Here is a 576,716-nt window from a genome sequence, read left to right as displayed (position 1 = left end):
ATGTCACAGGCTCGATGGCACAGGTGTGAAAAAAGTGACTAGAGGATAAGGGAGATTTTGAATTTCTGCAGACACTTGTGGACACTGGACACTTTTGGATTGTGTGAGGCCCACTTAATATCTGAGCGCTATGTCACAGGCTCGATGGCACAGGTGTGAAAAAAGTGACTAGAGGATAAGGGAGATTTTGAATTTCTGCACACACTTGTGGACACTGGACACTTTTGGATTGTGTGAGGCCCACTTAATATCTGAGCGCTATGTCACAGGCTCGATGGCACAGGTGTGAAAAAAGTGACTAGAGGATAAGGGAGATTTTGAATTTCTGCACACACTTGTGGACACTGGACACTTTTGGATTGTGTGAGGCCCACTGAATATTAGAGCGCTATGTCACAGGCTCGATGGCACAGGTGTGAAAAAAGTGACTAGAGGATAAGGGAGATTTTGAATTTCTGCACACACTTGTGGACACTCGACACTTTTGGATTGTGTGAGGCCCACTGAATATCTGAGCGCTATGTCACAGGCTCGATGGCACAGGTGTGAAAAAAGTGACTAGAGGATAAGGGAGATTTTGAATTTCTGCAGACACTTGTGGACACTGGACACTTTTGGATTGTGTGAGGCCCACTTAATATCTGAGCGCTATGTCACAGGCTCGATGGCACAGGTGTGAAAAAAGTGACTAGAGGATAAGGGAGATTTTGAATTTCTGCACACACTTGTGGACACTGGACACTTTTGGATTGTGTGAGGCCCACTGAATATTAGAGCGCTATGTCACAGGCTCGATGGCACAGGTGTGAAAAAAGTGACTAGAGGATAAGGGAGATTTTGAATTTCTGCAGACACTTGTGGACACTGGACACTTTTGGATTGTGTGAGGCCCACTTAATATCTGAGCGCTATGTCACAGGCTCGATGGCACAGGTGTGAAAAAAGTGACTAGAGGATAAGGGAGATTTTGAATTTCTGCACACACTTGTGGACACTGGACACTTTTGGATTGTGTGAGTCCCACTGAATATCTGAGCGCTATGTCACAGGCTCGATGGCACAGGTGTGAAAAAAGTGACTAGAGGATAAGGGAGATTTTGAATTTCTGCACACACTAGTGGACAATGGACACTTTTGGATTGTGTGAGGCCCACTGAACATCACAGCGCTATGTCACAGGCAGAAATTGGCTAGTGTATCACAAACTACAAGGTGTATGTAGAATTGGGCAGAATAGGAATCTCCCTAGAGTGTAGGTCTGTAAGAACGGAACAAGTCCTCCACTTATTCTTCCACAGTGACACACAGATAGCTTCACTGTGGCCGTGATAACAGCCGTTACACGGTACTGAGAGGAGCGTGCACGTACACGGCTGTCCGGTGTACGTTAAATTGTCAAGCTCCGTGTTTTTTAAGTATACGGACTGACACACGCTGTCTCTCTATAGTTTTGAATGCGATCACACAGCAAATATATTTAACTGTTTGAAAGCTAGACAAAACTAGTAGGTGCAGGTCTGTAAGAACGGAACATGTCCTCGACTTATTCTCAAAGAGTGACACACAGATAGCTTCACTGTGGCCGTGATAACAGCCGTTACACGGTACTGAGAGGAGCGTGCACGTACACGGCTGTCCGGTGTACGTTAAATTGTCAAGCTCCGTGTTTTTTAAGTATACGGACTGACACACGCTGTCTCTCTATAGCTTTGAATGCGATCAAACTGCAAATATATTTAACTGTTTGAAAGCTAGACAAAACTAGTAGGTGCAGGTCTGTAAAAACGGAACATGTCCTCGACTTATTCTCACAGAGTGACACACAGATAGCTTCACTGTGGCTGTGATAACAGCCGTTACACGGTACTGTGTGAGGAGCGTACACCGCTGTATGGTGTGAAAAAATGCACGCTCAATACCTCAGCAGGACAAAAAAAAAAAATTGGGATTGCTTTTAAAAAAGCAGTTTGCAGAGCAGTGGGTAAACAGCAATGCAGCTGTCAGGAAGCCTTAGAAGGCAGCCTAACAACCAACACCACTGATACACCACAATATAGCCTCCCCTTGCACTGCACACACAGTGACTGGTGTGTTGTACAGGCAAAATCGCTAGCAGCAGAAGCAGTTTTTTTTCTTCTTCCCTGCCTAATGCTCTCCCTACAGAATCAGCAGCAACCTCTCCCTATGCTAAGGTCGGCAGAAGTAAGATGGCGGTCGGCGTGCACGCCCTTTTATACCCCCTGTGACGCCCACCAAAGCAAGCCAATCACTTGCATGCCTTTCTGAAAGATGGTGGTGACCCGTGCCTATGTCATCACGTTGCCCACAGTGTCCGTGGATCCTGATTGGCTGAAAAAGAGCGCAAAACAAACTTTTGAAACGCGACGACTTTGGCGCGTAAGTCGCCGACCTCGTGGCCGACCTCATCCTAGGGTCGGGTTTCGTTTCATGAAACCCGACTTTGCCAAAAGTCGGCGACTTTTGAAATTTTTCGACCCGTTTCGCTCAACTCTACGCAGCACCTTATACGGTGATAGTGGTTAACATGATACTTGCTGCCAGAAAAAATAGTAGTCTATACTCACTGAACGATCTATTACAGATTGAGTGTCTACCTGTCCAGATGTCGGACAAATCATGGTTCTGTTGATTATTCAGTCAGCAGCTGTCTCTCAACTCTGCCAGACTCTTCTGGTGGCGGCTTATCTCAATGAAAACAAAAAAGGATCAGTCTCACTTAAGCCCCCGTTACATATAGCGATATCGCTAGCAATATCGCTGTAACGTCACTGGTTTTGTGACGTTATAGCTATATTGCTAGCGATATCGCTACATGTGATACTTACCTCCGACCGTCTCCCCCGCTGGTTATCGCTGATCGCGCGAGAAGGTCCTGGACCATTCCTCGTCGGGCACTGCCTGCTGGGCTTCCTGTGGCGCCGACGAGCGACGCGTGGACGCGGGCGGGAGGATGTCAGGATCGCCTCGTCTGACAGGTAAGTAGTGACCCCCGACCGCTGCTATGTCGCTGGTGAGATCTACCTGTGTGGCAGCTCACTAGCAACCACTTAGTGATGCACCAGCGATCCATATCGTTGTCGGGATCGCTGGTGCATCGCTAAGTGTAACGGTACCCTTACCTTATCTCCCCCAACATGATCTTCCAGGGGAATAGTTGAGAGGTACCTGTACACTTTAGACTGTCATCCGAGCCAGCAATATCGGCTGATTTGGTCTAATGTGTATGGGGGCCTTGAGATTTTCTCACATGTTCTGTTGTCATCTGTTTGTAATAGATCAAGTATTTAAAGAAACAAAATGATTAGTTATAAGACCAACAAACAGATGCACACTTTTTCTGTTTTGCTTTTATTTTTGTTTCATCTGCAATGGATCCATTTTTACTAGAGGTGTCTCTGATCACCTGTAGTATTAGGCTAAGTGCACACGTACCGGAACTCTCGCGGAAATTACCGCGAGAATTCCGGAATTCCAGTCCGCGGGAAAATCGCATTTTAAATTCCCGCGATTTTCCCGTGGAAAAACTAGCATTTTGCAAGCGTATTTAGCTTGCAAAATGCTAGCGTTTTCCAAGCAATCTGAAGCATCGCTTGGAGAACTGATTGACAGGTTGGTCACACTCGTCAAACACAGTGTTTGACGAGTGTGACCAACTTTTTACTACTGAGGCTGCCTATGCGGCATCAGTAGTAAAAGATAGAATGTAAAAAAAAAAATAAAAAATGGTGTTATTCTTACCCTCCGACGTCCCGCGCATCCGTTCCCAGTAATCCTTTGCGAAAATGCCCGCGATGACGTCAGTTCTCGCGGGATCGCGACGTCTCGCGGTAATTCGCGATGACGTCGCGCGAATGACGGCGAGACTTCACGATCCCGCGAGATCGAACGCCATCGCGGGCATTTTCGCAAAGGCTTACTGGGACCGGAGCGTGAAGAGAAGCAGGAATGCTGCGCGGGACGTCGGAGGGTGAGAATAACAATATTTTTTATTTTTAATTCTATTTGTTACAGGGATATGGTACCCAGAGCCCGGAGGACAGTCTCCTCTCCTCCGGACCGTGGGTACCATCCGCAAATGTTCTGCTTACTTTCCGCATGTTGTGCACAGCCACATGCGGAAAGTAAGCGGAACAATGCATTCCTATGGGTGCGGGATCGCCGCGATTCCGCAAAATAATGAGCATGCTGCGTTTTTTACCGCGAAGCGATTCCGCCGCGGTAAAAGCCGCAGCATTAGCACAGCATTGCGGAATCCCATAGGAATGCATGGGATGCTTATTTTTCGCGTTTTCGCGGCAAAATCATGCGGTTAAAACCGCCGCGGAAACGCGAAAAAAACGCCACGTGTGAACTCAGCCTTATGGGCATGCAAAGTGCTTAACCCCTTTACCCCCGAAGGTGGATTACATGTTAATGACCGGACAAATTTTTACAATTCTGACCACTGTCACTTTATGAAGTAAAGCCCCCTTCTCACATAGCGAGATCGCTAGTGAGAGTGCTGAAGCGTCACAGATTTTGTGACACAACAGCGACCTCACCAGCGATCTCGCTACATGCGACACGCATCAGCGACCGGCCCCCCGCCAGAAATCGCTGATCGCGCAGGAATGTCCTGGGACATTTTTTGATCATTGGTCTCCCGCTAGCCAGCATGCATCGCTGCGTGTGGCAGCAAGAGACCAGCGATCAGCGAGCTCCCAGCGCTGTAAGCAGACGCTGGGAGCTGGTATCCAGGGTAAACAGCGGGTAACTAACCGCCACGCACGCTTAGTTACCCGCTGTTTACCCTGGATACCAGAGTGCTCGCTGGTCCTGGTCGCTGATGAGTCTGCCTGTTTGGCAGCTTACTAGCGACCAGGTAACGACACACCAGCGATCCTGACCAGGTCGTATCATTGTCGGGATCGCTGGTGCGTCGCTAAGTGAGACGGGACCCTAAGAACACTGGAACGCTTCAACGAATCCCGGTGCTTCTCAGATTGTTTTGTGTGACATATTGTACTTCATGATAGTGGTAAAATTTCTTCAGTATGACTTGCGTTTATTTGTGAAAAAAACAAACGGAAATTTGGCAAAAATTTGGAAAATTTCACAATTTTCCAACTTTGAATTTTCATGCCCTTATATCACAAAGATATGTCACACAAAATAGTTAATAAATAACATTTCTCACATGTCTAATTTACATCAGTACAATTTTGTAACCAACATTTTTTTGGGTTAAAAGTTGACCAGCGATTTTTCATTTTTCCAGCAAAATTTACAGAACCATTTTTTTAGGAACCACATCACATTTGAAGTCACTTTAACCCCTTCACTACCAAGGGTAGTTTGCACGTTAACTCCCGGGCCAATTTTTACAATTCTGACCACTGTCCCTTTATGAGGTAATAACTCTGAAACGCTTCCATGGATCCCAGTGATTCTGAAAATGCTTTCTCGTGACATATTGTACTTCATGTTAGTGGTAAATTTCATTCAAATAACTTGCGTTTATTTGTGAAAAAAATGGAAATTTGGCGAAAATTTTTAAAATTTTGCAATTTTCCAACTTTGAATTTTTATGCCCTTAAATCACAGAGATACGGCACACAAAAAAATTAGTAAATAACATTTCCCACATGTTTACTTTACATCAGCACAATATTGGAACCAAAATTTTTTTTTGTTAGGAAGTTATAAGGGTTAAAATTTGACCAGCGATTTCTCATTTTTGCAGCACCATTTTATTTTTACGGACCACATCACATTTGAAGCCACTTTGAGGGGTCTATATGATAGAAAATACCCAAAAGTGACACCATTCTAAAAACTGCACCCCTTAAGGTGCTCAAAACCACATTCAAGAAGTTTATTAACCCTTCAGGTGCGTCACAGGAATTTTTTTAATATTTAAAAAAAAAATTAACATTTAACTTTTTTTCACAAAAAAAATAATCCAGGTGAAGTTTTTTTTATTTTACCAAGGGTAATAGGAGAAATTGGACTGGAAAAGTTATTGTGCAATTTGTCCTGAGTACATTGATACCTGATATGTTGGGGGGGACCACTGTTTCGGCGCATGGCAGAGCTCAGAAGGGAAGGAGCGCCGTTTGACTTTTTCAATGCAAAATTGGCTGGAATTCAGATCGGTTGCCATGTCACCTTTGGAGAGCCCCTGATGTACCTAAACAGTGGAAACCCCCCACAAGTGACCCCATTTTGGAAACTAGACCCCCCAAGGAACTTATCTAGATATGTGGTGAGAACTTTGAACCCCCAAGGGCTTCACAGAAGTTTATAATGTACAGCGGTACAATTAAAAAATCATATTTTTTCCACAAAAATGATCTTTTCACCCCCAATTTTTATTTTCCCAGGGGTAACAGGACCCTAAAAGTTATTGTGCAATTTGTCCTGAGTACGCTGATACCCAACATTTGGGGGTAAACCACTATTTGGGCGCATAGCAGAGCTCGGAAGGGAAGCAGCGCCATTTGACGTTTTTGGCTGGAATTGAGATCGGACACCATGTCGCGTTTGGAGAGCCCCTGATGTACCAAAACAGTGGAAACCCCCCACCAGTGACACCATTTTGGAAACTAGACCCCCCAAGTAACTTATCTAGATGTGTGGTGAGAGCTTTGAACCCCCAAGGGCTTCACAGAAGTTTATAACGCCCGGGTGTGAAAATAGAAAAATCTTATTTTTTCCACAAGCATGATCTTTTAGTCACCAATTTTTTTATTTTCCCAAGGGTACCAGGAGAAATTGGACCCCAAAAGTAGTTGTACAATTTGTCCTGAGTACACTGATACCCCATATGTGGGAGAAAACTACTGTATGGGCACATGTCAGGGCTCGGAAGGGAAGTAGTGACGTTTTGGAATGCAGACTTTGATGGAATGCTCTGTGGGTGTCATGTTGCCTTTGGAGAGCCCCTGATGTACCTAAACAGTGGAAACCCCCCACAAATGACCGCATTTTGGAAAATAGACCCCCTAAGGAACTTATCTAGTTGTGTGGTGAGCACTTTGAACCCCCAAGGGCTTCACAGAAGTTTATAACGCCCGGGCATGAAAATAAAAAAATCGTAATTTTTCCACAAACATGATCTTTTAGTCACCAATTTTTTTATTTTCCCAAGGGTACCAGGAGAAATTGGACCCCAAAAGTTGTTGTCCAATTTGTCCTGAGTACGCTGATACCCCATATGTGGGAGAAAACTACTGTATGGGCACACGTCGGGGCTCGGAAGGGAAGTAGTGACGTTTTGCAATGCAGACTTTGATGGAATGGTCTGCGGGTGTCATGTTGCTTTTGGAGAGACCCTGATGTACCTAAACAGTGGAAACCCCCCACAAGTGACCCCATTTTGGAAACTAAACCCACTAAGGAACTTATCTAGATGTGTGGTGAGCACTTTGAACCCCCCAGTGCTTCACAGAAGTTTATAACGACCGGGTTTGAAAATAAAAAAATCGTATTTTTTCAACAAACATGATCTTTTAGTCCCTATTTTTTTATTTTCCCAAGGGTACCAGGAGAAATTGGACCCCAAAAGTTGTTGTCCAATTTGTCTTGAGTATGCTGATAACCCATATGTGGGAGAAAACTACTGTATGGGCACACGTCAGGGATCGGAAGGGAAGTAGTGACATTTTGGAATGCAGACTTTGATGGAATGGTCTGCGGGTGTCGTACGTTTGGAGAGCCCCTGATGTACCTAAACTATTGAAACTCCCCACAAGTGACCCCATTTTGGAAACTAGACCCCCCACGGAACTTATCTAGATGTGTGGTGAGCACTTTGAACCCCCAAGTGCTTCACAGAAGTTTATAATGCCCGGGCGTGAAAATAAAAAAATCATTTTTTTCCACAAAAATGATATTTTTGTCCCCAAGTTTTTATTTTCCTAAGAGTAACAGGAGAAATTGGACCCCAAAAGTTGTTTTGCAATTTGTCCTGAGTAGGCTGATAACCTATATGTGGGGGTAAAGCAGAGTTTGGGCGCATGGCAGAGCTTGGAAGGGAAGGAGCACCATTTGACAACGCAGAATTGGCTGGAATTGAGATCAGACGCCATGTTGCATTTGGAGAGCACCTGATGTGCCCAAACAGTGGAAACCCCCCAATTATAACTCCAACCCTAACCCCAACACACCCCTAACCCTAATCTCAGCCCTAACCCTAACCCTAGCCCTAACCCTAGCCCTAGCCCTAACCCTAATGGGAAAATGGAAATAAACACATTTTTTAAATTTTATTATTTTTCCCTAACTAAGGGGGTGATAATGGGGGGTTTGATTTACTATTTATGGCAGTTTTTATGTTTGGCAGCTGTCACACGCTAAAAGACTAGAGTTGAGCGACTTTTGGTTTTTTAGGGTCGCGTTTCGTTTCGTGAAACCCGACTTTTCCAAAAGTCGGGTCGAGCAAGATCGTCCGATTATAGGGAAAAGTCGGGGTCGTCCCGAAACACGAAACCCAATGTAAGTCAATGGGGAATAAAAGTCGGCAGTGAGAGGAGGACAGGAAACACACCTACAGTGCCCATTTGAATGCCAAAATCATCAATTCTTCTTTCTTAAGCTTGTCAACCTTAATTAACTTCATAATACAAGTTACGCACTGAAAAATGGGGGTTATTTGGCTACAAACTGTGGGGGGGAGGGCTGGCTCCAGGTTTTCATGTGCCCTGGGCGAAAGAGCGCCCCTTTAACACATACCACAACTCATCATGCTCCGATACGGCAGAGAAATAGCGGTATAGTACAATATGGTCCAACCCCCTGCTCAAAGCAGGATTCGCTAAATCATCCCAGTCAGATGTCTGTCCAGCCTCTGTTTGAAGACTTCCATTGAAGGAGAACTCACCACTTCTCGTGGCAGCCTGTTCCACTCATTGATCACTCTAACTGTCAAAAAGTTTTTTCTAATATCTAATCTGTGTCTCCTCCCATTCAGTTTCATCCCATTGCTTCTAGTCTTTCCTTGTGCAAATGAGAATAAAGTTGATCCTTCTACAATGTGACAGCCCTTTAGATATTTGTAGACAGCTATTAAGTCTCCTCTCAGTCTTCTCTTTTGCAAACTAAACATTCCCAAATCCTGCAACCTTTCCTCATAAGACAGGGTTTGCAGACCGGTCACCATTCTGGTCGCTCTTTTCTGAACTTGCTCCAGTTTGTTGATGTCTTTTTTAAAATGTGGTGCCCAAAACTGGACACAATATTCCAGATGAGGTCTGACCAAAGAGGAGTAGAGGGAAATAATGACTTCACGTGATCTAGACTGTATGCTTCTGTTAATACATCCTAGAATTGCATTTGCCTTTTTTGCTGCTGCATCACACTGTTGACTCATATTCAGTCTGTGATCTATTAGTATACCCAAGTCTTTTTCACATGTGCTGTCACTTAGCCCTATTCCTCCCATTCTATATATGCTTTTTCCATTTTTATTGCCCAGATGTAGTACTTTGCATTTCTCCCTGTTAAAAACCATTCTGTTAGTTGCTGCCCACTTCTCCAGTTTATTTAAATCTTTTTGAATCCTCTCTCTCTCTTCTCTAGTATTAGCTATCCCTCCTAGCTTTGTGTCATCAGCAAATTTAATCAGTTTACCCTCAATTCCTTCATCTAAATCATTGATAAAGATGTTGAACAATACAGGGCCCAGGACAGAGCCCTGTGGTACCCCACTTGAGACATTCTTCCAACTGGATGTGCAGCCATTTACGACCACTCTTTGGGTCCGATCACTAAGCCAGTTATGAATCCACCTAACAGTTGCCTTGTCCATTCCATACTTAATCATTTTTTCAATAAGGATTGCAAATGCTGGGGCCCTGCCCAAGCAAGGGGGGCCCACTCGTGGGCGTCGGTACTGGCACTGGGCCCCTCATAGTACAGCGGTGTGTCTGACGGCGGGTGTGCACCACCACCGTCAGAGACACTTGATTGCACTATGAGGGACCCTGTGCTAGTGCCCGCGCCCAAGAGTCGGCCTACCCACCTGTCCAGGGCAACGGCACTCGCACGGTGTCGTGCGGTAGGTGGTGACCCCGGCCATGGGGGGGGGAGGCAGCACAGTTAGGGAGTTTTAGAAAGTGGCATATGTTGATGTTGGACATTCAGCTGATGCAAAAGGCGAAATAGGTGAAGTACCAGGAAGAGGTGGACCAAAGCAAGCCATTTTTCTGTCACCCTATGTGTCATCAGGGGAAGGTGGGACAAAATCCTTGGAAACCCATGCGTGGTTCATTTTAATGAAGGTTAGATCATCCACATTTTGGGTTGACAGATGGGTCCTTTTTTCTGTCAGGATTGATCCAGCTGCACTGAAGACTCTTTCCGATAGCACACTTGCAGCTGGGCAAGCGAGCTCCTGTAAGGCATATTGTGCCAATTCAGGCCAGGTGTCCAGTTTAGCGGCCCAATAGTCAAAGGGGAATGACCTGTGTGGGAGAACATCGATATGGGAGGAAAAGTAGTTTGTTACCATAGTTGACAACTGCTGTCTCCTGTCACTTTCCATCGATGCAGTATTACCAGTTGTGTGAGCGGTATTTGAAAAATCAGTCCACAACATTGTCATGAAACCCCTGTCTCCAACGCCACTTCTGCTGTGTGCACCACGAACACCTCTGCCAAGCTGCCCCCGGCCCGTACGGCTCGTGTGAGAACCATCACCGCTGCTGTGTGCTGGGAATGCCTCAAGCAACCGATTTACCAGAGTTGCTTGTTTATTAGCCAATATTAGGTCAAGGTTCTCCTGTGGCATGATGTTTTGTAATTTGCCTTTATAGCGTGGATCCAGGATGCTGGCCAACCAGTAGTCGTCATCGTTCATCATTTTGGCAATGCGGGGGTCCCTTTTTAGGATCTGCAAGGCATAATCTGACATGTGGGCCAATGTTCCCGGTGTCAATGATGCACTGCGAGTGCTGGGTGGAGGAGCACTTTCTGGCAAATCCACATCCCTCCAGTCACGCACAAACCCTGTACCAGACCTTGCCACGCCAACATTTTCACTTGCCCCACGAGATGCATCCTCCTCCCCTAAGTAATCATCCCCATCATCCTCCTCCTCCTCCTCTTCTTCCTCCACCTCGTCCAGGAGAGGTCCCTGAGCAGACAATGGCTGAATGTCATCAAGGATTCCCTCCTCCTCTTCCTCCTCATCAACATTGGCTGCAGACGCCTGCTCCTTAAGGTGCGTCAAAGTTTGCATGAGCAGACGCATAAGTGGGATGCTCATGCTTAGGATGGCGTCGTCTGCGCTTACCAGCCGTGTGCATTCCTCAAAACACTGAAGGACTTTACAAAGGTCTTTCAGCTTCGACCACTGCACACCTGTCAACTACATGTCTGCTCTCAAAGTGCCTGGCCGTGTATCCTCCCACAAATGCATTATGGCCTGCCTCTGCTCGCACAGCCGCTCCACCATGTGCAGGGTGGAGTTCCACCTTGTTGCAATGTCGATAATGAGGCGGTGGTTGGGAAGGTGGAGCAATCGCTGCAGCTTCTGCATACGAACGGAGTGTACAGGCGACCGGCGGATGTGCGCGCACAGTCTTCGCACCTTCTGGAGCAGGGCTGTTAACTCCGGATAATTTTTGAGGAAGCACTGCACCACCAGGTTCAAGGTGTGAGCCAAGCAAGGTATGTGGCTGAGTTTTGAAAGGGCTATGGCTGCCACAAAATTACGACCGTTATCACTAACTACCTTGCCTGCCTCAAGATGTACACTGCCCAGCCATGACTCAGTTTGTCGCTTCAAGTACTCGCCCAAACACATCATCTGCAACACAGCCTGCTGACGCTTTCCACTAGCTGCTCGATAGGGGGACACATCGTGTGCAACAGTGGCAGCTGCAGATGGAGTGCTCGTACGACTGCGCTCTGTGGACGAGCTTTCGCTTCTGGAGGAGGTGGAGGAGGAGGAGGGTCGAACGCCTACAGCCAACTGTTTCCTATACCGTGGGCTAGGCAGCACTGTCCCACCACCGCTGTCCCCTGTGGACCCTGCATCCACCACATTAACCCAGTGCGCAGTGATGGACACGTAACGGCCCTGGCCATGCCGACTGGACCATGCATCAGTTGTGAGGTGCACCTTTCCGCTCACTGACTGCTTGAGTGCATGGACAATGCGGTCTTTCACATGATGGTGGAGGGCTGGGATGGCTTTGCGAGAGAAGAAGTGGCGACTGGGTAGGTCATAGCGTGGTACTGCATAGGCCATGAGTTCGCGGAAAGCTGTGCTTTCCACCAACCGAAAGGGCATCATCTCAAACGAGATTAGTTTGGCAATGTGGGCGTTCAAACCCAGTGTACGCGGATGAGAGACTGAGTACTTTCTTGACCTACTCATAGTGTCTGGGAGGGTGAGCTGGACTTGAGAGCTGCATATGGTGGAAGTAGTGGTGGACAGGGCGGACTGAGAGAGGGTTGATGATGGTGATGGAGTTGGTGTTCTTTCTGATGGCCTAGAATCAGTCTTTCGTTGATATAACAGTGGGATTCCCTGACTGCTGTGGCCTTGCAACGACACCTCAACATTTGCTGCTGTGCTAACCGGTGGGCTTACAGTGGGGGAAACAATGTAGCGTTGATGACTACCTTCGTTGTGATCAGTTGCACATGTGGCACTTGAGGTTTGGTGTTGTGTCCACGCTTGCAAGTGCATGCTGGTTAAATGTCTAAGCATGCAACTGGTATTCAAATTTTTCAGATTTTTCCCTCGGCTAAAGGTCTTTGCGCACTTCTTACAGATAACCTTGGCCTGATCATGAGGATTTTGTTCAAAAAAGTGCCACACTGCACTCTTCCTACTTTGGCAGACATTTTGCGGCCTAGCACGCTGTGATCTTTTGACCCTCTGGACAAGCTGTCCAGCAACTCTTTTGATGTTTGGAACCTGTCTTTGGAGTGCTCCGGGCCTGCCAGATAACAGCTGTTGCGATGTTGATGTCTGCTGTGGATGCTCCTCATCTGAGCTATTGGAAGCAGCACCCTCTTCCCCCAATGGATGCCAATCTGGGTCAACAACTGGGTCATCCATCACCTCCTCTTCTATGTCATGTGCACCTTCCTCTGTGTCACCGTGTATGGTGGTATAGTGTGCGGGAAGGGGCACCTGAGTCTCATCAGGGTCAGAATCTGGCTCTGTACACTGCGAGGACAATGTAGTGCTCTGAGTGAATGTACCAGCAGAATCATCCATCAGCGGCTGTGCATCAGTGCACTCCATGTCAGATTCATCTTGGCCTGGGTAATTCACCATTTCACTTGATAATCCAGGCATGGTATGTGAAAACAGCTCCATGGAGTAATCAGTAGTATGGCCTGCGTCATCCTTCAATCTTGGTTGGGGTGAAGGACACAAGGAAAGGTGTGGTTCATGAACATGAGCCTCCAATGACGACTCAGTGCTTTTACTTTTTACAACTGAAGAAGAGGAGGCGATAGAGCTGGAGGCTGAGTCAGCAATGTAAGACAAAACTTTTTCCTGATGCTTTGGCTTTAAAAGCGGTTTGCCAACTCCTAGAAAACTAAGCGTTCGAGGCCTTATGTAGCCAGACGATGACGCAGGCTCAACACCTCCTGCATTCGGTCCTATTTTGCTCTTGCCACTACCATCAGATCCACCACCAACACCATCATTACCAGCTGCCAACCCCCGCCCAATTCCACAGCCTCTTCCACCAGCCTTCCTCATTTTTGGTAGAAATGTAGACAAAATCCAACAAACTATATAGTATGTAAAACAAGGTGTCTATAGGACAGGGGAGATTTTGAATTTCTGCACACACTTTTGGACACTGGACACTTTTGGATTGTGTGAGGCCCACTGATATCTGAGCGCTATGTGACAGGCTCGATGGCACAGCTGTGACCTAAGTGACTAGAGAATAAGTGAGATTTTGAATCTCTGCACACACTTTTGGACACTGGACACTTTTGGATTGTGTGAGGCCCAATGAATATCTGAGCGCTATGTGACAAGCTCGATGGCACAGCTGTGACCTAAGTGACTAGAGAATAAGTGAGATTTTGAATCTCTGCACACACTTTTGGACACTGGACACTTTTGGATTGTGTGAGGCCCAATGAATATCTGAGCGCTATGTGACAAGCTCGATGGTACAGCTGTGACCTAAGTGACTAGAGGATAAGTGAGAGTTTGAATCTCTGCACACACTTTTGGACACTGGACACTTTTGGATTGTGTGAGGCCCAATGAATATCTGAGCGCTATGTGACAAGCTTGATGGCACAGCTGTGACCTAAGTGACTAGAGGATAAGTGAGAGTTTGAATCTCTGCACACACTTTTGGACACTGGACACTTTTGGATTGTGTGAGGCCCAATGAATATCTGAGCGCTATGTGACAAGCTCGATGGCACAGCTGTGACCTAAGTGACTAGAGAATAAGTGAGATTTTGAATCTCTGCACACACTTTTGGACACTGGACACTTTTGGATTGTGTGAGGCCCAATGAATATCTGAGCGCTATGTGACAGGCTCGATGGCACAGCTGTGACCTAAGTGACTAGAGAATAAGTGAGATTTTGAATCTCTGCACACACTTTTGGACACTGGACACTTTTGGATTGTGTGAGGCCCAATGAATATCTGAGCGCTATGTGACAAGCTCGATGGCACAGCTGTGACCTAAGTGACTAGAGGATAAGTGAGAGTTTGAATCTCTGCACACACTTTTGGACACTGGACACTTTTGGATTGTGTGAGGCCCAATGAATATCTGAGCGCTATGTGACAAGCTCGATGGCACAGCTGTGACCTAAGTGACTAGAGGGTAAGGGAGATTGGATTGCTTTTAAAAAAGCAGTTTGCGGAGCAGTGGGTAAACAGCAATGCCAGCCTGTCAGGAAGCCTTAAAAGGCAGCCCAACAACCAACACCACTGATACACCACTATATAGCCTCCCCTTGCACTGCACATAGTGACTGGTGTGTTGTGCAGGCCAAATTGCTATCAGCAGCAGAAGCAGTTTTTTTTTCTTCTCAGCAGGACAAAAAAAAAAAATTGCGATTGCTTTTAAAAAAGCAGTTTGAGGCCCAATGAATATCTGAGCGCTATGTGACAGGCTCGATGGCACAGCTGAGACCAAAGTGACTAGAGGATAAGGGAGATTGGATTGCTTTTAAAAAAGCAGTTTGCGGAGCAGTGGGTAAACAGCAATGCCAGCCTGTCAGGAAGCCTTAGAAGGCAGCCCAACAACCAACACCACTGATACACCACTATATAGCCTCCCCTTGCACTGCACACACAGTGACTGGTGTGTTGTGCAGGCCAAATCGCTAGCAGCAGAAGCAGTTTTTTGGTCTTCTTCCCTGCCTAACGCTCTCCCTACAGAATCAGCAGCAACCTCTCCCTATACTGAGATCGGCAGAAGTAAGATGGCGGTCGGCGTGCACGCCCTTTTATACCCCCTGTGACGCCCACCAAAGCAAGCCAATCACTTGCATGCCCTTCTGAAAGATGGTGGTGACCCGTGCCTATGTCATCACGTTGCCCACCGTGTCCGTGGATCCTGATTGGCTGAAAAAGAGCGCAAAACAAACTTTTGAAACGCGACTTTGGCGCGTAAGTCGCCGACCTCGTGGCCGACCTCATCCTAGGGTCGGGTTTCGTTTCATGAAACCCGACTTTGCCAAAAGCCGGCGACTTTTGAATTTTTTCGACCCGTTTCGCTCAACTCTATAAAAGACGCTTTTTATTGTAAAAATAGTTTTTGCATCACCACATATTGAGAGCTATAATTTTTCCATATTTTGACCCACCGAGTCATGTGAGGTCTTATTTTTTGCGGGACGAGTTGGCGCTTTTATTGGTATCACTTTTGGGCACGTGACATCTTTTGATCGCTTTTTATTCCGATTTTTGGGACGCAGAATGAACAAAAACCAGTGTTTCATGAATTTCTTTTTGGGGGTGCGTTTACACCGTTCTGCCTGCGGTAAAATTGATAAAGCAGTTTTATTCCTCGGGTCAGTACGGTTACAGCGATACCTCATGTAGGTCGTTTTTGTATGTTTTGGCGCTTTTATGCAATGAAAACAATTTTATATAAAAAATAATTATTTTTGCATCACTTTATTCTGCGAGCTATAACTTTTATTTTTTCACTGATGATGCTGTATGGCAGCTCGTTTTTTGCGGGACAAGATGACGTTTTCAGTGGTACCATGGATATTTATATGCGTATTCTTGATCGCGCGTTATTTCACTTTTTGTTCGGCGGTATGATAATAAATCATTATTTTTTGCTTCATTTTTTATTTTTATTTTTTTAAGGGGTTCACTAAAGGGGGACAGTTTTATAGGGCGGGTCGTTACGGACGCGGCGATACCAAATATGTGTACTTTTATTGTTTTCTGTTTTTTTTTTATTTCCAAAAAATGAATTTATTAGGGAATTTTTTTTATTTTATTTATTTAGCGATTTTTTAAAAATTATTTTTACACTTTTTTTTTTTACTTTATTACATTGTCCCAGGTGGGACATCACTGTCCTGTGACAGATCCCTGATCTGTCACATCACAGATCACTGTGACAGATCAGGGATCTGTCACAGGCAGTGCAGCAGGCTTCCACGTGCCTGCGCTTTGCAGGCACTGAGGAAGCCGGCTCCCTGCAGGCCCCCGAAGGTCCCCGTCGCCATCTTGGATTCAGGGGCCTGCAGGGAAGGAGCCCCCGCAGCAGCGCTGCACATTGCGCTGCCGTGGGGGACTCAGGGAAGCACGGAGGGAGCCCCCTCCCTGCCGATGCTTCCCTTTAACCCCCTGTACACCGTGATCATGTTTGATTGTGGTGTGCAAGGGGTTAACATGTCGGGGGCGGTCCGTGACCGCCCCTGACACATTGTGCCGGGTGTCAGCTGTGATAATCAATTCTAATTCTGTCCATGGGAATTAGGTCCAGGATCACATGGACGGAATATTACGTCCATTGTAGGTCTAAGGGGTCTATATGATAGAAGAAGATAACCAAAAGTAACACCATTCTAAAAACTGCACCCCTCAAGGTGTTCAAAACCACATTCAACAGGTTTATGTCATGATCCCAGTGCAGGTTTTTGAGCTGCACGTCAGGGGTTAATGCCTGGTGCTCAGTGCAGGTTTTGACCTGCACACGTCGGGTTAATGATTGTGGCCTCTTTTTGGTTCTGGGAGTGCTTCTTAAACCCCTGGGAAGCTCCAATCCCTGTCAGTTATACTTTTGCCTTTGGCCGAGTGTGGTGACCTCTGTGTGTCTGTGCCTGTTCGCTGTTAGAGCTTGTTTATATGGTTCTAACCCGGTTCTGTGCCCTGTTGTGAGTTTGCCTGTTGATTCTGTACTGCGCTACCCTCTGTGTATGACTCGTTGCCTGTTATCTGACTACTCTCTGCTCGCCCCTCTTGTACCTTGAAGCTCTCTCTGTGTATGACTCATTGGCTATGTCCTGACTATTCTCCCTGTCTATGCCCCTTGGTAACTTTGTTTCGCAGTTACCCTGCTAGGAGTTCTCTTGCAGCTCCTAGCTCTCTGGAGTTTAGGCCATGCCCCCAGCAGTCACGTGCTTCAGGTCCTGCTGTTCTGAGGTACGCACCTATTCGGCTGCTGCCCGCTCCACAGGTATCTTTGAACACAGTTCGCTTTACTCAGGACATGAACACTCGCTCAGTGAGCAAGCTCAGTGCAGTGTTCCTGACAGTTTATTAACCCTTTAGGTGCTTCACAGGAATTTTTTGGAAAAAAATTAACATTTAATTTTTTTTCACAAACAATTGACTTCAGATCCAATTTTTTTTATTTTGACAAAATTAACAGGAAAAAATGGACCCCAAAATTTTTTGTGTAATTTCTCCTGAGCATCATGATACCCCATATGAGGGAGAAAACCACTGTTTAGCCACACGGCAGAGCTCAGAAGGGAAAGAGCTCCATTAGACTTTTTGAATGCAAAAAATTTTTGCACCTTTTGCCTCCTATAGACACTGCATTTTACTGCCCATTGCTGTCTTCAGAATTAGGGTACCGTTACACATAGCGATGCACCAGCGATCCCGACAACGATATGTGAGCTGGCACACAGGCAGATCTCACCAGCGACATCGCAGGGGTCGGGGGTCGCTACTTACCTGTCAGACGCGGCGATCCTGACGTCCTCCCGCCCGCGTCCATGCGTCGCTCGTCGTCACAGCAGGAAGCGCCGCAGGAAGCTGACGACAAGAAATGGTCCAGGACCTTCTCACGCGACCAGCGATAACCAGCGGGGGAGCCGGTCGGAGGTAAGTATCACATGTAGCGATATCGCTAGCAATATCGCTGCTACGTCACAAAATCGGTGACTTTACAGCGATATTGCTAGCGATATCGCAGTGTGTAACGGGGGCTTTAGCTGCTGGGGTTGGCCATGTTATCTTTATTTTATCAGATGGGTTGAGGACATTATTTTGAGGCACTTAGTATAATATAGGTATGACAGGTTCTCCTCCTGCTCGTTAGTGCAGCTTTCCTCATAGACGGCACAAATCTCCAGTCCATGCAATAGCTGATGTAGGGGCTTACATTAACAGCTTGGGGCCCCTGTGCAAGAAATGTGTCTGGGCCCCCCTCCTTTTATGGTGACAAAGCTACAGAGATATATTTAAACAGTTGTGATCAAAAGTTTACAAACCCCAGCAGAATTTTTGCTTTCTTGGCCTTTTTTCAGGGAATATGAATGATAACACCAAAACTTTATCTCTACTCATGGTTAGTGGTTGGGTGAAGCCATTTATTGTCAAACTACTGTGTTTTCTCTTTTTAAATCATAATGACAACCATAAATATCGATATGACCCTGATCAAAAGTTCACATACCCCATTTCTTAATACCGTGTATTGCCCCTCTAACATCAATAACAGCTTGAAGTCTTTTGTGGTAGTTGTGGATGAGGTTCTTTATTTTCTCAGATGGTAAAGCTGCCCACTCTTTCTTGGCAAAAAGCTGGCTTCAGATCTACCCGGTGTGGCTCAATGATATTGAGGTCAGGAGACCGAGATGACCACTCCAGAACCTTCACTTTGTTCTGCTGTAGCCAATGACAGGCTGATTGGCCTTGTGTTTTGGATCATTGTCACGTTGGAACGTCCAAGTATGTCCCATGCACATCTTCCGGGCTAATGATTGCAAATTTGCCTCCAGTATTTGCTGATAACAAGCTGCATTCATCTTTCCTGCAACTTTGACCAAGTTTCCTGTGCCTTTGTAGCTCACACATCCCCAAAACATCAGTGATCCACCTCCGTGCTTTACAGGAGGACTGATGTTCCTTTCATCATAGGCTTGTTGACCTCTCTCCAAATGTACCATTCATGGTTGAAGCCAAAAAGTTAAATTTTGGCCTCATCACTCCAAATTACCTTGTTACAGAAGTTTTGAGGCTAGTCTCTTTGCTGCTTTGCGTATTGTAGGTGAGATACTTTGTAGCATTTGCGCAGTAATGGCTTTCTTTTGGCGACTCAACCATGCAGGCCATTTTTATTCAATCGCCTCCTTATTGTGCATCTAGAAACAGCCACATCGCTAGTTTTCAGAGAGTCTAGTATTTCGGCTGATGTTATTTGTGGGTTTTTCTTTGCATGCTGAACAATTTTCCTGGCAGTTGGAGGCGAAATTTTTGTTGGTCTACCTGACCGTAGTTTTGTTTTTGCAGGGCCCCTGATTTTCCATTTGCTAATCACAGTTTGATCGCTGCTGACAGGCATTATCAATTCTTTAGATATCTTTTGGTATGCCTTTCCTGTTTTATACAGTTCAACTACCTTTTCCCATAGATCCGTTGACAATTCTTTTGCTTTCCCCATGACTCACAATCCAGAAATGTCAGTGGATGGATGAAAGATGCAAGAGTCTGTTTGGATCCCAGAAACTCACTCAACTTTTAGGCACACACACTGATTACAAGCAAACAGGTCACAGGTGAGGATGTTACCTTTAGTAGCCAGTCAAACCAATTTGTGCCAACTTCTTTGCATGTTATCAGGCCAAAATCACCAGAGTATGTGAACTTTAGTTCAGAGTCATTTGGATGTTTTGGGTTGTCATTATGATTCAAAAAGAGTAAACACAGTAGTTTGACAATAAATGGCTTCACCCAACCACTAACCATGACTGGAGAAAAAGTTTTGGTGTTATTATTCATATTCTCTGAAAAAAAGGCCAAGAAAGCAAAAATTCTGCCAGGGTATGCAAACTTTTGAGCACAACTGTGTGTGTGTGTGTGTGTATATATATATATATATATATATATACACTGAACTTTGTTCAGATCAAAGTATTCAATGAGAACATTTCATTCATTTAGATCTAGGATGTGTTATTTGAGTGTTCCCTTTATTTTTTGATCAGTGTATGTATATATATATATATATACATACACTGATCAAAAAATAAAGGGAACACTCAAATAACACATCCTAGATCTAAATGAATGAAATATTCTCATTGAATACTTTGATCTGAACAAAGTTGAATGTGCTGTCAACATAATCGCACAAAAATCATCAATGGAAATCAAATTTTTGAACCAATGGATGCTTGGATTTGGAGAGACCCCGAAAATGAAAGTGGAAACAAGTCAAAATGAAAATCAAAACAAGACAAAATTAAAGTGGAAACAAGTCAAAATGATGCTCAGTATTGCGTGTGGCCTCCACGTGCCTGTATAACCTCCCTACAATGCCTGGGCATGCTCCTGATGAGGTTGCGGATGTTCTCCTGATGGAACTCCTCCCAGACCTGGACTAAAGCATCCGTCAACTCGTGGACAATCTGTGGTGCAACGTGACGTTGGTGGATGGAACGAGACATGCTGTCCCAGATGTGCTCAATCGGATTCAGGTCTGGGGAATGGGCAGGCCAGTCCATAGCTTCAATGCCTTCATCTTGTAGGAACTGCTGACACACTCCAGCCACATGAGGTCTGGCATTGTCCTGCACTAGGAGGAACCCAGGGACAACCGCACCAACATATGGTTTCACAAGGGGTCTGAGAATCTCATCTGGGTACCTAATGGCCGTCAGTCTACCTCTGGCGAGCACATGGAGGGCTGTGTGGCACTCCAAAGATATGCCACCCCACACCATTACTGACCCACTGCCAAACCAGTCATGCTGAAGGATGTTTTAGGCTGCAGATCTCTCTCCACAGCGTCTCCAGACTCTGTCACGTCTGTCACATGTACTGAGTGTGAACCTGCTGCCTGCAACATCCTTCAGCATGACCGGTTTGGCAGTGGGTCAGTAATGGTGTGGGGTGGCATTTCTTTGGCATATTGTTTCTTGTGCGATATATAATGCAATGACGGCTGATGTACCACGGGAAAGCTTCTTTTATAATGGTGGAGCTAATAGACTGGCCACCGGCTGCTCCATCAGCAGTCATTTTATATCTAAGAGAGGGGTCTATGTAATAAAAGAGGGCGCTGTGAATAACAAGAAAACACTATGTAAGAGACATTGCTGTACATTACAGCAGACGAAGCTGTATAATAAGGGACGGCACCATACATAACTAGACAGGATGGTACGTAATAAGGGACAGTGTTATACATAATAAAAGAGGAAACTAGGTAACTAAGGTCAACGCTATGCATAATAAGTGAGTACACTATATACAAAGGGACTGATCTATAAATAATAAGGCTACATTCCTGTATCCGTGTGCAGTGTCGGTGTGCTGTGCGCTTTTACAGACACATTGAGCATGCCCTATGCTGATCCTCAAAATCGGATCAGACCAAAACATTCTCAGATCCGTGATTTTCATGAATGTGTGAATGGACGTATAAAACTCTGAGTCCATGTGTAGTCCAATAAAAAAAATCTGGAAGCACACAGACACTTCACACAAATATGAGAATGTAGAATAAGGGATATTACAGATAACATTATTACTCCAAGTCACACAGAACAGATACAGAATAATATCTACATCCAGGCACTTACCGCTGACGTCTCATCTGATTAGAGCTGCTTTCTCCTGTTTCTCCTTGTCCTTCTCCCCCTCTTCCTGTTCATAAGTCCATTATAAGTCCCCCTTACTTCCATCCCAATCCCCCACATCCATCATTGTCCTCTCTACCACCCTCATTATTGCCCACCATTGCTCACCACCGCACGCACACTCACAAAGTTAGAGCATCACTCACCTCTTTGCACACTCCCTGACAACCGCAGCGCACACAGTGTTACAGTCTGTATGGAAGTTCTTGTCTAGTGCTTCAGGGGTTAATGCTGTTGGCCTCTCTCTGGCTGTGGGAGGGCCTTAAATAGCCTCTTTTGGGCTCTGTCCGTTGTCAGTGATACTTTTGACTTTGGATGAGTTCCTGATCCCCGTGTATCTGAGGATACTGTCTGCCTATGTGTGATTGCTTGTATATGACCCGGTCCGTTCCTGTTTCTGAGTTTGCTACCCGATTCTGTACTTTCTTAGTCTCTCGTTTTGACCTCTCCTTGTCACTGACCTTCCGATTTGTGTTTCCCATCTGATACCATGCTGCTATCTCCAGCTTTTTGACCCTGGATTGTTATTGACCACGTCTCTGTCTGTTTCAGTCTGTACTGTGTTGTCTCTTGGTTGACCCGTGTCTGTCTGGCATCCCCCTGGGCTTCTCTAGCCCAAGCTCTGGGGCTTGTCTCCGCCCCCTGACACTCCCTCTGTGGTCACGTGCTTCAGGTCCTCTTTACCTGTACCAGCTTCTCCCCTGCTGCCATACCGTTCTTCTAGAATCTCTGGACACCATCCGCTCACCTCAGGATACGTGCACTGACTCAGTAAGCAAGGGCAGTGCGATGTCCTTTACACACAGATTCACACACAGCATCACTCACCCCTACACACAGACACTCACACATTCACACATGCACACATTCACACAGAGCACCACTCACCTCTCGACACGTTTCCTGGAACCGCAGCATCACCGTCGCTGGCAGCTTCCTCTCTGGCACAACCACGCGCTGAATGATGACGTCATCCAGCCGCGCAACTGTGACAGGAAGTGTGGGCAGGAAGCAGGATGGATCCTTGAAGCTCCACTCCACTCACATTTTCTGCTATAGGCAGTGGAGCTGCAGGATCACTGTCTGCCCACCCCACAAGAGGTCAGTCTGGCCAGGGGCCCCCGGAGCCCTGGGGCCACAGAAACAGTCCAGATTACCCTCATTATTAGCCTCCCTCCAGGGGCCCCCCTCCATCTCCGGGCCCCGTGCAGACGCACCAGCTGCATATGCGGTATGTCTGCCACTAAGCTGATGTTTCTGTGCAGTTCTGTGCACATGTTCCTCTATCAGCAGCCACATTATGGACAGAAGTCTTGAAGAAATCTGCACTAAGGCTGGTTTCAGATTTGCGTTGGGCAGAGCTGCGGAGGGCTGCGTACTTCCTCCGTGAAGCTCCGCCCATTGCCGCACCTCCTCCATTCAGCTCCGCCTACGCCTGCATGCGGCCTGCGTACCTATCTTTAACCCCTTAACCCCCAAGGGTGGTTTGCACATTAATAACTGGGCCAATTTTTACAATTCTGACCACTGTCCCTTTATGAGGTAATAACTCTGGAACGCTTCCATGGATCCCAGTGATTCTGACATTGTTTTCTCGTGACATATTGTACTTCATGTTAGTGGTAAAATTTTATTCATATAACTTGCGTTTATTTGTGAAAAAAATGGAAATTTGGTGAAAATTTTAAAAAATTTCGCAATTTTCCAACTTTAAAGTTTGAGGGTTAAAAGTTGACCAGCGATTTCTCATTTTTACAACACCATTTTATTTAAAGGGACCACATCACATTTGAAGTCACTTTGAGGGGTCAATATGATAGAAAATACCCCAAAGTGACATCACTCTAAAAACTGTACCCCTCAAGGAGCTCAAAACCACATTCAAGAAGCTTATTAACCCTTCAGGTACTTCACGGGAATTTTTTGAATGTTTAAAAAAAAATGAACATTTAAGTTTTTTTTCACAAAAAAATACTTCAAGTCCTATTTTTTTTTATTTTACCAAGGGTAACAGGAGAAATTGGACTGCAAAAGTTATTGTGCAATTTGTCCTGAGTACGCTGATGCCTGATATGTGCGGGGACCACTGTTTCGGCGCATGGCAGAGCTCAGAAGGGAAGGAGCGCCGTTTGACTTTTTCAATGTAAAATTGGCTGGAATTCAGATCGGACGCCATGTCACGTTTGGAGAGCCCCTGATGTGTCTAAACAGTGGAAACCCACCACAAGTGACCCCATTTTGGAAACTAGACCCCCCAAGGAACTTATCTAGATATGTGGTGAGAACTTTGAACCCCCAAGGGCTTCACAGAAGTTTATAACGTAAAGCCGTACAATTAAAAAATCATATTTTTTCCACAAAAATGATCTTTTCACCCCCAATTTTTATTTTCCCAAGGGTAACAGGACCGCAAAACTTATTGTGCAATTTGTCCTGAGTACACTGACACTCCACATGTGGGGGTAAACGACTATTTGGGCGCATGGCAGAGCTTGGAAGGGAAGCAGCGCCAATTGACTTTTTTGGCTGGAATGGAGATCGGACGCCATGTCACGTTTGGAAAGACCCTGATGTGCCAAAACAGTGGAAACCCCCCACAAATAGACCCCCCAAGGAACTTATCTAGATGTGTGGTGAGCACAGAAGTTTATAACGCCCAGGCGTGAAAATAAAAAAATCATATTTTTTCCACAAACATGATCTTTTAGCCCCCAATTTTTTTATTTTACCAAGGGTAACAGGAGAAATTGGACCCAAAAAGTTATTGTCCAATTTGTCCTGAATACGCTGCTATCCCTTATGTGGGAGAAAACTACTGTATGGGCACACGTCAGGGTTCAGAAGGGAAGCAGTGATGTTTTGGAATGCAGACTTTGATGGAATGGTCTGCGGGTGTCATGTTGCCTTTGGAGAGGCCCTGATGTGCCTAAACTGTGGAAACCCCCACATGTGACCCCATTTTGGAAGCTAGACCCCCCAAGGAACTTATCTAGATGTGTGGTGAGCACTTTGAACCCCCAAGTGCTTCACAGAAGTTTATAACGTAGAGCCATAAAAATAAAAAAATCATATTTTTTTCCACAAAAATGATATTTTTGCCCCCAATTTTTTATTTTCCCAAGGGTAACAGGAGAAATTGGACCCCAAAATTTGTTGTGCAATTTGTCCTGAGTAGGCTGATACCCCATATGTTGGGGTAAACCACTGTTTGGGGCATGGCAGAGCTTGGAAGGGAAGGAGCACCGTTTGACTTTTTGAACGCAGAATTGGCTGGAATTGAGATCAGACGCCATGTTGTGTTTGGAGAGCCCCTGATGTGCCCAAAGAGTGGAAACCCCCCAATTCTAACTTCAACCCTAACCCCAACACACCCCTAACCCTAATCTCAGCCCTAACCCTAGCCCTAAACCTAAGGATGTGTGCACACGTTGCTGATTCTGCTGTGGATCCGCAGCAGTTTCTGTTGCGTTGTACAGTATCTTTATATTCAATGGCAAATGAAAAACGCAGTGCACATGCTGCAGATTTTTCCACGTGGATTTTCTGCGGTTTTAAATCCACAGCATGTCACTTCTTTGTCCGGAATCCGCAGCGGTTTAACACCTGCTCCATTACCATGTGTCAAAACGCAGGGAAAACCGCACTAAATCCGCAGGTCATTTGACCTGCGCATTTAGTCAAGTCTGCGCGGAAAAATCCGCAGCAGAATCCGCATCGTGTGCACACAGCCTTGCCCTAACCCTAGCCCTAAGCCTAATGGGAAAATGGAAATAAAATGTAAAAAATGTATTATTTTTCCCTAACTAAGGGGGTGATAAAGGGGGGGTTTTTATGTTTGGCAGCTGTCACATGCTAAAAAACACTTTTTATTGTAAAAAAAGATTTTGCATCGCCATATTTTGAGAGCTATAATTTTTCCATATTTTGACCCACCGATTCATGTGAGGTCTTATTTTTTGCGGGACGAGTTGACGTTTTTATTGGTACCATTTTCAGGCAATTGACATTTTTTGATCGCTGTTTATTCCGATTTTTGGGACGCAGAATGAACAAAAAACAGCATTTCATTAATTTCTTTTGGGGGATGCGCTTACACCGTTCCGCGTGTGGTAAAATTGATAAAGCGGTTTTATTCGTCGGGTCAGTATGATTACAGCGATACCTCATTTATGTCTTTTTTTATGTTTTGGCGCTTTTATGCAATGAAAACAATTTTATATTAAAAAAATAATTATTTTTGCATCACTTTATTCTGCGAGCTATAACTATTTTATTTTTTCGCTGATGGCGCTGTGTGGTGGCTCATGTTTTGCAGGACAAGATGACGTTTTTAGCGGTACCATGTTTATTTATATTTGTCTTTTTGATTGTGCGTTATTGCACTTTATGCTCTGCGGTATGATGATAAAGCATTGTTTTATGCTTTGTTTTTTTTGAAGGGGTTAACTAAAGGGGTTAACTAGTGGGACAGTTTTATAGGGCGGGTCATTACAGACGCGGCGATACTAAATATGTGCATTTTTAGCGTTTTTTATTTATTTACAAATAAAAGAATTTATTGGGGAATTTTTTTTTTTTTATTTATTTGGGGATTTTTGATAAATTATTTTTACACTTGTTTTTTTTTTTACTTTATTATATTGTCCCAGGTGGGGACATCACTATAAGGTGTCAGATCGCTGATCTGACACTTCACATAGCGCTGTGTCAGATCAGCAGGCACTGCTGCAGGCTTCCTCGTGCTCGTCCTTCCTCGTTTCCCTGTGGAAACCGCCTCTCTGCAGGCCCCTGAAGGCCCCGGCTGCCTTATTGGATCCGGGGGCCTGCAGAGAGGAGACCCTCGGAGCGACTCAGCACATCGCGCTGCTCCGGGGGTCGCAGGGTAGCACGGAGGGAGCCCCCACCCTGTGCTCTTCTCTCCTATGCTCCCGGTACACTGCGATCATGTTTTATCGCAGTGTGCCAGGGATTAATGTGCCAGGGGCAGTCCGTGACCGCCCCTGACACATAGTGCCGGGTGTCAGCTGTGATAATCAGCTGACACCCGGCCGCAATCATCGGCGCCCCCCCGGGTGGTGCCGCTGATCGCTATGACGTACTATCCCGTCCTTGGGAATTAAGTCCCAGGGCACATGGACGGGATAGTACATCCAATGGCAGAAATGGGTTAACACTGGGTACGCAGGCCATGCGGATGTATGTGGATGCGTCTGCATGCGTCGTTTTGACGTTGCATTTTGTTGCAGTCGCCGCAGTGTCAAAATGATGCATGTGGACGCATCCGCATACATCTGCATGGGCTGCATACCCAATGTTAAAGATAGGGTACGCAGGCCTCATGCAGACATAGGCGGAGCTGAATTAAGAGGTGCGGCAGTGAGTGGGGCTTAACGGAGGACGGAAAAAGGAAGTAGGCAGCCATCTGCAGCCCTGCCAAATGATAGTGTGAAACTAGCTTAACAATAGCAGGAGGAGAACCTGTCACACCTATATTATACTAAGTGCCACAAAATCACATCTTCAGCACATCTGATAAAAAAAAGATAACATGGCCAGCCCTTACCTTAAGGCCCCGTTACACATAACGATGTCCCAGGGATCCCACCAACGATCCGACATGATGGGATCGCTGGGACATCGTTAGGCTGATTGCTGGTGAGCTGTCACTCAAGGCCCCGTCACACTAAGCAACTTACCAGTGACCCCGACACCAATATCAAGGTGTCAGGATCGCTAGTAAGTCGCTATGTGATCGCTGGTGAGGCCAGTGGCTAGGCCACTCCAGGACCTTGAAATGCTTCTTACGAAGCCACTCCTTCGTTGCCCTGGCGATGTGCTTTGGATCATTGTCATGTTGAAAGACCCAGCCACGTTTCATCTTCAATGCCCTTGCTGATGGAAGGAGGTTTGCACTCAAAATCTCACGATACATGGCCCCATTCATTCTTTCATGTACCCGGATCAGTCGTCCTGGCCCCTTTGCAGAGAAACAGCCCCAAAGCATGATGTTTCCACCACCATGCTTTACAGTAGGTATGGTGTTTGATGGATGCAACTCAGTATTCTTTTTCCTCCAAACACGACAAGTTGTGTTTCTACCAAACAGTTCCAGTTTGGTTTCATCAGACCATAGGACATTCTCCCAAAACTCCTCTGGATCATCCAAATGCTCTCTAGCAAACTTCAGACCGGCCCGGACATGTACAGGCTTAAGCAGTGGGACACGTCTGGCACTGCAGGATATGAGTCCACTTATTTTCCACCATAATATGCAAATAAAATGAAAAAAAAACAGACAATGTGATTTTCTGGATTTTTTTTTCTCAGTTTGTCTCCCATAGTTGAGGTCTACCTATGATGTAAATTACAGACGTCTCTCATCTTTTTAAGTGGTGGAACTTGCACTATTGCTGACTGACTAAATACTTTTTTTCCCCACTGTAATTGGTGGGTTCAGCAAATATACATGAAGAAAATAATTTTTTAACAAAACAGAAGCTTCACAAAAGGTAAAAAAATACAAAGTTCTAGAACTCGTGAACAAATGATGGACAGATTTTTTTTTTACATTACGTAGACAGTGTTTTCACCATTTGTTCAGGAATGATTGCATTTTCAGATTACTTTATTCCGAATAATCACAATGGTTTTCTATGTGGTTAACAAGTGATAGTATCAGCCTTAATTGAGTTTGCTATGTACACAGTTAATAAGGGAAAGAGACTGGTAAATCTCATGGTAGATAAAACCACATACTGGTAAACACAAACAAGCTTTGAAGCCTGTGAATGGCCCATGTGTGTTGCTGTGTTAAACATTCCTGTTTCCCCTCTATTTTACAATTTAGACTATTATCTTGGTTTTCCCGTAAATATTCACATAGACTTGTGATGGCAGCCAGTGGGATATTTGTACTGTAAGGACAATGAGCTGTGGTGTGTATGGAGAGGAGTTGTTAAAGAGGTGGATTTAGTTCCCAAGGACATGGGGCAGAGGAAAGCTAAAGAACTTCCATCAATGTCTTTATAGTTTCATGGCATATTGTTAGTGCACAAGGCTCCTCAAGGTAACATATGGCGTTCTCTCCCTGACAAGCCTTCGATTATGGCCCTTAGGAAGAAAATGACCTCTGACGATAATTAAATGTTGTATTTAGGGTAGCTACACCAAAATGAATTATATATGCCTTTGTCTAACTCTACAGGACACAAAGTAGAAAAGCAGATGCCATATGCTGATTATTGTCATGAGAAATCTGGAAGCATTTCCATTTTCAACAGCATGGTAACATCTACATAAAGAGTTAAAGAACCATTTTCAAGTTTTCAAATATCCCCTATACATGGGATAGGAGATAACTTTCCGATCGCTGGGGGTCCGACCGCTGGGGACACCACCATCCCGAGAACTGTGGTTCTGAAAAATGTGTGAATGGAGCGATGATTGATCATGAACACTGTCCCACCATTCATTTTTATGGGAGTGCTGAAGTCCAGCCAAGTGCAGATCTCAGCTATCTAAAGTGGTCTCACATCACATGGCTGGGGGATAGTTCCTGTCTTGAAAATACCCCTTTCACTAATTTCCTAACAATATTGCTTCACTGTGTTTTATATTGAGTAATATTGCTTTTATTTTATTCCCGCTGTCCCCCGAGTAATGTGTTTTGTTTTTCTGAGATCTGCTATATGGTTCAAGAGATACAGACTTTTTTATTTAATGCTCATTCTTATGGTTTCTACCAGGAGGACATTGCTCACATATTAATAATGCAGAGCAGCATTAAGCCACCCCCTTGAGAATCCTATGAGGAACGCCCAATTGACAAAATCCCAAAACATTAGCAAAAAATAAAATTGTCCATATTTCTGGAACTGTAAGGCGGATTTAAAAGAAAAAACCTGAATAGTCAAGGAGGAAACGTGAATAAAATATGAGCAAAAATTGGCCAATTTTTAACCTGGTTACAAGTTTTCTTATGCAGGTTTGAATAGGGTTGGCCTCCTTTACGTTGCTTTATGTATTATTCAGAAATGTGTCCGTGATTATATCCATTCACTTAAAAAAAAAGGACTAAAAATCAGTAAAAACATCACTAAAAAAGAGAAAAAGCTGCCATACTTGAAATATCATGATTAAATCTGACCCAACTATCATGAATTAGGTACATTTTGTATCGACGATGATGATTGAAATCATTGATAATAATTCCATTTGAAATTTGCACGTTAATTGTAAATAACACTGAAGGATATTGATGTATATGGTGGTTTACATAAAAATGTGAGTTATCCAGGTTTACAATATTAATGACCCCCTAGGACATGTTATCAATATCAGATTGGTGGAGGTTTGACACCCTACACCCCTACCGATCAGCAACTCAGACATAGGCCGGGGTCACACTTGTGAGAAACTCACATGAGTCTTGCGTCTCAATACCCGGCACTCGGACCGGAGCGCTCAACTGTATAAAAAGCAGCCGCACACTCCGGCCCGAGTGCCGGCAGCAGTGCCGGGTATTGAGACGTGAGACTCGTGCGAGTTTCTCGCAAGTGTGACCCTGGTCAGAAAGAGTGAATGGAGCAGAACAGTACAGCTCCGCTCACTATGTAGTGGCCATAGCCATCAACTGCAGATCAGCACCTATTCAATGCAATAGAAATTGGCCATAAAGGTCAAAAATGTTGATTGTTTGGAAGAAAAGAAGTTCTTTTATATTTTATGCAACACCGGTGAGCGCTTCCTCTTTTGAACTATTTATGCTGAATGGTGCTTTTTGACTCTGTCATCAATATTAGCTATAGCATTAATCTGCACGTTAACAGTGTTCTGATATTGTACGGAATTGGCACTGAGAGCCCTGGAGAACACGAGTGTTACCTCTTCAAGTCATAGGGATGGCACTCAGTCACTGCTTTGTGTATAGACAGTGGTGATGTAAACCATACTCCAACACTTACTGACAGCCAACCCTAATGATGAGCCTACTGTAAGTCAGTGCCGGTAGCTTGGTTACAGCTGCTACTCTCTATACACTGATCGGTGACTGAAACCGTTCCGGCACCACCACTATAACTAGAAGTCGAATACCAACGGGATGGAATAAAGTTAATTTCCTCTCGGCAGTGGGGCTCTCAATGCTGCACAGTGTCAGAATGCTATTAAGTTGTAGAATAATCCCATACCTGCAGGTTGAGTTACTTTACATGACAGGTTCCCTTTAACCCCCTTAACAAATTATAAAGTACATTTTCATCACAGGTTGATAAGGAGCACATGAAGCCAGATTCATACCAGGCAGATGCTGGCTGGGTTACATAGCTGGTATCTGACGGTAACTATAGCAACCAGAATTTTCTGAAATTACTGTAGGATAATCGCTTAAAATTCCTAGGTCACTAAGCGGTTTAGGAAGATTACACCACCAAATATCTGAATATATTTGTAATTATTTCTTTTTTTTGTCACCAATACAAATAGTGTCAGCATTCGCAGTCCCGGGGCTGTGATAAGGTGGAATGACACGTGATGCCCAACCCCCAATCTGCACTGGCATCACTGTCCTGGCCTTTGAACAAACTGAACATGAAGCAGAAATCCAAGCTGCAGTTGATGTCAGACTTCCTCTAAATGTTCATTTCGACAGGAGGCGGAGACAGTGATGCCAGGGCTGATTGGGTACCACGCACCATGTGTCATTCCACCGTATCACAGCACCTGGACCGCGAGTGCATACATCATTGGAATGGAGCCAGCATGGGAGGTGAGTATAGGTTTATTTTATCGGTGCCGAACATTTAGTTTAAGAAGGGGTTGTCCTAGTAGTGGTGGACAACCCCTTGAAGTAAACCCTCTTACCATATTGTGCCATAAATGACAGATGTTTATTTATTTCATAGGCTTTATATAGTAAGAAGAAAAAGTAAATTGTTTTGTTATGAACTGCATATTTCAGTACAGCTTGGTGGGCATCTAATTAATACACCACATTCATAGGCTGAAACCACTGAATAATACCCAGGGGGTCTGCTGCGTGTTAAGGTTCCCACTCTGTCCTGCTGAGTCTGACCAAGCCAACTTCTTAGCACATCAAAAGACATCCCTGTCCTGCCTGAAATTAGGACCACAAGTCTTAAATGAGCAGGAATCCTGTTAATAGGGACAGCTAAACCTACAAGCAGGATTAGAGCCTAATGGAGAGATAATGCATAGCTATTAACACTATGAGAACAGATTATTCATCCCTTAAGGGCTTTGGGGTTAGAAACAAAAAGTGGAATTACTAAATACCTTTTTTGTGCACAGTTGTTTTTTGTCATTGCCTGTAGTCAGTGTTCATAAAACGCAAGATCCATTTACACTACAAGATTTTCGTTCCTACGAATGCTCATTTCATGATAATCTTTCAGTCTAAACAGGCTGACGATCACCTGACGATTGTTCGTCAGGTGAAAAGATCTTTTGTCCTGCACAAAATATCATATTAATATAATAATAATTTTATTTGAATAGCGCCAACAAATTGCGCGGCGCTTTACAGTTTAAGTGGGTACCGTGACCGTCAGCTGGCCCGTTTTGCAGAGCGCTTGTTGGGTTTTTGGTATCAGTCCCTGGGTATTATTGACATGACATGTGGGACTATTTGGAGGCTATATGGTTAGCCAGGTCCTATTCTACTGCCATGGGACTCTCCATTGGAGATTCATTAGGTTAACCCTTATGGATACGGGGGGATTATTATTTGGGGAGAGGCATCGTGGTCATTACCGTTTGACAGTTTGGCGCCACATATTCCCGGCTATTTTGGTGTTCATTTAAATACATTGTCTATGTTTGTAAATGCCGTTTTACCTTTGTATGTAGCAATAAAGATTTTGTATTTTTATTGAAAACTCCTGTGGTTCTCTGGTTTTCCAAAAGGTAAAAATTGTTTGCCCTGTATGGTCCAGCCATCAATATAATAAATAAGAATATTCATATAATGCTGTATGAACCGGTCTTCAGCCAGTATGTGCATAAGTATAGTATCAAAGTGCTATTGAGAGCATAAAAAGTAAGAAAATAGATGATAGGAGGGACCAGAAATGTCAGGAAGGGAGAAAAGGGAATACTTAAAATAATGAGGTGATAGGCCTGTGTAAAGAGATGTGTTTTAGATCCCACTTAAAACTGCAGGTACTGGGAATTAACCAGATTGTCTGGGGTAGTGCATTCCTTTTCCAATAATTTGTATTAACTTTTGGAAAAACTTAGGAAAGGGAGTGAGGTGGGGAGAGCAAGGTAAGGGGAGGAAGAGGAGTGGGAGTGGGGGGAGAGGAGGATGAAGGGATTGGAGAGGACTTATAGGAAACAAAGTTATCCATGTTACAATGGTAGCAAAAAAAGAACAAGTGTATGGTTACAATAATTACAATGAAACACCAGGGTAAACAGGTACATTTCACAAGATGAATTTCAAGGAAAAATTTCCATCCAACGTGTCCATTTTTTTGCATATTTGTTGTAGCAATTATTGATCATAGCGAACTTATGCTCATATGATTTGTGAAAGGACGTTTTGTCTATTATGTCTTGTATTGCAGGAGGGTCTGAGTTCTTCCAATTATAAGCGATGGATTTTTTTTGTCACTAAAAGAATATGAATGACAATAGGTCATCTTGTTCCATACCTATCGAGAGGAGTGCCAAATGAGGAGATAATTTCAATTCTTTGTTCAGTAGGTTATTGATAAGAACTGAAATTTTTGTCTATAGGGGGTTTGATTTTTGGGCATTTCCAAAAGATATGCAGAATGCTGCCATACTGGCCGCAATTTCTCCAACAATCAGATGAGTGATTTAACTACTGAGTTGTAGAAAGAAAAAATTGCCAACTTAAATTCCTGTCCGAGACCAGTGATTTCAGATTGTATTAAGGGGGAAGGGCAGATTGGTTTGAATGGTTTCTTTGGATTTTATAAGAGATTAAAGCTCCTTAATTTTTGCTTTACTTAGCTTTTTTTTCTCTTGAAGAAATCTGTATCAGGATTCCCCTCAGGACAGCTTTATGTGCATTCCAGCACATGAATGGATAGTTAGATCAGATTTATTTTCCCTAAAGTAATTTACAATAGAAGAATGTATTGATTCTTTATGAGTTGGATTAAGTATGAGAGATGAATTGCATTTCCCCAAAATCTGTTTTTTTGTAGCAGGGCCAACGATTATTTCGCAAGTGACTGGAGCATGATCGGAAATCGTTTTTGGTTCAATGGAAACTGATTTGAATTTGGGAAACGAGAAAACGACAGTAAGCACGAGGTCAATTTGGGAGGCAGACTGGTGGACGTCTGAGAAATGGGTATACTCTCTTGAGGTAGTGTTCAAACATCTGAACACATCAAAAAGTTCACTCTTAAACAGCCAGTTATTAAAGGTGACATTTATATCGATTTACTACTGAGGAGTCTAGGTGGCCATCAGGGGCGATATTAAAGTCCCCCATTATGATTAGTTCACCACTCTTGATGTGAGTAATTTTCCTGTTTCATTTTTCCATGAACTTTATATGGCCTTTATCGGGTGCTTAGACATTTACTATGATGTATGGCTGGTTATTTATATTGCAAATAAGTATATGAAAGATTCCCTTGGTGTCTTTATATTCGTCCAAAAACTCAAAGGGAAAGGTGTTTTTAATCATGGTTAAGACCCCTACTTTTTTCTTTGAGCTTGTGGACTCGAAGGTATGAAGGAAGTTTTGTCAGTAAAATTGGGATGATTGTCACTTTTGAACTTAGTTTCTTGTAAACAAATTACATCTGAATGTGAATTAGTGATTTCTCTCCGAATGGTGAATCTCCTTTTTGGGCTGTTTAGACCCCTGACGTTATACATCATGAACTTAATATTCATAGTGGCAAATTAATGTCAAAGCTTAAGTTATAATGGACCGGATTGGTTTTGAAATGTACTAATTATTAAAAAAAAAAGGGAAGTCAGATGACTATGTGTCACGCCGGCGCCGCCTGGCAGGTCGGTACCAGCGCCGCCTGTCAGATCGGGGCCGGCGCCACCTGTCTCGCCGGGTCCCATTCTGCCTGCTTCTGCTCCCTGGGTCTCCCCCCGACTCCCCGCTCACCATTCTCGACGCCGCACTGTGCTCCCAGTATCCCGTCCTGCAGCCCGGGGAATCCAGCGTGGGGTCTTCTCCTCTTCCTGCTTCCGTCCTGCTCCAGCCCCTGGAATGCACCTTAGGCTGCGGGCGCACGCTCCTCCCTCCTCTTAACCCCTTCTGCACCTTCCCTAAGGAGTGATCTCCAATCAAGTGCCAGCACGAGGTATATCAGGCGGCTCCTCCTTCATGGAGGCGCCTGATTATCATGTGCCTTCCGTACGGTACTCTGGCCCCGTCTGGTCGCTCCTGACTCTGGTCGCTCCTGACCCTCTGCCTTGTCTGTCTCATCCGCACCTGAGCCGCCCCTCTATCAGCTGTCATGGTATTCGACTCCTTCGGGCCTGCTCCTAACGGTCCCTGTATAGGGGTCGGCACCACCTGGCCAGCTCGCCCCAGGGATCCCGGTACCGCGACCCAGAGGGTCTACTCTTGCACCCCTTTACAGCATCATCAGGCCATGGACCCTGCTGGTGCCTCGGCAGCTACCCAAAAATAATTCTTTTTGCGGGAGAACCAAACCCGGATTATGGCTTTTATGAAGTCCATGGACACTTGGTTATCCGCCATTCAAACCTCCGATCCAGGGAGCCCCCTGCTGGCGGGACTCCAGCAGGAGCTCGCGCAGCAGCGTGATACACAGTCCCATATTCTAAATTACATGGCGTCTGTTGATAACCGTTTGCAGTCCCTGCAGTCGTCCACAGAGGCCTCCACCCCGCCCCACGACCCTGCACCTCAGCCACCACCACGTTTGGGGAAGCCTCCTAGGTATAGCGGGGATCCCAAATTGTGCCGGGGGTTTCTTAACCAGTGCCGCCTACATTTCGAGCTGTTGCCCCAGCAATACCCGTCTGATAGGGCTAAGGTGGCATTTATCGTGTCCCATCTCGAGGGGGAGGACTTGGCATGAGTGAACCCCCTGTGGGAGTGGGATGATCCGGTGGTATCCCGCCTACACGACTTCCTAGATACTTTTCGCCGGGTCTTTGACGAGCCCGGGTGTCTGGCCTCCAGTCCCTTTTCAATCTCCGACAGGGAACTCTTACCGTGGGACAGTACGCTATTCGCTTTCAGACCCTGGCCTCAGAGCTGGCGTGGAATAATGAGGCATTGGTAGGGGCTTTTTGGAGGGGGCTTCCGGGGAAAATCAAGGACGAGCTTGCTGGTCGGGACACCCCCACCTCTTAAGAAGACCTTATATCCCTGGCTACTCGTATTGACTTGCGGTTTCAGGAATGCTCCCGCGAGACAGTCAGGGAGACAGGCCCGTCTAGGTTCAACCCAGCCCCCAGTCCTCGTTCGTTCAAGCCTGCCAGTAGTTCTGCCCCGGAGCCCATGCAGGTGGATCGCGTTAAGCTATCGGAGCTGCGACGCAGGGAAAGGCTAGAGAAAGGATTATGCTTCTATTGTGGTGGAACCAACCACTTCCTGCGTTTCTGTCCTGAGAGGCCGGGAAACTCCTCCACCTAGGCCAGGTAAGAGAGGCCTCCCTAGGTGACTCTGTTCCCTCTCTACCCCTTACTATCTCAGCTTTAATTCTCCTCGGTCGGGAGCGTAGATCTGTGGAGGTGTATGTGGACTTGGGTGCGGCGGGCAACTTCATTCGGATGGAAGAGGTGGACAAGTTTCGGATTCCTGTCTTCACCCTTGAAGAGCCGCGTGTGATCACCTCGGTGGATGGTAAGCTGTTACCTGTCCCCGTCACCACAGTCACTCTCGAGCTGGAAATGCAAATCGGAGCTCTCCACCGGGAGAGAATTGCTTTTTGTGTTTTGCCTAATTTGTCTCACACCCTGCTCTTTGGCCTGCCCTGGCTCAGGTCGCATGAGCCAGTCCTTGCTTGGCGCTCCGGGGAAGTCCTTCGCTGGGGTCACTCTTGCCAAGAATGTTGTTTGCTGCTTGTTACCCGTACGAGTCTGCATCAAGTGCCCGCGGACCTTCCAGGGCTTCCTGTGGCCTACCATTCATTTGCGGATGTCTTCAACAAGAAGGAAGCTGAGACCCTTCCACCGCATCGGGCCTACGATTGCCCAATCAAGCTAGTTCCTGGAGCTACTCTTCCCAGGGGAAGAATATGCCCGTTGTCCCCTGCAGAAACCTCAGCCATGATGGAGTACATCCAGGAGAACTTGGCCAGGGGCTTTATCCGGAAGTCGTCTTCTCCAGCAGGGGCCGGGTTTTTCTTTGTTCGTAAGAAGGATGGATCCCTTCGACCTTGCATTGACTACCGAGGCTTAAATAACATCACGGTCAAGAATAGGTATCCTCTACCACTTATCCCGGAGCTGTTTGATCGCCTGCTTGGTGCCCGGATCTTTACCAAACTGGATCTACGGGGAGCCTACAATTTGGTCCGAATACATGCCGGAGATGAGTGGAAGACCGCCTTCAACACGTGGAATGGCCATTATGAATATTTGGTCATGCCCTTTGGTCAGTAATGCCCCAGCGGTCTTCCAAGAATTTATTAACGACGTCTTCCGTGATCTTCTGTACTCGTGCCTCATGGTGTATTTAGATGATATCCTCATCTTTTCACCAGACCTGTCCTATCTCAGGAGGTGTGTTCGCCTGGTCTTGCAACGCCTGCGGGAGAATCAACTTTATGCCAAGTTAGAAAAACGCCTGTTTGACCAGACCTACCTACCCTTCTTGGGGTATATCATCACGGACTCGGGGTTGCAAATGGACCCAGAAAAATTGTCCGCGGTGCTCAAATGGCCACAACCTGTCGGAGTGAAAGCCATTCAACGGTTCTTGGGCTTCGCAAATTACTATAGGCAATTCATTCCGCACTTCTCTGCCTTAACCAAGCCTATTGTTGCCCTTACCCGGAAGGGAGCAAGACCGAATATCTGGTCCTCAGAGGCTGAAGACGCATTCCTTGCCCTGAATCGGGCCTTTGCCACGGCTCCGGTTTTGCATCGGCCAGAGGTCGGCAAGCCCTTTGTCTTGGAGGTAGACGCATCTTCTACTGGGGCTGGAGCGATCCTTTCCCAAAAGACATCCACCGGGTGCTTGGCTCCGTGCGGGTTCTTCTCCAAGTCATTTTCACCCGCAGAATGTAACTATACGATTGGGGATCGGGAGTTGCTGGTCATAAAGATGGCACTGGAGGAGTGGCGTTATCTCCTGGAAGGGACAGTCCATCCCTTCACCATCTTCACTGACCACAAAAACCTGGCCTACCTCCAGTCGGCTCAAAGACTCAACTCCAGACAAGCCAGGTGGTCACTGTTTTTCTCTCGCTTCGACTTCGAGCTCCACTTCTGACCCTGTGACAAGAATACCAAAGCAGATGCTCTTTCCCGGTCCTTGCAGTCACTCGAAGTGGAGGAGGCTTCGTCGCATGTTATCGATCCTGCCTGGTTTATCACGGTAGCTCCTGTGAATCTTCGTTCCGTGCCGCCTGGCAAGATCCTCGTCCAGCAGGACAAAAGGGCAGAAGTACTATGCTGGGGCCACTCCTCCAAGATCGCCGGACATGTTGGCATCAAGAAGACCCTTGCGCTGGTTTCCTGTTATTACTGGTGGACTTCTCTACGCCAGGATGTGTTAGACTTAGTAAATTTCAAAAACTGACCGTCACATCCAAGCATAAACATTGTGTGAACAGGTGGCTTCCAGGTACACATAACTTGGCCATTTTATGTGCTAAACTTTCTCAGTTTTTCATATTTCTAATGCAGTAATGCAATTCATTTTTCATATTTGCATGTTATGGCACTACAGTGTGCTTCCTTTTTTGCTTGCATGTATATGAGTTGGTGACTCTAGGTTAAGCACCTGTTCACACAATGTTTATGCTTGGATGTGACGGTCAGTTTTTGAAATTTGTATTCATTTACTTTCTGACTGAGCACTCTACCTGTTAGCCGCAGGCGTTTTTAATCAAAGCAGGGCCACTTCCCCTCCACAGAGATATAGACTTCAGTCTAAACAGAGGATTTTTCATAGGTTCCCATTTAGATGGAGACTTCAGTCTTAGTGAGGATTGGCATAGGCAGGGACCTGGAAATCGAGAAATGCCTTAACGTTGGCTTCCAGGTACACATAACTTGGCCATTTTATGCGCTAAACTTTCTCAACTTTTCATATTTCTAATGTAATGCAATTCGTTTTTCATATTTGCATGTTATGGTGCTACAGTGTGCTTCCTTTTTTGCTTGTGTGTTAGACTTCGTGGCCTCCTGCTCAATTTGCGCCAGGAACAAGGTACCTAGAAGCTTGTCCTCCAGCCGCCTTCAGCTGTTGCCTGTTCCCGAAGCCCCCTGGCAACACATCGCCATGGATTTTGTTACCGACTTACCCCGCTCTTCTGGATGCACGACTGTTCTAGTAGTAGTCGATCAGTTTTCCAAAATGGCACATTTTGTCCCGTTACCCGGCTTGCCCATGGCCTCCGAATTGGCCAGAATCTTCATTCATCAGATTTTCAGATTACACGGGCTTCCTCAGTGAATCGTGTCTGAGTACGGGGTACAGTTTACCTCCCGCTTCTGGAGAGCACTCTGTAAACTCTTGGGCATATCTCTGGATTTCTCTTCCACTTATCATCCACAGACCAACGGGCAAGTCGAATGGGTCAACCACATCTTGACCTCCTACCTGAGGAACTTCTCTAATGCCCATCATGACAATTGGGTCGATCTCCTTCCATGGGCAGAGTTCGCCCATAATAATCATTCCAATGAATCCACCACCAAGTCTCCGTTTTTTGTGGTATCCGGTCAGAACCCAGGTGTGCCTCTTCCAGTATCTTCATACTCTGGCGTACCCACCGCCGATGCCCTCTCCCAAGTATTCCCAGGTCTGGAGTAGGACCAAAGAGGCTCTTATACAAGCCGCGGCCCGGATGAAAAAAATGCCAAGAGGCGGAGGGATCTCCCACCATACCATCCAGGAGACAAAGTCTGGCTGTCGACAAAGCACATCCGCTTGAAAATCCCTTCGCATAAATTGGGTCCTCGGTACATCGGTCCCTTCGAGATTCTTGGACGCATCAACAATACGGCCTATAGATTGAGGCTGCCTGCTTCACTCCGGGTCCATAACGTCTTCCATGTCTCGCTCCTGAAACCGGTCGTCCTCAATCAGTTCTGTCCTGCGCCTCCTGTTGTTCCTCAGCCAGTAGGGGCCGATGACGTCTTTGAGGTGAGATATTTTGGCCATGAAAAAGGTTAGTGGAAAGACCTTTTTTCTCATCGATTGGAAAGGGTTCGGTCCTGAGGAGAGGTCTTGGGAAACGCTAGAGAATGTGGATGCTCCACGCATCATGGACCGATTCTTGGCCAATCTCAGAAGGAGGAGACGTAAAGGGGGGTACTGTCACGCCGGCGCTGCCTGGCAGGTCGGTACCAGCGCCACTTGTCAGGTCGGGTCCTGCTCTGCCTGCTCCTGCTCTCTGGGTCTCCCCTCGACTCCCCGCTCACCATTCCCGGCGCCGCTCTGTGCTCCCAGCATCCCGTCCTGCAGCCCGGGGAATCCAGCGTGGGGTCTCCTCTTCTTCCTGCTTCCGTCCTGCTCCAGCCCCTGGAATGCACCTTAGGCCACGGGCGCGCACTCCTCCCTCCTCTTAACCCCTTCTGCACCTTCCCGAAGGAATGATCTCCAATCAAGTGCCAGCACGAGGTATATCAGGCGGCTCCTCCTTCATGGTGGCGCCTGATTATCATGTGCCTTCCGTACGGTACTCTGGCCCCATCTGGTCGCTCCTTACTCCGGTCCCTCCTGACTCCGGTCGCTCCTGACCCTCTGCCTTGTCTGTCTCTTCCGCACCTGAGCCGCCCCTCTTGGTACCAGCTGTCGCGGTATTCGACTCCTTCGGGCCTGTTCCTAATGGTCCCTGTATAGGGGTCGGCACCACCTGGCCAGCTCGCCCCAGGGATCCCGGTACCGCGACCCAGAGGGTCCACTCTTGCACCCCTTTACACTATGAGTTGGGGAGTGTGTAAATTACTATGTAGTTAATTGGTACAACACAATGAAATTAACAATAGACAATGAACAATGAATTGAACAATTCAACAAATTTCGTAACCAGTCCTCTTGAAGGAATCCTCGATTGCGAATTCTCTTTCTCTTGTGGAGAAAGTTTGTGTTAGAGTCCTTACAGTGATATCCTCTGATGTGGAGGTAAAGTCAAATAACAATCAAACAGATACAACGGCGCAAGAATATCTTACGGAACAAAAGAATATGGTTAGCATGTCATATGAATAAGAGACAAATGTTAAAAACAACTCTTTTATACCCAGATGATGAGTTCAGGACAAATTTTCAAATATTCAAATACTTAAATATGGGGAGTCCTGATAGAGTTTGGGGCAATCAAGTTACATAGTAGCATAGTTATTAAGGTTGAAGGAAGACTAAGTCCATCTAGTTCAACCCATATCCTATCCTAACTTGCCCTAACATGTTGATCCAGAGGAAGGCAAAAAAACCCGTGGCAAACAGTAAGCTTCACATTGGGGAAAAAAATTCTCCTTCCCGACTCCACATATGGCAATCAGACTAGCTCCCTGGATCAACGCAATATCAAGGAGACTAGTGTATTCAGTATAACCTGTAATATTATACTTTTCAAGAAAAGCACCCAGACACTTCTTAAATTTTAGTAGGGAATCACTCATTACAACATCATATGGCAGAGAGTTCCATAGTCTCACTGCTCTTACAGTAAAGAAAACGCATCTGTGAGTATGCTTAAACCCTCTTTCCTCCAGACGTAGAAGATGCCCCCTTGTCCCTGTCACAGATCTAAGAGTAAAAAGATCATTAGAAGGGTTTTTGTACTGTCCCCGCATATATTTATACATTGTAATAAGATCACCCCTAAGCCTTCGATTTTCCAAACTAAATAACCCCAAGTGTAATAACCTGTCTTGGTATTGTAGACCCCCCAGTTCCCTAATAACCTTGGTCGCTCTTCTCTGCACCCGCTCCAGTTCAGCTGGAGGAAGTGATACAGTTAGCCCCGGAGGAGAGGTCGATTTTGTGTGGGGGTAGTTTTTAATGAGGAGATAAAATTAGATCCTTCCTCAGGTGTATATAGAGGAATGTTTTTTACCCTATAAAAGACCAGGAGTTTTAAGGGAAAACCCCATCTTTATGGGATTTCCCTGTCCCTGAGGGAGGCTGTGACTACTTTAAAGGATTTCCTGCCGTCAATGGTTTCTTTAGATAGATCCACGTATATTTTTAAATGGCTGTAAGGTTCCGGGAATTTCTTTTCCTCCTTGATGAAGTTTTGAATCATTTCTTTAACATGATAGAAATGGATGTGGAGAATGGTATCCCTTGGGGAGTCCATGGGGATATTTGCTGGTTTGTGTAAACGGTGTATTCTGTCAATAATTAGGTCAGAATTTGTAAGGGATGGAATTACTTTTTTGACCGGTTACAATCTGGCTTCCGACCGCATCACTCAACTGAAACTGACTTAACTAAAGTCACTAACGACCTACTAACCGCCAAGAGCAAGCGACACTACTCTGTCCTCCTTCTAATGGACCTGTCTTCTGCCTTCGACACTGTGGACCATTCCCTCATGCTTCAGATTCTCTCATCACTGGTCATCACAGACTTGGCCCTATCCTGGATCTCATCATACCTAACAGACCGAACATTTAGTGTCTCCCTCTCACACACCACCTCCTTACCTCGACCCCTGCCTGTTCCTCAAGGCTCAGTCCTAGGACCCCTACTCTTCATCTACACCTTCGGCCTGGGACAGCTCATAAAATCCCACAGCTTGCAGTATCACCTCTATGCCGATGACACGCAGATCTACCTATTTGGACATGACCTCACCTCCTTACTGACCAAAATCCCACAATGTCTGTCTGCTATCTCAGTCTTCTTTTCTGCTCACTTTCTCAAACTGAACATGGACAAAACAGAATTCATCATCATTCCCCCATTTCACTCTAACCCTCCACGCAACCTATCCATAAATGTCAATGGATGCTCGCTTTCCCCAGTCCCGCACGCTCGGTGCCTTGGGGTGATACTCGACTCAGCCCTCTCTTTCAAACCACATATCCAAGCCCTTGCCTTCTCCTGCTGCCTCAAAAATATTTCCCGGATCTGCGCATTCCTCAACCATGAAACCACAAAAACACTAGTGCACGCCCTTATCTCCTGCCTCGACTACTGCAACCTCCTACTCTCTGGTCTCCCCTCCAGCATTCTGGCACCACTCCAGTCCATCCTACACTCTGCTGCCCAACTAATCCACCTGTCTCCCAGCTATTCCCCAGCCTCCCCCCTATGCCAGGCCCTTCACTGGCTTCCTATTGCCCAGAGACTCCAGTTCAAAACCCTAATCATGGCATACAAAGCCATCCACAACCTCTCTCCTCCATACATCTGTGACATGGTCTCCCGGGAACCTACCCGCATGCAATCTTCAATCCTCTCAAGATCTCCTTCTCTACTCCCCCCTCATCTCTTCTTCCCACAACCGCATACAAGACTTCTCCCGTGCTTCTCGAATACTCTGGAACTCTCTGCCGCAACATATCAGACTCTGACCAACAATGGAAACCTTCAAGAAGAACCTGAAGACCCACCTGTTTCGACAAGCCTACAGCCTGCAATGATCCTCGGTCTACTGAACCACCGCACAACCAGCTCTACCCTCTCCTAGTGTATCCTCACCCATCCCTGTAGACTGTGAGCCTTCGCGGGCAGGGTCCTCTCTCCTTCTGTGCTTGTGTGTCCCTTGTCTTGCACATGTTTATTATACTTGTCTTTATTTCCCCTTTTCGCATGTAAAGCGCCATGGAATAAATGGCGCTATATAAATGTATAATAATAAAAATAATAATAATAAATAGAGTTTTAACGTAGTCTGATAACTTCTTGGGAGTGATGGATTCTGAGATACCACGTATTTTGATATTTCTTATATTGTGGTCCTCGATGTCAGCCAGTTTAGTTTTCAATCTACGTATTTCTTAATTTTTTTTTGATAAATTTCCGGTTTTCCTTTCCACCTCCATAATTCTTTCCTCATGGTTCTCTAGCTTTTTGTTACAAAGATCAAAGGTATCCTGAAATAATTTGGCTTGTTTTTCGAAATTAAGCATCATGCTGTCGCTTATTTTGTTGGCCAGGGTAGTGCATTCCAGAGAAGTCTTGGAGATGGAAGTGGGAGGTTCAGATTATAGAGAATGTTAGTAGGTCAATAGAGGTTCAGATAGCAAGGTAAGGTTGTAGACAGAGATGAGGGAATAGAGGTAGAGCTGTGCAAAAATATGGAAAGCTTTATTGGTGATAGTGATAAGTTTATATTGTACTCTGTAGCGTATGGTTAACCAGTGCAATGATCGGCACAGGGTGGAGGCATCAGTGACCCTTGCTGCTGCATGCAGGACAGATTGGAGAGGGGAGGGCTAACTAAGTGGGAGACCAATTAGTAGAAAGTTACAGTAATGCAGATGAGAATGAATAATAATGTGGCGCCCCTGAGGCTCAGTCGCCACAGAGGTGCTGCACCTTCTCCTAAGGTGTGGTGCCCCACCAACTAGGTAAGTTGGGAACTCCTTTCCACACTCCAACACCTGCATCCCACACACAGGATAGTTCAGTAGGTCCACCTAGCAGCTTCAGGCTGGGGGTAGCAGAGCACCCTTCATGGAACCCTGCCTCGTAACATGAGATGTGGTGGGAGGTGGGTGGAGTTAGTATAAAAGAGGGGGAAAGTGAAGAAGTGTAGGTCAGTCTGACGGGAGGTCAGGCGAGAGAAGTTCAGTTCTGAAGTTCAGTTTTGAGTTCAGTTTGAGTTCAGTTTAGATAGAGAGTGCTGCAGCTGCCTCAGTGATCTGAGCCAGATGGCACGGGAAAGAGAAGAGAAGGAGAAAGACATAGACCTGCAACCTAAGCTTCCATAAGAGAGAGAAGGAACAGCGCGGAACAAAGGAGTAAGAGAACAGAGAGGAGCTGTGGGTTGGAAGAGGAACCCTGCCTATAGGTTCTCAGCGCAAGGCCGGGGCCCGGTCCCCAAGGTTGTATGGACACTTATGGTTCTGCAGCAGACACCGGTGGAGTAGTTGGCTGTAAATGCACTACTCCCATCCAAGACTTGGGACACAACAGCAACCGATTTGCGAGCCAGGATTCTGAGAGGAGTCCCCAATAGAGGCTACAGCTGTCTGTCATACAAGTTGTTAGGAACATCTGACAGGAGGAACATCAGAGTAACCACGGTACTGGAGTTCTTCAAACTAAAGTCGCAATAGAGGAGTCATTCAGGAAAGGCACATGTTGGCAGAGTGTTGGAGAGGAGAACCCTGACTTGCCCGGGAGGTTGATTGAGTCTCTACCCCGGAGGACACGGCATGGAGGCGGGCACCAGTGGGTACCACGAACTGTGAGTAAAGCTTTGAAACTGCAAGCCCTGGTGTCCTCCATTCATTCGCCGCTAACACCTTTAGCACCGCTACATCTGGGTACCAGCATCTTTACCATTCTGCGCCTCTCCTCATCCATTGCACCTACACTGCCCTGAGACTACAGCTCCACCTGTGGGGAGCTACACCATCTTTGCTGCACCACACCATCAGTCTCAGTGGATCTGCATGCAGCGTTGGCTCAACATCTTACTTGCCAAACACCACGGGTGGCGTCACAAACTATCCATATAAACTATACTATTAACATCACCGCCATTGATATTGGGCGCCCAGGGCCACGGACCGGGTCACTGCTGCTGTGACACCTTCCCCCTGACACCGGCCCGGTACCGAGTACCCCACTTCCCTGGGTGTGAGGGGCGACCCAATAACAGTATGAGTTTTTGCAAAGGTAAGAAAAAGAAGGTAAATTCTTGTAATATTTTTGAAGCTCAAGTGACAAGAGTGAGCAATGTTAGGATATAGGGAGTAAAGGAAAGATCTGAGTCAAATACAGTATAACCCCCAGACAGAAAGTGTGCAGCTTGGGAGTTATGGTGGAGCCACTCACAGAAATGACAGTGAGGTTTTTACAGGGAGGAAACACAAGGAGTTTTGGAAAGATTCAGTTTTAGATAAAGGGAAGGACATGATATTAGAGACAGCAGACGGACAATCATTGGTATTTTGTAGTAATGCGGGGTTGATTTCAGGATTTTAATATTTGGGTTTCATTAGCATAGAGATAATACTGAAAAAAAAATAGGAGGGGACCTAGGTCTGAACCCTAAAGAACCCCGACTGTAAGGAAAAATTAGGGAAAGAAGAGGAAGCAAAGCCAGATGAAAAATTAGGCTGGCCTCACATTAGCGTTTTTGCTATCGGTCGCATGCGCCATGCGCCCCTATGTTTAACATGAGGGGCGCTTGGTCTAGCGCTTACACATGTTCATCAGCATTTTCGTGCGCATGCACTTTTTCCAGGTGTGCGCCCAGATGCGCTAGACGCTACATGTTGCATTTTTTGTTCCGCCCAACCTCGTCAAAAAAAGCATGCAATCGTGTGCGCACGGAATGCGCCAAAAAACACATTACAGTCATGCGCACTCCAGCGCTTTTGAGCACATGCGATTTATGAGTAAACAATGTCTAGACACTGGTTTAAACCACCTCCTACAGAAAGCAACATTGTTTGGGGGTTGTGTAGATAAAAGAAGGTGTTTACACTGGCATAACAATACTCTACAGACAGCCTGCAAGAGATCAGAGCCCTTTCAGCATTTTGAGCAAAGCTGCAACTTCAAGAATGTGAGTATTCTAAAACCTAATGTCTGCCTGTCCTTTTAAATGTATTATGTACTAATGCCTTTTATTTTTTTTAATTGTAGCATGTCTTCTGGGAATGAATATCGGCCGCCCCGTGGTGAACTGGCTCAAGCAGAATGTGATGTGAGTATCTTCTTGCTCTACAATTTGGATAAGTATCTGCTTCAACATGTACACATGTTGAAAATTAATTTTTGTTCTTTTTCAGACATCATCGGCATGTTTTCAGAGTCCAAAGTGCAGGAGCAGCCAAGCCAAGTGCCGGCGGTGAGACGGGCTGTAAGTATAGACTGACTGTGAATGTGGTGCCCCATTGGCTATGGAATGAGGTGGCCGCAGTGCTGATGGATGGATGGGAAAACGCCTGTCAAAAGGTCTGCAAGGATTTTCGTAAGTATTTCAATGCTCTGTGATGCCGCAGTGACTCTTGGCCGTGATCACACAGGTGTGTGTTATGCTAGATATATTCTAGCATGATACACAATTGTGTTATCATGGCCAACAGTGAGTGCATTGTCTATTGTATTGCTGTGTGATGCCGCATTGACTCTTGGCCATGTTCACACAGGTGTGTGTCATGCTAGATATATTCTAGCATGATACACAATTGTGTTATCATGGCCAACAGTGAGTGTATTGTCTATTGTATTGCTGTTTGATGCCGCATTGACTCTTGGCCATGTTCACACAGGTGTGTGCCATGCTAGATATATTCTAGCATGATACACAATTGTGTTATCATGGCCAACAGTGAGTGTATTGTCTATTGTATTGCTGTGTGATGCCACATTGACTGTTGGCCATGTTCATACAGGTGTGTGTCATGATAGAGATTTTGCCATCAGTGCATTGTCTAATTTTTTTTCTTTGTTTTTCCCACAGTGAACAAAGTCAGAACCCGTTAGCGTTCGACGAAGGACCGCTTCAACAGGGATGTTCATGATGAGGGCCAGGTTCGCAGTGGTTCAGCAGCAAGGATCAGAACAAAATGCCGTTATCATCGGGAGTTGGCGTTCCCAAGACCGGTCCTTGCCACCAAAGGGTAAGTATTTTGGTGTATTGTATTGTTATTTAATCAGCGCTTTTCTATTCCACAGCAATTGGCGCTTGTAAATGCATGATACTAATGTTTTTCTTTGCTTTTCACAGCACCTGGAGCAGCACCCTGTAACCTGTCCCTGGAGCCGTCCTTCATCAAGCTGCCTCGTCCCAGCCATCCGACAGCCAGGAAGCATCTTGCAGGTCAGCAACACAGACAGCTGGAGACCAGGAAGCTGGTCTTTCAGGTCTTCCCCTGTCCCAGGTCTCTGCCACTGGTTTTGCGGGCACTTCCCGTCAGCGGCAGAGGGCCTCGGACAGGAATGTCATGCCTGAGTTCTTTCACTTGAGCTCGGCATTTCAGAATCGCCTCAAGGCGCTGGCAGACAGAGTGGAAAGCAGTTTTGCCCTCATGGAACGCGGTTTTAGCCACATGGACCACCGCTTCCACTCTGTCAACAGTCCCCTTGACCATCTGGAAGCCGACCTCAACAGGCCAGAGCACCATTTTTTAGCAAAATTGAACGGGCCATGGCAGAAAACCTTAGTCCAGATCTCCAGCTGACTGTTTTGCAGGCCTGCAACAATGCTTTCTTGCAGGCTATGCAGCAGAGTCAGTACGGGCAACAGTCAGTGGTGGCATTCCCACCTGTGCCACCACTGACTCTCTTCACGTCACTACCGGCTTCTGCTGCATACCACTGCATGGCCACCTGCATTCCAAGCCAAGCCAGACACCACTACACCACCCCAAGTCTGAGTGCTGCTGGATACTCCACCACCACCACCATGGCAAGCTCTGCTCCTGTCTGGACCACCACCGCCACCACCACGTCTGCTTGGAGCACCGCCACCACTCCTCCAGCTTGGCACACCGGCGCAGAAAACACTCCTCCTGATTGGAGCACCTCTGCCAAAACAGCTCCTCCTGCTTGGAGCATCACCACCACTTCACTTGCTAGGAGCACTGCCACCGTTCATCCACCTAGGAGGACCGCCACCGCTCCTCCTGATAGGAGCACCTCCACCGCTCCCCCTGATTGGAGTACCTCCACCGCTCCTCATGATAGGAGATCCGCCACCGCTCATTCTTCTAGGAGAACCGCCACCGCTCCTCCTGATAGGAGCACCGCCACGATTCCTCCTGCTATGAGCACCATCACTGCCACTGATACTCCTGCTTTGAGCACCACCATCACCACCACACCACCACTCCTGCCTGGACCAGCACTGCCACCGCCACCACCGAGCATCAGCAGCAGAGGGGTGACATGCATTCTCTATTTGCAGAAACCAGGCCCAGGTCCACCAGCTCCAGGAGTTAACCCACCCCAAGGAGGTTCACAAGTAGCAGGCGCTCCAGGCAGGACCCACAAGGCAACAGGAGACAAAAAAAAAGAGAAGGACTCTTACACTCCCTCCCCCATCACCTTCCAGTGTGTCTCAACCTGCCTCCAGTTTCATCCCTGAGCTCCCTTCCCCCACTACTTTCGTCACCCCTTCCCCTAGAACACCTTCCCCCATTTAAGCCATTCCTCATCTCTCCACACCCCAAAATTGCCTCCATCTTCCCCAAAAAGTCGATCCAAATAATTTTTTTTTAAATAAATGTGAATTTATGGTTTACCATAATAATGTTTTATTAATGTGTCTTTCGCTGGCTACACACACTGCACCATACACACACTGCGCCGTACAATATGTGTTTTTGCCACCACATAGCTCCATTACCTGACACATGTTTCTTGTGTTATTCATGTAGATATGTGTAGTTAAAAACACCACTATATGACTTGTATTTTCACAACCACTATCTTCAGTCTGCTAATATTGCACAGACTGAATAGAGGATGGTGTTGAGTGCAAGGCATATCTATTGTTATCTTGCCATGTATCATAAAGAGTGAATTGATGATGGTGTGTTATGACCATCATCATTTCACTCTTTGTGACACGAGGTCAGGGGATTCTAGATATACCTTGTAATTAACCACATCATCTATTCAGTCTGTGGCGAATAGACTGAAGAAATGATGGAGAAAATACACGTCATATGTATAATACCCTGGCCTTGTATCATAACTATTTATCACACCAGGGCACCTTAGCTTTAGAAGAAGCATAGCTGCGAAACGTGCATCAGGGGTGCCACGGCCACCAAGGTACAGTATTTGTTTAGCAGCAGCTACTTTCCTCTCTTTATCTGGCTAATTACATACGCCGCTTCATGTAGCATGCTTGCTCACATTGCACTAAGCACTTATGCAGCTGATATATATTATAGCCTTCATAGATAAGGATTTAGCTGGCTTTTTACTATATGGGTGTTTTATTTAGGGTCCTTATTGCTTACCTGGAATATGAATTAATTTAAGAAAATTTATATTGGAAGCCTTATTGTATAGGCTCCATTTACCCTATTGCAAAATTGTTCTTACATCACATTGTTTATTGATTAAATTATAGGATCTAGATATATATGTAATTTTGGATACCCTGTGTACCTGTACTATGGCCTTTCTTTTGCATTTGTTGCCCCCATTTATATCAGATAATTTCTGTGATGTTTTTAAAACATTTTGACATAATAAAATTTCACTGATTTTATGGCATAAAGCTTCCTATCTTTTTTTAGGATTCATTTGTATTTGGAAGTGCCTATTTTCTAGGCGATATTATTTTATGATATTCATCTGAGATAAAGTAGGCCGCAAATTGGTCCCTCATTTGGCCATCTTCAACGGATTACCGGAGAGGGTGCTGAGTGAATTCAGGCAATGGGTTTGCAGCTGGTTCTTCGAGTTCAAAGTTAGGGTGCTCATAGCCATCATAAAATTATGAAGAACCACACACACCTTCACCATCTCATCCACTGTTTCCAGCTTTAGATTAATGGCTGTGCCAAGAATGCGCCATCTTGAGACAAGAATGCCAAAAGCACACTCTACAGTTCTTCGAGCCCTGGTCAGTCTGTAATTAAAGATTTTTTTGGTGTGGTCCAAGTCATGACTGGAGTAGGGTTTCAGTAGGTTTTGGCACATTTGGAATGCCTCATCCCCAACCATTACAAATCGCTGTGGCGGACCTTCGGTGTGGGGAAGAGGCGGTGGCTTGGGGAAATTAAAATGGTTACCATACAACCTACGGCCCATGTCAGAGTTCTTAAAAGCCTGTGAGTCATTCCCCCCGGCTAAATGCCCCAATGTCCACCGCAACAAACAGACAGTCTGCATCCGCAATGGCCATGAGTACTGTAGAAAAGTACTTTTTATAGTTATAGTACTGAGAGCCTGTTCTTTGGGGTTTTATTATCCGGATATGTTTCCCATCCACCGCTCCCAAACAGTTGGGGAAATTGCAGACTGTCCAGAATCTTTCAGCGATTTGCATCCACTTTTCTGCGGTGGGCAGGGGCATAAATTCTGGACAGAGAAAGTCCCACAAAGCCAGGTAGGTGTCCGCAACTATTCCAGACAAGGTGGATATTCCAAGCCAGTACTGGAAATGGAGTGAAGATAGGGCCTCTCCAGTAGCCAGGAATCTGCCAAACAGAGAAAGAATAAAAATTAATATTTATGCCTAGAGTTTTGTAAAACACTGAAATGTAAAAATATTAGTACATGGCAGACCAATAATTCTGCAGGCTTTGGAATAGTACATGGCGGACCAAAAACAATTATATAGGCATTGGTTTTTAAATATTACATATCGTAATGTGACCAGGAGCCGTTCCTCAGCAGGAATCGCACGACGGAGCTGTGTGTCCTGTCTCCGGATGGCTCCGTGAACCCGAGCAAGCAAATCCCTGAAGCTTTCTTGGGACATCCGGGTATAGTCAGTAAATTTTGCTGGGTTTCCCTGGAGCTCGCTGTAGAGGGTGTGACATGCTCCACAGCTCTCCCGGAGTTCAATAATCAGATGTATCCACAAACGCCCCCGCTGTCTCTCTCTCTCCCTTTGTTGCTGGCAAGCAAATGCAAAAGGCTGAGCCAGTGCGATGTCCAAATCCAAGTTAAAGTTTAAAGTCTTCCAACCCAGATCCATGTTCGCAAAGGAAAAAGTAACCAAATGTGAAGAATTCAGCTGTAACAGGGTCTATATAAAGCATTCCTATGACACACGCCCACTGGTGTCCCATTGGTGGAGTCTGTTTCAAGCATTTTTCAAGGATTTTTCTCCTGTGAAATGGGACACCTACAGAACGCATGCGCATAAAAAACGCAAACGCATACAAAAACGCATGAAAACGCATACAAACGCTGCTTTTTTTATCATGTGCACGCTGATGCGACAAAAAAAAAATCGCTGCATTTACATGCGCTCGCAAGCGCTTTTTTTAATGTGTTTCAAGTGCGCACGAAACGCTGTGCAAAAAGGCGCTAATGTGAAACTAGCCTTAGTTTGTTGAATTGTCAGACAGAATATCCATGCTACTAGGGGATTGGGAGATAATTTACTTTTGGACATGGTAACTTTTTCTTTGAAATAAGTGTCTAGATTATGAACACTGAGGTTGGTGAAAGGGGCCTGCACTTTAGGGGAGTGAAAAGTGTCAAATAGTTAAAGGATATTCCAGATGCAGCAAAATGGAAAATTGCTTAAACTTTTTGAAAATTGAAAAATTGTTTAAAGGGAACCTGCAGATATGGGATTAATTTGCAGGTTAATAGTGTTTTGAACCCACCCAACACCCGCACTGAGAGCCCCGTGGCCGGGAGGAAATTAACATTATTCCTTCTGGTAGCCTTTGGCGTTCAGTCATAGAGGTTAGCCGACACGGCTTCAGTCACCGCTCTCTGCATAGTGAGCGGCAGCTGTAACCGCACACCCAGCACTGACTGACAGCAGCTCAGGATTAGAGTTGGCTGTCAATCAGTGCCAGAGGAACGGTTACAGCCATAGCTCTGCACAGAGCAGTGGCTGAATCTGCGCCGGTCAACTCCTATGACTGTTTTTTACATGATAGGGTCCTTTTAAACTTTCCCCTTTTACTCTTTTAACCAATTCATGACCGGAGTTATTTTCAGTTTTGCGTTTTCGTTTTTTTGCTACCTGTCTTCTCAGAGCCATAACTTTTTTTTTTCCATCTATATGGCCGTGTGAGGGCTTGTTTTTTTGTGGGACGAGTTGTACTTTTGAACGACACTATTGGTTTTACCATGTCATGTACTAGAAAACGGGAAAAAAATTCCAAGTGTGGTGAAATTGCAAAAAAAGTGCAATCCTACACTTGTTTTTTGTTTGTATTTTTTACTAGGTTCACTAAATGCTAAAACTGACCTGCCATTATGATTCTCCAGGTTATTACAAGTTCATAGACACCAAACATGTCTAGGTTCTTTTTTATCTAAGTGGTAAAAAAAAAACAACTTTTGTTAAAAAAATAATACTGCGCCATTTTCCAATACCCGTAGCATTTCCATTTTTCATGTTCTCGGGTTGGATGAGGGCTTATTTTTTGCGTGCCGAGCTGGCATTTAAATTGATACCATTTTGGTGCAGATACGTTCTTTTGATCTCCCGTTATTGCATTTTAATGCAATGTCGCGGAGACCAAAAAAAAAGGAATTCTGGCGTTTTGACTTTTTTTCTTGCTACGCCGTATAGTGATCAGGTTAATCCTTTTTTATTGATAGATCGGGTGATTCTGAACTCGGCGATACCAAATATGTCTATGTTTGATTTTTTTTTAATTGTTTTATTTTGAATGGGGAAAAAGGGGGGAAATTTGAACTTTTATTTTTTTTTAATTTTTAAAAATTTTTTTTACTTTTGCCATGCTTCAATAGTCTCCATGGGAGACTAGAAGCTACCACAACCCAATCAGCTCTGCTAAATGCAGGCGATGATCAGATCGCCTCTATGTAGTAGAATTACTCACTTGCTATGAGTGTCGACCACTGGGTGGCGCTCACAGCAAGCCGGCAGTAACAACCATAGAGGTCTCCAGGAGACCTCTTGTTGTCATGCCAACAAACCAGTGACCCGCGATCACGTGACGGGGTTCATCGGGGGGTGGATTTCCGGGCCGCATAGCCGGAAGCGCGAGTTAAATGCCGCTGTCAGTGTTTGACAGCGGCATTTAATGGGTTAATAACAGCGGGTGGATCGCGATTCCTCCCGCGGTTGTTCCAGGCACATGTCAGCTGTTCAAAACAGCTGACATGTCCCAGGAAAGATGTGGGCTCACCCCTAGAGCCCACATTAAAAGGAGGGAGTCCGATGTCAGCGTCCTATTACGCCTGATGTCGGAAAGGGGTTAAATGACATATCCCTTAAAAAAATTATTTTTAGTAGGCGATGATAATTAAAATGAATATACTGTATTAAAGGGGTTGTCTCATCTTGTTAACTGGGTGAAATGAAAAAGCAATTGCATAAACAAGCAGCTTTACAATCTACCTCTTAATAAAGATCCGTATTAAATCCTTATTAAAGAGGCATTTTTAATTCTATAGTTTACTGTTCGCTGCCTAGGTTACCAGCCACTTCTGCAGTCCATCAGCAAATGACAGTCTCCTAGAAAAGGAAGGTATACTTGCAAGCTCTTTACTTTAGAACTTGTAATTGCTGCTCTGAAGCTGGTTGGATCACTGGATCTGGCCAACTTCAATACTCCTGAGCTGCTCCCAAGATACAGAGGCAAAGCTCTCTCTGCTTGCACAATTTGGACCAGTGAAGAAACCATGCCAATGATTCAAACTGGCAATCATCAGGAGAACACCGCTCCCTGGCAAGCAGTAAGCGAGGAGACTGGGGAGCAGTGCATTCCTGAAGAAAGATGAGAAAACCCCTTTAAACCCTTCACAACCTTGGGATTTTCCGTTTTTGCATTTCTGTTTTTTGCTCCCCTTCTTCCCAGAGCCATAACTTTTTTATTTTTACATCAATATGGCCATGTGAGGGCTTGTTTTTTGCGGGACGAGTTGTACTTTTGAATGACACCATTGTGACACCATTGTTTTACCATGTACAGTGAAACTGCAAAAAAAGTGCAATTCTACAATTGTTTTTTTTACCATATTCACTAAATGCTCAAACTGACCTGCCATTATGATTCTCCAGGTCATTACAAGTTCGCAGATACCAAAAATAGGTTTTTTAAAATTTAAGTAGTAAAAAAAAAAATCCAAACCTTGTAAAGAAAAAATGGTGCCATTTTCCAAGACCCGTAGTGTCTCCATTTTTTTATGGTTCTGGGGCTGGGTGAAGGCTTATATTTTGCGTGGTGAGCTGGGGTAAACACAATGTTTTGATCACTTCTTATTGTATTTTATTGCAATGTTGTGGCGACGAAAAAATTTTTTTCTTGTTGCGCCGTTTACTGATCGGATTAATTATGTTTATATTCTGATATATCTGGCATTTCTGAGAACAGCAATAGTAAATATATGTATTTTTGATATTTTTTTAATTGTTGTATTTTGAATGGGACAAAAAGGGGGTGATTTGAACTTATGTTTTTTATTTTTTAAAATATTTTTAAAAAACATTTTTTTTCTACTTTTTACTTGCTTCCTTAATAGACTAGAAGCTGCGGTCGTTTGGGATACAGAATTGATTATGTGCTATGAGCTCCAGCTACAGGACGGCGCTCATTGCAGATCAGCAATGACAACTAGGGGTCTCCTGCAGACCCTGATTTGTCATGCCCACGCAATGATGTGACAGGTGTGCTGATGGGCGGGAATAGTGATGCGCTTCCGGGGCGGCCAAGTTAAGTGACGCTGTTGTAGATTGACAGCAGCATTTAACATGTTAACAGCTTCGGGTGGATCGCAGCTGTTAGGGTCACATGTCAGCTGATGAAATCAGCTGTCATGTACCGGAAAACATGCGGACTCAGCACCATAGCCAGCGTGGAATGCAGGAACACGACCTATGACGTATATATACATAATAGGTTGTGAAGGGGTTAAATTACAGAAAATCTGCAGCAAATCTGTTTCCTGTAAACATACCCTTAATGCACTGGTGGACTGAGACAGAAGAGGGCCCCTGTGCAAGAACAGTATATGGGTCCTTTACAGTTAGTTCATCAAAATGCAAAATTCTACCTCCTTTGGAGTTGGTATGAGGTTCCTTTACTACTTATGTCCGCCCCTACCATTAATCTGCTTTATATGGCTCCAAAGATCGTTTATCACCCTATATCGGCAGCACGGTGGCTCAGTGGTTAGCCTTGCAGCGCTGGGGTCCTGGGTTCAAATCCCACCAAGGACATCTACAAGGAGTTTGTATAGTCTCCCTGTGTTTGTGTGGGTTTCCTCCCACATTCCAGAGACATACTGATCAGGAATTTAGATGGTGAGCCCCATTGTGGACAGTGCCAATAATGTCTGTAAAGTGCTGTGGAATTAATCGTGCTATATAAATGAGTAAAATAGATACTAGATAAAGTAAAAAAAACTTCTATACTCTGGAAACTGGTAAGGCTTGATGTGAGTGCAGTGCATGCTTTGTAGAGGTTCATACAACAGCCCTCAGGAGAAAATCAGTGTTTTCCATTTAATAAATGGCAATTTTTTAGGTTTAGTTTCCCATGAACTAATGCGTTACAACATCATTAGTGATAGATTTCTTGTCAGGAAAGGAAGGGAAAAGACTATTGAAATAACCAAATGACATGGAGTCAGGGAGACAGCAGTGGACTTCAGAAAAATTGGTAGGAAGTCAAACAGACTGCATCTCACATCATGCATGTCCCCATTATGATAGTTATTTTCTTCCCTACGGCATAAGAGATGTTCATTTTCAAGTATGATACAAATGTCTTTGACACAGCCAAACACTGCTTTTCTTTTCAATATACAGAATGCAAAAAAATTTTCATTGTGTCGTCATGTAAAAATTAAACTTCTATTCAGAAGTCAGCATAATACAGATAGTTTAAAGGTCCCGTTACATTTAGCGATGCACCAGCGATCCCGACCACGATATGACCCGGTCAGGATCGCTGGTGCATCGCTAAATGGTCGCTAGTGAGCTACCAAACAGGCAGATCTCACCAGCGACGCAGCGATGCTCGGCGGTCGTTACTCACCTGTCAGACGCGGCGATGATGACGTCTTCCGCCCACGTCCATGGCTCGCTCGTCGGCGCCAGCAGGAAGCATACGACGAGAAATGGACCAGGCTGATCTCGCGCGATCAGCAATATCCAGCGGGGAGCCGGGTCGGAGGTGAGTGTCACATGTAGCGATATCGCTGCTGTGTCACAAAATCGGTGACGCTTTAACGATATCGCTATGTGTAAAAGGCCCTTAAAGCAGTACTTATGCTTGGTTGGGCCATAGACAGTAGCGTTCAGATAGAACACAGCGTACCATGTTCAATAGAGTGGGAGAAGATAAGATTACCAGACACCTTAGGAGAAAACAATAGGACTCCACATGAAATGTTTCTCAGATATATGGGGCCAGTTCATTAAAGAAGAAGGATCCAAGAGGTAACATTTCCCCTTGTGGAGGTGCAAGAAGATGAGTCAAGAAGGAGTCAGCGGTGTGCAGTGCTCTTTAAGGATGGAACTATCGGGGCTGTCACTACTGTTGGCGGGGAGTTTTCCTTCTGAGAGGGAGAGACCTTTCTGTCAGACAGCAGGGGGCGCAGGGTACAAAAGGAGACCTGAGCGCGGGAACAGAGCAGACTTGGTGGGAAGACAAAAGGAGACTGTTGACTCCCTCTCCGCTGCTTCTTCTGACAACTCCACTTTTCCCAGACTTCCGTGTGCTGACCTTGAGACTTCTCGTGATGCTATTAAGTTACTGTCTGTACACGCTGTTGGATTCCCCTGTTTTACCCGAGATACCGGAACAACTGTTTAGAGACTTGTTATGATGAGTCACCGAAGGAGGAAAAAAACAAAATACTAGCTAAGGCCAGAAAAAACCAGAGAGGTTGGCAGCTATCGGATTGCAGACCCCTGAACCTATCCACAACAACTAGCAGTAGCCGTGGGGGGTTCCTACGGTGCCCTAGACCCCTTGATTACAGTCGGAGAACTACATAGCCCAAAGACAGAAAGGGGAAAAACTAAACTGCCCCAGAGCAGACCCCAAAGCAATAGGCAGCCCCCAACATATAATGACGGTGAAGCAAGATGAAAACACTAACACAGATAGAAAGATAGGTTGAGCAAATGATGGGGCCCAAGCTAACTAAATAGGACAGGATAGGAAAGCTGCTGTCTGCCATCCGCAAAAACACAATCCAAAATGTGCCAACCGACTGATAGGAAAAACAGGCCCTGAAGTCGCTAGGCTTCAAAAGACTATATCAGCACTCAGGTATATTCTGAAGACAGAGCAAAAGATCAACAGATCAGAGACAAAAATGGAATTCAGCTCACCCCCGGCCGGGGATGGCAAAACTCCCAAAAAACAAGGCAAAACAAAAACAAAACTGAAGTGTACAAACCAGAGCAGAAAAACTTAGCTTTGAGATGCAGGAATCAGACTGGTCTCCAAGAATCCAGCAGGATCACCAGCAAGGCGGAAGGGCGTCGGCTGCCTTATATGCAATCCTCAATTCCAGCCACCCAGTCATCATCTAGCTGCCCAGGTGTTTGGTAATCAGCCTCATTACCTTCCTTCACCAGAGGAGGGAGTTCATCAGACCTCAATGGTGAAGGGAAAAATGAACTCACAACAGTACCTCCCCCTTGAGGAGGGGTCACCGAACCCTCATCCATGCCACCAGGGCGATCCGGGTGAGCCCGATGAAAGGCACGCACCAATCTTTCGGCGTGAATATCAGAGGCAGAGACCCAGGAATTATCCTCCTGACCATAACCCTTCCACTTAACCAAATTCTGGAGTCTCCATCTAGCCAGATGGGAATCCAGTATCTTCTCTACGTCATATTCCATGCTACCTTCAATCAATACAGGGTCAGGAGGTGCCACCACAGGAACTACTGGTTCAACAAACCTCTTCAACAAGGACTTATGAAACACATTATGAATTTTAAATGTGACAGGAAGAGCCAACCGAAAAGAGACCGGATTAATAATCTCCAAAATCTTGTAAGGTCCAATAAATCTAGGCTTAAACTTAGGAGAAGCCACCATCATAGTGATATTTTTTGATGACAACCAAACCATATCACCCACCTTAAACTGGGGACCAACGGTCCTACGCCGGTTGGAAAACCGCTGGGCCTTTTCCTGGGAGAGAGACAACTTATCCACTACTTGGTCCCAGATCTGGTGCATTCTCTCCACCACAGTGTCAACACCTGGGCAGGCAGAAGGCTCCACCTGCCCTGAAGAAAATCGAGGGTGAAACCCAAAGTTACAAAAAAAAGGTGACATCAAAGTGGCAGAACTAGCTCTATTATTTAAAGCAAATTCGGCCAAGGGCAAAAATGAAACCCAATCATCCTGATCGGCAGAAATAAAACATCTCAAATACGACTCCAAAGTCTGGTTTGTTCTCTCCGTCTGCCCATTGGTCTGAGGGTGAAACGCAGAGGAGAAGGACAACTGAATTCCCAGCTTGGAACAGAAAGTCCTCCAAAATCTAGACACAAACTGAACTCCTCTGTCAGATACAATGTTCTCAGGAATCCCGTGCAAGCGAACCACCTGTTGCAAAAACAAGGGCACCAACTCAGAAGAAGATGGCAACTTAGGGAGTGGTACAAGATGGACCATCTTAGAGAATCTATCACAAATCACCCAAATAACAGTCATTCTCTGAGAGACAGGCATATCAGAGATAAAATCCTTTGAAATATGGGTCCATGGCCTCCTGGGGACCGGCAAAGGCATCAACAAGCCACTAGAGTGAGAACAAGGTTTAGACCGGGAGCAAGTCCCACAGGACTGCACAAAATTCCTGACATCATGAGACAAGGCGGGCCACCAAAAAGACCGACTCACCAGATCTCTAGTACCAAAAATACCTGGATGACCAGCCAATGCAGAGCAATGAACTTCAGACATCACTCTCTTCCTCCACTGGTCAGGAACATACAACTTTCCACTGGGACAACGCTCAGGTTTGTCCTCCTGAAACTCTTCCAGAGCATGTCTCAAATCGGGCGAGATGGCAGAAAGAACTACCCCCTCGCCTAAGATGGTAGCAGGCTTAGTCACAACAGGGGAATCAGCAAGGAAACTCCTAGAGAGGGCGTCTGCCTTGACATTCTTAGTGCCCAGAAGAAAAGAGACCACAAAATCAAAACGTGTGAAAAACAATTCCCACCTAGCCTGTCTAGGATTCAAGCGCTTGGCCGACTCCAGGTAAATCAAATTCTTGTGGTCAGTAAGGACCACGACTTGGTGTTTGGCTCCCTCCAACATATGTCTCCACTCCTCAAATGCCCATTTCATGGCCAACAGTTCCCGATTCCCCACATCATAGTTACGTTCGGATGGGGAGAACTTTCGGGAAAAGAAAGCACAAGGATTCATTTTAGATGTCACAGGATCTTTTTGGGACAACACCACTCCTGCCCAATCTCAGAAGCGTCCACCTCCACCTGAAACGGGAGTGAGACATCAGGTTGCCGCAAAACCGGAGCAGAAGTGAATCTTCGCTTTAGCTCCTTAAAGGAAGAAACAGCCTCCGGAGACCAATTCAGCACATCAGCACCCTTCCTAGTCAAATCAGTCAATGGCTTGGCAATACCAGAAAAATTAGCTATAAATTTCTGATAAAAATTAGCAAAACCCAAAAACTTCTGGAGGGCCTTCAAAGAAGTGGGCTGAACCCAATCATAAATGGCCTGTACCTTGGCCGGGTCCATTTCAATAGTTGACGGAGACAAAATAAATCCCACAAATGAAATCCTCTGTACCCCAAAAAGGCATTTCGGTCCCTTGACATACAGGGAATTCTCCCTCAAAATCCGGAACACAGTCCAAACATGTTCCACATGAGAGTCCCAATTCTTGGAGAAGATCAAAATATCATCCAGATAGATAATCAAAAATTTATCCACAAAGTCTCGGAATATATCATTTATGAAGCACTGGAAGACAGAAGGGGCATTAGTGAGCTCAAAAGGCATCACCAGGTACTCAAAATGTTCCTCCGGAGTATTAAACGCCGTCTTCCATTCATCCCCATGCTTAATGCGAATAAGATTATACGCCCCCCTGAGGTCAAGCTTGGTAAACCAGCAAGCACCTTTAACTCTGGAGAATAGATCAGAAATCAGGGGTAACGGATACTGATATTTAACAGTAATTTTGTTGAGGGCATGATAGTCAATACAAGGCCTTAATGAACCATCCTTTTTAGCCACGAAAAAAACCCAGCACCTAAGGGTGAAGAGGATGGTCTAATATGACCCTTCTCCAACGACTCCTTAATATAGGATCGCATAGCCTCGTGCTCGGGTACAGATAAATTGAAAAGCCGACCCTTGGGGAATTTACACCCCGGGTTCAGCTCAATTGCACAGTCATAACTCCTATGAGGAGGCAAAGACACAGACTCATTCTCACTAAATACATCATAAAAGTCAGCCAAAGAGTCAGGAACATCATGCGACTGGGGTGAGGTGGAGAAAACAGGAGCATCACTAAGGGCACACCGACAACCCCAACTCACCACAGACAAAGATTTCCAATCAAGAACTGGATTATGGATTTGCAACCAGGGAAACCCCAGAACAATGGTATCATGCAAATTATGCAACACCAAAAATCTGCAATTTTCTTGATGGTCTGGGGCGACCCGCATTACCACCTGGGTCCAAAACTGAGGTTTATTCTTCGCCAAAGGAGTAGCATCAATCCCCCTCAAAGGGATAGGCGTCCGCAGAGGTGTCATAGGAAATCCACAACGTTTAGCAAAATCCAAGTCCATCAGGTTCAGAGCTGCTCCGGAATCCACAAAAGCCTTGGCGGAAAATGTGGACAGGGAGCAGATCAGAGTAATTGCCAGAAGAAACTTAGGTTGAACACCACCCACAGAAAACGTGTGTGCACAACGTTTCTCTCGTTTAGGGCAGACAGAAATAATATGCGAGGCATCTCCACAAAAAAAACACAGCTAATTACGCCTTCTGAACTCCTGACGTTGTGCCCTAGACAAAACTCTATCACATTGCATAGGTTCAGACATTTGTTCAACAGGTGGCAACATCTCTCGTGTAGTTTTGCGTTCACGTAAACGCCGATCCATCTGAATGGCTAATGACATAGAATCGTCAAGACCAGAGGGAACAGGAAATCCCACCATAGTATCTTTTACAGTTTCTGACAAACCCTTCCGAAAGAGGGCTGCCAAGATACCATCATTCCAGGTAGTAAGGAACGCCCACTTTCGGAATTTTTGACAGTACAACTCTGCCGAATCCCGACCCTGGCTTAATGCCAACAGGGTATTTTCAGCCTGATCAATAGCATTAGGTTCATCATACAACAACCCCAAGACTTGAAAAAATGCGTTCACATTATTCAGAATAGGATCATCAGGTTTCAAAGAAAACGCCCAATCCTGGGGATCGCCGCGCAGCAAAGAGATGACAATTTTAACCTGCTGCGCGGAGTTCCCCGACGAGTTAGGCTTCAAGGCAAAAAATAATTTACAATTATTCTTGAAATTCAAGAATTTAGACTGATCCCCAAAAAACACATCAGGAGTAGGAATCTTTGGTTCAGCAGCATGTGAATGAGCAAGATAGGCGGAAATTCCCCACACTTCAGCAGCGAGCTGCTCCACATGATCAGACAATTGCTTCATCTCCATTGAGAGAAAAATTCCCCCTACGGCCTCAGAGATATAGAGGAAAAAATATGCACAAAATAAAAAATTCTGACACACTTTTTTTTTTTTACAATTCTCTCCTGCTATTGAGTACCCTAGGATCTGCGGTATGGCTAGTGATTCTGTTATGATGAGTCACCGAAGGAGGAAAAAAACAAAATACTAGCCAAGTCCAGAAAAAACCAGAGAGGTTGGCAGCTATCGGATTGCAGACCCCTGAACCTATCCACAACAACTAGCAGTAGCCGTGGGGGGTTCCTACGGTGCCCTAGACCCCTCGATCACAGCCGGAGAACTACATAGCCCAAAGGCAGAAAGGGGAAAAACTAAACTGCCCCAGAGCAGACCCCAAAGCAATAGGCAGCCCCCAACATATAATGACGGTGAAGCAAGATGAAAACACTAACACAGATAGAAAGATAGGTTGAGCAAATGATGGGGCCCAAGCTAACTAAATAGGACAAGATAGGAAAGCTGCTGTCTGCCATCCGCAAAAACCCTATCCAAAATGTGCCAACCGACTGATAGGAAAAACAGGCCCTGAAGTCGCTAGGCTTCAAAAGACTATATCAGCACTCAGGTATATTCTGATGACAGAGCAAAAGATCAACAGATCAGAGACAAAAATGGAATTCAGCTCACCCCCAGCTTCAAAACTGAAGTGTACAAAGCAGAGCAGAAAAACTTAGCTTTGAGATGCAGGAATCAGACTGGTCTCCAAGAATCCAGCAGGATCACCAGCAAGGCAGAAGGGCATCGGCTGCCTTATATCCAGTCCTCAATTCCAGCCACCCAGTCATCATCTAGCTGCCCAGGTGTTTGGTAATCAGCCTCACTACCTTCCTTCACCAGAGGAGGGAGTTCATCAGACCTCAATGGTGAAGGGAAAAATGAACTCACAACAGAGACTACTCCAAGAGACCGCGGGCTGTTGCGGCTTGTACACGTGCTCGTGATCCGACGCCATTTCCAAGGCATTCGCACAAAGAACTGTTTCCACGTTCCAGCGTACCCAAGACAAGCAGGACTGAATCCATCAGCACTGTTGGGCAGCAGTGTTACTCGTTTCTCCGTAGCCGAGCCAGAGACTTTGTACATCATTGGAGACACCTCCGGGAGATATAACAGCCTTCCCCTTGCCAGAACTGCAACCGATAAGTGTCCCGTTTATTTTATATGTCCTTTTGCCATTTACTTGCCCTCCCTGTGTGGAGTATTACTTGTTATTGATTGCTCAGTAAATGCTTGTTAACCTCTTCTCTGTCTCCGGTTACTCACTGCATCCAACTAACTGTTTGTTCCCTGAGGCTAGTTTCACACTAGCGTATCTTCACGCAGCACATGGTGCCGCTAAGCCCCGCCCCCTACCCGCCCCCTCCGGTCATCTCCCTACTATCGCACAGCGCTGCATGCGATCTGCGCACCCTATGCTTAGCATAGGGTGCGCAGACCGTGCGCTAGTAGGATTTTCGTGTGCGCTGCGCACTTTTGAAGGTGCACCGAGCACACCAAAATGCAACATGGTGCGTTCTGCGTACCTTCAAAAGTGCGCAGCACACACAAAAATCCTACTAGCGCACGACCAGTGCACGGTCTGCGCACCCTATGCTAAAGATAGGGTGTGCAGATCGCATGCAGCGCTGTGCGATAGCAGGGAGGAGGTGACCGGAGGGGGCATGGCAGGGGCGGGGCTTAGCAGCGCGTGCGCTGCGTGAAGATACGCTAGTGTGAAACGCCTTACATAGTGACATGTCAAGCCTGGTATTCCAAGGTGAGGAGAGTTTTGAAGCCTTGCAATGCTACTCTGGGAAATTAAAGAGGATTAAAGAAGCACTCCTCCCATCAAAATTTCCATCCTCTTAATATATTGCAATCATCATATTGCACTGTGTACTTACAATTGCCCATTTTGCCTTTCTACGCAGTTAATTCTTCTCTTTTCCATTAAGTCTATGACATCACGTAATTAAAAACTGACTAGCTGAATCCTTCTAAGCTCTATGTAGAAAAAAGAGGAAGGAACGTGAGACTTCCTGTTTCTACATAGAGCAGAGAAAAAACAAGAATTTACTGGGTAGAAGGGCAAAATGGGCAATTGTAAGTACACAGTGCTATATAATGTGATTACTGCAAAAGTCTGCAAAAGATAAAAAGTTTGATGGGAGTGCTATTTTAAGACAGTCTTAATGAAGGGACGTGGTGGGATAAGATGTTCTGAATATATTTAGAGGTGCATGCCACTTCATGAATTTGGCACTTCCTCTCGGTGCCATGCACCTCACCAGGAATGCTACTCCAATCTGAGATTGGGTAACATTTGTGGCATAAATTAGGGTACTGTTAGACTTAGCGACGCACCAGCGAACCCGACAACGATACAACCTGGTAAGGATCGCTGGTGCGTCGTTAAATGGTCGTTAGTAAGCTGCCAAACAATCAGATTTTACCCAACGACGCAGCAACGATCCGGCGATCCGTATAACGACCTCGGCTGTCGGGACCTTGTCACACAGCAGCGATTCTGACGACTCCCGCCTGTATCCCTGAGTCGCTAATGAGGTCGCTCGTCGGTGTCAAACACAGCGATGCACGCTGGCCAGTGGGACTCCAACGATCAAAAAATGGCCCAGGACATTCGAGCACGATCAGAGACATCGCAGCAGGGGCCAGTCGCTGCTAAGTGTCACACGTAACGAGATTGATGGCGAGGTCGCTGTTGTGTCACAAAATCGGTGACTCTTCAGCGATCTCGCTTAGTGTGAAGTACCCTTTACACCACTAAAGTAAAGATAAACACTTTGATGAATCAAATTATATGTCTTTTCCCTGTTACATACTAGATGCAGTGGGAGAACGACCCATTAACTGGTGATAAAGTCATGGGTTCCTAAGTTTCACTGATGCGTATTGGAGCAAGGCTTGCCTGTTGGCTTTGGCTACTATAGCATAAACTATTTAAAAAGTTAATGCTGGTTATAATAAAAAGCTAGAAAGGTCTAAGACAGTGGCATAACTTGATGCTCATGGGCTCTAATGCAAAAGTTTCAACGGGGCCCCAAATTATTGAAAATCTTCAATACTAATGGTCTTTTCATATAGGCCAAATGGACCTTTTGGGCCCCCTAGGCTTCATGGCATGGTTGCGTTTGCAGCCCCTGCACCTATTGGTGTCAGAACACACAGGACATTGTACCTTACTGCTTGTGGGGCTCTTGGTTTGAGTGCTCATGTTGTCCCCTGTCCACAATCAGGGGGCCAACAATAGGCGTTTGGTCAATATCAAGGCAGTAGGAGGCAGAAAAAAAAACAGTAATTCTATTTTTTTTAAATTATTTTCTGTGTTCACAGTGTGGCAAAAATTACATGTTAATTTAATTTTACAGGTCATTGTGATTACAGCAATAATGAATTTATAGCTATATTTATACATTTTTTGAATATTTTATTTCATTTAAAACAAATTTTCTGTTTGTGTCGCCATATTTTAAGAACTCTAATTTTTCTAGCAATGAAGCTGTAGGAAGGTGAGTAAGGAGTAAGAGTATTTTTGGTGGCAAGCAGTAATTTTTTATATTACTAGCTTGACATCTATAAAGACTTTTGAGGACTTTTAACTCCAATTTTTGGAGCAAAAACAGCAATTCTAGTATTTTTATATTTTATTTCCTTCAACGTGCAAGATAAATAAATAAATAATGTGATGTTTTAAAAGTTTTAACGTTTACAAATATGGAAATACCAAATATGTAAATTTCTTTTTTGCAAGATGGGAAACGAGGGGGAGAATATACATTTTTTGGAAGATATTTTCCAGTTTTTTAAGCTGTCTTTTATATTTTCTATAGTTCCCCTTAGAGGACATGAAGATCCTTTCACTTGATCACTAGTACAAAACTCAATTGACCTGTGCGTAAGCTTCTGACAGGGCTTCAAAAGGAGTACAAACATAGCCCCCCTCTTCCCGCCTATCCTGACAGTGCATTACTAGTAGTGGGCTGGTTGATTGTGGACAGATGTGGAGGCATCTCAGGTTAAACTGCCTATTGTGGCAGTAGCAGAAAAGTATCAATTTATTGCAGATGTCCCCCACCATAATGGAGTATGCTTGGCCCCTCATTCTTCTCAATGCACACGCAGCTGACATCTCTGATCAGTGTGCTCCCTCTAGTGGCACCTGCAGAAAAAACTATGAAGCAGGAAAAGCAATTCAGTGACAGATCCACCTCTCGCCATATGCCACATAGGAGTGGTGTGGTTTGGCGTTATGGCTGATATGCTCAGGGGTGTAGCTACAATAGGTGCAGGGGTTGCAATCGCACCCAGACTCCAGAGCCTAAGAGGCCCAAAAAACTTCCTTTGGGCTATATAAAAAGACCGATACCATTAAAGATTTGCAATAATTGGGGGCCACGTTGGATCTTTTGCATTGGGACCCCTGAGCTTCACACCACTGGGTATGCTACTGTATAAATTTGTTTTACTTCAGAGAAATTTCCTAACTCAGCTCAGTGTTCTGCATCTGATCTTGTAAAACTTTACATTTCATTAAATTCTATATTTTATTGATTTCTGTACCGGATTATCAGACTCTCTGATGTAATGGAAGTTGGATTATGCTATGAATAATTGCCTCCATCTCCGTTGTGTTGTGGTTGTATGTCTGAGAAGGAGTAAAGAATGAAATACAGCCACGGTAATAACTTCAGCCTTATGAAAAGCAGGATGTGGACTGGGCGGTCAGCAGAAATGGATCCCTGCCATTCTCATTGTCTATTTCCTCACTCATGGTTGTTCTGTTATTTAGGCTATGGTACCAGGATGGGTATTTGGTGTGCTTTGGATGTCGATGATTTTCTACAGCATTTCTGCACTCATTAGTTGCATGCATTGTTTCATTGCATTTTTAGTGAGTTATTGTACACAGCTGACTTTCAGTATAAATCCGACTTCTGTCACCTCTAAAAATTCTCAGATGACTTTCCCTACTTTGTTGACGCTTCTATATGGCACGTGCCTGGACCAGACCGTCCTAGACTGCTTCCCAGCTTTTTCCTGGCCTAACCTCACCATGGTGACAATTTCTTCTGCCTGTTTCGCCCCAGACTTGAAATCATCCGCCACCTGGTTTGGTTGCTTCTGGAAAAGCATCTGACCCATCTGTACTGCTCCCTGCAAAGCTACAGCATCCTTCTGTACCTCACTCCATCCGACTCCCACCCTAAGCGTCTGCCCAGGCTACGAGTCGCCACAACTTCTCCTGCTTTGGTCCACTAAACTGATGTCCAATGGACGTGGATAAATTAGACTGTCACTGCTTAACGTTGCGTGGCTGCCGATCAGTCCTGGCCCTATAGCCCAAGTGAACAATTCGGGCACCCTGGCCCCGTCTGAACTAACTTCCTTCTCATCTAACCTTAACTCCCAGCAGCCCCTCCTACAGTTAACCCTATCCTACAAAGAGCGCTATATACTAGAGTGCTCCCCTCTAGTGTCCAAAGGGAGCACTACGCTTTCCCTATTCTGTAAATGGGAAACCTTGAAATACAGTAAACCTTATCACAACTATGTCCAAATAAAAGCAACAATAACAATAAAGCATAAAGACAAACAATGGTAATACCCAGAAAGGAGTAGCAGTACCATTCCATATGTGTGGTAATGCATGTGAACATGTAGCAGTACCATTTAGTAATGAGTAATAAATACAACGTTGAACATTACTTAATCCCTTTACAAAGTCACTGACCCAACCTGGGAAGGTGACATGCAGAGCGAGAACAGCAGCGCAGAGGGGGAGGTATCCGCAGCACCACAACAGACAGGAAGAGGCGATGGGTGTGGCCAGAGAAACAAGGCAGGCATCGGTTCCCCAGAGCACCAACATGGGTGAAGTTGCAGTCCAGTTAACCCAAAAAAGGCCATTTGCAACATCTGCCATGCCAGCATCAGCAGGGGCAGCACAACTACCACCACCAGCATGCTCAGGCACATGACAGCAAATCACCTGACTAGTTGAGCTGAATGGCAGCATCCTGTGGGTGACACCACTGCCTCTTCTCTTATTGTATGTGCATGCCAATCCCCTGTCCATGACGCAGGCGAAGATGCTTCCCACACTACTCCTGTTGTTGCACACTCTCAACCACAGTCAGCAACCATCTCCTCGTCCCAGCACAGCGTTCAGATGTACCTACCCCATTCCTTGGAACGCAAACGTAAATACGCAGCCAAACACCCACAGGCCACAATACTAAACGGCCACATTTCCAGACTGTTTGCCCTGGAAATTTTGCTGCTAGGGCCTGTGGAGACGGAAGCTTTCAGAAACCTCATGTGTTGTGAATTCGATTTCTGGCCTACCTCTGGTTACTGGTGAAGGTAGTGGAGCTGGTTATATTGACAGAGGGGTTGCGAGTTCTCTTTCCGGGCTCCCTCTGGTGGTTACTGGAGGTAATGGAACTGATCTAATTAACAGAGGCCTGCCACCTGATAATGAGGAGGATGACTGGAGAGCTGGAGTTTCTGACTGGATTTAAGACAGCCGACTCCCTCTATCCCTGCTGGTGATTTTTTCCTGCCTCCTGAGGTCTTAGTTTCCAGCTCAGTCCCTGCATGCTCAGCTAAGTGTTCTTTTGCTATTGTTCACATTTGATCTGCTTTTGTCTATTTCAGTTTTGTGTGCTCAGCCAGCTCCGGCTGGGGCTGTGCTGAATTTCCATCCTAATGTTACTGCTTGTGCCAGTTTGTTTTTGTCCCTGTGAGAATCATGTGGGAAAAGTGGATGAGGGCAGGTATATCTCACCCAGATTCCTTTCCTATGTGGCCTAGTCTGGTCAGTATCGCACCTGCTTGCTAATGAATAATGGGAGGTGGATATAAAAGGATGCCAGGTAGTTGTGTGAGTGTCTCAGCCTGGGAACACAGAGAGCCTGTCTGTGTGAGAGACACACGTGAGTGAAAGCAGTGCCCACTGCAACTGTGGTTTGGCTGGACGGGAGAAGCCCGCCAGTTGGTAGTTAGGTTGTCCATTGTTTAGTTAGTGCTGGACAGGCAAGGATTTGTTTTATGTTTTATTTGCTTTTGCATTGCTTTCACCGTTAATAAACCTGACCCAGGGTCAGTTACACCCGTATCCCAGCTCTGCGCCTGAGTTTCATGCTGAACGCACGTGACCTTTGACCCCAGCAAAGGCGATCCCGGAGTGTTTTATCACATTGTGGTGGAGAACGCGGGCATCACGTTGCAAGCATGAGCATGGAGGACGTGGTGAAAGCGCTGGTACAGTCCACCGCCGTCCAGCAAGAAGCTAATCGGGTGATGATGGCCCAGCTGAAGGAGTTGGTGGACATGACAGCTACCGATCGTTCGCTTCTCCAGCAGGTGGCGCAGCGCCTGGCAAGCTTACCTGAGGTTAACCTGGAAGCAGAGTCGAGAGTGATTCACGTGAGTCGGTACTGGCAGAAGATGACGACCGAAGATGACGTCGAGGCATACCTGACCACGTTTGAACGGACAACGGTGCGAGAAAAATGGCCGAAGGCACGATGGGCCGGCCTGATTGCCCCGTTTCTTTCCGGTGAGGCCCAAAAGGCGTATTATGACTTGGAACCTGAAGCTGCGCAGGACTTCGACAAATTGAAAGCCGAGATCTTGGCCCGGCTGGGAGTGACGACCGCTGTCCGTGCACAGAGAGTGCATCAATGGACTTATCAGCCGGATAAACCACCGCGGTCACAGATGTTCGACCTGATCCACGTGACGAAGAAGTGGCTACAACCCGAGGTGTTGACAGCGCCAGAGATAATCCAGAGAGTCGTCATGGACAAGTACCTGAGAGCTCTACCGCCAGCCCTGAGGAAGTGGGTAAGCCATGGAAATCCTACGACGGCAGATCAACTGGTGGATCTGGTTGAACGTTACTCCGTGGCGGAAGGACTCCGAGACAACGTTACCTCACCTCGTTCTTCATCATCTCCACGTGGAACCGGTAAGACTGTTCCAGGGAGTAGGGGAGATGGAAAAATCCCTAAGACAGTGGGGGAGGAAAATGGGACTGCCCGCACTGCGAGGCCGAGAGTAACGAACTATGGTCTAAGCAAGGGGCCCATTAGGTGTTTCCGCTGCCAAGAGATGGGACATATTGCTGCGAACTGTCCGGTCACTACTGAACCCATGCAGTGCGACGTCACAGACTCTAAAAACCGCATGTCTATGGTTGCACGGGTAGTGAGTGTGAATGCCGGTCAAAAGGATGTGGAGAAACACTTATGTGATTTAACTGTTGATGGCAAAAATGTGGTGGCATTGTTAGACTCGGGAAGTGTGGTGACTCTGGTGAAGGCCAGTCTGGTGTCAGCCCCGACTGGACCATCAGACAAATTTTCTGTAACGTGTGTGCATGGAGACACCTGTTCGTACCTCACCACGGTCATATGCATTACTACTTCCTATGGGTCTGTGCAACATAAAGTGGGACTCGTCCCGGCGTTATTGCATGATGTTATCCTGTGCGGGGATTTTCCCCACTTCTGGCAATTGTGGGAGAATCAGTTGATGCCCTCGGGTAATAGTGTACATGATTCTTCTCCCAGGGCACGTGGGGGTCTCGAACCCCTGGAAGATGTCTCCCCGGAAGACTCGGGGGAAGAGTCTGCGGGAAATGACCTGCAGTTCCCGTTTTCAGTCATGGCGGGTGATACGGAGGAGACCGGGGAAGAGGAGGAGGCCGACAGCCGTCCACCTCCCCGTTTGCCGGATTTAGAAGTTCAGAAAGATGACTTCCAAAGCGAGCAAATAAAGGATCCTACCCTTTCTCAGGCTAGGACAAATGTAAAAGTGATAAATGGGGTACCCGTAGAACCTGGCTATAGGCTGGCATATCCTTACATGGTTCTGGAGAATGATTTACTCTATCAGATAGAGAAAAAGGGGGAAGATACGGTGCAACTATTAGTCGTGCCAAAACCCTACCGGCGGCAGGTGCTGGACCTGGCCCACGGACATGTAATGGGAGGTCACCTGGGAGTCCAGAAAACCACCGAAAGGATATTACACTGTTTTGTTTGGCCAGGCATGCATCACGATATTCGTGTATATTGCGAGTCTTGTCCTGACTGCCAAGCCTCTGCACCTAAGCCCCGGTTCTGTAGCCCTTTGGTACCCCTACCTATTATTGAAGTCCCGTTTGAGAGGATTGGGATGGATTTAGTTGGGCCCCTTCCACGGTCTGCACGTGGACACCAACATATCCTGGTCATCTTGGATTATGCCACTCGTTACCCGGAGGCCATCCCTTTGCGTAACACGGCCACCAAGACGATTGCCAAGGAACTGGTGCATGTGTTTAGTCGGGTCGGTATACCAAAACAGATTCTCACCGACCAGGGGACCCCCTTTATGTCCAGGGTAATGAAGGAGCTCTGCCGATTGTTACAAATCGAACCGTTACGCACATCCGTGTATCACCCTCAAACAGACGGGTTGGTCGAACGGTTCAATAAAACTCTGAAGCAGATGCTGAGAAAGGTGATAGACAAGGATGGGAAGAACTGGGACTATTTACTTCCGTATTTGCTTTTTGCCATCAGGGAAGTACCCCAGTCTTCCACGGGATTCTCGCCTTTCGAGTTATTGTACGCCCGACGTCCTCGCGGACTGTTAGACGTTGCAAAAGAAACCTGGGAGGGTCAGGTCACACCGTTTAAAACAGTGATAGATCACGTCACACAAATGCAGGACCGTATTGCGGCTGTTATGCCTATCGTCAAAGAACACATGATACAGGCTCAAGGAGCCCAAAAACGAATCTATGATAGGGGCGCCAAGATCCGTACGTTTGCACCCGGAGATAGGGTGTTGATCCTGGTCCCCACGGTGGACAGTAAGTTCCTGGCAAAGTGGCAGGGCCCCTTTGAGTTTAAGGAAAGAGTTGGTGAAGTAAACTACAAAGTATACCAGGCAGGTAAACGGAAACCTGAACAGATTTATCATGTAAATCTGATAAAACCCTGGAAAGATCGGTCTGCCTTGTCAGCGGAGCTGGCCCGTCCCGTCTGCTCGCATACCGTACCGGAGGTACGGGTTGCAGAGACTCTCTCGGAGCGGCAAAAGACTGAGGTCAGGCAGTTTCTACTTCACAACCAAAAGTTTTTCTCAGAAAAACCCGGGCAGACTACGCTAATGAAACATGACATTGTAACGGAACCTGGTGTCACAGTTCACGTAAAGCCCTACCGAATCCCGGAAGCACGCCGTGAAGCCGTTTCCCGAGAAGTGAAGGCAATGTTAGAGTTAGGTGTCATTGAGGAATCGCACAGTGCTTGGTCCAGCCCGATTGTGCTAATTCCTAAACCGGACGGCACCATCCGGTTCTGCAATGACTTCAGGAAACTGAATGCGGTCTCAAAATTTGATGCCTACCCTATGCCCCGGGTCGATGAGTTAATAGATCGGTTAGGAAAAGCCCGGTATATTACGACCCTAGACCTAACAAAGGGGTATTGGCAGATCCCTCTGGCGGAGGCTGCCAGAGAAAAGACGGCATTTGCTACCCCAGAGGGTCTATTTCAGTATGTGTATATGCCGTTTGGACTGCACGGAGCACCGGCGACCTTCCAGAGACTGATGGATCGAGTCCTGAGGCCACATAGGCAGTACGCTTCGGCCTATTTGGACGACATTGTCATTTACAGCTTGGACTGGGAGACTCATCTCCAGAAAGTACAAGCTGTGGTTGACGACCTGTGGGAGGCAGGTCTAACCGCGAACCCCAAGAAATGTCACATCGGGCTAGAAGAAGCCCGGTATTTGGGGTATGTAATTGGGAGGGGTGTTGTTAAACCCCAGGTTGATAAGATTCAGGCGGTTCAGGACTGGCCACAACCTGTCAACAAGAAGCAGGTGCAAGCCTTCCTGGGGATCGCCGGCTATTATCGCCGGTTCATACCCAATTTTGCAGCCATCGCTACCCCCCTGACGGATCTTACAAAAGGGAAAGACTCCGTCATGATTAAATGGAGTTTAGCGGCTGAAGAAGCCTTCCATAGCCTAAAGCGGGCACTTTGCTCTCAGCCCGTACTGGTGACTCCGGACTTCCGTAGCGAGTTTGTGGTACAAACGGATGCCTCTGATACCGGTATCGGGGCCATACTCTCACAAGTGAGGGACGGAGTGGAACACCCAGTCCTCTATCTCAGCAGGAAGCTGAATAAACACGAGCAAAGGTATGCAATCGTAGAAAAAGAGTGCCTCGCCATTAAGTGGGCTCTAGAGGCCCTCAAATATTACCTGGTGGGCCGAAAGTTCAGGCTGATCACTGACCATGCCCCTCTCAAGTGGATGCACTTGAACAAGGAACGGAATAGCCGGGTGACCCGGTGGTTCCTTGCCCTGCAGGCCTACACTTTTACGGTGGAGCACCGCCCAGGGGTACAGATGGGAAATGCAGATGCCCTGTCCCGAGTGCACTGTTTGGCGGGTGTCATTGCTCGACCGGAGTGGTCTGAGCAGAGGGGGGGATATGTGAGAATCATGTGGGAATAGTGGATGAGGGCAGATATATCTCACCCAGATTCCTTTCCTATGTGGCCTAGTCTGGTCAGTATCGCACCTGCTTGCTAATGAATAATGGGAGGTGGATATAAAAGGATGCCAGGTAGTTGTGTGAGTGTCTCAGCCTGGGAACACAGAGAGCCTGTCTGTGTGAGAGACACACGTGAGTGAAAGCAGTGCCCACAGCAACTGTGGTTTGGCTGGACGGGAGAAGCCCGCCAGTTGGTAGTTAGGTTGTCCATTGTTTAGTTAGTGCCAGACAGGCAAGGATTTGTTTTATGTTTTATTTCCTTTTGCATTGCTTTCACCGTTAATAAACCTGAACGCACGTGACCTTTGACCCCAGCAAAGGCGATCCCGGAGTGTTTTATCACATCCCTTATTAGATTGTCCTCTTTTTGCTCTGATTTCAGAATATACCAGAGTGCAGATATAGTGGGCGAAGTCTAGTGACTTCAGTATTTTTCTATCAGGCGTATTGGGTATTTTTTGCAGGGTTTTTTGCGTGATTGCAGACAGAGTCTTTCCTTTCCTGTCCTGTCTAGTTAGTGTGGGCCCCATCATTTGCTCAGTCTATTTTCCTATCTGTGTTTGTGCTTTCATCTTGTCTCACTGACAATATATGCTTGGGGGCTATCTATTCCTTTGGGGTCTGCTCTGGGGCAGTTTAGATTTCCCCTTTCTAGCTTTAGGCTTATTTAATTCTCCGGCTCTGTCGAGGCATCTAGGATCATCGTAGGTACGCTCCACGGCTACTGCTAGTTGTGTGGATAGGATCAGGGATCTGCAATCCGCTTATTTACCAACCTCTCTGGTTTTCTGTGGCTTAGCTTGGTCTTGCTTTCCTCCTCGGTGACCCAATCATAACACTCATGGCGGTGGCCGTACGTCGTTACTCGGTCCTCAACCGACACTATATCTTCCCATATGCCTTACACAAGCACGTGTCCCATAACAACAGCCGTGCCCTGACCAACTATGTTACTGGGAAGGTCTATTTACCCACGGACACGTGGACAAGTACTTGTGGCCAGGGAAGCTACATTTCCCTGATGGCACACTAAGTGAACATTGCTGAAGCCAGGCCCTAGTCAGACCCTGGGACTGAGGATTGTGGACCTTGGTTGCATCAGGGTCTCCCCCACCTTGTACAGCAGTTCCTGCATCTCCTCCTCCTCCTCACCCTCCATCTCCAAAATGTTAACATCAGTTGCAAGGTGGATGCACTGCAGCACTACCTCGGCCAAGCGGCAACAGGCTCTGCTGAAGCTAGTCTGCTTAGTTAAAAAACCACATACCGCCACAGAGTGGTTGAAAGGTCTAACAGACCAAACTAATCTGTGGCTGTCACCCCTGAACCTACCACCAGGCATGGTCGGGTGTGACAATGTCCGTAACCTGGTTTTCTGCTGGAGGCTTACCAACCTCGCACACCTGGCCCACATGCTCAACTTAGTGGTTCAGCGGTTTCACAAAACCTAGCCAGATCTGTCTGAGCTATTCAAGTACGCCACGTGTTTGACCATTTCCACAAATCAGATACATCTTACGATGCCCTGGCAGTGCTGCAGCAACATTTACAACTTCTAGCTCATCAAACGGTGTGCGATTTCACCATGCGTTGGAACTAAACGTTACATATGTTGGCCACGCTTTGTGAGCAGAGGATTGCAGTAGTTGAATACCAACTACAACATGCCTGTTTGTCTTGAAGTCAGCCTCTGCACATAAGAGCTGCAAGTGGGCATAGATGTCTGACATCTGTGAGGGTCTCCAAAACCTTGAGAACTCGACCAAAACGGTGAGCGATGATGACTCCATAATCAGCGTAATCATCTCACTTCTCTGTCTACTGAAATCTTCGCTGCTCACATATAAAAAAGGAGGCTTTGCTGGTGGATTGGGTGATAATGAGGAGAAACAGGAGCTTGTTGCCTGAAGACAAGAAGGAGGAGAAGATGGACAGTTGTCTTTTTGGTGGGGACAGAGAAGTCTTGGCTGTTGACAGTCTGGAACACATTGGCTGAGTTCATGTTCTGCTGCATTTCCTGAGACCCTTGCATTGTACGCATTTTGGCCACTACAAGGAGAACTTTCCATCTCTCCTTCCCTTGGTGGAGATCTAACAAAATGTTGTAGTACCAGAAGGCCCTAGTTGAAGAAGGTCACAGTTCTCTCTACTCCTTGGTTACAGTTCCTTGGACAACCAAGAAGTAGAGAGAATGGAGACACACAATAGATGCTGTAGGGGCAGTGGAACACTATCCAAGGTCTTGGGCCATTTTCTCAGACCCTCCCATCAACCAGGTACTGATTTGCGGGGTACTCTGTCAAGGAGGGAAAAGTTTTGGAAGATGCTGAAGGAGTACCTTGCTGACTGTACCAGCATCTTCCGTGAGGCTTACCAACCTCGCACACCTGGCCCACATGCTCAACTTAGTGGTTCAGCGGTTTCACAAAACCTAGCCAGATCTGTCTGAGCTATTCAAGTACGCCATGTGTTTGACCATTTCCACAAATCAGATACATCTTACGACGCCCTGGCAGTGCTGCAGCAACATTTACAACTTCTAGCTCATCAAACGGTGTGCGATTTCACCATGCGTTGGAACTAAACGTTACATATGTAACAGATTCCTCTGTGCCTTACAATTATTTGGATATCCAAACTAGACACATGGCATGATCTGTCTCTCTAAGCCTTGGAGGTCATGACCTGCCCTGCCACTAGCATTTTGTCAGGGTGGGTTATTAGTGCCGCTAAGGATATTATAACTTATAGGTGGATCTACCAGTCAAATGAAAATACTGACAGACTGACTCTAATCAAAATGAACAAGGGCTGGATTGACAGCAGCGGAACATAAACTCAAATCCAGTGTTTGTTTTTTTCTGGTAAATTCCCTTGCACCCCTCCATATCAGACTGAGTAGATGCAAAACGCTCCACTATATTCCCCAGCAGGGTGATGAAATCAGTCCTTAATACTGCTCTTATCTGCAATTCGTGTAGGGTGAGCTGCTGCAGTAGGGAAAGCATATTACATGCATCTAGTCAGGTATTAATGCCTTATAAATAATGATCCTTGCTGCTGCAACCTAAAAAAAATATCAAAGTAACATAAAGGGTACATGCCCATGATCAGGAATTGCTGCGGTTTTGACGCTGCTTATTTATGCAGCGTCAAAACTGCAGCTTTCTGATGTTATATCTCAATTTCTGCCACAAATTTGTGCAGACATAAAGGCAAATAGGCAAAAAATAGATGAATCAATAAAACCAATCATTTATTAATAAATTTCATAAAATTCTTTTTTACAAGGAAATTTCCTTGTTAAAAAAAAAAAAAAAAAAAGAATTTTATGAAATTTATTAATAAATGATAGGTTTTATTGATTCATCTATTTTTTGCCTATTTGCCTTTGTTATGTTTGCACAAATTTGTGGCAGAAATTGAGATATAATATGCTGAATTGAGGTGGCTATTAGTTTTGGACTATTTTGTTATGTATAAGCTTTCTGATGTTACAGCATTGTGAATGTGATTTTTAGAAATCCCATGTTCACTATGCGTGCATGTGTGCCGGCGGATCACCGGCAGAAACTGACATGCATCTAGTCAGGTATTATTGTCTTATAAGTTATAATCCTTGCTGCTGCATCCTAAAAAAAATATCAAGGTAACACCTATTCTGTTCCCTATTAATACCACTGTTAGCTACGTTTAGTGTGGGGATAGGTGCTAGATATCATCTGCTTGAAATGAGTTTTCGTTCTGGTCACATACATCTCTTCCACAGCCCATAAGTTGATTGCTTTTTTCCATACACTCAATGACAGATTAATGTTTTGTAGGGTGATGTGTACTCTAATTTCTCTGTAGCATCTGTATGTAAGAGGTAGTGGTGGGAGACTTTATGCTACAGGAGCTGGAATTACCACTTCTGAACTCTCCAGTGCTTTGTCTCCATCCATTTGTGGGTGCTTCTTGAAGTATGTTTTGAGTCATTGTCCTGCTGGAAGACCCTTGATCTAGGACGCAAACCCAGCTTTCTGACACCAGGCACTATATTGCGACCCCAAATCTTTTGTGAATATTCACATTTCATGATGCCTTGCACACAGTCAATGCACTTAGGGCCACAGGCAGCAAAACAACCACAAAATATCTTTGAACCTCCACCGTATTTGACTAACTATTGTGTTCTTTTCTTTGTAGGCTTCATTCCATTTGCAGTAAACAGTAGAATGATGTGCTTTGCCAAAAAGCTCTATCTTGGTGTCATCTGTCCACTGTCTAAAAATAGTGAGGGCTGCCTGTTGGCCCTGAAAATAAAACTTTGTGACTTTCAGAGTCCCCCCTTTATAAATTAAACAAGGTATGCCTCACACTCCACATGGCCATATAAGGTAGTAAAATGTTAAAATTACATTTCCTGGTGAATGTTTTTTTCATCATTTAAAGCAATGCAAATGTGCAAAAATACTGCATGTGCACATAGCCCAAGGTGTGGTGGAGAATTTTTTTTTTCCTCTTATTTACTTTGCCTTACAAGCAAGTCATTATCCTGGAAAGAATGTTTGTTAACATTTTTTCCAGTAAAATCCATTTTTTCTTTGGTTTTGTATGTTTTATTGTCAGTCGGTAAAAGTGGCGTAATATTCTGACAACATTGTTCCCAGCAGCGTCCTGAGATTCAGAGATGCTTCCAGTGATCTTCCCCGTGCTGTTGCCATGCCAATTCAGCACTGTTTCCATTTACTTCAGCAATTTTTAGACCCCTCCAGACCTCAGGGGGGACGCCAGAAAAATGCTTGAGTTTTCCATTGACTTCCATTATACTTGTTACTCGGGTCGAGCACCCGAGCATTACAATTTGCTTGGCTCGAGTAACAAGCACCAGTGCATTTTAGTGCTCACTTATCACTAGCTATATATTTGTGTTATCTGAAAAATGTTAATGCGCACATGCTCTGTGTCAGTAACAGAAGTGTTACAGTATGAGCAGGTTCAGCTGCTCTCTGGTATACAGACACTACTGGTGGTATTATTTGTTACGAGACACCAAGCCCTCCCTGTACATTAATGTAAAAAGGCTAAAATGTTACAGAATTGAGGTGAAAAAGAGGGAATGGATATATAAAGAATGTGTCCCCTAATGTTATGCAATGGCTAGGGTAAAGTTATAGAGATTGTGAATAGCATCATGGTGTCCTGAATAGTGTCTGGGGTCGCCTAAGAATTAATTGCAGGGCTAGGTCATCAGTATGTCCGGGGTCACTTACCAAGGTGATGGGGCAAATTCAGCGGGTCTATGGGGAACAAAAACAAAGTTAGTTAAGCAAGCCAAACCATTTCTCTGTTGAGGAGCTTAGGGGCCAAAGTCTGCAGAGTGTGTATCCAGTATGCTTCTCTGCTTTTAAGTAATTGTATATAATTGCAACCGTGTTGGGGTCTGGAGACTTGCTCAAAAATTTGGAAATGTAGCTGGGACACGGAGTTTATGGCACTAGTGAAGTAGTCCGGTAAAGACAGCCAGGTTTTAGCGCAGCGAATAGTGGACTTATGGCTGGCTATATGATCTCCGACATGTTGGGTGGTCTCACTCTCACCGACATATTGGAATCCACAGGGGCAAATAATGATGTAGACAACAAAATTGGAGTCGCACAGGTAGAAGTCTTTTATGGGATATGATTTACCAGTCCTCGGGTGTGTGACAGTTTCGGATTTGGTGACATTGGAGCATGCTGCATAGCTCAGGCAGGGGGATGTGCCTTTTCTGCAGGAACCCAGGAACCAATGAGTGGGTAGTTTAATGGAACTCCCTACTCGGCGTTAACCAGTATGTCACGGATATTACATGGACTCTTTGAGCATGTCAGGGCCAATGTCTTGAATGCCTCAACGTTTGGATAGGCCCGTGATAATAAAGGTCAGTGTTTTTGATAATGGTATGAATTTTGGGCATTAGTGGATGGTAGACGTGTAGAAAAGATAGTCTCTCTCCATGTACAGTGGGGTGGCGGGGAAGATGTGACAAGAGTGCCCTGTTTGCCACCGAAATACACAGGATTACAGCACGGCACCATATGCTTTCCTCAATCCAAACCATCAGGCTGGTGACCAGATCATATTTTTGTCCTGTTTTTCTTATCTTGTTTGTATTTTGTTTTATTTTCTCTATGTACAGTGTATAAAATTTGGGTTATCAATGATTCGTTATACTCTGCTACATTATTGTTCATGATTATATGCATATATTTACTTATTGTTGTTGTCTTTTTACAGCGACTTAGTGAAAAATACCTTGGCGGGGTCGAAACATCTAACTTTATCGCTCAGTTCATAGCAATATTCTGTCTTTATCTCCTTCCACGAATGAATAAAAACTTTGCAACACTGAAATAAAGCGTGTACAGTGAATCTCTCTTGCCTGAGTTTTATGGTAGGCGGAAGTAGTAGGTAATTTTTGCCCTGCGCGAGCATTTGTAAATATACTTACCACCAATAGGTGACACTAGAGTTCTAATCCTCTTCCTTTCTGAAGTGGATATTTGCACAGTTCTCCATGTAACAAATGTGTTGAGTACTACCGTAGATTGAGAGGCACTTTAAAGCTGTTCTTCTGAAAATATGCTCATAATTCCCTGATAATAAAATAGAATGGGGTTTCTAAACTAGAACTGACCTCAGCAGCTAAGACAAATTTATAGATAATGAATTTTGCAAAAGCAGCAAATTCACTTTGTCAATATACACCTTAGAAGAGCAACAATAGGCAGCTCATGCAGGGATCTCCAATCCATCTTCCCATATCCTTTCAAGAAAAAAAAAAAAAAATCACATCTATCTTTCATAGGATTTTCAAAGCACTACTAAAACTTTCATCAAAAGCACTCACATAAAAGAAGCATAAACTTCAGTTCACTTGTCTAGCCCGGTGACACACAGGATAAATGACAAATGTTGTTAAGATTTCTAAGGAGATGTTATCAATATACACTACTCAAAAAATTAAGGGAGCACTTGCGCTCCACAGGATAACCATAAGTCAATTAATCTTCTGGGATATAAATCTGTCCACATACATAGGCCTCATTCAGACGTCCAGGAGTCACATATGTAGTCTGTGTATTCACAGAAAGAACAAGTGTCCATTATAATCTATTGGGCTGTTCACATGTCCGTGGCTTTTTGTGGACAGAGTGGTGTGTAAAAATTCACGGATCAAAATTCCTCATACAAGTTTATTAGTCCGTGAAAATCACTGATGTCTCATGGATGGCATCAGTATGCAATCTGGGTGCTGTCCATGAATAACAATGTATTGGGTAGGAGATGCTTTGCAGTTTGTTTGCTTTATCACTGGAAAATCCCTGCTGAAACACTGATAGAAACCTGACACACTGATCAAACCCTGATGAAACTTGGATCCAAAACACTGATGAACAACAGTTCTTGTTGTTACGTACTAGAAAAAACACAGAGATCTGAATAAGGCCTTATGAAGAGTAAATTATAGCGAATCAATGTCATTTGCTTTGGTACAAATGAAAACGAGAAGAGATGCACCAGAGAAGCAACAGCAAGACAGACCCCAACACAGAATGGTTTTGCAAGTGCTGGCTACAGACTTTTACTCTCCCCTTATCCTTCCTGACTGACTCATCTCAAGCTTTGTGTTTTGCTAGTGTCCTTGTTACTAATGGTGCATCATGCAGAATCTGCAACCCATTTAGGTTGCAGTGGTAAACCAACTCCTCCAGTGGGGCTGTATTTCGTGTTCATGCTGCCATAGGCACTCTAAGTGGTGATGCCCCCTACAAGTAAGTCAGACTAAAAGTGCCTATACCCAAACTCGCCGAGATCACTGGGTTCGGCTGACAGTCTAATGGTGCCAGCAGGTGAGTGTATGAGACATCACCTATTTCATCCAGAAAACTCGGATGATTTTTTGTTTTAATGTTCATCAGATGATCATCCATGTGTCGGTTTTTGACGTCCGTGTACGTGATCACAGTTTCCTATAATAGAAATATATCTAAAAATTGGACGCCACATAGATGTTTCGTGCAGGATCATATTTTTTTTCTCGCAGCCATAGACTTAAATAGTCGAGTCCTATCTGAGTGTTTGCTGCAATTTTCTTCTCATGGACAGTCAGACTGAGAAAAAAATCGTTATCTGACCAGTACTATTACATAACGTTTATCAGTGTGCTATCTGATAAAAAGTCGGACAGCACACGGACGATTTAGGCTACTTTCACACTAGCGTCGGCCGACGTACGTCGCTATGCGTCGTTTTGGCGAAAAAACGCATCCTGCAAAGTTGCCTGCAGGATGCGCTTTTTCTACATAGACTTGCATTAGCGTCGCATTGCGACGTATGGCCACACGTGCGACGGATGCGTCGTGTTTTGGCAGCCGTGACGCACACAAAAACGTTACATGTAACTTTTTTTGTACGTCGTGTCCGCCATTTTCGACCGCGCTTACACGGCCAAAACTCTGCCCCCTCCTGCCTGAACATTACAATGGGGCAGCGGATGCGTTGAAAAACTGCATCCGCTGCCCCTGTTGTGCAAAAGTTTCACAGCGTGCGACGGTATGTCGGCACGACGCAGTGCGACGTCCGTCGGCCGACGCTAGTGTGAAAGTAGCCAAATCTGTGTGTGTTAAGGGCTGGCGGAACGCACCAAATAATAAAGGTGGTATAAGGTGTGTTCGCAGCCCGGGGTCCACCGTGCAGAGATGGAAACCTGTTGCTCAGTAATGGTGGAGACTATACTGCAAATAATGAACACACGCGGGTTAGCGTCACCCGGTGTGTACAGGAGCAAGTTCTGTTAATTCACAGAACCGCGGTGCCGCACCATATAGATGCCGAAACCTGTTAAACTCACAGAGCTCGGCCGGATGAGCGCTAGTATACAGACACAGGAATCCACCCCAAGGACATGGGGTTAGAGTCCCTCTAGTCCACTAGCGCTCGGCGCCGCTGCAGTGGAGCCAGCAAGAGACCAACAGAGAAATAACACACCAGTGTGCACTGCACCGCTCTGGCGGACGCCACTAACCACCCACAGTGGGGAGGAAAGCGTTAGAGTTGGGCACGGCGCCGCACTGGCGGCTACTGCTAGCTGGCGCGATATGACAGTGCCCTGAGCAGAGAGGCACAATCGGACGCTAGCAAGTGCAGAAGACTGGAATGCACTGTGGCATATAGCCTAGCCACTGACAGGCGCTGACTCTAACTACTAGACCCTAACAACAGACACAACCAAGGGTAGGGGTTTCATAATGAGTCATTCGCAGTATCAAGCATCCCTCATTATACACACCATAAGCCACAAGAGTCTATACTAGCGCATGGCCGAGCGGCCAAGCGATTCTTTTATAGCGGCATCCTTCTGGGACCTTCCCAGCGGACCAATCCGAGCAGGAACGGGACCTGCGCATGTGTCCTCCGACCTCCAATGAGAGGTCGTCCCACGGGCATGCTCAGTAGGGGAAAAGCAGGGCTTAGTCCCAGGAGCATCTGCTTGCTGCTGACTCATGCATGAAACAATAGCAGAGCCAGAAGGAGCAACCAGATGCCTAGAATTAAACTGGGCAAGGCGTTGGGACTGACGTCTCTGCTAAGCAGCCTACTCTCTGGCTGGAGAGGAATGGGAGACCGCAGAAGGCAAGGCTCGAGTTCCCTCCTATGCAGAAGCAGGAACCCGGTGCCTAACATTATCCCCCCTCATAGAGTTGGAAAGGACCTCCTGCTCAAAGCAGGATTTGAGAAATCATCCCAGACAGATATCTGTCCAGCCTCTGTTTGAAGACTTCTATTGAAGGAGAACTCACCACCTCTCGTGGCAGCCTGTTCACGCTGTCAAAAAGTTTTTTCTAAGATGTGTCTCCTCCCATTCAGTTTCATTCCATTGCTTCTAGTCTTTCCTTGTGCAAATAAGAATAAAGATGATCCTTCTGCAATGTGACAGCCCTTGAGATATTTGTAGACAGTTATTAAGTCTCCTCTCAGTCTTCTCTTTTGCAAGTTAAACATTCCCAAATCCTGCAACCTTTCCTCATAAGACAGGGTTTGCAGACCAGTCACCATTCTGGTCACTCTTTTCTGAACTTGCTCCAGTTTGTTGATGTCTTTTTTAAAATGTGGCGCCCAAAACTGGACACAGTATTCCAGATGAGGTCTGACCAAAGAGCAGTAGAGGGCAATAATGACTTCACGTGATCTACACTGTATGCTTCTGTTAATACATCCTAGAATTGAATTTGCCTTTTTGGCTGCTGCATCACACTGTTGGCTCATGTTCAGTCTGTGATCTATTAGTATACCCAAGTCTTTTTCACATGTGCTGTTAATTAGCCCTATTCCTCCCATTCTGTATATGCTTTTTTCATTTTTATTGCCCAGATGTAGTACTTTGCATTTTTCCCTGTTAAAAACTATTCTGTTAGTTGCTGCCCACTGCTCCAGTTTATTTATATCTTTTTGAATCTTCTCTCTCTCTTCTCTAGTATTAGCTATCCCTCCTAGCTTTGTGTCATCAGCAAATTTAATCAGTTTACCCTCAATTCCTTCATCTAAATCGTTGATAAAGATGTTGAACAATACAGGGCCCAAAACAGAGCCCTGTGGTACCCCACTTGAGACGTTCTTCCAACTGGATGTGCAGCCATTTATGACCACTCTTTGGGTCTGATCACTATGCCAGTTATGAATCCACATAACAGTTGTCTTGTCCATTTCCTACTTAGTCATTTTTTCAATAAGGATTTTGTGAGATACTTTGTCAAATGCTTTGCTGAAGTCAAGATATACTATATCTACAGCATTTCCCTGATCCACCCAATCAGTGATTCTGTCATAGAAGGAAATTAAGTTAGTCTGACATGACTTATTAGTTACAAACCCATGCTGACTCTGTTTAATCACTTCATTCTTATCCAGGTACTGACATACATGTTGTTTAATAATTTGTTCAAAGATCTTTCCTGGTATATAAGTCAGACTCACCGGCCTATAGATGCCTGTGGGTCCACCTTCTTCCCCTTTTTGAAGATAGGAACAACAATTGCTCTTCTCCAGTCTTCTGGGACTTTTCCTGTTCTCCACAAATTTTCAAAGATTATGGAGAGCGGTTCAAAAATTTCTTCTGCTATCTCCTTCAGTACTCTGGGGTGTAATTCATCTGGACCTGGAGACTTGAATTCATTTAGGTTAGCTAAGTGTGTCCTCACTATATTTCTGTTTATAGAGATCCTGGATTCTTCTATTCCCTTAATAGGACAGTGAAGAATAGTTGATGTTACATTTCCTTTCTGAGAGAAAACAGATGCAAAATAGGAATTTAAAAGTTCGGCCTTCTCAACATCCTGTCTTACCATTTCATCATTTTCATCCTGTAAAAATCCTATAGCATCTTTGACTTTTACTTTTGACATATCCCCAAAATCTTTTATTATTGCTTTTGACGTCTCTTGCAAGCCTCAATTCATTGTCAGCTTTAGATAATCTGATTCGTGCCCTGCAGGTTCTGCAGACAGCATTATATTCTTCTTTAGATATGCCTCCCTCTTTTCATTTTATAAACATTTCTTTATTCCTTTTTAGCATGTGCTTAAGTTCTGTGTTCATCCATCCTGGTTTCCTTAAACGCTTCCTATTCTTCCCTCTTTTCGGAATTGTTAACAATTGTGCTTTGAGAATTTCATTTTTCAAGATCTCCCATCCTTCCTGGACAGCTTTGTCCTTAAGGATATCCAGCCATTGGATCCCTCCAATTCTCTTTCTGAATCCCTTAAAATCTGCCTTTCTGAAATCTAACCTTGACGTCTGAGTCTTCACAGGTCTTCCACCTCTAGTTATCCAAAATTCTAAAATAGCATGGTAGCTACCTCCTAGGGTCCCAGACACTTTTTACCTCCTCAACCATCTCCTCCCTGTTTATAAGGATTAGATCCAAGGTAGCAGTTCCCCTTGTTTTCTCCCCTACCTTTGGAAGATAAAGTTGTCAGCAAGAGAGGATAAGAATTTCCTTGACCTGTTAGTTTTGCCTGAGAGATTCCCAACAAATGTCAGGATAGTTGAAATCTCCCATGACAACTATGTCATATTCTTTGAAGAACTCGGCCATTTGATGCATAAAGAGTTCATCCATATCTTCAGCTTGCACAGGCGGCCTGTAGTAAATGCCTACAATGGTGTCCTTTCCATTGTTCTGTCCTTGTATTCTTACCCAAACAGTTTCCACAGTACTCCCAGGCTCTGAAGCTTCAATCTCTGTGCAGGTATACGTGTTTCTAACATACAATGCTACGCTCATAGGCCGCAATGAGTAGTGGAGCGCGGATGTTCTCCACTGGCTCCCAGGTCCGATCCTCTTGGCCATGACCCCTCCAATCCACCAGATAATACTTTTTTCCACGTACCACCTTGAAGCCCACAAAGGCGTTAACCTCAAACTCATCTGAGGACAAGCTTGATGTCCCAGCAGATAACTTGGAGAACCGGGACATGTGAACGGGCTTAAGGAGGGAAACGTGGAAGGTATCAGTGATACCCAGGCGTGGGGGAAGGGCCATCTGGTAGACTACTGGGTTGACCTGTTCAAGGACCTTGAAAGGACCAATGTAGTGAGGTGCGAACTTAGCGGACTCGACCCGCAGCCTGATGTTACGGGCGGAGAGCCACACTAAGTTGCCAGAGGAGAAGGTCGGAGTGGGGTGCCGATGTACGTCGGCGGAAACCCTCTTTCTCTCCTTGCATGCCTGGATGGCATTGTGAGTGCAGTCCCAAATGTCACGTGCCTCCACCGCCCAGTCTGCCACCCTAGAATTGGTGGAAGACACGGGCATGGGAAAAGGGACGTGAGGATGCTGGCCGTAATTGAGGAACGGGGTCTAATCGGTGGAATCGGCCACAGCGTTATTCAACGCAAACTCCTCCCATGGTAGCAGGGATGCTCAGTCATCCTGCCTTGCCGAGACAAAGTGTCGTAGTTATGTGACCAGGTTCTGGTTGGCCCTCTCTACCAACCCGTTCGTCTCGGGATGATAGGCCGAGGAGAGATTCAGCTCAATGCTGAGGAGACTACAGAGTTCTCTCCAGAACTGAGACGCAAATTGGGGGCCCCAGTCACCGACTACCTTGTCTGGCATGCCATGTAAGCGAAAGATATGCTTAATAAATAGCGCTGCCAGGCCCCGTGCAGAAGGTAACCTCAAGAGAGGCACCAGATGCACCATTTTGGAGAAATGGTCGATGACAACCCAGATATCCGTGCTGCCCCTGGACTTGCGTAGACCCACCACAAAGTCCATGCCAACCATCTCCCAGGGCCTGTCCGCCACCGGCAGTGGTTAAAGTAGCCCAGCGGGTCATTGCCGGGAAGACCTGTTCTGGGCGCAGGAGACGCACGCCCGAATGTAGTCTCCGACGTCCTGGGCCATGTGCGGCCACCAGTACGTTCTCCCCAGGAGCTCAGTTGTCCATTTCGTCCCAAGGTGTCCACCTACCCTGTATGCGTGGGCCCAAGAGAGGACCTCAGGCTCTCGGATGGGACGATCAGCCGAGGCTCTGTCCCCTCCTCCGATGACACTGCGGAACGAGAGAGAGCATCGGCCTGGACGTTCCTCTCACCGGACAGAAAATGAAGGGTGAAGTGGAACCGGGAGAAGAAAAGCAACCATCTGGCCAGGCGAGAATTTAGCCACTGGGCCGTCTGCAGATACACCAGGTTTTTGTGGTCGGTATATACCTGGTAGGGGAACTGAGCCCCATCCAGAAAATGTCTCCACTCCGAGAAGGCAACTCCCTGTCCCCGATGGAATAGTTTTTCTCCGCCGGCGAAAGGTCTTGTAGAAAAAGAAGCAGGGTTGCTTCCGACCTTGAGCATCCTTCTGGAAGAGGACCGCTCCAGTACCGACGGAAGAGGCATCCACCTCCAAGAAAAAGGGTTTATCCACATCGGGACGATGTAAAATGGGAGCGCTGGCAAAATGAGTTTTGATGGAGGAGAAGGCCCTGGAGACCTGTTCTGGCCACACCTTAAGAGATGATATAGCCCAGGAAAGGCAAGGACTCCTGCTCAAACAGGCACTTCACCAACTTGGCGTAGAGTTAGCTCGTAAGCGGACGAAGACTTTACCAACCTCTCTCCGTTGGGAGTCCATATCTGGAGAGAAGATGAGGATGTCATCCAGATAGACAACCACCGAGGTGGAGAGCATATCCCGAAAGATTTCACTGACAGAGTCCTGGAAGACGGCTGGCGCATTACACAGACCAAAGGGCATGACCAGATACTCAATGGCGATCTCTGGTGTTAAATGCCATCTTCCATTTGTCCCCCTCAGGGATGCGTATCAGGTTATAGGCCCCCCGCAGATCTAATTTGGTGAAAACTCTCTCTCCCCATAATCTATCGAACAGTTCCGATATCAGGGGCAGAGGATACTTGTTCTTAACAATGATGGCATTAAGACCCCTGTAATCGATGCAGGGACGCAGTTCTCCATTCTTGTTGTGGACGAAGAAGAATCCCGCCCCCGATGGTGACACTGACTTCCTAATGAATCCTCTTGCCAGATTCTCCCTGATGTATTGAGACATGGCTTCTGTCTCCGGGAGAGACAACTGGTAGACTCGACCCCGGGGAGGCTCAGCACCCGGCAAGAGGTCAATAGGACAGTCATAGGGGCAATGCGGTGGAAGGGTTTCCGCCGCCTTTTTGGAGAACATGTCTGCATACTGACGATAGTGTTTGGGGAGCGAGGAAATATCTACGGGGACCTCGGTGGAGACAACCTAAATGCACTCCCTCATACATCTACCCTCACATGATTTACTCTACCCAAGAATCTTCCCCGAGGACTACTCTATATGGGGAGAGTGATACCGCAACCAGGGGACCCCTAGAAGGACTTGGTCGATACTCTCGGTGTCTCCATCTCATCAGGAGACAATATCCCTCCTCGTCATGCCCGAGGGTAACAATGGGGTGGTCTGGTGGGTAATCTGTGAGGACAGAGTTGCGCCGTTCACCACTCTAATGTTGAATGGTCTAGATATCATAACCAGGGGTATTGCGTGCCGTTGGGTGAAGACAGGCGACATAAAATTGCCCTCTGCTCTGAAATCCACGCAAACCTCAACCACCAGAATGGAAAAACCAAACTCAAGTGTCCCCTTAAAGGACAGCTTAGAGCAGGGTTCCCCAACTCAAGTCCTCAAGGCACACCAACAGATCATGTTTTCAGGATTTCCTTCGTATTGCACAGGTGAAGCAATTATCACCTGAGCAATATGAAGGAAATCCTGAAAACATGACCTGTTGGTGGGCCTTGAGGACTGGAGTTGGGGAACCCTGGCTTAGAGGAAAATGCCGCTGATTCTAGTGAGCCGCCTCCTACGGCCACTAGGTGCAAGCATTTTCCCAGCCGCTGTGGGCACCGTTTGGCAAGGTGACCCGACTGCCGGCAAACATGACAGATCACAGGAGCTCGAGCGGACCAGGACCTGAATCCCTCACAGGAAGGCCCCAGACGCCTGATCGGGAGATTCCAGAGGTTTAGCAAAACTGGGTGCCAACGTAAGCCTCTGCCTACACTGGGACCGCTTCAACCTTCGCTCGGCAAAGGGAAGAGCTATACGGGTGGAGACGGTGATAAGCTCCTCCAGTGTGGCAGGAATCTCCCTGGTGGCCAGGGCGTCCTTCACATGGTCAGCCAAACCTCTCTAGAATGCCAGAATGGCCACTCCAACTCAGAGGCCAGCGTCCGGAACTGGATGGCAAAGTGGCTGACCATGGACAAGCCCTGTGACAATGCCAGCAGCCGGAGCGCGGTATCATGGGTGACTCGCGGTCCCAGGAAGACCTGCTTCAGAGTGCCCAAGAACTGTGAGGCACTCTGCACCACATGATCACTACGCTCCTACAGCGGTGTTGTCCACTCCAAAGCCCTGCCTGACAAGAGGGAAACAATAAATCCCACCTTAGCCCGCTCGGAGGGGAATCGTGCAGCCAGCAGCTCCAGCTGTATATAGTGCACTGGCTCACAAAACCCCTACAAGAAGCACTATTGCCCAGGAACTTCTCGGGCAGCGGGAGGTGGGATACAGTAGGGGCAGGGATGGCTGTGGACTGCCGTGGCTGCCTGAACAGCGACCGCAGTGAGATCCACAGCTGAGGTTGCACGCTCAAGAGCCGCCAACCTGCCCTCCAGCTGCAGGATGTACCCATGGAGTCGCTGCTTGTCCGCCATAAATAGCCAGACCCTGGCGCTAGTATAATGTTAAGGGCTGGTGGAACGCACCAAATAATAAAGGTGGTATAAGGTGCGTTTGCAGCCCGGGGTCCACCGTGCAGAGATGGAAACCTGCTGCTCAGTAATGGCGGAGACTATACGGCAAATAATAAATGAACACACGCGGGTTAGCATCACCCGGTGTGTACAGGAGCGAGTTCTGTTAATTCACAGAACCGCGGTGCCACACCATGTAGATGCTGAAGCCTGTTAAACTCACAGGGCTCAGCCAGATGAGTGCTAGTATACAGACACAGGAATCCGCCCCAAGGACATGGGGTTAGAGTCCCTCTAGTCCACTAGCGCTCGGCGCTGCTGCAGCGGAGCCAGCAAGAGACCAACAGAGAAATAACACACCAGTGTGCAATGTACCTCTCTGGCAGACGCCACTAACCACCCACAGTGGGGAGGAAAGCGCTAGAGTTGCGCACGGCGCCACACTGGCGGCTACTGCTACCTGGTGCGGTACGACAGTGCCCTAAGCAGAGGCACAATCGGACGCTAGCAAGCGCAGAGGACTGGAATGCACTGTGGCATATAGCCTAGCCACTGACAGGCGCTGACTCGAACCACTAGACCCTAACAACAGACACAACCAAGGGTAGGGGTTTCATAATGAGTCATTCGCAGTATCAAGCATCCGTCATCATACACACCAGAAGCCACAAGTCTATACTAGCGCATGGCCGAGCGGCCATGCAACTCTTTTATAGCGGCATCCTTCTGGGACCTTCCCAGTGGACCAATCCGAGCAGGAACGGTACCTGCGCATGTGACCTCCGACCTCCAATGAGAGGTCGTCCCACGGGCATGCTCAGTAGGGGAAAAGTAGGACTTAGTCCCAGGAGCATCTTTTTGCTGCTGACTCATGCATGAAACAATAGCAGAGCCAGAAGGAGCAACCAGATGCCTAGCATTAACCTGGGCAAGGCGTTGGGACCGACGTCTCTGCTAAGCAGCCTTCTCTCCGGCTGGAGAGGAATGGGAGACCGCAGAAGGCAAGGCTCGAGTTCCCTCCTGTGTGGAGGCAGGAACCCAATGCATAACAATGTGTTCAAGGGAATCTGACACCCTTTTGGATGTACCTAACCTATTAATATGGGAGTACAGGTTCTAGAATGCTTAAAATTGTCATATCTGAGGTCTTATTTTGCAGAAATCATCTCTTAATCCTTTAATGAGTTAGTTTTTCCAGGCTCTGGGCCGTGCGGTGCGTGGAAGAAAACTCTGCCTCCGGTCTTCATTAGCGTACCTGATGCATCCCATCAAAGGGACTGCAAATGATGAAATGAGGGGGGGGGGAAGGTGGACTGCAAATGATGAAGTGAGGGGGGAATGGAGTACTACAAATGATGAATTGAGGGTTAGGGACGGGGGGGGGGACAGCAATTCAATTGAAGGTGGGGGTGGGCAGGGTAAATAAGATAAGATAATCCTTTAATCGTCCCACCATGGGGAAATTCAGAGCATTACAGCAGCAAGGCAGGAACAAGTACAGATACAGATGCATAAAGGCATTACATTGACAGTAGGTAGGTACATATACGAAAAAAAAAAAAAAATGTAACCGGACCGTCACAACTTTGGATCTATCAGTTCTCTGTTTGGGTTGTTCTCCGTTTTGGACAGTGCTGGTTATACAGCCTAACTGCAGCAGGAAGGAAGGACTTTTGATAGCGCTCCCTCTCACATTTAGGATGAAGTAGCCGGTCACTGACAGTACTGCACCTGGGGGAGAGCAAATAATGATAAATTTTAAGGGTGGGAGGGGTAAATGATGTATTGAATGTGGGGGGAGAGCAGTTGATAATGAATAGACGGTGTTGGTGAGAGAGAGAGAGAAGACATGACAATGAATTGGGGAAGAAGGGGCATGTAAATATAATGAATCAAGGGGGTGAATCAAGGGGGTGGGAGGTACAGAGTGGGGGTTTTGAGGATGCAGTGTAGGGTTATGAATTGGGGAAAGAGTACAGGTGCAAATTAATTTTTTTTTTACATATTACTTGGGGAAAGTGGCTATGTATAGTTAGTAGGGGCACAGCGGTGGATAATTTATATTTGGAATAGTGGGCTGCATAATAGCTTATTATATATTAATTGTGGGTGCACGTCTGTATTCAGTTGTGTAGTGTAGAAGAAAGGGAAAAAGTGGATAATGTGCTCTGGAGCAGTGTAACTATGTGTTATTTTATACAGAGACGAGTCATGGCTGGAAGAAGTGATGGCTGTCTGCGCTGCATGAAAAGGAAAAGCAAAGACGAAGGACTTCAGCTAGAGATGTCACTGTATTACCACTGTATTCCTGTGTATAATGCCAGTGATGATTAGAGATAATCGAATATTTCAATGTTCGGTTCAGATAACGTTCGCCGAATTTGCAATATTCGCTGATTAATTTGTCAAATATTCGCCGAACTTTACTGAACGCCATCTTATAATGGCCCCAAATGCTGCCAAAACACATCAAATGAGGGACAGACACCTTGAATGTGACCTCAATTCACCCACAGTTCAGATTTTAGCATGGCACTAAAATCGCTGCTGGGAACAATGTTGTCAGAATATTACGCCACTTTTACCGACTGACAATAAAACATACAAAAAACAAAGAAAAAATGGATTTTACTGGAAAAAAAAAATGTTAGCAAACATTCTTTCCAGGATAATGACTTGCTTGTAAAGCAAAATAAAGAAGGGGAAAAAATGCCAGGCATGAGGTATCGGGGTCTGGGACAGCATTTACAGCTTTCAATGGAAAGTCACAGTAAGATGAGGTGGGTGAGGGATCGGTGCAGAAACCCTTTGCTGGGAGCCCTGATACCACATGCAACAACTCTACCTGCTTTCATGCTGAGCCACACTCAGGTGGCACAAATATCAGTTTTGTAGACTACCATGTAAAAACATGCCGCGGAGACACCATCACATGTTTCTCAACGCAAGCAATGACTAGCCAGGTCTTTCCCCTGAAAGGAACAACCACGGGAAGGGCAGTCTCCAATGAAGGAAACCACCTGTGCCAAAACATGGTATCCATCTACAGACAGCTGTTTCGGGGTATTGCCCCTCATCAGTGTGGAGTAGGAAACTGGCCAGTAGGAGCAATGCCTTCATTGGAGACTGCCCTTCCCGTGGTTGTTCCTTCCCGGGGAAAGACCTGGCTAGTCATTGCTTTTGAGAAACATGTAATGGTGTCTCCGCAGTGTTGAATGTTGATCTCCATGAGTTCATTCATCCTCATTTTTCACAGTCTTCAACTAGGCATTGCTCCTACTGGTCAGTTTCCTACTTCATTGGAGACTGCCCTTCCCGTGGTTGTTCCTTCCTGGGGAAAGACCTGGCTAGTCATTGCTTGCATTGAGAAACATGTGATTGTGTCTCCGTGGCTTGTGTTTTGCATGTTTTTACATATTTCCCATAAGGATGGGGGCATTGCTCTAGAATCACTGCGTTGAGAAACATGTGATGGTGTCTCCGCAGTGTTGGATGTTGATCTCCATGAGTTCATTCATCCTCTTTTTTTGTAGACTACCACAGTCAGAAAAATTTAAAGATAGTAATACGGGTAGTTGATTCCAAGGAAGTAAAGGCCTGACTGTGTCGGAGGCCTACTGCTACAGGCAACACGCATTAAGGAGACCGAACCAGGAGTGTTCACATTTCCAAAAATTATTGGCAGACACCACCAAAGTGGCATCAATATCATCACAGTAGAAAAAGTATAATAGGGACCATCAGTTCTTCCACTACACCCAGTCCAACAGATGGACACCCAACAAGGAGTGTTTTCATTCAAAGAAATGAGGGCCTCACATCACAGAAGTGGCATCAATTTCACAAGAGTAGAAACAGTAGAATAGGGACCAATAGGTCTTACACTAAACCCAATCCAGCAGAAGGACATCCAACCAGGAGTGTTCACATTTTAAAAAATGAGGGCCTGACACTACCGAAGTGGAATAACTGTCACAAGAATAGAAATAGTATAATAGGGACCGACCCGTCTTCCACTACAGCTAACCCAGCAGATGTAGACAATGACTGTTTACATTTCCACAAATTTGTGTTAACATCAGCAGCCGCCACAGCAGGCACACTAAAGATATCACAGAGTGCAGTTACGTGACATTAATGCATCACACTAAAAAATGCAATATCAACTAATCTGTACAGTCTGCGGTTGAGGTGCAAAAGTCCTTGGAGATCCAGGACTTGTTCATCTTAATGAGGCGGTCTAATCTATCAGGGGACAGCCGGCTGCGCTTATCCGTCAGCCGGCAGCGCTGAAGACACGTTCTGAGAGAACGCTGGCTGCCGGGCAGATAAAACTACCAAGGCGTGTGAGACGAGCTCGGGCCACTCAATTTTGGAAAACCAAAATGTGAAAGGGTCCAAAGCCTCCCTGATGGTATTGATATTTAGTTCTAGATACTCCTGCACCATCCTCTCCATTTATTCACCACGAGTAAGACTTGGACTCTGTTGTGCTGGTGCACGAGTTGGTTTAAAAAAAAGTGTCAAAGGACTCGCAGAAATTGCTTCTTCCACTTCTGCTGCTGCTAATGTTTTGGTGTTCACGAATTGACGTGTCGGAGGTTGGAAGTCTACAGCTGCGATGCGAAATGTGTGCTTCACTGCTGTCTTGGGGAAAAGCTCTCCTAAGGTTGTGTAAAAGCGTGTTTCGATACTCCAGCAGTCGCAGGTCTCTTTCTAGGGTGGGAATCATCTGACAAAATTTGGTTTTATAACGTGGATCTAACAAAGAGGCAACCCAGTTGTCAGCATTATTCCTACTCCTAACTATATGGGGATCATGTTGCAGATAGTACAGCAAGAAGACACTCATATGTCGGGCTCTACCATGAGGTCCAAGCCCATGCTGTGTTGGTGGCTGGGTCACAATGAGGCTCGTTTCGTCTGTCACCTCCCACCAACATTTGTTTCTCGGATCTTGCACCTTCGATAACAGTTTGTCTGTTATCACCAGCCTCCCATTGATTGCAGTAATCCACTCTCCCTTGGCACCCGCCTGTGTGACGACAGACTTGAATTTAGAGACAATGTTATCGCTTCCGCATCCTTCTCTGCTTCTTCCTCTTCTTTAGGGACCACCATCTCCTCCCGCAGGCTATTCAAAGTCTGCTCCAGCATATAGATGACCAGAATAGTGATGCTGATGACGGTGTCGTAAAATGAGGCATAAAATGTGTGAACAGCTCTTCAGACTCACCCATCTGTGGTTCCGTATAGTCAGTTGAACGGTTGGATAGCTGGGACGCGGGGGGAAGCAAGGGGAATTTCCACTCGAGTACATGCTCTTTTTGGGCATCATCGACAAGGCGTACTGCTGTGCGTCTGCCAAAGAAAGGTAATGGTGTAGCCTGTCCATTAACATAAGATGTCAGTTGTCTTTGCATAGGACTTGACATTGCTTCACTAGTGCTTTCACAAACATTACCACCTACCCCAAGTACACCTTAAACACCAAGCCTAATTCCCCTTCCACCACGGCCTCGCTTTTTCCCAGTCATGTTGCTCAGATAGTTTGGTAGGAGTGCAGTATTAGCAACCAAAAATTAGATTTTAAACTCTGCACCACCTCTGCAAACAGCTAGATTTCAGCAACAGTAAATTCAAAGTTGAAATATGACGTACTGTATTGTGTTACTCATAGAAAAAAGAATTGAGTGTGGATGAGGCCTGTATGACAAAGAAGTTACGGTACAAACAATTTTAAAGTCAGGTCCCCTACTGTATGACACTAGGAGCAGAATAATTTTTTATAACACACTAGATGCTGCAAACTATTTTTAAAGTCAGGTCTCTTACTGTATGTCGTTACTGACAGAATACTTTTTTGTGGACTATGGATCAGGCTTCTACAGCTTAATTTCAACCCGACCAAATGACAAAGGGTGATACGGCAGGTTGTCTAACTTTTTGCAACTGAAAATTTTTTTTTTTTTTTTTTTTTTTGTGCCTTAGGTCTGCAGACAGGTTCATATCTCCACCACAAAATGACAACGTGGGATACAGCGGGCTGTTTCACATTTAGTAACAGAAAAAATTATAACATTTTTTTAATGTGCCTTAGGTCTGCAGACAGTTTTATATCACCACAGCACTAAATGACAAGGTGGGATACAGCAGACTATTTAATATTATTTCACTAGCTACATGTGAATTAAAATGCTATACTCATGCACGAAACACAATAGAAGCAGTGCATAACACATGCCCTGCTGACTTTGATTGTCGACTTCAGTATGGCCAAAAAAGTAAAAAAATTAATGGAAGGTAAATTTAGCAGCCACACTGGACAGTAGCTCACTACAGTATCTGACTGATATACAACCACCTAGCAAACTGGCTAAAATCTTGCTGTTAACAGTGCCAGCGTCAGGAGCAGCCTCTCTGCGCTCTTGATTGGCCACACTCGCTGCAGCAAAACAAACCTACTTCTCATATCTCATATCCTCCGTCTCGCAACCCTAAACAATTATTCAACACCTTCAATTCTCTCCTCCGTCCCCCAGCACCTCCTCCCTCCCCACTCATCTCAGCTGAAGACTTTGCCTCATTTTTCAAGCAGAAGATTGATAACATCAGAGATAGTTTTGGTCGACAACCCCCAAAGCCCTTCCTCCTAACTGCCCAACCCTCCTCCTCCAAAACCAACTTCTCCACCATTACAAAAGATTGACTCTCCACTCTACTCTCAAAATCACATCTCACCACCTGTGCACTTGACCCGATCCCATCCCACTTCATCCCAACCCTAACCCAGCTCTTCAACCTATCACTAACAACTGGTGTTTTCCCCTCAAGCTTTAAACATGCCTCAATCAAACCTATCCTCAAAAAGCCCACTCTTGACCCATCCTCTGTATCTAGCTATCGCCCTATATCACTTCTCCCCTATGCCTCAAAACTACTGGAACAACACATCCATCTTGAACTGTCCTCCCACCTCTCTTCTTGCTCCCTCTTTGACCACTTACAATCTGGCTTCCGGCCGCACCACTCCATTGAAACTGCCCTAAGGTCACCAATGACCTATTAATCGTCAAGGCCAGGCGACACTACTCTGTCCTCCTTCTCCTGGACCTGTCCTCTGCCTTTGACACAGTGGACCATTCCCTATTACTACAGACCCTCTCATCTCTTGGCATCACAGACTTGGCCCTATCTTGGATCGCGTCATACCTACCAGACCGGACATTCAGCGTCTCCAACTCGCACACCACCTCCTCACCTCGCCCCCTATCCGTCGGAGTCCCGCAAGGTTCAGTCCTAGGTTCCCTGCTCTGCTCCATTTACACCCTCGGCCTCGGACAGCTCATAGAATCTCACGGCTTTCAGTATCACCTCTATGCTGATGACACACAGATCTACATCTCTGGACCAGATATCACCTCCCTACTAACCAGAATCCCTCAATGTCTGTCTGCTATTTCATCCTTCTTCTTCGCTAGATTTCTAAAACTTAATATGGACAAAACAGAATTCATCATCTTTCCCCTATCTCACGTGACCCCCCCCAACGGACCCATCCATTAAAGAAACTGGCTGCCCACTCTCTCCAGTCCCACAAGCTTGCTGCCTCGGGGTTATCCTTGACACTGATCTCTCTTTCAAACCACATATCCAAGCCCTTTCCACTTCCTACCGACTTCAACTCAAAAATATTTCACGGATCCGTACATTCCTCAACCAAGAATCTGCAAAAAAACCCTAGTCCATGCCCTCATCTCCCGGCTTGACTACTGCAACCTCCTGCTCTGTGGCCTCCACTCTAACACTCTCGCAACCCTCCAATCTATTCTAAACTCTGCTGCCCGACTAATCCACCAGTCCCCCCGCTATTCCCCGGCCTCTCCCCTCTGTCAATCCCTGCACTGGCTTCCCATTACCCAAAGACTCCAGTTCAAAACCCTATCCATGACATACAAAGCCATACACAACCTGAGTCCTCCATACATCTGTGAACTCGTCTCCTGGTACTTACCTGCATGCAACCTCTGATCCTCACAAGATCTCCTTCTCTACTCCCCTCTTCCCACAATCGCATACAAGATTTCTCCCGCGCATCCCCCCTACTCTGGAACTCTCTACCACAAAATATCAGACTCATCAAACCGCTGCATGACCAGCTCTACCCTCGTCTACTGTATCCTCACCCATCCCTTGTAAATTGTGAGCCCTCGCAGGCAGGGTTCTCTCTCAACCTGTACCAGTCGTGACTTGTATTGTTTAAGATTACTGTACTTGTATTTATTATATATACCCCCCTCACATGTAAATCGCCATGGAATAAATGGAGCTATAATAATAATAATGTGCACACATAAAGTTAGGGAAAAAAAATGATTGCTGTGCTTACTAGAACGCCGTGCCCCTGAGCTCTTCAACCCCCTCCCCCCATGAAACACGTGCCAAACGTTCATGTTGCACCACCATTATTGTTGCTAAAGTGATGAAAATATTTTTGCTCGGGTTTCCGATCACAAATCCTAATGTGCCATATTCGTGCCGAATTTATGTTTGGCGATCAATTTTTTATAATAGCACTTGGTATTGTGTTTTGTTATTAATGATCATGGTGTGGCAGTATTTGTTCCTTGTATGTGTCATGATCCAGACCGGGTTTTGAGTCCTGTCTGCCCCTTTTCCCGGTCTGGTCATGTCAGTGGTTAACTTTGCCTCGCTTTGGTTTCAGGTCGGCCATTTCTCCCCGCTGCATCCTGCAGGCGATGTCAATTATATTGTCTGACCTATAGCGTGTGTATCTGATTCTGGTAGTACCCAGATTTGTCCTGCTGCGCTTACTGACTACGTCTGTGTCTGTTCCTTCCTACGTCTGTGTCTGTTCCAAAATGGCCTCCCCTTCCTCTCTGCCCGTCCCATCTTAGTGTTTCCCTTTGTTTTTGGATTTCCCAGTGTTTGACTCAGACATGTCTCTGGCTTCTGGCACTTCTGCTCTGAACTGGTATTGACCCTCTGGCGCTCCGCTGACTGTGCTTGTTTTTTCCCTTTGTACTGCTTGACGGTCTAGGTTTTGACTTTGCTTGTTTGAGTACTCTGCTGCCACCTGGTGGTAGCCTCACTGCAGCGCTGCTCTTGCAGTCGTGCTGTCCTCCTTCCATTCTATTGTCATCTAGTGGAGCTTGCAGCTATCTGCATTGCTGCAGTGTGACAGTATGTGGTAATATTTGGTCACTATGTGGTGGTAATATTTGGTCTGGTCTTGGTGTGGTGGTAATTGTCCCTTGTTTATGTTCTGTCCCCACATGAGGCAAATGGAGGTGTAGTTGAGTGGGGCTGGGAGAGATTCCTACCTTCTGTTTCCTCGATGCAGAGCAGACAGGACCATTGTTGCTGTTTTGCTGTTCATGCGTCCGGAGAGATGACACACCAGATATTGTGAAGTCCAGACTTGTTTATTGGAAATCTGGACATACAACGTATGATATGTAATGCAGTACTTCTCCAGAAATGCAGGTGTAACGACCGAGGTGGTACAACAATGTGTGTGCAGCAAGGTGGTAGCACGATGATTCAGCAAATTGTGCAAATTAGGAGTGGTCAAAAAACTGATGCCTTCCACAGCCTGGTAAGCGTGTCTCTCCCGGGTGAAAAAGAAACTAGTAATGGCCACCAGCAGGAAGAGAAGGAGTCACTGACCTGGAAGTGGGAGGCATATACTAGAATTAAAAAAGGACAGCAGGTGGCAGCAGACCAAATGCAAAACTGAATACAAAGAAAGGTAACATAACACAATTATATAAGCATACAATCATAACCTTAGATGGAACAGCACAGTTTATGGTATTTTAAAAAATGTATCTGACTCATTCTCTTAAAGAAAAATAAAAATATACCTAAAAAAGTGTATTGGATATTAAAATAAATATTTACTAGGTTAGAATAGAATAGGGCCCAAATAAGTCTATTTTGTTTTGGTGGCTTAAAAATCTTTTGACCAAAGCAAAAGCTGTTGGCTATGTATCTGATCTGGTGTTTGATGGCAACTGTTAATATCTGATTGGTGAGGACGTGGATCTGAATTGAGTTTTTCCAAGAGTGGGCGGTGGGACTGTGGAAGGTTTGACGGGTGGAGGTGGAACTGGGGTGGAGCCTGGGTGGAGTTTCAAGGGGGCCCAAAAATGTTGCCAGTATGGGGCCCTGAAATTCATAATGGCAGCCCTGATTGTAGTGAATGGATCCCTCAGGGGATTTATCTGAACTACATATTTTGTAGATTTAGATGAAAACCACAATGTAAATGCTCAGGATAGAGCACAGGATAAATGTGAACTGATCCAAAATGTTTTCTACCTCAAAATGTCACCAATAAAAGCCTGAAGGGTTAATAAACTACTTGAATGTGGTTTTAGCACTTTGAGAGGTGCAGTTTTTAGAATAGTGTTATTTTTGGATATTTTCTGTCTCCACCTGTTTTACAGGTGTTCTTCCTTTCCTTTTCTTCAACTCCTACATCTTAAATGTTTTATATATAAGGTATACTATATGTGTATGGTAACCCCTTTCCCTTGCCTATCCTGTACATACAAATCTTTTTCATTTTCCTTCTATCCCTTTAATTTTTTTCTTCCCCTTTTTACCATTTTCTGTAATAAACCATATTTTTCTTTCCTCCTTCTCATCCTTAACCCTATATCTTTCATCCCTTTAAATTTCACTTTTTTGCTTTTATTTTGTTCCTGTTTGCGTCTATTTTACTGTGTATTCATAATATGTCTCCGTCCTTTTTCTTTACCCCATTTTTGTAAAAAATCCTCATTAAAAAGTACTTTAACAAAAAAGGCACCCGCGAGCGCTGCTGAACAGTGAGGTTTTGGTGCTTTTTTTTCGTTTCTTATCTTCTATGTGGAGCTTAAAAAAAGTATGTAAAAAACTACAGTTAATTTTTCAAGTGCAGAATCAAAGCTTTTCTGAACTATAAAAAAACACATTAAAAAACACACCAAAAATGCATTAAATAAGGGGGAGAAGATTGTTACTGTGTAGTTTGGTGTCGCTCTTGCAGAAAACAAAAAACAGTATTTCTGCAACGTGTGAACGCAGCCTTACAGATACAAAAAAGTCGGATGTCGTATAGCGACGCTACATAACGATGAGAAAGTTCTGGTGGCTCCAACTGTGAATGAATGAACAAAAAATAATCCACAGGTCCCAACTGGAGATGAGCAGGACGCACAGATGACGTCACACTGACTGGACTAATGAAAAGCTGAGCCAGGGAAGGTTAGAGATTCGTGGCCTCCCGTCCAGCTGTCAGGTAGCACTGTTCTGGACGCTGGACCAGAGACCCACGAACCATCCTCTCATCTCTTGTCTCGGATACCGCAGACAGTCCTGGATTTGGGCCTACGCCCTGCAGTCACAGGTGTCTGCCGAATTTCCCTCAGTACCATCGTCCCTCTGACAACTCCTCCTGTCAAGGTAAAAAAAAATGGTGATTGGGCTGTGGCCAAAATTTATGATCTGTCCCTCTTTCTGTTATTCTAAAGTTGGGACGTATGATATACCTTAAGTAAGCATAATATATAATACTGTCGTCTGAGCAGAGCTGAGGAATAAAACTAACAATTCTTACACATATATGGTGCAAATAGGAAGAGAGGGCCTTTGACCACCCTATTATGCCGCGGGGTGTGTCACTGGGTTTAGCTCAGAGTCAAGAGCTGAACCCACTCCACACAACATGGCTGCCATCTACCTTCAATACCAGGGGACTGTGTCTGCGTCTGGTGCCTATGGTGTCCCAATTTGGCGGTCTGCTGACCCAAACCCCTCCTACAGACTTTTATATCAAGTTAGGACAAACACTTTAAAAAATGTAAAAAATATACTGTATATGTTTATATACGTAAATTATTTTTTTTACCAATGAGATCTACACTTTGTCACACAGAGAACAAGCCATCACACTGCTGTGTTAACCATGTTCTGTATTTGGTCAGTATTTTACCTCAGTATTTGTAGGCCCAAACCCGGAGTGGGTGATAAATACAGAAGCAGTGACGGGTTTCTATTATACTTCTTCCTCTGATTGTTCCACTCCTGGTTTTGGCTTACAGATACTGAGGTAAAATACTAAATGGTGTGAACATGGCCTAACTGAAACTTGTGACCCGCGTGGCTCTCAGAATATAGAGACACGAAAGGTGATTTTTATTCAGTGTATTGTCATAAAACTAAAATAAAGCCGTATACATTTAGTATCGCGAGAATCGGAGAGAGATTTACAGGTAACGATGTTTGGTCATGAATGCAGAAATAGGCTGGGTATAGAGTTACTAAACATCCTCAATGTGTAAAAAAGGTGAAGTGAACCTTGATGGCTTTTGCGCACTACACCGGTGTATATGTATAGCATTTCACTATGCGCATGCAGATACAGAGTGAAGGCGACCCTAGCAGGCAGCCAGATACCTCTATGTCGTACAGCAACTGCTTCTCAGAGATCTTTCCGGCAGAACAGAAAGGCATGCCGGGAAATGGAGTCTGTCACCTAGCGTACGTCATACGAATCACATCCTCCCACCCCAGCATGCAGCGCGGCTGCATCATGGCGGCTCAGTGAGAGCGAAGTAACAACGTAGGAAGTGAGCAAAAGGCCTGAACAGAGAGGCAGGAGGCTGAAACCTCGGGGTGCCGAGGGAAGCTGCGGTACCGGATGGTAATACTTCCCAAACTCTGAAAATAGGTAAGAGTATAAGCAGTGTGTACAGGGCCACCGTCCATAGCTTACCTGTGTGCTCATGGTGGTAGCAGCAATACACTACTTGTTTGGCCGTGGGACCAGAGCTCTGCAAGTCTTTTTGTTCAGCTCTAGTCACAGAATTGTGACACCTGCTGATCAATGGTGATTGCACATCACACCTACCAATTTTCTTAAAGAAATGGGTCTATCCCTATTATATGTTTTATCTATGCATTAAAAATGATTGGGTCGGAGTGGTGGAAAGTTGCTCCACTCCCTGAATAATTTTAAGTACTGGACAACAGGTACATGAAGTGGAGCGCCTTACTGAGATTTCCATCCTAATTCCTTTATTGCATTTATTAAATTTAGATGGCCGGGGAGCTGACTGACAAGCGGGACCGCGATGGGTCACCATCAAAGGAACGCAAGCGCTCTAGGTCCCGGTCTGGTGAGAGAGACCGTGATAGGAAATCTTCTCCATCAAAGGACAGAAAGAGACATCGTTCTAGGGAAAGAAGGCGATCTCGCAGCCGCTCTCGTTCTCGATCTAAGTCTAACGAAAGGTAGGTCCTGACGAGATCACTACATGTTTGAAGTTCTGCATAATGTATATTTTATTGAAATAACTAGCTACTATCAATTTACTATGTTTTTATGTATTGCTAGACCTTAATAGTTTTCCATAATGCATTGTTTCATCACATCAGAGATTACTTTGACTATGTCTAGATGATCTTTGTTTCTGCTAATTTGTTCCGAAGGGATAGAAGACAAAAAGATAGAAAGAAAGATGGAGGACGAGAGAAGGACATCCACCGTCGTGACAAAGACAAAAAAAGATCAAGGTAAAATTGTTTTGGTGACTTATAAATGAGTATGCGTTCTAGCTCAGTACCTGATGTGAAAACCTCATTTGTGAGGCCACTTACATTCCTAATACTGATCATTTATTTGTAGAAGTCCATCACCAGGCCGCACTAAAGATCAAAAGGTGAAAAAAGAAATCAAAAAGGAAAATGAGGAAGATGCACCAGAAAAAAAGGCTAAGGTAAATGCTAAAGCCCTCAGAAGTAGAGCTCACCAAAATTTCCTTTATGTTTGTGGTAACCTTTAGGCTGTGCACACTTGCGGAAATTCCGCAACTCCCTGCCGCAGGAAATACGCATGCGGGATTCCTGCGAAAAACTAGCGTTTTGCAAGCGTAATTAGCTTGCAGAATGCTAGCGTTTTCCAAGCAATCTGTAGCATCGCTTGGAAAACTGACAGGTTGGTCACACTTGACAAACATAGTGTTTGACAAGTGTGACCAACTTTTTGCTATTGATGCTGCCTATGCAGCATCAATAGTAAAAAGATATAATGTTAAAAATAATTAAAAAAAATAAAAAATTGTGATATTCTCACCTTCCGGCGTCCCCCTGCAGCCTTCCCGAGCCTCGCGATGCTCCCGGCAACTCCCGTTCCTTCGATGCCTTGCGACAATGACCCCAGATGACATAGCATCACGCGAGACCGCTACGTCATCACAGGTCATTGTCGCAAGGCATCACTAGGAACAGGACTTGCTGGGAGCATCGCTGAGGCCTGGGAAGGCTGCGGGGGACGGCGGAAGGTGTGAATATCACGATTTTTAATTTTAATTCTTTTTTGTTTTAACAGGGATATGGTACTCGGTGCCTGGAGGAGAGTCTCCTCTCCTCCAGACCCTGGGTACCATCTGCACATGATCCGATACTTTGCGCATGGTGGGCATAGCCACATGTGTAAAGTAAGCGGATCGATGCATTCCTATGTGTGCGGAATCTCCGCGATTCTGCACAAAGAATGAGCCTGCTGCGTATTTTTCCACGATGCGATCCCGCCACGGAAAAATACGCCGCATTAACAATGCCATTGAATTCAATGGGTTGCATTTTGTATGCGTTTTCGCGGTGAAAAAACGCTTACAATCCGCAACGTGTGCACATAAAATTAGGCTTTATTTGAATTCAATTATAACCCATTTTTGTGTATTTTATGGGAAAAATACTGCTGTTCTGCAAAACTTGATATTTACACGATGTATAAATACTATTTCAATGTTCCACTTCTATTTGGGGTGATCAGTACTGTACACTAACAATGAGGAATACTTGTGTGTCTCAGGTGCAGCCGCTTTCTTTGGAAGAGTTGTTGGCGAAGAAGAAAAAGGAAGAAGAGGCAGAATCTAAGGTACGTAACTTTCTCAGAACTGGTGAGTTCTGGGCAGTTTTGTAGTCTGTTGTAAACTTTAGGCTTTTGATGTGTATTTTGTGAAAGAGGATTGCTGGAGCTTAAAATTGCTTCACTGCAAAAATATTTTTCTTTGATATTATTTTCAGAATCAGCTAAAGGAACACCCAGGAACTAAAAACACTAAAGGGAGCATCTATGTAATGCACAGACCCCTAAACTAGACATAACACAGTAGTGGTGATTTATTAATCTGACTTAATTTACATAAGAAAAAAAATTTGTCTTACATTTAGTGATGAGCGAACGTGCTCGGATAATGTGTTATCCAAGTGTGCTCGGGTGTTATCCATGTATCTTGGGCATGCACGGGTAATATATTAGAGTCCCTGCGGCTACATGTTTTGTGGCTGTAGACCGCCTCAACACATGTCGGGATGGCCTGTTTGTTAGGCAAGTCGTCACTTCCCAAGACCCATAGTGTCTCCATTTTTCGTGATCTGGGGCTGGGTGTGGGCTTAATTTTTGCATACTGAGATGATTTTTTTTATTGATACCTTTTTGGTGTAGATATGATGTTTTAATCACCTGTTATTGCATTTTAATGCAGTGTTACCGTTTACCGATCAGATTAATTTTTATATATTGATAGATCAGGCGATTCTGAATGAGGCAATACCAAATGTTTTTTTTTTAATGGGGAATGATTTGAACTTTTATTTTTTTTTTTTATTTTTAAACATTTTTTTTCTTCCTTTTACACTTGCTTCAATAGTCTCCATAGGAGACTAGATGCTGTGATCATCTGGACAGCGCTCATAGCGATCTGGCAATGACAACCACAGTCATTCCCTGCAAACCCAGGGCTTTCATGGTGACCTTTGTTCTTGTGATGCGCTTCCGGCGCAGTTGTGTTAAATGCCGCTGTCAAGAGAGTCACAGCGGCATTTAACATGTTAACTGCCATGGGTAAATCGCCCGTGGCTGTTGGGGGCACATGTCAACTGTTCAAATCATCTGACGTGCTGGAAAAGTTGCGAGCTCATTGCCGGAGTCCGCAGCAAACGGGGAGCTCATCTTGGATGTACCTATACAGGGTGGGCCATGTATATGGATACACCTAAATAAAATGGGAATGGTTGGTGATATCAGCATCCTGTTTGTGGCACATTAGTATATGGGAGGGAGAGAACCTTTCAAGATGGGTGGTGACCATGGCGGCCATTTTGGATCCAACTTTATTTTTTGAAGTGGGAAGACGGTCATGTGAAACATCAAACTTATTGAGAATTTCACAAGAAATCAATGGTGTGCTTGGTTTTAACGTAACTTTATTCTTTCATGAGTGAGTTACAAGTTTCTCTTTGTTTACAGCCATTGACATGTCGCAGAGGTTAAAATAATTTGGATCAGAAATAGCCGACTTCAAAATGGCCAACATGGTCACCACCCATCTTGAAAAGTTTTCTCCCTCCCATATATTAATGTGCCACAAACAGGAAGTTATCACCAACCATTCCCATTTTATTTATGTATATACATGGCCTACCCTGTAGATTCAAGGTGGTGGTAAAGGGGTTAAATATTTTGTATAACAAGCGAAGTACATTTTAATCAATAGATCTTGAGATAAGTTCCACAATTGAATGTGCAGAGATAATGTTATAAATGTAGCCCCTTCTATGTCCGTACAGGAACATGGCTTGAACATACTACAGCTCCTGGCCAGGGGAGGAAGCAAAAGTCACTTATAAGTGAGAATACAGACAAAAGAGATCATAGCTGCTACTTTCTGAGGCAGCACATTTCCCTGCCTGTTTTATCACAGGATTTTGATTCTGCAACATTTCCACCTCTCTGAGGTCATCATAAATCAAGTCGGTGACATATGAATTTGGTCGATGCTGGAGCTACTATGTCACTGACTTGATTTATGATGAGCTCAGAGAATTGGAAACTCGTCAGAAACACTTGATCCTGTGATAAAATGGGCAGGGAAATTTGTTACCTGAGAAAGTAGCACCTGCGAGCCTCTGCTGTGTCATCTTTATACTCTCATCATAAGTGAATTAAGCTTCCCAGCTCTTGGCCAGGAGCTGTGGTAATCATGAACTGGAGCAGCTCTACATAGTCGGGCGCAGAAATAAGATGGTACACAGCAGGGGCACACTTATAAAGTTATCTAAAGCCACCGTTACACACAGCAATATCGCTGTAACATCACCGATTTTGTGACGCAGCAGCGATATTGCTAGCGATATCGCTGTGTGTGATACTTACCTCCAACCGGCTCCCCCGCTGGTTATCGCTGATCGCGTGAGAACGTCCTGGACCATTTCTCGTCAGGTGCTTCCTGTGGCGCCGACGAGCGACGCGTGGACACGAGCGGGATGACGTCAGGATCGCCGCGTCTGACAGGTAAGTAGCGACCCCCGACCCCTGCTATGTCGCTGGTGAGATCTGCCTGTGTGTCAGCTCACTAGCAACCACTTAGCGATGCACCAGCGATCCATATCGTTGTCGGGATCGCTGGTGCATCGCTAAGTGTAACGGTACCCTTAGAACAGAAACATTTTTCTCGTTCGCCTTATTGGGGGACACAGAGACCATGGGTGTATGCTGCTGCCACTAGGAGTCTGACACTATGCAAAAAAAGGTTAGCTCCTCCTCCGCAGTGTACACCCCACCGACCGGCAGGGATTTCCTCAGTTTAGCTTAGTGTCAGTAGGAGGTGGACACGGATCTTTCATTAGACCCATATCTACCTCGTCGTGCGTCGTTCCTTTACAGGTTCTACGGAGGGATACAGAGTGAACAGTCACATCTGTACTCCCACATGGAGTCTGCGAGTACGGCGTGTATTGCCACCCCGTATCCTTGCAGTTCTCCGCGACAGGACCAGCAGCCCAGACGGACGCCGACACCAAGACGTGCCAGCGACTCCAGGGGTCCTTGTCGCCAGTCTCCCACCCACTCGCCTACCAGAGCCTGTCGGTTGGAGGAGACACAGGAGCTCTTCAATCCAGGTAATGGATCGGGGATGGGTGAGTATGGCCTTTTTTATTTTACCTGGCTGCCCATTCCCGACGGACAGGGGGTCCTCTTCATTGGCACAGTGATGCGGGCGCTGCGGTTCTCCGCAGCCACCCTACGGGCACATCATCCTTATATTGCTGCCCTCCGCTCTTCCCCTTCCCTCCCCCCTTTCTGGGGACAGAGAGCACAGGGCCTCTCCCTCCCCTTCTTCCATGCTGGGAAGTGGCTTCCAGCGGCGGCGTCCTTGTCCCGACCTCCGCGCTGACCCCCTGCTGACAGGCGGCCGCCGCAACTAATTTAGGCCCCGGCTTCTGTTCGGGCCTACCGCAGCGTCGCGGCCACGCCCCCCGCCCCTTTCTTCTAAGCGGGCTTTTCTCCCGCTCTCCCCAGGCCCTCCACCCGCCTTTCCTTCTCCTGCTCAGCCTGTTATGGCCAGAGGGCAGCGATTGGGTAACCCTGCGGCGAGCTCCGCCCTTCCCCTTCTGGACGCTCGCTTCTCTACAGGCAGGCACCATCTTCACAGCCTGTCAGCCGGACGCACATCTCCGGATATCCAGCAGCCTGTGCTTTGGGGACACCGGTCCGTGAGTAGCTCTGCACTGCAGACTGACCCTTCTCCGCCTTATGTCCCCCAACCTTCCGGCACTACCTCAGGTTTTCATTATGTCTAACTCAAAATCTGATCGTACCCGCTCTATGGCCCTCCCCTGCACCCTAGTCAAGTTCTTTGCATGTTCTTCGTGCAATCGCAAACTTCCCTCAGGTCAGTCCTCTCCCCTCTGTCTGGATTGTAGCAATCCAATTCAGTCGGACGCCGCCCAGGAGCCATCTACGGCTCCAGGTGAGAGTGAACCCCCCATGCCTGGCTGGGCCTCCTCTCTATCTCAATCAGTGGCAGACCTCACCAAGGTGTCTCAATCCCTAGTTGCCGTTCTGGATAAGTTGCCCCTGGACACTTCGGCAGAGCCCAGCAGGTCCCAAGAGATTCCATCTGAGTCAGCCAGCGTTAGTCGCAAACGACCCAGGCGAGATCCCCAGCCGGAATCCTCTCCTAGCCCCATCTCACCGCATAGCCCGTCTCAGCAACCTCCCTCTCGGGCCTCCTCTCCCGAGTCAGGTGAAGCGTTTTCGGACAGGTCATCTGAGGGGATTTTAGAGCTGGATTCAGACCAGGATGCGAACATGAAGGTCACAGTGCAGAACCTCATTGCAGCGATCCATCATACCTTCGATATTGCTGAATCCCCTGTGAAATCCTCAGATCAGGAGGTTTTATTCAGACGGGCAGCAACTCCCTCCAGGGCATTTCCTTTCCATTCCGAGTTTGGAAAGATTTTTACCAGGGAAAGAGAAGATCCGACCAGACGCTTTCAAAGAGGGAAGCGTCTCGGCGTACTCTATCCGTTTGCTAAGGAGCTCACGGACAACTGGTCTGCTTCTCCCTCGGTGGATCCGCCCGTGTCCAGGCTTTCCAATAACACGGTTCTCCCGCTTTCAGGCGTGGCGTCCCTAAAAGATTCTAATGACAGGATTATAGAATCCCTGGCAAAGTCTGCTTTCGAAGCGGCTTCAGCGGCGGTATGTCCAATCTTTGCTTCATCCTGGGCAGCAAAAGCCATAGCGATGTGGGCAGACGACCTCCGTCAGGGCATCCTAGATAAGGCGCAACCGGAGCGTTTGGCCGATCTCGCCAATCAGATCTCCCATGCGGGGGACTATCTTCTTTCCGCTTCCTTGGATGCAGCATCCTGCGCAGTTCAGGCGTCAAGCAACGTAGTTGCAATTCGACGTACTATTTGGCTAAAGGCCTGGCAAGCGGACTTGTCTTCTAAAAAGTCCCTCACTAACCTGCCTTTTCAAGGGGTGCGCCTTTTTGGGTCCCAATTGGACCAGATTATTAAGGACGCCACCGGAGGCACGAGTTCACTCCTCCCTCAGTCCAAGCCTCGCAGACCTCCACTAAGGCGTCAGTTTCGACCCTTTCGGACTTTCCGCCGTTTCAATACGGCGGACAACTCCTCCAATCAACAGAGACCGCAGGCACGCCAGGATAGGAAGAAAGTTTCTTTCAGACCCACTCCTTCCTGGCGATCCCACTCTTCCCAGGGCAGACCGTCCAGATCTAGATCTGGACGGTCTACATCAGCATGACTATCGTCGGGCACCCGAGGGGCCCTTCCAATTGGGAGGTCGACTTCTTTTCTTCAGAGAAGTTTGGCTGGCCTCCGTAGAGGACGCTTGGGTCAGGGAGGTCGTATCCTCAGGATACAAGATAGAGTTCGTCTCTCTTCCACGGGATCGTTTCTTCGAATCCCGGCCTCCAAAAGATCCAGCCTTGATCCCAGGGTTCTCTACAGCTATCGCCTCTCTTCTCAGTTCTGGAGTGATTGTGCCCGTTCCCGAATCGGAGCGCTTCACAGGGTTTTATTCGAACCTGTTTGTAGTGCCGAAAAAAGACGGCGCAGTTCATCCCATCTTGGATCTCAAGCTGCTCAACAAGAGAGTCCGCCTTCGCCACTTCCGAATGGAGTCGCTTCGCTCGGTCATCGCTTCCATGGAGGAGCAGGAATTCATGTGCTCAATAGACATCCAAGATGCCTATTTACATGTTCCAATCTTCTCCGGACATCAGAAGTTTCTGCGTTTTGCGATTCGGCAGCACCATTACCAATTCGTCGCACTGCCCTTCGGTCTCGCCACCGCTCCCAGAGTCTTCACGAAGATCATGGCTGCGTTGATGGCTTTGTTGAGAGTCAGAGGTCTCGCTCTTTTTCCGTACCTCGACGATATTCTGATCAAAGCTCCCTCATTTCAACAGGCTCACCAAAGTTTGTTAATCGTCCTGGACACTCTTTCCAATTTCGGGTGGATCGTCAACAGGAGAAAGTCCTGTCTAGTTCCTACCCAACATTTGGTCTTTCTAGGCCTACTGTTCGACACTCGTCGGTCAAGGGTCTTTCTCCCTCAAGAGAAGATCCTTTCCCTGCAGCAGTAGGTACGATCGCTGCAGAGCACACTATCCCCGTCCCTCCGTACAGCCATGAGGGTCCTGGGAAAGATGGTGGCGGCGATAGAGGCGGTTCCCTTTGCCCAATTTCACGCCAGACCTCTCCAGCAGGCCATTCTGTCGAGATGGAACAGGTCGCCTCTGTACCTGGATCGCCCTGTCCATCTTTCATGCCGGATCAAGCGGTCTCTCAACTGGTGGTTGACGTCACCTCTCATCCTATCGGGTCGATCCTTCCTTCCCATTCACTTGCAGATAGTAACCACAGATGCCAGTCTCCTCGGCTGGGGTGCAGTGTTCCGCAACCACACTGTTCAGGGTCGATGGTCGGATCGGGACTCAGCACTACCGATCAACGTTCTAGAGATTCGAGCGATCCATCTGGCTCTCGTTCACTGGGAGAGGCTTCTCAAGGGACTGCCTGTTCGGGTTCAGACAGACAATGCCACAGCGGTGGCATATGTCAACCGCCAAGGGGGAACACGGAGTGTCTCAGCCCTGGCGGAGGTGTCCAAAATTCTTCTTTGGGCGGAGATTTCCGTTCTGACAATTTCCGCTGTCCACATCCCTGGCGTAGACAACTGGGCCGCCGATTTTCTCAGCCGCGAGGGTCTCGCGGCGGGAGAGTGGTCCCTACATCCGCAGGTGTTTCATCGGCTCTGCCTTCGGTGGGGAACCCCGAATGTAGATCTCATGGCGTCTCGCCTCAACAGGAAAGTCCCACAATTCGTGTCCAGGTCTCGGGACCCTCTGGCAGTGGGCGCCGACGCCCTGGCCGTTCCTTGGTCCCAGTTCGATCTTCCCTACCTGTTCCCTCCTCTGCCTCTTCTTCCCAAGCTGTTGAGGAAGATCAAGGCAGAAGGAATTCCAGTCATTCTCATCGCCCCGAATTGGCCCAGAAGGTCTTGGTTCGCGGACATTGTCAATCTTCTCGCGGACGCTCCCTGGAAGCTTCCGGACAGAGCAGATCTGCTGTCCCAAGGTCCGATTTGCCATCCCAATTCTCGGCCGCTCATTTTAACGGCGTGGCTGTTGAGACCGAGGTTTTGAAACGAGCTGGATTTTCCGACCAAGTAATTCAGACCATGATCCGAGCCAGAAAGCCATCATCTTCCAAGATCTACTACCGTACTTGGAAGGCCTATTTCACTTGGTGTGAGACCAATGACATCGCGCCCATGTACTTTTCGCTCCCTTCAGTCCTAGCCTTTCTCCAGGCAGGATTGGAAGCGGGGCTTGCCCTCAGTTCCTTGAAGGGGCAAGTTTCAGCGCTGTCCATTTTCTTTCAGAGAACGTTGGCTTCCCGTCCTCAAGTCAAGACCTTTCTTCAGGGCGTGGCTCACACGGTTCCGCCGTACAGGGCGCCCGTGGATCCATGGGATCTTAATCTGGTTCTTGAGGTTCTGCAAGGTTCTCCCTTTGAACCTCTCAGGGAAGTTTCCCTTTCTCTTCTTTCTTGGAAGGTGGCCTTTCTGGTGGCCATCACCTCCGTCCGGCGCGTGTCGGAATTGGCAGTTTTTTCTTGCCGCTCTCCCTTTCTGGTGCTTCACCAGGATAAGGTAGTTCTGCGGCCTCCGCCCTCCTTCCTTCCGAAGGTGGTGTCCTCGTTTCACCTCAATGAGGATATCGAGCTACCGTCCTTCTGTCCGAGTCCAACTCATCCCCGAGAGCGGTCGTTGAACAAGCTGGACCTGGTTAGGACAATAAGAGTCTATCTGTCTAGGACGGCTTCCTTGCGAAAGACAGAGTCTGTTTTCATTATTCCAGATGGGGCGCGGAAAGGTCTCCCGGCGTCAAAGGCCACTATTGCTCTCTGGATCAGATCGGCAATTTTGGAAGCCTACCGAGTTAAGCGTCGCAGAGCCCCTCTGGGGATCAGGGCCCACTCTACTCGGGCGGTGGGTGCCTCCTGGGCGGTACGCCACAGAGCTTCCGCGCTGCAGCTTTGCAAACCTGCAACATGGTCATCGGTTCACACGTTTGTGAAATTCTACAGAGTTCACACCTACGCTTCGGCGGATGCCAGCCTAGGTAGAAGGATTCTGCAGGCCGCGGTGGTGAGTCCGCTGGCCTGATGGAAGTTTGTTTCCCACCCCAGGGACTGCTTTTGGACGTCCCATGGTCTCTGTGTCCCCCAATAAGGCGAACGAGAAAACAGGATTTTTGGGTTGCTTACCGTAAAATCTGTTTCTCGGAGCCTTCATTGGGGGACACAGCACCCTCCCATGTTCTACAGCTCCTGTTCTTACTTTGGTTGAATGGTTACAGTTGAGTTGTTTGTTCTGTTTTCAATCTATTCTGTTACTTCTCCTACTGCTTTCTCACTAACTGAGGAAATCCTGCCGGTCGGTGGGGTGTACACTGCGGAGGAGGAGCTAACCTTTTTTTGCATAGTGTCAGCCTCCTAGTGGCAGCAGCATACACCCATGGTCTCTGTGTCCCCCAATGAAGGCTCCGAGAAACAGATTTTACGGTAAGCAACCCAAAAATCCTGTTTTTTTTAACACGTCTAAGTGTGAAAATTATTGATATACCAAGAGCTATTAAATGTAGTTTGTTCGTGGGAAAAACTCTCTTGGATTGCCCTATCTAATATATTTTGGGAAATGTACAAAGTGCCTTTTTCTGCAGGTTTTTGGGGTTTAAAAAAAAAATGAAAAAACAACTCAGAAAATTCTTTAAAGAACTGTCCTATTGTTTTCAATGGAAAAATAACTTGCTGATCATATTTGGCGCCATTGTGTCTTTTAAAAGTTTCAGGCATTTTCAGCTAGGAAGATGCTAAATGCTTAAAAGACAAGTCAATGGAAAGACGTTTTTATAGCACGTTCCTTGCAAAACAAACTAGAGCTTTCTTCATTGATTAATGGAGTTCTAAAACATCTGGAAAATGCTTTGGAAACAAACAAAACACAAAAAATGCTACAGTTTTACAAAACACCAGAGAAAAGGAAGATTTCATGTTTTTGTCTGATGGGAAAAGGACCCAGGATAAACATATCCTTTCTGTTTTATTAAATCAGCCCCATCGTATCAGTTTGTTTCTGGAGTGTTCCTACCTTTAACTTTGGCATTAGAATGAATTGATTTTAGGCTTTATTAATTACCGTAATGTATGTATGATCTCGCTTTTTTTTAGCCAAAATTTCTTTCCAAATCCGAGCGGGAGGCTGAAGCTCTGAAACGGAGGCAAATGGAGGTTGAAGAACGACAGAAGTTGATGGAAGAAGAACGGAAAAAAAGAAAGCAATTTCAAGATATTGGAAGAAGGATGATGGGTAATGCGATTTGCTTTGATCTAAACTATATATAAAATGCAATTATTTTATTCTGTTTTTTTTTTTATTTGATCAGCCATAATCAATTAACTCCAAGTTATATTACTGATATGTGATTAGTAGCTTTTTATGTCTTTCTGGTGGATCTCTATCAATAAGCTGGGCATACTCATTCATTAGCTGTTATTGCTGCTTCTGCCATTTCATCCGTTTGCTCGGCCCAGGAGGTTACCTTTTCAATCTAGTATTTCCATTTTCTATATCACAGCTTGTTACTGTCTTCAGTGACTATAGATTACTATGGGCTTAATGTGGTATTTTTTGCCAGGTAACCTCAACTTTATAGGTTTCCAGCTTTATGCTGCCCTGACCTTTGCCTGCAGATAGAGTATATTGAGGATATGATGCTTGCAAAACTTTGTGGTTGGATCAAAATATGCATAAACTATATTAAGAAAGTTGTAACACTAACCATTTCGTTCCATTTCATATTTAGTTGTGTAAGGGCATGGGCATACATTGGTTTTTTAAGTGCATAAAAGCACAAAAATCTGCTGGAAATAGTCAGTGTTGACAGGAAAAATGCCTTAAAAAATGTGTTTTTTTTATTTTTTTTTTATACTTGTGCCTTTGATGTTTTTAATGGATAAACGCTGAAATAATGGACTTGCTGCAGATTTGAAAAAGCGTATTGATGGTTCAAATCCATAAGGAACAAGTAACCAGCATGTGCATGAGAACTCAGAAATCACATTTACTTCTGTAAAGTACAGTGTTTTTTCTTCCATTGAAAAATGCACTGCAAAAATGTAGTGTGTGAACAAACCCCTCCTAAGTCTGCAGTTGTGTCCATTCATTCTCAATTTGTCTTGCTGTTTGTGTTGCCAATTTGTAGAGGATCCTCAAGAAAGGGAGAGAAGAGAGCGAAGGGAGAGAATGGAGCGAGAAAATAATGGCAATGAAGATGATGAGGGAAGGCTAAAAGTCAGAGAGGAAAAGGATAAGACCAAAGAACTCCAGGCAATAAAGGTACAATGAGTTACATATGTATTTGCTGTTCTTGTTATACATACGTACTATATTTTATCATGGATCGTTGCTAAACTTGTGTCACTGGTTTCAAATGGATGCACAGAGCTTTGTGTGTGTTTGGATTGTTATTCACCAATAACATATTGAAGATTCAACCACGCCACATTACTAGCAGTATTTCTAGTGTAGAATATTCAGAGGTGCACATTGATGCGAAACTTACTGCAATATGTGATATGAATGAGTCTTAATTTGCTTGGTAAAATAATGGATAAAAAATTGATAGGATAAAGGAAGTACTAGATTAGTTCTAATGCGTTTATTAATTTACATTCATTCAAAAAAGTGATCAGTTTGTTGCTTGATTAATTTTCCTTTTTATTTAGGAACGTTACCTTGGAGGTATAAAGAAGAGGAGACGTACGCGGCATTTGAATGACAGGAAGTTTGTGTTTGAATGGGATGCATCAGAGGACACTTCAATAGACTACAACCCCCTGTAAGTGAGGCTACTAGTGCACATCATTATTGGGAATTTCTTACTATCGTGATTAGTGGTACGTCCTAATAATGCTAGCAGTATTCTACATTGAGATGAGATATATTCATCAGAATAATGACCGCAGACTTCTTTCATTAAAAACTATAAAACTAATAAAAACATTGTATAAAAAACAACTTCTGCTTGTAATCTTTCTTCCAGGTATAAAGAGCGACATCATGTTCAGCTTCTGGGCCGTGGCTTTATCGCAGGTATAGACCTTAAACAACAGAAGCGTGAACAGTCCCGCTTTTATGGGGACCTTATGGAAAAGAGGAGGACCTTGGAGGAGAAGGAGCAAGAGGAGTAAGTAGAATAGGAAGACTAGTTCTGATTTCCACAGTGCAGACTCGGAGCATTAAAGCTGGTTGGTACCTCAACTATTGTGTCAGACCAGTTGTATGCCTTCATGTGTTCTAAAAGGATTTTTGTAGATCAGCAACGCTATAATTCACTTGTCACGGGCAGATCATACATTAATGCTCACATATGTTGTACACACACTCCTGATGTCATAGCCCCAACATATGCAGTATGCAAAACTGACATCTCACACATTGGACATTACCAGGGTGCGGCTGCGGAAGCTCAGGAAGAAGGAAGCCAAGCAGCGCTGGGATGATAGACACTGGTCTCAGAAGAAGCTTGATGAAATGACAGACAGAGATTGGCGTATCTTCCGAGAGGATTACAGCATCACCACCAAGGGTGGCAAAATTCCCAACCCAATCCGCTCCTGGATCGATTCCTCTTTACCACCACACATTCTGGAAGTTATTGACAAGTGTGGATACAAGGTGTGTGATTTATGTATAGGAATGTGTGTTTATTCTAGATGGATATAAAGGTTTACAGTTTATTGAGCTAGATAATTGACAGTGATAAAAAATTGTGCCTGATTTGTTACTGCTGGGCAGTCAAGATGCACATTAGGTTGTTGGGTACTTGACTGGCATTTATCTAGTGCACAAGGATAGCTATTGGGTAATCTGCTAGTATAATACTGTGGAAACTAGGAACATTGAGAAAGCAGTGTTATATTTATTTTTTACTCTTCAGTGCACATAGGTAAGTGTGGAAATTGCTATCATTTTATGTACTATGGATGAGGAGAAAGACATGATATATAAATCCTGGAACTATGGACAGCATGGAGCCCTGGTCTGAAAACCTGGGGTACGAAATAGTCATTTAGAGTTTTGTGTGACATAACAGTTTATGACAAGCTCTAAGAGGGTCAGAAGAGCACACCAAATAGGACAATACCCTCTGGTAAGGGATAGGTATTATCAATGGTAGCACTCACCTAAAGGTGTGTGCAGCACAACACCTATGAAGGCGTGGAAAGGCGCTGCTGCTGCCCCGTGGCTGGAAGAAAATGGTTCTTCCAGAGGTAAATGGCAAAAATGAATGCTGACACGTTTTAGGCGGGTATTTAATAAAAACCGTTTTGGATTCCCAAGGCTCTTCATTCTCACAGTGCTTCCCACCTAAACGTGCCAGCTTCCATTTTTTCCAACACAACAGTTTGTCACTAATGTGGGCCTCTCCTTTGGAAAGGGTTTGTCCTATGTCCCTCGCTTTAGCATGAACAGCTGAGCCAGGTGCTGATGACTTCATGTCTACAGATGGATGCCAGGACTCGTACGAGATCATCAGGTGTCATTCACCTGTTCTGTTCACAAAAGTTGACATATGCATATCCCTGCACATATCTGTAGTAATCAGGTTAACCGGGCAATTGAACCCCTTCATGAGGTCAGTCATTTCTAATAATTTCATAGTAAGATTTTGTATTAGGAGAAGAGACATCCAGTCATGTCATTAACCGCTCGTTTTGAACATTTTACCCTCTTTGTTTAAAAAAAAAAATAAAAAAATCCTAATTATGATTTTCTACATTTTGTAGGAGCCTACACCAATTCAGAGACAAGCCATTCCTATTGGCCTACAGAATCGTGACATCATTGGTGTGGCTGAGACTGGCAGTGGTAAAACTGCTGCCTTCCTCATTCCCCTGCTGGTCTGGATCACAACTCTGCCCAAGATCGACAGGTCAGACATATCATTATCTTCCCATCATGTGATGTTAATCTTGCTAGTTTGAAATATAATTGGATGAAACAAATTACAGGTTATATCCCAAATTGTGCAATTCTGCCTAAATAAAAAATGCTCCACATTTTGTAGGATTGAAGAGTCTGATCAGGGACCATATGCAATTATTCTGGCACCAACCAGAGAATTGGCTCAGCAAATTGAGGAGGAAACAATCAAGTTTGGAAAGCCCCTGGGCATTCGAACTGTAGCCGTCATTGGTGGTATTTCTCGTGAGGACCAGGGATTCCGGTTGAGAATGGGCTGCGAGGTGAGTCTTGCTTGTTTTTTTACTCCTTTTGGAAAAGTTTGGTCTAGTTTTAAAAGTAAAACCGCTGTGATATGCAGTCTCATGGGGACTGAATACTGCTATTCTGAAAAGGACATTGGGGCATTCTACAGGGAAGGCGCTGGGATTTTTTGTCTTCTATTAATAATTGATTATACAACTCGCTCTCCCCTGGGCTCTCATGTGGTGTTGTGACACGTGACATTGGTGCCCAAACAGTGCTGGCGTCACTGTCTCCACCTTGGGACGTTTTGATCGGCGCCGTCACGGGAGGCGAGTATGAGCTTTATTATTTTATCGTGACCAATCGAGAGGTATGAGAAGAAGTTGTCCAAGTAGTGTAGAACGTCGTCTTTAATTTTTCCTTCAACTACTGGAGGCTGCCATTTGCATTTGAGGGTGTATAAGTGTCTGGGCTTAAGAGACTGCTCAGTGCGTGCAATGACGGGAGCTGCCTAGGGGAAGAGGTGCCAGGGAGCGGTGGTCCCGGGTGAGTATCGGTGGTGGGGAAGAGTGATCACCGCTCACTCCAGACCTGTTCAGAGCACAGCAGGGAGATCATCCATCTTCTGTGCTCTGAACACACAGAATAGGGGAGGGGGGGTGACATCACACATGTGAGCAGGCCACGCCCACATTTACTGCAGTCGTAATGTGAGCTGGTTGTACACTAGGTTTTCATGGCGAATTTCAGCAGCTGCTCCCCCTAGTGTTCAAAAGTGGAAATACCAAATTTTTAAATTATTTTTCGTTTTTTTCTTAATTAAAAACAAATTATATATATTTTTTTAAAGTTAAAATATAATACTTGACTTTTTTTTACAATTGTTGAAAATGTTTTTTTTTTTTTTTTTTTAAACCCCTTCACTACCAAGGGTGGTTTGCACGTTAACTCCCGGGCCAATTTTTACAATTCTGACCACTGTCCCTTTCTGAGGTAATAACTCTGGAACGCTTCCATGGATCCCAGTGATTCTGAAATTGTTTTCTCGTGACATATTGTACTTCATGTTAGTTGTAAAATTTCATTCATATAACTTGCGTTTATTTGTGAAAAAAATGGAAATTTGGCAAAAATTTTGAAAATTTCGCAATTTTCCAACTTTGAATTTTTATGCTCTTAAATCAGAGATATGGCACTCAAACTTAATAGATAACATTTCCCACATGTTTACTTTACATCCGCACAGTGTGGGAACCAAAATTTCTTTTTGTTAGGAAGTTATAAGGGTTAAAAGTTGACCAGCGATTACTCATTTTTACAACACCATTTTATTTTTAGGGACCACATCACATTTGAAACCATTTTGAGGGGTCTATATGATTGAAAATACCCAAAAGTGACACCATTCTAAAAACTGCACCCCTCAAGGTGCTCAAAACCACATTCAAGAAGTTTATTAACCCTTCAGGTGCTTCACAGGAATTTTTTGAATGTTTAAAAAAAAATGAACATTTAACTTTTTTCACAAAAAAAAATTACTTCAGGGTCAATTTTTTTTTTTATTTTACCAAGGGTAACAGGAGAAATTGGACTGCAAAAGTTATTGTGCAATTTGTCCTGAGTACGCTGATACCTGATATGTGGGGAGAACCACTGTTTGGGCGCATGGCATAGCTCGGAAGGGAAGGAGCGCCGTTTGACTTTTTCACTGCAAAATTGGCTGGAATTCAGATTGGACGCCATGCCACGTTTGGAGAGCCCCTGATGTGCCTAAACAGTGGAAACCCCCCACAAGTGACCCCATTTTGGAAACTAGACCCCCCAAGGAACTTATCTAGATATGTGGTGGGCACTTTGAACCCCCAAGGGCTTCACAGAAGTTTATAACGTACAGCCGTACAATTAAAAAAAATCATATTTTTTCCACAAAATTGATCTTTTCACCCCCAATTTTTATTTTCCCAAGAGTAACAGGCCCCCAAAAGTTATTGTGCAATTTGCCCTGAGTACGCTGATACCCCATATATGGGGGTAAACCACTATTTGGGCACATGGCAGAGCTCGGAAGGGAAGCAGCGCCATTTAACTTTTTTGGCTGGAATTGAGAGAGGACGCCATGTCACGTTTGGAAAGCCCCTGATGTGCCAAAACAGTGGAAATCCCCCAATTCTAACTCCAAACCTAACCCTAGCCTAATGGGAAAATGGAAATAAATAAAAAAAAATTTATTTTACTATTTTTCCCTAACTAAGGGGGTGATAACGGGGGGTTTGATTTACTATTTATGGCGGTTTTTATGTTTGGCAGCTGTCACATGCTAAAAGACGCTTTTTATTGTAAAAATAGTTTTTGCATCACCACATATTGAGAGCTATAATTTTTCCATATTTTGACCCACTGAGTCATGTGAGGTCTTATTTTTTGCGGGACGAGTTGACGTTTTTATTGGTACCATTTTGGGCACGTGACAACTTTTGATCGCTTTTTATTCCGATTTTTGGGACGCAGAATGAACAAAAACCAGTGTTTCATGAATTTCTTTTGGGGGGTGCGTTTACACCGTTCCGCGTGCAGTAAAATTGATAAAGCGGTTTTATTCTTCGGGTCAGTACGACTACAGCGATACCTCATTTATGTCATTTTTTTTATGTTGTGGCGGTTTTATGCAATGAAAACAATTTATATAAAAAATAATTATTTTTGCATCGCTTTATTCTGTGAGCTATAACTTTTTTTATTTTTTTTTTGCTGATGATGCTGTGTTGAGGCTCGTTTTTTGCAGGACAAGATGACGTTTTCAGCGGTACCATGGATATTTATATGCGTCTTTTTGATCATGCGTTATTGCACTTTTTGTTCGGCGGTATGATAATAAAGCATTATTTTTTGCTTCGTTTTTTATTTTTATTTTTTAAGGGGTTCACTAAAGGGGTTAACTAATGGGACAGTTTTATAGGGTGGGTCATTACGGACGCGGCAATACCAAATATGTGTACTTTTATTGTTTTTTTTGTTTATTTTCAAAAAATGAATTTATTAGGGAATATTTTTTTTTTTTACTTTATTGTAATGTCCCATGGGGGACATCACTGTCCTGTGACAGATCGCTGATCTGTCACGTCACAGATTGCTGTGACAGATCAGCGATCTGTCACAGGCACTGCTGCAGGCTTCCTCATGCCTGCGCTCTGCGGACAGTGAGGAAGCCAGCTCCCTGCAGGCCCCCGAAGGTCCCCGTCGCCATATTGGATCCGGGGACCTGCAGGGAAGGCGACCCCCGCAGCGGCGCTGCACATCGCACTGCTGTGGGGGTCGCAGGGAAACACGGAGGGAGCCCCCTCCCTGCCGATGCTTCCTTTAATCCCCGGTACACCGCGATCATGTTTGATCGCGGTGTGCCAGGGGTTAACGTGTCGGGGGCGGTCCGTGACCGCCCCTGACACATTATCACAGCTGACACCCAGCACAATCAGCTGACACCCGGCCGCGATCAGCTGCGCTCCCCCCGTGAGCGCCGCTGATCGCATTAGACGTACTATTCCATCCTTGGGACTTAGGTCCCAGGTCACATGGACGGAATAGTACGTCCAATGTAGGAAAGGGGTTAGTGGCACCTTTCTTTTAAGGCTTTCACTTGTGAGACTAGTGTGCATTCTTTTTTTGTGCAGTCTCTGTTCTCTACTGCAAAGTCTTCCTACACGCACATGGTATTGAACTTTTCGGTATAAAGAGATTTTTATTTTCTTCCCTATAGATTGTGATTGCCACCCCTGGACGTCTGATTGATGTGCTGGAAAACCGCTACTTAGTCCTGAGTCGATGCACATACGTGGTACTGGATGAAGCTGACCGTATGATTGACATGGGTTTTGAACCGGACGTCCAGAAGATTTTAGAGCACATGCCAGTCACCAATCAGAAGCCTGATACAGATGAGGCAGAGGACCCAGAGAAAATGATTGCCAACTTTGAGTCTGGAAAGCACAAGTATAGACAAGTGAGTTTGGATCTTAGAATTTTCAGCCTTTTTGTTATCCTGTGCTTTGTGTAACCTTTGGATAATCTCACGTTGGTTTTTTTTTTAGACTGTCATGTTTACAGCAACCATGCCTCCAGCCGTGGAGAGGCTGGCCAGGAGCTATCTTCGTCGTCCAGCAGTGGTGTACATTGGTTCTGCTGGTAAACCTCATGAAAGAGTTGAACAGAAGGTGTTCCTCATGTCTGAAGGAGAGAAGAGGTGCGTCCCTCCTCCCCCCACATACCTTGACTCCCATTATATTCCATGTCTAATGTAAAATGCATGAAGATTGTGAATCTGGGAACTAAAAGTAATTTAAGTATACTTTTTCTATAAATTTCTGTTGATCTTTGCTTGCCTCCTATCACACAGGAAGAAATTGCTCAACATCCTGGAGAAAGGTTTTGATCCACCAATCATCATCTTTGTCAACCAGAAGAAAGGTTGTGATGTACTGGCCAAGTCACTTGAGAAGATGGGGGTAAGTGTTTGGCTGTGTTTTTCCATAGGCTATATTACTAATGCCAGCTCAACTGACTTTGTCGTAGACATGTGGCCAAATGTATGATTTTTCACTATATGTCAACAGTTCAACATCAAGTGTATTAGCCTCTTACATGTGTTTTGTTTTTCACAGTACAATGCTTGTACGTTGCATGGTGGTAAAGGACAGGAACAGAGAGAGTTTGCTCTGTCTAATCTTAAAGCTGGAGCTAAGGATATATTGGTAGCTACTGATGTGGCTGGTCGAGGTATCGATATTCAGGATGTCTCCATGGTTGTTAACTATGACATGGCTAAAAATATTGAAGGTAAGATCATTTCTATTATGCTGCAAAAATGAATATACTTTTGTAACTTAACAGGAATCTGTCAGCAGGTTTTTGGTATGTAATCTGAAGACAGCAGGCGATAGGGGTACTTCACACTAAGCGAGATCGCTGATGCGTCACCGATTTTGTGCCGCAACTGTGATCTCGCTGTGTGTGGCACGCATCAGAGACCGCCCCCCCCAGCCGGGTATTGCTGATCGTGCAGGAATGTCCTGGGCCATTTTTTTGATCGTTGGTCTCCCGCTGGCCAGCGCGCATCGTTGCGTGTGGCAGCGGGAGCCAACGATCAGCGAGCTCCCAGCGCTGTAAGCAGACGCTGGGAGCTGGTATACAGGGTAAATAGCGGGTGACTTAAGCGCGCGTGTCGCTTAGTTACCCGCTGTGTACCCTGGATACCAGTGTGCTTGCGCTGGGAGCTGGTATCCAAGGTAAACAGCGGGTAACTAAGCGGGTAACTATTTACCCTGGTTACCAGCGTCCTAGCTGGTCCTGATCACTGGTGAGTTTGCCTGTGACTTTATCACTAAGGCCTCTTTCACACATCTTTTTTTTGCCATCAGTCACAATCCGTCCAAGTGTGACAAAAACGGATCCTGTGAAGATTGCAAAAAACTGATGCACCGGATCGTTTTTTTTGACAGATCCGTCGAAGCTAGAGCTTTAGGAATTTAAAGGAACAGGGTTCGAGAGAGAGAGTTTTTTTATGTGCCAGAATTCCGGGCATGCTCAGTTTGAAAAGACTGAATCCGTCACTGGATTCCTTTTTTTGACGGACAGTGACGGATCCTGCGCCCATAGGCTTCCATTATAGCCAACAACGGATGGAGCTGGATCTGTCGCTGTCTGACTTTTTGACGTACACAAAAAACTTTATTTTGTCCGTTGTCTCCGGCCGACGGACAAAGATTTTCCGACGGATGAAACGTGTGGCCATCCGTCAAGATCCGTCGCTAATACAAGTCTATGAGAAAAAAATTACAGATTGTGACTGATGGCAAAAAACTGATGTGTGATAGAGGCCTAAAAGATTAACACTGCTCAACTACATTAGTCCGGCAACGCCCCCTCCTGTGATGAGCACCTCACTGTCTATAGACATTGTATATATAGAGCCTGGGGTTAGCTTTCTCAGCTCTGCTTAATTTTAAATCTAAAAGTTCTGATTATGTCAGAATGGCTGCACCCAGAAATCTAAGTGACACATCGTTGGATTCAGCTACTCTTTGCCTACATTTTCTTGCTCTCAGATGAGGTAGCAAAACCTGCTGACAGATTTCCTTTAAGGGGATTTTACATTTTTCATAAGAGATTACCTATCTACATGTTGGGTGAGAGCTACGAGAATTGTGGTCTGAGCACGAAGATCCCTACCGATATCTAGTACTAGGGACTTGTGTTCCCCGTTTGAATGGCAGTCATTCACGTGTGGTTGATCAATCTCTATGGTGCCTCTGGAAGCAAGTCTTTCTTTCTGTTTCTAGAGACTGACGCGTATCCCCACAGGTGAAACTCGACCAATCTAATGCTAGAGTTACGTAATTGCTCCTAGTAACTATAATACCCTTTTAAATTAAGGAGCATTAAGTAAAAAATTATGTATTTCTGGTGTCTGTGCATGTCACGTACACATCACAAATTTATCTTCATACGAGAACTATCAGTATGTAATAGACTGCTATTTTATAGAAGATTACTAAAAAATTATCTCTGCATCTTCAGATTATATCCATCGTATTGGTAGAACTGGAAGAGCCGGTAAGAGCGGTGTTGCCATCACGTTCCTCACCAAAGAAGACTCATCTGTATTCTACGATCTTAAGCAGGCCATCCTTGAGAGTCCTGTTTCTTCTTGTCCTCCTGAGTTTGCCAACCATCCTGATGCCCAGCATAAGCCTGGTACTATCCTTACAAAGAAGAGAAGGGAAGAGACAATCTTTGCTTGAATTGTGTCTGGATGCATCAAGAGCTGGCCTTCAGCGATTAACTGCTGCTTCCAGATTTTATATAAAGCGTGTCGGACATTAGATACTTAGGGAAATTGTCACCAGTGACTGTTTTACTTGTTAGGAGATGACCAGTGCTTTTCTGGTTATAATACAATAAATGTGATGATCCCTCTGCATTGGCCAATGTAAGTACATGAAACAAGGAATGAAACCTCCACATAGGTCTATTTTCTTCTTTCTCATACACTGATGGGGATGGAGTTGTCAGTACTGTCAGTGCTCTCCAGTTGTCATCTTTATGGGCATCATCCATAATTTTTGTATAACGAATACCTATCATGATTTGTGAAAAATGAAGATGAATTGACATATATAGAATTGATTCACTATGCACAAAAATCTGTCTCAAAATCTGGAATTGGGGCTTTTAGAGGAACAAACAGTTTGAATGTTTTTTTTTTGTTTTTTTTTAGAAAATTGCTCCAAAACCAATGATCAATTTACATTTTTTAATCCCAATATTCACTTGTTTCTGAAGATTTTTTTTAAACAATGGTCCCCTTTTTTATTTGTTTTAATATTTGCTGTTATCTTTTAGTTTTCATGCCACGTAATGACTGTGCCCTCATCTGTATGATATCCGGCTTATTCCAGGTCTGCCCACCCACAGTATTGTAGACTGCTGTAAGTGGCTTATTACATGATGCAGACACGTGCCACACAATGCATTGTGCATGCAGCATATATTGATACATATATCCATTACATTTGTGACACTTTTGTATAGTGATTGGATTTTTTACAGCACATTCTCTTGCATTTTATTTATTATCAAGAGTACACTTAAAAGCTGATCATTCCCATTAAGGGAAAAGTCAGACGGCCGTATAATTCGCTTAACAATCACAACGCAATTCTCGGACTGGCTATAGGCTCTCCTGACGTGGGCGTGACAGCATTGCCTATTGTCTTTTATACTGATAACAAGTTCAAACAGGTGCCATTACTACAGGTAATGAGTGGAGGACAGAACAGCCTCTTAAAGGGAAGGTATCGTGTTTGTAGATTATTAATAAATCAATGTAATGTGGCATAACATGCTGTTATAACCAAGTTTTGATTGCATTTAAAACATATTTTATAGGAGTTTTAAAGAAGGCACTGGGGACTGACATCTTGCTTTCACAGTAGCAGCACGACACTTTCAGTGTCATAATAGAGCACCCCATGGTCACAAGAGATAACAGATGGACATCGGCTCTATCTATTATAATGGAGATGTCACTGCTGTGAACTGGGCACTGTCTCTCTCCCATCAGTCTCCATATCTCTCTCAGCCAGACTACATGTATCTCTCACCCCCCTCCACAATACGGCCATTCACTACAGCTCCTGCCCTTTCCAACAGGGCAGAGCAGTGCGCTTGCGCCACAGCCATTACAGGACGGGAGAAGAGGACGTCATCGCATGAAGAAGGGAGGCTTTGGACCGGAATGCTGTAGATAAGCCCCCCGATGTCTATGCCGGCAGCTGCAAGCCAACAAAGAGGTGACAGATTCCCTTTAAACCCGCCATCTCCGCCACATGTACCGCGCGGTCATTATTGGTCTGGATAGATCAACTGGAACAACAGATCAAAGGGAAGGTGGCGAGAGATAAAATCTTACAGGCAGTTCCACTGGTCAGAGGGGCTGCATCATTCTTAGCCGATGCGTCGGCTGACTTCCTACGTCTAGCAGCTAGATGGGCTGGCCTGGTAAATGCAGTTTGACGAGCCTTTTGGCTAAAGCGGTGGAAAGGGGGTCCACAGTCTAAGTCGAAACTTTGTGCAATCACGTGCCAGGATGAGTTCCTGTTCGGAAAAGTACTTGATGATTTACTCACAAAGGCAGGAGAGAGAAGGAAGGGATTCCCTAATCAGTCTCTTCCTACAGGAGGGCGTTTAGGGTGGCAGTCAACCTGGCCGGTCAAGTACGTCACTTCCAATTTATGGCGATGCCATTCGGCCTTTCGATGGCTCCTCGAGTATTCATGAAAATAATGCTAGAGGTGATGGCTTATCTCCGTCAACAGGATACACTGATTGTACCCTACCTAGATGATTTTCTGGTGATAGGACAATCGGCCTCCCAATGTAAAGAACGCCTGTCTAACACGATTTCATCTTTACAGGCCTTAGGATGGAATGTCAATTTCAAAAAATGCAGGCTGGTTCCAGAAACCCTCCAGTCCTTCCTTGGATTACACCTGGACTCCGTCAGAGGTGTCTCCTCCAAGAATGCAAGAAACTGACTATAATTTCAAAAGTCAGTTCAGCAAGAGAAAGGCCTCACATGTCTCTGTCTCTGAGGAAGGCTATGTCCCTTCTGGGGTCCCTCACCTCTTGCATTCCAGCAGTTCAGTGGGCTCAATACCATACCAGAACCTTACAACAGTAGGTTCTAAATATACAGCACTATGGTCGAGGCCGTCTAGATAGAAGGATCACCCTCTTCGAGGAGGTGTAAAGGTCCCGTTACATTTAGCGATGCACCAGCGATCCCGACAACGATACCACCCGGTCAAGATCGTTGGTGCATCGCTAAATGGTCGCCAGTGAGCTGGCAAACAGGCAGATCTCATTAGCGATGCAGCAGCGGTCGGCACTTACCTGTCACACGCAGCGAGGGTGATGTCTTCCGCCCGCGTCCATGGAGTCGCTCGTCGGCGCCAGCAGGAAGCCGACGACGAGAAATGGACCATCCTGTTCTCGCACGATCAGCGATATCCAGCGGGGAGCCGGGTCGGAGGCAAGTGTCACATGTAGCGAGATCGCTACCGATATCGCTGTTGCGTCACAAAATTGGTGACGCTTTAGCGATATCGCTATGTGTGAAGGGGGCTTTAGATTCCTTCTCTTGGTGGTTAGATAAATATAATCTATCCAGGGGAGTGCCATGGATGATAAAGCCCACCAAGATAATCACCACTGATGCTAGCCCAGATGGGTGGAGTGCCCATTTCGGGGATAATCTAGCTCAAGGCCTCTGGGACACTGTCGAGATAGAATACTCCTCCAACTGGAAAGAGTTAAAAGCCGTTGATCATGCTTTAAATTCTTTTCTTCCCCAACTCCGAGGATCTCGCGTAAGAATCCTTTCAGACAATACGACAGTGGTCGCATATTTAAATCATCAAGACGGAACGCGATCAGAAAGTCTGATGTCTACGACAAGAAATACCTTCAACCTAGCAGAGGTCAACTTGTTATCTCCGACAGCTCTACACATTAAAGGTGAACAAAATACAAAAACCAACTTCCTCAGTCGCCACGCTCTTCGCCAGGGATAATGGACTCTCAACGCTCAGATATTCAAAAAGATAGTACAATTATGGGGACTCCCGCAAATAGATTTATTCGCTACCAGGGAAAACAGGTGCAGAGGTTCGTCTCCCTAAACACAAGAGATCGGCCAGACATGGTAGACTCTCTCCAGTTTCCCTGGCAATTGGACCTAGTGTACACTTTTCCACCAATGGTATTGATTCCGCTAGTCATCAGGAAAATAAGGGAGGAAAAAGCCAGGGTATTCTCATAGCTCCCTTCTGGCCGAGAAGACCTTGGTTCTCTTGTCTCCGAGCCATGCCAGTATGTGACCCCTGGATACTGCCAGCAAATCAGGACCTGCTCTCTCAAGGACCATTCTACCACCCTCAAGTGAAAGGCCTCCACTTGACGGCGTGGCATTTGAGAGGCAGATACTAGAGTCAAGGGGCTTCTCCAGTAACCTTATTGACACATTGCTGCAGAGAAGGAAAGAAGCCACAACTACAATATATGGCAGAGTGGAGGAAATTTCTAGACTACTATACGGAACCCTTCTCTCAGTTCCAACAACAGCCATCCTAGAGTTCTTGCAGAAAGAACAAGAGCTGGGTCTATCAGTCAATACGTTAAGGGTCCAGGTGTCTGCTTTAGGAGCCATTTATGGAGCTAACAGCAGAAAACAGATGGGTGTCACGATTTATTAAGGCATGTGAAAGAAGTAACCCAGTCCACATTCCACGTCTACCACCTTGGGATCTGAATCTGGTCCTTGATGCCTTAACTAATTCCCCTTTCGAGCCATTAGACTCTATCCCTCTAAAGAACATCTCTTATAAAGTAGCCCTATTACTGGCCTTAACATCTGCCAGAAGTGTTAGTGGTATCCAGGCCCTTTCTGTAGACCCTCCCTTCCTATTAATGTTCCAGGATAGGATAATACTCAAGCCAGATTCATCATATCTCCCAAAGGTGGCATATACTTATCATAGATCACAAAAGAATTTCCTCCCTTCCTTTTATGACAATCCGTCAGGTCCAGAGGAAGAGTGGTTTCACACATAAGATGTGAAGAGAGAAGTCTTGAGTTACATAGAAAGAACCCAGCCCTGGAGGCAGAATAGGGCTCTTTTTGTCTCCTTTCAGGGTCACAGGAAGGGTCACGGGGTCAAAAAGGCAACCTTGTCCCGGAGGATCAGAGATGCCATTTGTCTGGTCTACTCAGCAAGAGGCGAGAGTCTTCCAGAAGGAGTGAAGGCGCATTCTGCTTGGGCTATGGCATCCTCCTGGGCGGAGAAAGCAGACATCCCTATCGACCTTATATGTAAGGCCGCAACCTGTTCGACACCCTAGACCTTCTACAATCATTATAGACTTGATCTGTCTTCTTCATCTGACTTGGCTTTTGGTAGAGCTGTCCTCAACACGGTCATCTCACCCAGGTGACTGTTCTCTGCAAATCTCTCATGTGGGTGCTGTCGTGGCGAAGGGTAAAAAGCCGGATTACTTACCAGTAATGCTTTTTTAATGAGTCCACGACAGCACCCACTCACTACCCTCCCTTAGTCAGATGTATCACAGAGCAATACTTCTCTCACTGATGATCTTGTACATAGTAAATGATATACTGTGTAACAAACTGTAAATAAATATTGGGACTAATACCTGGCAGTTCCTCTCGTACTCTGAAACACAACTGAGGGGGACTGCCCTTTTTATCTCTCTGTAGGTTTCCTGTTCCTATGGGTGGATCTCTCATGTGGGTGCTGTCGTGGCTCATTAAAAGAGCATTACTGGTAAGCAATCCGGCTTATCTTCACATTTGTGGGTCCAGGAAGGGCTTGCGTCCGAACCCCCCGCAAAATGGGATTCGGTCGTAAGCACCAACAAGGCCATAGACTAATAGTGCTGGCAGAGTGAACGTGCGCTTTGCCATGCATAATTTTTAGGAGTGTACACCTACTGGAGGCGGACACTCGGACGTAGTAGACTGCATCTGGGTGTCGCCTCCAATAGGTGTATACTGCCGGCATCGTTACAGATTATGACTCCGTCAACGCATAGGTCAGATTCCCGTTTTGTGGATTCGGACACAAACTCTGATGGGGCGACTGAACTGGTGCCAGAACTAACGCAATTTGGAAGCACCCTAACAATATTATGATACAACAGTGAAGTGACTAGTCATGTTTAGTTCATCATGTTCCAGTACTTATAAGCTTTTATGGGCGCACACCTATTTTAGTCACTGGCGCGTTTCAAAAAATGACTGCAGTCTTATCTGTACATTGAGCTAGGCAATGTATGTTATATGTGGTGTTTAAATGTATGTATAACATCTTTATAATAGATGTAAAAATTTAGTTCACGAAGGCACCAAGCTTTTTGGTGTGTGGTGGGTTCACATGTGACCCGTGCTGGAGATGGAGAGTGTTGTGTTGCACAAGCTTCCTCCTAACATTGTTCTGGAGTATAAATGGCAGGCACGGTACTAATTCAGGAACGTGCCTCTGACTGTGGAGCCCTTCGGAACTAAAGCTAGAGGGAATATAGTTCAGTGCCCAATCCCCCCCCTCCCACTACTCCCCCAGGTGATACATTAAGTGGGACGCCCAACTGACCAATGGGGTTAAAGGGGAAGTGGCGTCCAGCCACACCTACAATGGTTAAATCCAGGTGCCAAGGGTCAGTTCCTTTGCCTTTATTTTATTAATTGTGCTTGTTTTTTTCGGTTTAGTAACAAATATTTTAACCCAATAGTATACTTGTTTTTTTACCATGAGAAAGGCGTCAAAATCTGTTGGTGTGAATTAAAAACCTTGCCTATACTGTCCAGATCTCTTCCTTTCCATGAGTGCAGCCCGCATATCTTGATATTCTTTGCCAAACCATGTAGTATAGACCGAGGAGGAGGGTTTTAAAGATCATTTACAGCTAAAATTACACCTATAGATAATCAGTATATACAAGACATTGAGTGGTCTCCAGCCACACCTATGTCCGGCCACACCAACAGTCATGGATGTTCTACCAGTCCTAATGGTCAGACGTTAGACTGATGATAATCAGTTAGGGTGCAGACAGCTAGAGGGTGAACTGTTTGGCTAGTTAGGTCTCACTGACTTAATCATGACAGATAGCAAATTGAGTTTGCTAGTAGAGAGAAAGTTGGAGAGTGAAGACTGCTCTGAAGTAGAAAGTTTATGGACTTTACTGTAATGACTACCTGTGGGCAACCCCAGCCAAGTAAACTAACACGATGGCTTGAATACAGACCCTGTGTTAATATGCCCTACAGTCACCTAGGAGTAATTGACCATCCGTGATGAGAAAATTTGGCCGGAGTCTGAGTTGTGGCTTGGATGATGTCATGCTGTGGCCTAATTCATAAGACTTCCAATGGCTTGAGACAGATCGGAGCTTTGGTTTGGACACTGACTGTTGATATGGCTGCAGACAGTGAGTTGTAGCCAGAACTGTGATCTTCCTAGTCTGACACCACAAGGAGAAACTGCTGTGAAAGAGTATCTGTCCTGGATAAGGCTAAGTTCACACTTGCGTTTGGGTAGAGTGCGTAGGGCTGCGTACTTCCTCCATTAAGCTCTGCGTACTTACGCACTTCTTCCCTCAAGCTCCGCCTACTTCTGCATGCGTCCTACATACCTATCGTTAACATTGGGTACTCAAGGACACGCTTGTATGTGGATGTGTCCGCATGCGTCGTTTTGACGTGCCCGCTGATTGCACAGAAATGCAACATGTTGCATTCGGTGGGCACAACAAAACGACGCATTTGCATACAACACATGTCCCTGTGTACCCAATGTTAAAGATAGGTAGGCAGGATGCATGCGTAAGTAGGCGGAGTTTAAGGGAGGAAGTACGCAGCCCTACGCACTCTACCGAAATGCAAGTGTGAACCCGGCCTAAGAGTACTATACAATGCACTTTTGAACTGCGTGATCTGTCTCCTGCTCCTCCCAGTTCACATGGAGAATCGGGAACTTTCACATGTGTGTAAGATTTACGGCACATTATAAAGCTACAGCATTACCCTATCTTAACCCATTCACCAACTTGTGAGTTTCCTTTTTTTTTTTGCTTTCGTTTTTTGCTCCCCTTCTTCTCAGAGCCATAACTTTTTTATTTTTCCATCAATATGGCCATGTCAGGGCTTGTTTTTTGCAGGACGATTTGTATTTTTGAATGACTCCATTGATTTTACAATGTAGTGTACTGTCACGGGAATAAAAAAAAATCCAAGTGTGGTGAAATTGCAAAAAAACCACAGTTCCATAATTGCCTTTTGGGTTTTTTATTTACAATGTTCACTGTATGGTAAAACTGACTTGCCATTATGATTCTCCAGGTCATTATGAGTACATAGATACCAAACATGTTTAGGTTCTTTTTTATTTAAGTGGTGAAAAAAAAATCCAAAGCATGTTTATGAAAAATAAAATTGGGCCGTTTTCTGAGACCTATAGCGCCTCCACTTTTCGTGATCTGGGGCTGGGTGAGGGCTTATTTGCGTGCCAAGCAGATGTTTTTATTGATAGTATTTTGGTGTATCATGTATTGATCGCCCGTTGTTGGATTTTATTGCAATGTTGCAGCGATCAAAAAAACTTAATTAATTGTGGATTTTTGATTTTTTTTCTTGTTACACCGTTTACCGATCAGATTATTTTATATTTTGATAGATCTAACATATCTGAAAGCAGGGATACCAAATGTGTATTTTATTTTGAATGGGGTAAAAGGGTGTGATGTGAACTTAATCTTTTTTTTTACATGCTTCAGTATTACCCTTATTAGACTTGAAGCTGCAATCTTTTAGTCACCTGTGCTATATGTAGCAGGTCTTCATAAATGCTGATCTCCTGTGAATATCGGCCAAGGGCCAGCGTTTATAGGAGATTCTGAATTACAGGCACAGGGGTCTTCTACAGATCCCCAGCTATAATGACAACCCATCAGTGCCCCGTGATCACATGGCAGGAGCATTGATGTGCGTTTATGACACGCATCCGGTTTGCACAAGTTAAATGCTGCGGTCAAAGATTGACACTGGTATTTAACATGTTAGAGGTATATGACAGCTGATCAAATCAGCTGTCAAGTCCAGCGCTGGAGCCCGCATCAAAGTCCAAGGTTGTAAAGGTGTCAAAGAGGACCTTGCACCAATTTTGGCATTTAAAACTGGCGGCATCATGGAATAGTGGCTGCAGAGCTGAATCGAAGGATATAATGCAGCCCCCTCCATCATTGTTCTCCTCCTCCCCCACCACCATTGTCTTTTCCACCACCCCATCATTGTCCATTCCACCACCATCATTGCTTCCTCCTCCACCATCTCCATCATCCTTTCCACCACCTCCATCACTGCTCTCCATCACCCACATCATTGCCAATGTGCAATACACACACACACAGCACCACTCTCTCTCTCTCTCACACACGCAGGCAGACACACACACAGCACCCACTCACCTCTCATGTTCGCCACAGCACATCCCAGCAGCCTCCTCTCTGAAACAGCCACGCTGAATGATTATATCATCCAGCCGCGCTGTGTCAGACAGGAAGTGGCGGGCAGGAAGGAGATCCCTGCAGCTCCGCTCCCAAGCTGCAGGGATTGCTATCAGGGTTCGCCGCCCTTTAGGAGCCCACCTGCGGGGCCCCGATTGAGCCGCACTGGCTTTACATGCGGGCAGTGTTAGTCTCAGTCTGCGGCTAATGCTGCCCGCTGTTAAAGTGATATGATATTCACTCCTCTCCACGCCCATGGGGGCTTGGGCAAGCATGCATATTCTTTCTCTTTAGCAGCAAGAACAATGGAAGGTCCCCTCTTGACTCAGGGGCCCCATAGCAGCTGGGTGTGCCGCTATTAGCGACCCGCCACTGGCTGGGGGCCCCTGGAGCAGTGGGGGCCCTAGGCAGCTGCTGTCCAATATGCTAGCAGGTGTCAGTGCCTGGGCCCACCAGAGAATCCCCCGGTTCTCTGGTGGGCCAGTGCGATCCTGTGTGTGTCATTACAAACACCTCTTGGAGCTCTCCTCTCACAATTCTGTCAACTGTGGTCTGTGTCACTTCCCCCCACACTGACTGCCTTGCTAGAAGAGCTGCGACAGGTGTTTTTAATGCTGCTTTCCTAATTGATCTCACTGCTGGTTCCTATTATTACAAGTGGGGTAAGGGAGTAGAAAAAAAGCTGTGTGTCATTACAAACACCTCTGCAGCTCTCCTCTCACTGCAGGGTGGGGAGAGTAGAGTAGAGCTGAGACAGCTGTTTGTAATGATACAGCAGCCCTGCTTTCCTCCCCCTGCACAGTAATCGCCAGAAGTGAGGAGAGTAGGCCTGTGAGTCATTACAGGCCTTTCCATGTCACACAAAGAAAGACGATTTTAAGTTTCTCTGGGGTGATGTTACCCTCCTGCCCCCTACAAAGGAAAAAGTATATGCCCCCCAGTCAAGATTCCCTGCTAATGCTCCCTTGGCATTATTGAAAATTAGCAATGGAGATGAAAAGTCTGATTTAGCTCTGCAGCCATTATTTTATCATGTCAGTGTAATATGCTCAAACTGGTGAAAGGTCCACTTTAAGCTGTTTTGCAGTATTTTTGTCCATAGACATCACTGTTAAAATGTGACAGCTGTGATTGCAGCTTCCTAAATGGCAGCTGTAGTATCAATCATCTCTAGAACTGTATAGTCAGGTTTTTGGCATTTTTTGCTCTGTGGTAGTGCGGATCTGAACCCTTCAGTGTGTGAACATGGACTAAAACAGTTGCCATATCAATCACCAAACCCTATTCTGGGAACAATGGGGATAAGATAACTTTGCGCTAATTTTGTCTGAAACTTCCAAATTCCATCACAAGAAGTAAAATCACAACTGCTGATGGCTTTTCAGTTCTCAGAAATGCTGCAGCCTTCATGGAAACACCAATGAATTTGTCTCATTTACACCGCCGAAGTCCATGGATGAAAAGAATGTCACAAACCAAAGGTTGAAGCTGGAGTTTAAAGAAAGAAAAACTCCCCAAAACCTAACACTGTATGAGAGGAGCGCTCTGGCCAAATGTGACCCCGAGGTATGCTTTGTGCAGGGCCGGAGGGGGCAATGCATGACGCAGGGGGTTTCTGGTATTCTTGGTGACACACTGTACACTTTTTGCCCATTTACACATTCACTTTTATCTGACTTTCTGGGTTAAAAAACAAACCTCATTATGTCATTATATTAAATCTTGCCTAAGTAAGGCTAGAGCTAGTGGCAGGGGTGACTGGTGAATCATAGACACAATGTTAAATGTAATGTTAATAAGCCAATCTAACATAAGGGCGCCGAGCGCTCTGCATTGCATTAGCCCGTGCCAGTTCTTGGAGGCTTTGTGCCCATGCACATTTAACTGGGAAACTAATCAAGCTCATTTTCAGTCTGGAATGAGACCAGATGTCTACTGCTCCAATCTGACCACTTTGTTCCATCATCGTGTGCCAAGGAGCTTATCATATAATGCCCACTTGCCAGAAACTAAGCTTTATTTTTATGAAGTAAGAAAGATCAATATTCCTAAATGCAGCAATGACATGTTGTATACGGACATTGGGTCAAAGCTATGTATGGCATTTACCACCCAATTCTCCATACTGCTGCATTGTTGTCTTTGTCTCAAGTGATCGGTTAGTAAATTATCCTCTATATTAGTCTATTCTGAGTAGCAGAAGGTAGGACCTGCTACTAAGCTATAATGTGTAATAATAAGCTGTGTTAGTATCACTTATCTATCTTCATAAAATGCTATTTAGCAAGTGGTATGCCTAATGCGCAATGTAGCCGCTAGATGGCGCTCACAGCAACTGAAATAATTGTCAACCTCCAGGTGAAGCAAATGCTTATACCGCAGTCACTTTACTTTCCCTGCTCGCTTACTCAAAGGCCCCTTAATCCAGATCACCCCATTTAAAGGAAATATGTCACCCCTTTTTTGAGATATCATATAATGATATCATTCAATTGTGTGTCACATAAGGATTCTCTTAGTACTTTTGCTTCCCCCTGACCCCGCACTTTTCATTCATAAATACCTTTTTTATATCGGTTCAGATGTATGTAAACTACCCCTGTCCGGTCCGATGGGCGGGGCTTATTCACCTGCCCCCCCCCTCCCTGTCTTGCTCTATGCATTTCTTCTTGTGTAGAGCAAGACAGGGAGGGGGGCAGCAGGTGAATAAGCCCCGCCCATCGGACCGGACTGCGGCAGTTTACATACATCTGAACCGATAGAAAAAAGGTATTTATGCATGAAAGGTGCGGGGTCAGGGGGAAGCAAAAGTACTAAGAGAATCCTTATGTGAGACACAATTGAATGATATCATTATAAGATATCTCAAAAAAGGGGTGACAGATTCCCTTTAATATGGGCATACAGGTGATAGAAATGTTACACTAGTCCTACCTTTATGCCTCATATTAATCGTCTTGTTGTTAAGAAATCTTATATTCTTTCTTTGTTAATTCTTTCTTCCAGGCTCTGGGGTGTACGGTGCCTGGAGGAAATCCCTGCCTCCTGTCTTCATTGTAATACCCCCCTCCCATGCACGTCAGTTGTGGTGCTGGGATCCCATGTCTACACACTGCACTACCTCCACAATACGCACCTTTTCCTCCCTTCTATGGGTACTGCATTGAGTGATATTCTGGGCAGGCAAGTCATTGTGACCTCCGGCGTGCGCGACGATAAGGTGCTCTCTCCACTTACTCTCCGCATGTGTACATAGCAATGACCATGGAGGGAGGAAGTGGGGAGAGCACCTTATTGTTGCGCACACAGGAGGTCACTGGAGCGGAAGTCGTCTGTGCAAAAGATCCGTGTTGCCCATAGAAGGGAGGAAGAGGTATGTTTTTCTGAGGGAGTGCATGGCACAGGCGCGGGATTCCAGGGCTATAACTGACGTGCAAGGGAAAGGGGTAGTATAAGGCTGTGTGCACACGCTGCGGATTCCGCTGCGTTTCCGCAGCGGTTTTGGCCGCTGCGGACACGCAGCAGTTTTAGCTGCGGTGTACAGTACCATTCATTTGAATGGGAAAAAAAAAACGCTGTGCCGACGCTGCGCAAAAAACCGCGCGGATTTGCTGCGGTTTTGAATCCGCAGAAAGAATTGCATGTCAATTCTTTCTGCAGAAACCGCTGCGGGTTCCTATCTCCACCATTGTGGAGATAGTGAATCCGCAGGACCAAACCGCAGGCAAAACCGCAGATAATCCGCAGGTCTTTGGACCTGCGGATTATCTGCGGTTTTTGCAAAATCCGTGCGGATTAATCCGCAGCGGATTCCGCAGCGTGTGCACGTACCCTTACAATGAAGGCAGGATTTCCTCCAGGCACGACACGTCCCGGAGCCTGGAAGAAAGAGTCAGATCGTGGTATTTCTTCCCCCATGAATATTCTACCATGTAAAATTACAGGGCGGGGGTCACAGAATGCGGTCTTCCTTTATTAACATCAGTGCGTCTCTAGCTTCATGGCATGGGTGTCCATAGCTGGGCCGCTGTATGCAAGCCTTACATCACCAAGCACAATATGTGTCAGCGCCACTGCTGAATGTCAAGCTGGCGAATGTCAGGATAACGTTACATGCATTGACAGCATTGGGTACATGTAAGGATATAGCTATGGGGCAGTCTTTCAGGGGTTGACATAGGCTTCTTAGTTTCAGTGATAGAAATCTTAAAGCTCCAGTATCTTCCAACTTTGTGAGAACAGTTTGAGGAAGGCTTTTTTTCTGTTTCAGCATGACTGGGCCAAGCGCACAAAGCAGCTCCATAAAGGCACTGTTGGGTGAATCTGGACTAGAATAGCGGCACAGGGACCCGACCTCAGCCTCGTCAAACTAAATGCTGTACTAGAATGGAGACTGCAAATAAATGCTCTTCTGGATGAATGGGCGAAAATTCTGACAGATTCCTCCAAAATCTTATAGAAAGTCTTCCCAGAAGAGTGGTAGCTGTTGTAGCTGCAAACGAGGCAGGAACTTTTAATACCTTTAGATTTACAAGGGGGATGCCTCAGAAGCCCTGGCAGGTGCAACGTGTAGGTGTTCCAATACCTTTGTGCATATAGTGCATATGGCACCTGCACAGGATCGGTTACCATCATCTTGTTCATGGTCTCCGAGTAACTTTTTTTTTTCTACACAGACGCAATTTTAAAACAGTATAAAACTTAAAATAAAAGCATCAAATACATAAAGATGATGAATTACAAACACGCTAGTTTGTCTATCCAGGATGTGCTATCTGACGCTGGAGAGTCACTATGAAAGAGGATTACAGTAACTACAAGAAATGACTGATGGAAAGGATAGATCATGACTTGTGGATCAGTGGGGGTCTCAGACTCACGTAATTATCAGTACTACTGTTATACTGCACTGACCTCTTTCCCTTACGCCCACCCCTGCACAAGAGCAGAGGAAATTAAGTTTAAAGTGATTAGAGCATAACTATCGATTGTATTTTGTAGATCCATAGGGCACATGAAAATAAGAAACTTTGTAATATATCTTATCAGAGAATTCTTCTTTCATTGATAAGAATCTACCTAGATAGGAGGGGCTCTGTCTTTAGCTCCTCCTTTCTCTCGTCTACATAGAATCTCAGCAGCAGCCGCCATCTCCTACCTCAGTAATGAGTCATCACGGAATATAACATTTATCCCCGAATTGAGAATTTTGGGAATGATTAATGAATTTTGGCAGATAAGCAGATTTTTCTGATAAGATATATTACCAAGTTGCTTAATTCCACGTGTACTATTGATTCATGATAGAAAAATTAAACTGATAGTCACTCTGGATTAAAAATAATCAACAGGGCCCCGTCTCTCCGTGGGTTTAGTGTTGCAGCTCCAGTGAAGTGAACAGGATGTAACTTCAATTCTGCACAACCTGTGGACAAGTCTGATGCTATATTGAAAGAGAAAAAAAAACATTTTTTTTTTTTTTAATCCTGAATTGATTAGGAATGGTTGCTTTCCCCAAGAAAGTGTCACATCTGTCCATGGAAGTGAATGAGCAACCTGCAGAAGAAAGGTGAGGCACAGTTTTGGGGGGGGGGACAATGGCCATGTTGTTCTAATCCTGAACAACCCATTTAAAAGGTCAAATTCATACAAAATTCATCCTTGTTGTGGTTTTGGTAACGGTAAACATCGGGACCTGGGAATTTCAGTCATAGTATTTATATAAAAACCTGCACCTGTATTACGGCCATGTGTAAGTTTTGTTTGTCCCATTTTAGAAACAGAACAATAGAATTCATGCCCAAAACAGATTGCTGTGGGAAGTGAAAGGGCACTGTGTGAGGGCAGCTTCACACGTCAGTGGCTCCGGTACGTGTAGTGACAGTTTTCTCACGTACCGGAGACACTGACACACGTAGACACATTCTCAGGAATGTGTCTATGCAGATGTCAGCGTGTTTTCACGCACCGTGTGTCCGTGTGCAAAACACGCTGACGTCGGTTTTTGTGCAACAGCACGGATCACACGGACCCATACAAGTCAATGGGTCCATGTAAACATGTACCACACACGGATGCTGTCCGTGTGCGATCCGTGTGCGTTTTTAAAAGTCAAAGGGTTAACATTGAAAATAATTTTTCAAAAACACGGACAGCATACGGATGGTACACACGGACATACGGATAGCACACGGATGACCTCCGTATGCACACGGACACGGATAGCCCCGGTACCGGAATTATCTGGACGTGTGAAACTGCCCTGAGAGGGGTTAGCAGAGGCAAACTTAGTATTTTTAGGTTTGGTCATAATCTTTTACATTCCGTCAAGAACAGAAGTTATGCTGCAAACCACGAATCCCGTAAGGGTATGTGCACATGGTGTGGATTCTGCTGCGTTGTACAGTACCATTGTTTCCTATGGAAATAAAAAAACGCTGTGCACATGCTGCGGATTTTTCCGTGGTTTACAATCCGCAGCATGTCAATTCTTTAGTGCAGAAACGCTGCAGTTTCACATCTCATCCATTATGAGGTGTAAAACCGCAGAGCTAAACCGCAGATAAATATCTGCGGTTTTTACTACAAAATCCGCAGAGCCAAAAAACTCCGTGTGCACATAGCCTAATATTTTTTCCATCTTTTAAAAAAAATATTGTTAATAATATTATATTACTTTTGCTTTCCTTTTATGGTTACAAAACCACAAAGACCTTTTTACAATGAACTGCAGAAAAAATGTTTTCAGAAAACAAAATAAGAGCAGAAGAGAGGAGCAGAGACAGAGAGCAGGAGAGGGAGAAAGCAGAAGAGAGGAGCAGAGACAGAGAGCAGGAGAGGGAGAAAGCAGAAGAGAGGAGCAGAGACAGAGAGCAGGAGAGGGAAAGTGAAAAAGAGAGAGCAGGATAGAACGAGTGAAATTACAGGAGAGAGATCAGAAGAAAGGGAGAGAGCATGAGAGGGAGCGTGAATTAGGGAGAAAGCAGCAGAGACAGAGAGAGCAGAAGAGAGGGAAAGAGCAGGGGAGAGTTCAGACAAGAGCAGGAGAGGGCAAGCATAAGAGTGGGAGAGAGGAAGAAACCAGGGGAGAGCAGGAGAGAGGAAGAGTGCAAAAGAGGGAGAGAAAAAGTGCTGGAGACAAAGAACAGGAGAGAGGGAGAGACATCAACATAGACAGATATCCATTATTTACAGAAAAAGTTGAAGTTCTCTGCAGCAAACGCTTACGTATCTGACGTGCAAGCTCTGGTATATAAGTGCAACATTTATTTCCATCTTGTAATGTGCAAACTTATCAAAACATTCAAACATGCCATACAAAGAATAGCGTTCTACAATGGTAGAAGGAATGACTGAAAAGACAATGGCAGAGGTGGAGAAAATACATCTAAAGTGAACCAGCCACCTCCACATTCAGCCATTTTGCGGGATGAGCCGCTCATCCGTCCTTGATTTCAGTAGGGATTGTTTTCTCAGCTCCGTATTTAATCTATTATTCTAGGAATTTTCAATCCAGAATGCTATAAGACAGCAGCAGGAAATAAACTACAGTTTATATACAGAATGTTGGCATTAAAGAGCCTTTGGATAATTCTGGGCCCCAAGTAACTAAATGTAATCAGTGGGGGAACCTGACAAGTGATTAATTTCCTCACACTGCCCCCACAGATGAAATAAAGTATGATATTAGTTTCTATCTAAATGATTTGGCAGTTTAGGTAATGTATGTAACCATTCTCCATCCTGATTAAGGGGTTGTCCAGAATTAGAAAAACATGGTTGCTGTCTTCCAAAAACAGTACCACACCCGTTTACAGGTTTATGTGGTATTCTAGCTCTATTGGACTAACACTGACAACCCCATTAATAGATGGGATTCCTAAACAAGTTACCTATATTAAAGGCCTGGAAACCGGGCCCAAACTGGTAGCTATGGAAACAGTGCATGGCGACCCCATATAAAAGCCTGTAGCTGCCTCCTAGTGCTCCCATAGCAAGCAGTCTGACGAATGGCTTAGCCGTTATGCCATGCAGTTCCCTCATCTCATCCTGTATTATTAATACATTTTGGTAGGGAACAACGAGAATTGCATCCAAGAGGAAGAGTGAATACAGAGAGGAGAAACCAGCCCTTCAACCTTGGGTAGAAGAAAACAAAATGGCGGCCTCTTCTCTAGATAGGGGTTGGGTTCACTTTAATTACATGTCTCTTCCAATGCTTTTCAAGAGTAAATGAGTGCCATTTGTTCTATGCTACCGTGCGCAGTGCTCTGCCAGTGGTACATGGACAGAAAGGAACATTACTGTACAAATTAAACATGCTTTGACAATGGAAAAATACAATTTTTGCACAATTCCTGCACCTTAATAGCACTCCGAGTCCTGATTGATCCAGCATGGTGAGCAGATGCTCTAGTAATAGATATGATATACAGAATAGTCTGTATAGCGGCAGTAGGTTGATTTTCCTTGTGGAGTTAACCCTGCACTAAACCACTTGGTTCCAAAACCTGTTTTTTTTTAATATACCCTTATATATCTAGTATTCGGTGATGCGCGTCATGAGGGCTGTTCATAGTCATAGCGAAAATATTAAGCCATAATGTAATCAAGAGCAGGAGCTGCCAAGGGGATGGAAGGAAGAGAATGACAAAGGTGAAGTGAACCATCTGCTTGACGTCAGTGAATTGTGAGATGGAAGCAGAGATGGATATCGGCTGAGAGGCCCTAAAGCTACAAGAGTTTCTACAGAATATGGAACGGATGCATGAAAGGACAGGAAATCAGCGGAGCTACATACATCACGTAGAAAATCTCCCACTAGTGCATGTCTAATACCCACAGAATCAGGAAGACTGTCCTGTCCATCGGATTACGGGCATGGACATTAGCTTGTTCTCATGATACTATTCTCATTATTTCTTGAAAGAATACATTCAGCTGAAAAGGAATTTAGTTATTTTGGGTGTATATTTGGATGTCGAATCTGAAAACTGACAAAGGTGTGACATGTAGAATATTAGTATAGGTTTATGGAATGAATATATGAAATTATGGTGTGAAGATTTGATTTTTTATCTTTGTGAATACACCTCATTATTTATTTTAATCCGGTATTAAAACCAATTACAAAATTGGAAATTCAACTATCTTTTTGACAGACATCAATCACAGCTGTATTAAATAATGTCTAGTGTAAATGTGATCAAATGTTAATCGACCAATACATGCTGGATGATTTCAGCAGAGACCTATGACACAGGATTTAATTTGGGATCAGTTAGTAAATTAGTGAAATGATAAAACTGCTCAATTTGTGGATTGATTCTGGGTGAAAACATCTATAAATTATCTGAAATGAACATAAAAGTTTAAAGAGTTAATCCCATCGTGGACATTTATAGTACATAATAGGCCAGAAATATCTAGTAGAAGAGGTGCAATGTGTGAAATCCACTCCTTTCATGGGAATGAGGTTCAGCTTGTCTAACTTCTTTTGGGAACTCCTGTAGAAGTTAATGGATAGAGATACGCATGTGCAGTTTCCTCTCCTCTGACAGCAGGTACAAGACAGGGGTTGGGGAACCCAGTTCGAGATAAGTGAAAGTCCCAGATCCACAACTATCTTGGAGATATGTCATAAATGTGCAAGATGGAAATAATCCTTCAAAATCGTTGTTGCTAGTTGTTTATTCTCTCATACTCACGCCATCATCGCCGCTGCTCCACGATCCCCGACATCTTCTTCCGCCGGCGCCATCCTGGATCCAGACGTTGTCCACGCCGGCGACATGTTCTTGCGGCTACGCCATCTTGAGTATCATGAAATCCCGCGATACTCAAGATGGCGTCGCCGGAAGAACATGTCGCCGGCGTTTACGACGTCGGGATCCAAAATGGCGTCGGCGAAATCTCGCGAGTTTTCGCCGACGCCATTTTGGATACCGACGTTGTCCTCGCCGGCGACATGTTCTTGCAGCGACGCCATCTTGAGTATCGCGGGATTTCGCCGATCCAAAATAGCGTCGCCGCAGGAACATGTCACCGGCGTGGATGCCGTCGGGATCCAAAATGGCGTCGGCAGAATCTCGCGAGATTCCACGTCCTCCACGTCTGGATCCAGGATGGCGCCGGCGGAAGATGTCGGGGATCGTGGATCAGCGGCGATGACGGCGTGAGTATGAGAGACGGAGTGAGAGAAAGGGTCGTATGTGGAGTGAAAGAGTGAGTGGAGATGGTGAAAGGTGAGAGGAGTGTGTGTGTTGAGGGTTAACATGGAAAGAGGTGTGCGGTGACGTCACCGGTTACAACCGGACGGAAGTTGTTACAACCGGAAGCTGCTTAGGGCATTTATTATTATAGATGAGCGAACGTGCTAGGATAACGCGTAATCTGAGCATGCTTGGGTGCTAACCGAGTGATTTCGGTGTGCTTCAATATTATGTTCTAGTCCCTGCGGCTGCATGTCTCACGGCTGTTAGGCAATCCCTGCATGTGTTGTGGCTGTCGAACAGCCATGAGACATGCTGCTGTGGGGACTTAAACATATTATTCGAGCACGCCAAAGGCACTTGGTCATCACCCGAGCATGCTCAGATAACACCTTATCCGAGCACATTCACTCATTACTATTCTTTATGGCCGAATTAAAGCTCCTTCAACCACAAACTCTTGATATGAACGCCTCTGCTGGGTGTCTTTCTTAATTTACTGTGAATTGTTCTAGTTACAAAGTACCAATCTTAATGAGGATCAATAAACAGACACAACTGTATCACTAGCCAACAGCTGTACTAGCCCTAGATTTTTAGAAAAGAAAAGAGAACAGATTTCCTATTCTTTACTTGAGTTAAATTGCTACTTAAAGTTGACAGTGTCTGGTTATCTTATGATTGAAGTGGTTTGTTCATGTATGACATGTCTCTGCTATAAATATGCACAAATTATATTAGTATAAATTTAATTTCATAAGGTTATCACCAGATTTTCTAGTAGGGAACCTCAGCTTTATGTTACTGTCCATTCCTGGAATGAAGCCATAGATACCTAACCATAGCCAAACACTACTTCTACATACCCTGCCTTCGGTTACTATATATTTTGTCAGCGTGTCAGAAGAGGCCCAGCCAGGAGGTTTCAGTGCTCACAGTTCAGGATACATCTAACATATAATGAGCATCTCATGAATGGGAGTATAAAAAGGACATGTTGTATGAGCACATGTCTTTTGGAGAAAAAGTAAAGACCTAAATATCTTTACTACCCTATTCTACTGTGCCTTATAAAATATCAGGACTTTCATTACTAGAACTATTTTGGGGGCTTGATTCATCAAGGTGTCTACGTAAAACACCTTGAAATCAAGCAAAAGTTGTGCAAAATTGTAGCAACTTTTGGCATTTTTACACCAGTCTCAGCCAGCTTTGACAACATCCTCCGGGAAATTCATCAAATGTTATGCCATTTTAGTGGAATAACTGGCCAGAAATGTACTCCAATCACTAACCGGAGTAATATATCTAAAGGAGACACAAGACCGTTTTAAATTTTGTCTAATTCTGTCAAATGTGTTTAGTTCTTTAAGTGGTGTGCACTTCTTAAAAATTTAGGCGCTTATCATCCTATGCTCCCTTCATTAAAGTGTTTTGGCCGCTATAAGATGCACTTCTGCGCAGGCGTACTTCTCTGTCCTGTTGAGGGCAGAGCAAAGTACTGCATTGCGCAGGCGCTGGGCCTCTCTGACCTTTCCCGGCGCCTGCGCACTGCAGGACTTTGCTCTGCCCTCAACAGGGCAGAGAAGTACGCCTGCGCAGGAGCACAATGCCGGGAGCGATGAAGCAAGCATGAGGGCGTCATCGCAAGAACATGGGAGGCGCCAGACCCGGACCTGTGTAGTGATACAGACAAGGCGTGCACTCTGTGGATATGAGGTAGGTGCAAGCTGAACCTGGAACTTAGTCCAGACGGTCATCCAGTGAAGAAAAAACAGCTGCACTCTGGGAAATTTTGATTTTTCAATGCAAAAAATTTTATTGAAGACACCACAGGGGAATAGTGCGTTGAGGTAACGTTTCGACCCTATGTCGGGTCTGTTTAAACCTCACTAAAGTGCCATATGTAGATTTCGGTCTGGCAGGGACCAGGCAGAGGTCCTGAGATGAGCTGGAAACGTGGGGCACCAAGCGCTGTATTTGGTGTAGTGACCCGACATAGGGTCGAATTGTTACCTCAACGCACTATTCCCCTGTGGTGTTTTCAAGACCAGGACCTGTGACACTCATCGGACCAGACCGTCCCCCCAGAGTGAGTATAATAAGTTATTTTTCTTATCTTGCAGGTCGGACCGGGGGCTTATCTACAGCATTATAGAATGCTGTAGATAAACCCTGAAAGGCAGTGGCCACATCTTATAGCGGCTAAAACAGGTGACAGGTTCCCTTTAAGGCTTGCGTGCACAAATGCCCTTTGTCTTTTCCACTAAACATATGAACAGGTGTAAACTATTCTTAATAATGGAATTCAATAGTAACTTTATAAAGAAGTAAAGGAGTCTATCCTGTATGGCTTTTCTGGAATAGGGTCCCTGGGAATGTATTTTACAGTATTGTCACCTACACTTATTATGAGGGTGCTATTTCCCCATATTATACCAGCAGATGCAGCTCTTTTTCTAAGCACACAGTGCATCGATTTGATATCTGTTCATAACTACTTTCCTCAATTATCAGAATTCAGGTATGGACAGACGCTACATTTCTTATTATTTTTGTACTATAAGGGGGCCAGATACTCTTAGCTCATACTCAGAGTGGTGACCAAACACGCGCCGGCCCGGTGACTAAAACAGGAACACTGCTGGGGGGAACAAAGATAATTTTCTCCCCACAGCATTCGGCTATGTGCAGGCGCCAAACAGGTGAATAATGATATTAATAAGCAGATTAACCACATATCTGCAGGTTAATAGCATTTTTTGGGCATGACGAGAAGCTGTTGAAGGCCAATCGGGTCAACATAAATTACCTAGCTGTATTACTCAACCCTAGACCATCATATATTTCATAATAAATTGATTTAGCAATATTTTGGGCAATGGTCCGACTTACTAGGGGTGTGGCGGAAACCTTAGAAGAATGGGATGGAAATGCGTGGTCAGCAACAGCGGCATCTCCTTTGTATGTTATACAAGACTGATATGATCAAAGTGCTGTCCATGATGCTACAGAAATGTAACAGGCCATTTTCAATATTTTCTTACAACAATTAGCTTGATTTTAGGTGATTAAATATGGCTTGTGCGGGAATCATATCAAGCCTATAACCTGTTTCATCAGCTTCCTAATATTTATGATACCTGCAGATTTTGCTTCCGCTCAGCTCATTATATGTGCACTGCACTATGACAGTAGGAACCGGAGAACATCACATCGCCTGACTATGGTCATTGGCTCTAATGGTAGGTTGATAAAAAATTTTTTGAGAAACTATCTGATGTATGACTTGTTAATTGCATGTCTGGCACGAGTATCCAACATTGAGTATCTATGTCATTTTGTAATCTAAATGGGGCTTATAAATTAATGATATCATTTATATTTATAAGGGTTAGAGCTCCATTTCTCTTATCCAAAGTGCAAAAATTCATACATGGAGAGCTCTGCCCACTATAAAGATATATAATTAATCAGTACAAATCATTACCCCTAACCATGACATGATGACTAAAGACAGACTACCATACCTACAGTTGTGGCAAAAAGTATTAACACCCCTGCAATTCTGTCAGATAATACTCAGTTTCTTCCTGAAAATGATTGCAAACACAAATTCTTTGGTATTATTATCTTCGTTTAATTTGTCTTAAATGAAAAAACACAAAAAGAATTGTCCTAAAGTCAAATTGGATATAATTCCACACCAAACATAAAAAGGTGGACAAATGTATTGGCACTGTTCGAAAAATCATGTGATGCTTCTCTAATTTGTGTAATTAACAGCACCTGTAACTTACCTGTGGCACCTAACAGGTGTTGGCAATATCTAAATCACACTTGCAGCCAGTTGACATGGATTAAAGTTGACTCAACCTGTGTCCTTGTGTGTACCACATTGAGCATGGAGAAAAGAAAGAAGACCAAAGAACTGTCTGAGGACTTGAGAAACCAAATTGTGAGGAAGCATGAGCAATCTCAAGGCTACAAGTCCATCTCCAAAGACCTGAATGTTCCTGTGTCTACCGTGTGCAGTGTCATCAAGAAGTTTAAAGCCCATGGCACTGTGGCTAACCTCCCTAGATGCGGACGGAAAAGAAAAATTGACAAGAGATTTCAACGCAAGATTGTGCGGATGTTGGATAAAGAACCTCGACTAACATCCAAACAAGTTCAAGCTGCCCTGCAGTCCGAGGGTACAACAGTGTCAACCCGTACTATCCGTCGGCGTCTGAATGAAAAGGGACTGTATGGTAGGAGACCCAGGAAGACCCCACTTCTTATCCCGAGACATAAAAAAGCCAGGCTGGAGTTTGCCAAAACTTACCTGAAAAAGCCTAAAACGTTTTGGAAGAATGTTCTCTGGTCAGATGAGACAAAAGTAGAGCTTTTTGGGCAAAGGCATCAACATAGAGTTTACAGGAGAAAAAAAAAGGCATTCAAAGAAAAGAACACGGTCCCTACAGTCAAACATGGCGGAGGTTCCGTGATGTTTTGGGGTTGCTTTGCTGCCTCTGACACTGGACTGCTTGACCATGTGCATGGCATTATGAAGTCTGAAGACTACCAACAAATTTTGCAGCATAATGTAGGGCCCAGTGTGAGAAAGCTGGGTCTCCCTCAGAGGTCATGGGTCTTCCAGCAGGACAATGACCCAAAACAAACTTCAAAAAGCACTAGAAAATGGTTTGAGAGAAAGCACTGGAGACTTCTAAGGTGGCCAGCAATGAGTCCAGACCTGAATCCCATAGAACACCTGTGGAGAGATCTAAAAATGGCAGTTTGGAGAAGGCACCCTTCAAATATCAGAAACCTGGAGCAGTTTGCCAAAGAAGAATGGTCTAAAATTCCAGCAGAGCATTGTAAGAAACTCATTGATGGTTACTGGAAGCGGTTGGTCGCAGTTATTTTGGCTAAAGGTTGTGCAACCAAGTATTAGGCTGAGGGTGCCAATACTTTTGTCTGGCCCATTTTTGGAGTTTTGTGTGAAATGATCAATGTTTTGCTTTTTGCTTCATTCTCTTTTGTGTTTTTTCATTTAAGACAAATTAAATGAAGATAATAATACCAAAGAATGTGATTGCAATCATTTTCAGGAAGAAACTGAGTATTATCTGACAGAATTGCAGAGGTGTCAATACTTTTGGCCACAACTGTATAAAGCATAATTCTGCTGTTATGTTGAATATGATTTTATAGATGCCCAAAAGTGGAATGAGGGTGGTTGCACTTACATTTACTGAATGTCCCTATTTTCCTGCTTAGAATTTGGGAATACAGAGATTACCTAGACTATAAGAAAATGGGACACAAGTACTCTCACAACTTTAGGCCTCATATTCACACGTCAGTCTTTCACATACAAGAGCTATCCTTTTTTTTTTCTATGGATGGCAATCGTACATAGCTTAGTCTATGGGGCTATTCACATGTCCGACTTTTTTTTCGGACCAATTGGTGGGTCACGGGGTTCAATATCACGGAGACAGGAGAAGGTGGTGAAACTTTTAATGTCTAGCTTCTACCTGAAAAAAAACTGTGAGACTAGAGTATTAAAAAATAACCTTAAAGGGAATCTGTCCCCCCTTTTTTGAGATATCATATAATGATATCATTCAATTGTGTGTCACATAAGGATTCTCTTAGTACTTTTGCTTCCCCCTGACCCCGCACCTTTCATGCATAAATACCTTTTTTATATCGGTTCAGATGTATGTAAACTGCCGCAGTCCGGTCCGATGGGCGGGGCTTATTCACCTGCTCCCCCCCTCCCTGTCTTGCTCTACACAAGAAGAAATGCGTAGAGCAAGACAGGGAGGGGGAGAGCAGTTAAATAAGCCCCACCCATCGGATCGGACTGCGGCAGTTTACATACATCTGAACCGATATAAAAAAGGTATTTATGCATGAAAGGTGCGGGGTCAGGGGGAAGCAAAAGTACTAAGAGAATCCTTATGTGACACACATTTCAATGATATCATTATATGATATTTCAAAAAGGGGTGACAGATTCCCTTTAAAAGGAAAATTTTACCAATAAAGGTTAAGTTCCCACAATACGTTTTTGACTATTCGTTTTTTTGCTGCGCAAAACCGCAGCATCTTACAGTTTTCACAAAGTGGATGGGATTTATAGAAATCTCATGTCTTCCATACCTTATCTTTGTGCCATGTTATCTAGCGATACTATCTAAAAGTTAGCTCTAAAACTTTCTTTAAGGCTGTGTGCACACGCTGCGGATTAGGTGCGGATTCATCCGCGCGGATTTTGTAAAATCCGCAGGTGAAACCGCAGGTCAAAAGACCTGCGGTTTTACCTGCGGATTGCTCTGCGGTTTTGCCCTGCGGTTTATCATCTCCTCAATAGAGGAGATGGCAAACCGCAGCAGAATCCGCAGAAAGAATTGACATGTCAATTCTTTCTGCGGATTGAAAACCACAGATAATCCACGCGAAAAATTCCGCACCGTCTGCACTGCGGTTTTTGATTCCCATAGGGAATCATGGTACTGTACACCGCAGCGGCCAAAACCGCTGCGGAACCGCAGCAAAATCCGCAGCGTGTGCACACAGCCTAAGTCTCTGGATTCTGCCTTCCATGAGATCCCTCATACCCATGAGTGCTCAGCTCAGTGGAGTGTACATGTGTGGGGTGGGGAAGAGAAGAGCGATGTGGCCAGACTCCTCTGCCAATGACTTATCTCTCCTGGAAATAAAAGGATTGAGTGTTGATTTTCCAACTGCGGATCCTTCTCTCTCAGAGATCGTTTGTTGAAGGAGAGTCAGCATGGCCTCATACACATCAGATGGCTGACCTATATTGTTGACATCACTGAGTTTGGCAGACTTTTGTCTAATGTGTTGGGAAGCCTTCACTATTCATAGGGGACAGTGGGATGAAAAAAGGAAAACAGCATTAAGGTAGCAATAAATATGATCCAAAAGTGTATCCAAAAACTAATAGACCAAATGATTGCAAATGCCTCCAGTTGATTACATGGTAGGAAGTCAGTAGTTACTGTAATAGTAGATCAGATTTGTATATGAGGTGCAAAATCCACATAATTATTTTAGGAGGTTCCCAAGAACTGCAAACCAGTAGGTAAACAGGAATCACATGTACTGGCATGTCAAATCAGCCTTTTTACATCACAGTAATGATACATGCCTATGTAGTCTAAATTCTGCGTGGGTGGAAAAAGTAAAGATAAAGCTATAAGACCCAATATATGGTATATTGTAAGCTGTTCACTCCACTAAGTGATTTAAGCCAACAAGTTGACCCTCATCTGGCTATGATTGGCAGGCGGAACCGTCATTACTCTCTGGCATTCCATCCCATTTCAGTACTGGACAGCTCCTTGAAACATGAGGTAATGGCATGACATTGCACACCAAACTTAATGAATGGGACCACTGGAGTAAGATCAGCCTAATTCATTAAGGGCTAAAAGAATTAGGCTCCTACTACTACAGGGGTGTAGCTGGCTGGGATGGGTATAAAAACGTCATACCACTAAATTTTTCCACAACTGTGTAAAACGGAGGCACAAACATTTTGCAACATTTGAAGGTATTTTACACCAGAATTCTGGTGAAAACTTCTTAATGAATCGGTCCCCAAATGTCCACCGCACCAAGTGCACTTTAATGTTTGCATCCTATTGACCTGTCCTGGTACCCTGTTATTAAGGCCTCCCCTTGCCACCACATTTATCTGAATGCCTAATATCCTGTATATTAATCTAATCAGTCTGTACATACAGCAGTAACACTGTGCCTTTGGGAGCTTCCCTACTGAACTCCTGTATGTAGTGTCTTAGATGTAAATGTCGATATCTACGGGCCTACAGATTAGTGAAATGTCGGTATTCGCTTCCTTCCTAAATAAATACTAAGAGTGCAGGCTGAAATTGTTAGTACGGCCAAGCTAGACTTCTATTTTTATGAATCTCCAGCCATGAAGTCATCTGGAATACAATTTTTCCCTTTAAGATCTGACTCCTTCTAAGGCAAGCTGTGGGTTTTATAAATGGAGTCATCTCTCCTTTGAAAATATTAAACTTGCGTTCTTTTTTTTAAAGTACTATCTGATTACGAAACTTAATAACCTGCTTTTATAGATATAAAATGTTTGCTGAAGCATATCTGTTGTAAACAAGATCTGAGGGTGACAATTATACCTGAAGGGCAGTATTTTATGGCAACACAACACAATACCTGACCGAGACTTGTAACGGGAGCAAGTACTTTGCCCCATGATTTTTCCGATTGGCCTGTGAGGAGAGGTGAGGATCCCATCTGTTCACAGACTATTTCTGAAAACCAACTGTCCATACAGATTTTGCATTACCTGTTCTGTAAACCTTTTGGATTTATGAACTCTGTAGGTCAGGGTAGTTAAGCAGTTGATCTGTGAGCTGGATGCAGCCCTTGAGGGCTTTTTTCTAGCCCACACCATCCGTGATGGACTCCACAGACCATAGCTTGATCTTTTGGTATTTTTGGCTCACACTTCTGTAATATGCCCTCTACATGTAAACATTTGGATGCCACTGATTCAGGTGCTACTGTGTTTAGAAAATTCTTTAAAAGTAATGCAATAAGGCCAGCAGGATAAGATCTGAAATATTAATCGATTTAGTGGCTATTAAGATTGATTCTCAGATTCCAGCATATTACTGCCTCTGCCTGTAAACTCCAAGGACGTGTTTTGTATCTTGGCTCTGCTTTTTGCAGTATTACATTGCAGCCAGGTCCTGCAAATGTGCAGCTACATTTTTATAGCCCTTCTGCCATTACATTTTGCAGGCAGAAGATACCAAGCAAATGACAGATCAGAAACAGGGTGCTTTTCGCCATAGTGCATTCTTGACTCGTCGCTACCCTGGAATTTACACTTAGTGGCTGTGCCTCATGGCATGCACTGCCATGCAGGAATAGTGTGTGGATGTGTAGTAAACAGGTGTGTGCAGAGAGACCCTGCTCAGTAACTGTCCTTGGGCCAGGGACGGTTGCGCTGCCAGTTCCTGTCGTTGTGGTTCTGCTCAGAGTCTCGATCCAGAAGACGATCCTGGGAGTCATGGCCATTAGTGTTGTGCAGTCCACTGTTGTGATGTCTGTGAGGCTGATACAGGTCCTGGTAGGCATCGGAGTATTCATCCTCCATGTGGCGGGAGCTCCTCTGGGAAGAGGCTGTCCAGGTTTTGCGGGACGTTTCACTGGCTTCGTCTGACTGCATTAAACTGTCTCGCTCTAATGGGGAGTGCTCGTTGGCTCGATCCGAAATAATTTGCTGGTTCTGTTGAGTAGGTTATAGACATATGAAATGCAATTCAATCATTCAACATGCAATAAATCCTAAAGGGCAGGGGACTATTAAGATTTCTAGAGATTTATATGATTTTTGGAATCTGAGCATGACTGATCATATACACATTGACACACACATGTATGATCGTTACTGTACCTGTAGGCCAGGAATGGCAGTAGGAGGAGTCATGAGATTTTGGCCAGTGTGTGGGTGCAGTGGGTGATGTGTGGCTCTCCAGTACACTTCCATGTATTCTGCAAGGTGCTCGCAAGCATCTTCTAGCTGATTCTCGTCCAATATCACATCAAACAATTCCTAAAACAAGAAAACAATAGTAATTTAATATACAATGGTATCAGCTGATGATAAATACAAATGAATAGTGATGTACAAATTACACAAAATTGTCACGATTCCGCATATCGGTGTGTTTGGAAGCAGTGAGTGACAGTTCAGCTGTTCTATCCTGAGTGACAATTCAGCCCTCCAATTAGAGCCAGGGTGTGCTGGGACTTCCTCCATGTGTCTCCTATTCAAGCGATTATCTGGATATTTAGCTTGCTCTTTGCCTCCAATTAGTGCCAGATGTAGCTTAGATCACGTGGTTTGAGCTTGCTCTGTATTCTGGGTTCATATATTTGATCTTTGTTGCCCGACCTTGCCTTTGACCATCCATTTGCTTTGTCCCTTTGTCTTGATTGACTACCTTTCTGTAATTCTGACTTCGGACTGTGACCTGACCATCTCTTTGCCTTACCCCTTTGGTATCTGGTAGCCCTCTTGGTATCTGGCCCTGGACCTCTTGACTACCCAGCCTCACGGCTTGCCTTTGAATAGTGACACAAAAATGTTATTAAAATAAAGTAATTGTTTGGCTCAGACAACCCTCCAACACAGAGCACTCAAACTGATAGAGGAGGCACAAAAAAGTGTATATAATGTATTTCATGGTATCAACCATATGTAACCAGCAAATGAATAAGGCTGTGTGCACACGTCTGGAATTCCTGCGGATTTTATGCGTTTTTGCCGTGTTTTTTCTCGGTGAAAATGCTGCAAAAATGCATAAAATAAGCAAACCATTGTATTCAATGGCTATGCCCACCAGGCGCAAAGTAAGCGGAAAATGTGCGAATGGTACCCAGGGTCTGGAGGAGAGGAGATTCTCCTTCGGGCTCTGGGTACCATATCACTGTAAAAAACAGAATTAAAATAAAAAATCGTGTTCTTCTCACCTTCCGGCGTCCCGCGCAGCGTCCCCAGGCCTCGGCAATGCTACCGGCATCTTCCGGACCCAGTGATGCCTTGCGACAATGACCTTTGATGAAGTCGCAGGCTCCTGAGGCCGCTACGTCATCAAAGGTCATTGTCGCAAGGCATCGCTGGGAACGGGACTTGCCAGGAGCATCGCATAGGCAGCCTCAATAGTAAAAAATTGGTCACACTCGTCAAACACTATGTTTGACGAGTGTGACCAACCTGTCAATCAGTTTTCCAAGCGATGCTACAGATAATTTGGAAAACGCTAGCATTCTGCAAGCTAATTACGCTTGCCAAAACGCTAGTTAAAATGCAGGAAATACGTGGGAATTACACATGCGGAATTCTAGCGTATTTCCCGCAGCAAGGAGTTGCGGAATTCCAGCGGAAATTTCTGCGGCAATTCTGCAACGTGTGCACATAGCCTTATACTGTATGCTCATGTGAAACAGAATATTTTTGCTGGACAATATGAAAAATATAGATAATTGGATAGGAGATCCACCCATCCCTTTGCCACCTGTCTGATGAAGGATTCTGTTCTTCACCAGGAGCATGCGCTATATGTCAAGAATCAATTATCTCCTCCTCATTCCCAGAATAAGATTTAAAGGGGTTGTCCAATCTTCTGAAGTGAATGACCAGTTCTTAGGTTAGGTCAGGTGTGTGAAACTAATTTTCACAGAGGGCCACGTCCACATCTTTTCAAAGGAGTTATGATGTGATATTTCAGTTTTTCTTTTTTAATAAATTAGCAAAAATTTTTACATTTGGTTTTTTTTTCAGTCAAAATGGGGTGCAGAGTGTACATTAATGAGAAAAAAAAAAGAACTTTTTTGAATTTACCAAATGGCTGCAATGAAACAAAGAGTGAAAAATTTAAAGGGGTCTGACTACTTTCCGTACAAACTTTATCGCCTTGCGGTCATAATATGTAATGAGTTCATCAGAACATTAATGTTAATACACTCACTGTGATCCCTATGAATTTTTTCTTGTACTTCACATATGTGATATATATTTCTAAATCATGTGACGAGTATTGGATACTTTTCATATCGTGATCATACACATGGTAATCGTCTAACGTCCACATTTGGCCCAAGGCACCCTATTGTGTACTGTATTTTATCTAAAGTATGTTATACTAACACAAATTGTTTTTCATCTCTGTTCGCTTCTTGACTTTGGATTATCATCTGGTGTCAGTGGATCTAATATGTTTATTGAAGTGTGACCTTGCTAGTTCAAGGAAACAGGGACTGATATGTTTGTTAATCCTTTAACACCATGTAACAAAGACTCGTCTGTTAGTGCTTTGAGTTTTGCTTCCAAATAATCAGAAGATACATTTATATACAAAATAGATAAAAGAGATAGGTCAGGATCCCTTGACAATACAACAAAACCAGATATGTAGGCCAAGAAGAAAATCGTGAAAACTACTGAGCGCAAAGCCATTAAAACATTTTGAAAAAAAGTAACATAAAATAGTGACGATGCATCAAGAACTAGGACTCGCAGCCTGCAGCATTTGTGGCTTTATCTTCCAGAATGCATTCATTTTAGACAAAAATAAAGCATATATTTTCTGTTTAACACAACGTGCAGCAAAACAGACTATAACAATAAGACATGCATTATTCTTCACCCTTCAATAATAAGGGGGTTGCTCAGCACAATAAATATATGTTCCTTTAGGTTTAAAATATTATATATTGCAACTCACTAGTATAATTCACTCTCAGAGCTTAATTAGAGACATAGAAGGGGCTAGCTTGGCAATTGAAATGAGCCAGTGTGTCAGTACATTTCCTACACACTGTCATAATAAGTATATGGCAGAGACATATACACTATAAGGGCTCGCTCACACTGGCGTATGTTCTTTCATGTGAGAGAATTATGCTAATCACACTCTTAGTTTCATCTTAGTGCAATCCAATTATCTCGCATGACAGAATAGCAGCACAGGTGCGGAGAAGATGGAGAGCTTAATTTCTCCATCTTCTCCATAGTGCCTGTGAGCGCACATCAAACTGTACCCAGATGACATCCGAGGGCAGTATGATGTTTCACACGCACCCATAGACTTGTATGCGTGTGCGCGATCCGAATATCAGAGCTACTCGTAGCATGCTGCGATTGTTTTGTTTCCGATAAAACATCGGATAGCACTCAACCGTATCATACCGTAGTGTGAGCGAGCCCTTAGTGTCTAAACATTTCTAAAGCCCCCGTCACACACAGCGATCTCGATCAAGTTTTGTGACGCAACAGCGATCTCGATCAAGTTTTGTGACGCAACAGCGATCTCACCAGCGAGATCGCTGTGTGTGACACCTATCAGCGACCGGCCGCCCTGCTGGGTATCGCTGATCATGGTCGAAAGCCCTAGACTTTTTTTTGATTGTTGGTCTCCCGCTGGCCAACACGCATCACCGCTGTGCGGCGCTTAGAAACCCGCTGTTTACCTTGGTTACCAGCTCCCTGCACCAGCACGCTGGTCTCTAAGGTACACAGCGACGCGCGCGCTCGTCGTCGCTGGTGCTGATCGCTGGTGAAGCTGCCTGTTTGGCAGCTCACCAGCGATCATGTAGCGACACACCAGCGATCCTGACAAGTTCATATAGTTGTCGGGATCGCTGGTGAGTTGCTATGTGTGACGGGGCCCTAAGAATTATTAGGTTTCTACAGAATATTCCCCCTGGGGTTTTGGTGCCCGCCTGATACCAGTACACCACCCCATCAATATTTCCATTACATTTGTTCTAGGCTGGAGATATAAGCACTATCTTGGCAGGTCTCCGGCTCTCTTACCGGAGGGCATTGTATCAGTTTGTCAGCCGCTAGCATCTGGACATTGAGGTGTTTAACTTGAGATTTTCCCCTGGATTTTATCAGTCGCTGCAGCACCTAGAAAACAGGCAGAAGTTACTGAAGACAGAATGCTTTGTCTGACACGCTAGTAAATGCATCGGTTTTGTGCCATTCTTATGTACAAAAGACAAACCGAATCTGTATATCCTTTTCTCCACTCTGGAAGACGCTTCACTAACATGAAAGCTATAAACCTATTATTAATTTGGCTGCTGACCCTAAAGAAGAGCTCTCACTATTGCATGTTATTAGACACATTATTTCCAGCTCAGGATTGATTACCTAAGGAGCAAAATGTAATTGTGAATAGAAGACCTTTCACTATCTCCAGAAATTCAAACACAGCTATGTAGCATGTCAAACAATTGTCTTTATCGCGATTTGTGTAGTCACAATGCCAAACTGTGTGTGCAAGACATATCAGTAAATTAAAGGGGTTTTGTATATCAGCAGGATCCCCGATATGGACCCCCACAATCCCGCGGTAGAGTAGATAGAGAATCGGACAACACACTATATCACTCCAAAGCTGAAGACATTGGTTTACTACTTTGGTATGGCTCATTTTTGTCATGTTAGAACATATTTGTATCTTTATAATATGGATACATGGAGACTCTAGTGACTTTCTAAAAACTCTTAATATTACAATATAATAGAAAAGGGATACATATATACAGTATCTATCTGTAATGAATCTGTCTATCAAACCATCTCATATCTACCTGCCTCATATTTATCTATCTTATAGACGACCAATATTTGCGGTCCAAGTGCGATCCGACAAAACATCGACTCACACTTGGACCAATGTTATTCTATGGGGCTGTGCACATGTTGGATTTTTTATCAGTGGGGAAAAAACTGCAGCATGCATGATTTTTTTTTTTTCTGGAAATCAGATTGCACTCAGCCATGCAAGTTGGTGGGCCATCAAAAAATTGGGCCACACTTGTATGACAACCGAGTGCAGTGATTAAGGACCACAAAGGTCAGAAACGCGTTGCGTTTTCTTTTTATGGTTTCCCTCCAAGACTCATGGAGTACTGCTGTGTGAATTCTTCCTGATTTTAACTTTATTGGAATAAAAGCCTTTTTTATAGATGAAGCGAGTGATGATCCCTTCCTGGATTTTATGATCATACTATAATCACACTCAGATTTTCTCGGATGAGAGAAAATACTCCTGTGTGACAATAGCCTTAAATCTACCTACTGTATATTGTAGCTACTTTACATGGCAGAATTTGCAGAATGTGTTCCCTCGATATATTCATTACCAAAAACAGGCTTAGGTCCCATCATAGCAAATAGGAACCTTTGCCAAAATAGAGATTTTCCAGCTATTGCCTTGAAAGATGGGCACTTGATTCTTCAAACAGATGAAGGCAGCAGAGAGTGCCCCCATCAATGTCCGCCATAATGCCTTTATAAAATTCAGCTCTCTGTAAAAATGGTACCCTTCATGTTTCTGCATCACTCTGTCCTCAATTAACATAAAATCATTGAGATGAAATCCGATATTACTCTAGGTAGAACCAGAAGAAGCTGAGAGAAGCCCTGTTTGTCTGCTTCTTAGTTTTGGTGCTGTAGATGTAGACCACTCAATTGCTCTCTAAGAGCTGGCAGAGATCAGTTTACAGGAGTGCTCCTGCCCAAATCAATGTCATGGGGAGCCACTGCAGCCTATCCAGATGAATTCTGTTGTAGCCAGACTATGAGACCTAGAATGAGACGAACACTTGAGCGTCGCAAAGGAAGATGGTGACACCAGGACTCACCTTAGGTGATGAAACTTTGACATACACAATGATGGGTGCCAGGGAAGTTTTGCTCAGTTGAGCAGGATGGTTGATTGTGTCCGCATCCAGGATAACTAGTTGGAGTGTCTTGGCCAACTCAAATATCCTCTCGATTTCACTTTGTACTTCAGCTGTATACCAGAATATTGAACATACATAGAAATTACCACATAACTGAAGACTTATTGATTACAGACATTCATGTATACAGTATATCTACCTAAGAGACCACGTGTGAGCTTGCTTGAAGTAGCTAATTGAATGCTTTTGCCTGGATTGCTTATGTACCTCATTGATTCTCCTAAACAAGCGTCTACCAATGCAGGAGGAATGCGTTTAGATGAGAATATGAATCTAAATAATTGTATTCTGTGATTTCGGGGTACTTTTGATTTTAAATTTAAATTGGTCATTTTTTTCAACTTAAACTGTTGATTCTTATTGGTGCTTTACAGACAAATAGTCATAATATTTCAAAATTACAGAAGTACAAACTTTTGATTAAGAAAATGTAAAAAGTAAAACATTAAGAGGAACGGGAAAGGAGGAAAGTTGGGGGGGAGAGGCCGAGAGGAAGTCAAAGGCGAAGGCATTGCACCAAAACGCGCGTCGGAGCTGGCGTCACTCCAGCAGGAGAGGCCTATAATGGGAATGTGCACATCAATACACTTGTAAATACATTTTTCTTGTATTTTCCCTTGTTAATGTATCACTACCCTTGTATATTATCTTATGTATTAGTACATGCTTTACTATGTGTCCTCTCCTGTTCCACCTGACGCCTTTTAGTACTGCTGTATTGATGTTTGACCTACATTGCTTTTAAGTAATAAAGTTTTCTTTGTTATATTCATCTTGTTGTTGGTTCATTACCAATTTGTTTTTCCTATTTTTTTGTCCAAAGTTTTACTTATCCGTTTTTTTTTGTTTTTTTTTACTCCTTCTTGCGTAATTGGACCATTAAGTGGACCCTTTAAAGGCAGATCTAATAAACACTGATTTTACGAGGTGTCTTTTTCTGTGATTTTTTTGTCATTGTGGATTACCCAGTCAAATATTTTTAGTTTGGTGTGATTTGTGTTAAAAATAGTCATGTTAAACACGTTAGCTCTAATACAAAGGGTGTTTGGAATGCAACTTCAGGCAGACCCAAAGGTGTGTGTGCTGGGCTATCTGGGAGAGTCAACCGACTTTGAGTCTCCGCTGGCCATTGGTTTATTGTGAACATTATACCAAGCTCGCAAACTAATAGCATTACATTGGTTGGATGTCCAACCTCCGTCGATCAATGTAATGAGAAACAGGAGAAATGATAACATCTGGATGGAAAAGGGGGTTTATAGAAAAAGAAAAGCATTAACAAAATTTTAAAATATATGGGGACCATGGTTAAATATGCCGTGCCTACCATCTCGAGCTCTGGTGAGAGATAGGATAAGCAGCTAGTGGTTCCAGGATAGAGGGCTACAATATTCCTGGGTATTGCATATAGGGGTATTCAGTGGACATAGTAAATAGAAGGGGCTATTGTGTGTTAGTCAAGCGAGGGTATATTGGATGTAATACACTATGAATATAGTTTGGTCTGGTGTGTTATTGGAGGGAGGGGTGTTGTTTGTCTTCATTTATAAATATAATTAATAAAATTGAGGTAGAGCTGGATATATGGAAAGTTGTTGATACAATTAAATGCGTAACAGTATTGTAAAAACGTAACCTGTAATTAGGAACAAGTTATTCAATGGTATATTTGTAACAATGTTATGTGTGCTTTCTCATCATTAAATAGGATCTGATTATTTCTTTTTTAATCAGGTCACTTCTTTTAATAGAAGATAAAAAAAGGCAAAAGTTAAAAGAATTTAATTTTTTTAAAATTTTTTGTGTATATGTTCATTATTTTTAACATTTATGGAGCGCTTTTTTCCAGCGGGTTACTCCTGAAAAAGACACAGTGTGCACATACATAGTTGGGTCCCAGAACCCAATCTACTGGATTTTAGCTTTACTTTTTGTTTCTAAGCCAGAAGCGTAGACTCTGGTTGCAATGTCGTGCTCTGCTCCTTCCCAATATCCTGGCATCTAGTAATAATTACTTCCAGGAGGTCATTTGGGAAACAGACTTAGTTCCTGCCTAATAAGTATTTAGAGCAAATTTCACACAGCATTAATACATCTCAGATTCTCGCTACTGTACTGGAGTGATTGGTAAAACATGGTTGAGTAAACCTATATCTTTTTTTGGTCAACCCTAAATCTATCTGGTTGTGAAATATTTTCTAAAGTAAGAAAATGCTGTTCTCACCGATGCTGGAGCGGGTGCTTGATCGTTCAATGATGGCTCTCCTGCCTGGATTATTGAGTACAGAACGCTTGGCTAGAGACAAGTCGGCTGTGACTCTAGTAATGGAGATTCTGAAAATATGCAACAAATACAGTATGCAGATCCTTCAGATGTCTACTCTTCACTTTATGTAAAGTGATAAGCATATGAAAGATACAAATACTATAACCCCCCCCAAAAAAAAAAAAATTGTGGTATTCTTGCCATACTTCAACTAGCTAATGATTTATTACCTCCCCTAAGGGAGTTTTCCAACAAACTAACACAGGATAGGTGTACCGAGTCCCTGTGTATATTGAGACTGCTGAGCGTAGTGATATAATACCAAAATCTATATATTCCCGCTGGACCATTGCATATATACAGTAGAGCCTTTTTAGCCTTAGTTTGGAAAGATAAGTAGCCCTCATCAGCACCCATTTCAGAAAGAAATAATCAGTCAGTCCACAAACATACCAACAAAAAGCCAATTAGATGCCCACTAGATATGATGCCAAACTCACCCCCATATCATTTTGATCTCACCTGCCATCAAATCTGTGCTTCATAAAGTCAAAGAGAGCTTTCTGCATCATATCAGTCACCTACAAGAACAGCAGAGAAAAAAGGGACAAAGAAGGACACAAGATCATTTCAGAAGATACCGCATTCTGCAGAACGTACTCACTATATTTATGGAGACTGCATTGAAGTTTTTGGGGCTGTGACAAGGCTGAATTTAAATTTGAAAAACATTTGGAAAGAAGTCAGATTATAATAGTATTAATTCTTGCTCCACTGGCTCGAAGCTTGATTATTTTTTTCATCTTCCTTCGTCCTTACAGTTAACTATTTCATTGCAATTCTCCCAAAGTTGGTTTTTACATACACATTGCTGGGCTGCCGAAACATTTTACAGCAGATGAAACTTCTCATCTTTAGGGTTCGCTCACTTCCATATGTTAAAAATTGCTCCGATGTTCATCCTGAAAAGTTGGAAGAATGGAAAGCCCCCACATCAATTAGAGCGGGGGCTGCATGGGCTCGTGGCACTTAGGGTAAATGTATGATATGTAGGGATATTGTTAGGAATATGCTGTCTGTAACCATTTTGTTTTACTGTAGGTTGCCTCAAATGTCTCATTAGGCATCCTCATGATTGATCTGGTAAAGGTTTAATAGTCCCTGTTGTCATGTAACAGAAGCAGGCGATCGCCCTGATTAGCTGGCCTGGCTATCAGCTGTTAATTTGGATTGGTTGGAAAAAGTGCGGGGAAGGTGCTCTATATACATCCCTCCCTGAGGAATTCTCCTCAGTTGTCTGTGAGGAGACGCAGCAGCTGTCACCCGCCCACCCGGCCCCTTTGTTATTCTTTATTACAGGATGGGTCGTTGTCATTGAGAGGCTTTTCTTGAGGGGAAAGTTAGTCATTTTAAATTTGATCCTTAAGTTTATTGGTCTTTTAAAGTGGACTTGAAAATCTTTGATTTTATTTATTAAATAATTTATTATATAAATTGGATTAATTATATAAGTAATCCTCTTAAAAGCCTCTCGGCCATTTCATGCCAACCTTGGTCTTGCGTATTTTTATCACCTGTTTAGTAAGTAAGGGGATTAATAGGGCCTACAATCCCATGGAATCCGTACGGTTTACCTTTTGTGATGCAAGTGTGCGTTTTATTTCTCGCCTAGCATCTGTATGACATGCGTATGCAATGCATTTTTCACATCACCTTTTATGTACTACTAGATGGAGGCCGGTAAAGTCACGATGGGGGCAGCGTTGAGAATCTCTCCCCCCCATGTGCTCACCCACCTATTCACTCTCTCTTTCCCCATGTGCTGACTTCTCCTGTCTGTGCTCTCTTCTTTGATCTCTCTACCCCATGTGCTATCCGCCTTGTCATATTTCTGCTGTAACTTGGATAGCTGTCCTTTTCTTTGATGGTATATTCTTGGCATTTTTTAGATTTTGGCGTTGAAATTTGCTTTTTAAAGGGGTTTTCCCATGAACGAAAATTACAGCAGAAGATCACAGAGGATTCATTTTCTGAAGTAAAATATTTCACTGACTGTTTTTAACCGCTTTCTGCCATCTGACGTACTATCCCGTCCATGGGACCCTATGCCCATGGACGGGATAGTACGTCTAGTGTGATCAGCGGCGCTCACAGGGGGAGTGCCACTGATCGTGGTCGGGTGTCAGCTGATTATCACAGCTGACACGTGGCACTGTGTGTCAGGGGTGGTCACGGACCGCCCCCGACACGTTAACCCCTGGCACACTGCGATCAAACACGGGGGGTTTCCACTGTTTAGGCACATCGGGGGCTTTCCAAATGCGACATGGCGTCCAATCTCAATTCCAGCCCCATAAAAGTCAAATGGCGCTGTTTCCCTTCCGAGTTCTGCCATGCGCCCAAATAGTGGTTTACCCCCACATATGGGGTATCAGCATACTCAGGACAAATTGCACAAAAACTTTTGGGGTCCTGTTACCCTTGGAAAAATAAAAATTGAGGGTGAAAAGATGATTTTTGTGGAAAAAATATGATTTTTTAATTGTACGGCTGTACGCTATAAACTTCTGTGAAGCCCTTGTGGGTTCAAAGTTCTCACCACATATCTAGATAAGTTCCTTGGGAGTCTAGTTTCCAAAATGGGGTCACTTGTTTAGGCACATCAGGGGCTCTCCAAACGTGACATGGCGTCCGATCTGAATTCCAGCCAATTTTGCATTGAAAAAGTAAAACGGCGCTCCTTCCCTTCTGAGCTCTGCCATGCGCCGAAACAGTGGTCCCCCCCCACTTATCCGTTATCAGCGTACTCTGGAGAATTTGCACAATAACTTTTGCAATCCAATTTCTCCTGTTACCCTTGATAAAATAAAAAAATTGGACCTGAAGTAATTTTTTTGTGAAAAAAAAGTTAAATGTTCATTTTTTTTAAACATTCAAAACATTCCTGTGAAGCACCGGAAGGGTTAATAAACTTCTTGAATGTGGTTTTGAGCACCTTGAGGGGTGCAGTTTTTAGAATGGTGTCACTTTTGGGTATTTTCTATCATATACAGTAGACTGCTCAAAGTGACTTCAAATATGATGTGGTCCGTAAAAATAAAATGGTGTTGCAAAAATGAGAAATCGCTGGTCAAATTTTAACCCTTATAACTTCCTAACAAAAAAAATTTTGGTTCCAAAATTGTGCTGATGTAAAGTAAACATATGTGAAATGTTACTTATTAAAGTTTTTTGTGTGCCATATCTCTGTGATTTAAGGGCATAAAAATTCAAAGTTGGAAAATTGCGAAATTTTCAACATTTTCGCGAAATTTCCATTTTTTTCACAAATAAAGACAAGTTATTTCAATTAAATTTTACCACTACCATGAAGTACAATGTCATAATGTCAGAATCAATGGGATCCATGGAAGCGTTTCAGAGTTATTACCTCATAATGGGACAGTGGTCAGAATTGTAAAAATTGGCCCGGTCATGAACGTGCAAACCACCCTTGGGGGTAAAGGGGTTAAACAATATTTTACCTCACAAAATGAATCCTCTGTGATCCCCTGCTGTAATGTCAGTATTGTCTTTTGCTTCCTCCCCTGCCCAGTAGATGTGGTATGCTCCATACACGGTCAGACACAGACAATTTTAAAAATGAACTTTCGTTCGTGGGAAAACCCCTTTAAAGTGACCAGCTTCCTCTGCTTGTAGACACGTTGCGCATCTGCCGATGAGATCATCCGAATGATTCACTGCGCCTGCACGGAACTCGCGCAGGCTCAGTAAATCAGACCGCCGCCATCCTTGTGCAGACAGATAGCGGCGGTCACATTAAAACTGCGCATGCGCTCCTCCTGTACAAAGATGGCAGCAGCGGTCAGTGAATCATTCAGCTGATCCTGACGGCGGCGTTCGTGACGGTGTTCCGCTGGTGGTACCGTGCAAGAGGCTGCGTACGGTGTATACAGTGTGTGTGTGGTGCGTAAGGTATATACAGTGTGTGTTTGTGTGTGGTGTGTATGGCGTATACAGTGTGTGTGTGGTGCGACGGTGTTCAGCTGGTGGTACCGCGCAAGAGGCTGGTACCACCAGCAGTTTCCATATTGAGACACCAATCACTTGGGTGTCATAATATGGCGGTCGGTGAACTTCCTCCGCTTGGAATTCTGGGATCTGGACGGAACAGGAAGTGAAGACATTACAAGGTAATTATATATTAGATAATGCTCTATGTAACTTAAAGCTAGTTGGCAAAAATAATAAAGCAATCATATATAAAGATATAGATACATGATTGAAAAATATTTATAGAAAGATAGAGTGGATAGATAGAATAAATAGGATAGATATCCTGCAGATACATAATTTCACAACCCCCCTACATATTATAAACTTTCACTCTTTAGTGTCTTTCATGCGGAGATTACTCTACATTTTTTTAGGATTGTTTAACTAAATAAATAGTTCATAAAATCTATTTTATAACACCAGCAAAGGTAAATCTATGAGTTGATCTTATCAGGCTGGGAAGGTTCCTGGTTATTGAGTCCTTCCCTGCCTAAAAATACCAGCCCGCAGCCACCCTTTGCTTCTGCTCTTCTCGACTCGATTGCCCTAGTGTGGTGACAATCGGGGTAATGGGGTTTAGGGCTGATGTCAGCTGTGATTATCAAAAATCACCGCTGTTATCAAGCCCTGGTGTTAGTAATGTAGAGGGATCTATCAGACACCCCCATTACTAATCCAGTAATAAAAAAAAATATATATATATATTTTATGTGAATAATTATTCACCGACACTTTCCCTGGTTCACCAATTTATAAAAAAACAAAACAAAATGCATCTAATGTGATGCGCCATGTCTTGGACAGCTGAAGCTGGTATGATTTCTTGCATTGCACTTGTCCGATTTATACGCTATACGATGTGAGAGAACCTTTATATAGGGCCTTTTACCAGTTTGAGCATGTTAACCTGGCCAAATCATGAAACAGTGGCTGCAGAGCTGAGTAAAACAGTTTTTATTTTTACAATTTCTCCTCTCCATTGCGGAGATACTAGGTTGTAGTAAAGTTGGAAGGTTTAGATTATTATTTATGTTAAATGCAAAGGGGCGTTATCAGAGTTTTGTGTCTGGTGGTGTGTACTTCTTTTGCATAAGGTTTACCAATCACAAGTAGGTAGCACCATGTTGGGGGAAAAAAATGTATTTATGGACTACACCTTGGACATGCCTTTATGGACCTTGCTTTGTGCAATCTGGCACAGTCATCCCGGAACAAAAAAAGAGCCTTCCCCTAAACGGTTCCCACTAATTTGGAAGCATACAATTGTCAAAAATATATTATATGCTGAAGCAATAAGATTTCCTTTTACTGAAACTCAGGGGCCGACCCTTGAAAAACAAGTCCATAGCATTATCCCCCCTCCAGCAAATATTATCGATGGCACAATGCAGACAGTCAGGTAAGATTCTCTTGGCATTTGCCAAGCCATATTTTCCATTAGACTACCAGAGAGAAGTGTGAGTAGTCCTTCCAGTGGTGACGTGCTTTATACCACAAGTCCAATTAACCCTTTGCAGCTACCTTTGGAATATGGACTTTGTCTATCTTTACTGACTGGTGATAGATGCAATATAAGTGTACAAATCTTACTGTTTTGGAATATGGATTTTCTTTATCTTTACTGACCGGTGATAGATGCAATATAAGTGTACAAACCTTACAGTTTTGATATGCAAGATTACCTGTTGTATTCTAGTTCATTATGGAGAATATATGTAGCTAAATTTAATTGGTGCCATGTCGTTGTGTTTTTCTGTTCCCTGAAATCATATGCTTTATACCACTCCATTCAATGCTTGGTATTGAGTTGGTGATGTAAAGCTTGCATGCAGCTTCTCAGCCATGGAAACCCATGCCATGAAGCTCCCGATGCACAGTTTATGTCCTGAAGTTATTGCCACAGGAGGTTGGGAGCTCTGCAGTTATTGAGTCTGCAGAGCGATGGTGACCGTTCTGTACCTCAGCTCTCAGTGATCCCTCTTGAACTTTACGTAGTCTGTGGCTGAATTGCTGTGGTTCCAGTTTACAATAATCTCGCTCACAGTTGGTGGTGGAATACTTAGGTGGGGAAGATATTTCACAAACTGACTTGTAATGGTGGCATCCTACTGTAGTAAGGTACCCAATTAAATTTCAGCAAGCTCATTAGATTTCAGTAAATGCTTTAGAAAGAACCATTCTTTCAATAATGTTTTTAAAGGCAGACTGCATGGCTAGTGGCTGGATTTTAATCACCTGAGGCAAATGGAATTGATTGAAAAACCTGAATTCATGGATTAGGATTGGTGTCTCAACACCTTTGTCTATATAGTGCATCTCCATGGACCTATCCTACTTCCATTATGCAGGTCTCCATGGACTCATCCTACTTACTTCCCATTCATATAAACCTCCATGGACCCATCCTTCCCACTTTCCAATTATATACATTTCCATTGACTCATCCTCCTTTCTTTCCATTTATACAAATAGTGATGTGCTCAAACTCATTGTCTGGATTCATGGAATAAAATACCGTAAATTAAAAAACTGAATCTAGTATTGCAACACCACCCATTCAGGTGAATGAGCTGCAAGACTAGACACAAGCCTTTATCTAATAGCAAACCCTTCAAAGTCTCATTACTACAGGAAACAGTCAATAACAACGAGTATATTTAAATAGCAGACATACCTAAGAAATAATCATTTATCGGCACATGGAAACCATTTGGATAACTTACAAGAAGAAATACTGTGAAAAAAGATGCAGGACAAATTATTATATTACATGTATTGAATGCAAGTCTTATATTGGAGTTCCCCAATGTAGTAATTAGGATTTTCCTGGAAGAAGTGTAACAGTTCATATAATCATGTGGTGCGAGAATGGTGGCACGCGGCTTGTTCTGGTCTCACGTTCTAGGAATGAGGTCTGACTCAGCACATGCCTGTAATATCCAATTGTTTATTGAACTTTGAGCAACCACGGAGCTGAGTAAGTGGCACATGAAGCCATGATAGATGACTTTCAATTAGTAAATTAACACAGTGTGAAAGGTGAGCAGTTTTTACATTGCTTTAGAGAGAACTTCATTTCTTACTACATTGTGCCGGCTCCTTCTGCCAATTAGCAGAACTCTACAGTTTCCGCACTGAGCACCCCACTGTGGCGAAAATGCAAACCACCTGGTGGGCATCAGTTAGATGTAAGCTCCAGACTTTAGCGCTAACCAGGAGATTTTTTTTAACCTTTGCAAGACTGAAAAAGATGTTAGGGTGCACTTATTGGGCCGTATAGTTGGGGACACAGGCAATGTATGAGTTCTATGAATGGCTGAGGACTGGAAGAGACTCAATAGTTAGACTCTCAATAATTTTGTTTAAACTTAATCCACAGCTGCAGGACATTATAAAGAAACAAACTGCGCTGCACTCACCCTCCCTGGGGTCCAGTGTCAAGTGTCGCCACTGCTCCGGGTGTCTGGCATCAGCAGGTCTGAGTGGCGCATTCAGTCTACATGGGAACGCCTCACTGAGCACACCGATTGGCTGATGGACTGTCAACACCGAAGCCAATGCCAGACACTACTCAGTGTTCCCAGAGAGGGCGAGACATCACAGTTTGTTTTTTTTTTAATAAACTGTGACTAGGGATTAACTTTTAAAATTTTGTCATATATAAAGCTATTTTTTGATGATGAGAATACAACTATTGAAATTTAAGTAAAATAAAAACTTAAGATTGTTTTTATTGAAATATAGTTTGTTACTAAAGCTTTCATTCCACATAGTAACAATTAAATGCAGAAACAGAGAATATCATACTGTTCCATTCTGCAATAGGCCACAAAAAGGGCATTATTGGGCAGCTGCAGAGTCTTTAAAGCTTAATTACATGCTGGCAACAAATCAGACTGAAAATTATTGACTTTGACTCGATGCAAGCTTAAATTCACTGATAAATAAGGGAGAAATCTGGCTGCCAGTATCCAGGCTGGTCACTGAAGTAGGGAAGGTTGTAAGTTGCTTCCTGCTTTCCATGCCTGGCTACACGCAATGAGCAGTATGTACAGTAAATTACAAGGATCGCAATACAATGAAAAAACAATAAAATGGCATGGCACGGGTTACAGTAAGGCATTTTTATATATTGCCAATCTTCAACTAACAATCCATTTATTGTTTAGCGATCTCATATTATCAATAATTTATTCTCCATTTTTTGGCACAATGAAAGGGGTGGTCTCAAATCTAAACTAATTTTCATCCTAAATTCCTATCTATTTAGCGCCATAATCTAATCTATTTTCTAGTACACTTGAATTAAAAATTCCCTATCCTTCCCTTATAATAATATCTGCCTATTTTATGACACTTTGTTAGAGAACCTTAGGATTCTGGGATACTCAAACAAAGCCTCTGCCCCTTGCCTAAAATGAAGTGTCATTAGTGATGCTCTTTTCAGTGGCTGGGCTAGTCCCTGCGCAATGTGCACAATGACAGTGCGCTCTCACGCCAACTCAGATCAGCAGTAATGAACAGGCAGGAGATCCCTGTCAGTGCGCATATCGGAAAACCCAGCAAGCAGAGACCAGCTCCACCTCTGCACCTGACCGATTGCATAAACTAGCAGCAATAGGTCCTCTGCCAGAAGGAACCATCCTGGCCACCATGGAGGTGGAATCTTTGTACTCTAATATCCCACACCAGGATGGATTAAATGCCTGCAAATTCTTCATGGAAACACAGGGTCTGATGCTGATTCGGTGGTGAAACTTACAAAATTCATTCTTACCCACAATTACTTTGAATTTGACAAGATATATCTACAGGAGACTGGCAGAGCTATGGGAAGTAAAATGGCTCCACAATATGCATCCCACCATCAATTTAACTTATCAATTTCATCCCACCATCAACTTAACAGTCAACTACTCCAGCACTGAAATTAACTTTTTGGACACCATTAAGCTAAAGAATAATGAAATAGAGACACCCCTGTATCAGAAGCCAATCGACCGTCCAACATACATTAAATGGGACAGTTTCCATCAAAAACACATAAAAAACTCTATTGTCTACAGCCAAGTCATCAGATATAATCGTATATGTTCCAACCCCATGGATAGAGATGAACACCTTGGTCGCCTCAGAAAGACCTTTTTGAATCAGGGCTACCAACCAAGAACAATTGAAAACCAAATTACAAAAGCCACCAGAATATCAAGGAATCACCTGCTACATTACAAAGCTAAAGAAGAAAATAATTGGGTGCCTCTAGTAGTCACCTACAATCCAAATCTGAAGGTGCTATGGGGAGCTGCATGGAAATTACAACCTTTGCTACAAAAAGATGCTGGATTACAATCCATTTTTCCCAGACCCCCACTACTGTGTTTTAGGCAGCCCCCAAATCTAAGAAGCATCATTGTCAGAAGCTCCCTGCCCTCTCCAACAGCTGCAGGAACCTTTCCTTGCAACCAGAAAAAATGTAAAACCTGTCCATTTATAATGACCACGGACAAGATAAAGATCCCCAACTCACATCAGGACTATAAGATCCCAGGTACTTTCAGCTGCATCACATCTATTGTGGTGTATTTAATTATTTGTACTAAATGTCCAACTGTGGGTCTGTATGTGGGGGAGACAGGGCAAAAGCTTAGAACAAGGATGAATTCTCACCGCCACACAATAAGAGAAAAAAGAATGGATCTACCTGTGGCAAAACATTTTTGTATGCCTGATCACAGCACCATAAATATGCAATTACTTGTTTTGAAAGGTTATTTCAAATCTCAGAGCGACAGAAGAGTCTGGGAAAATAAACTTATTACAACCTTTGACACACTCAGTGCAGGAATGAATGTGTCACATGGATTTATGTCTTTTTACATCAGTTAAGGAATTTGCTCTTAAGACCTTGTCGGGGCATCATAACTCAGAACCAGACCCCAATCAGAGGACTATAAAACTTTCACTCCTTATCTAGGAACTGTTCCAATGTTTATGGCCACAACAGTTCATCATTCTCCCATAATGATAGTTCTGCTTCACGTCACTTGTCTTATCTATTGCATTATTTCTGTGCTGTGTTGTGCATAAATATGTGATTCTTCAGATGTTGTATTAGTCTAGCCTGATGAAGAGACCTGAGTAGTCTCGAAAACTTGCAATTTGTTACCATCTTTTCAGTTAGCCATTAAAAGGTATCAACCACTGAGGACTTTCAATTCTGAATACTTTTCTAGCTACTGGCTAACACGATACAAAGATATACATCTTTCCTGTATCAAGTTACTTTGGGCATCATGCATGCAAAAGAGCCAAGTGCCCAGAACTTGTACAGTTTGGTGGCACTTGGGGGTTTGGGGTTTTCTTCTCTACAAGTAGGTAAAATGTTGCGATAATCCCAAAATTTCGAAAATTCCAAAAGTTAAAAAAAATAAGGTGCAGAATTGATAATGGTGAATAAACATGGTCAATATCAATATCCTTTATAAACACAGATGCAACATAATAATATAGATATACTAGCTTGGCCCGTGCAAAATTTTCGCAAATTGGTCGTCGGGGGCGCAGGCAATTTCAGAAAAAGCAACTAGTTAAATGTAAATATATTTCATGAGATGATGAACACAGACAGGTATTTATATATGTAGATTGGTAATACAATAATTGGATTGATAAGCAGAGGCCAAAAATTGTTTTCCGGTTGAGGTGCCACCTGCAGGTCATTGTGTCTTTCTGCAGGTTTATGAAAACGAATGTTTAAACTGTATTTAGTGATAAAATCGTGAATGTGTGGTTTGTTTGGCTCTCTCCTTGCTGACGGGAGCAAGTTTGCCTTTCAAATGGTGTATCATTTGTGTGTGTATGTGGGGCAAAGTAATCAGTGAAAAAGCAGTGAATGTTTACAAATGTGTTTGCATATGTGACTCACCATGTGTGTGGGGCTAAGTAATCATGGAAAAAGCAGTGCATGTATACAAATGTGTTTGTATATGAGACTCACCTGCAGTGAAGTGTGCAATCCTCCAATGTGCCTGAAATAGGCTGGGCAAGCACTTGAGCAAGCTGGAAAGACCCCAAGGCAAATGTTTGGATTTGTTTGTGATGTCTGTAAGCAGCTTTGTGGTACTGTGCTTTGGTGTAGTGTGCTGCCACCTGCAGGTAATTTGATCTTTCAAATGGTGTATCATTTGTTTGTGTGGATGGAGTATGAATGGAGCAAGTGTGCAATTCAATAAGCAGTGCATGTTTACAAATGTGTTTGCATATGTGCCTCACCTGCAGTGAAGTGTCAATCCTCCAATTTGGCTAAAATAGGCTGGGCAGGCAGTTCAGCAAGCTGGAAAGCCCCCAAGGCAAATGTTTGGATTTGTTTGTAATGTCTGTAAGCAGTTTTGTGGTAGTGTGCTTTGGGGTACTGTGGTGCCACCTCCAGGTCATTTTTCCTTACTGCACGTTTATGAAAATTAATGTTTAAACCGTATTTGGTGATCAAATCGTTGATGTGTGGTTTGTTTGGCTATTTTCTTGCTGAAGGGGGAAAATTTACCTTTCAAATGGTGTATCATTTGTGTGTATGAACAGAAATACAAAGTAAACACCGAAAAACAGTGTTTAGAAATAATAGAATAGATAATTAAATTCAGACAAGAACATACATATGTTTACCCATAAAAGGGAATTCAATTGATAAAGTACTGAATTCAAACAGTTCTTAACGCGAGTTAGAAAGTCTGGGTGTAAACACCACAATAGCCAGCGCAAAATAATGCCCATAGGGTATAGTCCCTTGTCACAAGGCACTGTTAGGGTTTGTGCAGACAAACATATTTTCAGTCAGTGTTATTCTATGGGGCACTGCACATGTCCAATTTTTCCTCTGAATGAGCATGCCCAAGGAAAAAAAAAAAAAATCACTGCATGCATGATTTGCATCTGTTAGGCCGGTTTCACATTTGCGCTTTATGGCGCTGCGACGGCCTGCGCACGGCCGCTGCTAAGCCCCGCCCCCTACCGGCTCCCTGCCCGCCCCATCCGGTCATCGCCGCCTACTAGCGCACATGGACGCTTGCGATCTGCGCACCCCATCTTTAGCATAGGGTGCGCAGATCGTGCGCTGGCCGTGCGCTAGCAGGATTTTGCCGTGCGCTGCACACTTTTGAAGGTACGCCCGTGTGCGCCGAACGCAGCATGTTGCATTTCGGCGCGCACGGCGCACCTTCAAAGTCCTGCTAGCGCACGGCCAGTGCACAATCTGCGCACCCTATGCTAAAGATAGGGTGCGCAGATCGCAAGCATCCATGTGCGCTAGTAGGCGGCGATGACCGGATGGGGCGGGCAGGTAGCCGGCAGGGGGCGGGGCTTAGCGGCGTCCGTGCGCAGGCCGTCGCAGCGCCATAAAGCGCAAATGTGAAACCGGCCTAAGCTGGATCACAGTCGGCCATGCAAGTCAGTGGGTTTGCAAAAAAATAAAATAAAAATTGGACAACACCTGAGTGTGGTTCGATTTTCACAAACTGACAGAATGGAGAAGATGGAGACATTTTTTTCCATCTTCTCCACATCCGAGAAAATCAGATCACACTATAATCACACTCTGATCAAGCTCTTATCAGGGTGTCATTAGCATAATCGGACCGATTTTCTCAGATAAAAGAAAATACGGTCCTGTGAACCCTCCCTAGCCTTATACTGCACCATCGGCACCTATTGTGTAGATATGGATCTAAGTACAGATACAGAATTTAGACTTTTGCGGTTTGGATCTTTTGCTTCTTACTAGAATTCCCACATGAACAATAGTGAACCATTTAAACCAGTAGCTTTGCTGATACAGTGTATTTCCAGACTCCTATGAAGTTAGCTGATGCTATGAAAAAACTGCAAAGAGAGCAAACTGCTGAGGCGGAATTACAATGTAACATTATTTGTTTTTGGATCAACCATTTTTTTTCTCTGTTCCAATTTTCTAGTTTATTGAATATAACAAATGACTAAATGTTTTCCTCTATGAAGGAATTACATTTTTAGATTCTTCTTTATGCAGTCAATATTACTGTTCTCCTCTAAAATGTATTCTATAAAGAGAATGTAACTTATTAATACTATGATTAATTATTATTATTTCATTATCTCCAAACTAAAGATGCAGACCTGACTCTTGAGTGGGCACACAATTGCTACATAGAAAGCCTAGTACTAATGCATGTCTGGAGTAACAGCCTCTCATTCTTCTTCATTTATTGTTTTTTTTCTACAGAAAGATAATAATAATAATCTTTATTTATATAGCGCCAACATATTCGGCAGCGCTTTACAGTTTAACAGTTTCAAAACACAAGTCATAAGTAACAACGTTAACAATACAATAATTAAAGCAAAATAAGACGAAATAAGACGACCCTGCTTGTGAGAGCTTACAATCTACAATGAGGTGAGGGAGATACAGAGTACAGGTGTGTATTTACAGTGATGTATTTACAATGATGGTCCAGCCATCTTGAGGGAGGGAAAGATGGAGATAGTGAATGGGCTACACACGCACACTTTCACATAAAATTACTTTGATTAGTGAACGTGATAGGCCGCTCTGAACAAATGCGTTTTGAGGGAGCGCCTAAAACTGTGCAAATTGTGGATAGTACTAATTTCTTGGGATAGAGCATTCCAGAGGATTGGCGCAGCGTGGGAGAAGTCTTGGAGTCTGGACTGGGAGGTGCAGATTAGTGCAGAGGTTAGTCGAAAGTCGTTTGCAGAGCGCAGCGGTCGGTTAGGCCGATAGACAGAAATGAGGGAGGAGATGTATGGGGGTGCCGCACTGTGGAGAGCTTTGTGGGTGAGAACAAGTACTTTGAATTGGATCCTATAATGAATGGGCAGCCAGTGTACCGATTGGCGAAGAGCGGACGCGTCCAAGTACCGATTAGCCAGATGGATGACCCTGGCTGCTGCATTAAGTATGGCCTGGAGAGGGGAAAGTCGAGTAACGGGGAGGCCAATTAATAGAGCGCTGCAGTAGTCCAGGCGGTAGTGGATCAATGCGACAGTGAGGGTTTTTGTTATTTCCGTGGTGAGAAAGGGGCGGATTCTGGAGATGTTCTTTAGGTGTAAGCGGCAAGAGATTGTATATGGGATGCGAAGGAGAGATTGGTGTCAAACATAACACCCAGACAGCACGCCTGCTGCTGGGGCATTATTATGGTGCCACCCACGGAGAAATGTCAGATTTAGGGAGGTTAGTAGATGGCGGAAGCAGAAGAAGTTCAGTTTTTGAGAGGTTAAGTTTCAAATAGAGAGCGGACATGATGTTGGAGACTGAGGACAGACAGTCACTGGCGTTCTGTAGTACCGCGGGGGTAAAGTCGGGGAATGACGTGTATCATCATCAGTGTGTCATCAGCATAAAGATGGTACTGAAAGCCAAATCTGCTGATAGTCTGTCCAATTGGGCCCGTGTAGAGAGAGAAGAGAAGGGGGCCAAGGACTGAGCCCTGAAGTACCCCGACAGCAAGAGGAAGAGGAGATGACATGGAGCCAGCAAACAAAACACTGAAGGAGCAGTCAGAAAGATAGGACGAGAACCAGGAAAGAGCGGTGTCCTTAATGCCTAGTGACTGGAGCCTAGAGAGTAGGAGACCGTGGTCAAGTGTCGAAAGCTGCATAAAATTTGAGAAGAATGAGCAGAGAGTGGTCACCGTTACATTTTGCTGTCAGAAGGTCATTGGTAACTTTGATGAGTGCAGTTTCAGTCGAATGTAGGGGACGGAAGCCGGACTGTGAAGAATCTAGGAGTGAGTGAGTGGAGAGGTAACGGGTAAGGTGGGAGTAGACTAGACACTCCCCTTGAGAAAGCGGTGCGGTGTGCACGCGAAACGTGCGTTGGGGTTCCTTACCCGGTCCTGGGGTCTTGTCTATTGCCCTTTACATTACTGGTGAGTTTCTTTTTTCGGTCTTTTATTTTGGCACTGGTTCTTATGAGACGTCTTCAGCGCAGCTAGCTTATTACAGCTTTTACCTGCACATGCATATTGCTACGTGCTTACGCCTCATGTGTGAATTGCCACATACGTCTTAATTATCTACCACTCTGAGTCCTCTCCTTGCATTCATACCTCTTTGTAATGTTATATACTGGTCATTAACCCCTCATTAGGTGTTAAATGCATTTTTGGGCATTGACTTCCTCCCAGTGACGCACCTGGATTATTCTGCTATGGTCTCACTATTTTTATATGTGTAATTATTGTAAGTCCTGATCATTTATCTAATAAAAATGGAATCTTTTTAGACTTTTTTGCCTACTAGCTCTTGTTTCTCCTTATACATATGTCTTGTTTGAGCGGGTATTTTGTTTCCCTTGCTGGGGATTTTTGGCATTTTGCCAATTAGCGTCTTTCTCGCCACCAAGGTGTTTTACATTTACTAGGCGCTCCAAAAGTTTAGAAATGAAGGGGAGATTGGAGACTGGTCTGTAGTTGTCTGTGCAGGATGGGTAGAGAGTGGGTTTCTTTAGTAATGGAGTAACAATAGTGTTTGAAGGAGGATGGGAAAATGCCCAAGGAAAGGGAGAGATTAAAGATTGTAGTTAGGTGAGTTGTGACGACTGGAGAGAGAGACTGGAGATGTGAGGGAATGGGGACGGTAATGAATGTAGTCGGACAAGAAGAAGAGAGGAGTCTGGAGACTTCTTCTGTGATAGGACCAAATGTGGAAAGTGAGCCAGGGGAAATGCAGGGAGGGATGGGAGTCACATCACTTGGTGGTTGGGAGCGGATTTCCTGACGGATATTATCCATTTTCTCTATAAAGTGGGAGGCCAGGTCATCCGCACAAATTTCTGTGATAAGGGCTTGTGCTTTTGGCCTGAGGAGGGAGTGAAAGGTGTCAAAAAGTTTCTTGGGATTGTTGGCTAGTGAGGAGATCAGGGTGGTGAAGTTGGTCTGTTTGGCGAGGTGAACGGCAGAGTTATAGGTTCTTAACATAAATTTGAAGTGGGTGAAGTCTGCTGATGTGCGGGTTTTTCTCCATCAGTGTTCTCCTAGAGAATCGCTGGAGAAGTCGAGTTTGCGATGTGAGCAAGGACTGTTTTACTCAGTGTTTGGAGGTTCTGAGGGTGAGGGGCGCTACTTGGTCAAGGGTGCTTCTAAGAGTGTCGTTGTAGTGATGAACAGCCAGGTTAGGACAGGAAAAAGAGGAGATTGGGGACAGGGAAGATTGTAGGGACTCTCAAAGTGTCTGAAGGTTAATGGCTTGTAGATTTCTAAATGTGTGATAGGTAGGAGTGTGCTGAGGTGGGCGAGGATTTGTGAGCATGAAGGAGAGAATGTTGTGGTCAGAGAGGGGAAGCCGTGAGTTATTTAGGTAGGAGATTTGAAAAGTTCACATATTTGCTCTCATAAATTTTTATGAAAGCGGTTCTGTGGAACCATGCATGATTCCAGTGTCTTATATATAAGGGTAGACACCTCAGGCTAGATCATATCTCAGAGGATATACGCAGAAAAACATTTTTCACATCAACTCCTTAAAGTCAAGATAGAGCCGTAGTACAAATACACTGTAGGAGATATAAAAAACCCCAATGCTGATCAAAATGCTATGTACACTGTCACATACATAGGGTCTGACTTATTAAAGGGAACTTGAGAGCTGACGCATGTTGCCTGATCCATGGACAGCATGTATCACACTATGGCCACGGTCACACGGTCAGTATTTGGTCAGCATTTTACCTCAGTATTTGTAAGCAAAAACCAGGAGGATAAATCCAGAAGTGGTGACGTATTTCTATTATACTTTTCCTCTGATTGTTCCACTCCTGATTTTGGCTTGTAAATACTGATATGAAACACTGACCAAATACTGAACGCGTGAATGTGACCTATGGCTATATAATCTCAGCCAGGTATGATTTTCTCTGAAAAGCTGTGGCTGTTCTGTCCCCACTTAATGGCGATTAAAGGTATGCAGACATGTAAGTGAGAGAAGTTCCTACCTTTGTGTATCCAATAAGCGAGGCAGACATGACCCTTAGCAGCTTCTCAGATAAGCATACACGCGTTGTGATGAAGAACAATGTTGGTTTATTCCGTAGATAACGATTCAAACATTACACTGAGTCTCTTGCATGGAGCTTGTCTCTGGAGTCGCTACTTGCGGGTCAAAAGACTTTGCTTCCTCAGCTCATGAGGGAGAACAGTTCTCTCAGGTAAGATGTCTGCCGATGACTGAGCAAACAGGAAGAGAAGAGGCTGAAGAGAAGCCCCTCCCCATAGGCTGAACAAGGAAAGACCGAGGAACTAAATGGTCTGGCCAGTAGATGGCAGCAGAGACAAGCGAAAAACATAAATACATTTCTTTAACTAGAAACATGCATGGAACAGCACACTCCCCGTCTGGAATTCACTATGGGGATTCCACTATTGTCCATGATAATAATAAACCTAAAAGAAAGGGCATGTTAAATGCAACAATTAAAGTTCAAAAAATCAGAAAAACGGCCAAACTTCGGGTGCAGAACGCTCATCCCGTAGTGGCGCTCTCGATAGGCAGTAAGAGGACGAGTTCATGGATTGGCCTCGCAAAGATCTTCGTCTCACCCTTCCTAAAGACCCTCAGCTCCACCTTCCGCACGTTGCCGTCCTGGCTAGGCAGTGTCCTGGTAACAACTCCCAGAGGCCAGTCAGTCCTTTCAGTGGTCTGGTCTTTCATGAGGACCAGATCTCCTTCCTTGATATTCGGCTTGGGATGTCGCCACTTCCTTCTCCCTTGAAGAATGGTAAGGTATTCCTTCCTCCATCGGTTCCAGAAGTAGTCGGCCAAATATTGGACTCGTTTCCAGTGTCTTTGGTAGGTGTTGGCATGAGTGAAGTCTCCGCTGGGAATTACTGCGTTGTCGATCTTCTGAGTAAGAAGGATGTTGGGAGTCAACATGGTTGGTACCTCTGGATCCATTGACACCGGCACAAGGGGTCTCGAGTTGATGATGGCTGAGACTTCGGCTAAAAGAGTCACTAGAGTCTCGTGCGTGAGTCTCGAGGAGTTGACGTCCTTTAGCATGGAGTTCAGGATGTTGCGTGAGATTCCGATCATCCTCTCCCAGGAGCCTCCCATGTGAGAACTGTGAGGAGAATTGAAGATCCAGGTGCAACCCTTGTCTGCCAGCTGGTCTTGGATTGGCTTGGTGTCGATGTTCAGCTCTCTACATGCACCGACGAAGTTGCTGCCGCGGTCGGACCTCAGCTGCTTTACTGGTCCTCTGATGGCGAGGAATCTTCTCAAGGCGTTAATCAGGCAGGAGGTATCCATGGACTCTAACACCTCGATGTGAACGGCTCGGATGCTCAAGCAGGTGAATAGCACAGCCCACCGCTTACTGTCCGCACGGCTGCTACGAGTTCTGCGTGTGGATACCATCCATGGTCCGAAAACGTCTAGGCCCACATAGGTGAAAGGTGGTTCCATGGAAAGTCTATCTGTAGGTAGGTCGGCCATTTGTTGGCACAGTTGCTTTCCTCTCACTTTGCGACAGTGCACACAATCGTGAAGTATTTGTGCTACACGTCTCTTCATCCCGACAATCCAGAGGCCTGCAGACCGTAGAGTGCCCTCTGTAATTTGCCTGCCTTGGTGTTCAGCCCTTTCATGATGACGGATCAGTAAGACTGTAACGTGGTGTTTGTTGGGAATGATGAGAGGATTTTGCTCTGCGACACCGAAACGAGCCTGGCTTAAACGACCGCCAACCCTCAGTAAGCCGAAGCTGTCCATTACTGGGTTTAAATTGGCGAGGGGGCTTCTTAATGGAATCTGCTGTTTGTTATTTAAGCACTTCCATTCGGTGGCGAATTCGCTCTGTTGGAGGTGGCGTATAATGAGGGACTCACTACGGGAGATGTCCTCAGCAGAAAGAGGTCTGTGGCATACATGCCAGCGATGACAGTCCTTGTCTTTAAAGTCTGCACGATAACATCTGGCGATGTGCACTAACCTGGCAACAGTCCTGACGAGTCTTAACCAGCTGGAGAAACGTTCAAAACGTTGGCAGCCGAGGTTGGATGTTTTCTCAGCACTGGTGGTCAGGGTATGGACCTCAGTTCGGACATCTGGATCGTTGTCTGGATCTAGGATGCTGAAGTCTTCCTGGACACCTTCTTCTGACTGTCTCAGCAGGAACTCTGGACCTGTAAGCCAAGAAGAGTTAACGAAAGAAGATATAGACATGGGTCTGGTTGCAAGATCTGCTGGATTCAGCTCCGATGGTACGTAACGCCATTGTTCCGGTTTGGAGGATCTCCTGATCCTTTCGATGCGGTTACTGACATACACGTAGAATCGTCTCGATGTATTGTAGATGTAACCCAAAACGACCTTGCTGTCGGTGTAGAATTGGACCTCATCTATTTCGATACACAGTTCTTGTAGTATGAAGTCAGCAATTTCCACTGCCAAGACGGCTCCACAGAGTTCGAGTCTGGGGATGGTGTGGTCGGGCTTCGGGGCTAGCTTCGCCTTGCCGAACACCAATCCGACGTAGCTTTGCCCGCTGGCGTCCATCACCTTCAGGTATGCAACCGCCGCTATGGCTTCTGTGGAGGCGTCTGAAAAGACGTGGAGTTCTTTCCTTCCGCTAGAGGCAAGGGAGATTTTGGTGTAGCATCTCGGGATGTGAATATTGTTCAATCCGCACAACGACTGTTTCCAAGTTTCCCATTTTTTCTCTTTGTCGGAGGGGAGCGGGGTATCCCAATCCTTGACAGTTTCAGATAGTTGTCTCAACAAGGATTTGCCTTGTATGGTGATGGGCGCCACGAACCCCAGCGGGTCAAATAAGCTGTTCACTATGGAGAGGACACCACGTTTTGTGAACGGTTTGTCCGAGCAATTCACTTGAAACCCGAAGGAGTCGGCTGCGAGATCCCATCTGATGCCTAGGCTCCTCTGCACGGGTGAGCTGTCTAGCCCCAAGTCAATGTCCTTGAATCCAGGGGCGTGATCACCCGAATCAAAGGCTCTCATTACGGTCGGGCTGTTTGAAGCGATTTTATGAAGCCTGAGCCTTGCCTGGGCCAGCATACCTTGGGTCCTCTTGAGCAAATCAATGGCTGCTTCTTCAGTGGGCAGTGATTTGAGCCCGTCGTCTACATAGAAGTCTCTTTCAACGAAGTCTCTTGCGTCTGTGCCATACTCAGACTCTCCCTCTGATGCGGTCCTTCGGAGACCGTAGGTTGCTACTGCGGGTGAAGGGCTGTTCCCGAAGACATGGACTCTCATTCGGTATTCCACCATCTCTTTGTTGGTGTCGTTGTCCTTGAACCACAGGAATCTGAGGAAGTTCTGGTGGTCCTCCCTGACTAGGAAACAGTGGAACATCTGTTCGATATCGGCAGTGATGGCGACGAGTTCTTTCCTGAACCTCAGCAACACTCCTACTAAGTTGTTCGTCAGGTTGGGACCTGTGAGGAGGACATCGTTGAGTGATACGCCTCCATGTTTGGCGCTGGAGTCAAAGACAACCCTGATTTGGTTCGGTTTCCGTGGGTGGTAGACACCAAATGAAGGCAGATACCAGCACTCTTCGTTCTTCTTCACGGGAGGAGCGGGTTCCGCGTGGTTGTTGCGAAATATTCTGTCCATAAAGGCGACAATGTGCTCCCTCATTTCAGGTTTGTGGTTCATTGAACGTTGAAGAGAGTTGAATCTGTTCTGAGCTTGGTCTCGGTTGTTTGGCAGTCTTACCCTGGTGGATCGGAAGGGTAATGGAGAGACCCAGTGGTCGGTTTTGTCCTTAGAGAACTCACGGTCCATTATGTCGATGAATTCTCTGTCCTCCACTGACAAGGCTACTTTATCGTCGTCCTTGGTGATGTGAAAGACTGATCTTCCCAAGTTGTCGGTACGCAGATAAGAAGCGATGTCAGGCAGCTGTATTGAGTCTGGGGGCTTCTCTTTCACTTCATAGTGATGAGGACATGGCCTTAGGCAGGTTGTGCGTCCGTCTCCATGGACGTAGGTCCTGAAGGAGTCGATTTCTGATCGATCAACGCACACGTTTCCTATGACTACCCATCCGAGGTCCAGTCTCTGGGCGTATGGTGCGTAGTCAGGTCCGTTGCACTGTTGTCGCACCTTGTGTACCCTCAGGTTGTCTCTGCCGAGCAGGAGTAGAATCTCCGCGTTGTTGTCCATAGGTGGGATGACGCTTGCGAGGTGCTTCAGGTGCGGCTGATAAAGTACAGCTTCTGGGGTAGGAATTTCACTCCTATGGCTGGGTATTTGGTCACATTCAACTAGCGTTGGCAGAGGTATTTCAGTCTTCCCGTTGATAGGAGAAGCGATGAATCCCTGGGCTCTTCTGCCGCTAGTCTCTATGCGGCCTGAGCAGGTGTTCAAGGTGTAGGGCTCTGATGGTCCACTAATTCCGAAGGCTTCAAAGAATTTGGCTCCTGCCAGGGACCGGTTGCTTTGGTCGTCTATGATGGCATACACCTTCATTGCCTTTTCTGGATGTCCTTCGGGGTAAACCTTGATGAGGCATATTCGGGCGCAACATTTCTCCATGCGGCCCTCTCCACATACTTCTGAGCATGAGCAGGAGACAGTTGTGGCGGTGTCGGTCTGATTCTGTGGCTCCCCGCCATGACTTGGAGCGGGAGCAGTGGTGACTGCAGCCGGTGTGTCTCTAGCTATTCGGGTTGAGTGCATGGCTGAAACATGCTTTTCGCTGTGGCACTCCCCACACTTGACTGTGGATTTGCAGTCCTTGGCCATGTGCTCAAGTGATGCGCAGCATTTGAAGCAAACCCCGAGCTCTGTGAGGATCTCCTTGCGCTCCTGTAGGGTTTTGGATCTAAACCCTTTGCACTTGGTCAACGAGTGTGGCTTGTTGTGGATGGGACATTCACGATTAAAGGATTTATCTCGTGTTGAGACGATGTTCTGTTCGTCTGTGGGCGTTGCAGGTGACGGTAGCTCGGTCTTCCTAACGCTCACAGCTCTCTTAGTGTCTCTGCGTTTGTATGTGGTGTTTTCATACCTTGGCGCAGGAGTTGGTGCGGCTGTCGAAGCGTTGGACTCTAGGAAGTCGAGGCTGGGGTCATTCCTCATCTGGGCCTGTTCATCGATGAACCTGCAGAAGTGGATGAATGGAGGGAAGGTAACGTCGTTCACTCCTTTGTATCTTGATACTGACATTGCCCACTTTTCCTGCAGGCTGTATGGCAGCTTCACCACGATCGGGTTTACTCCATGGGCTGAATCCAGATAGCACAGCCCAGACAGACGAGGGTCTCTTTTGGCGAGCTCCAGCTCCATTAGCAGGTCACTTAGGTCTTGCAGCTTGTGGACGTCTTTAAGGTTGATCTTTTGGAAATCCTGCAGTCTCTTGAATAGGGCTTTCTCTATTGCCTCTGCGCTGCCAAAGGTGCGTTCCAGCCTTTGCCATGCGGCAGCGAGAACTGCTTCTGCTTGTCCCACGTGGACCGCTCTGAGGCTCCTGACGCGGGTTGAAGAGCTTGGACCTAACCACTTTATCAGGAGGTCAAGTTCCTGTTCTTCAGTTAGGTTGAGATTGGCGATGGCTGCCTTAAAGGTTGCTTTCCAGGCCCTGTAGCTCTCTGCACGATCATCAAACTTCGTAAGACTGGTGTTGATTAGCTCTCTGCTCACCATGAACCTGGCGAACTCGGACATATCCGACTTCTCACCACTCGTTGCCACGACGACTCGTGATGCCCCTGGGGCGTATGGGCCGCCTGGTGTGAATGGATGAGCTGTTCCCGGATAGAATGATGTTGCTGCAGGGTTGAGCTGTGGTTTAGCCCTTGAAGAATCTGACGAATACCGCTTGAGCTGTAAAGGTGGGTCAGGAAACACTTGGTTGCCATCTTGTGGTGACTGTGTTTGAGAAGGTATCTCTGGGAGTACGTTGGAGGTTTTGGTGTCGTCGACTTGGACGGTACTGTAGACCGGGGTTGCTACAGGTAGCTGGTTTAGTACATAGTCTTTCGTGCGATTGACTGGATCGTCTGATTCCAGTGGTGGCAAGTTAGCTGCATCAGGACCTTGGATCAACGCCTGCTCAAGTAGTCTCACTTTAGCTAGTGCGACCTCCTCTTCCATCTGTGACCGAAGAATCTTCAGCTGAGCCTCCGCTTCTGCTTCTGCTCTCTTGGCTTCCACTTCTGCCCTTTTTGCTTCCACTTCTGCCCTTTTTGCTTCCATGTCTGCTTCTGCCCTTTTTGCCTCTGCCTTAGCTTCTCTCTCAGTGAAAGAACGTCTCACTCTGGATTCCTCTGCCTTTATGCGGGCCTCTAGTATCCTGTCGCTCATGGTTGAACTTCTTGAGGACGATGCCCTGGATGACCGAGAGGAACGTTTAGATGAGGTCGATCGGTGTGACCTGGTTTCTTGCAGGTGAGAGATACGGTGTTCAGCCTTGTTTATGGCATGTTGGACCTTGGCGTCTCTCTCCTTGTCCGTCTCTAGCGCCTCACTGAGGTCTGGAAGAGCTTCATCAGAATTAAAATCTTTTAGAAGAGCGATGTACTTTGCTGATAGTCTCTTGTACCTTTCACGGGCGGTGTTCAGCCGCTCCATGACGGATTGCAAGCTTGCGGCGTTGCCTGATGAGGATTCGAGTCTTGACATATAAGAGGTGACGCATTCCCACTGTTCTTCCAGGTGATCACATAGCTCATCTTTCATATTGTGATAGTTTTCAAGCACCTTTATAGTTGGTTTGGCAGAACGTTTTGGTCGGGTGACTTGGTCTGCTTGAGATGTGGGGTCTGCCTCCTGGGCTTCATCGTGGACGGTATCAGGTTGTATTTGCACTGTTTCATCAGTAGGGACCTGTCCGAGGTCTTTTTCGGCCATTTTGAATAAAGGTGTACTGTCTCTTTAAAAAATTCAACTTTTGAATCGGGGTCCGAAAATCGCTGTGCGGCTCTGCGGGAGGTCCCGGATGAGATTCCCAGAGTGGCTTTGGCGAAACTTGGGGGTTCGCGGATCGCTGATGCGCGGTAATGAGGTATGGAGTACTGCAGGCCTTTAGGAGCGATGTGGCCAGAAGGAAACAGCAGGTGCATAGACAGTCCTCATTAACAGTACGAGCAGAGTTATTGCAAGATGTGGCAGGTGGTGGAGCTACTTCTAGGCTTGTCCAGACGTGCACTGCTGCAGGCAGACTGGTGTGCGAGGCTTGTTGCTGGGCAGATTACACATAGGGAGACGGGGCAGATGGAGATCTGTAGCTGGGGTGCTGGGCTATAAGGAGGTTTTCTAGCTGCTTATGAGCTTTAAAAGTAGTCTTCTGACTTGTATGGGCCGACAAGCTAGTCTTTTGACTGTTCTGTCCCCACTTAATGGCGATTAAAGGTATGCAGACATGTAAGTGAGAGAAGTTCCTACCTTTGTGTATCCAATAAGCGAGGCAGACATGACCCTTAGCAGCTTCTCAGATAAGCATACACGCGTTGTGATGAAGAACAATGTTGGTTTATTCCGTAGATAACGATTCAAACATTACACTGAGTCTCTTGCATGGAGCTTGTCTCTGGAGTCGCTACTTGCGGGTCAAAAGACTTTGCTTCCTCAGCTCATGAGGGAGAACAGTTCTCTCAGGTAAGATGTCTGCCGATGACTGAGCAAACAGGAAGAGAAGAGGCTGAAGAGAAGCCCCTCCCCATAGGCTGAACAAGGAAAGACCGAGGAACTAAATGGTCTGGCCAGTAGATGGCAGCAGAGACAAGCGAAAAACATAAATACATTTCTTTAACTAGAAACATGCATGGAACAGCACAGTGGCGTTTCAGAGAAAAACAGTTTAACAGCCACTGGGGACGGAGCTGTATGGGGGACATGTCTCTACCTATAGGTACACACTTAGAGAAACCTGTCAGTCACTGGCAGCAGGCGGAGAGAAGCCAATAGGGACCCGCCTCTCTGACTAATCTCCTGACTGTTCCCATGCAGCTCAGTTCCCGGTCGGCTATTAACATATGTTTTTCACTGCAGTGCCACAACTTTTCAGAGTTAAGGATACAGTTAGGCCCAGAAATATTTGGACAGTGACCGAATCTTTGTAATTTTGAGCTCTGCATGTTACTATTTATTATTTATTATTTCAAATGAAACAACTGAGAAGTTATTGAAGTGCAGACTTTCAGGTTTTAATTAAAGGGGTTGAATAAAAATAACCTGTGAAACTTTTAGGAATTGCAACCATTTTTTCTACAAAACATGCTTTGGTATGTAAGGGTCAGCCAAGGCGGTAGTCGTGGCTGAGGTAAACGACTAGGCACACCCTGGTCTTCCCTCACATAGACATGACAGTTCTCTGTCAGCATACCTGTTGCTCCATTCCTCTCACCTTCAGGGCCTTCCCCAGGTGGCTGTGCATTTTTTCCAACTCTTTTGGCAAAAACAAAGACACAGTCCAATTCCATCTTTAAACAAGAAACTTTATTCTTTTGTATTCTCAGTCCGTTCTCTTCAGTTACAGCATTGACATCAGGTAACACACAATTTGCCTTCTTCACTTTCCCTTGTTTTTCACTGTCACCTTCCAGAACATTTCTGGGTCGTCCCATCCCTGTCAGCATCACAACATCCTCCCTGTCCAGCTTCACCATCTTTGGGAGTTCCCCTGTCTGTTTCACCCCAGATAAAAGGGCATCTGCCGAAGTAGCAAGCTGTCTCATAATGAGAGATCTGTGCTGCCTTACTGCTGCCAACTGTGTCACTACCATCTGCAGTGTAGTGCTCGGTACTGCAATGTTCTGCACTGCTGTCATCTGTGGCCCTCAGACCCTGAACGGCTGGGCTCGTGTCCTTAAACGTTACAGGGCTCCCTGCCCTTTCAGGGCTACTAAGCCCAACTGACTAAAATGCCAGATGCTCCCTGGCTTAACCACAGTTAGCCCCTCCTACATTAACTATTTACATTCTGAGCATAACTATATCCCCATCAGAGAATTATACGGTGGACATTAATCAACATTAAATATACGTAACATAAATAAAAGGCACATTATATCACGGCTTTAGACATCCCTTACAGGTACATGGCTAAAATGTCAAAACTTGTGTCACTGTCCAAATATTTATGCACCTAACTGTATGTGGCTAAAATCGTGCAGCCACAGTCTAATACCTGCTGCCTGTGGTCTGATATAACCTGTCAGGTTGCCTTTAAGACAAGCGTTGAGCATGCAAGTCTTAATGAACAGGCTCACTGGTGCACATAACTTAATGAACTTGGTGTTGCACACAATAGAATATGGGCAATGTTTTCTTGCATAGCACTTGGACCAGTGTTAATCTATGGGGCAGCTTATATCACCGTTTTTTTCCACAGGCATATTCGACGTGCATGTAAAATTGCTGCATGCTGCAATTGTATGCGTATATCATCCGAGACTAGCCAATGCAAGCCTAAGGGTGCGAGGAAAAAAAAATAAAAAAAAAAATCGCACAACACTTGGACCATGCGAGTGTTGTCCGATTTTTACGCACCGGTGTTCTTTGAAAATCTGGCAATTCATATGCCGTGTACAGTAAAATCACACTGACAGGTTAGAATAGAATAGAATAGATAGCATAGATATATACACATAGAATACATAGATAATGTGAGGTAGCGCTGTCATCTAAGTAGGCGATACTCGCTCAGCAGCCACAAAAAAAGCAGATCCGGCACGGGTTTTCATAAAGCATAACACAGTCCATGCGGTTTATTGTGCAGCATAAACCGTGACCAATAACAAAGTTCATATCACCAGCATAGCGTCCATTACAGAGCTTCCCTCTGAGATACATAACGGTCATTCCGTATTTCGCCATTCATCCACTCTCCTGGGACATCCATACAGTGCCCCCTAGCGGACACAGTGGTTACTACACCACAATATAATTCAGCAGCCGAGTGGTGTATAATCATAGCAGGAGCCGACAAGTTAGAAGAGATGGATTACATACAGTAAATACAAATAGAATAGATAGATATACAGATGTCTGTGACAAATACAATCAGTACAGTATGTGTGCAGCTTACTGTACATGTATTTATTTAATAAAAGATTATTTTTCGGAAAAAAATGGCGTGGGCTCCCGCGCAATTTTTGTAATCAGCAGAGGGAAAGCCAACGGCTGAGGGCCGATGTTTATTGCCTGGGAAGGGGGTAATATCCATGGAGCTTCCCAAGCTATTAATATCAACTCACAACTGTATACTTAGGCTTTGCTGGCTATTAAAATGGGGGACCCTAAAAAAAAGATGTAGGATCCCCCTATAATTAATAACCAAAGGCTATGCAGACAGCTGCGGGCTGATATTAATAGCCTAGGAATGGGCCATGGATACTGGCTCCCCCAGGCTAAAAACATCAGCTCTCAGCCACCCCAGAAAAGGCGCATCTCTAAGATGCGCCAATTCTTGCACCTAGCTTTGCTCTTCCCACTTGCCATGTAGAAGCGGCAAATGGGGTGATAGTTTGGGAGTGTTTGATGTCACCTTTGTATTGTCAGGTGACATCTAGCCCTGAGGTTAGAAATGGAGAGGCATCAATAAGACGCTCTCATTACTAACCTCATAGTCACATTGTATGAGAATACAGACACCCAGAAAAAAGTCCTTTAATTGAAAGAATGACACAGACTCCTTTAATAATCTTAATTAAACCATACATACAACCTTGCCCATTCCTCCAATGCCCTCATCACCTGCCAAACAGTTAAAAAAAAATCAATATCCCTCACCTTTCCGCAGAGATGCTGCTAATCCATTTGTCCCACGAAGGGTCTAGCTCTACTACATCTAGATGGCAGGCTGCATGGTTGCATGAAGCGACCATGCAGCCTGTCATCCAGTAGACACTGAGCACTGTGTGTTCAGTGTCTGCCTGTGAACTCCTATTCCCTGTCTGAGGGCACCACGAGCGTGAGAAAGTTCTCCTGCTCGCGGTGCTGTCAGACAGGTCCTGGAAGTTCACAGCCAATGAACTCATTTCACCTATGTGACATCAGTGCGAGTGTGTTTTGACTAATATTTCCTTTGAAAACGATGTGTAAGAATTGCTGTATGTAAAAGCTGTATGTTAAAATCGCATTGCAATCGGATAGCAAACGCATTGCATTCAGATGTAAATCGGATGCTAGGTGTGAAAAATCGGATTGTACTTGCACGACACTCTCGGCAGGGAGACTTGGACCAATTTTTCATACGTTTAGTGTGACTCTGACCTTAATGAAAGAATGAAGATTGCAAACTAAATGATATGAAAAAGGAGTTTTCTGACACCTACTCACTGAACACTTAATTTGTTTAATTGCTGGTGTACACCATCAATTAATGAGAAACTCTTACTGAGGCTGGCTGCAGACAAGTGTATGAGAAATTGTGCAATAGGTTTAGAGGTCTTATTGTGGTGCTTGTATAGCAGACAAAGCCTTCGTACCCACTGGGTTTCAGACAATAAATGTCCTTCATTTATGTAAGATAAAAATTATGACAATTTCATTGATAATCAAATGTAGGTTTCAGTTTATGTTCATTTTAGACATATAAAGTATGTTAAAGGAATCTGACAGCTGATACATGATGCCCAATCCACAGGTAGCTTGTATCAGTCACTGGCTGCATGATTTCAGCCAGCACTCTTTTGCCATTTTATTTTATTTTTTTGCTGTTTCTGAAAAAAAATTAGTCACAACAATAAGAGCATCAAGACAGATAAGGTGATTAAAAGACAGACGTTTCCAAATTTCAGTAATGCATTTAGAGATATTCTAATGATCCAGAAAATGAGTGTTTGATTATCCCCTTCCAGATTTGTGGACTCATTAGTATAAATCGCAATATGAAATCATATTAAGATAAATAAATAGAAAGAAATCATAATAAAAAAAAACGTGAATTTTCATTTTTCTTCTACATTATTTGGCCCCACATATTTCTCCAATGAAATCTTGATAGCCCTTGCCTCTCCTCAGTATGACTGTACCTCATATCCTTTGAGAGATGGTCCAACAAGGACCACTGGGCGCATCGATGGAACAACATCATATGGTGCAACAAGCTCTGTCTGAAAGGCAAACAGATCCATTTAGCAAGTCTTGCTGAAGCCTCGTACAAATTAACAGATGTGTGCTAAGTGCCTCATGGAACGCCTGCCAGCATCTTGCCATAGCAATTAGTGTTCTTTGGTTACAGTACATAATTAATATTTCACTGGAGACAATGTACATCCAAACTCTGCTCTACATATCTATGCAAACGCTGAATCCTTTTTATTTAAAGCGATCCAGTAACTACCTCTTACATCAGTAAAACACTACTACTGGCTTATCCTGTAGTTTTTTTATCTATCAAAATGTGTGCTAATCTGTAACTGTATTATGGAAATATCAAGTTTAATCCCACATGTGCTGCATGCAATTTATTTACTAAAAGTCACATAGGTGGAGCCAAAACGTTGGAATAGACATGGTGCCCAAATAGATGTCATCTCCTGAAGAAGTGGCAAGCAATACACATGTTGGTGTACTGGATAATATGAGCCACATGGAAGATAAATATTGCATTAGCAAATGGGTATTTATTATTATTATTTGGTATTTGTTATACTTACTGAATTATAATTTAATGAGTAATTATAGGGTGTGGTATCCTCAAAGAGAGTGTATGATAGATCCACCAATGTGTCTTTGTTTTAAACTGTTTAACATGGTTATATATTGATTGCCATATGGAGCATTATTCATTATTCTTTTATTGGGTTGCTTTTAAATATTGTCTGTATTACTATATGTACTTATGTAATAAACTTGTTTTTTTGTTTTTTTTTAGAAATAATGAATTCCAGTGCATTGGCATTTCTTTGTTTGTACTACAATGTTTGATTTAAGAGTATCATGGTGTGTACACTCAATATGGAGGAAAGAAAGGTGAGTGTTGTCTCCAGTGATTCAAAATAAAATTACAGATAAACATATTCCTGTTACTTTATATTCCTGTTACTATAATTGCACATATTAAAATATTAAAAAGTTTAAGATACGTGGGTTTGTAGCAAACCATCCTGAATGTGGCCACGAGAGAAATTGACCACAAATTGAAGAAATGGATAATAAAAATGGTAAACGAAGAACTCAGAACATCCTCAAAAGAGATTAAAGGTGAACTCCAGGGTTAAGGTACATCAGTGTTAGAACACACTATCCATCACTGTATTGGGCAAAGTGGACTTCATGGAATACATTTGTAATGTTTTGTTACAAAACAAATTGTAAAAAAGAGAGACTGCAATTTGACAAAATGCATATTGACAAATCACAAAGCTTCTGGGAGAATGTCCTTTGAACAGATGGGAAAAAACTTGTGCTTTACGGCAAGCAACATCAGCTCTATGTTCACGGACAGACAAATGAAGCATAGAAAGAAAAGACTATTGCACCTACTGTGAAACATGGAGGAGGCTTGGTTATGTTTTGTGGATACTTTGCTGCATCTGGCACAGGGAATCTATGCAGGGTACAATGAAATCTCAAAACCATCAAGTCATTCAGGAGCCAAATGTGCTACCCAGTGTCAAAATTTCTGTTCTGAGTCACAGGTAATGGGTCCTCCATCAGGATAATGACCAAAAATGCAGCAAAAAAACATTCAAACATTCAAGAGCAGAGCATTGTACTATTCTGAACTGGCCTTTGATGACTCTGATATACAACTCTGGCAAAATTAAGAGACCACTGTAGAGTTTTATAAAAATCAGCTTCTCTACATGTCTGACAGCCATTCCATTCCAGTGTCAGTTGAATTCCAACCAGAGTACACCTCATTCTACTTTATGTGCTTCTGATTAGGTGATCACCTGAACCAAATCTTATTTAACAAAGGAAAGTATAAAAAACCCTGCTGTGGTATTCACAATCCTCTTGCAATAGGTCAAGCTGGATGGCAAAATAAGAGCTAGTAATATCCCAAAAGTAATAGGAATGAAAAATAACTTTGAACCATGCCAAAGGAGTTGAAAAGAAATGTCTTTAGTGAGAAAATGAAGGACTCAATTCTGGCTTTAATAGCAAAGGGATACAGTGAGTGTCAAAATTTCTAAGACGCCAGTCCATTACAACAAGGTCAAGCAGCAGACATTGGAGACAACAAAGCTACAGACTGACAGAGGGCGAAAACGACTCTCCACTGACCGAGATGATCGTCATCTTATTCGAATGTCACTCAGCAACCGCAAGATAACATAAAGTGACCTACAAAAGGAATGGCAAATGGCAGCTGGGGTGAAGTGCACAGCAAGAACAGTTTGTAACAGGCTTCTAGAGGCAGGGCTCAAGTCATTTAAAGCTAGAAAAACCTTTCAACAATGAGAAGCAAAGGAAAGCCAGGCTGAAGTTTGCAAAAGACCATAAGTTTTGGACTATTAAGGACTGGAGTAAGGTATTCTGCACCCACTGTAAAATTTGGTGGAGGATCGGTGATGATCTGGGATGCTTCAGCAAGGCTGGAATTACGCAGGTTAATCTTTACAAAGGATGTATGAATCAAGCCACATGCAAGGTTATCCTGGAAAAACAGTTGATTCCTTCTTCTCAGGCAATGTTTCCCAACTCTGAGGACTGGTTTTCCAGCAGGACAATGCGCCATGCCACACAGCTAGGTCAATCAATGTGTGGATGAAGGACCACCACATCAAATCCCTGTTATGGCCAGCCCAATCTCCAGACCTGAACCCCATTGAAAACCTCTGGAATGTAATCAAGAGGAAGATGGATAGTCACAAGCCATCAAACAAAGAAGAACTGCTTAAATTTTTTTACCAGGAGCGGCATGAGGTTAACCAAAAGCAGTGTGAAAGACTGGTGCAAAGCATGCCAAGACGCTTGAAAGCTGTGATTAAAAATCATGGTCATTCCACAAAATATTGATTTCTGATCTCTTCCTGAGTTAAAACATTAGTATTGTTGTTTCTAAATGATTATGGACTTGTTTTCTTAGCATTATTTGAGGTCTGCATGCACTGCATTTTTTTTGTTCTTTTGACCATTTCTCATTTTCTGAAAATAAATACAAAATTTAGTGCTTGGAAATTCGGTGACATGTTGTCAGTAGTTTATAGAATAAAAGAGCAATTTACATTTTACTTAAAAATATACCTATAAAGAGAAAAATCAGACAAACTGAAAATTTTGCAGTGGTCTCTTAATTTTTGCCAGAACTGTAAGTTCTATTGAACATCTGCAGGAGCTGAAACCTGCGATATGATGAAGGCACCTTCACACCTGAGACAGCTGGAGCATTTGGCTCACAAGGATTGGGCCAAAATACCTGTGGACAGGTGCAGAAGTCTAATTGAGGCTATGTGCCCACGTAGCGTTTTTCAATCATTTTTTTCCTGAGCAGAAACGCAGGCCCTTGCCAGGGAAAACGCATGCGCTTTTTGACACACGTTTTTGACGCGATTGTCAGGCTGTGTGCCCACTTTGCGCTTTTTAAGCGTTTCCGCAGCGCTTTTAGACAAGCGTTTCTGCTGCGGAAACGCTTAAGAAAAGCATCTAATGTAATAGAATGGAAAACGCACATGTTGTACTAATGGTGCGCTTTTTTCCACTGCGGAAACGCTTAGCGGAAAAAAATGCAGCATGTTCATTAATTGTGCGGAATCGCGTGCGATTCCGCATACATACACTGTAATTGCAAAAACGCATAGGAAAACGCATGTCAAAACGCGTGTCAAAAAGCGCATGCGTTTTCCCTGGCAAGGGCATGCGTTTCTGCTCAGGAAAAAAATGCTTGAAAAACGCTACGTGGGCACATAGCCTGATTGCAAAAACGCATATGAAAACGCATGTCAAAATGCTTGACAATCGCGTCAAAAACGCGTGTCAAAAAGCGCATGCGTTTTCCCTGGCAAAAGCATGCGTTTCTGCTCAGGAAAAAAACGCTTGAAAAACGTTACGTGGGCACATAGCCTCAAGCATTTTGACATGCGTTTTCCTATGCGTTTTTGCAATTAGAGTGTATGTATGCGGAATCGCACGCGATTCCGCACAATTAATGAACATGCTGCGTTTTTTTCAGCTAAGCGTTTCCGCAGCGGAAAAAAACGCACCATTAGCACAACATGTGCGTTTTCCATTCTATTACATTAGATGCTTTTCTTAAGCGTTTCCACAGCAGAAACGCCTGTCTAAAAGCGCTGCGGTAACGCTTAAACGCAACGTGGGCACACAGCCTGAGAGTTAGAGAATCACTTGTTTGCAGTCTGTCTCAAATCGTTGTGCAACAAAATATTAAGTTAAAAGCACCATCGTTTTTGTCCAGGACATTTTCATTAGTTTTATTCATTTTTTTCTGTCGAACAACAATTCAAAAGCAGTGTCAGATTTTCATTAGTTGATATTCAGTAAATTGAAATTGAAAATTACTTTTGTCAGCTTCAAGTTATTTCAGTGACCATTGTGAGGTTTTCTACTTAACCAGAAGGTACCAACAATTTTGTCCACCTTTATATAGGTTTTAGATTACACCTCAAACCATTTATAGCAATACATTACGTCTTGTCTTATTTTATTATGTGAATTAGTGTGCTCTAACAGCAGATTTATTGTACGGACAACCCTAGTGTCCTTTCAAGGTCCTCACGACTGACTGCACAGGTACTCCGCAATACCCCCTTGCATCACTGGAAAACCTGATGTACTGATCAAAATAATGAGTCCCCATTGATTAAGTTGCCGTCATTCTTGACAGTGGAGATAACGATGTTAAATGCCTGGGATTGGAGGTTTGTTTACATCTGTTAGAGCACACCTAAGCTGTCATAAGACCACCAGCATGGGCTCCAGTGCAGCACACCCAGGCAGGACTGGTTTTACAGTGAGGTGAAACTATGGCTGTAAAATAGGACCTCTTAATGACCACTGTAAAGACTTTATTGGTAGTCATTAAGTTATAGGCTGAATAGTCAAATAACAGATACATTCATCCTATAAACTAAGAGGTAGGCACAGGGTCCTCTGTAACTATGCCAAAAGGCCCACCTACACTCCTGACCTGGAATTTGTCTAAAAAGGTTGGTTTCATACTTAGGGTTTTGGTGACTTCTTTCCCTAAAAATAGCATTATGATTTGGGGTATTGTAGCTGAATTTTTAGGGGTTGTTGGATGGATTACTGGATAAGATCAATGCTATATCTAGTGATTCGCTCATTCTATCTTTTGCAACCACCAAGTGTGCAGAAGTGAATTAAGAGCTTGCAGATATCAGCACTTATTATACCTCTATCAATCCAGCTATGATTTTTTTTTGTACATCTACAGATAATAACATAGTTGTCATCTACAGTATAATGAATTGTTCCCTTACATTTAGGGTTTAACTACAGTAGATGCACGAGTTACAATCATACCTGGGCCCTGGAGCCTAGGGGGGGTTCAAAATGTCGACTATTACTATTAAAGACCTGTGCTAGTTGGAGATTCTGCATTGGGGTCCTCACACTTCAAGATACGCCACTGCTTACATTTATCTGTAAATTTCGAACCACATTCTAGCTCATTACTTGCAGGACATTTCCAATACTTTTCCCATCTAAATGAAAAACTATTTGGGCTTAACTGTATCAGGACTTTGTTTTTTCCTACACATGCAACATTTAAAAGGAACCCAATTCCCCAACTACACTGACTAAAGATGACATCAGATGTGAGTGACACGGCTGTCACATTGTCATATCACTGCAAGTCTTCAAAGCCATGCCCCGGGCTGGACGGTCATGCACGCTGTCATATGGCTGCAGGATTTCCACCACTTATGTGCACTTACTGGATTATTTACTGTTTAGCTCGGTGATTCGGCTTTTTGCCAATATTACACAATTATACAATAATATAATGTGCTGTGAAATATGTTGGCGCTACATAACTAAAATGATTAGTATTATAATACATTAAATGGATTAAAATCTTTTAACATTGACATAATTAGGAATTTATAGCTGGTCTGTGTTACTACTGTGGCATTTGATGTGTACGTGCACTAATTGTGTATGCTATTTTAATGTTTTTTTATATATTGTTGTACATGTTTGATAGTGTGTGTATGTCATCCATTAGGCGATCTAACATTTATGTACATTTCATTAGGCTAACGGCATGTTTAGGGCATTCTATTCTGTAATTTATTATTTTCAGATCACAGACAGTCTTGTGCTTTAATCAGGTTAGATATTCTGTTATGTCGTCTGCTCTAATAAAACAACTTTAGCGGTCAATGGATACAATGAAAACTGTAGGATGATGTAAAATAACACGGGTATTGGCTTTCATTTTTTTATATTTCAGCACTGGAGTGGAATCACTAATGTCTGTTTCCTATGTGTAAAAAAAAACTCACTAGTTGCCGACTTGTACTGTTTATTATATCGGACGAGTACTATCCGTGGTTTTCATGTATTCTATGGGGCAGTACACATGTCCAATTTTTTCTCGGATTGAGGGGTCTGAGAAAGAAAAAAAAAAAAAAAATCGGTGACGTTCAATTTTGATCCGAGTGTGGGATCAAAATCGTCAATGCAAATCTATGAGTCTGTGAATAACATCATACCGTACTCGGATGACATTCAAGTGCGGTCAGGTTTCCACGGACTGACAGAATGGAGATGGTGGAGAAGGTTTTTTTTTCTTTCCACCTCAGAGAAAAATTAATGCCAGCCTGATCAAACTCTGAATATCAGAATATCACATCGTTTTTCTAGGATGTTTTTCTAATTTTTTTCTAATGTTTTTCTAGGATCGTTTTTCTAATAATGTTCTGTCAATCTACCCTTACATTGGGAAGTGACGTGTTCTTCGTTCAGAAAACACTTGAGCGATTCAGCATGTCACAGCTCCAGTCATCAAGTACAGCAAAAGACCATGACTGATAAGTATTTTACTATCACATAGGAACAGACATTAGTGATACCACTCCGATGCTAAAATATTAAAAAATACACCTAAGAGGTATTTTAATATTATATGACTATCCATGTAAATGTAACTAGTATTTCCTTCCCAACTACAAGCACAAGACCCCAGCAATACTACACGGCCGATCTGGAGCTGAAGCTAAATGTGAATCTGTTTCTCTATATACCGCACTACATCCATGATGTCTGGACATTCACTTCTCTATGTAGACAGGCTATCTTTATGAAGGAAACTCACCTGTTTTTGCTTCTGTTTGGCTTATTGGGAAGAAAAGCATGGATATTAAGAAAATGTTAGTCACATTATAGACTTACAGAGGTGAATAAAGTCACTTAGAAGCCCTACTAAATATTCACCCTTTACTATTCTTCTGGACTGAAAAACATAGCATCACCAATAATCTCAGATTACTGTTTGAAAGGATTTCCCTTTATTCTTATTGCATAGATTTGATGCCCTAATAAATAGAAGTAAATGGGTGCGCCTCATATAGAAAGTTGTATGTGACTTAAGAATACCTTTCATTTTTACTTGCTGGGCACACTTGGCACTAACCTGTGTGGTAAGTCAAGGAGCTGTGTATGTGGAGTAGGTAGTGTGGTGCATGAAGTCGGCATTAGAAAGCCATTACTGATCTTGAAAGGGTTCAAAGGCGGGCTACTAAAATGATAAATGGAGTTGGTTAAATACAATACCCAGAAAGGTTATCAAAATTAGGTCTATTTACTCTAGAAAAGAGAAGACTTAGTGGAGACCTAATATATATGTACAAGTATATCAGAGGGCAATACAGAGATCTCTCCAATGAACTGTTTGTACCAAGGACTGTGACAAGAACAAGGGGGCATTCTCTTCGTTTGGAGGAAAGACAATTTCTGCACCAGCATAGAAGAGGGTTCTTCACGGTAAGAGCAGTGAGGCTCTGGAATTCTCTTCCTGAGGAAGTGGTGATGGCTAACTCACTGAATGAATTTAAGAAAGGAATGGATGCTTTTCTTGTGAGTAACAGTATAGAAGGTTACGAATAACATAATATTATAGGTAGATGGTTGACCCAGCTTAGGGGAAGGAATTTTTTTTCCCTATGGAGAAAATTGGCTTCTACTCTGTGGGTTTTTTTGCCTTCCCCAGGATCAACAATGCAGAACAACTGCACTAAAAATAGGCTGAACTAGATGGACATAAGGTCTTCCTTCAGCCTTCAAAACTATATTACTATGTTACTATTAGGCGTGTGCTGGCACAGTATGCCTCTATAAAGCACCAAGTTATGTAGATATTCTAGCCTTGAAACAATGTTCCTGGAGGAGAGCATCTCCTTTATACATCCAAAATTGGAATGTGCCATGACTTTTACCGTGGGTACGAAAAGTATTCAGACCCCTTTGAATTTTTCACTACTTGTTTCATTGCAGACAAGTTTTTCACACCTGGATTTGGGGATCCTCTGCCATTCTTCCTTGCAGATCCTCTCCAGTTCCGTCAGGCTGGATGGTGAATGTTGGTGGACAGCCATTTTGATGTCTCTCCAGAGATGCTCAATTGGCTTTAGGTCAGGGCTCTGGCTGGGCCAGTCAAGAATGGTCACCACAGATTTGTTCTGAAGCCACTCCTTTGTTATTTTAGATGTGTGCTTAGGGTCATTGTCTTGTTGGAAGGTGAACCTTCGGCCAAGTCTGAGGTCCAGAGCACTCTGGACGAGGTTTTCATCCAGGATATCTCTGTACTTGGCTGCATTCATGTTTCCTTCAATGGCAATCAGTCGTCCTGTTCCTGCAACGGAAACAACCCCCAATAGCATGATGTTGCAACCACCGTGTTTCACTGTTGGGATTGTATTGGGCAGGTGATGAGCAGTGCTTGGTTTTCTCCACAAATATCGCTTAGAATTATCACCAAAAAGTTCTTTGTCTCATCAGACCAGAGAATCTTATTTCTCATAGTCTGGGAGTCCTTTGTGTGTTTTTCTTTTAGCAAACTCTATGCGGACTTTAATATGTCTTGCACTGAGGAGAGGCTTCCGTCAGGCCACTCTGCCATAAAGGCCCGACTAGTGGAGGGCTGCAGTGATAGTTGACTTTGTGAAACTTTCTCCCATCTCCCTACTGCATCTGTGGAGCTCAGCTACAGTGATCTTGGGGTTCTAATTAACCTCTCTCACCTAGACTCTTCTCCCACGATTGCTCAGTTTGGCTAGACGGCCAGGTCTAGGAAGACTTCTGTTATGAATGGGTCACCGAGGAGGATGGCAGGAACAGGCTAAGCCACCAGAAAACCAGAGAGGTTGGTAACTAAGCGGATTGCAGACCCCTGATCCTATCAACACAACTAGCAGTAGCCGTGGAGCGTTCCTACGATGCCCTAGATGCTTCATCACAGCCAGAGAACTAAAAAAGCCTGAAGTCAGAAAGGTGAAATCTAAACTGCCCCAGAGCAGATCCCCAAAGGAATAGACAGCCCCCAAACATATATGTCACGCCGTTCTGTCTGTATCTGCTTGTTGGCGTGACAATGCATGTGTTTGCTTTAACCCCTTACTCCTTTCCCCCTAATTGAGCTGGGATACTGCTGGCTGTTACCTGAATGGAGCCTGCTCAGTTCTGTCATGATCCAGGTTGGATATGACAGAGAAAATGCACAAGTAACCTTTTTTTTCTGTGAGCTGTTTGCTCAGGGTTGGTTTTGCCCCCGGTGGCCATTAAGGGTTATTACACAGTGGTGTCTTTTTCTTAGTTTCTCCCCCTGGTGGCCATTAGGGTCATTGCACTTTGGTTACTTTAGTTTTGTGCACGTAATTATAAAACAGGTGTGATTGCTCTATAAAGAGTGTCAGGTGTGGTAATCACTGTTGGCGATAGTCCTCAGTTACAAGCAAGCCTGGGTGAAGGATGGAGCTGAAGGAGAGTCCCAGGCAGCTCAGTGAGAGTCCTGGAGTGGCAGCTATGGTGTCTGCGAGGAGGGCTGGCATGGCTTGGTGGAGTTGCAGCTTTGGTGTCAGCAAGGAGTTCTTGAATGGCTTGGTGGAGTGGCAGCTATAGTGTAGAGCTGCACTCATGATGCTGGACTCTTTTGCTGGACTCATATGCTGGACTCTGTTTCTGGACAGCTGTACACAGGTGGTGGACTCTGTTTGCTCCAAGGCTGCACTATGGTGTTGGATCCGGTCGGAGGAAAAGATGCACGCAGGTGGTGGGCTCTGTTGCTGGGAGCGTAAGCAATAGAGCAAAGCTAAGTGGTGTTTCCCTGTTTTGTCTCTTTTCCTTATGTGTGTTTTAGTGCAGTGGTGGGATTAGTTTCTGCACTGGCCATTACACTAGAAAGGGGTAGGTGGAGGGCGAGCTAGGGTTTAAAGGTATCCTGAGCAGCGCCCAGTGCGGAACCGGCCTAGGGAACATTAGGAGTATAGAGACACTGACTCAGGGGAGTGCAGGAGGTCTCCACATCCCCATTCCCTATGGCAGGGCCACCATTGTTATTGTTAGCCAGATTTTCCCTTTTATTGTTTAAATTCGCCTTACTGGAGGCGGGGTTTCCAGACATACGTGAATTTCCGAAATTCGCCTGTTGGAGGCGGCATATCCAGCTGCACATTTTATTATATAAATTCGCCCAACTGGAGGCGGTGTATCCAGGGTCCCGCGTGTCATCTAAATCCGCCCTGCTGGAGGCGCTGTGTCCAGCCACGCGTGACCGTGACAAGTTCCCTACTCTGCTGCATAGCTGCACATGTGGTGTTAGGTCTTTGCTCTGCTGCTTGACCATTCGCATGTGCGGTCACTGGTCGCCGCTGTGGAAGCTGTCCACGGGTTGTGAGGTCATTTGCAGCTGGTGCATGACTTTCCACGTGTGTCTAGGCTTGCAGACAATGCCAGGTGCTCTAAGCTGCAGTTCCTGCACTAATTGTGCTGCAATGGTTTCAGTGTGTGCTTAGGGCGTGCGCAGCCACACCTTCCCTGCTTTTATCAGGGTTAGTGTGTGTGCTTGAAATGCTGTCCCCAGCCAATTGCTGAGGGGCAGCCTGTTATGAATGAGTCACCGTAGGAGGCAAAAACAGAAATACTAGCTAAGTCCAGAAAACCAGAGAAGTTGGCAGCTATCGGATTGCAGACCCCTGAACCTATCAACAACAACTAGCAGTAGCCGTGGAGGGTTCCTACGGTGCCCTAGACCCCTCGATCACAGCCGGAGAACTACATAGCCTAAAGACAGAAAGGGAAATCTAAACTGCCCCAGAGCAGACCCCAAAGCAATAGGCAGCCCCCAACATATAATGACGGTGAAGCAAGATGAAAAAACACTCACACAGATAAAAAGATAGGCTGAGCAAATGATGGGGCCCAAGCTAACTAGATAGGACAGGATAGAAAAGCTGCTGTCTGTAATCCGCCCAAAACCCTATCAAAACAAGAGCCAACAGCTGATAGGGAAAAAGCCCTGAAGACGCTAGGCTTCAAAAAGACTATGTCAGTACTCAGGTATTTTCTGAAGACAGAGCAAAAAGGAATTCAGCTCACCCCAGCAGGGAATGGCAGAAATCAAGGAAAACAATGCAAAACAAAACCAAAACACAAATGCAAAAAGTAGAGCAGAAAACTTAGCTTTTGAGGAGCAGGAATCAGACTGGTCTCCTAGAATCCCTCAGAGAGATCACCAGCAAGGCAGAAGGGCGTCAGCTGCCTTATATCCAGTCAGTAATTCCCGTCACCCAGTCATCATCATCCTGCCCAGGTGCTTGGTAATCAGCCTCACTACCTTCCTTCACCAGAAGAGGGAGTTCATCAGACCTCAATGGTGAAGGGGAAAATGAACTCACAACAGTACATCCCCCTTGAGGAGGGGTCACCGAACCCTCATCCACACCACTAGGGCGATCAGGGTGAGCCCGATGAAAGGCATGCACCAATCTTTTGGCATGAATATCAGAGGCAGAGACCCAGGAATTATCCTCCTGATCATAACCCTTCCACTTAACCAAATACTGGAGTCTCCGTCTAGCCAGACAGGAATCCAGTATCTTCTCTACCTCATATTCCATGTTACCTTCAACCAATACAGGGTCCGGAGGTGCCACCCCAGGAACTACTGGTTCAACAAACCTCTTCAACAAGGACTTATGAAACACATTATGGATTTTAAATGTAACAGGAAGAGCCAAACGAAAAGAGACCGGATTAATAATCTCCAAAATCTTGTCAGGTCCAATAAATCTAGGCTTAAACTTAGGAGAAGCCACCTTCATAGCGATATTTTTTGATGATAACCAAACCATATCACCAACCTTAAACTGGGGACCAATGGTCCTATGTCGGTTGGAAAACCGCTGGGCCTTTTCCTGGGAGAGAGATAACTTATCCACCACTTGGTCCCAGATCTGGTGCATTCTCTCCACCACAGTGTCAACACCTGGGCAGGCAGAAGGCTCCACCTGCCCTGAAGAAAATCGAGGATGAAACCCAAAGTTACAAAAAAAAGGTGACATCAAAGTGGCAGAACTAGCTCTATCATTTAAAGCAAATTCGGCCAAGAGAAAAAAGGAAACCCAATCATCCTGATCAGCGGAAATAAAACATCTCAAATACGACTCCAAGGTCTGGTTTGTTCTCTCCGTCTGCCCATTGGTCTGAGGGTGAAAAGCAGAGGAGAAGGACAACTGAATTCCCAGCTTGGAACAGAAAGTCCTCCAAAATCTAGACACAAACTGAACTCCTCTGTCAGATACAATGTTCTCAGGAATCCCGTGCAAGCGAACCACCTGTTGCAAAAACAGGGGCACCAACTCAGAGGAAGATGGCAACTTAGGGAGTGGTACAAGATGAACCATCTTAGAGAACCTATCACAAATCACCCAAATAACAGTCATTCTCTGAGAGACAGGCATATCAGAGATGAAATCCATTGAAATATGGGTCCATGGTCTCCTGGGAACCGGCAAAGGCATCAACAACCCACTAGAGCAAGAACAAGGTTTAGACCGAGAGCAAGTCCCACAGGACTGCACAAAATTCCTGACATCACGAGACAAGGCGGGCCACCAAAAAGACCGACTCACCAGATCTCTAGTACCAAAAATACCTGGATGACCAGCCAATGCAGAGCAATGAACTTCAGACATCACTCTCTTCTTCCACTGGTCAGGAACATACAACTTCCCACTGGGACAACGCTCAGGTTTGTCCTCCTGGAACTCTTCCAGAGCACGTCTCAAATCGGGTGAGATGGCAGAAAGAACTACCCCTTCGCCTAAGATGGTAGCAGGCTTGGTCACCACAGGAGAATCAGCAAAGAAGCTCCTAGAGAGAGCGTCAGCCTTGACATTCTTAGTGCCAGGAAGAAAAGAGACCACAAAATCAAAACGTGTAAAAAACAAGGCCCACCTAGCCTGTCTAGGGTTCAAGCGTTTGGCCGACTCCAGGTAAATCAAATTCTTGTGGTCAGTGAGGACCACGACTTGATGTTTAGCTCCCTCCAACCAATGTCTCCACTCCTCAAATGCCCATTTCATGGCTAACAGTTCCCGATTCTCCACATCATAGTTACGTTCAGATGGAGAGAACTTTCGGGAAAAGAAAGCACAGGGATTCATTTTAGATGTTACAGGATCCTTTTGGGACAAAACAGCTCCTGCACCAATCTCAGAAGCATCCACCTCTACCTGGAACGGGAGTGAGACATCAGGTTGCCGCAAAACCGGGGCAGAAGTGAATCTTCGCTTCAGCTCCTGAAAGGAAGAAACAGCCTCCGGAGACCAATTCAACACATCAGCACCCTTCTTAGTCAGATCAGTCAATGGCTTGGCAATACTAGAAAATTTTGCTATAAATTTCCGATAAAAATTAGCAAAACCCAAAAACTTCTGGAGGGCCTTCAAAGAAGTGGGCTGAACCCAATCATAGATGGCCTGTACCTTGGCCGGGTCCATTTCAATAGTTGACGGAGACAAAATAAATCCCAAAAAAGAAATCCTCTGTACCCCAAAAAGGCATTTCGATCCCTTGACATACAGGGAATTCTCCCTCAAGATCCGGAACACAGTCCGAACATGTTCCACATGAGAATCCCAATCCTTGGAGAAGATCAAAATATCATCCAGATAGATAATCAAAAATTTATCCACAAAGTCTTGGAAAATATCGTTCATGAAGCACTGGAAGACAGAAGGGGCATTAGTGAGCCCAAAAGGCATCACCAGGTACTCAAAATGTCCCTCCGGAGTATTAAACGCCGTCTTCCATTCATCTCCATGCTTAATGCGGATAAGATTATACGCCCCCCTGAGGTTAAGCTTGGTAAACCAGCAAGCACCTTTAACTCTGGAGAATAGATCCGAAATCAGGGGTAACGGATACTGATATTTAATAGTAATTTTGTTGAGGGCACGATAATCAATACAAGGCCTTAATGAACCATCCTTTTTGGCCACGAAAAAAAACCAGCACCTAAGGGTGAAGAGGATGGTCTAATATGACCCTTCTCCAACGCCTCCTTAATATAGGATCGCATAGCCTTGTGCTCGGGTACAGATAGATTGAAGAGCCGACCCTTGGGAAATTTACACCCCGGGCTCAGTTCAATTGCACAGTCATAACTCCTATGAGGAGGCAAAGACGCAGACTCATTCTCACTAAATACATCATAAAAATCCGCCAAATAGTCAGGAACATCATGCGACTGAGGAGAGGTGGAAAAAAACGGAGCCTCACTAAGGGCACACCGACAACCCCAACTCACCACAGACACAGATTTCCAATCCAAAACTGGATTATGAATTTGCAACCAGGGAAACCTCAGAACAATGGTATCATGCAAATTATGCAACACCAAAAATCTGCAATTTTCTTGATGGTCTGGGGCGACCCGCATTACCACCTGGGTCCAAAACTGAGGTTTATTTTTCGCCAAAGGAGTTGCATCAATCCCCCTCAAAGGGATAGGCGTCCGCAGAGGTGTCATAGGAAATCCACAACGTTTAGCAAAATCCAAGTCCATTAGGTTCAGGGCTGCTCCTGAAACCACAAAAGCCTTGGCGGAAAATGTGGACAGGGAGCAGATCAGAGTAATTGCCAGAAGAAACTTAGGTTGAACACCACCCACAGAAAACGTGTGTGCAAAATGTTTCTCTCATTTAGGACAGACAGAAATAATATGCAAGGCATCTCCACAAAAAAAACACAGCTTATTACGCCTTCTGAACTCCTGACGTTGTTGCTCCCTGGACAAAACTCTATCACATTGCATAGGTTCAGACATTTGTTCAACAGGTGGCAACACCTCTCGTGCAGTCCTGCGTTCACGTAAACGCCGATCAACCTGAATGGCTAATGACATAGAATCGTCAAGACCAGAGGGAACAGGAAATCCCACCATAGTATCTTTTACGGCTTCTGATAAACCCTTTCGAAAGAGATCTGCCAAGGCATTATCATTCCAGGTAGTAAGGACCGCCCACTTTCGGAATTTTTGACAGTACAATTCTGCAGAATCTCGACCCTGGCTCAATGCCAACAGGGTCTTTTCAGCCTGATCAATAGCATTAGGTTCGTCATACAACAACCCCAAGGCTTGAAAAAATGCGTTCACATTAGTCAGAATAGGATCATCTGGTTTCAAAGAAAACGCCCAATCCTGGGGATCGCCACGCAGCAAAGAGATGACAATTTTAACCTGCTGCGCAGAGCTCCCTGACGAGTTAGGCTTCAGGGCAAAAAATAATTTACAATTATTTTTGAAATTCAAAAATTTAGACCGATCCCCAAAAAACACTTCAGGAGTAGGGATCTTTGGTTCAGCAGCATGTGAATGAGCAAAGTAGGCGGAAATTCCCCGCACTTCCGCAGCGAGCTGCTCCACACGATCAGACAATTGCTTTATCTCCATTGAGAGAAAAAAAAATCCCCCCTACGGCCTCAGAGATATAGAGGAAAAATATACACACCGTTTTTTTTTCTTTTTACAATTCTTTCCTGCTATTGAGCACCCTAGGATCTGCGGTATGGCTGGTGATTCTGTTATGAATGAGTCACCGTAGGAGGCAAAAACAGAAATACTAGCTAAGTCCAGAAAACCAGAGAAGTTGGCAGCTATCGGATTGCAGACCCCTGAACCTATCAACAACAACTAGCAGTAGCCGTGGGGGGTTCCTACGGTGCCCTAGACCCCTCGATCACAGCCGGAGAACTACATAGCCTAAAGACAGAAAGGGAAATCTAAACTGCCCCAGAGCAGACCCCAAAGCAATAGGCAGCCCCCAACATATAATGACGGTGAAGCAAGATGAAAAAATACACACAGATAGAAAGATAGGCTGAGCAAATGATGGGGCCCAAGCTAACTAGATAGGACAGGATAGAAAAGCTGCTGTCTGTAATCCGCCCAAAACCCTATCAAAACAAGAGCCAACAGCTGATACGGAAAAAAGCCCTGAAGACGCTAGGCTTCAAAAAGACTATATCAGTACTCAGGTATTTTCTGAAGACAGAGCAAAAAGGAATTCAGCTCACCCCAGCAGGGAATGGCAGAAATCAAGGAAAACAATGCAAAACAAAACCAAAACACAAATGCAAAAAGTAGAGCAGAAAACTTAGCTTTTGAGGAGCAGGAATCAGACTGGTCTCCTAGAATCCCTCAGAGAGATCACCAGCAAGGCAGAAGGGCGTCAGCTGCCTTATATCCAGTCAGTAATTCCCATCACCCAGTCATCATCATCCTGCCCAGGTGCTTGGTAATCAGCCTCACTACCTTCCTTCACCAGAAGAGGGAGTTCATCAGACCTCAATGGTGAAGGGGAAAATGAACTAACAACAGTACCTCCCCCTTGAGGAGGGGTCACCGAACCCTCATCCACACCACTAGGGCGATCAGGGTGAGCCCGATGAAAGGCACGCACCAATCTTTTGGCATGAATATCAGAGGCAGAGACCCAGGAATTATCCTCCTGATCATAACCCTTCCACTTAACCAAATACTGGAGTCTCCATCTAGCCAGACAGGAATCCAGTATCTTCTCTACCTCATATTCCATGTTACCTTCAACCAATACAGGGTCCGGAGGTGCCACCCCAGGAACTACTGGTTCAACAAACCTCTTCAACAAGGACTTATGAAACACATTATGGATTTTAAATATAACAGGAAGAGCCAAACGAAAAGAGACCGGATTAATAATCTCCAAATTCTTGTCAGGTCCAATAAATCTAGGCTTAAACTTAGGAGAAGCCACCTTCATAGCGATATTTTTTGATGATAACCAAACCATATCACCAACCTTAAACTGGGGACCAATGGTCCTATGTCGGTTGGAAAACCGCTGGGCCTTTTCCTGGGAGAGAGATAACTTATCCACCACTTGGTCCCAGATCTGGTGCATTCTCTCCACCACAGTGTCAACACCTGGGCAGGCAGAAGGCTCCACCTGCCCTGAAGAAAATCGAGGATGAAACCCAAAGTTACAAAAAAAAGGTGACATCAAAGTGGCAGAACTAGCTCTATCATTTAAAGCAAATTCGGCCAAGAGAAAAAAGGAAACCCAATCATCCTGATCAGCGGAAATAAAACATCTCAAATACGACTCCAAGGTCTGGTTTGTTCTCTCCGTCTGCCCATTGGTCTGAGGGTGAAAAGCAGAGGAGAAGGACAACTGAATTCCCAGCTTGGAACAGAAAGTCCTCCAAAATCTAGACACAAACTGAACTCCTCTGTCAGATACAATGTTCTCAGGAATCCCGTGCAAGCGAACCACCTATTGCAAAAACAGGGGCACCAACTCAGAGGAAGATGGCAACTTAGGGAGTGGTACAAGATGAACCATCTTAGAGAACCTATCACAAATCACCCAAATAACAGTCATTTTCTGAGAGACAGGCATATCAGAGATGAAATCCATTGAAATATGGGTCCATGGTCTCCTGGGAACCGGCAAAGGCATCAACAACCCACTAGAGCGAGAACAAGGTTTAGACCGAGAGCAAGTCCCACAGGACTGCACAAAATTCCTGACATCACGAGACAAGGCGGGCCACCAAAAAGACCGACTCACCAGATCTCTAGTACCAAAAATACCTGGATGACCAGCCAATGCAGAGCAATGAACTTCAGACATCACTCTCTTCTTCCACTGGTCAGGAACATACAACTTCCCACTGGGACAACGCTCAGGTTTGTCCTCCTGGAACTCTTCCAGAGCACGTCTCAAATCGGGCAAGATGGCAGAAAGAACTACCCCTTCGCCTAAGATGGTAGCAGGCTTGGTCACCACAGGAGAATCAGCAAAGAAGCTCTTAGAGAGAGCGTCAGCCTTGACATTCTTAGTGCCAGGAAGAAAAGAGACCACAAAATCAAAACGTGTAAAAAACAAGGCCCACCTAGCCTGTCTAGGGTTCAAGCGTTTGGCCGACTCCAGGTAAATCAAATTCTTGTGGTCAGTGAGGACCACGACTTGATGTTTAGCTCCCTCCAACCAATGTCTCCACTCCTCAAATGTCCATTTCATGGCTAACAGTTCCCGATTCTCCACATCATAGTTACGTTCAGATGGAGAGAACTTTCGGGAAAAGAAAGCACAGGGATTCATTTTAGATGTTACAGGATCCTTTTGGGACAAAACAGCTCCTGCACCAATCTCAGAAGCATCCACCTCTACCTGGAACGGGAGTGAGACATCAGGTTGCCGCAAAACCGGAGCAGAAGTGAATCTTCGCTTCAGCTCCTGAAAGGAAGAAACAGCCTCCGGAGACCAATTCAACACATCAGCACCCTTCTTAGTCAGATCAGTCAATGGCTTGGCAATACTAGAAAATTTTGCTATAAATTTCCGATAAAAATTAGCAAAACCCAAAAACTTCTGGAGGGCCTTCAAAGAAGTGGGCTGAACCCAATCATAGATGGCCTGTACCTTGGCCGGGTCCATTTCAATAGTTGACGGAGACAAAATAAATCCCAAAAAAGAAATCCTCTGTACCCCAAAAAGGCATTTCGATCCCTTGACATACAGGGAATTCTCCCTCAAGATCCGGAACACAGTCCGAACATGTTCCACATGAGAATCCCAATCCTTGGAGAAGATCAAAATATCATCCAGATAGATAATCAAAAATGTATCCACAAAGTCTCGGAAAATATCGTTCATGAAGCACTGGAAGACAGAAGGGGCATTAGTGAGCCCAAAAGGCATCACCAGGTACTCAAAATGTCCCTCCGGAGTATTAAACGCCGTCTTCCATTCATCTCCATGCTTAATGCGGATAAGATTATACGCCCCCCTGAGGTTAAGCTTGGTAAACCAGCAAGCACCTTTAACTCTGGAGAATAGATCCGAAATCAGGGGTAACGGATACTGATATTTAATAGTAATTTTGTTGAGGGCACGATAATCAATACAAGGCCTTAATGAACCATCCTTTTTGGCCACGAAAAAAAAAACAGCACCTAAGGGTGAAGAGGATGGTCTAATATGACCCTTCTCCAACGCCTCCTTAATATAGGATCGCATAGCCTCGTGCTCGGGTACAGATAGATTGAAGAGCCGACCCTTGGGAAATTTACACCCCGGGCTCAGTTCAATTGCACAGTCATAACTCCTATGAGGAGGCAAAGACGCAGACTCATTCTCACTAAATACATCATAAAAATCCGCCAAATAGTCAGGAACATCATGCGACTGAGGAGAGGTGGAAAAAAACGGAGCCTCACTAAGGGCACACCGACAACCCCAACTCACCACAGACACAGATTTCCAATCCAAAACTGGATTATGAATTTGCAACCAGGGAAACCTCAGAACAATGGTATCATGCAAATTATGCAACACCAAAAATCTGCAATTTTCTTAAAGGTCTGGGGTGACCCGCATTACCACCTGGGTCCAAAACTGAGGTTTATTTTTCGCCAAAGGAGTTGCATCAATCCCCCTCAAAGGGATAGGCGTCCGCAGAGGTGTCATAGGAAATCCACAACGTTTAGCAAAATCCAAGTCCATTAGGTTCAGGGCTGCTCCTGAAACCACAAAAGCCTTGGCGGAAAATGTGGACAGGGAGCAGATCAGAGTAATTGCCAGAAGAAACTTAGGTTGAACACCACCCACAGAAAACGTGTGTGCAAAATGTTTCTCTCGTTTAGGACAGACAGAAATAATATGCAAGGCATCTCCACAAAAAAAAACACAGCTTATTACGCCTTCTGAACTCCTGACGTTGTTGCTCCCTGGACAAAACTCTATCACATTGCATAGGTTCAGACATTTGTTCAACAGGTGGCAACACCTCTCGTGCAGTCCTGCGTTCACGTAAACGCCGATCAACCTGAATGGCTAATGACATAGAATCGTCAAGACCAGAGGGAACAGGAAATCCCACCATAGTATCTTTTACGGCTTCTGATAAACCCTTTCGAAAGAGATCTGCCAAGGCATTATCATTCCAGGTAGTAAGGACCGCCCACTTTCGGAATTTTTGACAGTACAATTCTGCAGAATCTCGACCCTGGCTCAATGCCAACAGGGTCTTTTCAGCCTGATCAATAGCATTAGGTTCGTCATACAACAACCCCAAGGCTTGAAAAAATGCGTTCACATTAGTCAGAATAGGATCATCTGGTTTCAAAGAAAACGCCCAATCCTGGGGATCGCCACGCAGCAAAGAGATGACAATTTTAACCTGCTGCGCGGAGCTCCCTGACGAGTTAGGCTTCAGGGCAAAAAATAATTTACAATTATTTTTGAAATTCAAAAATTTAGACCGATCCCCAAAAAACACCTCAGGAGTAGGGATCTTTGGTTCAGCAGCATGTGAATGAGCAAAGTAGGCGGAAATTCCCCACACTTCCGCAGCGAGCTGCTCCACACGATCAGACAATTGCTTTATCTCCATTGAGAGAAAAAAAAATCCCCCCTACGGCCTCAGAGATATAGAGGAAAAATATACACACCGTTTTTTTTTGTTTTTTTTTCTTTTTACAATTCTTTACTGCTATTGAGCACCCTAGGATCTGCGGTATGGCTGGTGATTCTGTTATGAATGAGTCACCGTAGGAGGCAAAAACAGAAATACTAGCTAAGTCCAGAAAACCAGAGAAGTTGGCAGCTATCGGATTGCAGACCCCTGAACCTATCAACAACAACTAGCAGTAGCCGTGGGGGGTTCCTACGGTGCCCTAGACCCCTCGATCACAGCCGGAGAACTACATAGCCTAAAGACAGAAAGGGAAATCTAAACTGCCCCAGAGCAGACCCCAAAGCAATAGGCAGCCCCCAACATATAATGACGGTGAAGCAAGATGAAAAAACACACACAGATAGAAAGATAGGCTGAGCAAATGATGGGGCCCAAGCTAACTAGATAGGACAGGATAGAAAAGCTGCTGTCTGTAATCCGCCCAAAACCCTATCAAAACAAGAGCCAACAGCTGATACGGAAAAAAGCCCTGAAGACGCTAGGCTTCAAAAAGACTATATCAGTACTCAGGTATTTTCTGAAGACAGAGCAAAAAGGAATTCAGCTCACCCCAGCAGGGAATGGCAGAAATCAAGGAAAACAATGCAAAACAAAACCAAAACACAAATGCAAAAAGTAGAGCAGAAAACTTAGCTTTTGAGGAGCAGGAATCAGACTGGTCTCCTAGAATCCCTCAGAGAGATCACCAACAAGGCAGAAGGGCGTCGGCTGCCTTATATCCAGTCAGTAATTCCCATCACCCAGTCATCATCATCCTGCCCAGGTGCTTGGTAATCAGCCTCACTACCTTCCTTCACCAGAAGAGGGAGTTCATCAGACCTCAATGGTGAAGGGGAAAATGAACTCACAACAGCAGCCCCTTTATAAACTTACCTTGCTCTATGGGCGGAGCGAGAGCTACTCACAAAGCTCCTGGACTTTGCCATGTGTGTCTCGTGTCTGTGGACCTTGTCTGTCTCGGTTATGGTACCAAAGTCCCTGCCTTGATTCCTGCTTGGTCCTGTTCCCTCGCCCTGCCCTGGAGGCGGTATATCCGGGCCTGAATCCATGCTCCTGTACCTGTCCTGTACCTGACCCTGTCTAAATTCGCCCTGGCCTAGAGGCGGTGTATCCAGGCTTGAATCCCTGATCCTGTACCTATGCTGTTCCCTCGCCCTGCCCCGAAGGCGGTATATCCGGGCCTGAATCCTTGATCCTGTACCTGTCCTGTACCTGACATGTCTGAACTGTCTGCTGTGTTGTGTTCCTGGAATCCCTCTGTGTTTGGAGCCCTGCACCCAGTGACTCTGAGACTCTTGTAACCGGTGTTCCTGCTGAGCATCTACTATGCTGTGCTCTGACTACCATGCGGTGCTAGCTCCATGCAGGCCCAGCAATCCTGCGGTGTTAGCACCATCACACCTGAGTTCCTTCCTAGGTCCAATGCCCGAAGCCTGACGACCGCAGTCTGGAACCTGATGACCGCTGCCTGGAGCTGGATGACTGCAGTGGTGCCTGAAGGTCGTGTTGGATGTCCGGAACCAAATGACCACATGCTCAGCTGCCACAGAATCCCGGTCGCTGCCCTTCCCTAGTTCGGGTAGGCCCTGGTCCCCCTCTGTGGTATAGAGGGTCCATATTGCGTCCCCGGGCGACGCCCGCCCCCTCGCCATCGGCGTGGAGGCGCCTGCTGGGCCGTGTCTGCGGCCGCAATCGTGACAATATATTGTCGATGAGACACAAACACAGGCAGAAAACAGACTGAGCAAACGGTGGGATCCAAGCTGTCTAGACAGGACAGGACAGAAAAGACACTGTCTGCAATCACGCACAAAACCCTAAAAAAATCCAACACTTCTAATATACAAAAAACCTGAGGCCACACGACCTCAACCCCACTAGATCAGCACTCTGGTATAGACTGGAAACAAAGCAAAAGATACTAACATAACAGAGGACTGAACAAACTGACACAAGCTGTATCATATAGAGCAGGGCCCAGCGCTACCCCCAGCAGTGAGTACGCTGAACCCTAGCAACAAAGCAGAAAGCAAAAAAAAAGGCACAACCAAATTAGATGTAAAGGATTATCAAAAGAATCACTTAACTGAACCATGCAGATCAGGCAGGGGACAAAATAACTCCAAATGCACAAGGAGGAAAATCACCAGCAACCTTCAAGAGTAGCCAGCTCAATTATATGCTCCCAGCCAGTAATCCCAGGTTCCCAATTATCGTTGTCAGGTGGGGAACTTCCATCAGCCTGGCCAGCTCCACTACTCTCAGTAACAACCAGAGGGAGCAGAGGGAGCTTCGGCTCAGAAATCCGAGCAAGGGAATTCACAACAGACTTCTGGTGGCCCCAAACATCTTCCATTTAAGGATTATGGGGGCCACTGTGCTCTTAGGAACCTGGAGACCTGCAGAAATTCCTTTGTAACTTTGGCCAGATGTGTGCCTTGCCACAACTCAGTCTCTGAGCTCCTTGGCCAGTCCCTTTGACCTCCTGATTCTCATTTGGTCTGACATGCACTGTGAGCTGTGAGGTCTTATATAGACACGTGTGTGCCTTTACAAATCAAGTCCTATCAGTTTAATTAAACACAGCTGGAATCCAATAAAGGAGTAGAACCATCTCAAGGAGGATCACAAGGAAATGGACAGCATGTGACTTAAATATGAGTGTTAAGCAAAGAGTCTGAATACTTATGACTACGTGATATTTCAGTTTTTCTTTTTTAATAAATTTGCAAAAATTTCTACATTTCTGTTTGTTTTCCGTCAAGATGGGGTGCAGAGTATACATTAATGAGAAAAAAATGAACTTTTTTGAATTTACCAAATGGCTGCAAAGAAACAAAGAGTGAAAAATTTAAAGGGGTCTGAATACTTTCTGTACCCACTGTATATTAATCCAAATGAAAAAAAAACATGCATGCTTACATGAAGACATATGGAGCCATAGTATCGGCCAACCGACATCTGTGGGCGCTGCGTTACATCTCTTTATATTTTGGGGTGGTATATAGCTTTCATAGGACCAGGTGTATGAGACCTCAGTTTAGGTTTGCAGAAGTGCAAACAAGTTAGGGAAACAATGAAGCCCAGTGAGTTATGTGGTTTTCTTAATTGCAGAGATATGGGAATGGTATCGCTCATTGTGCTGCATTCCTTCTGTAATTCTCCTTAACCTTTATAGGAGTTACAGGATTAACGAAACCCAGCCCTCTTGGCTGTTTCTGTAATCCTACCCACCTCGGGTTGGTGCAAAGAGGTAGACAACTGAATCTTAGGCATAAATGGTTGAGATGAGAATCACCCTTTAATACATGCCGGTCTGAGCAGGGCAAGGATTATGGACACAACCAAGCTGAGCCACCTTGTTTCTGTAACTCCCATAAAAGCAACTGGAATTTACAGAATCGGTGTCGTACAGCAAACCACTTTGCTTCCATGGCTCAAATGGCTGAGATGGGAATTCCTTTTTAAATAACCTCTCTATGGTGCCGCTGCCCTCAGGACATCCAGCCTTAGGACATAACGTAGTGTGTAGCCACGTCCTAAACGTGAACATCCTGACAATGGACATTGCGCTAGAGTGCTCAGTAAAGGTGCCGCCATCCCTTCTGCTTTATATATGTGAATGTGACGGGTCTGCTCTGTGCTGCCATACCAAACACAGTGCTGGGATGGAGGTGGCGCTGTGCAATACTGTATATACTGCGTTACACAGGGAGAAGAAGATGGAAAAATAAATGGTTCCCTGACATAAGACCAGTGCTGTGTTTTATTAATTTCCTCTTGGGAAATTTCTCCTGCATTTGTAGTTGCAATAGCAGCAGAATTAATGAAGTCACAGAGTCATTGGAAGCAATCACAGTTAATAAAGGACACAGTTCCTGGCCTGTGCACACGTAATAACGGACAGAAATGTCGCTGTGTGAGATAGTATTGTTGGCAAGAAGGGGGAACCTCATCCTGACAATGTATTGTATTGACTAAGTCAGCACAGCAGGGAGAAAAAGAATAAGCGGCAGAAATTGTTCGGCACGCTGTCAAGAGATCATAAATAGCGATGAGTGAACAAGCTCGGATAACGTGTTATATGAGCATGCTCCAGTGCTAATCAATAACCTCGGCATGCTCGAATAATATATTTGTGACTCCGTGGCTGCATGTCTCAAGGCTGTTGGACAGCGGTAACATATGAAGGGACTGCCTAACACGCTGTTGACTATCTACTATTTAAAATGTACATTGTTAAAGGAAAAAAACCTTTAAGGAAAAATGTCCACTTCATTGGACAGAATACGGTTTCATAATAAAAAACGTCATCGTTCTAGGAAAAAAACAATCCTTACCCATTGATGGGGGAGGCGAACGCCGATTGATTGAGACCATGTCTCCCAAACCAGAAGTGGTACCCGATCGCCTAAATACATGAAAGAACATTACTTTGGCAATTAACCATATGTCTTATTGAAATAAATAAGGAATGTAGAATTTACCTTGCTTTCTGCTCCTGTTTCAGTCGAATGGCCTCTAGCCTCTGAGGGCTTGGGATGAAGGCGATGTCTCCCCCCTCTTTCACTAGCCTCCCGATCCACCAGTCATTGTTGTATTTCTGGGAAATAGTTAAAAAAAAGGAATGGTAAACTAGGAAATAGGTTATTTCTGTGACATACACTACATAACCAAAGGTAAGCCCACCTGCCACGACAAGGTGGCCTTACTCAGATGGCTTTCTATACTTAAAGAGGGTCTGATAGAACAAAATGACTGTTCACATGTGATCGGTGCACCCTTGGTGTGACTGAGCAGTTCAGTGCAACTTCCCACCTACTGGTTTCCTATCTATTTCCACCCTACTATTACGCCTATAAAGCAAGGAAGGGGAGGGAGGTAAAGATAGTTGTAAAGCATGTAGGGGTAAAGGTGCAGTGAACTGTATGCCAAGGGTGCCCCCTAAGTGCCTATTGTCATTGAGGTGGGCTTGTATCATTTGATTAAACGTTGTGGTGGCAATAACCTTATATTTATAAGCATTGTGTCTCGTGGGAATAGCACGTAGATGATTGTCTGTAGGAGAGGAGAGTGAAGCCAACGCTGATTGGGATCACGTGAGATAACAATGTCACGTGATCCACGGAGAGCCAGTGCTGACACCGCTGGAGCGGCACCAGTGGAGTGTTTAGGTGTTATTATTTTACAAGGGGGAAACATAAGGATTGAGAAGGGGTTGTCTGAGTAGTGGAAAACCCCTTTAACTTGTCCTCCCCACTTGAATGGGAGTAAACTGGAAAGCTGCAGTACCAGGCACAGCTGCTCATAAGGGAGACCCATGTAAATCGATCATATTAGCCAATATCAGCATAGATCTTACTTAAATGTCCACCAAATAAAACATTTACTGCCTTTCTTTGCTTCCAATTATTTATACATAGGTGTTAAATGAAAGAATACATATGATTAGAATACAATATCCTTTGCATTTCAACCTCACATATTTTCATGTTCACCTCTTTGATATGTAGAAAATCTTTGGCTTCAAAGTTGATAGCAGTTCCCTGCACTGGGCATTCTTCATCCAAGGCTCCACAGTAACTGACATTGGTCCGAACGGCGAAGGCAACGGGCTTGAGCTGCAGAAGGAAATGGCGTTTAGTAAGTTTCTCATAAATGATTGGTAATGATTATATTACGTTATTATGTGATCAGTTATATCTGGACTCTATGGGTAGGTTTAGATTTTGGACACAGAGAAATCCCCCCAAAATAACATCTGCATGTGATTGTGGGAGGTCTAACCCCCTGCACACCATCAATTACCGGAATGGCTGAATAGGACAAAGCTGCAGAAGCAGGTGCAGCAAAACAGGCTTACATGTATCAAGGGTTTGTGACACCAGATATACACTTTTCTAGAATGTTGAAGCACAGTAGCAATTTTCAGGCAAAGTGTATTTTTCCAATAGCAGGTTAATACAGGCATCCAGCAGGGATGTAATTACAGATTGTGCAGTTAACTACAGTTCACATCATTCAATGTAAAAAAGCATCCTGTTGTAATATCTGACGTCGTTAATGCAGGAATGTGGAGAACAAAACATTTAAGCCTGATGGATCACTACATTGCTCACCATAAAACTGTAAATACAACTCAATTAATCTTTTTTCGCACTGAATTGATCATGTTAATTAAAATTAGTCTTTAAAGCAACTGGTCATTGTTACGCAAATGGTGATATACAGTATGTGGGGATAAAAGCGTACAGCAAACCTCCAGTGCACTTTACTGCCTCACTGCAATAAGGAATATGTCCAATCAGGAGCGGCAGTCAGTGGACCAGGACCGATTTGGGGGCTCATCAGTGCAATATTTAACTCCCTAGTTTTCTGTTCCTTGTGGAATACTCAGGACTGATTTCTTCACAACTGCTCTTCTGCATTAATCCCTAGATGCACATTCTGGTTTGACCTCAGACCGTGCAGACTTTGTCTTCTTATTTGGCTCCTGCTATCTATGACTCTGTTTATTGGTTCTGATTCTGCTAGTTTCCTGGCCTTTTTACTGCGGCTGAGGAAGAATGATGGGAACAGAATGATCACTAGAAGATCAGTCTGTCCCCAAACAGTACAGATGTGCTGCTGAGAACAATGATTTTTCTTCTGGCATAAACAATCCAATCACTTGATGAACAGGCAGCATTTTGCTCAATTAGTATAATGCACCCCATTGTTATCCGCATATTATAATGCACCCTATAGTACTCCATATAGTATAATGCACACCCCATAGTCCTCCATATAGTATAATATGCGCCATAGTCCTCCATATAGTATAATACCCTCCCCATAGTCCAATACACTCCCCATAGTCCCTCTATATAGTATAATACACTCCCCATAGTCCTAAATATAGTATAATGCATCCCATAGTCCTCCATATTGTATAATGTACCCGCATAGTACTCAATATAGTATAATGCACACCCCATAGTTCACCATACAGTTTAATGCACTCCCCATAGTCCTCCATATAGTATAATACACTATCCATAGTCTTTCATACAGTATAATGCACAGCCCATAGTCGTCAATATAGTATAATGCGCCATTAGTCCTCCATATTGTATAATACACCCCCATAGTCCTCCATATTGTGCAAATCACTCCCAATAGTATAATGCCACCTATTGTCCTTCATATATTATAATGCATTCTCTATAGTCCTGCATACAGTATAATGCATCACCCATAGTCCTTGATAGAGTATAATGCAGCCCCCTTATAGTACATATAGTAGAATGCACTCCTCATAGTCCTCCATATAGTATAATACACTATCCATAGTCCTTCATACAGTATAATGCACAGCCCATAGTCGTCAACATAGTATAATGCTCCATTAGTCCTCCACATTGTATAATGCACCCCCATAGTCCTCCATATTGTGCAATTCACTCCCAATAGTATAATACTTATTGTCCTTCATATAATATAATGCATTCTCTATAGTCCTGCATACAGTATAATGCATCGCCCATAGTCTTTGATAGAGTATAATGCAGCCCCCATATAGTACATTTAGTATAATGCACTCCCCATAGTCCTCCACAGAGTGCAACATGGCCCCACAGAGTGCACCATGGCCCCATAGAGTACGATGCAGGCTCATACAGTATAAAGCAGCCTCATAAAGTATAATGCAGGCCCATAGAGTATAATGCAGCATCATAGAGTATAATGGAGTATAATGGAGCCCCAATAAAGTACAATGCAGCCCCACAGAGTACAACACAGCCCTATAGAGCACAATGCATCCCCACAGAGTATAATGCCGCCTCAGAGTATAATGCTCCCCCAAAGAGTATAATGCAGTCCCCATAGAGTATAATGCAGCCCCCACAGAGTATAATGCAGCCCCCATAGAGTACATATAGTAATGCATATCCCATATTACTTCAGTATTGTGGTCACCACTATGTACTCACTGATTTAAAAAAAAAAATCAGTCCCCCACTGTGCCAGTCTCTGCAACGTGTCTCCTCAGCAGTGTGGCACGCGATGAAGTGACGTCAGATGCAGAAGGGGAATGATGGGAGAGGGAGCGTTATCTGACGCTCTCTCTTCCATTCTTGCTTTCAACTATATCGGCATGATATAGTTGAATGAACGATATGGGATGGCGAAAATGGCGCTGGCACCGGACCCCCTAACTCACCCATAGCGGCACGTTACTGTCTGGAGCCCCCGGGGGAGTTGGAGGCCTAGTAAAATGCCTAGTTTGCCTGCCCCTAGCGCTGGCCCTGGTGGCAGGCACTAATGGGAGTACAATAATAGTGTATTGCGAAAGTATTTACCTCCTTGGCTTTTTACCTATTTTGTTTAAATATTTTTGCAATCCGAATTGTGTGTGATGCATCAGCAGTAAATAGTCTTTTGCAAGACAAGAAATCCTTTTCACCTATAGGGGTAAGAAATTATTGGAAAGTACCAGTTGTTCCAAATTCACTCCAATATGGAATAACCATAAGTTGGCTGATTTTGGCAAATTAAAGTGGTTTGAGGGTTAGGAGCAGAAGGGGAATACAAACTGTAGAAAATGGTAAACTCAAGAGCTTCACTAAACTTTAACAAGAGTATGAGCTTTCCCGGGTTTTTTTTTTTTTTCCAATACCTTCAATTGTTGAGACGTGTTCTAGAATCAGTTTTGTGATGCAGCACCCGTAATTAAAAAAAGGTATGCCCTTGAATCATTAGCATCAGCAAAATACGACTGGTCTAATCTCTAGAATATATCAGCAACTACTGCAGTCCCCTTTCAGTGGGTATAATTGCACAGTAAAATTAAAATGGGAGGAGGATGTGGGGTAGATCACAGAAGAGCAATGGAAGGAGCTGTTGGAGCATATTCATAGACTATCCCAATGTGAATCTCAGAGACTCTCAGATATACCTCATACATAGGGTATATCGAACGCCGAGCTTCCTTTTTAAGATTGGGGTTCGCCTGAATGCGGAATGCCCTAGATGTGGGCTGGAGGACGCACATTTAATGCACATGTTTTGAGAATGTAGGAGTTTGAGCTCATATTGTACAAATACCTTGGTCCTAATACAAAGGGTTTTTGGGGTACAACTTCGGGCGGCCCATAAGATATGTGTGTTGGGATATTTTGGAGAGTCGACAGATTTTGATTCACCATTAGCTATTGGATTATTATGAATACTATATCAAGCTCGGAAACTTGTTTCATTGCATTGACTGGATGGGCAGCCTCTGTCAATCAACAAATTAATAAATCAAATTAATGATAACATTTGGTTGGAAAAGGGGGTATAAAGGAAAAAAAAATCAATAAAAAAAATCTGAAAATATATGGGGAACCTGACTGAATGTTCCAGGCCTACTGTCTAGTGCATAATTTAGAGGTTATGGCATTTAATGGTTCCATGTTAGGAAGTTACAGTATTCCCGAGTATCTGTCAAAGGGGTTGCTTAGGGTCATAAAGTTCAGGGCTGACTCTTGAATGTCAGTCAATTCAGGATATATTTGGTATACTGAAATCTGTACATGGTTTATTCTGGTTTGCTATTTGGGGGAATGGGGAGAGTTATTGGTTCTAATTTTTTTTTTATAATGAACTATAAAAAAAAGAGACAGAGCGGTTTATATAACTGAACAGTGTTTAAGTTTAATGGATAAAAATACTGTGATGGCTATGATCTACCAATAAACATGTTATTGTTGAATGGATGACTTGTAATATTGTTGTCTTTCTTATCAATAAAAAACAAAAAGACCCGATAAAAAATAGTCTAAGTTGGTGAAGTGAGAAAAATAATTACATTTATGGGATCAAAAAACTAAAAATTGGCATGTGCATATGTATTTACACTTTTTGCGATGAAGCACATAAAAATTTCTGATGCGAGCAAGAGTGTCACATGGTCTGCCAGTATATACTGTACACACATTTTCTGAAAGGCCACAGAGGCTGCAACACCATTATGCAAGAGGCAACTCTAACCAAGCAACACCATGAAGGTAAAGGAGATCTCCAAACAAGCCAAGGACAAAGATGTTTAGAAGTACAAGTCATGGTTTGGTTATAAAAAAAAATCTCAATCTCTGATGTTCCCCCGGAGCACCATCAAATCATTATCATCAAATAGAAAGAACATGGTACCACAACAAGCCTGCCAAGAGAGGGTCGCCCACCAAAACTCTCAGCCTGGGCAAGGAGGATATTAATCCAAGAGGCAGCACAGACACCAAAGGTAACCCTGATGCAGCTGCAGAATTCTGAAGCAGAGACTGGAGTATCTGTGCATATGATGACAATAAGCTGTACCTTTCATAGAGGTAGCCTTTATGGAAGATTGTGCACACAAAATTGTAAGGCTCCTTTTGAGTTTGACAAAAGACATGTGGAACTCCCCAAATGTACTGAGGAAAGTGCCTTGGTCAGATGAGACCAAAATTGAGCTTTTTGCCTACCAATATAAACACTATGTCTGGCGCCAAAACAACACAGCTCATAACCATCCCCACAGTGAAACATGACGGTGGCAGCATTATGCTATGGGGATGTTTTTCAGCAGCAGGGATAGGGAAAATGGTCAAGGAGAAGATGGATGGTGCAAAATACAGGAATATTCTTGAGCAAAACCTGCTTCAGTCTGTAAGTGATTTGAGACTGGGACGGAGGTTCACCTTCCAACAAGACAATGACCCAAAGCATACTGCTAAAGAAAATCTCGAGTGGTTTAAGTGGAATGTGTAAATGTTTTGGAGTGGCTCATTCATAGCCCAGACGTTAATTCAATTGAGAATCTGTGGTCAGATTTGAAGACTTCTGGTCACCAGAGGAAACCATCTAACTTGAAGGAGGTAGAGCAGTTTTGCCTTCAGGAATGGGCACAAATCCCAGTGGCAAGATGTGGAAAGCTCATAGAGATTTATTCAAAACGACTTGCAATTGTAATTGTTGCAAAAAGGAGGCCCTGCAAAGTACTGACTTTGGGGGGGGGGGTGAATAATTATGCACACTTACATTTATTTTGTCCTATTTGTTGTTTGCTTCACACAAAAAAAGAAAACCAGATATATTATTTACATGAACTCATGCAAACCCTCAAAAAACAGTGAAATTCCAGGTTGTGAGGTAGCAAAACACGAAAAATGCCAAGGGGGTGAATACATTCGCAAGCAACTCTACAGATGGTGGTACTTGGGCTGGTGCATTATTAGATCTGTCTTTGATGTGGCACTGTGGCTTGTTCCTGTAGACAGACTGATGTTACTCATGATGGCACTATGGCTACACTAATGGAAGCACTATGGTGGTCACAGTTGTAAGTATATTAAAATAAACTGCTATTAGGACCCTGCAGCTGATAGTCTGGGGGCACTGAGGGGGGGAAACAAAACAATGCTGAAAAGAAGTCAGTAAACTTATCAGTGTTGTCCACCTGAAGGCATGCATGACCCCTGATCCCATGTGTCCTCTTCCAAGTACATATAAAGAAATACAATTTTTGCAATAATTAAAGAATGAAAACAATATGAATTATTTATTGTAATTCAGAAAGTTACATTTTGTGTTAAAGGGTTTTTTCAGGCACTTTCATCTTGATGTCTCATGCTTAGGATAGGCTATCAACATCAGACTGGTGGGGACTCCTTCACCTACACCTCGAGACTAAAGGACTCATAAGCTGCAATACCGGACATAACCACTACAAAATCTACGGAGCTGTGCCTGATAAAAGGGGATTCGGTGCTCACTAACCCCTTCAATCACCTGATCAGAATACAAAACAGAGCTCTATTGTAGCTATTGTTCAAAGCAGGAACCAATCTTTTTTCCCCACCAGATAGAAGACGTACACACGGTAAAACATGGACAGGCAGCACATAGTTTCTGATAATACGTACATATGATAGGCAAAGAAAGTACAGTAATTCCTTTATTTTTGTAAATGCCTGTATGATGTGAATACTGCATTTTACCATTTTGTGCCATTTTCTTATTCATTTGGACACTACATTTATATAATTATACATAGATAAATTACAATCAATATCTAATGGAAGAAGCAGGAAATGCACTGCGATGTAGTTGGTTCATCCACTAAAATAATCCTAAATGAACCTGTCAAGTCCAAAAATACTATTTACCTTCAGGTATAAGGTTAATACTCAAGTAAATAGCATTTAAATCATGTCTGACAGACAACTGGAGCAGCGTCTACAGGGAGAAAATGAAGTTGTATGTTCCCTGAAGCCAGTCATCGGGATGATACAGTGAGAGGTTAAAGTCACCACTGTAATGACTTGCCGGCTCTTTGACACCCTGCTCCAAACACACACACACTGCATGGGGGTCTGTCAACGAAAGTGCAGGGGAGTGATTACAGTGCTCCCACTGTATAGTGAGTGGTGAGTGTGAATCAGAGACCGTTCATAGTTGGGACTAGTCCATAGTGGTAAGGGCTAGTTTTAAGGAAAAGGATGAACAGATTTTTGGCAGCTCTAACTTTTGAACAGATCACGTAAAGTTGACCATGAGAAAAGCATGGAGATTGCAAATCGATCCCTACTACTTTATTTGGTCAGTATTTTTACCTTAGTATTTGTAAGCTAAAACTTGGAGTAAAACAATCAGAGGAAAAGTATATTAGAAACACATCACCACTTCTGTATTTTTCTCCCACTCCTGGTTTTGGCTTATAAATACTGAGGTAAAATACTGACCAAATACTGAACGTGTGAATGTGGCCTTATACACAGCCTCCACCTGCAGAACCTCACTCTTCTCTATACACAGCCTCATACTGCAGCAGCACCTCACTTCTCTCATTTTCCCATCACGCCTCTCATTTTCCCCTTCACACCTGTCATTTTGACCTCACTCCACTATTTTCCCTCACTCCTCTCATTTTCACCTCACAAATCTCATTTTCACCTCACACGTGCACAGCAACTTCCTGTTATGAGCACAGCGGTGTAATCCATGAGGCTCCTCCCTTTCCCTTGACGTCATGCCTCACAGGAGCAACTCCATTCTAGACACGATGGAGCTAGATGTGGATTCTGCCTGCCATGCATTGATACTGTACTCTGAAGGCAGCCCTGATGGTAGCTTGCAGCGGCTGGGAAATCACAGCCGGTGAGTTTTGTAGGGTGGCTTTCAAGGTGAATGTGTCTCCGCCCATGTGCGCTTACAATATGCGCTGTGTGGATGGGGCTTCGCGTGTGGAGTGTGCCTATTTGGAGTGGGCGGGGCTTGATACATACACTCAGTTTTATATATATAGATGTGAAGGAGAGAATGGCTAATGAAATAAATTATTAACCTTACATAAGCTAGTAATATATGTGGTGTGGCAAGATGGCATCTACATCCTGGAAATACGCCCTGGAATCCTTAGAATGTGAGGTGGATACACTGAAGACCATATATGGAATAGACCTAGCACGAACCTAACACAGACTGATACAATGGCTGCTGAGAAGCTGTGCAACGCCTTCTTCCTGCCTGATACATGATCTTTTGTTTATACTAATAAAGTTCAGTTCTGTGCCAGCTCTTGCCGAGAGACTAGCGCACATCTGACCCTGTGTCCGATGTCTTTCTTTTATGCATGCACTTGGCTCATATGTATCAGGTCAGGGGCAGGCAATCAATGAGAGATCACCCCAACATATATACATATTGAAAAAAACTTTCTGCAGGCAGGCGCCGACACCTGTGCTGCAGCATATGTACTGTGTATATAATTATTATGGTTGAAGTTAAAAAAAAAAATCCATTTGAAAATGGTGCCCGCCGCACCTGCACAGTAGCAGCTATTGGTGATCCGCCAGCTGCTACTGCGCAGGCGACACCATCTTGCTAGAGAAAGAAAAAGTTTCCTCCTCCAAGATGGCAGCGCCTGCACAGTAGCAGCTATTGTCGATCAGCCATAGATGCTATTGCACATGCGCCGACACCGCCATCTTGCTAGAGAAGAAAAAATATTTCCTCCTCCAAGATCGGATTAACGATAGCTGTTACTGCGCAGGTGCGGTGGGCGCCATTTTGAAAAGGATTTTTTTTTTTTTTTTAATATCAGGATAACCTCAAACGTATTAAAGGGAATCTGTCACTGGAAGTTGCAGGCCTATGTAAATGGCCTGGGTCCGGTCCGATGGATGGTGTTTCTTCTTCTTTATCCACCCCATCCATGGCCTCCACCCGCGATCTTCTCCGGTATTAGAGTAGTTCTGCTCCATAGCTTGCGCGTGCGCAAAGCAATCTTGCTTCGCACACGCGCAGTATGCTTTGCCCAACTGCGCCGGTACACTATGTCCCGGAACACAGCGAAATACTTCCGGGACATAGTGTACCGGCCAATTCCGGCAAATGCCAGAAGGGCCTGTCTGGTTGTGGGCTGCCTTGTCTGTTATGTTGTTAACAGAATCGGTGTGCTCAAGACACCCACACTGTTAAGCGTTATCACGGAGAAACAAAGTCGCTGACGCCGTCACTTTCCCCACCAGGCCAGGGGTATCATTAGAAATATTGATCTTGTAGTACATCTTGCTTTCCTCTATCCAGGGTAATATCAGTAAGATATCCCATCTGGTGCCTGGGGACAGGGACGGCATGGGCCTGTGTGATTTCAAATGCCAGGGCTGAATTTCAGTCCGTACCTGATCAGGACAGTAGTGCTAAAGCTGGGTTGTGGTGAAGTATGAGAAACATGGGGCACACAGGTCTCTGGAGTATACTACTAAGGAAGGGTACTGTGTAGAAAATGCTTCATGCTGCAAAGAAAGCGTTCAGATGACTTTGTACCCGCTATCTCTTGTATATAACCCTTATCAAGTTTCTGTTTAGTAAAGAGTTCATTTCTGAAAGGTGGTCTCCATCACTGAACTGTAAAACATCTGGTCCTGCAAACCAGAAACATCAATTATATGTGGCCTGCACCGCAAGGGCATAGTGTGGCGCCCCCAGGAGTATGGTCGCCACACTGGCATGGCCTTCCTCCAGGGAGGGTGATGTCAGGCTTGGAAACAATGAAGGGTCTCTCTGACAGTTAATCTCTACATACAACACAGTTCCCACTCCAGGCCAGCAGAGGGAGCTCTGAACCCTAATAGGGGGAGGAGTGCTCTGAGGGCAAGGAAGGGAAATTAGTCAGTTAGTGTGAGGAGGGCAACGAATGTAGACGTGCAGAGAGAAGCTGGAGGTTGAGCTGAGGATAGAGAGCTCCCTCCCAGTGATAGCGCATGATCTGGAGCCTGGTCTCCACGGTTGTATGGATACTGAGGGTCCTGCAACAGAAAGCAGAGGAATAGGAAGCTGTAAATGCTCTATTCCCAACTAAGACTCGGAGGCACAACAGCGAAGGGTGAGCCAAGAGAGATAGAAGGCTACAGCTGTCTGCCATACGAGGTAGATCCAAAAGGGAAAAAGAAGGAGGAACTTCAGTGTAACACTGTACTGCATGTACCTCAAGAAAGCACTAGAGAGGAGACTACACAACCCATCTGACAGAGAGATTCCTAAGTTGCTTCCAGGCTAATCAGCTCCTGTGCCTTCTGTAATCTGGACCCTGGACTGCACTTACAAGTAAAGGTAAAGAAACTACATTCCGCTGTGTCCTTGCCTTCTTCCTGCAACTTCTTCAGCACTGCTACATCTCTGTGCCAGACACTGCACCCTCTTCCCCAATACCTATCTACACTGCCCTGGGACCAACAGCCCTGCCTGTGGAGGGCTACAACATGTTTGCTGCACTACACCATCTGTCCCAGAGGATCTGTCCGCAGCGTCGGCTTAACGCCTTCTTTGCCGAACACCACAGGTGGCGTCACGAATCACTCAAACTTTATTTCACCACTCAAACCCCTTTTTACATGGGCGCCCAGGGCCACGGACTGGGTCACCGCTGCTGTGACATTCCCCTCTGAAGGACCGGCCTGGTACCGAGTATCCCACAGCCCTAGGAGGGCGACCCATTTTGGCGTCACGAACAGGATTACGGAGCCCAGTATCCCGGGGTCCTGTGTGCCAGAGACTGTTTTGTGTACTGTGGACTGTTGGCGCCATTGCTGCCATTATCCCACTGCTTGGTGCGCGCGGGAAACCAGAGAGGCGGGCCGTTGTGGGCGGAGCCTGCCAAAGAGCGCAAGGAAGTGAAGTGCTGCGCAGGAAGAGAGGACAGCGCGCCAGAAGGGGAGGAGCTGAGGCCTACAGCCGGTAAGCCGCTCAACCCCGGGGCCTGGCAACCGTTAACTAGGGGGGAAGGAGAAAGTCCGAAACACGCGCCGATGCAGCGGCGGATGCCCCCGCAGACCCCACAGCGCCGCTGAATCCAGCAGCCAGTGTTTCTTCCAGGGCACCACAAGAAACAGTGCCCACCGCAGCGGTCCCCATAGTGTCGCTGTCTATGCCTTACATACCGGGAGCAGCCTGGCTACCGCAGTATTCAGGGGAGTCACATACCCTGAGTGAATTTAAAGAGAGACTTTGCAGTTATTTTGAGGTGTATCCTCTATCTGAAAGCCAGAAGGTGAACATCCTGATTGGGCAGCTTACAGGTGCAGCGCACAGAGAAGTAAAAGCCTGGCAGGACACTGATAAAGAGACTGTTAAAAAGATTCTGGCCAAGCTAAGAAGCACCTTTGACACTCGCTCTGCAGCTGAAATGAAGATGAGGTTCTTTGGATGTAAACAGACAGCACAGGACAATATAAGGGACTATGCTTTTAACCTGCAGGAGGCGCTGCGAGCCGTCAAGCAGATTGACCCTGACAGTGTGAAAGATGGAGACGGACTGCTAAAGGAGCAATTTATTGAAGGACTCTTATCCAGCACCCACAGAGAACAGCTCCGCATCATAGCCCTACAGAACCCTGATCTGGACTTTGCTAATTTTAAGGACAGGGCTATCCAGGTGCTGCAGGAACCAACTGTTAGCTGTCCAGCACCCCCTAGGTGCCAAGCGATCACCTACCACCAGGAAGCAACATCTTTCCCTTCCATCCCTGTGGAGGCTGATGCACAGACTCTGAATAAAGATTTGACAGAAGAGCTGCGTCTTCAGGTCCAGGAGTTGACCAAAGGGATGGCTGCACTTACTAAAACCGTGCAGTCCCTGCATGTGTCCTCCAAGGAGAAGATCCAGCTTGCTTCCAGTCCAGAGGATGTCCCGTGGATCCGGAAGAGGAGAACCCCGCCACTCCGAGGGAGGAACAACGATTGCTATGACCAGGACGGACATCCCATCTGTTGTCACTGCCGCAAGGCAGGTCACCTTGCAAGATTCTGTTATTTAATCGAGCAACACCTGGGGCAGAGGGCCAACCCCCAGGAGTAGGACCACAAGGCCCAAGGAACTGGCGAGCCAAGTATGTTGGAGGGAGACCGATCCTTCCAGTGGTGATTGACGGCATCCCCATGAACGCTTTGCTGGACACTGGCTCCCAGGTGACCACTATGCCCTATATCCTCTACAAGCGGTATTGGGATGACTCTGAACTTACCCGTGGCCCAAGTGATGAACTGACAGTAGTTGCCAGTAATGGTCAGTCTTTACCGCAAGTGGGATGTAAAGAAATTACTGTTAAAGTGGGTAGAGTAAAGTTAAAATCTCAAGGTCTGATAGTTGTGGTTATTGATGGACGAGAATGCAATCCCATGATGACTCTTGGTACAAATGTAATTGAAAATTGTCTTTCCGAGGTTATTGTCTTGTTGCAACAGGTGGCTGAGACTGCTGGTTCCAGTGAACAATGAGTCCTGCAGAAGGAAAATCAAGGCCCTGATGCAAAGACAGCAGGTAGAACTCTCTGGCGGAGAAATTGTCAGCATCAGAGTGAGTGATGCTTTCCCCATTGCAATACCCCCCAGATGTGAAATGTTGATTTGGTGTCGGGCAGCCATGGGCCTCAGAGGAAAAGATTACCAGGCATTGGTAGAGCCAGTATACTCTGATAGCAGGCCCACTGTCCTGACAGCCAGAGGGGTAGTTGATGTACGTAAAGGGAGAGTACCTGTACGCCTTTTGAATTGTGGGGAGGAGGAGGCAACAATACCTCGGTATGCCACAGTTGCTAAGCTGCTCACTGTCAGTAATAATGCAATGCAGGCAGCAGAGCCCTTGGTCTCATCCGACCAGGTGGAGGACAATGGCTCTGTAAAGCAGCGGGAGGAGTGGTGTCAGCAACTGCAGGTGGGAACTGACTCCACCCCTTCATACCAAAAGAATGGGGTTTACAGAGTGACCCAGGAGTATGAGCGGGTATTCAGCAAACACCCTCTAGATTTTGGGAAGGCAAAAGGGGTTCAACATCATATCCCCACTGGAGATCATCCACCCATAAAAGAAAGGTACCGGCCTATACCCCCAACACAATACCAATGTGCCAAAGGTATGTTGAGAGAGATGAAGGAAGCAGCGGTTATCAGAGACAGTTGTAGCCCCTGGGCAGCTCCAAAGGTTTTTGTAAAGAAAAAGGATGGTACCATGAGAATGTGTGTTGGTTACACGACAATTAACAGCATTACACATAAGGATGCCTACCCATTACCCAGAATTGAGGAATCATTAGCTGCACTTAAAACTGCTAACTATTTTTGCACCTTAGATCTCACTAGTGGGTATTGGCAGGTTCCCGTGGCAGAGGCAGACAAGGAGAAAACAGCATTTACCACCCCAATGGGTCTCTGTGAGTTCAACTATATGCCATTCGGGCTCTGCACCGCCCCGGGAACATTTCAACGGCTGATGGAGTGCTACATGGGACACAAGAACTTCGAGACGGTCCTGTTGCACCTTGATGATGTCATTGTTTTCTCCAAGACTTATGAAGACCATATGAAGCACCTGGCTGAGATGTTTGAAGCCTTGTCCAACTTTGGCCTGAAGGTGAAGCCTTCCAAATGCCACCTCTTGAAGCCCAAGGTTCAGTACCTCGTCATGTAGTGAGCGCAGAAGGTGTGGCACCAGATCCTCACAAAGTCACGGTCATCCGGGACTGGCCGAAGAACAGCAACCTCCATGAGGTACGCCAATTCTTCGGGTTGGTAGGTTACTACCGAAGGTTCATCAAGGGCTTCACTGAAATAGCCACTCCTATGCAAAATCTTCTGGTGGGCAGTCCAAGAAAGCCAAAGAGAAAAGTTCCACATTTGAATGGACTGAGGAGTTGGAGAGGTCCTTCACCCGACTGAAGATGGCTCTCACAGGAGATGAAGTTCTGGCCTACCCAGATTATGACCAACCCTATGTGTTGTATACTGATGCCAGCAATGTGGGACTTGGAGTAGTACTGTCACAGGTACAGAATGGCAAAGAAAGAGTGATCTCCTACGCCAGCAGGAAGCTTCGTCCCACTGAAAGGAACTCTAACAACTACAGTTCCTTCCAGCTGGAGTTCCTCGCCATAGTCTGGGCTGTGACTGAAAGATTCAAGCATTACCTAGCTTCAGCCAAGTTTACCATCTTCACGGACAACAACCTGCTGACTCACTTTGAAACTGCCAAGCTAGGTGCACTGGAGCAGCGATGGATGGCTCGGCTGTCTAACTATGAATTTACCATCAAGTACCGAGCAGGGCACAAGAATGCCAATGCTGATGCGCTGTCCAGGAAGCCTAATCTACCAGATGCAGGAGAAGTCCCTGAGGCACTTGAAGAAATTGAGTTACCTGCCTTCCACCGGCCAAATGCGGCCCAACGTGCCCAAGGAGTGAGAAACAGACGGTCTGGCTTGAAAGAGGCCACCCTATATCCATTGCCTCATCATGACTGGGCAGAAACGCAGGATAGTGACCCTGCAGTCCACCTGGTGAAGGAGCTACTGTCACAAGCTGACTCACGCCCGGATTCAGATGCTCATGAAGAAACCCAGCAGTTGTGGAAGGAAAGAGGCAGGCTGTTCATCTACTGTATGAAGGAAAGCTGTGTCGGAGGAGTATCAATGCTCGCACTCATGAGTTGGTCTGGCAGGTGGTAGTCCCAAAGAGAGAGGCATCAATGGTCCTGAAAGCATACCACAATGGAGCTGGACACTTCGGATGGAAGAAGTTGGAGGCCTTGCTCCGAGAGAGATTCTACTGGGCTGGTATGAGGAAAGCCATTGAAAATTTGTGCCGGGAGTGTGGACAATGCAACCTGCGCAGAAAGGACCGAAACAGCCAGCGAGCTCCTTTGCAGCCAATAATAACCAAACAGCCACTCGAGTTGGTCACCCTGGATTATGTGAAGTTGGTCCCAAGCCGTTCAGGCTACATTTATGCTCTTACCATCGTTGACGACTACTCAAGATTCTTGGTAGTTGTGCCTGTCAAGGATCAAACAGCCAGGACAGCAGCTAGAGCATTCCAACAGCACTTTTGTAGACCACACGGAGGATATCCCGAGCGAGTGCTTACAGATCAAGGTCCAGCCTTTGAGGCGGAAGTTTTCCAGGAATTCTGTAACTTGTACGGTTGTAAGAAGATCAGGACAAAACCGTCCCATCCACAGACCAATGGCATGTGTGAAAAGATGAACCAGGTGGTGATCGACCTACTGAAGACCTTGCCCTTGGAAGAGAGGAATCTGTGGCCAGAAAAGTTGCCAGATCTGGTAGACCTCTACAACCACATTCCTGTGAATTCCACCAACTGCACTCCAGCCTACCTAATGAGAGCGAGGCCTGGTAAGCTGCCTATTGATTTGGATATGGGAGTCCTGACATCTGAAGTGACATCACCAGATGCTGACTGGGATACAGAGAGGCAGCAACAGTACAGAAGAGTACAAGAGTGTGTGGAAAAGAGTCTAGCTCAGGCAAGACAAAAACAAGAGAGGAACTACAATCAGCATGCACCTGCAGTTCCCTTGTCACCAGGAGAACAAGTCATAAAGAGGAAAAGAAGGATGCATAAGTTGGATGACCAATGGGAAGCTGAACCCTACACCATTCTACCCTCAAACTTTGACAATACCAAGGTGTGCCTTATTAGTAAGGATGGAGGAGAAACCTCAGCAGCAATATCCAGGGATCATTTGAAATGATGCCCTAACCAGCTAAAGGAAAGAATGGAAGAACAAAATAACATCCAACCCATAGAAGAAGAAAAGGTCAGCACTATACTTGGAGAATTCCCTGCAAATTGGACTAAAGTAAATGATGCCATAGTGGTGCCAGTATTGACATTTCCCCAACTGGTAGTACAAGAAGAAGAGACTCAAGAAAATCCTGAAAATCAGGCAGCAGATGCCACACCAGCAGTGGAGCCAGAGAACCCTCGCCCTGCCAGTGGTGAATCTGTCATGCCCACAGTGAGTAGAAGTGGTCCTAGGAAATCTAGTATTCCTGTGCTACGCAGAACCACCAGTAGTGTATCCAGTACATCACCCACTACACCAGTAGTTAGCATCAGGCAACCAGTAAGATCCTCAACCACGCCAGTGTTACGTAGATCTACACATACTATTCAAGGTATACCACCCATTAGATTACGCATATGAATAAGTTAAAGCAATGTAAGTGTTAACATGTATATATGTAACTGTTCAAATTTTGTGCCTACAGATATTCTGTAAGAAATTTCGTTTTTGTGTTTTCCCGTTTGTGTTATGGACATTTTGGCCACTGGACTAGGTGTGGTCACTAACTGTGCACATAGTTCACCATTTGCCCAGGAATGGATCTGGACGTTGATGCATGGACTTATCATCACAGGACTATTTTTGGAGCCTCTGGTTTTTATAATTTTTCATTTTTCTAAATCTTGTACATTTATACTTGTTTATTTGTTTATATGTTGTGTATGTTTTTCATCAGCCCAGGAGTGCTGAATTGCACTAGGGGGGAATGTGGCGCCCCCAGGAGTATGGTCGCCACACTGGCATTGCCTTCCTCCAGGGAGGGTGATGTCAGGCTTGGAAACAATGAAGGGTCTCTCTGACAGTTAATCTCTACATACAACACAGTTCCCACTCCAGGCCAGCAGAGGGAGCTCTGAACCCGAATTGAGGGAGGAGTGCTCTCTGAGGGCCATGAAGGGAAATTAGTCAGTTAGTGTGAGGAGGGCAACGAGTGTAGGCGTGCGGAAATAAGCTGGAGGTTGAGCTGAGGATAGAGCTCCTTCCCAGTGATAGCGCATGATCTGGGGCCTGGTCTCCACAGTTGTATGGATACTGAGGGTCCTGCAACAGAAAGCAGAGGAATAAGAAGCCGTAAATGCTCTATTCCCAACTAAGACTCGGAGGCACAACAGCGAAGGGTGAGCCAAGAGAGATAGAAAGCTACAGCTGTCTGCCATACGAGGTAGATCCAAAAGGGAAGAAGGAGGAACTTCAGTGTAACACAGTACTGCATGTACCTCAGATAAGCGCTAGAGAGGAGACTACACAACCCATCTGACAGAGAAATTCCTAAGTTGCTTCCAGGCTAATCAGCTCCTGTGCCTTCTGTAATCTGGACCCTGGACTGCACTTACAAGTAAAGGTAACAAAACTACATTCCGCTGTGTCCTTGCCTTCTTCCTGCAACTTCTTCAGCACTGCTACATCTCTGTGCCAGACACTGCACCCTCTTCCCCAACACCTATCTACACTGCCCTGGGACCAACAGCCCTGCCTGTGGAGGGCTACAACATCTTTGCTGCACTACACCATCTGTCCCAGAGGATCTTTCCGCAGCGTCGGCTTAACACCTTCATTGCCGAACACCACAGGTGGCGTCACGAATCACTCATAAACTTTATTTCACCACTCAAACCCCTTTTTACATGGGTGCCCAGGGCCACGGACCGGGTCACCGCTGCTGTGACATTCCCCTCTGAAGGACCGGCCCGGTACCGAGTATCCCACAGCCCTCGGAGGGCGACCCACATAATGCCCTCACAACACCCAGCAAAGATCTCCACTTTCATATAACGTGCCGGGTCGCCCATGCCACGTTATACCAATATCCAACAAAGTTCTTCAGGATCAGTACAACACAAACATTTTTTTAATGTTTTTTTTTCTACAAGCTAATTTGCTGATTGCTGGGGTTATGACTACTGGAATCTCTAGTGATCCAAAGATTCAGGCTCTGGAGCCCCGTGCAGGGCTCTGCAGCCCCATCTTGAATGGAGCAGAGGTACACATGCTTGGCCTCTGGTCCATTTATGATCAACAGGACTACCAGAAATAGTGACATTTCAATGGTTGGGGGATAACTTATTTTTTGGGTGAATAACCCATTAAGGCAGTTTAAAAATGGAAGCCTGAGGGATGGTAGAGCTATGTGTGATGTAGAGATTTACAATGTATAAAGATTCTGTAAAACTTTCTGCAGAGCTCTTAGAAGATAAAAGCCTTAAATTATCAGTATAATAGTAAGAGAAAAATAATAACACATTATGGAGATTCATCACAAAATGTACACAAACGACTTATGACAAAAATGTAGCTAGATACATACCCTGGCTCTGTCGAGCTGTTGCTGAGCCTGCCTCTCCACCTCGCGGCGGGCAGCCTCCCGATCCTCCTCCAGTGACACGTCGGAGTCTAACGATGGACGACTTGTGTAGGAATCAGCTGAACCCTGCAATGAAAATATATTTTTTAAGGAATTATTCCTTGGGTTGCCATAATTTAATTTTACATTTGGATATTCTGAGATAAAACATTCAATGCAGAATACTTTACAAAATACACATGAAATGCATTGTCGGTCAAAAGCAAGACCCTAAACAGCAAAACTATGTGGCACCACAGGAATACATCTGAACAATACCAATGCCCAAGTTAGAGAAGTGCACAATAATAATAATAATAATAATTTTATTTCTATAGCCCCAACAAATTCCACAGCACTTTACATTATAGAGGAGACTTGTACAGACAATAGACATGATTACAGCATAACAGTAGACACATAGATCAAAACAGATACCAAGAGGAATGCGGGCCCTGCTCGCAAGCTTACAATATATGAGGAAAAAAAGGGAGACACGAAAGGTGGGTGGTAACAATTGCAAAATGCTCCATCAGATGCCATATTTTAGAAATATTTTCTACTAAAAAGGATTGCCTCTGTAACGCGGAGTTGTATGGTCACTATATCACTTCATGAAGTGTTAGGACTTTGTGTACGTCTGTACAGGCTCCATGTGCATGAAGCCTATCCTGACCCTGTGTCACTAAGTAGACCCACCCAAAAGGAGCCAAAAAAGGTAGAACTGCCAAAGTTATCCATCCTCCCAAGTAATAAAGGTACTGTCACACTTAGCAATGTACCAGCGATCCCGACCAGCGATATGACGCGGTCAGGATCGCTGGTACATCGCTAAGTGGTGGCTAGTGAGCTGCCACATAGGCAGATCTCACTAGCGACATCGCTGGGGACGGGGGTCGCTACTTACCTGTCACACCAGGCGATCCTGCGTCCTCCCGCCCGGCTCCACGCGTCGCTCGTCCTCACAGCAGGAAGCGCCGCAGGAAGCGGACGACGAGAAACAGTCCTGAACGTTCTCGCGTGATCAGCGATAACCAGCGGGGGAGCCGGTCGTAGGTAAGTATCAGACACAGAGATATCGCTAGCAATATCGCTATAACGTCACTAGTTATAGCGATATTGCTAGCGATATCTCTTAGTGTGACTGGCCCTTAACACCCAGAAAGCACGTTCTACTTTCATGCATAGCTACAGTGACCATGAAATTTGCCCCACTGTTTAATGGAAGGGAATTTTTTAAATGATGTGTGTATGTGAAAAAATTTAATTCTCTAAAAAAAAATGTTGATCTAGTGTTTTTTTCTTAAACTTACGGTATGTACAGTCATATGTAAAAGTTTGGGCACCCCTATTAATGTTAACCTTTTTTCTTTATAACAATTTTGGTTTTTGCAACAGGTATTTCAGTTTCAAATATCTAATAACTGATGGACTCAGTTATATTTCTGGATTCAAATGAGGTTTATTGTACTAACAGAAAATGTGCAATCTACATTTAAACAAAATTTGACCGGTGCAAAAGTATGGGCACCCTTATCATTTTCTTGATTTGAACACTCCTAACTACTTTTTACTGACTTCCTGAAGCACTAAATTGGTTTTGTAACCTCATTGAGCTTTGAACTTCATAGCCAGGTGTATCAAATCATGAGAAAAGGTATTTAAAGTGGCCACTTGCAAGTAGTTCTCCTATTTGATTCTTCTATGAAGAGTGGCATCATGGGCTCCTCAAAACAACTCTCAAATGATCTGAAAACAAAGATTATTCAACATAGCTTTTCAGGGGAAGGATACAAAAAGTTGTCTCAGAGAGGAACATAGTAAGAAAATGGAAGAACACAGGTACAGTTCTTGTTAAGCCCAGAAGTGGCAGGCCAAGAAAAATATCAGAAAGGCAGAGAAGAAGAATGGTGAGAACAGTCAAGGACAATCCACAGACCACCTCCAAAGACCTGCAGCATCATCTTGCTGCAGATGGTGTCACTGTGCATCGGTCAACAATACAGCGCATGCATAATGCCTTTTTGTATGACCAAACAACTCAATCTTTGTTTCATCAGTTCACAGGACCTTCTTCCAAAATGTAACTGGCTTTTCCAAATGTGCTTTTGCATACCTCAGGCGACTCTGTTTGTGGCGTGCTTGCAGAAACGGCTTCTTTCGCATCACTCTCCCATACAGCTTCTCCTTGTGCAAAGTGCGCTGTATTGTTGACCGATGCACAGTGACACCATCTGCAGCAAGATGATTCTGCAGGTCTTTGAAGGTGGTCTGTGGATTGTCCTTGACTGTTCTCACCATTCTTCTTCTCTGCCTTTCTGATATTTTTCTTGGCCTGCCACTTCTGGGCTTAACAAGAACTGTACCTGTGTTCTTCCATTTCCTTACTATGTTCCTCACAGTGGAAACTGACAGGTTAAATCTCTGAGACAACTTTTTGTATCCTTCCCCTGAAAAGCTATGTTGAATAATCTTTGTTTTCAGATCATTTGAGAGTTGTTTTGAGGAGCCCATGATGCCACTCTTCATAGGAGAATCAAATAGGAGAACTACTTGCAAGTGGCCACCTTAAATACCTTTTCTCATGATTTGATACACCTGGCTATGAAGTTCAAAGCTCAATGAGGTTACAAAACCAATTTAGTGCTTCAGGAAGTCAGTAAAAAGTAGTTAGGAGTGTTCAAATCAAGAAAATGATAAGGGTGCCCATACTTTTGCACCGGTCAAATTTTGCTTAAATGCAGATTGCACATTTTCTGTTAGTACAATAAACCTCATTTGAATCCAGAAATATAACGGAGTCCATCAGTTATTAGATATATGAAACTGAAATACCTGTTGCAAAAACCAAAATTGTTATAAAGAAAAAAGGTTAACATTAATAGGGGTGCCCAAACTTTTACATATGACTGTATTTTTCTTCTACTGCGTGCTGCCCTATGAATTTGCTTCTGTGTAATGTGTAAGTGCATAGCTCTTCCACAAAGCAGATACAGCTTGAGAAAATTGTCCAATTACATTTGGTCCCTTTGAAAAGAGGCAGCTACATATTGAAGAGATGTAATTCCTAATGTCTTACTCCACTTAGGATGTGAAAACCCTCAAATTAAAGCGAGTCTGCACTTTAAGCCCATATTACCCAGAGACTCCAGTTTAAAACCTTACCCATGACATACAAAGCCATCCACAACCTGTGTCCTCCATACAACTGTGAACTCATCTCCCAGTACTTGCCTGCACACAACCTCCGATCCTCACAAGATCTCCTTATCTACTCCCCTCTTATCGCCTCTTCTCAAAATTACATACTAGATTTCAGCTGCATATCACCCCTACTCTGGAACTCTCCACCACAACATATCAGACTCTCACCTACCATGGAAACCTTCAAAAAGAACCTGAAGACCTACCTCTTCTGACAAGCCTACAACTTGCAGCTACCACCGATCCACCAAACCGCTGCACAACCAGATCTCCCCTCACCTATTATATCCTCATCAATCCTTTGTAGATTGTGAGCTTTCACGGGCAGGGTCCTCTCTCATCCTGTACCAGTCATGGCTTGTATTGTTTAAGATTACTGTACTTGTATGTATTATGTCCACCCCTCCTCACATGTAAAGCGCCATGGAATAAATGGCGCTATAATAATAATATTAATATAACCGTATATTGAATATGTTTTCATAAACAACTAAAATACCAAAATATGTGTCACTGTCCAAATATTTTTGGACCCAACTGTATTACAGGGGAAGCACTGTGCAAATCAATGCGATGAACTGGGCTCCACTGCATCTGCTGAGCCCACGCAAATAATCTTTACAGTGCCAGCATCTGGCAACACAGGTCTTGGAGAACGCAGAGTGTATCTAAGTGGGTGGAAAGAAGCTTCCCAGTGAGCAATACTACCATCCACCAACACAAGGGAGATCCTGGCCTTACTTCGCTGTATGCTATGTATATCACAGTGCCGTCACCAATAGTCTAAAAAATGAGCTAAATTTCCAAACCTCGTGAGCCACTGATAAATCTGGAGAATTTCAGACTGTCTAGAATAAATTGTGAACATAAATACTGTAGCATCCTCTCCTTTTCTCTATATTGCTCTCTCGCTCCATATAATATAGGACTGCGCAAAAATTGTTAGTAGGTTATGTAAAAAATGCTACAAAGAATGCTTTCAATTAAAGTACAAACATAATAACCAAACAGAAATCTAAATCAAATCAATATTGGATGTGACCATTTGGATTTTGTTTATTGATAAAAAATAAAACATTAACACTTCCATTTTTTAAAGTGGTTTTACTTTGCAGCATTTTTTCCACTGCTGCCCAAAACTTTTGCACAATACTATTAGTAACATATATAAATAAATTATTTTTTATCATGCATTTTAAATATTTAACTTAAATATTATTTAATATTTAATATATATATATATATATATATATATATATATATATATTATAGATCATATTGAAAAAATATGAAAAAAGTATATTTAACCCCTTAAGCCCCAAGGGTGGTTTGCACGTTCATGACCGGGCCAATTTTTACCATTCTGACCACTGTCCCTTTATGAGGTAATAACTCTGAAACGCTTCCATGGATCCCGGTGATTCTGACACTGTTTTCTCGTGACATATTGTACTTCATGTTAGTGGTAAAATTTCATTCAAATAACTTGCGTTTATTTGTGAAAAAAACGGAAATTTGGCGAAAATTTTGAAAATTTCGCAATTTTCCAACTTTGAATTTTTATGCCCTTAAATCACAGAGATACGGCACACAAAAAACTGGATAAGTAACATTTCCCACATGTTTACTTTACATCAGCACAATTTTGGAACCAAAATTTTTTTTTGTTAGGAAGTTAGAAGGGTTAAAAATTGACCAGCGATTTCTCATTTTTGCAACACCATTTTATTTTTACGGACCACATCACATTTGAAGCCACTTTGTGGGGTCTATGATAGAAAATACCCAAAAGTGACACCAATCTAAAAACTGCACCCCTTAAGGTGCTCAAAACCACATTCAAGAAGTTTATTAACCCTTCAGGTGCGTCACAGGAATTTTTTGAATATTTAAAAAAAAATGAACATTTAACTTTTTTTCACAAAAAAAATACTTCAGGTTCAATTTTTTTTATTTTACCAAGGGTAACAGGAGAAATTGGACTGCAAAAGTTATTGTGCAATTTGTCCTGAGTACACTGACACCTGATATGTGGGGGGGAACCACTGTTTCGGCGCATGGCAGAGCTCAGAAGGGAAGGAGCGCCTTTGACTTTTTCAATACAAAATTGGCTGGAATTCAGATCAGACGCCATGTCACGTTTGGAGAGCCCCTGATGTACCTTAACAGTGGAAACCCCCCACAAGTGACCCCATTTTGGAAAATTGGCTGGAATTCAGATCAGACGCCATGTCACGTTTGGAGAGCCCCTGATGTACCTAAACAGTGGAAACCCCCCACAAGTGACCCCATTTTGGAAACTAGACCCCCCAAGGAACTTATCTAGATGTGTGGTGAGAACTTTGAACCCACAAGGGCTTCACAGAAGTATATAACGTACAGCGGTACAATTAAAAAATCATATTTTTTCCAAAAAAATGATCTTTTCACCCCCAATTTTTATTTTCCCAAGGGTAACAGGACCCTAAAAGTTATTGTGCAATTTGTCCTGAGTACGCTGATACCCCACATGTGGGGGTAAACCACTATTTGGGCGCATGGCAGAGCTCGGAAGGGAAGCAGCGCCATTTGACGTTTTTGGCTGGAATTGAGATCGGACACCATGTCGCGATTAGAAAACCCCTGATGTACCAAAACAGTGGAAACCCCCCACAAATGACACCATTTTGGGAACTAGACCCCCCAAGGAACTTATCTAGATGTGTGGTGAGCTTCACAGAAGTTTGTAACGACCGGGCGTGAAAATAAAAAAATTATACTTTTTCCACAAACATGATCTTTTAGTCCCCATTTTTTTTTATTTTCCCAAGGGTAACAGGAGAAATTGGATCTCAATGTTGTTGACCAATTTGTCCTGAGTACGCTGACACCCCATATGTGGGAGAAAACTACTGTATGGGCACACGTCGGGGCTCGGAAGGGAAGTAGTGACGTTTTGGAATGCAGACTTTGATGGAATGGTCTGCGGGTGTCATGTTGCCTTTGGAGAGCCCCTAAAGTACCTAAACAGTGGAAACTCCACACAAATGACCCCATTTTGGAAACTAGATCCCCTGTCCTGAGTAGGCTGATACTCCATATGTGGGGGTAAAACACTGTTTGGGAGCATGGCAGAGCTTGGAAGGGAAGGGCTATCATTTGACTTTTTCAACTCAGAATTGGCTGGAATTGAGATCAGATGTCATGTTGCATTTGGAGAGCACCTGATGTGCCCAAACAGTGGAAACCCCCAATTCTAACCCCAACACACCCCTAACCCTAATCTCAGCCCTAACCTTAGCCCTAACCCTAGCCCTGGCCCTAACCCTAATGGGAAAATGGAAATAAATACATTTTCTTTTAATTTTATTATTTTTCCCTAACTAAGGGGGTGATAATGGGGGGTTTGATTTACTATTTATGGCGGGTTTTTATGTTTGGCAGCTGTCACACACTAAAAGACGCTTTTTATTGTAAAAATAGTTTTGCATCATCACATATTGAGAGCTATAATTTTTCCGTATTTTGACCCACCGAGTCATGTGAGGTCTTATTTTTTGCGGGACGAGTTGACGTTTTTATTGGTACCATTTTCGGGCACGTGACATTTTTTGATCGCTTTTTATTCCGATTTTTGGGACGCAGAATGAACAAAAACCAGCGTTTCATGAATTTCTTTTGGGGGGGTGCGTTTACACCGTTCCGCAGGCGGTAAAATTGATAACGCCCTTTTATACTTCGGGTCAGTACGGTTACAGCGATACCTCATTTATGTCTTTTTTATGGTTTGTCGGTTTTATGCAATGAAAACTATTTTATATAAAAAATAATTATTTTTGCATCGCTTTATTCTGCGAGCTATAACTTTTTTATTTTTTCGCTGACGATGCTGTATGGCAGCTCGTTTTTTGCGGGACAAGATGACGTTTTTAGCGGTACCATGGAAATTTATATGCGTCTTTTTGATCGCGCGTTATTGCACTTTTTGTTCGGCGGTATGATAATAAATCATTATTTTTTGCTTCGCTTTTTATTTTTATTTTTTAAGGGGTTCGCTAAAGGGGTTAACTAATGGGACAGTTTTATAATACAAATATGTGTACTTTTATTGTTTTGGTTTTTTTATTTCCAAAAAATGAATTTATTGGGGGAATTTTTTTTTTTTTTCTAATTTATTTGGCGATTTTTTTTAATTATTCTAACACTTTTTTTTTTTAAACTTTATTACATTGTCCCAGGTGGGACATCACTGTCCTGTGACCACAGGAAGTGCAGCAGGCTTCCTCTTGCCTGCGCTTTGCAGGCACGGAGGAAGCCGGCTCCCTGCAGGCCCCCGAAGGTCCCCGTCGCCATCTTGGATTCGGGGGCCTGCAGGGAAGGAGCCCCCCGCAGCAGCGCTGCACATTGCGCTGCCGTGGGGGGCTCAGGGAAGCATGTAAGGAGCCCCCTCCCTGCCGATGCTTCCCTTTAACCCCCGGTACACCGCGATCGTGTTTGATCACGGTGTGCAAGGGGTTAACGGCCGCGATCAGCGGCGCTCACCACGTGAGCGCCGCTGATCGCTATGACGTACTATCCCGTCCCTGGGAATTAAGTCCTAGGGCACATGGACGGGATAGTACGTCATATGGTATTAAGGGGTTAATTTTATTATTTTACAATACATTCACTTTAAGGGCTGAGTCAGACGGCCATATAACTCGTGTGAGAATCGCATAGCACTGCATGGACTGGCCCACAACCTCTCCTGACCTGAGCAAGACAGTGTGATGGATTACTATGCAGATGTCAAGCTCAGATCAGGAGAGCCAACAGCCAGGACGAGGTTTACGATGAGATTCTCACACGAGAAATACGGCAGTCTGTCTCTACCCTAAGGGTTCATACCCATATGTGAGAAAAAAAGTTCCGATATCAGGACTGAAAAAACGGACGAGTGTCATGCGAGTACAATGCGAGTGGCATGCGATTTTTTAAACGGAACATGCATATGCAATCCGTCTTTTTTCTCTGGAACTATTATTGTACAATCATTTACAGGACCATTTACAGTGTTCTGTGCCACAGAATGGTAAGGTACCTGTAAAAAAACGGATGGCATATGCATGGTCCGAGTGCTGTGTGATTTTTTTCTCGCATCCATTGACTTGCATTAGCGAGTTTCATCTGAGATACGCAGCAAATTTCATCCGAGATACGCAGACCTATTTCAGCTGAGAAAATAATCGCAGATGAGATGTAACCCAATGAACAACATTGGTCAGAGTGCAATCCAATTTTTTATCGGACTGCGCTCGTCCGTTTTTCTCGCGAATGAGTATGAGCCCTAAGACTGATCATTCAAAAAATGCTAAAAATCCCAATGTAACAGCTACACAACCAGCTCCTAGGACAATGTTTTAACAAAACACAAATTCTTGGTCGGACCTGTTCCCATCATGAACAAAAGTTCCTTAATCTCTGCTGTAGAATAAATGACAGTCCTTTTTTCTGGTACTCTGCAAATTTCAGCATATTTAAAAATAGATGTGACTCTTAAAAACTGTATTTTTATCTTTATTATAACCAAGATGAACAATTCAAAAATGTGCAAGATAAGCAAAGTTCATATTCCACAAGCAATAATGATCCCTCACAATAATTGTGTAACATGACTGGATACAGTCAATCTGAAATACGTGTAATCATTAGGAATCGTTATTAAATTTTATTCTAAAATGATGACAATTCATAATCAAAACAGGAAGATGAAATATTATTCTGAATGCTTATCAGATGCCAATAGATCATGGATATTCACCGTTTGTACTGCTGTATTTTTTTGGTAATAGGACACTATTCTAAGCGGACCGTTATCTGTCCCTTTGTGTACTTAATATGGTTAACCTCTAATTTCAATTGGTCTATTGCCAGGTATACAATACCGACAAAACTATATCAATAATTAATACTTCTTCCTACAGAGCAATTTACTAAATCATATGTAGTATCTGAAAAAATAAACCCATAAGCCTTAAAATAAAAGGACCGTTCTCTATTGGATGTGTGGATGTATTGACTTTATGTGTTTAATTGAGCCACAATTAAGAGAAATGTAGTGGAGGGAAGTAAACCAACTAATAAATGGTGTAAAGAAGAGTAGAAAGGAGATCAATGTACAAAAGTTGCCCGTTCTGACAATTGGTGGAGATCGAGGCTACTTTCACACTTGCGGTTTTTTTGCGCTGCGTTTTTGCGCATAAATGTGCATGCGTTTTTTTCCTATACTTAACATGGGTGCGCATTGTGATGCGTTTGTACGCATTTGTATGCGCATGCATTTCTTTGTAGTGTGCGCCCGGGCGCACAAAATGCATCCTGCTGCATTTGCGCGTCCGACCTGTCTCAAAAACGCATGCGCACGCAATGCACACGAAATTCACCCAAAAACATTAAAGTCTATGGGAGTGCTGACGTACGCACATCAGCGCAAAAAAAGCATGCTTTTTTTTAAAAAGACAAGAAAACGCATAAAAACGCATGATGCGTTTTTTATGCGCGTTTGCACCGCGCGCGCAGTGCAAAAAAATGCAAGTGTGAAAGGTGCTTCATCAGTGGTTAGACAACCACAAATCTAAAGGGGGTTTTACACATAGCGATATCGCTAGCAATATTGCTAAAGCGTCACCGATTTTGTGATGCAGCAGCGATATTGCTAGCGATATCGCTACAGGTGATACTTACCTCCGACCGACTCCCCCGCTGGTTATCAGTGATCGCGCGAGATCGGCCTGGTCCATTTCTCAGCAGCGGCTTCCTGCTGCGCTTCCTGCTGGCGCAGAGGAGCGACACGGGCGGAGGACGTCATCATCGCCGCGTCTAACAGGCAAGTAACGACCGCTGCTGCGTCGCTGCTGAGATCTGCCTGTTTGGCAGCTCACTAACGACCATTTAGCGATGCACCAGCGATCTTGACCGGGTCATATCGTGGTCGGGATCGCTGGTGCATCACTAAATGTAAAGGGGCCCTAAGTTAATAACTATTCTTTGGTAATGTTAAACAAAACTTTACTCCTTGCAATGAGAATGATTGTTAGAGCAACCCTCCATCCCATATTAATTGTGACTATACATTTTCTAAAGAATATTCACTCTACCTAATGTCCTTTCTATTCATATTCACAGTGTGAAAACTTGCAAATACGCGCAAGTTGTGCACATTTTCAATGTGTGCATCATGCTTGTCAAAGGTTGAAGAAGTGAATGTTGTGTACCTTTAGGGGGCATGGTGAATGATAAATGTATTATGGCTTTCACCTTATCACATATTGTGATGTAAATTCTACATTTGCTCCCAGGAGGAGGAGATTTAGGGTGTGTGCAGATGCTGCGGATTTGGTCCTGCGGATCCGCAGCAGTTTCTGTACAGTACCATTATAATCAATGGAAAATGAAATCCGCAGTGCACACAGTGCAGAATTTTCCGCGCAGATTTGCTGCGGTTTCAAATCCGCATCATGTCAATTCTTTGTGCGGATTCCGCTGCAGGTTTGGCACCTCCTCCATGGCAGGTGTCAAACCGCAGGGGAAACCCGCAGGCTAAACCGCAGAAAATCAGCAGATAAACTGCAGGTCTTTTGACCTGCAGTTTTACCTGCTGATTTAGATAAATCTGCGCTGAAAATTCCGCAGCAGAATCCGCAGCGTGTGCACACACCCTTAATGTTCTGACTTTAGCACAGATCTGCACAACAAATGACCCGAGGCTGCCGAAGGATGTTGTGCTGCCCACGGAGCTGTCTGGGATGTGCCTGCTCCTTCTTATATTCACATGTATTCACGGCTTTCAGACGCAAATACATTTGAACACAGTGGCGATGGGACTGGAGCAGCATAGCGCTCGTCAGTCCCAGCCCCATCATATAGCAGCGTGATGAGGTCAGTATGCTGCTGACATCATCAAACTGCTTTCGGCACCAAAGCGCCGCAGAGAAGAGACAGCGATGCCAATGGTAAGCGCTCCACCAGGGAGTCGAAGATGGAATGCCTTATCAGTGAGTCGAAGATGGAATGCCTTATCAGTGTGGACAAGGTGGGGAGGGCTTAATGTTACTGTTAAGGCCCATAATGGGGGTGACAATTTTGAAAGGTGGCAAAATTTTACGAGGTGATGGTAGGAGTAGTACTTTATTAAGATGGGCAATGTGCTATGGATAATTTACGCAGTGTGTGTGTGTCGAGAGGGATATTTTGCAGAGGGGCAGTGCAAGGAGATATTTTGTAGAGGCACAGTGTGGGGATATTTTGTAGAGGTGCAGTGTGAGGAGGGACATTTTGAAGTGGCACATTGTGGCTGGGAAATTTTTGCAGAGGGCCAGTGTGGGGGTAACATAGTAACATAGTTTTGAAGGCTGAAGGAAGACCTTATGTCCATCTAGTTCAGCCTATTTTTAGTGCAGCTGTTCTGCCTTCTGGGGAAGGCAAAAAATCCAGAGTAGAAGCTAATTTTCTCCATAGGGAAAAAAATTCCTTCCCCTAAGCTGGGTCAACCATCTACCTATAATATTATGTTATTCGTAACCTTCTATACTGTTACTCACAAGAAAAGCATCCATTCCTTTCTTAAATTCATTCAGCGAGTTGGCCATCACCACTTCCTCAGGAAGAGGATTCCAGAGCCTCACTGCTCTTACCGTGAAGAACCCTCTTCTATGCTGGTGCAGAAATTGTCTTTCCTCCAAACGAAGAGAACGCCCCCTTGTTCCTGTCACAGTCCTTGGTACAAACAGTTCATTGGAGAGATCTCTGTATTGCCCTCTGATATACTTGTACATATATATTAGGTCTCCCCTAAGTCTTCTCTTTTCTAGAGTAAATAGACCTAATTTTGATAACCTTCCTGGGTATTATAGTGAACCAACTCCATTTATCATTTTAGTAGCCCGACTTTGAACCCTTTCAAGTTCAGTAATGTCTTTCTTGAGCACCGGCGTCCAAAATTGCACACAATACTCCAAGTGTGGTCTGACGAGTGATTTGTACAGAGGGAGAATTATGTTTTCATCTCGTGTCCCCAGACCTCTTCTAGTGCATCCCATGACCCTATTTGCTTTGGTGGCAGCTGCCTGACACTGGACACTCCAATTTAGCTTCTTATTGACTAAGATGCCTAAGTCTTTTTCCATGTCTGATTTCCCCAGCAGTTTCCCATTTAGTAAGTAATTGTAGCATCTGTTTCTCCTTCCCATGTGCATAACCTTACACTTATCTGTGTTAAACCTCATTTGCCATTTTTCAGCCCAATTCTCCAATTTACTCAAATCTGTCTGTAGTTGCAAACTGTCCTCCTTTGTGTTAACTACCTTACATAGTTTTGTATCATCTGCAAATACTGATATTTTACTGTGTAAGCCATCTACTAGATCATTAATAAATATATTAAATAGTAGGGGGCCCAATACAGAACCCTGTGGTACCCCACTAGTAACCCTGGCCCAATCTGAGTATGCCCCATTAATAACCACTCTGTTTTCTATCACTAAGCTAGCTACCTACCCATCTACACACATCGAATCCCACCAAGGACAACATCTGCAAGGAGTTTGTATGTTCTCCCCGTGTTTGCGTGGGTTTCCTCCGGGCACTCCGGTTTCCTCCCACATTCTAAAGACATACTGATAGGGAATTTAGATTGTGAGCCCCATCGGGGACAGTGATGAAAATGTGTGCAAAAACTGTAAAGCGCTGCGGAATATGTTAGCGCTATATAAAAATAAAGATTATTATTATTATTATTATTATTTTCCCCTAGCCCAAGCTTTCTCATCTTACTTACCAATCTTGTTGAGATAAATGACATCCAATGATTCTCCTTGGTCCATTTGAGAGCTTACATCCTCACAGAAGCTGATCAGGTTAGTTTGACAGGAGCGATCCTTCATAAATCCATGTTGATGTGGAGTTAAACATTTATTAACATTGAGATATTCCATAATGGTATCCCTTAGAAACCCTTCAAAAATTTTACCCACAACAGATGTTAAGCTTACCGGCCTATAGTTTCCAGGGTCCCTTTTACACCCCTTTTTGAATATTGGTACCACATTTGCTTGCCGCCAATCAAAAGGAACAGACCCTGTTTCTATAGAGTCTTTAAATATAAGGAATAGAGGCCTGTCTATCACATTACTTAACTCCCTTAATACCCGAGGGTGAATGCCATCAGGGCCTGGTGATTTGTCAATTTTAATCTTACTGAGGCAGTTCTGCACTTCTTCCTGGGTTAGGCAGGTAATACTTAAGGGGAGTTTTCATTATCACTCTGCATTTCCCCTGGCAAATCCTTTTCCTGTGTGAACACTGTTGAGAAAAAAGTATTTAAATCATTTGCTTTTCCCACATCGCTCTCTATGATTTCACCCTCATTGTTCTTTAAAGGGCTGACACCATCAATTTTAATCATTTTACTGTTTATATAATTAAAGAATAGTTTGGGATTTGTTTTACTTTCCTTAGCAATGAGTCTCTAAGTTTCCACTTTTGCTAAATGTATTTGTTTTTTTGGTTTTTTTTTTACACATTTTATTTTTTTTTTCTATAACTTTTTAATGCTTCTTCATTGCCTTCTTGTTTTAGCTTCTTAAATGCCTTGTTCTTGTTATTTATTGCCCTTTTTACATCCTTATTTTGCCACATTGGTGTTCTCCTGTTCCTAGCCCAATTATTTCTGTACGGTATGGCTAGCTCGCAGTGGATGTGTAAAACTGATTTAAATATTTCCCATCAATTTTCTGTGCTCCTATTTTTGAGGACATTGTCCCAATCAATTCGGCGAAGGTCCTCTCTAAGCTGATCAAACTTTGCTTTCCTGAAATTCAGCGTTTTCGTAACCCCCTTCCAGAGCACCTTACTGAAGGACAAGTAAAATTGTATTATATTGTGGTCACTGTTCCCTAGGTGCCCATCCACTCATAATTCTGTTATTCTATCTGGCCTGTTGCTTAAAGTTAAGTCCAGAAGGGCTGTCCCTCTAGTTTGGCCCTGCACAAGTTGTGACAGATAATTATCCTTGGTCACTGACAGAAATTGGTTTCCTTTCTGAGATACACAGGTTTCAGTTTTCCAGTCTATGTCGGGGTAGTTGAAGTCCCCCATAATAATCACCTCATTGTGATTTGCTGCTTTGTCTATTTGTTTCAATAATACATTTTCAGTGGTTTCTGTTATATTTGGTTGTTTATAACAAACCCCATGAGGATTTTATTAATTTTCCCTCCTTGTATCTCCACCCATAGAGACTCCACCTCTTCATTTCCCTCTTGTATATCTTCTCTTAATGTGGGCTTTAAAGTGGACTTTATATATAGACCCCCACCCCCTTTCCGTTTTTTATTATCCCTCCTAAACAAATCATATCCTTGCAAGTTAGCCGCCCAGTCATAGCTGTCGTCTAACCATGTCTCAGTTATTCCTACTATGTCGTATTTTTCCTCATACATTACCAACTCCAGATCTTCAATCTTATTGGTCAGGCTTCTTGTGTTGGTCAGCATGCAGGAAAGAAGTTTTGCTTCCTTTTTTCTTAGCTTCCTTCTGAGTACCCTGTCTTGGGTCCTCTTTACCACATCTAGTATCCTTGAGTAGTTTGTCCTTCTGCTGCATGTTCTTGTATGCTGTTTTTCCTCCCATCCCCTCTTCTTCTAGTTTAAAGCCCTCTTGATGAGTGCGGCAAGTCCTCTGGAATATGTGTGATTCCCAGGTTTTGTGAGGTGTATCCCATCTCTTGCGATAAGTCCATCATAGAGGTAGTTCACGCCATGGTCCAAGAATCCAAATCCTTGCTGCCTGCACCACCGTCGTAGCCAGTTGTTCACCTCTAGTATCCTATTCCATCTTCTGATGCCATGACCATCGACTGGGAGGATTGATGAGAAAACCTGTACATTCCGTTCCTTTATTTTCTTCCCCAGAATTTCAGTCTTCGCAGATAGTTGGTAGGTCATTTCTTGCCGTGTCGTTTGTGCATACATGTATCAGTAGGAAAGGGTAGTCGTCCTTGGATTTGAGGATAGTTGGTATCCTGTTGGCCACATTCTTGATTTTTGCTCCAGGGAGGCAGCATACTTCTCGTGCGGTTGTCTGGTCTGCAGATAGTTGCCTCCGTGCCTCTTAGTAGTGAGTCACCCATAACTACCACTCTTCTCTTCTTTCCAGACGCACTGCTTGTTGCTCGTGAGTGTTTTTGAGTGTCATTTGTTTCTGCTTTTGTTGACAGAGTAACTTCTTTTGTTGATAGTGTGTCTTCTCTTGTAGATACGGTATCATCCTGAGCTGTGCCATTTTCGTTCTCCAGCATGAGGGCTTCATATTGGTTACTAAGCTGTGTGGGTGGTGATGACCACTTGATCCGTTTGCTTCTTTTCGTCACATGGCTCCACTTTTCAGCCTCTGTATGTGCTCTGAAGCTTTTCTCACTTTCCGTATCCTGAATGGTTGCTTCTGCTTCATCCAAGAAGTCCTCATGTTCTTTAATTACCTTCAATGTTGCTATTCTTTCTTCCAGTCCCTGCACCTTTTCCTCTAAGAGGGAAACAAGTTTGCACTTCTGACAGGTAAAGTTGAGTTTTTGGGCCGGAAGATCCGTAAACATGTAGCATGTGTTGCAGGTGACCATGTGGATTTTCTTCTCTTCCATATTGCTATTGCAGTCTATGATGTGTGTGTCTATGGTGTTTTTTTTTTTGCAGGAAGCACAGGCAGTTATTTATTCAAACGCACAGCATAGAAAATTTTATTTATTTATGGGCCAGTGTAATGATACTTACATTTTTTAAGAGCATCATGTCGGGAATTGCTGCTGAAGATGGAGAAGAGGAAGTTTGCAGAGACAAGCTCTGGACATTAAATCTCATCATGGTGTCTATGCTACATGGAGAGAAAGTGATGGGAATGACTTCAATCAGAGAAGATATGAAATATAGGGTACTTGGATGTAATTGTTTATTTGTGATACGGACTACATTTCATCAGTGCTGTGGCTCCTGTGTGGCCCACAGTCTGATGAGGACTGTTAACAACAATTCCTAGTATCTCCTTAACATTGTTAAAAACATAAGGAGATCTGTAGGTTAATGTGATACAAATGAACATGGGGCTGACCTGACATTGCAATTGATTGCTGTACTAAGCTTGGTGATTTATTCTTGTACTAATGGTGGTTCTGCCGCTGCATTCATGTACTGAAGGCAGTTCTGCCGCTGCATTCGTGTACTGACTGTGTTTCTGACTATGCATTCATGCACTGATGGTGGTTCTGCCGCTGCATTCATGTACTAACGGTGGTTCTGGCGCTGCATTCATGCACTGATGGTGGTTCTGCCTCTGTATTCATGTACTGACGGTGGTTCTGACGCTGTATTCATGCACTGACGGTGGTTCTGCCGCTGCATTCATGTACTGACCTTGGTTCTGACAATGCATTCATATATTGACAGTGGTTCTAACACTGCATTCATATACTGACAGTAGTTCTGGTGCTACATTCATGCACTGATGTTGGTTCTGGCACTGCATTCATGTGCTGATGGTGGCTCTGATCTTATACACATGTAGCACTCCAAAATGTGCTTCAAGGCTATGTTAAAATTCCTCAAAACTTAGAGTTTTGAGATCATGAGGATGATTTTGCCAGATAGTGCTCAGTTTCTATGCCAAAAACTCAGTTTAGATTATGGTATGTTCACACAAATTTTTTGTAGCAGAAACTAAGCACAACCTCTCAAAATCTTCCTCAAATACTCAAAACTTGTTTCTGGTGATGTATTCATGCACATATTCCCTTAAATTTTTTGTGGCCCTTGAGATTGGCTTAGTATGACATTGCGGCTCTTGGACCAAAGAATATTGTGCACCTTGGCTTTAAATCAATGTAAAAACGTGCCAATATTTTCAGTTGCATGTGTCTTTTAATATATTTAGCACAATTTCTTCCAATTTACTTCAATAATCTTTTTTCTTAGACTGGCATATAAACCGGCAGTCTTAGGGTCCCATTACACATAGCGATGCTCCAGCGATCCTGACAACAATACGACCTGGTAAGGATCGCTGTTACGTCGCTACATGGTCGCTAGTAAGCTGTCAAGCAGGCAGATCTCTTCAACGACGCAGCAGCGATACGTTGATTCGTATAACGACCTCGGCGGTCGTTGTGACCTTGTCACACAGCAGCTATTCTGACAACTCAGACCTCATAGGCGTGCTTCAGCATTGCCTTTTCCACGCCCCTCTGCTCCGATTGGTGACCACAACTGCGCTATCAGTACGCGATTTGCTTCAGCGTCCCTGTCTGAGTCGCTAGTGCGCTATTTATTCGTGGATCCACAGTCACTGACACGGGGACACACAATTATTATAACGGTACATGTTAAATGTTATGATTGCATATAATTGATAGCTGACCTATAAAAGGAAACGCTACAAAGATCCTAATTTGAGACCATCAATTGGCCAGCGGGACACCAACGATCAAAAAATGGCCTAGGACATTCGAGCACGATTAGCGATATCCAGCGGGGGGGCTGGTCGCCGCTATGTGTCACACGTAGCGAGATCGCTGGCGAGGTCGCTGTTGCGTCACAGAACCTGTGACGTTTCAGCGATCTCGCTACCATCTCGCTATGTGTGAAGTACCCCTTAATAAATTTGCCCCAGTAAGATAAGATGTCTGGAACAAAAGCCTGGTAGTCTCCATTTTAGTAAAGGCAAACAGTTACAACTCAAGAAAAATCTTTGTAGGGGGAATGCAGAAATGCACAAAGGACTTTTTCCTGCAAGTGATCCTCCATGTCTCTCTTGTCTCAAACTAGGCATTCTTTTGCCTTTTTCCCACTGTGTTCCTTTAGCTTCTAACTACCAGGATACAAATAGTCAGTAGTACTACGCAGTATTACAGATGAGAAGGTAAAAATGCATTTGTTATATTTGTAACGCAAGTACAACTTGTTACATTTTAGTTCAATATTCAAGCTCTAAAACAAATTTACAATGCACAGTTCTAACGTCCCTATGCTGTGAGAAATCACCTCCATATACATGTTCCACATCTACACGATCATCCATTGTGTGCTCTTAATTTGCCCACAGATCAGTAGGATGACAAAGCCGTCTATGCTCCCCTCCTCCATCTCAAGCTTTCCTCCTGAGGTAATAGGCTCTCAGAGGATTACAGGTCTATCTCAGCAGTACAGTACAGGCAAACACTCTTGCAACCATTAACTTTGAGTGATACGGTAAATGAGCTGATGTCAAAATCTACTCAAAGCAGTAGGAGTACGTCAGCTTGAGATGGGATTACACCGTCTGATAAGACCTAAGGCTCTGACTTGTTATTGCTACCATGCAAGCTTTACCATGCTTCGCCAGCTACAGCCATTATGTATTAAGCACAGAATTAGTTCTGGATGGTCCTACAAGTGTATTTATTATGCGTAGTTTACCCTGTCACCAGGAGAATGTGGAGATACCACGGCAGAACCCAAGTGTGAACACCAGCATTTTTGTACAGTCAATCACTGGTGAACCGTTCTTCACTTCTGCTCAACAATCACCATCATTTACACCTTTTTAGGTTTTATAAATCATATATTAATTTGCTATGGTTAACATAGAAGTGATGTATTCCATGCCAATTTGTCTCACATTAAGACCTACTAGGGCATATGGATTTCATAGAGGAACTCTTGCATCGAGACTCCCCTCTATCAGACAGATCGCTACCAACAGTGGTGGACTCCAGTCAGCCATGTATTACATGAATGGCCTTTTACTTGAAATGTAAAGCAAACTTTATCTTCCGCCTGAGACATCAACTATTTGTTATGGATAGGAGTAGATGATTTCATATGGAAGCACAGGCTTCCCGATTAAATGAAGAGACAAAAACTTTTCTTAAAAACCACAATACGCAAATGTGTGAGCAATGGGCATTAAAAGATTGTCCGATTTTTGCCAAAAGCTCTCCTTTCACTAGGTCTAATAAGGGCTGAGGTGATCCTGCTTGATTGACAGGTCAAATGAGATGAGCAGCATTGTAGCACTGATGGCCTGATCTGAGCACTCCCTAATGCTGCTAGTGGAGGCAGTTTTGCCTCTGCAGCGTCAGAGCGCAGGAGACACTGGATCTGTCCAAAAAGAGAGACAGTGCGCTCCAGTCAGATTTAGAGCACCGCTTACAAGTTCTACAGAAATGTGCTTACAAGCACTCCACTTGTTCAACTTATTGACTGCAGCGGTGGAAGATAACTTAAGCAACGAGCAGCAAACAGTAATATTAAATATCCATCAGTTCTTGAGAATGGAAGGGATTTTAAATGGCAAGTAAAATTTTAAATTTTAACCATTAACACACAAAAGAATAAACCTTTAACTCAATGCTGGTCATCCATCTAAGACTAACTGTGGTTCAGGGAGCTGAGACCTGAGGATCTGTTAAGATGGGGTGTTCACACTGGTGCTTCTCTAGCTGTTAGGGTACCGTTACACTTAGCGACGCACCAGTGATCCCGACAACAATACGACCTGGTAAGGATCGCTGGTGCATCACTAAATGGTCTCTAGTGAGCTGTCAAACAGACAGATATACTCACCGACGCAGCAGCGATCCAGTGATCCATAAAACGACCTCGGTAGTCGTTGGTATCTTGTCACACAGCGGCTATTCAGACGACTCCCGCCTGCATGCATGTGTTCTGCGTCGCCAACAGGGTCGCTTGTTGGCGTCAAACACTGATGCACGCTGGCCAGCGGGACACCAGCGATGAAAAAATGGCCCAGGCCATTCGAGCACGATCAGCGAGATCGCAGCGGGGGCCCGGTAGCCGCTGCGTGTCACATGTAGCGAGATCGCTGTTGCGTCACAAAATCGGTGACGCTTCAGCAATCTTGCTATGTGAGAAAGAGCCTTTACTGTGACCAGGGTGAATCAGAACAAGATCGTTTCAATTGGCAGCTCCCCAATGATAATCTAATCACCGGCTCCAGGATCCCAATCAATCGATTGTTCCCACATTGTGCTTTGCAGCAGCTGAAGAGCCATGCGTATTTGCAACCCAGTTTCTAGATGGAACTCCATTCTCTGGATTTGTTTAATTTCATTGGCCATACATTTTTGTGTCTTTGAGTGGAGTTAAATGAATATCTCTATGAATTCCATAGTTTCCCGCTTGGAAGTATAACATGTGATGCCCCTGCTGCCTTCTGCAGGTCTCAGAATAATCAAATATTAAACAGAATGTTTCTACACTACTGCAAATCCACATAAAGATATCTATTCGGCAGTAGACACAGAATTTACTCTAAAGGGCCATTTAAACAGGCTGATTTTGGCCCATGAGTACTAATGGGAGCAGAACAATTGTTAATTTAATCGTTCTGGCTCCATACAGCATCATGTAATTGGCAGCACATGTCCTGTTTACTTGGGATGATGTGCAGCAGATACCAATGATTTTTATGCCGGTATAAACAATGCAATAATTATCCATAATTCTGGACTGGCACAGATAGGAGGCACTAAGGAACAGAAAAATTGCTTTGCAAATGAAAAAGTATTTCTGCTTCAAACATGTACTTATAAGGGAGAAACCGGTCAATCAATTGGATTGGGAGAAGCCATCCAGTGACGTTATCAGACTAGTCAGAGGTATCCCTATAGTCTATTACCGTTTTTTTAAACTATGTATGAATATTTAAATATTCTATTGCGTCTTATTGGTCCTGTCATGACTTGGGGCTCATGCAAAACAAGTTTATTTAGGGGAAGGTAGGCATTTCAAATTTGTTTATTTTTTTTATTTCTATTTATTTTTTATTTTACAATGTAATTTCTTTTCATTGCTGATGCTTTGGAAAACAGAGGACACAAACTATGGACCCGATTCATCAAGACAGACGTTGCTCACGCCGATCTTGATGAAGAGATGAGCTGGAGTATGACAATCCTGATTCATGAAGAGGCCTATACAGAAGAGTGGCGTACACCACTGGAAACCTATTCCAGTCCCTGTTGGACTAAGATTTGTAGAGTAGTGAACACTAAAAATGAGCGACCCTTTCAAGGTTTTGTTTGCCGAACATGTTCGCCGAACTGTAAGGCCGGGGTCACACTAACCGACGCAAAATACGGTCAGTATTTTACAGGCGTAATACGGATGAATGACCCCTAAATAGTGCTCCGTATGTCATCCGTAAGCAAGGTGTGGTCGCGTATTTTGCGCATGTAAGCATCCGTATGTAATCCGTATGGCGAGATTTTCTCGCAGGCTTGCAAAATGGACATATAATGGAGCCCTATGACAGGGTTTCTAAACAGAAACCAAAGAATAGATATAGACACATAGAATACATATATATATATATATATATACACTCACTGGCCACTTTATTAGGTACACCTGTCCAACTGTGTGTTAAGACTTAATTTCTAATCAGCCAATCACATGGCGGCAACTCAGTGCATTTAGGCATGTAGACATGGTCAAGACAATCTCCTGCAGTTCAAACCGAGCATCAGTATGGGGAAGAAAGGTGATTTGAGTGCCTTTGAACGTGGCATGATTGTTGGTGCCAGAAGGGCTGGTCTGAGAATTTCAGAAACTGCTGATCTACTGGGATTTTCACGCACAACCATCTCTAGGGTTTACAGAGAATGGTCCGAAAAAGAAAAAAAATCCAGTGAGCGGCAGTTCTGTGGCCGGAAATGCCATGTTGATGCCAGAGGTCAGAGGAGAATGGGCAGACTGGTTCGAGCTGATAGAAAGGCAACAGTGACTCAAATTGCCACCCGTTACAACCAAGGTAGGCAGAAGAGCATCTCTGAACGCACAGTGCGTCGAACTTTGAGGCAGATGGGCTACAGCAGCAGAAGACCACACTGGGTACCACTCCTCTCAGCTAAGAACAGGAAACTGAGGCTACAATTTGCACAAGCTCATCGAAATTGGACAGTAGAAGATTGGAAAAACGTTGCCTGGTCTGATGAGTCTCGATTTCTGCTGCGACATTCGGATGGTAGGGTCAGAATTTGGCGTAAACAACATGAAAGCATGGATCCATCCTGCCTTGTATCAACGGTTCAGGCTGGTGGTGGTGGTGTCATGGTGTGGGGAATTTTTTCTGGGCACTCTTTGGGCCCCTTGGTACCAATTGAGCATCGTTGCAACGCCACAGCCTACCTGAGTATTGTTGCTGACCATGTCCATCCCTTTATGACCACAATGTACCCAACATCTGATGGCTACTTTCAGCAGGATAATGCGCCATGTCATAAAGCTCGAATCATCTCAGATTGGTTTCTTGAACATGACAATGAGTTTACTGTACTCAAATGGCCTCCTCAGTCACCAGATCTCAATCCAATAGAGCATCTTTGGGATGTGGTGGAACGGGAGATTCGCATCAGGGATGTGCAGCCGACAAATCTGCGCCAACTGTGTGATGCCATCATGTCAATATGGTCCAAAATCTCTGAGGAATGCTTCCAGCACCTTGTTGAATCTCTGCCACGAAGAATTGAGGCAGTTCTGAAGGCAAAAGGGGGTCCAACCCCTTACTAGCATGGTGTACCTAATAAAGTGGCCAGTGAGTGTATATATATATGCATTCTATGTGTCTATATCTATTCTTTCCTTTCTTTATTAAAACTGTCAGTGTGATTTTACTGTATAGCGCACTGAATTGCCGGCTTTGCTAAAAGACACCGGGTGCGTATTTCTCGCAAGTCACATGTGTGGTCCGTGTGTAATCCGTATTTTTTGCGCACCCATAGACTTGCATTGGCGTACTACGGTCGTAGTATGCTGACAATCGCAGCATGCTGCGATTGGCACGGAGCGTAGAATACGGACGAGAAATATACGGCTGGTGCGAGGGACCCCATAGAGAATCATTTGTCCGTGTCTAATGCGTGCTTTTAGCGCCTCTCACTTGGCCATATTCCTCGCCAGTGTGACCCCGGCCTAAGACAAAAGTACCCGAAACCCATTAGATTCAAGGGGAGGCCAAACCATACGTATACGCAACACCTTAAGGGGTTACAAAAAGCTTCCCAAATAGATAAAATTATTGGCAGACACCAAGAAAAGTGGCATAAATTGGCCCACAGTAGAAATTTGCTAATGGCAAAGCAAAGGCCATGGGCCATGTAAGAGGTATCAGGGTCTGGGACAGGGTTTACAGCTTTGAATTGAAGTTTCAATGAGGACCGGGTGGTTAAGGGAGCGGTGTAAGCCTTCTTTGCTGGGAGCCCGGATACCTCATACTGTTGCTCCAGTTTCTTTTTCCCAGGCACAATCAGATTGCACAAACATTAGTTTCATAGAGCATTAGTTTCATAGAGCATTATTGGTATAAAAATGTAAGGATAGAAACACAGGTATTTGAGTGAAAGTAAGTGCAGGCCTGCTTGTCTGGGAGCCCTACTTCTACCGGCAACACACATGAAGGCGACCCAACTTGGATTCTCTACATTTCAAAAAAATTATTGTCACACACCACTAAAGTGGCACCAATCTCCACAGAGTAGAAACAGTATAATAGGCCTCTGACACCCCTTCCACTACAGGCAACCTACCAGATGGAGACCCAGCTTAGAGTGTCATCATTTCAAAATATAATTGTCATACACTACTAAAGTGACATCAGTTTCATTGCATGACACTAAAAACGGCACCATCGCCTAGTCTTCCCAGTCTGTGACTGGAGTGCAAAACTCATTGGAGATCCCACACTTGTTCATTTTGATTAAAATTAGGTGGTCTACACTTTAAGGGGACAGCCGGCTGCGCTGATCTGTCAGGACACCACCAGCAGCTCTGAAGACATGTTCTGAGACAAAGCTGGCTGCCGAGCATGACAAAACCTCGAAGGCGTGACAGGCGAGCTCCGGACACTACGATTTTTGAAGACCAAAATGCAAAAGCATCCAAATTCCCCCTGATGGCATTTATATTGAGCTCAAGATACCACTGCACCATCCTCTCCAGTTGTTCACAAATTGTCAGACTTTCACTCTGTTCTGCTGGTCTAAAAAATGTGTGAAATGACTCACAGAAATTGCTTAAGCCACTCACTGCAATACAGTTTTATCACAATCGATTGGGATTAGCAAATAGGGACTCCTGGCTAAACCCTTAAATTAGGCCTAACGATTTTTAAGTGGAAACATGGCCTTCTGATTCCTCATTGCAACACAGTTTTTACTCAAACGATTTTAATTAGCAAATTAGCACAATTTAGGTAGATGCTGGAAGATCCATTTCACACAGGACAGGATCCTATCTAGCAAACTGACAAGTTCACTTTTAGCAGCAACAGCACTAGCAGAAGCAGCTTGTCTGCACTGTGACACTGAGCAAATGGCGACAGCAAAACAAGATGTACGCTTTTAGTATGGACAGAGACATGTGACTTTGGCAGCCAATCACACAAGACCTTGTGTCATGACGTTGTGGATGGTTTCTGCACCTTGTTTGGCTGCTGGAATGCACACATATTAAGGAATTTTTTTTTTAAAAAGTCTGACGCTCCTCTAATCTCGCCACACTCGCATGATTTACCGAACTATGACCGAATTTTGCCAATTTTGAGTAAAAATGCTTGTGAAAGCGAGCATGAATCCGGATGTGCCACCTTTGTGCCAAATTTGACATTGGCAAACATTTTAAGGACAAATTCGCTCCTCTCTAGTGGACACCCTTGTCTCACCGCGGCGCCATCCACTTTGTCTGAGCTGGGTGAATATGGTGTGAGAACGCCAAGCGACCTACTTTAAGCACAGCTTCAAGTTGGTCAAAAGTGATGCAACTTTTCTAAAGCTTTATTGAATTGAGCCCTATGTGCTAACTGCTATCCCTATGTACACATGGCTGCCCACAGCCCATTGAATCTGTGTACCCAGACAAAGCGAAGATGAACATCTTGTCTTTTCCGCATGCAAGCCTCCAAGGTCCCTTACCATGGGAAATACCTTTGATGTCATGGGGGTCCCTTGCAGTAGTGGCATATCTTGAATAGAGCACACAGGCCTGATTATGAGTGTTGTGTCCAGTGAGTGTCACAGTGTATGGTCACGTTGTCAGGGCTGATGGCCCAATACTGCTGATGGCAGTGAGTGCAGGAGCGACAAGTGCCACCAAAGATAAATTATCAACTCTGTTACATGGGGTTTAATGAACTCCTGCATAAATGACAAAGATAGAAATGATTGGACTTGTGCATCAGTATATATGTGTGTTTGTGAGTGCGTGCATATATATATATATATATATATATATATATATACATATATATATGAGGGGCGATCCAAAAGTAATGATAATCGGTTATTTCTATTGCACACAGAAATTAAAATAAAATGTTTTCTTCTCTCTTAGTTACCCACTAGTCCAGGAAAAAAAAAAAATCACTTAAATAGGCCACGATTCCCGGGAACTACATTCATTTGAATATGAACTGCCAAGGAGTGAACATCAAAATGGAAAAAAACGAGCTCAGAGCTATCATCAAATACCTCTGCTTGAAAAAAATGTCTACCAAAGACATACACAGCGACTTGGTGGAAACATTGGGGGACTCTTCTCCTCCATATTCCACAGTTGCACACTGGGCCAAGGAATTTAAGCTGGGAAGAACATCGACGGAAGATGAACATCGTGAAGGACACCCATTCACGTCCCTCAATGAAGAAAATGTGAAAAAAGTTGAAGAAGTTGTGTTGGCAGATCGAAGAGTGACTATTAGGCATGTAGCTGAGGTCACAGGGATCTCATATGGCAGTATTCAAAGAATCCTTGCAAAAGAATTGCATATGAGAAAGGTCTCCGAGCGTTGGGTGCCAAAAATGTTAACCGACGAGCAAAAGAAGAAACGAGTTGACATTTCAATAGCAAATCTCGAAAAGTTCCAAGCAGACAAGGAGAATTTTTTGTCACGTTTTTTGACCATGGATGAGACCTGGATCCACCACTTTGATCCCGAAACTAAACAACAATCGATGACATGCAAATGAGCTGACGAACCGACGCTGAAGAAATTCAAAGTGTCAAGCTCAGCAGGGAAGGTTATGGCGTCCGTTTTTTGGGATGCTGAAGGAATTATTATGGTGGACTATTTGGAGAAGGGAGCCACTATTACGGGCTCCTACTACGCAGAACAAATAAGAAGATTGCGGGAGGCTATCAAGGAGAAAAGGCGCAGCAAACTGCGGGCTGGAGTGCTGTTTCACCAAGATAACGCACCGGCTCACAAAGCTGCAGTTGCCATGGCTACCATTCAAGAAGCGGGCTTTGAACTGGTGGAACACCCCCCCTATTCGCCAGATCTAGCCCCCAGTGACTTCTCTTTCCTCGGCTCAAGGAACAACTCCAGGGTAAGAAATTTGACGACAATAGCGACGTGATAACTGCTGTTGGGGAGTTTTTTTGAGGGTCAAGATCAAGAATTTTTTTCGAAGGGAATTCTAAGTTTAGAAAAGAGATGGACTAAATGTATAGACTTGTTAGGAGACTATGTAGAAAAATATTTTTTTTTTTTTTTACTATATTCATTGTGTTTATTATTGATTATTACTTTTGGATCGCCCCTCGTATATACATATATATATATATATATATATATATATATAATATATATATATATATTACACATACACACACACATTATATATATATATATATATATATATATAACCAAGTCCCATTTAGAAATAAAAAGATGTGTGGAGTGAAATATTGTATTTTACATATGAAGCACATTATGCAAAAACAAATAGAATACGAGTTTTGTATTCTTAAAATAAAATTTGTGACACTCTGTGTTCCACTAAAATCTCCTATCATGGCCTCTGTGTAACACCTCAGGAGGATCTGACACCATCTTACTTGTCAAGTATAAATTATTATTAATCATAAAATAGAAAAAAAATGCCGAGCACCACCAAAAGTACATAACAGCCAGTGCTGTCTGTGAAGCAGGAATACCGCAGGCATAAAACCTTTTCCTTCAGGTGCACACCAAAGCCAAATGGATAATCCAAATAAAAAGAAAAAAAAGTGGCACTCACCGGAATGAAGTCCAAATTCTATTAGTCAAAAGATGTTAAAACATCCTAGGCAGGCGGGGGGCTGAGGAGTGGGGAGACGAATTTGGACTTTATTTTGGTGAGTGCACCTTTTTTTTCTTTTTATTTGAATTATTATTGATTAAGCTGCATTTTACTAGAGATTTTTCTCCAGACTGAGCTTACTGCAGAATTGATTTGCTGACTGAAAGGTTTTTTATGTGGATGTCAGCTTCTCATCAAGTACAAGTTACAAATGAGTAACAATCATCTTTTTCTTCTTTTTATTTGTCTTGAAGTGGGTCAGCGAAACTCCAAACATAAAAGCAAGTGTATGGGTGAAATTGACCTTTGCCACAAACTGTATAAATGAAACATAGAAGCTTGCAGACCCCATATTGTTGGCATTCGTTTTATCCTTCATCGATATTTAGAAATGTCATCTGAATGCCCTCTATTAAAAGTGCCAACAAAGCGTGGCTAGTCCAGCTTCTGTATGCTGGTGGACACACAGCTTTCTTCCCTGCTTGGTTTCAAGAGGAGTGCACACTGTGTATATACCGTTACAGTTGTGCTCAAAAGTTTACATACCCTGGCAGAATTTTTGCTTTCTTGGCCTTTTTTCCGAGAATATGAATAATAACGCCAAAACTTTTTCTCCACTCATGGTTAGTGGTTGGGTGAAGCCATTTATTGTTAAACTCCTGTATTTTCTCTTTTTAAATCATAATGACAACCCAAAACATGCAAATGACCCTAATTAAAAGTTTACATACCCCAAAGTTTACATACCCCATACACCGTGTATTGCTTCCTCTAACATCAATGACAGCCTGAAGTCTTTTGTGGTAGTTGTGGATGAGGTTCATTATTTTCTCAGATCATAAAGCTGCCCAGTCTTCTGTGCATAAAGCCTCCAGTTCCTGTAAATTCCTGGGCTGTCTAGTATGAACTGCACGACTGAGATCTTCCCAGAGTGACTCAATGATATTGAGGTCAGGAGACTGAGATGGCCTCTCCAGATCCTTCACTTTGTTCTGCTGTAGCCAATGACAGGTCAAATTGGCCTTGTGTTTTGGATCGCTGTCATGTTGGAACGTCCACGTACGTGCCATGCGCAACTTCTGGGCTGATGATTGCAAATTTGCCTCCAGTATTTGCAGATAACGTGCTGCATTTATTTTTCCTTCAACTTTGACCAAGTTTCCTGTGCCTTTGTAGCTCACACATCCCCAAAACATCAGCGATCCAACTCCATGCTTTACAGTAGGAATGGTGTTCCTTTCATCATAGGCCTTGTTGACCTCTCTCCAAATGTAACATTTATAATTGTGGCCAAAAAGTTCGATTTTGGTCTCATCACTCCAAATTACCTTGTTCCAGAAGTTTTGAGGCTTGTCTCTGTGCTGTTTTGCGTATTGTAGGAGAGATACTTTGTGGCATTTGCACAGAAATGGCTTTCTTCTGGCAACTCGACCATGCAGCCCTTTTTTCTTCAAGGGCCTCCATATTGAAACAGCCACATTGCAAGTTTTTAGAGAGTCCAGTATTTCAGCTGATGTTATTTGTGGGTTTTTCTTTGCATCCTGAACAATTTTCCTGGCAGTTGTGGACAAAATTTTTGTTGGTGTAACTGACCGTGGTTTTGTTTTTACAGTTTACAGTTCCCCTAACTTTCCATTTCTTAATCACAGTTTAAATGCTGCTGACTGGCATTATCAATTTCTTGGATATTTTTTTTTATCCCTTTCCTGTTTTAAACAGTTCAACTACCTTTTCCCGTAGATCCGTTGACAGGTCTTTTGCTTTCCCCATGACTCACAATCCAGAAACGTCAGTGGCTAGATGAAGGATGCAAGGGTCTGTCTGGATCCCAGAAACTCACTCAGCTTTTAAGCACACACACTGATTACAAGCAAACAGGTCACAGGTGAGGATGTTACCTTTAGTAGCCAGTCAAACCCATTTGTGTCAACTTCTGTGCATGTTATCAGGCCAAAATCACCAGTGTATGTAAACTTTTGATCAGGGTCATTTGGATGTTTTGGGTTGTCATTATGATTTCAAAAGAGAAAACACAGTAGTTTGACAATAAATGGCTTCATCCAACCACTAACCATGAGTAGAGATACAATTTTGGTGTTATCATTCATATTCTCTGAAAAAAGGCCAAGAAAGCAAAAATTCTGCCGGGGTATGTAAACTTTTGAGCACAACTGTATATCAACAGTATATACCTTTATACATTATCAGCTTCTGGAAATGCATGAAATGGAGTGAGGTGAAAAGAATATGTGACTGGTGTAAAGCCAATAATCTTGTACTCAACACTAAAAAAACTGCTGAGATGGTTGTGGATTTTAGGAAAGATCAACATGAGATACTTCCAATCTACATCCATGACGAAGTGGTTCTTAGGGTCACAGAGACCAAATTCCTTGGTGTTATCATCTCTCATGATCTTAAATGGGGGAAAAATGTGGATGCTGTTATAAGAAAAGCACAACAGAGGATGTTCTTCCTGCGTCAGCTGAAAAGATATGGTTTGTCTAAGAATCTGCTGATCTTATTCTTCAATGCTGTCATCAGATCTGTGATCTGTTCCTCTCTGATAGTCTGGTATGGGGGAGCCACTGCGCATGACAAACTCCGCTTACAAAGGACTTTCAGAACAGCAGAGAGAATTATAGGTTCCCCCCTGCCTAAAATCCAGGATATTTATGATAAGAGTATTCGATCCCACGCATTGACAATTTCACCCGATCCCTCTCACCCGGGACACTCCTCATTCCAACTACTCCCTTCAGAGTCCCCAAATGCAGCACCAACCGCCATATGAACAGCTTCTATCCACTCTCTGTTCAACAATTAAATCGTCATGTGTAGACTATATACTGTATCTGTCTTGTTAGATGTTACTTGTTGTATCTGTTGTTATATATTATGTTGCCTCTTTGCCACAAAGAATTCCTTGTATATATGTAATATGTACTTGGCGATAATAAATTTGATTGATTGATTTGATTGATTGATGAAATTGCTAACATTAATTATTAACACAATTGTTGAATTTTTGGTGTTTTAATGATGTGTGAGATAACTAACTTTAACAAGTGCCCAATCAGAATACCCTTGTTTTCCCAGGTGATAAAGAGATGGTATATTAGTAGTGATGAGCGAATGTGCTCAGATACGGTGTTATCCGTGTGTATTCGGTGTGCTCGGATAAGGTGTTATACACGTGTATTCAGCGTGCTCGAATAATATGTTCAAGCCCCCGCGGCTGTATGTCTCATGGCTGTTAGACAAGCTCAACACATGCAGGCATTGCCTAACAAACAGGCTGTGTCCGTCGAAGAGCTGTGAAAAATGCAGCTGCAGGGCCTTGAACATATTATTTGAACACGCCGAAGACACTCGAATAGCACACGAACATGTTCGGATAACACCTTATCGGAGCACGCTAGCTCATCACTACATACATGTACAGTATCATCACTTTCTGTTTGGTCTACCTCCAACTACCAGGATCCTGGGAATGAAAGGTGGCACCCTGAGAAATTAGAACTGATACAGTGTAACACCAAATTTCTAACTCCTAGTGGTACCGCCAGCCAACAGCGGAGCAGGGTACTGCAGCACACTATAGTTCCTAGCAATAAGCCACAGTATTACTAGAGTTCATACATTACCAATACCACTAGAGTGCCCTCATTATTTATATCCCATCAATTTTTGCAACATAAAATTTAGAATATCTAAGTCCAGAGGCAGACACACAGGGACCTAAGATGCAAGAGGGCCCACTACTACCTTGAAATTTTGTGTAACTGGGCATTCGTTTATTTAATGGTTTTTGACTCAATCTCGAGTTATGATGACTTGATGGATGAACGCTCTGTTGGAAGAACGATCTTATGTAAGTTTCGATAGGACCACCAGAGTCTTGACCGCCGGTATCTTAATGGTATCAAGCCATCGGGTTGCTAGTCTTCCTCTTCCTGATGTCCTTCTCCAGTGATTGCACTCTTTGTATGAAGTGTCCAAAGTAGGCAAGTTGCAGCTTGGTTATCCTTGCTTCAGGTGACAGGCTTGATTCGTTCCAAAATTGGTTTGTTTGCTCTTCTTGCCATCCATGGTATCGATAACATCATTCTCCAGAACCACATTTCAAAGATGTTTATTCTTCTGTCTTGTTTCTTTATCGTTCAGTTTTCATGTCCGTATGTAGCCACGGAAAAGACCGAACTATGTATGAGCTGTGTCTTTGTTGCCAGTAAATGTTCCTTGATTTGAAAACCTTGTCCAGTGTTGACTTTCCCATAGCTATTGTAATACTGACTTCCAGTGTCTTTACTGTATATTGAGTGATCATTGATCAGAGTAGGTTGAAGTCCTTTTCAACTTGCAGTTCATCAGCGTCCATCTCAAATGGATCCCGGTTGTATCTGGCAGTAGTCAATATCTTTGTCTCCTTTTGTGGAGTAGCAGGTTTCATGTTCGAGCTTTCCATCTTGACACTCTGTAATGAGTCCTTCATTCCATCTATGTTCTATCATCTGTGTATTTAAGATTGTTGACGTTTCATCTGGAACTGGGCATTATGGTGAGCTACTGGACTGCAAAAGGCCCATACATTGTTCTAGCACAGGGCCCCTCTACTGTCTGTGACCACTGTTATTTAAGTTCTACCCTGATGACAACCCAGGAATTCCCACTTTTGGGAGTGGCTTTGCTGAAACCTGTCCTTTTGTTATCTGGTTTACAGGACTGTCCCAGAAAAATCAGGACTGTTTTGAAGTATGAATGCTAGATGCTGAGGTGCAAGGCAGATGCAGGTCTAGTAAAAAGCAGATTGTAACCCTTGCTAATTTGTAATAAAGACTGGCCTGCAGTCTATCTTGTAAATGTCAACAATTTTATGATAGATCAATATATGCTGGCAAACTCAAGCTATACACAAACTATTGATATATATTTTAAAACCAGTTTTAAGAGAATTTTCTTTTTGCAGCCTTTATTCTTACTACAGAAAACACATGGCTTTGGATATGTGACAATGTGAATTGAAATCAGACATGGTTTGCTGGACTGGCTATAGTGAGACTGAAAGGGTTATTCCCATCTTAAAAAATGGATATTGTCAGATAGGGTTTGTAATCAGTTTCTCAAATAACAAGGCCTATGTAAAGCTTCCCATAATATATACTACAATCCAGAAAAAAGAGGAAGTATAAATAACACTGTAGAAGGACATGCAGTTAGCTAAAAACAGCGTTTATTAAGTCAAATAAAATACATACTCATTGTATGGATCACAAAAGGTATACATAAATACAGTGTGCACAATGGAACCACCAACAAAGGTATCACATGGACAAAAGTGCAGGGAGAATATTACTATCATATGATTTTATTCTGGTGCACTGAATGATTATCTGCAAAACAGTACTGACAATATATAATGTATAGTTACACCAATGCACCCCCCTTGAATATGTAAATATTAAACAAAATCCCCAATAACATCATTTATCATGTAGTATAGGATGATTATAAAAGGAGGAACTGCCAAGTAACATGTGCAAATAGTAAACCACCAGCTAAATCTTCCCAAACTAGCTAGTGCATGGCAGAACTAGAGAAGGCTGACAATGTATAAGAATTATATATCTATCTTTATCCAAAAGTGCTAAGTGCTAAGTGCAAACTGCAATAAGATAAAGATATTATATAGCCTAGTGGCAGTGCAAGAAGCTCACGCGAAACGCGCGTCGGGGAACGGTTGCCACCTACAGGTCAGGTATTCACATTGAGCTGCCATGTATATTTAACTGTTTCAGCTGTGCTTTTGCATTTCTCCACATAGCGATATGTCTTTTCCATGGTAGGAGACTTTCTGACTTTGCGACTTATCTCCTATGCACTGCCACTAGGCTATATAATATCTTTATCTTATTGCAGTTTGCACTTAGCACTTAGCACTTTTGGATGAAGATAGATATATAATTCTTATACATTGTCAGCCTTCTCTAGTTCTGCCATGCACTAGCTAGTTTGGGAAGATTTAGCTGGTGGTTTACTATTTGCACATGTTACTTGGCAGTTCCTCCTTTTATAATCATCCTATACTACATGATAAATGATGTTATTGGGGATTTTGTTTAATATTTACATATTCAAGGGGGGTGCATTGGTGTAACTATACATTATATATTGTCAGTACTGTTTTGCAGATAATCATTCAGTGCACCAGAATAAAATCATATGATAGTAATATTCTCCCTGCACTTTTGTCCATGTGATACCTTTGTTGGTGGTTCCATTGTGCACACTGTATTTATGTATACCTTTTGTGATCCATACAATGAGTATGTATTTTATTTGACTTAATAAACGCTGTTTTTAGCTAACTGCATGTCCTTCTACAGTGTTATTTATACTTCCTCTTTTTTCTGGATTGTAGGGTTTGTAATCAGAAGAAATTTAGCAATTTACTGATTTTTCAAGCGTTCCAGAAATATTAACACTTTTGTTTACAGTTCGTTGCCTTGGAGACCGACCACTGATGCTAGACAGTTGACCATGCGCCGTGGTTAAAAGCTGTATTCTATGGAGCTTGTAAGCACTATTTTGGAGCTGGCAAAAACTGCTGAAGCACACTTTTACCTCCCTAATCCTATCCAGTGCAGTGCTTACAAGCTAGACATCAGCGGTGGTCTGTGAGCTAAACAATAGAAAATGTTAGTATCTCAAGAACGGCTGCAAATTTAATTAAGCAGCAAATTGCAAAAGTACTTGTTTTTACAAGAATTATCAAATAATATCAATCAATGAAGATGGGAAAAACCCTTTAACTATGTCTTGGTTTTATAGTTTGCAATATTAATAGTATAGTTACATATAGATATACCATGTTACATTTAAGACTAACATAACCTATTTCACAGAATTTGCGAGGGGGACCTTAATCTCAAGACTTTCCAATATTATGAAACTTGCTGCCTAATCTAGGATGTTTTCATTTAGAAGATGCAGTAATCTGTCCAGTAGAGAGCAGACTATGACTTTATTGATGGGGGATGCGCCTGATTTCTTCTCTAGGAACTGGTCAGCCTATAAAACTACAGTATACCAAGCCACTATGCTGTAATGAAGCAAGAATTTGGTTTATTAGATTTTATGCCATATTATTAGGTATTGTATGAAAAAATACCCATGTAGTGTCATGCCATATGTATTACAGATAGAAAATTGCAGTGGTGTTTTGCCATTCTAATGTGACATTTTTTACCTGCGGTTTTCTCAAAATTTCAGACTGCAGATTGCCCTGAGCTGAAGAAGACCCAACCTGGGATCGATGAGACCAAACACAGGATCTACTGTAGTAACTGGGGACTGTGTAGTCTTACCTAATGGAAATCACACATGCTGCCCCAGTAACTACAGTTTTACATGTGGCACATCTGTGGACCTGGGACCCCTATAGCTACCACTCATGATATGATTGCTTAAAGTTAATGCACCATTCGGTTAAAGTGGCTGAACCCTCCGAGACTGGTAAGACCAGTCTACCATCAACGCAGCCTCATGCTTTTCGACCATTAACTTCAAGCACTTACATCCCAGCATAAAAAGATGAATCATATTTTCTGTGGATAGATGTCCTTTATTATACAATTATATTATAATTAATATATAACCTAATCTATCCCTGGGTGGCACAGTCAAAAGTTTTACCATAACCAGGTTCCCGGCATCATGTTCCCAAATGCTTTATGCATCCATTAGCCCTCTGTGTCTGTACTGTTACACACTTAACATTATGGCTGGTCCAAAGAATCAGGGCAATTGTTACCGCCCACCTTTGGTGTCTACCTCTTTCCTCATAGACTGTAAGCTTGCGAGCAGGGCCCGCATTCCACTTGGTATTTGTTATAATCTATGTGATTATTGTTATGCTGTAATGTCTATTGTCTGTACAAATACCCTCTGAAATGTAAAGTGCTGCGGAATATGTCAGCGCTATAGAAATAAAATTTATTATTATTATACAAATCTGGACATTGGACTTATTGCTGCACTTTGGGCTTTGCTCCTTTTGGTTTGTTTTCATTTATTGTTGTATGTGTCTAATCATGTTATAAATGGGTACAGTTCATATGGTAATTAAAGGGCCCGGCTTTATTTGATGGGTACTCCTGACTGGCCAGCAAGGTGGTTAGGGTTAATCTTTGCCTGCCTTCTTCTTCCCCGGGGGCGCAAAGGAAAGGGTTAAAAATTAATTTGGATCTTACCAGTATGTTGGGTGAGGTGTCATTGGACGAGAGTGGGGTTACCCTGGTGATGGATCCTCCCCTCGCAAGGGGTATTTATTGGTGGGCTCTGGTGATCCCTAACTCTTTGACTCGGTGTTCGAAAGCGGAGCCAGCGTGAGTAGTGAAGATGGCAGGTTTGGAAGCCGCGATAAGTGAGAGGATTAGCAGGGAAGGGGCGGGCTGGTTGAAGGCTCTGTTACAGAAGCTGGCGGGTTTGCAGGGGCGAGAGACAGGTGCGGTGGGAGCGAAGGTAGCGGGGGGTGAACGGTGGTCTGGGCGAAGTGTGTCTCGCGTGTGCAGGGCGGCCGCGTCTGTGAAGGGAGGGGGGAGTGTGAACGCTGAGGAGGCAGGAGCATTAGCAGCGGCATCGCCCCTCAGACGCGTATTTTCAAAAAAGGGCAGGAAGGAGCACAGGCGGGGAGGTGCTGTGGCTAGGCTCTCGTCCCTGAGGACTCGTAGCGCAGATAAGATTAGAGCTGCGGCGGTACATAGTGTTAAAGAGGGGTTAGCGGTAGCACACGCCACAGTACCGGAGTCGGTAATAGAAGCAGCTGTGATGGGGAGTGCCATTTCCTCAGCAAGTGAGGAGAATGGAAATATTAGGGCAGAGAAGGAGCAGCAGGGTGAGGGACAGCATCATGGAGGAAGACAGATAATAAGGGATGAGGATGAAAAAAGTAGTCAGGCAGTAAGTAACCAGCAATTGGTTACTACGCCTCATATAATGGATACAATGCTATCACAGACTGGAGTTTGGCAACTGCCGCTTAATAGGCAGTTGAATTTGATGCCCCCTATGTCCATTGCGTCACAGGCGTTTAATGTACCGTCTGCATTAGGGTCACCGCCGGTGTTGGCGGGTCCCACCATTACCTCAGACAGTTGGGGTAGGGGTGCCCCCATCCCAAAATCAGTTGGTGTTACCAATAATGGATGTTGCGGTTAACTCAATGGCTGTTGGCAATTTTTGGCCGCAATCACAGCAGCTATGTGGTCCAGCCCCCTCATGTGCAGAGCATGAAATTCATTCAGAATCTTTGAGGCGCAGGAGCATTACAAGTAGGAGACGTAGTATGGCATCGTCTTCCTCATCTGATTCTAGTAGTAGATCGGACAGACGTCATAGTCGTCACGGTCATAGAAGAAGTAGGAGATTCGTGTCCAGAGGCAGTCGCCGTTCAAGGTCTGAGCGATATCAGTCATGATTGTCATCTGGATCTCGTGGCCGAAGTAGAAAATCTTCTCGAAAATCAGCTCATAGGCAACGGGAGCAACAGAGAGTGTGCGGCGAAGAAGCGGTGGAGGTCACGGCGGGAAGTGCAGCAGCTGAGGCATCAAGTGGTGAGTTTAATTATGCGGGAGCTTAGGAGAGTGAGGATAAAAGATTGGTGACTATGGATAATTTGAGGAGCATTTTGGGGGGAGAAAAATTGTTTGTTAATCCAAAATTGTTGGCTACGGTGAAAGGGTCCAATCTTCATTCGCCGGTGAGAGCGGAGGTGCATAGGGATGTGTTCTATTGTGGGATAGCCCCCTTAGGTTCCCATTTAGAAAAAGAGGTCATGGAAAAAATTTGGGTGAATGATTACGTGGACATTTGGTCTCTTGATTTAGTAGATCAAAGCACAATTGATCGGGAGCGGCGTCAGAATGACAGGCCTTTCGAACGTCTTCCGAAGGTTGCAAAAACAATTAATAATTGGCTTCAAGCCTTTTTTTGTTTTAGGCTGTGTAATGGGAAAAAAGCATCCTGAGTGTTGCTCAGAATTGTTTCTTTATTTGGATACCATTTACAATTTGTATAAGACTCATGGGGGGGGCGGCATGGTGGAGATATGATGAGGATTTTCGACGGCGTTTAGCCATTAACCCGCAGTTGGGTTGGGGTGTAAAAGCCACGGATTCCTGGTTGTGTCTCATGATGTCTCAGAGGAGTAATCAGCCCTTTCATTCTTGGGCCTCGGGTCAACAACCCGGCTTGGGGCCAATTCCAGTACGAAGGCCGGGAACCTGCTGGTTGTTCAATGAAGGTCACTGCAGGTTCTATGGACTATACAAATACAAGCACGAGTTGCTCATCATGCGGGGGTACGCACACAGCCACAAAGTGTTTGCGCAATAGCGCAAAAGGAGGCAGTTCTAGATCTACAACGCAGCAAGAAAATAAGGACTCCAGTGAAAATCACCGCGATGGAGCCGTAGTTAAGCAAGTACCCTAAAAAAGTGGAGGCAGCGCAGTTGAGAAGTGATTTCAGAGATGGTTTCTTTATACGGTTCAACCTGTCGAAAAGTTTATCGTTTTCGGATAATTTGAAGTCGGCTAAGGAGCTTCCTTTAGTTTTGCAAAGAAAAATAGAGAAAGAAGTTTCTCTGGGTCGTATGGGACCTTTTGTCCCACCCCTTTTCTAATCTCAGGGTTTCTCCTCTAGGTATTGTCCCTAAGAAAGAACCAGGAGAGTTCAGGTTTATTCATCATTTATCGCACCCAAAAGGGTCGTCTGTTAATGATGGAATTAGTGCTGAGAAGAGTCCTCTGTGGTATATGCTTCTTTTGATCAAGCGGTTTTTCTTGTTCGTAAAGTAAGGAGTGGGGCACTTTTGGCCAAGTCAGACATTGCTTCTGCTTTCCGACTTCTTCCAGTGCATCCGGATTGTCATCACTTATTGGGATGTTATATGGATGGAGCGTATTACTATGATACGTGCCTTCCAATGGGTTGTTCCATTTCTTGCAAGTATTTTGTGTTATTCAGCAGTTTTTGGAATGGGTTGTTAAGTTCGAAACTGGTTCTTAATTGGTTACACATTATTTGGATGATTTTTTGTTTTTAGGCGAAGCAGAATCGGACAGCTGTGGCATTATCTTGCGTAAGTTTGAGGAGCTTATGTCTTATTTTGGAGTCCCGTTGAATGAGGAAAAAACTGTCGGTCCGGTCACTTGTCTTTCTTTCTTAGGCATTGAAATTGACACAGTCGGCATGGTTTTCCGTTTACCACTTGATAAGATATCAAAGCTGTTAGGGTTAATTGACGGTTTTATTTCTGTCAGGAAAGTCACTTTGGTGCAAATGCAATCATTGTTGGGTTTGTTGGCCTTTGCATGTCGGGTCATGCCGACGGGCAGGATTTTTTCTAGGCGTCTGGCTATGGCTACAAGAGGAGTGAAGCGTGCACATCACAGGATTCGTTTGGAAGATTTAAGTGTATGGAGGAGTTTTTTTGTGTATGTATAATGGAATTACCTTTTTTCAGGATGCGGAGAAGTCGTGTCAAGAGTTGTCGCTGTTCTCGGATGCGTCTGGATGGGTTGGATTTGGGGTTATATTTCATAACCAGTGGTGTGCGGAAAGATGGCTAGCCAAATGGGCGGAATATGAATGGACAAAAAATTTGACTCTTTTGAAATTGTTTCCATTGGTGGTGGCCGTGGAGTTATAGAGGGAGCAATTGCGGAATTCCTGCATCTGTTTTTAGACGGATAATCAAAGTGTGGTTCATGTTGTGAATCACCTGTCTTCATCTTCCATTCCTGTTATAAAGTTGATTCGCTTTTTGGTATTGGAGTGCTTGAAGCGGAATATCTGGCTCTGTGCTAAGCATGTTCCAGGCATAAAAAATGATATAGCTGATTCCTTATCATGTTTTGAATTTCAGAAATTTTGAGAGCTTGCTCCAGCCGCCAACTCGTAAGGAATGAGGTGTCCAGATTACATTTGGAGAATTCCGGAAACCCACTAATGCCGTTGGTTCGGGCGTCGGTAACTCCGGCAACATGGAATGCATATGGTAAGGAGTGGAAGGAATGGTTGGGATTTGTGTTAGAATTACCTGTGGATTCTTGTAGGGATGCTAGGTTGGAGGTGACTTTTGCTTATGTTCGTCATTTACATCATAATGGTTCTTCTTCAACACTCGCCAGAAACAGGTTATCAGGACTTGCATTTCAATTCAAATTACGTGGTTGAGAAGATGTCACGAAACATTTTGTTCTGAGACAAGCGTTAAAAGGTTGGGGAAAATTGAGGGATTTGAATAATATTAGACGGCCTATTTCTTTTGCTCTTTTAGTCAAAATTATCGACGGCACGAATACAGTATGTGGCTCAGCTTTCGAAGCACTATTGTTATCAGCGGCTTTTGGAATTGCGTTTTTTGGTGCACTGTGCGTTAGTGAGATAGTTTCACCGTCGGCATGTGGTAACGGGGGTTTGCAGTATAACGATGTTGTTTGGTGTAATGGAGGCCTTCGCATACGTATTTGGAGGTCAAAAACTGATCCTCCGGGCAGTGGGCTATGGTTTTCATTAGTTGCCATACATGGCCCTGTTTGTCCCATTTCGCTGTTAGCACAGTACTTTGAGATCAGACCTAATAGCCCTTCGTTTTGTATTGGTGGGCTCTGGTGATCCCTCCCTCTTTGACTCGGTGTTCGAGAGCGGCCCACCCTCCCTCCCCCTGTTAATATTTTAGTGTTTTGAGTTTGTTTTGGTTTAAAGATGTATAAGTCGCAGTATTGGCGGAAGAAAACAAGGCTGGGTAACATGTGCTGGGAGTCCGGTGACATCCCCACAAAAATGTCTGGATGGTTTAACATGATACGCTACGACCGCAACCCTCCAACGATGGGTGTTAAAAGAGTTTTGTGATGTTGGCATTGATTACTCGATAATAAAGTTGTGTTTTGAAAATATTGGTTTGGTGTTGTTTGCTTTGCGTCGGGGAAAAGAAAGAGGGCAGGTTTCTTAAGGTATGGACAGTCATGAGCACAGTTGATGTGATAAAAGGGCACACTTGATACCATTCATCTGTACATGTGAAGCTCATGGTTCCTGGCACCTTTGCCAACGTGACATGTCAGAGACATAGATCAATGCCGGGAGTGATGCTGTTTTTCCCTATCATTCCTTCTATACTAAAGGCCCTTTTACATTTAGCGATGCACCAGCGATCCAACCAGCGATCCGACCCGGTCAGGATCGCTGGTGCATCGCTAAATGGTCGATAGTGAGCTTCCACACAGGAAGATCTCACAGTGATGCAGCAGCGACGCAGCAGACGATACTTACCTTTCACACACAGCGATCCAGACGTCCTCCCGCCCGCACCCAGCGTCGCTCGTCTCACACAGCAGGAAGCAGACAACGAGAAATGGAGCCGCCCGATCTCGCGCGATGAGCGACAAGCCAGCGGGGGGAGCCGGTCGGAGGTAAGTATCACACATAGCGATATCGCTGGCAATATCGCTATAACGTCACAAAATCAGTGACGTTTTAGCAATATTGCTAGCGATATCGCTATGTGTAAAACCCCCTTAACTAGTGGGGAAAAACAGTTTACTGACACAAAGGTGTCAGATAAATCCTTAGGGAAGCTCCTTTCAGGCAAGATTTATGGTTATCTGTGTTGTAGAAAGGAGAATTAATCAAAGTTCTTCATCTATGCACTTAATTGGTGTAAAAACTAAAGAAACACGCATTTTCCTGCTGGTGTTCTGTAGCTCAGTAATCCACCTCTCAGTGCCCTTTACTTGCTTTTATCTGTCGAGGTACTGATTTATAGAACATTTAAAGGGGAAGAATAATAATAATAATAATAATGTGTAATGAAAAATAATTGTACAATACAAAAAATATATACTGGAAAATATAAAGAAATTACAGTATACTGAAAAATTGTTTAACAATTTAAAAAAATAAATTATACTGATAAATTGCATATCTTATCAACTACTCCACGTTTTAAAGATCTCTGCTTGCAGTTATACTTTAGGAACCTTGTAAATTCTCATGGTTAAAAATCAGTAATGTTCATTTAATAATCCCAAAGTTGCATGGATCGCTTTAACTCAAAGCTGCTATAATGTAATATGTGCACATGTGTGTTCATGCAAACAACGAAACTGGGAAAGAAAAAAAAAGCACAATAGTGTCTTAACTGGAAACAAAAAGGTGGCAAGGAAAGGGATCCACTCACCTTATATAGTTGCTACAGAGCAACACGTAACTGGCATGACATTGATATCATCAACTGCAAAAACATTGGCAACTAGAAGGACCAAACAATGTAAAACGATCGGGATCGAGATGTCACTCCTGCGCTGCTGCTGCTGCTGAATCCACAATGGTTTCCAACGGATAAAATTTAGTCATAAAACAGGTTTACAGGGTCAACGCATTTCGAGGCCGTGCAGGACCTCTTCATCAGGACAGAAACCTGGTGTGACTGTAAGGAGTGGTTGTCCTTTCATACTGTATTCTTTTGAAGAAACCCGCCAAACCGGGCACATGATAGTGTCAAAGTTCAGCAGAGTCACAGGACGAATGTCATTTGTAGAATACGGTTTTTATTCTTTGTTGTGTATGATGGTACAGTGCAGTGACAGACCATGTTTTAGACACCCTTGTAGTATATTGTACCTATGGAATTTAAACATTTGTGGAGTGGTTGGGTAGTCCTCCCCACATATAATTTTTGACAGCTGCAAATAATAACAAACAACGAAATAAGAATTACAAGACATGGGGCTTCTAATGTACACAGTCTCCAGGTTTGTGGAACGGTGAATTGTGATAAAATATCACAAATAGCGTGACAACACAAACAATTTCTATTTGCACACTTGGTGATCTTATTCACTTGATGATTGATTACTGACTGGATGCTGATCCTTTTCTCTGATTTTGCTACGAGCTAGAACATTTTTTAGTGTGGGGGATCTTCTGAAAGTAAGAGGAGGATGTTTTGGTAGTAGTTTTGTTAAAATAGGATCATTCAATATAATGTGGCAGTGATCCTGAATCACTTTTCGTACTTTTTTATGTTGATTATTGTAAGTGGTGATGAAGTTGTATTCAAAATTATTATGTTTTTCTATCTTTGCTTTTTCCAAAAGAGATTCTTGTTCAAGGTTTCTGGAATTATTATGGGCACGTCTGATAAGTTTACTCTGGTATTTTTGTTCAACAAATTTTTTTTAATAATATCAGCTTGCTGTAGAAAATCGGATTCTAAAGTGCAATTCCTCCTAATCCTTCTAAATTGGTTTTGGGGTATGTTGTACAGATAATGTCCACTACTGAAGTAAATGTAACTGTTTGCATCCACTTTTTAAAAAAAAGTTTTTTGTACAGGTGCGGTTGTCTAAAATGAAAACTGATAGACCCAAAAATTCTATAGATATCGAGTCTATCTTTGGGGAGAAAGAAAGACCCAAATTGTTAGAATTGAGCTATTTAACGAAACCCTCCACATCAGACTTCGAATTGTCCCAAATAATAAACAAATCATCTATATATCTTTCATACATTACATTAGCAGGACATCTAGCTAGCTAGCTCACTCAACTTTTCTGTATGATGAGAAAAAAAATGCTTAAAAAGTGGTTCTCCACATGAATGCCTATTCTGAAAAGATACCTGAAGCGACAGGTACACCTAAAAGATTAATAATTTGTGCAGTTTTTCTAATGCTGCTGAATAACGAAAAAATACTAAAACAGAACAAGTGTTTGTAAAGGGAACCTGTCGGAAAAAGAAGGTATTTCAGACGTCACAGAGGTAATCTGCGGGTACATTGGGGAAAAAAAGTATTTAGTCAGCCACCAATTGTGCAAGTTCTCCCACTTAAAAAGATGAGAGAGGCCTGTAATTGACATCATAGGTAGATCACAACTATGAGAGTCAAAATGAGAAAACAAATCCAGAAAATCGCCTTGTCTCATTTGGCAAGATTTTTTTCCAAATTATGGTGGAAAATAAGGATTTCGTCATTAACAAAAGTCCATCTCAATATTTTGTTATATATCCTTTGTTGGCAATGATAAAGGTCAAACGTTTTCTGTAACTCTTCACATGGTTGGCACACACTGTTGGTGGTATGTTGGCCCATTCCTCCATGCAGATCTCCTCTAGAGCAGGGTTCCCCAACTTAAGCCCTCAAGGCCCACCAACAGATCATGTTTTCAGGATTTCCTTAGTATTGCTCAGGTGATCATTGCTTCACCTGTGCAATACAAAGGAAATCCTGAAAATATGATCTGTTGGTGGGCCTTGAGGACTGGAGTTGGGGAACCCTGCTCTAGAGCAGTGATGTTTTGGGCCTGTCACTGGGCAACATGGACTTTCAAATCCCTTTAAAGGTTTTCTATGGGGTTGAGATCTGGAGACTGGCTAGGCCACTCCAGGACCTTCATATGCTTTTTACAAAGCCACTCCTTTGTTGCCGTGGTGGTGTGCTTGGGATCATTATCATGCTGAAAGCCCCATCCACGTTTCATCTTCAATGACCTTGCTGATGGAAGGAGGTTTGCACTCAAAATCTCACGATACATGGCCCCATTCATTCTTTCATGTACACGGATCAGTTTTTAAGCGGGAGAACTTGCACAATTGGTGGCTGACTAAATACTTTTTTCCCCCACTGTGTATACAGTTGTACACACATGCAGCAGTCTACATAAAAGAGCAGATGAAGGGAGAAAACAAGGTTATATTCTCCCTGCAGCCACTTCCTTGCAGTCATCGGGGCGGTGAAGTCAGCATGCTGTAATCACTCGTCCTGTCAAATGACATCTAGTGTAGCTCTGCACACATGATGCAGAGCAGGTTGTCAGTCAAGAAGTGGTGGCAGTGATTACAGCTGTGCAGTAAGGGCTGACTGTTCATTGCCTCCCCATTCCAGCACCACCTGAATGACATCAAGAGGTAGAATACATACATTTAATCTGTAGCACATGCTTAATATACCTACGATTATCCCAATGGATACAGGAAGATGCCTTTTATTTTTGTTGCCAGATTCCCTTTAAATCCAACCCACTGACTTTTGTGGGTTAAAATAGGTACCAATATTGATCAACTGAAGAAGGCAGTGCATTAAAGATATCATGTAGCATAAAAGCATAAATATAAAGGCCAAAAATAGTATTAATAGAGATACTGTATGTTTTATGCTGGTGTGAATGAGCCCTTAACCTGTAATCAGCTGTAATTCCAGCCACAGCCCATAGACTAAGTGGCCCTGTGAAGACCCTTGTTATCTAAGTCAAGCCTTTAATCACCACTAGAAGTGTACCTATCCATTATAGCAGTAAAGCGTAATAGACACTAAAATGTTAATTTGTAAAAGATTCATGGGAATACCTTTTTCCACCCGTGCATTACTCAAGTGTCACCGTAGCAGAAGAAGCTGGATCTGCAGTGTATGAGCGATCCCCCGCTGCTCTCCAAGGGAATGAGCATGGGACTGTCACATGACTAATTATTTGCAGGCGAAAAAAACGATGCGGTGACAATTCCGTGTCACTCCACTGAACAGATTGTTAGAGGCCTGGCATTTATTCTGTCCATATGCAGCATCTCAGTCTAAAGTGATTTGGTAACTGAAAGTTTACATTAATAGGGTGCCCGAGGCAGTCTGTGAGGCTCCGATAATTGGCACCACACAATGCTGACTGTATACTACACCACTTGCGTGGGAAGCAAGAAAGAGGGGAGTCAGAGAATCAGTAATTATGAAATTGTAAGCAGAGATTTAGGCTCTTGCTTGCATTCATGCTGAGATTCCTTCAGTTGCTTATTTCTGCTGCCCGATTTGGATGTTAGAGAGAAATCGCTCCTTGTTGGAATAGATATAAGCCGCAGAAAAAGTTAGAATTCAATTATATCTGTGGTTTTCCCCTTCTAATGGATTGTCATGAATGTATGTGCTGGGAAGCGGTAGGTCGCTGGGTCATCCTTAATTAGCTTAGAGTGTATGAACGGCTCCAGTATATGTCACATGAGGTCGGCAATCATATGCTGAGCGTATGGAGAGAGCCTGTTAATGATATTAAGGGCCATTTAGGAAAGGGAAACAATGCAGATATTTTCTGCACTACTGACAACAGGATCAGGGGAAATTGCCCCTTAGGTCGCTCTTGTTTTTACAGGTTAAACATGATTTTGAGGCCAAAAATAAATTCAGTGCCACAAGATCATGAAATTATTGTAAATGCAAGTAGCCAAAGAAAGAGAACATTTCTTCTGGTATGGTACTAGTAGTTCAATATTGTTACAATTATGGGTCAAGATATTTATGAAGCCGTTTCCATTGTGTGTGCAATATACCTTATTTTGGGATTACGGTACCTACTACATTGATATTTATGATCTTACATCTTGATGGATACTTTTTACTAATACAAATAATGCTTAAATGTTATTCATTGTGTTCTGCGGAATTGCATATTTTCAGTGCACACAATAAATCTATGCGAACAGACAGTACAAGACATGTGGTTATTATTTTGCAGATCTCGCCTACATGAAGTGGAAGTCAGGGAATGCTGCTCATTCTGCTGTGGAATGCATAGGGTGACATCTGCAGCAAAACTACAGTCCGATCGCACTGCATAAGAATAAAAAGGTTTGTCTCAAGTTCTTGTAAAAAACAAATCAGCTTTGTAATTTACTTCCTATTAAAAATCTTTTCTGTTATTAAGAATGGATGGATTTTTATAGTTTACAGATCAATATTGGTAAGGAGCGAACGTTCTCGGATAAGGCGTCATCCAAGCTTGTGTGCTAACAGAGTGACTTCGGCGTGCTCTAATAATATGTTCCAGTCCCCGCTGCTGCATGTCTTGCGGCTGTTAGGCAGCCGCAACACATGCACGGATTGCCTGTCTGTTAGGCCATTCCTGCTTGTGTTGCAGCTCCGATACAACCACGAGGCATGCAGCAGCGGGGACTTGAACATATTTTTCGAGCACGCCGAAGTCACTCTGTTAGCACACAAGCTTGCTCAGATAACGCCTTTTATTTGAGTACATTCATTCATCACTAATCAGTATCACTGTAACCGGCCACCCTGTGGTCTCAGAGGGATATGTTACCTAATGAAGTAGTGCACGCTGCTTCAGGCTGCGTTCACATGTCGCGGTTTTTTCGGCGGTTTTAAACGCACGATTTTGCCGCGAAAACGCGAAAAATAAGCATCCCATGCAATCCTATGTGATTCCGCAATGCTGTGCTAATGCTGCGTTTTTTTCCGCGGCGGAATCGCTTCGCGGTAAAAAAATGCAGCATGCTCATTAATTTAGCGGAATCGCGGCGATTCCGCCCACATAGGAATGCATTGTTCTACTTACTTTCCGCATGTGGCTGTGCCCACCATGCGAAAAGTAAGCAGAACATTTGCGGATGGTACCCACAGTCTGGAGGAGAGGAGACTGTCCTCCGGGCTGTGGGTACCATATCCCTGTAAAAAAATAGAATTTAAAAAAAAAATTCCGGTGTCCCGCGCAGCCTTCCCGCCTCTCTCCACGCTCCCAGCCTCTTCCGGTCCCAGTAATCCTTTGCCAGAATGACCGCGATGATGTTGCGGTCTCGCGGGAGCGCGACGTCTCGCGGTCATTGGCGCAAAGGATTCCTGGGACCAGAAGATGCCGGGAGTGTGGAGAGAGGCGGGAAGGCTGCACGGGAAGCTGGAGGGTGAGAATAACAATATTTTTTTTATTATTTTTTACATCCTATCTTTGCATAGGCAGCATCAGTAGTAAAAAGTTGGTCACACTCGTCAAATACTGTGTTTGACGAGTGTGACCAACCTGTCAATCAGTTCTCCAAGCGATGCTCCAAATCGCTTGGAAAACGCTAGCATTCTGTAAACTAATTACGCTTGCAAATCGCTAGTTTTTCTGTGGGAAAATCGCGGGAATTTAAAATGCGATTTTTCCTGCGGAATGGAATTCCGGAATTCTCGCGGTAACTTCCGCGGGAATTCCGCTACGTGTGAACTTAGCCTTAGAGCGGGCAAGCTCCCCTCTAATGCTGGATCTGGCTAGCTTCATGACCCCTGCACTTTTCCTATGCAGCTGGGAGAGGGTGTAGTGCAGACAAGTGGCACCTCAAAGCCTCTGGTCCAAATTGTCATTGTTCAAGAGGCGCACCACTTCCAACAAATAGGAGGCCAGGAGACAGTGAAGACTAGTACAAAACTTTGAGGCTGTCCATAAATATGTTATCTAACAGCAAACAACAACTGTGCCTATGGTTCCAAATGGACTGTGTTTGACAGATGGAAATGTATCTCTCAGCACAGAACAAAAGTTATATAACTTTACACATTCTCCAAGACTGTAGCACTTGGCTATTAGACAAGAAAAATACCATGCCAGAATGAACAATGTTTATCGGGAACGAGAATAGCCTTTTTGAAAAGATTTGCATGTATCTTGTGCCTAACATCTATATTATAGGTATAATAATTTTAAATATAAAAAACTGATCATTATTAAAATTTTAAAATAAAAGACGGCCTAGGTAGAAATTTGGAGGACCTCCAGCAGGGCAAGTGAGGTATCGTGGGAACTACAGCGCTGACAGATGGATGTGAATTCTTCCATTTGCATCATTTTTTTTTATTGGGCATGAAATGAATTCATCGCTTAAGGGGAGTCTGTCACTACAATTATGCTGACCAATCTGAGAGCATAAAATAATGACAGAGACCCTGATACCATCAGAGTATATGACATACAGGGTCTATTGCAGTTGGGTCATAAAATATCATGTTATCAGTGGATATTCATCAGCGTCTGGCTCCCCATTCCACACCCCTATGCCAAGTATGGGGAGAAAGATGTCAATGTGTCACGTTGGAAGCGTCGACTCATGAAGATCGAGGACTTGGAAATGCACACACGATAGAGTGCTCCAGGGTCGACTCCTCATTTAGCTGATCCGATGATTTTATGATAACTACAAAAATATATCCAATATCTGACCCAGTAATGGAATTACGGTATCTGTCAGTACATTATGATTCAATAACTATGAACATGAGCAGTTTGAGAACCTAAATAATGACACAATGGACCTTATTACCATGAAATATATAGGACAATATCAGAGGGCAGCAGGTGGATGACCTCCAGCTAGTGCACTATTTGTAGAGAAAGCTCACCAGATTAGCAGGGTGTTTCAAGTGGTCCAACATCCACAGAACACAAATTGGTATGTGAGAGCCAATTGTAAAAAACAGCGAAAAAATATGCTCTCCTAGAAGTCTTAACTTGGATTTTGATTTTACCATTAAAACCAACTATGATAGAGGCTGGAAGGGGATGTTTAAAGGAGATTCTGAGATGTAGGTGACTATGGCGATATTTGCAGTTAGAGTTAAAAGTATCTCCAGATCTGAATAGAATTGTAGTCCAGAAGAAATATATTTTTCAGGTTTAGCTGTAGAAGACATCTAGCTAGAATAATGTTGTAGTATTTCAAGTATTTCAGAATAAAACATACAAGGATGCAATGACTCCTGCAGCAGTCCACTCCTTGGGAATCTCCCACAAATTGTTGAATGGCCTTTTCTTAACAATCCTTTCAAGGTTGCTGTTGTCTTGGTTGCTTGTGCACCTTTTTTTACCACACTTTTTCCTTCCACTCAACTTTCCATTAATATGCTTGGATACAGCACTCTGAACAACCAGCTTCTTTAGCAATGACCTTTTGTGGCTTACCCTCCTTGTGGAGTATGTCAATGGCTGCCTTCTGGACATCTGTCAAGTCAGCAGTCTTCCCCGTGATTGTGGAGCCTACTGAAACAGACTAAGGGACCTTTTTAAACTCTTAGGAAGCCTTTGCAGGTGTTTTTTGTTAATTATTCTAATTTACTGAGATAATGACTTTTGGGTTTTCATTGGCTGTAAGCCATAATCATCAACATTAACAGAAATAAACACGTGAAATAGATCACTCTGTTTGCAATGACTCTATATAATATGAATTTCACTTTTTGTATGGAAGAACTGAAATAAATTTACTTTTTGATGATATTCTAATTTTGTGAGAAGCACCTATAAATGGAAAATATGGGGGAAAACAACTCCGCAATAAAAGTTGAGGGATATGACAGGCTCGTAAAAAAAACACATTGAGGCTGATTCATCAAGCAGTTTTTGCTAGAATTCTGGTGTAAAACTAATTGAAATATTGGAAAGTTTTTGAGTTACTCAAAAATTATGAACAAGTTGTTTTGACTTTCAGCGCTTTTAAAAAGTAAGCAAAACTTGGGTAGGCTGGGGCATGGCCAAAATTAATCATAAATTACACCATCAAAATACTTTTTTAGACTGTGAGACCTAACAGGGACAGTGATGATAATGTCTGCATTATGAATAAATACATAAAGCAAATTAAGATATAAATCTACACCAGTCCCGGCTTTACGTACATTTCTGGCAGTTGAAAGGCATGCCAAATTAATTAAGGAGGAGTAAACCACTTAATGAATTTGGTACATCTTACTCCAGTGCTGCTCTCCGCATTAAACACGCCAGTCTTAATAATTCGGGACCACAATCAGAACTAGAATTTTACTTCTACCTGGAATTTTTCTGGCATCTGCCACAAGCAATAAACCAAAGCAAGATGTTCCACAACTTGGTTTTATTGTGTCTATTACCTTCTTCCAGGGTTAAAAAATTCTAGTAGGAAGAAGACTAATGAAAGTTGCATCATGGTGTATAGCAAATTGTCATATATATTACATGTAGAATATTATGCAGTTATCATGTCATTAAGCTCCATCCATGTAGTCCATTAATCCTTATTCAGACTAATATGTGGTATGTGCCAAGGGTGTAATTATGAGCGTCCTGACTGTGGCATGGGAAGCGCATAAACATTGGATGATATTTATTATTCATGAGCTCCCGCTGAATGCTGCTAACATTAGTGCCTACCACATCCTCATCTCTCAGCGAGGACCCAGCCCTCCTCTGCTGCCACGCTCACTCCTTACCTAAGAGGAAAGGGCTGACAGCTAAATGTCTCTTGCTCTTTCATCTCTCTCATCCCATCTCTTATTAGATGAGATAATTGCATTAACCATTTACTTGCCAAACATCAGTCTACTTATCTCCAGGCATTTCCATGAAGCTATTCAAATCTTAAAGCTGGCAAGCAATATGCTTTCTGCCAGTGATTCCTAAATTTTTTAAATACATAATATCCGTAATAATAGTAATAAATAATAATAAATGAACTATTATTGACACACAAATTTTTGTTCAGGCAAATCTAAAAGTAAAAAACAACAGCAATCGCTGTAATTAGAGTTGAGCGACTTTGGTCGGATCGGGTTTTGTGAAACCCGAATGAAACAAAATTTGAGTCGGATGAAACTGGTCCGACTAGGGCAAAAAAAGTCGGAGTTTCGTCCGAAACCCGACCCCAATGCAAGTCAATGGGAAATAAAAGTCGGCATTGAGCAGATGACATTCATCCACTCAATGCCGACTTTTATTCGTCATTGACTTGCTTTGGGGTCGGGTTTTGGACGAAACTCTGACTTTTTTTGCCCTAGTGGGACCAGTTTCATCCGACTGAAATTTTGTTTTTCGGGTTTCACGAAACCCGATCCGACCAAAGTCGCTCAACTCTAGCTGTAATATATTTAGAATGAGTATTTAAGTGTATTTTGCATGCGAGATCTAGCGATATTTATAACAGAGGCCACTGAATGTCTAAAGGCCCCATTACACACAACAATATTGTGAATGATATCGTTGCAACGTCAGAGTTACAGCTCAGAACAAAGGCTAAAGTAAAAGCCCTTAATCTGGCTGATAATTGGCCAAATCGAGCATTTGGAAGATCACTCATTTCCCATCATTGACCTGTGTAAACATTGCAGGTTAGGTAATGAATGAGCAAATGCTTGCCAACTGATCGTATACTTTTGGCCTAAAAAACATCTCTGAAGGCAGCATATTGCTGTGTCCAAAAAGGGTATGTGCTGATGATAATATGCATCTTATATAGGGATCAACCAATTGTATTGATGATTGTTTGTTCTCTTAAATGGAATCTGTCATTTTATAATAGTTTTTTTTTATATTTTAAGCACTGCACGGGTTTTCTGATCCCGATACCCACACCAATCGGACAAAACACCACTCTGAAGTCTTCAGCTTCTATATGAGCTGTGCGCACAGAGTAGTGTTGGCCGCACACCAGTAGGTCTATGGGTATATACAAAGCTCTATAACAGTGAGTATCCAGATACATAGACTTACTAATGGAGCCCATAGACCCATACAAAAGCTGCAGGCTTCAGAGTTGTACCGTATATACTCATGTATAAGTCGATCGAGGCACCTAATTTTGCCAAGAAAAATTGGGAAAACTTATTATCTCGAGTATAAGCTGGGTATGCATTGTCTCTTCATCCCTATCCTGGTATGCATGGCTCCTCATCTCCATTCTTGTATGCACAGCTCCCCATCCCCGTCCTTGTATGCACGGCTCCCCATCCCTGTCCTTACATGCATGGCTCCCCATCCCTATCCTTGTATGCATGGCTCCCCGTCCCTGTATGCATGGCTCCCCATCCCCTATCCTTGTATGCATGTCTGGGGTTCCTAAGGGTCCAGTCGCCACAGAGGTACTGCACCTCAGCTAGAGGTGTGGTACCCCACTCTCGGATAAGGAGGGGACACTACCCAGGACCCACACACACTAGCACCCTACCCAACACCTCTCTAGGCCACAGAGGAACTAGGTAGAGGGTGTGGGTGGAGGAAGTGGATAGAGTAGGAGAGTCGTCATAGTAACAGGAGTGACAGTTGGAGGAGTCAGAAGGAGTCAGGAGGAGAAGGGAATTGGTGGAAGGGACTGAAGGCGTGAGGAGTTCATCCCTAAATTAGAGAAGAGTGAGAAGAGAAAGAAGGGGTCCTAGGGGCACGGTAAGTGAAGAATTCACCCGTGGTGCCCATATCCACGCCGACTGTAGTCGGATGGAGGAACCAGGTCGCAGTTGGGGACCGGCCCCAGACTAGTGGAGAAACTGAGGACTCAGCTAGCAAACCGGAGGCTGGAGCATCTGTAAGTGCGACAGCCAAATCCACACACATTCGTTGAAAAGGCAGCCAGATAGGATCAAGGGGACCAAGAGAATGTTGCCCGACAGGATCCGAGGATGCTGGCTTGGGACACTGTGTGTGAGGTGCAGGGCAGGAGAAGCGGGAGCCAGCGCAGTGAGACGGCCAGGGAAGGAACATCAGAAGGGGGTTCTGGTACAGTGTACCCCAAATTACCTGAGAGCTGGCTGGACCACCGACCCGGAGGATACAGCACCCCGGCTGGGGATTGTAACTGGAAGAACTGTGAGTATACAGTCATGGCCAAAAGTATTGACACCCCTGCAATTCTGTCAGATAATATTCAGTTTCTTCCTGAAAATGATTGCAAACACAAATTCTTTGGTATTATTATCTTCATTTAATTTGTCTTAAATGAAAAAACACAAAAAGAATTGTCCTAAAGCCAAATTGGATATAATTCCACACCAAACATAACAAAGAGGGTGGACAAAAGTATTGGCACTGTTCGAAAAATCATGTGATGCTTCTCTAATTTGTGTCATTAACAGCACCTATAACTTACCTGTGGCACCTAACAGGTGTTGGCAATAACTAAATCACACTTGCAGCCAGTTGACATGGATTAAAGTTGACTCAACCTCTGTCCTGTGTCCTTGTGTGTACCACATTGAGCACGGAGAAAAGAAAGAACACCAAAGAATTGTCTGAGGACTTGAGAAACCAAATTGTGAGGAAGCATGTGCAATCTCAAGTCTACAAGTCCATCTCCAAAGATCTGAATGTTCCTGGGTCTACCGTGCGCAGTGTCATCAAGAAGTTTAAAGCCCATGGCACTGTGGCTAACCTCCCTAGATGTGGCCGGAAAAGAAAAATTGACAAGAGATTTCAACGCAAGATTGTGCGGATGTTGGATAAAGAACCTCCACTAACATCCAAACAAGTTCAAGCTGCCCTGCAGTCCGAGGGTACAACGGTGTCAATCCGTACTATCTGTCGGCATCTGAATGAAAAGGGACTGTATAGTAGGAGACCCAGGAAGACTCCACTTCTTACCCCGAGACATAAAAAAGCCAGGCTGGAGTTTGCCAAAACTTACCTGAAAAAGCCTAAAACATTTTGGAAGAATGTTCTCTGGTCAGATGAGACAAAAGTAGAGCTTTTAGGGCAAAAGCATCAACATAGAGTTTACAGGAGAAAAAAGAGGCATTCAAAGAAAAGTACACGGTCCCTACAGTCAAACATGGCGGAGGTTCCCTGATGTTTTGGAGTTGCTTTGCTGCCTCTGGCACTGGACTGCTTGACTGTGTGCATGGCATTATGAAGTCAGAAGACTACCAACAAATTTTGCAGCATAATTTAGGGCCCAGTGTGAGAAAGCTGGGTCTACCTCAGAGGTCATGGGTCTTCCAGCAGGACAATAACCCAAAACACACTTCAAAAAGCACTAGAAAATGGTTTGAGAGAAAGCACTGGAGACTTCTAAGGTGGCCAGCAATGAGTCCAGACCTGAATCCCATAGAACACCTGTGGCGAGATCTAAAAATGGCAGTTTGGAGAAGGCACCCTTCAAATATCAGGGACCTGGAGTAGTTTGCCAAAGAAGAATGGTCTAAAATTCCAGCAGAGCATTGTAAGAAACTCATTGATGGTTACCGGAAGCGGTTGGTCGCAGTTATTTTGGCTAAAGGTTGTGCAACCAAGTATTAGGCTAAGGGTGCCAATACTTTTGTCCAGCCCATTTTTGGAGTTTTGTGTGAAATGATCAATGTTTTGCTTTTTGCTTCATTGTCTTTTGTGTTTTTTCATTTAAGACAAATTAAATGAAGATAATAATACCAAAGAATTTGTGTTTGCAATCATTTTCAGGAAGAAACTGAATATTATCTGACAGAATTGCAGGGGTGTCAATACTTTTGGCCATGACTGTAAGTGTGAAGACTGCACCTTGTTGTGTCCTCAGATTTATTCACTACATCATCTGCCCTGCACTACAACCATTACCATCACCTTTAACACTATAATTGCCCTGAGGCCTAGCTCTACCCTTGGAGAGCTGTACCAACTCTGCTGCATCACCAACTGCCCCAGTGGATCTGAACTGCAGCGTCGGCCATCTTTTTATTGCCAAACACCACAGGTGGCGTTACAAATTATTCCCCTATAAACTTTCCCCCATATCTATTTCATTGCACGCCCAGGGCCACGGACCGGGTCACAGCTGCCGTGACATCCCCTGAAGAACTGACCAGCCCGGACTGAGTACCCCCGGTTCTAGTGGGTGTCGCACTTGTTTCCTATAAAAAAAAAAAACACATCCTACTTACCTTCCCTGTGTGCCCTTGCTGCATCTCGTTCCGGTACCAGCAGCTCTTCCGGCCGAGCAATCACGTGTCCCCTGTCTTTAAGGTAATGAATATTCACTCCATGCCTGCGGGAGTGGAGAGGTGAATATTAAATCCCTTAATGAGCGGGCACCCGTGATAGTTCAGCCGCTGCTGGAAGCCGGCGGCTGCAGCAGCTGTAACTGTGCATGCTACAGTTGTGCTCAAAAGTTTACATACCCCAGCAGAGTTTTTGCTTTCTTGGCCTTTTTTCAGGGAATATGAATGATAACACCAAAACTTTTTCTTTGCTCATGGTTAGTGGTTGGGTGAAGCCATATATTGTCAAACTACTGTGTTTTCTCTTTTTAAATCATAATGACAACCCAAAATATCCAAATGACCCTGATCAAAAGTTTACATACCCTGGTGATTTTGGCCTGTTAACATGCACAGAATTTGGCACAAATGGGTTTGAATGGCTGCTAAAGGTAACATCCTCACCTGTGGCCTTTTTGCTTGAGATCAGTGTGTGTGCATAAAAGCTGAATGAGTTTCTGGGATCCAGACAGACTCTTGCATCTTTCATCCAGCCACTGACCTTTTTTGGATTGTGAGTCATGAGGAAAACAAAGGAATTGTCAACAGATCTATGGGAAAAGGTATTTGAACTGTATAAAACAGGAAAGGGATACAAAAAGATATCCAAGGAATTGATCATGCCAGTCGACAGCATTCAAACTGTGATTAACAAATGGAAAATCAGGACAAAGATATTATACAAAGAAGCAGCCATAAATCAATACAGTCTGAAAACACTGAAGTCTTCTCAGATTCAAAATGGACTGGGGCAAAATGGAAAATTGTTCTGTGATCAGATGAATATCCAGGCTCAAGAGGAGAGGGACAATCCAGCTTGTTATCAGTGCACAGTTTAAAAACTTGCTCTCTGATGGTATGAGATTGCTTTAGTGCCTATGGCACGGGCAGTAGTGATGAGCCAGCGGGCTCCGATAAAGTGTTATCTGAGAATGTTTGAGTGCTAATAGATCATCTTCGGTGTGCTCTCGGATGTTAGACAGCCGCAACACATGCATGGATTGCCTAACAAACTGGCAATCACTGAATGTGTTGCGGCTGTCGAATAGCAGCGAGACATGCAGCCACGGCAACTCACAAATCTTGAAAGCATCATCAATGCTGAGCATTGCACAGGTTTTAGAACCACATGTGCTCCTATACAATGTCTATTTCAGGGAAGGTCTTTCATATTTCAGCAAGACAAGGCTAAACCACGTACAGCATCTATCAGAACAGCATGGCTCCACGGATGAAGAGTTCAGTTGATGAAAGATCTGGCTGTAGTCAAGATCTTTCACCAAGAGAAACTTTTAGCACATTATGAAAACAAATATCTGGCAAAGACGCAGGACTGTTGAGCAGCTAGAAACCTACATCAGACAAGAATGGGACAACATTCCTCTCCCAAAACTCCAGAATTTGGTCTCCTGACTTCCTAGATTACCAACTGTTGAAAAAAGAAGAGAAGATTCTATACAATGGTAGTGTTGCCATTAATGTCTAACTAAATGAATGATTTTAAATTAAATGGAAAAATATCTAAGTTTCATCTGTTGTGAATAAAATATGGCTGTAAGAGATTTTCAAATCATTGCATTCTTATTACATTTACATTTTACACTCGGTCCTAACTTTTTGGGAATTCGGGTTGTACAGTGGGGATAAAAAGTATTTAGTCAGCCACCAATTGTGCAAGTTCTCCCACTTAAAGAGATGAGAGGCCTGTAATTGACATCAGAGGTAGACCACAACTATGAGAGTCAAAATGAGAAAACAAATCCAGAAAATCACCTTGTCTGATTTGGCAAGATTTATTTTGCAAATTATGGTGGAAAATAAGTATTTGGTCACCTATATACATGCAAGATTTCTGGCTCTCACAGATCTGTAACTTCTTCTTTAAGAGGCTCGTCTATCCTCCACTTATTACCTGTAGTAATGGCACCTGTTTGAACTTGTTATCAGTCACACTTCAAACTCCACTATGGTGAAGACCAAAAAGCTGTCGAAGGACAGCAGAAACAAAATTGTAGCCCTGCACAAGGCTGGGAAGACTGAATATGCAATAGGCAAGCAGCTTGGTGTGATGAAATCAACTGAGGGAGCAATAAGAAAAAAAATGGAAGACACACAAGACCACTGACAATCACCCTCGATCTAGGGCTCCACGCAAGATCTCACCCCGTGGGGTCAAAATGATCACAAGAACGGTGAGCAAAAATCCCAGAACCACACAAGGGGACCTAGTGAATGACCTGTAGAGAGCTGGGACCACCATATCAAAGGCTACCATCAGTAACACACTACGCCGCCAGGGACTCAGATCCTGAAGTACCAGACGTGTCCCCCTGCTTAAGCCAGTACATGTCATATGGTCTGATGAAACCAACTGCTTGGTAGAAACAAAACTTGTCGTGTTTGGAGGACCAAGAATGCTCAGTTGCATTCAAAGAACACCATACCTACTGTGAAGCATGAGGGATGCAACATCATGCTTTGGGGCTGTTTCTCTACAAAGGGACCAGGACGACTGATCCGTGCACATGAAAGAATGAATGGGGCCATGTATCGTGAGATTTTGAGTGCAAACCTCCTTCCATCAGCAAGGGGATTGAAGATGAAATGTGGATGGGTCTTTCAGCATGATAATGAGCTCAAAGCACCCCACCAGAGCAACAAAGGAGTGGCTTCATAAAAAGCATATGAAGGTCCTGGAGGGGCCTAGCCAGTCTCCAGATCTCAACCCCATAGAAAAACTTTGGAGGGATTTGAAAGTCCGTGTTGCCCAGTGACAGGCCCAAAACATCACTGCTCTAGAGGAGATCTGCATGGAGAAATGAGCCAACATACCACCAACAGTGTGTGCCAACCTAGTGAAGACTTACAGAAAACATTTGACCTCTGTCATTGCGCCAAATCAGACAAGGTGATTTTCTGGATTTGTTTTCTCCTTTTGACTCTCATAGTTGTGGTCTACCTATGATGTCAATTACAGGCTTCTCTCATCTTTTTAAGTGGGAGAACTTGCACAATTGGTGGCTGACAAAACATTTTTTTTCCCCACTGTATATCTTTGTTCTGACTTTAGCAAAATACTGTTGCACATATGCACTTCCATTACTATAATATGCTTTTATGCATCTTTTTTAATCATAATTACCGTAACTCAAACAACCCAGGACTTTGTCTATACCCATCTCAATACTGCCAATAAATACATCGACACCCTCTGTGTTTAGCAACTTTCTTCCCCTTCTGTAAGCGGCAGATGCAGATAGCTGTCCAACTGATATTTACTGCCACAACTGTTTACTCCCCTTCCCATATTGATAGTTCTGCTTCACGTTATTTGTCTTATTTACTGCATTATTTCTTTATCCTGTTATGTGTAAATATGTGACTTCTGATTTTGTGTTATTCTAAGTATGATGAAGAGACCTGAGTAGTCTGGAAAGTTGTTACCGTCTTTTCAGTTAGCCATTAAAACGGTATCACCCACTGAGCACTCTCAAATTTTAATATTTTTATATCTACTGGCTAACAAGGTAAAAAAATATATTTGTCCTGTATAAAAACTTACTATCACATAGAATTTGAATTGTTTTGTCCAATTCTGACATATCATACAGACATATAAGAAGTTTTGACAGGTTGGGGCTTGGTTGGCGAGACCCTCACTAATTGCCAGCATTTATGCCTTTTGTCAGAGGCGCAAAACAGAAAGCATATATGATGAACAAGGAAAAGTGAGAAATGCAGATTAGATGATAATCACTTCTGTTTCTCCATTCTAGTAAACAATGGGTATCTTAGGCTACTTTCACACATCAGGTTTTCGGCGTCAGGCGCGATCCGGCGTCGTGCCGGAACGCCGGATCCGGCAAATGTTTCTGAAAACCGGATGTGACGGATCCGGTTTTCTGCCGGATCCGTCTTTTTCTGGACAGACAAAACCGGATCCGTCTCATCCAGTTCATCCGTTTTTCTATCCGTTTTTTCGACGGATTACGCCGGATCCAGTTTTTAAAATTGACCCTTGTGGCCTTCCGAACGGGATTGGCTACTGGAAAACTATATATAGCGTGTTCCTACAGCCCTTCTTTGACAGGTTGTAGAGGAGAAAGTGCAGGTTGGAGAGAAGAGCAAGTTACTGGCGAAGATGGATGTTGTGATTGGAAATATTTTGAAGAATTTGGCGGATTTTACAGCGGAGGCGAATCGTTTGAGGGTGATTGTTCTGGAGAAGGAGAGAGCGAGACAGCAGCGCATCAGGCATCGTAGACAACGTTTGTGGATCCACCCCATCACAGCCAAGAGAATGACGCGTGGGGTCTATTCTACACTATGCATGGACCTTCGACGAAACCCGGATAAATTTTTTGGATATGTTAGGATGAAAATGGAGAATTTTGATTACTTGGTGGAGCGCATTGCACACCTCATAAGAAAAGCGGACACCTATTGCCGCTTCTCTGTTTCACCCGCAGAGCGTCTGATGGTGACTTTAAGGTAAGCCACATTTATTGGATATGATCGCATCAGAGCACACTTTCACTGCAATCTTGTTGGTGGTAATTTGTATCTCCAAGTGTTATAGGTCAGTTTTGGTATGTAATGCTGTGATTTAAAACTAATTTATTGTTTTTTAATTCCCCACAGATTTCTTGCAACTGGAGAATCCCTTTCGTCACTGCATTTCCAGTACAGACTCGGGATTTCCACCATATCTGGAATTGTGAAGTACACATGCCGTGCACTGTGGGACTCCTTAGCTGAAGAGTTTTTACCAGAGCCCACAACAGAGAGGTGGATTGAAATTGCTGACAAGTTTCAACAGATATGTCAGTTTCCAAACTGCTTGGGCGCTGTGGACGGGAAACATATCCGCATTGTAAAGCCAGCTGGATCGGGATCGGAATATTTCAATTACAAGAAATATTTTTCAATTGTCCTCATGGCCATCGCTGACGCGGAATACAAATTTATTGCGGTTGATATTGGGGCCTATGGCCGCTCCAATGACTCTCAAGTTTTCAAACTGTCTGCCATGGGGCGTAAACTGTATGGAAACACCTTCCAGTTCCCACCACCTAGACCGCTGCCGCAAACATCTGGTCCACCTATGCCATTTGTCTGTGTAGGGGATGAAGCCTTCCAGCTGTCAGAACACCTTTTGAAACCGTACTCTAGCAGAGGATTGACAAGACCAAAACGCATTTTTAATTACCGCCTCACAAGAGCAAGAAGAATGGTTGAATGTACCTTTGGTATTCTGACAGCCAAATGGCGGGTCCTATTGACTGCGATCAACCTCAAGACAGAAACTGTGGACGAGGTGATCAAAGCGTGCGTGGTACTCCACAATTTTGTTATCTGCAAGGAACCCATTTCCATTGAGGACACCTCTGAAGAAACCACCTTGCAAGATTACCATGACATTACCACTAGAAGTTCTGTGACGGTTTCAGTAATGAGGGACAATTTTGCACTATACTTTATGTCACCTCAAGGCAGAGTACACTGGCAGGATGACAGTGTGAGAAAGATTTGTGCCCTAACCAAACTTGTGTACCTTCTGGACCAACAGTATATACCTTTGCCAACCAAAGTTGGCTATCTTGTCATGGTCTCTATTTTTAGCTTTAGGCCACAGGTGTGTACCTGGTTGTGTTTTATGCAAAGTATTTCACTTTTTAACAAAAGTTGTGTACATTGTTAGGAAATCACCAACAATAAACACAACTTTTTAGGTGAAATACTTTGCTTCAAACACAACCAGGAACACAACTGTGGCAAAAAGCTAAAATTTACCCACAGTTATATACCTAGTTTTGAATACCATTTCACCTTTTAAATACCCTGTATTTAACCTTTTTCGCCGCAGAAAGAAATGACAGACAACCAGTGTAAAATAATTTAACTTTTATTGAAAAATGTTTTTTTTAGTAAACTTTTTTAAAATTTTAATAAACTTGTTTAATAAAACTTTGAAACTATAAAACTGAAACCATAAAACTGGTCATTTTTATTTAAATACACACATTATAATTCTGTGTAGTGTGTGGTGGAAATACTGCTGTAGGGGCTGCGGGACACTTCGACACTGGGAGTGTGGAGAGAGGACTGGGATCGTGGTGGGGAAGGAACAGTTAGAGGTGAAGGTGTGGAAAAAACTACAGAATGGGTGGACATGTGGGAAGCAGAAGAGGTAGTGGGTGGTGGAGTGGAGGGTTGGGCAGGGACTGTAGGAGCAGATGATGTTGATGGCAAGTTGTATGGGGAAGGAGTTTGGTACGGGGCAGGTTGCTGGAAGTGGGGAGATGTCTGGTACGGGGCAGGTTGCTGGAAGTGGGGAGATGTCTGGTACGGGGCAGGTTGCTGGAAGTGGGGAGATGTCTGGTACTGTGGAGGTTGCTGGTGCTGGGGAGGTTGCTGGTGCTGGGGAGGTTGCTGGTGCTGGGGAGGTTGCTGGTGCTGGGGAGGTTGCTGGTGCTGGGGAGGTGGATGGTGCTGGGGAGGTGGATGGTGCTGGGGAGGTGGATGGTATGTAATAGGAGGGGGAGGATGGAAAGTGGCTGGAGGTGGATGGTATGTAATAGGAGGGGGAGGATGGAAAGTGGCTGGAGGGGGTGTAGATGTAATAGGAGGGGGAGGATGGAAAGTGGCTGGAGGGGGTGCAGGTGGAGGAACTACTGTGGTGGGAGGAGGAGGAGGTTGGGAGGTAACTTGCTGGAGAGCAGCGTGGCATGAATGCATTACATGCATCTGCTGGGCAGGAGAGAGCGTTTCCATGCGCTCCACAACAGACCTGAAAAAGGTGTGGTTTGGCGAAGATCTTGCTTCTGAATGCATGGTTTGCAGAAGTGTCTTCACCTCCAGAATGCTGGAGTTGATCTGCTGATAGCCTGCGGATATTTGCTCTGACAAGACTTTTAGACAGTTCTGGAAAGATGCATTCAGATGCAAGAACTCTGGCGCATAAGTCTTTTCCTGACCCCTCTGCCGCTGCCGCCCAGTACCCGCAGGTGTACTAGAGGTGGCAGGGGCAGAAGGGTGGGGTAAAGGGAAAGCGATCTCCTCACCAGCAGCTTCATGTAATGTAGGCGGCCACGATGCTCCTGTGCTGGTGGATGGGACAGATGGGTCGAATGTGTGTGAAGGCTGGGAAGGTGCAGATGTACCGGGGCGGTCGAAGTGTCCCTCGGTGCCGGTCTCCTCAGGGATCGCCTCAGAAGGGTCCAATCGTGCCGGCTCCCGAGTGCTGCTCACCGTGCTGTGGAATAAAGAGAAAAAAAAACAATTAAAATACTGACATGGTATGGCCCTGGCTGAAAAATTTTTTTACATATAACATTTTTTTTCACATGTGGTGTGTAATATTTACCTTCTGGTGACCATTGTTTCCCGGAGGAACGACAGGGCTTCTGCGTACTTGTACTTGCTCCTGCGTCCTCCAGATCCACTCGGGGCCCGCATCTCTTTATTGAACTCCTTCTTGAAACGATCCCTCACAGACCGCCACCGATTCACAATTCTGTTCCCTGAAACAAGAAAGGAGTGGTTAGTATACAACATCAGTGTTTCCCAAACTCCAGTCCTCATGGTCCCCAGGGGTCATGTTTTCATGATTTCTATAGTAAATAGAAATCCTGAACACATGATCCGTGGGGACCACGAGGACTGGAGTTCGGGAAACACTGGTTTACATCAAGCAACCGGTACTGTATATACTTACGCTCTTTAATCTGGGCCCGAGCTTCGAGGTCCTCCCAGCGGCCCACAAGGAGAGAACAGATTTCCTCCCAGAGTCGTCGGGTAACAATCAGGTCAGCGTGGCGGCGGTCAGCCATATTCCAGAGCGGCTCCCTTTCTCTGACGAGATCGATGAGGCGGTCCACATCAATCCCTCCATCCTCACCGTCAGAGTCGGGAGCACGCTGTGAAGGCTGTTAAAGAAAAAGACAAAAATAACATAATTAGCCTCCACAAAAGAAATGAAATAAAAAGTGCAAAAAAACAAAGCAAAAATATTTATACTTACACGCAGGTGACCGCCGCGTTGCTGTCGCCGACGACCCTGGGAGGCACTGCGAGGACCTCTTGGCCAAGCACCAGATTGGGAAGACTAGAGAAGAAAACAAAAAAAGTTATGTCTTTGGATGTAGGCATTTGTTTGCTGTGTGTGGTCTGCAGAACATTGTTTTCTATGTGTTGTGTGTAGTGTGATGTTGTGTTTCTGCGTTTGATGCAAAAAACTTACGAATTGTGAGCCCACTCCAAGTGTCTGTCCACCCCTTCCTTCTTCTTCTGGGAGCTCCTCTTCATCTTGTGATTCCAGTTTTGAAATAAAAGGCAATGAATAGACATATATTACAGAGAAGATGGATTTTGGAAATAAAAACTTACCGTCAAACGCTGACGATGCGAGGGAGGGCTCCCAGAAGATGTGCTGTCCTCTTGCTGGCCAGACTCCATGGCTGTGGGTGGTGTTACAGCTGCTGCCAGTGAAGCCAGTGCTGCTGCTGCTGCTGCTGCTGCATCTCTTGGGCGGCTGTTGAATAAAGAGAAACAAAGGGCCAATGAATATCTTGATATTCAATAGCCCTAGTTTGGAGGAATGGGGGATTTGATAATTACCGTCTCTCATCTGCTGCTGGCCTCCCCTCCTCAGCATGTTCTATTTGCTGCTCCATTTGGGGTGGTGGTGGTGCGGATGGTGCTGCAGTGGTCTCCTGCCTTCTCCTGCGCCTGGTTGCTGTCTTGGGTGGCATGTTGGGTGTGGCTGTGGGTCCCACTGTCTTGCTTTTATATATGTCTTGTGGGCAGAGCTACTGAGCATGCTCAGACAAAAAAAACGGATCCGGCGCATTGCGGCGCTCATAGGCTTTCGTTGTGTGAAAAAGCCGGACGCGCCGGATCCGGCGTGTCCGGCTTTTTCGACGGAGACAAAAAACGTTACAGTCACCGTTTTTTCCAGACGCCGGATCGCGACACATTGCCGGATCCGGCGAAAACCGGATGAAACGCATGGCCATCCGGCGCGATCCGGCGCAAATGCAAGTCAATGGGGGGGAAAACGGATCCGGCATTGCATTTCGCCGGATCCGGTTTCTGTCAAAAGCGCCGGATCGCGCCTGACGGCGAAAACCTGATGTGTGAAAGAGGCCTTAGGGATACCTGAGAAGTTTATGTAGTTGGGGTTCTGTGGGTTCTATGACATGGAAGAGTGTTTTGAAAAAATAGTGCGATTATCAAATCTTCTATCAGGACTGGGGAGTCGGTAAGCCAAACCACCAACTTCGGCTCTGACTTCAACTCCTCAATTTCCCTGACTCCCGACTCCAACTCCGACCTCACAGCACTGGTCACTACTGAGCCTGTACATAAAGTGCAGCACAGATTCATCTCAGCTAAAAGCCAAAATCCTTAGATCAGGAACAGAGCAGACATTTATAGGACATTTCATAACTTCCCCAAATTCTTATGAAAACATTTACAGCACATCCTGCATTGTACTACTGTACTCAATGTACCTCCGACTCCACCAAAATGGACTCCGACTCCACAGCCGTCTTCTATGCTTCAGTGCTTTGATTCCGTAGAGATCTCCTCCTGCACAATACAGCAGCGACTAAACACGTTTCCTACACTTTTGTAACAATGGCGACCATGATAAAATTTACATCAGAGTGTGGATCATATGGGTACTACTGTCAGCTACAGCTCAGCCACCCAAAAGCATAGGGAACTCCTGAAAATCTGAATGACTGGAGTTTCCCTTAAAGGGTTGGTCCATACTCAATGAATCTTGACTTTTAATGTAAGCAACTTAAGAAATAAATGTAGCTAATATACATCTACATTCAGAATATCTTCTAGACTTTAGGAGTTACACATTTTTATTTTTGTTTCTGTCTATGCCTGAGCTTTCAGTGTTTCCTGCCATAGCAATTACTTTCTCAATAAAAGGGTTTTTACAGATTAGAATACTGATGTTCTCTCATCAATATTAGTTTAGTGGGAGTCTAACTCCTGGTATTCCACTAGTGAGCTGACTGATCGGGGCATCCCAGCAGTATCATTTGGATAACGAGGATCAAACTGACCAGTATGAACCCAATCATAGAATATGAATTAATCTATCTCAAACATGAGATAAGAGTCTGGGGATTTTGGAAACCTTTCGTGAGGCAAGATGATACCGAAGCCACATCCCTGAAAAGTGTCCATTGCATATGTCACCAGTGTATATCAGTTATTCCATATGGCTTGTGCAGGTGAGAGTATATTTAGTCCGTCTGCACTAAGGACCCATTATAACCCGTGTGCTAGTGACAATGGCCACTCTCCCACACTGACCGACTGTTATGCACCAGGATAGCGCGTGCAATGAAAGTCGGCTCCGGCACCCGTCTGCAATGCGGATGAGCGCATGAAGTGGCACATTGTGCCAGTCACGTCCGCAGTTTTCGATAGGGGGCGTCTGAACCCGGCCTAACTGTAAGGGTCCCGTCACACTAAACGATGCATCAGCGATCCTGACAAAGATACTACCTTGTCAGGATCACTGGTGCCTCGCTACATGATCGCTGGTGAGCTGCCAAACAGGCAGATTTCACCAGCGATCAGGACCAGTGAGGACGCTGGTATCCAAAGTAAATATCGGGTAACTAAGCCAGCGTGTCGCTTAGTTACCCGCTGTGTACCTTGGATACCTGCGTGCTCGCGCTGGGAGCTGGTATCCAAGGTGTTACGTGTTACAGAATCACTCAGCACCCAGAATATGTTGTGCAGTTATATGTATGTATAATAGGTTCCATGTGAGATGCATGTCTCTAATGCATCAGTTCACAGACTGAGCCCATGGGCAGAGGGGACACGATATTCTCCTTTTGTCCGCCCTCCCCCACCTTTGTAATTCCCACAGTAAACATCGGCAGGCTCCGGCCACCTGCGGCTTTTGTAATGTATGTCTGGCCTGCCGCTTTTCTATTGGCCGGCCCTCTGTATCTGTGTGATATATTCTGTGTCCTGTGAGTAAAGTGTTGTCAGACTGGAAATACGTGGAGAAGCAGTGATCTTTTACATGCGCCCATGTAACCAAGGAATTCCAGCCAGCGTCATTCATTCAGACTCCAGACAACGCAGAGCGGACCTCCGAAAACACGGGGTGGTACTGAAAGAGGTACCCCAGCTTGGTAGACCCCATTACACAAGGTAAATATCGGGTAACTAAGCGCACGCGTCACTTAGTTACCCGCTGTGTACCTTGGATACCATCTCCCAGCGTCTGCTTACAGCGCTGGGAGCTCGCTGATCGTTGCCCTCCCACTGCCACACGCAGCGATGCGCACTGGCCAGCGGGAGACTAACGATCAAAAAATGGCCCAGGGCATTCCTGCACGATCAGCGATAACCGGCGGGGGGGGACCGGTCGCTGATGTGTGTCACACACAGCGAGATGGCTGGCGAGATCGCTTTTGCATCACAAAATCAGCGATCTCGCTAGTGATCTCGCTGTGTGTGACAGGGCCTTAAGACACTCTAGAAATAATCAATGCATGGTTTATTGCATGAGACACGAATTATGAAGATACATTACATCATTCTCAGCACTTCTTGGAGTTTTCCCTTCTGTGTCTGAAAGGAAAGACTAAATGGGAAGATATCTTAACTAGGGAAAATCAGCTTTCTCATTTCTGTGCCATGAAGAGTTTCCATAGCAATAGCTGACATGATTTCAGTCAATGTGTTTCCCTTCCACCCTTTCTGCCGGTTTCCTGGCTCTGGATGCTAGCAGCCATGATAATGTCAGCCAACCAATTAAACAAAAAACATGCTCCATTACATAAGCTCTCCTGTATCACACTTAGATAATGATTTTATTTAGGAATACAATGTAGCAATCTTCTACGCAACCTCTAGGGCAGATGGGTACACCATTGGCTTAGAATGTTAATAGCGGTGATCATAGTTATATTGCCCATTACGTTGGGTTTAATACATGGTAAATTGGTAAGCTTATATGCAATGATGGGACCGTTTTGACAGCAGTTCTGCTTACATTGCCCATAAGGACTAATGTAGACAACCGTATTTTTGGTCTCAATGCGATCCGACAATCGAATTACACTCAGACCAATATTATTCCATGGGGCCGTGCATATGTCTGAATTTTTCCATTTATCCCTCGGACCGAGTCTGTCTAAGGGAAACATTAAATTGCAGCATTAACGATTTGTATCCGATATTCAGATTTAACTGTCCATCAGTCAATGGGTCTATCAAAAAATTCAGACATCCCTCAGATGACATCCAAGTGCGATCCGATTTTCACAGACTGACAGAATAGAGAAGATGGAGACATTTTTTTCCATCTTCTACTTATCCAAGAAAATCAGATCGCACTGTCAAGATACTCTGATCAAACTCTGAAAAGAGTGTAATTAGCATAATTGGCCCGATTCTCTTGGATGAGACAAAAATTCGGTGGTGTGTCCCCAGCCTAAGACAGACCTATGTGTAAATGTAAGAACACTGGATCATAATGGTGGTCATGTGGAGAAGAGCACTTGGACTCACGTTTAGGGCAGAATACAGAGATTGGTGAGGTAAACTATTAAAAGCTTATCCCCTTCATGACCTAGGACGTATATGTATGTCATAGGTCGTGTCCCTGCACTCCATAAGGGCTCCAGCGATGAGCGCACATGTTTCACATGGCGGGTGATTCCATCAACTGACAGGTGATTCCATCTGCTGACATGTGCTCCTAACAGCCATGGGTGAAAGTCTTAGTTACTCACCGGTTAACAGTATTTTTCGGAGTCCATGACAGCACCACCTGAGAGAGGGGATCCGTCCTTCAGGAACAGGAAACCTACAGATACAAAAGGGCGGCACCTCTCCCACGCATCAGTTGGATTACAGAGCACAAGAGGACCACAATGGTTAATAGCAAAATTTATACACAGTGTTTTTTATACAACTATTCCTTACTAGTGTACATATAAGAGAAAGAAGTGCATATCCAAATTTAAACTACAAAAGGGGGGGGGATATACGGGTGCTGTCATGGACTCCGAAAAATACCGTTAACCGGTGAGTAACTAAGACTTTATTCGGTCGTCCATGACAGCACCACCTGAGAGATTTACAGAGAGTAATAACTATTTTAGGGAGGGACTACAGCCTGCAGTACCCTTATACCAAAAGAGAGGTCTGTGGAAGCACCCAAGTCTAGCCTATAATGATTATAAAAGGTGCTCGGAGAGGACCAAGTAGCCGCCTTACATATCTGGTCAATGGAGACTTCTGATCTCTCGGCCCACGAGGACGCCATGGCTCTGGTGGAATGCGCCCTCAGTTTTGCAGGTGCCAGTCTGCCCTTTGAGGTGTATGCAATTGAAATAGCCTCTCTAATCCACCTAGCTAGTGTATTTTTTGACACTCTACAGCCTTTCCTGGGACCTTGATGGGAGATAAATAGGGCATTCTCCTTTTTCCAGGGGTCAGTAACCGCCAGATATTCTTTAAGGCATTCTCTAACATCTAAGGTGTGTAATTTCTCTTCCTTCTCATTAGCTGGATTAGGGAGGAAGGATGGAAGGACTATTTCCTGTGTTCTATGAAAGCTAGAAACTACCTTCGGTAAGTACGCCGGGTCAGGTCTGAGTATTACCCTATCGTCCTTAAACTGTAAATAAGGAGGACGCCTAGATAATGCCTGGATGTCGCTTACTCTACGAGCTGAGGTTAGAGCTACCAGGAAGGCTACCTTGAGGGACAGGTTTTTTATAGAGGCTGATGAGATGGGTTCGAATGGAGCTTCTGTCATGGCTGTGAGGACTAGGTTCAAGTCCCATGGCATGAATCTATCCTTCACCACTGGCCTGGATCTACCTGCTGCCTTGATGAATCTACTGACCCAGTAATTACCCGCGATGTTGCAGCTAAAGAGGGCCCCCAAGGCTGAAGCTTGTACTTTGAGGGTACTAGTGGAGAGCCCCATTTCTAGACCTTTCTGAAGAAATTCTAAGATTTGATTTATAGGAGCCGAACCCCCAGCGACTACTCTAGAGTTCTTTAGGAATCTCTTCCAAATTCTGACATAGATCTTGGTAGTAGTGATCTTTCTACTTTTAAGTAGAGTGTCAACCAGGTCTGGGGAGAAGCCTTTATCTTTCAGCAGTGTCCGTTCAAACTCCACGCCGTCAGATGTAGGCCAGCCACCTGAGGATGAAAGACTGGGCCCTGGGATAGGAGATCCGGGATCTCCGGCAGGACCCAAGGATCGGACACTGACATGGTCCTGAGGCATGAGAACCAAGCCCTCCTGGGCCAAAACGGAGCGATCACTATAACTTTCGCTCTGTCTCTCCTGATTTTCCTCACCACTAGAGGTAATAGCGATAGGGGAGGGAAGGCATAGGATAGCACGAAATCCCACTTTATCAGCAAGGAGTCTACCGCCAGGGGGTCTTCTCTGGGATTTAGAGAGCAAAATTGCCTTACTTTCCTGTTTTCCTTGGTGGCGAAGAGATCTATCTCTGGCAGTCCCCACTTCTGTACAATCAGGTCGAAGATAGAGTTTTTTAGGGACCATTCTCCTTGCCTTAAGAGATTGCGGCTCAGGAAATCTGCCGTGGTGTTTTCTTTCCCCTTTATATGTAGAGCTGTTAATGATAGGAAATGCTGCTCTGCTAGCTGGAACAGCCGTTCTGCTACATTCATCAGGGATTTGGAACGGGTCCCGCCTTGGTGGTTGATATACGCTACGGTGACCAGATTGTCGGAGAACACTCGCACATGATGGCCCTGTAGATACACAAGCAGTTCTTTAGCCGCCAGCTCTACTGCTGTCAATTCTTTCAAGTTGGATGACATCTCTATCTGATGATGCTCCCATAGGCCCTGGACCAGAATTTCCCCCATATGAGCCCCCCAACCGGAAGGGCTAGCATCCGTGGTGATTATGCGGGATATGTCATATTCCCAGGGAACCCCTCTGGATAAATTATTCTCGTCTAGCCACCATTCTAGGGACTCCCTTGTGTTTCGGGACAAGGTTAGCTGGCCCTCTAAGTAACCCCCAAGCATTTTTTGATGCCTTAAGACCTCGCCCTGTAGAGTTCTTGAATGAAACTGGGCCCACTGGACCGCCGGGATACAGGAGGAAAGTGAACCTAGAAGGGACATGGCTTTCCTGAGGGACATGGTAGGGTTATTGGAAGCGTTCAGGACCTGATAGTGTAGGCGAACCAGCTTCTCCGGGGTCAGACGGCATTCCTGTTTTTCGGAATCTAGGATGAGGCCCAAGAATTGTTGGATTCTCAATCGGCTGTAACCGAAATTTTTTAATGTTAAGCACCCATCCTAACCGTTCTAGGGCAGACCTTGCCCTTTGTAGCTGTTGCAAACAATGGTTAGCCGTTTTCCCTACAATCAAGAAGTCATCTAAGTAGGGAACTACTAAAATGTCTGATTCACGTAGATGGGCCATAACTTCCGCTACTACTTTAGTAAACACACGGGGAGCGACTGCCACCCCAAAGGGGAGGGCCGCATACTGGAAATGTTGAACTGACCCATCTAACTGCACTGCCACTCTGAGAAAACTCTGATGATCTGCATGAATGGGTATATGGTAGTAGGCATCTTTCAAATCTAACACCACCATGAAGCAGTTTTGAAACAGTAATTTTATTGTTGAATTAATTGTTTCCATCTTAAATGGAAATGTGACCAGGAATTCATTGAGGGATTTAAGATTTATTATGGTCCTAAAGGAACTGTCTGGCTTGCGGACCAGGAACAAAGGGGAGTAGAAACCTTTCCCCCTTTCTTCCTCTGGAACTTTAGTTAGGACCTTTTTATGGCAAAGATCCCGAACTTCAGCTTCCAGGGCAGACTGTTCTGATGAGGATGACCTAAGAGGAGTGACTTTAAAACGATCTTGGGGAACCCAGGAGAATTCTAGTCGTAGGCCCGCAGTTACCACCCCCAGTATCCAGTTGCTATTCGAGATTAATGCCCAGGCCGGGTAGAAGGCAGCTAGTCTCCCCAACTACCGGAGCAACTAGTCATTGGGGCGGCTTTTTAGTGTCCCGTGCTGGACCTTCCTGGCGCCCCCCTCCTCCGAACATGAATCCAGTACCTCTCCTTTTGTCTTCCCATCTGCCCTGATCCCTGGACGGCCTCCTACGGAAATATCCTTTCCTGGTAAAGGGGCGTCTAAAAGAGGGGTTCGGCAGACTGGGTAACTTCTTTTTATCGTCCCCGGCCTTCTCTAAAAGTTCATCCAGGACGGGCCCAAACAGGTATTCGCGCTCACAAGGAATGGAACAGAGTCGAGATCTGGCCTGGATGTCTCCTGGCCAGCATTTTAACCAGAGAGCCCTTCGAGCTGCGTTGGATAAACCTGCGGTCCTAGCCGCCATCCTCGCAGAATCTGCTGACGCATCAGCCAGAAAAGCAGCAGCACTTTGGATAACTGGTAAAGCTTTTCGAATGTATGCTCTTGAGGTTCCATCCTTCAATTGGGAATCCAGCTGATCCAGCCAGACCATCAAGGATCTGGCCGCACATGTGGCCGCTACCGCTGGTCTCAAGGCACCCGCTGACATCTCCCATGTTCCTTTCAGAAAAGAATCCGCTTTTTTATCTAGCGGGTCTTTTAAGGAGGCCATGTCATCGAAAGGTATGGAGGACTTTTTGGAGGCTTTGGCCACTGCCGCGTCCAGCTTAGGGGCCTTGTCCCATTTGGTTACCACTGGGTCATCAAACGGGTACCTTCGTTTGAAGGCAGGTGGCAAAGAACCTCTTTTTTCAGGCTTTTTCCATTCTCTATCTATTAGGTTCTAGACTTTATCATTCAACGGGAAGGATCTGCGCTTTCTGGGATCTAGGCCTCCGAACATCACGTCCTGTGCCGAAAGTTCCGGTTTTGTGTCTGCTACCCCCATGGTGGACCTTACTGCTTTAACTAACTTATCCATCTGGTCTAAGGGAAAGCAGAAACGGCTCGAGTCTTCCTCTGAAGATGATGAAGTGGAGGCCGGGGAATCTGAGGAGATATCGATTCCAGGTGCGGCCGAGGACTCTGAACCAGAGAGGTTAACATCTCTTCCCTTAGAGGAGTCTTTTTTAGATAGGGCCTTCATTTCTGTCCTGATTATCTCCCTCAGGCTTGTGGTGAAGTCCGGTGTTTTTTCCGCCACCTGTATGGACGGGGAAGAGTGTAAGGGCCTGTCAATCTACCCCTAGGGTACCCCTATCCAACCCCTACCGTTTGTCGCACGCATGGCTGACACAACTTTTTAGGGTGGCCGTCTGACAAAGGGCAATTACAGAGGGCACATTCCCTGTGCTTCTGCTTCCCAGTAGCTTTCCTTGCCTGCGAAAGAACAAAATAAAACACTGCATCAGGGTACATTCACGGAGATCTCTTACCCATGCAGATGAGGCAGGTACCGGGTCACGGAGGGAGGCAGGAGGGTCCTTTAGCCTGGAGGAACTTCTGTGGCTTTGTTCGCCCGTCCGTTTCTTCTTCTGCTGGCCACTCGCATGTGAATTCATAGAATCATAGAATCATAGAATCATAGAATCGTAGAGTTGGAAGGGACCTCCTGGGCCATCTGGTCCAACCCCCTGCTCAAAGCAGGATTCGCTAAATCATCCCAGTCAGATGTCTGTCCAGCCTCTGTTTGAAGACTTCCATTGAAGGAGAACTCACCACTTCTCGTGGCAGCCTGTTCCACTCATTGATCACTCTAACTGTCAAAAAGTTTTTTCTAATATCTAATCTGTGTCTCTTCCCATTCAGTTTCATCCCATTGCTTCTAGTCTTTCCTTGTGCAAATGAGAATAAAGTTGATCCTTCTACAATGTGACAGCCCTTTAGATATTTGTAGACAGCTATTAAGTCTCCTCTCAGTCTTCTCTTTTGCAAACTAAACATTCCCAAATCCTGCAACCTTTCCTCATAAGACAGGGTTTGCAGACCGGTCACCATTCTGGTCGCTCTTTTCTGAACTTGCTCCAGTTTGTTGATGTCTTTTTTAAAATGTGGTGCCCAAAACTGGACACAATATTCCAGATGAGGTCTGACCAAAGAGGAGTAGAGGGAAATAATGACTTCACGTGATCTAGACTGTATGCTTCTGTTAATACATCCTAGAATTGCATTTGCCTTTTTTGCTGCTGCATCACACTGTTGACTCATATTCAGTCTGTGATCTATTAGTATACCCAAGTCTTTTTCACATGTGCTGTCACTTAGCCCTATTCCTCCCATTCTATATATGCTTTTTTCATTTTTATTGCCCAGATGTAGTACTTTGCATTTCTCCCTGTTAAAAACCATTCTGTTAGTTGCTGCCCACTTCTCCAGTTTATTTAAATCTTTTTGAATCCTCTCTCTCTCTTCTCTAGTATTAGCTATCCCTCCTAGCTTTGTGTCATCAGCAAATTTAATCAGTTTACCCTCAATTCCTTCATCTAAATCGTTGATAAAGATGTTGAACAATACAGGGCCCAGGACAGAGCCCTGTGGTACCCCACTTGAGACATTCTTCCAACTGGATGTGCAGCCATTTACGACCACTCTTTGGGTCCGATCACTAAGCCAGTTATGAATTCACCTAACAGTTGCCTTGTCCATTCCATACTTAGTCATTTTTTCAATAAGGATTGTATGAGAGATTTTGTCAAATGCGTTGCTGAAATCAAGATATACTATATCTACAGCATTTCCTTGATCCACCCAATCAGTGATACCGTCATAGAAGGAAATTAAGTTAGTCTGACATGACTTATTAGTTAGAAACCCATGCTGACTCTGTTTAATCACTTCATTCTTATCCAGGTATTGACATACATGTTGTTTAATAATTTGTTCAAAGATCTTTCCTGGTATAGAAGTCAGACTCACCGGCCTATAGTTGCCTGGGTCCACCTTCTTCCCCTTTTTGAAGATAGGAACAACATTTGCTCTTCTCCAGTCTTCTGGCACTTCTCCTGTTCTCCAAGAATTTTCAAAGATTATGGAGAGGGGTTCAAAAATTTCTTCTGCTATCTCCTTCAGTACTCTGGGGTGTAATTCATCTGGACCTGGAGACTTGAATTCATTTAGGTTAGCTAAGTGTTTCCTCACTATCTTTCTGTTTATAGATATCCTGGATTCTTCTATTCCCTTAATAGGACAGTGAATAACAGTTGATGTTGCATTTCCTTTCTGAGAGACAACAGATGCAAAATAGGAATTTAAAAGTTCAGCCTTCTCAACATCCTGTCTTACCATTTCATCATTTTCATCCTGTAAAAATCCTATAGCATCTTTGACTTTTCTTTTACTTTTGACATATCCCCAAAATCCTTTATTATTGCTTTTGACATCTCTTGCAAGCCTCAGTTCATTTTCAGCTTTAGCTAATCTGATTTGTGCCCTGCAGGTTCTGCAGACAGCATTATATTCTTCTTTAGATATGCCTCCCTCTTTCCATTTTATAAACATTTTTTTCTTCCTTTTTAGCATGTGCTTAAGTTCTGTGTTCATCCATCCTGGTTTCCTTAAATGCTTCCTATTCTTCCCTCTTTTCGGAATTGTTAACAACTGTGCTTTGAGAATTTCATTTTTCAAGATTTCCCATCCTTCCTGGACATTTTTGTCTTTAAGGATATCCAGCCATTGGATCCCTCCAATTCTCTTTCTGAATCCCTTAAAATCTGCCTTTCTGAAATCTAACCTTGACGTCTGAGTCTTCACAGGTCTTCCACCTCTAGTAATCCAAAATTCTAAAATAGCATGGTCGCTACCTCCTAGGGTCCCAGCCACTTTTACCTCCTCAACCATTTCCTCCCTGTTTATAAGGATTAGATCCAAGGTAGCAGTTCCCCTTGTTTTCTCCCTTACCTTTTGGAAGATAAAGTTGTCAGCAAGAGAGGATAAGAATTTCCTTGACCTGTTAGTTTTGCCTGAGAGAGATTCCCAACAAATGTCTGGATAGTTGAAATCTCCCATGACAACTATGTCATATTTTTTGGAGAACTTGGCCATCTGATGCATAAAGAGTTCATCTATATCTTCGGCTTGCACAGGCGGCCTGTAGTAAATGCCTACAATGGTGTCCTTTCCATTGTTCTGTCCTTGTATTCTTACCCAAACAGTTTCCACAGAACTCCCAGTCTCTGAAGCTTCAATCTCTGTGCAGATATACGCGTTTCGAACATACAATGCGACACCCCCTCCTCGTTTATCAAGTCTGTTTCTTGCAAATAAGTTGTATCCTTCTAGTCTTGTATTCCAATCATGTGTATTGTCCCACCAAGTTTCAGTGATTCCAATTACATCATATTTCTGTTCCTGTGTTAGTAGTTCCAATTCTCCTTGTTTGTTGCCCATGCTTTGTGCATTAGTATAGAAACATTTTAGTTTGTGATTGGTTTCTCTTTCTCCAATATTTTTAGTAATTAGATTCTTTCGTCTTTGTTCTTCCTTTCCACTTCTAATAGCAGAGTTCTCAATAGCATTTGTCAGGTGTATGGCTTTTTCTGGTCTTTTGCTTCCCTTCCCATGTTGTTCTAGTTTAAAGCTCTCCTTACAAGTGTAGCAAGGCGACTTCCAAATACATGCTTTCCAGTCTTCGTAAGGTGCACCCCATCTCTAGCAAGTAGTCCATCGTATAAGTAGTTCACTCCGTGATCCAGAAATCCAAATCGTTGCTGACGGCACCATCGACGTAGCCAGTTGTTCACCTGCAGAATCTTATTCCACCTCCTTGTTCCATGGCCATCCACTGGGAGGATGGAAGAGAAGACCACCTGCGCTCCCAGTTCTTTCACTTTCTTGCCTAAGTCTTCAAAGTCTCTGCAGATGATTTCCAGGTCGTTTCTTGCGGTGTCATTTGTCCCCACATGTAGTAGCAGGAATGGGTAGTCATCTGTAGGTCTGAAGAGTCCTGATATCCTGTCAGACACATCTTTAATTTTTGCACCTGGAAGACAGCACATTTCTCTTGTAGTTATATCCGGTCTGCAGATAGCGGCCTCTGTTCCTCTCAGCAGGGAATCCCCCATGACCACCACTCTCCGTTTCTTCTTCACAACATTTTTCTTTCTCCATCCAGGAGGACTCTGAGGGCGTACAAGGTTGCTGTTTGTTGGCAAAGTCTTATCCTGATGTATTTCTTCATCGTTTTCCTGCGTGAGAGCCTGGTACTGGTTCCTGAGCAGTATGGGTGCTGACTGCCTCCTGATCCTCCTGCTTCTCTGGGTCACATGTCTCCATTCCTCTGTTTCTTCAGGTGCACTTCGAATTTCTTCTCTTTCTGTAACATGAAGAGATAATTCTGCTCTGTCCAAGAACTCTTCACCTTCCTTAATGATCTTCAACGTAGCTAACCTCTCTTCGAGATTTTGCAACTTTTCCTCCAACAGGGACACAAGCTTGCATTTGTGGCATGTGAAGTTTGGCTTTTCCACTGGTAAATCTGTGAACATGTAGCAAGAAATGCAGCTCACCAAATGGCTCCTGGCCTCTTCCATCTTGAGATTTCTTAAAAACGATGAAAGATGAGCCAAATTTCCAATTTCCTCTTTTCAGCTGCAACGGCCAAAACCCAGTGATCGTTGAGCTCGCGGAGACTCTTCACTTATCCCAGAAGGCACTGGGAATATGCAAATGATCTCCTCAAGACTCTTCCCCTGGTTTTCCGATTTCCTCTTTTCAGCTGCAACGGCCAAAACCCAGTGATCGTTGAGCTCGCGGAGACTCTTCACTTATCCCAGAAGGCACTGGGAATATGCAAATGATCTCCTCAAGACTCTTCCCCTGGTTTTCCGATTTCCTCTTTTCAGCTGCAACGGCCAAAACCCAGTGATCGTTGAGCTCGCGGAGACTCTTCACTTATCCCAGAAGGCACTGGGAATATGCAAATGATCTCCTCAAGACTCTTCCCCTGGTCCCCAATTCACTGTGGCCTGTTTCTCTGGGCGCTCCTGCGCCTCGTCCTGCTGCTCTGTGGGGGCTTCTGTCGAATCCATTGCTGGGCCTTTAGAAGCACCCCAGCAGCGTCACCTCCTGTGCTTTTAATGCCTCCCACAGTGTCCGGGTCAGCAGGGCTCTGGCGCGGCACCTCCCCCCGGGTCCTCCCCCCCCGCGACTCCCCCCCCACATGCTCCGTCCCCCCCCCCCGGGTACCGCGCGCCCCCCCAGACCGCCGAGCACTGGCGGCGCATCCCGGAAAGCCGGCCGGCACCCGACTTCCGGTTTCGGTGTTCCCGGCCCCGCCCCTTCCGCTGCGTCACTTCCGCCGCGCGATCAAGACCGCGGGAGCGCGCGGAAAGGAGCCGGCACGGCGCCCCCGGCTCCGGAATGCCTGCCGCCCCCACATGCGCCGACCTGCGCCCGCCGCACAGGCGCGACCGCCAGCCCCCGGCGAGAGAGAGAGAGGAGCAAGCGGAGACCGGGTGAATGCAACAGGAGGGGTTCCAGGGGTCATACATACCTTGTGCCGGCCCTATGGAGATGGCTGTCCACCGGACCCTCTGCTCCGCCTGCTCCAACCACTGTCGTGGTGACCTACCCGGCCCCACCGTGGCGCATCCAGGGACCCGAGCTTGACCGAGGTAGGAGACCCCCCCGCTACCTGGGTCGGTCAGCCAGCCTGGGAATCCCTCGACGACTCCATGATGGACCATCTGTAGGAAGTCCCGTCCTATAGGAACAGGAAACCAACTGATGCATGGGAGAGGTGCCGCCCTTTTGTATCTGTAGGTTTCCTGTTCCTGAAGGGCGGACCCCTCTCAGGTGGTGCTGTCATGGACGACCGAATAAATCACAATACACCCGTGGCTGTTAACATGTTAAATTATACTGTCAATCTCTGACAGTGGCATTTAACATGGCCGCGTCAGAAGCGCGTCACTAACCCCGCCCATCGGTGCCCCTGTTACGTGATGCACTGCTATGTATAGCACAGGCGATCAGACAAGTTTCAAGTCTCCTAAGAGGGCTACTAAAATCAGTAAAAAGTGTGAAAAAAAAGTTTTTAAAAATCTAAAAATAAAATGAAAAAATTCAAATTACCCTCCTTTTGCTACCATGAAAATAAAGCAAGAAAAAAAAACAAATACTTATTTGTCATCGATGCGTTCAGAAATGTCCGATCAAAATATAAAAACAATTAATCTGATCGGTAAACGGTGTAACAAGAAAAAAAAATCAAAATGCCAGAATTACGTTTTTTGGGTTGCTACAACATTGCAATAAAATGCAACAGGTGATCCAAACATCGTATCTACCCCATTATTAATAAAAACGTCAGCTTAGCACAAAAAAAAAAGCCCTCACTCGGTCCCAGGTCAGAAAAAATGGAGACGCTACAGGTCTTGTAAAATGGCACCATTTTTTCTTTTTTTTTGCAAACTTTGGATTTTTTTTCATCACTTAAAAAATAACCTAGACATGTTTGGTATCTGCAAACTCATAATGTCCTGAAGAATCCTAGGTCAGTTTTAGCATTTAGTGAACATGGTAAAAAAAAAAAAATAAAAACCAATTGTGGAATTGAACTTTTTTTTTGCAATTTCCCCACACTTTGAACTTGTTTCCCGTTTTCCAGTATATGATAAAACCTCCGAAGAAGCTGTGTGAAACGCGCGGCGGGGCAGAGGGACATCCGGGGATCTCCACTCACCTGCCGCTGGTATGTTCATAGGCATTTTCATATGATTCTTTTTACAGCGTTGCATCGGCACAGGCCAGTATGTACTTGGATATAAGTTGCTGCGCAGTCCTTCATACTTGTATGCCATTTTTCGGCTCATGATTAAATTAAATTGTAGGACATTGTGGCACTTATTAATATTTACTTTGCTGATTCATTTGTCTTGCGAAATTTGTTACCATTGCGGTTAGGCTATATATTTTTTTGTGGATTTCCTATGGCTGGTTTGTCCCTCTTTTCATTAATTCAGCACCTTTTCTTGATATGTGTTTTTAATGTTAATAAAGAAAATTTTTCTGTATATATCATTTTGTGGTGCCCTGTTTTTTCACTACATGGCTATCACAACGGTGATTGATTTATTCTGTGGTATATAGTATCCCCAAGAATTATGGGGTTATCTGTTAGGGACGGCGGGACGCACTAAATATAAAATAACGTAAAGTGCGTTCGCGCCCGGGGTCCACCGTGCAGAGGATGTTAACACTGCTGCTAGCTAATGGCAGAGGTACAATATGGCGGTATTACGCACGCGGGTTGAACGTCACCCAGGTGCGCTGAGCGATCTCTGTTTATTTACAGAGATGCCTTAAGAGAAAAACACAAAAGGCTGAGCCTGTTAGCGTCACAGGTCTCAGAGAAGTGCACGCACGGTATATGGTCACAGGAGCTGGGCCCTAGGCAGAGGGTCTGCGTCCGTCTAGACCTACCGTGCATGCGGCGTCGCAACTGCGGACGCCAAGAGGAGCTGCAGACTGCAGCGTGGCAACACACTGCCACTAGTCAATAATGCCCGGAAGCAGGCGCATTGTCGGATGCTAGCACTGTGGAGGATGCTGTAGTGGCTTGTAGCTTGCCACTGGCTGGCGCTGACTCTATAGCCAAGTCCCTATACACACTCGTAATATCAGAAGGAGGGGATCTTAATGAGCCATTCGCAGGTTCATGCATCCATCACCATTCATACAGTAGCAACTAGAGACTATACTAGCGCATGACCGAGCAGCCATGCGAACCTTTTATAGCCAGGACCTTCCGGAAGCTTCCAATTCCCTGAGATGGACCAATCAGATCTGGAGAAGGACCTGGACATGTGGCTCCCGATCTCCAATGGGAGATCGTCTCGTGAGCATGCTCAGTGGAGCGACAGAAGGACTTGGCCTCTGGAGCGATTTGCTGCTGAGTAGCCTGCATTGCTATTGCTGACCCAAAGGTGGCAGCAATAGCCAGCCCCACAGAGCAGGTCTGGGCAGAGCATCTGGGAAGCCGGGATTGCTGAGCAATCTCCTCTGCGGTTGAAAGACAATGGGAGACTGCAGAATGTGAGGCTCTGGATTCCTGTTGAACCGCTGCAGGAACCCGACGCCTAACAGTTATCATAATTTGGGGCATGTTTGTAAGTTAATGGTATTTGTCTTGTAGCCTTGCGGTAGCAACCATGAACCCAGATTAACCGAATGACTCAATATGGTTTCAGTAACATTGCCAAGATGTGTCTAAAGGGGAAGCTGGTAACATGCATAGAACCCTGGGTGCAGCAGAGGCCTGCGCTATTCTACACACACAGAAACACTTGCTCTAAATTAGACGGTAATCTGGAGCACTGGCATTGTTGTTGCCACATATACAGTTACTTAAGGGGGAGTTTAACAGGATCACAGTATTGATGGCCGATCCTTATCTTTGCCACCAATATCGTATTGGTGGGAGTCTGGCTCTTGGCATCCCAGCAATTAGCTGTTTGAAGATGCCAAGGCCCTCAAGAGTGTGCTTTGCTCCATCTTCCTGTTTTCTATACACTTAACGGCGACCAAGCGCCATCACCACAAAGTTTACAGTAAGCACAACACTAGTTTGAGCACTTTGGCACCTTCAAAAAACTAAAAAACCAGACTCTCGCCAATCTGATATTGATGGCCTATTCTAAGGATTCGCCATCAATAGTGTGATCCTGGAAAAACCTTTAAAGCTGGCCAAACTGACTATACAAATAATGTAAAGTCATTTGAATTGGCTGATAATCTTATGTGTAAGGAGCTTTCGGATTCTGGAACAGTAAAACATATACGTAACAAGTAGGGCAATGGAAGCTGTTGGATCCACAGTAAACAGGCACTTCTGAACTCTCTATTAACCTTCACCCATCTGGCTCCCATCTAATTATGCTGGATGATTAATATAATATTTAGCCGAATGTTGCAGCTGAGCTAGAGGTGTAAATTTTAATGGTGACAGGTATACAGAAGTAGGGAAGATAGAAGAATAAAGCTCTCAGGATACAAAAAACACATTCATTTAGCCAATGGGGATCTGAAGATGAAAATTTAATGAAGGCGGAAAGCTACATAGGAAAAACAATCTATAGGCAAACATAACAAAGAAAGAGCTGAAAACTCAGTCTAGATTCAGATAATTTAAGGAGTATTCCACTGTTTTTTAAAAGTTATACAGAAGAAAGCCATGATTATAAAAACAAAAAAAGAAGCCATACTTAACCCCTCTTTCCAACGCTGCTGATCCGATGTTCTCTGACCAGAAACGATGACATCCCCAACATCAGTCTTCTGACCCTGAAGACTATCAAATGGCCTCGATTTTCAAGTTACTGGTGGTCATGACATACCCAACAGGAAGGTCCATGATGCTGTTGTGGAGAAGTTTAAAGCCGGATTTGGATACAAAATGATTTCACAACCTTTAAACATCCCAAGGAGCACTGTGCAAGCGATCATATTGAAATGGAAGGAGTATCATACCACTGCAAATCTACCAATACCCGGCCATCCCTCTAAACTTTAATCTAAAGCATGGAGAAGACTGATCAGAGATGCAGCCAAGAGGCCCATGATCACTCTGAATGAACTGTAGAGATCTACAGCTGAGATGGGACAATCTGTCAATAGGACAACAATCAGTCGTACACTGCACAAATATGACCTTTATGGATACACTGCACAAATCTGACCTTTATGGAAGAGTGGCAAGAAGAAAGCCATTTCTCAAAGATATCCATAAAAAGTGTCATTTAAAGTTTGCAACAAGCCACCTGGGAGACACACCAAACATGTGGAAGAAGGTGCTCTGGTCAGATGAAACCAAAATCAAACTTTTTGGCAACAATGCCAAATTATATATTTGGTGTAAAGGCAACACAGCTCATCACCCTGAACACATCATCCCCACTGTCAAACATGGTGGTGGCAGCATCATGGTTTGGGCAAGCTTTTCTTCAGCAGGGACAGGGAAGATGGTTAAAATTGATGGGAAGATGGATGGAGCCAAATACAGGATCATTCTTGAAGAAAACCTGTTGGAGTCTGCAAAAGACCTGAGACTGGGACGGAAATTTGTCTTCCAACAAGACAATGATTCCAAACATAAAGGAAAATCTACAATGGAATAGATCACAAATAAACGTATCCAGGTGTTAGAATGGCCAAGTCAAAGTCCAGACCTGAATCCAATCGAGAATTTGTGGAAAGAGCTGAAAACTGCTGTTCACAAACGATCACTGAGCTCAAGCTGTTTGTCAAGGAAGAATGGGCAAGAATTTCACTCTCTCGATGTACAAACTGATAGAGACATACCTCAAGCGACTTGCAGCTGTAATCGCAGCAAAAGGTGGCGCAAAAAAGTATTAAGTTAAAGGGGCAGAATAATATTGCACGCCCCACTTTTCAGTTTTTGTATTTCCACAAAAATTTAAAATAACCAATAAATTTTGTACAACTTCATAATTGTGCCCCACTTGTTGTTGATTCTTCACCAAAAATTAACATTTGGTATCTTTATGTTTGAAGCATGATATGTGGGAAAAGGTTAAAAAGTTCCAGACAAGGCACTGTATCCAGCTATTTGGATATAAAACTTCACTAATTTAGCAGTACACTTTAAAAGGTTACAGGTACGTTAATAGTGGTGAGTATAAGGGGTGGGGGACTTAAGTTTCCTAGGTGACCTACTACCTTTGATCAGCCCAATAAAACCAGTTCATCAAAAAAAAAAAAAAAATGAGGCATAGTGAGAAAGCCAAGTCAAAAATTTGAAAACAAATGGAGGTAAGAGAATTATTGGTATTATTGACTCATTGCAACAAGTAAACAACCTTCCCTATCTCTGCATTAGTCTTGACAGATATGTGGGTTGGCATAGCTATTGAGAAAAACAAGTTGGCCTGTATCCTCATACAAGTCACTGACACAGGGCAAGGAGGAAGACATTTTCCTGTGTGGAACCATATCCAGAAGGTTAGGTGCAGTGATTCAGGACTGGTAATTTATATCTTGAGATTATGGCACATTTTATAATTCAAGTACAGTGGCTTGTGAAAGTATTCACCCATCTTGGATTTTTAGCTATTTTGTTACATTACAAACTGTAGTTAAATATTTTTGTAATCCAATTTGTGAAGTGAAAAAAATATAGGCATAAATAAATTTATGGGAACAAATAACTAAACTAAAACTTGGCATGAAAAGGCACTGGAAACAAATGGGTTACCAGTGCCTTTTGATTTCTTCTCTGTGGGTCTGCAGCAGCCTACATCTTTTAGCGGATGGGTGCACACAACCCGATCAGATGAGCGCTCCAGTGCATATTCCTTTTTAAAAAACTTACCTCCATAAGTCACATGCTTAGTGAAGTGCACCTGTGTGCAATCTAAATGTCACATGGTCTGTCAGTATATACACACTTTTTCTGAAAGCTAGAGCCACCACTAACCAAACAGCACTATGAAGGCCAAGGTGATCTCCAAACAAGTCAGGGACAAAGTTGTTGACAAGTACAAGTCAGGGTTGGGTTATAAAAAATATCCCAATCTCTGATGATCCCCGGAGTACCATCAATTGGAAAAATCATGGTGCCACAACAAACATGTCAAGAAAGGGCCGCCCATCAAAACTCTCAGCCCACACAAGGAGGGCATTAAAGTGAACCTGTCACCAGGCTTGCCCAATAAAAGATACAGGAATCACCTTTCAGGGCTGATATACAGCATTCTACAACGATGTATATCTGCCCCCTAGCCGACCTGCAAGAGAAGAAAAATAACTTATTATACTCACCTGTGGGGTGGTCCGGTCCGATGGGCGTTGCTGGTCTTGGTCCGGTGCCTCCCATCTTCTTACCATCCCCGTCCTCCTGCTTGCTTCGTGTGGATGACACATCCCTTCGTCATCCACTCAGTCTCCTCAGCACAGCGCTCCTGCACAGGCGTACTACTCTGCCCTGTCAAGGGCAGAGCAAAATACTGCAGTGCACATGCACCGGGGCTCGTTGACCTTTCCCGGCACCTTTGCACTGCAGTACTTTGCTCAGCCCTCAACAGGGCAGAGACGTACGCCTGTGGAGTGCTGAGTAGACGCGTCGTCCACACGAAGCAAACAGGAGGACGGCATCACAAGAAGAAGGGAGGCGCCAGATGAAGACTAGCGACGCCCATTAGACCAGACTGCCCCACAGGTGAGTATAATAAAAGTTATTTTTCTTCTCTTGCAGGTCGGGTTGGGGGCAGATATACAGCATTATAGAATGTGGTATACAGCTCCGGCACAAATTAAGAGACCACTTTCAAATGTTCAGTTTGTCTGATTTTTCTCTTTATAGGTATATTTATGAGTAAAATGCAAATTGTTCTTTTAGTCTACAAACTTCTGACAGCATGTCTCCAAATTTCCAAGCAATAAATTTAGTTTTTTTCTGAACAGGAGAAATTGTCAAAATTAAAAAAAAAAAAAAACAGTGCTTTCAGACCTCAAATAATGCAAAGAAAACAAGTTCATAATAATTTATAAACAACAATACTAATGTTTTAACTCCGAATTGTTCAGAAATCAATATTTTGTGGAATAATCATGATTTTTAATCAAAATTTTTGATGCGTCTTGGCATGCTTGCCACCAGTCTTTCACACGGCTTCTGGCGCAAAAATGCATGCAGTTCTTCTTTGTTTGATGGCTTGTGACTATCCATCATCTTCTTGATTACATTCCAGAGGTTTTCAATGGGGTTCAGATTTGGAAAATGGGTTGCCCATGACAGGGTTTTGATGTGGTGGTCTCTTAATTTTTGCCAGAGCTGTATAAGCCCTGAAAGGTGATGGCCATATCTCTTTTCGGCCAAACCTTCCCTTTAAGCAAAGCAGCACAGAAACACTGAAAGAACTGCATAGTTCCAAAGTAGAGATTGGAGTATTTGTCCATATGACCACAATAAGCCCTACACTCCACAGAGATGGCTTTAATGGAAGAGTGGGCAGAAAAAAAAGCCTCTACTTATGCACAAGAATTAGAAATCTCATTTTGAATTTGCCAAAAGACATGTGGGAGACTCCTCTAATGTATGGAGGAAGTTGCTGTGGTCAGATTGAACTTTTTGGCCACCAAGGTAAACGCTATGTCAAGCGCCAAACCAACAGAGTTCATCACCCCAAGAACACTATCCACAAAGTGAAACATGGTGGTAGCAGCATTGTTGTGAACTCATTTTCTGGTCTGCCTCTGGTTTCTGCTGAGGGTGCTGGTTGTGCTGACAGAGGAGTTGTGAGTTCTCTTTCCGGGCTCCCTCTGGTGGTGGCAGGAGGTAATGAAGCTGATCTTATTAACAGAGACTTGCCACCTGATAATGAGGAAGAGGAGTGGACATCTGGAGTCTCAGACTGGATTTAAGACAGCAGACTCCCTATTCCCATGCTGGTGATTTTTTCCTGCCTCCTGAGGTCTTAGTTTCCAGCTCAGTTCCTGCCTTCTCAAGCTAAGTTGTCTTTGCTAATGTTCACATTTGATTTGGTTTGGTCTATTCAGTTTTTTTGTGTGGTCTGCCAGCCCCTGCTGGGGCCGTGCTGAATTTCCACTCTTATGTCACTGTATTTGCCAGTTTGCTTTTTGTCCCTTATTAGATTGGCCTCTTTTTGCTCTGTTCTCAGAATATGCCAGAGTGCTGATATAGTGGGGGAAGTCTACTGACTTCAGGGTTTTTTTTGTTATCAGAAGTGTTGGACATTTTTGCAGGGTTTTTTAGCGTGATTGCAGACACTATCTTTCCTTTCCTGTCCTTTCTAGTTAGTGTGTGCCCCATCGTTTGCTCAGCCTATTTTCCTACCTGTGTTCATATTTTCATCTTGTCTCACCGTCAATACATGTGTGGGGGCTGTCTATTCCTTTGGGGTCTGCTCTGGGGCAGTTTTAGATTTCCCCTTCTCTTGCTTTAGGATTACTTAGTCCTCCGGCTGTGATGAGGCATCTAGAATCATCGTAGGTACGCTCCACAGCTGCTGTTAGTTGTGTGGCTAGGATTAGGGGTCTGCAATCCGTGTAGTTACCAACCTCTCTGGTTTTCTGTGACTTAGCTTGGTCTTGTTTTGGTCTCCTCTGTGAACCATTCATAACAGAATCACCAGCCATACCACAGATTCTAGGGTTCTCAAAAGCAGGAAAAGATTTTTTTTTTAAACAAAGTGTCAGAATTTTTTTTTTATATTTATTTTTTCCCTCCTTTTCTCTGGGGCCGTAGGAGGATTTTTTCTCTAATGGAGATTAAGCAATTGTCTGATCGTGTAGAGCAGCTGGCTGCTGAAGTGGGGGGAATTTCCACCTATCTCGCTCAGTCACATGCTGTTGAACTAAAGATCCCTACTTCTGATGTGTTTTCTGGGGATCGGTCTAAATTTTTGAATTTTAAGAATAATTAAAAATTATTTCTTGCCTCGAAGCCCAACTCATCGGGGAGCTCTGTGCAGCAGGTTAAAATTGTCATCTCCTTGCTGCGCGGCGATCCTCAGGATTGGGCTTTTTCTCTGACACCTGAAAATTCCATTCTGAGTCTGACTAATGAGGACGCATTTTTTCAAGCCTTGGGGTTGTTGTATGATGAACCTAATGCTATTGATCAAGCTGAGAAAACCCTATTGGCATTGAACCAGGGTCAGGATTCTGCAGAGTTATACTGTCAGAAATTCCGAAAGTGGGCGGTCCTTACTACATGGAATGATGGTGCATTGGCAGCTCTCTTTCAGAAGGGTTTACCAGAGACCGTAAAAGATGTTATGGTGGGATTTCCTGTTCCCTCTGGTCTTGATGATTCTATATCATTAGTCATTCAGGTTGATCGGCGTTTACGTTAACGTAAAACTACACGAGAGGCGTTGCCACCTTATGAACAAACGTCTGAACCTATGCAATGTGATAGGGTTTTGTCTAGGGCGCAACGTCAGGAGTTTAGAAGGCGTAATAAGCTGTGTTTTTTCTGTGGAGACGCCTCTCATACTATTTCTGTCTGCCCTAAATGAGAGAAACGATTTACACACACATTTTGCAGTGTACAACCTAAGTTTCTTTTGCCAATTACTCTGATCTGCTCCTTATCCACATTTTCCGCTAAGGCTTTTGTAGATTCAGGAGCAGCTTTGAATCTGATGGATTTGGACTTTGCTAAACATTGTGGTTTTCCTATGATACCTCTGCGGATGCCTATTCCTTTAAGGGGTATTGATGCTACTTCTTTGGCGGAGAATAAACCTCAGTTTTGGAGCCAGGTGATAATGCGAGTTGCCCCAGACCACCAGGAAAATTGTAAATTTTTGGTGCTGCACAATTTGCATGATACTATTGCTCTGGGTTTTCCCTGGTTGCAAACTCATAATCAAATTTTGGATTGGAAATCTTCTTCTCATAGGAGTTATGACTGTGCAATTGAGTTGATGCCTTGGTGTAAATTTCCCAATGGTCGTCTTTTCAACTTATCAGTACCCGAACATGATGCTATGCGATCCTATATTAAGGGAGTCGTTGGAGAAGGGTCATATTAGACCATCCTCTTCACCCTTAGGTGCTGGGGTTTTTTGTGGCCAAGAAAGATGGTTCATTAAGACCTTGTATTGACTATCGTTCCCTTAACAAGATGACGGCTGAATATCAGTACCCGTTACCCCTGATGTCTGATTTATTCTCCAGAGTTAAAAGTGCCTGCTGGTTTACTAAGCTTGACCTCAGGGGGGTGTATAATCTTATTCGCATCAAGCACAGGGATGAATGGAAGACGGCGTTTAATACTCCAGAGGGACATTTTGAGTACCTGGTGATGCCTTTTGGGCTCACTAATGCCCCTTCTGTCTTCCAGTCCTTTATGAATGATATTTTCCGGGACTTTGTGGATAAGTTTTTGATCATCTATCTGGATGATATTTTGATCTTTTCCAGTGATTGGGATTCTCATGAGGAACATGTCCGGACTGTGTTCCAGATTTTGAGGGAGAATTCCCTGTTTGTTATGGGATCAAAATGCCTCTTTGGTGTACAGAGGATTTCATTTGAGATTTATTTTGTCTCCGTCGACTATTGAAATGGACCCAGCCAAGGTACAGGCCATTTATGATTGGGTTCAGCCCACTTCTTTGAAGGCTCTCCAGAAGTATTTTGGATTTGCTAATTTCAATCGTAAATTTATAGGTAATTATTCTGGTATTGTCAAACCACTGACTGATCTGACCAAGAAGGCGCTGATGTGCTGAATTGGTCTCCAGAGGCTGTCTTGGCATTTCAGGAGCTTAAGCGGAGATTCACTTCTTCTCCAGTTTTATGGCAACCTGATGTCTCACTTCCATTTTAGGTGGAGGTAGATGCTTCTGAGATTGGCGCAGGAGCTGTTTTGTCCCAAAAAGATCCTGTGACTTCTAAAATGAATCCCTGTGCCTTCTTTTCTCGAAAGTTCTCCCCATCTGAACATAACTATGACATGGGGAATCGGGAATTGTTGGCCATGAAATGGGCATTTGAAGGGTGGAGACATTGGTTGGAGGGAGCTAGACATCAAGTTGTGGTCCTCACCGACCACAAGAATTTGATTTATCTGGAGTCGGCCAAACGCTTTAATCCTAGACAGGCTAGGTGGGCCTTGTTTTTCACGCGTTTTAATTTTGTGGTCTCTTTTCTTCCGGGCATTAAGAATGTTAAGGCAGACGCCCTTTCTAGGAGTTTCTTTGCTGATTCTCTTATTGTGACCGAGCTTACTACCATCCTAGGTGAGGGGGTAGTTCTTTCTGTCATTTCGCCCGATTTGAGACACGACCTGGAGGAATTTCAGGAGGATAAACCTGAGCGTTGTCCTATGGGAAAATTGTATGTTCCTGACCAGTGGAGGAAGAGAATGTCGTCTGAAGTTCATTGCTCCGCATTGGCTGGTCATCCAGGTATTTTTGGTACCAGAGATTTGGTGAGTTGGTGTTTTTGGTGGCCTGCCTTATCTCGTGATGTCAGAAATTTTGTGCAGTCCTGTGGGACTTGTTCTCGGTCAAGACCCTGTTCTCGTTCTAGTGGGTTGTTGATGCCCCTGCTGGTGCCCAAGAGGCCATGGACCCATATCTCAATGGATTTTATTTCTGATCTTCCTGTCTCTCAGAGAATGACTGTTATCTGGGTGATTTGTGATAGATTTTCTAAGATGATCCATCTTGTACCACTCCCAACGTTGCCATCTTCCTCAGAGTTGGTGCCCTTGTTTTTACAACAGGTGGTTTGGTTGCATGGGATTCCGGAGAACATTGTGTCGGACAGAGGATTGCAGTTTGTTTCCAGATTCTGGAAAGCCTTTTGTTCCAATCTGGGAATTCAGTTATCTTTCTCCTCTGCGTTTCATCCTCAGACCAATGGGCAGACTGAGAACAAACCAGACTTTGGCCGAATTCACGCTAAATAATACAGCTAGTTCTGCCACTTTGATGTCACCCTTTTTCTGTAACTTTGGGTTTCATCCTCGATTTTCTTCAGGGCAGGTGGAATCTTCAGCCTGCCCAGGTGTGGACACTGTGGTAGAGAGAATGCAGCAGATTTGGGACCAAGTGGTGGATAAGTTCTCAGGAAAAGGCCCACCGGTTTTCCAACCGGCATAGGACAATTGGTCCCCGGTTTAAAGTGGTGATATGGTTTGGTTGTCGTCAAAGAATATCTCTATGAAGGTTGCGTCTCCAAAGTTCAAGCCAAGATTTATTGGACCTTATAAGATTTTGGAGATTCTTAATCCTGTTTCTTTTCGATTGGCTCTTCCAGTTACGTTTAAGATCCATAACGTATTTCACAAATCTCTGTTGAAGAGGTTTGTTGAGCCAGTAGTTCCTGTGGCAGGCCTCCTGACCTTGTATTGGTTGAAGGCAATGTGGAATATGAGGTAGAGAAAATATTGGATTCTCATTTGGCTAGACGGAGACTCCAGTATTTGGTCAAATGGAAGAGTTATGGCCAGGAAGATAATTCTTGGGTCTCTGCCTCTGACATTCAAGCCAATAGATTGGTTAGTGCTTTTCACCGGCCCATCCTGATTGGCCTGGTGGCGTGCATGAGAGTTCGATGACCCCTCCTCAAGGGGGGGTAGTGTTGTGAACTCATTTTCTGGTCTGCCTCTGGTTTCTGGTGAGGGAGCTGGTTGTACTGACAGAGGAGTTGTGAATTCTCTTTCCGGGCTCCCTCTGTTGGTGGCAGGAGGTAATGAAGCTGATCTAATTAACAGAGACCTGCCACCTGATAATGAGGAAGAGGAGTGGACATCTGGAGTCTCAGACTGGATTTAAGACAGCAGACTCCCTATTCCCATGCTGGTGATTTTTTCCTGCCTCCTGAGGTCTTAGTTTCCAGCTCAGTTCCTGCCTTCTCAAGCTAAGTTGTCTTTGCTAATGTTCACATTTGATTTGGTTTGGTCTACTCAGTTTTTTGCGTGGTCAGCCAGCCCCGGCTGGGGCCGTGCTGAATTTCCACTCTTATGTCACTGTATTTGCCAGTTTGCTTTTTGACCCTTATTAGATTGGCCTCTTTTTGCTCTGTTTTCAGAATATGCCAGAGTGCTGATATAGTGGGAGAAGTCTAGTGACTTCAGGGTTTTTTTTGCTATCAGAAGTGTTGGACATTTTTGCAGGGTTTTTTGGCATGATTGCAGACAGTATTTTTCCTTTCCTGTCCTTTCTAGTTAGTGTGGGCCCCATCGTTTGCTCAGCCTATTTTCCTACCTGTGTTCGTGTTTTCATCTTGTCTCACCGTCAATACATGTGTGGGGCTGTCTATTCCTTTGGGGTCTGCACTGGGGCAGTTTTAGATTTCCCCTTTTCTTGCTTTAGGCTTTAGTCTGTGATGAGGCATCTAGAATCATCGTAGGTACGCTCCACGGCTGCTGTTAGATGTGTGGCTAGGATCAGGGGCCTGCAATCCGTGTAGTTACCAACCTCTCTGGTTTTCTGTGACTTAGCTTGGTCTTGTTTTCCTCCTCGGTGAACCATTCATAACACAGCATCATGCTCAGCAGCAGGGACAGGGAAAATGGCCCAAACCGAGGTGAAGGTGGATGGAGTGAAATACAGGGATACTCTTGAGCAAAACCTGTTTAAGTCTGTCAATGATTTGAGACTGGGATGGAAGCTGACCATCCAACAAGACACTGACCCAAAGAATACTGCTAAAGCAACACTCGAGTGATATAATAGGAAATTTATAAAGGTTTTGGAGTTGCCTAGTCAAAGCCCAGACCTTAATCCAATTGAGAATATATGATCAGACTTAAAGATTGCTGTTCACCAGAGAAACCCATGTAACTTGAAGGAGCTGGAGCAGTTTTTCCTTGAAGAATGGGCAACAATCCAAGAGGTAAGATGTGGAAAGATCATAGAGACTTATTCAAAGCGACTTGCAGCTGCAAATTCTGCAAAAGAAGGCTCTACAGAGTACTGTCTGTAGCAGACTAAATAGTTATGCATGCTGAACTTTTCAGATAGGCTAGTTTCACACTAGCATATGGCCGAGGTGCGGAGGGCTGCGGACGTCCTCCTGTCTGCTTCACCTACCTCGGCATGCGTACCCTATCTTTAGCATTGGGAACGCAGGCCTTGCCAATGTATGCGGATGCCTCTGCATGCATCGTTTTGACGATGCGGCGACCTGCGCTGAACGCAACGTGTTGCATTTTGGTGTGGTCGCCGCATCATCAAAACAATGCATGCGGAGGCATCTGCATACATCGGCACAGCCTCATGGGGTATGCACGCCGCATGCCGAGGTAGGCGGAGCTGATGGGAGGAGGTGCAGCCATGGGCGGAGCTTCACAGAGGAAGTCCGCAGACCTCCGCACCTCGGCCATACGCTAGTGTGAAACTAGCCTTATTTTTTCCTATTTGTTGTTTGCTTCACAAGAAAAAGGAAAACAATTGTTCGAAGTTGAAGGCATGTTCTTTACATAAACTAATGCAAACCCTCAAAAACAACAGTGAAATTCCAGGTTGTAAGGTAGCAAAACATGAAAAATGTCAAGGGGGAGGGGTTGAATAATCTTGCAAGCTACCGTATATTACTAAGTTTCACCATCTTTCACTTTCAGCACAATAAGTACTTTTTTTGTTAACTGGACAACCCCTTTTTAAAAGCAACCTGAATATGACTGCATTTAATGTACAGTATGTGCACATATGCTAAATTTCTTGCAGAAAAACAAACCATGAATTTCAGTGGGGTGGTTTCTGCATTCATTTTTTGGAAACTCCATTCAAATGCATGTAACAGTTACAGAATCACCCCTCCCCTTACACATGAACATTTCAATTTTGTATAAAGCCTCACCAAGACATGGATGGACTGTTATGGGCTAGCCATGAATTTCCTGACCCAAACCTGACACTTCATAGGAATATATGGAATCTATCAAGTTCTGGTCAGGATATCCTTGGCCAGTCCACGCATCACAGAAATGGACCATGCCGCACGAACATCTGAATGAGGCTTATGGGTCAGTTGTGGAAACAAAAGTTGCTGTTGTGACAATCACACAATTGCACTTTATGGAAGAGAAAGAAAAGAATATTGTTCCCTTCATTCAATTAATAGGACATGTTTGTTGCAGTAAGTTATGTCAAAATTACTGTTAAATGCAACTTCCGTGCAATGTATATTTACGGCTGTATTTGAGGGTTGTTTAACCACAAAGGATCATTAAGATCGATATGAGATCAATGCAGCAAATCAAGTTATTGCAATTTATCCTTATCTGCTGATGTCTTAGCTCAAAACGAAAAAGGTTTAATCAAGAGTGGCATTTTGTGTGCCAGTCCTAACAAATGTTCAGTAAGAAGTGCCAAATTCATGAAGAGGCGTGCACGTCATGATGAATTTGGTTCATATTTCAAATGCAGTGCACCAACACAGAAATGCCGAGGTGGGACATCTGTGATGCAACGTTACCTTAGTGGCGTGTACATTATCATGAATTAGTTTCGCCCACTTTTCTAAAGGCTGGCAGATCTGGCTTGGAGTGGCGTAAAACCGCCAAAACTTGAAAAATGTTTGCAAAACTTCGAGTTGAGCATTAATTTTGAGAAATTTCAAGGTATTTTATGCCATGTTGGGTAAAACATCTTGATGAATCAGGCACAAGTCTTTTACGGTGAAACATAGAAGCTGTAATAGATGGGTTTCAAATATGTATTAGAACGCATTCACACATCTGCGTCAATGTCTGTGTGCTACCCAATTTTTTATTAGACAGCACACAGGGCAAACATCAGAAGAGGACATGCTTTGAATTTCACAGATCTTATTCTCGAATCGGTTGGGAATGGGATACAATAAAAGGAGGAAATGTTGAAAAACAAAGAGAGAGACATGTTTCAAATTGTACAGTTACATTGTATGCAAAAGAATATGTGTCTTTGCATAAGAGATGTTCATAAGTTTTCATAAACGACAGCACGGCTAATTAGCACGCTCTGTCCTCATCCATTAATATAACATAGCAGTCACCAGTTTTGCAAATGCTTGCTTGACACCAACGTACCTTCATTTGTCTCAGGAAGGTGCTCAGAGTAGAATAGATTGTGTATCACTGTAGATATTGTTCTACTAAGAGACCTACAAATCATTAGTTAAGTTGTCTTAAAAGTAGGGTAGCGCAAGACATGCACAAAGGAAATCCAGTTACAGGGATTCTAGAATATAAAATGAGGGCAAGTATGTCATTGCCGCCTACTGTACCAATTACAGGTCTCATTTTGACGGTTTTATTTATAGAGAGTGAAGTATATGACAAAAGGGAGAAACAAGCAATAAAAGTAAGGCGAGAATGAAAATCAGCACAAACTACCAGGAATGTACTCTGCAATGTTCTACAGTCGTGTCCAAAAGTTTTGAGACCGACACAAATTTTTGTTTTTTTACAAAGTTTGCTGCTTTGCTGTTTTTAGATCCTTAGTTAGATGTTTCTATGGTTACTGAAGTTGAAGTATGAACATTTTATAGGTTTTTAAACTTTTGGCAAAAACATCAAGTTTATGCAGAGACTCAATATTTACAGTGTTTCTCCTTACTTTTCAAGACTTCTGTAATTTGCCGCGGAAGCAGGGTATCAGCTTCTGGGCCAAATCCCGACTGGTGACTGCCCATTCTTACATAATCAGTGCTTGGAGTTTATCATAATTTCTGTTTCTTTTACCACCTACTTTTTGAGGCTTGACCACAAGTTTTCTTGGGATTCAGATGTGAAAAGTTTCCTGGCTATTAACCCCAAACTTCATTTTTTTTGTTCAACAAGCCATTCAGTAATCACTTTTGACTTGTGACACGGTGCTCAATAAGGCTGGAAAAAGCACTGTTCATCACCAAATTGCTCCTAGATCATTGGGGGAAGTTGTTCTTGGAGGATGGTTAGATGCCATCAAAACTGTGAGTGAGCCCTATCCCTTGGATGAAAAGCAACCCCACACATGAATGGTCTCAGAATGCTTTACTGTTGGAATGACACATCACTCATCTTTTCTTTTCTAGACAGTCATTCTTCCACATGTCTCAACCAGTCTGAAGGGGGCTTCAACAGAAAAAAAATAATTCGACCCATTCCTCTGCAGTCTCATCCCTTTACAGAATGCAGAATGTCAGTCTGACCTTTGTGTTTTTGTTGGGGTGAAGTGGTTTCTTTGCTGCCCTTCTCAACATCTCCAAAATCCGTTGCTTCCATGAGCATCTCGAGACCATTCGTGTGTTGGGTTGCTTTTCATACAGCGGACTGGGCTGCATTCAAAACGCTGCGCTCTAATCACGCAGTTAAATCCGCATGTGCTCAGTGAACCTGAGGATTTACCGCCTCTTATGAATGGCTATGCGTGAGACAATGCAGACTAGCGTCTCCGCTGCAGATAATTGACATGCTGCGGCTCGTAAACTCGCTAAAGTTATTCAAAATTTTTAACAAATGGGTGTGTGTCCAGACAGACAGAAACATATGAGATTAGAGAAAATACATTGGCATGGTAATAAGAGATACAGTAGAGGGAAAACCCCTATAATTAAAGGATATCCATCAGTAAGTTATACAATGGAAAATTGAGTACTCGCTAGGCACCGATATTCCCATATCCTACCCAAATTAGGATCATCTCACAATAAACAGACAAAAAAACAAAAAACAAAATGCAAAATATCCTGAATAAACTAAGGATGAACCTCAAAAGGACGAGACACACATATCAAGGATGGGAAGGGGGGATACAGGATCCAAACAGGTGACCAAATATTTACTCAATACGTTTCTTAACATAACAAGAAAGAGGCCAATTCCCTTAAAAAGAATCTATAAGAAAATTACCAAGTATTTAGATCAGGTTTTTGTGTTACATGTATTCGTGAAAAAAAAAAAATTGTAATGCTTTTTTTTTTCCTTTCTGTATCACAATCTTTATTTAAAAAAAAAAAAAAAAAATTAGTATTCTTGCAATTTTCACAGTGGTCACTGGGGATTTTTTAGTCTTGATACCATCGGTAAATGGCGTAACGAAAAAATAATCAAAACGCCAGAATTACGGTTGTTTGTGTAATAATAGGCAATCAAAACACCGTATGTACCCCAAAATATTATCTATAAAAACGTCAGCTCAGGGAGAAAAAAAAAAAAAGAGTCATCACCCAGGTCCAGATCTCGAAAAATAATAACGCCACGGATCTCAGAAAATATCGACAAAAGCATTTTTTCTTTACAAATTTCTGAATTTTTTTCACCACTTAAATACGAAAAAAAAACCTATACATGTTTGGTGCCTGCGTACTGGTACCAGCCTGAGGAATCATATTACCAGGTCAGTTTCACCACATAGTATACATGGTAAATAAAAAAGACCCAAAAAACAATTGTGGAATTGCACTGCACTTGGAATTTTATTCCCGTTTTCCAGTAGATCACGTGATAAAATGAATGATGTCCTTCAAAAGTAAAACTCGTCTCGCAAAAAACAAGCCCTCATACAGCAATAGTGACAGAAAAATGAAAAAAGCTATGGCTCTCGGAAGAAGGGGAGGAAAAAATGAAAGGCTTCCAAATGGCGGTGGATACCGCGTTCAGCCATGCACACTTGCAACCTACTTTACTTCTATAAGCACAGCACACCTTAAGGGTAGCTGGAAGCCTGCTATATGCCTACACCATATTTGGAAGCAGGAACTTACAAAAAATTATTTTGCTCGTGGACATACGTTTGTTCATACTATATAGACAGCAGTCGGACTGACGAAGGCCAAGTGTAGGTCAAAACGTCTTTCTGTAGGACTGCACATAAATAAAAACTTCACTTAAAAAGGACAATTCAGTTGAGTGCCAAGTTACTTTATTATTATGAGTTCATAGACACCAAACATGTCTAGTTTTTTATCTAAGTGGTGAAAAGAAATTGTTATAAAAAAGTTTGTTAAAAAAATAAAAATTGCGCCATTTTCCGATACCCGTAGTGTTTCCACTTTTCGTGATCTCGGGTTAGGTGAGGGCTTATTTTTTGCTTGCTGAGCTGACGTTTTTAATGATACCACATTTGTCCAGATACATTCTTTTGATGCAATGTTGCGGCAACCAAAAAAATGTAATTCTGGCGTTTTGATTTTTTTCTCGTTACGCTGTTTAGCGATCGGGTTAATTTTTTTTTTGATAGATCAGGTGATTCTGAACGCGGTGATACCAAATATTTGTATGATTTTTTTATTGTTTATTGTAAATGGGGCAATGGGTGAAAGGGGGGGTGATTTGAACTTTTATATTTTTTTCATTTTTTTTATATTTTTAAAAACTTTTTTTTACTTTTGGCATGCTTCAATAGTCTGTGTGGGAGACTAGAAGCTGCCATAAGCCGATCGACTTTGCTACAAACCGGTGATGAGCAGATCGCCTCTATGTAGCAGAATTGCTCACTTGTAGTTAGCGCCGACCACCGGGTGGTGCTCATAGTAATCAGCCAGTGACAACTATAGAGGTCTGCTGGAGACCTCTGGTTGTCATGCCAACCCATCGGCGACCCGTGGTCATGTGACACGGTTGCCGATGGGCGCGATTTCCTGCGTGCTTGCCAGAAGCGCCAGTTAAATGCCACTGTCAGAGCTTGACAGCAGCATTTAACGTATTTATCTAGTTAACAGTCGCGGGTAGATCACGATTCCACCTGTGGCTGTTAAGGCCCTGTTACATTTAGCGATGCACCAGCGATCTCGACCACGATATGATCCGGTCAGGATCGCTGCCGCATTGCTAAATGGTCGCTAGTGAGCTGCCAAACAGGCAGATCTCACTAGCGATGCAGCAGCGGTCGGCGTTCGTACTCATCTGTCAGACGCGGCGAGGATGACCGTCTTCTGCCTGTGTCCATGGCTCGCTCGTCGGCGCCAGCAGGAAGCCGACGAGAAATGGACCAGGCCGATCTCGCACGATCAGCGATAGCCAGTGGGGGAGCAGGTCCGAGGTGAGTGTCACATGTAGCGATATCGCTAGTGATATCGCTGCTGCGTCACAAAATCGGTGACGCTTTAGCGATATCGCTATGTGTAAAGGGCCCTTTACAGGCACATGTCAGCTGTTCAAAACAGATGACATGTACCGGAAACGATGTGGGCTCAGCGCCGGAGCCCACATCAAAGGATGGGAGTCCAACATCAGCGTACTATTACACCTGATGTCGGAAAGGGGTTAATCTAGATCAGCACAAACTGCAGGGGTTAAAATTAAATATGGTAGAAATACTGGCTCTGTGGGGCCAAAAGTTTACAGGGGTTGGATAGCAAGGGGGGATTGTTTACAGGGGCTAGCAATCGGCATGAGGCATCAAGAGCAAAGGTCCCGCCCTCCTGCCCTTTAATTTAAGGGTTCATGCAAGGTAAAATATAAAAATGTTGAATGATGATGTCATCGGGTCATTTCAGTGAGTGGTGGTGAGGGGTATGGGCGGACATACCGCCGGTTCAAGCACACCGGGGCCCAGAGGCTCTAGGGGCCCCTGCAGGGCGGCTAATGATGAGGGCAATCTGGCTGGTTTCTCCAGGCCCGAGGCTCCGGGGGGTCCTGGCCAGATTGCCCTCATGTGCGGCAAGCAAGCAGGCAAGCAAATATCTCAAGGGCTGTCACATTGTAGAAGGATCATCTTTATTCTCATTTGCACAAGGAAAGACTAGAAGCAATGGGATGAAACTGAATGGGAAGAGACACAGATTAGATATTAGAAAAAACTTTTTGACAGTTAGAGTGATCAATGAGTGGAACAAGCTGCCACGAGAAGTGGTGAGTTCTCCTTCAATGGATGTCTTCAAACAGAGGCTGGACAGACATCTGACTGGGATGATTTAGCGAATCCTGCTTTGAGCAGGGGGTTGGACCAGATGGCCCAGGAGGTCCCTTCCAACTCTACGATTCTATGATTCTATGATTCTAAGCAGAAGAAGGAGCGGAGCTGCAAGGATCCTTCCTGCCCGGCGCCAGCGCTTTCTGTCTCTGAGAGCAGCGCCGCTGAATGACGTCATCATTCAGTGGCCGCTGTGCCAGAGCGAGGAAGCTGAAGCAGCCGGAGACGGAGATGCTGCGGACGGGTGCTGTCTCTGTGTGTGTGTGTGTATATATGTATGTGTGTGTATGGATGTGTGTATGGATGTGTGTGTGTGTATATGTATGTATGTATGGATGTGTGTGTGTGTGTGTGTGTGTGTGTGTGTGTGTATATATATATATGTATGTATGGATGTGTGTGTGTATATATATGTATGTTGACCTATGCGTCCTGGCATCCCCAGTCAGCTATTACTCTCTGGTAGCAGAACGCACAAGAGAGAAGCAAAACCTCTAACATTCTGTAGGGAAAAGGGAGATAAGCCTGACCCCCATAATACCAAGCCAAGAAAGAGGCACAGTCACTGCGGCAGCCCCCCACACAGAATACTGCTCCTGGCGTAGCCCACTAATGTGGGACAGTCCCGCAGAGTCTGGGACCATATAATGCTACCATAGTAACAATGCATGTGGTGCCCAAATAATAGTGTTCCGAGACGTATATATTATAGGGGCAAAGAAAGTGCCAGTACTGGCATCTAATATTGCAGTAATTACTGTGTCATACAACCCAAGTCATGGCGCCACCAAATATAACCATGCCAGACAGTGCTGAGTGATAAGTCAGAGAATGAGCAGCGCAGTACTGGGGTCCCACCAAGGACTACATCTGCCCGGAGTTTTGGGGGGTTTCCTCTGGGTGCTCCGGTTTCCTTCCACATATGAGCAGGTTACTTGGATGTAACCGCACAGACAGTGAGGAGATGGTGGACGTTAGCCAGCACCATCTAACTAGCACAAAAAGGAAAATCTATGTATAAGTGTATATAAGTAAGCACTATATGGCGGGTTACACTAACAGGGTCACTACAGTCAGTGGCGTAGCATGGGGGGGGTGGGGGGGCGGTCCGCCCCAGGCGGCACGTGTGTGGGGGCAGCAGCAGCAATTCCTCTCCTCTGTGGGAGAAGCGCGGAGGCACGGTGCAGCAGCAGATTTTGGCAGCGAAGGCAGGTGGGTCACGGGGTGCCATGCTGGATCCACCCCTGGCTGCTGAGATCACTGGAGACATTCAGGGCAGCGGATCAAGTGCACTGTCCTGTAATCGATTGCCGAGCGCCTGGAGCTGCCAGCCTGTATTTATTGGCCGTGTGTCTGGGGAGGCTGCTGCTGCTGCCTGCTTCATCCGTTTCTCTGGGTTTGACCAGCTGTCCCGGGCTAACCCCTGCCTGGCTCTGTGCAGATCATGGAGGAAGTGGGAGCTGGATTACCCACAGCTACAGCACAACTGCCCTAGTGCCCAAAGCAGCTGCAGAACACCAGAGGCGGTGGCAGCCATGTCCCCAGGGATGGCAGTGTGGCCCCACGTGCCCTGCTAAGGTAATGGCAGCCGTGCGCTCCGTGCTGCTACAGGTGACGGAGGACGGATGGGAGGGGAGCACAAACTTTTTATTGTCTGGCACTGTGTCACAGTGCTGCCGACTTGTTGATTGCAAGAGGAGGGGAGGGAGCTGTCACCCTGCCTGTCACAGTGCTGTCACCCTGCCCCTACCTGTCACACTGCTGTCACCCTGCCTGTTACAGTGCTGTCACCCTGCCCCTACTTGTGACCCTGTCCGTCACTGTGCTGTCACCCTGCCCCTACCTGTCACCCTGCCCATCACAGCGCTGTTACCCTGCCCCTGCCTGTCACATTGCTGTCACCCTGCCCCTGGCTGTCAACCTTCCCCTGCCTGTCACCCTGCCTGCCCCTGCCTGTCACCCTGCCCCTACCTGTCACTGCGCTGTCACGCTGCCCCTACCTGTCACCCTGCCCATCACAGTGCTGTTACCCTGCCCCTGCCTGTCACATTGCTGTCACCCTGCCCCTGGCTGTGACCCTTCCCCTGCCTGTCACACTGCTGTCACCCTGCCTGCCCCTGCCTGTCACTGTGCCCCTACCTGTCACTGCGCTGTCACCCTGCCCCTGTCACCCTGCCTGTCACAGCGCTGTCACCCTGCCTGTCACAGCGCTGTCACCCTGCCTGTCACGCTGCCTGCACCGCACTGTCACCCTGTCATAGCATTGTCACCCTGCCCCTGTCTGTCACCCTGCCTGTCACAGCGCTGTCACCCTGCCTGTCATGCTGCCTGCACCGCACTGTCACCCTGACTGTCACAGCGCTGTCACCCTGCCCCTGTCTGTCACCCTGCCTGTCACAGCGCTGTCACCCTGCCCAGGCTGTCAATGCACTGTCACTCTACCCCTGCCTGTCATCCTGGCTGTCACCCTGCCTGCACCGCACTGTCACCCTACCTGTCATAGCATTGTAACCCTGCCCCTGGCTGTCATAGTGCTGTCACCCTGCCTGGACTCAGGCATACCTCTCTGCCGCTTCTCTCCCTCCCTTCCTGTCCTCCTTGTCTTGCCTATCTGCATGTCACCCCACTGTGCAAATGCTTATCCTGCCTTATCTGCCTGTCACTCTTCTGTCCACCTGCTGAATTTTTTTTCTGCTACCTGCTTCTCTACTTTTCACTGTAGCTGTTACCTGTCCTGCCTATCTGTCATCCTGCTGTGCACCTGCTTATCCTGATTCTGCTGCCAGCCCTACTACATTTCATCCAACCAATTACCAGTGCCTACCCTGTCTATCCTCCTGCCTGCTTGTTCTGACTGCCTGTCACTCTGCTGTTCACTTGCTTATCTTTGTTCTGTTATTTCTACTTTTACAATGTCAGTGCACAACATATCTGCCTGTTTGTCTGTCACTGGTGTCTGTCTGCCTGTTACTTGTACCTGTTTATTTTATTTTTTTAAATTCTGCTCCCTGCTTTTCTTCACTTCACTGGTGCCTGAGCCTTTTCTGCCTGCCTGTCCTGCTGCTGTCCATCTGATAATCCTGCTTATTTTGCTGCTCGTCCTTCTACTTTTCATCCTGCTTGTCACCAGTGCCTGCTCCCCCATTTTCCTGCCTGTCACCAGTGCCTGCCCCTATGTTGAGCTACACATGTGTACATCTGGTGTTATATGCAGCCATTGTCAGTCAGTGACTGTAATAATGCTTCAGCACACATGAAGGTAGAGAGGGGGGAGTCTGTGTGTCTGAATTGTTGGGGTGCATAAACTTACTGGTGATGTATCTAGATCACAATCAGTCTTGACCACCATTTTTTTTTTTTTTGCTCACACAGTAAGGGCTTGTTCAGACAGGCGTATAATTGGGCAGTGTGCTGTCTGTGTGCGCCATGGACCATACATGGGCTCTTCGGATGCTTCCGGATTATCAACGACCAAAGGGGTGGCAAATTTTTCGACCGCCCCGGGCGCCACAAACAGTTGCTACGCCACTGACTTGCACAGCACTATAACATCTATGACATGTTCTATCAGGCTCGGACTGGCCCATAGGGTAACAGGGGCCCCTGTGAAAATCGGGGCCCCCAACCTTACTGTATGGGCAGGACTTGTCATAATTCACTTTATTCACTCTGTTCAGAAAAAAAAGCAGCATCTCATCATTCATTAACCAAACTGTCCAATTTATTATTATATAGAGCTATAGGTAAATTTGTTAACCATGGTCGTGTAATATTTGTATGCAGGTGAAAAGTGGGCCCCCAAAGTCAATGTTACTGGTGGGCCCTTGGCACCCCAGTCCGACACTGTGTTCTATTATATACACTGTTCTGAATGGTCTTATTTTCTAGCAGTTAAATGGCTGTTTATGCCTTTACGTGTTGGCGGGTGTCACTCTCAGTACTAGGCCTGTCCCCATCAGTCTCTGTAAGCTCCTGTGATCATTACACTGGCCCTAGCGGGGGTCACCGGTATTTCCCGCTAGGCCCCAAGTCCTAGATATGCGAGTCACAGGATATACACAGGCCATCGCCGTACCATGAAGCACAGCCCCAGCCCATACTCTGCACCGTACACCTGCAGTGGAAGCAAATCTTTGACGCCATAAAAGGAGGGGGGCCCAGACACATTTCTTGCACAGGGGCCCCAAGCTGTCAGTGTACGCCCCTGGTGAGGGGGTTCTTGGAGTTAGCAAAATTGTGGTCAGTGGGTTGTACATCAGGTTGTTGGTAACCTCCCCTTTATGTTGGGATTTTGGTTAATTGCCTGGCAGATTTTGGACTCTACTGGGTGGGGTCTCTGGGAGTCGGTGTTATGGAAAAGGTTTTCCGGCAACAAAGGTGCCCCAGAGCATGTGATCACGGCTAGGCGTAATGTTGGATGGTTAATTATTATTTATTGGTTTCCACCAGGTTTTTGGAGCTCCAAGAACCTCCTTACTGAAAGTTATTTATAGTAATGTTTTGCTAATAAAAGGCCGATTTGAACAATTTATCTAAAGAAAAAAGGTGTTATAAGTGTTTATCTGAGGAGGGGGGTGTCCTGTGGGAGCAGGGGCAGGGTTGGAAAGAGTGGGGTTGGTATAAAAGGGGGTCAGTTGGAAGGAAGCCTCTACAATACTGCAGTCATGGACAAAGCTGGAAACAGTCTAGTCAGAATGTGTCCGGGAGTATGCATATCGCATATTTTTAGTCACATGACCGCTTTTCCCAGCATCGGAGAAACCTCACAGCATGAAAAGACACAAGTTCATTGTCACATTTTAGGGCAGAAATTCCTTCCCGACTCCACAAACAGCAATCAGACTTATTGGATAAACGCCTCATCATACAATCTAATAACCATAACCTATAATATTATATTTTTCAATAACGGTATCCAGGCCTCCTTGTACTTTTGAAGTGAATCGACCATTACACATCATGTGGCAGAGAGTTCCATAGTGTCAATGCTCTTACAGTAAAGAATCACAGTCTGTGATTATGATATGATTTCCCCTTGAAAGATCGCTGTATGTATTTATATATTGTAATAAGTTTGCCCTTAAGCCTTCATTTTTTCCAAACTGAATAACCTAAAATTTGACAACCTGTCTTTGTACCGGAGTCACTTACTGGGCTGCTTGGTGCAGTTTTGCTAGAATCTCTGTTTTCTCTGTTGTAAAACATAGCAGTGGCCAGAATGCTGAGCTGTGTGCACCCTGCCCACACCCCTGATTGGGAGCTTACTGTGTCACTGGACTCTGTCAGCAAACTAGCAATCAGTGTTCAGGGTGGGGTTACTCAAATTAGGTCTCAGGAGCAGGGCAATCAGACTTGTCATGCAGTGATAAGCACCTGTTGATAAAACACTGATTGTATTGAAACTACAACACACAGCCTAGTAAGTGACCCATCCCTGGAATCAGACTCTCTTAGGCTATATTATGCTGCTCTCAATTACAAAGCAAAAATCTGATGATAGATTCCCTTTAGTACGCCCTCCTTTTGATGTGGGCTCCGGCGCTGAGTCCACATATTTTAAGGCTCAAGTCAGCTGTTTTGAACAACTGACATGTGCCTCTAAAAGCCACGGATGGAATTCCAATCGAACCGCAATTCCATGCAGGTGCGCCGGAAATCTCACCCATCGGCGCCTGTGTCACATGACCGCGGGTCGCCGATGGGTTGGCATGACAACCAGAGGTCTCCAGAAGACCTCTATGGTGGTCACTGCCGGATTGCTTTGAGCACCGTTCGGTGGTCGGCGCTCATAGCAAGTCAGCAATTCTGCTACATACAGGAGATCTGATCATCACCTGTATGTAGCAGAGCCGATCGGGTTATGGCACCTTCTAGTCTCCTATAGAGACTACTGCAGCATGCCAAAAGTAAAAAAAAATGTTTATAAAAATATTAAAAAAATAAAAAATATATAAAAGTTCAAATCACCCCCCTTTCGTCCCATTCAAAATAAAACAATAAAAAAATCAAATATACACATATTTGGTATCCCCATGTTCAGAATCATCTGATTTTTCAATATAAAAAAAGAATTAACCTAACCGCTAAACGGTGTAACGGGAAAAAAAGTCAAACTGCCAGAATTACGCTTTTTTGGTCGCAGCAACATTGCATTAAAATGCAATAACGGGTGATCAAATAATCGTATCTGCACCAAAATGGAATCATGACAAACGTCAGCTCGGCACCCAAAAATTCAGCCATCACCCAACCCGAGATCATGAAAAGTGGAGACGCTACGGATATCCGAAAATGGCGCAATGTTTTTTTTTGTTTTTTTTTTTTTTTACAAAACTGGAATTTTTTTCACCACATAAAAAAGAACCTAGACGTTTGGTGTCTATGAACTCGTAATGACGTGGAGAATCATAATGGAAGGTCACTTTTGGCTGTTAGTGAACATAGTAAAAAAGCAAAACAAAAAAAAGATTGTGGATTGCACTTTTTTTTGCAATTTCACCGCACTTGGAATTCTTTTCCCATTTTTCAGTACATGATATGCTAAAACCAACGGTGACGTTCAAAAGTACAACTTTTCCCACGAAAAGCAAGCCCTCACATGGCCATTTTCACAGAAAAATTAAAAAAGTTATGGCTCTGAGAAGAAGTGGAGCAAAAAACGAAAACGCAAAAACGAAAAAAGCTTCGGTAATGAATGGGTTAAGCAATAACTTTTCCCCATAAGACAGCCAAGATTAACTGACTTGGCATGTTCACATGCTCTGTATTTGCTGTGGATTTTCCTTGTAGAAAATCTGCAGCATAAAATAGTAGTTGAGACTTCAACAGCTCTTACAATGAAGGACATAATTTCTAAGATTTTCCTACTGATCAAACATTTAAATACGAGCAATACAAAGATGACAACCGTGTGATATCCTTTTTATTATGGTGCCTCTGAATTGCATTGGTGAGCTTGATCTGCAGAACATGGTTCCAAGTAGGTTGGACAGGTTTCTTTTTCTTTTTTTTGAGTACAATCGAACATGTGAAAATAAACATAAATTGTAATGGATCTACCCATAAAAATAATGGCTAGCACACGTACCAAAAAATAATAATGCGTGAAAACCGGGCTTAGGGCTTGTTCAGATGAGCGTGTTAGACGTCTATATGCTGTCCCTATGCAAGACAAATAGCAAACCGACAGCACACTGACCCATGCAAGTCAATGTGGTAGCTGACATGAATGTTTAGGCTAAGTTCACACGTAACGGAACTCCCGCGGAAGTTACCGCGAGAATTCCAGAATTCCATTCCGCGGGAAAATCACATTTTAAATTCCCACGATTTTCCCGCAGAAATAATAGCGATTTGCAAGCGTAATTAGCTTGCAGAATGCTAGCATTTTCCAAGTGATCTGTAGCATCGCTTGGAGAACTGATTGACAGGTTGGTCACACTTGTTAAACATAGTGTTTGACAAATGTGACCAACTTTTTACTATTGAGGCTGCCTATACAGCATTAGTTGTAAAAAGATCTACGGTAATATTAAAAATAATTTAAAAAAAATAAGAAATCGGGTTATATTCATCTTCCGATGTCCCACGCAGCGTCCCCAGGCCTCCGTGATGCTCCGTCAAGTCCCATTCCCAGTGATGCATTGCGGCAATGACCTCTGATGACGTCGTGGTCTCGCGAGACCGCTACAGCATCGCGAGACGCAACGTCAGCAAAGGTCATCGCAATGCATCACTGGGAACGGGACCTGCCGCGTGTATCGCTGAAGCCTGGGGACGCTGCGCGGGACATCGGAAGGTGAATATAACCCGATATTTTTATTTTAATTCTATTTGTTACAGGGATATGGTACCCACAGCCCAGAGGACAGTCTCCTCTCCTCCGGACCGTGGGTACCATCCGCAAATGTTCTGCTTACTTTTCGCACGGTGGGCACAGCCACATGCGGAAAGTAAGCAGAACAATGCAATCCTATGTGGGCGGAATCCCCGCGATTCCGCAAAATAATGAGCATGCTGTAGATTTTTCCGCGATGCGATTCCGCCGTGGGAAAATCCGCAGCATTAACACAGCAATGTAGAATCCCATAGGAATGCATGGGATGCTGTTTTTTAGCGTTTTCGCGGCAAAATAGCACTTTAAAAATGCCGCGAAAAAAACGCGACGTGTGAACGCAGCCTTATGGTCTGCAGGGAAAAAAACAAACAAAAGAAATCACACACTACTTTCACCTGTATTCCAGATCAGACATGCCCATTATAAGTCAATGGGTATCCAAAAAAGAGATCACATACAGGTTACCATCTGTATATCATATGTTTTTCAGGGATCTTACAATTATTAACTTATGAAACTGTATTTTGCATTTTACTATTTATTAAATGGTTAATGTAAAAATGAATGCCATACAGATGTCCAAAATGGACATATGTATTTAATCAGCACGGTGGCTCAGTGGTTAGCACTACAGCTTTGCAGCACTGGGATCCTGGGTTCAAGGACAACATCTGTAAGTTTGTATGTTCTCCCTATGATTGTGTGAGTTTACTCCAAAGGCAATTTAGATTGTGAGCCCCAATGGGGACTGTGCCTAATGTTTTAGGATTGCTACTTCCAATAGGTGGCACTAGAGTTCTGGTCTTCTTCCTCCCTGAAGAGGCAAGTGTTGTGGAATTAATAGTGTTATATAAGGGAGTAAAATAAATAAATAAAGATACCTATGTGATAAAAAGGACATTCTGATATTATATGGATGAAAAACGGACAGTTTTGCATAGGTTCGTCTGATACACGATGGAGTATCCCTTTAACTTCAGCTGTTATTCCCCGTAAGGGAAAACCGTACAGCAGATAGCAAAAGAAGAGGCTTTACTACACCTGGTGGACTATGTCGGAACAATTCCCATGTAGCAATATTTTGTTCTGTATTTGAGGTAATCGCACAGAACTTGAATGCTGCCAGGGATTAGCCGTAGTACAAGCAGCCAAACTGATTTGTCAGAGGATTCACTGAAGTATAGAGCCTCCGTCTCCAGGTCTGCTGTATAATGGACATGGGAGATGAGTAATGACCATTAGAGAATTAACTGCAGCTTCAGCGAGACTTTTTTTCCTCATGTCAAGTGGCAAAGGCACCGAAAATATACTGAGCCATGACATCTACAAAAGGAAAAGCTCCGGGGTACAGAAAGCCCTGACGCGCGTTTTGTCTACTCTCATTTCTGCGAAAAGCAAGGAGAATCAACACCATCCTGCGCTGTCAATAGCTCAAGTGTTAGAAGGAGTGCGCAGCATCTGTGTGACACCCTGCAGGACACCACTGAGGACACTTCAGGCTTTCAAAAGCACAAACATGGAAAAGAAGTGACATGTCCATTCTTCAGGTATTCTCCGCTAGGATGACGCTTAGATGTATACAATAGATGTCATTGGGAAGGCAGACTCTTGCTGAGTGTTGTTGCTTAAGAAAAAAATTCTAGCATTTTATTCATTGCTTAAAGGGGTTTTCTGGTCTACATCGACGAGTCTGCAGTCACTCTGTGTGTCTGCAGACCTATCAATCCCCACAGTGCACACACTGTGCGCTGTGAAGATTCGCCAGATTGAGCCAGGAGCAGAGGGTATGTATGAGTTACATGCTCCCAGCCAGAGCCCATCTAGTGGGTGTGGCCTCACTCGTACCTTTGACCCTATAGTCGGCCACGCCCACTTGAGAGCCGTTTCTCATTGGGGTGTTGCCTTGCTCAATACAAGTGTATCACTGAGGCCACGCCCACTGCCCAGGAGTATGAATAACTCACACATACCCTCCAGTCCCAGCTCAGAAACCAGCGAATCGGCGCAGTACACAGTGCATGTGCGCTGGGGGGATTCATAAGTCTGCGGTCACACAGACTCTAGACTTATTAATTTGGACCGGACAAGCCTTTAATGGATGTCATTCATAATGTACTAAAAAAAAAAGCCCATTACAGAAAAAAAGGGAATGTTAAAAACGTTAACAAAAAAAAAAAAAATGATACGACAGTGAAAAGGAGCGATTCCAGAACAGACTTGGAAAATGGACGTTTTTGACCATTGTTTAGTGTGAACATACCCTTACTCTAAAGGCCCCGTCACACTAAGCGATATCGCTAGCAATATCGCTATAACGTCACTGGTTTTGTGACGCAGCAGTGATATTGCTAGCGATATCGCTATGTGTGATACTTACCAGCGACCGCTCCCCCGCTGGTTATCGCTGATCGTGCGAGAACATCCTGGACCGTTTCTCGTCGTCAGCTTCCTGCTGCGACTCCTGCTGTGGAGACGAGCGACGCGTGGACGCGGGCGGGAGGACGTCAGGATCGCCTCGTCTGACAGGTAAGTAACGACCCCCGACCGCTGCGATGTCGCTGGTGAGATCTGCCTGTGTGGCAGCTCACTAGCGACCACTTAGCGATGTACCAGCGATCCTGACCGCGTCATATCGTTGTCGGGATCGCTGGTGCATCGCTAAGTGTGACGGTACCTTTAGCCGGACTGTACAACTGCAGCCATTTATGTTTTAATCTGCAGTGAAAACATACATTTGATGATTCACAGGTGGCTCCCTAAATCCACACATGAGAGAGACCTGCTAATCCAATGGAGCATGGCGGTGAGACGTCGACAGAGGCCGAGAAGACTAGTCAGGTCTCTCCTTATCATCCCAGGCTGGCTTTTCAAACTATGGTTTTCTTGGAAACAACATTTCACAGTGAAACATATCTGGCTGCAAGCAAGCTCTGATTCATGGTGCCCATGGTTCCGGCAGTACGAAACTTAGTGACATGTTCCCTTTAAAGTGTCTTTTAAAGGGAATCTGCCAGCAAGTTTTTGCTATATAATCAGAGGACAGAATGGAGTAGCGGCTGAGACACAGATTTCAGGGATTTGCCACTTATTAGGCTGTGTGCTGTTTTCATACAATGAGTGTTTTATCACCTGGAGAAGTCAGGAGACCAAGGATATTTCTGTCAACGTGTTTCAAAGTTAACAAACTTCTTCATCAGGACAAACCACAAAATCATGATGTGATTTTGAGTTTTGTCCTGATGAAGAAGTTTGGTGACTTTGAAACACTTTGACAATAAACCGCACAGAAATATCCTTGGTCTCCTAGTTTCATCCGTTATCTTCAGCTTCGAAGTAAACCCCATCTCTCCATTGATTTGACTGCAGTCAAGGAGGCACACACCACTAATTAGATGTGCAGAATTCGTTAAGAGGCTGATTTTGCCGCATCCTATTCCTACACGAACCTCATTAAGGCCTGGCATATGAAGCACCAGCCTTGGGGCCAAAGTTCTTTTTCACCCCTGATTTACACTCATGATAGAGAAGTCTTAAAAAGGAAGCGTCACCAAGTCAAAAGCATCCAGTTTTTGCTCTTATTTAGTTCTCCTGCTTTTTTATAATCCGCCACACGGTTTCAGACATGGGGACCTCTCTAGAACTAATTTTTATTGTCTTTACATAGGGGGCCGTGGCTCATAGTATTCACTGGGGGCTTGTGTTTAGGTTGCCCTGCATAATAACGTCCCCTTAGTAAAGACCATAGGAACTAGAACTAAGTAAAAAGCCAAATACAGTTGTGGCCAAAAGTATTGACACCCCTGCAATTCTGTCAGATAATACTCAGTTTCTTCCTGAAAATGATTGCAAACACAAATTGTTTGGTATTATTATCTTCATTTAATTTGTCTTAAATGAAAAAACACAAAAGAGAATGAAGCAAAACGCAAAACATTGATCATTTCACACAAAACTCCAAAAATGGGCCAGACAAAAGTATTGGCACCCTCAGCCTAATACTTGGTTGCACAACCTTTAGCCAAAATAACTGCGACCAACCGCTTCCGGTAACCATCAATGAGTTTCTTACAATGCTCTGCTGGAATTTTAGACCATTCTTCTTTGGCAAACTGCTCCAGGTCCCTGATATTAGAAGGGTGCCTTCTCCAAACTGCCATTTTTAGATCTCTCCACAGGTGTTCTATGGGATTCAGGTCTGGACTCATTGCTGGTCACCTTAGAAGTCTCCAGTGCTTTCTCTCAAACCATTTTCTAGTGCTTTTTGAAGTGTGTTTTGGGTCATTGTCCTACTGGAAGACCCATGACCTCTGAGGGAGACCCAGCTTTCTCACACTGGGCCCTACATTATGCTGCAAAATTTCTTGGTAGTCTTCAGACTTCATAATGCCATGCACATGGTCAAGCAGTCCAGTGCCAGAGGCAGCAAAGCAACCCCAAAACATCAGGGAACCTCCGCCATGTTTGACTGTAGGGACCGTGTTCTTTTCTTTGAATGCCTCTTTTTTTCTCCTGTAAACTCTATGTTGATGCCTTTGCCCAAAAAGCTCTACTTTTGTCTCATCTGACCAGAGAACATTCCTCCAAAACGTTTTAGGCTTTTTCAGGTAAGTTTTGGCCAACTCCAGCCTGGGTTTTTTATGTCTCGGGGTAAGACGTGGGGTCTTCCTGGGTCTCCTACCATACAGTCCCTTTTCATTCAGACGCTGACGGATAGTACGGGTTGACACTGTTGTACCCTCGGACTGCAGGGCAGCTTGAACTTGTTTGGATGTTAGTCGAGGTTCTTTGTCCAACATCCGCAACAATCTTGCGTTGAAATCTCTTGTCAATTTTTCTTTTCCGTCCACATCTAGAGAGGTTAGCCACAGTGCCATGGGCTTTAAACTTCTTGATGACACTGCGCACGGTAGACACAGGAACATTCAGGTCTTTGGAGATGGACTTGTAGCCTTGAGATTGCTCATACTTCCTCACAATTTGGTTTCTCAAGTCCTCAGACAGTTCTTCGGTCTTCTTTCTTTTCTCCATGCTCAATGTGGTACACACAAGGACACAGGACAGAGGTTGAATCAACTTTAATCCATGTCAACTGGCTGCAAGTGTGATTTAGTTATTGCCAACACCTGTTAGGTGCCACAGGTAAGTTACAGGTGCTGTTAATTACACAAATTAGAGAAGCATCACATGATATTTCGAGCAGTGCCAATACTTTTGTCCACCCTCTTTTTATGTTTGGTGTGGAATTATATCCAATTTGGCTTTAGGACAATTCTTTTTGTGCTTTTTCATTTAAGACAAATTAAATGAAGATAATAATACCAAAGAATTTGTGTTTGCAATCATTTTCAGGAAGAAAATGAGTATTATCTGACAGAATTGCAGGGGTGTCAATACTTTTGGCCACAACTGTATCTCCGGAACAGTATGACGGAATTAAAAAAATAAATAAATGTAGCACCCAGGGGAGCAACAGAAACTAAATAAGGACATCTTTTATTTTCACATGCGATATGCAGCTGCCTGGTGTATCTGACAACAGCTTATTCCATTGTCCTAGTAAATAAACAGCAGAGAAAATGCTATTATTTTCCATCCTTATCAGGTCAAAGCTGTAGACAGGCATGTTTTGCGTGTTGAGACAAAACCAGGAGGTAGAGACCATGGGGGATCGGGAGAGCATCGGAACGAGAGCACTGAGGGGGCATTTGAGCTCTTGTAAAGAGACAACCCCTGGACAAGCCCTTTTGTGTTACATCTGGTGAAGGAGAAGGCTGTCATTTCAAAGTTTCAATAAAACATGCACATTGCCATAACAAGTGTGCTCGATATAAATAAATAACAGCAGAATATGCGGCATTATATATAATGTATATGAAGTTCTGTAACCTTCTACAATGTACTGTAGAAGAAACAAGAAAAAATGGCATCCCCAGTACAAGCAGCAGAAACCTCTGCAAGAAGTCAACCCATATTCTCTTCATTATGGTAACCATAGATCTGCTATGTGACGGCCAGTAGGATGGGCAAGACACCCTGGGGATAAGCAGCTCATTCCCCTATGGCACGGAGTCAGAATGCGGAAACAAGCCAAAAAATTAACCCTGTCCACTGCCAGAAAGCGTTCAACATTATACTATTAATAAACAATGAAATGTGCAGTGTGAGGATGCATGTACCATCCCGAACCTCACCAAGTGCCACTGCATTAACGAAACAGAAAACTGATCAGAACAGAACGAGTGCGACATTTTATATATTTCAGAGGCTGTCATATACCTGAACAGAAAACAATGTGCTGTGTGCCGTGATAACGGACCGCAGATATGGCGTCGTAGCCAACGCTGCACGAATATCCTGGGGAAATACATAATTATACACAGGGCATTTATAGAGAAAAGGAAGCTCTATGGCAAGACTTCACTGCCATTTCTTTGGGCCAGCCTGGCATTTCTGCACCTTTCCACAATTTAGGAAACAGGAGCAAAGAATTGGAGATTAATTGCTGTTTGGCTGGAGTCACACACAACGTATAAAAATACGGTCCGTTTTACACGGACGAGAAACGCAGAAATGTTCCCTGAAGAGTGATCTGTATGTCATCCGTGTGCAATGCGAGGATTTTCTCGCACCTAAGCATCCGTGTGACATCCGTATGGTGAGGTTTTCTCGTCGGCTTGTAAAATGGACATACAATGGATCCATGGGTTCAAATATTCGTGAAAACATATATATAGTCTATATATATATATATATATATATATATATATGTCAGTGAGACATATATATATATAAATATATTTCATACAGAGTTAGATAGCAGAATAGCCAATAATTCAATTGTCGGCTTCTGTAAAATCAGAAAGCCAGTGATTGAGGGCAGATATTAATAGCCTAGAGAGGGACCATGGTTATTGCCCCCCCCCGGCTAAAAAAAAATCTGCCCCCAGCCACCCCTCAGTGACATCAGCGGTAGTCACTGATGCTGCGCAGACTCCCCGCCCGACCCGCAGTGAACTAACAGCGCAGGAAAATGTTCAGAAACTTTTCCACGCTAATGAGTTCATGTCCGGTCAGGCGGGGAGGCTGCGCAGGCAGCTTTTCCTTCATTCCTCCGTGGTTTACAGCCGGGGCAGTCACATTAGCACCGCTCCCAGTAGTAAACTATTTAACCCCTAATGTAAACATCGGGTATCCAGGAGCCACGACTCCTGGATACCTGCTGTTTACCTTGGAAACCAGCGGCCGGTTTCCAAGGTAAACAACAGGCATCCAGGAGCCACGGATACCAGGAGCCTCCTGGATACCCGATGTTTACATTACAAACCAGCGCCCAGCGTCGCTGATCGCTGGTCTCTCGCTGCCACACGCAGCGATGCGCGCTGGCCAGCGGGAGACCAGCGATCTAAAAATGGCCCAGGCCGATCGAGCACGATCAGCGATAACCAGCAGGGGGGGCGGTCGCTGATCCCCGTCACACACAGCGATCTCACTGGCGAGATCGCTGTGGCGTCACAAAATCAGCGATCTAGCTAGCGAGATCGCTGTGTGTGATGGGGCCTTTAATGTGTTTTTTTAACCCTTTCTTATTGACACCTCTCCATTATTAACCAGGCTTAATGTCACCTTACAATAGCAAGGTGACATTAACCCCTTATTTCCCCATATGCCACCGCTACACGGCAGTGAGATGAGAGAGGCTAAGTGACTGAATTGGCCTTAACCATGGTCCTTCTCGAGGCTATTAATATCTGCCCTCAGTCACTGGCTTTCCCTCTCTGGCAGAGAAAATTGCGCGGGAACCCACAACAATTTTTTCCGTGAATTAATCCTTTAATCTAACACCTACAGCTCCAAAATTTTACACACACACACTACATTATTAGTGAGGGACATATATAAATCTAACAGATATACAATGGTTTACTGTATGTAAACCATGTCTCATATCCTGTCGGGTTCTGTAACAATTTTACAGATGCCGACAATTCAATCATCACCTATTCTGCTATCTATATCTCTATGAAATATAAATCTATATGTGTGTCAATGACATAAAATATATATATATATATATTTTTTATGTATACATGTATTCTACCTACCGTATTCTATTTTAAAATGTCAGTGTGATTTTACTGTACACCGCACTGAATTGCCGGCTTTTCTAAAGGACACCGATGCATATTTCTCTCAAGTCACATGCATGGTCCGTGTGTAATCTGTTTTTTTTCTCGCACCCATAGACTTGCATTGGCGAGTCTCGGGCATAATACGGTGCAAATCGCAGCATGCTGTGATTTCACCCGCACGTATAATACAGGCAAGAAAATAACGGATGATGGGAGCAGCCCCATAAATTAACATTGGTCCGAGTGCTATGCGATTTTTTCTCGCATAACACTCGTCCGTATTTCTCTCTAGTGTGACTCTGGCCTTTGTCAGGGGTCTGACCATTAGGACCACTATGGATCTCAAGTTTAGGGCTGTTACATGCTCCATTATAATTAAGTGATTAGGGTGTGCTTTCTCTGGCTGCCCTATTCCATTCCAATGGGTCATTTTGGAACCTTGTGTGGATCAGTGAGAGTCCACCAGTTAAACGTCAAGCCTTCAGTGAAATATCGCCTATCCTGTGTATAGGTAATAACTTGCTAACATGGGAGTAACCATTTAATTCAGCATTACCCATTTTAATACTGCAGAAATACCTGATGACACCTTTGTGTGATCACAATACACATACCACAATTGGGGGCATAGGTCAAATTTCTCCTGCCTCTTCATGAGCCCTGCATGATTTAGGGTATGTATGCCATAACGCTGCGACATAAATATATTATAAAGGACAGCACTGCCATATACATTAAAGTCATTAGGGTCCGCTGGGTGATGTTGGTGTCCATCATGTCAGGGATCTAGAAATTAATTTATTTTTGTTATTCTTGTCCTATGATGGAAAATAACAATGAATTTAAATTGGGACAAAGACCTTGATTCCAGCTGTGTGTCACTTACTGGGATTCTGGCTTTAGTTTGAAAAAAAAAGTTACCATATTATCTGCTACAGCTCTGCTAGTCTTCTCAATGAAGAGCTGTCTAATCCGCCCCTACCACTGACTGCAAATTGTAGATAGAAAGCTGTCAAATGCAGAGAGCTCTTAATCAATGCTGAGGATTGTGTATAGTCAGAGTTTATGAATGTTGAGGACTAGGTAGAAAAAGCTGTAATTTTAGAGGACTAGCATAGCTGCAGCTAAAAAAAGAAACAGTATTTTTTAAACTGTCCAGCACCCAGCACAGCAACCTACACATTGGAATCAGGGTCGCTGCCGATACTTTTAGGGTGTGAGCACACGCTGCGGATTCTGCTGCGGTTCCGCAGCGGATTTGGCCGCTGCGGGTCCGCAGCAGTTTTTGCTGCGATGTACAGTACCATTATTCCCTATGGGAATAAAAACCGCAGTGTAGACGGTGCGGATTTTTCCGCACGGTTTTTCTGCAGTTTTGAAACCGCAGAAAGAATGGACATGTCAATTCTTTCTGCGGAATCCGCAGCGGTTTGCCATCTCCTCCATTGTGGAGATGAAAAACCGCAGGGCAAAACCGCAGAGCAATCCGCAGGTAAAACCGCAGGTCTTTTGACCTGCAGATTTACCTGCGGATTTTACAAAATCCGCGCGGCCAAATCCGCACCCCAATCCGCAGCGTGTGCACGTAGCCTAAGCTGTGGTTATATGGGCAGAAAAGACCCGGTGACACAATTCTCAGCTGCATTTGGAAAAAGTCCAATCACCCATGACCATGAGATTCCTCCCATGTAATAGGTAGGCAGGGGTGCAACATAAGAAGCTCTATAATGTGAGAAACAAAGCTCTACATATACCAGCTCAGTGGATAGCACTGCTGCCTTGCAGCGCTGGGGTCCTGGGTTCGCATCCCACCAAGGACAACATCTGCAACGAGTTTGTATGTTCTCCCCGTGTTTGCGTGGGTTTCCGCCAGGTACTCCGGTTTCCTCCCACACTCCAAACACATACTGATAGGGAATTTAGATTGTGAGCCCCATCGGGGACAGTGATGATAATGTGTGCAAACTGTAGAGTGCTGCGGAATATGTTAGCGCTATATAAAAAAAAATAAAGATTATTATTATTAAAACCTTGAGCCTGACATGGGAGGAACAGGGAGATTAAAGGGAACTGTCTGAACTTACCGTACAGGATATGGGTGGTGTTCTGCTGTCTCTACCATAGGTGAATTGTATGGGGGGCAGCTCTGACTCCTCTCACATGTATAGCTCCTAATTATGTAGGTGAAGGTTTTAATGGCTTTGCAAAATCAACCTTCTGTTCCTTATTGCTGAACACACGGCTATTCTGTTTGGCAGTATAACAGGCTATAGGGGATGCCAAAATCAGATCCGGTACGCCAGCAATGTATATCATATGCTAGAAATGCAGGGTAATAATAAGACTTCTGGACGTCTGGGTGCAGGAACGACATGAATATTTGTTCCATACCAATATATAGGCATGTGAAGACACAGGTAGCATAATGGACATATACAAGTAGGAAGGAGTTTAGGAGAAGCATCAATAGTGCAGCACAGATTAACTGGAGTGTCACCTGCATATAAGGAGGCCGTGTACAGACAGTGCTCCATCTATGTACACAAGTAGTGAAATTCAAGATGTCTATTGTACAACACTTGTTCATATTTAATAATACACTTCTATTTCTTCAAACAAGTGACAAAAGACCGTGGCTTGTTGGAATGATGAACATTCATTATGTTTGCACTGAAGATGGTGAACACATATAAACCCAGCACCGATGACACAGACTACAAGACACCCAACACAATGGTAGATGGACTCTTATTACAGTGTAAGGAGATTGTGAATCACTTGACACACACTAAACCAATGCCTGATCATGTCACACCGCTGTTACCGTCCGCTCCATGACACATTTACTAGAACTGGAAGTTACTTCCTACACCATAAAACATACCGGGATCTGCTGTAATGGCCGGTTCTATTCATTCCTGGAAATCAGAACATTTTTTACAGGATTTCTGATCTGGAGTTGAACGATTTCTACTCTGATTTTATATGTCTGACTGGCACCAGAGAAGCACTAGGTGTGATCACAGCCACAGACTTCAAGAAAGAAAAAGAAAATCTCTCACTGATTTACTTTTCTTTATATCACAGTGTAAGTAATAGATTTTATTTTCAAACTGAACTTATAGTATATTATGGTCTGGTGTTATATGTACTATACACAGCATGGAGCGTTCCTGTACATCCATACAGGATAATGCTACAGTATATGAATTATGCATTAATATATTATCACTGCTTAGATTATGTATATATATGCATTATGGCACATGTGGATGACATACAAATGATATCTGCAGTAAGGGACATGTAGTGCTGTCTAATTATTCAGGTGTATGCAACATAATGGGATTGTTATAATATATGGTATATATCTACTATGGTACAATATATATATAGTATATGTTACCTGTATATCATGTATGTATGACTGTTACGGAAGTATAATATGTATTTAGGTCTCTTGTAATTTGTAGTATATGTGCACGATGGACATATATACTGTATATTACTGTGTGTAAATCAGAGTTGTCTGCATTTCTTATATAAATGGTGATTGCCTACTGTATAGAACTGGGCTGTGGCTTTATTATAATACATGCCATGTACACTCAGTATATAATGGTAATTTGTACATACATTATATGCGTACTGTTTATGAAGATTGCTCTTATCAGTGTAATATATGGCACATACATAATATATACTTATCGTATGCAGTACTGTATGCGTTATCTGTGGATCTTCTATATGAGCCTGACTATATTGTATAGTATAGGGGCACAAGTTGTACTGTATGTTATCTATGGATCACATATATATATATATATATTTATGAGCCTCACTATACTCTATGTTATCCGTGGATCATATATATATATATATATATATATATATATATGCCTCACTATACTGTATGTTGTCTGTATATCCTCTATATGAGCCTGTCTATACTGTATGTTATCTATGGATTATATATATATATATGAGCCTGTCTATACTGTATGTTATCTATGGATTATATATATATATATATATGCGCCTCACTATACTGTATGTTATCTATGGATTATATATATATATATATATATATATATATATATGCGCCTCACTATACTGTATGTTGTCCGTGGATCCTGTCTATACTGTGTGGTGTAGGGGCACAGGCTGTACTGTACGGCAGCCGTGCAGGGAGATCTGTTGCATGCGCCCATTAGCGGGGAGACATTACAGCCACTCACCACCTCACAGTCCTCGAATCCATGGATGTACATGTCGTCGTACATAGGGGCTCCAGGCTGAGTGCCCGCCGGGCACCTCCTCTAATGGCTGAGCCGGTGATGTGGTGGTCGGCGCTGGTGGCAGGAAGCAGCTGTGGCCGCTGACAGCACTGACTGGCAGGTCCCACCCTGGCTGTAGGAAGAAGGAAGCCAGAGGCAGCTTCTCACCATCAGGAGAGGGAACAATAACCCCCACCCACCACACAGGAGGCAGCCGGCTCTGATTGGCAGCGGCTCATCCCCGGAGCACTGGGGCTACAGCTGGGAGCGGGCGGAGGCTGGCAGCCGGGGGGCAGCACAGTGCGAGGGGACCCGGAGGTACCCTGCATCTCAGCACTACACACACTGCATCTCAGCACTACACACACTGCATCTCAGCACTACACACACTGCATCTCTACACACCCTGCATCTCAGCACTACACACACTGCATCTCATCACTACACACACTGCATCTCAGCACTACACACACTGCATCTCAGCACTACACACACTGCATCTCAGCACTACACACACTGCATCTCTACACACCCTGCATCTCAGCACTACACACACTGCATCTCATCACTACACACACTGCATCTCAGCACTACACACACTGCATCGCATCACTACACACCCTGCATCTCAGCACTACACACACTGCATCTCAGCACTACACACACTGCATCGCATCACTACACACACTGCATCTCAGCACTACACACACTGCATCGCATCTCTACACACCCTGCATCTCAGCACTACACACACTGCATCGCATCACTACACACACTGCATCTCAGCACTACACACACTGCATCTCAGCACTACACACACTGCATCGCATCACTACACACCCTGCATCTCAGCACTACACACACTGCATCTCAGCACTACACACACTGCATCTCAGCACTACACACACTGCATCGCATCACTACACACACTGCATCTCAGCACTACACACACTGCATCGCATCTCTACACACCCTGCATCTCAGCACTACACACACTGCATCGCATCACTACACACACTGCATCTCAGCACTACACACACTGCATCTCAGCACTACACACACTGCATCGCATCACTACACACACTGCATCTCTACACACCCTGCATCTCAGCACTACACACACTGCATCGCATCACTACACACACTGCATCGCATCACTACACACACTGCATCGCATCACTACACACACTGCATCTCAGCACTACACACACTGCATCGCATCTCTACACACCCTGCATCTCAGCACTACACACACTGCATCGCATCACTACACACACTGCATCTCAGCACTACACACACTGCATCTCAGCACTACACACACTGCATCGCATCACTACACACCCTGCATCTCAGCACTACACACACTGCATCTCAGCACTACACACACTGCATCTCAGCACTACACACACTGCATCGCATCACTACACACACTGCATCTCAGCACTACACACACTGCATCGCATCTCTACACACCCTGCATCTCAGCACTACACACACTGCATCTCAGCACTACACACACTGCATCTCAGCACTACACACACTGCATCGCATCACTACACACACTGCATCTCTACACACCCTGCATCTCAGCACTACACACACTGCATCGCATCACTACACACACTGCATCGCATCACTACACACACTGCATCGCATCACTACACACACTGCATCTCAGCACTACACACACTGCATCTCAGCACTACACACACTGCATCGCATCACTACACACACTGCATCTCAGCACTACACACTGCATCTCAGCACTACACACACTGCATCGCATCACTACACACACTGCATCTCAGCACTACACACACTGCATCTCAGCACTACACACACTGCATCGCATCACTACACACTGCATCTCAGCACTACGCACACTGCATCGCATCACTACACACACTGCATCGCATCACTACACACACTGCATCTCAGCACTACACACACTGCATCGCATCACTACACACACTGCATCTCAGCACTACACACACTGCATCTCAGCACTACACACACTGCATCGCATCACTACACACCCTGCATCTCAGCACTACACACACTGCATCTCAGCACTACACACACTGCATCTCAGCACTACACACACTGCATCGCATCACTACACACACTGCATCTCAGCACTACACACACTGCATCGCATCTCTACACACCCTGCATCTCAGCACTACACACACTGCATCGCATCACTACACACACTGCATCTCAGCACTACACACACTGCATCTCAGCACTACACACACTGCATCGCATCACTACACACACTGCATCTCTACACACCCTGCATCTCAGCACTACACACACTGCATCGCATCACTACACACACTGCATCGCATCACTACACACACTGCATCTCAGCACTACACACACTGCATCTCAGCACTACACACACTGCATCGCATCACTACACACTGCATCTCAGCACTACACACTGCATCTCAGCACTACACACACTGCATCGCATCACTACACACACTGCATCTCAGCACTACACACACTGCATCTCAGCACTACACACACTGCATCGCATCACTACACACTGCATCTCAGCACTACGCACACTGCATCGCATCACTACACACACTGCATCGCATCACTACACACACTGCATCTCAGCACTACACACACTGCATCGCATCACTACACACACTGCATCTCAGCACTACACACACTGCATCTCAGCACTACACACACTGCATCGCATCACTACACACACTGCATCTCAGCACTACACACACTGCATCTCAGCACTACACACACTGCATCTCAGCACTACACACACTGCATCTCAGCACTACACACACTGCATCGCATCACTACACACACTGCATCTCAGCACTACACACTGCATCGCATCACTACACACACTGCATTGCATCACTACACACACTGCATCTCAGCACTACACACACTGCATCTCAGCACTACACACACTGCATCGCATCACTACACACACTGCATCTCAGCACTACACACTGCATCTCAGCACTACACACACTGCATCGCATCACTACACACACTGCATCTCAGCACTACACACACTGCATCTCAGCACTACACACACTGCATCGCATCACTACACACACTGCATCTCAGCACTACGCACACTGCATCTCAGCACTACACACACTGCATCGCATCACTACACACACTGCATCTCAGCACCACACACTGCATCGCATCACTACACACACTGCATCTCAGCACTACACACACTGCATCTCAGCACTACACACACTGCATCTCTACACACACTGCATCTCAGCACTAAACACACTGCATCGCATCACTACACACACTGCATCTCAGCACTAAACACACTGCATCGCATCACTACACACACTGCATCTCAGCTCTACACACACTGCATCTCAGCACTACACACATTGCATCGCATCACTACACACACTGCATTGCATCACTACACACACTGCATCTCAGCACTACACACACTGCATCTCTACACACACTGCATCGCATCACTACACACTGCATCTCAGCACTTCACACACTGCATCTCAGCACTAAACACACTGCATCGCATCACTACACACACTGCATCTCAGCACTAAACACACTGCATCGCATCACTACACACACTGCATCTCAGCACTAAACACACTGAATCGCATCACTACACACACTGCATCTCAGCACTACACACACTGCATCTCTACACACACTGCATCGCATCACTACACACACTGCATCTCAGCACTAAACACACTGCATCTCAGCACTAAACACACTGCATCGCATCACTACACACACTGCATCTCAGCACTACACACACTGCATCTCAGCACTTCACACACTGCATCTCATTACACACACTGCATCGCATCACTACAGTCATGGCCAAAAGTTTTGAGAATGACACAAATATTATATTTTCACATGATCTGCTGGCCTCTGGTTTTTATGTGTTTGTCAGATGTTTTTATCACATACAGAAATATAATTGCAATCATTATGAGTAACAAAAGGTTATATTGACAGTTAGAATGAGTTAATGCAGCAAGTCAATATTTGCAGTGTTGACCCTTCTTCTTCAGGACCTCAGCAATTCTCCTTGGCATGCTCTCAATCAACTTCTGGATCAAATCCTGACTGATAGCAGTCCATTCTTGCAAAATCAATGCTTTTATTTTGTCTGAATTTGAAGGTTTTTGTTTGTCCACCCGTCTCTTGATGATTGACCACAAGTTCTCAATGGGATTAAGATCTGGGGAGTTTCCAGGCCATGGTCCCAAAATCTCTATGTTTTGTTCCCTGAGCCATTTAGTTATCACCTTTGCTTTATGGCAAGGTGCTCCATCATGTTGAAAAAGGCATTGTTGATCTCCAAACTGCACTTGGACGGTTGGGAGAAGTTGCTCTTGGAGGACATTCTGGTACCATTCTTTATTCATGGCTGTGTTTTTAGGCAAGACTGAGAGAGAGCCCATTCCCTTGGCTGAGAAGCAACCCCACACATGAATGGTTTCAGGATGCTTGACAGTTGGCATGAGACAAGACTGGTGGTAGCGCTCACCTGGTCTTCTCCGAATAAGCCGTTCTCCAGATGTCCCAAACAATCGAAAAGGGGATTCAACAGAGAAAATGACTTTACCCCAGTCCTCAGCAGTCCACTCCCTGTACCTCTTGCAGAATATCAGTCTGTCCATGATGTTTTTCCTGGAGAGAAGTGGCTTCTTTGCTGCCCTCCTTGAGACCAGGCCTTGCTCCAAGAGTCTCCGCCTCACAGTGCGTGCAGATGCACTCACACCTGCCTGCTGCCATTCCTGAGCAAGCTCTGCACTGCTGGTAGCCCGATCCCGCAGCTGAAACACTTTTAAGAGACGGTCCTGGCGCTTGCTGGTCTTTCTTGGGCGCCCGGGAGCCTTTTTGGCAACAAGGGAACCTCTCTCCTTGAAGTTCTTGATGATGCGATAGATTGTTGACTGAGGTGCAATCTTTCTAGCTGCGATACTTTTCCCTGTAAGGCTACTTTCACACATCAGTTTTTTGCCGTCAGGCAGGATCCGGCTTTTTTTAGAAAAAACGGATCCGGCATAAATTTTGGAGAACTGTAGAAACGGATCCGTTTTTTTGCTGGATCCGTCTCTGTTCCTGGCGGCTGGCCAATTGGATCTGAGCATGCGCAGACTTAAAAAAACCGGATCCGGTTGCTGGATCCGTCTTTTTCTGGATCCGGCGCATTCCGGCGCCCATAGACTTTCATTGTAGCAAAAAGCTGGAAGCGCCGGATCCGGCGCTTCCGGCTTTTTCGCCGGAGACAAAAAACGTTACCGTAGACGTTTTTTCAAGACGCCGGAATGAGACAAGTTGCCGGATCCGGCAAAAAACGGATGAAACGCAATGCCATCCGGCGCGATCCGGCGCTAATGCAAGTCAATGGGGAAAAAACGGATCCGGCATTGCATTTTGCCGGATCCGTTTTTTCCAAAAAAAGCCGGATCGCGCCTGAAGGCAAAAAACTGATGTGTGAAAGAGGCCTTAGGCCATTTTTGTGCAGTGCAATGATGACTGCACGTGTTTCTTTAGAGATAACCATGGTTATCAGAAGAGAAACAATGATGCCAAGCACCTTTTAAAGTGTCCAGTGGTGTCATCGCTACTTAATCATGACAGATTGATCTCCAGCCCTGTCCTCATCAACACCCACACCTGTGCTAATGGAGCAATCACTGAAACGATGTTAGCTGGTCCTTTTAAGGCAGGGCTGCAATGATGTTGAAATGTGTTTTGGGGGATAAAGTTCATTTTCTAGGCAAATATTGACTTTGCAAGTAATTGCTGTTAAGCTGATCACTCTTTATAACATTCTGGAGTATATGCAAATTGCCATTAGAAAAAATGAAGCAGTAGACTTTGTAAAAATTAATATTTGTGTCATTCTCAAAACTTTTGGCCATGACTGTACACACACTGCATCTCAGCACTACACACACTGCATCACATCACTACACACACTGCATCTCAGCACTAAACACACTGCATCTCAGCACTACGCACACTGCATCTCAGCACTATGCACACTGCATCTCAGCACTACACACACTGCATCGCATCACTACACACACTGCATCTCAGCACTACACACACTGCATCGCATCACTACACACACTGCATCTCAGCACTACACACCCTGCATCTCAGCACTACACACACTGCATCTCAGCACTGCACACACTGCATCTCAGCATTACACACACTGCATCGCATCACTACACACACTGTATCTCAGCACTAAACACACTGCATCTCAGCCCTACACACAATGCATCTCAGCACTACAGTCATGGCCAAAAGTTTAGAGAATGACACAAATATTAATTTTTACAAAGTCTACTGCTTCATTTTTTCTAATGGCAATTTGCATATACTCCAGAATGTTATAAAGAGTGATCAGCTTAACAGCAATTACTTGCAAAGTCAATATTTGCCTAGAAAATTAACTTTATCCCCCAAAACACATTTCAACATCATTGCAGCCCTACCTTAAAAGGACCAGCTAACATCGTTTCAGTGATTGCTCCATTAACACAGGTGTGGGTGTTGATGAGGACAGGGCTGGAGATCAATCTGTCATGATTAAGTAAGAATGACACCACTGGACACTTTAAAAGGAGGCTGGTGCTTGGCATCATTGTTTCTCTTCTGTTAACCATGGTTATCTCTAAAGAAACACGTGCAGTCATCATTGCACTGCACAAAAATGGCCTAACAGGGAAGAGTATCGCAGCTAGAACGATTGCACCTCAGTCAACAATCTATCGCATCATCAAGAACTTCAAGGAGAGAGGTTCCCTTGTTGCCAAAAAGGCTCCAGGGCGCCCAAGAAAGACCAGCAAGCGCCAGGACCGTCTCTTAAAAGTGTTTCAGCTGCGGGATCTGGATACCAGCAGTGCAGAGCTTGCTCAGGAATGGCAGCAGGCAGGTGTGAGTGCATCTGCACGCACTGTGAGGCGGAGACTCTTGGAGCAAGGCCTGGTCTCAAGGAGGGCAGCAAAGAAGCCACTTCTCTCCAGAAAAAACATCATGGACAGACTGATATTCTGCAAGAGGTACAGGGAGTGGACTGCTGAGGACTGGGGTAAAGTCATTTTCTCTGATGAATCCCCTTTTCGATTGTTTGGGACATCTGGAGAACGGCTTATTCGGAGAAGACCAGGTGAGCGCTACCACCAGTCTTGTCTCATGCCAACTGTCAAGCATCCTGAAACCATTCATGTGTGGGGTTGCTTCTCAGCCAAGGGAATGGGCTCTCTCTCAGTCTTGCCTAAAAACACAGCCATGAATAAAGAATGGTACCAGAATGTCCTCCAAGAGCAACTTCTCCCAACCGTCCAAGGGCAGTTTGGCGATCAACAATGCCTTTTTCAACATGATGGAGCACCTTGCCATAAAGCAAAGGTGATAACTAAATGGCTCAGGGAACAAAACATAGAGATTTTGGGACCATGGCCTGGAAACTCCCCAGATCTTAATCCCATTGAGAACTTGTGGTCAATCATCAAGAGACGGGTGGACAAACAAAAACCTTCAAATTCAGACAAAATAAAAGCATTGATTTTGCAAGAATGGACTGCTATCAGTCAGGATTTGATCCAGAAGTTGATTGAGAGCATGCCAGGGAGAATTGCTGAGGTCCTGAAGAAGAAGGGTCAACACTGCAAATATTGACTTGCTGCATTAACTCATTCTAACTGTCAATATAACCTTTTGCTACTCATAATATGATTGCAATTATATTTCTGTATGTGATAAAAACATCTGACAAACACATAAAAACCAGAGGGCAGCAGATCATGTGAAAATATAATATTTGTGTCATTCTCAAAACTTTTGGCCATGACTGTACACACACTGCATCTCAGCACTAAACACACTGCATCTCAGCACTAAACACAGTGCATCTCAGCACTAAACACACTGCATCTCAGCACTACACACACTGCATCTCAGCACTACACACACTGCATCGCAGTACTACACACACTGCATCTCAGCACTACACACACTGCATCACATCACTACACACACTGCATCTCAGCACTACACACACTGCATCTCAGCACTACACACACTGCATCACATCACTACACACTGCATCTCAGCACTACACACACTGCATCTCAGCACTACACACACTGCATCTCAGCACTATACACACTGCATCTCAGCACTACACACACTGCATCTCAGCACTACACACACTGCATCGCAGCCCTACACAAACTGCATCTCATTACACACACTGCATCGCAGCCCTACACACACTGCATCTCATTACACACACTGCATCTCAGCACTATTCACACTGCATCGCAGCACTATACACACTGCATCGCAGCACTATACACACTGCATCGCAGCCCTACACACACTGCATCTCAGCACTACACACACTGCATCTCATTACACACACTGCATCGCAGCACTACACGCACTGCATTGCAGCACTACACATACTGCATCGCAGCACTACACACACTGCATTGCAGCACTACACACACTGCATCTCAGCACTACACACCCTGCATCTCAGCACTACACACTGCATCTCAGCACTGCACACACTGCATCTCAGCATTACACACACTGCATCACAGCTCTACACACACTGCATCTCAGCACTACACACACTGCATCGCAGCCATACACACACTGCATCTCATTACACACACTGCATCTCAGCACTACACACACTGCATCTCATTACACACACTGCATCTCAGCACTACACACACTGCATCACAGCACTATACACACTGCATCGCAGCCCTACACAGACAGCATCTCAGCACTACACACACTGCATCTCAGCACTACACACACAGCATCACATCACTACACACACTGCATCTCAGCAGTACACACACTGCATCTCAGCAGTACACACACTGCATCTCAGCACTACACACACTGCATCGCAGCCCTACACACACTGCATCTCAGCACTACACACTGCATCTCATTACACACACTGCATCTCAGCACTACACACACTGCATCTCAGCACTACACACTGCATCGCAGCACTAGATACACTGCATCGCAGCACTACACACTGCATCTCAGCACTGCACACACTGCATCTCAGCACTACACACTGCATCTCAGCACTACACACTGCATCGCAGCCCTACACACACTGCATCTCAGCAAAACACACACAGCATCTCAGCACTACACACACTGCATCTCATTACACACACTGCATCGCAGCACTACACGCACTGCATTGCAGCACTACACATACTGCATCTCAGCACTACACACACTGCATCTCTACACACACTGCATCTCAGCACTACACACACTGCATCGCAGCCTTACATACACTGCATCTCAGCACTACACACTGCATCGCAGCCCTACACACACTGCATTGCAGCCCTACACACAGTGCATCTCAGCACTACACACACTGCATCTCAGCACTACACACACTGCATCGCAGCCCTACACACACTGCATCTCTACACACACTGCATCTCAGCACGACACACACTGCATCTCAGCACGACACACACTGCATCTCAGCACAACACACACTGCATCTCATTGCACACACTGCATCGCAGCACTACACACACTGCATCTCATTACACACTGCATCGCAGCACTACACACACTGCATCTCAGCACTACAAACACTGCATCGCAGCACTACACACTGCATCACAGCACTACATACACTGCATCGCAGCACTACACACTGCATCTCAGCACTGCACACACTGCATCGCAGCACTACACACTGCATCTCAGCACTACACACTGCATCGCAGCACTACACACTGCATCGCAGCACTACACACTGCATCTCAGCACTACATACACTGCATCGCAGCAATACACACACTGCATCTCATCACTACACACTGCATCTCAGCACTACACACACTGCATCGCAGCACTACACACGGCATCACAGCACTAGATACACTGCATCGCAGCACTACACACTGCATCTCAGCACTGCACACACTGCATCTCAGCACTACACACTGCATCTCAGCACTACACACACTGCATCTCAGCACTACATACACAGCATCACAGCACTACATACACTGCATCGCAGCACTGCATCACAGCACTACATACACTGCATCGCAGCACTGCACACACTGCATCGCAGCACTACACACTGCATCTCAGCACTACACACTGCATCGTAGCACTACACACTGCATCACAGCACTAGATACACTGCATCTCACCACTGCACACACTGCATCTCAGCACTGCACACACTGCATCTCAGCACTACACACTGCATCGCAGCACTACACACTGCATCACAGCACTACACACACTGCATCTCAGCACTACATACACTGCATCACAGCACTACACACACTGCATCTCAGCACTACATACACTGCATCGCAGCACTATACACACTGCATCGCAGCACTACATATATATACAGCAAAGTTTATATGTATACATGCAGCATCTATCTCATATCACTACTATATACACACACTGCATTGCTTCACTGTATACATACAGCTCCGGCAAAAATTAAGAGACCACTTTCAAATTTTCAGTTTGTCTGATTTTTCACTTTATAGGTACCAGTATATTTTTGAGTAAAATGTAAATTGTTCTTTTAGTCTATAAACTTCTGACAACGTCTCCGAATTTCCAAGCAATAAATTTAGTTTTTTTCTGACAAAGAAAAATGCCCTAGTGCTTTTAGACCTCAAATAATGCAAAGAAAACAAGTTCATAAATTTTTAGAAACAATAATACTAATGTTTTAACTCAGGAAGAGATCAGAAATCAATATTTTGTGGAATAACCTTGATTTTTAATCACAGCTTTCATGCGTCTTGCCACCTGTCTTTCACACTGCTTCTGGCTCAAAAATGTAAGCAGTTCTTCTTTGTTTGATGGCTTGTGAGTATCCATCTTCCTCTTGATTACTTACATTCCAGAGGTTATCAATGGGGTTCAGGTCTGGAGAATGGGCTGCCCATGACAGGGATTTGATGTGGTGGTCTCTTAATTTTTTTCCAGAGCTGTATGTGTGTGTATATATATATATATATATATATATATATATATATATATATATATAAATACTAGATGGTGGCCCGATTCTAACGCATCGGGTATTCTAGAATTTGGCCAGCGGGGGACCGACGTTCAAAAGATGGTCCAGGACGATCCACCACGATTGGCGATCTCTCAGCGGGGGCCTGGTCGCTGCTGCGTGTCACACTGAGGCTATGTACCCACGTTGCAGAAATGCTGCGGAAATTTCCGCAGCATTTCCGCAACTCCCGCCGCGGGAAAAACGCATGCGAATTCACATGCGTTTTCCCGCGGAAAACATGCGTTTTCACGCGATTTTCGTGTGCGATTTGAAGCATCGCTTGGAATGTGATTGACAGGTTGGTCACACTTGTCAAGCATAGTGACAATTGTGATCAACTTTTTACTATTGATGGTGTCTATGCAGCATCAATAGTGAAAGATAGGATGTAAAAATTCATTTAAAAAAATTAAAAAAAAGGTTATTCTCACCTTCCGACGGCCCCCGATCTCCTCTCCACGCTCCCAGCATCTTCTGGTCCCAGTAATGCTTAGCGCGAAGGACCAGAGATGACGTCACTCTCACGAGAGCGCAACGTCATGAGTGGTCTTTCGCGCAAAGCATTACTGGGACCGGAAGATGCCGGGTGTGTGGTGAGAGGAGGGAAAGAGTCTGGGGGCCGTCGGAAGGTGAGTATATCACTATTTTTTATTTGAATTCTATTTTTTACAGGTTTATGGTACCCAGGGCCTGGAGGAGAGTCTCCCTTCCTCCGGACCCTGGGTACCTTCTGTACATTGAGCGCTGCGCTGGTGGTTTCCCGGCTGTGTCGCCGCTGATCTCCCGGCGGTGGCGTGCGTCGTTCGAATTCCGCGCCAATTCGCGGCCGGACTGCGCCTGTCGCTGATTGGTCACGCCCGGCTGGCCACGACCAATCAGCGACGCGGGATTTCCGTTACAGACAGACAGAATTAGACGATTGTATAGTAGATACAGGATTGATTATATTTATACACAACGCATCACATATATATGTTCAAAACCAAAACGTTGCCACACCATATGGGCTAATAAAGTTTTTTTCATACTTATTTTTTAGAGTGCTGCCTGCTTTTTTTATTTTATATATAATATTTCATAACTGGATAGCTGTTTCGGAGGCATTGCACCCACTGCTGTTGCTGCAATGCTGTTCCATTTTTTCTATATTTTTATCGATCTATCTATCTACAGTTGTGGCCAAAAGTATTGACACCCCTGCAATTTTGTCAGATAATACTCAGTTTCTTCCTGAAAATTATTGCAAACACAAATTCTTTGTTATTATTATCTTCATTTAATTTGCCTTAAATGAAAAAAACACATAAAGAATAGTCCTAAAGCCAAATTGGATATAATTCCTCACCAAACATAAAAAAGGGTGGACAAAAGTATTGGCACTGTTTGAAAAATCATATGATGCTTCTCTAATTTGTGTAATTAACAGCACCTGTAACTTACCTGTGGCACCTAACAGGTGTTGGCAATAACTTATTCACACTTGCAGCCAGTTGACTTACCCGAAAAAGCATAAAACGTTTTGAAAGAATGTTTTCTGGTCAGATGAGACAAAAGTAGAGCTTTTTGGGCAAAGGCATCAACATAGCATTTACAGGAGAAAAAAAGAGGCATTCAAAGAAAAAAACACAGTCCCTACAGTCAAACATGGCGGAGGTTCCCTGATGTTTTGGGGTTGCTTTGCTGCCTCTGGCACTGGACTGCTTGACCGTGTGCATGGCATTATGAAGTCTGAAGACTACCAACAAATTTTGCAGCATAATGTAGGGCCCAGTGTGAGAAAGCTGGGTCTCCCTCAAATGTCATGGGTCTTCCAGCAGGACAATGACCCAAAACACACTTCATAAAGCACTAGAAAATGGTTTGAGAGAAAGCACTGGAGACTTCTAAGGTGACCAGCAATGAGTCCAGACCTGAATCCCATAGAACACCTGTGGAGAGATCTAAAAATGGCAGTTTGGAGAAGGCACCCTTCTAATATCAGGGACCTGGAGCAGTTTGCCAAAGAAGAATGGTCTAAAATTCCAGCAGAGCATTGTAAGAAACTCATTGATGGTTACCGGAAGCGGTTGGTCGCAGTTATCTTGGCTAAAGGTTGTGCAACCAAGTATTAGGCTGAGGGTGCCAATACTTTAGTCTGGCCCATTTTTGGAGTTTTGTGTGAAATGATCAATGTTTTGCTTCAATCTCTTTTGTGTTTTTTCATTTAAGACAAATTAAATGAAGATAATAATACCAAAGAATTTGTGTTTGCAATCATTTTCAGGAAGAAACTGGGTATTATCTGACAGAATTGCAGGGGTGTCAATACTTTTGGCTACAACTGTATCTGTCAAACTCATATCCATCTGTCTATGTATCCATCCTTGTAGGTTTATATGTTCACACACTGAATTGCATGTGTATATATATATACACTCACTGGCCACTTTATTAGGTACACCTGTCCAACTGTGTGTTAAGACTTAATTTCTAATCAGCCAATCACATGGCGGCAACTCAGTGCATTTAGGCATGTAGACATGGTCAAGACAATCTCCTGCAGTTCAAACCGAGCATCAGTATGGGGAAGAAAGGTGATTTGAGTGCCTTTGAACGTGGCATGATTGTTGGTGCCAGAAGGGCTGGTCTGAGTATTTCAGAAACTGCTGATCTACTGGGATTTTCACGCACAACCATCTCTAGGGTTTACAGAGAATGGTCCGAAAAAGAAAAAAAATCCAGTGAGCGGCAGTTCTGTGGCCGGAAATGCCTTGTTGATGCCAGAGGTCAGAGGAGAATGGGCAGACTGGTTCGAGCTGATAGAAAGGCAACAGTGACTCAAATTGCCACCCGTTACAACCAAGGTAGGCAGAAGAGCATCTCTGAACGCACAGTGTGTCGAACTTTGAGGCAGATGGGCTACAGCAGCAGAAGACCACACCGGGTACCACTCCTCTCAGCTAAGAACAGGAAACTGAGGCTACAATTTGCACAAGCTCATCGAAATTGGACAGTAGAAGATTGGAAAAACGTTGCCTGGTCTGATGAGTCTCGATTTCTGCTGCGACATTCGGATGGTAGGGTCAGAATTTGGCGTAAACAACATGAAAGCATGGATCCATCCTGCCTTGTATCAACGGTTCAGGCTGGTGGTGGTGGTGTCATGGTGTGGGGAATTTTTTCTTGGCACTCTTTGGGCCCCTTGGTACCAATTGAGCATCGTTGCAACGCCACAGCCTACCTGAGTATTGTTGCTGACCATGTCCATCCCTTTATGACCACAATGTACCCAACATCTGATGGCTACTTTCAGCAGGATAATGCGCCATGTCATAAAGCTCGAATCATCTCAGATTGGTTTCTTGAACATGACAATGAGTTCACTGTACTCAAATGGCCTCCTCAGTCACCAGATCTCAATCCAATAGAGCATCTTTGGGATGTGGTGGAACGGGAGATTCGCATCAGGAATGTGCAGCCGACAAATCTGCGCCAACTGTGTGATGCCATCATGTCAATATGGTCCAAAATCTCTGAGGAATGCTTCCAGCACCTTGTTGAATCTCTGCCACGAAGAATTGAGGCAGTTCTGAAGGCAAAAGGGGGTCCAACCCGTTACTAGCATGGTGTACCTAATAAAGTGGCCAGTGAGTGTACATAGATAGATAGATGTTATATACTGTATTTATATACGTAGATATATATACACACGTTTACATGTACATACATTGCATTACGTCACTATGCATAAATGTACATACCGTCCGCATCACATTACTATATATATTACATATACATACAGGTATACACACTGCATGGTATCACTATATGTATACACACTGCATCACTGATTTTTTTTCCACAGCTGTCTATACCTTTTCCACAGTACCATACATATACACAGGGACTGATTCATTGGCGTTGTACTCTATAGCGCATTGACATAAATGTGTCCCGCACATGCTCCACCTACCTTGGGGAACTGTTTGGGACTGGAGCAAAAGCGACCAAAAGTCGCAACATTTTTTAAAGAAAATATATCGTGTGTGCTGGACTGTGGGGCCACTCGGGGGGGGGTATGCTATGTGCGCTGGGCTATATATACCATGTGAGGCTGCTGGGCTGTATATACCATGTGGGGATGGGCTATATTATATATACCATGTGGAACTGCTGAGCTGCATATACCATGTGAGGCTGGGCTATATTATATATACCATGTGGGGCTGCTGGGCTGTGCATACCATTTGGGGCTGCTGGGCTGTATATACCATGTGGGGCTGCTGGGCTGTATATACCATGTGGGGCAGCTGGGCTGTATATACCATGTGGGGCTGCTGGGCTGTATATACCATGTGGGGCTGCTGGGCTGTATATACCATGTGGGACTGCTGAGCTGTATATACCTTGTGGGGTTGGGCTATATTATATATACCATGTGGGGTTGGGCTGTATACCATGTGGGATGACTGGGCTGTATACCATGTGGGGCTGGGCTATATACTATGCGGCTGTGTTATATACCATGAGGCGGTACATTTTACATTATATTCTATGGGGAGGCTGTGTTATATAATATGGGGGGCTGCATTATATTCTATGTGGGGGCCGTATTATATTTATTATATTCTATGGGGGAGTGATTGCATCATACTCTGAGGGGGCTACATTATACTATATGAGGAGGCTACATTGTATTCTATTGGGGGCTGTATTATAATCTGTGGGGGGCTGATTATATTGTATGGGGGCTTCATTATACTTTATGAGGGGGCTACATTATATTCTATGGGGGATGCATTATACTATATGAGGAGGGCTACATTGTATTCTATGGAGGAGGGGCTACATTATACTATATAAGGGGCTGAATTATATTCTGTGGAGGGCTGCAATATACTCTGAGGGGGCTGCCATATATTCTATGGAGGGGCTGCATTATATTTTATGGGGGGTTACATTATATTCTGTGGAGTGGCTGCATTATACTCTGTGGGGTAGCTGCATTATGCTTTAAGGCAGGGGTGGGCAATTCATTTTGCCATGGGGCCGCATTAGAAATTGGGATGGTGTCAGAGGGCCGGACTAATATAATTAACTCAGTTGTACCCAATACTATATATGTATATAATATATAGTATACATATGCTATCTTTTCATAAACAAACAGTATGTTAAACAATGCAAAGATTTACAATACAATGAAAATTGTAATCTTTAAACACAGCTATGTGCTCTCCACAAACTAAGCACACAGCTTTACCTTTGGCTTCAGCAAATAAATATTTGGAAGTCCATTCCTTGTTAAAAACTCTGCATTCTGCATCAATCTTTCTTTTTTTAACCAACATATTTAAGGGCTATAACTGCTAACCTTGACTAATTCTTCCAATGGGAGTCTCTGCCCAAGTTTCAGAAGAACGTGGCTGCTGCAGGGGACAGGGGAGGAAGCAAGTGGTATCTGTGTACCACTCCTGTACTGCTCACAGGGGCTTTATTAGGAGCTGACCACTCTACCCAGAGTCCCAGACCCTGGCCTGATGTAAACACCCAGTCCAGACCCAGTCTAAAGTAATTGATGCTAGCCTTACGTTGCACCACAGTGTCACTGGTCTGCTTGCAGCAGTGTAGATCACACCACGCCTCCACGCCCGCACGTTTTAGCACAGAGTTGGAGGCGTGGTGTGATGTATACTGCTGCAAGCAGACGCCACCAACGGCATCTACGCAGCCCTCTCTCAGACCACACCCCCCTCCAGCCTCGACCAGTCAGCGCCGCAGGTCTGGTGTGGGCAGTGCTCTGGAGGCAATGTTTCTGAGCCGCTCTCAGGAGGTCGGGGTCCGCTACGCTCACCGCCGCGTCTGCCGGGACTCTTCTGCTTTCCTCATGAATGATTCATGGGGAAAGCAGGAACCGGAGAAGTCCCGGACCCCTCCGCGGGCCGGTCACAGGCAGTCTGCGGGCCAGATGCGGCCCGGGGGCTGCCCCTTGCCCAGGTCTGCTTTAAGGGTTGGCTGCATTATACTATAAGAGGGGGGCTGCATTATATTCCATGGGGGGGGTTACATTATATTGTATGGCAAGGCTGCATTATACACTGTGGGGTGGCTGCATTATGCTCTATGGGGTGGCTGCATTATACTGTATGTGGGCTGCTTTATACTGTATCGAGGACTATGGGGAATACATTATATGAAGAACTATGGGGTGCATTATACTATGGGAAGTGAATTGTACTACATGGATGACTATAACGGTGCATTATACTATATGGACGACTATGGGGAGTGTATTATACTATATGGAGGACTGGGCAGTGTATTTTAATATATGGAGGGCTATGAAGAGTGTATTATAATATATGGAGGGCTATGAGGAGTGTATTATACTATATGGAGGACTGAGGAGTGAATTGTACTATATGGAGGACTATGGTGTACATTATACTATATGGAGGACTATGAGGCACATTATATGGAGGACAAAGGGGCACTGTCACGCCGTCTCTGCATACTCACCCGGCCATCGCTCCCACGCCGCAGCCCCTCGCCGCCCGACAGCCACGGCGGTCACCTCTGACAGGCGCGCGGCCGAAGGCGTCTTTGCATGCAATGCGCATGCGCCATAGGCAGCGGCCGCACCTCCCTTCTGCTTCTTGTGCTCCGGCTATGCCTGACCCGGAAGCACCCCCTGACCAATGGCAGGCCAGACAGGGGCATATCATGCCGCTTCCCCCTGAGGGAGGCGCCTGATCGTTGTGCTTCTTAGCACACTGGGCCTTGCTTCTTCGTGTGCTCTCTGCAGTCTCACAGTCCCGTCCTCGTGTGCTCCCTGCAGCAGCCTCGCAGTCTGGATATCCATGTCCCCTGCTGTACTCCAGTCCTGCCTCCGGTGTTCCTGTTCCATCCTGCTCCAGTCCTGCCGTCCTACTCCTGTCCTGCCTCCGGTGTTTCTGTTCCATCCTGCTCCAGTCCTGCCGTCCTACTCCTGTCCTGCCTCCGGTGTTCCTGTTCCATCCTGCGCCAGTCCTTCCGTCCTACTCCAGTCCTGCCTCTGGTGTTCCAGTTCCATCCTGCTCCAGTCCTTCCGTCCTCCTCTAATCCTGTCTCCTGTGTTCCTGCACCAGCCATCCCTCCACGTTCCAGTCTACTGTCTTACTCCATTCCTGTCTCCTGTGTTCCAGCTCTGTCCTGTCACCTACACTTCAGTCCTTCCACGTTCCAGTCTACAGTCTTACTCCATTCCTGTCTCCTGTGTTTCAGCTCTGTTCTGTCATCTACACTTCAGTCCCACACTCCTACTCCAGTCCATCCTGAGCCGCCCCTCTCGGTACTGGCTACCGTGGTACTCGAACCCCTGGGCCTGCTCCTAACGGTCCCTGTATAGGGGTCGGTTCCACCTGGCAGCTCGTCCGGGGCCCCTCAGTTCCACGGCTCAGAGGGTCCACTCCTGGAGATTCCGGCTCCAGACCAGCCACTCTAACAGGCACATTATACTATATGGAGGACTATGGGGTGTAAACTGTAGATGTGCTGCTGATAACATGATACTGTATGGTGATCTGTTAGTGATCCATTAGTGATCGTTCTGTCCCCATCATTCTTTCTCAGACGGTGGAAGGAGGCCAGGAAACAAGTGTTGAACAACTTCAATATTGTCGATCACACTCATTTAGCGGCCTGAACTCAGCGCATGTAAATACAACCGAAATGCTTCTGTGTGATGTGCAATATGTTAGCATTTGGGGCCCCATTTTAAACTTTGCCTAGGGCCCCACTTTGCCTTAAACCGGCCCTGATCAGCCCTACAGTGTATGACAATGTGAGGCACTATATGTATATAAGTATGTACTGTATATATACTGTGTATATCTTACAGAGCATCACAATACGATACACAGCGTGTGTATTTACAGTACTCTGCAGAAGTTTTAGGCAGGCACCTCCAAATGCACTATGGATTGTTCTAAATTAATTTTTCTAATAGCATGGTAGTTGCAATGACTGTTCAATCTAAATCCCACCACTCTGTCCATCACGACGGGGCCAATCACTTATATACACCTTCCCACCTGCTTGCTTTCCTTTCATCACCCCCCAGCCCTCTTCTTTGATTCACAGCTCTGGCTTCATATAGCCAGAGATGGGTGGAGATAGGCCCTGTGTAAATGATTGGCCCCGGCATGAAACATACAAGGACCTGTACTTGGGTTGAAAAGTAATTCTCTGTCATGGCAGAATGACTGTTCAAATCAAGTACAGGTGCTTGGTGCTTCGTGGCAGGGTCAAACATTTATATAGACCTTCCACACCTGCTTGGTTTCCCTCTATCTCCATTGAGTGAAAACAAGCAGGTGTGTGTTGGTGTATTTTACGAAGGTGTTGGGACTTTGGGCTCTAACCAGGTCCCTAGAACTAGGGGATCCCTAGTCTATCCTTATCCCCCGGATTACTCCTGAAGGTGGAGACGCCGGGTTCACGTGCCTTACTATGCTCCTATATCAACCTTGATCTGTCCCCTTCCCCACCCAGGGAGGTGGGAAGCTGAAGTGTATAGGAACACACTAACCAGACAAACAAAGTAAGTTGAACAGGAATAAATGAAAATAACAATCATACAAAATACACACAGCAAACACAGGGGAGTAAAAGGGAGGAGAAACCAAAAAGGAGAGGATGAGGATGTGCACACAAACAAAACTCCAAGCAACAATTTCCTGAAGAAATCGCCAAACGCCAACGCCAACAACGAACTACACCTCCAACTCCAGAACCAGGCAGTAAGAACTAACACCAGTAATCCCTAAGTGCCAGAGGCGAGCATCTATAGAAGAGGGGAGTGACCAACACTGAAAAGCTGAAACAATCCAAGTAGGATATATCCAGGAGCTTCAACTGAACAGATTAACCCTTGCACTGCTAGCAAGGAAAAACCTGCACTGTTTAATACCATGGTGAAGTGCTTCTAACCAGTGTAGAAGTGTGTGAAACCAGACACTGCAGTCTTCTGGTCCCTTGCTGTCACGGTGTACAGTCATGGCCAAAAGTTTTGAGAATGACACAAATATTAATTTTTACAAAGTCTACTGCTTCATTTTTTCTAATGGCAATTTGCATATACTCCAGAATGTTATAAAGAGTGATCAGCTTAACAGCAATTACTTGCAAAGTCAATATTTGCCTAGAAAATTAACTTTATCCCCCAAAACACATTTCAACATCATTGCAGCCCTGCCTTAAAAGGACCAGCTAACATCGTTTCAGTGATTGCTCCATTAACACAGGTGTGGGTTTTGATGAGGACAGGGCTGGAGATCAATCTGTCATGATTATGTAAGAATGACACCACTGGACACTTTAAAAGGAGGCTGGTGCTTGGCATCATTGTTTCTCTTCTGTTAACCACAGTTATCTCTAAAGAAACACGTGCAGTCATCATTGCACTGCACAAAAATGGCCTAACAGGGAAGAGTATCGCAGCTAGAAAGATTGCACCTCAGTCAACAATCTATCGCATCATCAAGAACTTCAAGGAGAGAGGTTCCCTTGTTGCCAAAAAGGCTCCAGGGCGCCCAAGAAAGACCAGCAAGCGCCAGGGCCGTCTCTTAAAAGTATTTCAGCTGCGGGATCGGGCTACCAGCAGTGCAGAGCTTGCTCAGGAATGGCAGCAGGCAGGTGTGAGTGCATGTGCACGCACTGTGAGGCGGAGACTCTTGGAGCAAGGCCTGGTCTCAAGGAGGGCAGCAAAGAAGCCACTTCTCTCCAGAAAAAACATCATGGACAGACTGATATTCTGCAAGAGGTACAGGGAGTGGACTGCTGAGGACTGGGGTAAAGTCATTTTCTCTGATGAATCCCCTTTTCGATTGTTTGGGACATCTGGAAAACGGCTTATTCGGAGAAGACCAGGTGAGCGCTACCACCAGTCTTGTCTCATGCCAACTGTCAAGCATCCTGAAACCATTCATGTGTGGGGTTGCTTCTCAGCCAAGGGAATGGGCTCTCTCTCAGTCTTGCCTAAAAACACAGCCATGAATAAAGAATGGTACCAGAATGTCCTCCAAGAGCAACTTCTCCCAACCGTCCAAGAGCAGTTTGGCGATCAACAATGCCTTTTTCAACATGATGGAGCACCTTGCCATAAAGCAAAGGTGATAACTAAATGGCTCAGGGAACAAAACATAGAGATTTTGGGACCATGGCCTGGAAACTCCCCAGATCTTAATCCCATTGAGAACTTGTGGTCAATCATCAAGAGACGGGTGGACAAACAAAAACCTTCAAATTCAGACAAAATAAAAGCATTGATTTTGCAAGAATGGACTGCTATCAGTCAGGATTTGATAAAGAAGTTGATTGAGAGCTTGCCAGGGAGAATTGCTGAGGTCCTGAAGAAGAAGGGTCAACACTGCAAATATTGACTTGCTGCATTAACTCATTCTAACTGTCAATATAACCTTTTGTTACTCATAATATGAATGCAATTATATTTCTGTATGTGATAAAAACATCTGACAAACACACATAAAAACCAGAGGGCAGCAGATCATGTGAAAATATAATATTTGTGTCATTCTCAAAACTTTTGGCCATGACTGTATATAAATGATTGGCCCCACTGTGATGCACCAAACAGCAGGACTAAAGGCCCCATCTCACATAGCGAGATCGCTAGTGAGATCACTGAAACATCACAGATTTTGTGACGCAACAGCGACCTCGCCAGCGATCTTGATAGGTGTGACACATAGCGGCGACCGGGCCCTCGCTGCGATGTCGCTGATCGTGCTCGAATGTCCTAGGCCATTTTTTGATCGTCGGCGTCCCGCTGGCCAGCATGCGTCACTGTGTTTGACGCCAACGAGCGACCTCGTTGGCGACTCAGAACTCAGGGACGCAGGCGGGAGTTGTCAGAGTAGCTACTGTGTGACAAGGTCCCAACGACCGCCGAGGTTGTTATATGGATCGCCGGATCGTTGCTGCGTCGTTGAGTAGATCTGTCTGACAGCTTAAGCCTCTTTCACACTTCCGTTTTTTACAATCAGTCAAAATCCGCCAGATTTTGAAAAAAACGGATCCGCAATTTTTTTTGCGGATCCGTTTTTTTCCCCATTGACTTCCATTACTGGCGGATTTTGACGGATTGCCATCCATTGCATCCGTTTTTGTGAGGATCCGCCATGATGTTGCTGTCCGTTAATATCCTCAAACATTTCCAAACGGAGCTTGCAACGTTTTTTTGGCCGGCAGATCCTCCAGACACTGATTTAACCCGAAATTCTGTCTGGGTGCCGGACAAAAAAAAAAAATAATCTCTCTCTCTCTCTCTCTCCCCCCCTTCCCGGCCAGCGGTTCCTTTAAATTTCCTCATTTTCCGGATCCGTCAAAAAACGGATCCTGTGGCATCCGTTCACATCAGTTAGTAATGGATCCGCTTCTCCACCTTTTTGGCGGATTGTAACTGACACAAAAAACTGAAAGAGGCCTTACTAGCGACCATTTAGCGACGTACCAGCAATCCTAACCAGGGCGTATCGTTGTCGGGATCACTGGTGCGTCACTTATTGCAGGGTTCCCCAACTCCAGTCCTCAAGCAATTATCTAATTAAACGTTTTAATATATGCGCTCAGAGATAGACTTTTAAATAAACTAAACTCACTCTATAAATAATTATAGAAAACTAAGTAGCCAACCTGAATTGCAACCTCCAAGCAGCGATGAGGGTCAGGCACCGCCTACTTGACTCTTTAGAAAAGACTTCAATAATAGAAAATCAAATAATAGAGGAATTTATACTTCAGATTTTGCCACATGCAGCATTAACCATGGGGCTAGGAAGAGGAAATTGTCCATAAAGAGAGGAAAAAGTTACCTTGAGGTAGACTTCTTTGAACTAGTGGTACTTAGCAGTCCAGGTCCTGTGCATGGAAGATCCAAATGGAGCGGCAGCGATAATAATAATAAAATCCAAAGTATTGCCACCAAGTTAGGAGGAGGGTGGTTTAGTGCTGTAGGTTGCGGACGCTCGTCCCGGCCGGAGACGTGCGTCCTCTCTGCAGTGCGCCCTCCTGGGCTTGAAGCGGTAGCGGCGCACGCCGAGAAAAGCTAACAAGGTCCGCAGGACCTTGTGTGACGTCACAGTCACGTGATCGCTCACGTGACTAGCTATGGAGAGCGGTGAAGCTCAAAAACATCCGACGCGTTTCTGAATCAGCGGATTCCTCAGGGAAGGAATCCGCTGATTCAGAAACGCGTCGGATGTTTTTGAGCTTCACCGCTCTCCATAGCTAGTCACGTGAGCGATCACGTGACTGTGACGTCACACAAGGTCCTGCGGACCTTGTTAGCTTTTCTCGGCGTGCGCCGCTACCGCTTCAAGCCCAGGAGGGCGCACTGCAGAGAGGACGCACGTCTCCGGCCGGGACGAGCGTCCGCAACCTACAGCACTAAACCACCCTCCTCCTAACTTGGTGGCAATACTTTGGATTTTATTATTATTATCGCTGCCGCTCCATTTGGATCTTCCATGCACAGGACCTGGACTGCTAAGTACCACTAGTTCAAAGAAGTCTACCTCAAGGTAACTTTTTCCTCTCTTTATGGACAATTTCCTCTTCCTAGCCCCATGGTTAATGCTGTATGTGGCAAAATCTGAAGTATAAATTCCTCTATTATTTGATTTTCTATTATTGAAGTCTTTTCTAAAGAGTCAAGTAGGCGGTGCCTGACCCTCATCGCTGCTTGGAGGTTGCAATTCAGGTTGGCTACTTAGTTTTCTATAATTATTTATAGAGTGAGTTTAGTTTATTTAAAAGTCTATCTCTGAGCGCATATATTAAAACGTTTAATTATTTATTCATTTGGAGGAATTTTGTGGTATTATCCTAATATTTTGCAGCTGAGTAGACTATAGCGCTAGCGCTGTGGCTGAGACATCCATTGCTCAAGCAATTATCACCTGAGCAATACAAAGGAAATCCTGAAAACATGATCTGTTGGTGGGCCTTGAGGACTGGAGTTGGGGAACCCTGGCTTAGTGTAACGGCAGCTTTACTTGGAACAGTCATTCTGTGCTGATAGACTCCCTAGAAGTGCTGCATCAATGCTGCTGTTGTCATTTAGCTATATTTCATTGATGGTATCTTGAATTCACAGATGTTCTGCTCTGTGTTTAAAGGGAATATGTTACCATCACTCAAACCTTGAATAATACACATATGGACACAAGGGGTAGAGAAACACATGCAAAACAAACCAGAATGTGTGTTGAACCTTACATTCCTTTCACTCCACTGATGATAGATTTACACACTCTTGGCATTCTCTAAAGCCTTTTCATCAGATGTCACCTGGAATGACTTCCAATGGACAGGTATGCTTTGTCAATCGTTATTTTTTTTTAATGACTTTTCTTTAGAAACTGTTTACAACCATCAGTTGTGCTTTGTAGAGGTTTATAGAAAGTTCCATACCAGCCATAATGTAGCAAAAATCAGCCAAATAATTATAAATGACAGTCCATCATTACATTAGGACATGAAGGGCATTCAATATGGAAAAGTGCTAGAAACTTGAAGATATCCTCAATTGCAATCATGAAAACCATCAATCACCATGATGAAACTGGCTTTCATGAGGATTGCCTCAGGAAAAGAGACCAAAAATTACCTCTGCTGCAAATGATAAGTTCATCAGCGTTATTACCCATAGAAACTGCAAATTGACAACATTCACATAACAACCCTATAAATTAAAAAAGAGGAGAAAAAGACACCACTGCAACAAGTGCACACTAAACCAATTAGAAAGAAATATTTATTGATACAAAAGAGTTACATGTTAAAAACATAATAAAAAATATGGTGAGCATCCCACAATACATAACAGTAGAATATGGCACATACAACATATGAAACCTGATATAATAACCCATGTGTAATCTATGTGCGATCCTACCCTACTGCACAATATCACAGCCACCACCCTATAGCTAGGCTCATGGAGACCAAGGCCCTAATATTGCACAATAACCGCATAAAGATGCATGTAGCTCCACATACTGCCCGGGTAAGGCATATAAGCCATAATAAGCCACACAGCAAAAGATGGCCAAAATAACCAACCCAATGCTCATATATGCCACATCAGACAATCTCCAAAAACGCTATGGGAAAATAAGGCTGCAGTCAGAAGATATATAAAGTGTGTACTACACCCAGGACCATACCCCACGCGTATCTCCACAACCCGTGCGGCTTCGTCAGGGGAAGTAACTGACCAAGGTCTCAGCGCTTTAAATACCTTACCGAGGTCCCGGTGGAGACACGCGTGCAACATAGCAAACACTTCCATCTGGCAATCCCAATCAGTAAGAAAAGAGACCAGCGTCCCGGTCACATGAAAAAACATGGCCGCCACGCATGCGCTATGTGCTGTGTAGACAGCTCTGTCCCCGAGGCAAAAAGCTCCACCACGCATGCGTCCAGTGGAACGCATGGAGCTCTCCCATGGAGCGCAGCCGCCACGCATTGGCGTGCTGCACTATACATGTCCATCCACAACGGCGCATAAGGCAATCAGCCCATTTAGTCTCGCCCACAAGGGCGCGAGGCAATAATAATATAAAGCGCGCAATGCTCCCGGGAGCACAATACATAGAGGACAGACATGACAACACCACGTAGACAGACAAACAAGGAGGGAACTACAAACATGAAAAGACAATAGAGAATTATAAGCTGCATAATGGTATGGTGAAAATCATCAAGATGCAAAACCAATGAATCCAAAAAGGGAAAGAAAATGGACATAATGGCCCAACCATATCCAGAACCTAATCTCCTGATTATTAAAAGACATAAGGAAAAGGCCTTTTTATATATAAATCATGGAGAAAGGAGTATATGGTGAAAAAAAAATATACACATATATGTACATAATTATATACACATATATGCATAAAGAGGCCAAGGTAACTACATCGATCAACCAAAACTACAACCCTATACCACAAAGGTTGCAATAACCCCATAATATCCAATCCAGGACCGAAGGAGAGACCAAGAACCTACCCAAAGGTCCCCATGAGCCCAGATATGAAGTTATACCATCCAGGTCCACAGACCCCGATGGATCAAGGAGACATAGTAATCCGTAGGGATCAATAAGCCCAGAGACATGTAGGTTAACCTAATAATTCAAAAATGCTGATGAATTAGTGTCCCCCACACTAACAACCCTATAAATTATGCACAAACATCAAGTAGCAGACACATCTCAACATCAATAATCCAGAGATGACTGCGAGATTTAGGCCTTTATGGACTATTTGCTGCAAAGAAACCACTACTGAGAACTGCAAACAAGAAGAATAGACTTATTTGGACCAAGACACAAGAGGACTTGACAGTAGATGAGGGGAAATCACTACTGTATTCTCATATGTTAAAATATTTTTGGTAATAACTGCCATGTCATTTGTGAGATTCAGAAAAGGTGAGCAAATGGTCTGTACATGTGTGGTGCCCACCAAGAAGCATGAAGGAAGAGGTGTGATGGTGTGGGGAGCTCTGCTGGTGAAAATGGTGATTTATTCCAAATTCAAGACCAACTTTTCCAGTATGATTACCACAGCATTCTGCAATGACATACCATCATATCTGAATTATGCTTTGTGGGACCATCATTTATGTTGCAACAGGACAATGACCCTAAACACACCTCCAGGCTATATAAGGTATTTATAACCAAGATGGAGAGGTCTGGAGTGCTCATCAGATGACATGGTCTCCACAATCACCTGACCTCTACTCAATTAAGATGGTTTGTTATGAGTTGGGCCATAGAGTGAAGGCAAAGCAGAGTTGGGCCATAGAGTGAAGGCAAAGCAGACAATAAGTGCTCATCACCTCTGACAACGCCTTCAAGACTGTAGGAAAGTCATTCCAGGTGACAAGCTGAAGAAGTTGTTTGAGAAAATACCAAGGCGGTGTAAAGATGTCGCTAGAGTAAAAGGGTAGTACTTTGATTAATATAAGTCTGATTTTTAATATATATATTTAATTAAACATTCATTTTTTTAAAGTTAGCAACTAGGTCTCATTTTTCCTAGGATTGTTTCTCTGGGGATTGTGTATATATCTGATATTTTGGTGGCTAATTAATCCCATACTTTGGACAATATTAAAATATTCTGGTTTGCTTCACTCATTTCTTTGTTACTTGTTTCTAAATGTTGTGTTCTTGTGTTCTTTCATAGTTTTTTATGTATGTATACTGCAGCATATTACCATATATGTATATACAGGTATGAAGAATACACATATGTAGTGACCCGGTCCAGACTGGGTATGTCCGTTTAAGTAACCCTAGACCGTGAGAAGCTTCTGTACACTGCAACTCACCGCTAAGTTATCCTTTTACTGTTATATGGTTTAAATGAATCCATTACTCACTAATCTCCTATATTCATGATTTATATTCTCACAATGTGAAGTCTGACACAAGAATTGAGAGTTATCCTATTGGTCGGTGACCCTGTCACCAAGGTTCAATGGAAGGAGCTACCGCCAGTCTCTGTGGAAACAAGACAGGGTTCTGGAAAGTACCCTGAGGTGTCTGGTTCAAGATGTGACCCAGAGCAGACCTCATGTGAGGGGTCTCCCGACCCCCTCCAGGCTCCAAGCCTGGAGGTTCATCTTTCTCTTCATCTCAAGACTTACACCCAGGCCTAATGCCTTGGATCTTCCTCTGACTTCTACAGCCAAGATAACTGAAGACTTTTAACCTTTTTTTTAATCCTGGATCCCCGCTGTCCGGTTTAAGGCGTGCTTCTCCAGCATTAGGTCGCACTAAATGTGTACAGAAGAACCTATTGCTCTGCGTGTTGAGGACATCGAGGGTCTCCCGCCTCACCGCAAATTATCCGTTATTTACTTCAAGTATATTTCTGCACGTACCGTGACCAGCTGAGGAAATGAATACGGGATTTTGGTCTGTAAATATTGCCATATATTCCCTCTTCTGCCTTTATGCTACCAAGAGACTTTGAACTCTCTTATAATTACCTGCAAGTCCTGCTCCTAACTAATACAGGTTCTTAAAGCTCCAGAACCTCAATTCTGTGTCAGAATCCAATCCTGAACTGTACTGGCAGTGGATTCCCCACATGAACTGTAAACTACTATTTCCATGTTATTTCTCCCCGTTCTGCGGAAGTAAAGCAGTTGTTATCCCCGAGATCTGTTGCCTGTGGTTATTCAATCGGCTGTGGACACTGCGTGGGGGTGGACAACAGTGAACGGAATGGCCCCAAACCAGGGCTGTTGCACATACATCTACAGTCATAGCCGAAAGTGTTGGCACCCTTCAAATTGTTCCAGAAAATGAAGTATTTCTCCAAGAAAACTATTGTAATTACACATGTTTATTTCCTTTGTGTGTACTGGAACAACACAAAAAATTACTAAAAAGTCAAATTGGACATCATTTCACATAAACCCCTAAAACTGGCCAAAAAAATTGTTGGCACCTTTCCAAAAGGTGTGGGATATATGAAAATCACACCTGGCACTAGATAAAAAGGGGAAAAGTTGACTCAATCTTTGCATTGTGTGTCTGCGTGTGCCACACTAAGCATGGAGAACAGAAAGAGGAAAAGATCCTCAGGAATCACGTGGTTTGGGGGTCCCTCATATGTGACTTGCAGCTGTCTTCTCAAGTGAGTGCCACTCCCAACTGTATTGGCATACTTGGAGTTATTACTTGTTAAGGGGACACTGAAGTAACAATATTACTTTATAAGTGGCATTCAGGTCATTACTAATTTAAAGTGGGTATTTGGGAGGGATAATAAAGGCACTTTTGGCACTGTTACTTTTTAAGGGCATGATACTGAAATTACTACTTTATTGGCAATTATTACTTAATATGAGAACATTGGCATTATTATTTTAAAAAGTGGAAGTGCTTTTTATAAGGGAGGTTTAGGCTGGTTTCACATTCGCGCTTTTTAAGCGCACGCACGGCCGGGGGTAGCTCCGCCCCCGAGCCGGCTCTCTGCCCGGCGTGCCCGCCCCTTCCTTGTAGCGCCGCCTACTAGCGCACAGCGGCGCCTGCGATCGGCGCACCCTATCTTTAGCATAGGGTGCGCAGATCGTGCGCAGGCCGTGCGCTAGTTGCGCTTTGACCTGCGCTGCGCACTTTTGACGGTGCGCCGTGCGCGCCAAAATCCGAAAAGTTTGATTTTGGCGCGCACGGCGCACCGTCAAAAGTGCGCAGCGCAGGTCAAAGCGCAACTAGCGCACGGCCTGCGCACAATCTGCGCACCCTATGCTAAAGATAGGGTGCGCCGATCGCAGGCGCCGCTGTGCGCTAGGAGGCGGCGCTACAAGGAAGGGGCGGGCACTCCGGGCAGAGAGCCGGCTCGGGAGCGGAGCTACCCCCGGCCGTGCGTGCGCTTAAAAAGCGCGAATGTGAAACCAGCCTTAGACCATTATTATTTATTTATTTTTATTTTACTTGCTTATATAGCGTCATTACTTCCACAGCGCGTTACAAACATAATCACTGTCCCCAATGGGGCTCACAATCTAGATTCCCTATCAGTATGTCTTTGGAATGTGAGAGGAAACCGGAGAACCCGGAGGCAACCCATGCAAACACAGGGAGAACATACAAACTCCTTGCAGATGGTGTCCACTGAGCCACCGTGCTCCCCCACTTTATAAGATGGCAATTGGTTACATAACAACTTTATAAAGTGACAGTTTAATTATTTTTTCTTTACAAGGTCATTTTCGGGTGATTATAACTTTCAATAATGCACACAGAGGGCTTCTATGAATTCCCAGCATATACTGTTACTCTCGACCATTTTATATTTTAGAGGGGACTTGTACAGACAATAAAAGACATCATAGAGTAAACACATAATTCAGCAGATACCAACAGGAGAGCGGGCTCTGCTCACAAGCTATATCTATGGGGAAATAGGGGAGACATGAAAGGTAAATGGTAAAAAGTGCTTGTGTTGTAAGGTCCTTTCATCAATATAATAGAAAGGGTACTCACATAACTCTGCATGTGTAGTGACCCGGTCCAGACTGTATGTCCCTTTAAGTAACCCTGGACCGTGAGTAGCTTCTGTACACTACAACTCACTCGAGAGTTATCATTTTACTGTTATATGGTTTAAATGAATCCATTACTCACTAATCTCATATATTCATGATTTATATATTAATCTCACAATGTGAAGTCTGACACAAGAATTGAGAGTTATCCTATTGGTCGGTGACCCTGTCACCAAGGCTCAATGGGAGGAGCTACCTCCAGTTTCTGGAGACAAGACAAGGTTCTGGAAGGTTCCGTGAGGAGTCTGGTTCAAGATGTGACCCAGAGCAGACCTCATGTGAGGGGTCTCCTGACCCCCTCCAGGCTCCAAGCCTGGAGGTTCATCCTTCTCTTCATCTCAAGACTTACAGCCAGGCGTAATGCCTTGGATCTTCCCCTGACTTCTACAGCCAAGATGGCTGAAGACTTTTAACTTTTTTTTTAACTCTGGATCCCCACTGTTCGGTTTAAGGTGTGCGTCTCCAGCATTAGGTCGCACTAATTGTGTATAGAAGAACCTATTGCCAAAAAAGGGGCGGATCCGTTTTTTCCCCCCATAGACTTACATTAGTGGCGGATCCTGACTGACGGTCGTCCATCACACCCGTTTTTTGACGGATCCGCCAATATTTTAGCATCTCCCGGGCGGATGAGACGGACTCTGCAACGTTTTTTTTTCTTGACAGCCCGCTATTTTCAACTGCGCAGGCCCGGCAGCTTTTCTCCGGGAACATTTTTAACCCTGAATGCCGTTACGGGATCTCTCTCTCTCCTTTTTTTCCAGGCAGCGGTTCCTTTAAATTTCATCCTTCGCCGGATCCGTCAAAACAATGGTCCGGTGGCACACGTTGATGTGAGAACAGAGACGGATCCGTTTTCCGCCATTTTTGCGGATTGCAACTGACATCAAAAACGTATGTGTGAAACAGGCCTAACTAATCCAGGTTCTTAAAGCTCCAGAACCTCAATTCTGTGTCAGAATCCAATCCTGAACTGTATTGGCCGTGGATTCCCCCACGTGAACTGTTACCATTACTCCATATTATATCTCCCCGATGTGCTGAAGTAAAGCAGCTGTTATCCCCAAGACCTGTTGACTGTGGTTATTCAATCGGCTGTGGACACTGCGTGGGGGTGGATAACAGTGAACGGAATGGCCCTATACCAGGGCTGTTGCACATGTACATGTAAAGTACAGACATAGAGGGCTAGTAAGCGAGTGGAGGATGTGTGATGCTAGGACGGAGAAAATTTTGCAAGAGTAAAACGGGGATAGTTGGATAAGTGAGATGAGGGGATAGGCCAGTCTAAAAAATTAATCAAATTGTCCTGGGTAGTGCAGTCCAGGGAATTGGCGCAGAAAGTGAGAAGTCTTGGAGATGGGAGTGGGAGTTTAGGATTATAGAGGATGTTAGTCTTGGGTCATCAGCAGAATGGATGGCGCTTGTAGGATGGTAGATTGAGACAAGGGAGGAGGTGTATGGTGGTGCTGAACCGTGGAGAGCTTTGTGGGTGAGAGTGATAAGTTTATATTGGACTTTTTAGTGGATGGGCAACCAGTGCACAGACTGGCACAGGGTAGAGGCATCAGTGTAGCAGTTGGAAAGGAATATGATTCTGGCTGCTGCATTCAGGACGGATTGGAGAGGGGAGAGTTAAGTAAGTGGGAGACAGTGGAGAGTTGCAATAGTCCAGATAATAATGAATAAGATCAACAGTAAGAGATTTTCTCTTCGCCATGACAGCAGCCACTGAGAGGGGGGATCCGCCCCTAGTAACAGGAAACCTACAGAGAGATAAAAGGGGCGGTCCCCCTCACTCCCTCAGTTGGTTTCCTGTTCCTATAAGGAACCCATAGAGAGGAAGAGGATTCCTGGCCTGGTAGCCTCCCGCATAGCATTATATGAGTGGCAGGGGCCCCAGAGCTGGAGGCAGCGTCAGGAGGATGAGAAGATCAATTCCCCTCAGCTGGTAATGTGGGTGAGGCCTTGGCGGTGCGTGCCGGGCTCACGTACGGGTGTGTATGGCGACAGCCGGCACCAGGAGACCCCCTCTGGAGACGCCGCATTACAGAGCGCGGCACAGCATTGGGGCTGCTAGGGTACTGGCCCCTTTCCCCCTGGAAACATGGTGAGGCCAGGAACGAAGAGAGTCCCTGAGCTTGCGCGGACTCGATGTAGTGCCAGAGAGCTAAAGGGGAGAATTGCATACCTGACAGTACCCAGAGAAGTCAGGTATGTCCGTTCCGGCAAGGCAGGGACGGGACAGATTCCGGTAGCACCAATTCACCGGTAGGTGGCAGGCTACTAAAATTTAGCCACCAATGGGAAGAAATAACAACTAACCCGTGGGCCATTAATATTGTTACATTGGGCCTAAGACTAGAATTTGTTTGGTACCCACCGGACTCCTTCCTATGGACGTCTCTGAAGTCTCTGGAGCAGCAGGAAGCTTTAGAATTGGAGTTAACGGGCCTCTTATCTAAGAACGTGCTGATAGATGTTCCAAGAAACGAAAGAGGAAGGGGGTTTTATTCTCCCCTGTTTTTAGTCTCAAAACCAGACGGTTCGTTTAGGACCATAATTAATTTAAAAAAGCTTAATACGTTTTTGAGGGTGTGGTCCTTTAACCCCTTCACCCCCAAGGGTGGTTTGCACGTTCATGACCGGGCCAATTTTTACAATTCTGACCACTGTACCTTTATGAGGTCATAACTCTGGAACGCTTCTATGGATCCTGGTGATTCTGACATTGTTTTCTCGTGACATATTGTACTTCATGTTAGTGGTAAAATTTCATTCAAATAACTTGCGTTTATTTGTGAAAAAAACGGAAATTTGGCAAAAAATTTGAAAATTTCGCAATTTTCCAACTTTGAATTTTTATGCCCTTAAATCACAGAGATACGGCACACAAAAAACTTGATAACTAACATTTCCCACATGTTTACTTTACATCAGCACAATTTTGGAACCAAAATTTTTTTTTGTTAGGAAGTTATAAGGGTTAAAAGTTGACCAGCGATTTCTCATTTTTACAACACCATTTTATTTTTAGGACCACATCACATTTGAAGCCACTTTGAGGGGTCTATATGATAAGAAATACCCAAAAGTGACACCATTCTAAAAACTGCACCCCTTAAGGTGCTCAAAACCACATTCAAGAAGTTTATTAACCCTTTAGGTGCGTCACAGGAATTTTTTTGAATATTTAAAAAAAAATGAACATCTAACTTTTTTTCACAAAAAAAATACTTCAGGTTCAATTTTTTTATTTTACCAAGGGTAACAGGAGAAATTGGACGGCAAAAGTTATTGTGCAATTTGTCCTGAGTACGCTGATACCTGATTTGTGGGGGGGAACGACTGTTTCGGCGCATGGCAGAGCTCAGAATGGAAGGAGCGCCGTTTGACTTTTTCAATGCAAAATTGGCTGGAATTCAGATCGGACGCCATGTCACGTTTGGAGAGTCCCTGATGTACCTAAACAGTGGAAACCCCCTACAAGTGACCCCATTTTGGAAACTAGACCCCCCAAGGAACTTATATAGATATGTGGTGAGAACTTTGAACCCACAAGGGCTTTACAGAAGTTTATAATGTACAGCGGTACAATTAAAAAATCATATTTTTTCCACAAAAATGATCTTTTCACCCCAATTTTTATTTTCCCAAGGGTAACAGGACCCTAAAAGTTATTGTGCAATTTGTCCTGAGTATGCTAATACCCCACATGTGGAGGTAAACCACTATTTGGGCGCATGGCAGAGCTTGGAAGGGAAGCAGCGCCATTTGACGATTTTGGCTGGAATTGAGATCGGACATCATGTCGCGATTGGAAAACCCCTGATGTACCAAAACAGTGGAAACCCCCCACAAATGACACCATTTTGGAAACTAGACCCCCTAAGGAACTTATCTAGATGTGTGGTGAGAACTTTGAACCCCCAAGGGCTTCACAGAAGTTTATAACATAAAGCCGTACAATTAAAAAATCATATTTTTTCCACAAAAATGATCTTTTCACCTTCAATTCTTATTTTTCCAAGGGTAACAGCACCCTAAAAGTTATTGTGCAATTTGTCCTGAGTACGCTGATACCCCACATGTGGGGGTAAACCACTATTTGGGCGCATGGCATAGCTCGGAAGGGAAGCAGCGCCATTTGACGTTTTTGGCTGGAATTGAGATCGGACACCATGTCGCGATTGGAAAACCCCTGATGTACCTAAACAGTGGAAACCCCCCACAAATGACACCATTTTGGAAACTAGACCCCCTAAGGAACTTATCTAGATGTGTGGTGAGAACTTTGAACCCCCAAGGGCTTCACAGAAGTTTATAACATAAATCCGTACAATTAAATAATCATATTTTTTCCACAAAAATGATCTTTTCACCCTCAATTCTTATTTTTCCAAGGGTAACAGCCCCCTAAAAGTTATTGTGCAATTTGTCCTGAGTACGCTGATACCCCACATGTGGGGGTAAACCACTATTTGGGCGCATGGCAGAGCTCGGAAGGGAAGCAGCGCCATTTGACGTTTTTGGCTGGAATTAAGATCGGACACCATGTCGCGATTGGAAAACCCCTGATGTACCTAAACAGTGGAAACCCCCCACAAATGACACCATTTTGGAAACCAGACCCCCCAAGGAACTTATCTAGATGTGTGGTGAGCACTTTGAACCCCCCAGTGCTTCACAGAAGTTTATAACGCCCGGGCGTGAAAATAAAAAATTCGTATTTTTTCCACAAACATGATCTTTTAGTCACCATTTTTTTATTTTCCCAAGGGTAACAGGAGAAATTGGACCCCAAAAGTTGTTGTCCAATTTGTCCTGAGTATGCTGATACCCCATATGTGGGAGAAAACAACTGTATGGACACACGTCAGGGATCGGAAGGGAAGTAGTGATGTTTTGGAATGCAGACTTTGATGGAATGGTCTGCGGGTGTCATGTGCGTTTGGAGAGCCCCTGATGTACCTAAACTATTGAAACTCCCAACAAGTGACCCCGTTTTGGACACTAGACCCCCCCGCGGAACTTATCTAGATGTGTGGTGAGCACTTTGAACCCCCAAGTGCTTCACAGAAGTTTATAACGCTCGGACGTGAAAATAAAAAAATCATTTTTTTCCACAAAAATGATATTTTTGCCCCCAATTTTTTATTTTCCTAATGGTAACATTGGAAATTGGACCCCAAAATTGTTTTGCAATTTGTCCTGAGTAGGCTGATACCCTACATGTGGGGGTAAAACACTGTTTGGGCGCATGGCAGAGCTTGGAAGGGAAGGAGCACCATAGGACTTTTTCAACTCAGAATTGGCTGGAATTGAGATCAGACGCAATGTTGCATTTGGAGAGCCCCTGATGTGCCCAAACAGTGGAAACCCCCATTTCTAACTCCAACCCGAACCCCAACACACCTCTAACCCTAATCTCAGCCCTAACCCAAGCCCTAACCCTAGCCCTAACCCTAACCCTAACCCTAGCCCTAACCCTAGCCCTAATGGAAAAATGGAAATAAATACATTTTTTTAATTTTATTATTTTTCCCTAACTAAGGGTGTGATAACGGGGGGTTTGATTTACTATTTATGGCGGTTTTTATTTTTGGCAGCTGTCGCATGCTAAAAGACGCTTTTTATTGTAAAAATAGTTTTTGCATCACCACATATTGAGAGCTATAATTTTTCCGTATTTTGACCCACCGAGTCATGTGAGGTCTTATTTTTTGCGGGACGAGTTGACGTTTTTATTGGTACCATTTTCAGGCACGTGACATTTTTTGATCGCTTTTTATTCCGATTTTTGGGACGCAGAATGAACAAAAACCAGCGTTTCATGAATTTCTTTTGGGGGAGTGCGTTTACACCGTTCCGCGTGCGGTAAAATTGATAAAGCGGTTTTATTCTTCGGGTCAGTACGGTTACAGCGATACCTCATTTAGGTAGTTTTTTTATGTTTTGTCGCTTTTATGCAATGAAAACTATTTTATATAAAAAATAATTATTTTTGCATCGCTTTATTCTGCGAGCTATAACTTTTTTATTTTTTCGCTGATGATGCTGTGTGGTGGCTCGTTTTTTGCAGGACAAGATCACGTTTTCAGCGGTACCATGGATATTTATATGCGTCTTTTTGATCGCGCGTTATTACACTTTTTGTTTGGCGGTATGATAATAAATCATTATTTTTTGCTTCGTTTTTTATTTTTAATTTTTTAGGGGTTCACTAAAGGGGTTAACTAATGGGACAGTTTTATAGGGCGGGTCGTTACGGACGCGGCGATACCTAATATGTGTACTTTTATTGTTTTGGGGTTTTTTATTTTCAAAAAATGAATTTATTGGGGAATATTTTTTTTTTTTTTTACTAATTTATTTGGCGATTTTTTTAAAATTATTTTTACAATTTTTTTTAATTTTTTTTTTACTTTATTACATAGTCCCAGGTGAGACATCACTGTCCTGTGACAGATCGCTGATCTGTCACATCACAGATCACTGTGACAGATCAGCAATCTGTCACAGGCAGTGCACAAGGCTTCCTCATACCTGCGCTTTGCAGGCACTGAGGAAGCCAGCTTCCTCCAGGCCCCCGAAGGCCCCCGTCGCCATCTTGGATCCGGGGGCCTGGAGGAAAGGAGTCCCCCTCAGCAGCACTGCACATTGCGCTGCCGTGGGGGGCTCAGGGAAGCACGGAGGGAGCCCCCTCCCTGCCGATACTTCCCTTTAACCCCCGGTACACCACGATCATGTTTGATCGCGGTGTGCAAGGGGTTAACATGTCGGGGGCGGTCCGTGACCGCCCCTGACACATAGTGCCGGGTGTCAGCTGTGATAATCAGCTGACACCCGGCCACGATCAGCGGCGCTCACCACGTGGGCGCCGCTGATCGCGCTAGACGTACTATCCCGTCCATGGGCATAGGGGCCCGGGTCCCATGGACGGGATAGTACGTCTGATGTCAGGAAGGGGTTAAAATGGAATCTGTACGTTCAGCAATAAAACTCTTGTTTCCTAGGTGCTATATGGCAGTCTTGGACCTAAAAGATGCCTATTATCATCTCCCTATATGCAAGGAGCACCAGCAGTTCCTACGAGTGGCAGTCATGCTAGAGGGCCGGATACGACATCTCCAGTATGCCTATTACCATCTCCCTATATGCAAGGAGCACCAGCAGTTCCTACGAGTGGCAGTCATGCTAGAGGGCCGGATACGACATCTCCCGTTTACGGCAATGCCGTTCGGATTATCCATGGCACCCCGTGTATTTACCAAGCTAATGCTAGAGGTGATGTCATATGTAAGGCTAAAAGACCCCTTAATAATTCCGTACTTGGACGACCTGCTCATAGTAGGAAATTCTATTTCCCAATGCAAGAGCAGAATAGCTGATGTTATCTCATCTCTGCAGATGCTAGGTTGGCTGATCAACTGGGAAAAGTCCAGACTACAACCAGTAACCTGTCAGACGTTCCTGGGCCTTCAAATAGACTCTGTAAGTCAAAAATGCTTCCTGCCAGGAACAAAAACACGAGCCATAATTAATAAAGTACGAAGGGCAATTGATAAACAAACGATGTCCTTAAGAGAAGCCATGTCCTTGTTAGGGACCCTAATATCATGCATTCCGGCTGTTTAGTGGGCCCAATTCCATTCCAGGAAATTGCAATGGGCCATTTTGCAGGAAACAGATAGGCTGCAAGGGCGGTTGGAAGGCAGGATATCACTATTATCAGAAGTGATCAATTCCTTAGAGTGGTGGTTGGCCCCAAGCAATCTCACGGGGGGAGTTCCATGGTGGGTTGTCCCCTCTAAGATAGTCACTACAGACGCCAGCACCTCGGGGTGGGGGGCCCACCTAGAGGAAGATATGGTACAAGGCCAATGGTCCGAGCCCGAAACAGGGAATTCATCCAATATGAGGGAACTAACAGTGATATATTATGCTATATCTAAATTTTTCCCACAGCTACGAGGAACCTATACGAGAATCCAATCAGACAATACCTCCTCAGTAGCCTACATAAATCGGCAAGGTGGTACGCGATCAGGGCTGCTCATGTCTATCGCGGAAAATTTTTTGGAGATGGCCGAATCACATCTCCGCTCCTTGTCTGCGCTCCACATCAGAGGAGTGGACAATTCCAGAGCGGACTTTCTCAGCCGCCAGACTTTGCATCAAGGGGAAAGGGTGCTCAGCCGGCACATCTTCGAGATGATAGCGGCCAAATGGAGCAGACCAGAAATAGATCTATTCGCAAAAAGAGCCAACAGGCGTGTAGAAAGGTTCACTTCTCTATGCAAAGCGGACAATCCAGACATGCTCAACGCCCTCCAAGCACCTTGGACATTCCGACAGGCCTACGCCTTCCCTCCAATGGTACTGTTGCCCACAGTGGTCAGAAAAATAAGGGAAGAAGGTGCAAAAGTCATCTTAATAGCCCCGTTTTGGCCCAAGAGGCCATGGTTCTCATGACTGAGAGCCATGTCGATAACCGACCCATGGATTCTCCCACTACGTTGGGACCTTCTCTCACAAGGACCCTGTTACCACCCTCAGGTCAAAGCCCTGTGCCTAGCGGCATGGAATTTGAAAGGGGGTTATTAAAGCTGAGAGGGTTCTCAAATAATCTCATTGACACCCTAATACAGAGTAGGAAGGAATCCACGATGAAGACTTACACCAGAGTGTGGAAAAAATTCTTAGTGTTTTACCCAGCAATGCTTTCCAGCGAAGTACCTATTGCAGCCATTTTAGAATTCCTGCAGAAAGGCTGAGAGTTGAAACTCTCAGTTAACACTCTAAAGGTCCATGTATCGGCTCTAGGAGCCCTATATAATTACGATGTGGCTGGTAATAAGTGGGTGGCCTGGTTTATAGCGGCTTGTCAGCAAGCAAATCCAGTCCACATTCCTCAGCTACCAACGTGGAACCTTAGTTTGGTCTTAGATGCCTTCACTCAGGCCCCGTTCGAGCCCATACACTCGGCATCAATAAAATGCCTTTCATTGAAAACTGCTTTACTGGTAGCTCTAGTCTCAGCAAGGAGAGTAAGTGATCTCCAAGCCCTGTCGGTAGACCTCCCATTCCTGTCAGTAACCCAGGATAGACTAGTGTTAAAAACGGACCCATCTTATCTTCCCAAACGGGCTACTAAGTTTCGTAGGTCCCAAGAAATCTGCCTACCCTCCTTCTATGACAACCCAACAATACCAGAGGAGGATAGATATCACACGATAGATGTGGAGAGCAGTCCTAGCCTACCTAGATAGGACCAGTCCCTGGAGGCAGAGCAGGGCTCTTTTTGTCTCCTTCCAGGGTAACAAGAAGGGGTCTAGAGTTACGAGAGGCACACTGTCCCGGTGGATCAGGGATGCGATCTCAATGGCATATTCGGCAAAAGGAGAAGACCCTCTGTGGCACCTCTGAGGCTCAGTCGCCACAGAGGTACTGCACCTTCTCCTAAGGTGTGGTGCCCCACCGTCTGGGTAAGTTGGAAGCTCCTTTCCACACTCCAACACTCGCACCCCACACAACAGGGTAGTTCTGCACAACCACATTGCGGCTCAGTGCTTAGAGAGTAGCAGAGCACCTCTGGTGGTTCCCTGCTTGGAACACTGATGTGTTGGGAAGTGGGTGGAGTTTAGATCCATATAAAAGACTGGGAAGGTTTAGAATTACAGGTCAGTCTGGGGTGAGTCCCAGAGGAGGAGGTCAGTCTGACAGAAGGTCAGTCGAGAAGGAAGCCACTCAGAGAGGAGTGGGGATCCCTGGAAGAAGGGATGGAGGAAGGAGTGCTGCAGCTGCCTCAGTGACCTGAGCCAGCTGGCACGGGAAAGGAGAGAAAGGAGAAAGACGTAGAACTGTAACCTAAGCATCCATAAGAAAGAGGGTCAAGTATGGAACGAAGGAGTAGAGAACAGAGAGAAGACGTGGGTTGGAAGAGGAACCCTGACTATAGGTTCTCAGCGCAAGGCCGGGGCCCAGTCCCCGAGGTTGTATGGACACTTATGGTTCTGCAGCAGACACTGGTGGAGTAGTTGGCTGTAAATGCATTACTCCCATCCAAGACTTGAGGCACAACAGCAACACAGATAGAGAGCCGGGAGTGAGGCGTCCCCGAAGCAGGCTACAGCTGTCTGCCGTGCAAGTAGAGTTCTAGGAACATCTCTTAGGAGGCATTCCAGGGTTACTAAGTACTGGAGTGCTTCACACCACAAGGCGCATTGGCGGAGTCGTTCAGGAAGGTACATGTTGGCGGAGAGTTGGAGAGGAGAGCCCTGACTTGCCCGGGAGGTTGGTTGCGTCTTTACCCCGGAGGACACGGCGCGGAGGCAGGCACCAGTGTGTACCACGAACTGTGAGTAAAGCTTTGAAACTGCAAGCTCTGGTGTCCTCCATTTATTTGTGCGCTAACACCTTCAGCACTGCTACATCTGGGTACCAGCATCTATACCATCCTGCGCCTCTCCTGATCCATAGCACCTACACTGCCCTGGGACTTCCACCTGTGGGGAGCTACACCATCTTTGCTGCACCACACCATCAGTCCCAGCGGATCTGCATGCAGCGTTGGCTTAACACCTCCCTTGCCGAACACCACAGGTGGCGTCACGAACTATTCACATAAACTACATTAAAAACCACCATTGATTTGGGCGCCCAGGGCCACGGACCGGGTCACCGCCGCTGTGACACAACCCCCTGACACCGGCCCGGTACCGAGTACCCCGCTGCCCTGGGAGGGCGACCCACCTCCACGGGGCATAAAGGCACACTCGACGCGAGCCATATCATCCTCCTGAGCCGAGAGAGCGAATGTCCCAATTGAGCTAATATGTAAGGCTGCAACCTGGTCTTCTCCATCCACCTTCTATAGTCACTATAGACTAGATTTGTCCTCTGCCGAGGACTTGGCCTTTGGTAGATCTGTTCTAAACAAGGTGTGCCCTCCCAGGTGATTATCTCTGAAATTCTCTCAGTGGGTGCTGTTGTGGTGAAGATAAAAACCGGATTACTTACCGGTAATACTCTTTTATAGAGTCCACGACAGCACCAGCTCACTTCCCTCCCTTAATTGACAGGGTTATCTCTGGTGGTGGAGCGTAAAGTTATAGGTTATTGTATACATATGTGTAGCAAGCTGGTAGAATGTGTAAATTTGAGTCGCTTGCTTAAGCCGTTGACTAAAACATGTATGGCGGTTCCCTCTTGTTCTCTGTAATCCAACTGAGGGAGCGAGGGGGACCGCCCCTTTTATCTCTTTGTAGGTTTCCTGTTCCTAGGGGTGGATCCCCTCTCTCAGTGGGTGCTGTCGTGGACTCTATAAAAGAGTATTACCGGTAAGTAATCCGTTTTTTTGCAGTGTCAAAGGTAAGAAAAGGTTGAATTCTAGAGATGTTTTTGCAATGTAGGTGACATAAGCGAGTGATAGGATGTGGGGAGCGAATGAAAGATCTGAATCAAGTATGACTCCAAGACAGTTGGCGTAGTTCTGGGGAATAATGGTAGAACCACACACGGAAGTGGCAATGTCGGGCATAGGTAGGTTAGTGTAGGGAGAAAACACAATGAGTTCAAGTTTTGACAGATAGAGGGAGGACATAATGTTAAAGACAATCACTGGTATATTGTAGTAATGTAGCGGTGATGTCATTAAACGATGTGTATAATCGGGTGTCATCAGCATAGAGATGGCACTGAAAACCAAATCTACTGATTGCTTGTCCAATAGGGGCTGTATATAAAGAGAAGAGGAGGGGACTGATCCTTGAGGAGCCCCAACAGTAATGGGAAGAGTATAGGAAGAAGAGTCAGCAAAAAATACAGTGAACGAGCGGTCAGAGAGGTAGGATGAGAACCAGGAGCGCAGTATAGGTGAGCTTCAAAGTAAAAAAAAATAAATGAGGCACCCCCTGCTGTTGGTTTATCTCTTCCTACAGTATACCCATGGATAGTAAAGGTACTGTCATACTTAGCGATGCACCAGTGATCCCGACCAGCGATATGACGCGGTCAGGATCGCTGGTACATCGCTATGTGGTCGCTAGTGAGCTGCCACACATGCAGATCTCACCAGCGACATCGCAGGGGTTGGGGGTCATTACTTACCTGTCAGACAAGGCGATCCTGACATCCTCCCGCCCGCGTCCACGCGTCGTTCGTCGATGCCACAGGAAGCCCAGCAGGAAGCGCCCGACGAGAAACGGTCCAGGACATTCTCGCGCGATCAGCGATAATCAGCGGGGGAGCCGGTCAGAGGTAAGTATCACACATAGCGATATTGCTAGCACAAAAATACTGCTACGTCACAAAAATCAGTGACGTTATAGCGATATTGCTAGCGATAGCGCTTAGTGTGACAGGCCCTTAAGAGAGAGTCCTAACATTTGTTTACTCCACTCTCTATTTTTTGAGAGAAAGACACCGTTCCCTCTCTCGGGGAATATGCCAATATTGCAGGAATGGTGAAGAGCTGGAAGCAACGTTCTGTGGTACCCCCTATACTTGTTTATTACTGTATGTCCACCAAAGAGATTGCCTGTATGGTAATTATCATTGTAATAAGTCTGCAGTAATGTCCATGACCACTTCATCATACATTTTAACTATCTGACCTTCTTATGAGAAGATAAGAAATGGATATATATTGTGCAGGGCTTTCGAGTATGGCAGGAGTGGGTGGGTGTACTCTGTAGTATTTTATGCTGCTTATAATGTTCAATCAGCAATAACAAAACCCTGCAATGAGTCACATATTTAATAAAGCAATAAAGACTGCAAGAAGAAGCCGTCATCAGCACCACGTGGAGGGAATAGCTGGGCACACACACTGGTTTAGCAATCCAGCCAAAGAGGTTCAATCAAATCAATAATCCTTATGTGTGGATGGAACAAATAATCAGATCCAAGCATCATATGACCTGATAACTCATTTGAGGTTTTAAATAACTGTTCTTCCTCTTGAGGGGAAAAATAATAAAGGGGGAGTGAAACATGTAATTTAGAGCACAAGACCTGCCCTAATCTCATGGGCAGCAGGGTGGCTCAGTGGTTAGCGGTGGCTCAAGATCCTGGTATCAAATCCTACCGAGGACAACATCTGCAAGGAGTCTGTATGTTCTCCCCGTGTTTGCGTGGGTTTCCTCCTGGTTCTCCGGTTTCCTCCCACACTCCAAAGACACCGATAGGGAATTTAGAATAGGGACAGTGCCGATAATGTCTGTAAAGCACTGTGGAGTTAATGATGCTATATAAGTGAGTAAAATAACTAAATATATATATATACATATATATAAATATATATATATATATATATATATATATATACAAGGGGCGAACATATAATTGGTTCAACCTGTGCAGCTGTACACAGGGACTCAAGAGTTAGGGGGCCAAAAGTAGATGCAGTTGTACGTTATTATGAGCTATTGGACTGCAAAGGACCCACATATTGTTCTTGTACAGTGGCCCTCTTCTGTCTGTGTGCATAAGGTGTAAATATATATACCTCAGCATGTCCTGCTCTTAGCTTTGTAGCAGAGAGTGACTCCTGCGGCCATCATTCATCTGCTTCTTCTTCACCAAACTGTGGCTGGCTGCTTGCAAGTGGGGCAACACACAAAGGGACCTACGGCATCCTTTATCAGCTGTATCATGCAAGCTCTTTTCTGTCCACCAGTCCACTATATGTTCTTCTCCTTCCTGACAGCTTTGACAATCCTGCCCTCACGGGTCTTCCCTCTCACTTAGGGCACATACAGATATTAGTTTTCCTAAGACAAACTGCACAGAAGTACAGACTTGTCCAGTTTTGATCTGAGTGTCTATGGATCAATGAAAAAATCAGACAGCACTCGGATGACATCAGTGTGCTACCACTTTTCACAGACTGTTTGATAGGAGAAGCTTGAGACACTTCCATCAGTTTTTGATCCAAGAAAAACTGATAAAACTCTGACCAAACGCTGATGACTTCGATTTAAAACATTGATGAAACTCAGACCATTTTTTGTGTCCGAAAAAAACGCCTGATGTCTGAATGAACCTTTTTAACTCTTTATCTTCCCCTTCATGTATAAAGTGCTTCTGAGAATGTGATTTTGGCCTTATAGTGATATAGTAGGTTAATCCATGCAATGGTTAGCTGAAGTTATAAAACTCACCTGCCTCATAATAAAGAATTAAATTTGAAATAAAACTCAATACCCTGTTTTATACATTTATTAAAAAATAAAAAACAAAGTTTACTCCACTTTATGCCTAAAATCCACTGAAGCCCATGTCCCCTGTAAAAAAAACAAAAATAATAAACACCATATCTGTCACCTAACTGATGTGAAGATAATCCTCCAATGTCCATGTCCCCTGTAAAAAACATAAATTATAAACAACCATATCCCTCACCTGTCTGATCTGAAGATAATCCTCCAATGCCCATGTCCCCTGTAAAAAACAAAAATGGCTATATCCCTCACCTGTCTGACATGAAGATAAGCTATACTGTCCCACGCTGTAATCCATCTGTCATCCGTGTGTCATCAGTGTGCATGTGTGCGGCACGCATTTTGTCCGTGCTGCTGATGATAACAAAATAACATGTCTGCGGTTTTTCACATGGATACACAGTCCATGTGAAAAACCTGACATGTGCACACAGCCATTGAACACAATGGGTGTGCGTGTGTCCGTATTTGCGGTCTTTAACAAACGGACCGCATACGGACATGAAAAACAGATGTGTGAAGGGGGCCTTACCTAGACGTATCCTTAGGCATTATATCTTTGTGACTGGCATTTATGCCTTGTATGTCACTAGTAGGCCGGAGTCACACTGGTGTATATTCAGTCGTGTGAGAGAATCGGGCCGATTATACTAATGTCACTCAGATCAAACCCTGTAACAGTTTGATCCAAGTGATATCTTAGTGTGATCCCATTCTCTCTCATGAGTGAATCACAGCACAGGTGCGTGGAAGATGGAGAATTTCATTTCTCAATCTTCTTCATAGTCTCAGTACGTGTACATCAGACTGCATGTGACATCCAAGTACAGTCCGATGTTTCACATGCACCCATAGACTTGAATAGGTGTGATCTGATTCTCAGGTGCGCTAGCAGCATGCTGCGATTGTTTTCTCATTTCGAATTGGCATTGCAATATGGCAATATTATTTGACACTGAGTACAGCAACATTATGTGAGTGCTGTTTGTGACTAATATTTAGACCATGTATCTCAGTATTAACACTGATTTGCATATATATAATAAAATGGTGTTCCAAGAAACTTTGAAAGTCAAGCGCATTATCCAGGGTATGACATAAGCAAGAAACTCTCCTCTTCATCAGCTATGGTATAATGCTACCACCTAGTGGCTGTTACTGATATTCAACATAGAAGAGAGTGATACTGCCTGAACCAGGAGCAACATGAATCAGACCCTGGCTGTGGAATTGAATCCGCTTATATTTCAGTCGAAAATGCTATGGCGTTTTATAAAAAAAATACACTTTGAAAATTCTAAATGACTAAATGACTTTGCAATGCTAAATACGGATGGCACACGGATGGCACACTGATACGTTTTTTGCAGACACAAAGACTTGTGTATTGGCCCTTGTCATCCGTGCTGCCTGAAAAAAAATGGACATGTCTCCATGTGTTTGCATGCACACACAGTCTGTGAAAAAACACGGATATGTGAACAACACCTTAGATTTTAATGAGTACATGCTGTATTCATGAAAAAAACGGGTGCAACATGTAGGTGCAACACGGTTGTCTGAATGAGGCCTTAGTCTGTATAGGGAGATGCCTACAAGTGCTTCTCACAATATTAGAATATCATCAGAAAGTTAATTTATTTAATTTGTTCAATACAAAAAGTGAAACTCATATTATATAGCGTTATTACAGAGTGATCTATTTCAAGTGTTTACTTCTGTTTATGTTGATGATTATGGCTTACAGCCAATGAAAACCCAAAAGTCATTATCTCAGTAATGGTTGTAATAACTCTATATAATATATGAGTTTTCCTTTTTGCATTGAAGAACTGAAATAAATTAACTTGTTAATGATATTCTAATTTAGTGAGAAGCACTTGTATCAATCTAGAGCAGCGCAGCTGTTAGGGACACGCTAGGCAAGGTGGAAATCCCGGAGTGGACCCTCTGGACCGTGGCACCGAGGGGCCCCGGACGAGCAACCTGGTGGAACCGACCTCTATACAGGGATCGTTAGGAGCAGGTCCAGGGGTTCGAATGCCACGGCAGCCGGAACCAAGAGGGGCGGATCGGAGTGAACTACAGGAACAGGCACGGTTAGGCAGGACTGGAGCAGGAACAGGCACGGTTAGGCAAAGATGGAGTAGGACTGCAGGAACGGACACGGTTAGGCAGGACCGGAGCGGGAACAGACACGGTTGGCAGGACTGGAGTAGGAATGCAGGAACAGACATGGGTAGGCAGGTTCGGAGGCAGGAACAGACACGGTTAGGCAGGACTGGAGTAGGAATGCAGGAACAGACACGGGTAGGCAGGTTCGGAGGCAGGAACAGACATGGTTAGGCAGGACTGGAGTAGGAATGCAGGAACAGACACGGGTAGGCAGGTTCGGAGGCAGGAACAGACACGGTTAGGCAGGACTGGAGCAGGACTGCAAGGAAGCACAAGGCAGAGTGAGAATGGAAGCCGTATACAGGGCAAACCACAGGGACCCAGAGTGCTGACATAACATCAACGATCAGGCGCCTCCACTAAGGGAGGGCGGCCTGATATAGGTGAGGATCTGCCCCCATTGGTCCGGAGTATAAGATCCAGCAGGGAGAGCGGGCCGGTCAGAGAAGAACGCCGACGACGACGCTGGAGTGAGAGGGGCTGTGGTGCTGGCAGGTAAGTATGAGAACGTGCGGCAGGGTGCGCGGTGGGGACTGTGGCATGGCGCGCGGTGGGGGCCGTGGCATGGCGCACGGTGGGAGCCGTGACAGCAGCAGGGAGAACCTGACAGGAACCCGCCAGTGTCTCATTACATTCATACAGTATATTTCTCCAAATCTTTGCTATATTACAATTTACCTAAAGTTCAAAAGAATATATTCTTAGCTTAAAGAGCTTCCATGCTAATGTAAATATATGTTAACAAAGTTAACACATCAGATATTAACTCTAACTAAAAGACCAAGTCATAGGTTGCCTATAGACAGATAGGCAAGTCATAGGTCGCCTCCCCCTTTTTGATGCTGGCTCCAGCTCTGAGCCCACATTTTTTCTGGTACATGACAGCTGATTTCATCAAGTCAGAGTCAGAACAGAACAGATAGATATAAAAATGTTGGTGACATGTATAATTAATACAGTGCTTGTGTAGCTTCCTGTGCATGTTTTTAATTAATAAATTATTCAGGGTGTATTTTATTTAGTATATGAATATGGGGCTAGTAATGGGGGGCAACTTATAGATGTCTTTCCATTACTAACCCCTGGGCTTGATGTCAGTTGCCAATACCAGGCTGACATCAACCCCCAACTATCACCCCACTTCCCGACGCCACAGGGCACGTGGGAAGAACAAGGTTAAATGCCAGATTTGGTGCATCTTATGGATGCGCCATTTCTGGGGCGACTGAGAGCTAATGTTTTTATTCTGGGAGGGGGCCAATATCCATGGCCCTTTTCAAGCCTATTAATATCAGTACGCAGCTGTCTGCTTAGCCTTTGCTTATTATTAATTATAGGGGGACCCTACGTCATTTTTTTCGGGGTCCCCCATTTTAATAACTAGTAAAGGCTAAGTATACAGCTGTGAGCTGATATTAATAGCCTGGGAAGCTCCATGGCTATTACTCCCAACCTAGGCTACAAACATCTGCCTCCAGCTGTCTGCTTTTCCTCTGCTGGTTAATAAAATGTTGGGGGATCCCACACCATTTTTTTCAGAAAATAATTTATTTAGTAATAAAATACATGTACAGTAAAAGCACTGATTATATACAATGGGTACGGAAAGTATTCAGACCCCTTTAAATTTGTCACTTTTTGTTTCATTGCAGCCATTTGGTAAATTCAAAAAAGTTCATTTTTTTCTCATTAATGTACACTCTGCTCCCCATCTTGACTGAAAAAAAACCTAAAGTGTAGAAATTTTTGCAAATTTATGAAAAAGGAAAAACTGAAATATCACATGGTCATAAGTATTCATACCTTTTGCTCAGTATTGAGTAGAAGTACCCTTTTGAGCTAGTACAGCCATGAGTCTTCTTGGGAATGATGCAAGACCTGGACTGGGGATCCTCTGCCATTCTTCCTTGCAGATCGTCTACTGTTCCATCAGGTTGGATGGTGAACATTGGTGGACAGCCATTTTCAGGTCTCTCCAGAGATGCTCAATTGGGTTTAGGTCAGGGCGCTGGCTGGGCCAGTCAAGAATGGTCACAGAATTGTTCAGAAGCCACTCATTTGTTATTTTAGCTGTGTGCTTAGGGTCATTGTCTTGTTGGAAGGTGACTCTTCAGCCAAGTCTGATGTCCAGAGCCCCCTGAAGAGGTTTTCATCCAGGATACTCTGTACTTGGCCACATTCATGTTTCCTTCAATTGCAACCAGTCGTCCTGTCTCTGCAGCTGAAAAACACCCCCATAGCATGATGCTGCCACCACCATGTTTCACTGTTGGGCAGGTGATGAGTAGTGCCTAGTTTTCTCCACACATGCCGTTTAGAATTATCACCAAAAAGTTCTATCTTCGTCTCATCAGTCCAGAGAATCTTATTTCTCATAGTCTGGGAGTCCTTTGTGTGTTTTTTAGCAAACTGTATGCAGTCTCGCACTGAGGAGAGGCTTCCGTCGGGCCATTCTGCCATAAAGGAACGACTGGTGGAGGGCTGCAGTGATAATTGACTTTCTCCCATCTCCCTACTGCATCTGTGGAGCTCAACCACAGTGATCTTGGGGTTCTTCTTTACCTCTCTCACCAAGGCTCTTCTCCCACGAGTGCTCAGTTTGGCTGGACGGCCAGGTCTAGGAAGACTTCTGGTGGTCCCAAACTTCTTCCTTTTAATGAATATGGAGGCCACTGTGCTCTTAGGAACCTTGAATACAGCAGAGATTCTTTTGTAACCATGGCCAGATGTTTGCCTTGCCACAATTCTGTCTCTGAGTTCCTTTGACCTCATGATTCTCATTTAGTCTGACATGCACTGTGAGCTGTGAGGTCTTATATAGACAGGTGTGTGCCTTAACAAATCAAGTCTTATCAGTTTAATTAAACACAGCTTGACTCCAATGAAGGAGTAGAACCATCTCAAGGAGGATCACAAGGAAATGGACAGCATGTGACTTAAGGGCATGTCACACTAAGCGATATCGCTAGCAATATCGCTATAACTTGTGACGTTATAGCGATATTGCTAGCGATATCGCTGTGTCTGATACTTACCTACGACCTGCTCCCCCGCTGGTTATCGCTGATTGCGCGAGAACGTCCTGGACTGTTTCTCGTCGTCAGCTTCCTGCGGCGCTTCCTGCTGTGGAGACGAGCGACGCGTGGAGCCGGGCGGGAGGACGCAGGATCGCCTGGTGTGACAGGTAAGTAGCGACCCCCGACCCCTGCGATGTCGCTAGTGAGATCTGCCTGTGTGGCAGCTCACTAGCGACCACTTAGCGATGTACCAGCGATCCTGACCGCGTCATATCGCTGGTCGGGATCGCTGGTACATCGCTAAATGTGACAGTACCTTTAAATATGAGTGTCTGAGAAAGGGTCTGAATACTTATGAGTATGACCATGTAATATTTCAGTTTTTCTTTTTTAATAAATTTGCAAAAATTCTACATTTGTGGTTTTTTTCAGTCAAGATGGAGTGCATAGTGTACATTAATGAGAAAAAAATGAACTTCTTTGAATTTACCAAATGGCTGCAATGAAACAAAGAGTGAAAAATTTAAAGGGGTCTGAAATACTTTCTGTACCCACTGTGTGTCACATATTTTATCTATTAATCTGTATCTAATATATATATGGGTCGCCCTCACACCCAGGGCTGTGGGGTACTCGGTACCGGGCCCGATGAGCTTCAATGGGAGATGTCACGGCAGCTGGGACCCGGCGCCCATTGTAAAAAGGGGTTGTTTCAGTGTGCTGATGGTAGTGAAAGTTTATAAGTGATTCGTGACGCCACCTGTGGTATTCGGCAATAGAGATGTAAGCCGATGCTGCAGACAGATCCTCTGGGACAGATGGTGTGGTGCAGCAGTGATGTTATGGCCCTCCACAGGCAGGGCTGTAGTCCCAGGGCAGTGTAAGTGAAGTGACACATAGATGATGTAGTGTCAGGCGCGAGGGATGTAGCGGTGCTGGGCAGGTTGGCGCAGGAATAAGTGGAGGACACCAGGGCATGTAGTTCCAAAGCTTTACTCACAGTCTTTTGTGCAAACAGGTGCCCGCTTCCGAGCCGGGTCCTCCTTGCTATTATGTCCCAGCTCACTAATATGTTGCTGTTGTGCCCCCAAGTCTTGTGTGGGAATAAAGTGGTCACTACTTCTATTCCTCCGGTGTCTGCTGCAGGACCATTAGTATCCATACAACCTCGGGGATTGGACCCCGGCATTGCGCTTAGAACTTGAAAAGGCTTCTCCTCTAACCCTGGTCCTTGTTCTCTTATTCTCCTCACATTCCGTGCTAATCCTTCCTTCCAATGGAGAATCAAGCTTCCTTCCTCTGTCTCTTTCCTGTGCCAGCAGACCCAGATCACTGTGGCCTGCTGCAGCACTTGCCTCTTCCATCTCTCTCCCGGGGATCTTCTCTGTCTCACACTCTGTCCTTCTACATCTTCACTCACTCACTGAATGAAAGACTTACTGACTGACTCAACTCTTCCTGCTCTTTTTGGTGCAAACTAAAGTCCACCCACCTCCCAGCACATTTTGTGTTCCAAGCAGGGAGCCACCAAGGGGTGCTTTGCTATACTCCAAGCAGGGAGCCGCCGAAGGTGCTTTGCTACACTACTTTGTGGTGTGGGCTGCACGTGTTGGAGTGTGGTCAGGTGTTTCCACCTTACCTGGATGGTGGGGCACCACACCTCAAGAGGAGGTGCAGTACCTCTGTGGCGACTGAGCCTCAGGGGTGCCACATACCCCCCCGTTAAACACAACACTTCCGCGGGCTGCAAGGAAACAAAGTTGACAATACAGGAACATACAAATTTTTATATTGCATAATGAACAGTTCTTATCTAATCTTCTCAATATGAGAGGCACTCATTCTTGAACGTTACAAACAATGTAACTGTCTATATTTAAAGTTATGCTATCTAATTTAAAGTACTATAGAAGCAAATTCACTATCAGCTTGAGTAACACATTTTCTAGCAACACATTTCTTTTCTGTTATCTTTCACATTTTCTACTCTCTTCTTTTCCTTTTGTCTAGATTCGTCATCTGCATATTTTTATTCAATTCTCACATCTTTATTCAAACATTGTAAAACATTCACTGTATGTCTGTCTCAATTAAACCCTATGAAATCTGTCATTAATACTTTCACTTCCTAGTTTCTTATTCAAAAATACTAAGCATTATCAACAAGTGCAAAGAGTAGACATTGGACCGGCCATCATGTCTGGAAATGTCCTTATAATGAGGTAGTCATTGTTCCAAGGGCAGGTTCCTATGTAAAACCAAGAGAAAGCACCTAAAGAGGTGCAAACTATATACATTAACAGTTCTGGATCACTCAGCGTCCATGATCTCCACAGTTCAGGTGCAAAGGCTGCCAATCAAACTGGGCAACAAGTGGGAAGAAACAAAAAACATGATAACCAAAAAGAAAACTAGAAAACAAGAACAAAGGGTGCAAATACCCTCCAAGGTAACAAAGTTAGTTATTAGGGCTAGTTATCCCCTCCTGGGGTTCTGGAAGCTGGTTGCTTGGGCTGCTTCCAGGGGAGATACTCTGGGTGTCTTCATCTTGTTGTTGATTGCTTACCGCTCGCAGGTATTCTGCTTCCCAAAGAGTGAGATTCGGGCCAGTCGGTGTAAACGAACGGGCAACTGAGATGTCGACTGCCGGTGGGGAGGGTGTGTCAGCGATTGCCGGAGGTACCTCTGCTGCTGCTACCAATTAAGCAGGTGTCATCGCCGGTACTACTGAGTCTTGTTCCTCCAGTTCCATCAGGACCTCAGCTAGTGACACTATAGGCTGAGGTCTCCGACGAGGAGCAATTAAACCATTCCTAATTGTTGGCTCCGTTCCTAGGACTAGGGTCATGTCCATAGTGGTAATCATACCTGGCGCCCCCTGATGAGATTCCGGTGCCTGGTAGTGTGCAGTGGTGGCCGCGACCCCTGGAGTCGCCTGCGGGGCAGGTCGCAATTTGATCCGAGCAGGGGCAAGGCTGGCTTCTACTAAGGCCCTCCGGAGGGGTCTGCACGGCCGCGCCAGGTCTGGACGGGGACGCACCCCCTGTCTCCCATTCTGCTCCGGGACCCTCATACTGTATATCTCCTCCAGGCAGGCCTCATCCAGTGGCAATATCTGCTTTGAGGTGGCAATATGTATAGACTATAGGAGAGAAAGAGCGCAATAGGGTCTTATCCGGGTAGATATTAGAAGAAATAAAATAAATTTACTCACCCTTTCCAGGAGAGATTAAGGCATATAGATCAGTTGTCAGCTTGCTGCACGTCCAAAGGTCCACTCCGTGACCGCCAGTATAAATCCTTAATGGAATAAAATTCTTGGACTTATCTGCGCTGCTTGACAAAGTATCACATCCAGGTTATATAAAGAGTTTAACCATTTATTTCCCAATGTGTTTCGAAGTACATCACACTTCTTCCTCAGGGGATGACATATCATGTCACCCCTGAGGAAGAAGTGTGATGTACTTCGAAACGCGTTGGGAAATAAATGGTTAAACTCTTTATATAACCTGGATGTGATACTTTGTCAAGCAGCGCACATAAGTCCAAGAATTTTATTCCATTAAGGATTTATGCTTTGAGGCGGCGACAGGCGCTGCAGCGGGCCTCTCGGTGGTCTTAGGCTCCGCAGGGGCGACCTGGGGATGAGTTGCCCTTCCTCCCCACATTCTTCTGGCCTCTTCTCTCCTTCCATCATGGCGTTCTGGCGTTCTTCTTCCCGCCTCGGCTCTTTTCCCGCCACTGGATTCCGCTCCTCCCTCTGGGGGCGGCGTCTTCCTCCAACTCCTCCATAGTAAGCCAGTATACGAACCCCTCGGGGGGGTGGGCCATGTTGCTGTCACATAGAAGTTCAGACAGGGGAGACCCAGGACAGTTTGCGGTCTTTTCTTAGGACCACCCAGGTTGTCACGCCCTTCTTCACCGTGCCGGCGGCCATTTTTAACATTCATCTCACAGTCTATCAAATTAGGTCTTCTGCACATTTCCAAAAGTTTTAAGTCCAACAGATCTCATGCACACAGAACCCGATGGCATCGGGTCTCGTCATCCTGTTCGTGACGCCAAAAATGGGTCGCCCTCACACCCAGGGCTGTGGGGTACTCGGTATCGGGCCCGATGAGCTTCAATGGGAGATGTCATGGCAGCTGGGACCCGGCCCGTGGCCCTGGGCGCCCATTGTAAAAGTGGTTGTTTCAGTGTGCTGATGGTGTGAAAGTTTATAAGTGATTCGTGACGCCACCTGTGGTATTCGGCAATAGAGATGTAAGCCGACGCTGCAGACAGATCCTCTGGGACAGATGGTGTGGTGCAGCAGTGATGTTATGGCCCTCCACAGGCAGGGCTGTAGTCCCAGGGCAGTGTAAGTGAAGTGACACTTAGATGATGTAGTGTCAGGCGCGAGGGATGTAGCAGTGCTGGGCTGGTTGGCGCAGGAATAAGTGGAGGACACCAGGGCATGTAGTTCCAAAGCTTTACTCACAGTCTGTTGTGCAAACAGGTGCCCGCTTCCATGCCATGTCCTCCGGGTCAGGGACTCAGTCAACTTCCAGGCCAGATGGAATACTCCCTTCCAACACTCCGCCAACATATGTACTTGTACAGCAGACAGCTGTAGCCTGCTTCGGGGACTTCTTGCTATTAAGTCCCAGCTCACTAATATGTTGCTGTTGTGCCCCCAAGTCTTGTGTGGGAATAAAGTGGTCACTACTTCTATTCCTCCGGTGTCTGCTGCAGGACCATTAGTATCCTTACAACCTCAGGGACCGAACCCCGGCCTTGTGCTTAGAACTTGAAAAGGGTTCTCCCTGGTCCTTGTTCTCTTATTCTCCTCACGTTCCGTGCTAATCCTTCTTTCCAATGGAGAATCAAGCTTCCTTCCTCTGTCTCTTTCCTGTGCCAGCAGACCCAGATCACTGTGGCCTGCTGCAGCACTTCCCTCTTCCATCCCTCTCCCGTGGATCTTCTCTGTCCCACACTCTGTCCTTCTACATCTTCACTTACTCACTGAATGATAGACTGACTGACTCAACTCTTCCCGCTCTTTTTGGTGCAAACTAAACTCCACCCACCTCACAGCACGTTTTGTGTTCCAAGCAGGGAGCCACCAAGGGGTGCTTTGCTATACTCCAAGCAGGGAGCCGCCGAAGGTGCTTTGCTACACTACTTTATGGTGTGGGGTGCAGGTGTTGGAGTGTCGTCAGGTGCTTCCACCTCACCTGGACGGTGGGGCACCACACCTCAGGAGGAGGTGCAGTACCTCTGTGGCGACTGAGCCTCAGGGGCACCACATCACATCTATATATATATATATATATATATATATATATATGTGTGTGTGTGTGTGTTTTGACGAGTATTTCCTTTGAAAATGATGTGTAAATGACAGAGTATTGATGTATGTAAAAGAGCTCATGTTAGAATCGTATGGCATATGGATTGCATTTACATGTGATTTGGATGTGACCCTATATTAAGAGTCACCAATCTAAACCAAGAAGAGGTGCGAAACTGGCCAAATATGATTAAAATAGAAAAACCTCTGGGTCCGGATGGTCTACACCCACGAGTACTAAGAGAACTAAGTAATGTAATAGACAAACCATTATTTCTTATATTTAGGGACTCTATATTGATGGGGTCTGTTCCACAGGACTGGCGCATAGCAAATGTGATACCAATATTCAAAAAGGGCTCTAAAAGTGAACCTGGAAATTATAGGCCAGTAAGTCTAAATGCCCCGTTACACATAACGATGTCCCAGCGATCCCACCGACGATCCGACATGATGGGATCGCTGGGACATCGTTAGGCTGATCGCTGGTGAGCCGTCACAAGACAGCCCCTCCAGCAATCAGGAACAGCGACGCTGGACGCTGGTATCTAAAGTAAACATCGGGTATCCAGGAGCCGCGACTCCTGGATACCCGCTGTTTGCCTTGGAAACCGGCGTACACGCTGGATTCCAAGGTAAATATCGGGTATCTAAGAGCCGCGCGGCTCCTGGATACCCGATGTTTACATTAGAAACCAGTGACCAGCGTCGCTGATCGCTGGTCTCTCGCTGCCACACGCAGCGATGCGTGCTGGCCAGCGGGAGACTAGCGATCGAAAAACGGCCCAGGCCGATCGAGGACGATCAGCGATACCAGGCAGGGGGGTCGCTGATCCCCGTCACACACAGCAATCTCACTGGCGATCTCGCTATGTGTGACGGGGCCTTAACCTCTATTGTTGCTAAGATATTTGAAGGTTTTCTGAGGGATGTTATTCTGGATTATCTCAATGAGAATAACTGTTTAACGCCATATCAGCATGGGTTTATGAGGAATCGCTCCTGTCAAACCAATCTAATCAGCTTTTATGAAGAGGTAAGCTATAGACTGGACCAAGGCGAGTCATTGGACATGGTATATCTTGATTTTTCCAAAGCGTTTGATACCGTGCCACACAAGAGGTTGGTACACAAAATGAGAATGCTGTGTCTGGGGGGAAATGTGTGTAAATGGGTAAGTAACTGGCTTAGTGATAGAAAGCAGAGGGTGGTTATAAATGGTATGTTCTCTAACTGGGTCGCTGTGACCAGAGGGGTACCGCAGGGGTCGGTGTTGGGACCTATTCTCTTCAACATATTTATTAACGATCTGGTAGAAGGTTTACATAATAAAATATTGATATTTGCAGATGATACAAAGCTATGTAAAGCAGTCAATAAAAGAGAAGATCGTATTCTGCTACAGATGGATCTGGATAAGTTGGAAACTTGGGCCGAAATGTGGCAGATGCGGTTTAACATTGATAAATGTAAGGTTATACACATGGGAAGAAGGAATCAGGGAAAATGATCTAATTGGTATGGCATTTATTTATCTCTGAGCACTAGCTCTATTATGGCTCTGTGTCTGTACCATGTCAGGGAATCTTGTTGGTTCAATCATAGGCAGTAGCATTTGCTATGTGATGATTCTGCAATGTACTCATTGATCTATGTATTTATAAAGATGCTTCCCTGACCTTTATTCATTACCTTGTATTTTGGGTAATTTTTCCCATTGCAGTGTTGGCAGTGTGTCTGGCCCTCATTTCCACTGTGCACGTCTATTTTTTATCCCCCTATTTCCATGTACTGTAAGTGTCCACATTTTATATGTAATATCAATAAAATATTGTTCGTTATGGATTTTTTTGACTGCTTGGCCTTCTTGGTGTTTTCTAGTAAATCTGACATTGAAAAGGACTTGGAGATCCTAGGTAATGATAAACTCACCTGGAACAGCCAGTTCCAGGCAGCAGCTGCCAAGGCAAACAGGATCATGGGGTGCAGTTAAAGAGGTCTGGATACACATGATGAGAGCATTATACTGCCTCTGTACAAATCCCTGGTTAGACCGCACATGGAGTACTGTGTACAATTTTGGGCACCAGTGCTCATGAAGGATATAATGTAACTAGAGCGAGTACAAAGGAAGCCAACACGATTAATAAAGGGGATGGGGGAACTACAATTAGCAAAATTAGCAAATTAGCAAAATTAGGATTATTTAGTCTAGAAAAAATTAATAGGTTCTTTAGAAGGACGTAGATCTGGGGATTTATTCTGACGGAATACAGGCTGAACTGGATGGACAAATGTCTTTTTTCGGCCTTGCTAACTATGTTACTATGTTATGTCAATCGGAATTTAGGTAAGAAAAATCAGATTGTACTCGCATGAAAATCAAATGTCACTTGCATGACTCTCATGTGACTTTTCAGGAACAATATTGGACGGTTATTTTTTTACGGTGATGGGTATGAGCCCTGACTAATACTACAGTCATTTCCAAACTTTTTCAGTCACTCTATGTGGCTACAGACTTGTCATTCCTTAGATCATGAGGATTCTCTGGTGCCGGTGCTGGGAGTAGGTGGCCATGTTGATGCATTGTGATTTGCCTACTTTCAAACACATTCTGACTAGACTGTATCTGTCCTTGCTCAATATACTTGCATAGATCGAGGCCGCACCCATCTAGTCGGCACAGGACTGCTTGTATTCAAATCACATACTTGCGGTCACGGCGTCGGCACCGCAGAATCCTCATAGCACGCAGTGTGCACAATGTGAGGATTCACCAGTCTACAATCACACAAAGTTACACTCCTCGCCCTGGCAACAGACATCGTGGAGGAGTGGGCCTTCTCCTTTCTTTCAACTGTACCTTTAACCCAATCCCCCTCTTTTGAAGTCCACTCTGTCCACATTTACTCTCCCTGAAATCTCCAAGTGGCTGTTGTCTACCAACCTCCAGGCCCGACCACTGCCTTTATTGACCGGTTTTCCACCTGGCTTCTTCACTTTCTCTCTATTGACATTCCCACCATAATCATGGGTGACTTCAACATCCCCATTGACACCCACCAGTCAGCAGCCTCAAAACTTCATTTGCTCACTTCATCTTTTGGACTTACTCAGTGGTCCTCCTCAGCCAACCACAAAGACGGACATACATTAGACCTAGTCTTCTCCCGTGTCTGCTCCCTATCTAACTTCACAACCTCCCATCTCCTTCTATCTGACCATCTACTCACTTTCTCATCACTGTCATCCACACCTGTCACCCATGTCCAGCAACATGCGCACCCCCGCAGAAACCTCGCACATCTAGACACTCGAACATTCTCTGACTCTCTTCTACCACTGTCCTCCATATCTTCACTCCACCACACAGACACTGCCACTGATGGCATTAGCCATCGACTCGGTCGCCGCAGTCATGCATAGCAGAGTGCGACACATCAATAGACAACCCAGGCACGATAACATCACTAAAAAGCTTCGGCAAGTATCCAAAATGGCAGAGTGGTGTTGGAAGAAAACGCATTCGCAAGAAGACTTCACCTCATTCAAACAAGCAACACTTGCATTCAAATCGGCTCTCACCTCTGCTAAGCAGGCATACTTTACATCCCTCGTATCTTCCTTGTCCCACAACCCCAAACAGTTGTTCAACACTTTTAACTCCCTCCTCCACCTACCAGTGCCCCTTCCGACTTCCCTAATCTTTGCTGAGGCCTTTGCCATGCACTTCAAAAATAATATAGACCAAACAAGGCAAGTCTCGGTTGTCTGACCACCACAACCCCTTTGTATGCCAGTCCAATGCCCTAACCCCATAACTTATTCTCCAAAATCACTGTAGGAGAGTTTGCTCCTCTTCTCTCCAAATCACACCTCACCACTTGTGCACTTGACCCCATACCACCTCCTCCCCAACCTCACCACTACAATTATCCAATCCCTAACCCATCTCTTTAACCTATCACTAACTTCTGGTACTTTACCCTTTGTTTTCAAACAAGCCACAATCACACCTATCCTCAAAAAGCCATCCCTTGACCCGAGCACTATGTCCAGCTATCGCTCCATATCTCTGCTCCCATTTGCTTCCAAACTACTTGAGCAGCACGTGCACGCTGAACTTTCCTCTCACTTTGCATCTAACTCGCTCCTTGACAACCTAGAATCTGGCTTCCGTCACCACCATTCCACTGAGACTGCCCTGACCAAACTTACTAATGACTTGCTTACAAAGCTAACAGACAATTCTTTATACTCCTCCTTGTAGACCTGTCATTTGCCTTTGACACAGTTGATCACTGCTTCCTACTATAAATCCTCTATCTTTGGTGTTAAAGACTTTGCCCTATCCTGGATCTCCTCATACCTTACCAACCACACATTTAGCATCTCCCACTCCCACACAACGTCCTCATCTCACCCTCTCTCTGTTGGTGTCCCTAAAGGCTCTGTCCTAGGACCCCTTCTCTTCTCAATGTATACCCTTGGCATGGGACAACTCATAAAGTCCTATGGCTTCCAGTATGAACAAAAAACATATATCTCATGGGAATCAGAGAATAGTGCGAACATATAAATCCCCTTAAAACTAGATTTATTCAAAATGCATTAAAAAACACCTATCCCAGTGAATCATTGGCGAATGCCACAAATGAAAAAAGACCTATTCTGGGTTGCTACACAGCCCTACATCAAGGCTTTCTGATACCTTCCTAGCCGTGGAGGTTGGCACCCTAAAAGCACGAATTTTGGCGCCCCCACTCAATGAGGACTGTCCCTCACTCCTCTACCAGTCCCTGATAAGACAGGGTGGAAAACAATAATCAAATAGTACAGAAATGAATATTAAAAATGACCTAGGCTAATGCAGGACCCCAGACAAATATTGCAAATGCATAAAAACTATAATACCTCCGCACCATAATCACCTATGACCAACTGATATGTCAAAAGACAAATGATAAAGATCAGCCCCCCTCAGGGGTATACAGTCGATACCATAGAATAAAGAGGGTCACTTATGTGCAGGTATGCCCCGATGCGTTTCTCCGCCTACAGCGGTTCATCAGGAGGATTAATCAATATTAGTGATGTCCATAGCCGATACCCAGATGATGCTTGATGGATGCTGATGACACTCAGATCTACCTCTCTGGCCCAGATATCACCTCTCTGCTGTCTAGAATCCCAGAGTGTCTACCAGCCATATCCTCCTTCTCCTCTCGCTTCCTCAAGCTCAGTGTCGAAAAATCTGAACTAATTATCTTTCCTCAATCTCACATATCTTCCCTACCTGATATCACGGTCCGGTCAGCGCCGGCGGACAGCCACGGCTGAACAGGGACTCACCCACACTGCAGATGGGCTCGGTGTCGGCTACAGTGGGGAAAACTCCGGCAGACAGGACCTGGGACGCCGAAGTTAGCAAGCAGCACAGGACCTATGGTCAGGTGACTGAAAGGGGGGGGCTTAGCTTCCTGCTGCAGAGATACTGCAGGACGCAACTATAGGAATCCTCGGGTCAGACAAATGGGGGTCATACACAGAGATAGCAGTACAGTACCAAGGATGAGACAGAACGGAAAGTCGGGGCCAGGCAGCGGTCAAAGCCAAACAGATATAGAAGGTACAAAAACAGAATCCAACAAGCAGTATCCAGAGAACAGACCAAGTCAAAACCAAAGTATCAGGCAAACAAGAACACAGCACAAACACACTCAGGGGTCAACACACTCTACCAAGGACGAAAGTATAACTGACGGGGATTGGTGCTTCCTGGGGCTATAAGAAGCTCTCCCCGAACCAAGGAGAGGCCACAATAATAAGCCCCAGGTGTGCAGGTAAGAGCCTGAACTGTGATCATAACATTAACTCCAGAAGTGCAGGTCCACCAGTACTGGGCTCCAGACATTAACCCCATCATGACACCTGATCAATCACAAAAAATGAAATCACACTCTCCCCTGTACCGGTAATCCGTTGCCATGGAGTAACCCTTGACTCTACCCTGTCCTTCAATCCGCACATCCGAGCTCTCGCCACCTCCTGATGCCTTCAGCTCAAAAACATTTCCAGAATCCATCCTTTCCTCAACCCTCACTTTACCAAAATGATTGTGCATGCCCTAATCATCTCCCACCTCAACTACTGCAATATCCTCCTCTGTGGCCTACTTTCTAGCACTCTCGCACCCCTCCAGTCTGTCCTTAAGGCTATGTGCCCACGTAGCGATTCTGAAGCAGAATAAACCTGAGCAGAATCGCACACCCTGCTCCCGGGAAAACGCATGCGTTTTTTGACACGCTTTTGTAAGCGTTTGTCAAGCGTTTTTGCATGCATTTTCCTAAGCATTTTTGTCCATATAATTGATGGTATGCGGAATCGCGTGCGATTCCACAAAATTAATGAACATGCTGCATTTTTAATCGCTAAGCGTTTCCGCAGCGGTTAAAAACGCACCATTGGAACAACATGTGCGTTTTTCATTAAAAATCAATGGGATGCTTTTCTTAAGCGTTTCTGCAGCAGAATCGCTTGTCTAAAAGCGCTGCAGAAACGCTTAAAAAGCGCTACGTGGGCACACAGCCTTACTCTGCTGCCCGACTAATTAATCTCTCTCCTCGCTACACTCCTGTTTCCCCTCTTTGCAAATCCCTTCACTGGCTCCCAATTTCCCAATGTATCCAGTTTAAACTCCTAACACTGACCTACAAAGCCATTCATAACTTCTCTCCTCTGTATATTTCCAAACTAATCTCTCAATATCTTCCCTCACGTAATCTCCAGTCCTCCCAAGACCTCCTTCTCTCCTCCACGCTTATTCGCTCCTCATCCAGTCACCTCCAAGATTTCTCCTGAATATCCCCCTTCCTCTGGAATTCTTTGCCCCAACACGTCCGATTATCTACCACATTTGGACCCTTCAGACGGAACCTGAAAACCCATCTCTTCAAAAAAGCTTACAACCTGTAACGACCACGTGGCCACCTCAACACCATTGGAGCTACTGCAACCCCTGACCTACTGTCTCCTTCCCCATAATCCTGTAGAATGTAAACCTGAAAGGGCAGGGTCCTCTCCCCTTTGTATCAGTCTGTCATTGTTAGTTTGTTTACTATAAGTGATATCTGTAATTTGTATGTAACCCCATCTCATGTACAGCACCATGGAATTAATGGTGCTATATAAATAAATAAATAATAATCTCTATATATAAAACTTAATGTGTGTGTGTATATCACCAATCAATCACGAAGCATGTTTCATTTCACCAGAGCTGTTCAGAAGAAGCTGAGCTGTGATTGGTTGCTATGAGCAACAGTTTTCCTTGCAACCAATCTCTAAGCATCTCTCATTTCACCAGAGCTGGTTAAAAGAAGCTGAGCTGTGATTGATTGCTATGAGCAAGTTTTCCCACTTGACAACACCTCAGCAGACACTGACATGGTGGGAGAAATCTAGCATACCTGGGAACATAAGCTCCCAACCATTGTCTGCCCCCAAAAAGGAGCACAGAGCACATGACAGAAATGAATCACCCCCTCCCTGCCCATATACACATCACACATCCTCCATCATATAGGCACATCTTCTCTCTTAAAGGGATCATTGATATGGAAGTCAGAGAAAATCCATCCAGCGCTTTGGTTTTGACCCCAGGCCTCTCTTACAGGGATCGCCGGTATGGAAGTTAGGACCGTTCCACTCAGCTCTGTGGTTCTGACCCCAGTTTCTCTTAAAGGGATCATTGGTATGGAATTTAGTGCAAATCCACTCTGCGCTTTGGTACTGACCCCAGGCCTTTCTTAAAGGGATCTCCGGCATGGAAGTCAGGGCAATTGCCTTCAAATGCTCTGGTACTGACCCCAGGCTCTCTTAAAGGGATCTCCTGTATGGAAGTTAGGGCAAATCCCTAAGCGCTCTGATTCTGACCCCAGGGTTCTATTAAAGGGATCATTGGTATGCAAGTCAAGGCAAATCCACTCGGCGCTCTGGTTCTGATCCCAGGCTCTCTTAAAGGGATCCCTGGTATGGAAGTTAGGGCAAATCCACTCAGCGCTCTGGTTCTGACCCAAGGCCCCTCTTAAAGGGATCCCCGGTATGGAAGTCAGGGCAAATCCACTCAGCGTTCTGGTTCTGATACCAGGCCTCTCTTAACAGGATCCCCGGTATGGAAGTTGCGACCGTTCCACTCAGCGTTCTGGTTCTGACCCCAGGCTGATGGGACGATGTGGGATATTAGGGGTAGTAGTCTGGTGGCTCTGGCTGACGGGATGATGTGGGATATTAGGGGTAGTAGTCCGGCGGCTGTGACGGGATGATGTGGGATATTAGTGGTAGTTGTCCGGTGGCTCTGGCTGACGGGATGATGTGGGATATTAGGGGTAGTAGTCAAGCGGCAGTGGCCCTTTTGCCTTCACTCTGCGGTCCAGCTCACCCCAAACCATCTCGATTGGGTTCAGGTCGGGTAACTGTGAAGGCCAGGTCATCTGGCGTAGCACCCCAGCACTCTCCTTCTTGGTCAAATAGCCCTTATACAGCCTGGAGGTGTGTTTGGGTTCATTGTCCTGTTGAAAAATAAATGATGGTCCAACTAAACGCACACCGGATGGAATAGCATGCCGCTGCAAGATGCTGTGGTAGCCATGCTGGTTCAGTATGCCTTCAATTTTGAATAAATCCCCAACAGTGTCACCAGCAAAGCACCCCCACACCATCACACCTCCTCCTCTATGCTTCACGGTGGGAACCAGGCATGTAGAGTCCATCCGTTCACCTTTTCTGCGTCGCACAAAGACACGGTGGTTGGAACCAAAGATCTCAAACTTGGACTCATCAGACTAAAGCACAGATTTCCACTGGTCTAATGTCCATTCCTTGTGTTCTTTAGCCCAAACAAGTCTCTTCTGCTTGTTGCCTGTCCTTAGCAGTGGTTTCCTAGCAGCTATTTTACCATGAAGGCCTGCTGCATAAAGTCTCCTCTTAACAGTTGTTGTAGAGATGTGTCTGCTGCTAGAACTCTGTGTGGCATTGACCTGGTCTCTAATCTGAGCTGCTGTTAACCTGTGATTTCTGAGGCTGGTGACTCGAATGAACTTCTCCTCCGCGGCAGAGGTGACTCTTGGTCTTCCTTTCCTGGGGCTGTCCTCATGTGAGCCAGTTTCTTTGTAGCGCTTGATGGTTTTTGCCACTGCCCTTGGGGACACTTTCAAAGTTTTCCCAATTTTTCAGACTGACTGACCTTCATTTCTTAAAGTAATGATGGCCACTCGTTTTTCTTTACTCAGCTGCTTTTTTTCTTGCCATAATACAAATTCTAACAGTCTATTCAGTAGGACTATCAGCTGTGTATCCACCAGACTTCTGCACAACACAACTGATGGTCCCAACCCCATTTATAAGGCAAGAAATCCCACTTATTAAACCTGACAGGGCACACCTGTGAAGTGAAAACCATTTCTGGTGACTACCTCTTGAAGCTCATCAAGAGAATGCCAAGAGTGTGCAAAGCAGTAATCAAAGCAAAAGGTGGCTACTTTGAAGAACCTAGAATACAAGACATATTTTCAGTTGTTTCACACTTTTTTTGTTAATTATATAATTCCACATGTGTTATTTCATAGTTTTGATGCCTTCAGAGTGAATCTACAATTTTCATAGTCATGAAAATAAAGAAAAGTCTTTGAATGAGAAGGTGTGTCCAAACTTTTGGTCTGTACTGTATATATATAGATATAATCATTATAATTTGTTATAACTAACCGTAGTTAGTTACTATGCCCGGGCAGCGCAGACTTGTAGCCTAAGGATGGACAACCCCTTTAATTGCTTAAAGAGGACCTTTCACTACTGTTTTTTCATGTTGAAAAGGACACACAATGTAATAGTGGCTGCAGATTGGAATAAACATTTTTTTTTTTTTAATTTGTATGCCCTGCACTTTCTCATTGCTTCTTATGAATGAAAAAATGCTGCAAAAACCATGAAAGAATTGACAGGCTGCAGACTTCAAAAACTGCAGTTTTCATATTCAGTCAAAAAAAAAAAAACAAGCATGAGCATGAGATTTCTGAAATCTCACAGTTTTTGCAGATACTGTAAAAAGCAGCTTCTTATTTACATAAAAATATGCTGCACGTGAACAAATCCTTAGGTAAACCCCCCACCACCACCAGATTGGACTTTTGCCCAATTTTTTAAATAAACAGGTCGCACTGTGCACAATTCTAACCCTTTATTTACTCTATGGCACTCAGACTAAACACCATATTTTTTAAAGTGCTTAAACCAGACAACTGGTATAAACAGCACTGATTATTCTCTTACATAGAACTCCAAATCCGGCACTTACCGTCACAGCACATGCTAAAACTAGCTGCCTGCAGCCACAGATACAGTTCCCTGCATGTTAATTTATATAGTCAGCATTGAACTCATTCTCTTTGTATTGAGCACCCTCTAGTTGTTGCTGCAGGAAAATGTAATGGCTTTCTGTCGGAAGCAGATTTAGTAAAAACAGAAATATAACAAAACATTTGCACCACAATTGTCAAAACTTTCATAATTTAACTAAGCTATATATTTCCAATAATAAACCTATTCTCCATTGCCGTTAATGGACGAAAAACCAACACTATAACAATTGAATTGTAAAGGTGAGGTCCCATTCACACGTCCAATTTTTCGAGAACAGAGGACCGATTATTCTGATCAGAGTTTGATCAGAGTGTGGTCCGAGGGCCATCGGATTATTTAAAAAAAGAAATTCTCCGACTTCTCCTTTCTTTTAATCTATAAAATTCGGACCACAGTCTGGTGTCATCTGAGTGAGGTCCTTTTCGTTGACTTGCATTTCTGATTTTGATCCAACCTTTGGATCAAAATCTGACATTTCTCTGCGATTTTTCGTGGATCTCTTGGACATTTGAATGGCCCCAAAGACTTTCACAGATACAAATGCTATTTGTGAAAACCATGGATAGCACTCATTAACGAATATCAGACGTATTAATGAGGCCTTAGTCAACATTAATTCATACTAACATTCCTCCAAAATGTTATAGGGTTCCCCCCCCTTTTTGGTTCCCCATAGTAGTAGCATAGTCTGGATCTGTGCGATATACTTCATTGCATTTAGTAGTTTTAGATGATTTAATTATTACTATAATAATTTTTTTGTTTTTATAACGTCGACAAAACAGTCAGATAGTTGTGCCAAAGCCACTTTCAGCACGTAACTGTGTGCCATAGAGACATGGCACAAGTTTTGATGGTGACATACGACTGTACTGTATAATATACAGTACACTGTAGCTTGAGAAACTACGTGATGAAAAAGGAGCATCATTAGTCAGTGATTAGTAAAGAAAATTATCAATAGTATCTGAGTAGCACCCCATACCATGTCCAAGGGTTTGTAACTCCAAAACTGTTTTCTGATTAACAGTGGCATATATTTAGTAAAGAGGGCACTGTCACACAGATGAGTGACACTACGCTCCTTTATTATGCGCGCTCTGCAGGTAAGACAGTAGGTGGCACTATTCCTCCATTAAAATTGGTAGATTTTAATTTTTTTTCGACTTGTGCTTACTGGATTTATCAATCCTAAAAACTATTTCCAGCACTTTATCAACTTCATAACCTGCACTAAGTTAAAGATGATCTCTATCACTAGGCTATTAATCATCTCCAGGTATTCATTTAGTTCATCATTGATGCACTATAGTAAGTTTATCATAGCAAAACAATTAACAATTTATGACCCATCCCAGGTAACCACTGAATTAAAAGCATCATTCTTCTATAGCATAAAACTGCCAAGAATTTCTTTGCATGTTCTGCCATTAATACATTGTACGTAAGATAATACAGCATGTGTAATGTAAATTCTGACCACAGAATGGTACTATTATTTCTCCTATGCTCATGCACGCATCAGGGTCAGGGATGGCAACAATACAGATATTTCTAGACAGTCCTTAAAATTTGGGCCATTTTCCCAGTGTTCATGAAGAAAACTGATGCATCCGTGATTTTTTTTGAGATTGGTAGTACTTGAGCAGGTCATTGTGATTATCATAATCATTATTCTACAGCTCAGAGTAGATGCTTGTAGTCCGTCCATATATCAGTATATTGAGTTATACACAGATATTACTGATAATAATGCAATACTTTTCCTTGTCTACTCATCGGGCAACAAAGAGTGCCTAGCAGTGGGTCGCAGCCACCCCTCAACCAACCAAGATATCAGTAGAATCTGTATGTGATATATTAAAGACCTTGAATGAAGTTATCTCTTAATGCACAAGGTGTTCTGGTTTGTGACATTTAATGGACAGTAGCAGCAAATTGAAAAATGTATATGTCGCTGAGATTATAAGGACGATGATAACTGCAAGGAGGTAGAATTACAACGAGCTCTCATGGAAATAGCAGAGATGGGAAGGCAGATGGCTTTGAAGAGGCAACTTTCAACCTGATAAAGACAGAGATACGGTCAAAACAACATCTGAAATATTCAAGAATGCTTTTGATTTCCAGCAGACTCAGAAGTTTCCACTGTATGCAGCTACTGTTTGGATAAGCATTAGAAAAATGTCAAGTGAAGGGCAATTGGGGCAACATTTATACTAGGAGAATCTCAAAGACTCAAGCAAAAGTAAAATTGTCCCAAGATGGTTACTGCAGACTAGCAAATAACCCCTGTATTATATAACTAGCTGAAGAGTCCGGCGTTGCCTGGGCATAGTAACCAACTGTGGTTAGTTATAACTAGTGTTGAGCATTCCGATACCGCAAGTATCGGGTATCGGCCGATACTTGCTGTATCGGAATTCCGATACCGACATCCGATATTTTTTCAATATCGGATGTCGGTATCGGAATCGGAAGTTCAAAGTTGATTGACAGCCTGACGTCATCATGATGCGCGGTGTGTGCGCATCATAATGCGCCGTCATTTCGGGCCTTCTGGGGGTCTCTGCCGGCCTGCCGGGGGGCTGTGCAGGCTCCGGTGGTCTGTGCCGGCCTGCCGGGGGGCTGTGCCGGCCTGCCGGTGGTCTGTGCAGGCTCCGGGGGGCTGTGCCGGCCTGCCGGGGGGCTGTGCCGGCCTGCCGGTGGTCTGTGCAGGCTTCGGGGGTCTGTGCAGGCATTGTCCGATGGGACTACAAGTCCCATTGGGCGATGCCTGCTACCATGACAGTGATTGACACATTAGCCAATGATGGGACAGTAGTAGTCCCATCATCCGGCTAATGTGTTGAATGTAAAAAAAAAAAAAAAAAAAAAAAAAATTACATGCTACATACATACAACATGCATACTACATATATACTACATGCAACATGCATACTACATGCATGCTACATACATGCTACATGCTACATACATGCTACATTCATACTACATATATACAACATACATACTACATATATACTACATGCATGCAACATGCATACTACATATATACTACATGTAACATATATACTACATGCATGCTACATGCATGCTACATACATACTACATGCATGCTACATACATACTACATGCATGCTACATACTACATACATGCTACATACTACATGCATGCTACATACATACTACATGCATGCTACATGCATGCTACATACATACTACATGCATGCTACATACATACTACATGCATGCTACATACATACTACATACATACTACATATATACTACATGCATGCTACATACATACTACATATATACTACATGCATGCTACATACATACTACATATATACTACATACATACTACATGCATGCTACATACATACTACATGCATGCTACATACATACTACATGCTACATACATACTACATACATACTACATACATACTACATGCATGCTACATACATACTACATGCATGCTACATACATACTACATGCTACATACATACTACATACATACTACATATATACTACATGCATGCTACATACATACTACATGCTACATACATACTACATATATACTACATGCATGCTACATACATACTACATGCTACATACATACTACATATATACTACATGCATGCTACATACATACTACATGCTACATACATACTACATATATACTACATGCATGCTACATACATGCTACATACATACTACATATATACTACATGCATGCTACATACAATACATTCATACAATACATACATAGACATACAGTACATATAACATAGAGTAACATACTTACCAATACCTACCTTCCGTCATTGGATTCCTGCAGCCCGTAGAGAGCGGCAGCATCAGCTGATGCTGCAGCTCTCTACCCAAGATCGTCGTGGGACACACTCGTGGACTGCTTCGGATCATGGGTGAGTATTTTTGTGGTTTGTTATGTTAATATTTATTCCGTACACGACAATGGCTTCGGGGAACAATGTGACAAGTATTGGTAAGTATGTTACTCTATGTTATATGTACTGTATGTCTATGTATGTATTGTATGAATGTATTGTATGTAGCATGCATGTAGTATATATGTAGTATGTATGTAGCATGTAGTATGTATGTAGCATGCATGTAGTATATATGTAGTATGTATGTAGCATGTAGTATGTATGTAGCATGCATGTAGTATATATGTAGTATGTATGTAGCATGTAGTATATATGTAGTATGTATGTAGCATGTAGTATGTATGTAGCATGCATGTAGTATATATGCAGTATGTATGTAGTATGTATGTAGTATGTAGCATGCATGTAGTATGTATGTAGCATGCATGTAGTATATATGTAGTATGTATGTAGCATGTAGTATGTATGTAGCATGCATGTAGTATATATGTAGTATGTATGTAGTATGTATGTAGCATGTAGTATGTATGTAGCATGTAGTATGTATGTAGTTTGTATGTAGCATGTAGTATGTATGTATCATGTAGTATGTATGTAGCATGTAGTATGTATGTAGCATGTAGTATGTATGTAGCATGCATGTATGTATGTAGCATGCAGCATGTATGTAGTATGCATGTAGTATATATGTAGTATGTTACATGTAGTATATATGTAGTATGCATGTTGCATGCATGTAGTATATATGTAGTATGTATGTTGCATGTAGTATATATGTAGTATGCATGTTGCATGCATGTAGTATATATGTAGTATGAATGTAGCATGTATGTAGCATGTAGCATGTATGTAGCATGCATGTAGTATGCATGTTGCATGTAGTATATATGTAGTATGTATGTTACATGTAGTATATATGTAGTATGCATGTTGTATGTATGTAGCATGTATGTAGCATGTAATTTTTTTTTTTTTTTTTACATTCAACACATTAGCCGGATGATGGGACTACTACTGTCCCATCATTGGCTAATGTGTCAATCACTGTCATGGTAGCAGGCATCGCCCGGTGGGACTTGTAGTCCCATTGGACGATGCCTGCACAGACCCCCGAAGCCTGCACAGACCACCGGCAGGCCGGCACAGCCCCCGGAGCCTGCACAGACCACCGGCAGGCCGCACAGCCCCCCGGCAGGCCGGCACAGCCCCCCGGAGCCTGCACAGACCACCGGCAGGCCGGCACAGCCCCCCGGCAGGCCGGCACAGACCACCGGAGCCTGCACAGCCCCCCCGGCAGGCCGGCACAGACCACCGGAGCCTGCACAGCCCCCCCGGCAGGCCGTCACAGCCCCCCGGCAGGCCGGCACAGACCACCGGAGCCTGCACAGACCCCCTGGCAGGCCGGCACAGCCCCCCGAAAGGCCCGTGCAGACCCCAGAGAGGCTGTACAAGGCAAAAATAGGGTTTTTCTTATTCCGATACCGGAAGTCCCATAGACTTGAATGGGACTTCCGGTATCGGAATCGGCGATACCGATACATTTTTTTAAGATCGGCCGATCCATTCCGATCCGATACTTTGAAGTATCGGACGGTATCGCTCAACTCTAGTTATAACAAATTATAATGATTATATTGCACATAAAAACATTTCACATCATATATTCAACACTACAGATTTGCAACACAAATTAACTAAACGATTACCCAAGTATTGATGGTATTTTATTTTCAACTCATTCAAGATTTTTGGTTTTTCCTTTCGGTGCAAAGATGAACAGATTTTTGGCAGTTCCAACTCTTGAACAGACCCTGTAAAGTTGACCATGCGAAAAGCATGGAGATTGCAAATCGATCCCTACTACTTTCAAGGACTGTCCCTGAGCATTGTTAATGGACACTGCAAATAGCAGTTGAACTGGAAACTGGAGGCGTTTAAAGTCAAAAAACAAATCAGATGGAATGAGTGGAATTTTTGGAATGAAAATGTCCTCTCCTTTGGCACATCCTGTTTCTGAGCTGTGTATCTAACCCTATCCTGTGTGATAATGTCTGGTGAGCTGTGTACCTAATCCTCTCCTGTGTGATACTTTCTGCTGAGCTGTGTATCTAATCCTATCGTGTGTTACTGACTGCTCAGCTGTGTATCTAATCCTATCCTGTGTGATGCTGACTGCTGAGCAGTGTATCTAATCCTATCCTGTGTGATACTGTCTGCTGAGCCATGTATCTAACCCTATCCTGTGTGATACTGACTGCTGAGCCGTGTACCTAATCCTATCGTGTGTTACTGACTGCTCAGCCATGTATCTAATCCTATCCTGTGTGATACTGACTGCTGAGCTGTGTATCTAATCCTATCCTGTGTGATACTGACTGCTGAGCCATGTATCTAATCCTATTCTGAGTGATACTGTCTGCTGAGCCATGTATCTAATCCTATTCTGTGTGATACTGTGTGCTGAGCCGTGTATCTATTCCTGTCCTGTGTGATACTGACTGCTGAGCTGTGTATCTAATCCTATCCTGTGTGATACTGACTGCTGAGCCGTGTATCTAATCCTATTCTGTGTGATACTGACTGCTGAGCTGTGTATCTAATCCTATCCTGTGTGATACTGACTGCTGAGCCATGTGTCTAATCCTATTCTGTGTGATACTGACTGCTGAGCTGTGTATCTAATCCTATCCTGTGTGATACTGACTGCTGAGCCATGTATCTAATCCTATTCTGAGTGATACTGTCTGCTGAGCCATGTATCTAATCCTATTCTGTGTGATACTGTGTGCTGAGCCGTGTATCTATTCCTGTCCTGTGTGATACTGACTGCTGAGCTGTGTATCTAATCCTATCCTGTGTGATACTGACTGCTGAGCCGTGTATCTAATCCTATTCTGTGTGATACTGTCTGCTGAGCTGTGTGATACTATTCTGTGTGATACTGTCTGCTGAGCTGTGTATCTATTCCTATCCTGTGTGATACTGACTGCTGAGCTGTGTATCTAATCCTATCCTGTGTGATACTGACTGCTGAGCCATGTGTCTAATCCTCTCCTGTGTGATACTGACTGCTGAGCTGTGTATCTAATCCTATCCTGTGTGATACTGACTGCTGAGCCGTGTATCTAATCCTATTCTGTGTGATACTGTCTGCTGAGCTGTGTGATACTATTCTGTGTGATACTGTCTGCTGAGCTGTGTATCTATTCCTATCCTGTGTGATACTGACTGCTGAGCTGTGTATCTAATCCTATCCTGTGTGATACTGACTGCTGAGCCATGTGTCTAATCCTCTCCTGTGTGATACTGACTGCTGAGCTGTGTATCTAATCCTATCCTGTGTGATACTGACTGCTGAGCCGTGTATCTAATCCTATCCTGTGTGATACTGGGCTCCCCCTGCAATCTGTGTCAGAGGGTGGTCTGTGTTGGCACGGTAATAAATTGTGTTATTTCCAGCTTTACAGAAGGACGATAACACCATAGAAATGATGAGAATAATAGGCCAAATTGTTTGGTGAATTGGAAAGCGCGGGGTTAAAATTTTGCCTCACAGCATAGCCTATGACACTCTCGGGGTCCAGACGTGTGACTGTGCAAAATTTTGTGGCTGTAGCTGCGACGGTGCAGATGCCAATCCTGGACATACACACATACATATATACAAACATACACATTGAGCTTTATATATTAGATATACTGTATTATACTATATTAGTGGTTAATATGAAAAATACCTCCACTTAATGCCGGGTTACAGAGCAGAGGGCAATGTCTCACAGTAGGGCGGCTAAAACTTCCACAGGGAAAAGTGAAAAAGCTGTCCAGCAGAAAGGATAAAAAAAAATAAAAATTAGATTTGTATATTTAAAACTTCACTGAAGTATGAGAAAATGAAGACAGACACATATTTCTGTAGCAGGGCATGCTTTAGCCTACTAACTCATGTGTTTCTTGTAGAAAATTATGCCAGTGTATATTATTTTGACTTTCAACAAAAAAAAGATTTTTTTTTGTATTGTGACAGTCACTGGTAAAGTGATATAAAACCCAGAGATTTTCCTCCAGCACATTAAGTGCTGCGAGGGGTTAACAACAGTTAATTTACATAATGGGCTGGATTTTTGTGGACAACCATAGAGTGGGTGGGAGGTTGACTAAAAACATGAGTTCTCAGCTGCCTCAGAAATGGCGCATTCATTAGATGCGCCAATTCTGGCGCTTAACCTCCACTCTTCCCATTTGCCTGGTGCGGTGGCAAGTGGGGTAACAGTATTGCAGAGCACATGTTTGCCATCCATGTTGCATCCATGCTAGTGCTGTTCATTTTTTACTGCTTAATTAAAAAGCAAGTGATAAAAGCAAGAATAGAGGGGTCCCCACGCTGTTTTTTAAATTATTTAAATAAATCATTTTAAAAAAACGGCGTGGGGGTCCCCCTATTTTTGACAACCAGCCTGACTAAAGCTGACAGCTGAGGGATGATATTCTCAGGCTGGTAAGGGGCCATTGATCTTGGCCTCCCACAGGTGACATTAAGCCCGAATTACTAATGGAGAGGTGTCAATAAGACACCTCTCCATTACTAATTATATAGTAATTAAAGGGTTAAATAAACACACACACAATAAGAGCAAAATATTTTAATGAAAGAATACCCTACACACAGTTTTAAAATCTTTATTACACTCCTAATTCCATTGCGACTTCCTCTATCTCTTGCAAAAAAGGTGAAAATAAAAAGCAACAATATACATTACCTGTCCGGCGCTCAGTCACGTCCCATGGCGTAAATCCATCTGGGGGGTTAATACGTTTACAGCCGGAGCGCTACTAACACAGCCGCTCCCGACTGCAAACGACTGGGGAATGAATGGAGGCAGCCGGCGCCTGCTCAGTAACTCGCAGTGACGTCACCGCTCATCACTGAGTCTGTGCTCTGCTTCCATTCATTATACAGTCCTTTACAGTCGGGAGCGGCTGTGTGCTTATTGTTTGTGTATTTATTTAGCCCTTTATTTACTATAGGATTAGAAATGGATAGGTGTCTTATTGACACCAATCCGGGCTTAATGTCACCTCACAATAGAAAGGTGGCATTAACCCCTTATTACCCCACTTGCCACCACAGGGCAAGTGGGAAGAACCGGGCAAAGCTCCAGAATAGGCGCATTTAATAGAGAGAAAGAAGCAGAGAGAGAAAGAACAGAGAAAGAAACAGAGAGAGAAAGAAATAAAGAAAGATTCTATAAAGGTTCTATAGCAGCCCGGCTCCCATTGTAATGCCCACCTGAGCCTCCCAATGTAGGACATATCATGATCCGCTCACATGGCCGGCATCCCTGATTCCAAGGCGATCCCGCTGTCCGCGCTGTCGGAGGAGGACACGGTGATGGATCAGAAGCATTCCCGGAAGTGCCTCCATGGTTCCATCACAATTTCCTCATGAAATTACCTAATTTCCGGTCAGCTTCCAGCACATCACTTCCGGTGGAACGTCATGTGCGAGTTTTAAAGTGCTCCTCGGGGCTCCGCCGTGTACTCCCGTGTCTGCGGGAAAAGCCCGCTTTGTATGCCTTGTACACACTTGGCTCCGCTCCATACATCCCGTACACACATGGCTCCACTCCGTACACACACGGCTCTGCTCCATACACCTCGTACACACGCGGCTCCGCTCCGTACACCCCGTACACACACAGCTCTGCTCCGTACACCTTGTACACACGCGGCTCCGCTCCGTACACCCCGTACACACACGGCTCTGCTCCATACACCTCGTACACACGCGGCTCCGCTCCGTACACCCCGTACACACACAGCTCTGCTCCGTACACCTTGTACACACGCGGCTCCGCTCCGTACACCTCGTACACACGCGGCTCCGCTCCGTACACCTCAGAAACACGCGTCTCCGCTCCGTACACCTCGTACACACACGGCTCCACTCCGTACACCTCAGAAACACGCGTCTCCGCTCCGTACACCTCGTACACACGCGGCTCCGCTCCGCACACCTCGTACATACGCGGCTCTGCTCCGCACAGCTCGTACTCACACGGCTCCGCTCCGCACACCTCGTACTCACACGGCTCCGCTCTGTACACCTCGTACACGCGCGGCTCCGCTTCGTACACCTCGTACACGCGCGGCTCCTCTCCGCACACCTCGTACTCACACGGCTCCGCTCTGTACACCTCGTACACGCGTGGCTCCGCTCCGCACACCTCGTACACATACGGCTCAGCTCCGCACACCTCGTACTCACACAGCTCCGCTCTGTACACCTCGTACACGTGCGGCTCCACTCCCGGGTGGGACGTGGGTGGGAGGGGTTCAAAAATGGGACTGTCCAGCAAGAATCGGGATGGTTGGGAGCTATGGCTTGCTATTGCTGATTTTCACTGTGGATTTCATCCTATTCTGCAGTGAATCAACATAATTTCCACAAAAAAAAATTGGCACAGATTTGGCTGTTTCAGATTTAGCACTGGGGAGTCTGCAGTGGATCAGGACTGGAAGGGCCGTATGTTCAGTCCAAATATTAACCGACAACACATCGGATTACACTTGGACCAATACTTAACCAAGTTTGATTTGATATTCTGATCGCACTACGGTGTGCAAATCAATAAGTCCATTGAAACAATCGAGCTGCGCTCTGATGACATATGAGTGCAGTCCGGTTTTCCACAGACTGACAGAATAGAGAAGATGGAGACATTTTTTTCTTCATCTTCTCATCCAAGATAATCGGAGCACACTATGCTCACACTTTGATTAAACACTTATCAGAGTTTTATCAGAGTGCGATTTGCATAATTGTCCCAATTCTCTTGGATGGGAGAATATACACTGGTGGGATCCTAGTCTAAGAAATAGATATTTAAGTTACACTCCATTTAATGGAGATTCAATAGTTTTATTTGGCAATGTATCTAGAAGTGGCAATAATGAAGAAACTCTTTCAAAAGCTGTGTCCATACAGTAACCAGATACCGGATACTGGATAATGACAGGTAGAGGAAATTTACTTATCAATAATTACGTTTTTTTAACAATTCAATTACATGAATAAGAGAGGCTGGACTAAGTTCATAAAAGGCTATTCTTTACTTAGATCTTGATGACATAACCACATATTAGAGCAGAGCTGGGTAAGCTGCAACCTACGGGCCACATCCGGCCCTCTGACTGTCCCAGTCCAGCCCAATAACCAAAACAGCTAAAGAGTTGAAACAGTGGCCCATGGGTTGCACCATACCATCCCCCGCCCACAATCCATCCGCTGCCGGCTGTCACTTTCGCCGCATTCTGCAGATGCGAATACGTTGGTGGAGGACGGCGCCGCCTGGTCCATCTTGCACCAATCAGCAGTCACGATGTGGGGCTCATGTTGCATATAGGGAAAGCTATTTGCAGGCTCACATTGTATACAAGGAGGCTATCTGTGGCTCACACTGTATGTAGGAGGCTATGTGAGGACTCATACTGCATATAGGAAACTATGTGGGGGGTGATACTCTATATAGGAGGCAATGCGAGGCTCATACTGTATATAGGAGGCTATGTGTGGACTTACACTGTATATAGGCAGACTGTGTGGGGCTCATACTCTATATAGGGGACTAAGCTGGAGCTCATACTGTATATAGAGGGTCTATGTGGGGCTTGTACTGTATATCGGGGGCTATGTGGGGGCTCATAATGATTATTGGGGGCTATGTGGGGGCTCATACTGTATAGGGAGGTATGTGCGGCTCATACTGTATGGGCTATGTGTGGGTCTCATACTGTATATAGAGAGGTTACGTGGGTTATGTGGGGTTTCATACCATATATAGTGGTGCTAGGTGGGGGCTCATACTGTATATAGGGAGCTGTGTATGTTCTCTTATGATATATAGGGGCTGTGTGTTATCTGATATGGTATATAGAGGTGCTCTCTGTGGGCTAATACTGTATATAGGGGGATCTCAGCATACTTAATCCTGCTCAATATTAAAATATTCAGAATTGAGAGTCCTCAGTGGTTGATACCTTTTAATGGCTAACTGAAAAGATGGTAACACATTGCAAGCTTTCGAGACTACTCAGGTCTCTTCTTCAGGCTAGACTAATACAACATCTGAAGAGTCACATATTTATGCACAATACAACACAGAAAAAATGCAATGGATAAGACAAGTGACGTGAAGCAGAACTATCAATATGGGAGAGGGAGAAACATAAATATTGGACCAGTACATAGATAAGGAGTCCGGATGTTTTATAGTCCTCTGATTGGGGTTTCCTAATGTGTTGTGATGCCCCCACCAGGTCTTGAAAGCAAATTCCTTAATTGATGTAAAAAGACATAAATCCATGCAACACATTCATTCCAGCATTGAGAGTGTCAAAGGTCGTCTTAAATTTATACTCCCAAACACGTCTCTCTCTCTGAGATGTGAAGTTACCTTTCAATACCAGTAATTTCATATCCATGATCAGGGATACAGAAATGTTTTGCCACAGGTAGAGCCATTCTTTTTTCTCTTATTGTGTGACGATGAGCATTCATCCTTGTTCTAAGCTTTTGCCCTGTCTCCCCCACATACAGACCCCCAGTTGGACATCTAGTACAAATAATTAAGTACACCACATTAGATGTAATGCAGCTGAAAGTACCTGGGATCTTGTAGTCCTGATGTGAGTTGGGGATCTTTATCTTGTCCGTGGTCATTATAAATGGACAAGTTTTACATTTTTTCTGGTTGCAAGGAAAAGTTCCTCCAGCTGTTGGAGAGGACAGGGAGCTTCTAACAATGATGCTTCTTAAATTTGGGGGCTGCCTAAAACACAGCAGTGGGGGGTCTGGAAAAATGGATTTTAATCGGGCATCTTTTTGTAGTAAAGGTTGTAATTTCCGTGCAGCTCCCCTTAGCACCTCCAGATTTGGGTTGTAGGTGACTACTAGAGGCACCCGGTTATTTTCTTTTTTAGCTTTGTAATGTAGCAGGTGATTCCTTGACATTCTGGTGGCTCTTGTAATTTGGTTTTCAATTGTTCTTGCTAACTGAAAAGATGGTAACACATTATTGCTTAGGGGAGCACAACTGTGGGACGTGCTGGACCTCAAAGGTATACTTAATTTTGCATTTTCATTCAAAGCAATTTTTATTCCTAGCGATATTTGCACAGCAATGTAGTGTAGTCCTTGTTGCACACTGCACTTCAGCAAGCAGTGGTTTTATCTAAAATTCATATTTGTGCACGGCACTTTATATACTACATCACTTCAGCTTTGTACAGCAATCCTTTGCAATTCTTCCTCTCTTCCTTTGTTTTTTGCACTGGCACACTGCACTTTAGTAAGCAGTGTTTTTATATAAGTTGATTCACTTTACACCATTCACTGTGACCATTATTTGCTACAAATTTTCACTATATTAATTGATCTTTAAAACACTGAATTTTTTTCACAGTATTATACATTTTTATTAAGAGGAATTTATCATTCTTTCATTTTTTTATTTTTAATAATATAAAAATTTTTTTTTAGGAATATTAAAATATATATGAATGCATATGTAAATACCATATAATTGGTCCAAGCTATATAATAATTCTTTTATATTGTGTAAAATTGTCCCACTTGTGCTTAGTGTTTTTTATATATTAATTTTATGGTATTTTATACCACCATCTATGTATTATTAATAAAGGTATCTATTAAGATTATATCTTGTCTGGTTTTCTCTTGTCCACGGGTCCTCTTCGGTATTTTCTTGTTTGGTCATCTTTTCAGTTAGCCATTAAAAGGTATCAACCACTGAGGACTCTCAATTCTGAATATTTTTCTATCTACTGGCTAACACGGTACAAAGATATACATCTTTCCTGCTCAATATTAAGTGATACAATAAATATAAATGTTAATATTAATATTGAACATAATTCATTTCAGCCTATTGGTTCAGCCCTCTACAACAGTCACAGTCTCTTATGTGGCCCATCATAAAAATTAATTGTCCACCTCTGTATTAGAGGAAAGGCTCAGTTCTCCCTATAAGGCCAGGGTCAGACGAGTTTATGAAACTCGTCCAATTTTCATCCAGAAAACTCCATGTGCCATCCTTATGTCGGTATTTATACATCAATATTCAATGTATCAGGCTGTTAGTTCGGGCCAGAAAACCCTTGGCCGGGCCGTGCATTGCAGTCCATATACAGAGCATAGGGTCCAGAGATGGATGGCCTGGCTGATATGCCATAAATTTCCCTCAATTCAAGTGCTTATATCTAAATAAATACTTTAGGCTACTTTCACACATCCGGTGTGTGGGGTCCGGCGGCGTGCGGCGAAAAGCCGGGCCGCCGGATCCGGCCTGCAGCCGTGACACCGGATGTGTGTGCGGCGAGATGATACGGCTCGGACGTTATTAAAGGAGCCGCAGGACAGAGGCAGCCAATGAGACAGCTGCTGAAAGGGAGGTGAGGGGAGGAGAGGATAGGAGAGGAGAGGGGAGGGGAGGGGAGGAGAGGGGAGGAGAGGGGAGGAGAGGGGAGGGGGGTGGAGAGAGAGAGACATGGGGGGTTAACATTAGTGTCCAGGCAAGAGAATCTCTCTCTCTTGCTGGGCACTTGTGGGGTTAACCCCACAGAGAGATCTCTCTCTCTCACCCAGACACTGTGAGTGTTAACCCCACAAGTGCCCGGCGAGAGAGATCTCTCACAAGTGTCCGGGTGACAGAGAGAGATCTCTCTCGCCGGGCACTTGTGGGGTTAACATTCACAGAGTCCGGGCATGCGCTGTGGAAAAAGCCGGTCCGGCGCTGAGAAAAAACGTTGCAGAGAACGTTTTTTCCAGATGCCGGACCGGCTGTTTTTGCCGGATCAGGCAAAAACCGGATACACCGCATAGGCATCAGGCGCGATGCGGCGATAATGAATCTGAATGGGGGAAAAACCGGATACGGTGGCAACCGGCGCCGGATCCGGTTTTTACACTTTTCGCCGCATCGCGCCTGATGCTGAAAACCGGATGTGTGAAAGAGGCCTTATGCAGAAGATAATTTCTCAGACTTTCTAACAACATTTCTCATTGTCGTGTTGCCATAAGCTGAAACCAGATCTGGATCATGCACTCTCTTGCAAGAACAAAGCAGATTTTTATACACGGATAAAGGCGCCAAATACATCACGTTAAGTTATTCCTGAAGCGATGTTCTACTGCAAATTCTGATTGCGAATCACAAATGTAACAATTTCCAGTGACAACTTATTTGTATGCAGAACTGGCAGCAACAATAAAAAATAAAATGTAATTGAAGCTTGCCAGAAATTACTGCTTTGCAGCTGCACAGTGTGAGAAGCCAGTTAATTAAGCTGCTTATGTCTGACACTGATCGTTATGTAAAGAGGATTCCCAAACACATCTCTTTCTGCCTACATTAAAGGGCTAGATTATATTTTCTAATTTAGAATGTTAAAAGTTGTAACCTGTAGAGCATGAAACCCCCCGTTAGTTACCACTTTGAAATGCACGTTATTTGTTTCAAGTACTGCAAAACTTTAGCCTAGTATTAGGGTCACATTAAAGCTTCAACTCCAGAGCACCCAACAGTATTAATGAATTAAACTTAGATCACCCTTAAACCCACTTTTTTGGAGTGCAGTAGTGAAACCCGTGTGCGCCATATTCTGCCAGTGTTGTAGAAACCTAATCCTTGCCCACATATAGGTCCTGTGCATATGGCCTGGGTCCTGATGCAACATCTGTAATAGGGCACCATGTGTAAGTCATAGTACAATTGTCCTTTTACATGCCACTGTGCCACCTCAGGTGATAGATGGAACTGCAACCACTGCTGTCCCCTTCTTTACTCCCATTTTAAAACAAAGATTTAGGGCTCATGTGCGCATGTGTAAAGCCCCCATAGCGGTACATGAACACTCTACTGGAATTTCCATTTTCATATGCATTTGCAGATGTTTTCAGGCAAATTCCGCATAAATAAAAGTGTATAAAATTGGGGTATACTCCATTGTAATCTCTAAGTATATAGGGCACCCATAACAATCAGTAGAGGCCATGTGACCCAATACTAGGAAGCCATCTAGTCCTCCTGCTTTGGCACAAACTGAAGCCTGTAGACTGTAAGCACCCTTCGTTTTGATTATTAGCTCATTCACATGGACAGGCAGCGTATTGTTCTGTCAAAAATATGTGGCAAAGCCTCAGTGTTTTATTGTCAATTGTCATGGTTGGGTCATGACTGTCAGGGAGTACAGACTCAAAAAGGCTGCCTTGGACAGACTTGGCACAAGCCACTTCGTCTTTAACCCCTGTATAAGGATCTGGTCTTAGAATGGGGTCCAGTAGATTGCTTCCACGGAAAGGGTGCCGTCCGGAAGAGCGAACCAGAGGCAGGAAGGGTCGTCAAGCAAAGTCAGAGCCAATAGGTCACATCGGGAACAGAATCGTAAGACAAGAGTATGGTCAAAATTCAAGCTGAGGTCAGAAAAAAGGAGGAATAAAGAAACCACCACAAGCATGGACAAGAGCACAAGTCAGGCAGTAAAATCTAATTGACCAGCAGTATCAGTGAGTGACCCAAGCGTTTAAATATGGGGCAGCCCCATCCAACACTCTAAAAAACAGTAACCATAAACCAGACAATTAACCCTATATAAGTTCCTGATCTAGTGGCACCAAAAGTCCCAGGAATTAAACAGGACTGATGCTGTCACACATCTCACACAACAAAGCAAGCAGCCGAAGCAGGAGCAAAACGGACAGGAAAAGTTACATGTTACAGTTATTTTTAAAGGTGAAACATGATTGCACAAATATATTTTTTAAGAAACAAGTAGCATGTGTTTTAAAAAAAAATTAGTAGCGCTGTTTTACATTGTTTTTGGTGTGTTGTTGCTCTTTCGTTTGCATTTTTCCCTATATTTTTAGGCAATGTTCACAAATCAGTATTTGGTCAGTATTTTACCTCAGTATGTATAAGCCAAAACCAGGAGAGGAACAATCAGAGGAAAAGTATAATAGAAACACGTCACCATTTCTGGATTTATCACCCACTCCTGGTTTGGGCTTACAAATACTGAGGTAAAATACTGACCGAATACTGAGCATGTGAGTGAATTCAATGGAAAAATTGTAAAAATAACCCATATAGAGCATGCTGTTCCACTGCCACTGATTTAAAAATGCAACAAAAAAATCAGAAAACACTAGGCACAGTGTGCAGGGCTATAAATACTTTGCTTCAGACTTTGATGTAACATCCGAGCTCAGCATCTTTAAATAAAAAAAATTGTTGAAAAAAATCAATGGCAAGGCCATGAAAACAAAAGCATTAAAAGCTGTATGTGAAATGTGACTCAAAATTAGTTGAAAACACATTGTCCATATTTACATACTACCTATTGGGGTCCCCAATAGGTATTTTTGCACATTTGTCATTCTGTGCTCTTTGTTTGTGTTTCAGTCAGGGTGGTGTGAACATTGTCCAACAGACTTGTTCACATTTGTGCATGTCACATGTGTGTTTTTAATCCAGTTAATGCTTATGCATGATTTGAGAGACCCCACCTCTCTCTTGTGTGACATGCACATAAGGAGCTGTCTTGCACCACGTGCCCATACTAGAAAGCGCCTGTCTTAATCCTGCTCATTTAGACACTGTTCATATGTTCAGGTTTTAAATACATTAGATAGGGACTGCTTCAATACGGGTTACCTTGACGAAGTGGAGCAGCTTGGCATACATTTTTTTGCAAAAAAACGTATCGACTAAATACCCTGTATTTGTTATTACCTTTTATCGGCACTTGCTGACTACTGTCATATGTTTTACTGCAAGGTATTTTTGCACATTTGTCATTCTGTGCTCTTTGTTTGTGTTTCAGTCAGGGTGGTGTGAACATTGTCCAACAGACTTGTTCACATTTGTGCATGTCACATGTGTGTTTTTAATCCAGTTAATGCTTATGCATGATTTGAGAGACCCCACCTCTCTCTTGTGTGACATGCACATAAGGAGCTGTCTTGCACCACGTGCCCATACTAGAAAGCGCCTGTCTTAATCCTGCTCATTTAGACACTGTTCATATGTTCAGGTTTTAAATACATTAGATAGGGACTGCTTCAATACGGGTTACCTTGACGAAGTGGAGCAGCTTGGCATACATTTTTTTGCAAAAAAACGTATCGACTAAATACCCTGTATTTGTTATTACCTTTTATCGGCACTTGCTGACTACTGTCATATGTCTTACTGCAAGGTATTTTTGCACATTTGTCATTCTGTGCTCTTTGTTTGTGTTTCAGTCAGGGTGGTGTGAACATTGTCCAACAGACTTGTTCACATTTGTGCATGTCACATGTGTTTTTAATCCAGTTTTTTTTCGTGCTTATGCATGATTTGAGAAACTCCACCCCTCTCGTGTGACATGCACATAAGGAGCTGTCTTGCACCACGTGCCCATACTAGAAAGCGCCTGTCTTAATTCTGCTCATTTAGACACTGTTCATATGTTCAGGTTTTAAATACATTAGATAGGGACTGCTTCAATACAGGTTACCTTGACAAGGTGGAGCAGCTTGGCATACATTTTTTTGCAAAAAAACGTATCGACTAAATACCCTGTATTTGTTATTACCTTTTATCAGCACTAGCTGACTACTGTCATATGTCTTACTGCAAGGTATTTTTGCACATTTGTCATTCTGTGCTCTTTGTTTCTATTGGGGTCCCTGAAAAGTGGAACATACTACTTATAATCTGAGCATGTTGCCATTACTATGGGGAACAATAGCATAAAAAGTGGCACATAAAAATCACACAAAAAATAAGTAACGGTGTTCTACTTTTTTTTTTTCACCACCATGCAGCTTTTCTTTATCACACCTATAGGGAGAGATTTATTAAGCAATTTTGCTTTATCTATCAGGCTAAACAAATGTAATTGGAGTAAATTGTGTAAAATTTATAAAAAAACATGCCATTTATTAAATTTTATGCATTTAATTCAGAAATTGAAATGTATATATCATGCAGATATGGATTTTTACGTGCAATCTTAATAAATCTGTCTCAAAGTTTGTGGCAAAGCTCCTTCTTGTACACAATGCCTGCTTGATGAACGTTTGGCTAGCATTTTACAAAAATTAAAAAAAAATGCAAATTTATTGCAAATTGTCAGTTTTGGGAACTTGGTTTACACCAAAAAGTGGAAAAAAATGCATAATAAATGTTCTATTTTAATGTTGGCTGCTTGTCATTAACAGTGCAGAGAATTTGTGTAAAAGGCGGGAATCTCATAACTATACAGACTGAAAATAACATTTCCAGTTGTTATTTCCATTGAGAACCAAGTAGTTTAAAATGACAAAACCACAAGCAAAATTATGATCAGAGGGTCACAAATGTGAGAATGAGCAAATATTTAGGGTCACATAGAAGTACGTTATATGACTTATGATGGAATCTAGCTACAACAAAAAAACATATACATTCTTATATTTTCCCATTTTAGTAAATTTTCCCCAAATTTTTCTACATGCAAGTGGGAACATGTGTTTTCATAATCTACTTCGCAAAATTATTAATATTGTTCATTACCTAGAAAAATCCTCAAATGAGTCATAGTCAGAAATCCCAGAGCTACAACGCCACAACTGTTCCCCTACTCGGGGAATACCGTACACAATCCATCTGTCTCAATTTGCATGGACTATTTACCTTACATAAGGCATACATTTACAGTTGGTGCTGTCCTGGGGAGCAAAGACTATCTGCCATTTTTTAGCAGTACTACACTGTAAATACATAGCAGAGAACCTTTCTTTTTGCAATTTTTTTTTTATTTACATAGTACTTGGTTGGGAAAGTTAAAAGCTTAATGACTTCAAAAAAATGTAATAAATTATTAGATTTTACACCAATCAGCCACAACAACAAAAACAACCTTTCCTGAACATTTTTTTGCAGTTTGACATGAGGCATTATTTTGCTGAAATAGACCATTGTCATGAGGGAATGCCACTGCCAAGCAGGAACGTATTTGTTCTAAAGCAATGTTCAGGTACGTGATCAAAGTAACATCAACAAAAAGGCAAAAACCCAAGACTCCCTAGCAGAACATTGCCCAAAGCATCACATTGCCTCCTCTGGCTTGCCATCATCCTTCACTGCTTCCTGGTGACATCTCTTCCCCTGATAAACAACATCCACATAATATAAAATATAACAGAATTCATCAGACTAGGCAATCTTCTACCGTTGCGCTACTTCATGGTCTAGTTCTGCTGTTCACATGCCCACTGTGGACACTTTTGTGGTTGACAGGGATCATCATAAGCACTTTGACAAGACCAGTCTGCAGCTGTGAAACCCAAACGGTATCAAGTGCTGATGTACTATGTCTTCTAATATTTTTCTATCTTGCTTAACTTTCACATTTTCACTAATTTGTGCAAAAATTGCTCTTTGGTGAGATCAGAGCAGATGGTCAGCCTTAACTTATAATGTGCAATCAGTTAGCCTTGTTTTTGGTTGTGGTTGTCCTTCCTTTGACAACATTTGCTATCTACTAACCACTGCCTACTGGAAAAAACCTCAAAGATCTGTCATTTTGAAGACGTTTTGACTTACTCAGAAATGCTGAGATTCTTGACAATTTTTCATGGTCCCAACACATCAATGTCAAGAACTGAGTGTTCACCTTCTGCTTAATATTTCTCACCCCCCACACAGGATCATCAATGTTATTGACTTCACCTGTCAGTAGTTTTAATATTTTGCCTGGTCATTGTATATGTGTTTTTAAAGAGTTGCTGTCATTTTAATTTTTATTTGAAAAATCAATAGTAGGCATGAGCGGCCCATGGATGTTCGGGTCTCTCAGGTTCGTTCGAACTTTAAATAAATCTTTGGTTCGGGTGCCAGAACGGTACCTGAACCTGGACCCCATTCAAATGAATGGGGGGGCCCAAACATCCCGTGGTTCCCATTCTGTCATTTGTGTGACAGTGCAGGAAATACTGGCTGTCACACAGGTTACCGCCAATCACAGCACTGCGATTCCCACGCTGTCACACATGACAGCATGTGAACCAGTAGCTGTGACCGACGATGAAACGGTTACCACCAATTAGGCGTCGGCTCATCAGTACTACTCTCATTAGCGTACGCCTGGTCTCGTTGAAAGCAGCAAGAGCAGGTGATGCTGATGAAATTATTCACCAGCTGGTTCCTGTCCATAGTAATAAATATAAATAGTGCAGTGCGTGTGTATTTTACTGTACATATATTTAGTTAATAAAAGAAAAAAAATGTTGTGGTGTCCCCCTGAATTTTACAAACCAGCAGAGGGAAATCATACAGCTGGGGTCTGGTGTTGTAATTCTGAGAAGGGGCCAATATCCATAAAGGTTCCCAGCTAATTAATATCAGCTCACAACTGTCTGTGCAGCCAGTACTGGCTTTTAAAATGGGGGGACCTCTCAAAAAATGGCATGGGGTCCCCCTATCATAACCAGCAAAGGCTAAGCAGATAGCTACAGGCTGATGTTATTAGGTTGGGGAGGAGCCATAGGTATTGGCCCACTCCTAGACTAAAAACATAAGTCCTCAGCTGCCCAAAAAATGGCGCATTGATTAGATGCACAAATTATGGCACTTAACCTCAGCTCTTCCCACTTGCCCTGGTGTGTTGGCAAGTGGGGTAATAGTTTTGGGGTTGAACACAGCTGTTTTATGTCCATTGACATCACGCTCAGGGGTTAGTAATGGAGAGGCATCTATAAGTCATAAACATTTAGAAGAGGACAGAAATATGACATACAAAAACAGGGATCACAAAAAATATCAAATTTCATTATAGCATATAATGTTGCTTTATGTGCTATAATAAAATTTGATATTGTCATTTTCATATTGCATGTTTCTAGCCTCTTCTATATGTTTCTAAGTTTGTAGTTTGACATGCCACAAGTGGATCCCATTTATTAGGTGGTGCCCTCTGTTTTTTGTTTATTAGCCTCTATAAGTCAGGAACCCGCGTACAATTAGAGTATCAGACAAGTCTAATGTGTGTGGGGGTCTTTAGTTTACTATCCTTGTGTATAGTTATATTCACACTCTCTGAATCCCTTCTCCCTCTTGCAGACATAAGTCCTTTACACAATGCAGATGCTGCTGCAACTTTACCACAACAGAAGCAGATCTCAAATCAGTTGCCCCCCTCACACCATTGCCTGTTACTATGTGGCCATATCTTGGGTTTCCTCATACCATCATCTTGCCCCGTATCTGTCGATGTTCCCAAGGCTCAGTTCTATAACCCCTGCTCTTCTCTATCTATACCTTCGTCCTGGGACAGCTCACACAGTCCCACGGCTTTCAGTATCATCTCTATGCTGATGACTCACAGAACTATTTCTCTCTGGACCCAATATCACCTCCCTACTATCCAGAATCCCTGTATGGACGCTTTTTCACTGCTAGATTTCTAAAACTTAACATAGATAAACAGAATTCATCATCTTTCCCGATCTCACTTAACCCATCCAACAGACCTATCCATCAAAGTCAATGGCTGCTCACTCTCCCCAGTCCCACAAGCTAGCTGCCTCGAGGTATTCCTTGACTGTGATATCTACTTCAAGCCACATATCCAAGCCCTTTCCACTTCCTGTTGACTCCATAAAAATATTTCCTGGATCTGCAAATTACTTAACCAAGAATCTGAGAAAACACAAGTACATGCCCTCATCATTTCCTACCTTGGCTGTTGCAACCTCCTGCTTTGTGACCTCCCTTCTAATAATCTTGCACCCCTCAAATCTATCCTAAACTCTGCTGTCCAACTAATCCACCTATCCCCCACTATTCCCCAGCCGCTCTGCTCTGTCAGTTCATTCACTGGCTCCCTATTATCCAGAGACACCATTTAAAATCCCTAACCATGGCATACAAAGCCATCTATAACCTGTCACCTCCATACATCTGTGACCTCGTCTCCCGGTACTTAACTACACGCAACCTCTGATCCTCTCAAGATCTCCTCTCTACTCCCCTCTTATCTCCTCTTCCCACAATAACATACAAGATTTCTCCTGTGCATCCTCCCTGCTCTGGAACTCTCTACTCCAACATATCAAACACTAGCCTATTGGAAACCTTTAAAAGGAACCTGAAGACCTACCTCTTCCAATAACCCTGCAATCTGCAGGAACTCTCGTTCCATTTCATCGCTGCATTACCAGCTCTACCCTCGCCTACTGTATACTCACCCATCTCTTGTAGACTGTGAGCTCTCGTGGGCAAGATCCTCTCTCCTCCTGTACCTGTCGTGTTTTTTATTGTTTAAGATTATTGTACTTGTTTTTAATTATGTATACCCCTTTTCACACGTAAAGCGCTATGGAATAAATGGCGCTATAATAATAAATAATAATTTAGAATAATTTAGAAAAAGCACACTTTAAGATGCAGGCTGTGGATGATGCAACGCAGATGGCTAGTCCAAGGCCCAAGTCCTTGATGGCTTATCCATACCCCACACCCCTTGACTCAGGGGCAGACATACCATTGGTGCAACCAACTCTAAAGCAGGTGGAATTGTGCTTTATGATGAGCTATTGGACTGCAAAGGGCCCATATATTGTTCTTGCACATGGGCCCTCTTCTGTTTGTGTCCACTCCTACCTTAACTAACAGGTCTCTACCTATACTCCCACACATATAAGAAGAGACCTGTCTGTCAAGGGGATAGTGGGACATGGAGAAGCCGCTAGGGACCTACAGGGGCAGCTATATCATCCCCATTTTAAATTATGTTTTTTCTGAAACAGTCCAGAATAAATCATATATGGTTGTGGTAATGAAGATGATCTCAGATTCCCCTGTTTGGACATCATAAAGATGCTGACAGGTTTTCTTTAAAGTCCCCTTCAAGTATCTAATTTTTGTGCATAAAATAAAAAAGTAAGCCATTGAATAATACTATTACTAATAAATACAAAGTCTTCTAGTTTTTGTCATTTGGGAAAATTGCCCACTGTATTCCAATACTAGCAAATTTATTTAAAACCTTAAGAATATCCTATGACGTGCAGAAATCACAGAGCCTCTCCTAAAAATACGTTTCTTATAAAAATATAAGCCATCAACTAAAGGGTAATATGAACTGAATTGATCTGACTGCCCTTGTGAGGTCATGATTTTTTTTGTCCTATAAAGCAAAATTGTTGCCAGTTTCCCCTGGGGGGGATTGTTTTGCCTTTCTCTGCAAGATATTAGGTTAAACCTGATGGATATGTTTTTTTTGTAACATTTGCAAGTATGAGATAATTGTAAAGTCGGTAAGGTGTTGGTTTTGTTCAAATTATCATTCTATCAGCATTCATTACAGTAGAAAATTTCAGCTGTGCCCGGTTCGTACTCTCGACGCTATGTAGGCGCGATTCAGGCCATTTATATTCACAATCACAGGTGCTATGCAGATGTCATCACTATTTTCACCAGCTTTAACAATTTTGCTTATATCAATATATGTAATTACGGTAACGTAACATTTTTCAAGACTGAATATTAGCTTAATCTTTAAAGTAAAAGGATTTGGCAGCTACGGCCTTGTACTTCTGATTGTAAGTTGTGATAAGAAAATGGATATATTTAACAGCGACACATTCCCAATGATCGGCTGAAGACGACGCCATGATGCTGGTCGGCTGTCATGTCAAGGGATGAAGGTAAAGAAAAGTGTTAATATCAGACATTTAATAGACAGACAGTAGACCATGAAAGATGCGGCATTAATTATATAACACCCAAGAATCTCTGGCTTGTAATCTGCCCATCATCAAGGCTAAGAAATTCACCATTTAACAGTTAAGGCCGCCCCCCCCAACGTTGCTCTATACCATTTTAATCCCAGCTCTTCCAGAGTCAGTCAAGCTTGATTATTTTCCATTTTTCCCTGTCAGTCCTTACTACTAAATCAAGTTCATTTAGTCACATCTCTCCATCATCAGTATCAATTCTGTGTATTTCTCTCATCTACACTACATATGTTATATATAGCGTATTACTGTGTGTACGTGGTGGGCTTCACACTTCATATACCTGGAATGGCATCATTCTTCTCAGTGACGTTCATGGCACAAGGTGTAGCTTTATATTTGTCAGCCCAGTAAATACAATTTCACTTGTTTGCATTTTATTGCTTTGCCATTACATCGATGTGAACCCCATCAAGGTTACTAAGAGAATCTAGTCGTCTGTTTGCCGAAGGGTGATGTTTCCATACAAAATGCTTTTTCGGATACTCTTTTATTTTAGCCTTTTCTACTCTTTGTTCGCCCTGTCTTGTTTAATTTTCCTTTATGGAAAAACCTTTTAAAAAGCACAATGCATGATATGGCTCAGCGCACATCCCGAAAAAAGATCTCTGTACCACAGATAGATTTCCCATTCAGTCCCCACACACATCAACCTCAACCTTCCCTTCAAGGCAACGAAGAAAAGCAAATGGTTACCTCATTTAGAAGAAATGTGGCACTGGAATCAGAAAAAGACATAGAAGGGGCATATATAGCCCAAAGCTGCACTCTCAAAATCTCTCTTTACAGGAAAGGGAGACTTTCATCCTCTGTTGATCTGCTTCACTGTGTGCATAGCATTCCGTCTCTCTTTCCATCACTCCTTCCCTCCCTCGCTTGCATTTACTCCTCCTTCAATTTCTCACTCATTTCAGGTCCACCTCTCCCTGCTACAATGTGGTTGAAATTATGGATCTCTGGATGTCTAAGTGCGAATAATTGTATTAATGTCTTATGGCAACTAGCAGAAAATCCTTTTGCTCTGTAGTCAAATATAAAAAATAAATTGTGCTGCTTTATTCCCACTGTATAAAAGCACAGCCCCTGGCACAGAATTATTATTTTTGCTTCTCTTGTGATGCCACTCACAGACTCTATTGGTTTCATTGCTGGAGGCTCTACTGGATCTTCCATTCACAAGGCAATGATTCAAATGCAATTTTTGTTCCATTGAACGTAATGTGTCTCCTCGATATGAAAGCGCATGTTTCACTCCAATGGCCAGCTCTACTAATAGCCATTATTGCTGTCCCTTACAAAAAAAGGAAGCAACGTATTAAAAAAGTATAAAGATAAATTCTAATAAAGAATACACAGAACTGTCTCCAAGCAAGAAGGGACACTACATATCACGGGGAAGGAAAAAAGCATTGGCTCCAGATGGCTTGACTGGTTACTAAATCATAAGTTATCACGGTAGAATGGAAGATGCATGTACGGTTGTGAAGAAGCGAGTTTGGAAGTAATGTCAGATTTTGGAGGCAAAGAAAATTGTAAAAATACACCTGGCAGAAATCGAGCAGATAAGCATTGAAAATTGGACAGAATATTAATGACTTTGAACCTGGTAAGTCAGCAAAAGGCTGGGGGGGGGACACTTATTGAGGAAGTAGTAGATGGTGTTATGGGTAGAGATGAGCCAATTTGTTCGGATTCGGTTCCGAATACGATCGGAATCGAATATTGTTTTTGCAATATTCGTCAAACACTGCCGAATGTCATTAGAGTCAATGGGAGTAGAAATTACCGAATATGTTCGAAACCGATCATAAGACAAACATTCGGCACGAATATTGCTCGAATATGACTCAAATATGTCAAAATGTGATTCGGGGACAAAATCCGAACAAATTCGCTCATCTCTAGTTATGGAAGCAGTGGTTGTAAAGAGATTGAAGGCGGCACAGTGCCTCAGTGGTTAGCACATACAGCGATGTGGTCCTGGGTTCAAATCCCAAAAAGGTAAACATTTGTAAGGAGTTTGTATGGTCTCTACATGTTTGTGTGGGTTTAGTCCAGGAACACCGATTTCCGCCCACACTCCAAAATACATAATGATAGGGAATTTAGATTATGAGCTCCCAAATGGAACAGCGATGATGTCTGTAAGGCGCTGCGGAATATGATGAGCTAAATAAGTAAGCATAATAAATAAACCATAAAAATTGATAATGAATCCTCAGAATTATAGAAACTGTGATAGAAGCTCATATAGAGCGGTGAAAGATCAGACAGAAGATATTGTTGAGTCAAAGACATTTACTGAATGCCTGCAGCCACCCAGCGACTTCCTCTAGCTGCAGATATTCAGCACAGTGATGGCCGGATCGTGGGCACACAGGGAAGCAGTGTTTAGTCATTGACAGCGCTCACCTGTCTCTGTCCTGTGCCCCAGCCGTTACTCCCTCCATGCTCTCAATTGTATTTGCGTCTCTGAAATGCAAAAGCAATTGCTGTGCGTGCTGCCTGGGACAGGAGCACAGGAGCTTGTAAGGATTCCGGACTTTCCTTTTGTGCCTGTTTGCCCTGATCCAAGATGGAGTCTTGTATCTCGCCCTGCCATGGAACTTTTTGTCTGTCCTGATTATTTAAGTCCAGGTTGTGTGCTCCTCTTTTCCTGCATATTTTGTTGCTGTTGGCTCCTGAGCTCCTGCCTGTCTGCTGGTGGACTCCCTGCTGCTGCTCGTTACTCGGTGTTCTGCCTCTCCTCGTTCTGCTGCCTACAGTCCTCTGGGCGTCTCCCTGATGCTGTCTGTGCTTAACTACTGTCTGGACTTCTAGTTGGAGGTATTCGCCCATGGAACTGCTGTGGCCTGTAAGGAATCCTGACATCATCTTCTCCTCTAGGACTGTGTGTGGGCTGCTGTGCGGGACTTGCGGCCCAAAAGGTACACATAGTGACCTTCTCTTGTTAATGCCACTCCTGTATAAAGCTGGACTTCCACGTTTAAGTGCCGAGTGCATTCCCACCTTTATGATTGCTGGACTTCTACACTTTAGTGCTGTGAGTGTGCTCATTCTTAATATCGCAGGACTGCCTCATTAAATGTGGTGTGCTCATTCTTAATATCGCAGGACTGCCTCATTAAATGTGGTGTGCTTACTCACATACTTTCTGCTGGACTCCTACGTTAGTGCCTTGTTCACACCTGCCTTTTATTACTGTTGGACTGGTTATATTAGCGGTCGCGCCCTGCTCTTCAGTTACTATGGACATTTCTATACTGATCTGTATTTTCGTTACAATTGCAGGAAGTGCTCTATTAGTTTTGCTTTATTTGCATCATTCCGTATTGTGCTGTTTTCGTTACAATTGCAGGAAGTGCTCTGTTTGTTTTGCTTTACTTGCATCATTCCATATTGTGCTGTCTTTTCGTTACTATTGCAGGAAGTGCCCTGTTAGTTTTGTTACACTTGTTAATTGTACTTATTTGCATCAGCTTTGGTCTCAGTGTCATATTATCCCACGCAATCAGATTCCGTAGTACCCATATTATTGTTACAGGATGCTCAGGCTATTTAAGGAATCTGCTGTGATAATGTCGACTGAGACAAAGTTGGATTAGTTATTCTCTATGATCCATTCTTTACAGGGGGATATAGAGGCTCTGCAAAACAAGGTTGCTAACTGGGAGGCCCATTTTGGACAGGCGCTTCAGGATTTAAGTAGTCAGATAATAGCAGCTGCGCCTCCACCCCCGGGTCAGCTACTGCCAGCTAGTCTTTCAAAGTTATCACCATTTAGGTTCAGTGGAGACCGCTACAAGTTTGTATTTTGATGTGCATGCCGACCACTTCCTTACTGATCAATCCAAGGTTTCATGTATAATCTTGTTACTTACTTCTCGAGCTCTCGCTTGGGCAAATCCGCTTATGGAGACTCGTGACCCTCGTTTGAATAACCTTGATGATATTCTTGCTGCAATGTCTATGATGTTTGATGACCCTAATCGTCGCACTACAGCTGAGACCACCTTGTTATCTTTACGTCAGGGTAAGCGTTCTATCATTGAATACGCTACTGAGTTTAGACAGCAAATTAACCATTTTAATAGGGGATTGTCTAGTGCAATGAAAGATGAGTTAGCTTATGCAGATGCTCTGCAAGAGTTAGCTGCTTTTATACAACATTGTGTACACATTTATATACGAATTACTGAGCGTAGACAGGAGAGATTTGCAGCTTCTAATCATGTTTGTAACTCTTCCTTTTCTCCTAAAGAACCTACAGGCAAATCCTCTTGGGAGGCTGAATCTGTTCCCATGCAGGTGGATGCTTTACAGCGGCGTAAGAGAAATGAGCGCAGAGCGCATCGTTTTCTGGAAAGTCTGTGTTTTTACTGCGGTCAGTCAGATCACTTCCTTATCAACTGTCCCAAGCGGCCTCGCAAGGTACTGGCCACAGTAGGGGAATTTGAGAATCAGGATGCTGAATCTGTTACGTCTTAGTCTAGTTTTTCTGTGAATGCCATCCTTCATTCTCTGCCTGTGACCGCCTCTCCTAAAACACAGAGAGATAAAGAGACACATTGCTCCCTTCCCATTAAGATCCGGTTGTCGGGACAATGGATTTCTTGTGCAGCTATGGTGGATTCAGGAGAAAGAGGTAACTTTATGGACTTAACCTTTGCCAAGGAACATGGCATTCAGACTCAGCAGATAGCCACCCCGGTGTCATGATACCAGTGCTGGGTGACCGGCACTGCTGGGGTTAATGTTCTGACCTCAGTGCAGACTCTCACCTGCACACCTGGGACCTATTATGGTGGCCTCTCATTGGTTCTGGGGAGGCTTCTTATAGCCTCAGGAAGCTCCCATCCACCGTCAGTTATACTTTCGCCCTTGGCATTGTGTTGTGACCCCTGAGTGTGTTAGTGCTGTGTTCTGGTTGCATGATTCTCTGTGTATGACTCGGTCTGTACTCTGGATTTTGCCTTGGATTCTGCCTGGTACCTTCTACGTCTGTTTGGTTTTGATCTCTGCTTGGCCCTGACTAACCGTTTTGTCTCATCCCTGGTACTTTACTGATATCTTGTGTATGACCTTTGGCTTTGTCTGACCTCCCGTCCGTTTATCCCTCCTGTACCTCGCTTGCCTGTACTGTGCATGACCCTTGCTTTGCCCGACTTTGAGTTTTCTACCTTCTTTGAAAGCAGGATGCTAAGCCCCGCCCCCTTACAATCACATGACCGTTCACATGACCGTAGGTCCTGTGCCAGCTTGCTAAACTTCTACATTCAGGTCCTGTGCATCTTTATTTTCCGGCTGTTCTTGTCCCCAGGGGTCCCTATGGTGTGGGTGAGTCCCTGCTTAGTGGAGGCTGCACGCCGGCGCTGTCAGGACCCTGACATTATAACTGACCATTAAGTTTTTTTGGGTTTTTTTATGCAGAGAGTTATGGATCCCATACAGTCTCTGGCTGACCAGATGAAAAGTCTGAGTCAGATGTTTCAGGGTTTATCTCTGGAGCAGCAAGCTCTGGCTCGTTCTCTGCAGCAGGTTTCTGAGACAGTGCGGGGAGTTCTAGCTGCTGGGTCTCTGGGGGCTGGGTCGAGTGATGTTGTTTTGGTGTCCCCAGAACCACCTGTTAAACTGCCTGACTTTTTTTCTGGAAACAAAAAGTTCAGGATCTTCATGGAGGGGTGCAAACTTTTTTTTAGTTTGAGACCACGTTCCTCTGGGGACGAAAGTCAGAAGGTTGGGGTCATTATGTCTCTGTTAAGAGGGTCCCCACAAGCTTGGGCTTTCTCCCTTCCTCCCACTGCCCCTGAGAGTGTGTCTGTGAATGCATTCTTTGAGGCCCTCGGGCACATTTATGATGAGCCTGACCGAGTGCGATTGGCAGAGGACATGGTGATGAGCATCTGTCAGGGAAAACACTCAGCTGAGTGGTTTTGTACTGAATTCCGCCACTGGGCCACAGAGGTCTCTTGGAACGATGCCGCACTCTGAGGACTCTTTCGCAGAGGCTTGTCCGAGCGGCTGCAGGATGCCTTGGCGTTACATCCCCCACCTAACTCTCTCGAGGATGCCATGACCTAGGCCGTCCAGATGTACCGCAGGCTGCGGGCCAGAGGGGTGATGCAGGTGGAAACTCCATTGTTCCCCAGTGGAAAAGAGACTGCCCCTGAGCTCATGGATGTAGGCGCCCTCTCCCTGAAGGATACGGAGAGGAAACGCCGGAAGGACAAGCAGTTATGCTTTTACTGCGGTAAAACGGGACATTGGAAAAGGGAGTGTCCTGATTGCCCGTCTTCAACCCGGTCGGCGGGAAATGACTAGGTCTGGTTAGTCAACGGGGAGACTACTCAGACCCTCAGGTACCCTTTTCCTCGTTTTCTAAAGTGTTACTGCATGTGGAACTGTTTGTGGACAGTAGTTCTTTTTCCTCTACAGCCTTTGTGGACTGCGGATCATCGATTAACCTCATTGACTCCCAATTGGTCACACACTGTAAGATAGGGACAGTTAGGCTCAAGGTTCCGATCAAGGTGATAGCCATTGACTCATCTCCCCTCACTAAGGAGGGAATTCTCTTTATGTCTAACTTGTTTTTGCTCAGAGTGGGCGCTACTCATGTGGAAAACCTAAGTTGTTTTGTTCTGGACAATCTACCTGCAGGGTTGGTGTTGGGCATGCCCTGGTTACAACGTCATAACCCAGTTATTAACTGGAAAACGGGGGAGATTGTTCAGTGGGGGTTTAATGATTTTAAGTTATGTGATAAATCCGCACTGTTGGTTGAACCTGTTAAATCTGTGTCTGTATCATCTGTCGAGCTGGAAGGTATTCCGGAATGCCTGAAGGACTTCGAAGATGTATTCTCTGAAAGAAAGGCCGAGACGTTACCGCCACATAGACCCTTTGACTGCGCTATTGAGCTGGTCCCGGGGGCTAAATTACCTAAAGCCTGTCTGTTTAATTTGTCCGGTCCTGAGCTCTTGGCTATGAAGGAGTACATTGCTGAAAGTCTGCGCAAAGGACACATACGTCCTTCAGTCTCACCTGTGGCGGCAGGTTTCTTTTTTGTAAAGAAAAAAGATGGCGGGTTACGTCCCTGTCTCGATTTTCAGGAGCTTAATCAGATTACGGTATGGAATACGTACCCCCTTCCGTTGATTCCCGATTTGTGTAACCAACTATCAGGGGCAAAGTGGTTTTCTAAACTGGATCTTTGGGGGGCATATAATTTGATAAGGGTCCGAGAGGGGCATGAATGGAAAACCGCATTCCTCACGACCGAGGGACTGTTTGAAAATTTAGTCATGCCGTTTGGTCTTACCAACGCCCCCGCCATATTTCAGAATTTCATCAACGTGGTATTCTCGGGTCTCATTGGTCGTTTTGTCGTTATCTACTTAGATGATATTTTGATATACTCCTCCGACAAGCATTCTCATTTGGAACATGTACGAACTGTTCACCAAAGACTGAGAGAAAATCATCTGTATGACAAATTGGAGAAATGTGTATTCTGTGTGCAAGAATTGTCTTTTTTGGGAATAATTGAATCCGGTGAGGGTTTTCGCATGGACCCCAAGAAGGTGCAGGCCATTGCGGATTGGGTGCAACCCCGAGATCTTAAGGGTCTTCAGTGCTTCTTGGGGTTCGCCAATTATTACCGCAAATTTATCCGGGGGTTTTCACAAGTGGTCAAACCTCTCACGGATCTAACATGCAAAGGTGCGGATGTGAGAAATTGGTCCTCACTCACAAAAGAGGCCTTTGCGATGCTGAAAAAATGTTTTATGTCTGCTCCTGTCTTGGTACAGCCAGATCCTTCCAAACCATTTGTGGTGGAGGTGGATGCCTCCGAGGTGGGGGTGGGGGCAGTGTTATCCCAAGGGTCTGCCACTCTAACCAACCTCAGGCCATGTGCTTTCTTTTCCAGGAAGTTCTCTGCTGCTGAAAGAAATTTTGATGTAGGCAATAGAGAGCTTCTGGCGGTCAAGTTGGCATTTGAGGAATGGAGGCACTTTTTGGAGGGGGCCAGTCACCCGGTTACTGTGATCACTGATCACAAAAATTTGTCATACATTGAGTCTGCTAAAAGATTAATGCCCAGACAGACCCGTTGGTCACTTTTTTTTCTCGTTTTCAGTTTACTATTACATTCCGTCCAGGTTCAAATAATGTCAAGGCTGAGGCCTTATCTCGTAGTTTTCACCCTGTGTCTGCCCCTGAGCCACCGTCCTCCATCCTGCACCCTGGGGTGGTGTTAGCAGGGAACTCGTCTGAATTGGAACGGGAAATTGAGGGGGCCCAGTCGCTGGCTCCAGCGGCCAAGTCAGGGGGCAAGTTGTTTTTCCCAGAGCAACTTCACCTTAAACTCTTGCAAGAGTTCCACGAACCCAAGTTGTGTGCTCACCCTGGTATATCAGCCACGCGACTGGCGGTGGCTAGGATCTTCTGGTGGCCTACGCTTGGTTCTGATATAAAGAAATTCATTTCTGGTTGTGGGGTCTACGCTCGTTCTAAAAGCTCCCATAGCCGTCCGGCGGGGGAGCTGATGCCCTTGGAAGTTCCCGAAAGACCGTGGACCCATCTGTCCATGGATTTTATTACCAATCTTCCCTCTTCCAGGGGTAATACGGTGGTATGGGTAGTGGTGGACAGATTTTCGAAGCAGGCTCATTTTGTACCCCTGTCCGCATTCCCTTCTGCTGAGACCTTATCCAGATTGCTTGTGCAGCATGTGGTCCGCTTGCATGGGGTACCCCTGAATGTGGTGTCTGATCGTGGTGTGCAGTTTGTGGCTAGGTTTTGGCGTGCTTTCTGCAAAAAATTAGGGCTATCTCTGTCCTTTTCGTCTGCATACCATCCTGAGAGTAAGGGTCAGACGGAACGCACTAATCAGTCTCTGGAACAGATCCTCAGATGTCTGACTTCTGCTAGACAGAATGACTGATCTGATATACTGCCGTTGGCTGAATTTGCCTTCAATAGTTGGGTGAGTCAATCCACTGGTATGTCCCCTTTCTTGATAAACTATGGGTTCAGTCCTCATTTTGGTGAGTTTTCTCGTGTGGATACGGGGTGCCCCGGGGCTGAGGACTCTGTTCAGCGGTTAAAAGATACATGGGCAGAAGTCCAGCGGCGTATATCTAGGTCACAAGGCAGGTATAAGTTTTTCGCGGACAGGAACCGAACACTTGGTCCCATGTGTCAGGTTGGAGAAAAAGTTTGGCTCTCCACGCGAAACATTAAGCTAAAGATTACGTCAGCCAAGTTGGGCCCCAAATTCATTGGCCCGTACAAGATTGTGGAAAAAATCAACCCAGTAGCGTACAGGCTGTGCCTTCCACCCTCTTTCAAGATCCCTAACGTCTTCCATAGATCTCTACTGAAACCGTTTGAAGCAGTCCGGGGAGAATCCGAGTCCGCTGCTCCTCCGGTTTCGGTTGAGGGACATGTGGAATATGAGATTGGTCACATCGTAGATTCTAGGTTGGTACGGCGGTCAGTACAGTGCCTAGTTCATTGGAAGGGGTATGGGCCGGAGGACAGGTCCTGGGTGCCGGCCCGGTTGATGCATGCGGATCATCTGGTTTGGGCTTTCCATGCTAGATAGCCGGGCAAGCCTGGGGTCCAGAGGCCACCCGTTGAGAGGGGGGTACTGTCATGATACCAGTGCTGGGTGACCGGCACTGCTGGGGTTAATGTTCTGACCTCAGTGCAGACTCTCAGCTGCACACCTGGGACCTATTATGGTGGCCTCTCATTGGTTCTGGGGAGGCTTCTTATAGCCTCAGGAAGCTCCCATCCCCCGTCAGTTATACTTTCGCCCTTGGCATTGTGCTGTGACCCCTCAGTGTGTTAGTGCTGTGTTCTGGTTGCATGATTCTCTGTGTATGACTCGGTCTGTTCTCTGGATTTTGCTTTGGATTCTGCCTGGTACCTTCTACGTCTGTTTGGTTTTGATCTCTGCTTGGCCCTGACTATCCATTCTGTCTCATCCCTGGTACTTTACTGATATCTTGTGTATGACCTTTGGCTTTGCCTGACCTCCCGTCTGTTTATCCCTCCTGTACCTCGCTTGCCTGTACTGTGCATGACCCCCGTTTTGCCCAACTTTGAGTTTTCTACCCTCTTTGAAAGCAGGATGCTAAGCCCTGCCCCCTTGCAGTCACATGACCGTTCACATGACCGTAGGTCCTGTGCCGGCTTGCTAAACTTCTACATTCAGGTCCTGTGCATCTTTATTTTCTGGCTGTTCTTGTCCCCAGGGGTCCCTACGGTGCAGGTGAGTCCCTGCTTAGTGGAGGCTGCACGCCGGCGCTGTCAGGACCCTGACACCCGGTAACTTTGGAAACGGTGGATGGTTCCTCTCTAGTTTCTGGACCAGTAGATCAGGAAACTCTGGAAGTCTCCATTGAGCCTGATCATCAGGAAATGCTATCCTTTATGTTGATCTGCTAGTCACATTTCCCTTTAATTTTAGGAATTTCATGGCTGCAGTCGCAAAGTCCTATCATCAACTGGGAGACCAAGAAGATCGCTTTCCCATCAAGAAAAACACCAGTAACAAGCCAGGCAACTCATTGGGACACGGAAAGTGTCACTGAGGTATCGTTATTACCATCTATTTATAATGAATTTTCGGATATTTGTGAGAAGAAAATGGCAGAGCAGGTTCCTCCTCAGACCTTATGATTGTCCCATTGAACTGCTTCCGGGAGTAGCTATTCCATTCAAGAATGTCTACCCACTAACAGCTCCGGAGATGGAGGCTTTGAAGGAATACATTGATGAGAATTTAGCTAAGGGTTTCATTCGCCCCCCCTCATCACCGTCAGGAGCATCCATCTTTTTCGTTAAAAGAAAGGATGGAACTCTCAGACCTTGTATTGATTATTGGGAGCTCAATAAGGTAACCATCCGGAATCAATGTTCTTTACCATTGATTCCTAAACTGCTAGAAAGAGTACGACATGTTAAAGTCTTCTCTAAGTTGGATCTTCGAGGAGTATATAATTTTGATTCGGATCAGCTCTGGAGATGAATGGAAGACTGCATTTAGATGTCGGTATGGGCATTTAGAATCTCTGGTGATGCCTTTTGGTCTCTGCAATGCTCCAGCAACCTTCCAACACCTGGCTAATGATATTTTTAGAGATCTGTTAGACCATTTTGTCGTGATCTATCTGGACGATATTTTGTTTTTTTTCTGATTCATTGCAGGAACATCAGGAGCATGTTAAAACCTTCCTGAGACGTCTGAAAGAGAATCATCTCTACATTAAACCTGAGAAATTTGAATTCCATCGCACAGAGATTCAATTTCTGGGGTATGTCATCTCGCCACAGGGGCTTAACATGGAGACAAGTAAGATCCAGGCTATTCTTGATTGGCCTGCACCTAAAAACATCAAGGAGGGACAGCATTTCATTGGATTCGCAAATTTTTGTATTCAATTTATTCGTAATTTCTCTGAGATTGTTCGACCCATTACACAGCTAACCAAGATGGAAAAGACTTTCTTGCAGTCCTCAGGAAGCTTTTGATTGTCTTAAGTCCTGGTTTACTTCTGAACCTGTACTAATTCACCCTAACCCAGCACATCCTTTCATCGTGGAAGTGGACCCTTCGGAATGTGCTCTGGGGACCATCCTCTCAAAAAGAACAGAAGACAAGAGTCTGTTACATCCATGTGCTTTTTTTCTCGCAGACTTTCCGCTGCAGAGAACTATGATGTGGGAGATAAAGAGCTTCTATCCATTATCGCTGCATTTAAGGAATGGAGGCACCATCTGCAGGGGGCAGCGCAACAAGTTATTGTGCTCATGGATCATCGCAATCTGGAATTTCTTAGCTGTGCTAGATATCTTTCTCCATGACAGGCTCATTGGAGTCTATTTTTGAACCAATTTAATTTTATCAATTCGTACTGCCCAGGGTCACATAATGGAAAAGCGAATGCTTTGTCCTGAATCCATGCCACGGATTCCATACCTGGGACCCCATCCAAGACCATCTTGTCTGATGTCAACTTTGTCGGAGTCATTCAGAATAAGGATTTATGGAAGACCATTAAGGAGGCCTATGACGCAGACCCACTTCTCGTCAACCCGACTGCTGAGGGGAACTTAGTTCTCAAAAACGTTATGTGGGCCCGGGATCAACGTTTATACGTTTCGGAGGCCATAAAGCTGCAGGTCCTCAAGTTTGTCCATGACTCCAAGTTGGCTGGTCATCAGGGGGTACAGAAGACACAGGCGTTCCTCAGCTGTTTTTTTGGTGGCCTACCTGTTTGAAAGACATGAAGAACTACGTTCTCTCTTGTGAGGTATGTGCACGCTTTAAGACTCCTCGTGTATCATCTACTGGATTGCTACAACCACTACCCATCCCCTCTCGCACTTGGGGGTCTATTTCGATGGACTTTATAGCAGAATTGCTCACCTCTGGGGGAAAGAATTCTATTCTGGTGGTTATAGATTGCCTTACTAAAGCTGCCCACTTCATCCCTCTGCCAAGTAGATGGTAGATCTGGTCATCCAGAAAGTGTTCCGGCTGCACGGAGTTCCAGACTAAATCATCTACGATCGGGGAGTGCAGTTTACGTCCAGGTTCTGGAAGAGATTCTGTTCTGCGTTTGGTGTTAATGTTTGTCTGTCTACTGCATATCATCCCCAGACTAATGGGCAGACGGAGCGGACTAATCAGACTCTGGAACAGTATTTTCGATGCTATATCAGCCATTCGCAGGATGGCTGGCTGGAGTTGCTTCCGCTAGCAGAATTTTGTTACAACTCTCAGAGTTAATCTACTAAGGTAACACCCTACTTTGCCAACCTGGGTTATCATCTCAGTATTCTTCCCAGATCCCCAATCAATGCACCGGTGCCTGTAGTTCATGAGATGTTGGCAGCAATGAGACAGAATCTGGAAACCTTGAATGAATCACTATCTACTGCACAGGAGAGATATAAAAGATCTGCCGATAGGCGCAGGCCTCCGAAATCTATGTTCAAGGTAGGGGACTCTGTGTGGTAATCCACAAAAAACTTGAGATTGAATGTTCCGTCACAGAAACTGGGACAAAAATTCATCGGTCCACTCAAGATCTCTGGGATCGTGAGTTTCATTGCCTGTTGTCTGAAGTTACCAAGGACCTTGAAGGTACATCCTGTATTTCATGTCTCCCTATTAAAAGCAGTGTCTCCAAATACTTTTCAGGGTGGTATTACGCCTCCTCCTCAGCCTGTGGTGGTGGACGGATAAGAACAGTTTGTTGTGGAGAAGATTCTGAACTCTAGAATCCGCAGGAGTCAACTGCAGTACCTCATCAAGTGACAAGGATATCCGTATGAGGAAAACTCTTGGGAGCCGGTGAGCAATATCTGTGCTCCTCAAAAGATTACACTATCCATCAGAAATATCCTGAAAAGCCTGCTCCTGGATCCTCCTGAGGCCGCATCTGAGGTGGGAGTAATGTAAGGATTCCGGACTTTCCTTTGTGCCTGTTTGCCCTCATCCATGATAGAGTCTTTTATCTCGCCCTGCTATGGAACTTCCTGTCTGTCCTGATTATTTAAGTCTGGGTCATGTGCTCTTCTTTGCCTGAGTATTTTGTTGCTGTGGACTCCTAAGCTCCTGCCTGTCTGCTGGTGGACTCCCTGCTCCTGCTGCTGCTCGTTACTCGGTGCTCTGCCTCTCCTCATTCTGCTGCCTACAGTTCTCTGGGCATCTCCCTGATGCTGTCTGTGCTTAACTACTGTCTGGACTTCTAGTTGGAGCTATTCACCCCTGGAACTGCTGTGGCCTATAAGGAATCCTGACATCATCTTCTCCTCTAGGTCTGTGTTTGTGTGGGCTGCTGTGCGGGACTTGTGCGGGACGTACAGCCCAAAAGATACACATAGTGACCTCTTATTAATGCCACTCCTGTATAAAGCTGGACTTCCACATTTAAGTGCTGAGTGCATTCCCACCTTTATGATGCCTGGACTTCTACACTTTAGTGCTGTGAGTGTGCTCATTCTTAATATCGCAGGACTGCCTCATTAAATGTGGTGTGCTTATTCACACACTTTCTGCTGGACTCCTACGTTTAGTGCCTTGTACACACCTGCCTTTTATTACTGTTGGACTGGTTATATTAGCGGTCACTCCCCGCTCTTCAGTTACTCTGGACATTTCTATATTGAGCTGTGTTTTCAATACAATTACAGGAAGTGCTCTGTTAGTTTTGCTTTACTTGCATCATTCCATATTGTGCTGTGTTTTCCTTACAATTGCAGGAAGTGCTCTGTTAGTTTTGCTTTATTTGCATAACTCCGTATTGTGCTGTGTTTTCGTTAGAATTGCAGGAAGTGCTCTGTTAGTTTGGCCATACTTGCATCATTCCATATTGTGCTGTGTTTTCGTTACTATTGCATGAAGTGCCCTGTTAGTTTTGTTACACTTGTTAAATATACTTATTTGCATCAACTTTGGTCTCAGTGTCATATTATCCCACGCAATCAGATTCCGTAGTACCCATATAATTGTTACAGAGGTGTAATCTGCACCCTGCTCTGTCAGGATCTCCAGCAAGACACAGAGGGAGACTGGATTACAGCAGTATGAACTTATTGTAATTAATTCTTATATTACTGTGAGGGGGCATAAAATGAGGAGCTGTACAGGGGGGCATAAAATCAGAACAGGGTCTGTGCTGACAGGGAGAATAAAATTAGGGGATATGGTGATGGGGAGGATAAAATGAGAGGCTGTGCTAATGGTGCGGAATAAATTGAAGGACCTTGCATATGGAGGGGAATAAACTGTGGAGCTGTGCAGATTGTGGGATAAACTGATGGGATGTGCATGGGAGGAATAAAATGAGGAGCTTGCAGCTGGAGGGAATAAGCTGAAGGGCTGTGCAGAGCGGGGAATAAAATGAAGGTCTGTGCAGATGAAGGCAATAAAATGAGGAGCTGTGCAGGGGGGGAATAAAGTTGGGGGCTGTGCAGATGACGGTGGAATAACCTGAGGGGCTGTGCATATGGGAGGAATAAACTGAAGGGCTGTGCCAAGGGAGGATAAAATGAGAAGCTGTGCAGATGGCAGAATAAATACAGGGACTACAGATGGGGGAATAAAATGAGGGGCTCTTCATGAGGACATAAAATGAGAGGCAGTGCAGGGGCCATGAAATGAGGGGCTGTGCAAAGGTACATGAAATGAGGAGCTGTGATGACCACTGTATATGTGGCTGTGGAGGACATTATACTGAGGGCTGTGGTGACCATACTGGATAGGGTGTTCTGAATAGCATACTGTTTGTGGATCATAATACTGTATGGGGTGCTGTGGGGGCCTTCAAAGCATACATGGAGGCTGTTTTGGACATGATACTATTTATGGGAGTCTGTGGTGAACATCATACTGTATATGGGGGGCTGTGGTGGTCATCATACTATATATGGGGGCTGTGTTTGGGACCATACTACATTGACGACTTGTTGTGGCTATCATACCATATGGACTGCTGTGCTGATCATTATACAGTGTAAGGGGACAGTGTGAGGGGGATTTGCAGTTTGAAAAGGGCAGTGTGGTGGGCAGTATGAGTGCATACTGTGTAGAGTGGACACAAAAGGGATATGGAGAGTTAACAGCGTGAAAGGGAGGCAGATTATGGAGAGGGGTTAGCATGGCGGGGGATGGTGTGGAGATATAGAAAGTGTAATGAAAAATTAGAGGGGACAGCCATGGTATAGGCCATGGTTCATAAAGGTGGATGGTTGGCTGTTATAGCTGATAATGGTGGACAGTGTGGAGGTCATATACCAGAGGAGATTTATTTAGGTCATAACATGAACAGATATTTTCATGCAGAGGGAATTTTAATAACACTCTTATTTTTAAGGGCATTGTGTCGGGATGTGCTGCAGAAAACCGGAGAAGAGGGAGATCTGCAGACCAGCTGTCAGGGCCGGCGTCACCACCTGGGTAAATGCTGAGACCCTGGACAAACGTGGAGGCCCACTCAATCTTGGGACACCAGCAGGCTATGTGTCACGCTCGTGCCATGGCAGGCTGGTGCAAGCGAAGGGTTGTGGACCCACTGCGCCACAAACCAGACTACCCTGGAAGGGGCATAACTAATTCAGCTACCTCGGTCTTCACTGGAGCCTCTGATGGTGAGGTCAGGCTTGTGCAGCAGGTAGCTGCCAGGTGCCACTCCAGGGTGGTGTCTGGCTGTGGCTGCTGATCCCACTGGGGAACTGGACGCTATGACAGGTGCGACTGACAGGCAGGTGAGCACGGCAGGCACGACTGAGACACTGGCAGGCGGGCACGGCTGAGACACTGGCAGGCAGGCACAGCTGAGACACTGGCAGGTGAGCACGGCTGATACACTGGCAGGCGGGCATGGCTGAGATACTGGCAGGCGGGCACGGCTGACTGGGAAGGCGCAGGAACACGGACAGGAAGGAGTGATGGATGGAATAGGTAGAGGCCTGTTCACACAGGAGGTGCTGGTACTGGTACGGGAAGGATGGAAATATAGAAGGGTATGAAGGAACAGGTTTGGACCTGTTTACATTGGAGAAGAACCGCAAGGCTGTGATGAGGAGCTGAAGTTAGCAGCAAGAGGATCTGTAGCAGCAGAAGCAGAAGAAAGAACAAAGCAGAACCGCAGGAGTGCGGAGCACCAGCAGAGCTTCAAGAATGCGGAGCACAAGCAGAGCCGCAAGGCTATGGAGCAGGCAGAACCTCAAGAGTGCGGAGCACAGGCAGAGTCGCAAGAGTACAGAGCAGGCAGAGCCGCAAGAGTACGGAGCAATCAGAGCCGCAAGAGTGCCCAGCCCAGGCAGACGGAGAGAACACAAGGAAAGACACAGCAGGGAAAGGAGCCACAGATAAGGAGACTGACAGACAGAGGTAGGACAAAGTTCAGACAAGGTAATGGTGCGAGACAAGGTACTGGAACAAAGACACAGAGAGACGGATATACTGACTCCTGGAGGGCAGAGCAGACAGGTGCGAGACAAGGCTAGGAACAAAAGCACAGAGACCAGGAAATACTGCCTCCTGGAGTTCGGACAGGACAGGTACAAGTCAAGGCAAGAAACAATAGCAAAGAGACCAGGATATTCTGCCTCCTGGAGGGTGGACAGGACAGGTACAAGGCAAGGCTAGGAACAAGGACACAGAGACCAGGATATTCTGCCTCCAGGAGGGCGGCAAGACAGGCACAGACACAGGACTAGGAATCAAGCCTCCAGAGAAGGTGAAACACAGGACAGGACCTGGCAACTCAGCAGCAAGACACTAACTGAGTTAAGACATTGCTCAGGCAGCTACCACTGGGTGGAGCTGCCCTAAATACTAGAGGCCTCTTGGTGATTGGCCAGGGACACATTAGACGGGTGCACCCTGATTCCATAAGAACCAGAGAGTACCGGCGCAGCCCCCTATATCCCGAGCCTTTAGTAACTTTATAATAAATAAATAATAAATTTCTTATTATTAAATAGAATGCAGCTCTTGGTTACTGTATGGTTATACTTGTTAGGGAGCAGACAGACAGATGTATTTCTCATGCAAGGATCGCAACACAATGCTCAGACTGACTGTCAGATCTCCACACCTTAGTGTGACAGCTGCATAGTAATCCATCACGCTCATGTCAGGAGGGGTACCTGCCAGTCCGAAGATTATGGTGCGATCCTTGCATGAGTTATATGGTCGTCTGTCTGTGCCCTTGTTTTACCTTGTTATACTAATACTGAAATTTTAATATATTATTAAAGTATTAACAAGCTCACAAGTAAAAAAAAGCGCCCTACCTCCCCCCTGTTCCCCTCTCATACCAGTCCATCCTCTCACATACACCCCTCAGTGCTCTGACCCCACAATACCCCCATCCTCTCATATTCACCCCAGTGCTCTGTCCCCCTCCCCCACAATACCCCCATCCACTCACATTCACCCCTGTGCCCTGCCCCCTGCCTCACAATACCCCCATCCTCTCACATTCACCCCCTGTGCCCTGTCCCCCCCACTTTACAATACCTCCATCCTCTCATATTCACCCCCAGTTCTCTGTCCCCCCTCCCTCACAATCCCCCATCCTCACATTCACCCCAAGTGCCCTGTCCCCGCCTCACAATACCCCCATCCTCTCACATTCATCCCATGTGTCCTGTCCCTGCTGCCAAACAATACCCCATCCTCTCACATTCACCCCCTGTGCTCTGTCCCCTGTGCAAATAAGGGCATAGCCTCCCTTTTCTTTGAGTTGGACCTTATGTTTATATAGCTCCCCATAGCTGGGGGTCCATTACTCGGGGTCTCAGTCCTGCTTGGCCCTTATTTACACTTTCGTCATTTGACACATGGTAAGGTTTTAATACTAGAGGTTAGGACTGTCCCAAAAAGGGTCACCTTGTTATGGTTTGATGGCTTTTATGTTTTTTTTTGCTCAAAATTATGTTAACTAAGTATCCTGTGTTATTTTCATGCTCTGTTGCTATTCATTTATTCACTACAGGGTATTTTCTGATTTTGTTTTTATCTTGTCTGTTCTGTTGGCCAATGTAAACATGCACCTACTTGTTGCTTACATACCAACTTATATTCCAGTTTATCCCTTTGAGTTTTTATTACCAGATACAGTACAGGTTTATAAAGAAACACTGTGTTAGGCGTCGGGTTCCTGCAGCGGCAAGCTCCTCTGCGGTCGATGGAGCATGGGAGACTGCAGAATGTGAGGCAGGAATCCTGAGCCTCACATTCTGCAGTCTCCCATGCTCCATCGACCAAAGAGGAGCTTGCTCAGCAGCCCCGTCGTTCCCGACGCTCTGCCCAGACCTGCTCTGTGTGTCTGGCTGTTGCTGCCACCTTTGGGCCAGCAATAGCAAGGCAGGCTGCTCAGCTGCAAACCGCTCCAGAGGCTAAGTCCTTCGGTCGCTCCACTGTGCATGCTCATGAGACGATCTCCCATTGGAGATCGGGAGTCACATGCACAGGTCCTTCTCCAGATCTGATTGGTTCATCTCAGGGATCTGGAAGCTTACGGGAGGTCCTGGCTATAAAAGGTTCGCATGGCCGCTCAGCCAGGTGCTAGTATAGACTCTAGTTGCTAACTGTGAATGATGATGGATGTATGGACTTGCAAAAGACTCATTAAGATTCTCCTCCCTCTGATATTACGTGTGTGGATAGGGAACTAGTGTTAGAGTCAGCACCAGCCAGTGGCAAGCTACAGGCCACAATACTCATCCTCCACAGTGCTAGTGTCCGACAGTGCGCCAACTACCGGGCATTGTCATATAGCGGCAGTGTCTGTCGCCGCGCTGCAGTCAGCAGTATTTCTTGGTGTCCACGGTTGCGATGCCGCACGGTAGGTCTAGAGTGACGCGGACCCTGTGTCTTGGCCCCAAGTCCTGTCACCATATACCGTGCATGAATTCCACTGAGTTCTGTGACGTCAACAGGCTCAGCCTTTGTATTTAACGCCTCGGCGTCTTTGTGAAGGAACAGAGATCGCCCAGCGCACTCCGGGTGACGTTCAACCCGTGTGCGTTATTCCGCCATATAGTGCATCTGCTATAACATAGCATCAGTATTACATCTTCTGCACTGTGGACCCCAGGCGGCGAACGCACTTATTATTATTTATTATTTAGTGCGTTCCGCCGTCCCTAACACACTGTGCTGTACTTACCTTCCCTCGGGCCAGTGATGCTTCCGGTGTCTGGTATGTTGACAATGTGGCTGCCAATCAGTGAGTATAGCGGCTCTCAGGGTGGCATGCCATGTAGATGGTCAGCATTGCTAATTCCAGATAATGGGACCATTAGCAGAGACTCGCTAGTGGAACTGAGGAAGGTGAGTTCAGAACAGTATGTCTTTATAATAACCTGTAACCAGGCACCAACATTTAGTGAAATGGAACAACCTCTTTAAAGAGTAGCATCCTACTTGGCTTTATTACTACAACCCTATAGAGACTATATTGTTGCATGGTGCTGTATAGGTCATAAGATCAGCTCATACCCCAGTTTGAGAAAATAAATAGCAACCTGACTGAAATTGAAAGGAGAATCTAAAATTAAATCTGTATTTTAAAAACGAATTATTATGTATTTTATATTCAGGACATCACAATTTGTCACGTATACATATAATCCCTTGAAAATGAAAAACTAGGAAAAATGATCCTGCTTCTTATATCAATACTGGATATGACTGCTTACACACACAAAACGCCTATTGCTGAAGGGCATGGGGTTGCAGTTTTTGCCCAAATCTTGTACAAGAATAATCCCACTGCAGTTACACAGGAATTAGACAGACAATAATTTTATAGTACATGTATAAGAAAGTGTCTCAGTGCAAAAGTAATGCACACAGTGATACCACAGCATTGGAATAATGAAGACAAGTGTTGGGCTCCATAGCTAAAGATTATATGAGTCCCAGTTGGTTTTTCATGACCCCTTTCTATCATCCATAGCCACCACTAACTGAAACTTATCTCTGAGTGGAATTGATTAGATTTGGGTAGAATTGGTATCTGAGTAGATTTATTTATTTTTGAGCCCCATGGCAGCAGCAACGCCAACTAGTCTGGCAGTTTCCATGTTCGTGTCATATATCACAGTCGCGGTGTGGCCTGTAAATCAGTTATCCAATTACTTGCAACATTTCAGTGCATAGAAGCAACTGCATGTACAGATGTAGCAATTCTTAAACTATAGCCTCAATCACACGTCCTTGTTGCACTTATGTGTTCTGTTTTTTTCACAGATACAACACATACCTATTATATTCTAAGGTGCTATTCACACGTCCGTGTCCTGTACGTATTTAACGTTGCAAAGTATAGGAGAAGCTTTGTCATTCAATGACACATTGATAGTTAAAAGGAACACATAGATCATACATTGATGACACATTGATGGACACTCGGAAGACACATTGATCCAAAACATTGATAACACTGGTGCCAGTTTTGTAAGTGTTTAAACAGATGTGTGAATGAGGCCTTACACACAAGAAAGATATCACGGCCCAGAAAAATTACTTAAATAAGCTCTGCCATTAACTTTTTTCTCTAAATCTGTCTTCTCCAATGTCCAGCGCCATTCCAATCCTCTTCTGAGTGATGTCATCGCTCTTCAGACTCTCTGGGTCACACTGCATTCTGCATGACCCAGAAGTGGCTTTTACAATATATGCCTATGGATGAGGCTCCATGGAGTTGCTCAAGTCACTAAACTGAGAGAGGAAGTATTAAAGCAGCTGTTAGTACTAGGACCCTATAAGCATAAGGTACTAGATCTGTCTCATTTTCATGTTTTGGGTGGGCATGTGGGTGTAGATAAAACCCAAGAGTGGGTACTTCAAAGGTTGTACTGGCCCGGGTATCACCAAGAGATTGTTAATTATTGCTGGTCCTGTCTTACCTGTCAGCTAACTGCTCCCGTCTCCCACTTCCGCAGTCCCCTAGTGCCATTACCCATTATAGAGTTCCCATTTGACTCCTTAGTTAAGTCCACCAGAGTGCAGCAATATATCCTGGTGGTCATGAACTATGCAACACGATACCCGGAAGTGGTACCACTGAGAAACTCCTCCACCAGGAGCATAGACCAAGAGCTAGCTCATATTTTCTCCTGGACAGGCCTGCCAAAGGAGATCGTGATGGGCAAAGGAACACCGTTCATGTCCAAGGTAATGAGAGACTTATGTAAGACTCTCCAGATTACACAACTCAGAACGTCGGTGTACCATCCACAGACGGACGGCCTGGTGGAGAGGTTCAATAAAACCTTGAAGTCCATGTTTAAGAAGGTCATGGGAAAGGATGGCCGAGACTGCGATTGCATACTCCCGTAACTGATGTTCTCTATTAGTGAAGTTCCACAGTTTCTCACTGTTCAAGTTGTTATACGGACTTCTGGATATTGTGAAGGAGACCTGAGAAGCAGAGGTTACATTCCACCGAAGTATCATTGAGCATGTGGCTCAGATGCAGGACCAGATCATGAGGGTAAAGCTGATCGTGAAAGAGTGCCTCCTTCAAGCACAAGAGGCCCAGGCAAGGGTCTACAATCAGACGGCGAAGCTGAAACAATTTAGCCCTGGAGACCGGGTGTTGGTGTTCATCCACACGGTCGAAAGTAAATTTCTGGCCAAGTGGCAGGTGCTATACGAGGTGACTGGGAAGATGAGTGACATCAACTATAAGGTCCACAAAACTGGGAGAAGAAAGCCATGTCAGGTGTACCACATCAACCTGCTTAAACCGTGGCGAGACAGCGAACCAGTGAAAGCTACATCCCTGGTGGCTAATCTGGAAGCCAAGGTCGAGGATGTCACAGTGGCAGAGTCACTGTCACCAGCACAGAAACAACAGTGTTGAGAACTGCTTCAGTGTGACAGGGATCTATTTTAAGAGTTGCCAGGACATATGCAGGTTGTAGAGCATGAAATCTTGACAGAACCACATGTTAATCTCTACACCTGATGGGTGCGTCCAGTAAACCAGTATGCCAATCGGGCAGCAAGGAGCCCCAGCTATCTTCCAGAGGGCCATGGAATGGATCCTAATCCCTCACAAAAAGCTTACCTCAATGATATTGTGATCTTCAGCCTGGATTGGGGAAGTCATTTGCCGAAGGTCCAGGCAATATTGTATGCTCTGAGGAAGGTGGGGTTTACCATAAGCTTAAAGAAGTGTGCCATAGGAAAACAGGAGGCAAAATACTTGGGCTACATCATTGGAAGAGGCAAAATAAAGCCCAAGTGAATAAGGTGAAGGCAATCCAAAATTGGCCGCAACCGATCTCCAAGTAACAGGTTCAGCTATTTCTGGGAATTGTGGAATACTACATCAATGAACATCAATGACAGCTTGAAGTCTTTTGTGGTAGTGTGGATCAGGTGTGGATCCCGTCTCCAAGACTTTACACGTGCCGCGCCAATTCTTTGGAATGCACTTCCCAGGTCAATACGATTAGTCCCCAATCCCCACAATTTTAAGCGTGTCCTGAAAACGCATTTATTCAGACTGGCCTACCGCCTCAACACATTAACCTAATCTATCCCTGTGTGGCAGAGCCAAAAGTTTTACCATAACCAGGTTCCCCGCATCATTCTCCCACATGCTTTATGCATCCATTAGCCCTCTGTGTCCGTACTGTCACACACCTAACATTATGGCTGGTCCATACAATCAGGGCAACTGTTACCACCCACCTTTCGTGTCTACCTCTTTCCTCATAGACTGTAAGCTTGCAAGCAGGGCCCTCTTTCCTCTTGGTATTTGTTATAATCTACTGTATGTGATTATTGTTATGCTGTAATGTCTATTGTCTGTACAAATCCCCTCTGAAATGTAAAGTGCTGCGGAATATGTCGGCGCTATAAAAATAAAATTTATTATTATATTATTATTATTATCAGGTTCTTTATTTTCTCAGATGGTAAAGCTACCCACTCTTCTTGGCAAAAAACTTCCAGTTCCTGTAAATTTCTAGGCTGTCTAGCATGAACTGTGTTCTTGAGATCTCCCCAGAGTGGCTGAATGATATTGAGGTCAGGAGACTGAGATGGTCACTCCATAACCTTCACTTTGTTCTACTGTAGCCAATGACAGGTCGATTTGGCCTTGTGTTTTGGATCGCTGTCATGTTGGAACGTCCAAGTATATCCGATGTGCAGCTCCCAGTATTTCCTGATAACGTGCTGCATTCATCTTTCCTTCAACTTTGACCAAGTTTCCTGTTCCTTTGTAGCTCACACATCCCCAAAACATTAGCGGTCCACCTCTGTGCTCTTTGTGGCCAAAAAGTTCAATTTTGGTCTCATCACTCCAAATTACCTTGTTCCAGATGTTTTGAGGCTTGTCTCTGTGCTGTTTTGCATATTGTAGGCAAGATACTCAGTGGCATTTGCGCAGCAATGGCTTTTTTCTGGTGACTCGACCATGTAGCTCATTTTTCTTAAAGTGCCTCCATACTGTGCATCCTAAAACAGCCACACCACTAGTTTTCAGAGAGTCCAGTATTTCAGCTGATGTTATTTAAGGGTTTTTCTTTGCATCCTGAACAATTTTCCTGACAGTCGAAGAGGAAATTTTTGTTGGTCTACCTGACCGTGGTTTTGTTTTTACAAAGCCCCTGATTTTCCATTTGTTAATCACAGTTTGATCTGCTGACTGGCATTATCAATTCCTTGGATTTTTTTTTGTATCCCTTTCCAGTTTTATACAGTTCAACTACCTTTTCCTGTAGATCCGTTGACAATTCTGTTGCTTTCCCCATGACTCACAATCCCGAAACATCAGTGGCTGGATGAAATATGCAAGAGTCTGTCTGGATCCCAGAAACTTACTCACCTTTTATGCACACACACTGATTATAAGCAAACAGGTCACAGGTGAGGATGTTACACAGTAGTTTGACAATAAATGGCTTCACCCAACCACTACCCATGAGTGGAGAAAAAGTTTTGGTGTTATCATTCATATTCTCTGAAAAAAGGGCAAGAAAGCCAAAATTCTGCCGGGGTATGTAAACTTTTGAGCACAACTGTGTCTATATATATATATATATATATATATATATATATATATATATATATATACCATATAAGTCAACCATTAAGAAAAAGTGATCGCACTCCAAATATAGCAGAAAATGGGGAAAAAATGTGTTCTATGCCAAGTGTGTTAGGAACAGTGGAACACACTAAATAAAAGTATAAAGTGTGTTCGCCGTTCGGGGTCCACCGTGCGGTGGATGGAAAAACCGCAGCTAGGTGATGACAGAGCAATATGGCGGTAGTGTGCACAAGGTTTGACATCACCCAAGTGCACAGAGCAATCTCTGTTGAATCACAGAGCTGCAACACAGAAATAAACACAATAAGTCTGAGCCTATTAATGTCACAGGTACTCAGAGTAACACACGCGGTAATGCGGTCACAGGAGTAGCCCTAGATGGCGGTACAACATCCGTCTAGACCTACCGTAGCTATTTTTGTGTCGAGCGTCGCAACCGCGGATGCCCAAGTAGGCTGCGACTGCAGCATGGCGTGGATAGTGCCGCAGAGTGACACCGCTGAACAGCAGGCGCGATGTCTGACGCTAGCAAGTGTGCCTGGAGCAATGGCGCGCTGGTGCTGGTACTGGCTAGATAACTCAATGCCACACACAGTCGTAATATCCAAGGAAAGGGGTTTCAAATGAGTAATTCACCAGAGCATGCATCCATCAACATACACACTGCAGCAAGTATGACTATACTAGCGCATGGCGGAACAGCCATGCACGCTTTTTATAGCAAACGGGACCTTCCGGAAATCTCCAGAACTCGAGCTGAGCCAATGGGATCAGGAGCAGGACCTGAGCACCTGACTCCCGAACTCCAATGGGAGATCGTCCCATGAGCATGCTCAGAAGATGGAACGAAGGACTTAGCCTCCGGAGAGAGTTGCTGCAAGGCAATCTGCTCTGCAGCAGACAATGAGCAGGAGACTGCCGAATGTGAGGGTCTAGATTCCAGCATAGTAAGGGCAGAAATCTGACTCCTAACAAAGGGTACATGATGTTTCAACGGCATGGAATACATTTTTTTATGCTTTTTGCTATGTTTGGCATTAGACCTCGTCTTTTCCTCTATATTATTATTATCCATTTGCCAGTGGATTTGTAGGCCTGCACCCACTATTTGGAAGACTGGTAAAACGTCACTTGTCATAAAATTATGGAAATCGCTGGATCAATAGATATGCTAATGATATGCACATGATGAAAAATGGAAACAAAATTTTCAAAACATCTAAATTTAGTCAGTATCAAGTATAAGCCACTTGCAGAAATACATTATATGCACTTGTAACGGTGGTGGACTGGATTGTCGTGTTCCTACTTCTAAAAACATTCATCGCATCATGTGTATAATGTATAAAGGCCCTTTTACATTTAGCGATGCACCAGCGAACCGACCAGCGATACGACCCGGTCAGGATCGCTGGTGCATCGCTAAACGATCGCTAGTGAGCTTCCACACAGGCAGACCTCACAGCGATGCAGCAGCAACGCAGCTGACGATACTCACCTTTCACACACAGCGATCCTGGCGTCCTCCCGCCCGCGTCCAGCGTCACTCGTCTCACACAGCAGGAAGCCCAGCAGGTAGCTAACGACGAGAAATGGAGCCGCCCGATCTCGCGCGATCAGCCATAATCAGCGGGGGAGCCGGTCGGAGGTAAGTATCACACATAGCGATATCGCTAGAAATATCGCTATAACGTCACAAAATCAGTGACGTTTTAGCGATATTGTTAGCGATATCGCTATGTGTTAAACCCCCTGAAGTAATGTTGGTAGGGTGTAATAGTTTAGGGATGTTTATTTTACTGTTTAGTACATAAGATCGTTAGGCTAAGAAAGTTAACTGTAGTTAGATAATGACATTACAGTAAGATAGAGTTCATGTTTGGGGTTAGCCCATAATGGGAGGGTCTTAGTGTTAGGGCAAATGTCTGCTTCCCGTTGATAGTTAGATAGGGTCGAGTTTAAGTAGAAGTAGGATAGAAGTAGGAAGTTTTATGTGAGAAGTGCTGCCGTATTGGGTGAGCTTCAGAAAATTGAAACTAAGGGACAAGGGACTAGCGAAATCCTGAAGTGGCCAGAAAAAGGTCCTTGGATAGGACAGCATGTCAGAAGAAACCATGAGCTTGCAAAACACTGAAGGTAACAGACCTAAAAAAGGACTGAGTTTGTGGGACCCCTGGGGGGTCCAAAGCGGTAGATCCAAAGCACCAGTAATGGAAGAAATAGGATGCAAAAGAGAGACTTGCTGGTCAGGACTTTGGCAAGAAGCTAGGCTGTGAAAAATTAGGGTGTACTTCACAGGCCCTGGAATAGACTACAGTGGAAGGATGCTTGTTGTGTCCCACGAATGGAACAACTTGTTATGTATTCTTTATGTTATGCATTGCATTCTACTGTTGCCAGGGAGAAGCCATGCCCCTTGAAGATTGTCCCTTTTTCTCTCCTGTAGTTGATGATGGTAGTCCTTGCTCCTCCCTTCTTTCTCATCATCAGTTTGCTGTAGCCATTTTTGGATGTACATGTGTACTTCTCTGTTTGGATTACTTTTTCCACCTGCTACATTGTGCTTAAATACAAGATTTCAGAGAATATCAACACTGTTTCTCCTGGACTCTTATTACAAGTCAGTGTAGCCAAGTTGGAAGTATCTGAGGACGCATCGCATGTGAGTACAACAATCATACAGTTATCTAAGAGATTGATGGCTAAGGATTTAGAGACTCATACTGCCTTGAAGAGTCAGAATAATGCTATATGTATGAAAATGCTTTATACTGCAAAGGAAACATACATAAGACTTTAGGCCCCGTTACACAAAACGATGTCCCAGCGATCCCACCCACGATCCGACATGGATGGGATCGCCGGGACATCGTTAGGCTGATCGCTGGTGAGCTGTCACATAGACAGCCCCTCCAGCGATCAGCACCAGCGAGCAAGCTGGTTTCCAAGGTAAACATCGGGTATCCAGGAGACACGGCTCTTGGATACCCGCTGTTTACCTTGGAAACCGGCGTACAAGCTGGTTTCCAAGGTAAACATCGGGTATCTAAGAGCCGTGCAGCTCCTGGATACCCGCTGTTTACATTAGAAACCAGCGTCCAGCGTCGCTGATCGCTCGTCTCTCGCTGCCACACACAGCGATGCGTGCTGGCCAGCGGGAGACCAGCGATGGAAAAATGGCCCAGGCCAATCGAGGACGATCAGCGATAACCGGCAGGGGGGCCGAGATCGCCGTGGTGTCACAAAATCAGCGATCTCGCTAGATTTTAAAGTGTGACGGGGCCTTTTGCAATCGCTATCACTTGTACATAACCCTTATCAAGTTATCTTTCAGTAAAGAGAATGGGAGTCGCCTTTATTGAACTGCAGAACCTATGGTGCTGACCAGTCAACACCACCGGCTATAGGCGGCCTGCATGGGCGTAAGAACCTCACAGCACTAGAGCCAACACCCAGCCAAGAAACACATTTTCATGTGGCATGCACGGGCGTAATAGGAGGAGACGAGTATCATGCCCAAGGCTACTGCCCTGTGCCACGGTATACACTTAGATACCTGGACATGCTGTCAATGAGGTTATATGAGGGAATCAGTCAGCAGAATTTTGCTATATAGGACTCACACGAGTGTATTCATCACAAAGTACTATCTGATGTTTTATCAGATAGCACTTGGACCAATGTTATACTATGGGGCAGTGATGATCAGAGTTTTTTTCTCATACCGATTCGACATGAGAAAAAAATCATAGCATGCTGCAATTTGCAGTGCAAATCGGATGGCAAGGCTATGGGAGGGTGGAAAACATCCGCCTGCACTTGGATGATAACCAAGTGCAGTCCAACATGCGTGGACACAGAGAATGGAGAAGATGGAGAAATTTTGTTTTCCATCTTCTCCTCAACTGTGCTTATGTTTCTTTCATCTGATAGACTCTGATCATACTAAGCTGACACTGATGAAATTTGGGTCAGAGTTTGATCGGCATGTTATTATTACCATAATCAATCCAGTTATCTCGGAGGAGAGATTATAAGTTCATGTGACCCTGACCTTAAGAAAACAGCATAATGTAGGTGTAGAGACCAGATTCCAGGGGTCTTTTAGCTGCTTGTAAGACCTGGGTCTTCTTTACAGGATTTTCCGTTTTGGCCGTTAATGCGTCAAATGTCTTCTATTGGTGATTTCCCCATCATTGCATTCTTTCTTGGTTTCTTTACATTTGACAAAATTTATCCACATCCTAGAAACCACCATGTGGAGTTATACTGGAGTTAGTGAGGTTATGCTATGTAGGAATCTTTACAATGTGAAACAATAGAAAAAATGAAGCAGAAATTGATCAGCCTCTTGATCTTTTACAGATCTTGGCTGCCCACTGCTCCAGATTCACTTACTAACATGTGAACCCATGGATTGTCCTTTTCTTGTAATAATCTTTTTGCCTCCACTCCTGTCGGTCTGGCTATTTCCCAGTTGAGCAGATATGGAAAGGCTATAAAAGGCAGCCGACAGGAGCTAACATGGTTCTGAATTATTCACATGAGCTTTTCTGTTGCTGTTAACTATTGTGTGGAAAATACAACTTCATTGAGGCCTATCTGGAAGGTAAGTAGCACATGTGCAAAATCTATCTTGGGCTGACCACCTACAGTGGCCCCTTGGAAAGTCACTTTTTGTTTTTGAGGGTTTGCATTAGATCATGTGAAGAACAAGCCTATAATTGAGAACATTTAGTTTTCTTTTTATTGTGAAGCAAACAACAGATAGGATAAAACAACAAAAAACTTCAGTGTGAATAACTATTCTCCCCCTAAAATCAGCCTCCTCTTGCAGCAATTACAGCTACAAGTCGCTTTCTGTAGCGCCCGCATCTCTGCCTGCAGCCCCTCCGTCCCTGCATAGAAACCAGCGTAATCACCACCAAGGCTCCCGTACTGCACCTTCCAGGTCTGCTGCTGTCCAGTGTGCGTACACTCTTAGCAGGTCTCCATGCACTGTGCTTAAAGCGCGCGCGCACACACTTCTTCTTTCTTAAAGAGGCCGCGCCCCTTCCTCTAAAGTGTCCCCAGCCAATAGCTGGAGGTCACTTACTATTTAAACCACCTCCAACAACATGGAGGTGCCTGTGCAATATTGTGAGTTTGTTCCTAACACGCTTGTCAGTTCTCAGGTCCCAGTACTTGCATCTCAGCCTGCTGCACCCGCCAGTTCTTACTTCAACGGCAGCCGAGTTTACTGCATCCGCCAGTGCTTCCTTCAATGGAGGCCGAGTTGGCTGCACCCGCCAGTGCTTCCTTCAATGGCAGTCGAGCCAGCTGCACCCACCAGTGCTCACCTCAATGGCAGCTGAGCCAACTGCACCCACCAGTGCTCACCTCAAAGGCAGCCGAGCCAGCTACACCCGCTAGTGTGCTCATCTCTCCGTCAGACTGTCCTGTCTGCACCTGCAGTTCCTATCATCTTCTCTGCCTGCCTGCATCTGTTGAACATTTCCCCAGGCTATCCCATCTACCTGTTCCCAGGGATCACCTCCTTAGTCTCTCCACAGACCGGACTGTCATTAGCTGCTGCATGTCCATGGTTGGATTGGGTGAGGCTCCTAGTCACGCCCCTCCAGGTTTTCCTTCGGCTTTGGCACAGTGGTTCCACCACCCAGCTGTTACAGTTTGCACAGGCCATGGAATATGCTGGCTTCTAGGCGTCTTTCATAGTGGACCTATACCAGGAGGTCTCTCGCCAGAAGGATTAGCAGGACAAGATTCTATCCTATCTACGGTCTGTGAACACCTGTCTTGATACACTGGCAGTACCGGCCGCTTCTACACACTCTCTGGCGACAGTTACCACCACAGTGACCCACCAGGCAGCCAGTTATGCACCAGGTTCCGGACCTCATCTGTCGGCTCCTCCACACCTTGTCGGAGATCCCTCCTTGTTTTGGGGGTTCATTAACCAGTGCACATTGCACTTTGAACTCCTGGCTCATCAGTTCACCTCGGACCGAGCCAAAGTGGCCTTCATAATGTCACATCTATCTGGTAAGACCCTAGCATGGCTCAATTCTCTGTGCGAAAGAGTGGATCTGTTCATGTCAGACCTACAGTCCTTCTTGGAAGCCTTTCATAAGGTCTTCGACAGACCGGTCGAGTTTCTTCTGGAGCCTCTACTCTGCTGCAGTTGCGCCAAGGTAATCTCTCCGTGGGTAAGTATGTGGTCCGTTTTCGTAGCTTACTTTCGGAACTCGCTTCGAACAATGAGGCTCTGGTGGCAACTTTCTGGGATGGCCTCTCTGGGTGAATCAAGGGCAAACTGGCCAGCTGGGAGATACCCACCTCTCTGGATAACCTGATGTCTCTCGCAAACTGAATTGACATTAGGTTCCAGTAACATACCAAAGAGGTGAACCGTGAGAGAAGATTGGTACGCCTGGCTCCCACCTTTCAACGACCGATCATTAAGCAAGTTCCTGCTGCGAGTTCTCTGCTTGAACTTATGCTGAGTGATTCGGTGAAGCCATCCAAGCGCCGCCAAGAGGTTCGTTGGGCCGAAAGGACATGCTTTTACTGCGGCAGCTCTGAACACCTTATTCGTTCTTGCCCCGAGAGACCGGGAAACACCAGTGCCTAGGGTCGGTAGGAGAGGCTACCCTGGGGAAGACTTCTACCTCTCAATCGTTGACCTGACTGTGTTTGTCTCCTGCGGCAAAGGGTCTTTTGTTTAATTGGACCACCTGGATTCTGGCTCCGTGGGTAACTTTGTTCAACAGGCTGTGGTCAAGCGGTATGAGCTTCAAGTCCTATGTCTTACGGATCCGTTGGTGATTTCTTCTGTGGATGAAAAGCCTCTTCCCGAGACCATCCAGTTCATCATGGAGCCCGTGGATCTTCAGGAGGGGAAGCTGCATTTGGAGAAGATTTCTCTTCATGTGCTCTCTGGTCTTTCTTATGCTTTACTTGTTGGTCTCCTGTGGCTGCAAAAACACGAACCCGTTCTGGACTGGAGGTCTGGAGAAGTACTCTGTTGGGGCTCAGGATGTCATGAAATGTGCCTTGCTCCCATTCGTCTTGTCCAGTCTCCTACCTCTCCTACTAATTTGCCTGGCCTACCCACGGCATATTGGATGTATTTAGATGTCTTTGACAAGAAGGAAACTCAGACCTTGCCACCTCATAGGCCATATGACTGCCCGATTGACCTCCTGCCGGGTACCTTAATTCCACAAGGCCGAATCTATCCACTCTCCCAGGCCAAGACTCATGCTATGTCCGAGCATGTAAAAGAGAACATCGCTAGGGTATTTATCTGGAAATCCTCTTCTCCGGCCGGAGCTGGGTTTTTCTTTGTGAAGAAGAAGGACGGCTCTCTGCAACCCTGCAATAAGTACCTCCTACCCCTGATCTCCAAGCTGTTTGATCACCTGAAGGGTTCCAGAGTCTTCACGAAGCTTGACCTACGAAGGGCATACAACCTGGTTCAAATTCACTAGGGAGATGATTGGACAACAGTTTTCAACACCCGTGATGGCCATTACCAGTATCCCGCTATGCCGTTTGGACTCTGTAATGCCCCATCTATCTTCCAAGAACAGGTGAACAACATCTTTCATGACCTGCTCTATAAATGTGTGGTAGTATACCTGGATGACATCTTGGTATTCTCTCCTGATCTGCCAACACACATTAGGGACGTTCGCCATGTTTTACTAAGATTATGAAGTATCCGTCTCTACGCCAAATATGAAAAGTTTTATATATTTTACAAATATGAAAAGTGCGTCTTCGAACAGTCCTCCCTTCCATTTCTGGGATACATCATTTCTGAGACTGGTCTGAAGATGGATCCCGAAAAGGTATCCGCCATCATGAAGTGGCCCCGTCCAAACGGTCTTAAGGCTATCCAGCGGTTTCTTGGGTTTGCAAATTATTATCGCCAATTTATTTTGCATTTTCTTCCCGGACTGTTCCTATTTCTGCCATGACCCGCAGAGGAACCAATCCTAAGGAATGGACTCCTGAAGTGGAAGACGCCTTTGTATCCCTCAAGCAGGCATTCTCCTTGGCTCCGGTGCTGCATTGCCCAAACCATAACAAACAGTTCTTCCTGGAGGTGGATGCATCTTCCACAGGGACTGGAGCCGTTCTCACTCTTCATCCAATCGAATGGTGTCCTGCGGATTTTTCTCTAAACTCTCTTCGGCAGAATGTAATTACTCTATTGGCGATAGAGAACTGTCCACGATCAAGCTGCCTCTGGAGGAGTGGCAGTACTTGCTGGAAGGAGCATTGCACCCTGTGGTAATTTACACTGACCACAAGAATCTGGTTTATCTGCAGTCTGCTCAGCGACTTCACCTCCAGCAAGCCAGGTGGTTTTTGTTCTTCGCTCGCTTCAATGTCACACTCCACTTTCGGTCGCCTGATAAAAATGTTAAGGCGGATGCGCTCTCCAGGTCCTTCCAGGTTTCCGACCAAGAGGAGGAGCCTAAACATATCATCGATCCCTCCAAAATAATCACAGTCGCTCCGCTAGACTTCTCTCGTCTACCCGCCGGTAAGACTTACGTGGCTGAACCTGACAGAAAGCCAGTTCTTCTCCGAGAACATTTTTCTAAGGCCATGCCAGACAGAAGAATACAACTCTCCTGATCTCTCGACACTATTGGTGGCCGACACTGCTCAAAGATGTTGCGAATTTCATCTCTGCTTGTCCCTCGTGAGCCCGAAATAAGACTCCCAAACAGCTTCCGACTGGTCAGTAGCTTCCCTTGCCTGTGCCATCCCCTCCCTGGCAGCATATCTCCATGGATTTCATCACGGATCTGCCAGTGTTGGCTGGATGTGCCGACATCTGGGTGTTAGTGGATCGTTTCTCCAAGATGGCTCATTTCATTCCGCTATCCAATCTTCCATCTACACCAGTACTTGCAAAAGAATTCATTCTTCAGATTTTTCATCTCCATGGTCTACCGCTTCACATAGTCTCTGATAGAGGTATCCAGTTTACCTCTCGTTTCTGGAGGGCCATCTGTAAGCTACTGGATGTTGGTTTGGATTTTTCATCTTCTTAATATCCTCAGTCCAATGGCCAAGTGGAATGAGTCAATTAGATACTGACTAATTTTCTCTGGCATTTTGTCAGTGCTCACCACTGTGACTGGGCCGAGCTACTGCCTTGGGCCGAATTCTCTTACAATAGCCACGTGAGCGAGTCTTCAGCCAAATCTCCGTTTTTTTGTGGTCTACGGTCAACACCCCAAAGTGCCGTTCCCTGTGGCTGTCACCTCTGATATTCCTGCTGCTGATTCCCTCGTCAGGAACTTTTCTGAGATCTGGGAGGACACCAAAGCATCTTTGGTGTGATTCTCCGGATCCGGATGAAATGATGTGAGGATAATAGACATCTGGACTCCACTCCATTTTGTCCTGGAGATAAAGTCTGGCTATCATCTAAGTATATGCTCCTCAAGATACCATCCTATAAATTGGGTCCTCGCTTCATTGTGTTCATGATCCAAGGTGGATCTGACAGCTTAAATGCATAAAGTGAACTTTTTTTCCTTTGGCTGTGTGCCAAAGTGTGATGTGATTGCCCCCGGTAGCCATTAGAATTATTACACGTGGTGTCGTTCATTCTAAGTTGCCCCGGTGGTGGTGAGTGGTATCGCACTTTAGTTCTTTGGTTAAGTGCACGTGATTAGGTAACAGGTGTGAATGCTCTATAAATGAGTGTCAGGTGTATCATTCACGGTTGGTTATTGATTGTGTGTTAGTCATTCACAAGGAAGCCTGGGTGAATGAAGGAGCTGAACATCAGTCCTGCGCAGCCTAGCCAGAGGGGACGAGTGGCAGCTAGGTGGTCTGCAAGAAGGGCTGGCATGGCGTGGTGGAGTCAGTTTATGGTGTCGGCAGGAAGTGCTTGCATGGCTTGGTGGAGTGACGACTATGGAGAGAGTTGCACTCAGCATGCTGGACTTGGTTGCTGAGAGCTGGACTCAAGCATGCTTGACTTTTTGGGCAGGAGCTGAACTCAGCTTTGGGACTCTGTTACTGGACTTCTGCAACTGGTGGTGGACTCTGCTCTAAGGCTGCACTATGGTGAAGGATCCAGTTATGGTGATGGATCCGGGTGGAGGAGAAGATGCACATAGGTGGTGGGCTCTGTTGCTAGGAGCGTACGCAACAGAGCAAAGTTAAGTGGTGTTTCCCCTGTTTTGTCATCTTTCCTCATGTGTGTTTTTGTGCAGTGGTGGGATTAGTTTCCGCACCGACCAATTCCCTAGTGAGGGTTTAGGTCAGGGCGAGCTAGGGTTTTTAGGTTCCTGTTGCGCGCCCGGTGCGGAACTGGCATAGGGAACGTTAGGAGTGCAGGGACACTGGCTCAGCGGAGTACAGGAGATCTCCACTTCCCTATTCCCTATCGCAGGGCCCACCATTGTTAATGTTTCCCAGGTTTCCCTTATTGTTTAAATTCGCCTTACTGGAGGCGGGGTTTCCAGACTTGTATATACGTGTAATGTCTAAATTTGCCAGTTGGAGGCGGTGGAGGCGGTGTATCCAGCTGCACGTGTTTATTATTTAAATTCGCCCCACTGGAGGCGGTGTATCCAGGGTCATGTGTGTCATATGGGTTCGCCTTGCGGTACTCGCTGCGTCCAGACACACGTGACCGTGACACATTGGTTCCTTTGAAGTGCTGAAACAGATTAATTCTGTAGCCTACAAACTCAAACTCCCAGCCTCCTTGCGAATCCTCAATTCCTTTCATGTGTCTCTTCTCAAACTTGTTGTTCTCAGTTCTTTCTTTAAGGTTCCTGGTACCACTCTGACTCCTGTCAGCACTGAGGATGTTTTTGAGGTAGAGAACATTTTGGCCACTAAGAAGGTAGGAGGGAAGACCTTCTTTCCTGTGGATTGGAAGGGGCTTGGTGTTAGGCGTCGGATTCCTGGCACTGCACAGCGGGAGTCCAGAGCCCGACATCCTGCGGTCTCCCATTCTTCCTCGACCACTCCGGGTGTTGCTCAGCAAACACGGCGAGCCAGGCTTGCTGCTCAGACTCGCTCTGACAGCCTGGATGTTGCTGCCACCTCTGGTGCAGCAATAGCAGCCCAACCTGCTCTGCAGGGAACTGCTCCTGAGGCCAAGTCCCCATGCCGTGCTACTGGGCATGCCCGCAACTTGACCTCTCACTGGAGAGCAGGGGTCACATGCTCAGGTCCTACGTCGGATCTGATTGGTCCTTCCCAAGCTAATGGAAGGTCCCGGGAGTGCATCGCTATAAAAAGCCCGCATGGCGGCTCGGCGATGCGCTAGTGTAGCATATTATGCTGTGTGTGTATGGTGACGGATGTGTGGACTGGTGACTGACGCATTATGAAACCCCTTCCCTCGGATATTACGAATGGTGACAGAGAGTTGGATAGTCAGTCTCAGCTTGTGGCAAGCTACACGCCACGTGGTCCTCGCCTACACTAGCGTCTGTCGGCGCCCGTGTCTCAGTGCCGACGTCTGCGGCTTTACCTGCCGCTGCGCTGCACTAACCGCAGCTACTCTTGGTCGCTGTTGCGATGCCACACGCAGGCCTCTGTGACATTAACAGAGCCGCGTCTCGGCATCACATTGCCTCTTGCGACTCTGTGCCAGAACAGAGCCGTCCTTAGCGTTCGGGTGACGTTAACCTGAGCGCAGTACCTCATTGATTAGGTGCATCTGCCATTGTTCAGCAGCGGTCTTGTCACCTACCGCACGGTGGACTCCGGGCGGCGAACGCACCTCCTATTATTTTATATTTGGTGCGTTCCGCCGTCCTAACATTTTTTCCTGAGGAGAGGTCCTGGGAGCCCAGGGAGAACATCCATGCCCCCCTCTCCTCCTGGAGAAATTTCTTACAGGCTTGAAAAAGAGGGGGCATAAGGGGGGGTACTGTAGCGCCCACATCTCTGCCTGCAGTCTCTTTCTCCTTGCAGAGAAACCATTGTACTCATCACCAAGGCTCCCGTCCTGCTTCTTCCAGTCTCTGGGAACTCTGCAGCTCCTTCAGGGTTACCTTTTAGTCTCTGTCTTGTCTCTCTGATTAATTCCCTCTTTCCCGGGCTGAGAGTTTTGGTGGGCGGCCCTCTCTTGGCAGGTTAGTTGTGCCAAAAATCGGCAGCCTTGCGTTCTTCTAAGTAGCTGCCTAGCACTCTAAAATTGAAAATGGTGGAGACCTACAAATAACAAGATAGCAAAGCGTTTTCAAGTTACCCTTCCCTCAGTTCTAAATGTAATTAAGAAATGGCAGTTAACAGGAATAGTGGCGGTCAAGATAAGATCTGGAAGACCAAGCTAAATTTTTGTGAGAGCTGCTTGTAGGATTGCTAGAGAGGCAAATCAGAACCCCCGGCTTGCCTGCAAAAGACTTTCACAAAGATTTAGTTGACTCTGAAGTTGTGTTACCTTGTTCTACTTTTCAGACACCTGCCAAAATATGGCCTTAATGGAAAAGTCATCAGAAGATAAGCTCTCCTGTGTCCTCACCATAAAATTCAGCATCAAAAGTATGCAAAAGAACATCTAAACATGCCTTTTTTCCAAGCATTTTTGGAAACAAGTCATGTTGATTGATAGAACTCTTTGGCCATCATGATCAAAGATATGTGTAGAGAATAAAAGGGCACAAAATTTCAGGAAAAAAATAGAAAAATATTCAGAATTGAGAGTCCTCAGTGGTTGATACCTTTTAATGGCTAACTGAAAAGATGGTAACACATTGCAAGCTTTCGAGACTACTCAGGTCTCTTCATCAGGCATAGACTAATACAAAATCTGAAGAGTCACATATTTATGCACAATACAGCACAGAAAAAATGCAATAGATGAGACAAGTGACATGAAGCAGAACTATCATTATGGGAGAGGGAGAAACATAAATATTGCTCCAGTTCATAGATAAGGAGTCCGGATGTTTTATTGTCCTCTGATTGGGGTCTCCTAAAGTGTTGTGATGCCCCCACACGGTCTTAGGAGCAAATTCCTTAATTGATGTAAAAAGACATAAATCCATGCGACACATTCATTCCAGCATTGAGAGGGTCAAAGGTCATCATAAATTTATACTCACAGACTCTTCTCTCTCTCTGAGATGTGAACTTACCTTTCAATACCAGTAATTATGAAATTAGGGAAAAAAGAATGGCTCTACCTGTGGCAAAACATTTTTTTTATCCCTGATCACAGCAACATGGATATGAAATTACTGGTATTGAAAGGTAACTTGCAATGTGTTACCATCTTTTCAGTTAGCCATTAAAAGGTATCAACCACTGAGGACGCTCAATTCTGAATATTTTTCTATCTACTGGCTAACACGGTACAAAGATATACATCTTTCCTGTAGGAAAAAAATATTTTGCCAACCATTAACATAGGAGTTAATCAATCATGCTTTGTGGTTGTGTTATAGCCAATGGCATGGGGAACAATTCATGGGTAGAGAGAATGGATTCAATAAAATTTCAACAAATTCTTGATGCAAACATAACACCATCTGTAAAAAGCTGAAGTTGAAAAGAGTATGGGTTCTACAAATGGATAATGATCCTAAAAACATGTCAAAATTCACAATAAACTACCTCAAAAGGCAAAAGCTGAAGGTTTTACAGTGGCCCTCACAGTCAGCTGATCTGAACATCATTGAAGAATGGATTAAAATCCCTCAAATAAGAATTGAAAGACTCTTGGCTGGCTACAAAAAAAGCTGTGATACATGCAAAAGAGGGTGCTACTACTGTAGGTGCTAACCATGCAGGGTGCCTAAACCTTTTGTAATTTTTAAAATGTAAAAGATGAAAATATATATATACTGTTTGCCTAAAACGCAAAATAAATGTGTCATCTTTAACTTTAGCCCTTTTAAAGACTATTTCATCTTCAACTTGCTTAACTGTTCACAATAACAGGGGTGCCCAAAGTTTTACATGCCACTGTATGTCTATATTTTTCTCACTTCACCAACTTAGGCTATTTAGGCTGAGTGCAGACGGAGTTTTGAGCCCTGCGGATTTTTCCGTGCAGAATGGAAGAAAACCGCAGGTCAAATGACCTGCATTTTTCCTGCGGATTTCTTCCATTTTTCACGCGGTTTTCATGCGGTTTTTGTGCGGTTTTCCATTGCGGTCTTCCCCCTGCGGATTTGGTGACAGGGGAGATAGAAAACTGCACAAAAGAAGTAACATGCTGCGGATTTTGTACCGCAGGAAAACCGCGCGGAAAAATCCGCAGCGTCTGCACAGCGTTTTTTTTTTTTCATTCATTTTAAAGGTACTGTACATCACAATGCGGATATGCAACGTTTCTGCGCGGTAAAATCCGCTGCGGAAACGCTGCAAATCTGCATCGTGTGCACATGGCCTTAGTGTTGATGCATCACACAAATAGGATTACAAAAATATTTACCCACAGGTTGTAATGTAACAAAATAGGTAAAAAGCCAAGGGGGTGAATACTTTCACAAGCCACTGTAACCACCAGTGTATTGAATGATGCTCTTTGCAATGACAACACCTTTAGAAACTAAAATTATTATTATTATTTGTTACTAAATGATTATTACTATTAATAAACTAAAATAGTTTGTTTCGAGGATATCTCATTTTAGTAAACCTTCACTGGGTAAATAGCATTCTTAGTATTGTTGATTTTCATTGACAGGGTTGGACATTCATCACAGAATATAGGCCAGACCCTGAAGAAATAATATTCTATAACAAACCAGCAGCAGAAAACTCAATTTTATTCTGACCTCAGAACCAAACACTTAACCATTTGGTCTTTTTCTCATGGTTTAAGTCACAAATAAATGTTTTTAGCAAAATAAAAAACAAAATGAATATGCATAGTGTATACCATATTGTGGAATATGTTCTTTGTGCAAGTTAGAGAGTGAAAGCTACACTGTATTAACAAATATCATTTACCATAAGTCACCAATTAAAAAAACAAATCCCTGCAACTATAAACCAAAATAAAACTCTTAGGATATATTCACAAGTATGAATTTTGCTATGTTTTTCTTGTATATTGTTCTGTAGTGAAAAAAACACAGCATTTTACAGTATCAGTGGCGAAAGAAATGAGAGTTCTAAAATCTCATTCACAGGGTTCATTCTTTCCGTTGCATTTATTAAGCTGTGGTGCAATTTTTGTTTTAAAAAAAAAAAGCAGAATGTCAATTCCTTCAACGTTTTTGCAGCGTTTTTCACCCATTCAAGTGAAAGGGAAAAAAATAACACAAATAAAAGCCCAACAAAAATACACGTAAAAATACATCAAAATCTTGTCAAAGATGTGCATGTTGTGCACAGCATGTTTCCTGATGACATTCTGTTTTTTGTTGCATAATGTTCCGCTCCAAATACTCAACATGTGAACATACTCTTACTGAGAAATCTACTAAAATGCTGGTAAACATACACACATGGTCAAAATTGTTGGTACCACTCGTTTAATGACAGAAAAGCCCACAATGGTCACAGAAATAACTTGTATCTGGCAAACGTAATAATAAATAAAAAATCTGTGAAAATGAAGAAATGAAAGTCAGACATTCATTTTCATCCATGCTTCTACAGAATTTAAAAAAAAATAAAACTCATGAAATAGGCCTGGACAGAAATGATGGTACCCCTGAAAATAATGTGACAAAAGGGACATGTTAAATCAAGGTGTGTCCACTAATTAGCATCACGGGTGTCTACAATCTTGGAATCAGCGAGTGGGCCTGTATAGAGGGCTACAGATACTCACTGTGCTGTTTGGTGACATGGTGTGTATCACACTCAACATGGACTCTGGTTGGAAGCAAAGGAAAGAGTTGTCTCAGGAGATTAGAAAGAAAATTATAGACAAACATATTAAAGGTAAAAGTTATAAGACCATCTCCAAGCAGCTTGATGTTCCTGTGACTACAGTGGCACATATTATTATTCAGAAATTTAAGCTCCATGGGACTGTAGCCAACCTCCCTGGACATGGCCGCAGGAGAAAAATTGATGACAAATCAAAGAGACGGATAATACGAATGGTAAAAAAAAGCACAGAAAAACTTCTAAACAGATTAAAGGTGATCTTTAAGCTCAATGAACATCAGTATCAGATCGCACCATCCGTCGTTGTATGAGCCAAAGTGGTCTTCATGACCAAGGAGGACACCATTGTTGAAAAAATCATAAAAAAGCCAGACTGGAATTTACCAAACTACATGTTGACAAGCCACAAAACTTCTGGGAGAATGTCCTATGGACAGATGAGACAAAAATTGAACTTTTTGGCAAGTGCAAGGCAGTGACTGATGTTCCCCCCAGGATGCTAGTTGTCTAAGGCAGATTTAGGGAAAACCTGCTCTGGGTTTTTTGTGTTTTGAAACACACCGCAGATGGTAGTGGTGCAGTCCATTTCATTCCATGCCAGGTTTTCCATGCGGCTGGAGGCCACAGGTTGCTAGTTAAAAACCCTGCAGTATAGGGTTTGGGTGTGTCAGGTTCAGGGTCAGTGTCAGGTGTTTGGATGAGTACTGAGCAGAATGCTCTGCAGAGCTTTCACCTGTGTGAGGTAACACAGGCAAGTAGAGCCAAACAGCCAAGGCAGTTGGAAAGCCTGGCACCCACAGCGTACACAGCGATGTAGTTGCTCACAGTATCGGTCTCGGAGGTGGACTGTCTTGTGCCTGGCTGTGAACCTGAGGTAGACTGTCCTGTGCCCGAAGGAGGACTGGCGTGTTTAGTGACTGTAAACTGGAGGATATGGTTCCCAGCTGTAATCCGGAGGATATCGTGTACTGTGTAATGATGTGAGTAGAACATTAACACGTCGGTGCAGTCACTCACAGCAACCGGTCAGAGGTGGACTGGCATGTGTAGTGACTGTAATCCAGAGGATATGTTTCCTGGCTGTGATCTGGAGAATATCATGTGCTGTGTTTTGTTAGCTGAACAATAAACTGTTGTTTTTGCTTTGAACATTGCTGGGTCCCTGCCTCATCACTGCACAGCTTGCTACCGCTGCACTATACAAGGCACATCAGCTCTATGTTCACAGACAGAAAAATGAATTATATCAAGAAAAGAACACTGTCCCTACTGTGAAACATGGAGGAGGTTCTGTTATGTTCTGGGGCTGTTTTGCTGCACCTAGCACAGGGTGTCTAGAATCTGTGCAGGATACAATGAAATATCAAGACTATCAAGGGATTCTAGAGAGAAATGTGCTGCCCAGTGTCAGAAACCTTGGTCTCAGTCACAGGTCATGAGTCCTACAACAGGATAATGACCCAAAACACACAGCTAAAAACATCCAAGAATGGCTAAGAGGAAAACATTGGACTATTCTGAAATGGCCTTCTATGAGCCCTGACATAAATCCTATTGAGCATCTTTGGAAAGAGCTGAAACATGCTGTCTGGAAAAGGCAAGCTTCAAACACAAGACAACTGGAGCAGTTTGCTCTTGAGGAGTGGGCCAAAATACCTGTCGAGAGGTGCAGAAGTCTCATTAACAGTTGCAGGAATCGTTTGATTGCAGTGATTGCCTCAAAAGGTTGTGCAACAAAATATTAAGTTAATCATCATTTCTATCCAGGCCTATTTCATGAGTTTTACTTTTTTAAAAATTCTGTGGAAGCATGGTTGAAAAGCAATGTCTGACTTTCATTTGTTCATTTTCATAGATTTTTGATTTATTATACTTTTGTCAGATTCGAGTTATTTCTGTCACCATTGTGGGTTTTTCTGTCATTAAACGAGGGGTACCAACGATTTTGACCATGTGTGTATCTTTCGTAAAGTTATGTCCTTGCACAACAAGGAATTCCTCACATTGTTCTCTTTAGTACTGCAGAGGTTCACCACCTATCTAGACAAGCTTGTAAAATAACTCACGATTTTGAAAATTTAACATTGGCTTGTGTTTTTTAATCATTTGTCTTATGCAAAGTTTCCCGCATGAATGCTCAACTTTATAGCATCACATGAGAAAATCAGTTGAATTGTTTTTTTTTAAATAATTATTAATTGTCATTACAAATTTAATTAAATTGTCCCTTTGGCTTTAGCAAAATTTGCATAATTGATAAATTCACGAAGGAAACTCACACCTGTCCTACAATCAAGATTATGGAGTGGAGTGGATAAATTGAGATGTTTTGAAAAATTAGTTTTTACTTTTTTATTATTTGTATATCATTAACATTATTATCTTGATTCTGTGATTTTCATAATTCTACGACTCCTTCTTACCGTTGCAATCTCAATGTTATGGAGTGTATCTTATTAAGGAAAAATACCTTTTTCTCTGCTTATGAGCCACTTCTGCACTTACCTCCTAATGTATCATCATTCATTTCAGTTCAGTGGTAAAATATTCTTGAGAAGCAAATAGTTTCTAACCAATCCCACCAAAATCACTCTAACCTTAGTAGTCTGCAATCTGGTTTAGTAGTCTGTAGACTGCCTTCAAGTCGCCTGACGGCCTATGTAGCCAGCAGGAAACGTCCAAAACTGATCTGCACTAGATCCTTGGGGCACTCAAAGGTTAGTATGTGTCCATTTAATATTTTCCACTCACAATCTAGATTCCCTGTCTTTAGAGTGTGTGAAGAAACCCGAGAGCCCTAAGAAAACTCACGCATACACAGGGAGAACCTACAAACTCTTTCCATATGTTGTCCTTGGTGGGATTTGAACTCAGGACCCCAGTACTTCAGAGCAACAGTGCTAACCACTGAGCCTCCATGCTGCCCTTCATCTTTGCTCAGTGACTATGTCTATAAGTTAAAAAGTTGCACCTTAATAAAAAAATATTAATCATCATGAACCCTAGATATGGAATCAAGGACCAAGCTTAGAAAAAGTCAATTTTTCTTGGTCTTGTTTGAGACTTATTTGTGGTTTTGTTTGATTTTCTCTCTGTTGTTTTGCCATTAGATTGTATGCACTGAACACTCCATTAACCATCTCCCCTGGGCTGTTAAACTTGAATTTACTATCCACTTAACTATGTGTTCACATTTAATGACCTAATGATATTTTTAATGTATGAATTAAATTCATGCATATAGAATCTGAGATTAATATTTCTATAAAACGTCATTTGCTGCACACCTATTTTCATTTTACAAACTGTAGTTTTCTGCTTAAGAGACAGAATTCAACTGTTTCCCATAAATCAATCAGAATTAAAAATTCATATTCCCTTTAATGCATCCAAAACCACGAGTAAAGAATATCCCTCACATTGCCAGACCTGCAGGAGTTTGTACACAGAAATGTTTATGACACCTAAAAGCTTTCTTGTCTGTAGAGTCCCTGGATAATAAACTCCATTTGCACCAGTTCCCAGCAAAGGTCAGTTCTGAGAATGATGTCATTGTGTCGGATTTAGGCTAGATTACACAGTGTTGGAGAACAGCACTGAAATGATCACAGCTGAGCAGATTGCTCACTGTAAGAGCAGTCAGAGCCCGCAGGTCTGTCGTGCAACCAGTGCCATGATAAAATATACCTCTGAACGTCTCCATGAATGCAGTTGAAAACCACATTTCACTCTAATAATAACATTACGTGGATGCAATCAATATTAGGAAACATTAAAAAGTACCTGATCCCAGTAACAGCCCCGATATCATACCAGTGGGCCATACCTTCGTTGAAGAAACCCTACTACTGTGGTACCTTTATATATAGGGCCAGAATTTGGGGCAGGGCAATGCATTTTACCCTCTGTGCATTCTGCTCTTCCTTATTTTGTCTTTACCTGGCCTGTCCTATAAATCACCAAATCCATATCCTGAATCCCAGATCAGAGGAATGTTTTACTTATCCATTATAGTTAAGGAAATAGACTATTAGGCCTCATTCAGACCCCCGTTTCAGGGATAGAAAACCTATCCATACTACCCATTACAGTCCATGGGGCTGTCCACATGTGAAAAAAAATGGAAAATCCAGCAACCACAAAAGTAATAAAACATCACATTTATTGGTAGATTAAAACATGAAAAAGAAAAATTAAAAAATCATGATAGTATATCGGTCGACGCGTTTTGAGCTACACTAGCTCTTAATTTTGAAGACTGAAAATCGGTAAAAGAAGAACAAAACACAACGGAGACATGTCTGATTTTGATCTGAAACATAGATTAATATTACACATTCATGTGGGTCCATAAATAACTTGGACAGTAGACTGATGGCATACTAGTTATGGCTCAGTGTCTACTTTTCATTGACAGTTTGTTAAGCGAAGCTTGTGAAATCTCCATTTGTTTTTGTTTTTTTTTGCATACCAGAAAAAGTGATGAAACTCTGATGGTAAAAACTGACAAATACTGATGAAAATCTGATCCACTGCACTAATTGAAATCACTTCTTTTTTACCTATGGGAGAAAATGGATGTCTGAATGAGACCTTACCTCGAGGAATCTATGCAGAAGTCTTTTCTACAGTTATAATAGTTATAGGGCAAAAGCTTAGAACAAGGATGAATGCTCATCGTCACACAATAAGAGAAAAAAGAATGGATCTACCTGTGGCAAAACATTTCTGTATCCCTGATCACAGCAGCATGGATATGAAATTACTGGTATTGAAAGGTAACTTCACATCTCAGATAGAGAGACGAGTTTGGGAGTACAAATTTATGACGAACTTTGACACTCTCAGTGCTGGAATGAATGTGTCGCATGGATTTATGTCTTTTTACATCAATTAAGGAATTTCCTTTTAAAACCTTGCAGGGCAACACAGAACTAGACCCCAATCAGAGGACCATAAAACATCCAGACTCCTTATCTATGAACTGGTCCAATGTTTATATTTATGTTTCTCCCTCTCCCATATTGATAGTTCTGCTTCACGTCACTTGTCTTATCTATTGCATTTTTTCTAGGCTGTATTGTGCATAAATATGTGACTTCAGATTTTGTATTAGTCTAGCCTGATGAAGAGACCTGAGTAGTCTCGAAAGCTTGCAATGTATTACCATCTTTTCAGTTAGCCATTAAAAGGTATCAACTACTGAGGACTCTCAATCCTGAATATTTTTCTATCTACTGGCTAACACGGTACAAAGATATACATCTTTCCTGTTTCTACAGTTATGTTCTTTTGAATAGTCTGTCCCCTAATTTTTGTTTTTCTTGGTACCTGCATGCCTCCCATTTGGCCCAGGTGTTTTATAAATTAGCAGAAGATTGCAAGAGGGCTTCTGCCTATTTTTCTCTCATCATTTTGTTGAGACCATATGGAAGATGAGTTTTTTATCTATTCATTGGTTTTGCCTTTGTGCTGTGCCTTTGCGGTGGTAGGAAATGGAGCTGCGAGGGCTTTGTTTGCAGCTTTGGTACTGTTAGGCACCTGGGTCACTTATGTATTTTAAGGACCTACTAAGAAGTTTGCCGTGATGTGCTAGTTTATACAGAATGTAAACTAGGAAACCTCATGTTCAGTTTTGTAAATTTTTGCTTCATCACTACTTATCCACAGAAAATAAATATGTAAGTTTTGGAAGAGTGGTCCAAGTCTTCTTTTTCTATGGTTATGTTATTGTGCAGGAAAAGCCAAATGGCTAGATGGCTAACCTCCAATGACCTGGATAGGTTTTGCCATAATTGACACACAGTTTGTAGCTATCCTTCCCCTAAAATGTCTTTAAGAGTATATGGAAGGGAAAAATGTCTTACAATTGTAAAGATGGTGCCATCCTTAATACCTCACAACAATACTTCTGTAACAATGGCAGCCTACAAAATACAGCAAGCCACTGTGGCCCAATCACCTGTTGAGTCACAGTTTTCTAATTTTATGACAAACATAGCTAGTCTCTTGCTGCTTTTAACATTTTCTGCTTAAGAACAAATAGAAAAAATAGACACACCCTCCATTACTTGTATACCCATGATTAGGTAATAACCTATTTCTCCAATGAGCAGCGACCAAGAAAAAAAAATATTTAGTATAGTTAGTACAAGGATTTTTTCATTACGCACTCAGGGTGCCTCTTTTTTCAGCCTCTAAAACACCCTGATTTATACTATGAATGCATATCACATTTTAGAGCTACAAAGGCAGATATTAGGTACAATATGTTGCCCAAGATAATTTAGAAAACAATGTTTGTAGTGATATTTTATTCACGGTCTCAGAGGTCATTTTCATGAAAACTTAACATCTCACTTCTGCAATTCTTGGTGTTACCAGACCACATGCGACTTCTGTTGCGCTGTCAACAATCATCTGACCATTACTTCTCCTAAACCGGGATTAGGGTTCTTCAAATGCTGCTCTAGTGTCTGATGTCCACCTTTGGAATGCTCCAGTGTATGGTGGGCCCCATAAATCATTCTCCAGAGTATAGTACTCTCCAAAAATTGCTCCCAACCTTTAAAACAATTAAATAAGTCTCCTCGCTAGGGAATCCCTGTACTCTGGACTCCTCATCGCCCCCATCTTCCATCTCTCTGCACTTGGACTGTTTAGGCAGAGGGCGTACAGACGTGATGTCATCGCACTCTCTGACCAGAATGTCACTGTCAGGAAACGTGGAAGACATCACGGCGGTGGAGCAGGGAGAGGTAAGTATTTCAACTTTGCAAGTGCTGTGATCCTGAGCAAGCAGGGGAGGCCCACTCGTTGGCGACGGCACTGGCACAGGGCCCCTCATAGTATGGCGGTGTGCCTGACGGCGGGTAGGCCCTCCCACCGGCAGAGACACTTTTGCATACTATGAGGGGCCCTGTGCCAGTGCCGTCGTCCATGAGTATGCCCCCCCACCTGCTCAAGGAACCTGCACTTTCATCTGCACCTTCCTCTTTGTCACCGTGTAAGGTGGTATAGTATGCGGGAAGGGGAACCTGAGTTTGATCAGGGTCAGATTCTGGCTGTGTAGAGTGCGAGGGGATGTAGTGGTCTGGGTCAATGTACCAGCAGAATCATCTAGCAGTGGCTGGGCATCAGTGCACTTGTGGCGCCCCCAGGAGTACGGCCGCCACAGTGGCATTACCTTCCTCCTAGGGAGTGTGATGTCATTCTTGGGAGCAACGAAGGATCTCTCTAACAGTTAAACCAACACACAACACAGTTCCCACTCCAGGCAAGCAGGGAGAGCTCTGAACCTGACTGCTGAGGAGCTGCTCTCTGTGGTCGGGAGGAGGGAAGTTAGGGCAGTCTGTGAAGGGAAGGGGAAGTGTGTGGACGTAAGAAGGGGAGCTGGAGAATGAGCAGAGTTAAGGCTCACTCCTATCTGGAGCGCATGGTCCGGATTCCGGTCTCCGAGTTTGTAGGGACACTGACGGTCCTGCAGCAGAAACCGGAGGAAGTAGCAGCTGTAAATGCTCTGTTCTAAGGCTCGGAGGCCCCAGCAGCGACGTGTGTGAGCCAGAAGGAAAAGGCTACGGCTGCCTGCCATACGAGAAAGTTCCAAAAGAGAGTCAACAGGGGGAACTTCAGTGAACTCAGTACTGCGAGTACCTCAGATAAGCGCTAGAACGGAGGCCACACTACCTATCTGCAGAGAGAGAATTCCTAATTTGCTTCCAGGCTGACCAACTCCTTCTCCATCTGTACTCTGGGTCCTGGACGGCACTTACCAAGTACAGGTAAAGGAACTGCACGACTGTGTCTGTAATCTTTCTCCTGCCCTGCGACTACGGCCCTACCTGTGCAGGGCTTCTACATCTTAGCTGCACCACAACATCTGTCCCAGAGAAGCGACATTGCAGCGCTGGCGTCATGTATCATTCACCTATAAACGTTATTCATCCCTTTGCATGGACGCCCAGGGCCACGGACCGGGTCACCACCACCGTGACACATCCCTCTGAGACACCGGCCCGGTACCGATTAACCCCACTGCCCTGGCTGGTGACCCACACTCCATGTCAGATTCATCTTGGACTGGGGAATTCACAATTTGACTTGTTAACCCAGGCATGGTATGTGAAAAGAGCTCCATGGAGTAATCTGTAGTGTGGCCTGCCGCATCCTTCACTTTTGGTAGGGGTGAAGGACACAAGGAAAGGTGTTGTTCCTGACCAGGAACCTCCACTGACAACTCAGTGCTTTTATTTTTTGAAACTTCAGAAGAGGAGGCGATAGAGCTGGAGGCTGTGTCAGCAATGTAAGCCAAAACTTGTTCCTGAAGCTCTGGCTTTAAAAGCGGTTTACCTACTCCCAGAAAAGGGAGTCTTAGAGGCCTTGTGGAGCCAGACGATGATGCAGGCTCAACACCTCCTGCCTTAGGTGCTAATGTGCTTTTGCCACTATCAGCAAATGCACCACCACCATCAGTACCAGCTGGCAACCCCCGCCCACGTTCACGGCCTCTTCCACCATACTTCCTCATTTTTGGGAAAATGTACCCAAAATACCACCAGCTATATGGTACTGTAAAGCAAGGTACAAGGTGTATATAGTATTGGGGAGAATTTGAATCTCCCTAGAGATTTTAGGAGGCTGAACAATTATCTCAGGCCCACTATAGATTACACCTCAATTTAACAGGCTGAAATTGGCTATTGTATGACAAGGTACAAGGTGTATATAGTATTGGGGAGAATTTGAATCTCCCTAGAAATTTTAGGAGGCTGAACTATTATCTCAGGCCCACTATAGATTACACCTCAATTTAACAGGCTGAAATTGGCTGGTGTATGACAAGGTACAAGGTGTATATAATATTGGGGAGAATTTTAATCTCCCTAGAGATTTTAGGAGGCTGACAATGATGCTCTCAGTCCAAGTATGGCAGCAGGCAGCCTAATAAGCAGGACTGCTGCACACAAAAGTGTGGAAAAATGAATGTTTGGTAACTGTGCAGAAAAGAGGAAGAAAAGTATTTTTGCTTTTAAAGAAGCAGTTTGCAAAGCAGTGTGCAAACAGCAATGCAGCTATCAGGGAGCCTTATAAGGCAGCCTAATAACCAACAGAGCTGATGCACAAAAATATAGCCTCCCCTGTCACTGCACACAAACTGTTGTGTTGTACAGTGAAACTCGCTACCAGCAGAAGCAGTTTTTTTTGGTCTTCTTCCCTGCCTAACGCTCTCCCTTATTCTGAATCAGCAGCAGCAACCTCTCCCTATGCTAAGATCGGCAGAAGTAAGATGGCGGTCGGCGTGCACGCCCTTTTATAGCCCCTGTGACGCCACACAAAGCTAGCCAATCACTTGCATGCCCTTCTGAAAGATGGTGGTGACCGCTGCCCATGTCATCGCGTTGCCCACTGTGTGCGTCCTCCATCATTGGCTGAAAAAGGGCGCTGGATGCATCATTTGAAACGCAACTTTGGCGCTCTGGTCGCCGACCTCATGGCCGACCTCACGCTATGGTCAGGTTTCGTTTCATGATACCCGACTTTAGTGAAAGTCGGCGACTTATGAATTTGACCGACCCGTTTCGCTCAACTCTAGTCTTACATTACCATGGGAGAGGTACGCCCTTGCCAAGAGTGCTACGAAACTATCGAGGACTGTGTACTTTTGTAGTGACCAAGTTATTAGTCCATTAGCTCCACAATGTATGGACTTCTCTATACAACACAATTCTTACAAGTACTAGTATATTGCTTTGCCATTATTAACCTCTCTGGTTCTAGTAAAAATATGTTAACAGATGTAAATTTCTGAGTGCTTTATAGTGAAGTCCTGATGCACTTTTACCCCATGTTGGTAAATCACCCTATAGTATATATAGCCATGCTATTATTACTCTACATGTGCCTCATTTCTTGGAAAACAGTTTGATACTCTGGGGCACAAGATGGACAGAAATGCCATTGGACAACAGACAAATAACAATCAATATGCCATTAGAAGGGCATTGAGTTACTTTGGATGCACTCCTAAGTAAAAAGATAAAAATATCGAAGGAGAATGATTGGCATATATAATTTTAGCCAAATATTTTTATATGCATGCAGTAAATCCGATCCCGTGCACTTGAAAGCAGGAGTGTTCTGCTATATGATACAGTGATATGTATAGTGAGAGATTGCCTGTTTTTATGGACATACATATAATGATGTTATTTCCATGGCTTGGATGTACAATCCTCAATGAATCCATTATTCTTCACTTCTTAGCAGATCAGATGTTTCTTAAACATTGTAGTGTATATGTTACAAAAAAGTGGAATTTCCATTATGTTATTTCTAAGCAGTGAGCACGTATAATATGGAGCCAATAGCCATTGCACTATCCAATGAAGTGACAAAAGTAAATGTATCAAGCAGTTCTCTATCTTTAGAGCAAATGCTAAATATATATTAAGACAATACATAAATATCTTTGTGACATTATTGGCTATTCCCAGCCGATAAATCATATTCTTCAAAGGTCCAGAAAACTGCCTGAACCCCATCACAAAAAAAGAATATAATTTCCTTTTGCAGTCGCCTGTGTTCTGTCTAGGGATGGCATAGACAGGATGTTGTAAAACTGATAGGTATAGGGGCATACACAGGAATAGGAAATCCCCAGCCGCCCTCCAGGTCATTATCGATCCTTCTGCCTTAGAAAGGATGTGAATCCCATTTCATTATTTGAGATCATTTTTCATTTTGCTTACCCTTGAATAATCCCGATATTTCAAAGATATTATTAAAAACTGCCTTAACACATAGCTACATTGATCATTTGTTATAAATGGCTAATTCATAAACTAAAAGTCTTATGTCACTGGTCCACAAGTAGTTTACATAGTGAATGTGTGCACAGAATGGAAAAAGAGCTGGAAAATTAGCACATAAATAAGCAGAATAAAGAAAATATAATATGTCATAATACAGAATGCTCTGCAGAATAGACTCAACATAAGAAAAAAAAAATCATATTGCAAAGCTGACAGCTAGATTGACAGAAAAAAAGTTCAAGTTTCAAAATTTCAGAATTGCCTATTTTCGCGTTATTTTACCCAACACTTGCGACCCTGTGCCCAACGCCAACAAATATATATTGGACTATATTGCACATATAACATAGATTGTGTTCTGTGTTACACCACAAAGAAGCTAAGCAAAATTCAGAGTTCATTACTTCCTACAATTCTAAACCAACGCTACGCATTAAAGCAGCTGGTGGGTCGTGGTCGACCGTCGTATTGCAATCTTATTACAAGCCCTAAAAAAAAGCTTTACCTCGTTTAACAGGAACACACTGGAATTGGAAAGCGACATGCAAGTAGGATGCTTCCTTGCAGAAGGAGAGCAGATGAGGAGCACTTGGCAGCCACTGCTCTCAGATCACAACACACAGAGCTTCTGCAAGCTCAGCCCACAGCATTTTGGTCTTACAGGACTTTAGAGCAGACCAGCCCACATGATTCCAGCATCATCATCACCACACTGCTTCCAATCTATGATGTTTAATGGATGGCACAGTAAAAATCTCTGACTGCCAATGTTTCTGAACTGCAAAGATATTCTCTTTTTTTTTATTTTTTTGCTACTTCAAAGCGTATTATGAAAGGCCTGTACAGAAGGGAGCAGGGGAGATGTGGAGGTAACTGATCTGCTTGATTTCTGTGGAGATGTGTAAGTTGGAAAAGCAGATGAGGTAAATTAGAGATTTCCCTAGAATAGATGCAGCGTGGGAGTGAAAGCAGTTGCTGAAGCAGGAAGAGAATATTACATGCCAAAACAGAAATATTAGAAATCATAAACTTTAGATTTTCTGCATCTGTCCATGGCAGGACGGCTACTGTTTGTAGGTGGTATTGGAAGTCACAGAAGGGGGACCTGAAACCTTCTACAACCATGTGTTAGAGCTGTTCTAACTCTGACATAAATGTTTCTGGCAAAGGAGGGAGTGTAGGTGGCCCTCTGTGGCGGGGATATTGGCAGTAGCGGTGGGAGTGTAACTGCGTGACAAATACACTCACCTTCATCTGTGGAGCTCTACACTTTCTCACTCCTGGTGCATTGGGATGACACGCGCTCCATCCACCTCATCTCTTCTTCTTGCGGTGGACAGTGCGTATTATCCCATCGCACCAGCAATCCATTAAAAGTTTCTGGGATTTAGTTTATGACTGGTGAGAATAATAGAAGTACATAGGTATGTGATTTCCAACAGTCTCTCCAAAGACTTCATGCCTAGGTACCGTTACACTAAGTGACGCACCAGCGATCCCGACAACGATACGACCTGGTAAGGATCGCTGGAGTGTCACTACATGTCGCAAGTAAGCCATCAAACAGTCAGATTTACCTAACGACACAGCAACGATCCGGCGATCCGTATAACGACCTCGGCGGTCGTTGGGACCTTGTCACACAGCAGCGATTCTGAACGACTCCCGCCTGAGTCCATGATTTCTGCGTCGCTAATGAGGTCGCTTGTCAGTGTCAAACACAGCAATGCACGCTGGCCACCGGGACACCGGCGATCAAAAAATGGCCCAGGACATTTGAGCACGATCAGCGACATCGCAGTGGGGGCATGGTCGCCGCTACGTGTCTCATGTAGCGAGATCGCTGGCGAGGTTGCTGTTGCGTCACAAAATTAGTGACGCTTCAGCGATCTCGCTAACGATCTTGCGATTTGAGACGGGGCCTTAAAAGGCGTATTGAGCATACAGTTGTGGCCAAAAGTATTGACACCCCTGCAATTCTGTCAGATAATACTCAGTTTCTTCCTGAAAATGATTGCAAACATGTATTCTATGCAGCTAAACACTCCGATCCTAATGCCGGCGGCAGGGTTGGGTATTGACGTGCGAGACTCATGGGTGCGAGCCCATGGAAGCAGTGAGTGCTCAGCAAGGAGTAGCTTTATTCGAGGTACAATGGCCCGCTTTCAGCTGACTGGAATACCTATGCAGAGTGATTGACTTTGTCTTTGGCTGCTGTGCTGAGACACTTTATGACAGGCTGTGCAGTTCTTAGTGAATACAGACTTTGGGCCTCATTAATTATTGCATTTGCACCAATTTTTGTATAGTTTTTTGTGTTTTTCGCCTGTTTTTTAATGTTCACCATTTAACTCGCCCTTTTTAATGTTTTTATGGTTGCCTTGTGGGTGGAGTTTAGGCTGATTCATCAATCGATTTTTTTAAAAAGTTACAACATTTGTGTGTTAATGTTCTCCAGTATCCCCAAGAGGTATTTTATGTAGGTGTGATTTTTTTTTTTTCAAAATTTTGCACCATTTCAGCAGAACATGTAATATTTTGTCCTAAAGAGGCAGCAAAAAAAATAAATAAAATAAAATAAGTTTTTTTTTTTATTTTGTACAAAATTCATGAATCATGTCTGACATTTTGAAGAAAATCTCAACACAAAAATAAGAAAAGTCTATGAGCGCTAAAAGTGATGACTGCAGACAATATTGGATCTGTGCCGCAGGTACTATTCTCAGACACACTGGGGTATGCAGTGCTACTGTACACAGAGGTATAAAATCAGGCCAAACTAGTATTTATGTGCAGTGCAGCCAATGAGTTCTGTGCTCTGCATTCGTTTATGCAGGCTGTGGGGCAGAGGACCACTTAGAAATGTGGGTGGGTGAGATGTGTTGGCCAGAAGGCAGGGTGAACTTTCCAGATGGACTGCATGTCCAAAAAGGATCTTTTTCCATTTTAAAAACTAGCACAAAATGGAACAACAACGGACACATAATAATTTAATGGAGCAGCTCTCATTTGAATAAATAAGCAAATTATTATTTTTGCACATAGATTCTGTTTGTTCCTCTCACACAGACAAAACCAAATCTAAACTTAGCCTTACTTTAATTACATTAGTATTTTGTAAAAAATACGATATATGTGCTTGATGGGTGAGGAATTCAATACTGGAATGGTGGAAGGGACTCAGACAGTATGGACGGTCCATTGGTTAGGGACGCAAACTACTTACCTTACCTGGGTCGCTGGCAACCCATGTGATGCCACTCGAATCTGGCGCAGGTTGTGTCTCACAAACTACAGACAGTGCCCATTGTAGCACATTTAGGCCCTGCATGCTGCTCACAGAAGCATAGGCAACATGTGGCCTAGCATAGTCATGTTGAAAAATGACTTCTTGGACACTTTAGAGAAATGGCTGTATTACTGTTTCCACGATTGACCCATTTTGGACTGCAAGTGAGATTGGACATCACATACCAAGCTTGAGGCATCAAACATTGTCTTCACTTCAGAAGGCGTTACCATGACATAAGGATACGAGCCAAAAGTCCAGCTATGGGTGTTCCATTGACCTAACGCCACTGCACTCAAAGGTTATACTGGTGCAGTGCAAGATGACAATGGAGGCTGGAATGGAGGTCTATCTCAATGAGACCCAATTTTGCCTTTCATGCAATGAGATTGCAATAGAGACCACATAGGTAATTTCAGGAAGATGCCTTCACTAGGGAACATCACACCAGTCCTATTCCTAGTATTATGTTATAGTGTGCAATAATGTAAGGAAGCCAGACTCCTCTGGACTTCATTTTAGTTAAATTAACAGCTCAGTGTTACATTGATTTACAGTGGCATGTAAAAGTTTGGGCACTTTTTTTATTTTAGGCAAAAAAGATATGTATTTTCATCTTTTAAATTTTATCAATTACAAAAAGTAAAATGGGCCAATGCAAATGTTTGAGCACTATGCATGGTTAGTCATAGAATCATAGAATGGTAGAGTTGGAAGGGACCTCCTGGGTCATCTGGTCCAACCCCCTGCTCAAAGCAGGATTCACTAAATCATCCCAGACAGATGTCTGTCCAGCCTCTGTTTGAAGACTTTCATTGAAGGAGAACTCACTTCTCGTGGCAGTAGAACAATTTAACACAACTCCTGTTAGCTGACATTTCTTCACTACATTTCAAACTGAGGAAAGGGCAATTTGAAAACGCTTTGCTATCGTCGTATAGTCTTCTTATGCTTTATGGGCCCCCTCCATTTTCATTTTCAGAGTCCTAGGCAGCTGCTTAGATGAACCCATGGTTGCTGTTTTTTTGGCACAATGTTAGAGGAGGTTAGGTTTTTTATAAATCTGGGAAATTTGCATCATGTGTTCTTTCTTAACGATGATAATAAGCAAGTCATAACCCTAACTGGCTAATTACAGTCTGAAACCTTTACCCAAAGTTATCTGAGCACAGATATCTTTTCTTTTTGTAATTTTAAAATGTAAAAAAATACTAATATATATATATTGCCTAATATACAAAGGAAATGTGTTATCTTTAGCACTAGACCTTTTAGAGATAATTTCATCTTCAACTTGCTTCACTGTTCACAATAACAGTAATTTTGACAAGGGGTGTCCAAACTTTTACATGCCACTGTAGTTGTGGAAAAAGTGTTATGGCTATTTCTCCAAAGTACCATTTTTGAACATGACAATGGCTGGCCAAAATATGCTCTCAAGGCGCATCTCACATCTGGAAGGTCACTGATCAGAAATTACAAAGGGAGCTGCCAGCTGTGGATTTTGATGATTAAATAACACTAAGCAAACATTTGTAACTTATCTTAGAAATAACATTTCCTGCAGGCATTAATACTTGCATTTTAACCATCACATCAAATTAGTCATATATAGATCTTTAGTCTTCATTTATAACATTATTCTCTTTGAAAAAGGCATTGAAGCAGTAAGTCTTTTTTCTTCAACAAGACACTTGTATAGCAGATCTTCAAAAACATTTTATTATTCATTGTCTTTCATTTTGTTTGACATATCTATTTGTGGCTTAATGGTATTTTTCATGTAAAGTTAGCAGTAACTGTGATAGGGGGCCTTTGAATTTATCTTTATTTTAATAATTGGAATATTAAGCTTATTTAATGTGTTTGAACAAAAGGGTTATTATTTAAGATCTACAACTATCCCTTATCCATGGAATTTTAAGTACTAAAGCACATTTTAAACCCACAAAAATGCCTATGTCCATACTATCAGTTGCCATGAACCTACATGACTTAATGATATACCTTTAGGGTAGTTTATTTGTATAAAATGAAATTATTCTAGTTGGCAAGATTTTTTTTTTAAATAAAGTGAACAAATCTGAGCCAAATTTGTGAAAAAATTAATAGATATCGAGGACATAAAATAGAAGAAGTAGATGTATTCATCTAACTCTAAAGTTCTATTGATCAAATGAGTCCAAGGGAGAACTGTGAACATTTGGTTTTCTTTTTGTTGTTAAGCAAACCACAAATAGGACAAAATAACTGAAAACTTAATTGTGCTTAACTATGCATCCCCCTAAAGTCAGTGCTTTGTAAAGCTTCCTTTTGCAGCAATTACAGCTGCAAGTCACTTTGTATAGTCTCTATGAGCTTTCCACATTTTGCCACTGGGATTTTTGCCCATTTCTCAAGGCAAAACTGGTCCAGCTCCTTCAAGTTAGATGGGTTCCTCTGGTGAACAGCAATTTTCGAGTCTGACCCCAGATTCTCAATTGGTTTAAGGTCCGGGCTTTGACTAGGCCACTCCAAAACATTTACATGTTTCCCCTTAAACCACTTGAGTGTTGCTTTAGCAGTATGCTTTGGGTCATTGTCTTGTTGGAAGGTGAAGCTCCATCCCAGTCTCAAATCACTGACTGACCGAAACAAGTTTGTGCCCCCGGAAGATGCTAGCGGGCGAAATGCGCGTCGGGGCGCAGGGGCTCAGCGCCACAGTCTCACACCCCATTCTGGGCTAATTAAGTAAGTAACATCTTTGTAATCTGCATATGTGACTGCATGGAGGACTTGACATATATATAATTTTGTTATCGGGCTATACGCTGGTTTTTTCTTTAGGCGGATAATAGATTGGGTGACGTGATGGGGATACATGGGATTTAGAGAGATGCTTTTATGCACTATTTTATTATAGGAATCGCCATTGTTCCCCATATAGAATTATTTCTAAAAGCCTAAACTTATATGCCTTATGTACAGTATATGCTTAGTTTTACATTTCTGTGTCCTCATATGTTGATTGATAGTAACATAGTTACATAGTAACATAGTTTTGAAGGCTGAAGGAAGACCTTACAGTTGTGGCAAAAAAGTATTGACACCCCTGCAATTCTGTCAGATAATACTCAGTTTCTTCCTGAAAATGATTGCAAACACAAATTCTTTGGTATTATTATCTTCATTTAATTTGTCTTAAATGAAAAAACACAAAAAGAATTGTCCTAAAGCCAAATTGTATATAATTCCACACCAAACATAAAAAAGAGGGTGGACAAAAGTATTGGCACTGTTTGAAAAATGATGTGATGCTTCTCTAATTTGTGTAATTAACAGCACCTGTAACTTACCTGTGGCACCTAACAGGTGTTGGCAATAACTAAATCACACTTGCAGCCAGTTGACATGGATTACAGTTGACTCAACCTCTGTCCTGTGTCCTTGTGTGTACCACATTGAGCACGGCGAAAAGAAAGAAGACCAAAGAACTGTCTGAGGACTTGAGAAACCAAATTGTGAGGAAGCATGAGCAATTTCAAGGCTACAACTCCATCTCCAAAGACCAGAATGTTCCTGTGTCTACCGTGCGCAGTGTCATCAAGAAGTTTAAAGCCCATGGCACTGTGGCTAACCTCCCTAGATGTGGACGGAAAAGAAAAATTGACAAGAGATTTCAACGCGAGATTGTGCGGATGTTGGCTAAAGAACTTCGACTAACATCCAAACAAGTTCAAGCTGCCCTGCAGTCCGAGGGTACAACAGTGTCAACCCGTACTTTCCATCGGCGTCTGAATGAAAAGGGACTGTATGGTAGGAGACCCAGGAAGACCCCACTTCTTACCCCGAGACATAAAAAAGCCAGGCTGGAGTTTGCCAAAACTTACCTGAAAAAACCTAAAATGTTTTGGAAGAAATTTCTCTGGTCAGATGAGACGAAAGTAGAGCTTTTTGGGCAAAGGCATCAACATAGAGTTTACAGGAGAAAAAAAGAGGCATTCAAAGAAAAGAACACGGTCCCTACAGTCAAACATGGTGGAGGTTCCCTGATGTTTTGGGGTTGCTTTGATGCCTCTGGCACTGGATTGCTTGACCGTGTGCATGGCATTATGAAGTCAGAAGACTACCAACAAATTTTGCAGCATAATGTAGGGCCCAGTGTGAGAAAGATGGGTCTCCCTCAGAGGTCATGGGTCTTCCAGCAGGACAATGACCCAAAACACACTTCAAAAAGCACTGGAAAATGGTTTGAGAGAAAGCACTGGAGACTTCTAAGGTGGCCAGCAATGAGTCCAGACCTGAATCCCATAGAACACCTGTGGAGAGATCTAAAAATGGCAGTTTGGAGAAGGCACCCTTCAAATATCAGGGACCTGGATCAGTTTGCCAAAGAAGAATGGTCTAAAATTCCAGCAGAGCATTGTAAGAAACTCATTGATGGTTACCAGAAGCGGTTGGTTGCAGTTATTTTGGCTAAAGGTTGTGCTACCAAGTATTAAGCTGAGGGTGCCAATACTTTTGTCTGGCCCATTTTTGGAGTTTTGTGTGAAATGATCAATGTTTTGCTTTTTGCTTCATTCTCTTTTGTGTTTTTTCATTTAAGACAAATTAAATGAAGATAATAATACCAAATAATTTGTGTTTGCAATCATTTTCAGGAAGAAACTGAGTATTATCTGACAGAATTGCAGGGGTGTCAATACTTTTGGCCACAACTGTATGTCCATCTAGTTCAGCCTATTTTTAATGCAGCTGTTCTGCATTGTTGATCCTGGGGAATGCAAAAAACCAACAGAGTAGAAGCCAATTTTCTCCATAGGGAAAAATAATTCCTTCCCCTAAGCTGGGTCAACCATCTACCAATAATATTCTGTTATTCGTAACCTTCTAGTGTTTAATTAATCTTGTAAATATTATATTAGTGGTCGGTGTCCCCTTCAGTTTGGGGTACAATTGCTGTGATTATATTAATGTAGCATTTTATGAATAATTTTAAATGAAATAAATAAAAAATAAGTTTTATATAATATGGTTATCTTCTTTTGGTAATTGTGTTTACGGCCATGCTATGTATTGTTAGTGCTTACATTGGTAGCCAAAAAGTTCAATTTTGGTCTCATCTGACCACAGCACCTTCATCCATACATTTGGGGAGTCTCCCACATGTCTCCCACTTTTCCATAAAGGCCACCTCTATGCAGTGTACAGCTTATTGTGTTATAATGGACAGATACTTCAGTCTCTGCTTGGGAACTCTGCAGCACCTTCAGGGTTACCTTTGCTCTCTGTGCTGCCTCTCCGATTAATGCCCTTCTGGTCCGGGCTGAGAGTTTTGGTGGGCAGCCCTGTCTTGGCATGCTTGTTGTGGTTGCATGATTTTTCCATTTGAGGGTGCCCCAGGAGATCATCGGAGATTGGGATTTTTTTTTATAACCCAACCCTGACTTGTACTTCTCAACAACTTTGTCACTGACTTCTTTAGAGATCTCCTTGGTCTTCATGGTGCTGTTTGGTTAGTGGTGGCTCTTATTTAATGGTGTTGCAGCCTCTCTGGCCTTTCAGTATATATATTGACAGACAATGTGACACAGATTGCACCCAGGGGGACTTCATTTCACAAAGCATCTGCCTTATGAAGTCAATTGCTTGCACCAGAATCATTTAGCAGCTTCATAGTGAAAGGGGTGAATAAATATGCACATGCCAATTTTTAGTTATTTGATCCCTTAAATTTAAATTATGCCTATATTTTTCTCACTTCACTTCACCAACTTAGACTATTCATTCAGTCTTGATGCATCACACACAAATAGGATTACAAAAATATTTAAAAACAGGTTGTAAAGTAACAAAACAGATGAGATGTCAAGGGAGGTGAATACTTTCGCAACCACTGTATAAAAGAAATCCCTAATATTACAGACACATTAGTGAAAAGTTACTAAAAAGAGAACTACACAGTATGTACCCACAATAGGACAAGGTTCACACATTGAGGTTTTTTAATGAGTTGTAAACGTATATTCAAAAGTGAAAGAAGTGGAAAAATCAATGATTTTAAATTCAATTCAAAATGTACTATTTGTTCTAACATATCTTGTGAAACTTCTAAGGCTAGTTTCACATTTGTGTTTCAGGGCGCAGTGACGGCCTGCGCACGGCCGCCGCTAAGCCCCGCCCCTGCCGCGCCCCCTCCGATAGCTCCGCCTCCAGGTGCATGACGCTGCATGCGTCATGCGTCCCCTATCTTTATCACTGAGGACGCAGGCCGTGCGCAGTATGCGTTTGGTGGCGCCTGCGTCCTTTTGACGGTGCGCCGGGCGCAACCAAATTGTAACAGGTTGCGTTTGGCACTGGTCGGCGCACCGTCAAAAGGACGCAGGCGCCGCCAAAATGCATACTGCGCACGGCCTGCGTCCTGAGTGATAAAGATAGGGGACGCATGACGCATGCAGCGTCATGTGCCCGGAGGCGGAGCTATCAGAGGGGGCACGGCAGGGGGCGGGGCTTAGCGGCGGCCATGCGCAGGCCATCGATTCGCCCTGAAACGCAAATGTGAAACTAGCCTTAAGCAATCTGTATGCTGGAGTGCTTGTACAACTTACAGTATGTAGGTCAAACCACGCAAAAATTAAAAATCTGAATTAGAGAACATTTTTAAAATATCAAAACTGGATTATTAACACATAGTATATCAGCTCATTTTAAAAATCTTGTAATAGCAATCCTGAACGGCTTCGTTTTCAAGCTATATAAAAAGCATTTTGCAAATAGCATGGAGGTGAGTGGTCCATTAAAACAGATTAATTACCGAAAAATTAGGCACATTGTTTTCTAAGGAGTTAAATCGCATTTTGCATTGATCTCTTCTACATAGGATAAGTGTAAAAGGGAAAAAGGGGAGGATTCAGGAGTATATATATATATATATTTGTAACGTTCCACCACGTGAGTGGACGGGGATTACTCTCCTGGCAGGTCTTTGAGGTATACACTGGCACGCTCAGGGTTAAAATTAAGCCATTCAGTTTATTATTTAGACAGTTCCAGCAGCCATTACACTGTCTGTTAAACCTTCAGCTTTAACATATGGATGCAGATACAGTCTCTCACTGTCCCCGGTCAGTATAACACGGACACCTGTCCGTTACCTGCTGGTGTCGGCCACACAGGTTCCCGGGTACCTCTTATCCACAGAGGCACCCTATCGCCACTTTTACACAGTCTTTCACTGACCCCGGTCAGTATAACACACGGTTGTCAAGACCGTTACCTGTTGGATCGCCAAGACAGGTTTGCGGATCCCTCTTGTCCTCAGAGGCGTCCGATAGATATCAGTTCACACACAGTCACTTTCTGACCCCGGTCAGTATCACACGGTTTTCAAGACTGTTACCTGTTGGCCACGCAGGTTCCCGGATCCCTCTTACCGCAGAGGCATCCTGTAGACATTTCTCACTGAACCAGGTCAGCATCACACGGTTTTCAAGACCGTCACCTCCTTTTCGCTCGGACTCGCAGGCACAGCTTCCCCAGGCTATGCGACGTCCGAGCCGGGAACATGGGAGCTCTGTCCACACTGACAGACTCCTAGCACTCTCTCACACCTGTGCAACACACCTTCCTTAGATACCCTGTAACCACTCCCAGTTACCAATCACATGGTTAGTCACATATTCATGACCTCATCACAGGTCCTGCAGATTCACAACCACACACATATCTTCAGCCAAAACAGGGTACAGTGAGGCCCCTCACCACAGTGTATGGTACATGGGTAGCCCGATCCTCCCAACTCTCAAAGCTACCCGTAGCCCGGACCCAAATGTGAACAACAACTACTTAAGAAAACACTCTGGGCTACATCACAGGGAGTTGTCATCCCAGTGACACATACCTTCTATTAACCACGCTACCACCAGTCACACCACAATATGAACTGCTCAAAAAAATAAAGGGAACACTTAAACAGAAGAATATAACTCCAAGTAAATCAATTAATTCACAGGTGATTATCATTTGTGATTTACCACAGGCAAGTCAAAATATGCTTCCATACTAATTTAATGTAAAGGGTGCAAGTACCAGTGTCACAGCAAGCTTTAGAGTTTTCTATTTTTCCCTCCCATTGTTTTCTGTTTTAAATTATTGTATATCATTTGCTCTTTTGTATTTAACACAAGTGCTTTATACAAAAAAACTCATTCACTTGATTCATTTTTTTCAGGAGATATTCCACATTATGCACTTAAACTTCATTTGTGCCAATAACGATGAGCAGGACTGTATATTACACTGTGATACAGACATCAGATATTACACTAGTCACATATTAGCCTTCAAAATTTAAAAACCATAATGGAATCTTTGGGGATTCAGAATTTTTGAAAGGCGTCCCTATGATGGGGGCACTATCCTGTCTGCAGAGTACTGCACAACTTGGCAAATGTGATACATAAGGTATAAGGTGAAAAAAAATAAATTTTGAGTTCTCAAAGATTCTGTAATGATAATGGGAAATATGACGTAAGATTCTGCAAAGTATCACACTGCAGAATCTTCTATTCACATACTGAGCTCTGCTATGCCAGTGGGGAGGGCTTGACCACCCCTGTTCTTGTCCCTGTGTGCCTGTCACACATTGCAGCTTTGTATTTCCACTGCCTCCATCTCTCCAAATACACTCCTTGTAATGTGAGACTCCATTGTGTGATCCTCTCACTCTTTCCTGTCCCCCTTCCTTCCTCAGGAGTGTCTTAATTAGCAGAAAGAATTTGCTTTGTCTCTTTTCCATCATGTGAGGATCTCTCATAGACAATAATGAGAATCTAATCACTTGGTCATAGAACGCCGCCAGATTACGATAAAATATGAAAATAACATATTGGGACGTGCTCCGATCGGGCTTCACTACAGTGGTTCTTGCTAAATTCTAGCACCAACAGAACCAGAGAAATGGATTTCTCCTGAACAGAGCGGAATAGACAGCTAGTTTTTGAAGTCATTACAAAGCTAATTTCAATATAAGATGAATGATGGTTCTGCCGATATTCTGCTAGGTTCTCAAGCCCAGATATAATGGTTATAAGTTTTCAGAACCCAAATCTGTACTTTGAGAAAGGGGAGGACTGTCACAATTGAGCCCCTTTAGTGATGTCACAAGCCCAAAGGTATAAGGTATTTTCCCCAACCCCTCCCTCATTCTAGCCTGGGATGCCATGGCAATAAGATGAATGGTGATGTCTGGCTCCGCCTACCCCAGCATGGTTCTGACTGAAATGATCTAAGCAATGTGTAAGTTTATCTCTGCTTTTTAAATCCCTTTTATTTGTATTTACATTGTACATACTGTTATTGTCTCATATAATAAAAGCTTTTTATCTTCTGTAAACACTGCCCATCTTTTGGGAATAAACTATAAATTTATTAGTTCTGACTCCTTTGCTCTGTGACGAATTCACGTACCTATAAGCTAATTACGCTACTGATTTGGGTTGGCTTCGAAACCCTCTATTAATTTTAAATATTAATAAGAGAAATCTGAAGCTGGTGGCAGCGAAGTGTGGTCTGGGCAGGTGGGCTATCTGGCAGTGATGGAAGTGATTTTACAAGCTGATTTGTCTGGCTGCGGCCAGGACTAGTTATAATTCCTTTACTGCAGCGGCCTAATAGCCAGTGAACAACAAGTAGCCCGTCCGGCGACTAATTATCCTAGGTGTAGTTCCCTGACTGACCTGAGGGTAAGGGGGGCACCGGAGAGCTGCAAGTTCCAAAGTGGAACTGGAAAATGGAATATACATAAATCCCGACAGCTTGTAACATATTGTGGCAGTGGTGGGATAATTAAAATAAACCCCCCCTGCGATAAATTGTTAGGGCAAGACTAACTTGCTGTTTTCGTCACATTGTTGGCAGCGGTGGGTTAACTAGGATAAGCCCCACTGCACCTGTGATAGCCGTGTGCAGCCAAAGGTCATACAAACCCCCTTATCTTCATAGATTCCATTATGATTCTTAAATTTTGCACCTTATTAATTTTCACGTATTCCTTTTCCCCTAATTAGTCCACCTTTAAAGGTGGACAAAACGCATCGGGAAGGAACTAAGGGACATTCTCTAGGACAGGACACTTGGTGACTGTCCTTGTGAGGATGGCAGACCTGCATAGGGCATGACAGGGCAGCTTATTTAGCATATGCTTATCTCTCCGGCTTCCTATTACAAGCATGGCCTACTCCAGGACATCGAAAGGGTGAGACCAAACCATTTTATTATCTGCATTAGTATTATTTGAGTGTGGGAGGAACAGCCCCCGTCGAGTGTCCGGGCCGGAACCAAGGGAGCCGTCATCCAGGTTCTGGGGGAAACTATTCCCGGGGGACAGAGTTCGGGGATGGACCGTTGTGACAGACAGCTGGGCTGGGGGAGGGACCAGTAAAAAGGGGGTGGGGAATTCCCGGGACGATGAGTCAGCAGATGGGACAGAGGCAGCAGGAGACCTTAGGAGCGACTGAAAGCTAGAGCGATTTACCAGTGCCAGGAAAGACGCTCACTAAGGACTCCAGAGGGACAGCGCCAAGACGACCATCCGAGACTTGCTGCCCCTCTCCAGCCCGCGGCCACTGCAGCCCGAGTTCAACCCACGGCCGCTGCCACCTCACCTCAGCCCGCGGCTGCGGCCTACCTGCGGTCGCCCGCGGCCGCTCCCATCTCGCTCCAGCCCGCGGATGCGGCCTGTTCCCTGCCACCTGCAGCAGTCCTGCTCTCACCAGTGGCCGCGGCAAGTACAGCGCCGTCGGCGGCCACCACTTTCCCGCTCCGGTCCGCGGCAGGGGCCGAGCCTCAGCTTGCCGCGGATTCCTCTTCGCAGCCGTTAGCTGCGCAGGTGGCCTGCCCTTTGCCACCCCACATTGCTGCCGCTTGCCCCAGTCCGGGGGCTGCGGCCCATCCGTCCAAGGACTCCGCCGGGGCCTGTGGGGCTCCAGTGTCATCAGAGCGCCGGAGCACGCGATGACTTTGTCAACGCTTCAGCAACTGAGCCCAGTGACTGCTTCGCCGAAAGACCACCATCCCGACCGGCGAGGGACATCTGGACGGCTAAGTTGACTATATAATTAAGGACCCGTAGTCGGCCATACCGCGGCCCTATAGTGACCGGCTATTGCCGGACGTAGTCGTGTTTTACCCCGTTTGTGTTTGCTTGTAAAGAGCCCCTGCAAGGGCAACCCTTGTTACCCCTTTTGTTGATCAGGCCGTGACGGAGGAAAGTTCCCTCTAGTCCTATAAACGTTATTATAGAAAGCACCAAATCGTCTCGCGACTCGTCACTGCATCCTGCGTACCTGCAAGCACCACATGAGCACTTTCTTTGTGGTTTTGTTTGATTTTTATATGTTCCCCTGTATTTATATGATTATATTAAAAGTCAGGTTTCATGTCCTACTAGTATCTCTCCTTGCTGCTATCTAGTCTTACTTTTCCTGTAGGTAAACTCAAACTTCCTCTAAACCCAGAAACTAGGTTCTCATTGCCTGCTTACTCTTTCCCAAATCATGGGCTGGCTCTACAGTTTACCCTATCCAACACTGAAAACTGCAGCCTTCATGAGGATAAAAAGATATAAAACAACAGGTCACATAAAATACATATTCAGGAGTCTTCAGAGAGGGTGTTCTGAATCTTCTCCACCTTTACAAGAATATCACCCCAAATACAAAAACCAATATCTGGACTGTTCCGCTGTATCCAGTATAGTTGGGACTGCTACAATTTTTAACCAAGGTGTACAGTCTGTACAGTATGCCACTCCAGAAATCTTACCCCAGTCCATATCTAGAGTAAAATTTCATACGTAATGCCAGAGCTGATCATGTTTTAGATAAACTATGGTGTCGCTCTCCCGCCTACTCATTCGTCCCAGCTTTGCTTTTTAGCCAGAGTTAGGTGAAACTAGCGTGAGAATGCAAAAAGTTGGTTTTCAAAGTAATTTACACTAAAATCGCTTTGTTGAATCAGAAGCCAAATTTCTACAGTTACATACTGTTTTTTTTTGATGTCTCAACATTTTTTCCACTAATCTCTCCTAAATATGTATGTAATGTAGCGTACAGGTATATTGAAATATTGATTCATCACAGTCTTCCCTGGTTTCCAGTGTTACTTTGCTCCTCTTCTGACCCACATCAACACGGACTATCTGGCTCACACAGGGGTTTATGTTTACAGCAGAAGTTAGTATCTTAGTATAAAGCTATGGATTCTTATTTGGAGTCTCATAGATGTACATTGGAAATGAAGTGCATCCACTCACAGTGTGAGCAAGCAAAGCTGAAGAGAGCGTTGACATGGGACACAAGAGGACTGGAGCAGGTAGCGGGAAGGTCGCGATCAGTAAGTATTTCAATACATTTGCACTACATTACATACCTAATTAAGAGGGATTAGGGAAAAATGCTGAGACTTCTTCTTTAAAAACTTAGTGGATGGGATTAAATGTAAACTTTCTGCTGATGATGTAAAACTTTGTAGGATACTTAAAACTAAGTTGAAAAGACCTAGATCAGCTGACAGCATAGGCAGAATATGGCAGATGAACTTTAATGTTGATAAATGTAAAGTATTGCACCTAGTCTGAAATATGCATATGGCCACATGTATATTAATCAATTATGATGAAAATTAACAAGGTAAAATAAGTAAAGACAAAAGTTTTCTCCTATTTTCTCCTTTCTCCTGCTTCACCATTCTATTGAACAGTGCATGTTTTCCTTGCTCTTTTATTGCAAGGGTTAATCAATTCAGTTCTCCTGGAGCTTTCCATCCTGAATTGTATAGTATTGCAGATGGAATAAATAATCCACAAAGATATTATAAATAGTTTATGTGAGTGAAAATATGGCGGTAGACCGGTATAAAACACTATCAGATCATATTAACCCAAACAGCACACATGTAACAATCATTATTTCATACAAAAAAATGTGAAAAAACCCAACACTAATTCTTAACAACACCTACACATAAACAAATTCAACAATCCATGATTTTCAGATCCTTATCTAATGGTAATAGGAGATATCTTGAAGAAGAGCATACCTTTTCATCTCAGTCTATCCAATTATTTATTGATACCTTAATTTTAGAACTACTTGTTGGTGTATGAATACTGTATCTCCTGGAGTAGCAAAAGTAACTGTTACGGTCATAAAGATACCAGTCACAGCATTAACAAAGAATGATAAAGTGATTTCCTATCCCTTTACTAAGTAATTTATCAATTTGGGGGTAGAAATGCCACAAAGGAAATTTATCTGATACATCATGTAAAGTGACAAACTGTCACGTGCGTGGTTTGTGGAACCACTGTGCCACGGACCACGGCGAGCCTGGATGGGCGTGACTAAGCGATCACCTGACTATTCACTAGAGCCTCTGATGGTGAGGTTAGACTTGGCTCCCAATGAACGCCAGTTACCACTCCAGGGCAGACCAACGGTCACGCAGCAGCTGGACCCAAAGAATAGACTGGATGAATCAGTTGGCAGAGCTTGCATCAGAGTGCAGCAGACAGAGTTGGTGTCAGAGACAGATTTTGAGTCAGAGTGCAGCTAGCAGGAATTGCTTCAGAGTGCAGCAAGCAGGATTTGCTTCAGGCTGCAGCAAGTGGGATCTGCTTCAGAGTGCAGCAAGCAAGATTTGCTTCGAGTGCAGCAAGTGGGATTTGCTTCAAAGTGCAGCAAGCAGGATCTGCTTCAGAGTGCTGCAAGCAGGATTTGCTTCAGAGTGCAGCAAGTGGGATTTGCACTTAGGGTACCGCAGGCAGTTTTTGCACTTGGAGTACAGCAGGCAGGATGTGTACTTTTGTGCGACCTTACACAACCTAGACTGAAACAGGAAGGTTGCTCAAGCACCTAACCCAGTGGAGAGGAAGCAATATATACATAATGCCTCAAAACCATTGGCTGAGGAGGAAGTAGCAAGTGCATGCACTGGCCCTTCAAGAGGCCGTGAGCGCGTGCGTGCCCTTAGAACATGACCAGAGGCCCGGCTGGAAGTGCTGCTGGAAGCATGCGGAGCATGAGAGGGAAAGGGACCACTTGCAGCACGGGTGAGTGAGCTGACACGCCGGGAAGCAAGCAAGATACCAATAAAATCGCATAGCGGCAGTTGCCGGTCTCGCAGCCAATCCGCCGTTCCTCCTAGTGGAGGCCGTACATCCCCTGGCTTGAGGGCCGGAGAGCGGGGGGCCCCACGGGTGACCGGCGGGGACTTGGAGCGCGCCGGTCGCTGGACCGCGGCCGTGCCGACATATACCGTGGCTTCATAGGCTCCCACGAGAGGTGGCTGAGACAAGTGCAGCGATCAAGCACAGAGGTTATCTTTGCAGCGCCCGGGCGCTCTCTCTGCTCGCCGGATCCTGGTCTATTTCTCACTTAACCTGCAGTGTGTGGCCATTTTTAAACCTCCCCCTCTGCCCCCTGCTGAGGCTGCCGCCATTTTACAACAGCTCAGAGGGTCAAGAGACAACAGCTAAATATAGCTATCAGCACCTATCAAGGTACGTCACTTATCATGATCTAGAAGATAAGACATCCTCAAAAGAAAAAGAGTTTATTTCTGGGGTTCAGGTTTGGTCTGCCACTTCAACATCAGATACAGCAGTTCTTCTGAAACAACCCTAGTGACTCATATGTGAAACGGTTGCTGTTGACTACCATATATTTAATACCCAAAGCTGCACCTCCCTATCTCTCACAGGCTGACTAAAAAAGGAGGGGGCGACATCTTGTGGCCACTAGGAGAAATCTATTTTGCCTCTCTCAGCTGTACAGTTATAAGAATTTGCCGAGCCCTCCCCCACCAGGCTCATTAGGCCTCTTTCACACTTCAGTTTTTTGCATCAGTTCAAATCCGCCAAAAAGGCTGAGAAGCGGATCCGTTGGATGGCACAGGATCCGTTTTTAGACTGATCCTGAAAATGAGGAAATTTAAAGAAACCGGTGGCCGGAAAGGAGAGAGAGAGAGAGAGAGAGAGCAACTTTTGGCGGATCCTCAAAAAAAACGGATGCAACGGACGGCAATCCGTCACAATCCGCCATTAATGGAAGTCAATGGGGAAGAAAACGGATCCTCAAAAGAAAGTTGAGGATCCGTTTTTTTTCAAAACCTGGCGGATTGTGACTGATTGCAAAAAGCTGAAGTGTGAAAGAGGCCTTACTGGGCAATACTGAATAAGGTCGAGCTGCAGAACGACCATATATCAGTCTATATCAACCAGAGAGCTATTAAACAATTCTTCTGAATGAAAAGGGAGAGCTCATGTCTCCCCATATGGAAGTTACAATGGACATGCTCTTCTAACCTGCAGATTGATGGCTGAGGGAATATAAAATTACTCGGACATAAACCAAACCTCAGAGCACAATAACAACGATTATGTGAAAAACCACAGTTAAAACCTTGAAGAGCTCCACCAGAGCTACAAAATCATTAACGCAAGCAAACGTATAGATACATTTCTGAAAAAACAGGCTTCATTCCCGGACCCTATCAAACCGTCAAGGCAAACGGACTCTCAAATGGAAGACGATTCAGAATCGGACCTAGAGAGTGATTCAGACAGAGGGGGAGCTATGAAAGATACCCTGGTGACACGCTCATTCATTAAAAGGATACTTTCAAAAGCCTTGGAACCTATAGGAAGAGAACTGGCGGAAACAAAGCAAGACATTTCACAACACGGTCATAGACTCGAAGTGGTTGAAAACCACCAGACAACCATAGTGCAACATACTAATACTCTCTATGACTGTCTTAGCGAGCATGAAAGCCAGATTCATACGATCCAATCCACGCTCGAAGACCACGAAAACCGTGAACGAAGGAACAATATTCGCATAAAAGGGCTTCGGGAAACCGTGGCTATGGAGGCGCTATCCAAAGCTTCAACAGGGATCTTTTCTAATCTCCTTTTGGATGATGATCCCAAGGATATCGAACTAATAAGAGTGCACAGGTCTCTACAACCTAGACCCAAACAGGGAGAACCTCCAAGAGATGTGCTGTGCCGTTTCCTTGACTTCCGCGTGAAGGACCTGATACTCCGCAGAGCACGCGAGACACAAGAAATTTTATACGAAGGATCGCAAGTGAGGCTTTTCCAGGACCTGTCAGCCACAACACTTAAAAAACGCAAAATTTTAAAACCATTCACAGAGACCTTGATACAAAAAGGCTTCCGCTTTCGTTGGCTGTTCCCATTTGGGATTTATATAACAGCGGGAGACAAAAAACTTCAAGCCAGAACATCCTTCGATATTAAAGAAATATGCAAGACCCTTGACATTTCCTTGGAGTCATACCCGGATCTGGAGTCGTTTCATTCAGCCTCACGCTACCAACGCCTGCCAAATCCAATTCCGTGGCAAATGGTGGAGACTCCAAAATCACAGAAACAAAGGAAGAAGCCTGCAAAATCCCCTACTCCAAAGGGAGAAGAAGGGGCGACATGACCTCCTGGACTCCTCGTTATCCCGCTGCTGTGCCATGGTTTATTTCCACTGAGTAAAATACTTTTTGAAAGATATTTCTTGTGACGGGGACCTCTGCCGTTGTCTTGTGGCGGTGGTTGTCGTTGCAACAATACAACTGTTGTGGGTTAGGTCCGCCCTACTGGGCTCTGGGACTTAAGAAAAGCTACCCCTCAAATAGCCTTCAAGAACAATGGTCAAGTTCATTAGAACATTTGGTTGTTCTTTTTTGTTTGATGTGATATTCACGCTTATCAATAACCTATTTCTTCTTATTTCCTCTTGCTCATTCTGTATCTGCTATTTCTTTCCCTCCCCTTCTTTCTACCTAAGTTCTAGCATCAAGAGGCACGAGGAACAAAAATGGTCACTGATCCAGAGAGGATTCACCCGCTACACCTATCAGGTACATGGCTATCCAGAATAAGGTTTACTTTTGCTACCCTAAGCGCAAATGGCCTAAACTCACCGATCACTAGACGCCAAACAATAGATATGCTTAAAAAGCAAAAAGTAGACATATTGATGGTCCAGGAAACACATTTTAAATCAGAAAAACTCCCCAACTTTGAAAGATCACATTATAACTTATGGTATCATGCCACATCAACACAGACGGGCTCTAGGGGTACTTCAGTGGGGATAGCAAAGGGAATCCCATTTCAAACACATCAAATAAAAGCAGATCCAAATGGGCGATATGTTTTAATTAAGGGACTTTTGGCAGGAAATATGTATACCATTTGTAGTCTTTATGCCCCCAATAAGAAGCACCTGAAGTGGCTGCTGGCAACCCTTAGAAAAATAGAAGAATTTAGGAAAGGGACCCTGGTCAAAGGGGGAGATTTGAATGTGGCGCTAGAACCTCAAATTGACACTACAAAAAAGAAAAGTGCAATATCTCAAAGGGATCTAATTAGACTAAAAACCAAAATAAGGTCAATGCAGTTGCTGGATTGTCGGGGTAGCTATTTAGGGAGGGCTAAATTAACCCTTCACGGTTGAGCCAGTGATGTCCAAATTATTCCACAGAGTGTTGCTAGCAACTCAAATGACCACACGGAGACGGGGGTCTCTGTACGGGAGGATCGAGACAGATCACTAAGCCCCTTTATTTTAGTCACTTCTTTTATAACATTTTGCTTAACTATGCGAAGTTCTCAACTACCAATAACATCATTTCACTTTATAAGCCAATAATATTGCAAGAAAACCGGAAACTACATATATGTCCGTATCCAAATAGCATAGAATCAATATAATGGCATATTCTTCAGAGTTTTACACCACCGCCTCCCTTATCTTGCACCTGATGGGAACAGTCTGGTTTCATGACAGCCCATGCCAATTACAAAAATGTATCTTACAGCAACAAAAACGGAGAAGCGAAACCTTCAGGAAATGGACAAAACGAAACTTCAGCTCTGATTTTAGTTTTAACCCTTCACATTCCCCCCTAGATAAATTTTTTTAACACATATGCAGCATCAGAGGTGCTATCCCAAGCTAACAGCTTGAGTGGTACTGGTCTTCACATGACTGATGCCGTGCTACCAGTCATGGCTGTCGCGGCGCTCCCGTCCCCCCTGTATACTGCAGTTCACGAAAAACAATTTTTGATGACGTGGTGGAGATCTTTTGTAGGTAGCCATGTGCTTGGCTTCAACATCTTCAATAAGTAGCCTTTTGAGATCGGTGCAGAGAAGAGCAGGGGCAACGATTAGCTGGCTTAGTGTAGAATTTCCTAATACATACAGAAATACACCAAAGAACAAGTTTTAGTATCACATATACAGCAAGAATACAGGCAGCAATGTGTAACAAGCTCTGTAAGATCCCAGCTTTCCAGCCCCCAATTCCCCCAAACCAATTGGCTGGATTGAGAAAGGAGAACGTGTTTGACCACCAACTGTCCTTATTACGATCATTATCTTTATCGTATTGATCTCTGAGTCATTGAATATCTTCTATCTTTAACTTTTAACTTCTACCAATAATAATATGGAAAATGCGAAAAACCAAAACATTATGTCCCTTTATTTGCTATTGGCTTGTTGGGTTATGAGGAGGACCGTCATACAAGGGTTCTAGTCCATGCTTCCTGTCATGCCTCTTCACGACTACCAAATCACCAGGCTTCAGGTTGTAACAGGTGTCGGTTTCTGCTGAATCTGGAAAAGAAAAGAAAACTAGAACATAGGTGTTAGCACGATTTTTACTAAGCTGAATAACATTGAACAGCACGGTCAGTTTCTTCTGATAACTGCTGAGGCTGGAAATTTGCAACTGGGGGCCTAGCACCAAACAATATCTTATATAGGAACAAATCATATTTTGTAATAGGGGTAGTACGAATATGGTATAGTACAATGAGTAGGAGCTCTGGCCATGAAGCCGTAGTCTCCTGCATCATTTTGGTCAATTGTCCCTTCAGTGTGCCGTTCAGCCTCTCAACTTTCTCACTGGATTGTGGGTGATATGGAGTATGGAGGGCTACAGTGGATCCAAGCATTGTCAGAACTTCTTGGTACACATGAGAAGAAAATGCCGGACCTTGATCACTTTCATCAACTTCCGGAATCCCATATCTGCATAAAACTTCCATTACCAGTTTCTTCGCTGTGGTCTTCGCAGAGTCATGTTGGTAACAGGGAATGCTTCCGGCCAACTGGAGAACCGGGGCCCAGTAGAATTTTTGCACCAGTGCGAGGGCCTGATTCTTTCCTTGATATATAGGCTCATGTGCCCATGTGGCAATAGCAGGGTACATCCGCTTAGGGAGACACACGAGTTGGTCCTTTTTCCAGAGACCATTATCCATTCGTCTCCCATCAGTCTTCCATTGCTTCACCTCTTCCTTTGGAGACATTCTCTGCATAGTCATTAAGCGGTCTCACGGGGTCCGACAGAAAACTTCAGTCTGTTGTAGATCTTCAGGTTCTTGTAGAGTCAGTGCTTCTTGTAACTGTTTACGCTGAGAGCGTGTGGTCACCATAGTTGGTATGGTTGGTTCAACGGGTAAAAGAGCGGCGGCTTTTGCTTGCATATCCGCAAATGCGTTGCCAACAGTCTGTGGACTGGTCCTAGGACCGTGCGCCTTAACTTTGATAATGGCCACCTCAGTAGGTAATTTGATCGAGTCCATGAGGGTTTTAACAGCTTCAGCATTTTTCACTGGGGTTCCGGCAGTAGTAATAAACCATCGATTGGCCCATAGAGCCCCAAAATCGTGAGCAACACCAAATGCATACCGTGAGTCCGTGTATATATTAACCCGTCTGTTCTTGGCCAAAGTACATGCAGTAGACAGAGCCTGGAGTTCTTCTTCTTATGCTGACTGTGAGGGCGGGAGCGCAGCTGCGTGCACTACAGTGTCCTCTGTGGTAACAGCATTTCCCGTGTGGAATCTACCAAACTCGTCAGCATATCTTGAACCATCCGTGTATAACACCAGATCAGGATTTGGGAGTGGATTCTCACTAACATTTGGTGGAGTAGCTGTTTCTTCTATCAGAAATTGGGAACAATCATATTGGAGGTAATCCTCATCACGGCCATCTTTCCTTATAGTTCATTATACCGTCTTTCAAGGCGTTGTAAAGGGGTTGCATTATGCGGGATGCATCCGGTATCCACTAACAAAAATAAGTGCATAGTCCAAGAAAACGCTGGAGTTCAGTTTCATCTAGTTTCATCTTTTGGGAAAGGAAGGGAGCTGACAGCTATTTTTCTTTCTTCTGCGAGGTGTCTGGCACCCTGAAGGAGACACTGACCCAAGAAAATCACTTGACCAAGGCAGAACTGAAGTCTCGAGGCCGAAACCCGACAGTTCAGTGCTGCCAGATGCTTGAGGAGGCTAACAATGGCAACAATGGCAAAAGACACCTGCTCATATATATTTTTTTTTGCAAACTGGTTGGGACTGTTTTGGACCCCTTGTGGCATCTGTGGGAAAGGCATGCAAAATACAGATTTTCCTCACTGTCTTCATCTACATAGGGATTATATAACGTAAGAACCATCTGACCATCATCTTGGAATTGTATTCTGGAGCGGAACTGTGATAATAAATCTGCCCCTAGTAAATTTACTGGACATGTGGGAGAGATTACAAACTGAATAGTAACCTCGGGGAAGGGTTTTATGGGGTTTATAAAAGGGGCCACAGTTTGCTGTGTGCTCGCAGCCACGCTGGGCGCGATGGTGGGGGCTGCTGCTGTTAGAGCAGGGGCGGCTGTCACAGCTGCTGCTGTTGATTTATTTTTCTGTTTCCTTGCTGCTGCAGAACGGGTTAAATTCTTCTGAAAACTTTTTATTACTTTCAATACATTGTCCAGAGTGGAATTCTCAATGTCAGGTCTCACTGAAATGATTGCCTCTTGCAATTTGGGTCTGAGGCCGGATATCAAAGCTGCCACAAAAAGATGTGTATGGGCTTCATTATACAGTGAGAATCCCAGATCTCTAAATACTACCATAAGACGGCCATAGAACTTCTCGGCAGTCTCCCCTTTGGCCTGTGTGATATCTGTGAGAGAGATAGCTTGGTCCGCTAATTTATCTTGTGCCCAAACCTTTAAAGCATTGCAGAAATCAACACCACTCTCATAGGTTCCCCCATACAGATACACATTATACATTATGCCACCCACAATAATTGGAAAATACCACTCCCCAACTTTTACTCGAAGTATGTGTAATAGATCTCTTCGGGGAGTGGAATAAATCTCTCGATTTGCTGCCATTTGCCCGTAGAAAGCAATGGGGGAAGTCTCTGGATTGGGTAATTGATTGCAAAGGGTGTCTATTTGGGATGGGGTGAAGGGAGTATACTCATAACCACTAGCAATATTAGACATGGCGGGGACTGAGGCTAGCGGTGGATGATAATAGGTACCGTCAGCGTCTCCCGGTCTCCTTGTACAATTATCATCTAGCAGGGAGACCTCTTTTTTCAAATCATCACTTTTAACTATTTGCCTGCCTGACACATTAGTCTCGATCTCAGTTCCTTCTTAACTAATCACTTTCTCACACCACAGTCACTTTCTTGAACCACAATACATCCTGTCCCTGTCATAATAGACAATTTTTCCTTCTTCAACATAGCCGTAACAGAAACAATCAGAATTCACTTCCTCTGTTCTTCCTAACACCTTCATCACACAATTCATGTGCCAAGTCACAAAATTCTTCTTTTCCTTCCACAGATTCTCTCATTTTGAGCTAAATATCCTTACTTCAGTTGTGCACAGATCTGGAGCGGCCGTATCAGTCTGTTCCACAGGGTCAATAATCCCCCTCTGGGATTGCCCAATATTCGCGGTACTCAGTGAAAGGAGGAGGGCGTCTCAGAGTATCCCTCCGGACACCTCTGGTTATATATATCTATCTATATATACCTGAGTTACGTATCCTACCCAGTCTTCGATTACATCACCACGCCTGACTCTAACAATGATCAGGACTTCAGGATATTTTGACTATAAAGAGAGTCACAATCACTGGTCAATCTGGGGTGTCCGTCCCTTATGAGGTACGGTTCGAGCACTGGGCCCCCAAGAGGACTGCACCTCTATATGATTCCACCCATGAATCACCCCACCACGGGGACAAACCTCAGATCCTCTTTGCAGCAACAAGCACAGGAAAACCACACCAATGGTCAGTCTGAACAGTATAACTGCCAACTTACCGTGGTTGTTGTGGGGGATGATCAGTCCCAATTTTCCAGCACCTGTGTCCGCTCCGAGGGTCCTTTGTCTTGTTGTCCTCCGGGGGCAGAGGCGTCCCTGTTCGGGGGCCTCACGTTGGGCGGCCAGCTGTCTGGGTAGCTATTTAGGGAGGGCTAAATTAACCCTTCACGGATGAGCCAGTGATGTCCAAATTATTCCACAGAGTGTTGCAAGCAACTGAAATGACCACACGGAGACGGGGGTCTCTGTACAGTAGGATCGAGACAGATCACTAAGCCCCTTTATTTTAGTCACTTCTTTTATAACATTTTGCTTAATTATGCGAAGTTCTCAACTACCAATAACATCATTTCACTTTATAAGCCAATAATATTGCAAGAAAACCGGAAACTACATATATGTCCGTATCCAAATAGCATAGAAAGCAATATAATGGCATATTCTTCAGAGTTTTACACCAACGCCTTCCTTTTCTTGCACCTGATGTGAACAGTCTGGTTTCATGGCAGCCCATGCCAATTACAAAAATTTATCTTACAGCAACAAAAACGGAGAAACGAAATCTTCAGGAAATGGACAAAATGAAACTTCAGCTCTGATTTTAGTTTTAACCCTTCACAGGCTATTTGGAGGTACTTACAGCCGAGTGATAAAGACTTTACTTATTACTCCCATCCCCACGAGACTTACCACAGATTGGACTATATACTAATTCCGAGAAGAATACTTCCTAATGCCCTGTCCTCAAAAATACTTCCTAGTGTCCATTCTGACCACTCTATGGTAACCCTCCAAATGACGTTACGCAAGCCCTACTCCCTCAATAGGATATGGCAACTGAATGAGTCGATTCTTGCTGATACAGAAATTCGCACCCGCATATCGAAGACACTTGAACAATATTTTGTTCAAAACGATACAGAAGAGGTTTCTGCCCCTATTTTGTGGGAAGCGCATAAATCAGTAATAAGGGGGGAATTGATCTCAATCACATCGTATCTAAATAAGAAACGACAAAATGAAATAAACACTTTACATGAAGAGATATTTGTACTAGAGACCCAACATAAGAAACAGTTAGATTCTAATGGGTTGACCGTACTAACCAAAACAAGACAACAGATGAAAGACTTCTTAAACAAAAAATCAGCAAAATGGTATGCTTCCTGGCGGACCAGAATGTTCGTACATGGAGACAAAGCCACCAAATTTATGCTCTCAAACATAAGAAAACGCCAAGATCGCACATACATACACTCAATCAAAACCCCACAAAGACTTAGCACCCAAAACTATGCGCAGATAGAATCAGAATTCCTCGAATACTATAAAAACTTATATAATATTCACCCGATAGAATCAAAATTAGATCAACTAAAAAGGAAAAACGCAATAAGGAACTTTTTAACCCATCTGAACTTATCCCAATTGACTGAAGCACAACAAATCCAGCTGATTAGGCTATTTTGTATGGCTGAGCTCCAGTCTGCCCTGTCGAAGAGCCCAAAGGGGAAAGCTCCTGGACCTGATGGTCTACCAATAACTTACTATAAGACTTTCTCCTCTACCCTCACCCCACGTCTGTTAAGAATGTGCAATTCCATATTGGGTAAGGGTTAGTTTCCAAACCAAGCTTTGGAGGCAAAAATTTAATTAATTCATAAAGAAGGCAAAGACCAAGAACAATGCAGTAGCTACAGGCCTATATCGCTACAACATGTCATGCAACATTCAGATCAAGTCAAAGGCCCAGCATATGATATCCATGACCAGGATTGTCACAGAGGGATCTACAGCAGCAGTACGTACAGGCAGCGCAGTATAAGTGGGTCTGCAGTTACTAGGGAAGACTAAGCAGTACGGGCACATCTCTTAACATGTGGCAGCTTATCTCATGGGCTGATGCCCTCAGAGCTGGGGTGAAACAGCTGAAGGAACACCCAACTGGAGTGAGGCTGGGCACTGAAGATGCTGTGGGACCGTTCAGCACGGTCCACCCCGGAAGTGGGCTTAGTGACAGAGAGAGAAGGAAAGGGACAGAAGAGAAGCTGTATGTTGTGAACCCTGATGATGATGATGCTGGAAAGAATATGAATATGCTGCGTACGAGTCCGTGTTGCTCCGTTTAAAGTTGAACTGGACTGGGATTCCATTATTTCTAAAGTGGATCCTGAAGTATTCCAGAAATGTACAGAGGACCCTGATGGAGCTGTGAAAGGTGCTGCAGGTATGCTGAGTGATGGGCAGCGTGTTTATATGATGGGAGGCCAGGGCTCACTGTTGCAGATGTTGGTGGCCACGACTACAGCTCTGTCCGTCCCTCATATTACTTTAAATGACTATAGACTTCCATGCCCTATAGATTAATTGTGGAGCAACTGAGTGACAATATGATTCATATGGTGTCTTTTTGATTTTCCACTAAGAAATCATGTTACAGTAGAAAATAATAAAGCACTTTAATATCTCTATCCTTTGCTGTGGTGCTAAATACCATATATACTCGAGTATAAGCTGAGATTTCCAGCCCATTTTTTAAGGCTGAAAGTGCCCCTCTCGGCTTATACTCGAGTCATTTACGCCAGGGGGTCGGTGGGGGAGGGGGTGCGCGGCTGTCACATATATTCAGCCCCTCCTGGCAGGTCTCTGCAGCCCTCCTGCTTCTCCCATGGTCTCCGGCACCTGTGTTCAGTGGTCACGTGGTACCGCTCATTAAAGTCATGATTATGCACATATTCATGACTTTAATGCTCAAGGAAGGAAGAGCTGCGGTGCCGGAGACCATGGGAGAAGCACAGACGCGCCAGGAGGGGGTGAGTAGGACGGGGAGGACAGGGGGAGCCGTGCTATATTCACGTGTCCCCGTTATGCCACTGCACGCCGCTCTGTCCTCCGCGTCCTCTGGCTGTGACGTTAAGGTCAGAGGACACAATGACATGGTTAGTGCATGCCCTCTGCCTGAACAGTCACTGACAGGTGACCCAGAAGACAGAGCGACACACAGAGGTGGAACGGAGACAGGTGAATATTGCAGGTGCCGGGGCCCTGAGCCAGCGGTGACACCGGCACCAGGCCCCCATATCGTGCCGGTGTCCCCGCCTGCTCAGGATACCGGCACCTAGCCCCCAGCGACGAGAGGTGAGTATGTCATTTTTTTATTCGCAGCAGCATCAGCATATGGGGCATATTATTCTATGGAGCATCTTATGGGGCCATAAAATCCAGATTATATCGACTATTGGACTCTGCATGAGCCTGCAATATCATCAACAAATGTGAGAAGGACTTTATGACAAGCCTCCATCCCAGATCACCTACCTTTTATATGCTTCCCAAGGTCCATAAATATCTTCAGGATCCTCCAGGTAGACCTATAGTGTCTGGGATTGGTGGCTTGCTGGAACGGCCTTGCATCTACCTGGATTTCTTCCTCCAACCATTGGTCTCCTCCCTTTGGTCTTTTGTCAGAGATTCTACTTTTCTTATCCAACAACTGCAGTAACCCTAGACGTGGAGTCACTTTATACGTACATTCGGCATGATTTCGGGGTCCAGACCGTCTCTTTCTTCTTGGATCTGAACCCCTTTGGTGATAGGAAACACGACTCCTTTCTTTTGGACCTTCTATACTTTGTATTGGATAAAAATCATTTCATATTTGATCGGGTCCATTACAGGCAAGTCATGGGCACTGCGATGGGAGGTCACCAGGGTGTACTGTCTTGAATTATTTTCCATCCATGTTATCAAATGGTATTGATACACTGATGATATCTTGTTTTTTTGGCCAGGCACCCTGGAGAAATGTCAAAATTTAGTTGAGACATTGAACATTAACCCTTGGAATATACGCCTTACATTGCATTTCTCTCAAACAAAGGTCTTATTCCTTGATCTTAAACTTTTTCTCAACGGTGCTCAGATCACTACCACCCTCCTGTATCGCAAGCCCATGGCTACAAGTAGTGTGCTACACTTCTCGAGTTTCCACCCGCAACATTTCAGGAATGGTATCCCCAAGGGGCAATTTTATCGCCTAAAGAATTGTAGCACGCAAGAAGAATTCCTGGAGCAAGCGAAAGATCTCACCCTTTGTTTCAGGAACAGGGGTTACCCTAAAAAGGTAATTTCACGAGCCTTCAGGCTGCCAGGGAAGCTGATAGGAGATGCCTTTTACAACCCCGTGTGACAGGACCCCCAAAACCACTTGGGGTCATTACTGCCTATAATAACCAGTGGCAAGAGGTTCGGGGGATTCTGTCCAGGCACTGGGGTATCTTACTCAGCGAACCCAGACTTAAACCCCATATCTCTACACAACCATGTCTGGTAGCGAGAAGGGCTAAAAGTCTGAAAGACTGTTTGACCCACAGCCATTTCTAACGGCCTACAGTAAGGCTGAATAGGGGTACGAGTCTTAATGGGACATTCCCCTGTGGGAGCTGTAATATTTGCCTATTTACCATCAACAATAGTGTCCTTATGTTACCTTGTTTTCCGTTTCAGATTACTACGAAGACTTACTTTAATTGCAAATCTCAAAATTTGATATATGCTTTAATCTGTCCGTGTCCCAGGATATACCGTATGTTGGACAGACGACGCAGGAATTGAAGAGGAGGATACAGCAGCATTTTTCCAACATAGCAACTGCAAAGAAGGATAAAGAAAAAGGTAAAACGCTCACATCCGTTGCCTCACACTTTTTGGCCGTACATAATTCCCAATTTAGAGGAACCAGAATCTTGGGACTTGAGTCGGTTCAACCGGACATCAGGGGTGGTGACATTACTTTGGAACTACTTAGAGTCCAAGTGGATTTTTAATCTCAACAGTTTATCCCCGTCTGGCTTGAACAAAGACTTGCTGTTTACAGGGTTCTATAAGCAAACCTGATCTCCCCTTCTATTGATGTGTTTTGGGATTGAGGGTCTTATTTACCTTTGTCCTTGCAATTTTATATTTATGCCTGCTCAATTATGTCACTTGTGACTGGGTTTGGGTTGTTGTGCACGATACCCTCCCTTCTCCTATATGGGCTTGTATAAACAGCATACCGTCTCTTCTTCCTCTTTTTGAGGTATGCCTGACACCATTGTGCGTTTGGCTCAGGTTATTTCTCGTTTACATACTGTGATTCACGACTTTGACATTTTAACTTCAGAGTTTGGTACTCCTAGGTGAACCTTTGTGATCCAGGGTCCTTGGGTATGCGTTTGTATCTAAAGCAATTTTCTTTTCTCCTGGGTGCCATGCAAGTTGGCATTATACTACATATCTGTGTGCTTTGATAATTACATATCCGGATTCTTTTTCAGATTAACGTACTATGTCTTTGAGGCTGTACCAATGCTTTATGTTGGTGGTGAGCATCATCTAACATGCTGAATATACAGGTGTTTTTTGCCCTTAATGCTGACTTAATCATGATCTAAATATTTTGTAAATATTAAATTATCAAACTCCAATTATTCTTGAGGTGTGTACTTTTGTGCATACACTGTATACGGTATATATGTATATATTTTTTATTTTCCTTTTTGTATTTTTCTAATTTTTTATTTTTTATTTGTATTTGGTACGCATCTATATATGAAATCTTCAACCTGTACAATGGTGTATTTGCACGCTCATGTCTTATATACAGTATATATTTTTTTTTTTTATCTGTCAGGCTATATGTCATGGTCTGACAGTTTTAAATTGGACAAAGTGAATTTTTTTTACTTTGTCAAGTGCAATGTGTGACGTGATTGCCCCCGGTGGCCATTGGAATGATCACACGTGGTGTTTTTCATTCATAGTTGCCCGGTGGTGGGGAGTGGTATCGCACCTTAGTGGTAGGTTTAATTGTAATTATAAATCAGGTGTGGGGCTCTATAAATGAGTCTCAGAGTATTCAATCATTGTTGGTGATAGTTGTTCATTTGCAACCAACCTTGGTGGTGGAAGGAGCTGGAGAGATTGCTCAGCTCAATCTGAGTTCTGATGTGGAAGGAGTCACCGAAGGGAGTTCTTTGCAGCGCTTACTGAACTTGGTGGCAGCTATTCAGGAGGAAGGCTGCAGTCGGTTGCTGGACTCTGTGCTGGAGCATTTGCACAGAGAGAGCTAAGTTTTCTATTTCCCCTGTTTGTGACTTTCCTTATGTGTGATCTAGTGCAGTGGTGGGATTAGTTTCCGCACCGGCCAATGCCCTAGCGAGGGACTAGGTTCAGGGCGAGTCAGGGCATAAGGTTCGCGTGCGGCGACAGGTTCGGAGCCTGTTTAGGGAACGTAAGGAGTGCAGGGACGCTTCCTCAGGGGAGCTTAGGAGTTCTCCACTTCCCTATTTCCTATCACAGGGCCCACCACTGTAATTGTTCCTGTGTTTCCCCTTATTATTTAAATTCACCAGCTGGAGGCGGGGTATCCAGTTTTACGTGTACTTTTTAAATTCGCCAGCTGGAGGCGGTGTATCCGGCTGCACGTTCCGGTATTATTTAAATTCGCCCTGCTGGAGGCGCTGTGTCCAGTCACACGTTGATCATTACACTATAGTGTCTTAGTGACACACAATTATTAGTGGGTATGAGTGGTGATGCATCCTGTGTAACAAATTTACACTATTTTTTGCATTTGACATCATTCCGGCATAGGGATACATCCAAGAGTGACATACAGTATGTCCACTCTATTTGGTGTCTTACATATATAACCATTCTGACACTGCATGTGGTGTGATATTGGTTGACTTACAAGTTTTCTGCGCCTACAGTATCAATCTTTGAATTGAGCTCATTTGAAACATTTACGCATGCGCTAAAATTAGTTCAGTATGCTACTAACACTTTTATGCTTTTTCTTAATCTGTGTCATGCTATAGGGTGGTTGTCACCCGTAGTCGCTATGAGCGCGGCATCAGTCGGCTGCTCACATATGTTTTATGGGGGTACAGCATCTATTCACCTACTATATGGACTTAATAGACATTGTATACTTTTCTGCCCGCGCTTGCGCCTTGCGTGATTCATTAGCGCATGCACATTGAACTTGCTTATGTGTCGCTTTGGCAACTCTGCCTTTAGTGATCGAGCCGGCCTAATTTCACTCTCATAGTCTCAATGAGATCAGCATATGCGCTATAATTGTGTACACGTGTTGCCTTAGTAACTCTGCTACAGGAACAATGCCGGAGGGTTTCCGGTCTTTTGCATACTAGCGCACGCACTATGACTGCTTGCATGCATCATCCCCAGTAGCTCTGCCCCTTACACCAGTGCCGCACGCTGATTATCCACTTCCGGTATAGTGGCTTCCACGCTTCCCTGGTAAGCTGCACAGCTGCAATACATTGGCTAGTCTAATTTTTGTATATAATGGATACAGGTCACAAGCATTGATTACCCCTGATGAAGCCACCGTGAGTGGCGATACCTGTCAGGTATCTCTGTTGCCTTGCCTAACTCTATGTGTGATTTATAGGCTATTGTCACTGCTTCTCCATGATATTTCTCATGGGAAGCTATCTCAACATTTGCTTTGATTTTTTCCTTTCCCCATTTGACCCCCACCCTGCTCTTCTCTTTAATAGGTCTTATTTGGGCCATATAGGATCTTTTGTCCCATGTGGACCTATTTTTTCATATAGGACCAACTATTTATACCTTAGAGCTCCTATTTGGTAAGCTATTTGGTGTCTTCTATTTGAATATGTCAGGTTTGCTTCATTAATGGTAAATGTGTGGGTGTTTTTTACATCTTTATGTGAAGGGGATTGTTCATTTTTGGCGATGGTATGCTGTTTATATGGCCATTGAATATATTGCACACATTTGAGTTCTGTTTTAGGTATGAAGCTCCATTATGAGCTTATGCATTGCCTTGTTATGTCATATGTGTGACTATTTTAATGTTTTTAACATTTTTTGTGTATCCTTTTGTATCTAATAAAGTTTCTATGTAATGTCTATGCCTTCCCTCCCTATGGCCTATATCTTTCTCTTGGTTGTATTGTTACTGCTATTATAGGCCGAGGTTGGATCCCATGAAGATTTTCCTGTGGTGCCCCCTCAATCTGTGTTTCTCTAACCTTTATGGAGCATCTTATGGGGTAATAACCTTTATGGAGCATTATATGGGGAGTAATCTATGGAGCATCTTATTGGGCCATAACCTTTATGGAGCAGCATATGGGGCCATAACCTTTATGGAGCAGCATATGGGGCATAATCTACAGAGCATCTTATGGGGCCATTATTAACCTTTGTGCAGCGTATTTTGTATGGAGCATCTTATGGGGCCATCATGAACTGTGTGGAGAATTATATGGGGCTCCTGATTAAATATGGATATTCAAAAATATTTAACCTACTGATGTATCAATTAATTTTACTTTTATTGGTATCTATTTTTATTTTTGAAATTTACCAGTAGCTGCTGCATTTTTCACCCTAGGCTTATACTCGAGTGAATAAGTTTTCCCAGTTTTTTGTGTCAAAATTAGGTCGGCTTACACTCGGGTCGACTTATACTCGAGTATATACAGTAAATCACTGGCAGACGTGCCAGCAGTGGCTTTCTCACCTCTCACTTGTACAAAAAACATGACTGCTTAACCAAGCATTCATGTGTATGGTGAAGTCATGAGAGATTATTAACCAATAGTTGTCTCATGTGTATGAACACCTATATTAAAGAAGACTTTTCATCAGTTTGAGCATGGTAAACCAGCCACGTCATAGAATATTGAACCCAAGACAACAAGGTCTAAGTAAATCGCCCTTCCTAACTGACAACAAATCCAAACAAACTGGAAGAAATAGGCGAGCATCAATGAAAAATAAATTCAATAAATTTATTAATGCCAACAAATTTTTTGTAAAACAGGAGAAGAAACAAACAGGTGTCACAGCGCCATATACATCACAGTTAAGTTAACAACATGTGAGCTATAAAAGTATAATTACACATGTGCAATGTGCACAATATCCTAATGTACACACATTAAGAAAACATGACAAAAGTACAAAATGCTGTGCAAGGAGTACAGCTCCTAACAACTCCTAACAATGGGGGTATACAAAAAGGAATATAAAACCTCTGGTTGGGTATAACCCCTCAAAAATAGTTAGTGACAAGTGTCATAGGAGAAGTCCGGGATAAACATTTATAGGAGAAAAAGTCCCACATACTAGTATTGCAAATACACAGATTATTGCACAAAAGCTCACTAAAGTGCAGCCCAACATGATGTAAACATGATCATCTAATAGCAAAGTGCTGTGTGCATACCTGGCCATGAGAAACAGAACCCCGACGCGCGTTTCGTGTCAGCTTCCTCTGGAGGTTGTGTAAAAACAGAGAAAAGGCAGTCCTTATATAGTGTTAGGAATGGCGGAACGCACTAAATAAAAATAATAATAAAGTGCGTTCGCCGCTCGGGGTCCACCGTGCAGTAGGTGATATAACCGCTGCTAAGTGGTGGCAGGAGCAATATGGCGGTAATGCGCACAGGGTTAAACATCACCCAGGTGTGCAGAGCAATCTCTGTTAAGTCACAGAGATGCCAAATAAACACAAATACACAGACTGAGCCTGTTGAGGTCACAGTACTCAGTATAAATACAAACACGGTATCAGGTCACAGGAGTAGCCCAAGACAGCGGCACTACGTCCATCTAGACCTACCGTGTGTGCGGCGTTGCAGCTGCGGACGCTAAGGAGAGCTGCTACTGCAGCGCGGCGTGGACACTGCCGCTAAACGACAAAGCTATGACGCAAGCGCAATGTCGGACGCTAGCAGCTGTGGATGTTGAAGCAGAGGAGCGCTGGTGCTGATTCTAACTCAGTCCCTAACCACATACGTAATATCAGAGGGAAGGGGTTTTATAATGAGTAGTGTTGAGCATTCCGATACTGCAAATATCGGGTATCGGCCGATATTCGCTGTATCGGAATTCCGATACAGAGTACCGATATTTTTAAAATATCGAATAACGGAATCGGAAGTTCTCATAATGTAATGAGCCAGTGTTGTGGCTGTGATTGGCTGCTGAAATGATGTCATCATGATGCGTGGTCCGTGCGCATCATGATGCGCAGTCTGTGCGGGCCTGCCGGGGGTCTGTGCGGGCCTGCCGGGGGTCTGTGCCTCCTGTCCCATCATTGGCTAATGTGTCAATCACTGTCATTGTAGCAGGCATAGCCCGATGGGACTTGTAGTCCCATCGGACGATGTCTGCACACACACACAACCCCCGGCAGGCCCGCACAGACCCCCGGCAGGCCCGCACAGACCCCCGGCAGGCCCGCACAGACCCCACGTCCGTCTAGACCTACCGTGTGTGAGGCGTCGCAGCTGCGGACATTAAGGAGAGCTGCTACTGCAGCACGGCGTGGACACTGCCGCTAAACGACAAAGCTATGATGCAAGCGCAATGTCGGATGCTAGCAGCTGTGGATGTTGCAGCAGAGGAGCGCTGGCGCTGATTCTAACTCAGTCCCTAACCACATACGTAATATCGGAGGGAAGGGGTTTTATAATGAGTCATTCACCAGACGCATACATCCGTCCTCTTACACACAGCAGCAAGTAAGTCTATACTAGCGCATGGCAGAACAGCCATGCGCTCCTTTTATAGCGGCCGGGACCTTCTGCAAGCCTCCTGATCTCTAAGATGGACCAATGAGATCTGGAGCAGGACCTGAGCACATGACTTCCGATCTCCAATGGGAGATCGTCCCATGAGCATGCTCAGTAGGAGGGCAGAAGGACTTAGCCTCAGGAGAGATTTGCTGCAAGGCAATCTCCTCTGCAATCTCCTCTGCAGTAGATAAACAGCAGGAGACTGCAGAATGTGAGGGTCTGGATCCCTGCAGAGTAAATGCAGAAATCCGATGGCTAACATATAGCTAGTGTGGATACCGCTGTAAACATGCGGTGTGGCGGCGCTTCTGGTGCTAGCTCTGAGAACCGGAAGCCAAGGAGTCGGCATCTTCTGTGATGTATATACAGTGATGTATATGGCGTTGTGACACCTGTTTGCTTCTCCTGTTTTACAAAAAATTTGTTGGCATTAATACATTTATTGAATTTATCTGTCATAGAATATTGGCTGCAGAGCTGAGTTTAATGTAGATTTTATTTTGCAATTTCTCCTCTTCTTTGTGGATATATTAGCTTGTAATTTAGTTTTTAATTTATGTTATAGTTAAACTGGGATTTACCAGTGATTTGTCTCTAGAGGTGTGTACTTTTTCCCCTCCTTTCGGTTGACCAATCATTAGCAAGAAGCAATATGCAGGACAGAAAGGAAAATGCCATCCTCTCCTCACTGTTCTCGACACCTACCATGTAGAGAGATATAGCAGAACTGAGTTATGTTTCATTACTCGTACAAACCCTTTCACATCTTATCTCACAGTGCTCTCCACTATCACCATCCTCCCACTCTGACATATGTGACTAGAGATCTGGTTGTATTTTTAATGATACATTACTCAAATCAGCTGTAGCTCTACACAGTATTTTCAGAGTTATGTGTCATTACAAACACTTCCAAATGTCATCTTACAGTGCTATCAGCTCGCACTCTTCCTCTACTCTAACCGCTGTGAGGTGAGATTTGGTAGTGTTTGTAATGATACATAACTCAGCTGAGCTGTATCTCTACACAGTAGCTTCAGAGTTTTTGTATCTTTAGAAACACTTCCAAATATCATCTCACAGTGCTATCAGCTATCATCCTTCCCCTACACTAACTGCTGGTAGGTGAGATCTGGAAGTGATTAGTGATGATCGAGCACTAAAATGCTCGGGTGCTCATTGTTTGGGTCGAGCAAATTGGAATACTCGGGTACTTGGACAGAACAACGAGCCCAATGTAAGTCTATGTGAGACCCGAGCATTTTTGCCGCGATCCCCCGCCGGGGGTCCTTTAAAGGTGTAAAAACATCTGAAAATGATGGAAACACTGCTGAAATGACACGGAGACATCAGTGGATAGCACTGCAGCCTTGCAGCGCTGGGGTCCTGGGTTCAAATCCCACCAAGGACAACATCTGCAAGGAGTTTGTATGCTCTCCCCGTGTTTGTGTGGGCTTCCTCGGGGTACTCTGTTTTCCGCCCACATTCCAAAGACATACTGATAGGGAATTTAGATTGTGAGCCCCATTGGGGACAGTGATAATAATGTGTGCAAACTGTAAAGCGCTGTGCTATATAAAGATTATTATTATTCCTGACTCCTAGTTCACAGCTTTAAACAATTTTTTTCCACGATTCACGCCATTTTTCCCGATGCAACCAAAAACACACCAAAACGAAACCAAAACGGATTTTGCTGGGAAATATGTAAGGTACATCCTTTGAAGGTTAATGACTTGCCTGTACAGCAAAATAATGAACTCCAGACCGAAATTTTTCTCTGCCAGTTGGGCTTAGTTCAGACTCAGCGTTTTTGGAGCGTTTTTCAACTTTAACATTGCTTTCAACCACTACTTATAAATTAATTATCACCTGTACTTTTTTCCCCAATTCATTATCAGGCAGTTCATCCTCAACACCCCCCACTATGTACCTCCCACTCTAACCCAAATCCCGACTCATTATATTTACATGCCCCTCCCGCCTCAATTCATTGTCATGTCTTTCTCTCCCACCTTCTATTCATTATCAACTGCTGTACCCCACAATCAATACATCATTTACTTCCCCACTCTCAAAATTCATTATTTGTTCTCCCCATAGATCATTTGCTTTCCTCAGTCCCACCTTCAATTCATCATTTGCTCTCCTCACCCCCACCTTCAATTAAATTGCTGTGCCCCATCACTCACACTGAATTCATCATTTGCAGCCCCCATCCTCTCCTCCACTTCATCATTTGCAGTCCCCCAACTTTAACTTGAAGCCCCTTTACTTCATCCATTGCAGTCCCCTATCACCCCCCTCACTTCATCTGCAGTGCCCCTTCATCATGTGCAGTCCCCCTTACCCCCCAACTTCATCATGTGCAGTCTCCCTTACCCCCTACTTCATGTGCAGCCCCACTCCCCCATCATTATGTGCAGTCCCCCTTACCTCCACTTCATGTGCAGTCCCCCTTACCCACTAATTCATCATGTGCAGCCCCACTCCCCCCACTTCATCATGTGAAATCCCCCTTATCCCCCCTCTTCATCATGTACAGCCCCACTCACCCCACTCCATCATGTACAGCCCCCACTCACCCTGCCTTCATCATGTGTAGCCCCCACTCACCCCCCTTCATCATGTACAGCACCCACTCACCCCCCTTCATGTACAAACCTCACTCAACCTGCCTTCATCATGTGTAGCCCCCACTCACCGCCTTCATCATGTACAGCTCCCGCTCACCCCCCTTCATCATGTACAGCCCCCACTCACCCTGCCTTCATCATGCACAACCCCACACTACCCCTTCATAATGTACAGCCCCCACTCTCCCTGCCTTCATCATGTGTAGCCCCCACTCACCCCCTCTTCATCATGTACAGCCCCCACTCACCCCCCTTCATCATGTACAGCCCCCACTCTCCCTGCCTTCATCATGTGTAGCCCCCACTCCCCCCTTCATCATGTACAGCCCCCACTCACCCCCTTCATCTTGTACAGCCCCCACTCACCCTGCCTTCATCATGTACAGCCCCCACACCCCCCCTTCATCATGTGTAGCCCCCACTCACCCTGCCTTCGTCATGTGTAGCCCCCCTCCCCCCTTCATCCTGTACAGCCCCCCTTCATCCTGTACAGCCCCCACTCACCCCCCTTCATCATGTACAGCCCCCACTCACCCTGCGTTCATCATGTGTAGCGCCCACTCATCCCCTTCATCATGTGTAGCCCCCACTGGCCCTGCCTTCATCATGTGTAGCCCCCACTCGCCCCCCTTCATCCTGTACAGCCCCCACTCACCCCTTCACCCTGTACAGCCCCCACTCACCCCCTTCATCATGTACAGTCCCCACTCACCCTGCCTTCATCATGTGTAGCCCCCACTCACCCCCCTTCATCATGTACAGCCCCCACTCACCCTCCCTTCATCATGTACAGCCCCACACCCCCCTTCATCATGTGTAGCCCCCACTCGCCCTGCCTTCATCATGTGTAGCCCCCACTCTCCTCCCTTCATCCTGTACAGCCCCCGCACCCCCTCACCCATTGAATTCATTTTATAAAGAAAAAAAAAGTTTCCCACACTTACATCACAGCCGCTCCCCAGCAGCGCCTCTGCTTTCAGCGTCGGCCGGGACATGTCGGCGCGTGTGCGATGACGTCATCGCGCACGCCCGACACCTGACCCGGAAGTACAGCCGGAGGGAGTGGGACTCGTGAGCTGTGCAGCCGTCAAGGTGACGGCCATGCACAGCACCTGGCCCCGGCGTGATAGACTGTGACGCGGGCGGCAAGGTGCTGACGGCCGTGTCACAGTTCAGAGGGCACGGCCGCGCACAATTTGCTGTGCGGCTGGCCCTGTACAGGAGCTGGGGGAGCGGCCCGGGGGGGGCATTTGCATCTCTGCCACCCGACCCAGCCCACCCCTGATTTCAGGAGGCAGACACAGACGCTCTCAGGCTCAGTATGGATTACAACACAATATAAAAAGCCTTAAAACGGTAATGGATCTGAAGTGTACAGCTGTACACAGTGTAGGGGTCATTGTCAATCTCAGTATTTATTTCCACAGTCAGAAACAGACTCTCACTTGGTCAGTTTGGTTTAGACCAGAATATAAAAAGCAATAAATGGGTAATGTATCACAAGCATAGAGCTGTATACAGTGTTGGGGTAATTTTTAAATCTACATATAAGTTGCAGGAGTAACCCAGACTCTCACACGCTTAGGATGGATCACAACACAATATAAAAAGAAGATCCGCAAGAAATAATCACACATGTGGGCCAATGTTCTAGGTGTCAATGATACACTAAGGCCTCTTTCACACTTCAGTTTTTTGTATCAGTTTAAATCCGCCAAAAAGGCAGAAAAGCGGATCCGTTCCTAACTGATGTGAACGGATGACACAGGATCCATTTTCTGACGGATCCGCAGAATGAAGAAATTTAAAGGAACCGCTGGCTGGGAAGGAGAGAGAGAGAGAGAGAGAGAGAGATTTTTTTCGTCTGCCAGAAAGGATTTCAGGGTTAATTTTCTCCTTGACTTCCTTTCTCCGGGCATGCGCACTGGAAAATGCGGATCCAACAACAAAAAAAACGTTGCAAGGTCCGTCCAGGCATGCCGGCGGACGCAAAAAATTTGGCGGATCCTCACAAAAACGGATCCAATGGATGGCCATCCATCAAGATCCGCCAGTAATGCAAGTGAATGGGGAAAAAAACGGATTCGCAAAAAAAATGGCAGATCCGTTTTTTTCAAAACCTGGCGGATTTTGACTGATGGTCAAAAACGGAAGTGTGAAAGAGGCCTTAGAGTGGTGGGTGGAGGAGGACTTACTGGCAGAAAGGGTACAGTATCACCAGATACCAGGTATATATAGCATAGTTTAAACATTAAAAATGTACGTCTATATATCAGGAGTAGTGTTGAGCCACCCCGCTAGTGTTCGAGTTCGGTTCGTTGAACAGGAGGCAAGTTTGTCGAATGTTCATCGAACGTTCGATGAACACCGTCGAACCCCATTGCAAACAATGGCAGGCAAACACAAACACATAAAAAACAATTACAAAACACCTTAAAAGGTGTCCCAAAGCAGACAAAATGCTCAGAAGACAAAAATAATATATGGAAAAGAGCAACTACATATAGAAAAGAGGTGGAGGAGTAAAAGGAGGAGGAGACACAGATATAGGCATGTCATATGTCCTTATAAAGTCAAGAAAGGCTGGACTAAAAATCTAAAATAAAAAAAATCTAATTCTAAAATCAAAGACGATCATATACCGTCGGTCTTCCCACCATAAATTATGCCAAATGCCGATCGGGCAGCGTTATTCCCACGACCCTCCGAACTGCGTCCATGAAGGCAAAGTGTTTGGTTTCCGGGGGCAGTATGGTTGCAAAGCTGAACCTTAAAGGAATGTCCAGAAGGGCACCACCAGGAGTGGAGCCTGCGGCTTAATTGGACTCCACACGGGCAACCTCAACCATGTCAGCCACGGAAAAGATGGACAGATTGCAAGCTTTTGTGGATTCTGTGGGTGGTGGTGCATGGCCGTTTTTAGTTGTGCTAGCGATTTGTCAGCTTAATTCCGTTAATGAACGAGACTCCGGCATGCCCCCGCGGTCCGCGTCCAGCTTACTAGAGGGACACGTGAGGCTCTGGCACGCGAGATTGAGCAATAACAGGTCTGTCATGCCCTTACATGTCCGGGGCTGCATGCGCGCTACACTGAAAGGACCAGCGTGTGTCGCTTACAGGTGCGGATAACCTGCTGAACCCTGTTAGTGATGGGGATCTGGGATTCCAATTCTTCCCCGTGAACGAGGATTTCCCAGTAAGTGCAGGTCAACCGGAATTCCGGAATTAGGCGGTCAGGATCGCTGGTGCATCGCTAAGTGTTCGCTAGTGAGCTGCCACACAGGCAGATCTCACCAGCGACATCGCAGTGGTCGGGGGTCGTTATTTACCTGTCAGACGAGGCAATCCTGACGCCCTCCCGCCGCGTCCACGCATCGCTCATCGGCGCCACAGGAAGCCCAGCAGGAAGCTGATGACGAGAAACGGTCCAGGATGTTCTCGCACGATCAGCGATAACCAGCGGGGGAGCGGTCGGAGGTAAGTATCAGACATAGCGATATTGCTAGCGATATCGCTTAGTGTGACATGCCCTTAACTCGCATTCCAGAAAGAATGTGAAAAAATTAAGTGTCCAAACCACATGTGCTGTAGCTTGCTTAACAGCTGGGCTCCTCTGCTGAGTAGCACGCCGTTCTTACATAAACAGGTGGCATAGCTTGGTTCACGAGTGGGCTCCTCTGCTGAGCAGTAGACAAAGGTACTAGGCCCAAAGTATTCACTGGGCTAAATGGAGTTAAAAAATGGTTCTTAGATAAACAGACGGCACAGCTTGGTTCACAGGTGGGCTCCTCTGCTGAGTAGCAGACACAGTTACTAGGCCCAAAGTATTAACTGGGCTAAATGCAGTCAAAAACTGGTTCTTTCATAAGCAGGCGGCATAGCTAGGTTCACGGGTGGGCTCCTCTTCTGAGTAGCAGACAGTGCTACAAGGCCCAAAAGGATTTTCTGGACAAGATGCGGTAAAAAATTATTAGAAACACACAGTGTAGCTCCTTGACAGGTGTATTACACCGCTGGCTACCTGACACCGCTGCTATGCCATGAAACTGTCTATTAACATTGAAAACCATTATTAATGTGAAAATAAAGTTACGCTTTTGGTGAACGAACTGTTCTCGAATGGAACCTTGAACAGCCGAATTTTAAGCAAAGTGTTTGAGTTCGACGAACGGCTCGAACACCGCCCAAAATAGCTCGAATTTGAACTTGGCGAACAGGTCGACTTGAACATCGCTCATCTCTAATCAGGAGGCAGACTCAGACGGTCTCAGGCCCAGTATGGATTCGATAAGATTGTAGAAAGTTGAGAAAGGGTACAGTATCACCGGATAACAGGTATATATGTAGCATAGTTTACACATTAAAAATCTATGTCTATATATCAGGAGGTAGACTCAGATGGTCTCAGGCCCAGTATGGATTCGACAAGATTGTAGAAAGTTGAGAAAGGGTACAGTATCACTGGATACCAGGTATATATAGCATAGTTTAAACATTAAAAATCTCCGTGTATATTTCCGGAGTCCGACAAAGACACTCACAGCCTCAGTATGGATTAGACAAGAATCTAAAAAGTAAAAAAAGGTAATGTATTCGAAGCGTACACCAGTATACATTGCTGGGATATTTTTCAATCTTCATATATATTTCAGTCTCAGTAAGACAGTCCAGACTCTCTGCAAGAGGAAACGAGATGGATACAAGTACAGACGGAAAGTCGAGTGATTGCAGAAATTTTGGAATTACTAATCACAGGAAAAACTCACGGGAGAATTCTCAGAGGCGATGCTGACCCTTAATTACTTTGTCTGTAGAGACAGCGAAAACAGTTCTTGTGAAGAAAGGTTTGCTGTATCACAGTACCGTGGATCCCATCACCGTTACTCTTCTCCATCAAATTGTGATCACAGGGAGAGATGTAGACATTGTCCTCACTGCCTATCATGATCTGTCAGGTAACTTTGGAGTGCAAAAGACAGAAGCCACAGGCCGTAGGCGATTCTATTGGATTGGCATGAGAGGACACATTTAAAAATGTGGGCAGGAATGTCACACGCCTGTGAGTAGGAAAACCGTGAAAGCTGATGATAAACCACCTCTGCATCTCATTGTGAGTCGACGTCCATAACAAATGGAAGCCATTGATCATCTGAAGATAGAGCCCAGCAGGACAGGGCATAGCTACGTCTTAACCATCATCTATCAGTTCACCAAATTTGAATTGGCAGACCCAGTGAAGGATTTAACAGCCCAGACTACACAGCGGTGGAGCAGGGAGAGGTAAGTATTGCAAGTGCTGGGGCCCTGAGCAAGCGGGGGGGGCCACTCGTGGGCGACGGTACTGGCACAGGGCCCCTCATAGTATGCCGGTGTGTCTGACGGCGGGTGTGCACCCCCACCGTCAGAGACACTTGATTGTACTATGAGGGAAACCCATGCATGGTTCATTTTAATGAAGGTTAGATCATCAACATTTTGGGTCGACAGACGGGTCCTTTTTTCTGTCAGGATTGATCCAGCAGCACTGAAGACTCTTTCGGATAGCACACTAGCAGCAGGGCAAGGGAGCTCCTGTAAGGCATATTGTGCCAATTCAGGCCAGGTGTGCAGTTTACAGGCCCAATAGTCAAAGGGGAATGACCTGTGAGGGAGAACATCGATATGGGAGAAGTAGTTTGTAACCATCGTTGACAACTGCTGTCTCCTGTCACTTTCAATCGATGCAGTATTACCAGTCGTGTGAGCGGTGTCATGGTCACGTGTCTCTGGGCGCAGCGGATACCGCAAGGCGAACCCATAACACACGTTACCCTGGATACACCGCCTCCAGTGGGGCGCATTTAAATAATAAAACGTGCAGGTGGATACGCCGCCTCCACCTGGTGAATTTAGGTATTACACGTTATACAATAATCAAATAATAAAGGGGGAACCTGGGTAACTTTAACAATGGTGGGCCCTGCGATAGGGAATGGGGGACATGGAGACCTCCTAAGCTCCCCTGAGCCAGTGTCCCTGCACTCCTTACGTTCCCTATACAGGCTCCGCACCTGTCGCCGCACGCGTACCTTAAAACCCTTGCTCACCCTGACCCTAAACCCTCACTAGGGAATAGGTCGGTGCGGAGACTAATCCCACCACTGCACTAACAACACACATGAGGAAAGAAGACAATACAGGGGAAACACCACTTAGCTTTGCTCTGTTGCGTACGCTCCTAGCAACAGAGCCCACCACCTGTGTGCATCTTCTCCTCCACCCGGATCCATCACCATAACCGGATCCTTCACCTTAGTGCAGCCTTGGAGCAGAGTCCACCACCAGTTGCTGCTGCTTAGTAACAGAGTCCCCAAGATGAGTCCAGCTTCTGCCACGAAGTCAAGCATGCTTGAGTCCAGCTCAGCAGCCAAGTCCCACATGGTGAGTGCCACTCTCCATAGTCGCCACTCCACCAGTCCATGCAGACACTTCCCGCCGACACCATCACTGCGACCCCACCACGCCATGCCAGCCCTTCGTCCAGACACCATAGCTGAAACACGTCCCCCCTGGCTAAGCTGCGCAGGACTCCTCTCCAGCTCCATCCTTCCACCAGGCTCTCAAACTCAGAGTGAACACAATCTCACAATATCACAGGCAGTGATTGCACACCCCTAGCACACCTTTATAGGGTGTCACACCTGATCCATAATTACGTGTACAAAAAACCTAAAGTGCGATACCACTAACCACCACCGGGGACAGTCAAGACACCTTGGAACTTTACAAAGTAAAAAAAGTTCACTTTGTCCATTTTAAAACTGTCAGATCATGACAAGCGTTACTTGAAAAATCAGTCCACAACATGGTCATGAAACCCCTGTGTCCAACGCCACTTCGGCTGTGTGCACCACGAACACCTCTTCCATGTTGCCCCCTACGGCTCGTGGGAGAACCATCACCGCCGCTGTGTGCTGGGAATGCCTCAAACAAACGGTTTACCAGAGTTGCTTGTTTGTTAGCCAATATTAGCTCTAGGTTCTCCTGTGGCATGATGTTTGGGAATTTGTCTTTATAGCGTGGATCCAGGATGCTGGCCAACCAGTAGTCGTCGTCATTCATCATTTTGGCAATGCGGGGGTCCCTTTTTAGGATCTGCAAGGCATAATAACACATGTGAGCCAATGTTCCAGGTGTCAATGATGCACTGCGAGTGCTGGGTGAAGGAGCACTTTCTTTCAAATCAACATCCCTCCAGTCACGCAGAAACCCTGTACCTGACCTTGCCACGCCAACATTTTCTCTTACCCCCTGAGAAGCATCCTCCTCCCCTAAATAATCATCCCCATCATCCTCCTCCTCTTCCTCTTCTTCCTCCACCTCGTCCAGGAGACTTCACTGAGCAGACAATGGCTGACTGTCATTAAGGCTTCCCTCCTCCTCGGCTGCAGATGCCTGCTCCTTAATGTGCGTCAAAGTTTGCAATAGCAGACACATAAGTGGGATGCTCATGCTTATGATGGCGTCGTCTGCGCTTACCAGTCGTGTGCATTCCTCAAAACACTGAAGGACTTTACAGAGGTCTATCAGCTTCGACCACTGCACACCAGACAACTCCATGTCTGCCCTCAAACTGCCTGCCCGTGTATCCTCCCACAAATGCATTACAGCCTGCCTCTGTTCGCACAGCCTCTGAACCATGTGCAGGGTGGAGTTCCACCTTGTTGTAACGTCGATAATTAGGCGGTGCTTGGGAAGGTGGAACAATCGCTGCAGCTTCTGCATATGACTGGAGTGTACGGGTGACCGGCGGATGTGCGAGCACAGTCTTCGCACCTTATGGAGCAGGGCTGTTAACTCTGGATAATTATTGAGGAAGCACTGCACCACCAGGTTCAAGGTATGAGCCAGGCAAGGTATGTGTCTGAGTTTTGAAAGGGCTATGGCTGCCACAAAATTCCGGCTGTTATCACTAACTACTTTGCCTGCCTCAAGATGTAGGCTGCCCAGCCATGACTCAGTTTGTCGCTGCAAGTACCTCCGCGGTGTGTCTGTTGTCGCCCAAACACATCATCTTCGACACAGCCTGCTGACGTTTACCACTAGCTGTTCGATAGTGGGACACCTCGTGTGCAACACTGGCAGCTGCGGATGGAGTGCTCGTGCGACTGCGCTCTGTGGACGAGCTTTCGCTTCTGGAGGAGGAGGAGAAGGGTCGAACGCCTACAGCCAACTGTTTCCTATACCGTGGGCTAGGCAGCACTGTCCCACCGCCGCTGTCCCCTGTGGACCCTGCATCCACCACATTAACCCAGTGCGCAGTGATGGACACGTAACCGCCCTGGCCATGCCTACAGGACCATGCATCTGTTGTGAGGTGCACCTTTCCACTCACTGATTGCTTGAGTGCATGGACAATGCGGTCATTCACATGTAGGTGGAGGGCTGGGATGGCTTTTCGAGAAAAGAAGTTCTGACTGGGTAGGTCATAGCATGGTACGGCGTAGGCCATGAGCTCACGGAAAGCTTCGTTTTCAACCAACCGCTAGGGCATCATCTCTAACGAGATTAGTTTGGCAATGTGGGCGTTCAAACACTGTGTACGAGGATGAGTACTTTCTTGTCCTACTGAGAGTCTCTGGTAGGGTGAGCTGGACTTGAGAGCTGCATATGGTGGAACTAGCGGTGGACATGGCGGACTGAGAGAGGGTTGGTGATAGCGATGGCGTTGGTGGTTTTGCTGATGGCCTAGATTCAGTCTTTTGTAGCAATAACATTGTGATTCCCTGACTGCTTTGGCCTTGCGACAACACCTCAACATTTGCTGCTGGTGGTGGGCTAACCGGTGGGCTTACAGTGGGGGAAGCGATGTAGCGTTGCTGACTACCTTCATTCGGAGCAGGTGCACATGTGGTACGTGAGGTTTGGTAGTCTGTCCACGCTTGCAAGTGCATGGTGGTTAAATGTCTAAGCATGAAGCTGGTATTCAAATTTCTCAGATTTTTCCCTCGGCTAAAGGTCTTTGTGCACTTCTTACAGATAACCTTTGCCTGATCATTAGGATTTTGTTCAAAAAAGTGCCACACTGCACTCTTCCTACTATTGAGGCCTTGCACGCTGTGCTAATTTGACTGTCTGGCCAAGCTGTCCTGCAACTCTTTGGGTTTTTGTAAACCGTTTTTGGACTGCTACGGGCCTGCCAGATAACAGCTGTTGCGATGTCGATGCCTGCTGCGGATCCTCCTCCTCCTCTTCTGAGCTATTAGCAGCGGCACCCTCTTCCCCCAATGGACACAATCTGGGTCAACAACTGGGTTATCCATCACCTCCTCTTCAATTTCATGTGCACCTTCCTCTGTGTCACCGTGTAAGGTGGTATGGTATGCGGGAAGGGGCACCTGAGTTTCATCAGGGTCAGATTCTGGCTCAGTACACTGCGAGGACAATGTAGTGCTCTGAGTGAATGTACCAGCAGAAATATCTAGCAGTGGCTGTGCATCAGTGCACTCCATGTCCGATTCATCTTGGACTGGGGAATTCACGATTTGACTTGATAACCCAGGCATAGTATGTGAAAAGAGCTCCATGGAGTAATCTGTAGTGTGGCCTGCCGCATCCTTCACTTTTGGTAGGGGTGAAGGACACAAGGAAAGGTGTTCCTGACCAGGAGCCTCCACTGACTACTCAGTGCTTTTATTTTTTGAAACTTCAGAAGAGAAGACGATAGAGCTGGAGGCTGTGTCAGCAATGTAAGCCAAAACTTGTTCCTGAAGCTCCGGCTTTAAAAGCGGTTTACCTACTCCCAGAAAAGGGAGCCTTCAAGGCCTTGTGGAGCCAGACGATGACGCAGGCTCAACACCTCTTGCCTTAGGTGCTATTGTGCTTTTGCCACTACCAGCAGATGCACAACCACCCCCACCACTATCAGTACCAGCTGGCAACCCCTGCCCACTTCCACAGCCTTTTCCACCATACTTCCTCATTTTTGGAAAAATGTACCCAAAATACCACCAGCTATATGGTACTGTAAAACAAGGCACAAGGTGTATATAGTATTGGGGAGAATTGGAAGCTCCCAAGAGATTTTAGGAGGCTGAACTATTATCTCAGGCCCACTATAGATTACACCTCAATTTAACAGGCTGAAATAGGCAGGTGTATGACCAGGCACAAGGTGTGTATATAGTATTGGGGAGAATTGGAAGCTCCCTAGAGATTTTAGGAGGCTGAACTATTATCTCAGGCCCACTATAGATTACACCTCAATTTAACAGGTTGAAATAGGCAGGTGTATGACAAGGCACAAGGTGTGTATATAGTATTGGGGAGAATTGGAAGCTCCCTAGAGATTTTAGGAGGCTGACAATGATGCTCTCAGTCCAAGTATGGCAGCAGGCAGCCTAATAAACAGGACTGCTGCACACAAAAGTGTGGAAAAATGAACGCTTGGCAACTGTGCAGAAAAGAGGAAGAAAAGTATTTTTGCTTTTAAAAAAGCAGTTTGCACAGCAGTGTGCAAACAGCAATGCAGCTATCAGGGAGCCTTATAAGGCAGCCTAATAACCAACAGAGCTGATGCACAAAAATATAGCCTCCCCTGTCACTGCACACAAACTGTTGTGTTGTACAGTGAAACTCACTACCAGCAGAAGCAGTTTTTTTGTTCTTCTTTCCTGCCTAACGCTCTCCCTTATTCAGAATCAGCAGCTGCAACCTCTCCCTAATGCTAATATCGGCAGAAGTAAGATGGCGGTCGGCGTGCACGCCCTTTTATAGCCCCTGTGATGCCACACAAAGGAAGCCAATCACTTGCATGCCCTTCTCAAAGATGGTGGTGACCGCTGCCCATGTCATCGCGTTGCCCACAGTGTGCGTCCTCCATCATTGGCTGAAAAAGGGCGCTGGAAGCATCATTTAAAACACGACTTTGGCACTCTGGTCGCCGACCTCGTGGCCTACCTCACGCTATGGTCGGGTTTCGTTTCATGAAACCCAACTTCAGCGAAAGTCGGCGACTTATGAATTTGACCTACCCATTTCGCTCAACTCTAGTAATCAGTGTCCCTGAAAATTTTTATAATGCGAGGGTCGCGGGAAACGCAGAGTAACATAAAGTCAGCCATGCGTGCCAAACTACTAACAGACATGCCTTCCATGTCCTCACAAACAGGACGACTGACCATGGTGTCCTCCTCCTCCTCATCCTCATACTCCTCCTCCCTGTCCTCAGGCCATCCCCGCTGAACAGACGGTATGACAGCTGTACTTGTAGTACCATCTACAGCGCATGAAATAGCTACTGTTCTTCCTCCTCCTCTTCATTGTCTACCAATCCACGTTGCAACGACATGGGGCTGGGCTGAGTGAAATCACCCAGTATGTTTCCTGGCTCAATGTCCTCGTGGTCTTCCTGCAATGCATCCTCTTTTATTGTGAGCAGAGAGGCATCATCGCCGCTCACCATCTTGGTGCAGTCCTCAAAGTTCTGGAGGACGGTACATATGTCTGACATCCATGTCCACTCCTGAGGTCTTATATGTGGTGTCTGACCTGAATATCTACGGCCTTGTTGAAGCTGGTACTCAACAACTGCCCTCTTCTGCTCACAAATCCTTTGCAACATACTGTATGCAGTGTAGATATCACACACCAGTCGGTGATGCAGAAGCTGCAAATGCTGCTGAACCCCAGCAGGGGCTGCTGAAGCTGTTGCTGACTTTCGAAAATGGGCAGACATACGGCGTACTTTCAACAGCAGATCAGGCAGCTCCGGGTAGCTTTTGAGAAAACCTTGAACCACGACGTTAAGCACATGGGCCAGGCAAGGTACGTGTGTGAGCTGACCTTGCCACAGAGCCGCCACCAGGTTCCAGCCATTGTCACACAAGACCATGCCTGGCTGTAGGTTCAGCGGTGTCAGCCAAATATCTGACTGCTCCTTCAGCGCTGTCCACAACTCTTCTGCATTGTGTGGTTTGTCACCTATGCAGATTAGCTTCAGCACAGCCTGTTGCCGCTTGGCTGAGGCAGTGCTGCAGTGCTTCCAGCTTCTGACTGATGCGTTCATTTCAGAGATGGAGGCTGAAGAAGAGGAGGAGGAGGATGAGGTGCAGGAGCTGTAGACTGTGGGGGCAACCCTGACTGACGTACGGCCAGCAATCCTTGGCATGGGAAGGATGTGTTCCATCTCAAGGTCCGACAGGGTGCCGGCTTCCACTATATTAACTCAGTGTGCCGTCAGTGAGATGTACCATCCCTGCCCACCGGCACTTGTCCACGTGTCCGTGGTTAGGTGGACTTTACCAGTAACAGCATTGTTGAGGGCACGGGTAATGTTGTGGGACACATGCTGGTGTAATGCCGGTATGGCACAACCGGAGAAATAGTGGCGACTGAGGACCGAGTACCTTGGGACGGCTGCCGCCATCAAGTTGAAGAAAGCTTCCATCTCCATGAGCATAAAAGGCAACATTTCGAATGCAAGTAGACGAAAAATGTGCGAATTAAGTACTGTGGCCTGTGGTGCATTGGCTGGGTATTTCCGCTTGCGTTCCAATGACTGGGGTATAGACTACTGAAGGCTGGGCTGGGACAAGTACGTGGATGGGCTTGATGATGGTGCTGGTTGACTGTGGGCAACAGGGCTCGAGGCGTCTTCACAGGCACGTGGAACTGGGGATTGGCCTTTTCCTCAAAACAGTAGTAAAAGAAGTGTTGTAACCTGCAGACAGTGTTCCTGGAGACTGTGATTCTGCTTATAAAGTTGGGTGCTTTGCTGCCATGTGCCTAATCATGCTAGTGGTGGTCAGGGTTTTACTACCCCTGCTGATGTGGGAATGGCAAGTGCTGCAAATGGCCTGTTTGGGGTTAACGGCAGAGTCCTTAAAAAATAACCAGACTCTGGAAGATCTAACACTTCGAATGGCAATTTCCGGCCTGTTGATGTGACGGGGAATGGATGCACGCCTTCTGTCTGCGGCCACCACACTGCTTCTTCCTGTCTGGTGGGGTGATATGCCTCCATCCTCACGTGTGTTGCTTTGCTCGCTCTGCATGTCCTCCTGCCAGGTGGGTCAGTCGTTATGTCATCCACCACCTCGTCTTCCACATCCGCACCCTGCTCCTCCTCCTGACTTTCCGGCAATTGTGTCTCATCATCCACCTCAGGTGACCATGGCTGCTCAAAGATTTGTGAATCGCTACATGGAATATCATCTTGTCCCGCTTCAAGTGGAGCGGGCAAGAGGCACGAATCTACAAATGGATGACTGAACAGCTCTTTTGAGTGTCCGCGTGTGGCATCAGTTGTCTCAGGGCACTCTGCATGGTGGGAGGAAGGAGGAGTAGGGTGAGTAATATCCGGTCCACACTCACGGCTACTCAGACTTGACCGTGTGGAAGACATGTTGGTGTTGGTGACTAAGTGACTTGAAGCATTATTCGCTATCCAACCAACAACTGTTTCACACTGCTCTGGCTTCAATAGTGTTGTGGTGCGGTCCCCTAGAAACTGGGACAGGAATTTCGATTGCGAAGATGTGGGTCTTTGCTGTGGCCCACTGCAAGGTTTGCCATGGCCTCATCCTCTGCATGCACCATCAGCATCATGTCCACTTCCCCGTCCCTTGCCCCTTGCCTTGCCCATTTTAAATGGAGTAATGAAAGAGGTAAAAAAAAAAAAATGAAATGAAAGCTGCCTACAAATGGATGTCTTTGGAGAACAATTGAATGTGGTAAGTACTGTAGGCCTACAAAGCGAAGATTTTTCCACGACAGATACACCAGGCTTCTGCCTGAGATAACAGACTGTATTCCTTATTAATTTTTATTTTTTTTGGGATACGAAAGACTGCTGGATATAACAACAGTGACAGGCAGGCGAAAAATCAAACAGCCGTAAACTGGCACGCAAAGATAATAGCTGGCATGGAGAGATCACTACAATGAATGTGTGGCCTTTTTTATTGTGTGGGCTAAATTTTTGTGTATTTAAAGCAAAGTGACAGGCTGCCCCCAAAAATAAAACAGCCGTAAACTGGCTTAAGTTTGAGCACACACAGATATGAGCTACACGGAGGTACCAATACAATGTTTGGGTGGCCTTTTTTATTTTGTGGGCTAAATTCTTGTGTATTTAAAGCAAAGTGACGGGCAGCCCCCAAAAATAAAACAACCGTAAACGGGCAAGAGTTTGAGCACACACAGATATGAGCTGCACGGAGATACCACTACAATGTTTGGGTGGCCTTTTTTATTTTGTGGGCTGAATTCTCGTGTATTTAAAGCAAAGTCAAAGGCAACCCCCAAAAATAACACAGCCGTAAACTGGCTATAGTTTGAGCACACACAGATATGAGCTGGCACGGAAGTACCACTACAATGTTTGGGTGGCCTTTTTTATTTTGTGGACCAAATTCTTGTGTATTTAAAGCAAAGCGACAGGCAGCCCCCAAAAATAACACAGCCGTAAACTTTCAAGAGTTTGAGCACACACAGATATGATCTGGCACGGAGGTACCACAACAATGTTTGGGTGGCCTTTTTAATTTGTGGGCTCAATTCTCGTGTATTTAAAACAAAGTGACAGGCAGCCCAAAAAAATGAAATAGCAGTAAACTGGCTATAGTTTGAGCACGCACAGATATGAGCTGGCACCGACATACCACTACAATGAATGTGTGGCTTTTTTTTTTTTTTGGGGGGGGGGGGCTAAATGCTGCTGTTTTTAACCCCTTAACGACCAGGGGTATTTTTGGTTTTACATTTTCATTTTTCCCTCCCCTTCTTTCCAGAGCCATAACTTTTTTTTTTTCCGTTTATATGGCCATGTGGGGGCTTATTTTTTGCGGGATGAGTTGTACTTTTAAATGACATCATTGGTTTTACCGTATCGTGTACTCGAAAACGGGAAAAAAATTCCAAGTGCGGTGAAATTGCAAAAAAAGTGCAATCCCACACTTGTTTTTTGCTTGGCTTTTTTGTTAGGTTCACCTGATGCTAAATCTGACCTGGCATTATGATTCTCCAGGTTCATAACAGCTGACATGTCCCGGCTTTGATGCGGGCTCAGCGCCGGAGCCCTCATCAAAGCAGGGGAAATGTCTGATGACGGACTGTGTCCGTCATTTGACATTAAGGGGTTAAAAAAGGTACAGCTAGCCCAAAAAAATGAAAGAGCCGTAAACTGGCTATAGTTTGAGCACACACAGATATGAGCTGGCACCGAGATACCACTACAATGAATGTGTGGCTTTTGTTTTGGTTTTTTTTTGGGGGGGGGGGCTAAATGCTGCTGTATTTAAAAAAGGTACAGCTAGCCCAAAAAATGAAAGCCGTAAAATGGCTATAGTTTGAGCACACAAAGATATGAGCTTCACCGAGATACCACTACAATGAATGTGTGGCGTTTTTTTAATTTTTGGGAGGCTAAATGCTGCTGTATTTAAAAAAGGTGCAGCTAGCCCAAAAAAATGAGAGAGCCGTAAACTGGCTATAGTTTGAGCACACACAGATATGAGCTGGCACCGAGATACCACTACAATGAATGTGCGGCCTGTATTCCAATAGCATAAATGAAAAATTCTTATAAAAACCAGTGGCGCTACATGAGGGTATAACAGCTGCAAATTAACAGATAATGCCACCTATTATCTGGATGATATTGAAAAATTACTTAAAAATGTATATTTGCGCTAGTAATACCCACAATATTGTCTCTCTTCAAAAACAAGCATGCAATATAAAAGTATATATATTTGTGTAGATAAATTCCTTTTATGATCTCAAAAACCACATCAGTAGTGCAACTAAATAACACAAAATGAACAATAAATTAAGGAGGAAGCAGATAAACTAAAAAACCAAACCGCTCCCCCACATATTAGTATGTAAAATTAGGCACACATAAATGCACCTGGAATTGGCAAAAAATAAAAAAGCTTTTTTAGTCTCAATTCAAATAGCGCACATACCTATTGTACTCCCCCGCTTGATTTCCTTATAATCCAATAGTGAAGCGGCGTGGATAGAAAAAATAATAATGATCACGAAAAGATCTGGGTAAATATTGCAAGAGGGTTACCGTTAATGGTGTCCAAAGTGCTAACGGGGGATGCTCCGGCCGGTAGCAATCCCCCTGTTCACCGCTGATACTCCACCCGTTGACAGAAGGGCGAGAAGCGGAGGACGCTGTTTGGAGCCGGCAAGGTACAGGACCTTGCGTGACGTCACAGTCACGTGTCAGAGCACGTGATCGGCTTGAAAAAGATTGACAGAAATTTGGACCAATCCTACGCGTTTCGGAGGCTTACTGCTTCCTTCATCAGGGATCCCTGATGAAGGAAGCAGTAAGCCTCCGAAACGCGTAGGATTGGTCCAAATTTCTGTCAATCTTTTTCAAGCCGATCACGTGCTCTGACACGTGACTGTGACGTCACGCAAGGTCCTGTACCTTGCCGGCTCCAAACAGCGTCCTCCGCTTCTCGCCCTTCTGTCAACGGGTGGAGTATCAGCGGTGAACAGGGGGATTGCTACCGGCCGGAGCATCCCCCGTTAGCACTTTGGACACCATTAACGGTAACCCTCTTGCAATATTTACCCAGATCTTTTCGTGATCATTATTATTTTTTCTATCCACGCCGCTTCACTATTGGATTATAAGGAAATCAAGCGGGGGAGTACAATAGGTATGTGCGCTATTTGAATTGAGACTAAAAAAGCTTTTTTATTTTTTGCCAATTCCAGGTGCATTTATGTGTGCCTAATTTTACATACTAATATGTGGGGGAGCGGTTTGGTTTTTTAGTTTATCTGCTTCCTCCTTAATTTATTGTTCATTTTGTGTTATTTAGTTGCACTACTGATGTGGTTTTTGAGATCATAAAAGGAATTTATCTACACAAATATATATACTTTTATATTGCATGCTTGTTTTTGAAGAGAGACAATATTGTGGGTATTACTAGCGCAAATATACATTTTTAAGTAATGTATTCCAATAGCACCTGGGGCTTGCTATATACGGCTAATATAGCCCACAGGTAGCAGCAGCACCAGAAAACAGGAAGGGAATGGACCCTCTTGATGTATGCAATGCTCTATATACACACATACAGTGTCTGCAGGCCTTCCACTGATATGTATAGAGCGACATACACTACGCTGCCTGCCTAATACTGGAACCTATATACTCCGGAATTAGTCCTTAAAAGGACTGTTGATTTAGCTGGATGTGAGGATATAGGATGCTAGACCCCACACTAACTAATAAAGCACCAATTCTGACCCTATATTGGCTGCAACTCTCCCTACTTTCTCTGATTCCGTACGTGACTGCGACGAGCATGGCGGCGCCCGGTCTCTTATACCCCTGATGATGCTGTGCGGCCAGCCAATCACTACACGACCACAACAAAGATGGCGGCGGCGTTTCATAGCTTGGCAGGCAATCTCTGCAGCGTGATTGGGTCTCTAAAGTCCGCCAAAATTGCTGGGTGGAGACCGGAGTTCCCGCCGAGCAATCCTTGAAATGCTTGCTGCTCGCCGAGTACACCAAGCACATTAATACTCAGGCGGGTAACGAATAGTGGCGAACACCGTCGTTCATCACTATTTATTATGCCTACAGTACATAAATAGGTTTATGTAATCGCATGGTGCTAGGTCATGGCTGTGCAGAGCATTCGATCCAGAATATTGCTGCACCATTCCTACCATCTGTTAAAAGAAGCAAGAGGAAAATATTTTCCAGCACTGTGAGTCTGCTTAAGAGTTAATAATTACGAAAGAGCTATTATACAGACTTTGATTTCCTGCAGTAGATTCAGCCTGGGATAGCATTTAATGGATGCTTTCACGTTGCCGGAATCCCTGGGGCTTGGACAGGCATCTTAGGTTTCTGAAAAAGAGAAAGCAACAGAGGTAGGAAAAGAGCCCTCGGCATCTCCTTCTCTGACTGATTAAGCAGTTCAGGAAATCCAAAACGCACTTGGTTTTTAAATAGATGTTTCATTGTTTTTTATTTATTTATATACATATATCATCTTCTGCAAAGTCAGGTGGATTGATCAGTGTTTCACTCTACATTAGAGAGGGTTCTTCTTACTCATCAATATGTATGACATGCTCTAGAAAGTACCGTATGTGTCTCCTCAGTCCTAGTAATATTATATGCCTCAATATAGACCAAATCTCAATGTTAAGGGTGTTTCCCAGTTTCTGTAAGTCAAGCTTAATCCTATTAAGGACCAGGCGATTTTTCATTTTTACTTTTTTTTTTTTTTTTTTCCTTCCTTTCCCTTCTTCCAAGAGTTATAAATGTTTCATTTTTCTGTTAACAAAGCTGTATTAAAAGGTTTTTTTTTGCAGGACGAGTTGAAGTTTTGAAAGACACCAGTTATTTTACTACCTACTGTATTGAAAAATAACGAAAAAAGGAGCACGCTTATTTTTAACCTTAGATTTATTTTATTTAAATGTTAGAATTATTATACAGAAGATATGGTGTTTACAAAATATAAAAATATGAAATAACAAAAGACATGCACACAAGGAAAAAATGTTCAAAATTATAACGCATAAATGTGGTTATAAAAGGATTAAATACAGAAAGCTCTTATGACTCGCCCCAAGAGGCCGTGGGGTACTCGGTGCCGGGCCGGTTGATTTCAATTGGAGATGTCACAGTGGCGGTGACCCGCTCCGTGGCCTCAGGCGGTCAATGTAAAAGGGGTAGAGTGATGGAGATAAAGTTATTGTGATGATTCGTGACACCACCTGTGGTTTCTGGTAAGTTTGACCAGCGGTGCAAGGTTGCTTCTCTGGGACAGATGTTGTGGTGCAGCAATGATGCTGAAGCTCCCCTCAGGTGGAGCTGTAGTCCCAGGGCAGTAGAGAGGAGTTGGTAGTGTGGAGTAGAGAATGTAGCAGTGCCGAGTTGAAGATGGAAGAAGGCAGAGACACAATCGCATTTAGTTTCAAGGCTTTACTCACAGTCTGGTGCACACAGATGCCCGCTTCAGTGCCGTGTCCTGCAGGTCAGGGACCCAGCCAACTTCCAAGCAAGATGAAGTACACCTTTCCAGCACTCCTCCAACATGTGCCTTCTCTGAACGTGTCCTCACTAGCGCTTAGGCTGAGTTTACACGTGGTGTTTTTTTCGCATTTCTGCGGCGGTTTTAACCGGGCGATTTTGCCGAGAAAACGCAAAAAATAAGCATCCCATGCATTCCTATGGGATTCCGCAATGCTGTGCTAATGCTGCGGTTTTTACCGCGGCGGAATCGCTTAGCGGTAAAAAACGCAGCATGCTCATTAATTTTGCGGAATCGCGGCGATCCCGCACCCATAGGAATGCATTGTTCCGCTTACTTCCCGCATGTGGCTGTATGTTATGATGAGTCACCGAAGGAGGAAAAAACAAAATACCAGCTAAGTCCAGAAAAACCAGAGAGGTTGGCAGCTATCGGATTGCAGACCCCTGAACCTATCCACAACAACTAGCAGTAGCCATGGGGGGTTCCTACGGTGCCCTAGACCCCTCGATCACAGCCGGAGAGCTACATAGCCTAAATACAGAAAGGGGGAAAAACTAAACTGCCCCAGAGCAGACCCCAAAGCAATAGGCAGCCCCCAACATATAATGACGGTGAAGCAAGATGAAAACACTAACACAGATAGAAAGATAGGTTGAGCAAATGATGGGGCCCAAGCTAACTACATAGGACAGGATAGGAAAGCTGCTGTCTGCCATCCGCAAAAACCCTATCAAAATGAGCCAACCGACTGATAGGAAAAAAACAGATCAGAGACAAAAATTGAATTCAGCTCACCCCCGGCCGGGGATGGCAGAACTCCCAAAAAACAAGGCAAAACAAAAACAAAACTGAAGAGTACAAAGCAGAGCAGAAAAACTTTGAGACACAGGAATCAGACTGGTCTCTAAGAATCCAGCAGGAAAATCACCAGCCAGGAAGAAGGGCGTCGGCAGCCTTATATCCAGTCCTCAATTCCAGCCACCCAGTTATCATCTAGCTGCCCAGGTGTTTGGTAATCAGTCTCACTACCTTCCTTCACCAGAGGAGGGAGTTCATCAGACCTCAATGGTGAAGGGAAAAATGAACTCACAACAGTACCTCCCCCTTGAGGAGGGGTCACCGAACCCTCATCCATGCCACCAGGGCGATCCGGGTGAGCCCGATGAAAGGCACGCACCAATCTTTCGGCATGAATATCAGAGGCAGAGACCCAGAAATTATCCTCCTGACCATAACCCTTCCACTTAACCAAATACTGGAGTCTCCGTCTAGCCAGACGGGAATCCAGTATCTTCTCTACCTCATATTCCATGTTACCTTCAACTAATATAGGGTCAGGAGGTGCCACCACAGGAACTACTGGTTCAACAAACCTCTTCAACAAGGACTTATGAAACACATTATGAATTTTAAATGTGACAGGAAGAGCCAACCGAAAAGAGACCGGATTAATAATCTCCAAAATCTTGTAAGGTCCAATAAATCTAGGCTTAAACTTAGGAGAAGCCACCTTCATAGCGATATTTTTTGATGACAACCAAACAATATCACCCACCTTATACTGGGGACCGACGGTCCTACGCCGGTTGGAAAACCGCTGGGCCTTTTCCTGGGAGAGAGACAACTTATCCACTACTTGTTCCCAGATCTGGTGCATTCTCTCCACCACAGTGTCAACACCTGGGCAGGCAGAAGGCTCCACCTGCCCTGAAGAAAATCGAGGGTGAAAACCAAAGTTTCAAATAAAGGTGACATCAAAGTGGCAGAACTAGCTCTATTATTTAAAGCAAATTCGGCCAAGGGCAAAAATGAAACCCAATCATCCTGATCGGCAGAAATAAAACATCTCAAATACGACTCCAAAGTCTGGTTTGTTCTCTCCGTCTGCCCATTGGTCTGAGGGTGAAACGCAGAGGAGAAGGACAACTGAATTCCCAGCTTGGAACAGAAAGTCCTCCAAAATCTAGACACAAACTGAACTCCTCTGTCAGATACAATGTTCTCAGGAATCCCGTGCAAGCGAACCACCTGTTGCAAAAACAAGGGCACCAACTCAGAGGAAGATGGCAACTTAGGGAGTGGTACAAGATGGACCATCTTAGAGAATCTATCACAAATCACCCAAATAACAGTCATTCTCTGAGAGACAGGCATATCAGAGATAAAATCCATTGAAATATGGGTCCATGGCCTCCTGGGCACCGGCAAAGGCATCAACAAGCCACTAGAGCGAGAACAAGGTTTAGTCCGGGAGCAAGTCCCACAGGACTGCACAAAATTCCTGACATCACGAGACAAGGCAGGCCACCAAAAAGACCGACTCACCAGATCTCTAGTACCAAAAATACCTGGATGACCAGCCAATGCAGAGCAATGAACTTCAGACATCACTCTCTTCCTCCACTGGTCAGGAACATACAACTTTCCACTGGGACAACGCTCAGGTGTGTCCTCCTGAAACTCTTCCAGAGCACGTCTCAAATCGGGCGAGATGGCAGAAAGAACTACCCCCTCGCCTAAGATGGTAGCAGGCTTAGTTACAACAGGAGGATCAGCAAGGAAACTCCTAGAGAGGGCGTCTGCCTTGACATTCTTAGTGCCAGGAAGAAAAGAGACCACAAAATCAAAACGTGTGAAAAACAAGGCCCACCTAGCCTGTCTAGGATTCAAGCGCTTGGCCGACTCCAGGTAAATCAAATTCTTGTGGTCAGTAAGGACCACGACTTGGTGTTTGGCTCCCTCCAACCAATGTCTCCACTCCTCAAATGCCCATTTCATGGCCAACAGTTCCCGATTCCCCACATCATAGTTACGTTCGGATGGGGAGAACTTTCGGGAAAAGAAAGCACAAGGATTCATTTTAGATGTCACAGGATCTTTTTGGGACAACACCGCTCCTGCACCAATCTCAGAAGCGTCCACCTCCACCTGAAATGGGAGTGAGACATCAGGTTGCCGCAAAACCGGAGCAGAAGTGAATCTTCGCTTCAGCTCCTGAAAGGAAGAAACAGCCTCCGGAGACCAATTCAGCACATCAGCACTCTTCCTAGTCAAATCCGTCAATGGCTTGGCAATACCAGAAAAATTAGCTATAAATTTCCGATAAAAATTAGCAAACTCCAAAAACTTCTGGAGGGCCTTCAAAGAAGTGGGCTGAACCCAATCATAAATGGCCTGTACCTTGGCCGGGTCCATTTCAATAGTTGACGGAGACAAAATAAATCCCAAAAATGAAACCCTCTGTACCCCAAAAAGGCATTTCGATCCCTTGACATACAGGGAATTCTCCCTCAAAATCCGGAACACAGTCCGAACATGTTCCACATGAGAGTCCCAATTCTTGGAGAAGATCAAAATATCATCCAGATAGATAATCAAAAATTTATCCACAAAGTCTCGGAATATATCGTTCATGAAGCACTGGAAGACAGAAGGGGCATTAGTGAGCCCAAAAGGCATCACCAGGTACTCAAAATGTCCCTCCGGAGTATTAAACGCCGTCTTCCATTCATCCCCATGCTTAATGCGAATAAGATTATACGCTCTCCTGAGGTCAAGCTTGGTAAACCAGCAAGCACCTTTAACTCTGGAGAATAGATCAGAAATCAGGGGAAACAGATACTGATATTTAACAGTAATTTTGTTGAGGGCACGATAGTCAATACAAGGCCTTAATGAACCATCCTTTTTAGCCACGAGAAAAAAACCAGCGCCTAAGGGTGAAGAGGATGGTCTAATATGACCCTTCTCCAATGCCTCCTTAATATAGGATCGCATAGCCTCGTGCTCGGGTACAGATAAATTGAAAAGCCGACCCTTGGGGAATTTACACCCCGGGTTCAGCTCAATTGCACAGTTATAACTCCTATGAGGAGGCAAAGACGCAGACTCATTCTCACTAAATACATCATAAAAGTCAGCCAAATAGTCAGGAACATGATGCGACTGGGGAGAGGTGGAGAAAACAGGAGCATCACTAAGGGCACACCGACAACCCCAACTCACCGCAGACAAAGATTTCCAATCCAGAACTGGATTATGGATTTGCAACCAGGGAAACCCCAGAACAATGGTATTATGCAACACCAAAAATCTGCAATTTTCTTGATGGTCTGGGGCGACCCGCATTACCACCTGGGTCCAAAACTGAGGTTTATTCTTCGCCAAAGGAGTAGCATCAATACCCCTCAAAGGGATAGGCGTCCGCAGAGGTGTCATAGGAAATCCACAACGTTTAGCAAAATCCAAGTCCATCAGGTGAATCCACAAAAGACTTGGCGGAAAATGTGGACAGGGAGCAGATCAGAGTAATTGCCAGAAGAAACTTAGGTTGAACAAATGATAGGGCCCAAGCTAACTACATAGGACAGGATAGGAAAGCTGCTGTCTGCCATCCGCAAAAACCCTATCAAAATGAGCCAACCGACTGATAGGAAAAACAGGCCCTGAAGTCGCTAGGCTTCAAAAGACTATATCAGCACTCAGGTATATTCTGAAGACAGAGCAAAAGATCAACAGATCAGAGACAAAAATGGAATTCAGCTCACCCCCGGCCGGGGATGGCAGAACTCCCAAAAAACAAAGCAAAACAAAAACAAAACTGAAGAGTACAAAGCAGAGCAGAAAAACTTAGCTTTGAGATGCAGGAATCAGACTGGTCTCCAAGAATCCAGCAGGAAAATCACCAGCCAGGAAGAAGGACGTCGGCAGCCTTATATCCAGTCCTCAATTCCAGCCACCCAGTTATCATCTAGCTGCCCAGGTGTTTGGTAATCAGTCTCACTACCTTCCTTCACCAGAGGAGGGAGTTCATCAGACCTCAATGGTGAAGGGAAAAATGAACTCACAACAGCTGTGCACACCATGCGGAAAGTAAGCAGAACATTTGCGGATGGTACCCACGGTCCGGAGGAGAGGAGACTGCTTTGGGTACCATATCCCTGTAAAAAATAGAATTTAAAATAAAAAATATTGTTATTCTTACCTTCCGGCGTCCCGTGCAGCCTTCCCGCTTCTCTCCACGCTCTCGTTCCCAGTAATCCTTTGCGAAAATGCCCGCGATGACATCTGTTCTCGCAAGTTCGCAAAGTCTCACGGTCATTCGCGCGACGTCATCGCGAATTACCGCGAGACTTCGCGATCTCACGAGAACGGACGTCATCGCGGGTATTTTCGCCAAGGATTACTGGGAACGGCTGCGCGGGACGTCGGAAGGTAAGAATAACACCATTTTTTATTTTTTTTTACATTTTATCTTTTACTACTGATGCTGCATAGGCGGCCTCAGTAGTAAAAAGTTGGTCACACTTGTCAAACACTATGTTTGACGAGTGTGACCAACCTGTCAATCAGTTCTCCAAGTGATGCTACAGATCGCTTGGAAAACGCTAACATTTTGCAAGCTAAATACGCTTGCAAAATGCTATTTTTTTGGCGGGAATTTAAAATGCGATTTTTCCCGCGGAATGGAATTCCGGAATTCTCGCGGTAATTTCCGCGAGAGTTCCGGTACGTGTGCACATAGCCTTAAACTGAAGTACTAGTAGTTGTGAATTAAACTCAAGTTCCTCCTTCCAGATGTTACTTGAAACTCTACTCGTACGGCAGACAGCTGTAGCCCGCTTTGGGGATTTCCTACTATCAGGTCCCGGCTCACATACGTTGCTATTGTGCCCCTGAGTCTTAAGTGGGAATAAAGTGGTGACAACTTCTATTCCTCTGGTTTCCGTTGCAGGAACATCAGTTTCCATACAGCCTCGGATACCTGAGGAACTGAGGAAGACGGCTGTGACCGTAGAAACGCGTTGTGGGTATTGGAGGAAGAATAAAAGCTGTTTTTTACCCTTTTTTTCAGGTTTCTGCCTCTCCTTTAGCGCTGCTACAGACCGCTTTTTTTTGCTTCACATTAACTTAAGGAAGGGCTCTGCTCTCACCGTGGTCCTCAATTCTCTTCTCCCCATGTTCCATACTAATCTTTCTTCCTTCTGAAGAATCTTGCTCTTTCCCGTGCCTACAGCTCCGACTCACAACAGTCTGCTGCAGCACTTGCTTCTGGGACGCCCTCACACCCAGGGCTGTGGGGTACTCGGTACCGGCCCGATGAGCTCCAATGGGAGATGTCACAGCAGCTGGGACCCAGCCCGTGGCCCTGGACATCCATTGTAAAAAGGAGAATGTTCAGTGTGCTTATGGTAGTGAAAGTTTATAAGTGATTCGTGACGCCACCTGTGGTATTCGGCAATAAAGATGTAAGCCGACGCTGCAGACAGATCCTCTGGGGTGTGGTGCAGCAGTGATGTTATAGCCCTCCACAGGCAGGGCTGTAGTCCCAGGGCAGTGTAGGTGAAGGGACACTTAGATGGTGTAGTGTCGGGGGCGTGGCCTGGACCTCATGTAGGGAGGACGTGGTGTGAGGGAGCTCCTGCCTGGATCCGACAATATATCCTGATTACCGGCATTACTGGCGAGATTCACTGACCTGGAGGACTACAGTATCTCCCTGGGCATCTGGGAAGCGGAGGATCCTCGTGCCATGTCAAACCGGGCCGGTAAAAAAGATAAGGAGGCGACGGGACGCGTCTCTGCTGCATCCAAGATGGCGCCGGCAAACAACAAGCCTGCCTGTAGTGGAGCGGTGGGGGCAGTCGGCAGGCTGGAGCGATATGCAAGAGTGCCTCCTGCTGCTGCTCGGTCACCCGGTGCACGGGCTGAGGCAGGCGCTGACTGCAACGTGGAGCTGGAGGATCGTATATCCAAGGAAGGAGCAGTGAGTAGACTGGACCCGGTATGCTCTTCAACCCAGCACACGCAGACGCCAGGGTCTGTGCTTGGGGGGGAAGGAGGGGGGGATGGGGAGCAGTCAAAGTCTGTGTCTGCTGAGCCCACACTGAAAGAAATCCTAGCAGCATTTAACTCATGCAATACCACACTGGCCATTCTAAGTAACCAAATGGGGACTGTCACCAAGGACATAGCCTGTATCAAACATGAGCTGCGGGGAGTGACTGCCAGGGTAGGGGAACTGGAGGAACGTGTTGGTGCGATGGAGGATAAATTGCCACCAATGACACGGGAGCTGGGAAAAGCCACGCAAAATATTACAATACTGCTGAACAAGGTGGACGATTTAGAGAACCGCTCCAGTAGAAGAAATCTGCGACTGGTGGGGGTCCCGGAGAGGACGGAAGGGACTGACTCACTTGGTTTTTTTGAAAAATGGCTAATGGACACATTTGGCAAAGATGTTTTATCCTCATTCTTTACTATTGAGAGGGCGCACAGGGTCCCTACACGTGCCCCCCCGCCGGGAGCACCCCCACGTCCCATTTTGCTCAAGCTCCTGCACTTTAAAGATAGAGATGCTATCCTGCGAAGATCCAGAGATATTAAGGAACTTGCTATTAATGGAAGAAAAATTTCCATTTTCCCTGATTTTTCCATGGAGGTGCAACGTAAAAGGGCGCAATTTATTGAGATTAAAAAACGTCTACGTGATTTACAAGTGTCCTATTCCATGATGTACCCTGCTAGACTGCGGATTGATGTGAATGGAGAAACGCACTTTTTTGATACGGCGCAGGCGGCGCTGTCCTGGCTGGATATTAACGAGAGGTCCATGAGGAGGAAGAATACTTGAGGACGCTATGCTGGTATAAATACTACTGTTCATTCCATTTCGGGTCCAGGGCGGGAGCTGACCGGATTGCTGTGGACACTCGTTACAGTGACAAGCTGTGGACCCTTCTCCCTGCATGGACTCTGGACTCTATTTGAGAGAAATGTGCAAGTTACACTTGTTTTTGAGGGCAGGGGCGATGCACACTGGTGTGCAGTGCTCCCTCTCCCTCTTTTGTTTTGTTTGTTTTTTTTTGTTTATTGTTGTATTTCATAATTGATCTGTGGGATTTGGAGTGCGTCAGCCGTGTCGCCCAATTCAGTGCATCAGGGGATGGTGGAAATTGCATCTCTCCCGCGGGGGTGGAGTATGCTCCGATTTATCATTTTTTAGTCTGCTCTTATGGCGATATCACTTAATATTGTAGCGTGGAATGTTAGGGGGCTCGGGGAGGCAAATAAGAGATGTGCTATATTTACTAATATGCAAAAGTTTCTCCCGGCTATCCTGTGTATATCTGAGACCCACGTGGTGAAAGATAATATTCATTGGCTGAGGAAGGGATGGGTTGCACATGAATATCATTCCACGTACTCGACCCATGCACGGGGCGTCAGTGTGCTGGTGCACAGGTCCATCCCGTTCTCAGGTACTAAATCGGTGGTTGACCCTGGGGGCAGATTTGTATGTTTGCTTTGCACGCTATATGGTATACAATTTATTTTGGTTGCAATATACATCCCCCCGCCCTATTCAGTCGAACCAGTAAAAAAAATCTTGTCTATTTTAGACTCCTTTACCCCTGCGCCGACTCTTCTGATAGGGGATTTTAATACATATTAACATCCCTATTTGGATAAGTTGCATTCGGGAAACATATCGGAAGACGCAACCTCGACCTCATTTGCTAAAACATTGGTGGAGCTGGGAATGATGGACCTCTGGCGTGTCCAAAACCCCACGGCCAAACAGTTTTCCTGCTACTCTAGTTCTCACCCTACTATGTCACGGATAGACCTGGCCATTGGGAACACATTTATGACCCCATATGTACAAACGGTGGCCTACCTGCCTAGAAGTGTATCTGATCACTCGCCACTGTATGTCAAACTTTCATGGGGAAACCCTCTTACCCTGTCTAGACCTATCTGGAAACTTAATCCCTTCTGGATCCAGCTTTTAGGGGGATCTTTACATGATACCATTCTAGAATATTTTCAACTTAATGAGTACTCTGCATCATCACACATAGTTTGGGATTCTATGAAGGCCTATGTCAGGGGCTTATATATTAGAGAAATATGCACACGAAAAAGCCAAAATAGACGCTACACCCAAAGTCTGATCCAGGAGGCATCTGTTGCGGAGGCTGCGGTGGTGCTCAACCCGACAGAGGAAACAAAAAAAACTCTGGAGAGGGTACAGACGTCACTCAGGGAAAACCTCATGTCGGCGGCAGCAAATAAACGTTATTTCCTCAAACAAAAATATTTCATAGAGGGGGAGGGAGTAGGACACTTATTGGCCACGGTCATTAGAGCACAGGAGGGATCTTCATATATCAATAGGCTAAAAACGGACTCTGGTGATCCTGTAGTGGACAGTGTGGACATAGTGAGTGAGATAAGGAGGTATTTTATGAAACTATATACATCAGATTGCAATCTCACGGAGACTGAGATTGAGCAGTACTTTGACGCTCTCTCTCCCCACACTGGCTGATGACGATAGGGATTCTCTGGCTCGGGACATCCTGTTGGAGGAGTTGGAGGAGGCGCTTGGTCAGATGGAAAATAAAAAAGGCTCCGGGAACGGATGGCCTGCCTGGCGAGTTTTACAAAACTTATTCACCCTTACTGCTACTTAAACTACTTAAGGTATTTGAAGAGGCTGAGGGGCGGAGGGTCCTCCCACCATCTATGAGGGAAGCTTTGATAGTTTTAATATTAAAGCCCGGAAAGGATCCGGAGATTCCGGATTCATATCGCCCGATTTCCCTACTACCAACAGATGTTAAATTATTGGCCAAGGTACTCGCCAATAGGATGTCCCAAGTTATCTCATCTGTTATACAGAATGATCAGACGGGATTTATCCCAGGCAGGGCCACATCTATGAATCTTAGAAAACTATACTTGGGAATTCAACATAGTTCTGAGGAGCTGGGGGAAAGAGCAATATTGTCCTTAGACGCCGCTAAGGCGTTCAATAGTCTAGAGTGGGGTTTTTGTGGGCGGTCCTTAGGAAAATGGGGTTTGGACACAGATTTATAATTTGGGTGAGGCTGCTGTATGACTCGCCGGTGGCGAGGGTTAGGGCTAATGGCAAGGTCTCTGAGTCTTTTTCTCTTGGGAGAGGTACTAGACAGGGGTGCCCGCTCTCGCCCTTGCTATTTGCTACTGCGATGGAGCCATTGGCAGTTGCAATTCGGAAGTCCAGGGAAATAACGGGATTTAGATGTGGAACTGTGGAATTGAGGATATCATTGTACGCGGATGATCTACTTTTATATTTAGACAGGGTACATTCCTCGATTTTGCCGGCAATGGGGGTCATTCGGGAGTTTGGGTTGAGGTCTGGCCTTCGGATTAACTGGTCCAAATCGGCTTTAATGCCGATAGACCCTCTCCTGGTGGATTTCTCGGATTTGCAGATACCGGTCCCTGTAGTTCGGGAGTTTAAGTATCTGGGAATAATTGTTAGTCCAGTCCCGAAGGATTTTCGGGCTCTAAATCTGGAACCCCTGTTGCAGCAATTTAGAACAAAAGTACATGCTTGGTGTCGTCTGCCGTTGTCGAATATTGGTAGATCTAACTTAATCAAAATGGTAATGATGCCACAATTGCTATATTTGGTACATAATTCTCCGGTGTGGATTTGTAGGGAATTTTTTGCAAAAATAAATACATTATTCCGGGAACTAATTTGGAAGAAAAAACAGGCTAGGATTCGTTTGGAGATGCTGCAGCAAGGAAAGGAGGAGGGAGGACTGGCGGTGCCAAACCCATACATATACTATATAGCCTCCCAGATGCAACATTTTAGGGGTTGGGGTAGAGACGGAGCGTATGATAGTGATGGTGATATTGTGAGAGAAGGATCGGTATGGAAATATCCAGGTTGCCGGTTGGATGTGGGACGACGGCAGATAAATGGGGCACGATACCCCACGTTGGCTATGATTTTTAGAGTGTGGGACAGGGGTAAGTCTCTTTTGAAGATAAATGGGCCCACGGAGTTCTGGCCATTGTGGCGGAATCCGGATTTGCAAGAGATTAAAAAATTAGTGGGGTTCGGAAGATGGGAAGATAAAGGGATACATCTGGTGTCACAAGTATTGCAAAATAATACTCTTAAGAGTTTTGAACAATTGAGAACAGAATTTCACCTCCCGCACGTCTTCTTTTATCAGTACTTACAGCTGAGACATGCATTAGAAAAACAGAGAAGGATAAATCCAGTGATAGTGACACATAATCAAACACTACATATGCTACTTATGTCTGAGTCCTCTAAAGGTCTTATCTCTGAATTATACAAAAGATTATTGCCTGCCCATCTGGAGACATACCCACTGACTGCTGCTAAGAATAAGTGGGAACGGGACGTTGGCACCCTGACGGAGGAACAATGGTCCGACATTCTAGCACAGATCCCTAAACTGGCGGTTTCTGAATGCCAAAGGCTTTTGCAAATATATCTCATTCACAGGGTATATAAAACACCCAGCTTATTTAAAATGGGACTTAGGCCCCATACACAATGTGTTAGGTGTGGGCAGAATGATGCCCACTTGATGCATGTTATGTGGGAGTGCGGGCGTATTGGGGATTTCTGGAGGCAGACCCTGGGACTCATAGCCCAAGTATACCATATCACAATACGACCGTCACCTCGTCTATGTTTGTTGAATTTGTGGGAGGAGGGGGTTGACCCGGAATCTGCAGTGGCCCTGGGAGTAGCACGCATCCTGTATCAGGCAAGAAAGATACTGGCATATCATTGGTTGGATCCTATGCCACCAACATTGTCAGAGCTTAAAAATAAACTAAATAATGTCATTAGATTGGAAAGGGGGGCTTATTTAAAAAGAGAAGCATTGAGAAAGTTTTACAAAATTTGGCAGCCATGGATGGAGTCACCGGGTCTCCCCTCGGGCGCGTTGGTGCGGGAGGCGATGATGGACCAGTTACTATTGTGCTTGCAGTGAGGGGGTGCTTGGGGAGCAAAAATAAAGTCTAATGTTTTTTGTGGTGAAGCGGATTTTGAGTGGCGCGGTGGGAGGGGGTGAAGCGGATTTTGAGTGGCGCGATGGGAGGGGGCTGGAGGGGTCGGATCTGATGTCCGGGAGGGGCGAAATATGATGCGAGGTGGCGCGGCTGGTGGGGGTGGTTTTCCCACTGAACTGAGGCACTGCTGTATAATTTTGTTTCTTGTTTATTTGTGGAGCCATGTTGTTTGTAGGCTCAATTTATATAAGTAACTGTGTTTTGAGATCTTCTCCTTTCTATTTTTTCTTACAGAGGAAGAATTTTGAACTTTAAATAATATCTGCTTTCCATGTAACTATTTACTGGTTATATAAGATGTCATATTTTTTCTGTATTGATTCCTGGATGTTTAATAAAAAAAGATCTGATCTAAAAAAAAGATGGTGTAGTGTCAGGCGCGAGGGATGTAGCAGTGCTGGGCAGGTTGGCGCAGGAATAAGTGGAGAACGCCAGGGCATGTAGTTCCAAAGCTTTACTCACAGTCTGTTGTGCAAACAAGTGCCCGCTTCCGTGCCGTGTCCTCCGGGTTAGGGACTCAGTCAACCTCCAGGCCAGATGGAATACTCCCTTCCAACACTCCGCCAACATATGTGCCTTTTCTGAACGTCTCCTCTTATAGCAACTTTGAGTGAAGCACTCCTAGTACTGAGTTACACTGGAGTTCCTCCTGTCAGATGTTCCTATGAACTCTACTAGTACGGCAGACAGCTGTAGCCTGCTTCGGGGACTCTGCTATCAAGTCCCGGCTCACTAATATGTTTCTGTTGTGCCCCCAAGTCTTGTGTGGGAATAAAGTGGTCACTACTTCTATTCCTCCGGTGTCTGCTGCAGGACCATTAGTATCCGTACAACCTCGGGGACCGGACCCCAGCCTTGCGCTTAGAACTTGAAAAGTGTTCTCTTCTAACCCTGGTCCTTGTTCTCTTATTCTCCTCACGTTCTGTACTAATCCTTCTTCCCAATGGAGAATCAAGCTTCCTTTCTCTGTCTCTTTCCTGTGCCAGCAGACCCAGATCACTGTGGCCTGCTGCAGCACTTCCTTCTTCCATCCCTCTCCCGGGGACCTTCTCTGTCTCACACTCTGTCCTTCTACATCTTCACTCACTGACTGAATGAAAGACTGACTCAACTCTTCCCGCTCTTTTGGTGCAAACTAAACTCCACCCAAGCAGGGAGCCGCCGAAGGTGCTTTGCTACACTACTTTGTGGTGTGGGGTGCAGGTGGTGGAGTGTGGTCAGGTGTTTCCACCTTACCTGGATGGTGGGGCACCACCCCTCAGGAGAAGGTGCAGTACCTCTGTGGCGACTGAGCCTCAGGGGCGCCACACTTCCGCTCCATCCCTCTCTGGGGATCTTCTCTCACTAACTGACCCCTTCTTAACCTTCTCCCGCTCTCATGTGCAGTCTAAGCTCCACCCGCTTCCCCAGCACCCTTCGTGAACCAAAGCAGCTGGCTTACAGGGTGCTCCACTATTCTAAAGTGTCTGTGCTGGGTGCAGGTGTTGGAGTGTGGTCAGGTGTCTTCACCTTACCTGGATAGTGGGGTACCACACCTCAGGAGGAAGTGCAGTACGTCTGTGGCGACTGAACCCTCAGGGGCGCCACACTTACCTATTAGATGACTGACAGATTCTTTGCAAAGGAGACACTGCTGAAATTTCAATTAGACATTTTAAATAGTCCTATCCAGACCCCTCACAGATAAGATGGTTGCAGGCCATAATTCTAATTTATGTAATATTTATCAATAGGAACCCCAAAGTGGAATAATGTGATTGCTATGCTGCCCATCATATTTTTACTGGACACACCAAAAATTAATATAATACATCTATAATTTGGGTTGATATTACAATTCTGTAGAGAAAATTGTGGTAGAATAGGAATACGGTACATCCATTCAAACAATAAAAGAAGAGTCTTTATTGAAGAATCGTTAAAAACAAAGGGGTCTGCAATACATGATAAAAACACGTTTCTGGCCCTTAAGCATAGAATATGAAAGGAATCACTCTGTTTTTAAGTAGTGAAACAACCAATAAAATTAATGATAACAGAATGATCTCTAGAAAAACTGCTACATATGAATGCCTATCACAGGTAAAATGAAGAGAAAAAAAGGGATGTGTAGACAGTCCTGCTCATTGTTTTCGGCACCCATGAAGTGTAAGTACTGCATATAATGTGGAATATCTCCTGAAAAAAGTGAATCAAGTGAAACAGTTTTTTCGTATAGATCACTCGTGTTAAATACAAAAGAGCAAATGATAAACAATAATTTAAAACAAAAAACAAGGAAAACCTAAAGCTTGTTGTGACACTGGTATTGGCACCCTTACATTAAATTAGTATGGAAACACATTTTGACTTGCCTGTGGTAAATCACAAATGAGAATCTCCTGTGACTAATTAGCGTGCCCATGTGACATGAATTAGCCAATGAATGATGACTTTAGTTTTTTAAAAAGCCACATGGTAGGCCCTACTCTTTTGTCACGATGGTGAAGACAAAGGACCTGTCTGAGGACATCAGAACTGCTATCATTAGCAAACACAAGACTTCCAAAGAGTATAAGCCATCTCCAAAAGACCTTGGTATCCCAGTTTCAACAGTTATTAAGAAGGTCATGTTATTAAGAAGTTTTCCAAGCATGCAATAGTCAAAAGAACCTCTCTGGATGTGGGGGAAAGAGGAAAATTGACAAGAGATGTTTTCGAAGGTTGGTGAGAATGTTGGAAAAAATAACTTGTCAAACATCCAAAGACCAGATGGTCAACCTGGAACAGTCTGTGGACATGGTTTCCACAAGCACCATACTTCTCAATCTAAACCAAGTAGACACTTATGGGAGAAGGCCAAGAAAGAAACCATTGCTGAAGAAAAGAATGAACGACTGATCTTTGCCAAAGAATACCTTGACAAACCACAATCCTTCTGCAAAAATGTTCTGTGGACAGATGAAATAGAGCGTTTTGTCAATTCAAAGCAATAGTTTGTCTACAGATGCAATGAAGCTTATAAGGAAAAGAACACCCTACCAACAGTTAAGCATGGTGGAGGATAATAATGCTGTTGGGTTCCTTTGCTGTGTCTGATACTGGAGGTCTTGACCATATCACAGAATCAAAAAAATCAGAGAATTATCAAGAGATTTTAGAGCAAAACGTCCTACCCAGTGTAAGAAAACTTAGTTTGAACCGAAGATCATGGGTCCTCCAGCAAGACAATGACCCAAAGCATACATCCAAAAGTACATAGGAATGTTTGATAACGAAAAAATGCATTGTTTTAAAATGGCCAGCAATGAATCCTGACCTCAATCTCATTGAAAATCTTTGGGTTGAGCTGAAATCTGCCATTGGGAAAAAGAACCCTACAAAGAGCTTGAACAAACTGCAAAGGAAAAGTGGTAGAAAATACCAGCTTAGAAGTGGAAGAAGCTTATAGATGGTTACAAGAAACGTTTGACAGCTGTCATTGGGTCGCCCTTCCAGGGCTGTGGGGTACTTGGTACCGGGCCGGTATCAGTGGGATGTGTCACAGCAGCAGTAACCCGGTCCGTGGCCCTGAGTGCCCAAGTAATGGAGAATTGTAATGGTGTAATGGAATTGAATAGTTCGTGACGCCACCTGTGGTGTTCGGCAAGGGAGATATTAAGCCGACGCTGCAGACAGATCCGCTGGGACTGATGGTATGGTGCAGCAAAGATGTAGCTCCCCACAGGTGAAGCTATAGTCCCAGGGCAGTGTAGATGTGGTTGGCACGGGGATGTAGCAGTGCCAGAATGGTAGGAAGCAGACAAGACACAGCGGGGTGCAATTTCTGTACCTTTACTTGATAACTGCAGTCCAGGGTCCTGATTACAGATGGTATTGGAGCAGGCTAGCCTGGAAGCAACTCAGGGATTCTCTCTCAGCAGACGGACTGTGCAGTCTCCTTCCTAACACTTGTTTGAATGAAGCACTCCAGTACTAAGTTACTCTGAAGTTCCTCCTGTCAGATGTTCCCAAGAACTGTACTTGCACGGCAGACAGCTGTAGCCTCTCTCGGGGACTCCCTTCTCTGAGTCCTGGCTCTCTATCCAAGCTGCTGTTGTGCATCAAGTCTTAGATGGGAGTAGGGCATTTACAGCCTCCTACTCCTCTGGTATCTGCTGTAGGACCCTTAGTATCCGTACAGCCGTGGAGACCAGGCTCCAGTTTGTGCGCTCTCAAGCTGAGGGAGCTGTCCTTCCTAGGTCAACCTCCAGCTTCTCCCCACGCGTCTGCACACTTCACCCTCCGCAGACTCACTGACTACTCCTTCCTCTTGGCCCTCAGAGAATTCCCCCTGCTGGCCTGGAGTGGAACTGTGTTGCATGTATGGATTGACTGTGAGAGAGACCTATAATTGCCTCCAAGCCTGGCATTACCCTCCCCTGGAGGAAGGCAAAGCCACTGTGGTGACCATACTCCTGGGGGCGCCACATCATCAATGCCAAAGGGTGTGCAATCAAGTATTAATTAGGAGTGCCTTTATTGCTGCACATGCCGTTTATTCTGCTTTTTCTTTGAAATTGCAACATGTAAGTTGAAAAACAATGTTTTATTGTTGTATTATGTGAGGTAGCGCTGTTATTCGGGTAGGGGATACTCGCTCAGCAGCCACAAAATCAGATCTGGCACAGATTTTCCATAAAGCAAGCATAGTCCACGCGGTTTATTCAATATCATAAACCCACAGCAGCAACAAAACCTCATATAAACAGCAGAGCGTCCATGGCAGAGTTTCACTCAGTAAACCCTGTGTTCACACAGGTTGTACAATGTCCAGCATACAGGCTCTCTTAGCCTCACTTATCTCACCCACATCCGGGTCTCCTCATGGCTGCTTCAGCTTACTGCAGACATTCATTCCCTCCCCTGGGATCTCTCAGACACGTGCAGCCATTCACCACAGCCACTTCACAGGCTGCTAGCCAGGAAGCTCCATCTCAGCGGGACCTTCCACACTGGACCAATCGGGTCCCAGCATTCACCACATGTGACCTACCCTGGCCACATTATATGGTACATAGCCACGCCCACCGGATCACATGACTATGACCTCATCACAGATCCTTCACACACATATACACTTTACAATAACACTATCAAACACACCCCCTGGGTGGGTTTGTAGGTAACTAGTCCCTGACACATTGAACCAGCACCTCAGCAGTATCACTGCTGATTAACACACACATAAATCTCCATCTCAAGGCCACCCACCTTGAGATACATAATGGTCATTCAGTATCTTGCCATTCATCCACTCTCCTGGGACATCCATACAGCGCCCCCTAGTGGACACAGTGGTCACTACACCACAATTACTTTAGACCACTAATTAAAAATCCTAAGGATATAACTTTAGTACATTTCCATTTATTTTTGAAGATATTGTACAGCCTATGAAAAAAATGAATGGGTGGCCAGTAATAGTGAGCACCACTGTACAAGCGTGAGCACCGTAGGATAATTTATTTTATTCAACAATAACAAGACAAGCCAAAAACATGATTAAAAAAAAAACATTTTAAAAGGCACAAAAAAATGGCCATTATGTAACAGAACCTATCTATTTTTATATTTAGAATTGAGTTTTAATATCCCAAATGCTTCTCGCAGGGCCAGTTGTTTTTGTCAATTTCCCCCTGTTATGGGACCGTGACACCTTGTCAATAGCATGAAATTGAAAGTGAGAAATATCTCCTTTGTGTATGGTAACAATGTTTACAGCACCAGAAGAATAACTTGTATAGCCCAACTAATAATGCACAAATGGTCAGCTATGCGTTTTTTAATTTTTTTTTTTGTGGTGCAACCGTGCAGCCCACATATGGCAAATTGCAGGTTTTGTACACAATGCAATACGCCACGTGCTATAGATCACAATTTATGAAGGCATTCATCTTGTGTTCCATAATAAGTGGGAGAAAAAAGGAATATTTCTTGTTTTCAGCAAGTTTGCAGACATTGCATCTGGTGCCTGCACATTTAAACAATCCTCTAGCAGTAAGCCAATGCCAACCAGAGGCAAAGCTGGCATCTTACCATACTTAGAGACAGGATATTAATAAGAGAACAACTAGCTTTTGTTTACATTGATGACCTGTCAAAGAATATCATCCTGATTGACTACAGGTAAGTATTTTAGAATGTTTTTTATTTTTAGCAAACTGGGGACTGAGCAATGTAGGAAAGTTTAGAAGGGAATTGGAATTATGTTTTTTTTCACGGTACTTATTTTTATTTCTATATACAGCTCTGGCAAAAATTAAGAGACCACCACATCAAAATCCTGTCATGGGCAGCCCATTCTCCAGACCTGAACCCCATTGAAAACCTCTGGAATGTAATCAAGAGGAAGATGGATAGTCACAAGTCATCAAACAAAGAAGAACTGATTACATTTTTGCACCAGAAGCAGTGTGAAAGACAGGTGGCAAGACGCATGAAAGCTGTTTTTAAAAATCATGGTTATTCCACAAAATATTGATTTCTGAACTCTTCCTGAGTTAAAACATTAGTATTGTTGTTTCTAAATGATTATGAACTTGTTTTCTTTGCATTCTTTGAGGTCTGAAAGCACTGTTTTTTTAAATTTTCACCATTTTTCTTTGTCAGAAAAAAATACAAAATGTATTGCTTGGAAATTCAGAGACATGTTGTCAGAAATTTATAAACTAAAAGAACAAATTTTACTCAAAAATATATCTATAAAGAGAAAAATCAGACAAAGTAAACATTTGAATGTGGTGTCTTAATTTTTCACAGAGCTGTAGCTCCTCCCTAGATTTCAACCTTATGTTATTCCCAATTTTCATTACAATCCTGTAGCTTCCGAAGGTCAAAAATCATAGCACTAGAAAACAGAGAAGCAATTATGTTCCCTTATACAGATTTATCTGTGGATTGTTTTGAAATTGGATTAAAATACAGATTTCATTGAAATATTGCATTTTCATTTTACCATGTCGATATTCCTGGTGTGGGCTATTGACAGCCAATCTGCGTAGGGGTAATTATCTTCACCTGTTTGTTAGCACTTCTTTGATAATGAGCAGTCAACCAGAGAGCATGGTCTTCCTGTAGATGGCTGACTTCTAGCTAATATGATAACATTGATGATAATTTTAAGTGCCATTACCACTTGTTCTATATACTGCAATACTATAGTATAGTAGTACAATTGTGAAAATGATGTGCAGACCGCCTCTCTGAAGACGGGACGTGTACACCCGGCTTCAGAGGCTCAATGATATGAGGGAACAAAGCCACTCCCATGTGCAAGATTTGCATAATGTTGGCGATGATGCCGCCTCTTGTAAGCTATGTTATCATACCCAAAGGAGCAGAATAATTGTTAGGTCTAGCGGAACGCACCAAATAATAAAGATGGTATAGGGTGCGTTCGCAGCCCGGGGTCCACCGTGCAGAGATATTACCTGCTGCTCGGTAATGGAGGACAATAAATAGCGGTAACAAACCCACGCCGGTTAACCTCACCCAGTGTAAAGGAGGTGAACCCTATTGCTTCACAGGGCCGCAGACCCACAGGGTGAATGCTAGTGTTGTGGTCACAGAACCCTGCCCCATGGACACGAGTCCCTCTAGACCCACTAGCGCTCGGCGCCGCAACAGCGGTGCCAGGCAAAGACTTAACTTAATAGAATATGTGCTCAGAGAGCGTACTGTGCCGCACTGGCAGATGCCATTAACCAGCCTAGGCTTAGAACTGGAAAGCGCTGCGATTTCGCACGGCGCCGCTCTGATGGTCGCTGCAGTGGATGCAGTACAGTAATGCCTTGTGCTAGATGGCACGATTTGGCACTAAGTGTGGTGCTGAGGACTGGGTGCAATGCCACTAGTAGGTGCTAACTTTACACCAGTAACCTATATATATACACAACCAGAGGGAGGAAGTCTTAATGAGTCAGTCACCAGAAAGCATGCATCCATCATCACACACACACAACTACAAATTACTGTCTATCCTAGCGCATGGCCGAATGGCCATGCAAACCTTTTATAGCAGCGTCCTTCCGAGACCTTCCTGATGGTCCATTCCGAGTTGCTTGAGGACCTGAGCATGTGACCTCCAACCTCCAATGAGAGGTCGTCCCACTGGCATGCTCAGATTTAGTGCAGATTGCTAAAGCTGAACCAGAGGTGGCAGCAGCAACCAACCTGACAGCACTCGCCTGAGCAAGACGCCGGGATTGACAAGTTTGCTGAGCAGCTTCCTCTGTGGTCAGGACTGAATGGGAGTCCGCAGAAGGCAAGGCTCGGGATTCCTGTGCAGAACATGTCTGAAAATAACATGTTAACTGGGCTGATTATTCAGTGGAAACTAACACCCCTTCAACTAATCAAAGGGTTTATTTATATATCATAAACGGACTTTAGAAATACTTCTTCTAAAGATTTGTTTATTATTATTATTTTTTATTATTTTAGTGCCATTTATTCCATGGCGCTTTACATGTGAAAAGGGGTGCACATAATAACGAGTATAGTAATCTTAAACAATACAAGTGTCCGACTCGTACAGTAGGAGAGAGGACCCTGCTGCGAGGGCTCACAAGGAACAAGGGATAGGATACAATAGGTGAGGGTAGAGCTGGTTGTGCAGTGGTTTGGTGGAATGAGAGTTACTGCAAGTTGTAGGCCAGTTGTGAGAGGTAGGTCTTCAGGTTCCTTTTGAAGGTTTCCATGGTAGGCGAGAGTCTGATATATTGGGGTAGAGAGTTTCAGAGTAGGGTGGATGTGCGGTAGAAATCTTATATGCGATTGTGGGAAGAGAAGATAAGAGGGGAATAGAGATGGAGATCTTGTGAGTATCGGAGGTTGCGTACAGGTAAGTACTGGGACACAAGATCACAGATGTATGGAAGACAGGTTGTGAATGGCTTTGTATGCCATGGGTAGGGATTTGAACTGGAGTGTCTGGGTAATGAGGAGCCAGTAAAGGAATTGACAGAGGGTAGAGGCCGGGAAAAAGTGGGGGGATAGGTGGATTAGTCGGGCAGCAGAGTTTAGAATAGATTGGAGGGGTGAAAGAGTGCTAGAAGGGAGGCCACAAAACAGGAGGTCGCAGTAGTCAAGGCGGGAGATGATGAGTACATAGACTAGGGTTTTTGCAGATTCTTGTTTAAGGAATGTACGGAACTAGAAAATAATTTTAATTGGAGTCGGCAGGAAATGGAAATGGCTCGGATATGTGGTTTGAAGGAGAGATCAGAGTCAGGGTTATCCCGAGGCAGCGAGCTTGTGGGACTGAGGAGAGTGAGCAGCCATTTCCTTTAATGGATAGGTCCATAGGGGGAGTTGAGCGAGATTGGGGAAAAATGATGAATTCTGTTTTGTCCATATTAAGTTTTACAAATCTAGCAGAGAAGAATGAAATAGCAGACAGACATTGGGGAATTATGTCTAGTAGGGAGGTGATATCGGGTCCAGAGAGGTAGATCTGTGTATCATAAGCATAGAGGTGATACTTAAAGCCATGAGATTCTATGAGCTGCCCCAGGTCAAAGGTGGATATGAAGAAGAACACATGGAATTCTAGTAAGACCCTTCCTCTTCCTTCTTGTCCCAATCAGCATCTTCCTCTCCTCTGTAAGAACTCTTTCTCTATATTGGTCCAATACATTTCTTGGATATCCTCTGTCCAAGAACTTATTGATCAACTTCTCCATAGCCCCATTAACTTCTTCCTCTTCACTCACTATTCGACGTACTCGCAACAATTGGCTAAGTGGTATTGATTTAACCATACTTCTTGGGTGTTGACTACTACAGCGGGTCTGTGACTGTGCATAATAGATTATGCTCTTAACCACTCCTGACAGTGACTACCGGGTCTTAGCTATTACTTACACCAAGCTGCCGGCGGCGATCGCGTGGGTCTAGAACCCTCTATTTACCATGAGTGGGTTCAGAGCTGGTACAAAATATTTTGGTGCCCTAAGCAGATGAAGCCAATGGTGCCCCCCATCCCAAACAAAGGAATGGCTCAGAAATTAACGTAACATTAGTCCTAATGCGCATCCCCACTTCTCCGATGAGTTAGGTAGCCAAATCCGATGACTGCTTTCCCTAGAATTGTTACCTTTTTCGCAAAAAAAATCAAAAGTAAAAAAAAAAAGTGGTGTACTTTAGGTATGCGACTTAACAGGGAGTGCAATATCAAAGTCAGATGCAGAATCATTGCAGACCATTAACACAATACAGGGAAAAAAATAGCGATGTTCATCCCTGATGTCCTATATTTTAAATATAGAACCCAAGCAGTGGCGTAACTACAAAGGTATGGGCCCCGGTGCGAACTTTCAAATGGGGCTTCCCATGCCAAAATATACACAAATCTCCACTCCGTACTCGTCGTACACACCCGACTCCGCTCCGTAAACCTCATACACACGCGGCTCCTCTCCGTACACCTCGTACACATGCGGCTCCGCTCCTTACACTTCATACACACGCGGCTCCGCTCCGTACACCTCGTACACACACGGATCCACTCACCTCGTACACACACGGCTGCGCTCCATACGCCTCGCACACTCTCGGCTCTGCTCCACACACCTCGTACACACACGGCTCTGCTACATCCATCCTGTAAACCCCTCCTGACCCCACACAGAAAATTTACCTCATCCAGCACCATGACAACCAGCACAGCAGAGTCCCGCAGACAACGAGGCCCTTGATCATGTGACCCCTGACTCCTCCCCTCCTGTGACCTCATCACAGGTCCTGTGCGCACAGAAAAGAACAGCCTAGGATGTCATTGCAAGCTGTGGAGGGCTGCAGTGGGTCTATCTGGGAGGGCGAGGATGGGGGGCGTGGTGGCTCAGTGCAGTGCAGGAAGAATAGACTCCCGGGCGGGACACGGGGGGGGTCAAAAACGGGACTGTCCCGTGAGAATCGGGACAGTTGGGAGATACCATGGTCTGACCTGCCGGGCCCCTGACTCCCCCCGGGCCCGGTCGCAGTGGCAACTAATGTGACCGTGGTAGTTACGCCTCTGAACCCAAGGATAGTTGTGAAAACTAATAAAGCATATCTATAATTGGGGCTGTTTGGTTTCAATTAAGGTATCCATAATTTGGCAAATATCCTAATGGAAAATAAACAGACCCCCATCCAATATATAAAGCTCAATGTGTGTGTGTGTGTGTATGTTTGTGGGTCATCCTCCCAGGGCTGTGGGGTACTCGGTACCTGCCCAATGAGCTTCAATGGGAGGTGTCACGGCAGCTGGGACCCGGCCCGTGGCACCCATTGTAAAAAGGGGAACGTTTATAATTTATTTGACGCCACCTGTGGTGTTCGGCAATGAGGATGCAAGCCGACGCTGCAGCCAGATCCTCTGGGACAGATGGTGTGGTGCAGCAATGATGTTATAGCCCTCCACAGCCAGGGCTGTTGTCCCAGGGCAGGATAGGTGAAGAGACACTTAGATGGTGTAGTGTCGGGCGCAAG

General features: G+C 44.5%; 2 protein-coding genes and 2 long non-coding RNA genes across 6 annotated transcripts; 2 read left to right on the top strand and 2 right to left on the bottom strand.

The window, feature by feature from the left end:
• Positions 1-100,010: 100,010 nt before the first annotated feature.
• On the bottom strand, positions 100,011-103,177 carry LOC141076115 (uncharacterized). The gene is made up of 2 exons (XR_012227418.1): positions 103,049-103,177; positions 100,011-102,047 (listed from the first exon to the last, which is right to left on the bottom strand). It is a non-coding gene; the product is annotated as an uncharacterized lncRNA (long non-coding RNA).
• Positions 103,178-103,183: 6 nt separating this feature from the next.
• On the top strand, positions 103,184-125,771 carry DDX23 (DEAD-box helicase 23). The gene is made up of 17 exons (XM_073563412.1): positions 103,184-103,322; positions 103,692-103,885; positions 104,084-104,167; positions 104,280-104,370; positions 105,468-105,533; positions 114,716-114,854; positions 115,750-115,883; positions 116,273-116,385; positions 116,590-116,733; positions 116,999-117,224; positions 118,337-118,482; positions 118,618-118,795; positions 122,512-122,754; positions 122,843-122,994; positions 123,148-123,256; positions 123,413-123,587; positions 125,328-125,771. The coding sequence occupies exons 2-17, from the start codon at positions 103,692-103,694 to the stop codon at positions 125,549-125,551; spliced, it is 2,418 nt and encodes an 805-aa protein (XP_073419513.1). The 5' UTR covers positions 103,184-103,322; the 3' UTR covers positions 125,552-125,771.
• Positions 125,772-139,771: 14,000 nt separating this feature from the next.
• Positions 139,772-281,734, top strand: LOC141076151 (uncharacterized). The gene is made up of 4 exons (XR_012227424.1): positions 139,772-139,959; positions 192,100-192,197; positions 217,694-217,823; positions 281,550-281,734. It is a non-coding gene; the product is annotated as an uncharacterized lncRNA (long non-coding RNA).
• CACNB3 (calcium voltage-gated channel auxiliary subunit beta 3) lies at positions 153,173-496,192 on the bottom strand. Of its 3 annotated transcripts, none has more exons than XM_073563484.1 (13): positions 496,055-496,192; positions 235,628-235,750; positions 217,679-217,801; positions 216,668-216,783; positions 216,521-216,591; positions 198,475-198,494; positions 191,255-191,335; positions 162,726-162,784; positions 162,162-162,271; positions 159,836-159,987; positions 157,995-158,090; positions 154,071-154,229; positions 153,173-153,902 (listed from the first exon to the last, which is right to left on the bottom strand). In XM_073563484.1, the coding sequence occupies exons 1-13, from the start codon at positions 496,091-496,093 to the stop codon at positions 153,588-153,590; spliced, it is 1,464 nt and encodes a 487-aa protein (XP_073419585.1). In that variant the 5' UTR covers positions 496,094-496,192; the 3' UTR covers positions 153,173-153,587. The 3 variants fall into 3 exon arrangements, with proteins under 3 accessions (XP_073419585.1, XP_073419584.1, XP_073419582.1); XM_073563483.1 differs by lacking the exon at positions 496,055-496,192 and adding an exon at positions 444,981-446,117; XM_073563481.1 differs by lacking the exon at positions 496,055-496,192 and adding an exon at positions 354,067-354,944.
• Between the last annotated feature and the right edge of the window lie 80,524 nt (positions 496,193-576,716).

The sequence above is a fragment of the Dendrobates tinctorius genome, unplaced genomic scaffold (assembly GCF_039654945.1).
Source record: "Dendrobates tinctorius isolate UK_male_01 unplaced genomic scaffold, ASM3965494v1 ptg000388l, whole genome shotgun sequence".
NCBI classification, from domain to species: domain Eukaryota; kingdom Metazoa; phylum Chordata; class Amphibia; order Anura; family Dendrobatidae; genus Dendrobates; species Dendrobates tinctorius.
Note: the sequence above shows the minus strand (reverse complement) of the source record. Positions and strands in the feature narration are given on the sequence as shown.

Excerpts from the sequence above, each read along its gene's own strand:
- DDX23 (XM_073563412.1), top strand. The coding sequence starts at position 103,692 with ATGGCCGGGGAGCTGACTGACAAGCGGGACCGCGATGGGTCACCATCA. Across the intron at positions 116,734-116,998 it reads GAGGAGAAGGAGCAAGAGGA|GGTGCGGCTGCGGAAGCTCA; the intron begins GTAAGTAGAATA and ends GGACATTACCAG. Across the intron at positions 123,257-123,412 it reads AGTCACTTGAGAAGATGGGG|TACAATGCTTGTACGTTGCA; the intron begins GTAAGTGTTTGG and ends TGTTTTTCACAG.
- CACNB3 (XM_073563481.1), bottom strand. The coding sequence starts at position 354,111 with ATGTACGACGACATGTACATCCATGGATTCGAGGACTGTGAGGTG. Across the intron at positions 235,751-354,066 it reads GATTCGAGGACTGTGAGGTG|GGTTCAGCTGATTCCTACAC; the intron begins GTGAGTGGCTGT and ends TTTTCATTGCAG. Across the intron at positions 162,785-191,254 it reads CATCTCTCAAAGGATATGAG|GTGACTGATATGATGCAGAA; the intron begins GTACAGTCATAC and ends CTGTTCTTGTAG.